General features: G+C 45.8%; 1 protein-coding gene and 1 non-coding gene across 2 annotated transcripts; both read right to left on the bottom strand.

Moving 5' to 3' along the window:
- Window positions 1–59,289: 59,289 nt before the first annotated feature.
- On the bottom strand, window positions 59,290–435,608 carry LAMA1 (laminin subunit alpha 1). The gene is made up of 63 exons (XM_063923508.1): window positions 435,343–435,608; window positions 374,026–374,196; window positions 364,064–364,176; window positions 326,163–326,405; window positions 325,233–325,412; window positions 324,196–324,285; window positions 318,133–318,250; window positions 316,587–316,765; window positions 316,354–316,453; window positions 315,464–315,624; window positions 314,059–314,199; window positions 304,672–304,845; window positions 303,572–303,673; window positions 292,708–292,919; window positions 290,862–290,973; window positions 276,735–276,845; window positions 275,240–275,367; window positions 272,724–272,810; window positions 270,477–270,688; window positions 268,449–268,555; window positions 267,310–267,490; window positions 264,012–264,148; window positions 256,339–256,575; window positions 241,891–242,034; window positions 239,964–240,143; window positions 237,581–237,766; window positions 231,698–231,825; window positions 230,984–231,104; window positions 230,757–230,894; window positions 227,630–227,751; window positions 225,894–225,980; window positions 216,909–217,102; window positions 215,260–215,402; window positions 204,756–204,857; window positions 197,274–197,385; window positions 195,742–195,904; window positions 194,223–194,433; window positions 182,708–182,824; window positions 182,463–182,626; window positions 181,123–181,261; window positions 177,834–177,936; window positions 177,511–177,627; window positions 170,665–170,847; window positions 170,089–170,243; window positions 162,069–162,212; window positions 158,602–158,735; window positions 157,623–157,773; window positions 157,078–157,202; window positions 141,287–141,437; window positions 133,455–133,599; window positions 131,266–131,407; window positions 111,010–111,124; window positions 110,748–110,918; window positions 105,294–105,445; window positions 96,750–96,935; window positions 94,184–94,373; window positions 93,510–93,625; window positions 85,547–85,736; window positions 84,006–84,164; window positions 75,086–75,239; window positions 74,046–74,179; window positions 73,549–73,771; window positions 59,290–59,952 (listed from the first exon to the last, which is right to left on the bottom strand). The coding sequence occupies exons 1-63, from the start codon at window positions 435,401–435,403 to the stop codon at window positions 59,792–59,794; spliced, it is 9,309 nt and encodes a 3,102-aa protein (XP_063779578.1). The 5' UTR covers window positions 435,404–435,608; the 3' UTR covers window positions 59,290–59,791.
- LOC134931307 (U5 spliceosomal RNA) lies at window positions 152,596–152,716 on the bottom strand. The gene has a single exon (XR_010179087.1). It is a non-coding gene; the product is annotated as a U5 spliceosomal RNA (small nuclear RNA).
- Window positions 435,609–465,284: the final 29,676 nt, after the last annotated feature.

Here is a 465,284-nt window from a genome sequence, read left to right as displayed (position 1 = left end):
AAGTGCATGTGAAAGTGGGGAAATCAGCCTGTACCCCAAAAAATGCTAAACTAACATAGGAAAACAGAAGAGAAGTGTGTTAGAGATCACATTAGAGCGTTTTTGGGGACTTAAATTGTGTGAAATGGCTGTTATATGCATTTTTTTTAAAAATGCAAAAAAATGATAGAAAACAAGTTTTTTTGAGCAAAATAAATGCTCTCATTAAATTTGGGGTACATGAAATGAGTATAAGTATATATTTGGGTCATTTTAGGGTACTTTAAAAAAAAGTGGAAACAGACCGATTACTCCCATCTGCAAGCCTAAAAACACCTGTCCCACTCATAAAGCACCCCAATATACCTGTCCCATACCTTCAACCCCAATTTCCATCACTTTGTCCTTTTTCACCCCAAAAATGACATGTCATTATTGGCCAATTAAAAATAATTAAAAACCTCAACATGCCTAATTAGTCATTAAGGGGGGTGTCCCAGGAGTTCTGTACCATATCCAAACATTTTTACCTTAAAATAGTGACTTTTCCCAACTTTTCACCTGCTTCAGAGTAGGTGAAGTGAAATTAGTGAAAAAATGATCACTGTGACAGGACGGTACCGTACGAAAGCACTCGCCGCTTTCGCGTCCCGTTGGCTGCGCACAGAATGGAAGGTCAAGCCGCACGAGGCCTGACCACATAGGGGATTCCCGCTTACCGTCAGTAACCGCCTGTTACTGACTCCACCCACTGCGCTGTGTGCGGGTTCTCGCTGCCACCACCAAACTCCTAACCTGCCGTGGCGTTTGGAACCACGGTTCTGCTCTGTATGTGCCGACGCACTGCCTTACCACAGCTGTGTGGTGCTGACGAATCCCCACTAGCCACTTGCTAGGCCTCTACCGGTAGCTGGCGGAAGGCGGAGCTTGGAGACGTCAGGTGCTTCCCTGGACAGCCGGAGAACGGGGCTAGGTTTGGCCTAACCCTGTAGGTCACAAGATGAAGCAGTCTTCTTGAGGCAAAGGTGTTTATTGCTCAAATAACCTTTAAAAAGGCTCCTCCCTATTGCTAGGGGCAACAGCATACAATCAAGATGTTTTCAGCAGAAGAAGATGTTACAATTACACACTCCTATGGGCCAACTGCCCTTCTTTTATCCCTCTCCAAGACCCCTTACCACAGGGGGTAAGCCCGCCCTGTGGTGCACAACCAATCAATGTTTACCCATGAGCTGTGCATGCTCTGGTACCATGCACACCTAACATTGTTCCCTATGGACAGTGGGGAGTGGTCGGTCTCCTTGGACTCTCCCATCTGGGAGAGCAGGATACTCCCACGGTGCCGTTCAGTCTGGCTGGGGGGAAGTTTTCCCTCCTAAACTGACTTCCAGAAACCTGCCCGGGGACCCCTCTCACTGCCTGCAGCCTGGATCTGGGCTCCAGAGCTGGGCAGCCTGGCTCCCCGGTCCAGGTTTCTTGGCACTACGGCTGATCTCCATGGAGCTACAAGAAACCACTCAGCTTGTTTCATAGCTAAGCTGCTTCTCTCTCTCCCTGTGCCTCTTGGAAATGTGAGGCTGGATGGGAAAACATTCAGTTTTTGGGGAAAAGGTCTGGGAGAATCCATCAGCCTGCACAGCTATGGATTCCCCCCTCCTGGGACACACAATCAAGTAAGTGCAATTTATCTTTAAATACATTACATTTAAATCACACTGTACATTTCCCTGTAAATATACACTGAGCCTGTGCCCTGCACAGACTCTACATACTCAGGCACTGCAGTGCCTTACAACACACTGTATGTCATTATTTAACTACTGTGCCCAGCGCTCAGCGCTGGGCTTCCCTAGCCCTGCAGCCTGGCTGCTAGGGCTCTCTCTCAGTGCTGGAGGTATGGGGCTGGCTTCCCCCATCCTCCAGCCTGCCTTCCTGCCTCTGGGGTTCCAGGGAGCTGGCTCTCCCTGTGCCCCCAGTGTGGCACTAACCAGTGGCCTCGCCGCACGCAGCGGCGCACCCCCCTGTACCGAAGTCCGGCGGCCCGGGACACTTGTCCCGGCCGCCGTGACCCTGGCTTGTTTCAGCGCTGAGGCGCCGGGAGCATAGCTCCCGGACCCCAGCGCTTCACCATCCTGCTCGGCAGCCTAATGTCCCCCACACCGCTAGGGAGCCGGCTAGCCCGGTCCCCCATGAGCGGCGCTGACTATTAGCCTCGCCGCAGCGTCCGGCGGGGAGCCGGGCTGCGGCGCACCCCCCTCGCCAGCTAGCAGCCCGGGACGTCCGTCCCGGCTGCCGCGGCTGGCCACCTCCGACGGGCTGAGGCGCCGGGAGCAGAGCTCCCGGCCCCCAGCGGCGGCTCTTACAGAGAGCACTGCAGCGGGAGCCGAGCTCCCAGCCGCAGCGCTCACCCTTCTCCCCGGCGCGCACACTCCAGTGCGCCCGGGGCTACACTGACCGCTGCCGGGAGCGGAGCTCCCGGACTCCGGCGGTCAGCGGCTGCCTCCTCTCCCCCGGCGTGCACACACTGCTGAGCGCGCCGGGGGGCTGTCCTCACTGCCGTGGTCTCCGGAGGGGTCCGGGACCACGGCACATATAAAATACAATTTTAAACATATTATGACACACGGCGCCTAGCGCCCACAGTCTATTTCAAATCTGGCGCCAAGCGCCCATTGTCTGAAAAAATGGCGCCGGGCACTAGGGGTTAACCCCTTCAGTGCTGCAGGCGGCCATTTCCCTCGTGGCTGGGGTCCCTCCGGCCACAATCACCGATAAATTTTCCAGGAAAATTGAATAGGCTGTAATTGCATTTCGCGGGAAAAGTCCGTTATCGCTGCTAATTGAATATACCCGATAGTCTTGAAAAGTAAGAATGCTAAAAAAAAAAAGTGTTAATAGTTTGATTTTATCAATTAACAAAATCTCCTATATATTAGCCCAGAGTGACTGTGTGTATAATGCTGGGCGGAGTCACAGTCATAGACACATAGATCTGGACAAATATATAGGAGAGGTGTAACCATTCCCTTTACAGAAAATAGCTGTCCCTACCCCCCCCCCCCCTCCGCGATGGTGCTGTCGTTCCCCTCCCTCCCTGTATACTGTCTGTTGCGCTGCAATCTCTAGTCATGGCCGAAACTGACCAGGAGCCTTCCCCTCCAGCTGCCGCACATAGCCACGGCCGCCCCGCTCCTGCACTCATGCAGAGTTGCTCTCTAGCGGGGGCTGCCCGCACTCTCACCTGTTGCCATAAGTAAGTCAGTGAGAGACACTGATGGCGGCCCGGCCTCCCGTCCTATGTGCTCCCCGCAAACAGTGCGCAGTGCCGCTGCTGCTGCCAGGGGTAATACACAGCCCAGTGCGCTGCCTGTCACTCATAATAAGTTATAGTATTAGCCAGCCTGGGAATGTACAACAAGGAAGTGGCCAGCAAACACCCACAGACAATACTGGGAGGAACGGGGAAAGTCCCGTTCAAGGTGTAACTTGACCTTTTTGCCACGGCAGCCCATACCTGCCCCTCCCCCACCCACGGTACCCCGTCCTCCACCCGTAGCGCCTCCGAACCCCCTTCCCCATCAGCAACACCCACTCCCCCGCCCATCCCCCCACCCGCGGCACCTCCAAACCTCCTCCCCCAACCGCATCTCCCCCACACCCGCCACTCCCCCAACCACATCACTTCTGGCCCCCTCCCCCATCTTCCCACCCTCCACTCGCAGCATCTACACACACCCTCCCCATTTCGTGGTCCCCCCCCCACTCGCAGCACCTCCGGACCCTCTTCCATATCCACATCTCCCCTGCACCCACCACTCCAGCCACAGCACCTACGGCCCCATCCGCCCCCCCAATTGCCGCATCTACTGACACCCTCCCCCATCCGCAGCCCTCCCACACCTGCCCCTCCCCCACCCACAGCACTTCTGGACCGCATGCCCCATCTGCCTCACCCTCTCTGCACCAACCCCTCCACCCACCCCACTGCAGCCTCTACAGACCTACATTCTGTACATCGTGTCCTACAGGTGCTGTTCATGCTGTTACAAGGGGCTACACCCCCTTCACCATCGGACGCCCTTTCGTCGCACAATATTTAACCACTATCAGAACTAGGAATGCAGGTAATACTCCATATAATACAAATATTGAATGCCAGACATGCGTGCAGGGGTTAAGGGGGCGTAGCCCCATGCAATGGTGTGAAGAGTGCCCGTAGGGCGCGATTAATCACCTAGTACTAAACAAATGATCAGAAGAAAATCGAAATCAGATCAATATTTTGTGTGACCACTCTTTGCCATCAAAACGGCATAAATTCTTTGCTTGCACATACTGTAGGTACATACTGTATACATGCACACAGTTTTTGAAGGAACTCAGCAAGGAGTTTGTTCCAAATGGGATCTGGTCAGGATCCCAGCAGTTAAAATACCGACATTGAGATCCTGACACTGCTCGGAATGCTGATGACGCATCCTCAATTGGAACACAATCCAGGCGCCGGCATCCCAAATGAGTGACTGGTACAGTAAGCTGAAGGGGGGGGGGGGGGGAAGTTTTAGGCTGCAGGGCTGCAGGAAGGGAGGTTAGGTTTAGGCTGTGGGGAGGGGGGTTAGGTTTAGGCACCCATGGGGAGGGTTAGGCTGTGGGGGGAGTAGGTGCGAGAGTGAGAAAGGGGGGAGGGTTAGGCTTTGGCACCATCGGGGAAGGTTCGGGTTAGGGTTAGGCTGTAGATGGGGGAAGGGTTAGGTTTAGGCTGCTGTAAGGGAAGGTTGGGGGGTAGTTTACTTACCTAACCCCTGATAGGATTCTAACCATCGAGATGATGTGGTCGGTATTCTGACCAACGGCATCCCAATCGCTGGCATGTCAGCCCCAACCCATTTCAAACAATTTGGAGAACTAACCACAGATCTTCTGTGGATGTAGTCTTGCTCAGATCCTTCTGTCCCTTCGTCTTATCCTACACAGACTTGATGATGTTGAGATCAGGGTTCTGTGGGGGCCATTTCATCACTTCCAGGACTCCTTGTTCTTCTTTATGCTGAAGATAGTTCTTAATGACATTAGCTGTGTTTGGAGTTAGATGCAGTCATTTGCAAAGGAACCTTTGTACATTAGATAAAAGACACATCATGCTTACGTCCCTTCAAAATCGGAAGATGTCCAGCAATGCCATCAGCTCAGAACTGCCAGAAACCAGTGGAACCTGGGTACGCTCATCTTATGTTCAGAGACATTTGGCCAGAAGTGGTCTTCATGGAAGAATTGTGGCAATAAAGTTATACCTTCGAAGTGGAAACAAGGCCACGCGACCCAACTATGTGCATAAAATATAGGAACTGGGGTGCAGAAAAATCGCAGCAGGTGCTCAGGACTGATGAGTCAAAATATGAAATATTTGGCAGTAAAAGGCAGTTTGTTCACCGAAGCGCCGGAGAGCGGTATAATAATAAGTGTCTACAGACAACAGTGAATCACGGTGGATGTTCCTTGCAAGCTTGGGGCTTTATTTCAGCAAATGGAGTTGGGGAATTGGTCTGGACAAATGGTGTCCTCAATGCTGAGAAATACACGCACAGCAGGACTCCCAGTACCATCACTTTGGAGGTGAAGCTGGCCCAGAAATTCACATACCACTATTCCAGAGTGCTCTTAACGCCTTTGCCCTCTGCCCCGCACTGTACAAACTCCAGCAGCATGAAGAGCAGCCATGCTCCTCTGATGAGCTCCGTACTCTCTTTCCACTCTCTTTCCACTATTTAGCCCCTCTTGAGTCCTGGGATAAAAAACTAGCTCCCCATTGGTCGACCAAGTGGTTTCCCTAAGAAATTGTATTGCAGAGAATCACTGCCATGCCACCCATGAACAATCAGCTATCCAGTTGCATGTAGTGAAATCTGAGCTGGCACCACTCCCAGGAAGGAATGACAATCTGCAGATTAAGGTGGAAGCTGGACTCCACCTTCAACTGACATGAGGGTATAGTATATAACACTGCTCTATCAGGATGAAAAGTTAGAAAATGAGACTTGCAGGACAGAGCCCAGGGCCAAACGCAGAATATTTGGATGGGTCCCTAGTATTTGACTTTAGAGAGATTATCGCCAACCCATGAAGGATGCATAATTAGCATGTAACAAGCTATAGTCTGCCCCAAGCAAAGTGCAATTTATGTAATACAGGACTTCAGACATATGCAGACCCAATGGTCATGGTAAGTCACTTACCAGATTCTTTCTCTGGTGCATTGATTGAGCACCCAGATCCACACACACACACACACACACACACACACACACACACACACACACACACACACACACACACACACACACACACACACAGCGCTGTCTTGTTAGGAAAATTTGCTGCCACTGGGCATGTACAGCAGCTGCATTCTGCCCTTTATACTGCATAAAGTGGCCACTTTCCAGGCTGTGGGGAGGGGGGTTTCCGGACAACTGGAAACCCCCCTGTGTGTGCCTAAAGAACCTTCAATTCATCTGGTGCATTAGTCAGTATTAAGCTATAAAGCAACTGTGTTCAGTGGCTGAAACAGTGGAAGCTAAAGAGCTGAAATGACCAGGTTATGATCCCATCCTCCATGGGATGAACAAATGGAGGCTTTAGGGATGATCCTGAGCTGCACACACAGTAGCTGTAGTAGCAGGCAGCTGTGAATACTACCTTGTGCTAATGTGAGAATCTGTAAGACTAATTCAGTGGTTTGAAAGCGAAAAGCCACACTACCCATTGCCTTTACACCATCTGCCACTGCAACCGCCATCATTAGTATCTTTACTTCCACTAGCCCCATGCTAAATGCAAAAGATCTGTCAGGCTTCCCTTCTCCGTATACGTATAACTCAGAATAGCGTTGAGCTTTAGGTACACAACTGTGATATTCCCACAAGTCAGGGAAGTTATGTGTGCTGGCATTGTTACCACTCAGATCCTGACCCAAAATGCCCTATTTTTGCAAAAATGTTTCAACTCAGGAATAAATACCAGTTTCTTTTGGAAATAAACAGGTAAAGAGGACACCTGCATCTTCAGCAGGCCATGGTAGCAGAACCAGCTTGCAGACAAAGACCATGAGACAGCATGAGCTGCTTAGATAGCTACTAAAACCTTCCCAGCTCTTTTAGTCAATTAACTAAAACTAAGGAAAGGTTATAAGGGGAAGAACTTAGGGGGTCATTCCGAGTTGTTCGCTCGTTGCCGATTTTCGCTATACTGCGATTAGTCGCTTACTGCGCATGCGCAAGGTTCGCAGAGTGCATGCGCTTAGTTATTTTACACAAAAGTTAGGTATTATTTTACTCACGGCATAACAAAGCTTTTTCATCGCTGTGCTGATCGTAGTGTGATTGACAGGAAGTGGGTGTTTCTTGGCGGAAACTGTCCGCTTTATGGGAGTGTGCGGAAAAACACAGGCGTTCGAGTTGCAAAACGCAGGAGTGGCTGGAGAAACGGGGGAGTGGTTGGGCAAACGCTGGGTGTGTTTGTGACGTCAAACCAGGAACGAAAAGGACTGAACTGATCGCAATGGCTGAGTAAGTCTGGAGCTACTCTGAAACTGCTAAGAAATTTCTATTCGCAATTCTGCTAATCTTTCGTTCGCTATTCTGCTAAGCTAAGATACACTCCCAGAGGGCGGCAGCTTAGCGTGTGCAATGCTGCTAAAAGCAGCTAGCGAGCGAACAACTCGGAATCACCCCCTTAATACTCATACTAACAGTGGATATAGGAGATCATTCCGAGTTGATCGCTCGCTGCCGATTTTCATAGCGCAGCAATCAGGTGAAAAAACAGCATTTATGCGCATACATATGCCCCGCAATGCGCACGCGCGACGTACGGGTACAAAGCCCTTTGTGGTTGTGCTCAGGTTCTAGTGAAGTTTTTCTTCGCACTGACGGCCGCAAGAAGATTGACAGGAAGGGGGCGTTTCTGGGTGTCACCTGACCGTTTTCAGGGAGTGTTTGCAAAAACACAGGCGTGTCTGAAAAAACGCAGGTGTGGCTGGGCGTTCGCTGGGCGGGTGTATGAAGTCAAATCCGGACACGAATAGGCTGAAGTGATCGCAAGCGCTGAGTAAGTTCAGAGCTACTCAAACTGCACAAACTGTTTTTGCTGAGCTCAGCTGCACATGCATTCGCACTTCTGCTAAGCTAAAATACACTCCCCGGTGGGCGGCGGCATAGCGTTTGCACGGCTGATAAAACTAGCTAGCGAGCGATCAACTCAGAATGACCCCCATAATCCAAAGAAACACTGAGAAGGTTTCCAAAATCCAACGGGCAGACAGGGGAGTTGCAACTGTCAGACACTATAAAATTACTGCAATGGTGTTAGGGAGGCATCGTGAATTATAAAATTAAGTCCCGAGTGAAGGGCACCAACTGAGATTAATGACATAGTCCCAGCACAGCGTCACCGTGAGCCTCTGCAGGAAGCCAGACAAAAAAACAAAACCACTAAGTCAAGAACATCTATATAAAACTTATCCAACATGATTTTATTGAAAACAATTTTTTAAGCACAGTATACCATAAAAATAGCATTATTTATAGTCTACTTTAAACTCTTTTAAACTATTCAACCATCCAGTGGCCTAAAAAAAAAAATCACTCCACTGTGTCTGTCATCAGCATTGTGTACACCTCTGAATCAGGCCCTATGTCTCTTAAAATGTCAGTCATTTTTATTATTAGCCTTTGTTTATATGCCACCACAAGGGTTCAGCAGCGCCTATCAAAGTACATAAACAAATTAGCTAAATAAGAAAACAGTAACTAAAGCTGGGTACACACAGATACAATCATTATAACGATCCTTTTATTTACATCCGTTATCGAGGAGTCAGCAATATGATTTTATCCAAGTGTATGCTGTGCCAATGCAGAATCATAAGCCTATAAACAGCTTACAGCACCCCTGTGACAGCCAGGAATGAATCTTCAAATCTTATGTCCTCTTTCATTTTTAAAGGTTTGAACATCCGATCCAAGAGAAGCCCCAGATATACTGTGCTGCATTATGTTTGCACCATGGTACTCAAAGGCAGCTGAAGGTGGGGTCACGATGAGGATACACAGGACGGATGAGCCGGAGAGTTTACTCTGATCAGCTCAGTGTGTACCCACCTTTACAGTAAAAACAATGCAGGGCAAGTACATGGTTTATAACATTGCTGCAACAGTGGTCATAACACTCAAATAAGCAATTGGGTGACAGAAACCGAGGGATAGAAACATAGAAACTGACAGCAGATAAGAACCACTTGATCCATCTAGTCTTTCTTTTTTTTTATAGAAACATAGAATTTGATGGCAGGTTAGGTGCTGATGTAGGGAGTATGGAGTAGATGATAGCATAAGTAAGGGAAGGAAAAGCACATGAGGGAATAGGACCCTGCTCATGATAACATATTCTAAAGGGTAGGGGTGGACAGACAGGTGCGACACAGATGGGGTAGACCATGAGCATGGAGCAGTTGGTTAAGATAAGAGCTGGATGGCTTTGATGAAGAAGTGGGTATGGGAGCACATTTGGAAATTTGTGGACAGTTTGATTGGAAGGTAGAGTGCAGCATGGGCAACATCTTGGAGGTGAGGTGAAGTAATTGGCAGGAGAGGCTGCATTCATTTGTGGAGCAAAGAGGACAGTTGGGAGTGAGAAGGAAGATAAGGTCAGAGATGTAAATGGGAGAAGATCAGGTGATTCCTTTAGCGCGTGAGACGCTTGAATTAGGGTTTGAAGGGGAAGGAGAGCCAGTGTAGGGCTTGCTGTAGAGGGGAGGAAGATGTGGTATGTTTGGAGAGGAAGATAAGCTAGGCAACAGCACTGAAGACAAATTTGAGTGGTGACAGGTGGGAGGAGGCTGCATTAGTCCAATCTGGAGATGAGCAGTGAGTGGATGAGGGTCTTAGTAGCATCCAGGGTAAGAAATGGTCTGATCCTGGAAATGTTTTTGAGATTAAAATGGCAGGACTGAGAAAGGTACTGACTGTGTGGTTTAAATGAGATGGAAGTGTCAAGGATAACTCCAAGACAGCGCACTTATTATTATTTACAGTTTCCTATATAGCGCAGCATATTCCATTGCTCTTTACAATTGGAAACAACAGTGATAATACAAACTGGTTAATAACAGACAGGCATAGAGGTAGGAAGGCCCTGCTCGCAAGCTTACATAGAGACGATGACTGTGATGTCAATAGATAATTAAATTGTGGGAAGTGAGGTTATGCGGTACAGTGGGAAGATGATTAGCTCAGACTTACTCATGTTAAGTTTAAGAAAGCGCTGGGATATCCAAGAATAGATAACAGAGAGACATCTGTAGATATGAGTGAGAAGACAAGGGGAGAGGTTATAAGAGGAAAGGTAGATCTGAGTGTCAACAGCATAGAGATGATATTGGAGTTCAAAATAGCTGATGAGCTCACCTAAAGAGGATGTATAGAGGGAGAATAGGTCCAAGAACTGAACCTTGGGGGTCACTTACTGTTAGTGGAATCGAGGGCTAGTGAATTCATGAGATGAGACACAAAAGGAACAGTCAGAGAGGTAGGAGGAAAGCCAGGAGAGGACAGTATCATATAGACCAAGGGAGTTAAGGATCTGCAGGAGGAGAGTGTGGCTCACAGTGTCAAAAGCAGCAGAGCGTCAAGGAGAATGAGCAAAGAGCAGTGACCCTCGGATTTGGCAGCAATGAGTTCACTGCTGACTTTAATAAAGGGCAATTTCTGTGGAGTAGAGAGGATGAAAGCCAGACTGAAATGGGTCAAGCAGAGAGTGGGAGGAAAGAAAGGCGGTAAGGTGGTTGTAGATTTTACACTCAAGTAGTTTGGAGGCAAAAGGGAGGAGAGAGTTGGGTTTTTTTTTTTACTAAAGTCCCGATTTTGTTTTGTTTTTTTCAAAGTGTCAACACGGGAATTTACTAAGCACAAATCTCGGCAGTGTTGGGGCTATTCGTAATGGTTTTCACGGCAGAGGGCAGAAATACGAATGAATAGACCATCGGTCAAACACGGCTGTTTGTTCATACAACACAGTGATTTACTATTCATTCGTATTTTGGTGTTTGTCAGTGAATGTTCAATTGTGGTCGTATTTTTTTGCAAATCGTAAAAAAAAGCAGCAAAAAAATAGAGGGGCTACATGGTACAATAGGTAAGTATGTGAGTGTGTAAGTGTGCATGTATGTAAAATAAAGCTTTACTTTCACGGTGTATGTTGTGTTTTTTGGGGGGTATTTTTTTGTGGTAGAACTACAGGTACCAGCAGGACCGTTCTTTACCCGTATGCTGGTACTTGTGGTTCTCCAAGTACCAGCTTGCGGGGGAGGCTTGCTGGGACTTGGAGAACAATATTCTTTTTTTTACACAAAGGCTAACAGCCTCCCATCCACCTCCCATGGATGGGGGGCACAGCCTCGGGCTTCATCCCTGGCCCTTGGATGGCTGGAGGTGGAGACACCTTGATTTAAGGGATCCCCGCTCCTCCAGGGAACCCCGGCCAGTGGCGACTAGTTGGGGGGATAATGCCACGTCTGCAGGGACCTATATAAAAGTGCCCCCGGCTGTGGCATTATCTCTCTGGCTAGTGGAGCCCGGTGGTGGTTCAAAAAGTACGGGAGACCCCTACATCTTTTGTCCTCCATATTTTTTGAACCAGGACTGGACACAGAGCCCGGTGCTGGTTGTCTAAATATGGGGGGACCCTACGCAATTTTTCCCCTGTATTTTTACAACCAGGGCCGGCTCAAAGAGCCCGAGGCTGGTTATGCTTAGGAAGGGGGACCCCACGCAATTTTTTTCTTTGATTTTTAACTATTTAAACACTTCTCATAATTTACACAATGAAGCCCTGTATGGATCTCACTGATCCGGCAGAACTTCATTGTGTTATGTCCGGCAATGTTTTACTAATCACTCCCGTAAAACACTGCCTGACAATACGAATCACATCGACATTGGAAAATACGAAAATAGAAAACTCGGCAGCTTAGTAAATTACTGTAGATGGATTCAAAAAGTTGCAGTAAAATACGTCCGATAAAATTCGAGATCAAACTCCCTACAAGTCGGCACAAACACAAATATTAGTAAATAAACCCCTTGGAGTGTTGTGTTCAAGAGTGTGTTTTTTTTAATAATGAGGGGAGACAAGGAAAAAATGGCACTGCGCATATCATCCAAAATGAGACATTTATTCAATATCACAATATAAAAGAGAGAATTCCCCCAATTACCGGCCGGTTTTAATAGATAAAACAATTAGAATACTGGTTAGTGTATTCAATAACTCCTAACATAAAATTAACACATATATCAAAATATTATGCTTTTAAACACATAGAGATATTAATCTGATTCTTGCATCCATTCACAGGTGACTCATATAACATAGAAGGCGTCCCTGCAATGTTACGCAAGTATTCAAAAGTCCACAGGACTAATTAGAAATGCAGCAAAGTGTAGATATAATTCAATTGCTATACCCTTGCACAGGAGTGTTTGTTAAAAGGCAGTCTCTGATAGCAGGCAATTATTAAAGCACACAGATCTGGGAGCACATTCCCTAATCCCCTTAGCACTGGGGTCCGGATGCGCTTTGATCTGACCTCAGCGGCTTCCTCAGTGTGTCATACACACTGAGGAAGCCGCTGAGGTCAGATCAAAGCGGAGAAACGCATATGTGGATGACCGTGAGTTCATAGCTGGCCGGCTCAATTGTTGTATAGGAAAACTCTGTGGGCATAACTGCTTGTTGTATGCATAACTGCATGATGCTACACTAACATCTTGGCACCCGGACCCCAGTGCTAAGGGGATTAGGGAATGTGCTCCCAGATCTGTGTGCTTTAATAATTGCCTGCTATCAGAGACTGCCTTTTAACAAACACTCCTGCTTTAAAGAGACTACTAATCACAAGCTTACAACTGCTGCTTTGTCTTTGCATTAACCAGTTCTCGGGACATTTTTGCTATTCTACAAAACCCCATTTGTGCAGGGGTATAGCAATTGATTTATATCTACACTTTGCTGCATTTCTAATTAGTCCTGTGGACTTTTGAATACTTGCGTAACATTGCAGGGACGCCTGCTATGTTATATGAGTCACCTGTGAATGGATGCAAGAATCAGATTAATATCTCTATGTGTTTAAAAGCATAATATTTTGATATATGTGTTAATTTTATGTTAGGAGTTATTGAATATACTAACCAGTATTCTAATTGTTTTATCTATTAAAACCGGCCGGTAATTGGGGGAATTCTCTCTTTTATATTGTGATATTGAATAAATGTCTCATTTTGGATGATATGCGCAGTTCCATTTTTTCCTTTTTTTGATTTACTTAATTGGGGTTAGAGAAACCAGGCCCTAGGAACGTGCGGCTACCATCCAATACAATCATTGGCGCCCAATTGTGTTTTTTTCTATAAGAGACAAGGAAATGCTTGAATGCAGAGTGGTGCCTAATGAGAGGTAGAGATTGTAGAGGTGGACAAGATGGGAACAGGCAAAAGGAGAGAGCTAGCGAAGGAGGTGGCAGAGGATGGGGGAAAGGGGTAGGTGGAAGGGAGAAAGGACCAGATGAGGTCCGTGACTTCTTCTCCAGATACAGGTAGTAAAGAAGTTGGAGTTGGTAAGATGGATGGGGAAGGTTAAACTGGGAAAGGAGGGGTTTAGGTGCTAAGGGTCTGGTGGGATGTGATGTCCAGAGTCGGACATATGTGATATGTGATGTTCTTGTAGTATGACTGTTTAGAGGGGGAGAGGGCAGCACTGTAGATTGAGAGCATACATTTTGAAGTTGAGCAAGCCTGCCTTGGAGCGCGATTTCCTCCATTGTTGATTGGTGGCTCGTGAACACTTTTGAAGGTATCTGGTGCATTTGCAGTGCAGGTGTGGATCTGCAAGGGTGAGTAGTCATTGGAGCAACAGAGTGAAAAGCAGGATGCATTTTATAAGGAATTATTTGTTCAGGGCAGGAGAGAGAATAGAGGAGAGAAGTGAGTCAAGCAGGGAATAGTTGATACGGTGTCATTAGCCTCAAGGTTACACTTACAGTATACCTCTTTTATATTAAAGTGATGGAATTTTGTATACAGGTCCAGCCCGTGGCGACCCTGTTGAAACCCCTTTCAGAGTACTGGCTGGATCCAGCTTATTGCCGGTTTAGTGACATCATCGCACACATGACCAGTGCCAGTGCTTGGAGATTAGATAATCTCCTAGTGCAGGCTCTCCGTATGCTGTAAATGGATGCTGGGTCACATCAACCTTTCTTACACATTTACACTGCACCGCATCTCAGGTCTTCACGGGACTAACTCTGCAAATTTGCCTGATTGGATTCCCGGGTCACTAGACCTGGGATAACCCTTTTCCACTGAGCCATTCCCGGGTTATCACGGCAATAACCCGGGTTTATTGCAGCAGTGGAAAAGGGGCATTAGTGATATTAGCTTTGGAGGCAAAGGTAGAGAAGGAGTGAAGGATAAGTAAAAAAAAAAGAAGGTGATGGTCAGAGAGGGGGCATGGTAAGTAGGTGTAATCAGACATATCACAACGGTTAGTGCAGATAATATTGAGTGCCCACTCACATGAGAGGTTAAGGAGTTCCATTGGGAGAGATTAAATAATGTTGTTAGGGTAAGGAGTTAAGAGACAGAGGATTAAGTGTGGATATTGATAGGGATACTGAAGTCATCTAAAATAATAGAGGGAAGATCTGAAAAGAAGTGGGAGAGGCAGGAGCATAATAGTCAAGGGATTTGGAGGTAGAGCAATTGGGGACAAAGGTGATCAGGTCATAAAACAAATTTACCATATTGATTATAAAATGCAGGAGATTGGGTGCGTGGCCACACCAATTATGGTACAGTCATGCCACCAGCCAGTCACAACCACACTACTGTGTCCCAACAACGATCAATGGGGGTGATTCCGAGTTGTTCGCTCGCTAGCTGCTTTTAGCAGCATTGCACACGCTAAGCTGACGCCCTCTGGGAGTGTATCTTAGCTTAGCAGAAGTGCGATCGAAAGATCAGCAGAATTGCGAATAGAAATTTCTTAGCAGTTTCTGAGTAGCTCCAGACTTACTCAGCCATTGCGACCAGCTCAGTTCTTTTCGTTCCTCGTTTGACGTCACAAACACACCCAACGTTTGCCCAACCACTCCCCCGTTTTTCCAGCCACTCCTGCGTTTTGCAACTCGAACGCCTGCGTTTTTCCGCACACTCCCATAAAACGGCCAGTTTCCGCCCAGAAACACCCACTTCCTGTCAATCACACTACGATCAGCACAGCGATGAAAAAGCTTCGTTATGCCATGACTAAAATACCTAACTTTTGTGTAAAATAACTAATCGCATGCGCTCTGTGAACCTTGCGCATGCGCAATAAGCGACTAATCGCAGTATAGCGAAAATCGGCAACGAGCGAACAACTCGGAATGACCCCCAATGTTGGGAGGTATGATGAACTACAAAGAAGCTTACATTGGTATATGCTAAAGACTGTCTGAAACATAATATTTATTTCTGATATGTTCTGTATCAAAATCAATGATAAAAACAATCACTAATTATTTTTATTTAATAAAAGGAAATGTACATTGTTATTTTAACAATGGTAAAATAAAACCAAGAAGTCAAACGTGTTGTTACAAGAATAAAGTATTGCCAACTCATTTAATTGACTACAGTTTTTGGGGCAAAACACTAATGTTATTGGTATTAGTAATGACAATATAATGATATATTTTACGTATGAAGGTGACATTAATTTTCTCAAGCTGCTCTTGCAACAATCAGCGCAAGGGAGAAGCACATTTTATGTCCAGCTGCTGAATTTAGTTGTTTTAAGACTTCAATTAAAAACACCATAAACACTTCCAGACAATAAAGTCCAAGAGCTAAGATTGTTGAAATGATGTAAGTCAGTGCTGTATATGTAGCTGATTTATTACTTTCAAGGGCATAAATGTATATTTGTCATTTTATTTAATGCGTTTACGGCTTTACCATTTTTAAATATTAAATTATATTTTACATAACATTGTATGCTTCTATTATAGAAGAAAAAAATATGTCTTTTAAATACCTTAGTATGAATATGTACCTGCCAGCGGAACAGAGTGACTATGTAACTCATTTACCTTTTTTTTTTTTTTTCTTCTTCAATTTTAAATTTTTATTGAATATGCAAAAAATGGGGAACAGAAAAGGAAAAAGGGAAGGAGGGTAGAAGAAACAAGAGCGGGGACGGGGTTTCCATTTCAAAGTGGTAGTGAGACTTTGAATGACCTTACCAATAAGGGGACACAGGCTTCCAATTCTGAGCGATAATGACCCTGTCTAATCTCAAAATATGTCCAAGGACATAACTGTCTGATGTGGGTACTGTAAAGGATACCAGTGAAGTAAAGCTAGTGTTGGGTCAAGGGTAGATCCAAAACATCTTTAATAAGAGTATATACCTCCTCCTATGGGTGGGGTGGGCATTTCATTCGATGCATACTTCTGCTTTGAGGGGGGTATCGGTTGTTATCAGGAAAACTGTTCCTTTTTCTTTAGACTGTGTACAAACGGATCCATGGGATCGATATATATTTTTCAAGTGTTAAATTAATTCTATTCCCTTACTTCTAGCTGCTGTATATGTGCCGCAGCCTTACTCTCATGATATACTTAAAAAAGTAACAGATTTCATGGCCTCTTCACCCGGTGTCTTTAATAATGTTTTTGATCTCTCCATGGATAGACTTTCTGATGAAAATTTGCATGTGAGGCCTACTGAGTTTTCAAATATAATTTCTATGGCGGGCCTGGTCTATCCTGGGAGATTAAAATAGCAGAACGTGAAACAGTATTCATGTTTCTCACATTCGCACTCCTCCTACTCTAGGATTGATATGGCCCTCCTCACTAAGGATTTAGTGTCTAGTATACACCATGTCAAATATGAAATTAGAGGTATTTCTGATCATTCTCCCTTAACACTTAGTATGGATTTAAACTGTCAACGCGGACAGGCAGTTTGGAAACTTAATCTATTTTGGCTGACTCGCATGGATGAGGGCTCTGACTTAAAGTCTTATTGGCAGGAATTTTTCAAACTTAATAGCAATGGAACATCTATATCGATTGTGTGGGACACATTTAAATTTTACCTAAGGAGCACTTTCATTAAAGAGTTGCAAGCCTTATAAACACCAATAATCTGAACTAGAGGACCATTGTGTCAACTCGGAATTAGCTTACTTGAATTACAGGTTGGATACTTCCAAATCTGTTTGGCTGGATTCTCAAATGGCATGGACAGAGTATCTGATAGATAAGACCCAATATAAACTCCTTTACACTTCTCATTCACTGTATGCCACGGGTGATAGGCCGAATACCTATTTGGTACTCGGCAGGGAGAGTTTCTCTAACACGAGGGGAGCGGTTCTCAAACACTGTGGTAGAGCTTCAGGTTTCGGATGGTACTACCTTAGTGCAAACTCCGCAGATTGCATCTGAATTTGTATCCTACTATCAACAGCTATATAGTTCCAGATTAACTTGTAGTCGGCTGGAGATGACAAATTATATCAGTAATATATCTCTTCCTGTCTTGACTAGTGAGGCCAGAGATTTCCTGGTGGTAAAGTTTCGGGCATAGATGGCATTACATAATAAGTGTATAGGAAACATGTACTCTTTGCCTAGCCTACTTAAACTCTTTACGCAAATTTTTTTAACCAAATACACTCCCTCCTTCTATGGCAGAAGCGTTAATGGTTATACCCAAGCCTGACAAAGATCCTAGAAAAGCTGATACCTATTGTCCCATATCCTTTTTACCCACGGATATTAAAATCTTAGCTAAAGTTCTAGCTGCTAGACTGAACCAGGTTATAACTCAAATCATCCATCCCGACGGGATTTATGTCCAGTAAATCTACTTCTATAAATCTAAGACGTATATTTAACCATTTGTAAATTCCCCGTAAAGATGCTCATACCGCCATTGTTGTCTCATTAGATGCCGCTAATGCTTTCGATTCAGTGGAATGGGCCTTTTTGTGGGAAAAATTGGACCAAATTTTATTAAATATGTCAGGGTACTAGACTATACACCCATGGCCAGAGTATCAGTAAATGGATATGTGTCACAGTCTTTCCCTCTTTCAAGAGGAACAAAGCATTGCTATAGAACCTCTAGCATGTTTTATACACACCAGTAAAGATATTCAGTGACTTAAGGTGGGTGTTAAAGAAGATAGAATTGCCCTATATGTGGATGATTTACTGCTATTTATTGATAATTATGCTAACTCTATGCCTAATATTCTACCAATATCTTTATCACTGTTGACAACACCATCATCTCCCCCGTTCCACAACTCCACTGCTTGGGCGTCACTCTTGACTCCTCCCTCTCCTTTTCATCCCACATCCAAGCTCTGGCACAATCCTGTCTGTTCCAGCTATGCAACATTGCTCGCATCAGGCAATTTTATATAACAGGGAAAGGGAAGAAGGAATTTGGATACCTAGATATTTAAACTGCTCAGAGGAAATACAGAACTGAGAATAGGTGGTATGTTGTGAGAGGGAAGAATCATGAGGACCCAGGGGCATAAGTTCAGACTTGTGTATGTTTATTTTATACCCAGCAAAGGAGCCAAAAGCAGCTAGTAAGTGTAAAATGACAGGGAGGGAAGAGCAGGGATCAGAGACAAACAACAACATGTCATCCGCAAATAATAAAAGCTTGAGTTCAACTGTACCAATATGTATCCCCCTGAAGCTCCACAAGGCTCCTAAGGCTATAGCAAGAGGTTCTAAAGCCAGTGCAAACAAAATGGGCGACATGGGGCATCCCTGTCGCGTACCACGTTGTACAGTAAAGGGAGATGAGAGGAACCCCTTGCTAGAAACTTGGGTCAGCGGAGAGGAATATAGAGCCTGCAAGGTGGATACAAACCGGGAGGGGAAGCCAAACTTCAGGGTGTGGAAAAGATGATCCCAAGTGACTAAGTCAAACGCCTTCTCGCCGTCCATCGAAATTATAGCTTTAGGGCAAGAATCAGGACGAGAGGCGGACGACTGGATCATTGATCTGACGTTATGAATATTGATTACAGAATAGCGCCCCCCATTTGAAGCCGGTCTGGTCGGGATCTATAAGGGAAGGCAAATCAATTTTTACCCATACTGACATAATTTTCATAAACAACTTATAGTCAACATCTAAGAGCAATACTGGTCTATAAGAAGCTGGATCTTCAGGGTCACGACCAGGTTTGGGCAAAACCTTAATAATAGCCAAGTTAAAATAATAAGGAACAGTGTTATCCAAAAAAATGACTTTGAAAAACGAAAATAATGTGGGGCTAATTTCTGCCTCAAGGAGCTTGTAAAACTCACCTGAGAACCCGTCGGGACCAGATTTCATAGGTTTTAATTTCTTACTAGCCTTACGGAGTTCTTCAACAAAAATCGGGGAAATAAGTTGGGTTTGTTGGTCAGGGGACAAAGAGGGTAAGGCAGTAGAAGACCAAAATTCCTCTTTGAGGGAGGGGTCAATATTTGGGTGGGAATAAAGCGCATCATTAAAAGAGCCTAGCAGATCCACAATATCTTTATTTTTCAAGAAGGGGATACAGTAGAAGAGTGAGTATCATGAGTGCGAAGTAAATTGGACAAGAGTCTCCTTGATTTATTCCCATGCTTATTTTATTCCCATGCAAAGACCGTTTCTTAAAATCATGTCTGGACGCTAACTGGTCTAAAAACCCCCTCGAAATGACACTTAGCTCTTTGGTCAGTCCCTCTAGTAAGGACAGAAGGATGAGATTTAAAATTTTGAAAGGCCTGAGTGAGGTCAGATTGAGCCTGCTGGTATGTGTGCAGAATCCCTTTTATGTTTTGAAACATATGCTATAATATTACTACGCAGCACGGATTTAGCCATCTGCCAAAACAACTACGGCTTATCAACATGCACCATGTTATTGTCAGCAAAGTCTCGCCACCCAGCTACCAACATATTACGAAAGACAACAGAGTTGGACAGGTAGCACGGAAAACGCCACGGTCTGTAGGTACCACAATCAATCGGAGAGGCAATCGTGACTCAAATCAAGTTGTGATCGGACAAGCCGATAGGTTCTATGACGGAATCAACTACCTTAGATAAAGAGGCATGAGATAATAGGAGATAGTCAATACGTGAGAGGGTGGCGTGAGCCGCAGACAAACACGTATACTCCTTATCAATAGGATTGAAAACTCTCCAAACATCTGCTAACTGGAGCAAGGAGGTCAGTTGCGAAACCCAGAGGGAAGGTAGTGGGCGAGGGTGATGTGGTAAACGCTGCCGGTCCATAACAAGGGAAGCAACTAAATTAAAATCGCCACCAATAGGAATATTGGAATCACTAAAAGGGGCAAGTTTAGCAATAATACATTGCATAAAATGTTTAGAGTAAGTATTCGGGGCATAAAGATTGCAGAGAACATATTTAGTATGGTAACCTCAGATATTACATACCGACCTAAAGGATCACTAATAGAGGAGTGGAGGGTAGGGGAGAGTTGCTTCCTAACCAAGGTAACCACTCCATGTTTTTTAGACGTAAAAGAGGCTGCCGTTAACACAGAATAACCCATGACGTTCATTTTCAAAATGTCAGGCGGCATCAGGTGTGTTCCTGAAGCATAATCACATCAACACCTTGTTTGCGGATATAAGTAAAAAGCTAGGTCTTTTTAACAGGTGAGTGGATCCCACACACATTCCAGGAGCCAAATTTTAAGGGAGCCATCTTACAACGTTAAGGAGGAAAGGGGTTGAGCCCCTGCACAAAAGAAAGCACCAGCATGTCCCAGAAGGGGCGGGGGGAGGGGGCAGTGAACCAGTACAAAACAGAGACAGGTATCCTTGCAGGCAGGAGGGGGGAGAAGAGGAGAGAAGAACAAGAAAGAAAAGGAGAGGTACGGACCATATAAAGGTCTGAGAGGAATAGAAATGGAAAGTAGAAAGAAACCAATGGAAAGGAGGGAGGAGAAGCCTCCCAACAGGTCCCAGGAACAAGAGGCCAGGCTTCCGAGGCAATACAGTAACATTAAAAATTAATTTACTGCGCTTGTTAAATAAAAAAGCTGCTTTCTTAGAGAATAGTATTATGATAATAAATGGAAAGCGCTATAAGGGCTAAATGATTATATATAGAAATGAAATGGATAAAATGTTATTTAAAATAAAAATATGCGGTACCTGTAAAAAAGATTTTTGGTTAAATGAAAAATGTTTACACTCCTTTGAGTGAATATGTGATGGAGTAGCCAGCAACACTAAGTTTGATTGATCCTGGTTTGCAGGTGATTGCCCTACCTTTCCCTGCGCTACGATGTTCCTGAGCCGCTGCGGCTCAAATGTCTCCTGCTGTACGGCGGCCGGCGGGGCTGGCGGCGCTTCAAGTCCCGCTGCGTCCAGCGGGGCTGTGCGCTGTTGTAGTCTCTCTCCTGACTCCAGGACTCCTCTAAAAAATGCATTTAATTGCATGAAATGCGTTGGAGAGTCTTTTTTAACAAGGAGGAAGCCCACAGCACGGCCTTGCCATCGGCCGCAACACGAGCAGCTAATAACGGCTGCACCTGGAGTCAGGAGAGAGACTACAACAGCGCACAGCCCCGCTGGACGCAGCGGGACTTGAAGCGCCGCCAGCCCCGCCGGCCGCCGCACAGCAGGAGACATCAGAGCCGCAGCGGCTCAGGAACATCGTAGTGCAGGGAAAGGTAGGGCAATCACCTGCAAACCAGGATCAATCAAACTTAGTGTTGCTGGCTACTCCATCACATATTCACTCAAAGGAGTGTAAACATTTTTCATTTAACCAAAAATCTTTTTTACAGGTACCGCATATTTTTGTTTTAAATAACATTTTATCCATTTAATTTCAATATATAATCATTTAGCCCTTATAGCGCTTTTCATTTATTATCATAATACAGTAACATTAACACAGTAAAAAAATAACAGAACTAGAGACCCATAGGGTCGCAGTTATAAATTAAGCGACATCTTCAAATTAGCAACTTAGAAAACATGTTGCAATGAAAGGGTACAGAAGATGCCTGGTGGTAAACTGAAATCAGCGAACTGCCACACACTGCCAGCTAGGGAAAAGGGGGGGGGGGGGGGAGACAGGGAGATATGGGATAATACATATCCTAACAATGTAGCAGAAGAACAATGTACAGTAACAATCAATAAGAAAAATAAAGAAGAGAAGGGCATAATAGCTAGAGCCAATTAACAGCCCACATAAGGAAACTAATAAATCACGGTTTTACCACTCACGTATCCAGATACATAGTATAGTAAGCCTCAGAAGATCACCAGAGTCATATGGGTCAATCACAGGAATCAGGCCGAAAATTGGAAGGAGACGTAGAGGAGTCACATGCGGAAGCCTCTTCCCATAAATACTGCATGGCATTGTCAGGACTAGAGAAATCCACCGTAGATTCACCAGTGAAGAGTCGCAGCCGGGCTGGAAACAAAAGGGCAAAGCGACGTCCAGACTTCACCAACTCCGCACAAACCAAGGCAAATGCCTTTGCATGCCCTAGTGACCTCTGCTGAATAATCCTGGAAAATCAGGAGCTTGTGGGTTTCCCATATCAAAGGACGTTGTTTCCTGGAGGCCTGCCAGATGGCCTCGCAATGTAGGCGATTAAGGCAGTGGCAAATTGTGACTCATGGCCGGGAGTCTGCGTTGTTACGGGTGGGGCCGATACAGTGCATCCGTTCCATGACCAGGTCTGAACAAGAGTCATTTACATCCAATAAGTTCAACAGGGTAGTGGTTAAGAATTGAGTGAGCGCTTCCCCTTTAAGAGATTCAGGCAGCCCTACAAGACATAGATTATTTCTCCTGGACCTGTTTTCCAAATTACCCATCTTATCCAGGACTTGGAGGTGTTGTTTATGCAGGTCCTCATATTGTTGCTTAAGGGTGAAAACATCCTGGAAATACTCTCCCAAAGTAACCTCAGTAGAATGCACTCTGTGAGTGAGCTGCATAATATTAGCATTAGTTTCCTGCAGGGCTTGTTTAAATGATTCAGACTGCTCCTGCATTAGTGCGGCCATTGTGGACTTAATAGCCCGCACTATGTCACTATAGTTGGCCAGTGGAGAACAGGAAGGGTCATGACGAGCTCCAGCATCAGCAGCCAGAGGAGAGGGAGGGTTGGAGACAGCGGGGGAAGCTGGAGGAGAAGCCGTGTCCGCCATCTTGGACCCGTGGCTCCTCTGATCTCGGCGGCGGTGCTACTGCTTACTGGGCATGGAGAAGGTAATAATCCTCTGCATGCACTCCAGGGAGATTCCACCTGCTAGCAGTGGCGGTGGTTCGGCTGGCGGCACCTGTTGCCGGGCGGTGGCAGGAGAAGAAGCTGCGGGTACAGAGGAGAAGCACTAGCTTGCTGCCATCCCCACCAGAGCCGGAACCAGAAGTTCCAGTAAAAGCCCCTTATACACGCTATGCTAGGTAGAGTTGCTTATACACGTCATGCCAGGTAGAGACCCTTATACACATTATGCCAGGTACAGCCCAACCATCTCATACCTACCACCCCAAACCCACCCTCCTACTGGAAATGTAGCACCGCCTGCATATGGGTAAACTCCCCCCCTTTACTGGCAGGACTCTATATTGACATACTGTACTCACCCATGTGGGGGGGGGGGTACTGATTACCCTGGACCTCCCTGATGGTGCAGTTATTTTTTAGTGTAGATGTGGCAGCCAGTATTTACAATCATAGACTGACAGACGTAACCAGGATAGGAGCTGCCGCTTGCGGTTCCTAAGACACGGCTCTGCTTATTAGAGTTCCTTGATGTCACGCCTGCAGCAGCGTCATATACTAATGTGAGCAGGGTATCGGCAGTCATTAGGCAGTGTCATTGTTTACTGATGCGGGCAAGGCATTTGGCAGCTGTGGATATTAGGCAGCAGGGCACTCAGCCGCAGGGGCATTATTCAGCGGCAGTGTGTACTGATGTGGGTACGGCTCCTGAGTTGCAGGCACTCCACTGCAGTTATGCAGAGGTGTGTGAGTACAGTATATATTCAGTCCACTAACTCTAATTGTCTATATATATATATATATATATATGTATATATAAATCACAGACAGTATCTGTAAACCCCTCCTTTGTTAGCACTTGACAGAGACAACAGCATTCATTCCCTTCACAGCACAGCCCTCTCTCCCCCCCAGTACCTGCAGAAGCCCTGGACTCGGGTAAGCTGCACATCCTCTACATTCTCCTTCTCTTCTCTGTGTAAATTACTGCAGCAGCAGCTCTGGAAGATATTGGCAGCGGCAGTGGCGTTGAGGCCGTGCAATCTCTCTGTGGAGGGGGAAGCATCCGGAGGGACCGGCTTGCATGGGAAGCCACATTACATGCTGCTGGCGCTGCTGCCTGTCATCCACTTTGACAGGCGCAGCGGCAACCGTCAACATCAACAGGGTAGCGGAGTGGGGAGAGCGCATCTGCAGCTTGGCGCCTCCCTGCACTGCATACCCTTGTTGAGTGGGTAGCGCCGGCTCTGCTCCTAGTTAATGCAAATTGAAACATTACTGCATAGTATCTCATTCTGATGTACTTACTTTAGTTTTGAAATGTATAGACCCAGTTGTTCGCTAGATGGTATGCCTTGCCAGTGACATCACAAGGGGGGTGCGGACCGCTCCCGAGTGTCACCCACCAAGGGGTGACACCAAAATGCCAGCTCCTGCACAGTGACAGGAGCCGAGTTCTGCACTGTTACATTATGTGCAGCACTCGGCTCCTGTCACTGTGTAGGAGCCAGCACTACAGGGACAGCACTCCCTGGGAGTCAGCCCTCACCTCCCAAACCCCACAAGTGAGAAAAACAACTGAGGAAGGGGATACATCCCCGAAACGTAACCTGCATGATTAAATAAACATCTCACCCGTGAGGGTGAAGTTTTTGCACATTTCAAGTCTGTAGGTGCCGCCTATACTTGTTCATTGCATCATGGCCGGTCTGCCAACCCACCGCAGCAAGGTACCAGTGAGTGGAGTGCCGAGGCGTATACATGGTATATATATATATATATATATATATATTATATGCACAGCTGTACCAATGCAATTTTACCTTTCAGCACTTAAAAGTGCTATTTGAATTACCATTGCTTTTTTACCCTCACTCACATCCTCTTGTTTCTTACAGTCCAAATCCATTTCTGCACGAATACCATGTAAGCTTTTGGTTAACTTCAGAACTAAATTTATACCTATTACACTGCTGTTCTCACCTGCATGACTACAAATATTCTGCTCTGATTCCCTTACAGCCTCCACTCCTGGAGGTATATTTACTAAGATTCGTGTTTCTGCCGATTTCTGTCAAAAATTAACTCGATTGACATCGGCCGTGCATATTTGCAACTTTTTGAATCTGTATTCGGTAATTTACTAAGCTTTCAAATTTGTCGTATTCGTATTTTCTGATGTCGATGTCATTCATATTTTTGTCTTGTTTTTTTCAGCCGAATGTGTTTGTCCGAAGAAGGATATTGTGATGCATGATTCATATATTTCCAGAGCGGCAGTGTTTTGTGGACTTTGCGGCTGCATTTTCACATTAACTTTCATTTTTGTTTTTTTGTTTTTTTATATTAAATTTTTATTACATTTTTATTAAAGTAACACACAAGTATTAAGATAGAAAATAAAAAAAAGGACAATAACAGAACTAATAAAGACAAGGGGGAGGAAGGGTACATATCAGGAAAATCATAATACAACAATGGCAGTAGAATATAATGAAGGAAAGGAAGTCTGCATCATTTAGCAATTTAAGGTCTTGTGTGAGCCAGGAGATCGCAGTACAGATAGGTCAGGTAAGTCAGCCGAGGCACCAGATACACCAGCTTGGCCTGATCTCTCCTTATATAGGGACCATTTATACCATTTCTTTCTAATAGAGGAAGCCCTTGAAGAGCAAATACCCTCCGCTGTTTCAAAAACATAATGTTGATGGACTCTATTTTCTATCATCAATATATTGGGGACAACCGCCGACTTCCACTTGTAAGCAATAGCGGCCTTAGGGGCTATAAGAATATGGCCCAGAAGGTATCTATCACAACTAGACAACTCACCAGAGTAATAATGGAAAAGTGCCAAGAGGGGGTCAGCTATAATAACCACTCCTAGTATATTAGAAATGAGAAGAAACACCTCACTCCAAAGGGACTGGATTGCCGGACATAACCAAAAAATATGAAGGATATCTCCTACCATCCCACAATTCCTCCAGCAGCTAGAGGAGACATCAGGCCAAAGTCGCTCCGGTGTAAAATATACTCTATGAACCAATTTATAATACATTTCAGAATGATTCACACATTTAGAAATTTTGAAACAAGATTGAAATATATCTTTCCATATACGTTCGGTGAAAACCTTAGGGAGGTCTTTTTCCCATTTAGTCTGTGAGGGGAATACCCCATGGCGGGATTCAGTTACAAGATGTTGGTACCATCTAGAGATGCCACCTCTATTACCTCTGGGCACTAGAAGAGACATCAATAATTTAGGGAGACCAGTGTGGTGGACTCGATTGGGAAGGCAGCCTTGAAGCCAATGCCGCAGTTGCAGATACTTGTGAAAATCTTGTTTAGGTATGTGAAATTGTTCCTGGAGTAGGGAAAAGGGGACTAAAACACCTTCTCGAAGGACATCTTGTAGGGTGGAGAGGCCTAGGTCCTGCCAATGATGTAGGTGTAAATCCGGGATCAATAGGGCTATAGCATGGAGAGACAACTGAGGGGAGGGCAGAGCGCCAGCTGGGAGAGATCTAGTTACAGTTCGCCATGCAGACAACGTTGCTTGGACCGCAGAACAATCAGCATCTCTAGGAGGAACTAAAATGGTGGGCAACCAGAACAAGTCCGGCAGAGTAAAGGGAAATACAGCATTCTGTTCTAAGGATACCCATGGTTTAAAAGTGCTCTGGGTGAACCAATCCCTGGTTTGAGTGAGTAAACAAGCAGTATGGTACCTTGCCAAATCCGGATATGCCACTCCACCTGCACACTTCGGAGCAATTAAAGTGGATTTCGCTATCCTCGGCTTTGAACCCCCCCCATATATATTTAGATAATAAACGATTAAACTTATTACAAATAACTTTAGGGAAGGTCCTGGGGATAGTACGGAAAAGGTACATCAATTTTGGTAAGAGAACCATTTTCGCAGCTGCCACCCGCCCAACCCAGGAGACCTCCTGCATCATCCAATCTTTAATAAACAGTTCAAATGCCCGAAAGAGCGGATCGTAGTTACACCCCAATAGATCCCTCTCCCTGGATATATGTACACCCAAATATTTAAGCGATCTAAGTTGCCACGCGTATTTATAATCATTCTTTAGACGTCTATACGCGCTATCAGAGATATTCAGAAGGAGGGCCTCAGTCTTTGTAGTGTTCAGCTTATAGTAGGAGACTGCCGCATAGGAATCCAGGAGAGAATGTAAATGTGGTAGAGACGATTCAGGTTCTCTAAGGCATACTAAAATGTCGTCAGCAAAAAGACAGACTTTATGCGGCATCCCTCCCATAACTGGGCCCACAATTGAGTCCAATACCGTAATCCGCTCAGCCAGAGGCTCAACAGCCAGAACAAAAATCAGAGGTGATAAGGGACAACCCTGACGAGTACCATTAGTAATATTAAATGTAGAGGAATTGCAACCATTGGTGAAAACTGAAGCCGACGGCGAGGAGTACAGAGCCAAAATGGAGTTGAGTATCCTGCCCGCAAACCCAAAACGGCATAGGGTAACTCGTAAGTAGTCCCAATGAAGTCTATCGAATGCTTTTTCTGCATCTAAAGAAAGGACTAAGAGAGGTTCGCCCTGGACCTGGCAGTGTTCAATCAAATTAATAACCCTGCGTGTGTTGTCCGACGCTTGCCTGCCCAGAACAAAGCCCTCCTGGTCAGGATTAATCAGACTAGGCAAAAGAGGGGATACCCTATTCGCAACCATTTTAGCAACCAATTTAAGGTCAGTGTTCAGCAATGCTATTGGACGGTAATTCTGAACTACTGTGAGTGATTTGCCTGGTTTAGGGATAGTAACTATCCGGGCCTCTAACATCTCTTTCGGGATACACGTGTGGTCAGAGGCTTCATTAAAGACTGACGTTAAAAGGGGGGCAAGGGTCGATTTAAACGTTTTAAAAAAGTTGGAGGGGTACCCATCTGGGCCAGGGGCCTTATCCATGGGACAGGAATCTATGGCTGCCTCGACTTCTCCGAGTAACCAGGGAGAGCTAAGGGACTCACAAGTCTTAGGATCAATAGCGGGGAGAGATAACCCATCCAAAAACCCATTAATATCCGCCAGAGTAGGCTGAGGGGTACCAGGGTCATCTTTGAGGTTATATATTCGCGAATAATATTCGGCAAACGTATTAGCTATCTCAACCGGGTCCGTAACTTTAACGCCAGTAGACGTATGGATAGAATGTATACGTTCTTTAGCTCTACGCCCCCTCAGTTTACGCACCAGCAAACGCCCCGCTCTATTGCCAAGAAAATAATATTTTTGATTAAGCCGCTGCAGATTGCAGTGAACTTCTGCCAAGGCAAACGTATTTACCTTTTCACGGGCAGCAAGGAGTTGCTTAAAGAGGGATTTGTTAGCAGGGGTAATTTTATGTGCAGATTCCAGTCGGGAGACCTCTCTTTCAGCTGAAGCGTATCTATCCCTATAATCACGTTTAAGTCTAGCCGTTATTTGGATTGCAGAGCCTCTAACCACGGCTTTCAGAGAACACCAATGGGTCAAAACGGATGTATCCTCGGGGTGATTAGTAGCAAGATATAGATCCAGAGATTGCAGGATGGCCTGGTGAGCCTCCGGGCGGGTGAGAAGGTGCGAAGCCAGTCTCCAGGGACCATGGGGGATTACCCGTTTACTGGTATCCCAAACTACGACAAGTGGCGAGTGATCCGACCAAGACATTGGTAATATATCAACTGTACTTATAGATGCTAACGTCCACTTATCCACCAATGCCAAGTCTATTCTAGAGTACGAGCTATGGACATGGGAATAGAAAGTGTAGTCTCGTACTGTAGGATGCTTGGATCTCCATACATCATACAACGCATACTCAGCTAGCAGTTGACCAAATTTGCCTGAGGGATCCTGGGTTAGACTCCTACGAAGGGTTCGAGTTGGATGTGAGCGGTCAATATTAGGATCTAACACCATATTAAAGTCTCCAAGAATCAAAAGCGCACCTCTGGAATGATCCTGGAGAATTCTACAAAAGGTTCTAAAAAATTAGATTTGTTTGGTATTTAAGTGGTCTCTACATTATCTAACTGACCTACTAAAATTAAATATCTCCCATCAGGGTCTTCATATTTAGAAGATAAAACAAACGGGCAGTGTTGCGCTATAAGAAGAGCCACGCCAGCTTTCTTGGCGGGTCCATTAGCAGTATAGCAATGGGGGTAACGTGAATTAGTAAAGAGGGGGGATTCTGACTCTGAAAGTGTGTTTCCTGCACCGCGACCACATGCGCCCTAAGCTTATGAAAATAATTTAAGGCCAATCTCCGCTTTTGGGAGGAGATAAGCCTTTTAGCATTAATAGAGACTATAGCCCTCATTCCGAGTTGTTCGCTCGCTAGCTGCTTTTAGCAGCATTGCTCACGATAAGCCGCTGCCTACTGGGAGTGAATCTTAGCAGAGCAGAATTGCGAACGAAAGATTTGCATAAGTGCGAATAGAAATTTCTTTGCAGTTTCTGAGTAGCTCGGGACTTACTATGCCAATGCGATCAGTTCAGTCAGTTTCGTTCCTGGTTTGACGTCACAAACACACCCAGCGTTCGCCCAGACACTCCCCCATTTCTCCAGCCACTCCCGCGTTTTTCCCAGAAACTGCAGCGTTTTTCCGCACACACCCATAAAACGGCCAGTTTCCGCCCAGAAACACCCACTTCCTGTCAATCACACTCCGATCACCAGAACGATGAAAAATCCTCGTTATGCCGTGAGTAAAATACCTAACTTTTGAGTAAAATAACTAAGCGCATGCGCTCTGCGACCCTTGCGCATGCGCAGTAAGCGACTAATCGCAATATAGCGAAACTCGGCAACGAGCGAACAACTCGGAATGAGGGCCCATGTGCACCATATTCTACTACAAATAGAGATGTTGACTCTGCAGACCAACTTCCGTGCATAAACCGACATACCTGATAAGGAGGGGATAACACAACAAAAAACAGGTGGGAAAACATAGGGAAAATAGAAGAGACAAAACTAAATTGATCTCTCTTGAGATCATAACCAGTCGCCATAGTGTGGCGGCTGTGTAGGCTAAAGGGGGGGTAGTGGCATATCTCCTACCCGCCACCCTACACTTGTACTTTAAAATAACGAACACGAGAACATCTTAATAATACGAAAACAGATGAATACACAGATATTTGAGCAAAACATTGAGAGCAGATAAGGCGGAGCAAAGCGCTCCAGCATGGTAACACAACGTAGTAACCAAAACACTAGAATCAACCCAGCGACTCTCACTACATATCGGAATTCCGCAGCAGGTCGACATTAATAATAAACTGCTATGTCTGAGGAGGCGCCGGGCAAAACTTTTGAAAAACAGAGCCATTAATAAAACAAATTGTGCAAACAGTAAATCACACCTGAAACACAGATAGACCGCACATTCTATCCAGCGCCTCCCCAAACACACCACGACCTCCAAAAATTCTGAGAAGGGCATAAACAATATTGATACAGCAAAACAACTATCTCCAGAGAGTCACTGGAGTCATAACAGCAGAAACACAGCAACCATATATACTGCACAACCCAGAGATGGTACTCTCACTCCACCGAGGACCAGTCCTGCTGAAGTCGACGGGGGGAGGAGTCCGTAGAGGGTCCCGCAATGTTCCATGATTTAAGCAATTTCGCCCCATCATCAGCAGTAGAAATAGAGACAGTGGAGCCATCTCGAGAAATCAACAACTTAGTAGGGAAACCCCAACGATAAGGGATATTAGCCTTTCTGAGGGCAGCAGTAATGGGATGAAACGATCGTCGTTTATAGAGGGTGGCTGCAGACAAATCCCCAAAGAGTTGAAGACCCTGAAGGGCAGAAGATGTGTCAGACATCGGTCTAGATGCTTTCAATAAGGCCTCTTTGACGTGGAAATAATGCATCTTCATTAGGACATCTCTAGGGGCATCGTCTGGAGCTGCTCTGGCCTTTGGTAACCGATGTATCCGATCAATAAGGAAGTCCGCAGAGGGGGACTGAGGCAATAGAGCTTTAAATAAGGCCACTGCATAATCATGTAAACTGCTGTGTGACACAGACTCAGGAACACCACGCAGTTTAAGGTTGCCACGTCGCAATCTATCCTCTAAATCCTGACCTTGTCCCGTAAAAAAGTTTCACCTCCGCCTCTAACGCATCATGAGAGTCCAGTAGGCAATTATGTGACCCGACGACTTCCTCCATTTTAGTTTCCAAATGATCAGTGCGGCCACCCAGGTCATCTATATATTGTTGACATGCCGTTAAGGTGTTACGGAATTCGGCCGCCACCTCTTCCTTAAAACGAGACAAAAGTTGCTTCATAGTGCCCACAGTGAGGGCATCTCCATCCCCGACTTTGTCCAGACTCGAAGCGGCTGTAGATGCAGAAGAGGGTGCCGCCATAGGGGGAGGAGTCTGAAGAACTGCGTCCGTGGTGGGGGTCCCAGTGGTTTTAGGACGGGACGTTTACGGAGATGACTTGAAAAATGATAGCTGCGAGACAGGTTTTGAAGGTTTGCTGCGTCGAGAAGGCATAATAAGGCACAGAGGAAAACAGCTCAACGTTTTCAAACACAGAAGATAGAAAAATCTGAAGGCTCCACTGTCCCAAGGACTAGTAAGACATCTCGTAGATAATGACAAGGGTTGGAGATAACACTCGCATTACATTGGATGGACAGGGCTGACAGGGCTATGAGACTAGCCATCCTCCTATGTACATAGAAGAGACACCAGGGGGAGCTCCATCCCATTACCACAGGTGCACAGGTGACAATCAGGCTAGGACAGCAGGCTATATTTATTCAACAAGGTTGCTTAAATGAAAATTTGTAAGAACTCCCGACAGCCCTGGGTGTAGAGAGAGGGGTGGCAGAGTTTCAGCCCTTCCCCAATAGAGAGGTCCAGGTGGAGGAGGCAGGCGTCTGTAGGCTTATAATTGGGGCCCGCCATGGCCGCTCTCACAGCCGGATCACAACCAAACTTCAGCCCCCGAATCCAGCGCAAGGCGGATGGAGGCCGCAGCTGCCCGGTGACGAAGGGAGCCGCGCGACCTGCCTGTGCTGCCCAGTAAGCCGCCCACAGCCGTGGACGGACTCCTGTAGGGGCGGGGGTGCTGCAGGACCTCCGGGCGCCAAAAGGTAAGCAAGCGGGGGGGGGGGGGGAACTCACCAGCCGCACGGGGCCGCTGCCGGGCTCGTAGAGTCCACACTTCAGCCGCCGGGTCACGGGGGAGACGGTCACGGGCACTGCCACTGCTCTCTTCGCGGGGGTAGACGCCCCTGCACCTGCACTCTGCTGCCAAAAGGGTCCGCTTGGCCGAGCGTCCAGTCCGGGGGGAGATACACACTACAGTCCCTGGCTTCACAGTGAGGGGAAGGCCACAACCCGCAGGGACCCTTAAAAGAGTCCCCCGGCTACGTAGCCGCGGCCCCACGATCACAGACGCTGAAGGGTGATATCTGGAGATAATGGGGGTAGTGAGAGTCCCCAAAAGCGCAGGTATTGAACCAAAAGTGCAGGGCTGGCAGGAGCTCCCAGAGATCACGTCCTCTCAGCTTGCTGGCTAGGCCACGCCCCCTCATGAACTTTCATTTTTGAAGGTGAAGTGTGATTGGTTATGTGGAATATGTGGGAGTGTCAAAGTGCAGCCATATAAATATGCCCCAAACCGACCGAACCTTGTGGGTTTAGTTAGTGGAGAGGAGAGACATAGTGCTGTGAGGAGTTGGTGAGTGTAGTGGTTATTAGCTTTGCGATTTCTGAGTGCAGTATTGTTGAAAGTTGTCTTGTCTTTAGTGTTGTTGTGTTACTTATTAGTGTGTCATATTTTCTGTCAGTGTATTTTTGGTTTAGTCTCTTGTCATTGTTTCTGTGTGTGTGTGAGTGTGCATGTGTGGTGTGTGCTGTGTAGAGGTAGAGGAGGAGTGTGTTTTGTTTGTGTTTATTTTTTACTGTTCAGTGTTGTTTGTCCTAAGCATGTCAGATTCAGAGTTTAGTGAGGTTGGTGAGGTAGAGGAGGTTGGTGGGGTGGAGGAGGTTGGTGAGGTGGAGGAGGTTGCTGAGGAAGCACCTGAGTCCTCTAGTGATAGTGATGTGGCTCTGCAGCCACGTACCAGGACCAAGTCAGGACGCAATGTGAAGTTCACATTTGCAGAGAATGTTGCCCTGGTGAGTATGATAATGAAATTTAATCGCAAGCTTTTTGGTCAAGATGCAGCTAAGGTGTCATCTCGGAAAAAATCACTAATGTGGATGAAGGTGGTTGATGCTATGAATAGTGAGGGCAGCGTGGTGAGGCGAACAGAGGTGACCTGCAGAAAGCAGTTTTACAACATAAAGCGTCGTATGAAGGCCAAAATGTCAAAGTAGGTAAAGTCGGCGCGTCAAATTGGAGGTTAGATCTGCCCCTGGGGGTACTTATGTACCGGACTCTGATCGGCCAAAGGAGGCTGGTAAGTTATGTTTTTAAATATATTCACGTTGAAGATGGTTTGGTTTTTTTTGAAAGTGAGCAGTTTGTTCTGGTTTATCCAGCAATAATGTCTTATTTATTGTTCTCATTTACCATTGGTTATGACGTCAGCACAGAAATGTATGCTGTGTTGTTGTTTCTAAACACATAATATTTTTTAAATATTTTGGTGTTGTGTTTTTTCAAATTAATTAGCATGGCTTTATTATTTGTTTCATGCACACTAATCTTTATTATGATATGTGGCTATTGTACAAAAATAGTTTACAGCCCATACTGTGTTTTTAAAAAATAAATTTATTTTTCCACAAAGTTAAAATATGTGGTGATGTGTGTACTACATAGGTATGTTCATTTTAAATTTTGACCACATTTATCTTGCGCAACATGTGTTTGTTTATGCTATAAAACATATTTCAAAAGAATTACCCCGAGCGTCTTACAGTTCAATACAATATCAATAAAGTACAGGGTATTGAAACATAGTTATAAACAGCACATTAAAAAGTATCAGGGTGGCCTTGAACCTAAGGATTATGTGTCATCAAAGGGAGTATTGTTACGAGGATAAGTACTGAAAAAGCCATAAAAGTACATGGGGGAAGAAGACCCTGCTAGTGTGAGCGTCCTTCTTTTTTTTAAATAATAAAATATTGTATTTTGTTTGGTTACATATGTGTTGTTTATGGCTTATTTAATTTTTCACTTTGGCAAACATCAACTGTGGAGTAATGTGTTTGCACATTTGGATGTAGGGGTTTTTGTGCCAAATGATCTTAAAATGGTACCTATGCTTTTTCAGTTTCTAAGAAGACGCAAAGACCTTCACGCCATGTCTCCACTCATAATGAAGCAGAGGATTCTGCTGTTGCTGGTAAGTATATTAGTATTGGGTGTGGTCTCACATCAATGTTGAACCAATAATAACTCTTTTTCTTTTAAATAAAGGAACATCCACACACGTATTGCCTCCCGGAAGCAAAGTCTGGGTGTGTCTTCCAGAGCAGCACAAGAGCTTCCACCACGACAATGCATATCACAGGTCTCAGACGTGCCCCCACAGCAACTGCTCGAGAGTCTGTCGCCCTTGTCACCACATTCCACACACCTGCCTGGTGATTTGTTTTGCATAAACACAAAACACACATATTTTCACACACACACTTTACCCTAATACAAACAGTACAAAAAATTCTGTAAGATTGTTTGGCTACTTAAGATGGTATGTTGGCCTTAACAACCCATCACACGAAACTTTACATTTATGTTGCACCTTCTAGAAGGGAAGACATGAAATGTGAATGATTGATTTGTCATAAAGACCACAATAACCAGAAAACCAAGCTTACTTATAATTCACCATTGAATTTTCACAGTTTAAGGAAGTTTAGTGGCCAAATTTTTTAAATTCACCCTGACCTGCGACTAGACTTAAATGTGACTCTTACTACACTTACCCAGCATCTCACTCATCAAGGAGAACAACAACCCCCTTAGTGTCGCCTGTAACATCACCACACAGACGTTCTGGCTGAACTCGACCAGACACCAGTGGTAAAGTGCCAGCCAGCTCAAGAGGCCGACCTGCTAAATAAATTATAAAAATCATGTGTTGACGTAATTCATAGTTAATTTAGTACAAGTTGCCTTTTTGAATTTGTGCTCAAAAGTATGAGATTTGGTTATTTTAGAAAAACTAATGTTATTCTTATACTAAATCACAAGTAAAAACAAGTGAAAACATAATCAAGTTGTATGTGTGTTTTTAATTGATCAATTTTCCAAAAGTTAAGTAAATAATATGCATGGTCACAATAAAGCTACATAGATTACACATGCAGCAGAGGAGAAGTATTTATATATAGAAAAGTGTACTTAACATTACATAATTCTATTCGGTTACATTACCTTAGGGCAATGTCTATGCATGAGGTAACATTCACAAACAAACAAAAACACAACATAAATGGTGTCCTACTATAATGTTTACAATAACTGTACTGGTTTTTATTTAGAAAAAAAAAACAGTCAAAATAATGTGTACTGTTGTTAAAAACATAACAGGTATCCAAAAAAACACACACAATACATACAAAACCATAATGGAATATTATAACACTTACCTTAGTAATTGCAGAGTAGTAATAGATGTGAAACACGCCAGCCAAAAGCAGTTCTATTTGAAATGTGCACTTTTTTACGATACAAACCATTTTGCGGCAGAGTTTAAGGTATTTCCGGACAAAAACACAAATGCGAATCCTTTGTAAATTACCGTGTCCTATTAATTACCAACTGTATTTGACTGATGGTCTATTCATTCGGATTTGTGTACGCGGCTGTGAAAAAAAATACAAATGCACCAAACACTGCCGTGTTTCTAGTTTAGTAAATTCCTGAGATGCCACTTAGAAAAAAAAATGCAAATCAAATGGATTCTAATGAAATCGGGACCTTAGTAAATATACCCCCTAGTTCCAGTTTCCCTCCACCTATTTACCTACTCCACACTATGGGGGTAATTATGACCTGATCGCTGCTGTGCATTTTTGCACAGCTGGCGATCAGGTCCAAATTGCGCATGCGTATGCACAGCAATGCGCAGGTGCATAGCACGGGTACAAAGCGGATCACCGCTCAGCGATGGGTTTGTGCGACGGATCCGTTTGCACGGGCAATCGCAAGGAGAATGACAGGAAGAAGGCGTTTGTGAGTGTCAACTGACCGTTTTAAGGGAGTGTCTGGAAAAACACAGGCGTGTTCATGCGTTTGCAGGGAGGGTTCCTGACGTCAACTCCAGTCCCAGACAGGCTAATGTGATCGCAGCTGCTGAGTAAGTCCTGGGCTGCGCAGAGACTGCACAAAATCTGTTTGTACAGCTCTGCTACACATGCGTTCGCACACTTGCCCAGCTAAAATACACTCCCCCTGTAAGTGGCGGCTATCCAATCGCAGCAGTGCAAAAATCACTTACTAGAGATCAGGTCTGAATTACTCCCTATGTCCAGGTTTTTTTTCTACTCCCGCCATCACTCAGTGTCTACCTAATCTTGTATCTTGTCCCCTGTTCCCACCTTTCTCCTTCCCCCCTAGTCTCCTACAGCTCATCCTTTCTACCCTCCTCTGTCTCCCCTCCACCCTTCTATTTCCTTTCCCCTCCTCTCTTGTTACCCCACTTTCATTTACCTCTGCCACACCACAGTCCTACTACTCCACCACTCAGCCCTGCTCTCTCTCTTCTCTCCTTGTCATCTCACCACACCCTCGTCCACATCACAAGGAATTCCTTCCATGCCCACGTCCTGCAGTTTCCCTTCCTAGTTCAGGCACCTGCATCATCACTACTCTCTCATCATCACTGCCCTCCAAGTTATTCTCACCTCAAAACTACAGCAATCTCATGAGAATCATGATGATCTCATGATCCCTGATAATCTCATTCACATCTCTCCCACAAACTCATACCCACTATTCTGTGCCCTCTGGAATGCCAGGTCTGATTGTAACAAACTGGTCCCCACTCATGACCTTTTTATCTCCAACTCTCCTGCATCTAATAACCATTACTGAAGCCTGGATTACTCCCTCTGACACTACTTCTCCTGCTGCTCTCTCTGCTGGGGGCCTCAAATTCACACACACACACACACGCGCGCACACACACACACACACACACACACACACACACACACACTGACCTGGGGTTGTCATGGTGGTGGTGTTGGGGTCCTTTTACCCTATAGTTACTCCTACCAACTCACACCCCAGAACTGTCCCTTATATTCTCTACATTTGAGATCCAAATATGCCTCTTCCACCCTGTCAATCTTTGAGTAGCTGTCATTTACCGCCCCCCTGACATCGCCTCCAAATCCGTTGACAACTTTGCTTCCAGGCTCACTCACTTCCTCTCTTCTGACATTCCCTCCATTATCCTAGGTGATTTCAATATCTCTATCGATATCCCCACAAACTCCCCTACCTCTAAACACCTTAACCACACATCTTCACTTGGTCTCTCCCAGAGGACCTCCTCACCCTCCCATGTGAATGGGAGCTGGCTGAATCTGGTCTTCACTCACCATTGTGATATTTCTGATTTCTCCAAATCCCCATTTCCCCTCTCTGACCACCACCTGCTCTCCTTTAGCGTATCTCTCCCTGCTTCCCCATCTCTACCTCCAAAGACTACCATCACTTAGCGTAACATTGAGGCTATTGACACCACATCCCAATACTCCCTGTTCAACTCACTTCTCTCTCCTATTCTCTCTCTCATGCCCTGAACAAGCCGCTTCCCTATATAATGCATCCCTTCTGTTCTTGACTCTGTCACTCCACCAACCACTATTCACCTTCGCAAATTAACACCTCAACCCTGGCACACCAAATGCAACAGATATCTGCAAAAATGCTAACGTACTGCCAAGAGACACTAAAGGACATCACGCTCTAAGGCAGACTTCCTTCATTTCAAACTTATGTTCTCATCCTTCAGTGCTGCCCTTCAAACATTCATACTTCAAGAATCTCATCTCCTCCACTTCTTCCAACCCTCAGCGCCTCTTTGTCACTCTCAACTTCCTCCTCTACCCTCCCCCCACCTTGTATCTCCTCCTTACTCTCTGCTCTTTACTTTGCCACTTATTTGACATCCAAAATTGACTCTATGGGTGAGATTCAAATCGTATATATCACGCCCAATTTCCTTTCTAAAATGATCTCTGTTATTGTGCATATTGCGCCCATAGTAATCAGGTTTAGCTGTGTAAAGGGTTGGATGCCTCGCTACTCCGGGGGTTGCGAGCTGAAATAATGATACAATGTCCCTGAGGGCAGAAACAGAAAGGGTGTGGAAAGATGTGAAAAGAATTGAATCCCGCCCCATATGTGACATCACATCCCACCAGACCATCAGTAACCAACCACCTCCTATCCCTTACCACCTCTCTCCATCCCTCTCACCAACTCTGACATCTTTCTTCCATGTATCTGGTAAGTTATGGCACTCATCTGTTCCTCTCCCCCCACCAACTCCACACTTCCAATATCATCTCTATGCTGATGATACTCAAATTTACCTTTCTCCCCCACTCTCCACACTCATATCTCCAACTGTCTCTGCTATCTTTTCTTGGATGTCCCAGCGCTTTCTTAAACGTAGCGTGTGTAAGACTGAGCTGATCATCTTCCCACCCTCCTGCACAGCCTCACCACCCACAATGTCATTATCTATTGATGGGACAACTACCTTCTCTAGCCCCCAAATGTGCTGTCTTGGAGTAATCCTTGACTCCTTCCTCTCCTTCAAACCACATATTCAGCACATCTCACATATCTGCCATTTTCATCTTAAAAATATTTCCAGGATCAGACCCTTTCTCACCCAGGATGCTACTAAGACACTTATCCACTCACTGGTCATCTCAAGACCAGATTACTGTAATTTTCTCCTGACAAATGCCTCTGTCCATTCCAATCTGTCCTCAATGCTGCAGCCCGGCTCATCTTCCTCACAAAACACACTACATCCACCTCCCCTCTCGTACTAGCACTTTACTGGCTTCCCTTCCCTTTCAGAATCCAATTTAAGCTTCTCACACTCGCCTACAAAACCCTCACCCACTCCTCTCCCCATTACATCTCTGACATTATCTCCCTTTACACTCCCACCCATCCTTTTCACTCTGCTAATGTTCGCTGCCTCTCCTGCCAACTGATCACTTCCTCCCACTCCTACCTCCAAGATTTTTCATGTGTTGCTTCCTTTCTCTGGAATTCTCTACCTCTCTCCCTCAGACTTTCCACCTCTCTACAAAACTTCAAACGGGCTCTCGAGACACACTTTTTTACCAAATCCAGTCAAATCTCATCCTAACCCTCTGTTCCACGTGCTTTATCTACCCCATCTGTGTCACCCTTGTCTGTCTGCCCCTTCCCTTTAGAATGTAAGCTCTCATGAGTAGGGCCCTCTTCCCTCATGTGCTTATCCTTTTCTTAATTTAATAATCTTTGACTTCAGCAAATCCCGTGGTTTTCTGCCACCATGACACTTATTTCAGTGTCATCTGCTGAAGTAGCTATGTTTACTTACCCTGTACTTGTCCAATATTGTCTTCATCTGTAAGTCACTGTTTTCCTGTATTGATTATTTGTTTATGTACTTGGGCGCTGCAGATCCTTTGTGGCACCATATAAATAAAGGATAATAATACTAATAAAAGATGCTCAAATGCCAACACAAAAATTAGGGAGGAGATGGGGCACCTCTGTCTAGTACCATCTGAGATAGAGAAAGGGGAGGAAAGAAAACTGTTACTGAAAGAAATGGAACTTAGAAAATCCCCCTATGTACATGATACACATACCTGTAGTGTAGTCTGTCAAACACCTTTTCAGAATTGAGGGAGAGCAGCAGGAGTTACGTTTGTCAGCTCAAGACCCATTCAACCAAAACTCTGCGAATACTGTCTGGGGACTGGTGAACAAGAATGCATCCGACTTTACCAGAGTGAATCAGCCAGAGAAGTAAGGGATTAAGACAATTTGCAACCATTTTACAATTATCTTCACAATGGTGTTTACAAGTGCTATGGGCCTTTAGTCTCTACAATCAGTGGGGTCTTTACCCAGCTTTTGTATTGTTTTAATCAGGGCCTAACCCACCTTCCATTCTTAGAAGCTTTGTTGTAGAAACATACCAAAATTGGGCAGAGGACCTCATTGAATGTAAAATAAATAGGGTTAATTTATATAGCCATCTGGGCCAGAGTCTTCACTTTAGGCAGCAGCTTAATCACCATCTGTACTTCCTCTATGGGGCATTCAGGACCCAAGGCTTTCCTGATCCAGAGATGGCAGTGGGAGGTTGTCAAGAAAGGAGCATATGAAACTCACAGAAAACGCAGGCGTGTCCGGACTGTTACGCAGCCGTTGTGACCTGGGATGCGGCGGGTAGTGACGCTTTTGCACCTCTGCGGGGGAACAGAGCCAGACATGCGGGGCGGACTAGCCCTGTGCTGGGCGTCCCCCTGTATGTCTGAGAAACTGATCGTAGATGTGCTAAATTTAGCACATCTACGATAAGAGCTGAATTGAGCCCCTTATTCTTTAAATGGTTAGTGTCATCCCCCAAACACACAACCTTATCCTTGACTTGGAGATCAGAGAATTGTAGTTCCACAATGAGGTCTGATCGGAAGGCTTGGAGCATCTGATGTAATGAAGCTGTCACCAGAGAGGACCCTAACTGTTTAGAGATCACCGGGGCAGGTGAGGTGTGTTCGGTGAACTGGATCAGTGGGGGTCAAGGGTTGCTCTTTTAGGGAGAAAGTTAGACCCCAGAGAAATTTTTGAGTTCTGAAATATGCATGAAAATATCAAATACAGTAAGTCTCCAGAATATAGACAGTGAACGACACAGAGACAGCATAGTGAAATTAAAGAAGGCCACACGTCCTGGTCCTTGGAGTGTAGAAAGGAGGGATTCATTCACCAACTAGGGATGACGATTAATCATCGATGATTCAAAATCATCAATGGTCTATGCCTGATGTTAAATTATTTTAACATCGATGATGGAGAAACAAATGGTTTTGGGATTTTTTTCTACGAGGTGTTGAGACTAGTAACATAGCTCTGTCCCAGCACCCAAGTTGTGATTGGTCTGCAGTCCTTTGAATAGAAAAGCAGGGTTGACCATCAGTTGGTGAAACCATTGATGGTCCCTTGCAGATGGGTATTTTATACCATTGAGGTTAATCATCAATAGTACCATTGATGGTTAACCCAACTATGGCCATCCCTATTGACAATGCTCTGGATTGTGGTATCCATAGGATATAGGAGGCCTGCAGTGTAGGAGAAAGTGCCAAGTGGATCCAAATCACCACTAGTGGCACAGCTGGAGCAGTAGCTGGCAAAAGGGAGGACCCGATGGCAGGTGTCCTGAATGGCAGATATGAGTCTACTGAAGGGGATCAGTAGATTCAGCAGAAAGGACAGGATGGCCATCATTGGCCACCATTGGGTGATCTCCTTGAGTGGGCAACCCTGAAGCACCACAGGTCCCAGCCACTCAGACAGGGCACCACAATTGCAGAAACCCCACACTATATCTAAGTTCAGAGGGACACTTGTGGTCAGGGAATTAGTCTGTGCAGGTTGTCCAGCGGCCAGGCATCTCAGACAGATGTGGGGCAGCATCGTACAAATAGCAGGAAAGATCCCTCAAGCTGCAGGAAATGACAGTGGTGGGAAAAAAGTCAGCTGCAGGAGAAAGGTTCCAGCAGCAGTCCACAGTCTACTCAGCCACTGGAGTCAAGCTGGGCAGAGTGAGTCTTGGAGGATCCGTGCTGTATACAGGATGCCTAACAGGCCATAGGTGGCGGAGCCGGCTTCCGAAGTTTAGTAGACTTCTAGTGCTAGCTCAAGAAGGCCAGCAGGTAGCCCATTCCAGCTGCCACCTGCAAGTATAGAAAGCAGGTGTGCTAAAATCCCAGATTGTAGGCACTATGAGAGACAGGTAGATGAATAATTTTGAAGGTATCAGTATGATTTCCCAATGGACGGGATGCCGGCATTTAGAATACCGACAGAGTCATTCTGTCCATCAGAATCCCAACAGCCCCCTCTAAAGTACCCTAACCCTCCCCTGACCCTACCCTAACCCTTCATTGTGGGTGTCTAAACTTAACCCTCCCCGGTGGTGCCTAACCCTCCCAGGTGGTGCCTGACCCTAAGCTTCCCTTCCCCTCTGCTTAAACCTAACCCTCCTCGCTTAGTGCCTAACTCTAACCTCCCTTCAATGTGCCTAAACCTAACCCTCCCTACCCATTCCCTAATATTCAAGGCCCTGCACCCTAACTCCCCTTCTCCTGCCTAAACCTAACCTCCCCCCCATCGGCAGGACGATCAGGATGCCGGCTGTCGGTAATGTGACACCGGCATCATGTTAGGCATTAGTTTGTGGATGCCGGCATTGCGTCCTCCATTGGGATCACCCCGCAGCAGGACGCCAGTGCATCCCACTGGATGGATATTCGGGATTCCGGCTGTTTGTATTGTGGTGCCGGTATCCCGAGTGGCATTGGTATTTAGACGCCGGGCTTGCGGCATCCTTTGGGATCCCAGCGTTGGTACATCGACTGCCGGGATCCCTTCCGTCGGGAACATAACTGCATCCCCTTTTGAACAGCAATTAGGGCTCAACATAGATCAAAAAGCAAAACTCACAAGAGTAAAGAATTCTGAGGTGACTTCTATTATCCTATCCATTTAGAGTAGTGGGTACATTTTCCCTTGTTATATACAAGTCTTCCTAATTAACACTGTAGTCATGACATCAGACTACACTTATTATACATGATAATAGCGCAACCCACCATTTATACACACATAATTCACATTTAATTGTGTACTATAAGGGGTATATTCAATTGCGGTCGAATTCATGAAAATGTCGAAAAACGGGTCATTTTCGACACAAAAAACTTGTCGAATTGGATTCGACAATTCAATACAGTACTTTTCGACAAAAAAGCTGCCGTTTCATTTTCGACTTTTTGCAATTCGACATGTCTGCAATGTTAAAAATGCGGCTTTTTGACAAAAGTATATATTCAATTGAAGAATGTTGATTCGACAACAGTGCCTTTCGACAGTCATTTAGTCAATTTCATTCCGCCTCATTTTTCTGTCGTGAGCTGATAAGATTTTTTTAAAAACATGTATTTTTTTGGTGCTTTTTTGATTGCTAATAGCATATCTATATATATTTGAAGGGATTATCTACTTGGTTTGTCTATTTATGAGCCACAAGTATTATTTAATCGATTTTTTAAAAGAATATATATTTTTTTAATTACTACAATGAGTTCAGTGCATGTTTTACAGTTGGAAGGGGTGTTGAAAGTGTTAAAAATCCTGAAAAAAATTGCGTGGGGTCCCTCCTCCTAAGCATAACCAGCCTCGGGCTCTTTGAGCCGGTCCTTGTTGTAAAAGTACGGGGAAAAAATTGACAGGGGTTCCCCCATATTTTAACAATCAGCACCGGGCTCTGCGCCTGGTCCTGGTGCAAAAAATACGGGGGACAAAAGACGTAGTCAGAGAGATAATGCCACAGCCGGGGGACACTTTTATATAGGTCCCTGCGGCCCTGGCATTAAATCACCAACTAGTCACCCCTGGCCGGGGTACTCTGGAGGAGTGGGGACCCCTTAAATCAAGGGGTCCCCCCCCTCCAGCCACCCAAGGGCCAGGGGTGAAGGCCAAGGCTGTCCCCCCCCATCCAAGGGCGGCGGATGGGGGGCTGATAGCCTTTTGTGTCAAAAAAAGAATATTGTTTTTTGCAGCAGAATCACAAGTCCCATCAAGCCTCTCCCGCAAGCTGGTACTTGGAGAACCACAAATACCAGCATGCGGGGGGGGGGGGGGGGAAATGGGCCTGCTGGTACCTGTAGTTCTACTACAAAAAAATACCCCCCCAAAAAAACACAACGCACACACCGTGACAGTATAACTTTATTACATACATGCACACCTACATACACACATACTTACCTATGTTGACACGAAGCAGTCGGTCCTCTTCTCCAGTAGAATCCAAGGGTACCTGTAAATAAAATTATACTTACAAACAGTCCAGTGTAGATCGGTCCTCTTCTTAAGTTTGTAATCCACGTACTTGGTAAAATAAAAAAAAACGAAAAACCAGAACCACGCACTGAAAGGGGTCCCATGTTTACACATAGGACCCCTTTCCCCGACTGGTGGGACCCCCCGTGACTGCTGTCAAAGAGGGTCCCTTCAGCCAATCAGGGAGCGCCACGTCATGGCACTCTCCTGATTGGCTGTGCGCACCTGAACTGTCACTCAGGCGGCGCACTGGAGATACAGTGGTAGACCGCGAGGTTATGTGGGGTCACTCTTGTGGTCTACCGCTGACCGCAAAGTTCCCACCATTGGATACAATGGAGCACCTATGCGCTACATTGTATCTCCAGTGCTCAAAGAGCCCGAGGCTGGTTATGCTTAGGAGGGGGGACCCCACTCAATTTTTTTCAGGATTTATTCATCACTTTTGTCATGTCCATGAAGTCGAATCCAGGCCGCCAACTATTTGTCAATTGGTCCGTTTTTCGACAAGGGGATTGTCGAATCCGTTATTAATTGAATATGTCGAATTCTGGTCCCGGGTGGAGGGTTTCGCCTGTCGAATTGTGTCGAATCCAAAAACTGTCGAATTCACGCCTTAATTCAACCGCAATTGATAATACCCCTAAAGCTGTAATGTTTTGCTCAATATATATGTATAGTGACAACTTCTGACAATTACTGGCTTCAGAAGTAAAAGGCTTGTATGCATGCATTTCGTTTCCTAGGAGGAGATAAATCAGACCTTGGAGAGAGATAATGTAAAAAAGTTGCGCATAGCAACTAATAAGTTTGTAACTGACATTTTATAGACTGTGCTAGATAAATGATACCTAGAAGACAATTGATTGCTATGGACAACTTTTCAACTTTATCTCTTTGCAAGTTACATCTCTCTAGAGTAGGGGTAGGCAAAATACGGCCCGCTGGCCGGATGCGGCCCGCAAACCGATCCTGACCGGCCCACTGCTTCCCACAGCATGCAATGACAAGCGGCCCGACTGACTGAGCTGCTTGTCATTGCTCTGCAGTACTCCAAGCTGCCGGCGCCTGTCTCCCCTGCAGCTGCTGCACGGCACCTGACACACTCATACTCCTCCTCCCGCCTCCAGAGTCCCCATTGACAAAGGCAGCGATCAGACAAGAAGGGGGAGGAGCTATGCTGGACTTTAGGGGCGGGGCTACGCGGGACTTTAGGGGCGGAGCTACATGGGACATAAGTCACTGCTACAGATCCATCCTTCCTGCCACTGCCAGCCAGGCACAGATCAGTAAGTTAATGGAAAAAGTGAGCGAAAGAAAGTGTATTTGTGTGTGTGTGTGTGTGTGTGTGTGTGTGTGTATGTATATGAGAGAGTGTGTGTGTATATGAGAGTGTGTGTGTGTGTGTGTGTGTGTGTGTGTATATGTTTGTGTGTGCAGGCAGTGGCCTCAGACTGTATTTAGGTTAGGGGGGAGATCTTTAACGCTTGCTGTACCACCCCCCACCCCCCCCCCCCTCCCCTGGATTCTTTCACCATGTCACCCCCCATGTTCTGTCACTAAGTCACCCCCCCGTGTTGTTACCGTGTCACCTCCCATGTTCTGTCACCGTGTCCTGTCACCCCCGTGTTCTGTCACCGTGACACCCCCCCACGTTCTGTTACTGTGTCACCCCCGTGTTCTGCCACTGAGTCAGCCCCCCCATGTTCTGTCACGGTGTCATCCCCCCCCCCCCGTGTTCTGTCACTGTGTCACCCCCGTGTTCTGTCACTAAGTCACCCCGCCGTGTTGTTACCGTGTCACCCCCCTGTGTTCTGTTACTGTTTCACCCCCCCGTGTTCTGTCACTGTGTCACCCCCCCGTGTTGTCACTGGGTCACCCCCCCGTGTTCTGTCACTGTGTCACACCCCCGTGTTCTGTCACTGTGTTACCCCCCCGTGTTCTGTCACTGTCACCCCCCCCGTGTTCTGTCACTGTCACCCCCCGTGTTCTGTCACTGTGTCAACCCCCCCGCGTTCTGTCACTGTGTCATCCCCCCGCGTTCTGTCACTGTGTCACCCTCCCGCGTTCTGTCACTGTGTAACCCCCCCGCATTGTCACTGTGTCACCCCCCGCGTTCTTCCACCGTGTCACCCCCCCGTGTTCTGTCACCATGTCATACCCTGTGTTCCATCACCGTGTCCCACCCCCGTGTTCTTTCACTGTGTCACACCTTTCCCCAGGGGCCATAAGACACTGGATAATTTGCTTGCTGTGCAATGATTATCCCAAATAAAATGTTAATGTGTAAAAGGGGACTCTACCTGCCGTAATGTGTAAAAGGGGGCTCTACCTTCCGTAATGTGTAAAAGGGGGCTCTACCTGCTGTAATGTGTAAAAGAGAGCTCTACCTGGCGTAATGTGTGACAGGGGCTCTACCTGGAGTAATGTGTGTAAGTGGCGCTACTGTGTGGCGTAATTTGAATAATGGAGACTATTGTGCAGCCTAAAATGAATCTGTATTATTTTTTTGCCAAACCCCTTCCCCATGAAGCCACGTCCCTATATTTTTGGCACATAGGGGAGCTGCTATTTTGTGTGCGGCCCTCGAAAACTGACAGGAAAGTGTCAAGTGGCCCCTCAGCTGAAATAATTGGCCACCCCTGCTCTAGAGAGATACATTTCACACATGTAATTTATTGTTTTTAGTCTTATTATTCTGATTTGAGTCAGTCTAGGCCTATGAACTGTCTTTAATGGAATCAGCCCTGAGCGAACCAGATTTCATAGTGTGCGGGAGTTACATTTTATTAGTTATGTATTATTTCATATAAACATTGCATTTTTCTCTTTGTTCCCACTCTTAGGATAAAGAAAAAACAAGTATCACTATCGCAGATTTGCATTTTAGGGTCTGATTCAGAATTAAGAGCAAAGGCAGTGTCGGATTTCTCACTATGCGTCCCCTGCTGGGGGCGGCACAGCAGTTCCCCCCACCCCAAACCAGAACTGCTCGTGGCGGTTCTTAGAGTGCAGCGGGGCTAGCAGCGCAGGTAGGAACTCCGTCAGCGCTATTACCACTCACTGCATACCCCCTGCCAGACTCCCACTGCTCGCATCCCACCCATGCACCTCCCACTGCCCCCCCCCCTCCCCGCAGCTACTCACTTGCCATTGCAAGAGCCAGTAGCCGAGGGACAGGAGCCGGCGTGGATGGTGGTGAGACACACACTCAACTCTCTCTCTGTCACTTTTTCACAACTGGTGCTGGTGCAATGTGTTTACAGGGTTATCTGGCACAATGTGTATAACGGGCTGGACCTGGCGCAATGTGTATAAGAGGCTGGACCTGGCGCAATGTGTATAAAAGGCTCTACCTGGCATAGTGTGTATAAGGGGCTCTACCTTGTGTAACGTGTATAAGAGGCTCTACCTGGCCAATGTGTACAAATGGCTCTACTTGGTGTAATGTGTGTAAGGCAGTGGTTCTCAAACTGTGTGCCGTGGCATCCTGAGGTGCCTCGGGACACTTGTAGGGTTTCCCCCAGGTTGGTGACAGAGGACCTCCAGCGTGCCTTGTTCCTGTTTTCAGTGGGGAAGGGGGGCACCAAAGGAAATGTTTGTCCTGGGCTACAAGGTCTACCCCTTCCCCCGCATCAGTGGAGCAGCACGGCATTTCCTCCCCCACATTAGAGGAGTGGCATGACAGTCCCCTGCACCCCACTCGCATCTGGACAGTGGCACAGCAGTGCCCCCCCCCCCCACCACCACCACCACCACCACCACACACACACATCAGAACAGCGGCACAGCATGTCATTCCACCTTCCTGCCGCTGCATCAGAGCAGCAGCGGATCTAGGGCGGACAGACAGGTGGGTGAGAAGGAATGGGGAGGGTTTAGATGTTTGGTGGCCGATATCATTGTGCTTGGGGGTGGAGAGTGGGGGGGCAGACAATATCATTATGCCTAGGGGCGGCCTGACCCCTAAATCCAGCTCTGAGCAAATGCTAGTATATTTTGCACCTGAATTAACCATAAAAGGGTTGCAAACAAAATAAAAACCTTCGCTAAAGCTCCCTGCAATGAGCAAAATGCATTAGGGGATTCCCGATGACCCGCTACCACACACCGGCAATTACTACATGGTATCTAGGCACAGTGATGCTATATCACCTGGCAAGGGGCAACTACAACAGGCTGCATCCGCAACCTTTCAGCGTACATTCACCGACAGTGGAGGGTAAGCCCTTCCAGGTGATCAGCTACTGCAGTGATCTTCCGTAGTGGAGAGTGCGTATGTGACATCTCAGCTTGCTGTTTCTGCTTTTGCCTGCAAGTGTGTGCACTGGGTCATATTTAGCTTTCCAGAGGGAAAAATTACTTTTTATTTATTTATTTATACACTGTTTGACCTGCCTGGGGCAAAAGGGAGACAGGACTGTTATCTGTCCTATAAGAATTCGGATATAGGTGTGGACACAGTGATCTATAGATCGATATATACCTCTGGATACACAAAGTTTAGCATTTAATACCTTAATATAGTATATGATCACAGGCCCGCCATCAGGGTGGTGCTGCGGGCACAGTAGTCCCGGGCCCGGCCTCTCTAACAGAGAGGAGAGGGCCCGGGCCGCTCATGCCGCCGTCCGCCCGCTGCTGTTCCGCTCCCTTTTCGTGTCCGAGATCTGACAGTCACAGGAGGGGGGGGAGGACGCTGCAAGCATCAATTGCAAGCGTCCCTCCCAAAATGGCCGCCGCCTCAGCATTGGCGTAAGTTCGTCCCATGTGCCCGGAGGCAAGATAAATATTGGTGCCCCCCTTAAATTTATATATATATATATTATACGGGTTGTTCTGAAATAAAAATGTATATACTGTATATATACATTTAATTGTCTTTTATTTTAACTCACACATTTCTACCCAGGATTAGAAGCCATGACCTGTTACACTGGCAGCAGACACTTTACTGATGGAGCTATTTGCTCCTGTATAGGAATCAGGAGCATTCTAACTATGTGAAGTTAAGTGTTATTGTCAGAGAAGTAACTTCATATAGTCAGAATTCTCATGCTTCCTATACAGAAGCAAATAGCTCCATCAGTAAGGTACCTGCTTCCAGTGTAATAGGGCGTGGGTTCTAATCCTGGGTATGACACTTATAAAAATGTGTATCTATAATAAAAAGGGTGAGGTATAAGGTGCAGGGACCAGTGAGGAAGTCAGCCACTGAAGAGATAGCGGTGGCTATTAATTAACTTGATTGAATGGTGTCACAGAATGGGAGGAGAGGTGCCCCCCTTCAGAGTAGGAGCCCGGCGGCAGATGACTCCGTTGCCTCCCAGAGTTATGCCTCTGCGCCTCAGAGTTGACAGTTATTAAAGATACTAGAGGAGGCTCTTCTAGTATCTTTAAAAACTGTCTCCTCTGAGTCATCGGCCATTTTGGGAGGGACGTTTTCAATTGAAGTTTGCAGCATCCTCTTCCCCCTCCTGTGATAGTGTCAGATCTCGGGTATGAAAAGGGACAGGGCTACCGGAATGGAGGGGGCGGGGTTACACTGGACCAGGCAGGCTGCTACCACAGGTGACAGGAGAATGCTCTGCAACAGCTCCTGTGATAGGTAAATTGAGGAAGAGTGAGTAGGAGAAAGTGTGTGTGTGTGGTCATTATGTGTAAGCGGTGAGGCGCTACTATTGGAGGCATGTATAAGCGCCACCGCTACTGTTCACAGGATTTATTTATTCTGTAAATGTATATTTATTTTTTTACTTTTTTATATATATATATATATATATTTTTTTTTAGTGTGCCTATTTTTTCAGTCCCAGGCTCCACAATTTCTGACGGCAGCCCTGTATGATCAAGCTCCTTAGAGATTTTATTCAACATTATTTTGTGTTGATATGAAAAAGTAATTTGAGATATTGTATTTTTATGACTGGTTTATAAAAACCAGTTGCTTACTGCAAAATACATAATTTTTCAATACCGCTGCTTTCAGTAGAATTATTTGGTTATTCAAAAATTGTATGCTTAAATTAATTTCATTAGCACCTCAATATTTGCAGTTTTAAACAAATTAGAAACCTTCTAATGTGAAGCTACAGTATTGTATTTAAACAAGTAACAGTCCTCAATTGTAAGGATGGTATGTAAATGTGGCACAAGTCTTGCTATGGTGTGCCCTAAAGTGTAGATGCCTGTAGGTGCACCACCAAGTGTACGATGTCTAATTACTGCCACCGAGTATAGCTGCCCCACCCCCAATGCTGCACATCCACCTGAACTACAGACACATCCTAGCCCAAAATCCCACTCTGAGATTTTGGCCCAGATTTATCAAGCCTTGGAGAGTGATAAATTGCACGGGGTAAAGTACCAGTCAATCAGCTCCTGTCATTTTTCAAACACAGCCTGTAACATGGAAGTTAGGAGCTGATTGGTTGGTACTTTATCACTGTGCTATTTATCACTCTACTGAAATAACCTACAGCTATGCTACTGAGTGCACTGTATATCTTCTGCATATGTCACATTGGATCTCAATTATTACATAACAGCCTTGTTTATTTCAGGTCATATGTCACCCTACTCTGCTTAAAAACAGCCCATTTAATAGAAAGCAGAAGCAATCTAAGCAGTGAGTGGATTTTACATAAACTAATGATATCCCTGAGACAGGATACATCTGCTCAGTCCAAGGCTTGTTTGCCACTGGTGTGAGTGTACCTAAAGGCTAGTACTGACGGGAGGGATGTGTGCTGAGTGATCTTAACACAGACCGCTCAGCACACATATCTCCCTCCGCTCAGCACAGCACATTGTGCTAAGCGAGGGGGGGGGGGACAACGGGGGTCCGCTCACGTCCCACAGCGCTGAAGTGAGCGACCCGCTAGATTGAGCCTGCATGCAGGCTCAATCTAGCACCGGCGATAGCGATCGCTGGGGGGCATACACACAACAGATCCGTGATTAAAATCTAATCAATCTAGTCAGATTGCTTAGATTTTAAACGCGGATCTCTCCGTGTGTACCCCCCCTAAGACAGCAAGAAGATATCATGATAGATCTTATTTTTACTAATGTTTTGCACTTCTGATCTAGGATGTAAAAGAACATGGCATTGGTTGTGTGAAATACAAACAGGTTAATTTCAGAAAGAAAGCCCTGTGTCTATTTAGACGCAGTTGTATGAATTATAATTTCTGAGTTAGTGTTTCACATGCTAGGTATTAAATAAATTTTTTTTGTGAAGAATAAGGTGCTGATCACATGAACACTGTAGGAAACAGAAACTCAGGTGCACACTCTAAGCACTAAGTGTAGAGCCACACATATCGGCCAAATGGGTCCCGTACAGCGGAGACTGCACATGGGCGCCTATGCAGACGCCCACACATGTGCGGCAGTCAGGCATGCTGTGGTCGGCTGACAGAACGGCGGGATTTCAATGAGAACACATACATTTCAATGTGTGTGTTCACACAGTGGTTCCAATATAATCCTATGTGTCGCTGGCCAGATCCTGTTCTGCGGGATCCAGCAGAACAGTATCCGTGTGCACACAAGTCCCCTCTCCCGGCCAAGCGGGTCCCGCTGACTTGGCCGCTATGTGTGGCCCTAGCCTTAGAATACTGATAGTCAAAACAATTCTGATAAACTGTACAGTTAAAATGGAATATAAATGAGGTTCTTAGCATGTGTACCCATCTACCACACCAAGGTGAACCTAATACTAACACATTATGTCAATTTATCAAAGACTAACCATAATAACACCTAAGAGCTGATGGGAGGGGTGCTGGTAACGGGCAGAAAATAAGATTTTACTCACCGGTAAATCTATTTCTCGTAGTCCGTAGTGGATGCTGGGGACTCCGTAAGGACCATGGGGAATAGCGGCTCCGCAGGAGACTGGGCACAGCCAAGAAAGATTTAGGACTACCTGGTGTGCACTGGCTCCTCCCACTATGACCCTCCTCCAGACCTCAGTTAGGATACTGTGCCCGGAAGAGCTGACACAATAAGGAAGGATTTTGAATCCCGGGTAAGACTCATACCAGCCACACCAATCACACCGTATAACTCGTGATATGATACCCAGTTAACAGTATGAACATAACAGAGCCTCTCAACAGATGGCTCAACAATAACCCTTTTAGTTAATGATAACTATATACAAGTATTGCAGACAGTCCGCACTTGGGACGGGCGCCCAGCATCCACTACGGACTACGAGAAATAGATTTACCGGTGAGTAAAATCTTATTTTCTCTGACGTCCTAGTGGATGCTGGGGACTCCGTAAGGACCATGGGGATTATACCAAAGCTCCCAAACGGGCGGGAGAGTGCGGATGACTCTGCAGCACCGAATGAGAGAACTCAAGGTCCTCCTCAGCCAGGGTATCAAATTTGTAGAATGTTGCAAACGTGTTTGCCCCTGACCAAGTAGCAGCTCGGCAAAGTTGTAAAGCCGAGACCCCTCGGGCAGCCGCCCAAGAAGAGCCCACTTTCCTCGTGGAATGGGCTTTTACAGATTTAGGGTGCGGCAGTCCAGCCACAGAATGTGCAAGTTGAATCGTGCTACAGATCCAGCGAGCAATCGTCTGCTTAGAAGCAGGAGCACCCAGTTTGTTGGGTGCATACAGGATAAATAGCGAGTCAGTCTTCCTGACTCCAGCTGTCCTGGAAACATATACTTTTCAGGGCCCTGACTACGTCCAGTAACTTGGAATCCTCCAAGTCCCAAGTAGCCGCAGGCACCACAATAGGTTGGTTCACATGAAAAACTGATACCACCTTAGGAAGGAATTGGGAACGAGTCCTCAATTTCGCCTTTCCCATATAAAATACAGATAAGGGCTTTTGTCAATTCTGATACACGCCTGGCCGACGCCAAGGCCCACAGAATGACCACTTTCCACGTGAGGTATTATAGCTCCACGGATTATAGTGGCTCAACCCAATGCGACTTCAGGAAATCCAACACCCCGTTGAGATCCCACGGTGCCACTGGAGGCACAAACGGGGGCTGACTATGCAGCCCTCCCTTAACAAAAGTCTGAACTTCAGGCAGTGAAGCCAGTTCCATTTTGGAAGAAAATCGATAGAGCCGAAATCTGGACCTTAATGGAACCCAATTGTAGGCCCATAGTCACCTCTGACTGTAGGAAGTGCAGAAATCGACCTAGCTGAAATTTCCCCTTTGGGGCCTTCCTGGCCTCACAGTACGCAACATATTTCCGCCATATGCGGTGATAATGGTTAGCGTTCACTTCTTTCCTAGCTTTAAATAGCGTAGGGATAACTTCCTCCGGAATTCCCTTTTCCTTCAGGATCCGGCGTTCAACCGCCATGCCGTCCAACGCAGCCGCGGTACGTCTTGGAACAGACAGGCCCCCTGCTGCAGCAGGTCCTGTCTGAGCGGCAGAGGCCATGGGTCCTCTGAGATCATTTCTTGGAGTTCCGGATACCAAGCTCTTCTTGGCCCACCCGGAACAATGAGTATAGTTCTTACTCCTCTCCTTCTTATTATTCTCATTACCCTGGGTAAGAGAGGCAGAGAAGGGAACACATACACCGACTGGTACACCCACGGTGTTACCAGAGCGTCCACAGCTATCGCCTGAGGGTCCTTGACCTGGCGCAATATCTTTGTAACTTTTAGTTGAGGCGGGACGCCATCATGTCCACCTGCGGCCTTTCCCAACGGTGTACAATCATTTGGAAGACTTCTGGATGAAGTCCCCACTCTCCCGGGTGGAGGTCGTGTCTTCTGAGAAAGTCTGCTTCTCAGTTGTCCACTCCGGGAATGAACACTGCTGAAAGTGCTAACACATGATTTTCCGCCCATCGGAGAATCCTTGTGGCTTCTGCCATCGCCATCCTGCTTCTTGTGCCGCCCTGTCGTTTACATGAGCGACCGCCGTGATGTTGTCTGACTGGATCAGCACCGGCCGGGGTTGAAGCAGGGGTCTAGCCTGACTTAGGGCATTGTAAATGGCCCTTAGTTCCAGAATATTTATGTGTAGGGAAGTCTCCTGACTTTTCCATAGCCTTGGAAGTTTCTTCCCTGTGTGACTGCCCCCCAGCCTCGAAGGCTGGCATCCGTGGTCACCAGGACCCAGTCCTGTATGCTGAATCTGCGGCCCCCTAGAAGATGAGCACTCTGCAGTCACCACAACAGCGACACCCTGGCCCTTGGAGACAGGGTTATCCGCCGATGCATCTGAAGATGCGACCCGGACCACATGTCCAACAGATCCCACTGGAAAATCCTTGTATGGAACCTGGCGAATGGAATTTCTTCGTAAGAAGCTACCATCCTTCCCAGGGCTCACGTGCATTGATGCACCGACACCTGTATACGTATTAGGAGGTCTCTGTCTAGAGACGACAACTCCTTGGACTTCTCCTCCGGGAGAAACCCTTTTTATCCTGTTCTGTGTCCAGAACCATACTCAGGAACAGTAGACGCGTCGTAGGAACCAGCTGCGACTTTGGATATTCAGAATCCAGCCGTGCTGTTGTAGCACTTCCCGAGATAGTGCTACTCCGCCGAACAACTGCTCCCTGGACCTCGCCTTTATAAGGAGATCGTCCAAGTACGGGATAATTATTTCGGCCATTACCTTGGTAAATACCTCGGTGCCGGGGACAGACCAACGGCAACGTCTGGAATTGGTAATGACAATCCTGTACCACAATTTTGAGGTACTCCTGGTGAAGAGGGTAAATAGGGACATGCAGGTAAGCATCCTTGATGTCCAGTGATACCATGAAATTCTCCAGGCTTGCAATAATCGCCCTGAGCGATTCCATTTCGAACTTGAACCTTCGTATATAAGTGTTCAAGGCTTTCAATTTTAGAATGGGTCTCACCGAACCGTCTGGTTTCGGTACCACAACATTTTGGAATAGTAACCCCGGCCTTGTTGGAGGAGGGGTACCTTGATTTCACCTGCTGGAGGTGCAGCTTGTGAATTGCCGCCAGTACTACCTTTCTCCGAGGGCAGCAGGCAAGGCTGAGGTGAGGTAACGGCGAGGGGGAGTCGCCTCGAACTCCAGCCTGTATCCCTGTGATACTATTTGCAGAACCTAGGGATCCACCTGTGGGCAAACCCACTGGTACCTGAAGTTCCCGAGACGCGCCCCTCCCGCACCTGTCTCCACCTGTGGAGCCCCAACGTCAAGCGGTGGACTCAGAGGAAGCGGGGGAAGATTTTTGATCCTGGGAACTGGCTGCTGGTGCAGCTTTTTCCTTCTTCCCTTGTCTCTGTGCAGAAAGGAAGCGCCTTTGACCCGCTTGCTTTTCTGAAGCCGAAAGGACTGTACCTGAAAATACGGTGCTTTCTTAGGCTGTGAGGAAACCTGAGGTAAAAAATGTTTTCTTCCCAGCTGTTGCTGTGGAGACGAGGTCCCAGAGACCATCCCCAAACAATTCCTCACCCTTATAAGGCAGAATCTCCATGTGCCTTTTATAGGCAGCATCACCTGTCCACTGCCGGGTTTCTAATACCCTCCTGGCAAAATGGACATTGCATTTATTCTGGATGCCAGCCAGCAAATATCCCTCTGTGAATCCTTTATATATAAGACGACGTCTTTAATATGCTCTATGTTAGCAAACTATTATCCCTGTCTTAGAGTATTAATATTATCTGACAGTGTATCAGACCACGCTGCAGCAGCACTATTTATGCTGAGGCAATTGCAGGTCTCAGTATATAACCTGAGTGTGTATATACAGACTTCAGGATAGCCTCCTGTTTTTTATCAGCAGGCTCCTTCAAGGTGGCCGTATCCTAAGACGGCAGTGCCACCTTTTTTGACAAACGTGTGAGCGCCTTATCCACCCTAAGGGATATCTCCCAACGTGACCTATCCTCTGGCGGGAAAGGGTACGCAATCAGTAACTTTTTAGAAATTACCAGTTTCTTATTGGGGGAACCCACGCTACTTTACACACTTCATTCATTCATCTGATGGGGGAACAAAACACTGGCTGCTTTTTCTCCCCAAAAATAAAACCCCTTTTATGTGGTACTTGGGTTCATGTCAGAAATGCGTAACACATTTTTCATTGCCGAGATCATGTAACGGATGTTCCTAGTGGATTGTGTATATGTCTCAACCTCGTCGACACTGGAGTCAGACTCCGTGTCGACATCTGTGTCTGCCATCTGAGGTAACGGGCGCTTTTTTGAGCCCCTGATGGCCTTTGAGACGCCTGGGCAGGCGCGGGCTGAGAAGCCGGCTGTCCCACAGCTGTTTTACGTCATCCAGCCTTGTAAGGAGTTGACATTGTCGGTTAATACCTTCCACCTATCCATCCACTCTGGTGTCGGCCCCACAGGGGACGACATCCCATTTATCGGCCTCTGCTCCACCTCCACGTAACCTTCCTCATCCCACATGTCGACACAGCCGTACCGACACACAGCACACACACAGGGAATGCTCTGACTGAGGACAGGACCCCACAAAGTCCTTTGGGGAGACAGAGAGAGAGTATGCCAGCACACACCAGAGCGCTATATAATGCAGGGATTAACACTATAACTGAGTGATTTTTCCCCCAATAGCTGCTTGTATAAATAATATTGCGCCTAAATTTAGTGCCCCCCCTCTCTTTTTAACCCTTTGAGCCTGAAAACTACAGGGGAGAGCCTGGGGAGCTGTCTTCCAGCTGCACTGTGAAGAGAAAATGGCGCCAGTGTGCTGAGGGAGATAGCCCCGCCCCTTTTTCGCTGACTTTTCTCCCGCTTTTTTATGGATTCTGGCAGGGGTATTTACCACATATATAGCCTCTGGGGCTATATATTGTGATATATTTGCCAGCCAAGGTGTTTTTATTGCTGCTCAGGGCGCCCCCCCCCCCCCCCCCCCCAGCACCCTCAGTGACCGGAGTGTGAAGTGTGTATGAGGAGCAATGGCGCACAGCTGCAGTGCTGTGCGCTACCTTGGTGAAGACTGATGTCTTCTGCCGCCGATTTTCCGGACTCTTCTTGCTTCTGGCTCTGTAAGGGGGCCGGCGGCGCGGCTCTGGGACCGAACATCAATGGCCGGTTCCATGCGGTCGATCCCTCTGGAGCTAATGGTGTCCAGTAGCCTAAGAAGCCCAAGCTACCACCAGTTAGGTAGGTTCGCTTCTTCTCCCCTTAGTCCCTCGCTGCAGTGAGTCTGTTGCCAGCAGATCTCACTGTAAAATAAAAAACCTAAAATATACTTTCTCTCTAGGAGCTCAGGAGAGCCCCTAGTGTGCATCCAGCTCAGCCGGGCACAGGATTCTAATTGAGGTCTGGAGGAGGGTCATAGTGGGAGGAGCCAGTGCACACCAGGTAGTCCTAAATCTTTCTTGGCTGTGCCCAGTCTCCTGCGGAGCCGCTATTCCCCATGGTCCTTACGGAGTCCCCAGCATCCACTAGGACGTCAGAGAAAGAGTCTCTACCTTCAAGTGTATTTTATATGCAGAAATACAGAGGGAAGGGGAAGGGGGGGGGGGTTCTGGACTGGACTTTGAACATAATTAGAAGTGCTTTCTACATGCTGAGGCTTGTAGTGCCATACAAGAAAAAGAAAATGCAGGCGCACAATATAAGCACTAAGAATAGTGACAGTCAAAATAATTAAGATAAACTTTACTATTAACATGTAGTATAAATTATGCTCTTGGCACGTTTGGCCAAAATACTGTGCTGATAATAAACACCTAAGGGCAGGCCCATTTTAACCAAAGGCTTTCAGGTATTTCGGTCACCTCCGACACTTCAATCTTTCACCCCACACAGCTGACATTTGGGAAGTAGAGCTTATGCCATAATTTACACTTTCAGTATTAACATGGACACAGATACCCAGTTGAAATAATGTCAGATGACCTCTTTTCTCACAGTGCAATTGTTCCTCCTTTTTAAAAAAAAAAATGGCGCTAGTGTGAAATAGGCCCTCAGTGCAAAGTGCTTTTAACCATTGGAGCCCTAAGTCTAAGGTAATAATTCCTCAGCAAAAAAAAACTGATGGGCCCCTAGTCCCTGCGGGGCTCCTAGGCTTCAGCCATGTCAGCCTTGTGGATAATACGGCCCTGCCTAAGGGCAGATGTATACCGTGATGTGGTGGATGAGCACACAGTTTTGACCAAGCATGTGCTAAGAACCTCATTTATACTTCATGTTATTAGTAGATTTTATCTTAATTTTTGACTATCAGTATTATTAGTGCTTAGAGAAGGTTATTCAGATGTGGATGAAGAAGCTATCGCTGCTGCTTCCTATATGGTAATGCAGCAGGGGGCGTCTATTACAAGTAGACATCTCCTGCTGCAGTAGTGAGCCGACCTGCGTCCACATTGGATCACTTACACACATCATCGGTCGGCTTGCGGCCCCCTGGAGAAGTGCACTGACAGAGATCCCTAACCTCTTTTCTCCCCCTAAACGGTGGAGGCATTCCTCTGTTTTCACAAACTGAGGCCATCACAGGCCACCCCAAAACGGCAATCACTGACAGTCTAATGCCATCACTTCATCCTGTGTCGCAGGATACGTTCACACATGTACTGAAGATCGTCTCTTTGCGTATCAGGTTGCACATCCAAATGGACCTGATTGAGGTCCAGAGTGTGCGCCTGCATTATATTTTTCTAGATATAGTACATAATCATTTGGTATTCTCTTTTTCAAGTTTTGGACTTTTCAAACTACTTTACTTAGTCTTCATCACTCAGGTAAAAGACTGCTATGTTTAACAATTCCAGTCTTGGCAATAATAAAACACAGCCACATAAAATAAATCTGGGATGTTTAATTGAATAAAAAAAAGTCAGAAACATATGAGAAGTTGTAGAATGATTAACACTGAAAAAAATAATTCAAATACTGTCAATTATTCAGCATCATCCAGCAAACACATGAATGGACACAGTAATAGAATATTATGTAATGCTAACAATATGGCACTGGAGGTATTTGTTGTACACACATCTTTCAGTTAAACAGTTAATGGAAATTGTTGTTCCTGAGTTGGAAATGTGTTACAATGTCTCAATAACACACCTTTGGGTATACAGTAATTAAACCTTGTGCAGTAATATCAAATAATGCTATGCTATTGTACTGTGTGTGGTTGTTCCATCACAGAGCCTACAATAAGCCCGTGTCAGGAAATCAATCTCACAGCCTCACAATGCATGTACTGAGTGTATATCGTGTGAGATAACATCACTTGTTTGTATAAATATACTTTTTGTCTATATGAATGGCCTAGTGTCAGCAATATGTCTCCTGCTATAATTCTGTTCCTGGACAAGAGTATGGGAAGACTCCACGCATGTCAAATGCTTTGCTAAAGTCATTGGCTTCTGTCTGTGTCCCCTTCACCAGCTCCATGTTCTTTATGCATCCCCGGAATGAGGTCTGGCTGGTCAGGCAGTTTTGCTTCACCTCAGCTACAAAAGATTCAGAAATAAGAACCAATTGTAAATGTCCTTTGTACTGATGTTTGTTTTAACTAGATTACAAGCAGCTATGCTCTAGGGCAGGGACAAACAATGACAATCACACTCCACTTCCCATGATGCTCAGTTAGCCAACAACAAACCACATCATTTATTTAAAGTAACTAAAATGTTTATAGTTATATAGCTGCAAATGAAAAGTATAATTAAATGAAACTTTTACATCACAAGCAGATTACATTGCACAGTAAAATGACTTAATCCCCTGCTGTATTGTTCTCTGTATTGTATTGCAGCTGAGAACAATAGATGAAGGGTTTATGCTAATAAATCATATTGTGCCTAGGCGCAGAAAACTAGTCAAGATAACCGTGGACCCATCTGTATATCAGTGGCATAATATGTGCTTATATAGATACAAGTTACCAGCCCGTCAGTATGACGGAACAACATAACAGTAATGTCAGCACTGGCAGCTGTGCACGTCTGAATGGAGCAACACTTGATTTGCTCCATCAGGCACCCTCGAGTGGCCGCTGGCATGCACAACACTTGAATTCCCCCCACAGAGGTGAGGAGCAGGGTTAGACTTTCATTATACAGGATGTTAATAATAGGATTTTAATACCTACCGGTAAATCCTTTTCTCATAGTCCATAAGGGATATTGGGGAAACTAGTACGATGGGTATAGATGGGGTCCAAAGGAGCCAGTGCACTTTAAATTTCTTCAACTGGGTGTGCTGGCTCCTCCCCCCTATGCCCCACAGGCATTTATAGGTAAAAACGTGCCCAAAGGAGAAAGGACATATATGAGAGAAGGAACATGTTAACAAAGGGTGGTGAGATTTACACTCCAGCACACCACAAACATAAAACAACCAGCAACGGCAGGTAACAACAACAGCAACAGCTGAACAGGTAACTACATAACAAGAACCTGCAGACAAGTCAACGCACTGAGGCGGGCAGCCGCACAGGAAGACCCCACTGATCTTGTAGAGTGGGCCTTCAGAGACTTAGGAAGAGGTAAGGCTGCCAACACATAGGCCTGCTGGATAGTAAGCCTAATTCAACGAGCAATGGACTGCTTTGAAGCAGGGCAACCCTTTTTCTGTGCACCATAGAGCACGAACAAAGAATCCGTTTTTCTGACCCGAGCTGTGCGCTTGACATAGATCTTCAAGGCACGCACAGCATCTAATGGCTCTAGAGGATCCAAAGCGTCAGAACTGGATGGAACCACATTGATTCAGGTGGAACACAGAGACAACCTTCGGCAGGAACTGCTATCTAGTCCAGAGCTCCACTCTGTCCTCATAAAAGACCAAGTACGGACTTTTACACGATAAGGCCCCCAATTCTGAGACACGTCAAGCAGAAGCCAGGGCCAGTAACATCATCGTCTTCTATGTGAGGTACTTGTCTTCTACCATCATCAGCGGTTCAAACCAGGAGGACTGTAGAAATGCCAACACTACATCCAAATCCCAGGGTGCCGTAGGCGGCACAAAAGGAGGTTGTATGTGGAGTACCCCTTGCAAGAAGGTCTGAACTACTGGTAACACTGCCAATTTCTTCTGGAAGAAAATGGAGATGGCTGAAATCTGGACCTTAATGGAACCCAGACGTAAGCCCTTATCCACACCAACCAGCAGAAAATGTAGGAAACGTCCCAAGTGAAACTCTGCAGGCAGATACTTGCGTTCCTCGCACCAAGAGACATATCTCCTCCAGATATGATGATAGTGTTTTGACGTCACAGGTTTTCTGGCCTTAACCATGGTAGCAATAATCTTCTTGGAAAGGCCCTTGTGAGCTAGGATGTTCTGCTCAACCTCCATGCCGTCAAACAAAGTCACCATAAGTCCGGGTAGACGAATGGTCCTTGTTGAAGAAGATCTCTTCTTAGTGGTAGAGACCACAGGTCTTCGACGGAAATGTCCAGAAGATCCGCGTAGCACGCCCTCCGAGGCCAATCTGGGGGCAATCAGAATTGCCTGAACACCCTGATTCCTTATTCGCTTTAGCACCCTTGGGAGCAATGGAATCGGAGGAAACAGGTAGACCAGCCGGTACGGCCAAGGCGACGCCAGTGCGTCCACTTCCCTCGCCTGAGGATCCCTGGTCCGTGAGCAATACCAGGGAAGTTTCTTGTTGAGACAAGAAGCCATCATGTCTATTTGTGGGCATCGCCACCAGTCCCCTGGGTGCAGATCATGACGACTCAGGAAGTCCGCCACCCAGTTGTTCACACCCGGAATGAAGATTGCTGACATTGCTCTTGCATTTCTTTCTGTCCAGAGGAGTATCTTTGACACCTCTCGCATGCAGGCTCTGCTTTTTGTCCCTCCTTGTCGATTGATAAACGCCACTGCTGTGGCGTTGTCCGACTGTACCTGGATCGCGTGATCCTTGAGCAGAGGAGAGGCCTGAAGCAGAGAATTGTAGATCGCCCGAAGTTCCAGAATGTTGATCGGAAGGAGGGCTTCGTGGGCTGACCACCTGCCCTGGAACTGCACCCCATGGGTGACAGCTCCCCATCCCCGTAGACTGGCATCCGTCGTGAGGGTCCAATCCTGAAACCCGAAACTCCAGCCTTCCAGGAGATTGGAGGACTGTAGCCACCACAGGAGGGAAATCCTGGCCTGAGGTGACAGCTGAATCTCCAGATGCGATCCAGACCACTTGCTCAGGAGATCCAACTGAAACGTCCTGGCATGGAACCTTCTACACTGTATTGCCTCGTATGAGGCAACCATCTTTCCTAACAATCTTATGCAAAGATGTACGGACACTCAAGTAGGTCGGAGCACCATGCGGACCATTTCCTGAAGTGTTTTCGCCTTGTCCTCTGGTATAAACACCTTCTGGGCCACAGTCCAGCAACATCCCCAGGAACAGAAGCCTCTGAATTGGCTCCAGGTGGCACTTCTGTAAGTTGAGGATCCACCCATGGTCTGACAGAAGATGGATAGAGTGGTTGATATGGAGCAACAAAAGCTCCCTGGATCTTGCCTTTATCAGGAGATCATCCAGATAAGGGACCACATTGACCCCCTGGACCTGGAGTTGAAACATCAAGTCCGCCGTCACCTTCGTGAATACCCTTGGGGCTGTAGACAGGCCGAAGGACAGAGCCTGGAACTGGAAGTGATTGTTCAGCACGGCAAACCACAGGTACACCTGATGAGGCGGCCAAATCGGAATATGGAGAAAGGTCTCCTTGATATCCAAGGAAACTATAAATTCCTGTTCTTCCAGGCCCGCAATCACTGCTCGCAGGTATTCCATTTTGAACTTGAACACCCTCAAACAAGGATTCAAGGATTTCAGATTCATAATGGGTCTGACTGAACTGTCCGGCTTCGGCACCACAAACAGGTTTGAGTATAACCCCTTGCCGCGTTGCGGTAGTGGTACTGGAACAATGACGTGGGACTGGATCAACCTTCGGATAGCCTGTTGCAACGTAACTTGCATATCCTCCAAAGCTGGTAAGCTTGATCTGAAAAATCGTTGAGGGGGAGGGAGGGGGGGGGGGGGGGGAGTACTGTCGAACTAAAGCTTGTAGCCCCGAGAAACGAGCTCTCTGACCCAGGCATCCTGGCAGGAAGTCTCCCAGACGCGGTTGAAGTGACGCAGTCAAACTCCCACCTTGGGGTGGGTGGGCACCGTCATGCTGAGGCCTTAGTGTAAGCAGAACCGGTGGACTTTTCCTGAGAACTTGCAGGTTTTCTGGACTTACCTCTGGTGCCTCTAGTCTTTGATCGGAATGTGCGAGACCGAAAGGACTGGACAGACGGCCACGGATAGGAGCGTCTCGCCGGCGGGGCCCCAGAGGGGAGAAACGTGGATTTCCCAGCCGTAACTTTGGAAATCCAGGTATCTAATTCAACCCCAAAGATCCATTCCCCAGAAAAAGGGAGGGATTCCACACTACGTTTGGATTCTGCGTCCGCAATCCACTGACGCAACCACAAGGCCCTGCGCGCCGACACTGCCATGGCAGACGTCTGAGCATTAATGTTTCCCATCTCCTTGAGAGAATCACAGAGGACACGGGTAGTGTCCTGAATGTGCTTCAGGAGGGTTACCATAGTAACTAAGGGCATATCCCCCGAGAGACCCCCCTGAATTTGAGTGGCCCAAGAATGAATAGCATGGGTCATCCAGCAACCTGCAATGACTGGTCTTTGTGAGAGGCCGGCCGCAGTGTATATAGACTTTAGGGCAGTCTCTATCTTCCGATCCCCAGGATCCTTCATGGTAAAGGAGCCCGGGGCAGGAAGCACCGCCTTCTTAGACAGGCGATACACTGAGACATCCACCCCAGGGGATTCCTCCCAAAATTTTCTACCTTCAGGAGCAAATGGGAAAGTGTGCAAATACTTTTTGGACACTTGGAATTTTTTGTCTGTATTTTTCCAGGCCTGTTTGAATAAGTCATCTAACTCTGGAGAATCAGGGAAAGTGACATTGCGCTTGTTTTGTACAAAGAAAAACGACTGCTGTGATGCAGCGTCCCCTAGAGGGAGCTTTAACACATCCCTTATAGCCAAAAATAAGAATTTACTTACCGATAATTCTATTTCTCGGAGTCCGTAGTGGATGCTGGGGTTCCTGAAAGGACCATGGGGAATAGCGGCTCCGCAGGAGACAGGGCACAAAAAGTAAAGCTTTCCGATCAGGTGGTGTGCACTGGCTCCTCCCCCTATGACCCTCCTCCAAGCCTCAGTTAGGTACTGTGCCCGGACGAGCGTACACAATAAGGGAGGAATTTTGAATCCCGGGTAAGACTCATACCAGCCACACCAATCACACCGTACAACTTGTGATCTAAACCCAGTTAACAGTATGATAACAGAGGAGCCTCTGAAAGATGGCTCCCTACAACAATAACCCGAATTAGTTAACAATAACTATGTACAATTATTGCAGATAATCCGCACTTGGGATGGGCGCCCAGCATCCACTACGGACTCCGAGAAATAGAATTATCGGTAAGTAAATTCTTATTTTCTCTATCGTCCTAGTGGATGCTGGGGTTCCTGAAAGGACCATGGGGATTATACCAAAGCTCCCAAACGGGCGGGAGAGTGCGGATGACTCTGCAGCACCGAATGAGAGAACTCCAGGTCCTCCTTAGCCAGAGTATCAAATTTGTAAAATTTTACAAACGTGTTCTCCCCTGACCACGTAGCTGCTCGGCAAAGTTGTAATGCCGAGACCCCTCGGGCAGCCGCCCAAGATGAGCCCACCTTCCTTGTGGAGTGGGCCTTTACAGATTTAGGCTGTGGCAGGCCTGCCACAGAATGTGCAAGTTGGATTGTGCTACAGATCCAACGAGCAATCGTCTGCTTAGACGCAGGAGCACCCATCTTGTTGGGTGCATACAATATAAACAACGAGTCAGATTTTCTGACTCCAGCTGTCCTTGCAATATATATTTTCAATGCTCTGACAACGTCCAGTAACTTGGAGTCCTCCAAGTCACTTGTAGCCGCAGGCACTACAATAGGCTGGTTCAGATGAAATGCTGACACCACCTTAGGGAGAAAATGCGGACGAGTCCGCAGTTCCGCCCTGTCCGAATGGAAAATCAGATATGGGCTTTTGTAAGATAAAGCTGCCAGTTCTGACACTCTCCTGGCCGAAGCCAGGGCTAGTAGCATGGTCACTTTCCATGTGAGATATTTCAAATCCACATTTTTTAGTGGTTCAAACCAATGAGATTTTAGAAAGTCCAAAACCACATTGAGATCCCACGGTGCCACTGGAGGCACCACAGGAGGCTGTATATGCAGCACTCCCTTAACAAAAGTCTGGACTTCAGGGACTGAAGCCAATTCTTTCTGGAAGAAAATCGACAGGGCCGAAATTTGAACCTTAATAGATCCCAATTTGAGACCCATAGACAATCCTGATTGCAGGAAATGTAGGAATCGACCCAGATGAAATTCCTCCGTCGGAGCACTCCGATCCTCGCACCACGCAACATATTTTCGCCAAATGCGGTGATAATGTTGCACGGTTACTTCCTTCCTTGCTTTAATCAAAGTAGGAATGACTTCTTCCGGCATGCCTTTTTCCTTTAGGATCCGGCGTTCAACCGCCATGCCGTCAAACGCAGCCGCGGTAAGTCTTGAAACAGACAGGGACCCTGCTGAAGCAAGTCCCTCCTTAGAGGTAGAGGCCACGGATCTTCCGTGATCATCTCTTGAAGTTCCGGGTACCAAGTCCTTCTTGGCCAATCCGGAACCACTAGTATCGTTCTTACGCCTCTTTGCCGTATAATTCTCAATACTTTTGGTATGAGAGGCAGAGGAGGAAACACATACACCGACTGGTACACCCAAGGCGTTACCAGCGCGTCCACAGCTATTGCCTGCGGATCTCTTGACCTGGCGCAATACCTGTCCAGTTTTTTGTTGAGGCGAGACGCCATCATGTCCACCATTGGTCTTTCCCAACGGGTTACCAGCATGTGGAAGACTTCTGGATGAAGTCCCCACTCTCCCGGGTGAAGGTCGTGTCTGCTGAGGAAGTCTGCTTCCCAGTTGTCCACTCCCGGGATGAACACTGCTGACAGTGCTATCACATGATTCTCTGCCCAGCGAAGAATCCTTGCAGCTTCTGCCATTGCACTCCTGCTTCTTGTGCCGCCCTGTCTGTTCACATGGGCGACTGCCGTGATGTTGTCCGACTGGATCAACACCGGTTTTCCCTGAAGCAGAGGTTCTGCCTGGCTTAGAGCATTGTAGATTGCTCTTAGTTCCAGAATGTTTATGTGAAGAGACGTTTCCAGGCTCGTCCACACTCCCTGGAAGTTTCTTCCTTGTGTGACTGCTCCCCAGCCTCTCAGGCTGGCGTCCGTGGTCACCAGGATCCAATCCTGTATGCCGAATCTGCGGCCCTCCAATAGATGAGCACTCTGCAACCACCACAGAAGAGATACCCTTGTCCTTGGAGACAGGGTTATCCGCTGGTGCATCTGAAGATGCGACCCTGACCATTTGTCCAACAGATCCCTCTGGAAAATTCTTGCGTGGAATCTGCCGAATGGAATTGCTTCGTAAGAAGCCATTATTTTTCCCAGGACTCTTGTGCATTGATGTACAGACACCTTTCCTGGTTTTAGGAGGTTCCTGACAAGCTCGGATAACTCCTTGGCTTTTTCCTCCGGGAGAAAAACCTTTTTCTGAACCGTGTCCAGAATCATCCCTAGGAACAGCAGACGAGTTGTTGGCATTAACTGGGATTTTGGAATATTCAGAATCCACCCGTGCTGTTTTAGCACTTCTTGAGACAGTGCTAATCCCATCTCTAGCTGTTCTCTGGACCTTGCCCTTATCAGGAGATCGTCCAAGTATGGGATAATTAATACGCCTTTTCTTCGAAGAAGAATCATCATCTCGGCCATTACCTTTGTAAAGACCCGAGGTGCCGTGGACAATCCGAACGGCAGCGTCTGAAACTGATAGTGACAGTTTTGTACGACGAACCTGAGGTACCCCTGGTGTGAGGGGTAAATTGGAACGTGGAGGTACGCATCCTTGATGTCCAAGGATACCATAAAGTCCCCTTCTTCCAGGTTCGCTATCACTGCTCTGAGTGACTCCATCTTGAACTTGAACTTCTTTATGTACAGGTTCAATGACTTCAGATTTAGAATAGGTCTTACCGAGCCATCCGGCTTCGGTACCACAAATAGAGTGGAATAATACCCCTTTCCTTGTTGTAGAAGAGGTACCTTGACTATCACCTGCTGAGAGTACAGCTTGTGAATGGCTTCCAAGACCGTCTCCCTTTCGGAGGGGGACGTTGGTAAAGCAGACTTCAGGAAACGGCGAGGTGGATCTGTCTCTAGTTCCAACCTGTATCCCTGAGATATTATCTGCAGGATCCAGGGATCTACCTGCGAGTGAGCCCACTGCGCGCTGAAATTCTTGAGACGACCGCCCACCGCCCCCGAGTCCGCTTGAGAAGCCCCAGCGTCATGCTGAGGCTTTTGTAGAAGCGGGGGAGGGCTTCTGTTCCTGGGAAGGAGCTGCCTGTTGCTGTCTCTTCCCCCTTCCTCTGCCTCGTGGCAGATATGAATATCCCTTTGCTCTCTTGTTTTTAAAGGAACGAAAGGGCTGCGATTGAAAAGTCGGTGTCTTTTTCTGTTGGGGAGTAACTTGAGGTAAAAAGGTGGATTTCCCGGCTGTAGCCGTGGCCACCAAATCTGATAGACCGACTCCAAATAACTCCTCCCCTTTATACGGCAAAACTTCCATATGCCGTTTTGAGTCCGCATCGCCTGACCACTGTCGCGTCCATAAACTTCTTCTGGCCGAAATGGACATAGCACTTACCCGTGATGCCAGTGTGCAGATATCCCTCTGTGCATCACGCATATAAAGAAATGCATCCTTTATTTGCTCTAAAGACAGTAAAACATTGTCCCTATCCAGGGTATCAATATTTTCAATCAGGGACTCTGACCAAGCTACTCCAGCACTGCACATCCAGGCTGCCGCTATAGCTGGTCGTAGTATAACACCTGTATGTGTGTATATACTTTTTTGGATATTTTCCATCCTCCTATCTACTGGATCTTTAAGTGCGGCCGTCTCAGGAGAGGGTAACGCCACTTGTTTAGATAAGCGTGTGAGCGCCTTGTCCACCCTAGGAGGTGTTTCCCAGCGCGCCCTAACCTCTGGCGGGAAAGGGTATAAAGCCAATAACTTCTTTGAAATTAGCATCTTTTTATCGGGGGCAACCCACGCTTCATCACACACCTCATTTAGTTCTTCTGATTCAGGAAAAACTATAGGTAGTTTTTTCACACCCCACATAATACCCTGTTTAGTGGTACCTGTAGTATCAGCTAAATGTAACGCCTCCTTCATTGCCAAAATCATATAACGTGTGGCCCTACTGGAAAATACGGTTGATTCGTCACCGTCGCCACTGGAATCAGTGCCTGTGTCTGGGTCTGTGTCGACCGACTGAGGCAAAGGGCGTTTTACAGCCCCTGACGGTGTTTGAGGCGCCTGGACAGGCACTAATTGATTGTCCGGCCGTCTCATGTCGTCAAACGACTGCTTTAGCGTGTTGACACTATCCCGTAATTCCATAAATAAAGGCATCCATTCTGGTGTCGACCCCCTAGGAGGTGACATCCCCATATTTGGCAATTGCTCCGCCTCCACACCAATATCGTCCTCATACATGTCGACACACACGTACCGACACACAGCAGACACACAGGGAATGCTCTTAACGAAGACAGGACCCGACTAGCCCTTTGGGGAGACAGAGGGAGAGTCTGCCAGCACACACCAAAGCGCTATATATGACAGGGATAGCCTTATAATAAGTGCTCCCTGTATAGCTGCTTTTATAATATAATTTTTGCCACTATTTTGCCCCCCCTCTCTTGTTTTACCCTGTTTCTGTAGTGCAGTGCAGGGGAGAGACCTGGGAGCCGTCCTGACCAGCGGAGCTGTGTAAGGAAAATGGCGCTGTGTGCTGAGGAGATAGGCCCCGCCCCTTTTACGGCGGGCTCGTCTCCCGCTCTTTAGTGGATTCTGGCAGGGGTTAAATATCTCCATATAGCCCCCGGAGGCTATATGTGAGGTATTTTTTAGCCAAATAGGTTTTCATTTGCCTCCCAGGGCGCTCCCCTCCCAGCGCCCTGCACCCTCAGTGACTGCCGTGTGAAGTGTGCTGAGAGGAAAATGGCGCACAGCTGCAGTGCTGTGCGCTACCTTTAGAAGACTGAGGAGTCTTCTGCCGCCGATTCTGGACCTCTTCTTGTTTCAGCATCTGCAAGGGGGCCGGCGGCGAGGCTCCGGTGACCATCCAGGCTGTACCTGTGATCGTCCCTCTGGAGCTGATGTCCAGTAGCCAAGAAGCCAATCCATCCTGCACGCAGGTGAGTTCACTTCTTCTCCCCTAAGTCCCTCGTTGCAGTGATCCTGTTGCCAGCAGGACTCACTGTAAAATAAAAAACCTAAGCTAAACTTTTCTAAGCAGCTCTTTAGGAGAGCCACCTAGATTGCACCCTTCTCGGCCGGGCACAAAAATCTAACTGAGGCTTGGAGGAGGGTCATAGGGGGAGGAGCCAGTGCACACCACCTGATCGGAAAGCTTTACTTTTTGTGCCCTGTCTCCTGCGGAGCCGCTATTCCCCATGGTCCTTTCAGGAACCCCAGCATCCACTAGGACGATAGAGAAATTAGGGGTTCAATACCCTGAGTAGAATTGGGATCCCCACTAACGTGATCCAGGTCATCCTTATCATCTTGTATATCATCATCTGTATCAGATAGCAGAGCAGGTAAACTATGCTTCTCTCTAACAGCTAAATCTGCAACAGCTTGTTGTAGTAGCTAAGTCTTTTGCACATTAGCAGTGAGCTGGGAAGACATATCTGACATCATAGTCTTAAGAGACCCTAACCAATGGGGCTCTGGACCCTCTCCCCCAGCCCTTTCACCGATTTGTGAAGATTGACTGCATTGTTCACAGGAAACAGAATCATTAGATAATGGAGAGAATCTGGTGTGACATACACTGCACAACTTAGCGGTTTGTACTCACCACCGATGTCACTTTCAGGCAGTGTTAGGGGTGTGCGGCGTGCTGCGGCTGTGACAGCCAAGCGCTCTGCACCTCGTAAGGCTGGTGATCGCCCCCTAACTCACACGTCGCAGGTATACTGTTGCCCAGCCAGCATACCGAAAATAATAAAAGTTTAAAAGAAACTGACGAAAACTCTCTGGAGCTGCAGAGATGTGCATCCTCTCCTGAGGGCACTTTTTTCTAAACTACCTGTGGAAGGGGCCATAGAGGGGAGGAGCCAGCACACCCAGTGGTAGAAATTTAAAGTGCACCGGCTCCTTTGGACCCCGTCTACTCTAAACCCATTGTACTAGTTTCCCCAATATCCCTTATGGATGCTAGAGAAAATACACATAGCACACATCAATGGACAATCTTATGCAGAATTTACAGATATGGACATTGCCTTGCACCTGTTCCACTTCCTACCCATGACCAGCAGAGTAACTATGACAATAGTCAGTCTCATATCTACAGTAGTACAGGGTATGCGATACACACAGAACTGAGTTATGGGGGCTCTCACTGCACATCCTACACCCACTGCAATTGCTCGTCATTATTCCGATGATGATACCTCTGGAATTATGGCATGGTTCCACAGCCTTTGCTATACTGTATGCATGTGCTGGCGCTGTGTTTTCATGAACGGAGTTAGCCCATGAAAAATGTGAACACAGGCCTTCTCCTTACTTGACAGTAGTCTTGAATTACTTAAAGAAAATACCAGCGGATTTAATATAATATAAGGTGTAGAAATGTATTCTAATCACATTCATAGAGCAGTATAGTTAGCTGCAGTTCATAAAGCTGACTCTGCATTACAAGTATGGGCCACTTGGCAGAGGGTGAGGTCAGGCTAAAAACACAGTGGCCCTCATTCCGAGTTGTTCGCTCGGTATTTTTCATCGCATCGCAGTGAAAATCCGCTTAGTACGCATGCGCAATGTTCGCACTGCGACTGCGCCAAGTAACTTTACTATGATGAAAGTATTTTTACTCACGGCTTTTTCTTCGCTCCGGCGATCGTAATGTGATTGACAGGAAATGGGTGTTACTGGGCGGAAACACGGCGTTTCAGGGGCGTGTGGCTGAAAACGCTACCGTTTCCGGAAAAAACGCAGGAGTGGCCGGAGAAACGGTGGGAGTGCCTGGGCGAACGCTGGGTGTGTTTGTGACGTCAACCAGGAACGACAAGCACTGAAATGATCGCACAGGCAGAGTAAGTCTGAAGCTACTCAGAAACTGCTAACTCGTTTGTAATCGCAATATTGCGCGTACGTCGGTCGCAATTTTAAGAAGCTAAGATTCACTCCCAGTAGGCGGCGGCTTAGCGTGTGTAACTCTGCTACATTCGCCTTGCGAGCGAACAACTCGGAATGAGGGCCAGTGTCATTAGTGATTCATCCTTTCTTCTCTGTTGTTTCAGCAAATTCCAGCTCTGATCTGATCAAGGCAAGTACACTGAGGTCATTTAACTATAGAAGCTCAGACATGCCACTGTCTGTGCCCAAGGAAATTATTTAAATTAGTTTAAGATGAATTAAAATGATTGCAGGAAAAGTCAAATTGAAGATATCCAGTGCGAACAAGAAACCCTAGCAACTGGGCAGCATATTGCCAAAACAGTAACTTATGAGGGCAGAAATAGCAGGGAAATAACATTGTAGATTGTAGATGTAGATGTAGTGGGTTTGGTTATTTACAGGGTAAACAAATAATACACAAATATTTAATTTATGTGCAGGATAAGAAGGGCTATATTTTTTGATTAGGTACATTGTTGATTATTATTATACTTTATTTATATGGTGCCATAAGGGTTCTATAGCGCCTTATTGTATATAGGGGGTTATTCAGAGTTGTTAGCAAACCAAAAAAGTTAGCAATTGGGAAAAACCATGGTGGTAATTCCGAGTTGTTCGCTTGCTAGCAGTTTTTAGCAGCCGTGCAAACGCTATGCCGCCTCCCACTGGGAGTGTATTTTAGCTTAGCAGAAGTGCGAACGAAAGGATCGCAGCGCGGCGGCAAAGGTTTTTTGTGCAGTTTTAGAGTAGCTCAATACCTACTCAGCGCTTGCGATGACTTCAGACTGTTCAGTTCCTGTTTTGACGTCACAAACACGCCCTGCGTTCACCCAGCCACGCCTGGGTTTTTCTTGGCATGCCTGCGTTTTTTCGAACACTCCCTAAAAACGGTCAGTTGACACCCAGAAACACCCACTTTATGTCAATCACTGTGCAGCCAGCAGTGCGACTGAAAAGCTTCGCTAGACCCTGTGCAAAGCTATATCGTTCGTTGCAATATTACTTCGCGCGTGCACATTGCGCTGCTTGCGCATGCGCAGAAGTGCAGTTTTTTTGCCTCATCGCTGCACAGTGAACGAATGCAGCTAGCGATCAACTCGGAATGACCACCCATGTGCACTGCAGGTGTGGCAAATGTAACATGTGCAGAGAGTTAGATTTGGGTGGGTTATATTGTTTCTGTGCATGGTAAATTCCGGCTGCTTATTTTTACACTGCAATTCAGAATTCAGTTTGAACACATCCCACCCAAATCTAATTGTATATTGCCCTCTGCGATCTCCTGTCACTTTAGTCTGGTCACTCTAAAGGGCAGTACACACTGGCAGACATGTGTGCTGAGCGATCTATCACAGACTGCTCAGCACACATCTCTCTCCCCGCTCAGCACAGTGCGAGCGAGGGAGCGGGCGGTCATTTCACCCAGCGGGTGAAATCACTGTACTGTGAGCAAACGTTAGACACTTGATTAAAATCTGATCCAGTTGGACTCTGTATAACCTGGACAAACAATGACATTTGTGAAGTAATTTCACCCACTAAGCTGGAGATGCTCACTGCCGGGCCAGTCACGTATACACTTCCACATTTTCTCACATATCTGGCATGTCTCCAATTGTGTCCCTGTATGTGGACAATATTACACACCTACTGTAGCACACAGTCCTTACCTGGATAGCCACCAACAAAAACTGGATTATTCGTATCTGCAGAGGTTGACTGGACATTAGGACTCTCAGCCAGAACTGTGTTCCCATCCACTGTTAGGACAATCCTATGTTTAATCTTATTGGCATGAATCCGATGCCATTTCCCATCACACAGTGAGCTGGCTTCTTCTGGCTTATAAATTGCTGTTATTCTTCCAGCACCATTGTTTACATGGAACAAAACCTGTCAGACATCAAAAAACAAAAATGTAATTATCCAGTGTGCCTTTGCCATGTTTAATAACCTTCACTTTTCAGTGTATTTAGTAGTGTAGTGCATTAAATGATGAATCACATTCATATATTTCCTTGATACGCTAATCTGCACATATTCCTATTTAAATTAAATTAAAATCAAAACAGAGTAAATTGTATTCAGGTGCATAGGAGACGTGTATAGCTCCTACCATTTCATGTTACAGTGTTTAAATTGCAGTACAGAAAAGGAAATAACTTACCCTGCCGTTTACTATCTCCAGGCCAATTGCATCCACCTTAGCACTACTTACTCCAAGGAGAACCCCACTCGTGGCAGTAGTGCGGAATTCTAGCGTTATATTCAGATCTGACCGCACTTTGTAACCCTCTTTAACTAGAAAAAGTGTAAAACGCACACATCATTGTATTATCTACAATGCAAATACAGCATACATGCTTCCTGAAAAAAGGTGTCACATTTGCACATATCCTTCTAATGTAGCAGCATTTCATTGTGAATCACCATACAGATAATGGTGGTCATTCCGAGTTGATCGCTCGTTGCCGATTTTCGCAGCGCAGCGATCAAGTGAAAAAACTGCAAAAATGCGCTAAGTACTTTCACACAAAACTTAGTAGATTTACACAAGCTCGAACAACGTTTTTCCATCGCTCGAATGATCGTAGTGTGATTGACAGGAAGTGGGTGTTTCTGGGTGGAAACTGTCCGTTTTCAGGGAGTGTGCTAAAAAACGCAGGTGTGCCAGGAAAAAACGCAGGGGTGGCTGGAGAAACGGGGGAGTGGCTGGCCGAACGCAGGGCGTGTTTGTGACATCAAACCATGAACTAAACGGACTGAGGTGATCGCAGTCTAGGAGTAGGTCTGGAGCTACTCAGAAACTGCAGCAAATAATTTAGTAGCAGTTCTGCTAATCTTTCGTTCGCAATTATGCTAAGCTAAGATACACTCCCAGAGGACAGTGGCCTAGCGTTTGCAATGCTGCTAAAAGCAACAACTCGGAATGAGGGCCAATGCTAGAAGAGGGACACGAGCAACAGGGGCTTGTTCACCAGTGCTTGAAAGAATGCAGAAACACAGAAAACGTTAACAATATCAGTGTATATTTACTAAACAGGGCTTCATTCTTTCCAGTGGGTATAATCTGGGGGCAACACTGCCATTAACACAACAATATTGTCAGAAAAGGGCTTGTTATAAAATGGCAATAAGACAACCATAGGAAGAACATAGTTTTAGGGCAACTAGAAAGACTACTCAGCAGATTAAAGTGTCACTCACCTAAAGTAGCAAATCCAGACCCATCAAAATAGGTTCCCTCTTGTGCAGTGGTATAACATTTATTCACAGCCAGTATGGACAGGGGCCCCTCCTTATCCACTTGCTTGCTGTTAATAGTAACGTTGCTGATGCATGCTGGAATGCTGTGTGTCACCTAAACACAACAAAATCTATTCAATTACATTCATTCACCAAGTTGTCCAACTGATATCAGGTGAATGTAAATGGTGTGCAGCTATGAGTGTGATTCCAGCAATGTTAATGGCTTCCGTTTAGTTATGAATTCAAATGATGACAGAGTTATAAGCAGGTCAAGAGTAATCGGATTCCAGGGGTTAGGATCAGTCACAAGGAATTGGATTCCAGGGGTAAAGATCACTTTGAGGAAAATGCAATGCATCATAAAAAGGAGGAGTTGATGTGCAAAACAAAGCCATTCTGAGAAGAAGTATACAGTATAATGGCTGAGATGAACAGACTGCTATAAAAGCAATGTAAAAGGTCAGTGGTAGGACACATGTCCCGTAATCTCACCAAGGACCACCCTTTATGGGGAAGCCTCCGATCACCAGCCAGATGTGTCTACGCTGCCTATACATTATAAATTCCCCTGTGGTTTTGTAGTGGAACTGGAACTAAAAACTTGTGTCAATCTGTAAAATCAGGGTCATTGGGAATGGGAGGAGGGTCAGAGTGACATGCTCAGGTCATGCAAAACATATGCAACCTCCTTTAGGGATGAAAGTTAACCCCTTACCATCTGTTACCCACCACTGATATACACCAATGTGCGCATTCCCTCCAACTGTACCTTTTTATCAGGTACAGTACCTTTTTTTATGGTCTGTACCGATTTTTTACTCTCCAAACTTCCATTGAAAGTATAGGAAAGGGAGCGTGGCCATGCCCCTTTACCTGTTGGCACGCCCTTTTCCTAATTTGTACCGATTTTTTATGTGTAAAATGTTGAAGGGTATGTGTGTGTCAGTAGTTTACAGTTGTCTCTGAATATATGGAAAGATGTTCTTTGTATTGAATATATAATACAAACTATGGTTGGAGCACAGCTTGCTCCGAATACAGATTGGGAAAGTTTGGTCTGTAACATGGTAACTGCAAAGAATCCCCAAATTCTGTATTGTTCTGTCATATGAGAGGTGTGGGGGAAATAAGTGCAACACTGACAATCACAAAGCAAGATCTGACTAGGATGGCTCGTAATGCCTTTACAAACAGCTCCACATACAGTAGCAGCAAATGTATACCAAATACTAACAAGTGTTGCTGTATGTGCACATAAACACACACATCTGGCTCATACTTTTACTGCTATCAGGCGGACACATGTTTAAGTTGCATAGTTGTATGTTGGAGATATACTTTTTATATTGATATCAAATATTTGCATCATTAAGCTCATACATCCGTGTGTAAGGCACTACATAGAAGTGTTTGATTGCTCATTTCATGGACTATAGTCACTCTAATAACATGTAAAACTGAAGATCATATGATCCCAAGGAAGAATATTTTTTTTTTAAATCAGTACTTATTGCTAACAAAGTTTATCAATGTTTTTCAAGTTTATCAGTGTTTTATATATAGCTTTAGATACTATTCTTCATAAAAAAATTTTGTGTATTTGTTCTATTTCTATTTATTTTTGTGTTCCTAGTTTTCAAAATGCTTGTCATTTTATTATAATTTTAATTCGTTATATGGGATGATTTTATGATGTATTTAGGGAGTGAGTATCATTACAGCTTTCAACTGATATTAAATGTTTACTTATATTCAAAAGTGCATTTTCCTAATAACCCAATTTTATTTTAATCCCTTCTCACTCATAGACAATCTAGACAAAGACACGGATCTGAGGCGTGTGCATGTAGCTATATGGGGCAGTACGGATGGTGTAATGGTTAGCATTACTGCCTCATAGCACTGAGGTCATGGGTTTGATTCCCACCATGGTCTTAACTGTGTGGAGTTTGTATATTCTCCCTGTACTTCCGTGGGTTTCCTTTGAGTACTCCGGTTTCCTCGGACAATCCAAAAAAACACTGGTAGGTAAATTGGCTCCCAACAAAATTAACACTAGCGTGAATGTGTCTGTGTGTACATGTGACAGGGAATATGTAGTGTAAGCTCCACTGGGGCAGGGACTGATGTGAATGGCCAAATATTCTCAGTACAGCGCTGTGGAATATGTGTGCGCTATATAAATAACTGGTAATAATAATAAATAATATAGGGGTATGGGTCGTTAGGTCGGCATGGTCACTAGGTCGACATGGAAAAAGGTTGACATGAGGTTTATTTTAAACTTTTTTTGGTGTGGTTTTATTCGTAAAGTGACGGGGAACCCCAATTAGTGCACACGCATGCTTCGAACAAGGTGCCTCACTCTGCTACCGCTGTGCTCGGCACAGGTTACTATTGCCAATCGTAGGCCACGTGGATCGCAAGTATGAAAAAGTAAAAAAAAAATGTAAAAAACTCATGTCGACCTTGTTCCATGTCGACCTAGTATATATCAACCTAATGCATGTCAACCAATAGTGGTCGACTTAAGTGTTGCCGACCTAATGACCGTATCCCAGATATAGATACAGTATACTGTATAAACTGTGGCATGGAAAGCCAATGATTTTGTTGTGCTAATGTGGATATGAAGAAGGTGGGTTGTGTATGTATTACCGAATGTGTCTATTACCGAATGTGTCTGTATTACCGAATGTGTATGTATTACCAAATGTGTATGTATTACCGAATGTGTATGTATCACCGAATGTGTATGTATCACCGAATGTGTATGTATGACCGAATGTGTATGTATCACCGAATGTGTATGTATTACCGAATGTGTATGTATCACCGAATGTGTATGTATTACCGAATGTGTATGTATTACCGAATGTGTATGTATCACCGAATGTGTATGTATCACCGAATGTGTATGTATCACCGAATGTGTCTATTACCGAATGTGTATGTATTACCGAATGTGTATGTATCACCGAATGTGTATGTATCACCGAATGTGTATGTATCGCCGAATGTGTATGTATTACCGAATGTGTATGTATCACCGAATGTGTCTATTACCGAATGTGTATGTATTACCGAATGTGTATTTATTACCGAATGAGTATGTAGTACCGAATGTGTATGGATTATCGAATGCAATCATTTCATTGACAATCATAATAGCAAGTAACAGAACAATAATAAGATTTTACTCACCGGTAAATCTATTTCTCGTAGTCCGTAGTGGATGCTTGGGACTCCGTAAGGACCATGGGGAATAGACGGGCTCCGCAGGAGACTGGGCACTCTAAGAAAGATTTAGTACTACTGGGGTGCACTGGCTCCTCCCTCAATGCCCCTCCTCCAGACCTCAGTTAAGGAAACTGTGCCCGGAAGAGCTGACATTACAAGGAAAGGATTTTGGAATCCAGGGTAAAACTCATACCAGCCACACCGTATAACTTGTGATAACTTACCCAGTTAACAGTATGAACAACAATAGAGCATCAACAATGGATGCCAACATAACGTAACCCTTTATTAAGCAATAACTATATACACGTATTGCAGAAAGTCCGCACTTGGGACGGGCGCCCAGCATCCACTACGGACTACGAGAAACAGATTTACCGGTGAGTAAAATCTTATTTTCTCTAACGTCCTAGTGGATGCTGGGGACTCCGTAAGGACCATGGGGATTATACCAAAGCTCCCAAACGGCGGGAGAGTGCGGATGACTCTGCAGCACCGAATGGGCAAACACAAGGTCCTCCTCAGCCAGGGTATCAAACTTGTAGAACTTAGCAAATGTGTTTGAACCCGACCAAGTAGCTGCTCGGCAAAGCTGTAATGCCGAGACCCCTCGGGCAGCCGCCCAAGAAAAGCCCACTTTCCTTGTGGAATGGGCTTTCACTGATTTTGGATGCGGCAATCCAGCCGCAGAATGAGCCTGCTGAATCGTGCTATAGATCCAGCGAGCAATAGTTTGCTTTGAAGCAGGAGCACCCAGCTTGTTGGATGCATACAGGATAAACAGCGAGTCAGTCTTCCTGACTCCAGCCGTCCTGGCTACATAGATCTTCAAAGCCCTGACTACATCAAGCAACTTGGAATCCTCCAAGTCACTAGTAGCCGCAGGCACCACAATAGGTTGGTTCAAATGAAAAGATGACACCACTTTCGGCAGAAATTGCGGACGAGTCCGTAATTCTGCCCTGTCCATATGGAAAACCAGATAGGGGCTTTTACATGACAAAGCCGCCAATTCTGACACACGCCTCGCCGAAGCCAAGGCCAATAACATGACCACCTTCCACGTGAGATACTTTAGCTCCACGGTCTTAAGTGGCTCAAACCAGTGGGATTTCAGGAAACCCAACACCACGTTGAGATCCCAAGGTGCCACTGGTGGCACAAAAGGGGGCTGAATATGCAGCACTCCCTTAACAAACGTCTGAACTTCAGGAAGAGAAGCCAGTTCCTTTTGAAAGAAAATGGATAGGGCCGAAATCTGGACCTTTATGGACCCCAACTTCAGGCCCATAGTCACTCCAGACTGTAGGAAGTGCAGGAACCGGCCCAGCTGGAATTCCTCTGTAGGGGCCTTCCTGGCCTCACACCAGGCAACATATTTTCGCCATATACGGTGATAGTGTTTTGCTGTCACGTCCTTCCTAGCCTTTATCATCGTAGGAATAACATCATCCGGAATGCCTTTTTCCGCTAGGATCCTGCGTTCAACCGCCATGCCGTCAAACGCCGCCGCGGTAAGTCTTGGAACAGACAGGGCCCCTGTTGCAACAGGTCCTGTCTGAGAGGCAGAGGCCATGGGTCCTCTGTGAGCATTTCTTGCAGTTCCGGGTACCAAGTCCTTCTTGGCCAATCTGGAACAATGAGTATTGTTCTCACTCCTCTTTTTCTTACGATTCTCAGCACCTTGGGTATGAGAGGAAGAGGAGGAAACACATAGACCGACTGGAACACCCACGGTGTTACCAGGGCGTCCACAGCTATTGCCTGAGGGTCTCTTGACCTGGCGCAATACCTTTGTAGCTTTTTGTTGAGACGGGACGCCATCATGTCCACCTGTGGCAGTTCCCATCGATTTGTAATCTGAGTGAAGACTTCGTGATGAAGTCCCCACTCTCCCGGGTGGAGGTCGTTCCTGCTGAGGAAGTCTGCTTCCCAGTTGTCCACTCCCGGAATGAACACTGCTGACAGTGCTTGCACGTGATTCTCCACCCAACGAAGAATCCTGGTGGCTTCTGCCATCGCCACTCTGCTTCTTGTGCCGCCCTGGCAGTTTACATGAGCCACTGCGGTGATGTTGTCTGACTGAATCAGCACCGGTTGGTTGCGAAGCAGAGGCTCCGCTTAACTCAGGGCGTTGTATATGACCCTTAGTTCCAGGATATTTATGTGCAGACAAGCCTCCAGACTTGTCCACAACCCTTGGAAGTTTCTTCCCTGAGTGACTGCCCCCCATCCTCGGAGGCTCGCATCCATGGTCACCAGGACCCAGTCCTGTATGCCGAACCTGCGGCCCTCGAGAAGGTGAGCACTCTGCAGCCACCACAGAAGAGACACCCTGGCCCTCGGGGACAGGGAGATCAGCCGATGCATCTGAAGATGCGATCCGGACCACTTGTCCAACAGATCCCACTGAAAGATCCTTGCATGGAACCTGCCGAAGGGAATGGCTTCTTATGATGCCACCATCTTTTCCAGGACTCGCGTGCAGCGATGGACCGACACCTGTTTCGGTTTTAAGAGGTCCCTGACTAGAGTCACGAGCTCTTGAGCCTTCTCCGCCGGGAGAAACACCTTCTTCTGGTCCGTGTCCAGAATCATGCCCAGAAAAGGCAGACGCGTAGTAGGAATCAGCTGCGACTTTGGAATATTCAGAATCCAGCCGTGCTGTTGCAACACTTCCTGAGAGTGTGCTACGCTGATTAGCAACTGCTCTCTGGACCTCGCCTTTATGAGGAGATCGTCCAAGTATGGGATAATTGTGACTCCTTGCTTTCGAAGGAGCACCATCATTTCTGCCATTACCTTGGTAAATATTCTCGGTGCCGTGGAGAGCCCAAACGGCAACGTCTGGAATTGGTAATGACAGTCCTGTACCACAAATCTGAGGTACTCCTGATGAGGTGGATAAATGGGGACATGCAGGTAAGCATCCTTGATGTCCAGAGACACCATAAAATCCCCCTCTTCCAGGCTTGCAATGACCACTCTGAGCGATTCCATTTTTAACTTGAATCTTTTCAGATAAATGTTCAGGGATTTTAAATTCAATATGGGTCTGACCGAACCGTCCGGTTTCGGTACCACAAACATTGTGGAATAGTATCCTCTTCCTTGTTGAAGGAGGGGAACCTTCACCACCACCTGCTGGAGATATAACTTGTGAATTGCCGCTAACACTACTTCCCTTTCTATGGGGGAAGCTGGCAGGGCCGATTTGAGGTAACGGCGAGGGGGCATCACTTCGAATTCCAGCTTGTATCCCTGAGACACAATCTGTATAGCCCAGGGATCCACCTGTGAGCGAACCCACTGGTGGCTGAAATTTCGGAGACGCGCCCCCACCGCTCCAGGCTCCTGTGGAGCCCCAGCGTCATGCGGTGGATTTAGTGGAAGCCGGGGAGGACTTCTGTTCCTGGGAACTAGCTGTATGGTGCAGCTTCTTTCCTCTACCCCTGCCTCTGGCAAGAAAGGACGCACCTCTGACCTTCTTGCTTCTCTGTGATCGAAAGGACTGCATTTGGTAATACGGTGCTTTCTTAGGCTGTGAGGGAATATATGGCAAAAAGTTTGACTTCCCAGCCGTAGCTGTGGAAACTAGGTCCGAGAGACCGTCCCCAAACAATTCCTCACCCTTGTAAGGTAACACCTCCATGTGCTTTTTGGAGTCGGCATCACCTGTCCATTGCCGAGTCCACAGGACCCTTCTGGCAGAAATTGACATTGCATTTATTCTAGAGCCCAGTAGGCAAATGTCCCTCTGGGCATCCCTCATATATAGGACAGCGTCTTTTATATGCCCCAGGGTCAGTAAAATGGTATCCTTGTCTAAGGTATCCATTTCCTCAGACAGATTATTTGTCCATGCTGCTACAGCACTACACATCCAGGCCGACGCAATTGCCGGCCTCAGTATAGTACCTGAGTGTGCATAAACAGACTTCAGGATACTTTCCTGCTTCCTATCTGCAGGATCCTTTAGGGCGGCCGTATCCTGTGACGGCAGAGCCACCTTTTTAGATAAGCATGTCAGAGCTTTATCTACCCTAGGGGAGGATTCCCAGCGCATCCTGTCCGTTGGCGGGAAAGGGTACGCCATAAGTAACCTTTTGGAAATCAGCACTTTCTTATCGGGGGAATCCCACGCTTTTTCACATAATTCATTTAATTCATGTGAAGGGGGAAAAGTCACCTCTTGCTTTTTCTCCCCATACATATACACCCTTTTGTCAGGGACAGGGTTTACCTCTGATATGTGCAATACATCCTTCATTGCTATAATCATGTAGCGGATGGCTTTAGCCATTTTAGGCTGCAATTTTGCATCATCGTCATCGACACTGGAGTCAGAATCCGTGTCGATATCTGTGTCAACCATTTTGGATAGTGGGCGCTTCTGAGATTTTGACGGCCTCTGCACTGTAGGATCAGGCATGGGCTGAGACCCCGACTGTCCCAAGGCATCAGCTTTATCCAACCTTTTATGTAAGGAGTTTACATTATCATTTAACACCTTCCACATATCCATCCAATCAGGTGTCGGCGCCGTCGGCGGAGACACGTCATTCATCTGTACTTGCTCTGCCTCCACATAACCCTCTTCGTCAAACATGTCGACACACGCGTACCGACACACCACACACACAGGGGATGCTCTATATGAGGACAGGACCCCCACAAGGCCTTTTGGAGAGACAGAGAGAGAGTATGCCAGCACACACCCCAGCGCTATATGACCCAGGAATCACACAGTAACTTAGTGTTTACCCAGTAGCTGCTGTATATATATTAAATGCGCTAAATTTATGTGCCCCCCCTCTCTTTTTACCCTTTCTACCGTGAGTCTGCAGGGGAGAGCCTGGGGAGCTTCCTCTCAGCGGAGCTGTGGAGAGAAAATGGCGCTGGTGAGTGCTGAGGAAGAAGGCCCCGCCCCCTCAGCGGCGGGCTTCTGTCCCGCGATTTTGTGTAAAATTAATGGCGGGGGCTCATGCATATAACAGTGTCCAACTGTATATATGCTGCTTTCGCCTGGAGGTATCTAATTGCTGCCCAGGGCGCCCCCCCCTGCGCCCTGCACCCTACAGTGACCGGAGTGTGTGGGTTAGTGTGGGCGCAATGGGGCACAGCTGCAGTGCTGTGCGCTACCTCATATGAAGACAGGAGTCTTCTGCCGCCGATTTCGACGTCTTCTTTCTTCAACCCGCCGGCGCGGCTCCGAGTACGGACGACAAGGTCAGGTCCTGTGTTCGATCCCTCTGGAGCTAATGGTGTCCAGTAGCCTAAGAAGCGCAACCTAGCCGCAGTTAGTAGGTTTGCGTCTCTCCCCTCAGTCCCACGTAGCAGAGAGTCTGTTGCCAGCAGAAGCTCTCTGAAAATAAAAAACCTAACTAAAATACTTTCTTATTAGCAAGCTCAGGAGAGCTCACTAAAAGCACCCAGCTCTGGCCGGGCACAGATTCTAACTGAGGTCTGGAGGAGGGGCATAGAGGGAGGAGCCAGTGCACACCAGTAGTACTAAATCTTTCTTAGAGTGCCCAGTCTCCTGCGGAGCCTGTCTATTCCCCATGGTCCTTACGGAGTCCCCAGCATCCACTAGGACGTTAGAGAAAAATAATTCAGATTTAAAAAAAGTCTGACTTACATTCCCTATCTTCTTAGCTGTATATGTTGGTGGCAGCCCACCCAGGTACAGCTTTCCCTCCACATCCAGGGTGTTACTGTCACCAGGCGCAGTGACAGACGCAGATTCCTGGCCATCTACAGTAATGGTGCTTTTTCTTTTGATGTATTCAGTGGCAATCTGGTCAAGAAAAAGTGAACATAATGAACATGACAATGGAAAGCAAAATTCTACTGGAGCGATATAATATTTCCATTACAAAGGCCATGCCTGAAACTGCATTATTTCAAATTCATTGAAATATTATGAACACATCTCCAATAACTAGAGCACAGCTGCCATATTATTACCATAACATTGTATTACTGGGATGTTTTACTAAATGGGCATCTGTTCTGGACCAACTAGCACAGGGGACTATAGTAAATGTAATGGATTCTGATAGAGCATATAAAAACTGCTTATAGCTGAGCGCCCACTGTACTGGGTGAGAAGAGATCCCCTGTTTTATAGATGGTCTTTATCTGATTGGGTTGACCAATGGGACCATGTGATTTATTCAACTAAAAAAAATATAGTAAACTCAAATATCAGAATCATTTTGCATAATCTAATATTAGCCACATACACTGGATATGAACCCATATAAATCCTGACCACAGGGTTATCTTAAGACGTTTATGCTGTGTGACAGTTCTGTTAGGATCTAAATTAGCATTGATTATACCAGTGTGATGTTAGTACTGAAGTAGGTGCATTGTATACACTTGGAATACTGTAGCATACTGTATACAGAAGAATAAAGTAGCAAGCTGCTTGCAAGATTTATTGAGGACTACTTATGTGGTTTATGCACTGAACCCACTATTGTCTTGAAGCAGTTAAGAGTTAATCTATAAACTCATAGAAAAAGATAGTATGGGCCGTATCAGCCTGTACTGGACTCGTCGGGGATCTTATTAGCCCCAATAAGCCGACGTGAGTTGTGGTTTATCAGGGATTTTGTTACACCTGCCTCAAGCAGGCAAACCCAAATCTCTGGAAACAGCCCTGTTTTCAAGCGAAAACGGGTTTGTTTCTTACGAAAACACACAGGTTTCACTGAACCTGTGTGTTTTTGGGAGAAAAAGTTTTTTTTTTTTTACAGGAGATCTAATAGGATAGCCTGTAAAAACAAATCAGTGAAACTTCTGGAAAAACTGTGAAAAACTCACGTTTTTCACACCCAATATTTTACCGCAGCTATTACATTTGTGATGCTTGATACTTTTTATTTCCCTTTAAACATGGCAGTTCTCCTTATGAGGGCAGTAACCGGTTGATCTGCAAATATTGCAGTAAAGTAATGAGATAAACGGAATATGAGTGTCATTACTTAATGCAATATAAATTTCTAATTAACTTTAATAGCAAATCTTAACAGAAATCCCAGTTGTAGAATTGAAATGATTTAGATCTAAATACTTGAGGATGTAAGCATAAATTAGCCAGTCAGACACATGTACTGTAAGTGGCACAGCTTAGTGCTTCACAGTCAGAGAATATCATAGCATGTTACATACCGTGTGCCATTTCCCATCACTGATAACAGCTGAATGGATAGTCTCAGTCCGCCCCTTTCCCATATCAAACAAGAAATGCAGTTTCCCTTCATGAAGCTGAAGTACAGCATAGTCCACCTGGTTCTGGTGAGCCATGTAGTAGATGAGACCACTGGTGGCATATGTCCTCAGGGTCAGCTGGACAGACAGCCTAGAACAGACATTACACACAGTTTGTGTGGGGATTTATTGCAAGCCTGCTCCTGTCTTATGAAAAATATCATCTGCTTAGAGTAAAGCACAAACCCTCAAGTAGATATAAAGCTGAGACGAGCAGACAGATGAAAACGTAGGCTTGATATATTAAAGTGCAATCTTCATCCAAAATCTCACAAATACAATTGCTAGAGAAATACGGTTTCTGGTAAATGTAAGAATTTCCTCTATTTCATGATGCATATGACAGACACTATAGCCTTGCTCTAACAGCTTGTTGACGGAAAGTATGTGCCAGTTATCACTGCATGCAGCCAGCACTAAGGGCGTAGCTACCAAAGGTGCAGGCAGTGCAGCTGCTATGGGGCCCATCTTCCCTGTAAAAGTTACATGTGTTACTGTATATACATTTTTCGCCATTGGGTGGTATGTACAGTAGGAGCCCTTTCAAACTTTTTCCTTGGGGCCTGCAATATATCTAGGTATGCCCCTGGACCTGCTCATTGTAGTGTGGTATAAAATGAACTGGAGGGCATTTTAATGTTATATACTGTAATATGAATCGGGGCTCTGTAATGAGGCACAATATGAACGGGGAGCACTATATACAGTATAATGTGAATTTGGGTAATGTGTGGCATAATGTGTACTGGCAGCACTAAAATGTGACATAGGGTACAGTACTGTAGGGTGAACTTATTCATTACTACGATTCATAAAAGAAACTAGGGTACTACTATGAGCATAACATTAAATAAGGCTCTACTATGGTTCAGAAAATGAACCAGGGCACTATTATAAGGCATAAACTTAACAACTGCTGCAGAGAAGTGTCTCTCTAGAAGCATTGGGATGGGGGCCCCTTCAAAATGTTGCTATGGGGCCCACAAAGTTCTGGCTACGCCCCTGGCCAGCACCTCACCTCCAGTAATTGGGGCAAATGTTGTGGCAGTTTGGTATTAAAGCTCTGGCTTCTAGGCATCGGGAGGAAGGCTGTTTTGGTGATACAGGGGGTAATTCCAAGTTGATCGCAGCAGGATTTTTTTTAGCAATTGGGCAAAACCATGGGGGTCATTCCGAGTTGTTCGCTCGTTATTTTTTTCTCGCAACGGAGCGATTAGTCGCTAATGCGCATGCGCAATGTTCGCACTGCGACTGCGCCAAGTAAATTTGCTATGCAGTTAGGTATTTTACTCACGGCATTACGAGGTTTTTCTTTGACGTCCTAGTGGATGCTGGGACTCCGTAAGGACCATGGGGAATAGCGGCTCCGCAGGAGACAGGGCACAATAATAAAAGCTTAAGGATCAGGTGGTGTGCACTGGCTCCTCCCCCTATGACCCTCCTCCAAGCCTCAGTTAGATTTTTGTGCCCGGCCGAGAAGGGTGCAATCTAGGTGGCTCTCCTGAGCTGCTTAGAATAAAAGTTTAGTTTAGGTTTTTTATTTTCAGTGAGTCCTGCTGGCAACAGGCTCACTGCATCGTGGGACTAAGGGGAGAAGAAGCGAACTCACCTGCGTGCAGAGTGGATTGGGCTTCTTAGGCTACTGGACATTAGCTCCAGAGGGACGATCACAGGTACAGCCTGGATGGGTCACCGGAGCCGCGCCGCCGTCCCCCTTACAGAGCCAGAAAAGACGAAGAGGTCCGGTGAAATCGGCGGCAGAAGACATCCTGTCTTCAGACTAAGGTAGCGCACAGCACCGCAGCTGTGCGCCATTGCTCTCAGTACACTTCACACTCCGGTCACTGAGGGTGCAGGGCGCTGGGGGGGGAGCGCCCTGAGACGCAATATAACAGAATATACCTTAGGTGGCAAAAAGAATACATCACATATAGCTCCTGGGCTATATGGATGTATTTTAACCCCTGCAATTTTTACACAAAAAAGCGGGAGATAAGGACGTCGTGAAGGGGCGGAGCCTATCTCCTCAGCACACAAGCGCCATTTTCCCTCACAGCTCCGCTGGAAGGACGGCTCCCTGACTCTCCCCTGCAGTCCTGCTTCAGAATCAGGGTAAAAAAGAGAAGGGGGGGCACTTTTGGCAGCAAATAACGATATAAACAGCAGCTATAAGGGAGTAACACTTATATAAGGTTATCCCTGTATATATATATAGCGCTGGGTGTGTGCTGGCAGACTCTCCCTCTGTCTCTCCAAAGGGCTAAGTGGGGTCCTGTCCTCTATCAGAGCATTCCCGGTGTGTGTGCTGTGTGTCGGTACGCGTGTGTCGACATGTATGAGGAGGAAAATGATGTGGAGGCGGAGCAGTTGCCTGTGTTAGTGATGTCACCCCCTAGGGAGTCGACACCTGACTGGATGATTGTATTTAAACAATTAAGTGATAATGTCAGCACTTTGCAAAAAACTGTTGACGACATGAGACAGCCGGCAAATCAATTAGTGCCTGTCCAGGCGTCTCAGACACCGTCAGGGGCCCTAAAACGCCCGTTACCTCAGTGGGTCGACACAGACCCAGACACAGATACTGAGTCTAGTGTCGACGGTGACGAGACAAACGTAATGTCCAGTAGGGCCACACGTTACATGATCACGGCAATGAAGGAGGCATTGAACATTTCTGACACTACAAGTACCACAAAAAAGGGTATTATGTGGGGTGTGAAAAAACTACCAATAGTTTTTCCTGAGTCAGATGAATTAAATGAGGTGTGTGATAAAGCGTGGGTTTCCCCCGATAAAAAACTGCTAATTTCTAATAAATTATTAGCACTATATCCTTTCCCGCCAGAGGTTAGGGCGCGTTGGGAAACACCCCCTAGGGTAGATAAGGCGCTCACACGTTTATCTAAACAAGTAGCGTTACCGTCTCCTGATACGGCCACCCTCAAAGAACCAGCTGATAGAAGGCTGGAAAATATCCTAAAAAGTATATACACACATACTGGTGTTATACTGCGACCAGCAATCGCCTCAGCCTGGATGTGCAGTGCTGGAGTCGCATGGTTGGATTCCCTGACTGAGAATATTGATACCCTGGATAGGGACAATATTTTGTTAACTATAGAACATTTAAAGGATGCATTGCTATATATGCGTGATGCACAGAGGGATATTTGCACCCTGGCATCAAGAGTAAGTGCTATGTCCATCTCTGCCAGAAGAGCATTATGGACGCGACAGTGGTCAGGGGATGCGGATTCCAAACGGCACATGGAAGTATTGCCGTATAAAGGGGAGGAGTTATTTGGGGCTGGTCTATCGGACCTGGTGGCCACGGCAACGGCTGGAAAATCCACCTTTTTACCCCAGGTCACTTCACATCAGCAGAAAAAGACACCGTCTTTTCAAACTCAGTCCTTTCGTTCCCATAAGTACAAGCGAGCAAAAGGCCACTCTTTTCTGCCCCGGGGCAGAGGAAGAGGAAAAAGACTGCACCATGCAGCCGCTTCCCAGGAGCAGAAGCCCTCCCCTGCTTCTGCCAAGTCTTCAGCATGACGCTGGGGCTTTACAAGCAGACTCAGACATGGTGGGGGCCCGTCTCAAGAATTTCAACGCGCAGTGGGCTCACTCGCAAGTGGATCCCTGGATTCTACAGGTAGTATCGCAGGGGTACAAACTGGAATTCGAGGCGTTTCCCCCTCGTCGGTTCCTGAAGTCTGCTTTACCAAAGTCTCCCTCCGACAGGGAGGCAGTTTTGGAAGCCATTCACAAGCTGTATTCCCAGCAGGTGATAATCAAGGTACCCCTCCTACAACAGGGAAAGGGGTATTATTCCACGCTGTTTGTGGTACCGAAGCCGGACGGCTCGGTGAGACCAATTTTAAATCTGAAATCCTTGAACACTTACATAAAAAGGTTCAAATTCAAGATGGAGTCACTCAGAGCAGTGATAGCGAACCTGGAAGAAGGGGACTATATGGTGTCTCTGGACATCAAAGATGCTTATCTCCACGTCCCAATATACCCTTCTCACCAAGGGTACCTCAGGTTTGTAGTACAAAACTGTCATTATCAGTTTCAGACGCTGCCGTTTGGATTGTCCACGGCACCTCGGGTCTTTACCAAGGTAATGGCCAAAATGATGATTCTTCTACGAAGAAAAGGCATCTTAATTATCCCTTACTTGGACGATCTCCTGATAAGGGCAAGGTCCAGGGAACAGTTAGAAGTCGGAGTGGCACTATCTCAGGTAGTGTTACGTCAGCACGGGTGGATTCTAAATTTTCCAAAATCGCAGCTGATTCCAACGACACGTCTACTGTTCCTAGGAATGATTCTGGACACAGTCCAGAAGAAGGTGTTTCTCCCGGAGGAGAAGGCCAGGGAGTTATCCGAGCTAGTCAGGAACCTCCTAAAACCGGGCCAGGTCTCAGTGCATCAGTGCACGAGGGTCCTGGGAAAAATGGTGGCTTCTTACGAAGCGATTCCATTCGGAAGATTCCATGCAAGAACGTTTCAGTGGGATCTACTGGACAAATGGTCCGGATCGCATCTTCAGATGCATCAGCGGATAACCCTGTCGCCAAGGACAAGGGTGTCTCTCCTGTGGTGGCTGCAGAGTGCTCATCTACTAGAGGGCCGCAGATTTGGCATTCAGGATTGGATCCTGGTAACCACGGATGCCAGCCTGAGAGGCTGGGGAGCAGTCACACAGGGAAGGAATTTCCAGGGCTTGTGGTCAAGCATGGAAACATCTCTTCATATAAACATTCTGGAACTAAGGGCCATTTACAATGCCCTAAGTCAAGCAAAACCTCTGTTTCAGGGTCAGGCGGTGTTGATCCAATCGGACAACATCACGTCAGTCGCCCACGTAAACAGACAGGGCGGCACGAGAAGCAGGAGGGAAATGGGCAGAAGCTGCAAGGATTCTTCGCTGGGCGGAAAATCATGTGATAGCACTGTCAGCAGTGTTCATTCCGGGAGTGGACAACTGGGAAGCAGACTTCCTCAGCAGACACGACCTTCACCCGGGAGAGTGGGGACTTCACCCAGAAGTCTTCCACCTGATTGTAAACCGTTGGGAAAAACCAAAGGTGGACATGATGGCGTCACGTCTAAACAAAAAACTGGACAGATATTGCGCCAGGTCAAGGGACCCTCAGGCAATAGCGGTGGACGCTCTGGTAACGCCGTGGGTGTACCAGTCAGTGTATGTGTTCCCTCCTCTGCCTCTCATACCAAAAGTACTGAGAATCATAAGAAGGAGAGGAGTAAGAACTATACTCGTGGTTCCGGATTGGCCAAGAAGGACTTGGTACCCGGAACTTCAAGAGATGCTCACGGACGAACCGTGGCCTCTACCTCTAAGAAAGGACCTGCTACTGCAGGGGCCTTGTCTGTTCCAAGACTTACTGCGGCTGCGTTTGACGGCATGGCGGTTGAACGCCGGATCCTGAAGGAAAAAGGCATTCCAGAAGAAGTCATCCCTACTCTGGTCAAAGCCAGGAAGGACGTAACCGCAAAACATTATCACCGCATTTGGCGTAAATATGTTGCGTGGTGTGAGGCCAAGAAGGCCCCTACAGAGGAATTTCAACTGGGTCGTTTCCTTCATTTCCTGCAAACAGGACTGTCTATGGGCCTAAAATTAGGATCCATTAAGGTTCAAATTTCGGCCCTGTCGATTTTCTTCCAGAAAGAACTGGCTTCAGTACCTGAAGTTCAGACATTTGTAAAAGGGGTGCTGCACATACAGCCTCCTTTTGTGCCTCCAGTGGCACCTTGGGATCTCAATGTTGTGTTGAGTTTTCTAAAGTCACATTGGTTTGAACCACTTTCCACTGTGGACTTAAAATATCTCACATGGAAGGTGTCGATGCTGTTAGCCTTGGCTTCAGCCAGGCGTGTGTCAGAATTGGCGGCTTTATCATATAAAAGCCCTTACTTAATTTTTCATTCTGACAGGGCGGAATTGAGGACTCGTCCTCAATTTCTACCTAAGGTGGTTTCTGCATTTCACATGAACCAACCTATTGTGGTACCTGCGGCTACTAGGGACTTAGAGGACTCTAAGTTGCTTGACGTTGTCAGGGCCTTGAAAATATATGTTTCCAGGACGGCTGGAGTCAGAAAATCTGACTCGCTGTTTATCCTGTATGCACCCAACAAGCTGGGTGCTCCTGCTTCTAAGCAGACTATTGCTCGTTGGATTTGTAGTACAATTCAGCTTGCACATTCTGTGGCAGGATTGCCACAGCCAAAATCAGTAAAAGCCCATTCCACAAGGAAAGTGGGCTCATCTTGGGCGGCTGCCCGAGGGGTCTCGGCTTTACAACTTTGCCGAGCAGCTACTTGGTCAGGGGCAAACACGTTTGCTAAATTCTACAAATTTGATACCCTGGCTGAGGAGGACCTGGAGTTCTCTCATTCGGTGCTGCAGAGTAAACCTGCACTCTCCCGCCCGTTTGGGAGCTTTGGTATAATCCCCATGGTCCTTACGGAGTCCCAGCATCCACTAGGACGTCAGAGAAAATAAGATTTTACTTACCGATAAATCTATTTCTCGTAGTCCGTAGTGGATGCTGGGCGCCCATCCCTAGTGCGGATTGTCTGCAATACTTGTATATAGTTATTGTTACAAAAATTCGGGTTATTATTGTTGTGAGCCATCTTTTCAGAGGCTCCTTTGCGTTTATCATACTGTTAACTGGGTTCAGATCACGAGTTGTACGGTGTGATTGGTGTGGCTGGTATGAGTCTTACCCGGGATTCAATATCCTTCCTTATTATGTACGCTCGTCCGGGCACAGTATCCTAACTGAGGCTTGGAGGAGGGTCATAGGGGGAGGAGCCAGTGCACACCACCTGATCCTTAAGCTTTTATTATTGTGCCCTGTCTCCTGCGGAGCCGCTATTCCCCATGGTCCTTACGGAGTCCCAGCATCCACTACGGACTACGAGAAATAGATTTATCGGTAAGTAAAATCTTATTTTTTCTTCGTTCTGGTGATCGTAATGTGATTGACAGGAAGTGGGTGTTTCTGGGCGGAAACAGGCCGTTTTATGGGTGTGTGCGAAAAAACGCTACCGTTTCTGGGAAAAACGCGGGAGTGGCTGGAGAAACGGAGGAGTGTCTGGGCGAACGCTGGGTGTGTTTGTGACGTCAAACCAGGAACGACAAGCACTGAACTGATCGCAGATGCCGAGTAAGTCTGGAGCTACTCAGAAACTGCTAAGAAGTATCTATTCGCAATTTTGCTAATCTTTCGTTCGCAATTTTGCTAAGCTAAGATACACTCCCAGTAGGCGGCGGCTTAGCGTGTGCAAAGCAGCTTGCGAGCGAACAACTCGGAATGAGGGCCCATGTGCACTGCAGGGGGGGCAGATTTAACATGTGCAGAGAGAGTTAGATTTGGGTGTGGTGTGTTCAATCTGCAATCTAATTTGCAGTGTAAAAATAAAGCAGCCAGTATTTACCCTGCACAGAAACAAAATAACCCACCCAAATCTAACTCTTTCTGCGCATGTTATATCTGCCTCCCCTGCAGTGCACATGGTTTTGCCCAATTGCTAAAAAAAATTCTGCTGCGATCAACTTGGAATTACCCCCACAGTCAGTTGACCGCCTGGCGAGAAACACCTGCCAGAAATTGATGCCTGAGACAAGATTGTCTCTGCCTTGTTACAGACATGGCACCATCATCATCACAAATTCCATAACAACTATACTTACACTGAAAATACCCTCTGCTCTGGGGCATGGTTCCAGACTAATTTCCCAATATACAGTGTCGCACACAGTGCAAATATGTAGCTGTATACTTCTAATGCTTACATGACTCTTTTGATATATTGTACTTACTTTCTTCTGACTGTAGATTGGTCAAATGGCAAAATGATATGGCTTCCAGTTGTAAGACCGAACTGGTGGGCATTGGTCACGTGACCTGGCAGTACATCCTGGGCACACTGTAATGGCTATAACCGTAAACACCATAATATAGCATGATTAGGAAAGTGTAATATTTAATGTGCACATACTATATATTATAATAAAACATACAAAGGCAGGGGAACAATGTTTATATATATATATATATATATATATATATATATATATAAAAAAAAGTTTCTTTGTATACTGTACATGTACATTTAAAGTTGCATGGCCAGAGACATGGTGTTACTTGTGCATAAATAACAACTTGTAGTTAAAATAATTTTCCTTCTTGCTTTTCTGGATATGTTTAGGTGCTGATTAGATACACAAAATCAGTGCCAGTGATCCTTTATCTTAAACTGAGTGACTGGCATTTTATATGATAGCAATTCCAAAATAGAATGGTTTCAGGACACATTAGGACAAATCTGAGGATTATGGATTTATATCAGTATCATAACATATTACAGTGTCAAAATATGCAATTACTGTATGAAACTATGAGTCCCTGTGCACCTCAGTGGCATTGAGTATATTTTACAAAAATATTACACACTTTCAGGTACACTTTTGGATATACACAACAAGTTATTTACCTTTGTGGCATGGGATCTCTGTATTGGTGTGGTCACAATTGCGTTCTTTAACGTGATAGACCCAGCAGGAATAGCCGATGGCTGTACTTCCTGTTCCGCAGCACTGGCAGTGGGCTTAGTTCTCTCTGATAGCATGCAGCTATCCATTTGAACTTTCTCATACTTTATAACGGTGGTGAAATTAATTTGTCTAATTATTAAGAAACAAAAACAGTCATTATTTATACAGGTATACATAACGCTTACGTGAGAACTGGTTAAACATATCATGACAGCTAAAAGGCAAATTAAAGTTGATTAAGAGGTATTTCCGACATTTGGATATACATTATTCCTAATGTATTTGGAAATCTTATTTTAATTCATAGACAGTTGTACCTTCCTGTAGTCTGCAAATGTCCCAGCGCAGCAGCAAAATTACATGTAAAAGCCAACAGGGAGATTCTATCTACTGTAATTTAATGTAACGATCGGGAATTATAACAATGGTTAAATAAAAACTGTAGGAGTTTTCTAATAAAATGAATTGCACATGTCAGTAACATTTCAGTTCATACAACATGACAAGGAGAATTGCACATGTCAGTAAGTCAGAGCTGAAAAGCAGCAGTGCATAGAACATGGTAGGGCAACCCTTCTGTTACCAGTGTGCCAGCTATATTCATTCACAAATTATAAGGTACTCCTCACACTTCTCTTTATGGAATCCTCCATGTGCAGGTATATAATTACATCAATATAATTGATGGTCTCTCGTCATATGTATGTTTGGTTACCCTCTAACCCTACTGGGGATGACTGCACCCCAGCTGATGTGGTTTTAATGATTTTAGTGCCAACACTGGACTATATACAATGTTCTTCCCCTTGTAGTTATTTCTGGACTACAGTGTTAGGAAGATACAGTTTTTATAGCACATGCTTGCAGTGTTATTAATTAAATGCAGCTATTGGACGTAAATAATCAAATAGTGATTAATTATAAGCCCCCCCACATCTGTCACCTTGTCACGTCTACGTACAGTCACAATATTCTGCTTAGCTGGAACAACGGTTCTAAGGCTTAACGCAAGACACATGGGCGGGATGTACTAATGTACATCGCCGCCCATCGCCACCCTGCTGATCGCATATGTACTAACATATGCGATCAGCATTGCGGAGGACAGCTCTTCCGATAAGAGCTGTCCTCCGCGATGCGCAGCGGCAGCCTGACTTCCGGGATTCGGCCCCAGGAGTCAGTCTGCGCATGCGCGGGGTGACGGGGGCGGCCGCAGGGCATGCTGGGAGGGACCCGATCGGATCCCTCACACAGCGCCGCGGAGAGAAGCCCATAGGCTTCTATGGACTATCGCCAGCTAAAGCTGGCGTACCCCGCCGCGGCGCTGTCCTGCCGGCCGGGGGTTAGTACATCAGGAAAATGCGGTAAACTCCCTTTTCCGCTTAGTACATCCCGCCCACATATCATATAGTCACAAGGAAAATTCATTATCAGACCAGGCCTTTACTGCTCTTGGCCACTGTTGCAGAACTCTTCCCTGTTCTGCCGATATAAGTGCAAGAAGTGTAAGATGTGGCTAGAAGCAGAACAGAACACGCATACCTCCAACTGTATATAAATTCCACAGATGAGATTAGGATGATAATCATTTACAGAATTTTTAAATCTATTGTAGTAGAATATAACAGAATAAATATATTGTGTGTTATAAATTACTTCAGCTAGTTTGTTTAGATAACATTTTTTCAGGCTTGTGACAGTCTCCATATTACAAACTAACATAACTTTTTAAGATAAAATAAAAGACACATCTTATCACTTTAACCAGGATAAGATCTATCAACATGGCAATTTTTATAGCCAAACAATTGTATATTTATTACTTATTACATTTAATCACAAATGTTGGTTGCTTGAGCCAGTTGGATTAGTTTACAACCCTGGTTTTATCACTCATTTATAAATTGATATCATTTCCCATTTCTACTATCACCCAAGTATAGTATTCTACCACTATTTCAAGATTTTCATAAAAGGACCTTCAGAGAATTTTGAGATATAATTTAGAGAGAACGTATTACTTATTATAATATATATATTTTTTTATAAACACAGAAGTAATGACATCAGAACTCACTTACTGTTAGAACATTTATATACAGATATTATATACTGGAGTTTATACAGATGTGCGCATATGCTAAACATCCCTCCTCTGCGACTAGTCCTGCATCTTGTTCGCTCAAATGTGCATCATAATCACAATGAGATGTGACAAAACCACTTCATGAGACTGCACTGATTACTTTGATGTGTGACACTTGTATATCTGTGTATGACTGAGTTTTCTATTGCCAAGATCCATTGTGCTTCATATACAGACTCAGTCGCACTCAGATATAAAAGTGTTGACTATAAAATCAATCAGTGCAGTCTTGTGAAGCGATTTTGAGGACACATCTGTGCATACATTCGCATCATTTGTGTATTAATACGCAATATAGAAATACATTTAATGTGCTATAATCTATGACACATCTACTCACTGCTCAGTGATATACTTACTTCATATTTACAATCAAATTTTGAATGCATCCATAGAACGATTGGCTTGTTCTCAGCATGGTGGCCGCCATTTTGCCAGGAACTCCACCAATGAAAAAACTAGAAGCATTTAGGGGGATCAACTCAACAGATGGATTTAGCTTCAGTTCTGCTGGTTTCCCTTCATCCACTTGCACACTTATAAGTCTGAGGGGACAAATGACAAGATGTTTGTTGTCCCTTCCAGCCAGGTGTATGACACGTTATGCAGACATACTACAGTATTCTATATAGTACAGCAGAGGATATACTGAAACAACATAGGCCTGATTCTGATTTGTACCCAATGCAAATGTTTTCATAAATGGCCGATGTTTTGCTGTACATGTACATACGCGAATATCCTCAGAAACCCTTACTGTGCATGTGTGAACTGTTTGCAAATGCAACTACATGAGAAGTCCATTGCAAGTCATTTGCAAAAATGGATGGAGACTGGATGATAACCAAAATAATAAGCAAGCAGGGGATGTGTTGTGTGCGTGCAATGGGAGTGTCATGGGCGGGCTTGTGCATGCATCTGAGTTCTCTCTTGCGGTGCCGCTGCCACTGTGAAACATATTTGTTGAAAGTTACAGAGTTCTATCTGCGTGACCCAGGACTGACGTGAACCACCGATGTTTGTGGCGGCTATGCACAATACTCAGATAAGTAAAGTGGGTGTTTTCACTTGTATACAGTCCATCTCACACCCATACTCGCGGAAACTGCATAAATTAGCATTTGCGTAACTGCGTAAGCAGAAGAACACTTTATAAAAACATCTCATTATATTAAACATCCTAGTGATATTTGGTGGACCCCTTCATTCAAAGTAAAGCATTCGTTACCTTTAATACCAAGAAATAAAGACACAAAGACTTGAATTTGGCAGAAAAATTGCTAGCTATTTATTTGACCCTAACCATAGCAAACCTGTAAATGAAAACTTTGTTAAGATGCCGATTCAGCCGGCATATGGTGGCAGAAAAAAGAACGGCTCTATAAAACTAACGCTAACCTTAAAATGCTAAAAATTCGAAAACATCCTAATTTAACTACAAACTATCAAAATCGGTAATAGGTGACAACTCAACCCCCACAGTGACTACCCACCCTGATGGGTGCCCTGCCGCTGCCTCCCGGACGGGTGGTCGAGCGGCCAATAAGTCGATGGAGGTGAGTGCACCTAAACCACACCAAACTGTAAATCACTACAGCTTACCATACAACTACAAACTGCCGTTCTTTTCCGCCAATAAATAGCCAACGATAAACCCAGCCAACAATTCAACGCCAAGGCACTCCGTGCCAGAACCTCTACCAACGGGGCGGGAGGGCGGGAAGGCAATTCACCAACAAGAGAGAGCAAAATGGCCTAGCCTTCCCTATATATATTAAACCCTCCCCTTTTTCCAAAGGCTGTACTTTCCTCACAGCTAGGTCCACCCCTCACAAGATGTTTAACTCATTCCTTTCCTATGCAGTCAATTCTCTCTCCTAAACATCCTAGTGATATTTGGTGGACCCCTTCATTCAAAGTAAAGCATTCGTTACCTCTAATACCAAGAAATAAAGACACGGAGACTTGAATTTGGCAGAAAAATTGCTAGCTATTTATTTGACCCTAACCATAGCAAACCTGTAAATGAAAACTTTGTTAAGATGCCGATTCAGCCGGCATATGGTGGCAGAAAAAAGAACGGCTCTATAAAACTAACGCTAACCTTAAAATGCAAAAAATTCGAAAACATCCTAATTTAACTACAAACTATCAAAATCGGTAATAGGTGACAACTCAACCCCCACAGTGACTACCCACCCTGATGGGTGCCCAGCCGCTGCCTCCCGGACGGGTGGTCGAGCGGCCAATAAGTCGATGGAGGTGAGTGCACCTAAACCACACCAAACTGTAAATCACTACAGCTTACCATACAACTACAAACTGCCGTTCTTTTCCGCCAACAGCGAAAGACTCTTCCCCAGAGTCTTCGCACCGCCACCATAACCTCACCCTAACTCCTGCAACACAAGACACAGATCCTCCAGGAAAAGCATCATCCCCTCATTGGATAGATGCACACCATCAGGCCGAAAAAGGTGACTATCTCGGAACCGAATCTTAGGGTGGCGAACTACCTCGCCTCCGTGGGACAGCACCCACTTTGCCACCGCCCCATTCACCTTCTTTCTGGCCTCATCAATCAGGTGACCGTCCGCCACACCTCGCCAACTCAACCTTGGCACCATCAAGGAGAACACCAATACGCAATTGGTCCATGCTGCGGCCACACTTGCCAGATCCTGTATCATGGCCCACCGCAACTCCAAAGATGTCCTCTTCCCCAGGTCGTTGCCACCTAGATGGACAACCAGCACCCTAGGGACTCCATGCTTGCCGGCCTGACTGACTAGTCTACTCCTCAGATCTTTCCACATCATTCCTCGCCAACCAAGCCAACGAACTCCCTGAGCCCTAGGGAACATCTGAGCCCCCTCCGAGGCCAAAAACTTGGCGGCCCAATAGACATAAGAGTGGCCAACCACCCAAATAGTCAAGTCATCTTCAAACCAGCCTGAAGAGGATGAAAAGGGGTAAAATTGGTTACTAATTATCTATCCATTATTTCTTAAATGCATTTAACCTGAAGGATCTGCCAAAAAGAAAAATTTGAGTTTTCGTTTATTGCAGAAGTCACGGCCTAGCCGATCTGCACAAGCTTCTAGCCAATTTGAAGCGTACATAAACACACAATGGGTAAATTCAAATTAAATTAAGAAATTAAACGGGTGGAGGGGGGGGGGGGGGGTATAAAAAGGGGAAAAACATGTAAGAACTCAGCTGGAGGTGAAAGCGTAAAAACCTGCTGAGGGACTTTGATTAGAACTGATCAGCCGAATTGTGGATTAGAATTCAGTCCGTCAAGTCAGGCAAAAATCGCAAAAGAACTCCAGACCCCCGCTGCCGACTCATGCCAGCAGCGGCGAGTGGCTAATCCCTGAGTAGGATAAAAACGGGAAAACAAACAAACGCACAACACAAGAACGCACTGAACTGTAACAACATGATTATAACAACAATCATTAAACAAAACCACGCGCAAGCCAACATCTCATGCAACGGGGCGAATATATCGTCTGTAACTTGACGACTTCCATCGCCCCACCGCCTGGACTTCAGCCATGGAAAATCCGGCCGACGCAGCAGCCCCTATGCGGAAGGAATGTGTCCCGAAAGCAGCGGGCGGAAGGCCCAAACTCGCCAGACAGCGACCCAGCATCCAACGAAATTGATATTTCGTCACTGGCAGCCCGTCATAATGCAGCAGCCATGACCCCCCACCGTCGGGCCGTACAGCCGCATATTGAGCTGCCAACTTCACCGGGCAAATGCTCTCCTGAAGTGCCGGAACCAAGGTGACCCATCGACCTCTCCCCACTTGGTCCGTCTTAGAGCAACGCAATCTGCAGAGCAAGGACCTCTCACCCATCACCACGTCCCCGACAAGCATGCGCGAATCTGCTCGCTTAGAAGGCGCTACCAATTCTGAAACCCGAAAGGCCCCGTGGTAAGCCATTGAGAACGCCAAACTGAACAACAGCGACTCAAACATGGACGACGCGATACCTCCGACCGCCCTGATGACAGCCGGCAGCAAGGCCGCATCAATGGGCCGCCTCTTATCAGGCGGCGGCGGCGCAACGCGCGCCCATCCTTTCATCGCCTTCAGCAGAATCCCACTTTTCGTCACGTCGGGGACGCCCTTGATTTTGCTGAAAAACGAAATACCAGCCAAGTACCGGGATACCACCGCTATGGACCTACCCGAAACATACAGCTGCCAGATGAAAGAGAGCATCATCCGATGCCCGCTCTTACCTTGTTGATTTCGCCCTCGATCAAACTCCTCCCACTCGTTCCAAGCCTGTCCGTAAGCCTTCAGCGTGGTTGGCGCGACTGACCGCAACGCTAGACCCTCCAGTCCGGCCCGATCACCTGCCAGACATAACCGGGGCAATGAAAACCATGCTCGTCGGCCTCGGGAGCCAACAAACAAAACCTTTCCCACTGCCCTCGTGACAATGCGTCGGCAATTCCGTTCTCCAGACCAGGCACATGCTGCGCGCGGAACCACATGTTCCTACGTAGGCATGTCAATAGCAACTGACCCAGCACCCGCAGAACTACCAGCGACTTCGCCCTCTGGTTATTTATCGCATGCACCACGCCCAGATTGTCACATCTAAACAAGATGCTGCGATGAGCCAGCCGATCGCCCCAGACCTCCAGCGCCACCATAATGGGGAAAAGCTCAAGAAGCAAAAGGTCCTTAGTTAAGCCCTCGCGATGCCATTCCGCCGGCCACGAGGCTGCGCACCAAGATCCCTCCAGAAAGCAACCGAATCCAGAGGCACCCGCTGCGTCGGTGAACAGCTGCAACCTAGCGCTGTCAACCGTTGGGGCCTGCCATATACACACCCCGTTGAAGTCCTCCAGGAACGAGGCCCATACGGCCAAATCCCTTTTAATCTCGGAGGACAGGCGCACAAAATGGTGTGGTCTGGCACACCCCGCAGTCGCCCTTTCCAGCTTCCGGCAGAAAACCCTGCCCATCAGTATTACCCGACAAGCAAAGTTCAACATGCCCAGCAAGGACTGCGCCTGCCGCAGCGTGACTTTACGCGACCCCTCGAACCGGCAAATAACGTCGCGGAGCTTCACCACCTTGTACCGAGGCAGTCGACACGATCCCGCCACCGTGTCAATCTCAATCCCCAAAAATGACAAACAAGAGGCCGGTCCCTCTGTTTTATCCTCGGCCACGGGAACGCCGAAATGGAAAAACAGAGCTCGGATGCTGAAAAGCAAGTCGCCGCACCGCGGTGAATTTGCCGGACCCGCACACAGGAAGTCATCGAGGTAATGGGCGACCCCGTGACCCCCTGACAAAGACTCCACGCACCAATGTAGAAACGTGCTAAACCGTTCGAAAAACGAGCATGAAACGGAACATCCCATCGGCAAACATTTGTCGATGAAATACTCCGCTCCAATCCGAAAACCCATAAAACGGAATGAGTCCGGATGCAACGGCAGCAACCGAAAAGCGGACTCAACATCAATCTTAACCATGAGGGCTCCAGTCCCGTAACTGCGGACCAGCTCCAACGCCTCGTCAAACGACTGATACACCACCGAGCAATGAGCCGGCGGTATCGCGTCATTGACCGACGCCCCCGACGGGTAAGAAAGATGCTGAATGAGCCGAAAAGCGCCTGGAGTCTTCTTGGGAACCACCCCCACTGGAGAGATGACCAAACCATCCACCGGGGGTGAACTAAACGGTCCCTCCATCCTGCCCAACCTGAACTCCTTATCCACTTTCTCCCGCAGCACCGACGGCAAGGCTCGGGCAGACTGGAGGTTCCGCTGGGCCCGAACCGACTCCTCGCTCGCAACAGGCAAGCGAAAACCAAAACGAAAACCGGAAAACAGAAATTTTGCATCCTCCCTATTTGGATACCAATCCAACCACTTGCCCATCGTATCCAAATTAATTGGCGTTGGAGCTCTGCGGAGCGCTCCTGCCCGCGGCCTGTCTTGGGTAAGTTTGCTTACCCCGGGCACCCTGACGACTGCCTTTGAAGCAGGAGGAGGCTGGGTGGGATCCGCCACATTGCAAGCACAAGTGTCGAAAACGACACTGCTTGCCGAAGGAACAGGCCGCGTTGTTAAACGCGAAACATTTTCCTTTTGTGGCGGCTTGCCCCCCTGCACGGACGGCCGACCTACCTGGCTTGGCCGATCCACCGTCCGCGCCGGACCCTTGGGCGGACGACCCTGCGCGGTGCGCGTCCGCCCCCGCGTTCCGGGGCTCCTTAGCCTGTTGCGAAGCCCGAGTGACTTTGAGCCAGACTTCGACGTCCTTGCACCCAAAGTCCATGACCTGTAACCCGTCCTGCTTCTCCCTGAACTCCTGGTCATACCTACGCCACTCAGAGCCCGACGATGTGCGCTGCATGTCGTGTATGAGATGCAGGTACCGAATGATGTTCATGTGCTCGTCCGGCCTATCTTCCAGGTAATAAGCCGCGAAGACCCAAAACCCGGCTAGCCAGTTGTCGAAGGTACGGAAGGCCTCGGCCCCGATGCCCTTCTTTGCTGCCGCCGACTTATACTCCTTCTTCGCGTCCTTTGTCAAGACGAACACATCAACAAAGTCCCCCCTGCGAATCTTCCTACGGCAGCTATCCCTCAGCCCCCGCATTACGGCAGTGTAGTCGCAGCGAACAACCCCGGGCAAATCGCGGCGCTTCTTGGCCCTGCGAGCTTCCTCGCTAAGCCGCTTGCGCCTCTTCCGCCTCTTCTGCTGACCCGCCGCCCTCTTGGCGAATTTCGTCGCACGCTTCTTCGCCCTAGTCGTACTACTGACTTCGGACGTCGGCGACGACAGAGAAGAGGAAGAGGAGGAAGAGGAAAAGCTGCGAGAACTAGAGCTCGTGGAGGAGCCCGATACCGACTGTACCACCTCACCTGATGTCGTCGAATGCCCCGACACGGAATCCTCCGGTGTGGCAAAATCGACGTCTTCCTCCTCGGACTCCGCCATTTCCACTTCACCGCGATCCCCTGTAGAAGAGAAAGGAGCGAAGGACCCAGCAAGCAATCGCGGCGCATGCCGAGCAACTCGTGAGGGGGGCGTCTCCGCCCGCGCGACCCTGACCGTCCTGTCCTGGACAATGATCCAGTTCCGCGGCGGCCGCCCCGAGCTCCCGGCAGGCGCGGGCAACTCGCTGCGCCGCCGACACCGTCCGCCCACCAGACCCGCTTGCCACCGCAGGCGTGCTGGAACTTGCAGCTACCCCCGGGGATGCAGCCGCGGCCAGCGGCCCTAATGCCGCCACCACCATGGCCAGGGCCGACGCCAGAGTTCCGGAGAGGTCCTGACCGCCCCAAAACGCGGCGTCGGACCCCGAGGGACCCCCAGCCGGGGCCCGCGCGCGACTACCCGCTCGACGCCCGACAGGCGTCAACCGGGAACCCGACGCCCCGGTGGGGAAAAGGGGGCGTCCCTGACCCACTGCGAACCAGTCCCCCACCAAACTCCGCCTCTACCGGGGGACTGGCCGTCGGTGCCAGCGCTGCCCTCGCTTTCTACATCTACGCTCGCCCCTTCCCCCTGCAGACCGGAGCTATCTCCGGCCGCTGTGAGGGAGCCGCGGCGAGACCGGTTAGCCCGTGTAGCAGCCCTGCGGCCACTAACCCAGTCCCTGTCCCCCCTCCTCCCCCCGGGTTCCGGCTCCAGGGGAGTGAGCTGGGGAGACAGAGAGACATGCGGCGCCGCTGCGCGCGCACGTGCGCAAACGGCGCCGCCTGCAGTGAGCACGGGCTCACGCGCACCTCGTGCGCGCGCCCCGTCTCTTCGCGCTGCTAAAACCTCGAGTGTAGCTCCTGCCGCCTGCTGTGCAGCCCTGCTGCCTCCTAACTGTGGACTGCATCTCCTCCCCCCCTGCCCACCGCCGGACTCCGGCTGCCGGGGAGTGAGCTGGGGAGACAAGGAGGCTAGCGGCGCCGCTGCGCGCACACTTGCGCGAACGGCGCCGCCGGAGGCGAGCGTGGGCGCGCGCGCACCTCGTGCGCACGTCCCACTGCTTCCCGCCAGCAAGCTCCCGGCCGCATTCCCCTGATCAACTGCCCCGCGACAAGCCTCGCGCGGCTAACAGCCCCCCCCCGCCCGCCCGCCCCCCCCCCCCCGCCTGGCACCTCCACTCGGCCTCGGCAAGGGGGAAGTGATAGGAGCCGAGTGCGGCTCCACCGACGGGCGCCCACCGCGGCGCGCATGCGGTCGCCCGACACCGCTGCTTCTTCCGCCGCGCTCGGAGGTGAGGGCTGCTGCCCTTCCACCTCCGGGCGGCCTGACCGGACCTCCGGCCTACCCCGCCGCCCGCCCGGCAAAGCCGGCCTGGTCCCAAGCGGCGAGGCTGACCTGGTCTGCTGCTCTGCGTCCCTGCCCGAGCCTGTGGAGGCCCCAGGTGACGGAGCCCCGTCCCCCAGCCAAGCCACCCCTTCCTCGGACCCAGCTCCCCTGCCAGAAGCGCGGTACCGAGCTGGGGTCCCGGCGGAACGTCGAGGGCGGGCAGTCATCTTGAATAAAGGGGAATGCAGGGAAGAGCTCACAAATATAATTTACTGATAACGCACAATCCAAAAATGGGGAGCTCTGCTGTGCAGCACTCACCCACTCCACAGGCAATTCACCAACAAGAGAGAGCAAAATGGCCTAGCCTTCCCTATATATATTAAACCCTCCCCTTTTTCCAAAGGCTGTACTTTCCTCACAGCTAGGTCCACCCCTCACAAGATGTTTAACTCATTCCTTTCCTATGCAGTCAATTCTCTCTCCTTCTAATACCACAAGAATGTAATGTAATGAAATGGTATTGGTTGTTTTGAATAATTTAATAATTGTGACCTGGGTTAGTAAGATATGATGTGTTGACAGGCTCTGAAATAAAACCATATACCTTTTGTTACGAAGAATAATAATAGAATGTTCTTGTCCATCACTAAATATTCCGGTAGGTGATTTGACTATGACTTTTTTCGTGTTAACTCCGTTCATAGCATTTACATGTAGTTCAACGTGGCCATTTACCAGCATAATAGCAAAAAATGGCTGAAAAAAAAAAGAAAAAGAACAAAATGTTAACATGACACGTTACATGTTACATGACACGGTTCTAACAGTTTCTGTACCTGGATTTTACTTACGCAGATGGCAGTAGGAGCAGTAGCGTATCTATAATGGATGCAAGGCATGCAGTGCACACAGGCCCCTGGGTCCAGGAGGGTCCACACCGCACTCCCTGCTCCTAGGTCAGTAGACAGTCTGCCTGGGCCCCTTTTTAAAAACTTGAATAGTATTGTTCATATGCCGCCAAGAATGAAGTGATTCAGGAGGGTGTGCGACCAGTGCGATTGCTAACCTCCCCCTGCAGGCAGAGGAGACTGCTGCACTCAGTAGCAGTAGCCTGCCTGGACCCACCACAACCCAGTGCACAGCAGTGTGTGCTGGGCGGGGAAGAGAGGCTGCAGTGCTGCTGCCTGACAGGTAGGAAGTAGGAGGACGTGTGGACCCAGTCCCCTGCTGGGCTCCTCCAACAGGTACGGTCCCGGGTAATTAGTAATCGGTCCCCCCTCCACCCCCCGGAGTTCCAAGTCAGTGGCAGCAGTGCTACACAAATCAAGAAAATGGCAGGGTGGCCATTTTCCTGGCGCTGCTGGCTAGAGTGGAGAGGGCCCAGACAGAGACTGTACACGGGCCCCCTCCACTATTAATATGCCCATCAGTAGTACGACAGACAGATCAAGCAATTACAGTGGCTTTTATATCACACTATAAGGCGGGGTGGACAATAATTTGAGCTGGGGGGCACTTAGCATGTTTCAGTAAACTGTTGAGGGCTGCACACAAATATTTTTTTTCCCTTTCCTATACAGACCTGCCCTTTCCTGGTGCCGTTGTTACGTACTGCCAGGAAACGCCTTTGTATCTAAGGAATTCTGAAGCGTTGCAGTTCCTTAGCAATGCTCAGCTGGCTGCATATAGAATCTGGAGGCATAAGAGGCAATGGATGTGTTTTGCATACCCCTGTTCTTGCGGGACCAAAACAAAACAAATGCCTGGGTGTGCTTAACATCAACAACACTGACATTCCAGAGAATTCTAAACCTCATATGAAAAATTCTCTAACTGTATGTTTTATTTTGATACCCGTTACACAAATAGCCACTCAGTTGATTAATGACTCTAATGAAGAGACTCTAATGAAGTGGGAGAACAAGCATGCTGTAAGTCTAAGTCCTACTAAGCTGGATATTAAAGCTTTAGGTGAAGTAAATACGTATGAATATTAGCAGCACAAGACTTTAACACTCAGCGGCAGCAGCTGCATAATACACATGGAATAGCTGCTCTAAATAAAGAATAGGCTCATGGCTTTGTGACCTTATTATACAGAGTGATTGTGCTTCAAGCGCTGCCTTGGGTTACTGAAGTCTGAAAATCTAATTTCAAAAAATGCCTGAGGCTTTGTCAGACAGCAGTAATTCTCTGACAACAGTGCTCTCCATGTGAAATCACACACATACCGAGACACTGGCCCTCATTCCGAGTTGTTCGCTCGGTATTTTTCATCGCATCGCAGTGAAAATCCGCTTAGTACGCATGCGCAATGTTCGCACTGCGACTGCGCCAAGTAACTTTACTATGAAGAAAGTAATTTTACTCACGGCTTTTTCTTCGCTCCGGCGATCGTAATGTGATTGACAGGAAATGGGTGTTACTGGGCGGAAACACGGCGTTTCAGGGGCGTGTGGCTGAAAACGCTACCGTTTCCGGAAAAAACGCAGGAGTGGCCGGGGAAACGGTGGGAGTGCCTGGGCGAACGCTGGGTGTGTTTGTGACGTCAACCAGGAACGACAAGCACTGAAATGATCGCACAGGCAGAGTAAGTCTGGAGCTACTCAGAAACTGCTAAGTAGTTAGTAATCGCAATATTGCGAATACATCGGTCGCAATTTTAAGAAGCTAAGATTCACTCCCAGTAGGCGGCGGCTTAGCGTGTGTAACTCTGCTAAATTCGCCTTGCGACCGATCAACTCGGAATGAGGGCCACTGATTTATATGCAAATCACTCAGTGAGGTATTGATTTTCTCTGGACAAGAATTCAGCATGACAAACATCCATTTATTTACCTATTTTATGTTACCTAGGTGTAATCACACATGTAACTAATCACCTTCAACGTGCTCTGTTAAAGATTTATCATTAATGATACAATGGAACAGTCAGTGATGGGATTCAGCCGGTTCGCACCGGTTCCGCAGAACCGATACCTAATGTTAGGTATGGTTCTGCGAACCATTTGCTAATGAGCGCCGCCAGTTCCAGTACCCGCGAGAACTGGAAGTCATACGGCAATGCTGCACACGGCATTCCGGAGGGGAAGGAGAGCACGCAGCGGTACATGAGCACCCGACCAGCCTGAATCAGAGGCATTACGCCCGTCACCCAGCGGCACCGGGGATCCCGGCATTCAATCAGCCCGCAGCAAGAGTGCGTCACTCGATCCCCCAGCAACGGGTAAGCAGACGGAAGAACGGAGATAGGAATACCGCCTGTCACACCCGGCCACATCTGAAGTAGGTGGACATATGAGTGAAGTGCTAGTAACATACAGCTGTTATCAGGACTTAAACTTTACCAACCAGGCAGCACCATCCCTGCATTACCCAGAGGGAGGACATGAACTACCATTGCAACAGGTGCATTGTGGTTGTTAGCATAACCATTGTTGCCTAGTTATTTGAACGTACTATTTGAGCGATCAGCCTACACATTAGAGGCTTCCTTTTGACCACCAACACCATAAGTATAGCCTATTTGGCAGGATACACAGTTCCCTGGACATTGTTTGAGCCGTTTAGGCTGTTGTTGGAATTTTTTTGTGTACCATATGATTTTATCCGCAGGCTATATATATATTTTTTTTACTTTGATTTGGTTTATTCCTAACCCAGGTTTAAATTAGGAAACAATGCACAAGATTATTTTTCTTTGTATAACGATTTGATACTTTTTTTTATTGGATACATAATAGCATGTGTATTTTTACCCTGGCTGGGGGTATGTATGTAGTCCCTCTTTTTCCCTCTGCTAGACCCACTTTTCCACCCTCTGCTAGTCCCAATTTTCTGCCCTCTGCTAGTCCCACTTTTCTGCCCTCTGCTAGTCCCACTTTTCTGCCATGAATTATTAAACTACCTTTAGGTATATCTTTTGGTATACTTAATGGTCATTAGGACATAGAACTTGTTGTTAATTTATTTGAATCCCGCCACTGGGTAAAGTCCATAGAAGGCTGAAGACTAAGGGCCTAATTCAGATCTGATCGCAGCAGCAAATTTGTTCTCTAATGGGCAAAACCACATGGGGGTAATTCTGAGTTGATCGCAGCAGGAATTTTGTTAGCAATTGGGCAAAACCATGTGCACTGCAGGGGAGGCAGATATAACATGTGCAGAGTGAGTTAGATTTGGGTGGGTTATTTTGTTTCTGTGCAGGGTAAAAACTGTCTGCTTCATCTTTACACTGCAATTTAGATTGCAGATTGAACACACCACACCCAAATCTAACTCTCTCTGCACGTTATATCTGCCCCCCCTGCAGTGCACATGGTTTTGCCCAACTGCTAACAAAATTCCTGCTGCGATCAACTCAGAATTGCCCCCCATGTGCACTGCGGGGGGGGGGGGGGGGAGAAGGGGGCAGATGTTAAATATGCAGAGAGAGTTAGATTTGGGTGGGGTGTGTTCAAACTGAAATCTAAATTGCAGTGTAAAAATAAAGCAGCCAGTATTTACCCTGCACAGAGACAATATAACCCACCAAATCTAACTCTCTCTGCAAATTGGGAATGCCTGCTAGTGCTACAGACTGTCTGAAACATATAATATTTTTTTCTGATATGTTCTGTATCTAAATCAATGATAGAAATAATCACCAATCATTTTTATTTAAAAAAAGGAAAATGTACATTGTTATTTTAACAATGGCAAAGTAAAACAAAAGTCAAATGTGTTGTTACAAGAATGTAGTATTGGCAACTCATTTAATTGATGACAGGTTTTGGGGCAAAACACTAATGTTGTTGGTATTAGTAATGACAACATAATCATATCATTTACCCGAAATGTATGAAGGTGACATTCATTTTCTCAAGCAACAATCAGCGCAAGGTAGGAGCATGGATATCACTAAAACCTGGATTGTTAGTGTGCCTTGAGGAGTGAGGTTGGGAATGCCTGCACTAAACAATTGTCACATGAGCACGCAGATTGAAACGACATATTAGGTACATTGGGGCAGATGTATTATCCTGGAGAAAGTATAAGGAAGTGATAAACCAGTGATAAGTGGAAGGTGATGATAAACGCACCAGCCAATCAGCTCCAATATGCAAATTGACAGTTAGGAGCTGACTGACTGGTGTATTTATCACCTTGCACTTATCACTGGTTTATCACTTCCTTATGCCTTCTCTAGGTTAATACATCTGCCCCATTATCTAGTGTGTATCCATTGTATGTGCATTTTAGCTAGCAATGACATGCTGCATGTCACGTGGCTCACCCCCCCCTTACCCGTCAGATTCGGCATCAGCAAGTGTGTATCCCCCAATGGATTACATACTATTTACCAGCAGGCGGGATGCTGGTTATCAAGATCCCGGCAGCGGCATCCCGCCTGCCAGAATCCCGGGAGTGGGGTGAGCGCTAAGAGTCCCCTTGCGGGCTTGGTGGCTGGCTGCGCTTGCCACAGGTTCTATTCTCACTCTATAGGAGTCGTTGACACCCACGAGCATTGTCAACATTGCCGGCTGTCGGGATTCCAGCGTCAGCATCCTGACCATCAATAAGTACTGACACTGTAGAATTGTATCCTCCCAATGGTCAATATTACCTACAACCAGTGGTAGTTTTTACCTATGGGCTGCAGGCTGCACTGGCTTCATTGTGACTGGCAATAACTACCTATTGGAAGTCCTACCTGTCAGTCACAGACACTACAGGCAGTCCCAGTGGGAGGTGTTTCCTCTCTCCGGGACTGCCAGACTGGGATGCAATAGGCCAGCTCCCAGCCTCGTCACCCCTAGCCAGCTTCTATGAGCTGCAGCCGATGCAGTCCATAGAAGCCGTGGTTTTGCGCATGCGCAGTACAGGCACCGCTGTTGCACATGCACCGGGTCCCGGCATCTGTGAACTGTACATAGAACAGGTGCCGGGACGCAGGCTGCGGCAGGGACAAGGAGGGGGAGACCAGGCAGCAGCGGCAGCCCTGCTCCTCCAACAAGGTAGGAGCCATCGTTGCCTACATATGATTTCATACTGTACACAATACTTTAGCATAACTCACCAGTTGAGACTGTCTGCGACTGCGGGTCTTTACTGCCTTGCCAAAACCAGCCAAGATAATTCCTGTCTCATTGAGTGTGGAAAATGACACCATAAGCTCGGATTCAGGTGACAAGGACACAGGCAACATTTCCACGTAGCCATCATTTAGGACAGTTACACTCTGAGCAGGCTAGGTAGGAGAAAGAACACAGATGTGTTTGAAAGCTCAATGTATTCTCTTCATTAAAATTAATATTACAGGTTATCACAGTGTACCGTACCTCTATTTTGCATCCTTTTTGCACATCATAACCAAATTTTTCCAAGTCAAAGTTTGAGCGTGAAATCTCCAAGTTCTTAATGCAGCCAACGTAGGATCTACTACTTAGTTGTCGCCTATAAAAAAGCAAATAAGTGGATATTGTGAATGTTACAATAATTTTGTTTAACACACTATGGAGCTGATTCAGAGTGGAGCTATCTTGTGTGTTTTCACACTGTGCTTGCTCTGTAACCATCTGCAACCAGAGAGGTGGAACTGAGTGGTAACTGAGCGCTCTCACAAAAGATCAGAGAGGGCGTGCTGACAAAACTGCTGGCTATGTAGTGTAGTAGATGTGATTTTACTCACTGTGCAATTAACAACATATGCTAATGAATCAGACACCGTCTTGTGCATAGTTATATCTCACATCTGCCACCTTTGTACACCCCGGCCGTCAGTATATCATACTGATCCCATGTACAGAAGCGGAGTAAGTCTATGCTGTCTCAGACACAGTAAATTTTCAGTGGCTGATTTTGGCACGCCCCCGTCACCTCCCCCAAAGGATGACTACCTCTCACTTGTTATGCAAATAAATCCTCTGAGCATGCGCTATGCTAATCCATTGCTGCGCATATGTAGTATGGCACTGGACAAATATTGCTCCACTGAGTACAACATTGCCATTGCGCACCTCTCTGAATCAGGCCCTATAAAACTGTGCATTTAGTCAGGTCCATAAATATTGGGACATCGATACAATTCTCATATTTTACACCACCACAATGGATTTGAAATGAAACAAACAAGATGTGCTTTAACTGCAGACTTTCCGCTTTAATTTGAGGGTATGTACATCCAAATCAGGTGAACGGTGTAGGAATTACAATGGTTTCTATATGTGCCTCAAACTTTTTAAGGGACCAAAAGTAATGGGACAAACTAAACAATCCTAAATCAAACTTTCACTTTTTAATACTTTGTTGCAAATCCTTTGCAGTCAATTACAGCCCGAAGTCTGGAATGCATAGATATCACCAGACGCTGGGTTTCATTCTTGTGATGCTCTGCCAGGCCTCTACTGTAAATGTCTTCAGTTCCTGCTTGTTCTTGGGGCATTTTCCCCTCAGTTTTGTCTTCATCAAGTGAAATGCATGCTTAATCGGATTCAGGTCAGGTGATTGACTTGGCTATTGCATAACATTCCACTTATTTGCCTTAAAAAACTCTTTGCTTGCTTTCGCAGTATGCTTCGGGTCATTGTCCATCTGCACTGTGAAGCGCAGTTCAATGAGTTCTGAAGCATTTGACTGAATATGAGCAGGTAATATTGCCCGAAACACTTCAGAATTCATCCTGCTGCTTTTGTCAGCAGTCTCATTATCAATAAATACAAGGGAACCAGTTCCATTGGCAGCCATACATGCCCACGCCATGACACTACCACCACCATGCTTCACTGATGAGGTGGTATGTTTTGGATCATGAGCAGTTCCTTTCCTTCTCCATACTCTTCTCTTCCCATCACTCTGGTACAAGTTGATCTTTGTCTCATCTGTCCATAGGATGTTGTTCCAGAACTGTAAAGGCTTTTTTAGATGTTGTTTGGCAAACTCTAATCTGGACTTCCTGTTTTTGTGGCTTACCAATGGTTTACATCTTGTGGTGAACTCTCTATATTCACTCTTGTGAAGTCTTCTCTTGATTGTTGACTTTGACACATATATACCTACCTCCTGGGCAACTGTTGTGAAGGGGTTTTTCACCAGGGAAATAATTCTTCTGTCATCCACCACAGTTGTTTTCCGTGGTCTTCCGGGTCTTTTGGTGTTGCTGAGCTCTCCGGTGCGTTATTTCTTTTTAAGAATGTTTCAAACAGTTAATTTGGCCACATCTAATGTTTTTGCTATCTCTCTGATGGGTTTGTTTTGATTTTTCAGCCTAATGATGGCTTGCTTCACTGATAGTGGCAGCTCTTTGGATCTCATATTGAGAGTCGACAGCAGCAGATTCCAAATGCAAATGTCACACCTCGAATCTACTCCAGACCTTTTACCTGCTTAATTGATGATGAAATAACGAGGGAATAACCCACTCCTGTCCACGAAATAGCTTTTGAGTTGATTGCCCATTACCTTTGGTCCCTTAAAAAGTGGGAGGCACATATAGAAACCAATGTAATTCCTACACTGTTCACCTGATTTGGATGTAAATACCCTCAAATTAAAGCGGAAAGTCTGCAGTTAAAGCACATCTTGCCACTATCAGTGAAGCAAGCCATCATTAGGCTGAAAAATCAAAACAAACCCATCAGAGAGATAGCAAAAACATTAGATGTGGCCAAATTAACTGTTTGAAACATTCTTAAAAAGAAATAACGCACCGGAGAGCTCAGCAACACCAAAAGACCCGGAAGACCACGGAAAACAACTGTGGTGGATGACAGAAGAATTATTTCCCTGGTGAAAAACCCCTTCACAACAGTTGCCCAGGAGGTAGGTATATATGTGTCAAAGTCAACAATCAAGAGAAGACTTCACAAGAGTGAATATAGAGAGTTCACCACAAGATGTAAACCATTGGTAAGCCACAAAAACAGGAAGTCCAGATTAGAGTTTGCCAAACAACATCTAAAAAAGCCTTTACAGTTCTGGAACAACATCCTATGGACAGATGAGACAAAGATCAACTTGTACCAGAGTGATGGGAAGAGAAGAGTATGGAGAAGGAAAGGAACTGCTCATGATCCAAAACATACCACCTCATCAGTGAAGCATGGTGGTGGTAGTGTCATGGCGTGGGCATGTATGGCTGCCAATGGAACTGGTTCCCTTGTATTTATTGATAATGAGACTGCTGACAAAAGCAGCAGGATGAATTCTGAAGTGTTTCGGGCAATATTACCTGCTCATATTCAGTCAAATGCTTCAGAACTCATTGAACTGCGCTTCACAGTGCAGATGGACAATGACCCGAAGCATACTGCGAAAGCAAGCAAAGAGTTTTTTAAGGCAAATAAGTGGAATGTTATGCAATAGCCAAGTCAATCACCTGACCTGAATCCGATTAAGCATGCATTTCACTTGATGAAGACAAAACTGAGGGGAAAATGCCCCAAGAACAAGCAGGAACTGAAGACATTTACAGTAGAGGCCTGGCAGAGCATCACAAGAATGAAACCCAGCGTCTGGTGATATCTATGCATTCCAGACTTCGGGCTGTAATTGACTGCAAAGGATTTGCAACAAAGTATTAAAAAGTGAAAGTTTGATTTAGGATTGTTTAGTTTGTCCCATTACTTTTGGTCCCTTAAAAAGTTTGAGGCACATATAGAAACCATTGTAATTCCTACACCGTTCACCTGATTTGGATGTACATACCCTCAAATTAAAGCGGAAAGTCTGCAGTTAAAGCACATCTTGTTTGTTTCATTTCAAATCCATTGTGGTGGTGTATAGAGCCCAAAATATGAGAATTGTATCAATGTCCCAATATTTATGGACCTGACTGTAGATACGTGCGGTCTTGCTGCAAGGATACATACTGTATATGCATATAAGTGTATATAAGCTTTTAAAGGCCAGATACAGAAATGTACGGAGACTCGATGGTTTGCGTACATCTGAGATTGCGCATGTGTGGATCTCGTTCAGCGAGATCACGCACAGTACCCCCTAAGCTACAGTATGATTTATTTATTTTATTTATTAACAGTTTCTTATATAGCGCAGCATATTCCGTTGCGCTATGATTGACATACTGTGGCTGCTTGGGGGCAGGGAGGGGGCGGAGACAGGGACTGTTTTCCAAAACGGTATCGCCTCCGTTTTGTGGGTGTGCTGAGACCAGTGCCTGTGTCTTTCAAAGCAGATTTCCTAGTCTCGGTAGCGGAGATGTGGCCATTCTGAGTAATTAGGCTTACTAAGATGGCGATGCTGCGACCGATGGTTGCGATGGTGATTTGATGCTGCATCTTCGGAAACAGCACTCAGATCTTTAATGCTGGCAGTGGGATTCTTTTGCTTTCAGATACCTCCTGAGGTATAAGCGTATTTTTGAACGGCAGCTGTGTCTGTGCAAAACATGTCTATCTTTTCATCGGGTCCTAGTTTCATGCAATCCAATACAATGAACCGGTGGTAACATATTAAAGAGTAGTATAGTACATTGATATGAATAAAATATAATATTAAAAGGAATATCAAAAGGAATAATAAAAACAATAACAAAAAAAATGAAACATGCACTGGTCCTAAACGTAAATGACTGTACCTAAAGATACTAACTGAACATGTGTATTTATATAAAGCAAGAAACAATACTACAGTAGTAAAAAAACTACAAGAAAAATAATGAAATATAACAAATTCTGCAAATTTAAAATGTTAAGTGGTATCTCCCTTTCAGTTTTAGGAGCCTATTTATCAAATAATATTTGCGGGATATTCCCTGAAAACTGATGTTTTATCAGGTAATATCAGCAAACATTAAGGGGTCTATTCATGAAGGAGCAAAAAGAGTGGAGAAGTGAGCCTGTGGAGAAGTTGCCACACTTTTCACTGCTTCATGAATAGACTCCCTAAGTATCCCCCGAATGTACCATGGATGGACCTGAGCAGATATCTCCATATCTGCTGCAGTCCCTCCATTTCCGAAAGCAGCACAAACCCCTATAGGTTTCTCTAAGGCTATTCCAGAGTTTGGCCCCTGCAGTATTGTATAAACTGCTGACAACACTGCACAAATAGGATTTTGGTACCTACCGGTAAATCCTTTTCTCGTAGTCCGTAGAGGATGCTGGGGTCCACATTAGTACCATGGGGTATAGCCGGGTCCACCAGGAGCCATTGGCATTTAAGAGTCTAAGAATGTGGGCTGGCTCCTCCCTCTATGCCCCTCCTACCAGACTTACGACATACTTCGAGAGAAGGACTTAACACAGATAGTGGTGAGATTCATACCAGCTCACACATACAAGGCACGTCAAGACAACTAGCTTGAACTAATCAGCAACGGCTGAAACATTACTTACCAAGTAGGGACGTGCAGTGAGCTAAATGACTCAGGAGTCACTGGCTAACCCCAGAGCCAGAATTCCATGCAATATATGAGCCAAAGGGTATCTGGGCATTATACACAGGTACAGCAGTATAAACTCCTGGAAATTTGGTGAGTTTTGATCTGAGAAATGCAGAAAAGGTCAGCAGGTGAGGCACTGCCTCACCTGCCATAGACTTTTTACTCCAGAATTTGGGCTATAAAAATTATTCGAATAATGCAAAGAAGATATTTCAAACAAATTATTAGCATTTTTCATATACTTTATTCAGTCAAAACTCTGGTTTAAACGTAAGTATGACAGGAAAGGCTCTGCCTCACCTGCCTCACCCCACCGCACATCACTGTTACCAAGTAAGAATGCAGTACTCAACTAAACGAAAACTGAACCAAATAACAGCAGGAAAACGAAGCGCTGGGCGGGTGCCCAACATCCTCTACGGACTACGAGAAAAGGATTTACCGGTAGGTACCAAAATCCTATTTTCTCTTACGTCCTAGAGTAGGGGTGGGCAACATGCGGCCCGCGGGCCGGATGCGGCCCGCGAACCGATTCTGCCTGGCCCGCTGTCCCATACCACTGTGCAATGACAAGCGGCCCGGCTGAGCCGCTTGTCATTGCGCTACGAAGCTCCGAGACGCAGCGCCGCTGAGGAAATACCCGGTCTGCTGACCGGGATTTCCTCTGTGACATCAGGCGCTGGGCGGCATAGGGGCGGAGCCACGGCAGGAGAGTGCAGCGGGTAGCAGCAGCGGCTCTGCGCAGCGGGCAGCGGATCTGGCAGGGAAGGTGGATAATCTGGGCAGCAGATCTGCCACAGTGAAAAAAACACATCTAAGGTAAAGCTGCTATATGGGTACGGGGTGGGGGAGGAGGAGGAGGAGGGCGGGGGGGAGAGGAGGAGGAGGAGGGAGAGTGGAGAGGAGGGGGGTAGAGACTGTTGTATAGGTTCAGGGGAAGGGGGGTATTGACTGCTATGTGGGTTCAGGGGTGGGGGAAGGGGGGTAGAGACTACTATATGGGTTTAAGGGAGAGGGGAGCTGTGAATACGATTGATAACAGCATTACACAGGATGCTGTTTGTTTGTTTGTTTGTTTTCAGCAGTTTTTTATTTTTATTTTTTTTATTACTGGATATGTTTTTTAAGCCAAGTACCCACGGGCCGATTTGGGAGAGATGTGTGCTGAGCGAACCGCTCAGCACACATTTCTCCTGCCGCTCAGCACAGCGCGATCTGTGCTGACCGTGCGGGGGGAGACGAGGGGGGGCGATCACTTCACCCAGCGGGTGAAGTGAGCGACCCGCTAGATTGGCCTGCATGCAATCTAGCAGCAGCGATAGCGATGTGCGGGGCCGCGCATCGCTATCGCTTAGGGGGCTACACACATGGTGTGTGTGTTTTTACAGTTATATATATACATATGTATATATATATATATATATATATATATGTATATAATACTATGTTTTTATAGTTATATATATATATATATATATATATATATATATAATGGATGGAGACAGGCGGCACTCAAGCAGCCTCAAATAGAGTGAAAAAAGCGGTCCGTTTATTGATCCATATTGGATCAATAAACGGACCGCTTTTTTCACTCTATTTGAGTTTGCTTGAGTGCCGCCTGTCTCCATCCATTATATTGAGGATCAGCATTGTTTCTCTAGGAGGGCACTGCAGCACATTGCCATTTGGAGAGGGAGTGCCGGGATTACTACACTTTGTGTATATATATATAAAAAACTATGGGCCTAATTCAGAACTGATCGCTAGGGTGTGATTTTTGCACTGCTACGATCAGGTAGTCACCGCCTACAGGGGGAGGAGGGTAATCGCATGTGCAGGAGAGCTGCAGAAACAGAAGTTTGCGCAGTCTCTGCGCAGCCCAGGACTTACTCTTCCAGTGGGATGATCGGGGCCGGAGCTGACGTCAGAAACCCTCCCTCCAAACGCCTGGTCTCTCCTGCATTTTTCCGTGCACTCCTCTAAACCGGTCAGTTACCACCCACAAACGGCCTCTTTCTGTCAATCACCTTGCGATCGCCTGTACGATCGCTTTGTTCGCACCATCCCATCACTGCCCGACGCTCCCCAGCGCGGCGGACCGACGTGCCTGCGCACTGCAATGCATGCGCAGTTCAGACCCGATCATCTGCTGTGCGAAAATACACAGCTGCGACCGGGTCAGAATTGGGCCCTATAACGGGTCTTATTTTTCAGCAACTGCTGACTAAGAAGCTGATTCAGACCTGATCACTGTGCTGCAAATTTTGCTGTCCTGCGTTCGGGTAGTCGCCGCCCCCAGGGGGAATGTAAATTCACCCGTGCAAGTGTACGATCGTATGTGTACGCAGAGCTGCAAAAATCTACTTTGTGCAGTCTCTGCGCAGCCCAGGACTTACTCCTACAAATATTTGTCATTCATATTAGTCCCCGCCCATGTGTGTGGCCCTCGAACATTCACTGGAAGTGTTAAGCGGCCCCCCAGCTGAAATAATTGCCCACCCCTGTCCTAGAGGATGCTGGGGTCCACATTAGTACCATGGGGATGTACCAAAGCTCCCAGAACGGGAGGGAGAGTGTGGAGGCTCCTGCAGAACTGATTGACTGAACTTCAGATCATCAGAGGCCAAAGTATCGAACTTGTAGAACTTTACAAACGTGTTCAACCCCGACCAAGTAGCAGCTCGGCAAAGTTGTACTGCCGAGACACCCCGGGCAGCCGCCCACGAAGACCCCACCTTACGAGTAGAGTGGGCCTTAACAGATTTTGGACACGGCAGTCCTGCCGTAGAATAGGCATGCTGGATAGTGAACCTAATCCAGCGAGAAATAGACTGCTTAGTAGCAGGACACCCAATTTTCTTGGGATCGTATAGGACAAACAGAGAGTCCGACTTCCTGTGACGAGAGGTTCTCTTCACATAAATCTTCAGAGCCCTCACGACATCCAAGGACTTTGAAGTAATCGAGGAGTCAGTAGCCACTGGCACCACGATAGGATGGTTGATATGAAATGCCGACACAACCTTTGGAAGGAACTGCTGACAAGTCCGGAGCTCAGCTCTATCCTCATGGAAGATCAAGTAAGGGCTTTTGCATGACAAAGCCCTCAGCTCAGAGACACGCCTAGCAGAAGCTAAGGCCAACAAAGTGACCGCATTCCAAGTAAGAAATTTGAGCTCCACCTCCTGTAGAGGCTCAAACCAATCCGACTGGAGAAACTGCAACACCACGTTAAGGTCCTAAGGCGCCGTAGGTGGTACAAAGGGAGGTTGGATATGCAGAACTCCCTTCAAAAAGGACTGAACCTCAGGGAGGGCAGCCAATTGCTTCTGAAAGAAGATGGACAGGGCTGAAATCTGGACCTTCACAGATCCCAATCTCAGCCCCATATCCACTCCTGCCTGCAGGAAGAGGAGGAAACGTCCCAGTTGAAATTCCACTGCAGGAAACTTCTTGGACTCACACCAAGAGACATATTTCTTCCAAATACGATGGTAATGTTTAGACCAGTGGTGGCCAACGCGTGGCTCTTGAGCCACATGCGGCTCTTTCTGTATTCAAATGTGGCTCCCAACACTAAAAGTCACATCACCACAAGAGATATGTAGACTGCCGCACTCCAGCCAGACATGCAGCAGCACTACGTAGACTGAGAACTGAGGGAGCCAAATACACATGGGGGAGCTGGCTGGAGTGACACAGGCGGGTGCTGGCTGGAGTGACACAGGCGGGTGCTGGCTGGAGTGACACAGGAGGGTGCTGGCTGGAGTGACACAGGCGGGTGCTGGCTGGAGTGACACAGGAGGGTGCTGGCTGGAGTGACACAGGCGGGTGCTGGCTGGAGTGACACAGGAGGGTGCTAGCTGGAGTGACACAGGAGGGAACGGAAGTGCATTATGTGAATCTGGCTTTTCAATATATTTTATGCAGATCTGGCCTTTTCAATTATTTGATGTAGAAGTGGCTTTTTCATTGTATTTTATGTTGGATATGGCTTTTTCAATGTATTTTATACCAGGGGCGGCTCGAAGTCGGCTCTTTGATGTACCTAACAAGATATCTTGGCTCTTTGTCTCTGACTGGTTGGCCACCCCTGGTTTAGACGTTACCCCTTTCCTAGCCTGTATGAGGGTAGGAATCCCTTCTTTCGGAATACCCTTCCGAGCAAGAATCAGGCGCTCAACTTCCATGCCGTCAAACGTAGCCGCGGTAAGTCTTGATAGGCGAACGGACCTTGCTGCAGAAGGTCCTCCCGAAGAGGAAGAGGCCTCGGCTCTTCTTGCAGTAGATCCAGAAGGTCCGCGTACCAAGCCCTTCTTGGCCAGTCTGGGGCAATGAGGATCGCTTGAAACCTTGTTCTCCTTACGAGCTTTAGGATTCTTGGTATGAGTGGGAGTGGTGGAAACACGTACACTGACTGAAACACCCACAGAGACACCAGGGCGTCCACCGCCACTGCCTGAGGGTCCCTCGACCTGGAACAATAACGCCAAAGCTTCTTGTTGAGACGAGAGGCCATCATGTCTATTTGAGGTAGACCCCAAAGATCTGTTACCTCCTTGAATACCTCCGGATGGAGACCCCACTCTCCCGGATGGAGATCGTGTCTGCTGAGGAAGTCTGCTTCCCAGTTGACTACTCCCGGAATGAAGATGGCTGACAGTGCCAACGCGTGCTTTTCTGTCTTGTGACCTCTGACATTGCCACTCTGCTCTTCGTTCCGCCCTGTCGGTTTATGTAAGCCACTGTTGTTAAGTTGTCCGACTGTACTTGAACGGCCCTGTTTCTTAGAAGAGGGGCCGCCTGAAGAAGACCGTTGTAGACGGCTCTTAGTTCCAGAATGTTGATGGGCAGGCCAGCTTCCAGGCTTGACCACCTTCCTTGGAAGGTCACCCTTGCGTGACTGCACCCCAGCCCCGGAGACTCACATCCGTCGTTAGCAGGACCCAGTCCTGAATCCCGAACCTGCGACCCTCCAGCAAGTGAGGCAAATGGAGCCACCAGAGGAGTGAATTCTCGCCCTTGGCGACAGACGAGTTCTCTGATGCATGTGGAGGTGAGATCCCGACCCCTTGTCCAGGAGGTCCAGTTGGACGGTTCGAGCATGGAACCTCCCGTACTGGGGAGCCTCGTAGGAGGCCACCATCTTTCCCAATAGGCGAATGCATTGCTGAACCGACACCCGGGGTGGCTTCACGACATCCCGGACCATGGATTGGATCACCAACGCCTTGTTCCGCGGAAGGAACACCCGCTGTACTTCCGTGTCCAGGATCATTCCCAGAAATTACAATCTCCGGGTTGGTTCCAAATGTGACATCGGAAAAATTCAGACTCCACCCGTGACTCTGAAGCAGCCGTGTTGTGAGAACAATGGATTGCAGCAGCCTTTCCCTGGACGATGCCTTTATCAGGAGATCGTAGCATCATCATCTCCGCCATCACCTTGGTAAACAACCTCGGTGCTGTTGAGAGGCCGAACGGCATGGACTGGAACTGAAAATGACAGTCCAGCAATGCGCAGCGGAGATAAGCCTGATGCGGCAGCCAGATCGGAATGTGAAGGTACGCATCCTTGATATCCAGGGATACCAGGAATTCCCCCTCTTCCAGACCTGAAATCACTGCCCTGAGAGACTCCATCTTGAACTTGAGCTCCTTTAGAAAGGGGTTCAATGATTTTAGGTTCAGGATGGGCCTCACCGAACCATCCGGTTTCGGTACCAAGAAAAGGTTCGAATAGTTACCCTTTGTCAGCACGTGCGGTGGTACCGGCACAATGACTTGTGCCTCCACCAGCTTTTGGACAGCGTCCTGTAGCACTGTGCTGTCCTGCAACAGAGTTGGTAAGCCCGACTTGAAAAATGATGAGGAGAGAGACTTTGAAATTCCAACCTGTATCCCTGAGAGACAATATCTACCACCCAGGGATCCAGGCCGGACGAGACCCAGACCTGACTGAACTGTCTCGCTCCCACCGGCCCCACCTCCGGGCCCCCCCCCCCCCCCCCATCCACCGTCATGCGGAGGACTTAGGGGTACCTGAAGCAGGCTTTTGTTCTTGGGAACCTGCAGCGGTAGGTTTCTTGGACTTAACCTTACCTCCCCTGAAGAAGGTATTGGATGATTTGTCCTTTCTGGTCTTGTTGGGCCGAAAGGACTGCTGAGGAGAAGGATCTCTTCAGAGCAGGTGCTGCCAAGGGAAGGTACGGAGACTTACCCGCTGTAGCGGTAGAAATCCACGCGTCTAGGGCTTGGCCAAAGAGAGCCTGGCCTGTATAGGGTAGCGACTCCACACTTCTTCTGGATTCCGCGTCGGCCGACCACTGGCGGAGCCACAGTCCCCGATGAGCTGAAACAGACATGGAAGAAATTCCCGCTGCCATGGAACCCAAGTTTTTCATGGATTCTACCATGAAACCTGCAGAATCATGAATGTTGCGTAAATACAATGCAACCTCATCCATATCCATCGTATCCAAATCCTCCATCAAGGCAGCCGACCACTTCACTATTGCCTTTGCAATCCATGCACTAGCAATAGTAGGACGCAGTATGGCCCCTGAAGCAGTGTACACTGATTTCAGAGTATTATCAATTTTCCTGTCTGCCGGCTCCTTTAAGGCGGTAGATCCCGGTACCGGTAAAACCACCTTCTTTGAGAGTCTGGATACAGATGCGTCAACAATAGGCGGGTTTTCCCACTTTTTCCTATCCTCCTCAGGGAAATGAAAAGCTACCAGAATCCTCTTAGGAATCTGAAACTTCTTTTCAGGATTCACCCAGGCCTTTTCAAATATAGCATTCAGCTTTTTTGACGCAGGGAAGGTTAGCGAGGCTTTCTTGTTTTCAGTGAAGAAAGCCTCCTCAACCTGCTCAGGTGTGGTATCATTACCATTTAACACATCCCTGATAGCCTCTATCAACAACTGTACCCCCCTTGCGAGAGATGCGGATACCCGCAATACATCCCCATCACCATCTGTAGTGTCAGAATCGGTATCCGTGTCGTCTTGTGTTACCTGCACAAGCGCACGTTTGTGGGGGTATAACGTGGGGTGACCGGAGGTACCCAACAAGGGCCACACAGCCACCGAGGACTGGCAACCCTATCAGAGATCTGAGAAATCCAAGTCCTGATAGAGGAAAATAAGATTTTACTCACCGGTAAATCTATTTCTCGTAGTCCGTAGTGGATGCTGGGAACTCCGAAAGGACCATGGGGAATAGCGGGCTCCGAAGGAGGCTGGGCACTCTAGAAAGATTTATGACTACCTGGTGTGCACTGGCTCCTCCCACTATGACCCTCCTCCAAGCCTCAGTTAGGACACTGTGCCCGGACGAGCTGACATAATAAGGAAGGATTTTGAATCCCGGGTAAGACTCATACCAGCCACACCAATCACACCGTACAACTCGTGATACTATATCCAGTTTGACAGTATGAAAACAACTGAGCCTCTCAACAGATGGCTCAACAATAACCCTTTAGTTAGCAATAACTATTTACAAGTATTGCACACAATCCGCACTTGGGATGGGCGCCCAGCATCCACTACGGACTACGAGAAATAGATTTACCGGTGAGTAAAATCTTATTTTCTCTGACGTCCTAGTGGATGCTGGGAACTCCGAAAGGACCATGGGGATTATACCAAAGCTCCCAAACGGGCGGGAGAGTGCGGATGACTCTGCAGCACCGAATGAGAGAACTCAAGGTCCTCCTCAGCCAGGGTATCAAATTTGTAGAATTTTGCAAACGTGTTTGCCCCTGACCAAGTAACAGCTCGGCAAAATTGTAAAGCCGAGACCCCTCGGGCAGCCGCCCAAGATGAGCCCACCTTCCCTGTGGAATGGGCTTTCACTGATTTAGGATGCGGCAGTCCAGCCGCAGAATGCGCCTGCTGAATCGTGTCACAGATCCAGCGAGCGATAGTCTGCTTAGAAGCAGGCGCACCCAGCCTGTTGGGTGCATACAGGATACATAGCGAGTCAATTTTCTTGACTCTAGCCGTCCTGGAAACATAATTTTTCAAGGCCCTGACTACGTCCAGTAACTTGGAATCCTCCAAGTCCCTAGTAGCCGCAGGCACCACAATAGGTTGGTTCAAGTGAAAAACTGATACCACCTTAGGGAGAAACTGGGGACGAGTCCTCAATTCTGCCCTATCCATATGGAAAATCAGATAAGGACTTTTATATGACAAAGCCGCCAATTCTGATACACGCCTGGCCGAAACCAAGGCCAATAACATGACCACTTTCCGCGTGAGATATTTTAGATCCACGGTTTTTAGTGGTTCAAACCAATGTGATTTTAAGAAACTCAACACCACGTTGAGATCCCAAGGTGCCACTGGAGGCACAACCGGGGGCTGAATATGCAGCACTCCTTTTACAATGTCTGAACTTCAGGTACTGAAGCTAATTCTTTCTGGAAGAAAATCGACAGAGCCGAGATCTGTATCTTAATGGAGCCTAATTTTAGGCCCATAGACACTCCTGCTTGTAGGAAATGCAGAAATCGACCTAGTTGAAATTCCTCTGTTGGGGCCTTTTGTGGCCTCACACCAAGCAACATATTTCCGCCATATGCGGTGATAATGTTTTGCAGTTACATCTTTCCTGGCTTGAATCAGCGTAGGAATGACTTCCTCCGGAATGCCCTTTTCCTTTAGGATCCGGCGTTCAACCGCCATGCCATCAAAACGTAGCCACGGTAAGTCTTGGAACAGACAGGGCCCCTGCTGCAGCAGGTCCTGTCTGAGCGGCAGAGGCCATGGGTCCTCTGATATAATTTCTTGAAGTTCTGGGTACCAGGCTCTTCTTGGCCAATCCGGAACCACGAGTATCGTTCTTACTCCTCGCCTTCTTATTATTCTCAGTACCTTTGGTATGAGAGGCAGAGGGGGGAACACATAAACCGACTGGTACACCCACGGTGTTACCAGAGCGTCCACAGCTATCGCCTGAAGGTCCCTTGACCTGGCGCAATATCTTTTATAGCTTTTTGTTGAGGCGGGACGCCTTCATGTCCACCTGTGGCCTTTCCCAATGGTGTACAATCCTTTGGAAGACTTCTGGATGAAGTCCCCACTCTCTCGGGTGGAAGTCGTGTCTGCTGAGAAGATCTGCTTCCCAGTTGTCCACTCCGGGAATGAACACTGCTGACAGTGCTAACACATGATTTTCCGCCCATCGGAGAATCCTTGTGGCTTCTGCCATCGCCAACCTGCTTCTTGTGCCGCTCTGTTGGTTTACATGGGCGACTGCCGTGATGTTGTCTGATTGGATCAGGACCGGCCGGTTTTGAAGCAGAGGCCTTGGCTGACTCAGGGCATTGTAATTGGCCCTCAGTTCTAGAATATTTATGTAGGGAAGTCACCTGACTTGACCAAAGTCCCTGGAAGCTTCTTCCCTGTGTGACTGCCCCCCAGCCTCAAAGGCTGGCATCCATGGTCACTAGGACCTAGTCCTGTATGTCGAACCTGCGGCCCTCTTGAAGATGGGCACTCTGCAGCCACTACAGTAGAGATACCCTGGTCCTTGGAGACAGGGTTATCAGCCGATGCATCTGAAGATGTGATCCGGACCACTTGTCTAACAGGTCCCCCTGAAAAGTTCTTGCATGGAACCTGCCGAATGGGATTGCTTCGTAGGAAGCTATCATTTTTCCCAGGACTCGCGTGCAATGATGCACCGATAACTGTTTTGGCTTCAGGAGGTCTCTGACTAGTGATGACAGCTCCTTGGCTTTCTCCTCGGGGAGAAACACTTATTTCTGGTCTGTGTCCAGAACCATCCCCAGGAACAGTAGACGTGTCGTAGGAAACAGCTGTGTCTTTGGACTGTTTAGAATCCAACCGTGCTGTTGTAGCACTTTCCAAAATAGTGCTACCCCGACTAGCAACTGCTCCTTGGACCTCGCCCTTATAGGGAGATTGTCCAAGTACGGGATCATTAAAAACTCCCCTTTTTCGAAGGAGTATCATCATTCCGGCCATTACCTTGGTAACACCCTCGGTGCCATGTACAGTCCAAACGGCAGAGTCTGGACTTGGTAATGGTAATCCTGTACCACAAATCTGACGTATTCCTGGCGAGGATAGTAAATGGGGACATGCAGGTAAGCATCCTCGATGTCCCGGGATACCATGTAATCCCCCTCGTCCAGGCTTGCAATAACCGCCCTGAGCGATTCCATCTTGAACTTGAATTTTTTTATGTATGTGTTCAAGGATTTTAAATATAAAAAAGGGTCACACCGAACCATGCGGTTTCGGTACCCCAAACCGTGTGGAATAGTAACCCCGTCCTTGTTGAAGTAGGGGCACCTTAAGTATTACCTGATGGGAATACAGCTTATTAATTGCCTCTAGCACAGCCTCCCTGCCTGAGGGAGTTGTCGGCAAGGCATATTTGAGGAAACGGCGGGGGGAAGACATCTCGAATTCCAGCTTGTACCCCTGAAATACTACTTGAATGAAACAGGGATCCACCTGTGAGCGAGCCCACTGATAGCTGAAATTTTTGAGACGGCCCCCCACCGTACCTGGCTACACCTGTGGAGCCCCCGCGACATGCTGTGGCGCCTTTTAAAGTCAGCATCACCTGTCCAGTGACAGGTCTCTAATACCCTCCTGACAGAATGGACATTACATTCATTTTGGATGCCAGCCGGCAAAATATCCCTCTGTGCATCCCTCATATATAAGACGACGTCTTTAATATGTTCTCATGTTAGCAAACTAGTATGTTTGACAGGGTCACCGACCACGCTGCAGCAGCACGCTCTGCAGGTTTCAGTCTAGTACCTGAGTGTGTAAATACAGACTTCAGGATAGCCTCCTGCTTTTTATCAACAGGTACCTTCAAAGTGGCCGTTCCTAAAACGGCAGTGCCACCTATTTTGACAACCGTGTGAGCGCCTTATCCACCCTAGGGGATATCTCCCAGCGTAACTTATCCTCTGGCGGGAAAAGGTACGCCATCATTTCTTATCAGGGGGAACCCACGCTTTTCACACACTTCATTCATTCAACTGATGGGGGAACAAAACACTGCCTGCTTTTTCTCCCCAAGCATAAAAACCCATTTTTAGAGGTTAATGTCAGAAATGTGTAACACATTTTTTATTGCCGGGATCAAGTCACGGATGTTCCTAGTGGATTGTGTATATGTCTCAACCTTGTCGACACTGGAGTCAGACTCCGTGTCGACATCTGTGTCTGCCATCTGAATGAGCGGGCGTTTTTGAGCCCCTGATGGCCTTTGAGACGCCTGGGCAGGCGCGGGCTGAGAAGCCGGCTGTCCCACAGCTGTTACGTCATCCACCCTTTTATGTAAGGAGTTGACACTGTCGGTTAATACCTTTCACCTAACCATCCACTCTGGTGTTGGCCCCAGATGGGGGCGACATCACATTTATCGGCATCTGCTCCGTCACTATATAAGCCTCCTCCTCAAACATGTCGACACAGCCGTACCGACACACCGCACACACACAGGGAATGCTCTGACTGAGGACAGGACCCCACAAAGCCCTTTGGGGAGACAGAGAGAGAATATGCCAGCACACACCAGAGCGCTATATAATGTGGGGATTAACACTATAACTGAGTGAATTTTCCCCCATAGCTGCTTGTATATACAATATTGCGCCTAAATTTAGTGCCCCCCCTCTCTTTTTAACCCTTTGAGCCTGAAAACTACAGGGGAGAGCCTGGGGAGCTTTCTTCCAGCTGCACTGTGAAGAGAAAATGGCGCCAGTGTGTCTGAGGGAGATAGCTCCGCCCCTTTTCCGCTGCCTATTCTCCCGCTTTTTTCTGGATTCTGGCAGGGGTATTTACCACATATATAGCCTCTGGGGCTATATATTGTGGTATTTTTGCCAGCCAAGGTGTTTTTATTGCTGCTCAGGGCGCCCCCCCCAAGCGCCCTGCACCCTCAGTGACTGGAGTGTGAAGTGTGTATGAGGAGCAATGGCGCACAGCTGCAGTGCTGTGCGCTACCTTGGTGAAGACTGATGTCTTCTGCCGCCGATTTTCCGGACCTCTTCTTGCTTCTGGCTCTGTAAGGGGGACGGCGGCGCGGCTCCGGGACCGAACACCAAGGACTGGGCCTGCGGTCGATCCCACTGGAGCTAATGGTGTCCAGTAGCCTAAGAAGCCCAATCCGGCTGCAAGCAGGCGAGTTCGCTTCTTCTCCCCTTAGTCCCTCGCTGCAGTGAGCCTGTTGCCAGCAGGTCTCACTGAAAATAAAAAACCTAATTCTATACTTTCTTTCTAGAGGCTCAGGAGAGCCCCTAGTGTGCATCCAACCTCGGCCGGGCACAAGATCTAACTGAGGCTTGGAGGAGGGTCATAGTGGGAGGAGCCAGTGCACACCAGGTAGTCATAAATCTTTCTAGAGTGCCCAGCCTCCTTCGGAGCCCGCTATTCCCCATGGTCCTTTCGGAGTTCCCAGCATCCACTAGGACGTCAGAGAAAACCACTCTGGTTCCCTTGCTGGAATCTGTGCTAAACCAGTGCTAACCTGATTACATGGAATGGGATCATCCTGTGAGGACAAACCCTCTGCAGCATATGACACTGTATCCCTGGACATTGCTGCTGGTGACCACCAAACACACCACACACACACACACACACACACACACACACACACACACACACACACACGATGGGGTAAGACAGAGTTTCCCCCCCAAGAATGGCAAGAGAGAGACAGAGATTGGAGCCAACCAACACCAGCACTTTACACAAGGAGAAAACCCCCTATCAGCGCTGACTTGTGCTCCTTCTACAACCCCCTGGTACCGTGATGCAGTAATCTGGAGCTGCTGTGGAGGGACCAGGATCTTCCTCAGCTATCAGCATACAGGAAAATGGCGCTGGAACGCTGCAGGGTCCGCTCTGAGGAGAAGCTCAGCCCCCTTCATGGCGCTGTCTTCCCACTCTTCTGATTTGAAAACTGGTCTGAGGATTTGTGCTGGCTGGGATCCCTGGGGCCCGACAGGCTTGCTGACCATAGTAAGGGGTAAGCGCTGGCCCAGGGCGCCCCTCACAGCATGCCTCTGGTGCCGTCCGGGAGCGCGGTTAATACCGCGCTCTATCCCCTGTTGCCGCCATCTTCACACTGGCCCCCCGCTTGCTAGGGGGGTCGGTGACTAACTCACCACTGCTTCAGCTCTGTAAGGGGTCGGCGGCATGCTGCTGGGGTGAGCGGTTCCCCTGCGGTGGAGACCGATCAGCCCCTCTGGAGCTCAGTGTCCAGTCAGCGGAGTCAGTGGCTCAGACCCCGCAGGGCGGACACTGCTCCCCCCCCTTAGTCCCACGAAGCAGGGAGGCTGTTGCCAGCAGCCTCCCTGTAAAATAAAGAAACTCTAAACTAAACTTCAATTAGGAAAGCTCAGGAGAGCTCCCCTAGCTGTGACCAGCTCCTCCAGGCACATTTTCTAAACTGAGTCTGGTAGGAGGGGCATAGAGGGAGGAGCCAGCCCACACTCTTAAACTCTTAAAGTGCCAATGGCTCCTGGTGGACCTGTCTATACCCCATGGTACTAATGTGGACCCCAGCATCCTCTATGACGTAAGAGAAAGTAGGTATAATACAGCTGCCTGTTATTCTAAAAAATAGAACAGAAATACTTGCGTCATAAAAGAGTAAATTGGGTTGGGTATGGCTTACCTGCGCTGGAAATCCTGGCGGTCAGCATACCGACCGCGGGATCCCTGCAGCAGAATGCCGGCAGGAGGCGGTGGGGCGAGTGCAACAAAGCCCCTTGCGGGCTCGGTGGCGAGATGCGCTCACCACAGCTTCTTTTCCCACTCTATGGGGTCGATTCAATTCACTGACAGTTGAATAGCGCCGGGAGTTTGCTCCTGGCGCTATTCAATACAGCGACGAGTGACCCTCAATTGTCAGGAATTCTTCTCTCATCCCCGGGGGATGAGAGAAGAAACCCGACAAAAGTGCTGCCGCGCGGCCGGCGCGAGGCTGAGTCTGTCGGGAATCAGCCTTGCGCCGGGGAGTTAAGTCGGAGAATGCCTGTTCTCCCGACAATTCAACCTGTTTAGTCGGCGAGAACGGGCCATCGCCGACTTAACTGGAGCTGAATTGAATAGCGTCGGGAGCTAATTCCCGACGCTATTCAACTGTCGCTGAATAGAATTGACCCCTTTGGGTGTCTTGGGCACCCACAAGTGGGAATAGTCCCTGCTAGTCGGCATTCCGAATGTTGGGATTTAGAGGGGTGCGGGATCTAGCCGTCGGTTTTGTGACCGGCAGTCATAACTACATCCCTATACCAACTGCCACTCCTTAGATCTAATACACATGTAACTGCTCACAACATTAATGAAAGTCAGGACAATTGAATATCACAAGAGCCATGATGAGAACAATGTCACAAACAGTGAATCTTATCTAGGTAGGTCTTTCCCTAGTAATCTACTGTAAATGATAATTTTCTTTTATATAATATGGTTTAGAATGTTGTACGTTCTAAAATTTTTTTATAGTATGTTTAGCATTACAGTTTCTTAGTTATATATTTATTAAACAATGTTATGTAAAAGTTATGTACTTCAATGTCATTTAATTTTTTGTAAGCACATTGGGGCTGATTCAATTACCTACAGGTGCCGCTAAAACAGCTTTGGAAGGATTGGCGGTATATGCAATATGAGGTTAATTTCTGCTTGCAGCCTATGGAGGTGCTTGACATTTTTGCACTTACAGTATAAGTGCAGTGCAATCACCTCCACTATACTTGCTATGTACTTGTGTCTGAATGTGGGTTTTACAACTAATTAATAATAACATTTGTTAATTCTTAACCAAATCTGCCAAGCATACTAAGGTTTAATTTCTTTGATAAAAACTGTGATTTAATAAAAACAATTTGCTTGGGACAGCAAGTGTTCACCACTTTTACCTGAGACTTGCAGTCTTCTAGCTAACAGTGATTTCATCATAAAGATGACTGAAATGATAGATTTTACTGTTAGTTATTTTTTTCAGTATTATTCTAGTCACAGCACAAGACCTGTATAAGGCAAAGTTTATGACTATGGGGCTAACTCTAAAGCTGTAAAGGCAGGTACAGGAATTCTACAATTAATCATTGCATTTAGTTGCTCTTTTAGATCTCCAGATTATTAGCTTAATAGGTACAGTAATAATAACATACCTGATAACCCTGGAACTAGGAAGCCCACCAATATATATGGGATCCTTATCTGACCTGTTAAGGTCTGAAGCAATACCAGGGGCTTCTCCCTGTTTGCTTTCTCTCTGGCTGGAGTTGTAGGAATCCATGACAATTAGAGTACCTATGCAGCAATGAAAAATTTAACTATTATTTGAAATATATATATATATATATATATATATATTTATTTTATTGTTCCAATCATGCACCTGAAGATCTAATGTACTACAGGTTGAGTATCCCATATCCAAATATTCCGAAATACGGAATATTCCGAAATACAGACTTTTTTGAATGAGACTGAGATAGTGAAACCTTTGTTTTTTGATGGCTCAATGTACACAAACTTTGTTTAATACACAAAGTTATTAAAAATATTGTATTAAATGACCTTCAGGCTGTGTGTATAAGGTGTATATGAAACATAAATGAATTGTGTGAATGTACACACACTTTGTTTAATGCACAAAGTTATAAAAAATATTCTCTAAAATGACCATCAGGCTGTGTGTATAAGGTGTATATGAAACATAAATGCATTCTGTGCTTAGATTTAGGTCCCATCACCATGATATCTCATTATAGTATGCAATTATTCCAAAATACGGAAAAATCCGATATCCAAAATACGTCTGGTCCCAAGCATTTTGGATAAGGGATACTCAACCTGTACTATACACATTATTGACTTTTTCATTGCAGAACATCATAATCACAGATGTATGTCCAATATTCACTGCAACTTCAATCACTCTTGCAAAATGTGACACTACTAATTATAAGTATTTTTTGCTGACAATTTTATGAACCTGTGCTGTCATCCAAAATGGTCACCTGACACTACAATATGCAGTAGGAAGATTTCACAAGACATATGTTTAGTAGTTGCAGTTAGAGCAAAGGTCTAAAGATTAGATAAGGGTTTTGCAATCCTTTACAGCACTGCAGTGCCTGCAAATCTTTATATGCTCCCTGCTGGGAAGTATTCTGTTATACTGTGAGCAGTGTGATATTTCTTACTGACTAGAAATGTGCTGTAAATGGAATGGCGCTAGGCAATAATCCGGCATTCTGCGAATATAGGTATGATACAATATTTGATATATAAGCATCCCTTTTCTATAGTAATGAAATAACTTCACATCAGAACTCTCTCATACAATTTACAAGAATAATAACTTACCCAGGGCCGTAACTACGTGTGTGCCAAGTGGGCTTGGCACACAGCGCAGTTGCCCTGAGGGCGCACGGCCAGCGGCATGTAATTAGTCAAATTGACTCATTACATGCCGCCTCTGAAGTCTGCGCCATGCGCCACCGCCGCACTGAGGAGGAGAGCAGCGCTGGGCAGCAGGTTCCTCCATCCCAGCATCCACAGCAGCGCCGGGCAGCCAATACGGAAGGAGAGGGGGATGCTGCAGCGGCGCTTACTACCAATGAAATAGTGCTGCTGCGGCTCCAGTCCCCCTCCCTCCTCCTCCTTCTCACCTGCCTGCACCGAGGGAGCTGCACGAGGAGCCTGTCAGCGGGGAGATGGTAAGTATGTCTCTCTCTCTCTCTCTCTCTCTCTCTCTCTCAGGGGGACACCGTCTGCCATAATGTGTAAAAAGGGGGCCTGGTTGCCGCAATGTGTAAAAAGGGGACCTGGCTGCCGCAATGTGTAAAAAGGGGGCCTGGCTGCCGCAATGTGTAAAAAGGGGGACTGGCTGCCGCAATGTGTAAAAAGGGGTACTGGCTGCCGCAATGTGTAAAAAGGGGGCCTGGCTGCCGCAATGTGTAAAAAGGTGGACTGGCTGCCGCAATGTGTAAAAAGGGGGACTGGCTGCCACAATGTGTAAAAAGGGGGACTGGCTGCCGCAATGTGTTAAAAGGGAGACTGTCTGCTGTAATGTGTAAAAAGGGGGACGCTGTCTGCTGTAATGTATAAAAGGGGCTCTACCTGGTGTAGTGGCGCTACTGTGCAGCGTAATTTGAATAATGTAGAATACTGTGCACCGTAGTATGAATAGCTATTATTTTGTGGCCACGCCCCTTCCCCATGAAGCCACACCCCTATATATTTTTCGCGCGCCTACGGCACGCACTGCCCCTATCTTACATGGGGGGGGGGCGCCAATGTAGTTTCTTGCACACAGCGCTAAAATGCCTAGTTACGGCACTGAACTTACCCAGCTTTTTGTTTCGATTAAAGACAACTTTATACCACTCTCCATTATTGTAACGACCATCTGTTGTCAGGACCAAAGGACCCGAACCTAATTCCACTGAAAGTCTCAACTTTCCATCCACTATCTCCAGAGACAGGAAATCTCTCTGACAAAGGAAAAATACATTAATCATATTGGAAAAGTGTCATTATTATAATTTTACCCATGTGCATGTTGTGTCTTAGTTCAAGGTTTTAAATAAATTTAAAGGAGGTATTCAATTACCAGCGTTGCAACGATTATTCTGGCAGTTTATGGCAACAAACAATATAGATTTTTCCATGCACACCATAGCGGCATGAGGGAAAATGTATGCGATGCTGAGGTACTGTATTTATCAACAATGCGCACAGTTGCACATTGCGACCACGCATCACCAATTAAATACCATTTATGACTATAATGCAATGCTAAATATTGTGCACTGTATTCCTACTGACTGTCAGGGAGATTGTATACAATGCTAAATATTGTGCACTGTAATCCTACTGACTGTCAGGGAGATTGTATGCAATGCTAAATATTGTGCACTGTAATCCTACTGACTGTCAGGGAGATTGTATACAATGCTAAATATTGTGCACTGTAATCCTACTGACTATCAGGGAGATTGTATGCAATGCTAAATATTGTGCACTGTAATCCTACTGACTGTCAGGGAGATTGTATGCAATGCTAAATATTGTGCACTGTAATCCTACTGACTGTCAGGGAGATTGTATACAATGCTAAATACTGTGCACTGTAATCCTACTGACTGTCAGGGAGATTGTATACAATGCTAAATATTGTGCACTGTAATCCTACTGACTGTCAGGGAGATTGTATGCAACGCTAAAAACTGTGCACTGTAATCCTACTGACTGTCAGGGAGATTGTATGCAATGCTAAATACTGTGCACTGTAATCCTACTGACTGTCAGGGAGATTGTATGCAATGCTAAATATTGTGCACTGTAATCCTACTGACTATCAGGGAGATTGTATACAATGCTAAATACTGTGCACTGTAATCCTACTGACTGTCAGGGAGATTGTATACAATGCTAAATATTGTGCACTGTAATCCTACTGACTGTCAGGGAGATTGTATGCAACGCTAAAAACTGTGCACTGTAATCCTACTGACTGTCAGGGAGATTGTATGCAATGCTAAATACTGTGCACTGTAATCCTACTGACTGTCAGGGAGATTGTATGCAATGCTAAATACTGTGCACTGTAATCCTACTGACTGTCAGGGAGATTGTATTCAACGCTAAATACCGTGTACTGTAATCCTACTGACTGTCAGGGAGATTGTATGCAATGCTAAATATTGTGCATTATAAACCTACTGTGAGGGAGGCTGGAACTACTGTCCAAAACAGTGGACCTCATCAAAGGGGATGCAGTTACAATTCCGGCTATCAGGATCCTGGCGTACAATAGACCGACGCAGAAAATAGGATTTTGGGATTTACCAGGTAAATCCTTTTCTTTGAATCCATAGGGGGCACTGGAGTACTCTTAGGGATATGGACGGCTTCCGCAGGAACAGGGCACTGAATATTTAAATTTCAAACTCTCCTCCCCTCTATATCCCAGAGTACCTCAGTGTTTTTTACTGAGCCGAACATGAGCTATAGAGAGGTTAACAATGGAGAATTACATATAACATAACGGACAACAATGAAGTTGACACATAACGTTACTGACAACTAAACAGTTGGCACCATAACCGATAGAACTTGAAACTTTGAACCAGTCGGTGAGAATGTGTTACCATAAGATCCCCTGAACTTATCACAAACCAGGTAAAACTGCTCTGGGTGGGCGTCCAGTGCCCCCTATGGATTCAAAGAAAAGGATTTACCTGGTAAGTACCAAAATCCTATTTTCTTTTTCATCCACTAGGGGTCCCTGGAGTACTCTTGGGACGTACCAAAGCTTCCCCCGTGGGCGGGAGAGCTGTTTGGCACCTGTAACACAACGCGGCCAAAGCTAGATGCTGATGCCGCAAACGTATCAAACTTGTAAAAGCGCACAAACGTGTGCACTGATGACCATATAGCTGCACGGCAAAGCTGCGTCGTAGAAGCCCCACGACCAGCTGCCCATGAATTTCCCACAGAACGTGTGGAATGAGCTGTTACTGATGTAGGCGGCTGTAACCTAGCATGAAGGTAAGCCTGACGTATGGTCAGTTTAATCCATCTGGATAAGGTCTGCTTAGAAGCTGGCCAACCCATCTTGGCAACATCATAGAGAACAAACAACGTATCCGTCTTACGAACTGTAGACGTTCGGGATACATAAACGCGTAGTGCGCGTACCACATCTAAAGTTCCTGAATCTCCTGTTAACACAGGAACTACTGTAGGTTGATTGATGTGAAAAGATGACACTACCTTTGGTAAGAAAGCGGGATTAGTCCGAAGTTCCGCTCTGTCATCATGAGACACTAAATACGGTGGCTTGCATGACAAGGCACCCAAATCTGAAACACGCCTTGCCGAAGCTAAGGCTAGTAGAAAAATAGTTTTCCAAGTGAGAAACTTAATATCCACTTGTTGTAAGGGTTCAAAATATGAAGACTGTAAAAAATCTAAAACCAGATTCAAGTCCCATGGAACTGTAGGTTGAATGAATGGAGGCTGTACTCTGAGGACACCTTGCAGAAAAGTGTGTACAGACGGCAATAGAGCCAATCGTCAAGTAAATTGACAAAGCAGATACCTGCACCTTTAGTGTAGATAAACGCAGTCCTCCATCTAACCCCCGTCTGTAGAAATAACAAAAGACGGGATAACTTGAAAGATGATGTCGGAAACTTCCGAGCTTCACACCAACCTATATAGGCACGCCAAATTCTGTAATAATGAGCTGCCGTAACCGGCTTCCTAGCACGTAACATGGTTGGTATAACCGGTTCTGGAATGCCCTCTTTTCTTAAGAGGGCAGTCTCAACAGCCACCCCGTCAAACGCAGCCGCGCTAAATCGGAGTAAAGGAATGGACCCTGTTGTAACAGGTCCGGACGTAGCGGGAGCGGTCAAGGATCATCTGCGAGTAGTCCACGGAGATCCGAGAACCAAGCTCTCCGAGGCCAATGAGGCGCCACTAGTATGACTGTGGCGGACTCTCTTTTTATCCGTTTTAGCAACAGAGGAAGCAGCGGAAACGGTGGAAACAGATACACGAGGCTGTACGGCCACGCGATTGTGAGAGCATCCACCGCCACTGCCTTTGGATCTCGCATTCTGGACACATACTGGGGCGTTTGGTGATTGTGGCGAGAAGCCATCAGATCCACTTGAGGGTAACCCCACCTCTGGACCAACATGTGAAACACTTCTGGATTTAATGCCCATTCTCCTGGATGAAAATCCCGACGGCTGAGATAATCCGCCTCCCAGTTGTCCACTCCCGGAATGAACACTGCCGACAATATCACTTGGTGATGCTCGGCCCAATTGAGGATTCGAGCTACATCCCGCATTGCCATGCGGCTTCTCGTTCCTCCTTGTTTGTTGATGTACGCGAACGCCATCGCGTTGTCTGACTGCACCTGGACAGTCTGCGAGCGAAGCATGTGCACTGCTTGTCGTAGCGCATTGTAAATTGCCCGGAGTTCCAGGACATTTATAGACAGCAATCTTTTGTGATCCGCCCAGATACCCTGGAGCTGACAATTTTGAACTACAGCTCCCCAACCTCTGAGACTGGCGTCCGTCGTTAGAATTATCCATTTCCAGGCACCGAACTGTTTCCCTGCGGTTAGATTGTGTACGTTGAGCCACCAAAGTAGAGATACCCTGGCCCGTGGCGACAACCTCACCCTGTGATGAATCTGCAGATGCGAGCCCGACCACTGTGCGAGCACATCCAGTTGAAAAGGACGTGAGTGAAATCTTCCGAACTGAAGCGCTTCGAAAGCCGCCACCATTGTGCCTAAGAGGCGAATGCACAAATGTACCGAGACTGTGCGTGGCTTGAGCACTAATTGTACCAGATGACGAATAATCTGTACTTTCTGTTCTGGTAAGTAAATTCTTTGATTTACCGTATCGAGAATCATACCTAGGAATTGAAGTCTTTGAGACGGAATTAGATGTGATTTCTTGAAGTTGACAATCCAACCACGCTGAACTAGTATATTGTACGTGAGCAACGCATGTTGGAGGACCATCTGTTGAGACGGAGCTTTGATGAACAGATCGTCCAAGTACGGAACTATTATCACTCCCAGGGATCTGAGATGAGCTATCATCACAGACATCACTTTGGTGAATACCCGAGGCGCTGACGAGAGGCCAAACGGTAGAGCCTGAAACTGGTAATGGTTCTGGCGTATCGCAAACCACAAGAACCTCTGATGAGGTGTCCAAATCGGAATGTGTAAGTACGCATCCTTGAGATCCAGCGCAATCATGAATTCCTGTGGCTCTAAACCTGCAATTACTGACCGCAGAGATTCCATCTTGAATCTGTAGTAAGTGACATACTGATTGAGACCCTTTAGGTTCAATATTGGCCTGACTGAGCCATCCGGCTTCGGTACCACAAACAGACTGGAATAATAACCCTGACCCTGTTGGTGTACAGGGACCGGAATACAAAACTGCTGACTCCAGTAGGGACTGAATGGCAATTTGCAGAACCGCCCTCTTGTCGTCCGACAGAGGCAATCCTGTCTTGAAAAACCGCAGTGGCGGAAGACAGTAGAACTCTATTTTGTAACCTTTTAACACTAAATTGTGGATCCACCCATCCGCGGATGTCTTGAACCACGCCAAATGGAACGTCTGAAGGGGTGCTCCCACAATCGGAGAACCGAGATGGGCTGGGAGCCCGTCATGCCACTGGCTGGTCGGTGACCTTAGCGTCCTGACGACTGGTGTTGGTTTGTTGGAAACCACGTCCTCGACCTTGTCTACCAGGCGTAGCTGTTCCTCTACCACGGCCTCGAAAGGGCTGAGGTCTAAAGGATTTGAACGGCGGGCCAGAGTATTTCCGTCTAGGTACCGTTGGAGGCAATGGTAGGAAAACAGATTTTCCTCCCGTGGCCTCAGAAATCCATTTGTCCAATACAGGACCAAACAACTTCTCGCCACCGTAAGGTAACGCCTCTATACCTCTTTTGACCTCTGCCTCCGCTTGCCAAGAACGCAGCCAGAGTGCTCGTCGTACTGTAACTAGCGACGATGAAATGCAAGAATAGAGCTGACAGACGTCAGTAGAAGCTGTACATAGATACTCAGCAGCTTCACGGATTTGATCAGCAAGAAGTATAAGGTGATCGTCATGTAGGGCAGACTTGAGTTCTGTTATCCATACAATTAGCGCCGTAGTGACCCAAATGCCAACCAACCCAGGTCTAAGCAACACTCCTGCTGCTATATACATGGACTTTAGCATAGCTTCTATTTTACGGTCTGTAGGGTCTTTAAGCGTAGTAGCCGTTGGTACTGGTATGGTTAATTTCTTTGTAAGTTTTGACACAGACAAATCCACCATTGGCAGATTCTCCCATGTACATGACACAGACTCTGGAAACGGGTAACTAGACTTAAATCTGAGAGGTATAGAAAACCGTTTATCTGGATTCTTTCGTGTTTCTACTAACATCTTATTAAGAGATTCCAAAACAGGAAAACACATTGGAGATCTCTTTCGTTTAGTAAAGACGACCTCATCATTTGTCAGAGGCTCCTCAGTTTCTGTAAACTTCAGAGACTGACGCACCGCTCTGATGAGATTATCAATGCCTGGGCTGTCAAGATCTTCACTATCTGACTGCTGGTCTACTTCGCCCTCCTCACCCTCATCTTGCGCAGTGAGGGCTGGCATAGAATCGTCAGAATGCAACATAGCAGAAACTGGTAAATCATAAGACAAATGAAATGTATCCTTTCGACCCAAAATGGACTTGGACATTTGGCAAGACTGAGACCCGTCCGGTAGTTCTGGCGGTCTCACACGAGACTCAGATCTTGCCACTTCCCGCTCTTGTCGAGCGGCGGCCAATTCTGATTGCAATCCAGACATGACCTGTGTTAGCATAGCCCATGGAGGTTCCGGCAATGAAACCGGCTTTGAAACCGGAGTGGAAATTGTATTCGTAGCTGAATCCACAAAACATACTGTACATGTGGTAGATCCATCCGGCAACACACTCTTACAGACATTGCAGTGAAACTGCTTTTTTGTTTTTGCTGGTGCCTTACTCATTATGCAGACAGACAATACAATATACAAAGACAGACACTTGCACGACTCAGTAAAATTGTACTATGGAGTGTATAATATATATATATATATATATATATGGATGCAGTGCAGTGCACGTGGCCAGTACTATATGAAACCTGATATGAAATTCCCACTAACACCCCTGCGCCATCCGGTGGAGTAGAGATGTAGGGCTGGAACGTTCTGGAATCACAAACAAGAAGACACAGGAAGCATGGTTAAAATGGCCCCCATGCCCTGCTTACAGTTAGAATCACAGCGCAGGTTATAACATACGTCTGTATAACCTGTAACCACTTGTAGCAAAACTAACCCTGTTAACATAGGCATAACAGCCTATGTAATCACTGTTACAAACCCATGCAGCCTATGTTACTATATTGCTCACTTTCTCCCCCCTTGCAGCAGCGCTGCCTGTGAGGAGACTTCTCCCCCCTCCTGTGTGTACCACTGCGCCGGGAACCGGGTCCTGTAAGCCGGAGATGGAGTGCAGGGAGCCGGGGAGCGTACTCAGCGGGGAGATCGGCCGTGCTGCAGAAGTGCGGCCAGCGGGTGTGAGCGGCGGCCGACGGGTCTGAGCGGCGGAGGAGCGGCTCATGGCGGGCGCTGGTGGATGCGGCTGTGGCGGGCGCTGAGCCCCGTACAGCGCGGACGGCTGTAATTAGCGGCGGGTGCGGGCGGCGGTGACTAAACACGGACCCCACACAGCGGGGCGGCAGCGTGCGCTGACCGCCCCGTCCCCCCAGCATACCTTGTCTCCTGTAGGGAGGGCTGCGACGGGGCTTCTTTCTGTAAGCTCCGTCCAGCTCTTGCTGCAGTCAGTGAGTGAGCTGCGTGTGGCTGTGAGGGTGCTCTATGTGAGGACCGACACGCCATGCGCTGCCTCTGCGCAGCGGCACTATCCCGGACCCACGTTTTTTTATAAACTGGGAAGGGATGTGCTGAGTATAAAAAATGAAGATCAAAAATAAAAATGAAAAATAAATTCAAAGTAATTGTGTGGAGCTCCACACAACCCTGTTAGTGCAGTGAGCACAGAAAAAACACTGAGGTACTCTGGGATATAGAGGGGAGGAGAGTTCTAAATTTAAATATTCAGTGCCCTGTTCCTGCGGAAGCCGTCCATATCCCTAAGAGTACTCCAGTGACCCCTAGTGGATGAAAAAGAAATCCCAACAGCCAGTGAAATACCGAATGACGAAATCCCCACTCCACCAACCGAGTGGGAACAGAACCTGTGGCAAGGGAAGCAAGCCACTGGGCCCGAAGTGTGGCGAGCGCAGTAGGCCTCGCTGACAGGATTCCGGCAGATGACGAGATGCCGCTGTCGCTATACTGGTAAATCATACCGGACCCCATCAAAGAGCTATGTTTATGTTTTCCAAAAGTATACATCAATTTAGTAATTGAAAAGGGCTTCTTTGGGCTACTAAAGTCAAATTTTAAACATATTGTGACAATTATTAAAAAATCCATATGCATTTTGTTAAGGACCCATCAGGAACATCACAACAAGTTATTCTTAAGATGTATGTAAAAAAACCATGCACTCGATCTTACCGTTCCATTGGAGGCGAGATAAAGCAGTAGACCATTTGGGGAGAATGTGCGGAAATGGATGATTATCTGTGTAGTGGTAGAGCGCAGGGATCTTTCCACTGTGGAATACGCGCTGCCATCAAAATAGAAAGCAGGATCTTCATCCTGAGGACTAGAAAGAAGGTAAACTTCCATTAAGTACTTTAAATATGTTATTGAAGCATTAATACAAAAAAGATTTACACATGTTCAATGGCCAAAGTCAAGCAAATATAAAATAGTACATAAACATATCACAATCAAATATCAAAGAAACAGTGGTCCCAGTTAACAAAAGCAGAGGCAGTGAGTATATACGCAGGAGGCAGGGAAGGGACCATAACCAAAAACAGGTCAAATGTGAATCTATGGGGGTGTGGGATATAATATAGATGGTTAAAATGTTGACATTCCTTATGGCAATATGACAATGTCGACATGTCTGTTATGTCAACATACTCATAATGTTGACGATGATGTGATGTCAACATTGTTGACATGGCAACAATGTGTTTTTCTATCCCTAACAGTAACCCTAAGGCTAATGCAAATGTCACCAATTTATATGTCAACATTTCAGCCCTACTGACAGCATGAAGGTCGATCTTCTGGATATGAACATTTTGATTGTTGACACTGTCACTGTCGACTTAGTGACAGCATACATACAGGAGGACTAAGTTGTATCATGCATAAAGAAATATTTTTTTCTTAGCAGCAGCAATAACACAAAGGCTGGCCACCAGAGGCGTATCTAGCACGGGGCGAGCAGGGCACGTGCCCTGGGCGCCATGGCAGCCCCAACAGAGGGGGGCGCCACCGGCACCTGCACGGCCCACTCGCCCCATGCGTCAGGGATTCCGCCGACGCTACCCGCGGCGCTTTCCCTGTCTCCCCGGCTGCTGTGCCTGTCACAATAGACAGGCAGCGGCAGACAGGAGCCTCCCCCTACTCCCCCCCCTGCAAATTACGCGATCGCGCATGCGCGATCGCGACCGCGGAGGTGCGCGCATGCGCGTGCGCGACCTCGGGGGGGGGTGCGCGGCCCCTGAACAGTGCAGCCTCAGGTGAGCGTGCCGGGGTAAACTTTATACTTTCTTGCAGTGTCGGGACAGGGGAGGGAAGGGGGTGCGGGACATTGTGTGTGTGTGTTAAGTGTGTGTATGTGGGACATTGTTCTTGTGGGACAGTGTGTGTGTGTGTTAATTGTGTGTGTGTGTGTGTGTGTGTGTGTGTGTGGGACAGTGTGCATGTGTGTTGTGTGTGGGACAGTGTGTGTGTGTTGTGTGTGTTGTCTGTGTGTGTGTGGGACAGTGAGTGTGTTAATTGTGTGTGTGTGGGACAGTGTGCGTGTGTATTGTGTGTGTGTGTGTGGGACAGTGTGCGTGTGTGTTAATTGTGTGTGTGTGGGACAGTGTGCGTGTGTTAAGTGTGTGTGTGTGTGTGTGTGTGTGTGGGACAGTGTGAGTGTGTTAATTGTGTGTGTGTGGGACAGTGCGTGTTGGTTAATTGTGTGTGTGGGACAGTGTGAGTGTGTTAATTGTGTGTGTGTGTGTGTGGGACAGTTTGAGTGTGGGTTAATTGTGTGTGTGTGGGCAGAGGCGTATCTAGCACGGGGCGAGCAGGGCACGTGCCCTGGGCGCCGTGGAAGCCCCAACAGAGGGGGCGCCACCAGCACGGCCTGCTCACCCCATGCGACAGAGATTCCGCCGCCGCTACCTGCGGCGCTCTCCCTGTCTCCCCGGCTGCTGTGCCTGTCACACTGGACAGGCAGCGGCAGCCAGGAGCCTCCCCTCCTCCCTGCACAGTGTACTGTACGCGATCGCGCGACCTCGGAGGTGCGCGCGACCGCGATCTCGGAGGTGCGCGCGCGCGGCCTTAACAGGTGAGCGGGCTTTACAGTTATGTTTATATATTTTTTCTGTCGGGGGAGGGGGGTGCGGGACAGTGTGTGTGTGTTAATTGTGTGTGAGTGTGTGTTAATTGTGTGAGTGTGTGACAGTGTGAGTGTGTTAATTGTGTGAGTGTGTGACAGTGTGAGTGTGTTAATTGTGTGTGTGTGGGACAGTGTGAATGTGTGTTAATTGTGTGTGTGGGACAGTGTGAATGTGTGTTAATTGTGTGTGTGTGGGACAGTGTGAATGTGTGTTAATTGTGTGTGGGGGACAGTGTGAGTGTGTGTTAATTGTGTGTGTGGGACAGTGTGAGTGTGTTAATTGTGTGTGTGTGTGTGTGTGTGTGTGTGGGACAGTGTGAATGTGTGTTAATTGTGTGGGTGTGTTAATTGTGTGTGTGTGTGTGGGACAGTGTGAGTGTGTGTTAATTGTGTGTGTGTGTTATTTGTGTGTGGGACAGTGTGCGTGCGTGTGTGTTAATTGTGTGTGTGTGGGACAGTGTGCGTGTGTGTTAATTGTGTGTGTTAACTGTCCCGGCGGTTATTGGCGTCTGTAGTGTGCGCCCCGTCCTCCTCCGCTGCCGCTGACAGGAGCGGCGGTGTGCGGCTCTCCCCCTCCTCCGCCGGCTCCGTCCTCCCGTCGTGGCCCTGCAGTGTGTGCCGGTCTCCCCAGCAGCAGCAGCAGGTTAGTCTCTCTCTCCCCCCCCCCCCCTCCTCCTCCTCCCCCCCTCTCTCTCTCTCTCTCTCTCTCCTCCTGTGGATTGAAGTTTGTAAGTATCATTTTCACAGGTACCCCTATTGGATTCTACTGGACAAGTGGACGTGATCGGCGTGGGATGTAGGTAAGTAATCTGTCTCTCATTTTTACAGGTACCCCTATTGGATTCTACTGGACAAGTGGACGTGACCAGCGTGGGATGTAGGTAAGTAATCTGTCTCTCATTTTTACAGGTACCCCTATTGGATTCTACTGGACAAGTGGACGTGACCAGCGTGGGATGTAGGTAAGTAATCTGTCTCTCATTTTTACAGGTACCCCTATTGAATTCTACTGGACAAGTGGACGTGACCAGCGTGGGATGTAGGTAAGTAATCTGTCTCTCATTTTTACAGATTCCCCTACTGGATTCTACTGACAAGTGGACGTGATCGGCGTGGGATGTAGGTAAGTAATCTGTCTCTCATTTTTACAGGTACCCCTATTGAATTCTACTGGACAAGTGGACGTGACCAGCGTGGGATGTAGGTAAGTAATCTGTCTCTCATTTTTACAGATTCCCCTACTGGATTCTACTGACAAGTGGACGTGATCGGCGTGGGATGTAGGTAAGTAATCTGTCTCTCATTTTTACAGGTACCCCTATTGAATTCTACTGGACAAGTGGACGTGATCGGCGTGGGATGTAGGTAAGTAATCTGTCTCTCATTTTTACAGATTCTCCTACTGGATTCTACTGGACAAGTGGACGTGACCAGCGTGGGATGTAGGTAAGTAATCTGTCTCTCATTTTTACAGGTACCCCTATTGGATTCTACTGGACAAGTGGACGTGACCGGCGTGGGATGTAGGTAAGTAATCTGTCTCTCATTTTTACAGATTCCCCTACTGGATTCTACTGGACAAGTGGACGTGACCGGCGTGGGATGTAGGTAAGTAATCTGTCTCTCATTTTTACAGATTCCCCTACTGGATTCTACTGGACAAGTGGACGTGACCAGCGTGGGATGTAGGTAAGTAATCTGTCTCTCATTTTTACAGGTACCCCTATTGAATTCTACTGGACAAGTGGACGTGACCAGCGTGGGATGTAGGTAAGTAATCTGTCTCTCATTTTTACAGATTCCCCTACTGGATTCTACTGACAAGTGGACGTGATCGGCGTGGGATGTAGGTAAGTAATCTGTCTCTCATTTTTACAGGTACCCTTATTGAATTCTACTGGACAAGTGGACGTGATCGGCGTGGGATGTAGGTAAGTAATCTGTCTCTCATTTTTACAGGTACCCCTATTGGATTCTACTGGACAAGTGGACGTGACCAGCGTGGGATGTAGGTAAGTAATCTGTCTCTCATTTTTACAGATTCCCCTACTGGATTCTACTGACAAGTGGACGTGATCGGCGTGGGATGTAGGTAAGTAATCTGTCTCTCATTTTTACAGGTACCCCTATTGAATTCTACTGGACAAGTGGACGTGATCGGCGTGGGATGTAGGTAAGTAATCTGTCTCTCATTTTTACAGATTCCCCTACTGGATTCTACTGGACAAGTGGACGTGACCAGCGTGGGATGTAGGTAAGTAATCTGTCTCTCATTTTTACAGGTACACCTATTGAATTCTACTGGACAAGTGGACGTGACCAGCGTGGGATGTAGGTAAGTAATCTGTCTCTCATTTTTACAGGTACCCCTATTGGATTCTACTGGACAAGTGGACGTGACCGGCGTGGGATGTAGGTAAGTAATCTGTCTCTCATTTTTACAGATTCCCCTACTGGATTCTACTGGACAAGTGGACGTGACCGGCGTGGGATGTAGGTAAGTAATCTGTCTCTCATTTTTACAGATTCCCCTACTGGATTCTACTGGACAAGTGGACGTGACCAGCGTGGGATGTAGGTAAGTAATCTGTCTCTCATTTTTACAGGTACCCCTATTGAATTCTACTGGACAAGTGGACGTGACCAGCGTGGGATGTAGGTAAGTAATCTGTCTCTCATTTTTACAGATTCCCCTACTGGATTCTACTGGACAAGTGGACGTGACCAGCGTGGGATGTAGGTAAGTAATCTGTCTCTCATTTTTACAGGTACCCCTATTGAATTCTACTGGACAAGTGGACGTGACCAGCGTGGGATGTAGGTAAGTAATCTGTCTCTCATTTTTACAGATTCCCCTACTGGATTCTACTGACAAGTGGACGTGATCGGCGTGGGATGTAGGTAAGTAATCTGTCTCTCATTTTTACAGGTACCCTTATTGAATTCTACTGGACAAGTGGACGTGATCGGCGTGGGATGTAGGTAAGTAATCTGTCTCTCATTTTTACAGGTACCCCTATTGGATTCTACTGGACAAGTGGACGTGACCAGCGTGGGATGTAGGTAAGTAATCTGTCTCTCATTTTTACAGGTACCCCTATTGAATTCTACTGGACAAGTGGACGTGATCGGCGTGGGATGTAGGTAAGTAATCTGTCTCGAATTTTTACAGATTCCCCTACTGGATTCTACTGGACAAGTGGACGTGACCAGCGTGGGATGTAGGTAAGTAATCTGTCTCTCATTTTTACAGGTACCCCTATTGAATTCTACTGGACAAGTGGACGTGACCAGCGTGGGATATAGGTAAGTAATCTGTCTCTCATTTTTACAGGTACCCCTATTGGATTCTACTGGACAAGTGGACGTGACCGGCGTGGGATGTAGGTAAGTAATCTGTCTCTCATTTTTACAGATTCCCCTACTGGATTCTACTGGACAAGTGGACGTGACCGGCGTGGGATATAGGTAAGTATGTGTGAGTGTGTCAGTGTGTTTTAATACATTTTTACTGTCACGGTGTGTGAGTTGTGTTTTTATTTGGGTATTTTTTCTGTTGTAGAACTACAGGTACCGGCGGGCCCGTTATTTCCCTGCATGTTGGTACTTGAGGTTCTCCAAGTACCAGCAAGCGGGGGAGGCTTTCTGGGCCTTGTAGTTCCACAACAAAAAACAATATTCTTTTTTTACTTACATGGCTATCAGCCTCCCATCCACAGCCCACGGATGGGGGGGTCAGCCTCGGGCTTCACCCCTGGCCCTTGAGTGCCTGGAGGGGGGGTGACCCCTTGATTTAAGGGGTCCCCACTCCTCCAGGGAACCCCGGCCAGTGGTGACTAGTTGGGGGGGTAATGCCACGGCCGCAGGGACCTACATAAATGTGTCCCCCGGCTGTGGCATTATGTCCCTGGCTAGTGGAGCCTGGTGCTGGTTTTAAAAATACGGGGGGACCCCTACATCTTTTGTCCCCCGTATTTTTGGAACCAGGACCGGACTAAGAGCCCGATGTTGGTTGTCTAAATACGGGGAACCCCTGTCCAATTTTTTCCCAGTATTTAAACAACCAGGACCGGCTCAAAGAGCCCGAGGCTGGTTATACTTAGGAGGTGGGACCTCACTCAGTTTTTTTTTTACATTTTTAACCCATTCAGACCCTTCTCCATTAAGTTAATGGAAGCCCTGGACAACAAAATTGCATTCATGTCCTCCTCCCACTCCTTTCCCAGTACCAAACACAAATTATTATTTTTTTCTATAAAAATGTACAATATATCACAAGTATGATGAGCAGGCAGGCAGCGGGCATTGGCGGCATCGGACTGAGGTGCAAATTAGTGGCGGAGGGCTGGGTCAGTTGATGGTGGGCGAGTTTGTAAGCCCTTGGTGGTGGCAGCGGGCATCGGCTCAGAGGCAGTGGCGGGCATTGGCTCGGTGGCGGTAGGGGTCATCGGCAGGATTCGGCAGACATTATGGCTGTAGTGCCTCACCGCACGCCACTGGTGTGTGGGACAGTGTGCGTGTGTGTTAATTGTGTGTGTGGGACAGTGTGAGTGTGTGTTAATTGTGTGTGTGTGGAACAGTGTCAGTGTGTGTAAATTTTTGCAGTCCAGTGTGTGTGTGGGGGAGACAAAAGTATGAGAATGTGTGTGTAGTCTGAGTGGGTGTGTGTAGGATTTGGAGGTGGCTAGTCTGTGTGTGTGTAATCAGTGTGTGTGGGATGTACTAATGGCCATATACCGAAGAGAGTTATGTATTAAACCACGGGCACTGAGATGCCCTTCTCACTCACCATCCAGCTGGGTGGGCGAGCCGGGCGGGTGGAAAGCCAGCAGCAGGGGCAGCATGCCGGATATCAGCGGCCGAGGGTGGGGGCTGTAATGCACGTGCGGAGCCCAAAGCCGGAGATCAGCAGCATGTTGACCGGCAATAAGCAGCTTCTGCTTCCGCGTTCAACATGCTGCTGATCTCCGGCTTTGGGCTACGCAGGGTTCGGGGGATGGGTGTCCTCTGCCGGTGTACTGCAGCTCCGGGGGTGCGGGCTCCGGAGGCTTTCAGCACTGTTGAATATCCAGCTGCCTCAAGTATGTACAGCCCGCACCCTCTGCTGCTGATATCCGGCATGCTGCTGCTGGCTGTCCCCCCGTCCGGCTCGGCCACACAGCTGTATGGTGAGAAGGGCATCTCAGTTCCTGAGGTTTAACACATATGCCTCAGAAAATGGCCTCTGCGGTAAACGATACTAATGCTTACCGTGACAGTAACAGCGGGGAGGAAGGCGCACATCGGGATCCTGCAGCATGAAACAAGAACCCCTTCGGAGCGCAGCAGACCACACTGAAAAGGGTGCATACCCGGTGCGGTGCTCTGCATCCCGGGTGGTGCCGAAGATGTGGAGTGTCGGAGGTGGCAGAAGCGCCGCAGCTTGGGGTGAGAAAATAGGATTTTGGTACTTACCAGGTAAATCCTTTTCTTTGAATCCATAGGGGGCACTGGAGTACTCTTGGGATATGGGCGGCGTAGCAGAACAAAGGCACTGAATATTTAAATTTAGAACTCTCCACCCCTCCATATCCCTAGAGTACCTCAGTGTACGAACCCAGTGTTTTTACTGAGCGAACTACTATAGAGAGGTTGACAATGGAGAATTCCTATAACATAACGGACAACAACAAAGTTGACCCATAACGTTAGTGTCAACTAAACAGTTGACAGCATAACCGATAGACCTTTATAGTTTGAACCAATCGGTTAAAATGTGTTACCATAAGCTCCTTTGAGCTTAATACAAACCAGGTAAAACGTGTTACCCTAAGCTCCTCTGAGCTTAAAACAACCCAGGTAAAACTGCTCTGGGTGGGCGTCCAGTGCCCCCTATGGATTCAAAGAAAAGGATTTACCTGGTAAGTACCAAAATCCTATTTTCTTTTTCATCCACTAGGGGTCACTGGAGTACTCTTGGGACGTACCAAAGCTTCCCTCGTGGGCGGGAGAGCTGTTTGACACTTGTAACAGTAGGCAGCCAAAGCTAGATGCTGATGCCGCAACCATTCATAACGTGTAAACGTGCACAAACGTGGTGCACTGAAGGCTATGTAGCCGCGTCGTAGACGCTCCACGACCCGCTGGGTCTGACATTCCCACAGAACCTGTGGGATGAGCTATTACTGACGTAGGCGATTGTAACTTAGCCTTAAAGTAAGCCTGACTTGTAGTCATTATTATCCCACTGGATAATGTCTGCTGAGAAACTGGCTAACCCCAGTTGGCAGCATTATAGAGAACAAACAACGTATCCGTATCACGTACTGTAGACGTTCGGAACATATATAAACGCGTAATGCGTGTACCACATTCAGAATTCTAGAATGTGCTGTCAACACAGGAACCACTATTGGTTTATTGATGTGAAGAATAAGAAAGCGGAATTCGTCCGAAGATCTGCTTTGTCATGAGAAAACTCAAATACGGTGGCTTGGAATACAAGGCACCCAAATATGAAAACAAAACCCTTGCCGAAGCTAAGGCTAGAAGAAAAATGTTTTCCCAAGTGAGAAACTTAATCCCCATTTATTGTAAGGGTTCAAAATATGAAAACTGTAAGAAATCTGAACCCAACCTCAAGTCACCTGGCGCTGTAGGTGGGATAAATGGAGGCTGCACTTTGATGACACCTTGTAGAAAGGTGTGTACAGACGCAATAGAGTCAAACGTCTTTGAAAATAAGTTGACCACACAGATACCTGCACCCTCAGTGCAGATAAACGCAGTTTTCCATCCCACCCCGTTTAACAGAATACGGGTAACTTGAAGGATGATGTCGGAAACTTCCGAGCTTTACCACCTATGTAAGCACACCAAATTTTGTAATAATGAGCTGCCTTAAGCGGCTTACTAGCTCGTAACATGGTTGGTATAATACTGTAATGCCCTATTTCTTTTCTTAAGAGGGCGGTCTGAACCCTCACCCCGTCAACTGCAGCTGCGGTACATAGGTAATAGGTACATAGGTAACTATGGGTAAAAGAACGTTCCCTGTTGTAACAGGCTGGACGTATTATGAGCGGGCCAAGATCGTGTGCAAGTATTCCTTGGAGATTCGAGAAGCAAGCTCTCCGAAACCCATGAGATATCACTAGTATGACTGTGACGAACTGTCTTATGATCCGTTTTGGCAACGGAGAGAGCAGCGGAAAATGGTGGAGCCAGATACACGATGCTGAATGACCACACGAATGTGAGAGACTCCACCGCCACTGCCCTTGTGATCTGTTGTTTTGTACACATACTGAGCTTTTGTAATTGTGGCGAGATGCCATCATGTATACCTGAGGGTAACCCCCTTCTGTGGACTCACATATGAAACACCTCTGGATTTAATGTCCAGTTTTCAGGATCTAAATCCTGACGGGTGAGATCATCTGTCTAACAGATGTCCACTCACGGAATGAACCCCGTTGACATTATCACATAATGGTGTTCTGGGCAATTGAGGATTCGAGTTACCTGCCGCATTGCCATGCGGCTTCTTGGTTCTCCCTGGTTGTTGTGTATGCAACTCCCGTTGCGTTGTCTGACTGTTGGTCAGACTGAAAGCGAAGCATGTAGTGCATTGTAAAATGCACGGAGTTCCAGGACATTTATTGACAGCAATCTGTCGTGATCCGTTTCAGAACCTCTGTCGCTGATCTTTTTTAACTACAACTCCTGAACCTCTGAGACTCTCGTCCAGATTATATACACCCTCGCCCCTCTGTGGGAAACGCGAGTGAAGGCCGGCGAACTAAATCGCTTTGAAACACATCATTATTCTTAACAGGCGAATACAGCAATGTACCGCTAGTGTGCGTGTTTTGCACTAATTACTAGATGTACATTTGTTCTTGCTGGTGTAGTAGGTAAATGTCTTCGATTTACCGTATTTATAATCTTACCTAGGAATTGACGTAGTTTAGACGGAATTAGATGCGATTATTTTTTAACTTGATCTGCCACCGCAGTATACATTAGTAGCGCAAGTTAAAGGAACTTTGTTGAGACAGAGTTCTTATGAGCAGATCGTCTAAGTATGGAACGATTGTCACTGGCAGGTCTCTGAGATGAGCCATCATCACCAACATCACTTTGGTAAATACCCGAGGCGTTGACAAGAAGCCAAATGGTAGACCTGAAATGGTTAATGGTTGTGGCGTTTTGCAAACGCTAGAACCTGTGATGACCAAACCGGAATGGGTAAATACGCATTGTGAAGATCAAGTGAAATTATGCAATTTTGTGGCTCCAATATGCAAATACTAACCGCAGAAAATCCATTTTCAAACTGCATTAAGTGACTTGCTGATTGAGACTGCGACGGAGCTGTCTGGTTTTGTTACCCCAAACAGAGGGGAATAAGTAACCCTGACTCTGTTGGTGTACTACTGCCTGGTTATAAAGACAGCTGAAAACTAGCAGAGACTAAATGGCAACCTGCCAAACCGTTCGACAGAGGCAGTCTTATCCTTTAATCTGTAAATAGCTGAGACATCCATGAGTTGATGTCTGGAAACCCCGCAAATGTAACGTGTAAAGACGCGCTTCCACATTTGAAAATGGAGATGGCCTAAGAGGTCATCAAGCCACTGGCTTGCTGACTGTAGCGTCCTGTCGTTATAAGGCGTGACTGTTTTGTACCACCGCCTTGAAAAAACTGAAGTCTAAAGGGATTAAACGCCAGCACAAGTATTTCCGTTTTGATACTGGATGCGGTAATGGCTGAATATCAAATTTAGGACCAAACAAGCTCTGGCCTTGTCGCGCTTAAACTAGCGACGATGAAAAGTGAGAATCGAAGTAACCGGCGTTAGCAGAAGCTTTACAGATATACTCTGCAGCTTCTTTTAACAGTTTATTGTTTCCATACATAGTCTAGTGACCCAAATGTATCTTGGGTCTTTATAATGTTTGACACAGACGCATTTACCAATGGCGGATCGCGTCATTTTGGAAACGATTAAATAGTGGTTAGAGTCTACTTAGTCTCTGTAAAAACGTAGACATTGACTCACTGGGCCGCACTATCTGAGTGCTGGACTAATGTACCCTTCTCACTCGTAGTTATCGGTGTGAGATTTGACATAGAATCGTGCATTAAATTATAAGACCAGTTAAATAAACACCCTGGTACCCAAAGGGAAATTGGCCCTTTGGAAAGACTGTCCTTCGTTAGTGCTGGTGGAGTAACTTCCGAGACTCCGTTACCGCTCTTTTAATTTGAATTGCCAATGCAATTTTTAGTCTGCGCTAGAGCCTTACTCGCTATGCAGACAGACACCACAATAGTCAACGGACAGACACTTGCACGACTTATTGAAGTTATTATCATATATATATTTTATTGCTGAAAAGCATATTTATATGAAACTCATGGTTGTTTCTCTCAACGGAAATCTGTAGTAAAAAGCGAAAGCTTTATTCGATCTGAAGAGAAACCAGAGTATTCTTTATGTGAAAAGCAATTCACATGGGCATGTGAAACCCGAACCAAATTCCCACTAACACCCCTGCGCCTCTGGTGGCTTAGAGATGTAGGGCAGGAATGTTCCAGAATTACAAACTGGAAAAACAACAGGAAGCATGTTAAAATGGCCCCTTTGCCATGCTGACTGTGATAATCACCTGAACAAGTTACAATTGTTCAGTGTTAATATAGCCTCTTATACAGTATAATCACAGTATGGGTACAACACATGCTCTATGAATAAATATATATATATATATATATATATATATAGGCTCAATAGCCTATGATAATTACAGACATTAATATATATATGCTCAATAGGCTATTATACAGCATTAATATAGGCTCAATAGCCTATTTGATAATTACAGATATTAATATATAGGCTCAATAGCCTATTATACAGTGATAATCACATACATTAATATAGGCTCAATAGCCTATTATACAGTGATCATCACAGATATTAATATATATAGGCTCAATAGCCTATTATACATGATAATCATTAATATTCTGATATCACAGGACAGGTTATAATACATGTCTGCATTATTTACTGTCACCTCTGGCTGCATATATAACTGCTGTTTATATATGTATTTTACATACCCTTTCAGCAGTGAGTCGCCCGATTCCACCGCCCCCCTTCCCCCCTGTAACACTGTGTCTTCTCAGGAACAAGCGGGAAGACTTGCAGGGAGGCTTGCAGGGAGGCTGGCATCTGCGGTGCTGGGCGGTCGGACGGAGCAGCGGCCCGGTTGTCACCCTGTTAACGCTGTTAGTGAGCGTCTGCGGGTGGATGTTGTCGGCCGGACGGAGCGGCTGGGACGGGCGGACGTAGCGCTGCCGTCTGGAGCGAGTCTCAGACGTAGCGGCTGGGCGCTGTGGCGGGCGGTGCGTGGAAGCGGCATTCACTGTGACCCACCTAGCGGGGCGGCAGCCTGCGCTGACCGCCCCGTTCCCCAGCTTACCTTCCTCCTATTCAAGGCTGCGACGGGGCTTCTCTGTGTAAGCTCCGTCCAGCTTTCAAGTCATCTTGTTCCTGGCTGCGACGGGGCTTCTTTCTGTAAGCTCCGTCCAGCTTGTTCCTGGCTGCGACGGGGCTTCTTCTGTAAGCTCCGTCCAGCTCGTCTTTGATAACTTCTTGCTGGCTGTGACGGGGCTTCTTTATGTAAGCTCCGTCCAGCTCTTTGATCATTGCTTCCTGGCTGTGACGGGGCTTCTTTCTGTAAGCTCCGTCCAGCTGTTGCAGGAGACACTGCCTGTGGCTGTGAGGGTGCTCTTTGTGAGGACCGACACGCCATGCGCTGCCTTGCAGCGGCACCATCCCGGACCCATGTTTTTCCAGAAACTGGGAAGGAATGTGCTAAGTGTAAAATTAAAAATTAAAAAAAAAAAATCAAAATGAAAAATTAATAAATCTTCCATCCAAGTGTGGGAATCCCACAAGCCGATGTTAGTGCTTTGAGCACAGAAAAAACACTGGGTTCGTACACTGAGGTACTCTAGGGATATGGAGGGGTGGAGAGTTCTAAATTTAAATATTCAGTGCCTTTGTTCTGCTACGCCGCCCATATCCCAAGAGTACTCCAGTGACCCCTAGTGGATGAAAAAGAAACCGCTGCAGCCCTTCCGCTGCTAAACTCTGCAATTAGTCTATTAAGGGGGTGGTCTCCCCTCATCATAGTGCCCCACAGGCCATGTTAATTCTGGGGGTAGGATCCCCTAACTCTATAATGGGAATTTTGGCTCATATCATGTGCTGTAACGTGAATTTTGGCTCATACCGTGTGCTATAATGTGAATTTCGGCTCATACTATGTGGGGTAATGTGAATTTTGGCTCATTCCGTGTGCTGTAATGTGAATTTCGGCTCATACCATGTGGGGTAATGTGAATTTTGGCTCATACCATGTGGAGTAATGTGAATTTTGGCTCATACCGTGTGCTATAATGTGAATTTCGGCTCATACCGTGTGCTATAATGTGAATTTTGGCTCATACCGTGTGCTGTAATGTGAATTTCGGCTCATACGTGTGCTGTAATGTGAATTTCGGCTCATACGTGTGCTGTAATGTGAATTTCGGCTCATACTGTGTGCTATAATGTGAATTTCGGCTCATGCCGTGTGGGGCAACGTGAATTTCGGCTCATACTGTGTGCTATAATGTGAATTTCGGCTCATACCGTGTGCTATAATGTGAAAGGGGCACCAGTACTAGATAGTATAAGGGGTCCTACTACACTGAAGGACACGCCCCTTTTGAGTGACCACGCCCCTTTTCCAGAGCGCGCCGAAGGCGCACGCATAATTGCTATCTGCACTCTTTCATTCCACCTTCAAAAATTCAACTTCGACCACTGCACCTACATACACATACATACACACCCTGACATCTTTATATGCAGTGACACCGGTGGCGTCTGCACATACTTTCCTTTTGTATTTTTTTTTTTATTATTATCATTTTATTAATTTATTATTTTTATAAAAAAAAAATGTATTTTTTTTTTTTTGGGGGGGGGGGGGGGGGGCGCCATTATTGATCTTGCCCTGGGCTCCAAAAACCCTAGTTACGCCTCTGCTGGCCACATCATTTATTAGGAGTTCAGTATGTCTTCATTTGTACATTAATCACACTTTAAGATTTAATTCAAACATAGAAGGTTTTTTTATAGACTGCAAAAAGATAAAATCAAGGATCTGTCACTTGCTCCATTCTACTGTTTCTTTACACTTCCTCCATTAGTAATCTCATCAGCTTGTTCACTTTCCAATACCATCTATACTGATGGCGCTAAATCTACAGTACTTCTCCTACCCTGACCTCTCCAACTCTATCCTCTCGTATCTCTAACTGCCAGTATTTTCTGAAAGGTAACCAACATTGAACTCATTGACTTTTCCTCTTCCATGGTCCCACCACCTCTCCACTTATCTCTTTTTATTGATACCATGACCCTTGCTTTTGTCCCTCGTGACCGCTGCCTCGCTGTCATCCTCAACTCGATCTCTTTATCTTTCACGTTTATTTCTACATCCACAGCATCTCTCGGATTTGGCACTTCTTCATTAGTTAGGCAACCCAAATTCTCATCCACACACTCATCATTTCCTGCCCTGATTACTGTAACATTATTCTCCCAGAATTCCCTCACTTTGGTCTCTTCCCACTTCAATCTACATTTAATTCTGACGCCCATCTCATTTTCCTCTCTCACCATATGGCATCGGACTCACCCTCTGCAACCAGCTTCACTGGAGAGATGTAGTAATCCAGTGCGTGCTGGTTACCAGGATTCCTAGAGGTTGAGGGGCAATGTTGTCATGTTAACATTACAACAACAAAAAAAACTTTTTTTTTACGGTAAGAATTTAAATATCCAGCAACACTGCTAAGAATGCTGTATAGCATACTTTAATAGACGTTTCCACAGTAATGTTAGTTCATGTCTGTGGGCCTGTCATGATTTTGAAGTACATAAATATAACTTACTATCAACAAATAGGTCAGCAACAGTGAGTTGACACTGGCTTCTGAATAATGTGAGGCCACACCAGCCAATCAGGTCAAAGTAATTGATGACTATCATTATATTCACTCATATGTGGGCACCAAGCAATGTCATTTAAATGCCTTGAGAACTATTAGATCTATATTATTAATATATTATGAAAGTATGCCAACTTATGTTGTGTGGAAAGACAAATGTCTAGGTGCTTGCTTACAAATGCAGTACATGAACATGCCGTGGGTTACTGCACAGCACCATCTGCTGGCTAACATAGATATCACATGCTGAACTCAATACAAACTGGCATTTTCACTATCAATGCATTTCCACAGAAAGTGTACACACGTTACTTTATTATTTTTAGATTATTATTGTTTATTTATATGGCGCCACAAGGGTTCCACAGTGCCTTTTCAACAGTTATGTGTTAGCAGTATTATTAATTAGATGTCTTCTCCTGAATAGTACAGTATCATTTCCTGTTACTCTGGTAGTGTTATATAACTATGTTTTAGGAAAGTGATACAGAAAGATCTAAATTTCAAGAAAATGGCATATCTACTGTATATGCAATAGCTGGTGGATCCGGCAAGCATCTGGGACATTTCAAAAACTGTTAGCGCCGATATGGTGGCAGAAATTTCCTGGTAACTACTGTATGTTTATTTTACACAGAGCATAAATGGAAAATCTATTACTACTTACACTTCTATTACTTACACTTCAGTATTATTTTTAATAGCAAAAATGGAATGATTTTATTCAATAGGGAATTTGCCACACCAATACAAGAACACTATCAAATCTCCAATAAATACCTTCCAGAGCATCCAGCACACTTTCCAAGCCTCTGCGCATAGTTCCATAAGCCAAAAGATTTCCCATTCAGAGATGCCTCACCCATACAGCCTTTAAAATCAGTTGTTTGGACTGCTGGTGATTTCTAAAGGGAAAAACAAAACAAAACTCAAAACAAAAGACTATTATGAATAGATAATTGAAAAAAGTATGTTTTCAATTGCACACAGATATACAGGTGCCATATATTAAATTAATAAGTGCCATCTAGTGAAGTGGTTTGTTGGATCACATTGTGACTAAAACGCAAGTTCTCGCAAAAAGACGCTCAACGCTAACTGAGTCACTCTGGATCTGGTGCACAGAGAAGGGATGTTTGGTGCGACTGTAGCCAATAGTGTATGAGGACACGTCTATACATTCTTTTAAAAGGATGTTAATACTGTACTATTTCATTTATTTACTTTTAGGCTTACTGTAATGCATAATAAAATATTGCATGTGGGTTTTACAAGCATTTTAAACATTTTAGCATAAACATAAACACAGCATTGTCATGCAATACCTGTATTTCACCACCAATTCCTCCAACAAACATTAGAGTGGAATTATCCACATGGAGAATGGATGATGTTCCTGGAGAAGCTGAAGTTTTTGCTGAAGTTTTCTGAGATGAGATGACTTCTTCAACACTCAATGTGCCTGATCTACCGAACCTGTTACAAGAAGTGAACGACGGTAAGCGAAGCACAGTGCTGATTTAGGGCGGTATTCAATTGTTATATTGCGCCCAATCTCCCGTCTAAAGTGACGGGAGTTCGCAGGGTGATATTTAATTAGATTGTTAGCTCTTCAAAGCAGGGCCCTCTTTCCTCTTGTTACCAAAGCCCTTTTCTCTACACTTTTCACTCGCAGCTCTCTCCTACTCAGCGACCATCTTTACACGCTTTTTCTCCTGCTGGTAAAGGCTCATCTCTATCTATGGCTGCCAGCCCCAAGTAATACGATGATTACTCCCTCGCTACTTACTTCTTAGCTGTATTATGTTTTGAGAATTGTTCTTTGTTACCTGCACTCTATTTTTGTTATTTATTTACTGTAATGCTAAGTGTTGTCTCCCTGTACTGTCCTTTGTACGGTGCTTTAAAACACTTGTGGCGCCTTATAAATAAAATGTAATAATAATAATAATAATAATTGTTCTTTTTGATCGCACCCATAAGTTCTTTTTTATCGCACCCAGATATAGTGGCTAAACCACTGGGGGAATGCAGTGATAGCGGCCCATACTTAGGGGTGTGGCCATCCTACAAAGGGGATATGGCCAGCCTCCACTGAGGCTTGAAATACACAATAGTTTAGTGCAGTGTAATGTAACATATCTACCATATATAATAGAAGTGCATAGTCTTGAACCTGATCCCTAGAGGAAGGAGTGGGCCCTCAGGTTTCCCTGGTACCCCTGTGGGCCAGTCCGACCCTGACTGTAGGTAAGGTTTGTGAGACATCAAGAATGTGAATGCAGAAACCGTGAGTAATTTTACCTTGTTGCGTGTATTTTATGCCATTTATTGTTGTTTATCTGGATATCTGGGTCTTCGAGCCTTGTTGCTCCACTTCCCACGTCCCATAGTAGAGATACTTTACCCTGACGCATTTCCACAGCCATGAAATCAGCCTATCAAGCAGCAAAAATAACATGATAACCGTGAACTATTTTTATACATAGTCTTATATACTTAATGTTCAATAAATAGTAACTGACATGGATATAAGTTTCTCATGACAGAGCCTTACATTACAGTTTGGTTTTATTTATTTTTATAAATCACCTGAGATGCAAGTAAATTTCATCCACTGGCTGTTACTGAACAGCACCCCTCAAGGTCAAACATGTATTTCCCAAAATATGTTCACTTCGCTATACATAATGAAAGGAACAATTTTCTGCATAGAAACAGTATGACTATAAAGCCTAGGAACTAATGACATCACATGTGCCTCTTATTATTATTGATTATTTATAAGGCGCTGATATATTATGCCAGGCATGTCCAAACTGCGGCCCTCCAGTTGTTGAGAAACTACACATCCCAGCATGCCCTGACACAGCTTTAGCATTCTCTGACAGCAAAACTGTGTCAGGGCATGCTAGGATATGTAGTTTCACAACAGCTGGAGTGCCGCAGTTTGGACATGCCTGTATTATGCAGTGCGATACATTAGGGTACTGATAGAAATATGTTATATACAATCACAGGAAACACAGGGGGTCATTCTGACTTGATCGATCGCTGCAGTTCTTTGCAGCGCAGCGATCAGGTCAGAACTGCGCATGCGCTGGCACCGTAGTGCGCCAGCGCATGGCTGACAGCCGACGGCTGTCGTTGCCTAGCGATCGCTTCTACCTGATTGACAGGCAGAGGCGGTTACTGGGAGGGTAGGGGGCAGCACGGCGGTGTTTGCCCGACGTTTTGTGAGCGCTGGCCGGCCAACGTAGGCGGTGGGTGGGCTGCAGCGGCTGCGTGACGTCACACGCAGCCGCTGCGACCCGGGCAGCGACGAGTATTTCCCGGCCAGCACGCAAAAGCTGCGCTGGCTGGGAGCTACTCTTGAAGTGCAAAAGCATCGCCACTGTGCGATGCTTTTGCACTTCTGCGACGGGGCAGGGACTGACATGCGGGGCGGGCTAGCCCTGTGCTGGGCGTCCCCCCGCATGTCTGTGTTCCTGATCGTAGCTGTGCTAAATTTAGCACAGCTACGATCAAGTCGGAATCAACCTCATATAGTCAAGATGTTTTCACCCGCATAAGCTTACAATCTAAGAGCTTAATGATTGATGCTTAAGATAGTGGAATAACAATTGCAGCATCTGGTGGGTTGGCTGTTGCAGGCAACAACCTTATCAGCCTCCAACCATGAAGCAGTCATTGGTGATATTTCTGTGTGGCTAGTGGTGGTGTGGTTGGAGTGAGACAGTGGAAGGCAGAGACAAAACCTATGAAGCAGTCATTGGTGACATTTCTGTGCACCTAGCAGTGCTGTGGTTGGAGTGGGCTAGCCTAGGGTATCCATATTAGCCTGAAGGTTCTGCTCAGCATACAAGCTGCTGCATGTGCCTGTTTTGCTACTTACTGAGTCTCGTTCCTGGCTGATTCTGCACCTGAGAGTTCTCTGTTTTTGAATTCTGCAGAATCCTGATTACAGCAGAGCTTCCAATACACCTAGCAATGCTGGTCCTGAACTGCCGAGGTCATATGAATGTGTTGCTTTCAGTCCTTTAGTATTTGCCAATCTCTCTGCATATTCACAGTATGCTCCACACCATAATTCCCTCCATAATCAGTAATGGACGCAGACATGACATTCTGGATCAGGTGATCGGTCAAACACAACCAAGGGAATGAAGGAAGCTTCCTGGACACTCCCAAGCTACCAGTGCTTTGTGTTCTTTTAGCCTGCTGTGAGACCTGTGTCTTTCTACAGACACTATCCAGCCTGAAGACTTCCGGTGCAGTGTCTATCTCCAGCTCTTCCTGCTTCCTGAATAGCTGGTATAATCCCAGCATCTGCTCAAATTGCCGGTTCCTGAATAGCTGGTTCAATCCCAGTGTCTGGTCATATATCCTGCACCAAAGGTTCCAGTCTGATAGTTTGTTCAATCTTAGTGTCTGGTCATTTATCCTGCACCAGTCTGATCTCCTGCACTATCGATTCCAGTCCGATACTCATTACCATTGGATCCAGTCTGATATCCAGTACCACCGTGGTTCCTGCTATTCCATTAGTCCGTGATATTCTGGGACCAGTACTGGGAGACCCAGTCGAGGGCCGCAACCTGCATGTTGGGAGCAGCTAAACCCAAACTCCCTTGCGGAAGTCCCTGGTGAAAACCACTGGTATGTTGGACTCTGTACCTCTGCCCTGGGTGTCCCCCAAATCCCCGGTACTAGCCAATATCCTCCCCGTATCCGAAGAGCAGGAATTACATCAGACTCAAACCTGGATCCACATACAGACCTAAGCATGAAGCTGACAGGTGTGGTGCGGTTGAAGCGAGACAGTGAAAGGCAAAAAGAAGCACCATGAAGCAGTCACTGTAGAAATCGTATAACAATAAGTGTCTGGCAACCATTACTTAGTAACATCAATGAGGTATGAGTCACAACTTCCCATTGTCCCAGGTTACACAATAGTTGCTTCCATTGTGCATAGCTAATATATACACTTTACCAAAAGCATAGGAGTGCCAGGGAATAGTTATTTACTAAAAGAAGCACGAAAACCGTGATTGCTCCAAAGTGTGAATGCATTTCGCTTAGCATCTCCTATTGTGATAAATTCGGTATGCTACACAACTAGCGTTTCAGGACTGTAGCAGCAGTTACAATTTTAGCATGTGAACACTCAAAACAAATGTGCTCAGCTATGGATGCATTACTTAGATATTACAAGTGCTCCCTTCACTTTGTAACCAAAAACTGAGAAACCTACTGTATGCAGACTGAAAGCTGCATCAGCGATATAACTTTCCCCATACAGTACATCCTTTCATGTTCTAGGTAAAACCAGGGTGAACCAGTTGTAGTAAACTTATCCAGACATCTTAATGTGGGATCATCAAACATTGAAATTTAGGGGAAAACAAAGCTGCATGGTGCAACACGATCTAACCATTGCTTTACATTTCAAACCACTGGCTTTGACTGGAAGATTTCACTGAGTGGGCAAACAGCTAATTCTGATTTTATGTTTATTACATGACTTCAATGGCGGGATGTAGTGTGGAGTCTGAGATCACCGAAGGTGCGGGATGTCGGCCGATCTCGCCCATTTTTTTTAAAGGGGCAATAATTTACAAGATAAAACCATGCCCCTTTAAAAAGCGTCTGAGATCGGCCGCCATCCCGCACCTCCAGTGTTCTCGGACTCCATTACATCCCACGGCAAGTGTTATTGTACCATCATTTTTGTATATTATGAGAGTCATTTATATTGCAATATCACTCACCATAGTGTTACTGCCCATGTAAAAGAGAAGGTTGTCTGGCTCACTGGTCTTAACGTTTAATGTTAGAGTATTGAAGTTAGAAGAACGAATCTCAGGGTGGTAAGAGCGCACACAATCCTTGTTTGCTGAAACAGCTACTTTAATCTGAAATAAAAAGAACAAATCAGAATTACAAAGTCATATCAATCATAAACTGATGGAACAGATATAAAATACATAATATAGGGTAGTGAGGTTCCATTAGTAGCATCACAAGGTACGTTTGCATGTGATACGTAGGTAATGACCGTTGATCATTTTTGGTCACGCCTCTTAATGAGCTAAGCTTTAAATACCATAATGTGTGCAGAAACATTATGTATGAGACTGCTATGGAGCCAAGAGGATAACTGCATTGGCCTCTGTGTATCTAGTCCCACAGGGCAGTTGTAGAAATGCAATATAGTCCACATGGAAAAGTTAATGCAATTAAAAATTAAATGGACACATTTTTCCCTGAAAATTAATTCTTCAATTGACAATAAGATGTTTAAATAAGATTTTACTTACCGGTAAATCTATTTCTCGTAGTCCGTAGTGGATGCTGGGGACTCCGTAAGGACCATGGGGAATAGACGGGCTCCACAGGAGAAAGGGCACTTTAAGAAAGAATTTGGATACTGGTGTGCTCTGGCTCCTCCCTCTATGTCCCTCCTCCAGACCTCAGTTAGAGAAACTGTGCCCGGAAGAGCTGACAGTACAAGGAAAGGATTTTGGAATCCAGGGCAAGACTCATACCAGCCACACCATTCACACCGTATAACTTGTGATAAACTTACCCAGTTAACAGTATGAACAACAACGGAGCATCAGATCAACCCTGATGCAACCAAACATAACCCTTATTTAAGCAATAACTATATACAAGTATTGCAGAAGTCCGCACTAGGGACGGGCGCCCAGCATCCACTACGGACTACGAGAAATAGATTTACCGGTAAGTAAAATCTTATTTTCTCTAACGTCCTAGTGGATGCTGGGGACTCCGTAATGACCATGGGGATTATACCAAAGCTCCCAAACGGGCGGGAGAGTGCGGATGACTCTGCAGCACCGAATGAGCAAACACAAGGTCCTCCTCAGCCAGGGTATCAAACTTGTAGAACTTTGCAAAAGTGTTTGAACCTGACCAAGTAGCCGCTCGGCTGTAATGCCGAGACCCCTCAGGCAGCCGCCCAAGAAGAGCCCACCTTCCTTGTGGAGTGGGCTTTTACTGATTTTGGAAACGGCAATCCAGCCGTAGAATGAGTCTGCTGAATCGTGTTACAGATCCAGCGAGCAATAGTTTGCTTTGAAGCAGGAGCACCCAGCTTGTTGGGTGCATACAGGATAAACAACGACTCAGTCTTCCTGACTCTAGCTGTTCTGGCTACATAAACCTTCAAAGCCCTGACCACATCTAGTAACTCGGAATCCTCCAAGTCACGAGTAGCTATAGGCACCACAATAGGTTGGTTCATATGAAAAGATGACACCACTTTTGGCAGAAATGGTGGATGGGTCCGCAATTCTGCCCTGTCCATATGGAAAACCAGATAGGGGCTTTTATGTGACAAAGCCGCTAATTCTGACACACGCCTAGCTGAAGCCAAGAATAGCATGACCACCTTCCAGGTGAGAAATTTTAATTCCACGGTTTTGAGAGGCTCAAACCAGTGCGAATTCAGGAAACTCAACACCACGTTAAGATCCCAAGGTGCCACTGGAGGCACAAAAGGAGGCTGAATATGCAGCACTCCCTTTACAAACGTCTGGACTTCAGGAAGAGAAGCCAGTTCTTTTTGAAAGAAAATGGATAGGGCCGAAATCTGGACCTTAATGGAACCCAATTTTAGGCCCAAAGTCACTCCCGACTGTAGGAAGTGAAGGAAACGGCCCAGCTGGAATTCCTCCGTAGGGGCATTCCTGGCCTCACACCAAGCAACATATTTTCGCCATATACGGTGATAATGTTTAGCCGTCACGTCCTTCCTAGCCTTTATCAGCGTAGGAATAACCTCATCCGGAATGCCTTTTTCTGCTAGGGGACGGCGTTCAACCGCCATGCCGTCAAACGCAGTCGCGGTAAGTCTTGGAACAGACAGGGTCCCTGTTGCAACAGGTCCTGTCTTAGAGGCAGAGGCCATGGGTCCTCTGTGAGCATTTCTTGCAACTCTGGATACCAAGTCCTTCTTGGCCAATCCGGAACAATGAGTATTGTTCTCACTCCTCTTTTTCTTATGATTCTCAGCACCTTGGGTATGAGAGGAAGAGGAGGAAATACATAAACCGACTGGAACACCCACGGTGTCACTAGTGCGTCTACAGCTATCGCCTGAGGGTCTCTTGACCTGGCGCAATACCTCTGTAGCTTTTTGTTGAGGCGGGATGCCATCATGTCCACCTGTGGCAGTTCCCACCGACTTGCAATCTGCGCGAAGACTTCTTGATGAAGACCCCACTCTCCCGGGTGGAGGTCGTGCCTGCTGAGGAAGTCTGCTTCCCAGTTGTCCACTCCCGGAATGAACACTGCTGACAGTGCTCTTACGTGATTCTCCGCCCAGCGAAGAATTCTGGTGGCTTCCGCCATCGCCACCCTGCTCCTTGTGCCGCCTTGGCGGTTTACATGAGCCACTGCGGTGATGTTGTCTGACTGAATCAGCACCGATTGGTCGCGAAGCAGGGTCTCCGCTTGACTTAGGGCGTTGTATATGGCCCTTAGTTCCAGGATATTAATGTGAAGGCAAGTCTCCTGACTTTACCACAGACCTTGGAAATTTCTTCCCTGTGTGACTGCCCCCCACCCTCGGAGGCTTGCATCTGTGGTCACCAGGACCCAGTCCTGAATGTCGAATCTGCGGCCCTCGAGAAGGTGAGCACTCTGCAGCCACCACAGAAGAGACACCCTGGGGGATAGGGTGATCAGCCGATGCATCTGTAGATGTGATCCGGACCACTTGTCCAACAGATCCCATTGAAAGGTCCTCGCATGGAACCTGTCGAAGGGAATGGCCTCGTACGATGCCACCATCTTTCCCAGGACTCGCGTGCAGTGATGCACCGACACCTGTTTTGGTTAAAACAGGTCTCTGACCAGTGTCATGAGTTCCTGCGCCTTCTCCGTCGGGAGAAAAACCTTCTTCTGGTCTGTGTCCAGAATCATGCCCAGGAAGGGCAGAAGCGTCGTAGGAATCAGCTGCGACTTTGGAATATTTAGAATCCAGCCGTGCTGTTGTAACACTTCCCGAGATTGTGCTACGCTGACCATGAACTGCTCTCTGGACCTCGCCTTTATGAGGAGATCGTCCAAGTATGGGATAACTGTGACCCCCTGCTTTCGCAGGAGCACCATCATTTCCGCCATTACCTTGATATATATTCTTGGTGCAGTGGAGAGACGGCAACGTCTGTAATTGGTAATAAAAATCCTGTACCACAAATCTGAGGTACGCCTGATGAGGTGGATAAATGGGGACATGAAGGTATGCATCCTTTATGTCCAGAGACACCATAAAATCCCCCCCTTTCAGGCTTGCGATGACCGCTCTGAGCGATTCCATCTTGAACTTGAACCTTTTCATGTATATGTTCAGGGATTTTAAATTCAATATGGGTCTGACCGAACCGTCCGGTTTCGGTACCACAAACATGGTTGAATAATAACCCTTTCCTTGTTGAAGGAGGGGAACCTTGACCACCACCTGCTGAAGATACAATTTGTGAATTGCAGCTAACACTATTTCCCTCTCTAAGGGGGAAGCTGGCAGGGCCGATTTGAGGTATCGGTGAGGGGGCATCTCCTCGAATTCCAGCTTGTATCCCTGAGACACAATCTCTATTGCCCAGGGATCCACCTGGGAGTGAACCCACTTGTGGCTGAAATTTCGGAGACGTGCCCCCACCGGGCCTAGCTCCGCCTGTGGAGCCCCAGCGTCATGCGGTGGATTTAGTGGAAGCCGGGGAGGACTTCTGTTCCTGGGAACTAGCTGTGTTGTGCAGCTTCTTTCCTCTACCCTTGCCTCTGGCAAGAAAGGACGCACCTCGGACTTTCTTGCCTCTTTGTGAACGAAAGGACTGCATTTGGTAATACGGTGCTTTCTTAGGTTGTGAGGGAACATATGGCAAAAAATTTGACTTTCCAGCAGTAGCTGTGGAGACCAGGTCCGAGAGACCCTCCCCAAACAATTCCTCACCCTTGTAAGGTAAAACCTCCATGTGCCTTTTTGAGTCGGCATCACCTGTCCATTGCCGAGTCCACAGGACCCTTCTGGCATTTATTCTAGAGCCCAGTAGGCTAATGTCTCTTTGAGCATCTCTCATATACAGGACAGCGTCTTTTATATGCCCCAGGGTCATTAATATAGTATCCTTGTCTAAGGTATCCAGATCCTCAGATAAGGAATCCGTCCATGCTGCTACAGCACTACACACCCAGGCCGACGCAATTGCCGGCCTTAGTAAGGTACCTGAATGTGTGTAAATGGACTTCAGAGTACCCTCTTGCTTTCTATCCGCAGCATCTATTAGGGTGGCCGTATCCTGTGACGGCAGTGCTACCCTCTTGGATAAGCGTGTTAGAGCTTTGTCTACCCTAGGGGAGGATTCCCAGCATAACCTGTCCGTTGGCGGGAAAGGATACGCCATAAGCATCCGTTTGGAAATCTGCAGTTTTTTATCTGGAGAGTCCCAAGCCTTTTCACATAACTCATTTAGCTCATGTGAAGGGGGAAAGGTCACCTCCTGCCTTTTTTCTCCATACATATGAACCCTCGTCAGGGACTGGGGTTTCCTCTGTGATGTGCAACACATCCTTCATTGCTATAATCATATAACGGATGGCTTTTGCCAATTTAGGCTGTAAGTTTGCATCATCGTAATCGACACTGGAATCAGAATCCATGTCGGTATCTGTGTCAACAATTTGGGATAGTGGGCGCTTCTGAGACCCTGAAGGCCTCTGCGACATAGGATCAGGCATGGGCTGTGACCCCGACTGTCCTAAGATTTCAACTTTATCCAACCTTTTATGCAAGGAGTTAACATTATCTTTTAAAACCTTCCACATATCCATCCACTCAGGTGTCGGCGCCGTCGGCGGCGACCCCACATTCATTTGCTCCCGCTCTGCTTCCACAAAGCCTTCCTCGTCAAACATGTCGACACAAGCGTACCGACATACCACACACAAACAGGGGATGCTCTTTTTTGAAGACAGTTCCCCCACAAGGCCCTTTGGAGAGGGAGAGACAGAGAGAGAGTATGCCAGCACACACCCCAGCGCTATATGTCCCAGGAATCACACAGTAACTTAGTGTTAACCCAGTAGCTGCTGTATATAAGCTTTTTGCGCTTAATTTATGTGCCCCCCCCTCTCTTTTTACCCTCTTCTACCGTGTTTCTGCAGGGGAGAGCCTGGGGAGCTTCCTCTCAGCGGAGCTGTGGAGAGAAAATGGCGCTGGTGAGTGCTGAGGAAGAAGCCCCGCCCCCTCAGCGGCGGGCTTCTGTCCCGCGTTTGTGTGTAAAATAATGGCGGGGGCTCATGCATATATACAGTGCCCAACTGTATATATGCTGCTTTTTGCCAAGAGGTTCCTAATTGCTGCCCAGGTCGCCCCCACCTGCGCCCTGCACCCTACAGTGACCGGAGTGTGTGGGTTTAATGTGGGAGCAATGGCGCACAACTGCAGTGCTGTGCGCTACCTCAGTTTGAAGACTGGAGTCTGCTGCCGCCGCTTTTGAAGTCTTCTTGCTTCTGTCACCGGCTTCTGTCTTCCGGCTCTGCGAGGGGGACGGCGGCGCGGCTCCGGGATCGGACGACAAAGGGTGAGATCCTGTGTACGATCCCTCTGGAGCTAATGGTGTCCAGTAGCCTAAGAAGCAGGACCTATCTTCAGTGAGTAGGGCTGCTTCTCTCCCCTCAGTCCCACGCTGCAGAGAGTCTGTTGCCAGCAGATCTCTCTGAAAATAAAAAAACCTAACAAAATACTTTCTTATAGTAAGCTCAGGAGAGCTCACTAAGTAGCACCCAGCTCGTCCGGGCACAGATTCAAACTGAGGTCTGGAGGAGGGACATAGAGGGAGGAGCCAGAGCACACCAGTATCCAAATTCTTTCTTAAAGTGCCCTGTCTCCTGCGGAGCCCGTCTATTCCCCATGGTCCTTACGGAGTCCCCAGCATCCACTAGGACGTTAGAGAAATAATTATCATTATTAAATATGTGTATGCTGTTTACTGATGGAAAGATAAGCATAAAGATGTAACAAACTGCTTTGCTGGTGATAGGAAAATTAGCTGCATCGCATTGCATCTGCTCCACCTATTCCATATGGTATTTATACTGCCCTGCTCGATTACTGCAGTCTGTACAGGAAGGACTTTTAGCAGTACCTAGAATCTCCAGTAATTCATCTGGGGTCAAGCTTTTAGCCTTTCGACTCCGACTCTATGGAACTCACTTCACCACACAGTTTGAGAGGCCCCCACTCTAGAATCCTTCAAACACAGACTCAAGCCTTTCCTGTTTACTCAAGCATTCCCTTAATGTCCCTTTAGTATCTCCATGCGCTCTGTACTTTATGAAAAGCTTTTCTATACTTCATTGTTTCTGTACTATGTTCATTCTATCTGTTAAGCACCTTGAGACCTAATGGAGAAAGAGTGCTATATAAATAAAATTCTTATTATTATTTATGTGACTCAAGTAAGTAAGGAGTGCCACTTGTGCAGTACTCAAGGAAGTTTGTAATGCTTTAAGCACAGTACTCCAGTAAGTTTGGAGTGACATGTGTACAGAACTGAATGCTGTGTGCTCAGAACTCGGGTAAGTTTGGTGTGCCATGTGTACAGAACTGGAGTAAGTGTGGAATACCATGTGTACAGTACTCCAGTAAGTTTGGAGTGCCATGTGTACAGAACTCGGGTAAGTTTGGAGTGCCATGTGTACAGAACTCCAGTAAGTGTGGAATGCTGTGTGCTCAGAACTCGGATAAGTTTGGAGTGCCATGTGTACAGAACTCGGGTAAGCTTGGAGTGCCATGTGTACAGAACTGGAGTAAGTGTGGAATACCATGTGTACAGTACTCCAGTAAGTTTGGAGTGCCATGTGTACAGAACTCCAGTAAGTGTGGAATACTGTGCGTACAGAACTCGGGTAAGTTTGGAGTGTCATGTGTACAGAACTCCAGTAAGTGTGGAATGCTGTGCGTACAGAACTCGGATAAGTTTGGAGTGCCATGTGTACAGAACTCCAGTAAGTGTGGAATGCTGTGCGTACAGAACTCGGGTAAGTTTGTAGTGCCATGTATACAGAACTCCAGTAAGTGTGGAATGCTGTGCGTACAGAACTCAGGTGAGTTTGGAGTGCCATGTATACAGAACTCCAGTAAGTGTGGAATGCTGTGCGTACAGAACTCAGGTGAGTTTGGAGTGCCATGTGTACAGAACTCCAGTAAGTGTGGAATGCTGTGCGTACAGAACTCAGGTGAGTTTGGAGTGCCATGTGTACAGAACTCCAGTAAGTGTGGAATGCTGTGCGTACAGAACTCGGGTGAGTTTGGAGTGCCATGTGTACAGAACTTTAGTAAGTGTGTAATGCCATGTCTACAGTACTCAAGTAAGTTTGGAGTGCCATGTGTACAGAAATCAAGTAAGTTTGGAGGGCCATGTGTAAAGAACATGAGTATGTGTGCAATAACATATATGCAGTACTCCAGTAAGTTTCAAGTGCAACTAAAATGCATTTTGGCCACAAAAAGATGCCCAACACTAGCAAAGTTGCACAGGACCTGGCGGCTCACTGGCACCAGACATCTCAAGCTGTGTGGCGTATTGAGGCTACAAGTATGAGGACACATCTGTAGCTGCTTCCAATAACAAAATAATTACAAAGATTATGAAGGAGATACCTTAAATCCTGCAATCAATATTTTATCACACACACTACTAAACAATGACTAAGAAGTGTATTCATATTTATGTAACTGTGTAGATCCGGTGCACTTACCGATGCTGCTTGTTTCCGTACACGATTAATCAGCTCTTTTATTTCGGACAGGTTTCTGCTCAGGTTCTCCTCAAGCAATTTTAATGGTTTCAATCTGTCCAGCAAAATATTAGCTTGTGTTTCCACTTCCTTTATTCTATTCTCTGCTGATATAGCTAAAACAATGAAAGCAAACAACACTGATATTAATCTTTTTGCCAAAGATGGACCTCACAACTGCTTCTAAGACATTTGCAGACACATAAAGGTGCAGTGTGGGTTTAAATCATTGACAATTTGATTATTGTTATATTTGGTGTAACTTTTTTTTATTTCATTTGGTACTGGTGACCTGAAGATGGGAGAACATCTCTTTAAAGCCTTGACAATAAAATATTGGGCCGAATGAAATGAGTATCAGTAAATAATATAGTGCTCAACTTTTATATTATTAAAGCGGGCTGAGATGGCTAGCAATACAGTATAGAGCTAGTGGAAGAATTCTGAAACTGTACAAAAATACCTGCAGATATATACTACAATATTTAAAGTATTTACTATGATGTAATTTTATGTGCATTGCTGCAGGCTCATTACCAGTCTTCGATGAGTCAACCAGAAGCCCGTTCGTCTTTTGCAGTGTGTCATTAACCATGGACAAAGTAGATGTATCTTTTGTCAGTTTTTGGTTGAAGTTCATGATATGGTTTAAGGTTCCGGTGGCACTGGCATTGGCAGACAAAGCCAGATCTTTGGCATCCTGGAGTTTAGCACTTATATCTGGTAATAAAAGAAATAAAAAATAAGACATTAGTGATACAGGGCCTAATTCAGACCTGATCGAAAAAGTAAAAGCTTTCTCTAATGTGCAAAACCATGTGCACTGCAGTTGGGGCAGATATAACATGTGCAGAGAGAGTTAGATTTGGGTGGGTTATTTTGTTTCTGTGCAGGGTAAATACTGGCTGTTTTATTTTTACACTGCAATTTAAATTTCAGTTGAACACACCCCACCTAAATCTAACGCTCTCTGCACATGTTATATCTGCCCCACCTGCAGTGCACATGGTTTTGTCCATTAAGAGACAAATTTTGCTGTTGCGATCAGGTCCGAATTAGGCCCACAGTCAGTTGTGTGCTTAAATTCAAATCAACCCAGAAGGCAAATGGTATTGCGGACTCGGTGGCGAGCTGCAGAAGAACAGAAGAGAAAACCAAATCAAATTAATATTTGGTGTGACCACCCTTTGCCGCCAAAACAGCATAAATTCTTCTAGGTACAGTTGCACAATATTTCTCTGACGTCCTAGTGGATGCTGGGGACTCCGTAAGGACCATGGGGAATAGCGGCTCCGCAGGAGACTGGGCACAAAAGTAAAGCTTTAGAACTACCTGGTGTGCACTGGCTCCTCCCCCTATGACCCTCCTCCAAGCCTCAGTTAGATTTTTGTGCCCGAACGAGAAGGGTGCACACTAGGTGGCTCTCCTGAGCTGCTTAGTGAAAAGTTTAGTTTTAGGTTTTTTATTTTCAGTGAGACCTGCTGGCAACAGGCTCACTGCATCGAGGGACTAAGGGGAGAAGAAGCGAACTCACCTGCGTGCAGAGTGGATTGGGCTTCTTAGGCTACTGGACATTAGCTCCAGAGGGACCGATCACAGGCCCAGCCATGGATAGGTCCCAGAGCCGCGCCGCCGGCCCCCTTACAGAGCCAGAAGACAGAAGAGGTCCGGAAAATCGGCGGCAGAAGACGTCCTGTCTTCAACAAGGTAGCGCACAGCACTGCAGCTGTGCGCCATTGCTCTCAGCACACTTCACACTCCGGTCACTGAGGGTGCAGGGCGCTGGGGGGGGGCGCCCTGAGACGCAATAAAAACACCTTGGATGGCAAAAAATGCATCACATATAGCTCCTGGGCTATATGGATGAATTTAACCCCTGCCAGAATACACATAAAAACGGGAGATAAGGCCGCCGAGAAGGGGGCGGAGCCTATCTCCTCAGCACACTGGCGCCATTTTCCCTCACAGCTCCGTTGGAGGGAAGCTCCCTGGCTCTCCCCTGCAGTCACTACACTACAGAAAGGGTTAAAAAAGAGAGGGGGGCACTAATTGGGCGCAGTATTAACAATACAGCAGCTATAAGGGGAAAAACACTTATATAAGGTTATCAATGTATATATATAGCGCTCTGGTGTGTGCTGGCAAACTCTCCCTCTGTCTCCCCAAAGGGCTAGTGGGGTCCTGTCCTCTATCAGAGCATTCCCTGTGTGTGTGCTGTGTGTCGGTACGTTTGTGTCGACATGTATGAGGAGAAAAATGATGTGGAGACGGAGCAGATTGCCTGTAATAGTGATGTCACCTCCTAGGGGGTCGACACCTGAGTGGATGAACTGTTGGAAGGAATTACGTGACAGTGTCAGCTCTGTATAAAAGACAGTGGTTGACATGAGACAGCCGGCTACTCAGCTTGTGCCTGTCCAGACGTCTCATAGGCCGTCAGGGGCTCTAAAGCGCCCGTTACCTCAGATGGCAGATATAGACGCCGACACGGATACTGACTCTAGTGTCGACGGTGAAGAGACAAATGTGACTTCCAGTAGGGCCACACGTTACATGATTGAGGCAATGAAAAATGTTTTACACATTTCTGATAATACGAGTACCACCAAAAAGGGGTATTATGTTCGGTGAGGAAAAACTACCTGTAGTTTTCCTGAATCTGAGAAATTAAATGAGGTGTGTGATGATGCGTGGGTTTCCCCCGATAACAACTGATAATTTCTAAAATGTTATTGGCATTATATCCTTTCCCGCCAGAGGTTAGGGTGCGTTGGGAAACACCCCCTGGGGTGGATAAAGCGCTCACACGCTTGTAAGAACAAGGGCTCTACCCTCTCCTGAGATGGCCGCCCTTAAGGATCCTGCTGATAGAAAGCAGGAGGGTATCCTAAAATGTATTTACACACATACTGGTGTTATACTGCGACCAGCAATCGCCTCAGCCTGGATGTGCAGTGCTGGGTTGGCGTGGTCGGATTCCCTGACTGAAAATATTGATACCCTAGATAGGGACAGTATATTATTGCCTATAGAGCATTTAAAAGATGCATTTCTATATATGCGTGATGCACAGCGGAATATTTGCCGACTGGCATCAAGTCTAAGTGCGTTGTCCATTTCTGCCAGTAGAGGGTTATGGACACGACAGTGGTCAGGTGATGCGGATTCCAAACGGCATTTGGAAGTATTGCCTTATTAAGGGGAGGAGTTATTTGGGGTCGGTCTTTCAGACCTGGTGGCCACGGCAACAGCTGGGAAATCCACGTTTGTACCCCAGGTCGCCTCTCAACATAAGAAGACGCCGTATTATCAGGCGCAGTCTTTTCGTGGGCAAGCGGGCAAAAGGTTCCTCATTTCTGCCCCGTGACAGAGGGAGAGGAAAAAGGCTGCAGAAATCAGCCAGTTCCCAGGAACAGAAGCCCTCTCCCGCCTCTGCCAAGCCCTCAGTATGACGCTGGGGCTTTACAAGCAGAACCAGGCACGGTGGGGGCCCGTCTCAATGAATTTCAGCGCGCAGTGGGCTCACTCGCAAGTAGACCCCTGGATCCTTCAGGTGATATCTCAGGGGTACAAATTGGAATTCGAGACGTCTCCCCCTCGCCGTTTCCTAAAGTCGGCTTTACCGATGTCTCCTTCTGACAGGGAGGCAGTTTTGGAAGCCATTCACAAGCTGTATTCCCAGCAGGTGATAATCAAGGTACCCCTCCTGCAACAGGGAACGGGCTATTATTCCACACTGTTGTGGTACCGAAGCCGGAGGGCTCGGTGAGACCGATTCTAAATCTAAAATCTTGAACACTTACATACGGAGGTTCAAATTCAAGATTGAGTCACTCAGAGCAGTGATTGCGAACCTGGAAGAAGGGGACTACATGATGTCTCGGGACATCAAGGATGCTTACCTTCATGTCCCAATTTACCCTTCTCACCAAGGGTACCTCAGGTTTATGGTACAGAACTGTCACTATCAGTTTCAGACGCTGCCGTATGGATGGTCCACGGCACCCCGGGTCTTTACCAAGGTAATGGCCGAAATGATGATACTCCTTCGAAGGAAGGGAATTTTAGTTATCCCTTACTTGGACGATTCCCTGATAAGGGTAAGATCCAGGGAACAGTTGGAGGTCGGTGTAGCACTATCTCAGGTAGTGTTGCGGCAGCACGATTGGATTCTCAATATTCCAAAATCGCAGCTGATTCCGACGACTCGTCTTCTGTTCCTAGGGATGATCCTGGACACAGTCCAGAAAAAGGTGTTTCTCCCGGAGGAGAAAGTCAGGGAGTTATCCGAGCTAGTCGGGAACCTCCTATAACCGAGCCAAGTCTCAGTACATCAATGAAATGGTTCTGGGAAAAATGGTGGCTTCCTACGAAGCAATCCCATTCGGCAGATTCCACGCAAGAACTTTTCAGTGGGACCTGCTGGACAAATGGTCCGGGTCGCATCTTCAGATGCATCAGCGGATAACCCTGTCACCAAGCACAAGGGTGTCTCTCCTGTGGTGGTTGCAGAGTGCTCATCTTCTAGAGGGCCGCACATTCAGGACTGGGTCCTGGTGACCACGGATGCCAGCCTGCGAGGCTGGGGAGCAGTCACACAGGGAAGGAATTTCCAGAGCTTATGGTCAAGCCTGGAGACATCACTTCACATAAATATCCTGAAGCTAAGGGCCATTTACAATGCTCTAAGCTCAGCAAGACCTCTGCTTCAAGGTCACCCGGAGTTGATCCATTCGGACAACATCACGGCAGTCACCCACGTAAACAGACAGGGTGACACAAGAAGCAGGAGGGCAATGGCAGAAGCTGCAAGGATTCTTCGCTGGGCGGAAAATCATGTGATAGCACTGTCAGCAGTATTCATTCCGGGAGTGGACAACTGGGAAGCAGACTTCCTCAGCAGACACGACCTCCACCCGGGAGAGTGGGGACTTCACCCAGAAGTCTTCCACATGTTTATAAAACTCGACAAGTATTGCGCCAGGTCAAGGGACCCTCAGGCAATAGCTGTAGACGCTCTGGTAACACAGTGGGTGTACCAGTCAGTGTATGTGTTCCCTCCTCTGCCTCTCATACCCAAGGTACTGAGAATTATAAGATGGAGAGGAGTAAGCACTATATTCGTGGCTCCGGATTGGCCAAGAAGGACTTGGTAACCGGAACTTCAAGAGATGCTCACGGAGGATCCGTGGCCTCTACTTCTAAGAAGGGACCTGCTCCAGCAAGGACCCTGTCTGTTCCAAGACTTACCGCGGCTGCGTTTGACGGCATGGCGGTTGAACGCCGGATCCTGAAGGAGAAAGGCATTCCGGATGAAGTCATTCCTATCCTGATCAAAGCCAGGAAAGATATAACCGCGAAACATTATCACCACATTTGGCGAAAATATGTTGCGTGGTGCGAGGCCAGTAAGGCCCCGACGGAGGAATTTTCGACTAGGTCGATTCCTACATTTCCTGCAAACAGGAGTGGCTATGGGCCTGAAATGGGGGTCCATTAAGGTTCAAATTTCGGCCCTGTCAATTTTCTTCCAAAAAGAACTAGCTTCAGTCCCTGAAGTTCAGACGTTTGTGAAAGGGGTACTGTATATACAGCCTCCTTTTGTGCCTCCAGTGGCACCTTGGGATCTAAATGTAGTTTTTGGGTTCCAAAAGTCACATTGGTTTGAACCACTTAAATATGTGGAGTTAAAATATCTCACATGGAAAGTGGTCATGCTGTTGGCCCTGGCCTGGGCCAGGTGCGTGTCAGAATTGGCGGCCTTATCCTGTAAAAGCCCTCATCTGATTTTCCATTCGGACAGGGCGGAATTGAGGACTTGTCCTCAGTGTCTCCCTAAGGTGGTTTTCAGCGTTTCAGTATGCACCCAACAAGCTGGGTGCTCCTGCTTCTAAGCAGACTATTGCTCGTTGGATTTGTAGTACAATTCAGCTTGCACATTCTGTGGCAGGCCTGCCACAGCCAAAATCTGTAAAAGCCCATTCCACAAGGAAGGTGGGCTCATCTTGGGCGGCTGCCCGAGGGGTCTCGGCTTTACAACTTTGCCGAGCAGCTACTTGGTCAGGAGCAAATACGTTTGTAAAATTCTACAAATTTGATACCCTGGCTGAGGAGGACCTGGAGTTCTCTCATTTGGTGCTGCAGAGTCATCCGCACTCTCCCGCCCGTTTGGGAGCTTTGGTATAATCCCCATGGTCCTTACGGAGTCCCCAGCATCCACTAGGACGTCAGAGAAAATAAGAATTTACTTACCGATAATTCTATTTCTCATAGTCCGTAGTGGATGCTGGGCGCCCATCCCAAGTGCGGATTGTCTGCAATACTGGTACATAGTTATTGTTACCAAAAAATCGGGTTATTGCTGTAGTGAGCCATCTTTTCTAGAGGCTCCTCTGTTATCATGCTGTTAACTGGGTTTAGATCACAAGCTATATGGTGTGATTGGTGTGGCTGGTATGAGTCTTACCCGGGATTCAAAAATCCTTCCTTATTGTGTACGCTCGTCCGGGCACAGTATCCTAACTGAGGCTTGGAGGAGGGTCATAGGGGGAGGAGCCAGTGCACACCAGGTAGTTCTAAAGCTTTACTTTTGTGCCCAGTCTCCTGCGGAGCCGCTATTCCCCATGGTCCTTACGGAGTCCCCAGCATCCACTACGGACTATGAGAAATAGAATTATCTGTAAGTAAATTCTATATATATATTTTTTTTTTTCTTTTTTTTTTTTTCTACCTATCTACTTGAATCTTGTAAGAAAAAGGCAGCACTCCGATAGAAGATCATATGAAGTTTAGTGAATCATTATCATAAATCCGTCAACTTTTCAAGGTCCGCAGACCTTTTCGTCAGGACGTCTTAACATAGGTGTAAAAAGTGAAAGTGAAAAAAAAAGTGAAAGTGAAGATATGCTTTACTTTCACTTTTTAAACCTTTGTTAAGACATCCTGACGAAAAGGTCTGTGGACCTTGAAACGTTGATGGATTTATGATGATAATGATTCACTAAACTTCATATGATCTTCTAACTATCGGAGTGCCGCCTCTTTCTTACAAGTCTGAGTCACTGCACGCTCATCGGAGTGCCAAGCCATTGTTGCAGTATATATATATATATATATATATATATATATATATATATATACTTTATTTTATTTTTATTTATTTTTTTCATTTTAGTCTCATGATCTTGACAGAACAGTTGACAAAATACAAAATTTGACCGCAGCTGCATCTTTAGACATCTGTCCCAGATGAAAGATCAATTACTGTTACACTGCCATAGTCCTCTTCCTGTCTTCGCTCTGTGAACACTTGCTTAATTTTAAGTTTCATTATTATTTTCATGACAAATCTATGAGTAAAAGGAGAGCTAATATACAACTTACCACTTGGCAAGGTTCTCAGAGACCGCATCTGCTTGTCTATCTGTCCAGTAAATGCACGTGTACGGTTTTCTATCTTATCCACTTTTGTCTTCAAGGCTTTCAAGTGAGACATAACTGCTATGGGAGCCAAGAGATGAGGGGAGAGGGTTGGAAACAAATAAAGTGCCACAGCTTGGTCAATCAGCCATTTATGGCTTGTGGTATCCATCTACAACAATATACCTAAGCAAGCTGTGTCTTTTAGAAAACATAAACTGAGAATGGATAAAGCCAGTAGGGTTTTATTCTTCATTTACTCATTTTTGAGAAAGCAAAAAAAATACCTTTTGTGTTTCGACTTAAATTTTTTGATTCATCTAGAAGTTGTGTGCTGATCCTCATGGAATTCTCCGAAGTGGGCTTTAAAGATCTCTCTGGTCCAGAAACCTTTGGTTTGAAAATGTAAAAATTAAAAAACTTATTATAGTGAAAAAAAAATAATTAGAACTAAGGCACAAGGAAAAGCAAATGTGCATATTACCCCAAAATACACATGAATATCCTAATAATAGTTTTCCTTTTTTAACTTTGTCTAATTCAAACAGTATTATAATTTATGTTGCATGCTGAAATTAAGGTGCTTTTAGGAGTATTGTTTATTGGGGTAATCAGGAAATTTGCAATGGGTGCAAGCTGTTTTAAATAGCAGTTTCTGACAGTTATAGTGTAATACATGAGTGCTTGTCTTGCCTGATGCTGAGCTCTTATACCTTGACCCCATCTTTGATCAGCTATTACCCAATATATCTCACTTAGATTAACAATGGCTGGAATAACTGGTACTGCTGCACGCTGCTGTTTGTTGCGCTCACTGGTTACTCTTGATACAGATGTGTCCTCTTACATCTTTGCTCCGTGCGCTACAAGTCGCGTTACAGATAATGCGTGAGTGCCAAGTGACTCGGTAGCACCGAGCGTCTTTTTTGCATTTTTTTCCCACGCAAATGCATCTTAGACTCAAAGTAATGTAATAGGACACACAAGCAGCTTCTGCTGATTACAATGATACAGTATGCAGCATGCCTAGATTCTGTGTGTAACTGCGATTGTATTTGCTTACAAAATGCTATGAAATTACATATAGAATATAGGCATGCCGCATATCATTTTAATCAGCGGATGCTGCTTGTGTGTCCTATTACATTACTTTGTGTCTAAGACACATTTTCCCTGAAAAATTACAAAAAAGACGCTCTGCGCTACTGAGTCCAGCCACGTCATGGCACGACTTCAAGTGCTGTTTAGCATGACTGTAGCCAGGGTATAAGAGGACACATCTGTACATCATCCTGGAACTACATCCTGCCATTATCATATGGTGCCTTGGCGTGGTGCCATCAGGTTAGTCATCTGTATTATATAGTATGTACTCCCATTTGTAAACGTCACTTGATAAATTATCACTGCCTCCAGACTTTACCAGGGACAACCACGTGTTGAGAAATACATAATGTTCCATGGTAATGGAGATTGCTATGTCTGATCAAGACTGGTAACAGATCAAGTGGAAGAATGTTGTGAACGGTGCCCTGTACACTTGAGTGGCCATATACAAAACATAAGGTAACCTATTAAATTGGTGATGTGACTGCATACACAGCTGACATCCAAACACCTCCACTATCCTTTCAAAACTGACAAGTGATGACTTCATTATGTCAGGTGAAGATCAGGACCAGCAGCCTATTTACATACAAACACACTGGATTTTGTGGTCTGTAAGTTCTAAACCGGCCTAAATGGCTATCCAAGCCTGAAGCCTAACTGCAGCTTAGTGTATCTCTGTCCCATAATGCTATTATTATCTTGCCAAAATGCTTCTGTCAATATAACAACTAGGCGGCATGACCTAATAGTAGGGGATAATATGATGATATTCTGGACTGGTGTGATAATATATTTGGGGCCTTATTCAGGTCAAAAAGTGATCAGACAATGACTAAAGCAGTCACAAACTCACATTTTCCTTAGCATAAAATATTAACTAAATCACATCTAACATATGTACCCCCTGGCACAATCAAGAACATCATTTTGTTGCTTAAACTGACTTTAAATACCTAAATCAATTAAACAGACTGATTACAGTAGAAGATTTCTAAGTGCTTTCTGGTATTTATGGACAAACTAATTAAATTGTGTGATGTGTATTTGATATATACATAAGGGATGCGGACTATTCCCACTCATGGGTGTCCACGACACCCATAGAGTGGAAATAAAACCTGTGGCGAGCGCAGCGAGCCAACGAGCCCGCAAGGGGCTTCGTTGCGCTCTCCCCCCGGCCATCTAAAAGCCGGGATCCCGGCGTCGGTATGGTGACCGTCTATCTCCCACCCGCCGGTCACTCTAACCCAACCCATACATATGATACCCAGATGAAACTGTCAAGTTTCAAAGTTCTAATACAATTCTAAAAATAAAAACCAAACAATATAACATGTACACTGTATATCTATTCACATACTACACTTTGCTGCAATAAGTCTCTCTCATTGGGAATATTTTTGCTTTTCGTATATTTCACACAACATAAGGAATACACCAGGGATACAGCTTACTGAAATACCAACACTTGTTTGCTGCAAATAGTTCTAGCAATCTACATGCTTATTGCAGCCTACTGTATGTGACCACCGCTCAAGCACTCCGATTTATAACACTGCACTGCAATAACTAGATTTACTTACTGCTATATTTCCTATTTTATAGCTACATAACAGCAATATATAGTTATAGTGTACACAGACTGGTACCTCTATTCACTAAGAACTGTGTGTAGGTGACAGCAGCTCTCACTTCATTTGTAATGAGTCTATAATGTGTAAAAAGCTTTTTTTAATTGACAAAGTAAATTCTGAATTAAACAGTAGAGTCACAACATGTGTCTGTAATAAGAATGATAGTAAATTCTGATGCTTTTTAACATAATAATGATTAGTATTTTTGGCCTGTAACATATTTCATATCTACTCAGTTCTGAAACAAGAGCTAATAACCGGGAAGCAATCACGAGAACGGCTGTCAGGATCCCGGCGGTCACAATGCCGATGCCGGAATCCCGTCAGGCGGTGAAATGCTGCCGCCGGAGCGGCACCACAGGCTCTTCTCCATCTATGGGTGTTCAGGACATCTATATAACCTGTGGCAAGCGCAGCATGCCACCGTGTCCGCAAGGGGCTTTCTAGTGATCGCCCACTGCAAACGTCTTAGAAAATAGCCGCAGGATCCGGGAGGGTGGCATACTGTGCTGGGACTCACAGAAAAACAGAAGTCTCACAGACATTCCGAGAGTACAGATAAGTATGGCATAAATAGCTAGGAGTGGTCTTTAAACATAAAGGAAATAAATTAATAATAATAAAACTAATAATAATAATAATAATAATAATAATAAAAACAACTAACAGTTACCCCATGTTTGCCTGTGTGTAAAACTTGTAAAATATATCTGTAATGTTATAAACTTCTAAAAACTGTTAAATCTAGGCAATCTTCAATGTATTATTAAGTGTTGTGTATGTGTGTGTGCGTGCGTGCGTGCGTGCGTGCTTGATCCGCTGTGGTACTCACCAATGCCAGAGCCTCTGAGATGGTATAGTTACACTGCTCCGCCATTGTCTCAGCTTGCTCAATCATATGTTTAATACCAGAGTGAGCTTGTATAGCAGTTGTGGCATTTACCGAAGTGTTTCTTATATCTGATAGAGAACTGGAAGATAAACATTTGGCATAATTAGGAGACACCAACTTCCCTCGACTAAAGTACAAAATAATAAGAAAATTAATATAATCTTGCACACTAAGGGTCCTATTCAAAGCCAAGAGCAAATCCAGCTAAAGGGAGAAAATCTGCATTTGGACATGTTGCAATACATCTTTTTGTGCACACAGAGGACATACTGTTTACATGTAGCACACGTATACTGAAGGCTGTATAATAAAACTACAATTTAAAGCTTAAGGGGGGTATTCAATTGGTGCCGTTTTTTCTGACAGTCGGAAAAACTGCACTTTTCAACAGTTTTTAGATCAAATATGTATTCGACCTATTCAATGAAAGTTCTGTTTTTTCGACTGTCGGAAAAACCAGCACTGTTGAAAAACACGTGTAACTCGCGGAGCCACGTGTTTTTGTCAAACATGCGCCTGTTTTTGACAGTTTACTGCTGATGCAGATTCGACTTGTTATCAAACAAAAAAATCTGTTCCCACATCTCAATTTGACCCATCCTACAGTTCAACATGATTTTACCATAGTGCTTAAGGTAAAACTTTGCGACCTACCTAGGCACATAGTGGTAGCAACCAGCCAAACAAACTGCAGACCAACATACTAGGGTTGCCACCCGCCCAATGATTGCTTTGGACAGTCCGGAAAACAGAACATCTGTACGGAGTCCCGAGCTGTAGAAATCCCAGACCGGCAACATCCAGAAATGACTCTCTGTCCTGCCTCTGACCAGGCCCTCTCTGCTCCAGGCTCCACCTCTCTCCTAGCCCTCTATTCTTCGTCCTGGCAATCGACTTTCCCTGCTCCACCTCTGTTTTGGCCCTCCCGGCTCCACCTATCTTGACTCCCAGCCATTTCTGCTTCTCCTGGCAGTCAGCTCTCACCACACCACCTCTGTCTCGGCCCTCCTCCTTAACATATGACAGGTAGCTGTCAATCTGGGGAGTAAAGCTCCCATCTGTTTCCACCTCCTGTGCTATGGTGACAGCTGCATATGCAGTCTGCTAGCAGTCTGTCAGCATGTTGGGGCTCTCAGATCTCTCGTCACAGCTTTACCACGCAATACATATCTACACACAAAAGGTAGGAGTGGGAAATAAATACACCTATAGCGACTACATAGCAGATAGTTATACTGTCTATGTGTAGACGGACACTCTGGTGATAATACCATCAATACCTGTTTTGTGCATCTGCCTGTCTCTGTATACTGGCTGTATGGTTTTCGGCTTTGTAGACCAAGGCAAGAGCATCTCGCTTGGACATCTGCAGAACCAGCTCATCTACATGGTGCCTCAGCTTTGTGTTCCACATGATCAGCTCTTCTTTGTGCATATCTAATATCTGTAGAGAACATAAATAGGTGAATGCAAACTCAATTGCAATCCATCACTATGACCATTTGCTAAATAATGGGATACATACAGATGTTGCATTAATCACGTCATCTCTAAGCAGAGCTGCCTCTTCAGCCAGCAAAAGTCCTTCCTCAATCAACACTTCAGAATGATTCTTGTTCTCTTGGAGAGTCTTTTTTTTTACCTGCAAAAATACCATTACATGAACTGTTGAAGTTGGTTCTTAACTTTGAAACTTACAAAGAGTTCACCTGTGCATAAAGGCAACTGACCAATCAGATATGAAATTAAGAATTAACGAAAAAAAATAAGAATTTACTCACCGGTAATTCTGTTTCTCGTAGTCCGTAGTGGATGCTGGGAACTCCGTAAGGACCATGGGGAATAGCGGGCTCCGAAGGAGGCTGGGCACTCTAGAAAGATCTTAGACTACCTGGTGTGCACTGGCTCCTCCCACTATGACCCTCCTCCAAGCCTCAGTTAGGTACTGTGCCCGGACGAGCGTACACAATAAGGAAGGATTTTGAATCCCGGGTAAGACTCATACCAGCCACACCAATCACACCGAACAACTCGTGATATGAAACACAGTTAACAGTATGAAACGATAGAGCCTCTCAACAGATGGCTCAACAATAACCCGATTTAGTTAACAATAACTATGTACAAGTATTGCAGATAGACCGCACTTGGGATGGGCGCCCAGCATCCACTACGGACTACGAGAAACAGAATTACCGGTGAGTAAATTCTTATTTTCTCTAACGTCCTAGTGGATGCTGGGAACTCCGTAAGGACCATGGGGATTATACCAAAGCTCCCAAACGGGCGGGAGAGTGCGGATGACTCTGCAGCACCGAATGAGAGAACTCCAGGTCCTCCTCAGCCAGGGTATCAAATTTATAGAATTTTGCAAACGTGTTTGCCCCTGACCAAGTAGCTGCTCGGCAAAGTTGTAAAGCCGAGACCCCTCGGGCAGCCGCCCAAGATGAGCCCACCTTCCTAGTGGAATGGGCATTGACAGATTTAGGCTGTGGCAGGCCTGCCACAGTATGTGCAAGCTGAATTGTACTACAAATCCAACGAGCAATAGTCTGCTTAGAAGCAGGAGCACCCAGCTTGTTGGGTGCATATAGGATAAACAGCGAGTCAGATTTTCTGACTCCAGCCGTCCTGGAAACATATATTTTCAGGGGCCTGACAACGTCTAGCAACTTGGAGTCCTCCAAATCCTTAGTAGCCGCAGGCACCACAATAGGCTGGTTCAGGTGAAACGCTGACACCACCTTAGGGAGAAACTGGGGACGAGTCCTCAATTCTGCCCTATCCATATGAAAAATCTTATAAGGGCTTTTACATGATAAAGCCGCCAATTCTGACACTCGCCTGGCTGATGCCAGGGCCAATAACATGACCACTTTCCACGTGAGATATTTCAGATCCACGGTTTTTAGTGGCTCAAACCAATGTGATTTCAAGAAATTCAACATCACGTTGAGATCCCACGGTGCCACAGGAGGCACAAATGGGGGCTGAATATGCAGCACTCCTTTCACAAATGTCTGAACTTCAGGTACTGAAGCTAGTTCCTTTTGAAAGAAAATCGACAGAGCCGAGATCTGTACTTTAATGGAGCCTAGTTTTAGGCCCATATTCACTCCTGCTTGCAGGAAATGCAGAAATCGACCCAGTTGAAATTCCTCTGTTGGGGCCTTTTTGGCCTCGCACCATGCAACATATTTCCGCCATATGCGGTGATAATGTTTTGCCGTAACATCTTTCCTGGCTTTAATAAGCGTAGGAATGACTTCCTCCGGAATGCCCTTTTCCTTCAGGATCCGGCGTTCAACCGCCATGCCGTCAAACGCAGCCGCGGTAAGTCTTGGAACAGACAGGGGCCCTGCTGTAGCAGGTCCTGTCTGAGCGGCAGGGACCAAGGGTCCTCTGAGATCATCTCTTGAAGTTCCGGGTACCACGCTCTTCTTGGCCAATCCGGAACCACGAGAATTGTGTTTACTCCTCGCTTTCTTATTATTCTCAGTACCTTTGGTATGAGAGGTAGAGGAGGGAACACATACACTGACCGGTACACCCACGGTGTCACTAGGGCGTCCACCGCTATCGCCTGAGGGTCTCTTGACCTGGCGCAATACTTCTCTAGTTTTTTGTTTATGCGGGACGCCATCATGTCCACCTGTGGACGACCCCATTGATTTACAATCATTTGGAAGACTTCTGGATGAAGTCCCCACTCTCCCGGGTGGAGGTCGTGCCTGCTGAGAAAGTCTGCTTCCCAGTTGTCCACTCCCGGGATGAACACTGCTGACAGTGCTAGTACATGATTCTCCGCCCATCGGAGAATTTTTGTGGCTTCTGCCATCGCCGTCCTGCTTCTTGTGCCGCCCTGTCGATTCACATGGGCGACTGCCGTGATGTTGTCTGACTGGATCAGCACCGGCTGGTGTAGGAGCAGGGATTTTGCTTGACTTAGGGCATTGTAAATGGCCCTTAGTTCCAGAATATTTATGTGAAGGGCAGTCTCCTGACTTGACCATAGTCCCTGGAAATTTCTTCCCTTTGTGACTGCCCCCCAGCCTCGTAGGCTGGCATCCGTGGTCACCAGGACCCAGTCCTGTATGCCGAATCTGCGGCCCTCCAGAAGATGAGCACTGTTCAGCCACCACAGAAGAGACACCCTGGTTCGTGGAGACAGGGTTATTAAACGATGCATCTGAAGATGCGATCCGGACCACTCGTCCAACAGGTTCCACTGAAAGATTCTGGCATGGAACCTGCCGAATGGAATTGCTTCGTAAGAAGCTACCATCTTTCCCAGGACCCGCGTGCAGTGATGCACCGATACCTGTTTTGGTTTTAGGAGGTCTCTGACTAGAGAAGACAACTCCCTGGCTTTCTCCTCCGGGAGAAACACTTTTTTCTGGGCCGTGTCCAGAATCATTCCCAGGAACATTAGACGTGTCGTGGGGACCAGCTGTGACTTTGGGATATTCAGAATCCAACCGTGCTGGCTCAGCACTTCCTGAGATAGTGCTACTCCCACTAACAACTGTTCCTTGGATCGTGCCTTTATTAGGAGATCGTCCAAGTATGGGATAATTAAAACTCCCTTTTTTCGAAGGAGTATCATCATTTCCGCCATAACCTTGGTAAATACCCTCGGTGCCGTGGAGAGTCCAAACGGCAGCGTCTGGAATTGGTAATGGCAATCCTGTACCACAAATCTGAGGTACTCCTGGTGAGAATTGTAAATGGGGACATGCAGGTAAGCATCCTTGATGTCCAGGGATACCATGTAATCCCCCTCGTCCAGGCTTGCAATAACCGCCCTGAGCGATTCCATCTTGAACTTGAATTTTTTTATGTATGTGTTCAAGGACTTCAAATTTAGAATGGGTCTCACCGAACCGTCCGGTTTCGGTACCACAAATAGTGTGGAATAGTAACCCCGGCCTTGTTGAAGTAGGGGTACCTTGATTATCACCTGCTGGGAATACAGCTTGTGAATTGCCGCTAGCACTGCCTCCCTGTCTGAGGGAGCAATCGGCAAGGCGGATTTTAGGAAACGGCGGGGTGGAATCGCCTCGAATTCCAGCCTGTATCCCTGAGATACTATTTGAAGGATCCAGGGATCCACCTGTGAGCGAACCCACTGATCGCTGAAATTCCTGAGGCGGGCCCCCACCGTACCTGGCTCCGCTTGTGAAGCCCCACCGTCATGCGGCGGACTTGGAAGAGGAAGCGGGGGAGGACTTTTGTTCCTGGGAACCTGCTGTTTGCTGCAGCCTTTTTCCCCTGCCTCTGCCTCTTGACAGAAAAGACCCTCCTTTTCCCCGCTTATTTTTCTGGGATCGAAAGGACTGAACCTGATAAAATGGCGCCTTCTTAGGCTGTGAGGGGACATGGGGTAAAAATGCTGACTTCCCAGACGTTGCTGTGGAAACTAGGTCGGAGAGACCATCCCCAAATAATTCCTCCCCTTTATAAGGCAAAACTTCCATGTGCCTTTTGGAATCTGCATCTCCAGTCCACTGGCGAGTCCATAAGCATCTCCTAGCAGAGATAGATAGTGCACTTACTTTAGATGCCAGCCGGCAGATTTCCCTCTGTGCATCTCTCATGTATAAGACTGAGTCTTTTATATGGTCAATTGTTAACAGGATCGTGTCTCTGTCTAGTGTGTCAATATTTTCTGACAGGTTATCTGACCATGCAGCGGCAGCACTGCACATCCAAGCTGACGCAATTGCTGGTCTGAGTATAATGCCTGAGTGTGTATATACAGACTTCAGGATCGCCTCCTGCCTTCTATCAGCAGGTTCCTTAAGGGCGGCCGTATCCTGGGACGGTAGTGCCACCTTTTTTGACAAACGTGTGAGCGCTTTATCCACCCTCGGGGGTGTTTCCCAACGTAACCTATCCTCTGGCGGGAAAGGGAACGCCATTAGTAATTTCTTAGGAATCACCAATTTCTTATCAGGGGAAGCCCACGCTTCTTCACACACTTCATTTAATTCATCTGACGGGGGAAAAACTACAGGTAGTTTTTTTTCCCCAAACATAATACCCTTTTTTGTGGTACCTGGATGTAAATCAGAAATATTTAACACCTCTTTCATTGCCTCAATCATGCAGCGAATGGCCTTAACGGGCATTAAATTTGACTCATCGTCGTCGACACTGGCGTCAGTATCCGTGTCGACATCTACTTGTGCCACCTGAGATAACGGGCGTTTTAGAGCCCCTGATGACTTTTGAGACCCTTGGACAGGCACGAGCTGAAGACTCGGCTGTCCCACAGTCGGCATGTCGTAAAAAATTTTATGTAAGGAGTCTATACGTGCACTCATTTCTTGCCATAATACCATCCACTCAGGTGTCTGCCCCGCAGGGGGTGACATCTCTGCTAAAGGCATCTGCTCCCCCTCCACATCATTATCCTCCTCAAACATGTCGACACAGCCGTACCGACACACTCCACACACACAGGGAATGCTCAAATAGAGGACAGGACCCACAAAAGCCCTTTGGGGGGACAGAGTAAGAGTATGCCAGCACACACCAGAGCGCTATATATATACAGGGACTAACTGAGTTATGTCCCTAATAGCTGCTTATACTGTATACAGTGCCAATTTAGTGCCCCACCTCTCTTTTCCCTCTTACTGTACTGTAGAAATGCAGGGAAGAGCCAGGGAGCTTCCTTCCAGCCGAGCTGTGAGGGAAAAATGGCGCCAGTGTGCTGAGGAGATAGGCTCCGCCCCTTTTTCGCGGCCTATTCTCCCGCTTTTTTTGGGATTCTGGCAGGGGTATTTACCTCATATATAGCCCCAGGGGCTATATATTGAGGTATTTTAGCCAGCCAAGGTGTTTTTATTGCTGCCTCAGGGCGCCCCCCCCCCAGCGCCCTGCACCCTCAGTGACCGGAGTGTGAAGTGTGTATGAGGAGCAATGGCGCACAGCTGCAGTGCTGTGCGCTACCTTGGTGAAGACAGGATGTCTTCATGCCGTCGATTTTCCGGACCATCTTCCTGCTTCTGGCTCTGTAAGGGGGACGGCGGCGCGGCTCCGGGACCGAACATCAAGGCTGGGCCTGCGGTCGATCCCTCTGGAGCTAATGGTGTCCAGTAGCCTAAGAAGCCCAATCCGGCTGCAAGCAGGCGAGTTCGCTTCTTCTCCCCTTAGTCCCTCGCTGCAGTAAGCCTGTTGCCAGCAGGTCTCACTGAAAAAAAACAAATTCTAAGACTATAACTTTCTAAGAGCTCAGGAGAGCCCCTAGTGTGCATCCAACCTCGGCCGGGCACGAAATCTAACTGAGGCTTGGAGGAGGGTCATAGTGGGAGGAGCCAGTGCACACCAGGTAGTCTAAGATCTTTCTAGAGTGCCCAGCCTCCTTCGGAGCCCGCTATTCCCCATGGTCCTTACGGAGTTCCCAGCATCCACTAGGACGTTAGAGAAAATAAGAATTTACTTACCGATAATTCTATTTCTCATAGTCCGTAGTGGATGCTGGGGACTCCGTAAGGACCATGGGGAATAGCGGCTCCGCAGGAGACTGGGCACATCTAAAAGAAAGCTTTAGGACTATCTGGTGTGCACTGGCTCCTCCCCCTATGACCCTCCTCCAAGCCTCAGTTAGGATACTTGCCCGGACGAGCGTACACAATAAGGAAGGATTTTGAATCCCGGGTAAGACTCATACCAGCCACACCAATCACACCGTATAACCTGTGATCTGAACCCAGTTAACAGCATGATAACAGAGGAGCCTCTGAAAGATGGCTCACAACAATAATAACCTGATTTTTGTAACAATAACTATGTACAAGTATTGCAGACAATCCGCACTTGGGATGGGCGCCCAGCATCCACTACGGACTATGAGAAATAGAATTATCGGTAAGTAAATTCTTATTTTCTCTAACGTCCTAAGTGGATGCTGGGGACTCCGTAAGGACCATGGGGATTATACCAAAGCTCCCAAACGGGCGGGAGAGTGCGGATGACTCTGCAGCACCAAATGAGAGAACTCCAGGTCCTCCTCAGCCAGGATATCAATTTTGTAGAATTTTACAAACGTATTTGCTCCTGACCAAGTAGCTGCTCGGCAAAGTTGTAAAGCCGAGACCCCTCGGGCAGCCGCCCAAGATGAGCCCACCTTCCTTGTGGAGTGGGCATTTACAGATTTTTGGCTGTGGCAGGCGTGCCACAGAATGTGCAAGCTGAATTGTACTACAAATCCAACGAGCAATAGTCTGCTTAGAAGCAGGAGCACCCAGCTTGTTGGGTGCATACAGGATAAACAGCGAGTCAGATTTCCTGACTCCAGCCGTCCTGGAAACATATATTTTCAGGGCACTGACAACGTCTAGCAACTTGGAGGCCTCCAAGTCCCTAGTAGCCGCAGGCACCACAAATAGGTTGGTTCAGGTGAAACGCTGAAACCACCTTGGGGAGAAACTGAGGACGAGTCCTCAATTCCGCCCTGTCCGAATGGAAAATCAGATAAGGGCTTTTTCAGGATAAAGCCGCCAATTCTGACACGCGCCTGGCCCAGGCCAGGGCCAACAGCATGACCACTTTTCATGTGAGATATTTTAACTCCACAGATTTAAGTGGTTCAAACCAATGTGACGTTTGGAACCCAAAACTACATTGAGATCCCAAAGTGCCACTGGAGGCACAAAAGGAGGCTGTATATGCAGTACCCCTTTTACAAACGTCTGGACTTCAGGGACTGAAGCTAGTTCTTTTTGGAAGAAAATTGACAGGGCCGAAATTTGAACCTTAATGGACCCCAATTTCAGGCCCATAGACACTCCTGTTTGCAGGAAATGTAGGAATCGACCCAGTTGAATTTCCTCCGTCGGGCCTTACTGGCCTTGCACCACGCAACATATTTTCGCCAATTGCGGTGATAATGTTTTTGCGGTTACATCCTTCCTGGCTTTGATCAGGATAGGGATGACTTCATCCGGAATGCCTTTTTTCCTTCAGGATCCGGCGTTCAACCGCCATGCCGTCAAACGCAGCCGCGGTAAGTCTTGGAACAGACAGGGTCCTTGCTGGAGCAGGTCCCTTCTTAGAGGTAGAGGCCACGGATCCTCTGTGAACATCTCTTGAAGTTCCGGTTACCAAGTCCTTCTTGGCCAATCCGGAACCACGAATATAGTGCTTACTCCTCTCCATCTTATCAATCTCAGTACCTTGGGTATGAGAGGCAGAGGAGGGAACACATACCCTGACTGGTACACCCACGGTGTTACCAGAGCGTCTACAGCTTATTGCCTGAGGGTCCCTGGACCTAGCGCAATACCTGTCGAGTTTTTAATCATGTGGAAGACTTCTGGGTGAAGTCCCCACTCTCCCGGGTGGAGGTCGTGCTGAGGAAGTCTGCTTCCCAGTTGTCCACTCCCGGAATGAATACTGCTGACAGTGCTATCACATGATTTTCCGCCCAGCGAAGAATCCTTGCAGCTTCTGTCATTGCCCTCCTGCTTCTTGTGCCACCCTGTCTGTTTACGTGGGTGACTGCCGTGATGTTGTCCGACTGGATCAACACCGGCTGACCTTGAAGCAGAGGTCTTGCTAAGCTTAGAGCATTGTAAATGTCCCTTAGCTTCAGGATATTTATGTGAAGTGATGTCTCCAGGCTTGACCATAAGCCCTGGATATACCTTCCCTGTGTGACTGCTCCCCAGCCTCGCAGGCTGGCATCCGTGGTCACCAGGACCCAGTCCTGAATGCCTAATCTGCGGCCCTCTAGAAGATGAGCACTCTGCAACCACCACAAGAGGGACACCCTTGTCCTTGGTGACAGGGTTATCCGCTGATGCATCTGAAGATGCGACCCGGACCATTTGTCCAGCAGGTCCCACTGGAAAGTTCTTGCGTGGAATCTGCCGAATGGGATTGCTTCGTAGGAAGCCACCATTTTACCCAGAACCCTTGTGCATTGATGCACTGAGACTTGGCTCGGTTTTAGGAGGTTCCTGACTAGCTCGGATAACTCCCTGGCTTTCTCCTCCGGGAGAAACACCTTTTTCTGGACTGTGTCCAGGATCATCCCTAGGAACAGAAGACACGTCGTCGGAACCAGGTGCGATTTTGGAATATTGAGAATCCAATCGTGCTGCCGCAACACTACCTGAGATAGTGCTACACCGACCTCCAACTGTTCCCTGGATCTTACCCTTATCAGGGAATTGTCCAAGTAAGGGATAACTAAAATTCACTTCCTTCGAAGGAATATCATCATTTCGGCCATTACCTTGGTAAAGACCCGGGGTGCCGTGGACCATCCATACGGCAGCTTCTGAACTGATAGTGACAGTTCTGTACCATAAACCTGAGGTACCCTTGGTGAGAAGGGTAAATTTTGACATGAAGGTAAGCATCCTTGATGTCCCGAGACATCATGTAGTCCCCTTCTTCCAGGTTCGCAATCACTGCTCTGAGTGACTCAATCTTGAATTTGAACCTCTGTATGTAAGTGTTCAAAGATTTTAGATTTAGAATCGGTCTCACTGAGCCGTCCGGCTTCGGTACCACAACAGTGTGGAATAATACCCCGTTCCCTGTTGCAGGAGGGGTATCTTGATTATCACCTGCTGGGAATACAGCTTGTGAATGGCTTCCAAAACTGTCTCCCTGTCAGAAGGAGACATCGGTAAAGCCGACTTTAGGAAACGGCGAGGGGGAGACGTCTCGAATTCTAATTTGTACCCCTGAGATATCACCTGAAGGATCCAGGGGTCTACTTGCGAGTGAGCCCACTGCGCGCTGAAATTCATTGAGACGGGCCCCCCACCGTGCCTGATTCTGCTTGTAAAGCCCCAGCGTATACTGAGGGCTTGGCAGAGGCGGGAGAGGGCTTCTGTTCCTGGGAACTGGCTGATTTCTGCAGCCTTTTTCCTCTCCCTCTGTCACGGGGCAGAAATGAGGAACCTTTTGCCCGCTTGTCCACGAAAAGACTGCGCCTGATAATACGGCATCTTCTCATGTTGAGAGGCGACCTGGGGTACAAACGTGGAATTCCCAGCTGTTGCCGTGGCCACCAGGTCTGAAAGACCGACCCCAAATAACTCCTCCCCTTAATAAAGCAATACTTCCAAATGCCGTTTGGAATACGCATCACCTGACCACTGACGTGTCCATAACCCTCTACTGGTAGAAATGGACAACGCGCTTAGACTTGATGCCAGTCGGCAAATATTCCGCTGTGCATCACGCATATATAGAAATGCATCTTTTAAATGCTCTATAGGCAAAAATATACTGTCCCTATCTAGGGTATCAATATTTTCAGTCAGGGAATCCGACCACGCCAACCCAGCACTGCACATCCAGGCTGAGGCGATTGCTGGTCGCAGTATAACACCAGTATGTGTGTAAATACCTTTTAGGATACCCTCCTGCTTTCTATCAGCAGGATCCTTAAGGGCGGCCATCTCAGGCGAAGGTAGAGCCCTTACAAGCGTGTGAGCGCTTTATCCACCCTAGGGGGTGTTTCCCAACGCACCCTAACCTCTGGCGGGAAAGGATATAATGCCAATAACATTTTAGAAATTATCAGTTGTTATCGGGGGAAACCCACGCATCATCACACACCTCATTTAATTTCTCAGATTCAGGAAAACTACAGGTAGTTTTTCCTCACCGAACATAATACCCCTTTTTTGGTGGTACTCGTATTATCAGAAATGTGTAAAACATTTTTCATTGCCTCAATCATGTAACGTGTGGCCCTACTGGAAGTCACATTCGTCTCTTCACCGTCGACACTGGAGTCAGTATCCGTGTCGGCGTCTATATCTGCCATCTGAGGTAACGGGCGCTTTAGAGCCCCTGACGGCCTATGAGACGTCTGGACAGGCACAAGCTGAGTAGCCGGCTGTCTCATGTCAACCACTGTCTTTTATACAGAGCTGACACTGTCACGTAATTCCTTCCAACAGTTCATCCACTCAGGTGTCGACCCCCTAGGGGGTGACATCACTATTACAGGCAATCTGCTCCGTCTCCACATCATTTTTCTCCTCATACATGTCGACACAAAAGTACCGACATACAGCACACACACAGGGAATGCTCTGATAGAGGACAGGACCCCACTAGCCCTTTGGGGAGACAGAGGGAGAGTTTGCCAGCACACACCAGAGCGCTATATATATACAGGGATAACCTTATATAAGTGTTTTTCCCCTTATAGCTGCTGTATAGTTAATACTGCGCCTAATTAGTGCCCCCCTCTCTTTTTTAACCCTTTCTGTAGTGTAGTGACTGCAGGGGAGAGCCAGGGAGCTTCCCTCCAACGGAGCTGTGAGGGAAAATGGTGCCAGTGTGCTGAGGAGATAGGCTCCGCCCCCTTATCGGCGGCCTTATCTCCCGTTTTTCTATGTATTCTGGCAGGGGTTAAATGCATCCATATAGCCCAGGAGCTATATGTGATGCATTTTTTGCCATCCAAGGTGTTTTTATTGCGTCTCAGGGCGCCCCCCCCCAGCGCCCTGCACCCTCAGTGACCGAAGTGTGAAGTGTGCTGAGAGCAATGGCGCACAGCTGCAGTGCTGTGCGCTACCTTGTTGAAGACAGGACGTCTTCTGCCGCCGATTTTCCGGACCTCTTCTGCCTTCTGGCTCTGTAAGGGGGCCGGCGGCGCGGCTCTGGGACCCATCCAAGCTGGGCCTGTGATCGTCCCTCTGGAGCTAATGTCCAGTAGCCTAAGAAGCCCAATCCACTCTGCACGCAGGTGAGTTCGCTTCTTCTCCCCTTAGTCCCTCGATGCAGTGAGCCTGTTGCCAGCAGGTCTCACTGAAAATAAAAAACCTAAACTAAAACTTTCACTAAGAAGCTCAGGAGAGCCCCTAGTGTGCACCCTTCTCGTTCGGGCACAGAGATCTAACTGAGGCTTGGAGGAGGGTCATAGGGGGAGGAGCCAGTGCACACCAGATAGTCCTAAAGCTTTCTTTTAGATGTGCCCAGTCTCCTGCGGAGCCGCTATTCCCCATGGTCCTTACGGAGTCCCCAGCATCCACTTAGGACGTTAGAGAAAATATACTCACTTTGAAGTCTTCCAGGTTGTTTTGGATGATAATCAGAAGATTGTTGGTGCTATTGGTATTTGATGTGGATTCACCAATTAAGTCTTTAGCTGTAAGCAATTTGCTGTTGCGCTGTGATAACATGTCTTGAAGACTCTTCTTCAACCTCCGTAAGTCCTGATGTGGCTTCTCGTAATTATTCCGAACAAGGGTTAGTAAGTCATCTGAAACTCTGTTGTAGGTATGAAGCAACACAAATAAATGTATAGCAAACTAAGTAGAGATAAGTCAAAAGAATTTACAAGAGACTGATTTATAATTCAAGTGCCAACAGTGTTAAATATGATACTAGGCACAATATAGACACTACAGATAATGATGAAAAAGAATATCACTGTAAAAATACTGCAATGAAACCTGTGAACATACTAGAAAGTATATTTTAAGATGCATGGGAACAGGAAGATTGTTAACAAAGTACAAAACAATTCTAAATACATCCGTGGTGTATAACATAGAACACAGAAGAGAATGGGAGGGAAACGCATGGAAGGTGTTGGGGATGTAATAAAAGTATAAAGTCATAGGGAGATATTCAATTGTTTGAAAAGTCGGTTGGGTGTTTGTTTTTCCTGTCTATTAGATAGGAAAAAACAGACACCCAACTGACTTTTCAAACAATTGAATACTGCCCATAATGTCAACACTAGAATGTTGACAGATATGATGTCAAAATGGCTAGAATTTCAACATCTAGAAAATGTCTATATGGACAAATTGTTGACAAAAGTCTTGCTGATATAGTGAAAATGTCAACATTGGGTTTAGAGGTTAGTGTTAGCAGTTTGGGGTTAGGGTTAGGCATACCTCAAACCTAGACAGTTTTGACATTTCACCAGTGTCAACATGCTGAACGTCTACATGGTCAATGTCCAAATGATAAACATGTAAACATGATGTCTCATTATGACCATGTCGAGATTATGAATGTAGACTGATACACAGAACCCTAAGATAACGTCCCCTGCCACTGAGAGAACTTCTGCTGAACTTGAGGGTGAATATAAATTTTGGAAAAACAGTATGGTAAAAGGAAAGTCGGAAGTCATAAAAGGAGAGGATACTAGAACATGCAGACTTCTAATATATTAATAATGGCTATTCTAAAATTTCAAGTATGTCTTTAGGAAAATAAAGTTGGACACACACATGGCAATTTCATTGGCTATTAGGCTTATTAAGAAGACATTGAACTGAAATTGGTGCATGTTGTCAATACATAGGATATATGCAGCATGGGAGAGTGAATGTTATTTTCACATAATGATCAATAACATCTACCTTAAAGGGAAAACAGAAAAATAAACAATGAAAAACTGCAATTGAGTTCAAAAGATGGAAGATGGAAGACGGAAGAGAGAATACAAGTAACAGTTTGAAAATGATGGTTTCATACTGATTCAGCTGACTATAAACCTACATTTTATTCAGTTGGCTCTATGGTACAATGCTAGATACATGCAAATACAATACATCTTACTTAAGGTTTGTGGTAGCATGGTGATAATGTTCATGAAAGGCTTTTGTGCTCATTGACTCAAGCTTGGAAGAAACGTCTTCCTGATAATCCAGTACTGTGCTGTCAGACAGTTGGGGATCACTGCCAAGCGTCTCATTCAAACTCTCAGTGATTTTGATAATTACTAAAAGAAAGAGGAATCAATAGTGCATGACAAAGCATGCCAGTTACAGTATCTGCATAGCAGGCCAATTGAAGAGTTTTAATCTAATTGAAATACACAAGAAAAGAAGCCAAAAAGAAATAACATGGACCAATACATAAAAGGCAAGCAAAGGCATAGAAAGTTACAGTAGCTGATATGGTTGCATCTAGTAAAACTCCTTGTTAAATAATATACTGTATATTATATATATATATATATATATATATATATATATATATATATATATATATACACACAGATGTAGCCATGTTCATCTTTGCTGCGATGCAGCATGCTGCAATACGGCTTGCTGCATGGTATGCCTGGCTGCGACTATTCACAGCCGGCGATCGCTCCATAGGCGCAGCATGGCACGACACGCAGCATGTCGCATCACAGTAAGATGGCTACATCTGTATATACAAATGGTGCCGCCACTGCACCACATGGGGCAGCTAAAGCTATATACCTCCAAGGTGGTACTGTAGAAAGACCACCACATTTGGACATAGAAGCTGACTCCTAGTAGAGTATTTAGCAGGCAACTCAATTAATTTCAAGTCGATAATCATAAAATACTTTGGGGTAAATTTACTAAGATGGGAGTTCTATTTAAGATGGGATGTTGCCCATAGCAACCAATCAGATTACAGGTATTATCTTCTAGAAGGTGCTAGATAAATGAGAAGTAGAAGCTGATTGGTTGCTATGGGCAACATCCCATCTTAAATAGAACTCCCATCTTAGTAAATTTACCCCTTTGTGTCCACCCCATATGCAGGACACTGTAACAAGTTAGAGGAGATAGGAAGCAGGAAAAATATTGGGGAGAAGAGTTTTTTCCCAGTATTCTAAACTGTCGTAGTGGAATATAACTCACTGTGTTCCATTAATGTAGAGGGAAAAAGATAATCGGCGGGATGTATAGTAGTCTGAGATCTCTGGAGGTGCGGGGTGCCAGTTGACGCTTTTTTAAAGGGGCAATCACTTACAAGGCATGGTTTTATCTTGTGTTTGCCCCTTTAAAAAAAATGTCCGAGAACAGCTGGCACCCTGCACCTTCGGCAATCTAGGACTCCATTACATCCCACCACATATTCTCTAACAGCTACAAATCTAAAGGCAGTAACTCTTTGAATAAAAAAGCTCTTAAATATAATAAGCTTTAGAAAGAAAACTACAACAACAAAAAAACAAAAATAAAATATGAATACGTGTAACAACACAACATATAACATTACTCAAAGAAAATGAAGACCATATACTGTATATCACTTTATAGCTGTACCGTAGAGAACATTTCAGAAACAAAATAACACAGCACAAATGAAAACACAAAGCCTTTTACCTTTAATTGTTGCATGTAGGTTGTCAATAAATCCTGTTAGTTCTTGGCTTTTATTCATGGTCTTAATGGTGGAATTTTGCACACTTTGACCATGCACTTTTATCTGTGTCATCTTCCACAAAGGAAAAATAAGATATGATATATCAGAAACCCAGAATTGCTGATATCCAACAACAGACAAAGATATGTTGTGTGTGAAAAAAAGAACACAGCATTAGCATTTGGCACCTTGTAAAAATGACTGTGAGGCGTTGAAACGTCGGTCACACTGCACAATGCTTCTGTAATTGTTATGCACATTTTCTAATGGACTTATAAAAAGTTAGATTTTTATACCTAATCCGAGGAGTGCCACCTGGTTCCTGTTCTAGGAGGAGATCAGCTGATCCAAACCAGGAAACCGTCTGATATATATATATATATATATATATATATATATATATTTGTTAAATAGCATGACTTTATGTTACAGCTGACATTTAGGAACAGTACTCAAATGGGTCATGCAGTAAATAATAATAGTGGTATGAAAAGGAGGGAAAGAGAGACTCTGTGTTAGGGCACACTTGATATGATACAATTGTTTAAAACTTTACTTTTAATATAGAGAAGTTTAAAATATTGATATACACAGACAAAACATGTAAGTAAGTTAGCACCTCTGTATGCTATAATGTGAACCCTTGTAACAAGTATAGGAAAATAGAGGGTAGCAAAATATCCTTAATAATGTACCTGAGGTGAAAATATTAAAACCGGAGTATCCATCAATATCCAGAGGATAAAAAAGAAAAGGCGATATTGAATAATATAGATTGTATTATAATTAATAGTAAACCGCCTTCTGTGAAGGTACTCCTGGTAAAGATATCTGTTTAATAGATTGGAGATCAGATAGTATAGACTGGAACTATTATAAAAGGAGTGGTAAGAGTCAAAGGTTGCTCCCACACTTCTGCTTTTTGTGTTAGGCACGGATTGTTCAATTACTGCACCCAATATTCTCTAGTGGTCTCCCATCTAGGTACTGATTCGGCTTTTCACTGCTTTGCTTCCAAGATCGGACGAGTTTGGGCGTGGCTAGTGATATATGGCCGTAAAAGATCCATGATCACAAATGAGAGAGTGTAAAAAACCAAGAATAGGAGTACTTCTGCTTTCCAATTATTTGCACAGTTTCTGTTACTAAGGTATTGCAGAGAGGAAAGTCTGGCATATGGATGAGAGAGTACTGGAAATAAGTGAGGGAGATGAAAATAGTATGGTTTAAGGGCCCCACCTTCTGCTGTCCAATGTCATATAATCATGTATAGCGGACATAGGGTGAGAGAGTCGGGCTGACTCAAAGTCATAGAATATGAAAAAATAGTCTTAGATTCCTTAAACTATATACTTCTCATTTGTAAGTTAATATTTATGAGACTGAAATAATCACTGCGCATTTGTACAAACACCACTGTTCAGAAAAATACGTAAAGAAGATTGTGACATCTATTTACAGCAATAGGTTTGGAGTAACAGACATGTCAGATTTTTAAAGAGAAAAGCTGCATATTATATATCCACTTAGATTTAAATAGTGTGACGGTTATGAGACAGTTTAACCTCCTTGTACTTCCAGGATCTAAAGCAAAAATTGCCAGACAGAATTGCAATTTTTTAGAGTTATATCCAGTGTATATACTGGAGTAGCAGCAGTGATGATATGACCAGTTACTAATACTTTCACTGTCTGTCTGTTGAGGGTTTAGAAAATAATAATCCCTCTAAGGTAGTGGGAATTAACATATATGTATACTAATCTACCAATCTCACAAACAATCCATAGTAAGAAACAGAATGATTCAAATAAATATAACCCCAAATGGGTAAATACGATACCAGGAGGTACGTGGGCTGAATAGTGCATGATTCAGCACCACTGACACAAACGGCCGTTTCACCAGGAGGTGGCTTGTCCACAGTGAACAAGCCACTTCCTGGTGAAATGGCCATTTGTGTCAGTGGTGTTGAATCGTGCACTATTCAGCCCACATACCTCCTGGTATCGTATTTACCCATTTGGGGTTATATTTATTTGAATCATTCTGTTTCTTACTATGGATTGTTTGTGAGATTGGTAGATTGGTATACATATATGTTAATTCCCACTACCTTAGAGGGATTATTATTTTCTAAACCTGCAACAGACAGACAGTGAAAGTATTAGTAACTGGTCATATCATCACTGCTGCTACTCCAGTATATACACTGGATATAACTCACAAAAATTGCAATTCTTTCTGGCAATTTTTGCTTTAGATCCTTGCTAACATTGGAAGTACAAGGAGGTTAAAGTGTCTCATAACCGTCACACTATTTAAATCTAAGTGGGTATGTAATATGCAGCTTTTCTCTTTAGAAATCTGACATGTCTGTTACTCCAAACCTATTGCTGTAAATAGATGTCACAATCTTCTTTACGTATTTTTCTGAACAGTGGTGTTTGTACAAATGCGCAGTGATTATTTCAGTCTCATAAATATTAACTTACAAATGAGAAGTATATAGTTTAAGGAATCTAAGACTATTTTTAATATTCTATGACTTTGAGTCAGCCCGCCTCTCTCATCCTATGTCCGCTATACTTTACATGATTATATGACATTGGACAGCAGAAGGTGGGGCCCTTAACCCATACTATTTTCATCTCCCTCACTTATTTCCAGTACTTTCTCATCCATATGCCAGACTTTCCTCTCCTCAATACCTTAGTAACAGAAACTGTGCAAATAATTGGAAAGCAGAAGTACTCCTATTCTTGGTTTTTTACACTCTCTCATTTGTGATCACGGATCTTTTACGGCCATATATCACTAGCCACGCCCAAACTCGTCCGATCTTGGAAGCAAAGCAGTGAAAAGCCGAATCAGTACCTAGATGGGAGACCACTAGGGAATATTGGGTGCATTAATTGAACAATCCGTGCCTAACACAAAAAGCAGAAGTGTGGGAGCAACCTTTGACTCTTACCACTCCTTTTATAATAGTTCCAGTCTATACTATCTGATCTCCAATCTATTAAACAGATGTCTTTACCAGGAGTACCTTCACAGAAGGCGGTTTACTATTAATTATAATTCAATCTATATTATTCAATATCGCCTTTTCTTTTTTATCCTCTGGATATCGATGGATACTCCGGTTTTAATATTTTCACCTCAGATACATTATTAAGGATATTTTGCTACCCTTTATTTTCCTATCCTTGTTACAAGGGTTCACATTATAGCATACAGAGGTGCTAACTTACTTACATGTTTTGTCTGTGTATATCAATATTTTAAACTTCTCTATATTAAAAGTTAAGTTTTAAACAATTGTATCATATCAAGTGTGCCCTAACACAGAGTCTCTCTTTCCCTTCTTTACATACTCGTATGTCCTATTGACTCTGGGAGCACCACCAACTTCAAAGATTTTGATGCCCACCTCAGGGATTCTTAATAACTTCTTTACTGTTGGTTTCATAGGGATTATATATAACATAACCCAATTTTTCCTCAATATCTATTTTAGTCCTGTGCGGTACCAAACAAATCTACCGTTGTACTAAATAATAATAGTGGTGCCAGGTGATTTACTGTAACCCATGTGACTGCTTCTGCATGCTTGCAACAAGTTTGATATCACTATGGGCTGATTTATAAAGCAGATGCCGCTTTTGTGAGCACAATTTATTTTAGATCATTTGTGACATATTTTTGTGGCCAAACAATACCTGGAGCAGATATGCTACTGCATCTATCCTTCACTGTACAAGTCTAACACTTTCTTAGTGTACGTGGTGCCGGTGGCGTGGTCAGTCTGGCAGTGAATCAGGATGAATCAGCTATCTCTCTGACTCACGCCAGACTGTCCCAGTACTACTGCAAGGTGCAATATCTGTCCTGCTTGATAAGATGGATAAGATCAGCTTATAATCATAGTGACTACTGAACAAGCTGTGCATTAAAATAATGCTTTCAAAGTGCTGCTGTGTAAGATGGCTATTGGCATTACCAAGGAACAGGTAACTAAAGAGGTTACTATTTAATCGGTCCATTTTGCTTTGCTGAGGATGAAACACAAATAAAACATCTGATCTTGAGGACATATTACCATGGAGCATTCTTAGCTTTACAGCTTCAGTTCTGCAGATCACACATACTTGGGACTAGTATAAACATTTATATTGCAACGTATGATAATAATAATAATAATAATAATAATAATAATAATAATAATAATATGTGTACTGTCATACTTTATTATGGATGTTTTTAATTTTTATTTCAATTGATTCTCTTCAATTTTAAAAGGTTTCAGTGTCAAGAACTTTTGAACCTTTTTGTTGTAAACAATATGTGACTATGTTATGTCACACAGATGCGTAGCATTTGTCTATTAACTTCAATAGGTTTGCAAAAAAACAACTAGCTGGATTAAATAATTATCATTGTTTAATTACATAGCCCCAACACACAGGCGCACACACAAACACACGTACACACACACACACACGTACATACACACACACGTACACACACACACACACACACACACACACACACACACAGAGCTGGATGTGAATACCCCCCGGCCGCCTCTCTATATAAGGGATGGGGGTGATGGGGTGGGGGATAGGAGATCATTAAATATATTATACAAGGGATGGGGGTGATGGGTGGTTCAGCAAATATATTAGATAAAGTAAGGTGGATCATTAAATATATAAGGGGAGAAATCATTAAATATATAAAAGGTGGGGTGAGGTGGGGAGAGAAGAAGGTAATAAAAATATATATTACATAAGGGGTGGGGGTGATGTGTGGAAATTAAATATATTATATAGAGGGTGAGGGGTGGAGAGGATAATCAAATATATAAGGGGTGGGGGCGAGAGAAAATGATTAATTATATAATGGGTGGGTGTGATGATATTCTAAGAGGGGAAGAGAGAGAAAATAAGGTGTGTGTATATATATATATATATATATATATATATACTGTATATATCTATATATATATCTATATATATATATATATATACACTGCTCAAAAAAATAAAGGGAACACTTAAACAATACAATGTAACTCCAAGTCAATCACACTTCTGTGAAATCAAACTGTCCATTTAGGAAGCAACACTGATTGACAATCAATTTCACATGCTGTTGTGCAAATGGAATAGACAACAGGTGGAAATTATAGGCAATTAGCAAGACATCCCCAATAAAGGAGTTGTTCTGCAGGTGGTGACCACAGACCACTTCTCAGCTCCTATGCTTTCTGGCTGATGTTTTGGTCACTTTTGAAAGCTGGCGGTGCTTTCACTCTAGTGGTAGCATGAGACGGAGTCTACAACCCACACAAGTGGCTCAGGTAGTGCAGCTCATCCAGGATGGCACATCAATGCGAGCTGTGGCAAGAAGGTTTGCTGTGTCTGTCAGCGTACTGTCCAGAGTATGGAGGCGCTACCAGGAGACAGGCCAGTACATCAGGAGATGTGGAGGAGGCCGTAGGAAGGCAACAACCCAGCAGCAGGACCGCTACCTCCGCCTTTGTGCAAGGAGGAACAGGAGGAGCACTGCCAGAGCCCTGCAAAATGACCTCCAGCAAGCCACAAATATGCATGTGTCTACTCAAACGATCAGAAACAGACTCCATGAGGGTGGTATGAGGGCCCGACGTCCACAAGTGGGGGTTGTGCTTACTGCCCAACACCGTGCAGGAGGTTTGGCATTTGCCGGAGAACACCAAGGTTGGCAAATTCGCCACTGGTGCACTGTGCTCTTCACAGATGAAAGCAGGTTCTCACTGAGCACATGTGACAGACGTGACAGAGTCTGGAGACGCCAAGGAGAATGTTCTGCTGCCTGCAACATCCTCCAGCATGACCGGTTTGGCAGTGGGTCAGTAATGGTTTGGGGTGGCATTTCTTTGGGGGGCCGCACAGCCCTCCATGTGCTCGCCAGAGGTAGCCTGACTGCCATTAGGTACCGAGATGAGATCCTCAGACCCCTTGTGAGACCATATGCTGGTGCGGTTGGCCCTGGGTTCCTCCTAATGCAAGACAATGCTAGACCTCATGTGGCTGGAGTGTGTCAGCAGTTCCTGCAAGACGAAGGCATTGATGCTATGGACTGGCCCGCCCGTTACCCAGGCCTGAATCCAATTGAGCACATCTGGGACATCATGTTTTGCTCCATCCACCAACGCCACGTTGCACCACAGACTGTCCAGGAGTTGGCGGATGCTTTAGTCCAGGTCTGGGAGGAGATCCCTCAGGAGACCATCCGCCACCTCATCAGGAGCATGCCCAGGCATTGTAGGGAGGTCATACAGGCACGTGGAGGCCACACACACTACTGAGCCTCATTTTGACTTGTTTTAAGGACATTACATCAAAGTTGGATCAGCCTGTAGTGTGTTTTCCCACTTTAATTTTGAGTGTGACTCCAAATCCAGACCTCCATGGGTTAATAAATTTGATTTCCATTGATCATTTTTGTGTGATTTTGTTGTCAGCACATTCAACTATGTAAAGAACAAAGTATTTAATAAGAATATTTCATTCATTCAGATCTAGGATGTGTTATTTTAGTGTTCCATTTATTTTTTTGAGGCGTGTATATATATATATATATATACACATACATATATATATGGGATGCATATGATATCTCGGGTGACGGGATGCCGGCTGTCACTATACCGACAGCGGCATTGCATCTGCCGGAATTGCTGTGCTCGCCACACATCGGGCTCGGTGGCTTGCTTCGCTCACCACAGGTTCTATTCCCACTCAGTTTGTGGCGTGGACCCACCAACTGAGTGGGAATACCAGGCGGAAGTCGGGAATCCGGCTGTGGGTAAAATGCTGGCTATCGGGATTCTGGCGTTGGTCTCCTGAATGCTGGGATCATGACAGACGGTATATTAACTGCATACCATATATATATATATATATATATATATATAGGAAATAATGTGAGGGAAGGAGTGGAGGGACATTTACTAGACATGATAGAATGGTGTGTGTGTGTGTGTGTGTGTGTGTATATATATATTATATATATATATATATATACATACATACTGTATATATGGCGCTGCCAGAGATGAGGGTCCCCTGAAGGCATAATCTGGCCCTACACACACACACACACACACACACACACACACACACACACACTGCACTAACAAACTGTATTTTCATTATTTTCATCTTCTCTCAGAATCCTCTTTAAAACTTTATAAAGACAGTGGCCTAGATGTATCAAGCCTTGGATAGTGATAAATTGCACAGTGATAAAGTACCAACTAATCAGCTCTTAACTACCATGTTACAGGCTGTGTTTGAAAAATGGCAATTAGGAGCTGATTGGTTACTACCTTATAACTGTGCAATTTATCACTCTCCAAGGCTTGATAAATCTGGCCCAGTGTTCTGTTACTCACCCTCTTATGTAGTCGCCCTGTGTCCTCAGACAAAACAGCCAATTGTGGCTCCACTGACTTGCCAAGAATTCGGAGAGCATCCACATTTCTGTAGACAGGTTCCTTTAAAACAATGCAATGCAATATAGTTATAAATACAGTAAACTGTCATTTTAGCTCTGACAACACACAAAACTGTTACTATTTGTAAACACAATAATAAAAATAATATAGATTATATTGGGTGCACAGTATACTGTATTTAGGAATTACAACAATCCAAGTGTTGCCTGCTATAAATACACTGATTATTACCTGAAATGTATATTTATCTTGTGATCTTGGTCAGATTTTATGGTATACCTCTGAACATCTGATTTATTCTAAATGTAAGTTTGCGGTTATAGAATGCTAATAGGTAAAATGTAAAATGATTTGCATATTTGGCAGTCAAAGAAGCATAATTAAGTCTCCTTTAATTGATATAACATTAGAGAGACATAATACCTGCAACATATTCATTAATTATTCTAAAAAAGCAATATTTATTCTGAATCTATTTTCCTGATGAATAAAAGAAGGAGCTTCTGTTCCTGGAAAATGGATTAATCAAAGTGTACAAGCAAAACATATTTTCTTCCATTTTAAGAATCCTAATTAGGCCCCTAGGGCTGTATTGCAGTGGTGTTTATTGCTGTTATTACACTCTCTCGCCAGCCAAGGAATCAGCGTGATCGGTGTTATTCATTTATAGATAGAGAAAAATAAAATCATTAGTTTCAATCAGCGCTTATCTGCTCAGGGCAGCTGAACATGTAGTTGCCCAATCAATGTTTTGCACAATTTTGATATCAATGTCTTTCCTGACTGTCAATGAAAGAGCTCATATCACACATTGTCATTAATAATGGACCTGATGAAGGGAGGAACACCTATGAATTTGTTGTTACTGTATAGAGTTGTCACACACTTAGCATCAATACACCATGTGATGTGAGATGCCCAGCGTGAGCCGTGCTGAGCAGTGTACAGTTTTTATTGTGTCTTTTTTCACTCTAATATGCATCTGAATTACAATTTGATGTGACAGAAACGCAACACGAGACTGCACTGATTAATTTGATATGCGACAACTGTATAACTGTGTGCAACTGAGTCTTAGGGCTATATTTAATTAGCCCCCCAAAATTTTGGACACAAAAAAAGGGGGGTTTTGCTATTTTTTCCCCCTCACTTTTTTCTGTCAATTCAATTATCCCCGTTTTTGCGCCCAAAAAATGATAAGTTTTTGGCTGAAAACATAGGATACGGGATAAGTTTCAGGACATACAGATGTGTCCACTTACATTTTTGCTTATTTACCAATTTGGCACAACATGCAAAACACGGCTAAGTTGTTTTCACGAGTAGCGAGTGGATAAATTTTAACATTTTTGTTTGCCATGATAGAATATGAATAAAGTAACATATTACAGAAGCAAATTAAGAAAAAATCACAAGGCATGGTTAAATCTCTGAGTCTATGGCATGCAAAACCGTGCCATACATGGCGGGATATAGCAAAGATGTATGTGGACACATCTGTATGTGTTTTCAGTGCGCAATTGCAAAAATGGGGCATTGTATCTGGGATTTTCTTTTCCTGCCTCAGGCATGTGAGGAAAAAAATCCCTGATGAGTACCAGCTTTGGGGCTAATTGGATAGTCCCTGGGGATCAAATAGCTGATGTAAATTACCTTGGCTAGTTAAATATCCACCTTAGGGGTATATGCAATTGCGGTCGAATTCCCGAATTTGTCGAATTTCGGGTCATTTTCGCCCAAAAAAAAATTCGCCTATGCAATTCAGTGCTTTCCGACCAAAAAACGGACTTTCAAAATTCGACTTTTTGAAATTCGAATTTTTGCAAATTCGACTTTTCTGCAATGATACAAGTGCTGCAATTCGACCAAAGCATATTCAATTCAAGTTTGGAAATTCGACAGCAGTGCTTTTAGACAGCAAATTCGTCATTTTCAATCCGCCACACTTTGGAGGGTGAAAACAATAAAAAAAAATTTAAACATGTTTTTTTTGGTGTTTTTTTTTTTAGGAATAGCATATCTATTTATATTAGAAGGGATTAGGTACTTTTTTTTTCTTTTTTGGAGGCACAAATATTATTTATATATTTTTTAAAATATTATTTTTTTTTATTTATTTTTTTATTGCTGGAACGGTAAAATCCTTTAAAAAAATGGCGTGGGGTCCCCCCTCCAAAGCATAACCAGCCTCGGGCTCTTCGAGCTGGTCCTGGTTCTAAAAATGCGGGGGAAAAATTGACAGGGGATCCCCCGTATTTTTAAAACCAGCACCGGGCGCTGCGCCTGGTGCTGGTGCCAAAAATACGGGGGACAAAAAGAGTAGGGGTCCCCCGTATTTTTAACACCAGCATCGGGCTCCACTAGCTGGACAGATAATGCCACAGCCGGGGGTCACTTTTATGCCGTGCCCTGCGGCCGTGGCATTAAATATCCAACTAGTCACCCCTGGCCGGGGTACCCTGGGGGAGTGGGGACCCCTTCAATCAAGGGGTCCCCCCCCCCAGCCACCCAAGGGCCAGGGGTGAAGCCCGAGGCTGTCCCCCCCCCATCCAATGGGCTGCGGATGGGGGGGCTGATAGCCTTTTGTGATCATGAAAATATATTGTTTTTTCCAGCAGTACTACAAGTCCCAGCAAGCCTCCCCCGCAAGCTGGTACTTGGAGAACCACAAGTACCAGCATGCGGGAGAAAAACGGGCCCGCTGGTACCTGTAGTACTACTGGGAAAAAAATACCCAAATAAAAACAGGACACACACACCGTGACAGTAAAACTTTATTACACACTGCCGACACACACATACTTACCTATGTTCACACGCCGACATCGGTCCTCTTCTCCAAGTAGAATCCACGGATACCTGAAAAGAAAAGTTCAATATACTCACCTCAGCCATGGTCCAGAGATAAATCCACGTACTTGGCAAAATAACAAATCGCAAATACCCGACCACCGGACTGAAAGGGGTCCCATGCTGACACATGAGACCCCTTTCCACGAATGAGACCTGTCAGTGACAGCTGTCACACAAAGGTCTCTAAAGCCAATCAGGAAGCGCAACTTCGTTGCGCTCACCTGATTGGCTGTGCGCTGTCTGAACTCAGACAGCGCATCGCACAGCCCCGTCCATTTTATTCAATGGTGGGAACTTAGCGGCTAGCGGTGAGGTCACCCGCCGGTCAGCGGCTGACCGCGGGTAACCCCACCGCTAGCCGCTAAGTTCCCACCATTGAAACTAATGGAGCGGCTTTGCGATGCGCTGTCACAGCTCAGACAGCGCACAGCCAATCAGGTGAGCGCCACGGAAGTAGCGCTTCCTGATTGTCCCGGCATTCGGGAGAAAGGGGTCTGATGTGAAAGCATGGGACCCCTTTTAGTCCGGTATGGAGCGGGTGTTCGGTTTGTTTTTTTAACAAGTACGTGGATTTATATCTGGACGTGGATGTACCTCTGGACGCTGGAAGGTGAGTATCATTTTTTCACAGGTACCCTCGGATCGTCGGAGACCGTGGCAGTCGGCGTGTCAACATAGGTAAGTATGTGTGTGTCGGTAGTGTGTAATAAAGTTTTACTATCAAGGTGTCTGTGTACTGTTTTTATTTGGGTATTTTTTTTCCAGTAGTACTACAGGTACCAGCGGGCCCGTTTTTCTCCCGCATGCTGGTACTTGTGGTTCTCCAAGTACCAGCTTGCGGGGGAGGCTTGCTGGGACTTGTAGTACTGCTGGAAAAAACAATATTCTTTTCATTATCACAAAAGGCTATCAGCCCCCCCATCCGCAGCCCATTGGATGGGGGGGGACAGCCTCGGGCTTCACCCCTGGCCCTTGGGTGGCTGGGGGGGGGGGGACCCCTTGATTGAAGGGGTCCCCACTCCCCCAGGGTACCCCGGCCAGGGGTGACTAGTTGGATATTTAATGCCACGGCCGCAGGGCACGGCATAAAAGTGACCCCCGGCTGTGGCATTATCTGTCCAGCTAGTGGAGCCCGATGCTGGTGTTAAAAATACGGGGGACCCCTACTCTTTTTGTCCCCCGTATTTTTGGCACCAGCACCAGGCGCAGAGCCCGGTGCTGGTTTTAAAAATACGGGGGATCCCTGCCCAATTTCCCCCCGGATTTTTAGAACCAGGACCAGCTCGATGAGCCCGAGGCTGGTTATGCTTTGGAGGGGGGACCCCACGCCATTTTTTTTCCGGGTTTTTCCCGTTTTTCCCCGTTTTTTAAAATCGCGGCAAAATCCGCCAAATCGGCCGATTTTCGCCCGCGGTTCTGGCGAATCCGTTTTTCATTGAATATGGTGAATTCCGGCAGCCACCTTCCGGAATTCACCTGTCGAATTAAGTCGAATTAAAAAACGGCGAAAAATTGCCGCGATTCGCCGTGAATTGCATATACCCCTTAATCTGTATACAAACTGGGGGAAACAGACACGGCTTCGTACATATAATCAGACTCATTTGCACACAGATGTACACGTGTTACACATCAAATTAATCAGTGTGGCCTCATAAGATGAGTTTGTGTGACTAAGATGCACATTGGAGTGAGAAAGATGTGAAAAAGACGCTCAGTGCAATCCGTGCTGCACTAGACCTGGTGCACTGAGAATAGATGTTTGCTGTGACCTCAGCACTAGTGTATGAGAGCACATCTGTATTATGTGACTTAACAAACTCCATCTATGTGCTTCATTTATTGTAGCTGTTTAATCACTGCAGAGAAAGATCGTATTCAATAAAACATTTATTAAATAGTATTATTTTTCAGTAGATCACATACTTTGCATAACAAGGATAGGGTAATCCTATTTCTGAGGACCACCAATATTTTCTGAGGTTACATGGTACCTACCTGTTTCAACTGTTGTTTTTTTAATACTGTATATATTGTTGATAGTGATTGCTGATATGGAAAGCACAGTGCTCCAGTACACTGAATAGGAATGTGCAGGGCACGTGTTTCTGCCCTGAAGGAGTGTATATGCCAATAAACCAAAAAATATTTTGGATAGAATATCATCGTAACCATTTTTTTTATAGTTTCAGGAGCTTCTTTATTTTTATTATAATATTTACTACAATTCTATTTCTAAACAATTCTCAAGTTGATCCTTTAAATTGTATTTTTTCCAACTATAAAAAAAATCAAAGCACATATTGAAATTATATTTCCTTGTAGCCTGCAGCGGTTCTAGAGCATATACACTCTGAAGTAAGACATGATTAAAATGTAGCATACAGAGCACTTAACGGCTTCCTCTTTAGAAATCCAATTTAAGTGCTGACTCTGTCATCATAAATATCACAAATTAAATTTCTTCTAGTTTGTTCCATCTGGACATCATCATCTACAGAGCATCTAGGAGGTTTAATTACATTTCTAGACGAAGTGATAAAAGGGAATATTAAGATTTTTGGTGATTTAGAGAAAACAAATACTGACCAGAAAAAAATCTGCAAATGTTTATTATAGCTCCATGTGTGTATCCGCAAAGACAGCAATATGTCGGTAAATAAAATGTAGTAAAATGTATTGCAAAATGGTTGCTGAAAATAGGCGTTGCATTCAATAACAAAATACTTAACACCTTTTTTTTTCATTTGTTTGTATCATTGAATAACTCAAAGTAATAATGTAGAAGAGTGGTGTGTCCATTTTAATAAATCAGACTCTGATGCTCATTGTTCTACTATGGGTTTTAAAAGCAGACGTCTGTATGTTGTACATAAATAATGCAGTTTAATGGCTTACTTATTCCATAAATGTTGTAAGCTATCAGGATGTAACGATCCACTTGCATAATTAAGGCGCTTGCATCATCTACAATAATTTGTTAACCATTAAACAATTATTTACATGGAACATTTTTTTTTGTTATAAAATTGAGTCTGGATTTGTTGTAGTAACATGGAAACTCGCACTACCTGCTTCCTATTTCTGAGGTTTTATCGGTCCTAGAGACCTGAGTACATGACGGTGAGACAGTAGAAACAGCAGTATCAGGATCACTGGTAACCTTATAGCAAATTTACCTGTCTTTACTAGACGCATTTATAACGTATGGTGACATTTATCACAAACAGAGAGTTAAAACAGTGAAGTATTGTGTTATTTGTCTAGAATTTGTTTTGGATCACGTGTTTACAATTGATACTATGTAGACGAATCCTCCCACAGGCTCTGGTAACAAAATGGCAGGAGGAGGCTTCTTACATTTAGTGTGACACTGTAACAACTTGATAGTAAATATTTAAGTGAAAGCATTGATTTTACAAAGTGAATAGAACATACAGTGGGGATTGAAAGTTTGGGCACCCCAGGCAAAAATTCATTTTAATGTGCAAAAAGAAGCCAAGGAAAGATGGAAAAATCTCCAAAAGGCATCAAATTACAGATTAGACATTCTTATAACATGTCAAAACAAGTTTGATTTTATTTCCATCATTTACACTTTCACAAGAACAGAAAACAAAAAATGGCGTCTGCAAAAGTTTGGGCACCCTGCAGAGTTAATACCTTGTACTGCCCCCTTTGGAAAGTATCACAGCTTGTAAACGCTTTTTGTAGCCAGCCAAGAGTCTTTCAATTCTTGTTTGAGGTATCTTCGCCCATTCTTCCTTACAAAAGTCTTCCAGTTCTTTGAGATTCCTGGGCTGTCTGTGACGCACTGCTCTTTTAAGGTCTATCCATAGATTTTCAATTATGTTGAGGTCAGGAGATTGTGAAGGCCATGGCAAAACCTTCAGTTTACGCCTCTTGATGTAATCCACCGTGGATTTTGAGGTGTGTTTAGGATCATTATCCATTTGTAGAAGCCAGCCTCTCTTTAACTTCAGCTTTTTCACAGATGGCATCAAGTTAGCATCCAAAATTTGCTGGAATCTTATTGAATCCATTTTTCCTTCTACTCGTGAAATGTTCCCTGTGCCACTGGCTGCAATACAACCCCAAAGCATGATTGATCCACCCCCATGCTTAACAGTTGGACAGAGGTTCTTTTCATTAAATTCTGTGCTCTTCCTTCTCCAAACGTACCTTTGCTCATTCCGGCCAAAAAGTTTGATTTTAACCTCATCGGTCCACAGAACTTTATTCCAAAATGCATCAGGCTTGTCTATATGTTCATTTGCAAACTTCAAACGCTGATTTGTGTGGTGAGGACGTAGAAGAGGTTTTCTTCTGATGACTCTTCCATGAAGACCATATTTGTACAAGTATCTCTTTATAGTGGAATAGTGTACCACAACTCCAGTGTCTGCCAGATCTTCCTGGAGGGATCGTGCAGTCAAATGTGGATTTTGACTTGCTTTTCTCACAATCCTGCGAGCTGTTCTGTCTGATATTTTTCTTGGTCTTCCAGATCTTGCTTTAACTTCCACTGTTCCTGATGACTGCCATTTCTTAATTACATTCCGAACAGAGGATATGGGCATCTGATAACGCTTTACTATCTTCTTATAGCCTTCTCCTGCTTTGTGAGCATCAACTATTCTCAGTTTCAGTGTTCTACACAACTGCTTAGAGGAACCCATGGTGCTGATTGTTGGAGCAAGGTCAGATGAGTCTGGGCTTTTAAAACCTTTGAGATTGACATCACCTGGTCTTTCCAGACGATGATTGAGAACAATCCATGACACTGCCAGGTCTCAGCTGTCCAAAGGGGGCAGTACAAGGTATTAACTCTGCAGGGTGCCCAAACTTTTGCAGACGCCATTTTTTGTTTTCTGTTCTTTTGAAAGTGTAAATGATGGAAATAAAATCAAACTTGTTTTGACATATTATAAGAATATCTAATCTGTAATTTGATGCCTTTTGGAGATTTTTCCATCTTTCCTTGGCTTCTTTTTGCACATTAAAATGAATTTTTGCATGGGGTGCCCAAACTTTCAATCCCCACTGTATAGTATGTCTGATTAGTGTGACACATATCAATGGTTAATGGTAGTCAGTGGTTCATTGATTTCTTTACAGTTTAAAGTATACAAACCACTGGGTGATTATCAATTATTCCTTGTATGTTTTACTTACTGTCACCTAATAATCCTTTGTAACGATCAGATTACTTTCGGCCAGCTCTAACCCCTGAATTGCGGTGCAGTGCCCTGCAATGTCCTATGATATCAGGACGCTGCAGCCGCTCTAACGGGGAAAGCAGTGCGGCCATCTAACTTCCTTCCTACCAGCTATATCCAGATCGCTGCTCTCTCATCAACCGGCCGCTGTATCGGTATTGGTGATCCGAGATCATGACGGTGAGACAGTAGAAGTAGCGGTAAATGGGTTGCTGAGTTACTCTTTAGTTCTCTCTGCATATGTTACAATCTTTGACTCTTGAATTGTCTATATACACAGCTAATGTAAACAAGGGTGTTATTATTTCAGCATCCTGTTACCATTGTTAAATAGAATGTTTATGGTAATCATCCCCACAGTGGTATAATGTTTTTGATTCCTGCAGGGTTAATTCTGGTTTATGAAGGTATGATGAGTCTATCATTATTCATATTTTGACTAGCTTTCTTGAAAAAAGTTTTGGTTGGTATTTACACTATATGGGGTTTATTATAATATTAGCCTCATAATACTGAATATCTTATGAGCTGGCCAATATATGATAAGAGGTGAAGGGCTACAATTGCAGCATATACTGATAGAGTGGAATTTACCACCTAATGGGGCAGATGTATTAACCTGGAGAAGGCATAAGGAAGTGATAAACCAGTGATATGTGCAAGGTGATAAAGGCACCAGCCAATCAGCTCCAATATGTAAATTAACAGTCAGGATCTGATTGGCTGCTGCCTTTATCACCTTGCACATATCACTGGTTAATCACTTCCTTATGCCTTATCCAGGTTAATACATCTGCCCAAATGTTTTATTTGTTTGGTTAGTGGCCTACCAATTTTAGTTTAACAATATATCAGCTAGCTCACTAGCGGGCTTTTTGGACTATTATCAAAGAATTCTGTCTAAACTGTTTATGTTGTGTATGTGGTTTATATTTTAATAGCGTAATAAAGGTTATATTTTAATGATACTTAGGGGCATGCTTGGCCTTTGATATTTTTGAAGAGTGCCCCCAAAATAGAGTCTTCTTTTCTCTTTTTCTTCATTTGACTTTTTCTGACTCTGGGAGCAACACCAACTCTCTGTCTGTGAAGATTTTCACAGCAATTATAGGTATTTGGTCGTTATGAACAATTACTCCTTGAATATTGTTTAAGCATACCCGACGGGAACTTTTTTGAGCAAGGAGGCATCTTGTTGCGGATCATCACTAGCTGTTGTTTTTTTTTAACTCAAAAGCTACATATTACGCTACATATTACGCTGCTGCTGTTCCTATTTATAGCAAGATATTCAGAAGGTATCTTCTCCTCCTACATATATAACTAATCAAAGTCAGATACTGCTTGAGTAGATTTTGGTAACAGAATTAACTATAAGATAAACCAACACAAAACATCCATATGCAAGCATTTGGGTACCCTTAAACTGCGTACACACCATGTGACCAACAATGTAATGTAATGATACATAGCATCCATCGTGCACACTAAAGGATCCAGATGTAACTCACACTGCATCGACTGTGGAATCGTCCCATTGGACATACAGTACATACAACTGGGTGATTCAATGAACAATGGCTGGGTAAGACAGGAGTACTATGGGGGGAGGGGTACACACTATACGATGTGTTTGATATATCCATTTATAATTGGAACAATTTATGGCATGATATATATTATAGTGTGTCCCAGCTTTTGTCAAACTTCATGTTTCACTAAATCTCTAAGATATTTAGTGAAGTTTTACAGTTTTCATTGTAACTGTTTTATTGAATAGGATTTGGGAATAATGTTCTATTATAGGTAACCAACAGAATAACCAAACAGAATTTAAGGATTAACAGTAATCTTATGGGAATATCAGGGAATAGAGAGAAAACCAGAAAAAAGTTGTATGGTAGCACAAGACAGAGCAGGAGATTTGAGGGTAAAGGGGTGATTTGGTCATATGGTTACCAACTTAATGCTCAAATCTCTGCAGGTAAGGAAAAGTCTAGTGGGATATATTGCTGGGCTACATAGTATATATGAGGAGGTGTAAAAGCACTGGTGTAGCTTACATGGAGACATGAGATAGGGTACTGTATAATGACTTTGATATAAAAGCCACAGTGCCAAGACCCAAGTAAAAGTATTCTGTTTGTCATGCAGATGAGGTGTAATGTGTTCCATGAATAATATGAACCATATATACAAAATAGGGAAAGAAGCGGGAAGGGAGGGGAAAAGGAAGAAAGTCCCTCTTGTGTTTGCATGAATCCGAGTGATACAAACAGCTAATTTCTATCAATCTCCATTTCCAGAGACAACAAATTTTTACTGTCGTTTCCCAAACTGACGCTTAATAAATCTGGAGATTTGTGTACCTTTTCATCCAGTATCATGTTTTCCAGAGTCAACATAAATCCATGAGGCACAGTGATGATTCCAGTGTAGTTTACAGAGTAAATGACGCGATGCAGATTATCCAGATCATCAAGTAGTGGTCCTGTGCAGTCATCATCGCATGCTGGCAATTATAAAATAATAATGAGCTACATAAGAACACAACTTCAAAGTTGCATGTTAGTGATATGATATCCATTCTCCCATATTCCTTTCTCATGTGGTCGGACCACAGTGATAAGCATTGTTATCTAACATGGGCCCTCATTCCGAGTTGTTCGCTTGCTAGCTGCTTTTAGCAGCATTGCACACGCTAGGCCGCCGCCCTCTGGGAGTGTATCTTAGCTTCGCAGAAGTGCGAACGAAAGATTAGCAGAATTGCTACTAAATAATTATTTGCAGTTTCTGAGTAGCTCCAGACCTACTCACAGATTGCGATCAGCTCAGTCCGTTTAGTTCCTGGTTTGACGTCACAAACACACCCTGCGTTCGGCCAGCCACTCCCCCGTTTCTCCAGACACTCCCGCGTTTTTCCCTGACACGCCTGCATTTTTTAGCACACTCCCAGAAAACGCTCAGTTACCACCCAGAAACGCCCCTTTCCTGTCAATCATTCACCGATCAGCAGTGCGACTGAAAAGAGCTGCAGGATCCACAGCAAATCTACTAAGTTTTTAGTTAAATAACTAATCGCATGCGCCCTGCGTGCCTTGCGCATGCGTATTTAGCAACAAATCGCAGCATAGCGAAAATCGTCAACGAGCGAACAACTCGGAATGACCCCCCATGTCTGTTTTTCACTGTATTCCTGGCGTAATCAACAAAGGAGCATTATGATGTCATACTTTAAAACTTCACAAATAAACAAGAAAATAAACAGTACTCTCTACTACTTTAGGCTACGGCCACACATAGCGGCCAAGCGGGACACATTTAGGGACTGCCGGCAGACGCCCACACATGTGCGGCAGTCCCTCTGCCGCCGGGTCCTACCGCAGCATGCTGCGGTTGGACCAGACGGCAGGACAACGGGATTTCAATGTGAACACATACATTTCAATGTATGTGTAACACAGTGCGGTTGTGCACTGTGTTACATTGAAATCCTGTGTGTCACTGGCCGGATCCTGTTCTGCGGCATTCCTCAGAACAGGATCCGTGTGAACACAGAACCCCCCTCCCGGCCAAGCGGGTCCCGTTCAGCGGGACTCGCTTGCCCGCTATGTGTGGCCGCAGGCTTAGTCACCCCTCCTCCAGTGGCACCCTAGCTTTTGACATGCTCTTTAAAAAAAAGTCCATGTAGTGTCTTCTGTGGTGCATGTAGGGACAGTTTCTAAGTACCAGAAACACCCCTGAAGGGTGACCGTAACTCTGCCCCCTTGTTGCATTATGTTGCAATTCTAAGGTCTGTAGGAAGCGGCGCCCCCATGTGGCATTGTGCTGTGGGGAGGTGGTGGGCCAACTTGAGACTTGCATAATTTGGTCCAACCCACTCCCCATACAGTAGATACACAAATCATGGCAATATGTTGTGAGACTAAGGCCTAATGATGCATAGTGACTTAAAATATAATTGGGGAACATTACATTTTCTTCATATAAATATAAATGACAAAGCGTTTAAACTTACATATGCACTGCTGGTCCAGCAGAATATGCCTTACTTCACATGTATCACAAAGGCGTCCAGTCACCCCCGTCTTACAAATGCATTGACCAGTTTCTCTATCACACTGATTATTCAATGAGCCACTTGGATTGCAATCACATAACTGGCAGCCACCGTTAGGCTCAGCTGGATTGCCAAAGTAACCAAAAGAACATCTAAGTATGAAAAACAATACAATAAAAAAAATATTTTAAAAAATTCCTATAAAATAAAACACCATTAATTACAGCATATTAATACATATAACTGTATATATAAAACATACAGTATTTAGTAAATACATAGAATAATTACACTGCAAGTACAGAAGCAAGTATATAAAAGTAAATAAGGTTTTAATATAAATAATAGAAAATATAAATCTATTTTACAAGTCAATGCCAAATGAACCTACACAAGAACATTAATAATGTGTAATGAGTAATTCTATTTCAGTCAATAGTGAATCAAAATAAACATGGATACGGGACAATGCCTTGTTAGTCACCAGAACAATCCACTTTCTACTCTGGATTACTTTTCCAAATTTACAGTATCATTGAAACATTGGAACATATAGCATCTTTCTCATACCAAGTGTATTGAAGTACTGAATTAAAGTCTTGAAAACGGGATTTTATTACTGGTAAATCCCTTTCTCGTAGTCCATAAGGGATACTCGGGTGAACTTAGTACGATGGGGTATAGAAGGGGTCCAAAGGAGCCAGTGCACTTTAAATTTCTTCAACTGGGTGTGCTGGCTCCTCCCCTCTATGCCCCCTCCCACAGGCAGTTATAAGTAAAATAGTGCCCAAAGGAGAAAGGACATACTTGAGAGAAGGACCATAACAACGAGTGGTGAGTTTCACACACCATCACACCATAACATAAAACAACCAGCAATGGCTGGAACAAAACAGCAACAGCTGAACGGGTAACTTTGAAAAAGAAAAACCTGCAGAGTAGTCAACGCACAGAAGCGGGCGCCCGGTATCCCTTATGGACTACGAGAAAGGGATTTACTGGTAGGTATTAAAATCTTTTTTTCTCTGGCATCCATAAGGGATACTGGGGTGAACTTAGTACGATGGGGATGTCCCAAAGCATCCAGAATTGGCGGGAACATGCGGAGACGTCTGCAGAACTGCCTGCCCAAACTGGGTATCAAACTTGTAGAACTTCACAAAGGTGTTCTTCCCTGACCAGGTAGCAGCTAGGCACAGCTGTAAAGCTGATACTCCTTGCAGCCGCCCAGGAAGACCCCACTGATCTTGTAGAGTGGGCCTTCAGAGAATGTGGAACAGGTAAGGCTGCCGACACACAGGCCTATTGGATAGTCAACCTAATCCAACGAGTAATGGACTGCTTAGAAGCAGGGCAACCCTTTTTTGTGTGCATCATACAGTACAAATAAGGAATCCCTCTTAACATACATAGATCCTCAAGGCTCTTACGGCATCTAGCGACTCCAGAGGAGCAGAAGTACCAGAACTGGACTGGACTACAATCAGTTGATTTAAGTAGAATGCAGAGACAACCTTCTGCAGGAACTGCTGTGTAGTCCTGAGCTCAGCTCTGTCCTCGTAATAAACCAGGTAGGGACTTTTACATGATAAGGCCCCCAATTCGGAGACATGCCTAGCAGAAGCCATGGCCAGCAACATCACCTTCTTCCACATGAGGTACTTGTCTTCCACCAACAACAAGGGTTCAAACCAGGAGGACTGTAGAAAGTCTAACACTACATTCAGGTCCCAGGGTGCCGTGGGCGGAACAAACGGAGGCTGCATGTGGAGAACTCTCTGCAAGATGGTCTGAACTTCTGGCAACACTGTCATCTTCGTCTGGAAGAAAACGGAGAGAGCTGAAATCTGGACCTTAAGGGACACCAGACGTAAGCCCTTATCCACACCAGCCTGCAGGAAGAGTAAAAGATGTCCTAAGTGAAACTCCGCCGGTGGATATGTGCATTCCTCGCACCAGGAGACATATCTCCTCCAGATATGATGATAGTGTTTTGACGTTACCGGTTTTCTGGCCTGAATCATGGTTGCAATAACCTTCTTGGAAAGGCCTTTTCGAGCTAGGATGTTCCGCTCAACTTCCAAGCCGTCAAACGAAGACACCGTAAGTCCAGGTAGATGAATGGTCCTTGTTGTAGAAGATCTATTCTCAGTGGCAGGGATCACGGGTCTGTCACAGACATGTCCAGAAGATCTGCGTACCCCACCCTCCATGGCCAATCCGGGGCAATCAGAATTGCCTGGACTCCTTGATACCTGATTAGTTTGAGCACCCTCAGGAGCAACGTAATCAGAGGAAACAGGTTAACCGACTGATAAGGCCAAGGAGACGTCAGCGCGTCTATTGCCCTAGCTCAGGGGTCCCTGGTCCTTGAGCAGCACCAGGGAAGCTTCTTGTTGAGGCGAGAAGCTATCAAGTCTATCTGTGGGCAACCCCACAAGTCGATGATCTGTTGAAACACCTGTGGGTGTAGACCCCACTCCCCCGGGTGGAGATCATGATGACTCAGGAAGTCCGCTTCCCAGTTATCCACCCCCGGAATGTAGATGGCGGACATGGCTCTTGCATTTCTTTCTGCCCAGAGGCGTATATTTGACACCTCTCACATGCAGGCACTGCTTCTTGTACCTACTTGTCGATTTATGTAAGCCACCGCCGTGGCGTTGTCCGATTGAACTTGGATCGCCTGATCCTTGAGCAGAGGAGAGGCCTGAATAAGAGCATTGTAGATCACCCGAAGTTCCAGAATGTTGATTGGAAGTAGGGCTTCATGGGCTGACCACCCGCCCTGGAACTGGTGAGGAGGCCAAATGGGGATAAGGAGATAAGCGTCCTTTATATCCAGAGAGACCATGAACTCCCATTCCTCTAGGCCCGCAATCACCGCTCGCAGGTATTCCATCTTGAACTTGAAAACCTTGAGGTAAGGGTTCAAGGATTTGAGATTCAGAATGGGCCTTACCGAACCGTCCGGTTTCGGTACCACGAACAGGTTGGAGTAGTAACCTTTTCTTTGTGGCAACAGTGGTACTGGAACAATGACCTGGGACCGTACCAATTTTAGGATAGCCTGTTGTAGCGTAATTCTTGTATCTACCAAAACTGGTAAGCCTGATTTGAAAAATCGTAGATGAGGAGCGCTGTCGAACTCCAGCTTGTAGCCCTGGGAAATTAGGTCCTTTATCCAGGCATCCTGGCAGGAGTCTGCCCAGACATGGTTGAAGTGACGCAGACGAGCTCCCACCTCGAGATCTTCTCAGGGTGGGGAGGCCCCGTCATGCGGAGGCTTTTGTGGAAGCTGCACTTGTGCTTGGTACCTGGGAAACAGCGGAAGCAGCTGGTTTTCTAGTCTTACCTTTGGTGCCTCGTGCCGCATTGGAGGCCCCTCTGGCTCGTGAACTGAATCTAGAGGTCCGAAAGGAATTAGTAGAAGGGCTCAGGTAGGCACGCCTAGCCGGAGGGGCCCCAGAGGGGAGAGACGTGGATTTCCCCGCAGTGACCATAGAAATCCATGAATCCAACTCAACCCCAAAAAGCCATTCCCCTGAAAAAGGGAGAGACTCCACACTGTGCTTGGAATCTGCATCGTCAATCCATTGACGCAACCACAAAGCTCTGCGCGTCGACACTGCCATGGTAGTAATTCTGGCATTAATAGTGCCTATCTGTCATGGCCGTGGTTTTTGTGAACCCGGTGTTAGTGAAGTCTGTGCGGGCGACTGGAGGACTATGTGTATATTAGGCTGGTCTGTAGGAATCAGTGAGAAGAAGGAGCAATCCCTGACCGGGGATCGAATCCGGGCCTCAGCAGAGGAAGCCGTATCCTGACCACTGGATCACCAGGGACTTGGTGTTGATAGCAGGATGGTGAATGTATTGGTGAGATTGAACTGGATATACTGTCACAGGAGTGGGTGCTTGTGTACTCAAGGTTACTATGAAATAGGTTCTCTGGAGTTGCACAGAACTGGGCTGGTTACTGGCGAGGTTGAGAACCAGACTGGTTACTGGTGAGACTGAGAACCGGGCTGGTTACTGGTGAGACTGGGAACCGCACTGTGAACCGGGCTGTTGTACCGGTATACTGGAACGCAACTGTAATCCGGGCTGGTACCGGATATAACTGGAAACGCAAATGAAAGTAGAACGATGACTGTGGCTGTGACTTTAAGACAAGGCTGAAGAACACTGCGGCTGTGGCTTTAAGACGAGACTGAAGAATACTGTGGCTGTTGCTTTAAGATGAGACTAAAGAACACTGCAGCTGTGGCTTTAAGATGAGACTGAAGAATACTGCAGCTGTGGCTTTAAGATGAGACTGAAGAATACTGCAGCTGTGGCTTTAAGATGAGACTGAAGAATACTGCAGCTGTGGCTTTAAGATGAGACTAGAATATTGCAGCTGTGGATTTAAGACGAGACTGAAGAATACTGCAGCTGTGACCTTCTGGGTCAGGTGAACAGTCACTGTCACGTGAGTACTCTAGACTAGGCTCTGATGTGGAGTGAGGCCTAGCAGGCCGAAAGAACACTGAAGCCTGAACTTCTGCAAACGAGCAGAGGATGCTGGCTTTTAGGCCTAATCTTCAGATTGCTGAATTCAGATTCTCCGGTGCAATCTTTCTTTTTAAGAATGTTCCAAAAAGTTGATTTGGCCACACCTAATGTTTTTGCTAGCTCTCTGATGGGTTTGTTTTGATTTTTCAGCCTAATGATGGCTTGCTTCACTGATAGTGGCAGCTCTTTGGATCTCATATTGAGAGTCGACAGCAACAGATTCCAAATGCAAATGTAACACCTGGAATCAACTCCAGACCTTTTATCTGCTTAATTGATGATGAAATTAACGAGGGAATAGCCCACTCCTGTCCATGAAATAGCTTTTGAGTCAATTGTCCCATTACTTTTGGTCCCTTAAAAAGTGGGAGGCACATATAGAAACCGTTGTAATTCCTACACCGTTCACCTGATTTGGATGTAAATACCCTCAAATTAAAGCGTAAAGTCTGCAGTTAAAGCACATCTTGTTTGTTTCATTTCAAATCCATTGTGGTGGTGTATAGAGCCCAAAATATGAGAATTGTGTTGATGTCCCAATATTTATGGACCTGACTGTATTAAAGCAGGGGTTCTAAAACTGTGTGCTGTGGAGCACTGGGTGGTCCAGAAGCAATTCAAATTATTTATGCTCAATGTAATAGGCAAAACCAGTGCTGATGGCTGCTAATCATAAAATATGTGGACAAACAGAAGCAAATCCTGAACGTCACCTCACAACTGAACCTAAGGATGACATATAATACCGTTTTCTTAATTAAATTTTTACTTTGAAATTTCTCAATAAGAAACTTTTGGCCTAGTGGTGCCATGAAAAAAAATCTCATACTCTAGGGTGCTGTGATTCAAAAAAGTTTGGAAACCACTGTATTAAACACTAATTTACTAATGAGGTAATGAAAATTGTGTCTGACGCTTCTTTTCCTGTCATAGTTTTGGATCTCTATGCCCGGAGTATAGGCAGAGGTGTAGCTAAGCACCATGGTGCCTGGAGCAAAGGAATGTTTTGGCGCCCCCCTCCCCTGTAATGAATTGTGAGCCTAGCCAACATGTAGTATCATATTACATTTGAAAATAATATTTAAAAATCCTAAATTGGTGACAGGGCCAGTTCTTGACCTTGTGGAACTCATGGCGAAAGTTTGCTTTGGGTGCCCCCATGTTTAAAATAGGGTCAGTGCGTGCCGAAAGCTTGCAACAACAAGATAGGGGCATGCAGTACAGACAATGTAATTGTTAGCATTACTGCCTCACAGCACTGAGATCATGGGTACGATTCCCACCATGGCCCTAACTGTGTGGAGTTTGTATATTCTCCCCGTGCTTGCGTGGGTTTCCTCTGGGTACTCCAGTTTCCTCCCACAGTTCAAAAATATACTGGTAGGTTAATTGGCTCCCAACAAAAATGAACCCTCTAACTTTTTTGGCGCCCGGAGCTCGCGCTCCTCCGGAGCCACCCTTGCTACACCACTGACTGTAGGTCACACTATACCTCTCCCAGTCCCCCTCTGCCTCTCTCTATCACCCTCTGTCCCTCCCTATCACTCTCTACCCATCAACCTCTGGCTTTCCAAGTCAACATCGGCCCACAACCTCTTCTTCTACCCATCACTCCTGTCACCCTCTGCCTTTCCCCATTACCCATCACCTTTTGCTGCTCCCTGTCACCCTCTGCCCATCATGCGCTGCCTCTTCCCATCACCCTCTGCTTGTCACCATCTGCACATCACCTTCTGCCTCTCCCTGTGCCTTCTGCCCCTACCAGAAGACCCATTTGTGAAGGCCCCATGCAGCACGGCAGACATCAGACACTGGTGATTATTATTATTATCTGATTAAAGGGGGGCAAAGATTTTTAGACACTGGGATGCTGTCTGTTTTGTTTGTGGTCACATGGCGCACTACCGTGTGCCATATTATGAACTCGCAGAGGACCTAGAAGGATTGAGGCCTAAAGCATAAATTTTGCACCTGGCCTTGGCACTTGCAAGTTCCGCCACTCATTTCATAGTCAGATTTTACCACTAGATCACATGTCCACAAAATAATGAAGCTGGTTTCCAAGGGCTCTGGGAGGAGACAAAGCAAATATATTGTAGGAAGGCGACACTATAATGACTCTACAGTGAATGCAGAACTCTGCAAGCTGATTTAGAGGGCAATTCAATTAGATATGGTCATTAAATGAGGAGTAATTGAATCAGCTGGGCTATTCAATTAAAGCCGGTGGCAGCACGTAGGCTGCAGATAACGATGATTTATTTTCAAGCCTCAGCAGGCTCAAAAAGAAATCCACGTTAAACGGCCTGATCATAGGTGCCGTGAATGTGTCAACCCATAGGTCCATGAACTTATCCAAGACTCTAGCGTTAACGGGGTAATTTACCAGGAGGGGAAAAGGGGCACTAAGTGAATAGCACTAGGCGTTAAAGCCAGAGCAACCACGCTTTTCCCAGTGGCATACTACCGCATCTAATTGTAACACATAAAGTAGTAACACATAAAGGAGATTCTATAATTAGTGTGTAATTTATTTAAACATATTTGAATTACACAAATGCAAAGTTGAAAAAAAAAATTGTGTTACAGGGTCTAATCAATGGGAAATACAAGCAGGTTTTACATATTAGTCATAAAAAAATAGCTAGTGCCAGTGACGTAGGGAATCAATGCAGTATTTCTAGAAAATAGAAAACAATGCTGACAATATGGGAAAATGACACAGTTCACCCTGTACTAAAGCAGACAAACATTTTTCTATTTTGGGTTTATAGCAGTTCCATTCTTACCAGCTTTATGCAGACTACTATTATTTATTATTAATTAATTAATTTATTTATTAACAGTTTCTTATATAGCGCAGCATATTCCGTTGCGCTTTACAATTAGAACAACAGTAATAGAACAAAACTGGGTAAAAACAGACAGACAGAGAGGTACAGTAGGAAGGCCCTGCTCGCAAGCTTACAATCTACTCATAATATAAGTCTAAGTATTATGGGTAAACTTACTAAGATGGGAGTTCTATTTAAGATGGGATGTTGCCTTCAACGAATCAGATTCCAGGTATTATCTTCTAGAGCAGGGGTGGGGAACCTTTTTTCTACCAAGGGCCATTTGGGCATTTATAAAAATCCTTCGGGGACCATACAAAAATTATCAACTTAAAAATTACCCTGCCTCCCAGTAGTTGTACCCTCAGTAGTTATGCCCCTCAGTGGTACTGAGTGCGCAAGCCGAAGGCGCGCATGCGCCACAAAATGGGTGTGGCCAATTAAAATGGGACGTGATACACATATGCCCCCAATAGTGCAGTGCCAGATACACATATGCCAGTGCAGTGCCAGATACACAAATGCCCCCACAGTGCCAGATACACAAATGCCCCCACAGTGCCAGATACATATTGCCCCACACATGCCCCCCCCCCCCATCCCACTGTGCTGCTCACCGCTGCTGCTGTGTGTCAGGAGAGGGGAGGAGAGCGCAGCGTGCGCCTCTTCTGCCCCTTAGTGCTCTGTCCTGCGCCGGCGTGTCTCAGCTGTCAGGGGCCAGGCAGAGAGGAGAGCGCAGCTATGTCAGGCGGCGGTGGTGGCGTGATGGTTCGTGAGCCAATCAGAGCTTGCGAACCGGCAGCGGTGGCTGGTTTGAGATCCTACCCGCCGCTGCCGCCGGACATAGCTGCGCTCTCCTCCCTGCCCTGACAGCTGAGACACGCCGCCACCGGACTGAGGGGCGGCATGTCTCACTGACACACAGCAGCAGGTGGGCCAGAACAAAAGGCTTTGCGGGCCTTATACGGCCCGCGGGCTGGAGGTTCCCCACCCCTGTTCTAGAGGGTGCAAGATAAATGAGACGTAGAGTCTGATTGGTTGCTATGTGTAACATACCATCTTAAATTGAACTCCTATCTGAGTAAATTTACCCCTTACAGTCTCCTTCTTAACAAACCCCTAATATTAGAACCATGATCTGCTTTGTATTCTTTAAGAGCATAGCTGAAATCAAGCATAAGGACTCATTTATTCACATGGACAGTAAAAACAAATAGAGAATAGGTCCACTTCTGTGGACATTGTTCAGGTTGAGGTGTTTACTTTGCAAAAACCGCTACCTTACAATCAGTCATTGGATACTGGATGTGTCCTCATATTTCATTGCTGCAGTCACGCCAAACAGCACCTCTCGGCGCGCCACTCCTGAGGGACTCTGCCAGATTTGGGCAGCTTTTTTGTCAACTTGGTGTCTTAATTGCAATGCAATGCAAATAGGACGCACCAGTAGACTGTGCTGATTAATTTGATATGCGACACTTGTATATCTGTGTGCGACTGAGTCTCAATGTTAAACATGTAGTTTTTATCATATAAGGAAAGTATCACTTACTGTTCACAGTGTTTCCCCTCATATCCAGGCAGACAGGCGTCACATCGGAAATCATTAACTCCTTCAAGTACACAAGATGGACTAAAACTAAAAGAAAATACAACACGAGCTGACAATATTGTAACATATCTCTCAATATACAAATTTTGGGCCACAGGGAAAGGGTGAGCATTAATGGTCTTCCCTACTTCATTTGTAAGATGTATGCAGTGTAGAACAGTGTTAGAATCAGTTACAGGGTTATGGAGCTACTGGGATAGCGGTTATCATATAACCCTCTGCCTCAGTATGACACAGGTCATTTATTTTGGTGAGGGCTAGATACTGAAAGTGACAGCAAGCTTTATAACCCAGTCAGGAACCAATAACACATATTGTACATGTGTCCAACAAATGTTGGTGGATTGAAAGAAGAATGCAGACAAAAGCAGGTAAATGCGCGCAGGTACTCCCCATACACATTAGGTCCAATGTGTGAGAGCACGTCAGGGTGATGATGTTTTCACGGCTACTTAGCTATTTATATACACAACATTCTTGCCAACTAATGGTCTACATGGGATCTATAAGAGATTCAGCAGAGCCAGGCTAAGAGGGGGGAAAGGGGGGAGTGTCTCCAGACCAATATGTTACAGTATCAAAGTCTCAATCAATTTAGAGAAGGTGGAATCTGAGTAATGGGGACGGGGCTCCTGCAGGCATCATGGGAGAAAGGGGGGGGGGGGGGGGTGCTGCAATTCTCAGACACACAGCAACAACTCTTCTGCTTGAAAATTGAGAGGGATAGAGGGACACACTATATGGCATGCCCCAGTCTGTATCTCATTGTGATCCTCTATGTACATGTCTGCATGACTCTGAGCAAGTACTGTATGTGTGACTCTGGGTGTGTCTGTGTGATTCTAGTCCTAAGGGCCTAAGGGGCAGATGTATTAACATGGAGAAGGCATAAGGAAGTGGTAAACCAGTGATATGTGCAAGGTGATAAAGGCACCAGCCAATCAGATCCTAACTGTTAATTTACATATGGGAGCTGATTGGCTGGGGCCTTTATCACATTGCACATATCACTGGTTTATCACTTCCTTATGCCTTCTCCAGGTTAATACATCTGCCCCTAAGTTCCTTAAGTGCCCAGAGCCCCGCAAACCCTAAATCTAGCTCTGAAAAACTGTAGATTTGTGTTATGCTTGAACTCTCTGGGAACCACTGGGAGCCACATCCCTGACACAGGTGGCTACAACGTGATGACATCATTTGTATCAGCAGTCACTTTTATTACACAGATTTATAGCATGAGTTCAGAATATATTCACAGCATATATGAGACACTAAGCATAAAATAATAGACACCACTCTTCTAATTGGAGGCTAATTAATTCAGACTTTTCTAATACACTTGTATTTCTTTCCATATGCAAACAATTAAGATGAGCATAAATGTTTTAATCTTTTAAATAAAACAAGTGGGCTTCTACGGCATTTCATTACCAAATTGTGTAACTTTCAACACACTTACTCACAATAAAATTTGTTCACATTTTTATTTGAGTTGAACTGCAAGAAGAATACTACTTTCAATCAATGCCAATTTATAAAACCCCCTAGTACCGAAACAGAGCTATTAAAAATAACTAGTGTGTGTAGGGAAGTATCTGAACTATGCTTACTGCACGGAAATATATCGGACTTCTAAAAGTTATCAGAAGTGTAAAAAAAAGTTGGTGTTACAGTACCTTCTGGAATTGCCTTTGGGGCATGCACAGAGTGAGCAGTCTAAAATTGACCCTGTCACTTTGCCGTAGTAACCAAGAGCACAAACATGGCAGTTGTGTCCAGCGGTATGATCTCTACAACCCTGTCAATACATAAAACTTGTAAACTATATAGTACAAATACAACTGCACATTACAATAAATAAGTCTCTCTAAAATCAACAAAAAGCAATGGATATTAATAGTTATCTGCCATGTACTTTGTACAATAAAGTGTGATTCTCAAGACTTGCCAGCTGTCTTTATAGGATCATCAAACCATATCCATCTTTATAGGATAATATATATTATAGATCTAATAAATATATATCTATTGCTATAATACAAAAGAATCCATAAAGAGGCGGTACTGTTAGATGATCCCATAGAGAAGGCAGCTGGTGAGAGTTTAGAGGCAATATTTATTCCAAGCTCCCTACTGTACAAAGACAACAAATAACACTGATGTTTAACTAAAAGGAACACACAGGACATAGTTACAAAAATTTGCAAGACAGAGTTAAGGGCCCCATACATTAGAACGATTATGCCCGATTTCATCCAATTTCGGGCATTCGGGCCGATATATCTGGTGAAATCGGGCATTTTGGAGGTGTATCCGATCCGATGCGTGTTCCCGTGAGGGTCGGTTTGGCTCCCCTAGATCGTTAGTTCTGCACTCGTGATATGTCGGTTCCCGCAGGCATGGCTTGGATCGCAGAAGATATATCGCATGCAAAATGTATCAAATCATATGGAACCACTCCCGGGAAGCTCCCGGGAGAGTTCAAGGGAAATCGCCTCCGACTTCAGCCTCAGACATATCGTTGTAGTGTATGGGGCCCTTTAGAAGACTAATACAAATAATTTAGTGCATTGTCTTAGTAGGAAGGATGTTGGCTACAATTCAGTTAGCACATTGCAACTTTTCACAAATGTTGGCAAGCACTGCTATCCTGCTGTCATGTTGCGTGATTAGCTTCCTTAAATCATCCAACCTTTCAGTTGGTTAATTGGGACTATGCTCGCTACTGCATTGTGGTAGCACATGAGAAGGTGAATAGTTAACATAAAATGCGGTATGGCAAAGTCAAGCCTTTCTGTGACGCTCACACCTGCCGCTGGTACATGCAGGGGTTAAAGGGGGAGGGAACGAGGTGGAATCGAGTTCCACCACCTGTAATGGTAGGGGAACTAGTTCCACCTCCTCCAATGCCCTGCACAGTAATTCTTTTTTTAATATATATTGTTTATTTTCGTTTTCAAGAAAAATACGGTTACAACATACATATGTCAAAAATGAAATGGCATACAGACAAAAATAGCAGTATAACATACTAGCCTGGCATTGGAAACAAGAAAATATCCTATAGGTGATCGTACAAGAGAAAGCCGCCCCATCACCTGCGTCAATACAGGATGCAGGCGGCGCTAGTGTTACCGATTAGCTGCAGCCATCTCCCCCTTCCTCAGGTCCTGGTGGCTCCATGGTCCTCCTCCATCTACAGCTTACCCCTCCTGTATCTTATACTGTATCTGTTTTCCCAGTGGCTTCCTTTTCCAGAACGGCATATGTGATGTCATGCTGTCACTGCTGCTGAAGTGATGAAGAGCCATGAAGAGGAGCAGGCTCTGTGCATCTTGAAGACAAGATGAGAGGGGGCTGGAGGGACAAGAGATGTGGGGAAGCTGCTGGAGGGATACGGGGCATGGAGTTGCTGGAGGGACACAGGCAGTGAGCTGCTCGAGTGACAGAGGCAGAGATGTGTATAAGGGGCACTACTATTGTGGGCATTATGTGTAAGGGCACTACTACTGTGGGCATTCTGTATATAAGTGGCACTACTGCTGTGGGCATTTTGTGAATAAGCGGCACTACTGTGGTCATTATGTGTAAGGGGCACTACAACTGTGGGCATTTTGTGTAAGTGGAACTACTATTGTGGGGATTGTGTATAAGGGTCACTACTGTGTGGCATAACATGTATAAAGGGTACAACTGTGTAGCGCAATGTGAATAAAGGGTACTACTGAGTGACGTAACCTGATAAGGGGCATTACTATGTGGTGTAATATGAATCAGGCGCACTACATGTGGTGTAATGTGAATAAGATTGTGCTACTGTGTGGTGTAATTTGAATTGGGGGTACTATTGTGTGACCACGCTGCTTCTTTGTGAGTGCCCATTTATAAAGTAGGGGAAGTAGGGCACTAATTTATAGCTTACCCCCCCCGGATGCCGAAAACACTACCAATGGCCCTGGCTCCACTTAATGTAAGGGGAAAGGGGGTAGGTGACAGGGTAAAGGAGTTCCACAACCTATCCAGGCCCACTTTAAGCCCTGGGTACAGGCATTACTAATCAGTGGGATATACCTCCCAAACCCTGCAGCGGGATGCCGGTGGTCATGTGACTGACATCGGAATTCCAACACCACTGCAGCATGGTAGGAAAATCTCAACACCTTGGGATAAGCAAAGTACGCTTAACTGTAATATAATAATTTCTGTATTATTCTGTGCAACCTGGTTATCTTAATGCACCCTGCACATGATTCTATTTCCTCAACTGTGCTGAAAGATATATATATATATATATAAATATAGATATAGATATATATATATATATATAAATAAGTATAGAATCTCAAAGTACCAGACATTTTATTATTCTACAACTAATATTTCAATACAAAATCTAAAAGCACATTTTACAGTTTAATCTGGTAATGGTAAAAAAAAAACACTATCCCATCATCAATTTGCCAGAATGTTAAATGTTGGCTATTTGCTATCAGAATGAACATGAAAAAGTTCTAAGGGAATAAATTATCCCTGGTAAGGTGGCCTCTTGTGACGTGATTTTGCCACCAACTGCTTACCACTGCTCTATTTACTAAATGTTTTTCCTGGTCCAGATTTAAAAGAGATGACATTTATAGACTTTACTGATGTTTTCTGACCTGTTTCCCAAGGGGCATACTTACAAGTGTTTGCACATTTCCTAATAAATAACATGTTCCATTGACAATAGATGCCAATTTAAGAAGTTAGTGTAACAATGTAACTACAATGTAATTTAAAGATGCTTAGCGACATAAAACATACCATGCATTCTCCAGTGTGTGGATCACATATCTCACTGTGGTTACTGCACTGACAAGGTACACATGGGGCGATTAACGGTTGTTCCTCTCGTACATTCACCTCTGTCAGTTTCTCTCTGTAGTAGCCAGTTGCACACTCCTGATTATGAAGAATACAGAAAGTGTTATATGGGGTAAATCCATTCCCCCCTAAAAACCCCCAAATAATAAAGCAAGCCTGCAAATCACCTGACATGAGAGGCCAGTATAGCCACGAGGACAATCACACATCTCTATAAGGTGCGCTGCTTGCTGACCAGAATGCATGTCTGATGCTTCCACTGCTATGTCCATAGAGATATTTGATAGCCTAAATATCATTAGAAACTGTATATAATAAGAGCATGGCTTCTTGAAGACAAAGACTTTACAGCTTATTTATTATTATATTACACTGTCCATAGTAACCAATCAGAAATTTGCTTTCATTGTTTAATTTACACTGTTCAAGTAAATTATTGACTGGTTACTGGTGAGTTTCTGTGGGTCAGTGCAAATTCACTTGTAAATTCACCTTGGTTCAAAGTTAGTAAAGGAGCAACACTGAATGTGAACCTATGACAGCATATACGTCTAATAATCTAAATTTTTTCAAGCACAAGTGTTTGTAACATGATTTTTAGAATGCACATGTACAGTATGTAGAAGTTTTATGATCACATTCTGTAGCTGCTCAGAGCATATCAAACAACAACAAGCAATAGATATTCTTCTTGGCTGTGAATTTAAGCTGGGTACATCCTTGTCCAATCCCGGGAGATCCGACTCCTGACCAACCAGTTTGCTCGACATTCGAGAAGTGTGTAGCGAGGACTGGATGTAGAATCTGTGGGCGGTCTGATTTGCAGGGGATTGGACAAGTGTGTAACCAGATTTAGAATAGTTGTTTGAGTATAGACATACCTGCTCTGTTGTAATCCATAGCCATAGGATGCTTTTATAAGAATGTAATCAATGTTGCTTAGAACAGACATGAAATCCATTCTTGTAACTGACTCACTAGACACAGAGTTATAATATTTCCAGTTATTCTGTAAAAGAATACAAATTAAATAATAAAAAACACATTAATGGTCTGAGGCTTCTGTGATTGGAAAAATAAAATAGCCAGGCAATACAATTAGCAGCTTCATGACAAGTGTCAAGAATATATTTGATTAAAAGTGAAAAAGTGCTGAAATCACCAAACACAATAATAAAATGTTTATTGGACTAATATTAACCAATGCCCAAATAACATAGGGGGTCATTCAGACATGATTGCACGCTACGTTTTTTTGCAGCACTGCGATCAGGCCAGAACTGCACATGCGCATGCTCCACAAAGCGCAGGAGCGTCTCCCCCCCCCCCCCCCCCCCCCCCCCCCGGCAATTGGGATCGCTGGAGAGCGACAGACTTACCGAAGAAAGCGATCGCACCGATTTGTGGGATTGACAGGAAGAGGCCGTTTCCAGGGAGTGTCCGAAGAAACGCAGGCGTGTCCAGCCATTGTAAGGGAGGATTCCTGACGTCAGCTCTAGGCCGGATCATCGCAGCGGCTGAGTAAGTCCTGAGCTGTTTGTGAATTTTTGTTTTTGCAGCTCTCTGCACATGCACTCGCACCCCTGCACAGCGATTAACCCCTCCCGCGTAGGTGGCGACTACCTGGTCGCAGCAGTGCAAAAAGGTCTGAATTAGGCCCATAAACTGAAAATGTAACTACCAGTTTATAGGGGTGATTCAATTGTTCTGCCGGCATCAGCTTTTATGCTTGCAGTCTCCTGAGGTGGCGAGCTGAATTTGCTCAATTGGGACTTTAGTCAGATTCGGCAAATACCAATACGTTTGGGTGCTTCAAAAGTAATGGGTGCCCGATCGGAGCAACAATGGAATTGCTCTGACGGGCGCCCGTATCATTCATACAAAATAATACAACATTAGAAGTAATTGTACAAAAAACAAAGTATAACAGCTTACAGAAACTGATGTGGAATTGGATAATTTTTATTCCACAACAAACATTTCATAATTAGTGTTATAGTGCTAGAAAAAAAGAACATTGCTGTCTACATGGCTCAGTATGAATACTGCACAGATTTGCCAGTGTCTCTGGTTATGTGCGCAACTTGAAAAATCTGTTCTTAATAGGTAAACTGTAGTAAATAACTTCTAACATGTAATTCAAATGATAGAAACCAGAACAGATTGTTTTTTATACCCCTTTTACACCACCTGAAATATCCCGGGATTTTGCACGGGAGCGCGCAAAATCCTGGGACTGCAGGTGGTGTAAAAGGGTCACCCCGAGTCCACTTTCCCGGGAATCCAACCCGGCACATACGCAGGGTTTGACATGGGCAAGACCCGGGAAGGAGGCGGTGTAAATGGGTAAGCCGGGTCAGCCGACCCGGCACCCATTTACAGCATGGCAAACCTCCCGTACCGCAGTGTCCGGCGGGCGGTCGGGAGGCTGGGGGTCACGGTGCACGCTGTCTATGCAGACAGCGGCGCCGTGCTGGTTGCCATGCTGTGGCTGGAGACATGGTACATGCTATCTATGCAGACAGCAGCGCCATGTCTGGTGCCTGGAAGCGCCGGAGGCTGGGGGCAGGACAGCAGCTTTCAGATTGCTGTGCTTGCCATCGGCGAGACGCTCCGGAGTCCCGATCTGCAGTGTGGACCGGCGCTTGGAGATGACATCATCTCTAAGCGCCGGCCCACAAGACACTGCAGCCGGGTGCAGTGTAAACGGTGCCGATCCGGGAATATCCCGGATCGGCACTGCAGTGAAATGGGGGGAGTCCCGGGTCTGACCCGGCTTGGAACCGTGTTCCAAATCCTGGGTCAGACCCGGGATTTTGGTGTAAAAGGGGTATTAGTAACCTAGATTTGACTTTCACACAGATATTGGGTAGAGATTTAGGGGGGGATTCAATTAAGTGCCACTCAGCGGATTCACTCAGCGAATCTGTGTGACACTGACTCACTTTACGGCATCAGGGATCTCACTCAAAAGTGCGTGTTGCCCCATAGGCAGCAAGCACTTTTAGGCAAATCCGGCCAGTCGGGCAGATGGGGCTGCCATTGCTGGCATTGATACACTGCAGCAATGGCTAATTTGCCCCCTACACAAGAAACTGAATTCCCCCATTACTGAGATTTACTGAAGCTTCTAAAAAAGGCAAGTGGAAGTGAGACAGTGCCTGTTAATTTAAGGTTTTGGATAGTACATTATTTCTGGTTGCTTTGGGGGCAATTAATTGATGTGGGATTTGGGAAGGTGAGAGTTGTATTTAATAAATGGGAATACTAAGACCCCTTTTCCACTGTAGCATGGTTCGCAGCTGTGTCGCCTGATACGGCTGCCACCTGTGCCACAGCTCCCTTTCACACAGCGCTCACCAACCCGGCATATTGCTGGTTTGGTGACGCTGCTAGTGACGCGGCAGGGGCGGCGCTGGAAGATCACATGATCTCCCAACGCCGCCCTCCCATACACTGTGAACGGAAGCCGTGTCGCCTCGACACGGCTCCCATTCACACTACACAGCTTACCGGGTTGGACACGGTTTCCCGGATCACTTGATCTGGGAATTTGCAGGGGGACCCTTTTCCACTAGGAAAAAACACGGGTAAATGCACGCCCCGCGCATTTACCCGTGTTTTAAAAGCTAGTGGAAAAGGGGTGTAAGAGAGGGAATTCACTTGGCTGTGATAACCCGTTTTCAAGATAAGCCGCTATTCAATTATCCGCAATAAATTTTCAGCAATAATTCTCCATAGGTTTTCCGCAAATTTCCCTTCACCACCATTGATCAGGTAATTAGCTTGGGGAAAATCCCTATTTTAAGGCAAAAAGGTACTTAGTTAAGAACCCCTGGGACATCCCCTGAATTACTAATTAGGCATTTAGAAGTTTTTAATCATTTTTAATTGGCCAATAGTGACATGTTATTTTTGGGGTCAAAAAACGCAAAATGATGGAAATCGTGGTACAAGGTATGGGACAGGTATATTGGGGTGGTTTATGAGTGAGACAAGTGTTTTTAGGCTTGAAGTTGGGAGTAATCTGCTGTTTTTTTATTTTTAAAATGACCTAAATATATACTTATGCCCATTTTGTAATGTACCCCCACTTATTTTGCTGAAAACCACTTGCTTTATACATTTTTTTTTGACTTTTTTAGAAAAATGCATACAACAGCCATTTGACACAATTTATGTACCCCCCATTATTTTTTTTATTACAGGTTGAGTATCCCATATCCAAATATTCCGAAATACGGAATATTCCGAAATACGGACTTTTTTGAGTGAGAGTGTGATAGTGAAACCTTTGTTTTCTGATGGCTCAATGTACACAAACTTTGTTTAATACACAAAGTTATTAAAAATATTGTATTAAATGACCTTCAGGCTGTGTGTATAAGGTGTATATGATACATGCATGAATTGTGTGAATGTACTCACACTTTGTTTAATGTACAAAGTTATTAAAAATATTGGCTAAAATGACCTTCAGGCTGTTTATATAAGGTGTATATGAAACATAAATGCATTCTGTGCTTAGACTTGGGTCCTATCGCCATGATATCTCATTATGGTATGCAATTATTCCAAAATACGGAAAAATCCGATATCCAAAATACTTCTGGTCCCAAGCATTTTGGATAAGGGATACTCAACCTGTATCACTAATAGACTTCTATACTGTTTTCCTATATTAGTTTGGCTACTTTGGGGGTACAGGCAGATTTCCCCATTTTTGCTCCATTTTTGTCTGTTTTTGACTGCAAGAATTATTGCAAGAATCCTGTTTTTGCAAATATATAAATAGGGTGAATTGCGGGAGCATGCAAACCTGCAATAAGCTGCTCTTTGCTATAATTTTTTGGTGATGTCTGTGAAAAGTCAGATTGCGGTAAAGTACAGCATTATTACAGCTAATTGAATTCCCCCCTAAGTATTTAATATCAGGGTAGTTTGGCTGGAAATAGGTTTCTGTGTGCTCAGGCTGAAAATAAGGATTGAGGGGGCTTTAGGGCAATTAATTAAAGCTTTCAGAACAAGTAGAAGAGAGCAGAATGTTGACAACTGTCCTGATTCTTGTGGAGCAGTCTAGAAGTTAGGTGACTGACCTGATGCTTAGTCAAGACTTTGGCATGAATGCATGTACAGTAGCGGCAACTTACAGTACCTGTCTGGCCGGGTGGGCTGGTTGATCTCCCTGCTACCTGCCCTCCCAAATGATTGATGACTGATGTCACTGGGAGGAGGGGCTTAAGTCAGAAGGCAGCAAGAGGCAGGGATTAAGTACAGCGCTGGTAGAAAACAGGCTTACTTCTAGGGATTGCATTGGTGGCAGCCTGTTTGGCTTTAACAGGGAGTGCTTCCAAAGGGTTGTCACTGCATCTGCAAGGCAGTTCCTGCAAGCGGCAGAAATTACTGGAGGGCTGCAGTCCTGCAGCCCATAGGTAAAATCTGTCACTGGTTAGGAGATATGTCCTGCTTCACACCATTCTTCTTGTGAAGGGGGAACTGGGTGCCTCCAATATTTGTACATGGCACTCCAATATTTTTTTTTGTTGCTTTGAATATCGAGTAAAAAATGTCACCTACTGCTCATTTAACACATACAATTTTGACAGATGTGCTCAACCGTAACTTAATGTTCAAAGAAACGCAATCTCTTCAGATATGGACCACATGAAAGACCAGCTTTAAAAGTCACAATTCAATTGTATATAAATACTAGCTGGAGTTCCAGTTTTTAAGGAGTCTATTTACTAAGCCTTGGATGGAGATAAAGTGCACAGAGATAAAGTACCAGCCAATCAACTCCTGTCATTTTTCAAACCCAGTCTGTGACATGGCAGTTAGGACCTGATTGGCCGGTACCTTATCTCTGTGCACTTTATCTCCAAAGCTTAATAAATAGACCCCTCAGTTATCAATGTGTTGGATGTAACTGTCAACACATTAGTAGTTTACTAGCTCTTCAAATACACCCATGAAGTGGCTGCCCAGTGTCGAGTTTGGTTTTAGGGTGTCGCCAGTAGCCCTGATCCCCAACTTTACTTTCTGTTCAATTTTATAATAACTTTTTTTTCGAAATGGGTTTAAAGTTTTCCTTCACTTATCAATGTTGGTATTCCAAGGCTTTTGGGTACACAACATTTTTTGTCGTCCCACCTCCATGTCCGTCAGTTATTTTAGTTCACTGATTTATGGTTATTTCAGTCAGTTAATTCAGATAATTGAATTATGGTTATTTCTGTCAGTTATTACAGTTCATTAAAGTTTTCATCCAAATCCATCCAGTAGAAGGCCCAGAACATGCTCCCTGTGTCAAAGTTATGCCAAGCGTAACCCAATGGGAGGTCCAATGTCTTCTGGAATCCAATGTTACCACTCTGAAGTTTTCTTCTGAATCCATCAAGTGGAAGGCCTAGACAGGCTCCCTGGTAAAAGGTCTAACCTAACACCTGGCCAGGATCCAACTGGACCACTTTGCGTTGGTTTCATCCCAATCGGTGCAGGGGTGTTCGAATGCATAACCAGACAAACAAACAGACCGACCAATGAATTTTATATGTAAGATATATGGCCCTGGCCCCGATAGGGATAGATTTTTTTTAGTTAAAACACCACCAGTATTTTAAGTTGGATAATGAAAAGTGTGTGTACCAAGTTTGGTCCAGATCCATCAAGCCATGTAGAAGCTTATGAAGAATAAACATACTGTATATAAATACATACGTACATACATATTTTCACTTCTATATATATATATATAGATTACTTGCCTCCCTCAGGTTGATTTGTATCTCATTCTTCACTCCATTTGCAGGATTTAGCTTGTCCATGCTAATAACTCGCTTCCTGAGATGTCCACCTTTCATTATAATTTGTGGTTCAAAATCTGAAGAACCAGAATCTGCTAATGCGTAATATGTAACAACAAACTTCATTATCCCTCCATAAGACAATGTCTGGCAAAAGATAAAGAATATCTAAGAGGCTGATATAAAACACACAAAAAAAACCCCAACAAATACTATTATGTATAAAGAATGACAAAATAGAATAAATCAATAGAATTAAGAATCCAACAGCAAAGTAAAGAGAGAGAAATGCAAAGTATGCATTAAGAGAAATACTATCACTGTCACTACACAATATAATACATATAGTTGTTCATATGGTATACAGTGAGCAGAACCTATTTACACTGGGTAGGTAATTCCTTCAAACAACATACAGTAAAGTATGCTGGTGTCTAAAGGTGGGTACACACCAGTGTGTACGGGCAATATGTCTGTGAACTCCGTCGTTCACGGACATATCGATTCAGCCCCACAACACAGCCAAAGGCCAATATATCTACCGATATATTGGCGTGTCGCTGTGTGTGTACGGGCGGTCGGCCAACCGCCCAAACACATGCTGCGGCAGCCGGCGGTGATTGACAGCTGAACTGGCGGGCGTGTGTACATGCCCGCCCAGTTCATGACGTCAGTCCCCGACGGATTGGGCAGTGTGTATGCTCAACACACTGCCCGATCCATCCATAGATATAGCTGCCGATCAATTGATCGGCAGATATATCTATCAGTGTGTAACCACCTTAATTCTACAAATATTTGATTTATTTCCCCCAGGCATTATAATGTAAACAGAAAATATTACCAAGTTAAATACAGGTTGAGTATCCCATATCCAAATATTCCGAAATACGGAATATTCCGAAATACAGAATTTTTTGAGTGAGAGTGAGATAGTGAAATCTTTGTTTTCTGATGGCTCAATATATACAAACTTTGTTTAATACACAAAGTTATTAAAAATATTGTATTAAATGACCTTCCGGCTGTGTCTATTAGGTGTATATGATACATAAATGAATTGTATGAATGTACACACACTTTGTTTAATGCACAAAGTTATTAAAAATATTGGCTAAAATGACCTTCCGGCTGTGTATAAGGTGTATATGAAACAGGCGTCTTTTTGTATGGGCTCAATGGGCTCTTGCCCAAGGGCCCCAGGATTAAAAGAGCCCTAGGATGATAGCTGAGGGTCCCCTCTTTCCAGGGGTACCAGATTTTTGAAAATCGGCCCTGGGGAACTATAGATATCCGACTTCAAAGCAGTGGTCCCCATCCAAGCCTGTTAATTGTTCTTCCCAGCCAGATATCTCTGGTTCTGTCTGACTTAGAGAGTTTTTCTGAGGGTATACTCCAAAAGCTGGAACTCTCCCCTTTCAGTGGACACTGGAAGCTTGTCTCTACTATGCCCAGAACCAGAGATATCAGCCTTCAAGCAGCTGGTCCCTGCTCCAGCTCCACACGCTTAATATGCAGTTTTATAATTTTGTTGGTGGATTGATCTGGCTCCAGAAGTCTGATCTCCAAGTCCCCAGTACCTCGTGAAATGTGGGACTCTTTAGTTTTTTTTATCCCATTAAAGCTAAGAAATCTATTTCCAGGAACTGCAGTAAAGCAAGCTGCCTTGACCCCCGGAAAATGATGAATATTAAGCCCACTCCACTATTCACCCCACCCCTGTGTATTAAACACCCCCCGTACCACCCTGGAAGTCATGTACCAAGGCCCCTTCATTCAGCACAATGTCCCCTTCTACAGTTTAGTGTTCTCCATCCCGTCCCATTTGTGCAGTAAAGGAGTAATTAGCAGAAATTATTTCTTCAGGTCCTACATGCTGAGCGAAAGATAGAACCCCCCTACCACCCGCGGGACATCAAAGCTGCCACTGATAGCACCCCCCACCCCTACCACTGATGGGTGGGTAGGGGCCCCAGTGCAATTCTGTGCCCAGGGGCCTACACTGCTGTCAAGATGGCTCTGATATGAAACATATATGCATTCTGTGCTTAGACTTAGGTCCCATCCACATGATATCTCATTATGGTATGCAATTATTCCAAAATACGGAAAAATCCAATAGCCACAAAACTTCTGGTCCCAAGCATTTTGGATAAGGGATACTCAACCTGTAATAGGATTTACCCTCAACTAACAGAATGAGTCCATAACAAAAATGGTTCACTATACAGTAAACAAAGAGTATAGCTGCTTAAATGTATTGTTCAAAATATTATGTGCAATGTTGTATGTAGTCCAATATAATAAAGAACTCATACAGTGTGATAAAACACGTCTCACTTACCTTATCACCAAGGAACTGAGCTGGTAACTGCCAATAAAATATCTCTGATAAAAGGTTCTGCCGTATCACCGATGCATCTAACAGCATATCAACAGCTTCAGAAAATACACCATCTGTAGTTCCCTTCATACCATCCAGAGATACAACATGGAGCAGTGAGTGGTCAGGTACCAAGGATATCTAAAATGGATTTAGAGTGTTATTATTTCTTTATGTACAGTATGTGAGCAGTTATTCGAGTAACACAATAAAAGGTACAGTGAAACTAAGCTATGTTTATGTTAAATCTTTTTTATTTAATGCTAGTTTCTCTTAAATGGTACAGATGTGTCCACTTACATCTAGCCTCACTGCACGTTAAATAGCCCTACTGGTCATGCCATGTTGTGGCGTAACTCGGTAGTGCCAAGCGTCTTTATGTGCCACTTTTTCCATTAAAATGCGTCTAATTCGCAAAATAATGTGAATAGGACACACAAGCAGCTTTTTTTGATATGCGGCATGCCTATATTCTTCGACCACAGCTGTATCTGCATAGGAAATGCTACGCTACATTGATATCCTTTAAAACACTGCAACATACCATTTCGTATGCACATACAGCCACAGATGCACACAAAATACCGGCATGCTGCATATCATGTGCGTCCTATGCACATAATGCAAATGACATTATTTTTAACAATGACATGTAGAGGGGCTTGGGCAATGGATACAAATGGCAATAAAGGAGTAAATGAAGCAGCAAAGAAAAAGTCACTCGCTGCAACCAAGAAACTCAATACAGGCCTGTTCTTTATAGTGGCAGAATGTGGTTATGTGCATTTTAAGGAATGTCTGCATTAATATAAACTACAAAGCACATGTACATTTGCCTTTCAATACAACAAAGATATATAATTTTTTCCCCATTACTGTTAACTACAAGTTACGGAATTGTAACAAACATAGGGCCTAACTCAGACCTGATCGTACAATGCATATTACGATCAAATTCTTTGACATGCGGGGGGACGGATTCCAGCACCCCCTACCCCCGCGCAGACATGCAAAAGCATTGCATGGTGGCGATGCTTTCGCATGTTTCAGTAGAGCACTGCCTACGCAGCCTAGCTGTGAAGGCAGACAGCTACCCGCCATGTTAAGGGACGCATTCGTCTCAGCAACAGTCCAGACATGCCTCTGTTGTCTGGACTGCGTCCCTTAAACCGCGCCCCATCAGTGACAGAGTATGAATTAGGCCCATAAAGCCCAAGTAGAGATCAACCATCCTGAGGAGCTTATGTGCAGTCTTAGGCAATATATGGCAGTCATAGATGGGTGCAGGGATTGCAGCTGCTGTGGGGACCTTCCCTGTAACAGTTATATACATTTTTCAACATTGGGTGATACATAGGGGCCCTTATAAACTTTTGCCCTGGGGCCTGCAATATATGTAGTTACACCCCTGGGCTCATTGTAATGTGGTATAGAATGAACTGGAAGACACTACAATGTTACAAGATCTGTTGCACTGTAATGTGGCACAGTAGTAAGTGGAGGCACTACAGTGTGGCATAATATGAACTGGGGACACTGTATGTCATATGAATTGGGGGTACTGTGATGAATAATGTGTACTGGCAGCCCTACAATGTGATATAACATTAACTAGGGCACTCAATAGTTCAGAAAATGAATTAGGTCACTAATGTGGGGCATACAATTAAAAACTGCTATGGAGAGGTGTCTCTCTAGAAGTACTGGGACAGGGGCCCCTTCAAAAATGTTGCTATGGGAACCATTCAGTTCTGGCTACTCTCCAGGGAACATGCCTACAATGTGTTAGCTGAAATGAACATTTTCATACTATCTCATTTGCTGTTTTTAAATAAATGCATGTTGTTATAGTCCAGAAGAAAAGCAAATCATATTCAGCTGGACTTACAGGTATGTAAACGTAGTCTTCCATCTCTGTACACAGCTCAGACATCCCAGAACAGAAACATGGAGAACAACCGAGTGGGTTATCAGCACGAAGGGCAAAGGTGCCACCTTTACATTCATTGCAATAACTTCCTACTGCATTGCCCTGAAACAGAAGGCATAAATATACATTAATAAATACTGAGTGGTCTATTTAGCAAATTCTATAAGAAAACATTACTAGTGAGTCCTCAGAGGCCAACACACGTTGGGCTTTAGCACAAATCCCATTAAGTACCAATCACTACCTCTGCGATTATGCCTTACGTTACTCAAACAAAGCCACATATATGGCTTACAGACTGGACCGCCTACCAGCTTGTTAGTCTGGGCCAGGCCTGGCCAACCTGTGGCTCTCCAGATGTTGTGAAACTACACACCCCAGCATGCCCTGCCACAGTTTTAGCATTCCTAATAGCAAAACTGTGGCAAAGCATGATGGGACTTGTAGTTTTACAACAGCTGGCCAGGCCTGGTCTGTCCTGTCGCTGTGGTCTGCAGCATAATTAGATCATCCATTGAGTAACATGAGTTCTTACTTTGGGCAAAGTGGACAATTAGGAGTCTTGATTACACAAACCAATTTTTATGCAGCATTTTTTTTACAAAGGGGATACAATGAGGCCCAAACCAATATTTTGCCTGGGGCCCCATGGGGTCTTACACAGGATCCGATCTGCACTATCACACATAAAGGAGACAATATTCATTGTATATATATATATATATATATATATATATGGCCATGACTAAAAATAATATCATTGGGGTTGATTAGATCACTAATGTGCTATCTCTGGAGCCCGAACAATATTGTGCTAATCTGCTGGTATCGTCAGCATTGGTAATGTCAGTGTAACAGGCATTAGCTGGATATAAGCAGAGAGAGTTAGAATCTTATTAGTGTATGCCAGCGCTCTTCTATAATTCACAGTACTGTGACTTCACTACACTTCTTTAGCAAGGAAGTTTCTGTCCTTCTATATCCTTACCAGGCAGAGTGCATAACTCCAGCAGTGAGGAAATGTGTAACATATTGAGAAACCCTGTGCCGAGCAGGAATGGTACTAAATCTATTATGTTAACTGTATTTTCAGCACACTACTGCTTACACACAGAGACATTAGTGTGGCACCTCTCACTTACATTAGACTATAGATTTTATGTAAAACTGTGTAAAATACTTAGCTCCACCACGCTGTGCGGACCCAGTTTGGTAATTTTCCACCCCTTGTTATATCTTCCTCTCTAAAAAGTACATTGCCCTCCCCTAAAGTTGTCTCTCTCCTTTCTTGGGACCTCAATCCCAGATTCTTACTAGATGCTCTTCGTCTGCTTAAATGTAAACGGGAGATAGACTTTTTCCCTCTCTCGGGGGATCGTTGGGCTCAGATTTTGGGCTCCATTAGGTATACATCACCTTGTGTCCTGTTCCACCACAAATACATTGCTTTATACGCTATACTGTAGGTCTTATCGCACTTCTGTCAGCCTAAGCCAGGATAGGCGGTCCTTCTACTACTAACTGTCCCAAATGTCATAAATCTGAATGTGATTTTTGGCACTTGCTCTAGGCCTGCCCTAGTGTTCATGAGTTTTGGACCAAGGTTCGAGATAAGGTCCAGTGCCCCGATGCTGCCTCCTGCTGACCCCAGACTGTGTCTATTTGGGTTGGATACTTAAGAGCTAGTTAATGGAACTATTTTCAAATATGTTATGGATCTATCCATCTACCTAAGGACATCACTGATATTCATAAATGGCAGGCAATTGTGAATGACACTATCGAGCATGGGGGTATCCAATTAGCCTCGATGCTGCATGCTCCCCCCCCCTTCAATGCCAGCACTTATTGGGAATTATGCTTTGGGGTGCCTCAAGCACCCGAAGCATAATCCGTGATAAGCGGGCTGCCGGAGCCACAGTAACACATGGGATTGGGGACTGGATTGGATAATGACCAATGGTATATGGTTTTCCTGTTCATTTGACAGCTCATGTACCAGTGATTTGTCTTGCTTTTTGCATTATTTGTAGATCTGTTTTGTTTATTTTTTGAAATGAATAAAAAACTACTTGATTTAAAAAATAAACTATAAAAAAAAAACAGTTTATCACTTTAAGATAATTAAATACATGGAATATTACAAAAAGTTTATTTCTAAAATTATAATACCTTAAAAATGGACACAGAAGACATGGAGACATTTCATTTATTTTACTATATACAGTAGGTGTTTATATGGAAAACAAAACTTCATTATGCCATATTATATTAATAAAACACAAATTTCATACTCACCGGCTTTCCCTCAATCCTTAGATCTGGCGCATCCCCGATGTCTCTAATGATCCGAGCAGGTTCTCGCACTGCTGCTGCGTTGTTACAGATCTTCTGCTCGGAATGTTAGAGACATGGCAGGGGCGCCGGATCAGAGGCGAGAAGATAATGTTCTGTTAATTTATTCATCTCACCTAAAAGCACTTGACATCTTTGTGCCCTACAGGTTAAATGACAAAATTTTCGCTCGCGTACAATAAAACAATATAGGAAGAGACACATTAACGCTACTCCCTCCGTCACAGCACTATGGCATTCACTGAACATATGGAAAATTAATTTATAGACCCATATTGAGAATGCTAAATCTACAGTATGTGCATTTTAAAAGATGGATGAGGAAGCTTACTGTGTATGCAAACAATGAGGTGATAATATGTGTATGGAGCGTTATGTTTCTGAATAAACTATGACAAACCTTGTTGTACATGTAATTAAATCATCATCATCATCATCATCATAATATAATGATAATGAAAAAAAATAAGAATTTACTTACCGATAATTCTATTTCTCGGAGTCCGTAGTGGATGCTGGGGTTCCTGAAAGGACCATGGGGAATAGCGGCTCCGCAGGAGACAGGGCACAAAAAGTAAAGCTTTTCCAGATCAGGTGGTGTGCACTGGCTCCTCCCCCTATGACCCTCCTCCAGACTCCAGTTAGGTACTGTGCCCGGACGAGCGTACACAATAAGGGAGGATTTTGAATCCCGGGTAAGACTCATACCAGCCACACCAATCACACCGTACAACTTGTGATCTAAACCCAGTTAACAGTATGATAACAGAGGAGCCTCTGAAAGATGGCTCCCTAAACAATAACCCGAATTAGTTAACAATAACTATGTACAAGTATTGCAGATAATCCGCACTTGGGATGGGCGCCCAGCATCCACTACGGACTCCGAGAAATAGAATTATCGGTAAGTAAATTCTTATTTTCTCTATCGTCCTAGTGGATGCTGGGGTTCCTGAAAGGACCATGGGGATTATACCAAAGCTCCCAAACGGGCGGGAGAGTGCGGATGACTCTGCAGCACCGAATGAGAGAACTCCAGGTCCTCCTTTGCCAGGGTATCAAATTTGTAGAATTTTACAAACGTGTTCTCCCCTGACCACGTAGCTGCTCGGCAGAGTTGTAATGCCGAGACCCCTCGGGCAGCCGCCCAAGATGAGCCCACCTTCCTTGTGGAATGGGCCTTAACAGATTTAGGCTGTGGCAGGCCTGCCACAGAATGTGCAAGTTGAATTGTGTTACAAATCCAACGAGCAATCGACTGCTTAGAAGCAGGCGCACCCAACTTGTTGGGTGCATACAGTATAAACAGCGAGTCAGATTTTCTGACTCCAGCCGTCCTTGAAATGTATATTTTTAAAGCTCTGACAACGTCCAACAACTTGGAGTCCTCCAAGTCGCTTGTAGCCGCAGGCACTACAATAGGCTGGTTCAGGTGAAACGCTGATACCACCTTAGGGAGAAAATGCGGACGCGTCCGCAGCTCTGCCCTATCCGAATGGAAAATTAAATAAGGGCTTTTATAAGATAAAGCCGCCAGTTCAGATACTCTCCTGGCGGACGCCAGGGCCAGTAACATAGTCACTTTCCATGTGAGATATTTCAAATCCACATTTTTTAGTGGTTCAAACCAATGGGATTTGAGGAAATCTAAAACTACATTTAGATCCCACGGTGCCACCGGAGGCACCACAGGAGGCTGTATATGCAGTACTCCTTTGACAAAAGTCTGGACCTCAGGAACTGAGGCCAATTCTTTTTGGAAGAATATTGACAGGGCCGAAATTTGAACCTTAATAGATCCCAATTTGAGACCCATAGACAATCCTGATTGCAGGAAATGTAGGAAACGACCCAGTTGAAATTCCTCCGTCGGAGCACTCCGATCCTCGCACCACGCAACATATTTCCGCCAAATGCGGTGATAATGCTTCGCGGTGACTTCCTTTCTTGCCTTAATCAAGGTAGGAATGACTTCTTCTGGAATGCCTTTTCCTTTTAGGATCTGGCGTTCAACCGCCATGCCGTCAAACGCAGCCGCGGTAAGTCTTGGAATAGACACGGTCCCTGCTGAAGCAGGTCCTGTCTTAGAGGTAGAGGCCACGGATCGTCCGTGACCATCTCTTGAAGTTCCGGGTACCAAGACCTTCTTGGCCAATCCGGAGCCACTAGTATCGTTCTTACTCCGCTTTGCCGTATGATTCTCAATACCTTTGGTATGAGAGGCAGAGGAGGAAACACATACACCGACTGGTACACCCAAGGTGTTACCAGCGCGTCCACAGCTATTGCCTGCGGATCTCTTGACCTGGCGCAATACCTGTCCAGTTTTTTGTTGAGGCGAGACGCCATCATGTCCACCATTGGTCTTTCCCAACGGTTTATTAGCATGTGGAAAACTTCTGGATGAAGTCCCCACTCTCCCGGGTGAAGATCGTGTCTGCTGAGGAAGTCTGCTTCCCAGTTGTCCACTCCCGGGATGAACACTGCTGACAGTGCTATCACGTGACTCTCCGCCCAGCGAAGGATCCTGGCAGCTTCTGCCATTGCACTCCTGCTTCTTGTGCCGCCCTGTCTGTTTACATGGGCGACTGCCGTGATGTTGTCCGACTGGATCAACACCGGTCTTTCTTGAAGCAGAGGTTCCGCCTGGCTTAGAGCATTGTAGATTGCTCTTATTTCCAGAATGTTTATGTGAAGAGACTTTTCCAGGCTCGACCACACTCCCTGGAAGTTTCTTCCTTGTGTGACTGCTCCCCAGCCTCTCAGGCTGGCGTCCGTGGTCACCAGGATCCAATCCTGTATGCCGAATCTGCGGCCCTCCAATAGATGAGCCCTCTGCAACCACCACAGAAGAGATACCCTTGTCCTTGGAGACAGGGTTATCCGCAGGTGCATCTGAAGATGCGTGCATTGATGTACAGACACCTTTCCTGGTTTTAGGAGATTCCTGACCAGGTCGGATAACTCCTTGGCTTTTTCCTCGGGAAGATTGTTCTCTGGACCTTGCCCTTATTAGGAGATCGTCCAAGTATGGGATAATTAATACGCCTTTTCTTCGAAGAAGAATCATCATCTCGGCCATTACCTTTGTAAAGACCCGAGGTGCCGTGGACAAACCAAACGGCAGCGTCTGAAACTGATAGTGACAGTTTTGTACAACGAACCTGAGGTACCCCTGGTGTGAGGGGTAAATTGGAACGTGGAGATACGCATCCTTGATGTCCAAGGATACCATAAAGTCCCCTTCTTCCAGGTTCGCTATCACTGCTCTGAGTGACTCCATCTTGAACTTGAACTTCTTTATGTACAGGTTCAAGGACTTCAGATTTAGAATAGGCCTTACCGAGCCATCCGGCTTCGGTACCACAAATAGAGTGGAATAATACCCCTTCCCTTGTTGTAGAAGAGGTACCTTGACTATCACCTGCTGAGAGTACAGCTTGTGAATGGCTTCCAAAACCGTCTCCCTTTCGGAAGGGGACGTTGGTAAAGCCGACTTCAGGAAACGGCGAGGTGGATCTGTCTCTAATTCCAACCTGTACCCCTGAGATATTATCTGCAGGATCCAGGGATCTACCTGCGAGTGAGCCCACTGCGCGCTGTAATTTTTGAGACGACCTCCCACCGTCCCCGAGTCCGCTTGAGAAGCCCCAGCGTCATGCTGAGGCTTTTGTAGAAGCCGGGGAGGGCTTCTGTTCCTGGGAAGGAGCTGCCTGTTGCTGTTTCTTCCCTCGACCTCTGCCTCGTGGCAGATATGAATAGCCCTTTGCTCTCTTATTTTTAAAGGAACGAAAGGGCTGCGGTTGAAAAGTCGGTGCCTTTTTCTGTTGGGGAGTGACTTGAGGTAGAAAGGTGGATTTCCCGGCTGTAGCCGTGGCCACCAAATCTGATAGACCGACTCCAAATAACTCCTCCACTTTATACGGCAAAACTTCCATATGCCGTTTTGAATCCGCATCGCCTGTCCACTGTCGCGTCCATAAAGCTCTTCTGGCCGAAATGGACATAGCACTTACCCGTGATGCCAGTGTGCAGATATCCCTCTGTGCATCACGCATATAAAGAAATGCATCCTTTATTTGTTCTAACGACAGTAAAATATTGTCCCTGTCCAGGGTATCAATATTTTCAATCAGGGACTCTGACCAAACTACCCCAGCACTGCACATCCAGGCAGTCGCTATAGCTGGTCGTAGTATAACACCTGCATGTGTGTATATACTTTTTTTGGATATTTTCCATCCTCCTATCTGATGGATCTTTAAGTGCGGCCGTCTCAGGAGAAGGTAACGCCACTTGTTTTGATAAGCGTGTTAGCGCCTTGTCCACCCTAGGAGGTGTTTCCCAGCGCTCCCTAACCTCTGGCGGGAAAGGGTATAATGCCAATAATTTCTTTGAAATTATCAGCTTTTTATCAGGGGCAACCCACGCTTCATCACACATGTCATTTAATTCTTCTGATTCAGGAAAAACTATAGGTAGTTTTTTCACACCCCACATAATACCCTGTTTAGTGGTACCTGTAGTATCAGCTAAATGTAACGCCTCCTTCATTGCCAAAATCATATAACGTGTGGCCCTACTGGAAAATACGGTTGATTCGTCACCGTCACCACTGGAATCAGTGCCTGTGTCTGGGTCTGTGTCGACCGACTGAGGCAAAGGGCGTTTTACAGCCCCTGACGGTGTTTGAGGCGCCTGGACAGGCACTAATTGATTGTCCGGCCGCCTCATGTCGTCAAACGACTGCTTTAGCGTGTTGACACTATCCCGTAATTCCATAAATAAAGGCATCCATTCTGGTGTCGACCCCCTAGGAGGTGACATCCCCATATTTGGCAATTGCTCCGCCTCCACACCAATATCGTCCTCATACATGTCGACACACACGTACCGACACACAGCAGACACACAGGGAATGCTCTAAACGAAGACAGGACCCACTAGCCCTTTGGGGAGACAGAGGGAGAGTCTGCCAGCACACTCCAAAAAGCGCTATATATGACAGGGATAGCCTTATAATAAGTGCTCCCTTATAGCTGCTTTATATATATCAAGATATTGCCATTAAATTTGCCCCCCCTCTCTGTTTTACCCTGTTTCTGTAGTGCAGTGCAGGGGAGAGACCTGGGAGCCGTCCTGACCAGCGGAGCTGTGAGAGGAAATGGCGCCGTGTGCTGAGGAGATAGGCCCCGCCCCTTTTTCGGCGGGCTCGTCTCCCGCTATTTTGTGAATACAGGCAGGGGTTAAATATCTCCATATAGCCTCTGGGGGCTATATGTGAGGTATTTTTAGCCTTTATATAGGTTTACATTTGCCTCCCAGGGCGCCCCCCCCCAGCGCCCTGCACCCTCAGTGACTGCGTGTGAAGTGTGCTGAGAGGAAAATGGCGCACAGCTGCAGTGCTGTGCGCTACCTTTAGAAGACTGCAGGAGTCTTCAGCCGCCGATTCTGGACCTCTTCTTACTTCAGCATCTGCAAGGGGGCCGGCGGCGCGGCTCCGGTGACCATCCAGGCTGTACCTGTGATCGTCCCTCTGGAGCTGATGTCCAGTAGCCAAGAAGCCAATCCATCCTGCACGCAGGTGAGTTCACTTCTTCTCCCCTCTGTCCCTCGTTGCAGTGATCCTGTTGCCAGCAGGAATCACTGTAAAATAAAAAACCTAAGCTAAACTTTCTCTAAGCAGCTCTTTATGAGAGCCACCTAGAATTGCACCCTTCTCGGCCGGGCACAAAAATCTAACTGGAGTCTGGAGGAGGGTCATAGGGGGAGGAGCCAGTGCACACCACCTGATCTGGAAAAGCTTTACTTTTTGTGCCCTGTCTCCTGCGGAGCCGCTATTCCCCATGGTCCTTTCAGGAACCCCAGCATCCACTAGGACGATAGAGAAATAAGATTTTACTTACCGATAAATCTATTTCTCGTAGTCCGTAGTGGATGCTGGGACTCCGTAAGGACCATGGGGAATAGCGGCTCCGCAGGAGACAGGGCACAAAATAAAAGCTTAAGGATCAGGTGGTGTGCACTGGCTCCTCCCCCTATGACCCTCCTCCAAGCCTCAGTTAGGATACTGTGCCCGGACGAGCGTACATAATAAGGAAGGATATTGAATCCCGGGTAAGACTCATACCAGCCACACCAATCACACCGTACAACTCGTGATCTGAACCCAGTTAACAGTATGATAAACGCAAAGGAGCCTCTGAAAAGATAGCTCACAACAATAATAACCCGAATTTTTGTAACAATAACTATATACAAGTATTGCAGACAATCCGCACTAGGGATGGGCGCCCAGCATCCACTACGGACTACGAGAAATAGATTTATCGGTAAGTAAAATCTTATTTTCTCTGACGTCCTAGTGGATGCTGGGACTCCGTAAGGACCATGGGGATTATACCAAAGCTCCCAAACGGGCGGGAGAGTGCGGATGACTCTGCAGCACCGAATGAGAGAACTCCAGGTCCTCCTCAGCCAGGGTATCAAATTTGTAGAATTTAGCAAACGTGTTTGCCCCTGACCAAGTAGCTGCTCGGCAAAGTTGTAAAGCCGAGACCCCTCGGGCAGCCGCCCAAGATGAGCCCACTTTCCTTGTGGAATGGGCTTTTACTGATTTTGGCTGTGGCAATCCTGCCACAGAATGTGCAAGCTGAATTGTACTACAAATCCAACGAGCAATCGTCTGCTTTGAAGCAGGAGCACCCAGCTTGTTGGGTGCATACAGGATAAACAGCGAGTCAGATTTTCTGACTCCAGCCGTCCTGGAAACATATATTTTCAAGGCCCTGACAACGTCAAGCAACTTAGAGTCCTCTAAGTCCCTGGTAGCCGCAGGTACCACAATAGGTTGGTTCATGTGAAATGCAGAAACCACCTTAGGTAGAAATTGAGGACGAGTCCTCAATTCCGCCCTGTCAGAATGAAAAATTAAGTAAGGGCTTTTATATGATAAAGCCGCCAATTCTGACACACGCCTGGCTGAAGCCAAGGCTAACAGCATCGACACCTTCCATGTGAGATATTTTAAGTCCACAGTGGAAAGTGGTTCAAACCAATGTGACTTTAGAAAACTCAACACAACATTGAGATCCCAAGGTGCCACTGGAGGCACAAAAGGAGGCTGTATGTGCAGCACCCCTTTTACAAATGTCTGAACTTCAGGTACTGAAGCCAGTTCTTTCTGGAAGAAAATCGACAGGGCCGAAATTTGAACCTTAATGGACCCTAATTTTAGGCCCATAGACAGTCCTGTTTGCAGGAAATGAAGGAACCGACCCAGTTGAAATTCCTCAGTAGGGGCCTTCTTGGCCTCACACCACGCAACATATTTACGCCAAATGCGGTGATAATGTTTTGCGGTTACGTCCTTCCTGGCTTTGACCAGAGTAGGGATGACTTCTTCTGGAATGCCTTTTTCCCTCAGGATCCGGCGTTCAACCGCCATGCCGTCAAACGCAGCCGCGGTAAGTCTTGGAACAGACAAGGCCCCTGCAGTAGCAGGTCCTTTCTTAGAGGTAGAGGCCACGGTTCGTCCGTGAGCATCTCTTGAAGTTCCGGGTACCAAGTCCTTCTTGGCCAATCCGGAACCACGAGTATAGTTCTTACTCCTCTCCTTCTTACGATTCTCAGTACTTTTGGTATGAGAGGCAGAGGAGGGAACACATACACTGACTGGTACACCCACGGCGTTACCAGAGCGTCCACTGCTATTGCCTGAGGGTCCCTTGACCTGGCGCAATATCTGTCCAGTTTTTTGTTTAGACGTGACGCCATCATGTCCACCTTTGGTTTTTCCCAACGGTTTACAATCAGGTGGAAGACTTCTGGGTGAAGTCCCCACTCTCCCGGGTGAAGGTCGTGTCTGCTGAGGAAGTCTGCTTCCCAGTTGTCCACTCCCGGAATGAACACTGCTGACAGTGCTATCACATGATTTTCCGCCCAGCGAAGAATCCTTGCAGCTTCTGCCATTGCCCTCCTGCTTCTCGTGCAGCCCTGTCTGTTTACGTGGGCGACTGACGTGATGTTGTCCGATTGGATCAACACCGCCTGACCCTGAAGCAGAGGTTTTGCTTGACTTAGGGCATTGTAAATGGCCCTTAGTTCCAGAATGTTTATATGAAGAGATGTTTCCATGCTTGACCACAAGCCCTGGAAATTCCTTCCCTGTGTGACTGCTCCCCAGCCTCTCAGGCTGGCATCCGTGGTTACCAGGATCCAATCCTGAATGCCAAATCTGCGGCCCTCTAGTAGATGAGCACTCTGCAGCCACCACAGGAGAGACACCCTTGTCCTTGGCGACAGGGTTATCCGCTGATGCATCTGCAGATGCGATCCGGACCATTTGTCCAGTAGATCCCACTGAAACGTTCTTGCATGGAATCTTCCGAATGGAATCGCTTCGTAGGAAGCCACCATTTTTCCCAGGACCCTCGTGCACTGATGCACTGAGACCTGGCCTGGTTTTAGGAGGTTCCTGACTAGCTCGGATAACTCCCTGGCCTTCTCCTCCGGGAGAAACACCTTCTTCTGGACTGTGTCCAGAATCATTCCTAGGAACAGTAGACGTTGGAATCAGCTGCGATTTTGGAATATTTAGAATCCACCCGTGCTGACGTAACACTACCTGAGATAGTGCTACTCCGACTTCTAACTGTTCCCTGGATCTTGCCCTTATCAGGAGATCGTCCAAGTAAGGGATAATTAAAATGCCTTTTCTTCGTAGAAGAATCATCATTTCGGCCATTACCTTGGTAAAGACCCGAGGTGCCGTGGACAATTCAAACGGCAGCGTCTGAAACTGATAATGACAGTTTTGTACTACAAACCTGAGGTACCCTTGGTGAGAAGGGTATATTGGGACGTGGAGATAAGCATCTTTGATGTCCAGAGACACCATATAGTCCCCTTCTTCCAGGTTCGCTATCACTGCTCTGAGTGACTCCATCTTGAATTTGAACCTTTTTATGTAAGTGTTCAAGGATTTCAGATTTAAAATTGGTCTCACCGAGCCGTCCGGCTTCGGTACCACAAACAGCGTGGAATAATACCCCTTTCCCTGTTGCAGGAGGGGTACCTTGATTATCACCTGCTGGGAATACAGCTTGTGAATGGCTTCCAAAACTGCCTCCCTGTCGGAGGGAGACTTTGGTAAAGCAGACTTCAGGAACCGACGAGGGGGAAACGCCTCGAATTCCAGTTTGTACCCCTGCGATACTACCTGTGGAATCCAGGGATCCACTTGCGAGTGAGCCCACTGCGCGTTGAAATTCTTGAGACGGGCCCCCACCATATCTGACGGGCCCCCACCATATCTGAGTCTGCTTGTAAAGCCCCAGCGTCATGCTGAAGACTTGGCAGAAGCAGGGGAGGGCTTCTGCTCCTGGGAAGCGGCTGCACGGTGCAGTCTTTTTCCTCTTCCTCTGCCCCGGGGCAGAAAGGAGTGGCCTTTTGCTCGCTTGTACTTATGGGAACGAAAGGACTGAGTTTGAAAAGACGGTGTCTTTTTCTGCTGATGTGAAGTGACCTGGGGTAAAAAGGTGGATTTCCCAGCCGTTGCCGTGGCCACCAGGTCCGATAGACCAGCCCCAAATAACTCCTCCCCTTTATACGGCAATACTTCCATGTGCCGTTTGGAATCCGCATCCCCTGACCACTGTCGCGTCCATAACGCTCTTCTGGCAGAGATGGACATAGCACTTACTCTTGATGCCAGGGTGCAAATATCCCTCTGTGCATCACGCATATATAGCAATGCATCCTTTAAATGTTCTATAGTTAACAAAATATTGTCCCTATCCAGGGTATCAATATTCTCAGTCAGGGAATCCGACCATGCGACTCCAGCACTGCACATCCAGGCTGAGGCGATTGCTGGTCGCAGTATAACACCAGTATGTGTGTATATACTTTTTAGGATATTTTCCAGCCTTCTATCAGCTGGTTCTTTGAGGGTGGCCGTATCAGGAGACGGTAACGCTACTTGTTTAGATAAACGTGTGAGCGCCTTATCTACCCTAGGGGGTGTTTCCCAACGCGCTCTAACCTCTGGCGGGAAGGGATATAATGCTAATAATTTATTAGAAATTAGCTGTTTTTTATCGGGGGAAACCCACGCTTTATCACACACCTCATTTATTTCCTCTGACTCAGGAAAAACTATTGGTAGTTTTTTCACACCCCACATAATACCCTTCTTTGTGGTACTTGTAGTGTCAGAAAGGTTCAATGCCTCTTTCATTGCCGTGATCATGTAACGTGTGGCCCTACTGGACATTACGTTTGTCTCGTCACCGTCGACACTAGACTCAGTATCTGTGTCAGGGTCTGTGTCGACCCACTGAGGTAACGGGCGTTTCAGCGCCCCTGACGGTGTCTGAGACGCCTGGACAGGCACTAATTGATTTGCCGGCTGTCTCATGTCGTCAACAGTTTTTTGCAAATTGCTGACATTATCACTTAATTGTTTAAATACAATCATCCAGTCAGGTGTCGACTCCCTAGGGGGTGACATCACCAACACAGGCAACTGCTCCGCCTCCACATCATTTTCCTCCTCATACATGTCGACACACGCGTACCGACACACAGCACACACACCGGGAATGCTCTGATAGAGGACAGGACCCCACTTAGCCCTTTGGAGAGACAGAGGGAGAGTCTGCCAGCACACACCCAGCGCTATATATATACAGGGATAACCTTATATAAGTGTTATTCCCTTATAGCTGCTGTTATTATCGTTATTTGCTGCCAAAAATGCCCCCCCTTCTCTTTTTTACCCTGATTCTGAAGCAGGACTGCAGGGGAGAGTCAGGGAGCCGTCCTTCCAGCGGAGCTGTGAGGGAAAATGGCGCTTGTGTGCTGAGGAGATAAGGACGTCGTGAAGGGGCGGAGCCTATCTCCCGCTTTTTTGTGTAAAAATGGCAGGGGTTAAAATACATCCATATAGCCCAGGAGCTATATGTGATGTATTCTTTTTGCCACCTAAGGTATATACTGTTATATTGCGTCTCAGGGCGCTCCCCCCCAGCGCCCTGCACCCTCAGTGACCGGAGTGTGAAGTGTGCTGAGAGCAATGGCGCACAGCTGCGGTGCTGTGCGCTACCTTAGTCTGAAGACAGGATGTCTTCTGCCGCCGATTTCACCGGACCTCTTCGTCTCTTCTGGCTCTGTAAGGGGGACGGCGGCGCGGCTCCGGTGACCCATCCAGGCTGTACCTGTGATCGTCCCTCTGGAGCTAATGTCCAGTAGCCTAAGAAGCCCAATCCACTCAGCACGCAGGTGAGTTCGCTTCTTCTCCCCTTAGTCCCACGATGCAGTGAGCCTGTTGCCAGCAGGACTCACTGAAAATAAAAAAACCTAAACTAAACTTTTATTCTAAGCAGCTCAGGAGAGCCACCTAGATTGCACCCTTCTCGGCCGGGCACAAAAATCTAACTGAGGCTTGGAGGAGGGTCATAGGGGGAGGAGCCAGTGCACACCACCTGATCCTTAAGCTTTTATTTTGTGCCCTGTCTCCTGCGGAGCCGCTATTCCCCATGGTCCTTACGGAGTCCCATTATCCACTAGGACGTCAGAGAAAAACATAATTTGTCTTAATGATCTATTAATGTTACAGGTTAATGCACAAGGGGTGATTGGTAAACCATAGTAGGTACTAATATTACGAAGTATTTTCTCTATAAGTACAAGAAATATAAGAAGGAAATAGAAGAATTTTCTCCTTAAATGTACTGTATTTGCCAGTAGGTGGCAGTGTCTGAACAAAGATTAATGTTAAAGTACAGATTATCAGAATATCATTCAATGTATATTGGAACACCAGTTCACACACAGTATAACTACAACTCATGTGCCAAAACATGAATCACTTTTATCTCCCAGTCTACTAAAGAGGATTTGTGAGGTAATGCATTATATTTGAGGCCCATAAGCTTTACATTCAATGATTCATAATACTATATTTAAAAAATACAGCATATAATATAATGTTATTATGTTTTATTTAGTCTCGTGTTTCATGAAGTATAATATTAAACCTTCATTTACCTTGCAAGCACAGGCACCGGTGTCTTCCTCACAGCTGCACATCATTTGTTCATCGTCACACCATGCAGACTGAGTGCCTTTTACATCACAGTCACAAGCCATGCAGCTAGGGTATTTTCTAAATCCAAAGAGACAAGCATTGCAGGTCTGTCCACCATATTCCTCTCTGCACAGGCACTGACCCGTGGTCACGTCACACTGGAGACTGGATGACCCATCATTGCTGCAATTGCAGGCCTAGAACCACATCAGAATATCATTAATAACGATGCTTGCTGTCAATATTACAACCATCTGCAACATGCAGATTAACTAAGCATTTTAACATGCAGAAAATTATCAATTTACTAATGCTAATACAACCCTTATTTCTAGCAAGAGAGAAATTAAAACCATTTCTACTTAATCTACAATTCATAAACTAGGTTATTTATGTTGGTCAATTGTCATTCTTTGAAGATCCATCTACTAAGACTTCGGGGTATATTCAAGTAGTGTCGGATCCATTCCGACATGCATTTGTCAGAATGGATCCGACAACCCCTATTCAATCCCATCTCAATTCGACTTTAAAAAAAGTCGAATTGAGATGAGACCTGTGAGCGGAGGAGAGGGGGGAAACCAGCGGGGACAGCCATGGGCAGACGGAGGAGAGCAGCTCTACAGCAGCGCTGCAGAAGGATGTCTCACAGCCGCCAGACCTCACGGCAGTGTCCACCAGCAAGTGTGACCTAACTTGCTGGAGCCGGGTGGACGCTGCCATGAGCGGCGTGGCTGTGACACATCCTCTGTCAGCGTCCGGAGTCTTACCGGTACGCTGGGGCCGCGGGGCTGGTTTCTCTGGTGGTGTGCGGGCAGCGGCGGAGGTGGGCTGCTGCGCCGGGTCCGTGGGCAGCAGTGGCGGCGGTGAGGGGGTCCGCTCTTGGCAGCGGGACGCTCTTGCTGAGTCGTTGCTAGGAGACCAGAGGCAGTGAGCAATGTGGCTTTGCAGAATGGTCTGCATTACTGGGCGCCGCCATGTTGGAGACCAAGTTTTAAGCATAGTTCCTGTTTCCTGTTTCTTTCAGCCAATCCAGGGGAAGCTCTCCCTATAAAAGGGGGCTGGTTTAGGACAGGGACGCCAGTGCTTCAAGTTACAACCCTGTTGTAGGTGCTTTAGCCTATTGTCGTATTCTGGTTACTCCTGCTCCAGCTTAGTCGGTTCCCTATTGCTACTGCAGTCCTGCTGTTCCTAACCTGCTACTGCCTGTGGAAGTGCTCCTGGAAAACCCGGTCCAGTAAGACTCTTTGGGCACAGTCGGCCCCGGGTCTTCTGCCTCGTCTTTCAAGCCACACTGCACAGATCTACTTCACCAGCCACGTCTTTGTACCACCGACCACTACCTGCAGATTGTTATCTTCAGCCTCATCTTCCAAACCACAGTCCACAGTCCTTGTCTCCAGCCACGTCTTCAACTACCATCCACAGTTCCACAGTTCATCATCTACAGTCTCGTCTTTCATATTACAGTCCACAGTTCTTTACCTTTAGCCACATCTTTTAACTACCTTCCACAGTTCCGCAGTTCATTATTCACAACCTCGTCTTTCAAGCCACAACCTGCAGTTCTTTATCCGCAACTACGTTCTTTAACCATCGTGCTCCAGCCACAGTTCTCTACCTCAGCCCTGTACATAATAAATACTATTTATTGACTTTCAACCCCGCCTACGTTCTTCATTGCTCCATGTCCCATGCAAAAGAACTATATCCAACCCCCTCATCTTGTTCACCCGCAGCCATCTACCTCCTCGGGCAAGTCTCAGCTGCAGGATCCTCAAACTTTGCTAGACGTGACAGTAAGCACTGGCCACAATGGATTTGACGGGTGATCAGGCCTCAGGAGGCAGATATCTGGTCTCGCTTACGTAAGCAGGAGGCCACACAATCTCAAATTGTGCAGTTCATGCAGAATATGTCCGAACGTCTCAACTCTCTCTGTGCTGCCATGACGGCCCCTCAAGTATCTTCAGCTGCTCCCACATTAGCACCTCCGGTCCCGCTTCCTACTGTACCAGTACTACTTCCACAGTTGCATTTGCCATCTCCCAGTAAGTTCGATGGCAATCCAAAACAATGCCGCGGGTTTCTTAACCAATGCGAAATCCAGTTCGAACTACAGTCGGCCAACTTCCCATCAGCACAAACCAAAGTAGCTTATATAATTTCTTTACTTACCGGGCAAGCGTTGGAATGGGCTTCACCCTTGTGGGAGAGGATGGATCCCATCCTGTCTAACTATTCAGAATTCGTGGCCACCTTTCGAAGAATCTTCGACGAACCGGGCAGGACTTCTGCCGCCTCATTGGAGATCCTGCGCCTGCGGCAGGGCACGTGTACGGTCAGTCAGTACGTGATCCAGTTTCGTACTCTCTCCTCAGAACTGAACTGGAACGAGGAGGCTCTCATTGCAGCTTTCTGGAGCGGTCTCTCCGAAGAGATCAAAGATGACCTCGCAACTCAGGACGTACCTGATAAGTTGGATAAATTAATTTCTTTATGCAATAAATTAGACCTGAGGTACAGAGAACGCTGTATGGAGAGGTCGCGGTCAGATCGCCCTAAGCCTAGAGTTGTTCTTCCTCCAACACCATCATCACCAGCTGCGGAAGAACCCATGCAGATCAATCGCTCCCGCCTCTCCAACGAAGAACGCCAGAGACGGCGACAAGGGAACCTCTGCTTGTATTGTGGTGCATCTGATCACTTTGTCAAAACTTGCAATCTACGTCCGGGAAACGCCCGCTCCTAGCTTGTGCTGGAGAGGTCAAGCTAGGAGAATTCTCAGAATTACATACCAAGAAAGAGTCTGCCTTGTTAACTCAATTGGAGCTCCCTTCTTCTTCTCTTCTCATCCCTGCACTACTCGTGTCCGGAGCTGCCGAAAGCTTCATTAAATCAGCTCTGGTCAAACGATCTGGAATACAAATGGTTCCTTTGGATCGTACCATTTCTGTTACTGCGGTGGATGGAAGTTATATCCCTGAGGGTATTATATCCTTTTGTACTATCCCTCTCAAAATTAAGGTCGGAGTTCTTCATTCAGAAAAAATCTCTTTCCTTGTAATTCCTAAAGCCTCTCATGAACTGATCCTAGGGTTTCCATGGTTAATGAGGCACAATCCCCACATAGACTGGCAAACTATGGATGTTCTCTCTTGGGGACAAGACTGCTTCCAGAGCTGTTTACCTTCAGTAAGACCTCTTGTTCTTCCAGTCCTTCCAGCCTTCCTGTGGAATACCAAGCCTTTCAAGATGTTTTCAGTAAGCATGGGGCGGACACCTTGCCCCCGCATGGTACTTGGGATTGTCCCATTGAGCTAGTACCTGGTAAGACTCCTCCACGAGGTCGAATCTACCCTCTCTCACTTCCCGAGACACAGGCCATGTCGGAGTATATCCAGGAGAACTTGGATAAAGGGTTCATCAGGTCTTCCACATCTCCAGCCGGGGTGGGGTTTTTCTTCGTCAAAAAGAAGGATGGGGGTTTGCAGCCCTGTATTGACTATAGAGGTCTCAATGAAAAAACAATTAAGAACAGATATCCGTTATCCGATTCCAGAACTGTTCGACCGTGTTAAAGGAGCTACTGTATTTACTAAGCTGAATTTATGGGGGGGCCTACAATCTTATACGTATTCGCCCGGGTGACGAATGGAAGACGGCATTTAATACCCGCGACGGCCATTACGAATACCTGGTAATGCCTTTTGGCCTATGTAACGCCCCGGCCGTCTTTCAAGAGTTTGTTAACGAAATCTTCAGAGACCTCCTCTATGACTGCTTGGTAGTGTATCTGGATGACATCCTCATTTTTTCTAGGGATCTGAAGACCCATCGGGAACAAGTCAGAGAAGTGGTAACTCATTTACGAAGGAATCAATTATTCTGTAAATTAGAGAAGTGCACCTTCGAAGTACCCACGATTCCATTCCTTGGTTACATTCTTTCAGGGCAGAGGTTACAGATGGATCCCGCTGAAGTCCAGGCGATTCAGGATTGGGCACTTCCAGCTACCCTTAAAGGAGTTCAACGTTTCCTGGGTTTCGCTAACTTCTACCGAAGATTCATTCAAAATTATTCTTCTGTCATAGCTCCCATAACCGAATTAACTAGGAAAGGAGCTGATCCTGCCAAGTGGTCTCCGGAGGCTTTGGAAGCCTTTTCGTCTTTAAAGGAGGCCTTCATGACCGCTCCAGTTCTTCGACAACCTGATCTCAGCCGTCCGTTCTTGGTGGAGGTTGATGTCTCTACTGTAGGAGTAGGAGCAGTATTATCCCAGCTCTTCGAGGACAAGAAGGTCCATCCTTGTGCGTTCTTCTCGCGAAGATTTTCCCCAGCTGAACAGAATTACGGTATTGGGGAACAGGAATTACTGGCGATTAAGTTGGCCTTTGAGGAGTGGAGGTATTTGTTGGAGGGAGCTCAGCATCCAATCGCGGTAACCACGGATCAGCAACCAATACCTCTCCACTTCCTCCTCCAGGAAAGATCTTCGTTGCACCAAATCTTCGCAAAAAATTTCTTACATGGGCCCACTCTTCTTCCTTCATGGGCCATGCAGGAGGTCATAAAACACTCAAATTCATTCAGCGCTCCTACTGGTGGCCTCATCTCAGGACTTCGTGGCTGCCTGTCCAAAATGTTCAGGAATTCGTGGCTGCCTGTCCAAAATGTGCCCAGCATAAGAGTCCCAAAGGTCCTCTAGCCAGGTTACTCCATCCGTTACCTGTGCCACTAAGACCATGGACGCATATTTCTATGGACTTTATTACTGATTTACCTACGTCTGGTGGACGGAACACCGTATGGGTCATAGTTGACCGATTCTCTAAAATGGCACACTTCGTTCCTCTGGCTAATCTTCCATCAGCATCCCAGTTGGCAAAATTATTTATAGCAGAGATCTTTCGACTTCATGGTCTACCGCAGGAAATCGTGTCTGATAGAGGTCTTCAGTTTGTGGCCAAGTTTTGGAGATCCCTATGTTCTGCTCTTGGTGTGAAATTGAACTTCTCCTCAGGATATCATTCCCAAACGGATGGTCAGAGAGAGTGAACCAGGATTTGGAGACTTTTCTGCGGTTATTCATGTCCTCCTCACAGGATAACTGGCTGGACTTCCTCCCGTTCACAGAATTTGCCCATAACAATCTCTATCACTCTGCCACAAAATCTTCTCCATTCTTCATTAATTATGGCTACCATCAGAGAGTTCCTGACTTCCAACTCTTAGACAATTTACTGAAACCTGGAAACAAATTCACAAGGCCTTGCTCAAGACATCCAAGAGGTATAAGACCTATGCAGATCTGAAGCGAAAAGCTGTACCAAGCCTTAAGGTAGGAGATCGGGTTTGGGTTTCCACACGTAACCTAAGATTAAAGGTTCCTACGAAAAAGTTTGCTCCCAGATTTGTTGGGCCCTACCCAATCGAAAAAGTTTTGAATCCTGTGGCTTATAAAGTGAAATGACCTCCGCAGTTAAGAATTCCTAATGCATTTCATATTTCTCTCTTAAAACCTTTGGTACTTAATCGATTCAGAGCTGCTTTGCCTAAATCACCCAAGATCCAATCAGCACAAGGAGACGAATTTGAGATTCACAAGATCCTTGATTCTCGCAAACGTTATGGTCGCCTCCAGTACCTTGTTGATTGGAAGGGATATGGACCAGAGGAGAGATCTTGGGTAGAAGCAGAAGATGTCCATGCTCCAAGACTTCTTCGGACATTTCATGCTAAGTTCCCGACTAAATCATATAGGTGTCCGGAGTCCACCCGCAAAGGGGGGGGGTGGGTACTGTCAGCGTCCGGAGTCTTACCGGTACGCTGGGGCCGCGGGGCTGGCTTCTCTGGTGGTGTGCGGGCAGCGGCGGAGGTGGGCTGCTGCACCGGGTCCGTGGGCAGCAGTAGCGGCGGTGAGGGGGGCGCTCCAGACACTCTTGCTGAGCCGTTGCTAGGAGACCAGAGGCAGTGAGCAATGTGGCTTTGCAGAAAGGTCTGCATTACTGGGCGCCGCCATGTTGGAGACCAAGTTTTAAGCATAGTTCCTGTTTCTTCCAGCCAATCCAGGGGAAGCTCTCCCTAAAAAAAGGGGGCTGGTTTAAGACAGGGACGTCAGTGCTTCAAGTTACAACCCTGTTGTAGGTGCTTTAGCCTGTGCTCCCAGGATCCTTGTCGTATTCTGGTTACTCCTGCTCCTGCTTGGTCGGTTCCCTATTGCTGCTGCAGTCCTGCTGTTCCTAACCTGCTACTGCCTGTGGAAGCGCTCCTGGAAAACCCGGTCCAGTAAGACTCTTTGGGCACAGTCAGCCCCGGGTCTTCTGCCTCATCTTTCAAGCCACACTCCACAGATCTACTTCACCAGCCACGTCTTTGTACCACCGACCACTACCTGCAGATTGTTATCTTCAGCCTCATCCTCCAAACCACAGTCCACAGTCCTTGTCTCCAGCCACGTCTTCAACTACCATCCACAGTTCCACAGTTCATCTACAGTCTCGTCTTTCACATTACAGTCCACAGTTCTTTACCTCCAGCCACCTCTTTTAACCACCATCCACAGTTCCGCAGTTCATTATTCACAACCTCGCCTTTCAAGCCACAACCTGCAGTTCTTTATCCACAACTACGTTCTTTAACCATTGTGCTCCAGCCACAGTTCTCTACCTCAGCCCTGTACATAATAAATACTATTTATTGACTTTCAACCCCGCCTACATTCTTCATTGCTCCATGTAGCATGCAAAGGAACTATATCCAACCTCCTAATCTTGTTCACCCACAGCCATCTACCTCCTCGGGTAAGTCTCAGCTGCCGGATCCTCAAACTTTGCTAGACGTGACATCCTCCTGCAGCGCTGTGCTGTAGCGCTGCTGTCCCGTCTGCCCGCGGTTCTCCCCCGTCTGCCCGCGGATCTCCCCCCTCTCCACCTCTAAGGTCCCTCATCTCAGTCCGACATTTTTTTATGTCGGACTGAGATGGTCGAAAACAGGACCAAATCCTGTCGAATTTGGCCCCGTTTCCCTCAAAAGTACGTGAATCGGCAGATATACCGCCGATTCACGTACTATTCGACAAGTCGAATTCCCCAACTTGTCAAATAAAAATAGCGGGGACTGAATAGGTCGAATCACGATTCGACCTTAAAAAGTCGATAACTGCCGTCTTTTCAACAGACGGCAGCTTTCGACCCTAGTTGAATATACCCCAAAGTCTGGCTACATTTTATTAGCCTAAGGTTGGGTACACGCCAAGACGATATCGGCACGATTTGCCGTACTGGAATGAAAAATTGCGCTGATCGTCTGATGTATACCCATGATTGCGTGCTCCCGCGGGTCGCACGCAACATCTTCTGCTTGGCCGTGCAGCAATTATCAAAGCTTAAAGAGAGATGAAGTAATAACAAATCAGCTCCTTAATTACAGGCTGTGCCTTAAAAATGCCAGATAGGAGCTGATTGGTTGATGAATCTCCCACAGATTCTAGGGTACACAGGAAAATAAATCCCCTCTCAATTACCTTATTTGAATAATCTTCAGCTCTAACAAGCTCCTTCAACTGATATTTGCTAATGTTACTAATACAGTAATCATTTTATTTATGTAAATTTTATATTCCATTTCTTACCAAACACCCAAGTTCAGGATCATGGCCCCAGAAGCTGGCATCGCAGTATTCACATTTTGGCCCATGCGTGTGGGGTGGGCAGACGCACTCTCCAGACTGTGGGTTGCAGTTATTCTGTGTGTGCTCACAGTCACAAGCTAGGGATAAACACTCACAGATCAATCCAACTAAGCCAAGCATAAACTGAAGAAGAATACAAATGGAATGCTAATTATGTGGAAATATTTTGATTAATTATTTACTTATGCCCTTATTTATCAATGAGTGATACATTTCACTGTGAGTGATAAATTACACCAGCCAATCAGCTCCTAACTGCCATGTTACAGGCTGTGTTTGAAAAATGACAGCTAGGAGCGGATTGTCTGGTGAAATTTATCACTCACAGTGAAATGTATCACTCATTGATAAATAAAGGCATTAATGTTTAGAATCAGTTGCTCTGGAAACTTTATAGTCCATCGGTCAACTACACACAGTGGAGGGGGCCATTTTGTAGGCTGGACAAATACTACTGACAACGAAGACTTAGGACTCAGCAAGAGCCAATGACTCACTGCAGAACAAGACACACTAGTTGTTTTATTAGTCAACCCTAACAGTACCAATTATACTACATAAAGTATCACAGATCAGCCACTAATTTATTATCTAATGACAGCAAACATCTAATTGTCTGCTATGGGTTATAGCAGGGGTGGGGAACCTCCGGCCTGTGGGCCGTATAAGGCCCGCGAAGCCGTTTGCTCCGGCCCACCCGCTTGTGTCAGTAAAACACGCCGCCGCTCAGTCCGGCGTCAGCGTGTCTCAGCTGTCAGGGCAGAGAGGAGAGCGCGGCTATGTCGGGCGGAGGCGTGTAGGACTTCAAACCAGCCGCCGGTTTGTGAGCCAATCAGAGCTCGCGGACCGGCAGCCAATCAGGAGCCGCCGCTGCCGGTCCGCGAGCTCTGATTGGCTCACGAACCGGCGGCTGGTTTGAAGTCCTACATGCCGCCGCCACCATCCGACATAGCCGCGCTCTCCTCCCTGTCCTGACCCCCTGCCAGCCGATACACGCAGCCGGATGGAGCAGCAGCAGCAGCAGCGGTAAGCAGCACAGTGGGGTGGGGGGCACTGTGGGGGCATTTGTGGATTTGGCACTGTGGGGGCATCTGTATACCTGGCACTGTGGGGGCATTTGTGGATCTGGCACTGTGGGGGCATTTGTATACCTGACACTGTGGGGGCAATTGTGGATCTGGCACTGTGGGGGCATTTGTGGATCTGGCACTGTGGGGGCATTTGTGGATCTGGCACTGCACTATTGGGGGCATATGTGTATAACGTCCCATTTTAATTGGCCACATTCATTTTTTTGTACCTCTAAGGGGCAAACCTACTGGGGGGCAGGGTAATTTTAGAAGTTGAGAATTTCTGTATGGCCCCGAAGGATTTTATAAATATTCAAATGGTCCTTGGTAGTAAAAAGGTTCCCCACCCCTGGGTTATAGCATTTCTTGCAATCACCTGGCACCAGCTTCCAGAAACATCTTCCATCTTATTTTAAAAATAATGCTTTTTCTGTATAAGCTGTCATTACATATATACAATTACTGATGCACAGAACGCAGACCTGAAATGGCATCCCATCATTTGTTGCTTGAGTATATGTAAATGATGTGCTCTGTTTTCTAATTAGGATATATATATATATCTTTTAAGCTTTGTTTGCATCAAATATCACTGTGATGTCTGGAAGTAAATGTACTAAGCAGAGCATTTCATAGCTGCTCATATTCGGTTGGTTTGGCTGTGGGGTTTGAAAGGACAATAAAATGAAATAAAAAAGAAATCGTGTTTTATATTTAATATCACTTCCCCTGTAAATTAGGTAGCCAAAAACTACCACAGACGTGAGTGTGACCAACATCTGTAATAAATGTTATGCTTTTGGAAAACCGGCATTTTCCCAGCTATGAATGCTATGTGAATGTACTGAACGTAACTACAGTGTGTATTTTTGAATGATATTTTGTTGGATAAAAATTACGGTAAACATAATTTAACCAGTGCTACTATGTCCCAAGCAAATATCAATAGGAAAATTCCCTAGAGTGAATGAGTGGAAAGGACTTATCTGCATCCCATGAAGTCTTGTTGCCACGTGGATCTGTACTGACACAAATTAAAGCTACTTGCCATGACTCTAGCACTAAAAAGGTACTTTGGCCCTCATTCAGTTGATCGCACCAAGCAACTTTTTGCTGTTGGTGCGATCAACTAGTCTCCGCCTATGGGGGAGTGTATTTTAGCATAGCAGGGCTGCGAACGCTTGTGCAGCCCTGCTATGCTAAAAGTTTCACACTAAACAAGACCAGGGCTGGACATACTTACCCTGTGTGACGTGTCCAGCGATGAGGGTCACGGCTTGGACGTCAGACATCCGCCCTCCGTTCGCCTGGACACGCCTGCATTTTTCTTACCACTCCCCGAAAACGGCTCCAAACGGTGAGTTGCCGCCCCGGAACGCCTTCCTGCAGTCAATCTTCTTGCGGTTGCTGCTGCAACCGCTTTCTTCGTAGTCAGCGTCGTTGCCCGGCGACGGCTGTCGCCGAGCAACATCGCGCTTGCGCATTACAGCCCACCGCACGTGCGCAGTAGTGACCCGGTCGCAGCTGTGCGAACGACAGCACGCTGCGGTCGGGTCGGAATGACCCCCTTATTGTTTACTAATATAATACAGGTTGAATATCCCATATCCAAATATTCCGAAATACGGAATATTCCGAAATACGGACTTTTTTGAGTGAGTGTGAGATAGTGAAATCTTTGTTTTCTGATGGCTCAATGTACTCAAACTTTGTTTAATACACACAGTTATTAAAAATATTGTATTAAATGACCTTCAGGCTGTGTGTATAAGGTGTATATGAAACATAAATGAATTGTGTGAATGTAGATACACTTTGTTTAATGCACATAGTTATTAAAAATATTGGCTAAAATTACCTTCAGGCTGTGTGTATAAGGTGTATATGTAACATAATTGCATTCTGTGCTTAGACTTGGGTCCCATCGCCATATCTCATTATGGGATGCAATTATTCCAAAATACGGAAAAATCCGATATCCAAAATACCTCTGGTCCCAAGCATTTTGGATAAGGGATACTCAACCTGTAATTTATTATTATTGTTCTACATGAATGAGGCCGTATTTATATCTCTTAGCTAAAATATGGGCAACAAGATTGTAGAAGTTAAAATTTCACACTGTAATTGATACATTAAGGAACTGAATGAGATAATGTAAAACTTACGTATGCAGCCACCATCCTTGTATGCATAAAACCCATGAGCACAGATGTCACATTTATCCCCTGCCACTCCGATAACACATGTACACTGTCCGGCATCATTGCACACTTCAGAGATTGAACCTGATTGGCTACAGTTACATGGAAGGCAGCCAAGACCAGATGTCAGACCGTAGAATCCAGGCTGGGGAGAAAACATTAAGATCACACTTAGCAGAATGTAAGAGCAAAAACTAGGTAAAAAGAAAAATGTCTCATTCCAGTTTTCAAGTAGTAATAAAGTAAGTAATAAACCTGTAAAATGAATTTAAGTGCAACTTCTGCGGTGGATGTGCCTACTCATTGTGCTGTCTGAGGTGAGAACGGAGATTATGCTCTTCTTATGTGTTATACGAACTACCGGAAACATTTATACATATATGAGCTCTGTGCACTTTAAAAACAAGCATTATAACTGTTTAGCATTAATACATCTCCCTATAATTATCATGCATTATAACATCTACCTTTATTTATTAATACAATTGCAGCAAGGCAATGTATATTTTTTCTACCTCCAGAACATATATACATAAATTATACACAAATATATAGGCCCTCATTCCGAGTCGTTCGCTCGGTATTTTTCATCGCATCGCAGTGAAATTCCGCTTAGTGCGCATGCGCAATATTCGCACTGCGACTGCGCCAAGTATCTTTGCTATGAAGATAGTATTTTTACTCACGGCTTTTTCATCGCTCCGGCGATCGTAATGTGATTGACAGGAAATGGGTGTTACTGGGCGGAAACAGGCCGTTTTATGGGAGTGTGGCTGAAAACGCTACCGTTTCCGGAAAAAACGCAGGAGTGGCCGGAGAAACGGGGGAGTGGTTGGGCGAACGCTGGGTGTGTTTGTGACGTCAAACCAGGAACGACAAGCACTGAACTGATCGCACAGGCAGAGTAAGTCTGGAGCTACTCTAAAACTGCTAAGTAGTTTGTGAGCGCAATATTGCGAATACATCGGTCGCAATTTTAAGATGCTAAGATACACTCCCAGTAGGCGGCGGCTTAGCGTGTGTAACTCTGCTAAATTCGCCTTGCGACCGATCAACTCGGAATGAGGGCCATAGTCTTCTGTATAGTATTCATTGTTTCTTACTTCACACTGGTCGCATTGTTTTCCAAACACATTTGGTTTACAGTCACATAAGCCAGTTTCATGGTGGCAAAGGGCAGAGATGGAGCTATTCGGGTGGCATTCACATGCTTCAAACGGATGAAAGAGTTACAGTTACAATGACAGAATAGAAATGTGGTTAAAGTGCCTCATCTGAACTACCAACAGTCATCTGTAAATCATCATTATCATGCTGCCTAATAGCTGAAGAAAAGACAATAGCTAATATCAGACACTTATCCTTATTCAGAGGATAAATGTCTGATATTACAACATATCTATCTATCTATCTATCTATCTATCTATCTAGATCACTATACGGTAAACAGAGAACAAAACTGATATAACTGACAAAATAAGAATATAGGCATAATACTGTATACTTGTGATCATTCAAAGCAAATAGATGACAGGCTGTGGATGGAGCAGGCACAGACTATTTTATTCCATTCATGATCTATCATCTGTCAGCACACCCTCGTTATATCTCTATGACAATGCCATAGAGATATAGGGGTATATTCAATTAAAGTCGTATCCATTCCGACATGTATTTGTCGGAATGGATCCGACAACCCCTATTCAATCCCCATCTTAATTCGACTGGGGTATATTCCGCCAATCCACGTGCTTTTCGACAAGTCGAATGCCTCGACTTGTCGAAAAGCTCTGAATAGGTCGAATCAGGATTCGACCTTGAAAAGTCGAAAACTGACGTCTTTTCGACAGACGGCAGTTTTCGACTGCAATTGCATATACCCCATAATGTACACCTAAATAATGTACACCTAATGTAGCACAACATAAACTGTTCATGTAAACATGCTCTGTTCCTGAGTACATACTCTAAGGGATAAATGTGTTAGCCTGCGGGAAGCAGGAAGTGCGGGATTTTGTGCGAGTCTGGACGGATTTTTAAAACGCCAATCATTTCTATGACTTCTAGCAGGCTATTACATTTTAGCCCTATAACTCTTCAACAAATGATATGTGATCACCGAGGCTGCCAACTACCTCCTAAGATCTAATGAGTGATGAAAAGCTGGTGTCGTGTCACCAAGATCTCTGTACTCATACCTGTACATGTATAAGACAAAAATATTAAACAGCTTTACTATGTGCTTTATTTGTAGCATAAAGGGCCCTACTCATTTGACGATGCGCCGCCGAGGTGCCCGACGGCCGAAACGGCCGACGAGCGACCCGGCGGCGGGGGGGCAGTGACGGGGGGAGTGAAGTTTCTTCACTCCCCCCCGTCACGTGGCTGCATTGAAGTGCAGGCATATATGGACGAGATCGTCCATATTGGCCTGCATGCACAGCCGACGGGAGACCAGCGATGAAAGAGCGCGGGGCCGCGCATCGTTCATCGCTGGAGTCTCCACACTGAAAGATCTGAACGAGTTCTCGTTCATTTATGAACGAGATCGTTCATATCTTTCAGAAAATCGGCCAGTGTGTAGGGCCTATAAGGAAGGCAAAAAATAGCAATAACTATTGAATATAAGCTAAAAAATGTGTCATGCATAACACAGAATGACGTAATAATCCACTGGGTACGTTGGTGTATTAGAATAACAAAAACCATAAACTTACTATGAAACTAATTTTTGTAGTAATTCGCAGTAATAGCATGTAGTGTTTTTATAATATAACACAATGCAATGTGTACACACTAATATTATTGTCACATTATGTAGGATTTCTAATGTGGGGTTTTAGTACAACTCAAGACCAAATTTGGGAGCTCACTTTAGATTGACCTCTGTCAATATGGGTTCCTAAATAAAGAATCCATTTATGGATTTCCCTAATAATCCACTGATTGGAACGCTTTTGCATTAATGTGTGGAACACTGTACTACAATAGGAACATGTCTTCAACAACATAATTATGGAGCTTTGTCTTAAATGCTGCTACGAACTCATCTACAGTATATGTAGTAGACATACTCTCTGTGAACAGTAAATACATCAAACACCCATCTCACTTTGCAGTTAAACACTTACCAGTACAATTCTTTGCTAAAAGTGCATCTCCATGGAATCCATCTGCACATCTTTCACAGTTTCGTCCAGCTGTATTATCAATACATTTAAGACATTCTCCTGTCATGGAGTCACAATGACCATCTTCAAAAGGGTCTATATTGCCATTACAGTCACAAAGGACGCAGGACCCTCCGGGCACTGAGGGATTTCCAAAGTAGCCTTTTGCACACCTGTATCACAGCAAGAGTTCATCAGAACTGACATCCCTTCTAAAGTCTCAGAATTCTAACATTTAAACAGGAAACTGACTTATATTGTACACTGTAAAGTAGAAATTAGTGTATGTATAGAATTAAAGTGGCTGTCCCAACCCATTCTACTGATTCTATAGCTGCATTACTCCTAATACTAAAACATTGTACATATTTTCATAATTCAATACAATATTTAGCAGAAAAAAAACACTGCTAAAATGGAAAACTATAGGGAATATGTATCAAAGCTTGAAGAAAGATAAAGTGGAGAGAAGAAGAGTACTAACTAATAAGCTCCTAACTTTCATGTTACAGGTTGTATTTGAAAAATGACAAGAGCTGATTGGTTGGTACTTTATCTCTCTCCACTTTATTACTCTCCAAGGCTTAGTACATCTGCCCCTGGAAGTGACATCATTGACACAAGTGGGAGGGGTCAGAATTCATAACAAGTGTCATTACATGATAATATTTATCACTCTTCAGCTTTACTAACTAAATAATTACTGAGTGGGTAACTAGTTTCAGAGGATGAGGTTCTTTTAGACTTCACGATAAGGTCGCAAAGAAGTGAAATGAAATCTAGGTCGAGTGTCCTAATGGATTTCCGCCATAATCGTGCCCAGATATCATAAAGGGAACACCAATTTAGGGCAAATGCCAGTCATAACAGCCATAAGTACCTCAGTTAGGGTTCTGAATGTATTCATAACTGTTTAGAAGAAGTAAAGTTTTATAATACAGGTTGAGTATCCCATATCCAAATATTCCGAAATACGGAATATTCCGAAATACGGACTTTTTTTGAGTGAGATAGTGAAACCTTTGTTTTTTGATGGCTCAATGTACACAAACTTTGTTTAATACACAAAGTTATTAAAAATATTGTATTAAATGACCTTCAGGCGGTGTGTATAAGGTGTATATGAAACATAAATGAATTGTGTGAATGTAGACACACTTTGTTTAATGCACAAAGTTATAAAAAATATTGGATAAAATGACCTTCAGGCTGTGTGTATAAGGTGTATATGAAACATAAATGCATTCTGTGCTTAGATTTAGGTCCAATCACCATGATATCTCATTATGGTATGCAATTATTCCAAAATACGGAAAAATCCCATATCCAAAATACCTCTGGTCCCAAGCATTTTGGATAAGGGAGACTCAACCTGTAGTACAATAAACAATAGAGCTCTTCAGAGAGAAATAATTGACCATGAAAATGAGTGTTTATCATATGCTCTAAGAATGATTTATAGTATTTCTACATAGTCTGCCCTATACACATCAAGCTACAGGTCTACTCTCCCTCTCAGGAAAAGCATCCGCAAAGTAGAACTGCACCCAGGTATGCGGAAAGTCAGAACAATCTAGAGGTGCAATGTACAAATGTGTACATGTCATATAGAGACAAAAATCCTACCGCTTTACTTCAATCCTTGTCATTAAATTATACTTTTCCTATTTTGCCTAAAATACTACTCTGTTTAACTGCATCTCAATCATGAGACATCACGATGGTCTGTAGTACATAATGTGTCCCATTAAAGTATAGATCCAATATCTGGCAGCTCAAAGCTGTGGCAAAAAAACAACAATTTGGAAAGTGTAAATGATCATATGCTTAAACAATGCTAAATCTTGTGTTTGATCTATTCCACAGTAGTAGTTGCCATTGGTGAGCTTCTTCATACAGTGCATGGAATGACCCCCAACTCCCCCCATCTTCTGGTGCATCTTCTCCCCTGCAAACACAGGTATCTGAGAAACCTAATGTTGATGGAAATCTAGGCACACCTGCACTATCTGAGGCACATGTTACAGCCAAGGAATCTGTTGTGCTTTGTAATGTAAATGAGGTTCTTAGTTCCTACTTTAGGCAATGTCAGGGTCAAGACAACTAACTATATAGCATTTCTACCACTGCAATTGCTTTTATTCAGCCAGAGAACCGTAGAAAATACATAAAAGACATTAATATACTGTATTCTTAAAATATACATACTTTTCACACCGTCTTCCAGTATAGCCAGGTAGACACTGGTCACATACCACACCCTCGTCAGTAGATAAGTAACACGTGGGGCTGAAACTAAAAGAGTGGAGATGTGTCATGTATACATACAGTACATACACGAGGAGACATATTAAGCCTTGGAGAATGATAAAGTGAAGAGAGATAGAGAACCAGCCAATCAGCTCCTAACTGACTAATTACAGATTATGTTTGAAAAATGACAGGAGCAGATTGATTGGCACTTTATTTCCCTCCACTGTATCTCTCTCCAAGGATTAGTACATCTGCCCCACAGTAACAAATTAGTAAGAAATGTTCCTGGAAGGGAAAACAGTATAATGCAGATTTTCCTCTCAAAATAACTAAAAAATAAGACAATAATTTTATGAAGGGCACACATAAATCCAAATGAATTAACTTAATTAAAAAAAAAAAATATTAGATTTATGTTAAAATCAATTTACCCTTATCAATAATATTATCTAACTAGGGACCTAATTCAGAGTTGATTGCAGCAGCAAATTTGCTAGCAGTTGGGCAAAACCATGTGCACTGCGGGGCGGGGGGGGGAGATATAACGTGCAGAGAGAGTTAGATTTGGGTGGAGTGTGTTCAAACTGAAATCTAAATTGCAGTGTAAAAATAAAGAAGTCACCATTTACCCTCCGCGAGATGGGGTCCGGCGGCGCTGCGGGTGGTGGAGGGGTGGGTGTGGGGGTGCCGCGGTTGGTGGAGGGGCGAGTGCGGTTGTGCCCGCGGGTGGGGGAGGGGCACTGTATATACATCATACCATTAACACAGGATTCACTGTAAACATACCGCATGCACACACTGTACACAATACACCACTCACACAATCTGCTAGAGCAGCAGCGCTGTAGTGAACCGGATGCGCGCTCCCTCACACTTGCTGCTGGCGCTACTCCTACTGTCCGGGTAACGGCAACGGGGGCTTGGAGTTGGGGGGTCACGGCTGGACTTCAGTAGCAGCAGGTGACGTGCGGGAGCGCGCCGGGCAGTGACATGCGCAGGGCACGCCCCCGGCAGCTGACAGATACTTGGGAGAGGGGATCCGGGGATCATCGGTGCCCGCAGCAATGGCGAGAGGCGGCCTCATCCTCCGCCTCATGACATCCACTGGCCAAGCTCAGCCGCCCTCCTAACCCCATCACAGGAGCCGGGAACAGCGGGGAGGACGACGCGTCTGGGCGGATAGAAGGCGGAGAGGTATTTGGCCAGACCTGTGACTCTATGACTCTGACTCCGTCCAGCGCTGTGACTCCGCCCAGCATTATACACACAGTCACAGAGTCACAGATCTGGGCTAATATATAGGAGATGGACAATACTAAAATATAATTTTGGAAAGAATAAAGAAAATGTATGTACAAGAAGTTAAACTGACTAAAATAATGGTCTACTCATTCCAATTCCTTATCATTTATCATACACAAATGTCAGGTATATCATAAATGATAAGATCATATATACATTGTATTATATTGCAGAAATGACCTTGTATTCTCTGTTCACAATAGAGATTTGAAACAGTGTGTCATAATAGTGCAGCCAATGAAATGTGCAATACTATATGTAGTGAGCCTTATGAGAGCAATCTATGTAAGCTACTGTTTACAAGTCACCTGATACACTGGTTATAACTGTGCAACGGTTACGGCTACATTCTTACAATGTCTCATATCAATACACTGCCGCAGCTTTCTCCCCTTTCTGTTAGTTGCCTTTTGTATTGTAACTAGGGGGGTAATTCAGACCTGATCGCTGCTGTGAGTTTTTGCACAGCGGACGATCAGATCCACACTGCACATGCTTATGCACTGCAATGCGCAGGCGTGATGGACAGCTGCAAAGCGGATCGCCGGTCAGCGACGGGTTTGTGTGAAGGATCCATTCGCACAGGCATTCGCAAGGAGATTGTCAGGAAGAGGGCGTTTGTTGGTGGCAACTGACCGTTTTCAGGGAGTGTTTGGGAAAACACAGGCTTGTCCATGTGTTTGAAGGGAGGGTGTCTGACACCAAAACCGGCCCCAAACAGGCTGATGTGATCGCAGCGGCGGAGTAAGTCCTAGGCTGCGCAGAGACTGCACAAAATCAGTTTGCACTTATCGGGGATTAAATCATGCTGGCACTTATCGGGGATCATGCTCTGCGTGCCTCAGATCCTGTTTTTTGTGCAAACCAATTGTATGGAGGTGATAAAAAAAATGTGCCCCTCCCCCCTTCCTGTAGCTGCTGATGTTACTGCTGACGGTGGGTCCATGTAATAGTGACTTGATGTTATTGTTAACAGCGGCTCTATTTGGAAATGGCACAGGCTAACTAGCAGCTGATGTTCCTGCCGACCATGTGTTAGTGGCAAAGGCTAATTAGCAGCTGTGTGCTAATTAGCTTCTGAAGTTTCTTTTTTTTGAGGACTAGATGCAATGGAATCAGCTATGTACAGTTGTGGCATACTCAGTATAACAAAAATGGAAGACCCTTACTTGTTATCAGAAATGCTTAAAGGACATGCACACAGCTGGCAGTCGTGAGGTGTGCCAGCAGACGGGTCACCATAGAAGCCTGGCAAACACTGGTCACAGTGTGGTCCTGTAGTATTGTGTTGGCAAGCCTGAGGATTTTACATTTTAAACAAACATTAAATTCTGACATTTCATAAAGAAAGAGGTGTCATTTTAATGGTGGTAGTCAGTGGCAGATCCAGATGTGGGGCTGCAGCACAGCCAGAAATTCAAATAGGGGAGCCACACCAACTGCCAGTGAGTCCAGTGATGTTTGGCAGTGTTTGGGTGGCAGTTGGTGTGGTTCCCCTAGTTGAATTCTTGACCTTGTTGCAGCCCCACATCTGGAGAAGCCACTGGTGGAAGCTGACTAAAGAGGTCAAATTTATAATACAATTTTTGATGTCAAAGGAAAGTTAACAAGACTCATGAGTTCTGAAATCTGAAGCTGTGACCAAGAAACAAATCTTTTAATAAATATACTCAACACAGATCAATAAGACAAATTTTCTACGTTTTAAAACAAATTACTTCCACCCTGCTAGTTCACAGCAATTTGCACTGATTTTTCATTAAATGCGTATGGTTATAAGAAACTGTATACATTTTGCACTGGAAAATATCTGTATGAAAAATGTTACCTTGGGAACCTGCCTGGATTGGGCACTCTTTGCTGAGTGTGGGCCAGTCCTCGTTATGTTGTCTAACAGCATGAGACCATTTAAATGAAATCCAAGTATTGGAATGGTGTTCTCTATTAAGCAAGTATGGGAGGGAGGGGAGGGGGGGGGGCAGGGGTGTGTGTGTGCGCGTGGTGGGGGGTGGGTGACTTACATTTTTCAGAGGAAAGCACACTTCTGGTTATGATTTACTGAATAAAAATGTAATAGTATTCGTCTGACAGGATGAATGAGAGATTGAACATTGAAATGAATGAAGGAGTCAAAACTAAATTGGAGGTAGGATGCATTGCCATAGTTCAAGAAAAACAAGTGCAAACTGATTTTTTTTTGAGGCCATACTCCAAACCAGCAATGATGAGTAGAAAGACTATGGGGCATATCCAATTAGAGGTGAAACAACATCGGGTGCGAAAAACAACTGGTTTTCGCACTTTTTTCCAATGTTTCACCAATATTTTTTTTACAGATACCCAATTTGGATCACTCGTAAAAAATAACTTTCCTCCCAAAAACACAGACTCCGTGAAACCTGTGTGTTTTCAGTAGAAACAGCCCCATTTTCACATGAAAACAGGGCTGTTTCCAGGGAATCCCTGATAAGCCGCATGTCATGCCGGTTTATGGAGGCTAATTAAATAGCCCCCAGGCGGGACAATTGGCCGTGGTAAATTACAGCGACTAATTTGCTATCCCCCTATGGCAGACAGGCCTTATGTCAGTACAGGGAATTAATGAAATATTTTCTGAATAAATACAGCTATTTTAAAAACCCATAACTTTAACCTGTTACTTACATAACATGCACCATTGGTGTCACATTCAGTCGCATGTCCATTGCATTCACAAGGCTGACAAATCCCACCAAAGAGGGTTCCACCAACACGGTAGTGTCCAGGGATACAAGACTAGATGAGAGATATTCAGAGATACATCTGTCAATATAAGAGCTGATGTTTTCATAGGTAAATGTTATTTGTTCCATACTAATAGGAGTAAAACTGTTATATTTATACAGATAAGAGATACAAAGGTCTGCATCATAAAACAGGAGAAATACTAATGGCAAAAATTATATTTAATAGACTAAACCTGAAACTAATGGGATTCTGGGGAACTCAAAAGGTTTCAAGGCTTTTTGTAAATAACAGTACAGCGGGAAAAAATCAGCAAGGCAGTCTGTGACTTGAGAACAGATTTATTCATTTGATACACAATACTGATTAATCACCATGTGAATTGTCTTTATAAATATGCCAAAATACTAAAATGCAGTGACTAATACATGAACTTATTGTATCGCTGGCCATGAACTTGCTATTGAGGCTGACTGACTTGCTGAAATAGATAGCAGATAATGGGGTATATGCAATTGCGGTCGAATTCCGGCTGGAATTCGACCGTTTTTAAATTCGACACAATTCGACAGGTACATACCCTCCCACCAGGACCCGTATTCGACATATTCAATAAAAAACGGATTCGACAGTCCCGCTGTCGAAAAACGGACCAATTGACGGATATGTGCGTCCTGGATTCGACTTTTTGGACGGCACAAAAGTGTTTAAAAAACCCCGAAAAAAAATGCGTGGGGTCCCCCCTCCTAAGCATAACCAGCCTCGGGCTCTTTGAGCCGATCCTGGTTGTAAAAATACGGGGAAAAAATTGACAGGGGATCCCCCGTATTTTTACAACCAGCACCGGGCTCTGCGTCCGGTCCTGGTGCAATAAATACGGGGGACAAAAAGCGTAGGGTCCCCCGTATTTTTAACACCAGCACCGGGCTCCACTAGCTGGAGAGATAATGCCACAGACGGGGGACACTTTTATACTGGTCCCTGCGGCCGTGGCATTAAATCCCAAACTAGTCACCCCTGGCCGGGGTACCCTGGAGGAGAGGGGACCCCTTAAATCAAGGGGTCCCCCCCTCCAGCCACCCAAGGGCCAGGGGTGAAGCCCGAGGCTGTCTCCCCATCCAAGGGCTGCGGATGGGGGGCTGATAGCCTTGTGTCAAATAAAAGAGTATTGTTTTTTGTAGCAGAACTACAAGTCTCAGCAAGCCTCCCCCGCAAGCTGGTACTTGGAGAACCACAAGTACCAGCATGCGGGGGGGAAACGGGCCCGCTGGTACCTGTAGTTCTACTGCAAAAAAAATACCCAAATAAAAACAGTACACGCACACCGTGATCGTATAACTTTATTACATACATGCCGACACACACATACTTACCTATGTTGACTCATAGGACCCCTTTCCCCGAATGCTGAGACCCCCCGTGACTACTGTCACAGAGGGTCCCTTCAGCCAATCAGGGAGCGCCACGTCATGGCACTCTCCTGATTGGCTTTGCGCGCCTGAGCTGTCAGACGCGCATAGCACATACTGCTCCATTATCTTCAATGGTGGGAACTTTGCGGTCAGCGGTGAGGTTACTCACGGTCAGCCGCTGACCGCGAGTGACCTCACCGCTGACCGCAAAGTTCCCACCATTGAAGATAATGGAGCGGCTGTGCGATGTGCCGTCTGACAGCTCAGACGCGCACAGCCAATCAGGAGAGTGCCACGACGTGGCGTTCCCTGATTGGCTGAAGGGACCCTCTGTGAGAGGAGTCACAGGGGGTCTCAGCATTCGGGGAAAGGGGTCCCATGTGTAAACATGGGACCCCTTAAATTCCGTGGTCCGGGTAATGCGTTTTCTTTTTTTGCCAAGTACGTGGATTATAAAAAAGAACAGGACACAGGTACACTGGATTTTGGTGAGTATAATTCTATTTTCAGGTACACCGTGGATTCTACTTGGAGAAGTGGACAGAGGTCGGCGTGTGAACATAGGTAAGTATGTGTGTGTCGGCATGTATGTAATAAAGTTTTACTATCACGGTGTGCGTGTACTGTTTTTATTTGGGTATTTTTTTTTGTAGTAGAACTACAGGTACCAGCGGGCCCCCCCCCCCCCCCCCCGCATGCTGGTACTTGTGGTTCTCCAAGTACCAGCTTGTGGGGGAGGCTTGCTGGGACTTGTAGTTCTGCTACAAAAAGCAGCCCTTGGATGGGGGGGACAGCCTCAGGCTTCACCCCTGGCCCTTTGGTGGCTGGAGGGGGGGGGGGACCCCTTGATTTAAGGGGTCCCCACTCCTCCAGGGTACCCCGGCCAGGGGTGACTAGTTGGGGATTTAATGCCATGGCCGCAGGGACCGATATAAAAGTGTCCCCCGGCTGTGGCATTATCTCTCCAGCTAGTGGAGCCCGGTGCTGGTGTTAAAAATACGGAGGACCCCTACGTTTTTTGTCACCCGTATTTTTTGCACCAGGACCAGACGCAGAGCCCGGTGCTGGTTCTAAAAATACGGGGGATCCCCTGTCAATTTCCCCCTCGTATTTTTACAAATAGGACCGGCTCAAAGAGCCCGAGGCTGGTTATGTTTAGGAGGGGGGACCCCACGCATTTTTTTTCTTGATTTTAACCCATTCCCACCCCTTCCCACTGAAAACCATGCTCTCTCTATTTTAGTCAGTTAAAAAAAAAAATATTCTTTTAAAAAATATATAAATAATACTTGTGTCTCCTAATAGACAAACCAAGCACATAATCCCTTCTAATATAAATATATATGCTATTATCAATAAAAAAACACACACAAAAAACATGTTTTTAAATTTTTTTATTAGATTCCGCCAGCAAAGTGAGGCGGAATGAAATTGACGAAATTACTGTCGAAAAGCACTGTTGTCGAATCGACATTCTTCAATTGAATATACTTTTGTCGAAAAGACGCATTTTTACCATTGCAGACATGTCGAATTTGATAACTGTTGAATTTTAAAAAGTCGAATCTGAAACGTCCGTTTTTTTGTCGAAAAGTACTGTATTGCATTGTTGAATATTTTTTTGTGTCGAAAATGCCCCGTTTTTCGACACTTGCGGCAATTCGACCGCAATTGCATATACCCCAATAAATTGCAGAAGCGAAAGCAATAACATGGAATGCTAATACTAGTCATTAGTGATAAACTTTAAATAACTCATTTGATATGTGTGGGTGTATATGTATGATAAACTTATTCTGCATGTACAAATGCAAATTTATGATGTGTGCGATGGGTTACATGACATCGTTCCATACAATTCAACACATGTTGTTACCTGTATAACACCTGCTGTGGCTGCCATTAAATGTAACTCTCCAACTCTTCTTGGAGAAGCTCAAAAAGACTGTGGGGTCTATGTACTAAGACTTGGGGGCAGATGGATTAAGGGGGTGATTTATACCTGATCGCTGCTATGCTTTTTCGCACAGCGGGCGATCAGATACTAACTGCGCATGCGTATGCACCGCAATGCGCACGCGCGTCGGACAGCAACAAAGGTGATCGCCGGTCAGAGAAGGAATGGTTTGAAAAATCCGATCGCACGGGCGTTCGCAAGGTGATTAAAAGGAGGAAGCCATTTGTGGTTAGTAACTGACCGTTTCTTGGGAGTGTCCGGAAAAACGCAGGCCTACCCAAGCGTTTCCCGGAAGGGTGTGTGACGTCAGCTCCGGCCCCAATCAGCCTGTTGTAATCGCACTGTAGGAGTAAGTCCTGGGCTGCGCAGAGACTGCACAAAGTGAGTTTTTGCAGCTCAGCGTACACAAGGGATCGCACACTTGCACGGCGAGTTTACACTCCCCCTGGAGGCGGCGACTATCTAAACGCAGGACAGCAAAGTTAGCAGCCCAGCAATCAGGTCTGAATCACTCCCTAAGTCTTCAAGAGTGATAAAGAAGAGAGAGATAAACTACCAATCAATCAGCTCCTAGCTGTCTTTTTTCACACATAGCATGTAACATGGCAGTTAGGAGCTGATTGGCTGGCTTTTTTTTAATCTCTAAGGCTTAGTACACAGACCGGTTGTGTAGAAGGGATGGTGGCATCTGACTTATTAGGCCGAAAGTAATGAAGTCCAAGTTGGTCGGAGTTGCGGGTTCCTGGCTGAACTGAGACTTTTTTTTAAAGCAGCAATCATTTAAAAGGCATGGCTTTGCCTTGTACATGATTGTCACTTTAAAATAAGATTTTAAACCTACCGGTAAATCTTTTTCTCGTAGTCCGTAGAGGATGCTGGGACTCCGTAAGGACCAGACCATGGGGATAGACGGGCTCCGCAGGAGACATGGGCACTTTAAGAAAGACTTTGACTCTGGGTGTGCACTGGCTCCTGCCTCTATGCCCCTCCTCCAGACCTCAGTTAGAGAAACTGTGCCCAGAGGAGACGGACAGTACAAGGAAAGGATTTTTGTAATCCAAGGGCAAGATTCATACCAGCCACACCAATCACACCGTATAACTTGTGATATACTACCCAGTTAACAGTATGAAAAACAACATAGCATCAGTCCAAGACCGATGAAACTATAACATAACCCTTATGTAAGCAATAACTATATACAAGTCTTGCAGAAGTAGTCCGCACTTGGGACAGGCGCCCAGCATCCTCTACGGACTACGAGAAAAAGATTTACCGGTAGGTTTAAAATCTTATTTTCTCTAACGTCCTAGAGGATGCTGGGACTCCGTAAGGACCATGGGGATTATACCAAAGCTCCCAAACGGGCGGGAGAGTGCGGATGACTCTGCAGCACCGATTGAGCAAACAGGAGGTCCTCCTCAGCCAGGGTATCAAACTTATAAAACTTTGCAAAGGTGTTTGACCCCGACCAAGTAGCTGCTCGGCACAGCTGTAGTGCCGAGACCCCTCGGGCAGCCGCCCAAGACGGCCCACCTTCCTAGTGGAATGGGCCTTAACCGATTTTGGCAACGGCAGTCCTGCCGTAGAATGCGCCTGCTGGATCGTGTTACAGATCCAGCGAGCAATAGTCTGCTTTGAAGCAGGGCCGCCAACTTTGTTGGCTGCATACAGGACAAACAGTGCTTCAGTTTTTCTGATCCTAGCCGTTCTGGCCACGTAAATTTTCAAAGCCCTGACCACATCAAGGGACTCGGAATCCTCCAAGTCACGAGTAGCCACAGGCACAACAATAGGTTGGTTCATATGAAAGGATGAGACCACCTTAGGTAGGAATTGAGGACGGGTCCGCAACTCCGCTCTATCCATATGGAAAACCAGATAGGGGCCTTTATGTGATAAAGCCGCCAATTCCAAAACTCGCCTAGCCGAAGCCAAGGCCAACAACATGACTACCTTCCAAGTGAGATATTTCAACTCCACTGTTTTCAGTGGTTCACACCAATGTGACTTAAGGAAACTCAACACCACGTTAAGGTCCCAAGGCGCCACCGGAGGTACAAAAGGAGGCTGAATATGCAGTACTCCCTTCACAAAAGTCTGTACTTCAGGTAAAGAGGCCAATTCCTTTTGAAAGAAAATGGATAAGGCCGAAATCTGAACTTTAATGGAGCCTAATTTTAGGCCCAAATTCACTCCAGTTTGTAGGAAGTGAAGAAAACGGCCTAGATGGAATTCCTCCGTAGGAGCATTCCTGGCTTCATACCAAGAAACATTTTCGCCATATTCGGTGATAATGTGTAGACGGCACCGCCTTCCTAGCCTTTATTAGCGTAGGAATGACCTCATCCGGAATACCTTTTTCCGCTAGGATCTGGCGTTCAACCGCCATGCCGTCAAACGCAGCCGCGGTAAGTCTTGGAACAGACAGGGACCTTGTTGTAACAGGTCCTGCCTTAGAGGAAGAGGCCACGGATCTTCTGTGAGCATTTCTTGCAGATCCGGATACCAGGTCCTTCGTGGCCAATCTGGAACAATGAGAATTGTTCTCACTCCTCCTTTCCTTATTATCCTCAACACCTTGGGTATGAGAGGAAGAGGAGGAAACACATATACCGACTGGAACACCCACTGTGTCACTAGGGCGTCCACAGCTACCGCCTGAGGGTCTCTTGACCTAGCGCAATACCTTTGTAGCTTTTTGTTGAGACGGGATGCCATCATGTCTATTTGGGGTAGTCCCCACCGACTTGCAATCTGCGCGAAGACTTCCTGATGAAGTCCCCACTCTCCCGGATGCAGATCGTGTCTGCTGAGGAAGTCTGCTTCCCAGTTGTCCACTCCCGGAATGAACACTGCTGACAGAGCTCTTACATGATTCTCCGCCCAGCGAAGAATTTTGGTGGCTTCCACCATTGCCACTCTGCTCCTTGTGCCGCCTTGGCGGTTTACATGAGCTACTGCGGTGATGTTGTCTGACTGGATCAGAACTGGTCGATTGCGAAGTAAGATCTCCGCTTGACGTAGGGCGTTGTATATGGCCCTTAGTTCCAGGATGTTGATGTGAAGACAAGTCTCTTGACTTGACCAAAGTCCTTGGAAATTTCTTCCCTGTGTGACTGCTCCCCAACCTCGGAGGCTCGCGTCTGTGGTCACCAGGATCCAGTCCTGAATGCCCTGCGGCCCTCTAGAAGGTGAGCACTGTTTAGCCACCACAGGAGAGATACTCTGGTCCTGGGGGACAGGGTGATCCGCTGATGCAATTGCAGATGCGACCCGGACCATTTGTCCAATAGGTCCCATTGGAAGGTCCTTGCATGGAATCTGCCGTATGGAATGGCTTTGTATGTTGCCACCATCTTTCCCAGAACTTGAGTGCAATGATGTACTGACACTTGGTTTGGTTTCAACAGGTTCATGATTAGAGTCATGAGTTCCTGCGCTTTTTCCGTCGGAAGAAAAATCCTCTTCTGGTCTGTGTCCAGAATCATGCCCAAGAAGGGCAGACGAGTTGTAGGATTCAGCTGCGACTTTGGAATATTGAGAATCCAGCCGTTTCGCTGTAACACATTCAGTGAAAGTGATACGCTGTTCAGCAACTTCTCCCGTGATCTCGCCTTTATGAGGAGATTGTCCAAGTACGGGATAATTGTGACACCCTGCTTGCGCAGGAGCACCATCATTTCCGCCATTACCTTGGTGAAAATTCTCGGGGCCGTGGAAAGCCCAAACGGCAACGTCTGTACCGCAAATCTCAGGTACGCCTGATGAGGAGGATATATGGGAACATGCAGGTATGCATCCTTTATGTCCAGAGATACCAAAAAATATCCACCTTCTAGGCTGGCGATGACCGCCCTGAGCGATTCCATCTTGAACTTGAACCGTTTTAAGTAAAGGTTCAGGGATTTTAAATTTAAAATGGGTCTGACCGAACCGTCCGGTTTCGGGACCACAAACAGAGTTGAGAAGTACCCCTGCCCTCTTTGCAGCAGGGGAACCTCTACCACCACTTGTTGAAGACACAATTTGTGAATCGCATGTAACACTATCTCCCTTACCAGGGTTTTTTTCGGTAGGGCCGATTTGAAAAACCGGCGAGGAGGCACCTCTTAGAATTCCAGCTTGTAACCCTGGGAAACAATTTCTATTGCCCATGGATCCACCTGTGAGTGGACCCAGATGTGGCTGAACAGTCGAAGACGTGCCCCCACAGGAGTGGACTCCCTCAGGGGAGCCCCAGCGTCCTGCGGTGGATTTTGCAGAGGCCGGGGAGGACTTCTGTTCCTGGGAACTAGCTGTGTTGTGCAGCTTTATTCCTCTGCCTTTACCTCTGGCAAGAACGGACGATCCACGTACTCTCTTGTTTTTATTGGAACGAAAGGACTGCATTTGATAATGAGGCGCTTTCTTAGATTATGAGGGAATATATGGCAAAAAATTTGATTTACCTGCCGTAGCCGTGGAGACAAGGCCCGAGAGGCCCTCTCCAAACAATTCCTCACCCTTGTAAGGCAACAACTCCATATGTCTCTTGGAGTCGGCATCACCAGTCCACTGTCGGGTCCATAAGACACGCCTAGTAGAAATAGACATAGCGTTTATCCTGGAACCCAGTAAACTAATGTCTCTTTGAGCATCCCTCATATACAAGACAGCATCTTTTATATGCCCTGGGGTCCAGTGGCGTAAGTTCGCCCCAGTCGCCCGGAGGCATGATAAGTGTTGGTGCCCCCCCCCCCCCCTCCTACACACACGCCCTTCATATGTAGCTATCCGGCACTCATGTTGAACAGTAGTAGCGTGCTCAGGTGCCTTTCCCAATAGTAATATATATACACATACAAAGTGGACGGCACTCCAAGTCAGTCATCACAATAAAATAGACACCAGCATACCATTATAGCAAATCTACAGTACTCCCTCACCCACTAGCGTGTCACAATGTAGATGCTTTGGCGCAGTGGTGTGCCGATATACAGTATATATATAAACAACACACAAACGCCACTTTCAAGAACAATACAGCAGGGGATTAAGTCCGACTGCCCTGGCGCAGTTAATAACAATCCCCATAATTATAGGGATTGATGAGAAGGGCTCCATGTGTAGGCTACACAACAGCTCTTCTTCCTATTTTAACACCATAAGTACCTGTGTAGCAGCCTATAAAGTGGGTGACCCCCGCATCAGCAGTGTGTGGATGGGCTCCGCAGCAGAATGACGGAAGACGCAGAAATAACTCTGATATCCCGCTCAGTATAGGGGGCACAACGTCCAGTGACTGCTCTCTACACTCTCACATACAGCAGGCAGGGTGGCGGACGTGGAGAATTAAGCAGATGTTCATCACAAGGCTTTCTCTCCTAGCATTAGTCCTGATCACAGTTCAGGGACAAATCATAGGGAAGTGTGGAGGTGGCAGGTCACACTGGAGAAGGAGGAGGTGGATAGCAGCTCCCAGGACTCTAGTCTGCACTCCTTCTCCCCGGCCAGAGGCGAGAACCAGACAGCTGTACTATTGCGAGACCTGTCACATAGAATTTGATGGCAGATAAGAAATACTTGGCCAATGTAGTCTGCCCCTGTACACTCATGTACTAGGGTTAATATTTGTTGGGAGCCAAATAACCTACCTATCCAGAGTACCTGGTGGTAACCACGCCAGCAATGGGAGACTATACAAACTCTACACAGTCAGGGCCATGGCGGGAACAGAACCCATGACCTCAGTGCTGTGATGCATAATGATAACCATTACACCGTCCACACAAAAGGGAGTATGCAAGTCACTGTATTCCATGGACACTAACATACTGCGCACTGATACAGTAAATGATAATACTATATATATATATATATATATTCATCTTGTGGTTCAGTACTCACTATTGTATATGCAGTTGCCTGGGTGCCCTTGCTGATAATGATGTATATAAGTGTGGCGTCCTTTCCTTAGATGCTCCCAACACCAGGTGAGAGATACTGCATGGCACTCCAGGACTTATTTAAATCAATAAACTTTTACCGCAATATATCAACGATTCTGGGTTATATATTGCAGTAAAATGTAATTGATTCAAAGACGTCCTGGAGTGCCATGCAGTATCTCTTACCTGGTGTTGGGAGCATCTAGGGATGTCACACTTTGCCTATATCTATATCTATCTATCATCTATCTCTATCTATCTATTTATCTATATATTTTATTTTTTTATAGGACTGTGAGCCTGACACTCCTTTGAGGGTACAATTAATTCTTGCTGTGGTGCCCTCCTTAGGTCAAAGCAACGGTCTCATATAGATGTAGAATTCAGTGGCACTCCACAGACTTCTATACAGTTAATACTCCATACTTTATTTAATTCATGGATTAATTATTTATTATTAATATATTCAAGTCTGTGGAGTGCCACTGAATTCCACATCTCTCTCTCTCTCTATACATTTACTTATTCTGGTGCCCCCACAAGAAGTTTTAATATATTGCTGGGAGGTGCTGCACTTAGGATCCCTTCAGTAATACTAATGACACACACAGCAGCACCTTTATATAATCAATATTTCAATCTGGTACTATAGATTGTCATCAGGTATGGTATCCTGGTGACAATCTATAGTACCAGATTGAAATATTGATTATATAATGGTGCTGCTGTGTGTGTCATTATTGAAGGGATCCGAAGTGCAGCACCTCCCAGCAATGTATACAATAAGACCCCCCCCCCCACCCCGCGCGCGCGCCCCCCAATCACCGGCATTCGGCACGCACGATTATGTGACCATCACAAGGAAGGGTAAGTGAGGCTGCCCTGGACCTCCACTTACCCGCAGAGCCGGAGCACACAGCGGCTGGCCGGTGGGATTTTCCCTCAGAACGCTGAGGGTGCTCATGCTGCTACGAGCTCCTCCTCTTCCGGTGACAGGTTCCAGGCTGCGAGTAGCTCCTCCAGTCCTCCTGATCTGCGGGCTCCCCCTGACACTGACACGAAAGCTCCTCTTCAGGAGTCAGGCAGCGGGAGACAGTGTGGAGGAGATGCGCCCCCTTGAGGCCAGGAGCCCGGCGGCAGCCGACTCCACTGCCTCCCAGAGTTCCGCCCCTGCTGGGGTCATTAAAATGGTATCCTTATCAAGAGTCTCAATATTCGCTGATAAGGAATCTGTCCATGCTGCTACAGCACTACAAACCCAGGCCGACGCAATAGCCGGTCTGAGGAACGTACCAGTATGTGTGTAAATGGACTTCAAGGTAACCTCCTGCTTGCGGTCAGCAGGATCCCTGAGGATAGCCGTATCTTGGGATGGAAGCGCTATCTTTTTTGATAAGCGCGTCAAGGCTTTGTCCACCCTAGTGGAGGATTCCCACCGTATCCTGTCCTGCGACGGGAAGGGACGCTGTTAGGATCCTTTTTGGGAATCTGCAGTTTTTTGTCTGGAGTTTCCCACGCTTTTTCACATAATTCGTTCAGCTCATGAGAGGAGGGAAAGGAGACCTCAGGTTTCTTTCCCTTATACATGTGTACCCTCGTGTCAGGGACAGGGGGTTCCTCAGTGATATGCAAAATATCTTTTATTGCGATAATCATATATCGAATACATTTAGCCACCTTTGGCTGTAATTTTGTACCATCGTAATCGACACTGGAGTCTGAATCCGTGTCGGTATCTGTGTCAACTATTTGGGATACTGGGCGCTTCTGATACCCCGAAGGTCCCGGCGACATAGGGACAGGCATGGGTTGACTCCCTGACTGTGCCCCAGCTTCGGCTTTGTCTAGCCTTTTGTGCAATAAATTAACATTTGCACTTAAAACATTCCACATATCCATCCAGTCCGGCGTCGGCACCGCCGACGGAGACCTAACATTCATAAACTCCCCCTCCTGCTTAGGTGAGCCTTCAACCTCAGACATGTCGACACACACGTACCGACACACCACACATACACAGGGAAGCTCTTTTCTGAAGACAGGTTCCCCACCAGGCCCTTTGGAGAGACAGAGAGAGAGTATGCCAGCACACACCCCAGCGCTATATGACCCTGGAAAAAACACAGTATGTTTACCCAGTAGCGCTGTTTTGTGTATATGCGCCAATTATGTGCCCCCCCTCTACTTTAAAACTCTCTGCCACCGTGTGTTAAGCAGGGGAGAGTCCGGGGAGCTTCCTCTCAGCGGTGCTGTGGAGAAAATGGCGCTGGTGAGTGCTGAGGGAGAAGCCCCGCCCCCTCGGCGGCGGGCTTCTGTCCCGCTCAAATTTTCCAATAACATGGCGGGGGCTCTTTATATACATGTACAGTGCCCAGCTATACATGTATATATGTGTATTTGCCATAATAGAGGTTTATATTGCTGCCCAGGGCGCCCCCCCCCCCCTGCGCCCTGCACCCTTACAGTGACCGAGGTGTGTGAGGTGAAGGGGAGCAATGGCGCACAGCTGCAGTGCTGTGCGTTACCTCAGTGAAGATCATGTCTTCTGCCGCCTCAGATGGTCTTTTCCTCACATACTCACCCGGCTTCTTTCTTCCGGCTCTGCGAGGAGGATGGCGGCGCGGCTCTGGGACGGACGGCGAGGGTGAGACCTGCGTACCGATCCCTCTGGAGCTAATGGTGTCCAGTAGCCTAAGAAACAGAGCCCTGAAACACAGAGAAGTGGGTCTGTTTCTCTCTCCTCAGTCCCTCGATGCAGGGAGTCTGTTGCCAGCAGGCTCCCTGAAAATAAAAAACCTAACAAAAATGCTTTCCTACAGGAAACTCAGGAGAGCTCCTGAAATGCACCCAGTCTCCACTGGGCACAGTATCAAACTGAGGTCTGGAGGAGGGGCATAGAGGGAGGAGCCAGTGCACACCCAGAGTCAAAGTCTTTCTTAAAGTGCCCATGTCTCCTGCGGAGCCCGTCTATCCCCATGGTCCTTACGGAGTCCCAGCATCCTCTAGGACGTTAGAGAAAAAAAGTATGAGTACGGCCTGGAACACGCACCTCCAGTCAACTTGGTCCTCATTACATCCGGCCCCTTGGGGGCATACACTCGACTGATCCAACTGTTCTGTGAAGTCTCCAGACAGAGCTGCCTGAAGTCTTGAATGTAGCAACAGTCTTGAATTATGGTACAGATGTGTCCTCCTACATTGTTGCTGCAGTCAAATCAAACAGCCCATTTCCCCCCAAATATCTGTCTTATTCGCATCGCTATGTGCATAAGACGCAGGAGCAGACTCTGCTGATTAAAATGATATGTGGCATGTCTATGTTCTGTGTGTGATTGCGACTGTATCTGCATACGAAATACTAAGTTACAGTGTTTTCCCAGAAAACACTGCAAGGCAGCATTTCGTATGCAGATACAACAAGTGGCAGATTTTAGCTATGGGTTGGAGGACTGCAGCCACCCCAGTAAAATCCACCAGCACAGCTCAGTGAGCCAGATGCAGTCTGTGAGACTGCACTGGCTACACTGTGACTGGCAGTGACTTCCTATTGGAAGTCCTACTTGCCAGTCACCCGCAGGACAGGCAGTCCCATTGGGAGGTGTTTCCTCCCTCTGGGACTGTCATACCAGACTACGATTTGCAAGCCATTTCTGTAGAAAGCCACTCCCCGGGCAGGATGTAATGCAGCCTGAGTTCAGCGGCCGTGCGGGATGCCAGCTGAACTCTGACATTTTTTTAAAAGGGCAATCACTTACAAGGCATAGTTTTGCCTTGTAAGTGATTGCCTATTTAAAAAAAGTCCAAGTTCGGCCAGCATCCCTCACGGCTGCCGAACTCGGGCAGCATTACATCCAGCCCCCTACCTTTCAGGCTGCCCTAGCTGACTTCTATGGGCTGAAGATGATGCAGTCCATATAAGACAGGGTTTTGCACTGTCAGCTACATTGTACAAGTGCCGGGACCTGACGGTGGCGGAGACAAGGCATCAGGAACCAGGCAACATGGTCAGCAGTAGCCCCCCTCCTCCATCCAGGTAGGAGTCGTCGCTGGATACAACTGCAGTCACACACAGAATATAGGCATGCCACATATAATTTTAATCAGCAGAGTCTGCTTGTGCATCTTATTCACATAGCAATGTGAATAAGACGCATTTTCAGCAAAAAATTGCATATTGAGGCAAGATGTATGAGGGCACACCTGTATATAATTAATTGTTAAGTCAGAGGTATCTCAGCATGAGACTACGCATAAAGGGTCAAGGAAGGTAGCTGAGGGGGGATATAGTTGGTGAAATAATGTCCTATGTACAAACCCTTTAAATAACTTTATTTCTTTACTATAGGATATGATGCAATTAATGTGGAACATAACATGTCCATGTTTTGCTTTTAATTGTATTTAATTGTCTACTGTCACTTCCCTGAATCCTTGCTGTCCCTGTTCTTGAGCTGCCTACATCAGGCATGTCCAAACTGCAGCCCTCCAGCTGTTGAGAAACTACACATCCCAGCATGCCCTGACACAGATTTAGCATTCTTTGACAGCAAAACTGTGTCGGGGCATGCTGGGATATGTAGTTTCACAACAGCTGGAGGGCCGCAGTTTGGACACGCCTGGCCTACATATTCTGTATTACCTATGCTGCCATAGTCCCAATGCCTAAGGATCAAAAGGCATATCTGACACCTAGGACTATAATGCTAAAACCAGGAACCTTCCGCTGGATCTCTAAATATATACTGTTTCCTGGCTTTTCACCCAATACCTCACAAGATGTTCCAGCGTAACCAGGCGGACATTCACAGTTTTCCACTTGTACTGCTGGCAAGAGGTCGATCACATTCGGTGTTGCTGTATCCAATGTTACTGAGCTTAATCTAGGAAACAGAAAAATATTAGGAAAAAAATTGGGATCAACAAGTGGAAACTTAGAAATTTGAAAATAAAAAATGTGTAGTCTACTTGCTCATTATATTGAAAAATACAATCAGTTCTAAAAAATAAAATCAAAATTACCCCTCATATGCAGCTATTGAGGAACATTTTCAAAGGGTTATGGTTATCTGCACTTCTGGTGTACTGATAATTAGCGCAGTTGTATAGATGGGACTCTAGTGCATCACTTGCACAAATGAAAATGTCAGCAATATGGAAAATTTAATAGCAAATTTGTCCATCTCCATCAATGATAAAAACCTTTAAATTATTTTTAAGACATCCTGTCATTATAGCAAAAGAACACCATGACTGCATTTAAAGCAAAACATATTTACTTTTTCCTCTTTGTAAACACCCTGCTTACATCTGCACATATATGAGCATAATGCGGTTTTCCATTGTGCTTGTGCCTTCAAATTGTAAAACATGCCTATCCATTAACTGACTACACATACAGCAATATCGCAGCTGATATTGGGCAGTGTGTATTCATGCAATGTGTATGTAATCATTGCACTGTCAGACAATGATGCTACAGAAATCAGCTGCATCCTAATTAGGCATGATGGATGTGCAGTTTCAGAGTGTGGGCCTGATTCTGAGTTGGGGATAAAGTAAGAAAGACCAAGTAACTTTGCAGTGCATACTTGGGTAAAACCATGTTGCACTTCAGGAGGGGCAGATTTAAAATGCACAACGAGATTTACATTTGAGAGGGGCGTGTCTAAACTGAAATCTAAATTGCAGTGTAAAAATAAACTTGTCCAGCATTTGTGGGCTACATGCAAAATTAGCCAGTATTTACCCTGCAAGCAATTTTTTATCCGTTTGCACCCCTACAGTGCACAGTTAATCTTTCTTGCTTTATTCCCTACTCAAACCCAAGCCCTGTATGTGTAATTATCATGTATCTCGGCTCCCAGGTGAATCAGCAGGGCAGGCCAGCATATGGCAATCCTAAATGTGAGGTCATTGTGTACTGGTCCTGAACTAGCTAATGGAGGCTGATGTTGATTGTTTTGCAGGAACAGCAGGAATATAGGGCCTAATTCAGATCTGATCAGCATCTTTTTTGATCACTAGGCATACTCAGGTTGATTGATAGGAAGTGGATGTTTGGGGGTGGTAACTGTCCGTTTTCTGGGAGTATCAGGTAAAACGCAGGCGTTCCCAAGCGTTTTCAGGGGTGGTGTGTGACGTCAGCTCCGGCCCCGATCAGCAAGATTCTATCGCACTGTAGGAGTAGGTCCTGGGCTATGCACAGACTGCACAGCCTGGAAAACTCATTCAATGGTGAGTGAGTTCCGAACGGATTTGCAGCTGACCGGCGTTTGCACAGCTTTTCGCGCGGCGTACGCAGACTTGCACAGGGTTTTCACTCTGGGCGGCGACAATACGATCACAAACCTCTGTAAATTCGCAGAGGGGTGATCAGGTCTGAATTAGGCCTATAGTCATATACGGTCAAAATACATACAATGCCTGACAGTTCATTTTCATTTTTTACAATAAAATGTTTATAAATAAGACCTATTATGTGCATAACCAAAGAACCTCATGGATCCACCAATGTCCACTTATTGTGCTGACATATACATGCAGATCCATAGAAATAGGTGAACAGATCCATAAACAGGTTTTGTCCATACACACATATATAATAAAGAAAGTACCTGCTGATTGATTTTTTGGCAGTGTTGTAACTAGCTCTTATCCAAAGGTGATTTATATTAGCAAGAACAGTCATAAGCCTGTCTCTGTCCACAGGCCTCTTGGTATAAAAGTCAAAAAAAAATTCGGGAAGCAGTTTTAGCTCAGCTGTGTATTCCTCGTATGGCTGCAGCAGTAAACCCTCTGCCTTTGTGCCTATTGTTATGCCACTTCCCTGAAAGAAACAGGAATGCAAATAAATTTACTATTTATTTCACCTAGTAAATAGCCAATAGTATCTAAATTGCACATTGTATACATACATTTACAAAGCTTAATTAGTTATTTCATTCCAGTTTAGCGGCTGAAATGACAATGGAAAAAATAGCTTTTCTTCAAAATATTTATTTCACTAAAACAATCACTTACTTAATCTACTTGAATTTAGCCCCATTTTTAAGGTCTACGTCTTGCATCATCCACCACTGCCAACTTAATATGGCAGATGCAAACAACTGTGTATCTGACATGTATATCAGTGTTTGCATACGCCATAAGCAGAGACATTGCCCGAATGTTTACAGTTTTATCTTTTTTTATTTCTAAACATTACAGAACACTATTGATTTGCCCTTAAAAATATATGTTAATAAACAAAGATTCCATATAAAAGGATTAATAGTTATTTTAATAAAAAAAATATAAATTTTATTTTAAATGTTCCATATATTTAGTATGTACTGTTAGGTAGATAAATGTATACATCTATATTGATTTTCATCTATCTACGAAGGTGGATCAATAAGTAAAATAACAAGATCTCTCACATATGTAATGTTCTCTATTTCAGTCTATTTTCCCACCAGACCAGAGCAGGTAGACCACTGCTTCTCCTCAGAGCCATCAGACAGCACCTAATATCAGTCATATTGTACCAACATCAGTTGTAAGATGGCGGGGCTGGTGGAAACTTGGTCAAACACTGAGGTGCGTGGTGTGATGTCTGCGTTCAAAGGGCACATCAGCAACTGAAATTCATTGCCAACTTGTCGAGGTGATAATGTCATGTCACGGACACAGGTTTGGTGCACTGCCTTCGATAGGACAGATATTAAAGATGAGCAGCGATCCGGCCAACCAAACACGTCCACCACAGCCGTGACCTGACACCGAGAGATTTCCATCTCTTTGGGCCATTGAAGAAGCACCTCGGTGGACGGCGATTCACACCCAACGGTGAAGTTCAGCAAGCCATTATGTCCTGGCTTCAGGTGCTTGACACTGATGTTTTTTATGCAGGGACAAAGGACTTAGTACACCTTGGAACAAATGCTTAGAAAAGTATGGGGACTATAAGGAAAAAATAGTATTTTAATTAACTACCAGTAAATCCTTTTCTCGTAGTCCATAGAGGATACTGGGGTCCATTTAGTACCATTGGGTATAGACGGGGCACTTTAAGAATTTGATAGTGTGGGCTGGCTCCTCCCTCTATGCCCCTCCTACCAGACTCAGTCTAGGAAACTGTGGCCGAGGAGACGGACATACTTCGAGAGAAGGATAGATAAGAATAGTGGTGAGATTCCGAACCAGCACACATAACAAGAGGAAGCCAAGCTAACCAGACTTGAAACAGGAACAGCAACGGCTGAACCAACATTACTTAACCAACTAACAGTGCAGGAAGAATGAAGCACAAGAAAAGGATTTACTGGTAGGTAATTAAAATCCTATTTTCTCTTTCGTCCTAGAGGATACTGGGGTCCATTTAGTACTATGGGAATGTACCAAAGCTCCCAAACTGGGAGGGAGAGTGCTGAGGTTCCTGCAGAACTGATTGACTAAACTGAAGGTCCTCAGAGGTCAAAGTATCGAACTTGTAGAACATTGCAAACGTGTTCGAACCTGACCAAGTAGCTGCTCGGCAGAGCTGTAAAGCTGAGACACCCCGGGCAGCCGCCCAGGAAGAACCCACCGACCTAGTAGAGTAGGCCCAGTGATCGTAAAAACGCGCTACGGCGTGTATTTTACTCACTTTTGAGGACCGGGGACTCCCTTTTTAAAAATGGGCGGGTCCCAAGGATGCGATTCGCCCGCGGCTGAGTGTTCCAACTAGTGTGGCCGCAGCAGAAGGGCCGGGAAAGTGGTGTGTGTGTGGTGATGTGGGAACACATGTAGAGGTGCAGGGAGCAGCGGAGCACGGAAGATCTGCACGCTGGGGAGCTGCTGCGGGAGAACCAGCGACTGCGCGCCGCCCGGTACCCGCTGCCGCCTGGCCGCTGTCACACACTGAGTCCCCTACAGACCCTGGGCTGCTCCCCGCACACTGTGTCCGTAGCCACCTGCCCCGGACACCGGATCCCCGAGCTGTCACACCCGCCAGCTGCTCCCCTGGCAGAAAGTGACACTGAAGGCGGCGCCACAGTTTAGCATGCCGCCAGCAGCGCCTGGTCTTCATGCAGCGGTGTCAGCCCCCCGCACCCTGGCCGGCCTGCCCCATAAGCTGAGGCTAAAGCAGGCATGCCTCCTGAATTGCGTGGCGCCTGGGTCCCAGGACACTGGCAATGCCGCACGGGGGGGAGCGCCAAGTGGCACACGGGGAATGCAGAGAGGGACACAGAGTCACGCGGGGGGAACGCAAGAGAGGCACACATGGGGAGGAAGCTAATGGGCACTGAGGGTGAGGAAGCTGAGAGACACACGGGGAGGAAGCTGAGAGACACACAGGGGGAGGAAGCTGAGAGGCACATGGGAGGGGGCGCAGAGAGGCACTGAGGGTGAGGAAGCTGAGAGACACACGGGGAGGAAGCTGAGAGACACACGGGGAGGAAGCTGAGAGGCACACGGGAGGGGGCGCAGGGAGGCACAGGGGAGGGGGCGCAGAGAGGCACACGGGAGGGGGCGCAGGGAGGCACACGGGGGGCCCAGAGAGGCACTGAGGGGGGAAAGCAGAGAGGCACGGAGGGTGAGGAAGCTGAGAGGCACACGGGTGGGACGCAGAGAGGCACGCAGGGGGGGCGCAGAGAGGCACTGAGGGGGGAAAGCAGAGAGGCACTGAGGGGGGAAAGCAGAGAGGCACGGAGGGTGAGGAAGCTGAGAGGCATGCGGGGGGGTGTAGAGAGGCATGCGGGGGGACGCTGAGAGGCACGTGGGGGGACGCTGAGAGGCACGCGGGGGGGACTCTGAGAGGCACGCGGGAGGAGGAAGCCGAGAGGCACGCGGAAGGAGGAAGCCGAGAGGCACGCGGAAGGAGGAAGCCGAGAGGCACGCGGGAGGAGGAAGCCGAGAGACACCCGGGAGGAGGAAGCTGAGAGGCACAGGGGAGAGAGTTCTGGCATGACAAGGCTGGATTGACACAAGCATTGTCTTTTTTTCGCTTTGTGGAAAGGACCCGGATGCTATATTAACACACGGGGCAGAAGGCTGGAAAGGTAGGGGGCTGGAGAGACACAGAAGGCTGGAGTGGATTCAGGGGTCAGGAAGTGACACAGGAGCACGAGTCTGGGTGAGCCTTTGTTTGATGATGCATTGGTTATATTCCTACACAAACAGGCAGCTTCCATCCAGGTGATCTCCTACATGAATAGTGAATACCGACTGAAGATACTGTCTGCCCAGGGAGGACCCATTTCTTCAGAGGTTCCCCGTTGCACTGAAACCACCATGTAGGTAAGGTGTATTTGGAATAGAATAGAGAGAAATACTCCCAGAGCGATGAGAAACGGATGGCGTATCATGCTGACACGCTCCCGTTTCGAGTGGCCACGTCCCTAAGACCTAAGCACCACTGCCCACAACATCACCCCACAGACCTGTCCCCGCACACTCACACTGTCACCTACCACACCTTACCACCTACCGCCCCTTGTTGTGAGGCCACACCCACTTTTCCAGGAGCAAGAGACCCCTCCTTTTCTAGTGCCCACTTTTAAACCCAGTAACTGCTATCTACCCTTACCCCCTCCCTAACCCCAGCACTGCCTGCAGATAGCCCCCTCCTTGTTACCAGTACTGCTTCAGTTGCTAATCTACCCTACTACCCCAGTACTGTTTGCCCCTATCCCCCTCCTTGCCATCCAGTACTACCCCAGCTGCTATTTACCCTTTCTACCTACACACAGTACTGCTTGACAGTAGCCCCCTCCGCCCCCAGCACTGTCCCAACTGCTTTCTACACTTACCCCCAGGACTGCATGCCTTTACCCCCAGTTCTACCCCAGCTACTGCTTGCCCTTAAACCTCTTTACCCTAAATGCTACCTGCCCCCAGCACTGTCCCAACTGCTGCCTGCCCTCATCCCCAATAATATGTGATGGGACCCAGAAATTGTGGAATAGGACCCCAATTTTTTAACGTAAAGGGTCCCTGGGACCCACAATTTTTTTCGCTCACCGCGATCACTGGGGCCTGTACAGATTTTGGACATGACAAACTTGCCGTGGAATAAGCATGCTGGATAGCAAGTCTGATCCAGCGTGCAATAGTCTGCTTTGAAACAGGACATCCAATCTTAATGGAATCATAAAGAACAAACAGCAAGTCCGTCTTTCTGTGACGAGCTGTTCTTTTCACATACACCTTCAAAGCCCTCACAACATCCAAAGACTTTGAAGTAGCAGAGGTGTCGGTGACAACCGGGACCACAATAGGTTGGTTGATGTGAAACGCAGATACCACCTTATTAAGAAATTGCTGACGAGTTCTGAGTTCAGCTCTGTTCTCATGGAAATTTAAATAGGGACTTTTGTGAGACAAAGCACTCAGCTCCGACACACGTCTTGCTGAAGCCAAGGCTAACAGTGTGACGGTCTTCCACGTAAGACATTTTACGTCCACCTCCTGTAACGGCTCAAACCAGTCCGATTGGAGGAAATGCAGCACCACATCGAGATCCCAAGGTGCCGCGGGAGGCACAAAGGGAGGTTGGATGTGCAGAACACCTTTCAAGAACGTCTGGACCTCAGGGAGAGAAGCCAATTGTTTCTGAAAGAAAATGGACAAGGCCGAAATCTGGACTTTTATGGAGCCCAGACGTAGGCCCACATCCACTCCTGCTTGCAGAAAAAGATGGAAACATCCTAGATGGAATTCCACTGCAGAAAATTTTCTGCTCTCACCCCAAGAGACGTATTTCTTCCAAATACGATGGTAATGCTTAGACGTTAGCCCCTTCCTGGCTTGGATCATAGTCGGGAAAACCCTGTTAGGGATCCCTCTCCTGGCTAGAATCAGCCGTTCAACTTCCATGCCTTCAAATGTAGCCGCAGTAAGTCCTGATAGACGAACGGGCCCTGTTGCAGAAGATCCTCGCAAAGAGGTAGAGGCCACGGATCTTCGAGGAGCATCTCCAGAAGGTCAGCTTAGCAGGCCCTTCTTGGCTAGTCCGGAGCAATTAGAACTGCTTGAAACTTTTCACTTTTTATTCTCTATAGAATTCTTGGGATCAGAGGAAGTGGAGGAAACACGTACACCATCTGATAGACCCATGGAGTCATCAGGGTGTCTACCGCCACCGCCTGTGGGTCTCTCGACCTGGAACAATACCGCTTGAGCTTCTTGTTGAGACGAGAGGTAATCATGTAGATCTGTGGATATCCCCATCGACTTGTCAAGCACCTGAACACCTCCGGGTGAAGTCCCCACTCCCCCGGGTGCAGGTTGTGTCTGCTGAGGAAGTCTGCTTCCCAGTTGTCTACTTCCTTGATATCCAGAGACACTAGGAATTCCCCCTCCTCCAGACCTGAGATCACCGCTCTCAGAGACTCCATCTTGAATTTGAGTAAGTACGGGTTCAACGACTTGAGGTTGAAAATTGGTCTTACCGAACCGTCTGGTTTCGGTACTACAAACAAGTTGGAAAAGTACCCCTTGTTTAACTGATGAGGTGGAACTGGAACAATGACGTGAGTCTGTACCAGTTTTTGGATGGCATGTTGTAAAGTTATACTTGCCTCTTGTGAAACTGGCAAGCTTGATTTGAAGAATCTCTGAGGTGGGAGCTATTGGAACTCCAGTCTGTAGCCATGGGAAATAAGATTTATGACCCAGGGATCCTAGCACGAATTTGACCAGATTTGACTGAAGAATTGTAAGCGAGCTCCCACCTGACAGCCTTCCAGGCATTGCGGTCAACCGTTATGCTGCAATCTTTGAGGAAGCAGAGCCTGAGCTCTGTTCCTGAGCACCTGCTGTTGCTGGTTTGCGTGGTTTACCTCTTGCGTCGCTGGAGGACGTAGAAGCACCTCTGGATTTGCCCTTGAACTTGGCCATCCGAAAGGACTGTAACTTAGAAGCTGAATAAGTCTTCTTGGTTGAGGGAGCTGCGGAATGAAGATACGTAGACTTACCCGCAGTAGCCGTGGAGATCCATTTGTCTAATTAATCTCCGAACAAGGCCTCTCCTGTGAATGGTAGGACTTCCACGCCTTTCCTGGAATCCGCGTCAGCAGTCCACTGGCGTAGCCACAAGCCTCTGCATGCTTACACTGCCAAAGCGGTGGTGCGTGCATTAAGCACGCCTATTTCCTTTATGGCTTCCACCATAAAGTTCGCAGAGTCCTGTATATACTGCAGGAGTAAGACAACATCCCCCCTAGATAAGGAATCTAACCCCTCAATTAGGTTACCTGACCATTTTGCAATGGCTTTAATGATCCACGCACATGCAATAGTGGATCTTTGGGCCACCCCAGCAGCAGTGTACAATGATTTGAGTGTAGTCTCAATGTTACGATCAGCCGTGTCTTTCAGGGAGGCTGCACCAGGAACAGGCAATACGATTTTACGTGACAGCCTAGAGACTGATGCGTCCACTATTGGTGGATTTTCCTATTTTTTCCTATCCTCCAGAGGAAAAGGAAAAGATGAGAGCAACCTTTTAGGGATCTGAAACTTCTTATCAGGATTAACCCATGGTTCTTCAAAAAGGGTATTCAATTCCTTTGACACAGGAAAAGTGACTGAGGACTTCTTTTTTACATTGAAATAAGATTCCTCAAACTCCTCTGACACTTTATCAGGAATATGTAGAACATCTCTGATAGCCTCTATAAGAGCCTCTATTCCCTATGACAGAGCTGCATCCCCCCCTCTGAGTCCACCTACCCCTTCTCCATGTCTGACTTGTCAGCGTCAGAGTCAGACTGCAGGATATGGGCCAGAGATCGCTTTGCGGACAAATGGAAGGGGATTGAGACGCTGTCTTGGGGACTGAGTCTCTGTTCAGAAACTCATCCACAGTCTGTTTTAAGTATTGCATCTCTTTCTCACTGCAGGACAATTTTGTAGAAAGAGTTGAGATCATTTCCTTAAGAGAATTAACCCATTCCGGTTCAGCCCCGCTAGTCTGTGAACCCTGAGTACCCAGTAATGAGCCCCCTGGTGAAGAGGAACACACTGCGGTACAAGACACACACTCTTTAGCTGACATAATGTAATGTGACAGCACACACACAGAGGAAAGGTTAAGCACAATTAACCCACAAAAGAGCCCTTCAGGGAGACACAGAGATGTTTGGAGCCAGCCCCCACTGCGCCCTTATCGCTAATGCCAAGCTTAGTCGGGTCGCAGACCAAGTACCCTGATTGGGGACTTAGTACACTAGTAATGGTTCCCCCCCTGCTATGACCCCCTGGTACCGCTGAGGTAATGTGGAGTCACACTGGAGGAGCTGCACGTCCCTGTCCTGTCAGCGTCTGTGTCCACTGCAGAGAGAAAATGGCGCTGGTGAGCTGCTGCATCCTCTCATAGTAAAGCTCCGCCCCTTCAATGGCGCATGGCCTTCCTGCTTTTTTTATACTGACTGAGGAATCTGGTGCTTAAAATGGAGCAGAACCGTTTTAAGGCTGTTGTGCCAGTATGCGTACTGTGTACAGTGTACGGGGACGCAGTTGTGTACTGTGTCCGGAGACGCATTCTGCCCCGTTTAGGAGCTGTGCGTCTCCGTACCCTCATGCTGCAATAATGGCCGGTGCCCCGCTAGCCAGTACGCCGGCTCAGTACTCACCACTCTTCATTCTTCTGGCTCTGTTAGGGGTGGCGGCGTGCTGTGGGACTGTATGCTCGCCGTGATGGGTCCCTCAGGAGCTCAGTGTCCTGTCAGCAGGGAACGGGACCATTAACCCTTCAAGAGGTTGGGCCTTTCCCCCCCTAAGTCCCACGAAGCAGGCAGGCTGGTGCCATCCAGTCCTGCCTGAAAATAACAAACATATAAAATAAATGCAGAAAACGCGTCAGGAGCTTCCTTCAGCGTGACCGGCTCCTCCGGGCACATTTTCTAAACTGAGTCTGGTAGGAGAGGCATAGAGGGAGGAGCCAGGCAACACAAATTCTTAAAGTGTCCATGGCTCCTAGTGGACCTGTCTATACCCCATGGTACTAAATGGACGCCAGTATCTTCTAGGACGTAAGAGAAATAATCTGTAACAAGGCCAAACTATTACTTAAAATTATATGCATGAGTTGAATACATTTACACAATCTAAGGTCTTGTTACCTTATTTATTGTACCATCCTTGTATATTTGTATGTCTTTCGATCAATACAGATTCATAACTACAATGAGCAATCAGTCTGTGCGAGATGTTATCAACTACTCTACTATAATGCTTCTGCTGCTTTGTGCGAGACAACCAAATGTCGCAATACATAGGGGCTGATCCAGAGGTGGACGTAGACGCAGCTTTGCCTATTGGCGGTCACCTGTTTGTCTTTATGCAAAAGTCCCTACAAAGACTTCTTCAGTGAAATCCCTGCGGCCTAATGTGCGAGAACTGAGATGCCCACTGTCAGTGTCCGTAGGCACTGAAATACCATTTGGAGTGTCTTTAGATGCACCATCAGTTGCTCCATTGAAACTTGCACTATCCCTACGGCAGGTGCATCTTCTCTGTCCGTATATGACCTCCTATGTGAGCTGTTGAGTGTCTGTGTACACAACCACTTTTACCATTATGCCTGCACCTCTCCCCATTGCCATACTACAGATCATCTTTGTGCAAACCCATAGCAATCTCCCAGTCACCTGCCAGGAACGCACACCCTTTTTCCAAGACATTTCTGATACCACGGTTCTCGATCACAACGGAGCCTTAGTGCATGCACACATGCATGTGTAGTAGGAGTTTTTAGAGATTTTTGCACCTGCACAGTAGCAAAAGAATCACTCTACTGCGTCAACGCCTTGAAAATAAAGCGTGAAGACAATTCTACATGATGTGCCACTGGGGATGCACACACATTGGCCAGTTATGGTAGTGCCGACTTTGCAAGTTTACCTTGCACATCTATGGGGGTGAGGGAAAACTTGTGATACCGGCCAGGGCGATATCCCATTTCATCACGTCCATCACATACAATTAAATTATCCCCATAGAATGAATTTATAAAAGATTTAATCAAGTTAATCAATATGATATGAAATTAACAAATAGTTGTGTGCCTGAACAGTATGATATACGTTATGTTGCCAATAATGGAAGCGGACACAATGACGGCAGAAGAAGCTGGCTTTAAAATTAAAAAATAAACCTGGTTGCAAACAAGTAACTAGGTAAACATTAGCACTGAAGGCAGCCACCCATGCTTCATCCAGTATCTGCAGGTCACTTATAATATACATTCTGTAGTATTTCTGATCCAAAGGGAGATGTACTGTATCAAACCTTCTAAAGAGTGGAGAAGTTGCCCATAGCACCCAATCAGATTTAGCTATGATTTTATAGAATGTACTTGATAAATTATAGCTAGAAATTGATAGGTTGCTATAGGTTTGATACTGTTCCCCGACCCATCACAGAGCAAAATATGGTGGTCCTACAATACATGATTACTTCTCTCTCATTAAACTCAACCTCAAAACAGACATTGCATTTAACAATTCTGGAGTTTAGCTAAACTCATTCGTTCGTTCGTTCGTTCGTTCGTTCGTTCATTCATTAATTTATTCATTCAGTCATCCAATTTTTGTATCCTTTAAATACAAGAAAAGTATGACATACATGCTGTGCATAAAAAAGAAAGCTCTTCAGCTGTCCCAAGACGCAGGCCTATTGTGCCGAATGTTAAGTCCGAGCCCGCGAGTAAGTCAGTCTCAGTCTTGGCATCAGAAGATTTGCATTAGCAGACACATTTTGGTAATTCTGCCTACATATTTTAGAGAAACCAATCAGCTCCTATAATTTTCCAAACACAGCCTGTAAAGCTGATTTGCTGGTACTAATTGGCTGATACCTTATTTCTCTCCAAGGTGTTGTACAGATGTGTCCTCTTACATCTTTGCTCCGTGCGCTACAAGTCGCGTTACACATAATACGTGAGTGCCATGTGACTCGGTAGCACCGAGCGTCTTTTTTTCACACGAAAATGCGTCTAAAGGCCCATACACACTAGACGACAAAGTGAAAGCTCTCGCTCAGCAGGGCCGATCTGAGTGAGATCTTTCACAATCTCGTCCAGTGTGTACACTCAATGTCGTTAACGATGCGCGCTCCCGCATACTCTTAACGAGCCCCTCCCTCGTCTGAACATGTACAGACAAGGGAGGTCCTCGTTAATAACAGCATGCTGCATATCATTTTAATCAGCAGAAGCTGCTTGTGCGTCCTATTACATTACATTGCATCTAAGACACATTTTCACAGGAAAAACACAAAAAGACGCTTGACTCTACCGAGTCCCGCCACAGCATGGCATGACTTCAATGGCTAAAAAAGCACCAATAATACTTTACACGGCGCTCCTAAACAAAGAAATGGTGCAGCCTCCAAAGAAAAAGATATCACGATCTTCAAGGGCTGTTTAGCGTGACTGCAGCAAGATATAAGAGGACACATCTGTACATCTCCCCATAGACTGAAGCTGTAAGAGCAAACAATCATATACATTACCTGTATAACAAGGTCAACATTAGAGATGAGTTCACCATCTGAACTTTCCGCAGGAATATCATAAGATACTGTATACCTCAAGAATCCACCGAAAGATGTCAACTGCAAGTGTGAAATAATTATTACTATTAAAAAATACACAGTACAACACCAAAACAAAAGAAAATCATATAAATAAACCACAGACAATAAACTAGCATAGTAATCTCTAACAACTGCATGCCACAGTATTAATAATTAATTACTGCACAGTAGTCCATTTGCATTTGTGCTGTGGGAGGTAAGGTGGGGGACAGGTCCATAAGGAGTAACTGATTGCCTGTTAGCTGCAGTTTCTTGGGCTGAATTCTTGGGGAGTGGTTCTTTCTTTCTCGCCTCTTAAGAGGGAAGCATTATTTGCAGCCCCTGACTTCAGAGTGTTAGAGTATCTTTTGTGATAACAGGCTAAAATATGTTTTTTTCTGCAAATACCTATGATTGACAATTTTTTAATAAACCTTTTCTATTTTCCTCACAGCTGAACATTGGCCCTCATTCTGAGTTGTTCGCTCGTTATTTTCCTTCGCATCGGTGCGATTTTCCGCTAACTGCGCATGCGCAATGTTCGCACTGCGGCTGCGCCAAGTAAATTTGCTAAGAAGTTTGGTATTTTACTCACGGCATTACGAGGTTTTTTCTTCGTTCTGGTGATCGGAGTGTGATTGACAGGAAGTGGGTGTTTCTGGGCGGAAACTGGCCGTTTTATGGGAGTGTGTGAAAAAACGCTGCAGTTTCTGGGAAAAACGCGGGAGTGGCTGGAGAAAGGGGGGAGTGTCTAGGCGAACGCTGGGTGTGTTTGTGACGTCAAACCAGGAACGAAACTGACTGAACTGATCGCAGTGGCAGAGTAAGTCTCGAGCTACTCAGAAACTGCAAAGAAATTTCTATTTCTATTTCTAATCTTTCGTTCGCAATTCTGCTAAGCTAAGATTTACTCCCAGAGGGCGGCGGCTTAGCGTGTGCACTGCTGCGAAAAGCGGCTAGCGAGCGAACAACTCGGAATGAGGGCCATTCAGCACAGACATGAGGCACAGAGAAACCCAATAGTGCACAGCTTATACTTTATTTCCAAGGTAAGATGATGGCGCATCCCAGTAGTAGACAGACTGCAGGGTCTTCCTGGCTTCTGTGTTGTTGATGCTTATTTGATGAGGACCATCAAACTGGTCTTGTTGTGGCTGAATTCTTTCAGACCCATGCAAGTCACTGACGTGCCAGCCAGTTATAGCAGACATCTGTAGCAAGGAAAAGAACATATGGTGAGCTGTAATCATTTCAGCAGATATGTTGTGTCTCATTGGTGAAGGACTTGGTCCACCCAGTGCACATAAACACACACAGCTGATCTTCCTCTCAAAAAACAACTGCAAACTAGAAGTGCAATCAGGGTTGCAAAAAGGCAGGAAAATCTGAAGAGGTGCCCTGTGCAAAAGTCTACGGGCCTTATTCAGAGTTTATTTATTAACAGTTTCTTATATAGCGCAGCAAATTCCGTTGCACTTTACAACTGGACACAATTAGATGACAAAACTGGGTAAAAACAAACAGTCATAGAGGTAGGAGGGCCCTGCTTGCAAGCTTACAATCTATGCGAGTTGGTTGCAAACGCTGCGATTGCGCAAATGAGCACTTTTCTGGCGACTGCGCATGCGCAGCGGCCACAGTTCAAGTTCAGTGGTCGCCGTGCATGTGCGCAACCAATCATTATGCGATCGCATCCCTGAAGGATGCAATCGCATCATGATTGACAGGCGGCGGGCATCCCGGGGCGGTGGTGTGGCGTTAGGGGGGGCCCAGAAAACACAGGCATGTCATGGCCATTTTTGGGGCCGGCCGATGATGTCGCCTCCATTTTCTGCAATCGGAAACATGGTGGCGATGCGCCTGTCTATGCAGCTAGGCTGCATAGGGAGGTATCAACCTCCCTCTATTTGAGGTTTTTGCGATGTGATAGCAATTGAATTGAGATCACATCGCTGGGCGGCGCTACACATGCTGAGCGGCCTTGCCCTGTGCTGGGCAGCCCCAACATGCGATTTTATTGGTCGCAGATTTTGCTAGCAAAATCTGCGACCAACTCTGAATAACACCCTATATGCCATATGAAAGGTCTTCCAACATTATATCTACCCCTATCCTCAAACATTAGTGATGAGGGGGATCGGTTTTACTCGGATTTACTCGGATCTCAAAACGGCATCTTATTGGTTCACGGATGTCATGTGTTTTGGACAGCCAATAAGAAAAGTCCGGATAAAACCGAACTGGTATTAATTCTGGCGTTAAATCCGAACACGCTCATCTCTAAAAAGAATAAAAAAGTCGCAAAGTGCTAGCCACAGCGGCTTCTGAAGTGGAAAAAAATTCAAGTCCCTTGCAGTAAAAGTGGCCATGATCTTCTCACTGCAAACAAGCATTCTGCCAAAATGCTTTGGTGCATTTGTACAGGATAAGGTGCAAGGTGAAATCAAACTTGATATAACATTGCGTTTCACCAATTTTTTGCTATGGAAATGATCTCCTGTAAAGCTAAACTAACCTCAAATAGGCTTATTACTCATGAATATGTTTATATCATGCCGTACAATATTGCACACAGCCTTAAAGCATACATTATATGGCAAAACTGAGTTCAGATAATACAGAGCTTGTAAACAAAAGAAGCGCTAGATGTGAGAAAAGAAAATAGGATTTTGGTACTTACTGGTAAATCCTTTTCTCCTAGTCCATAGAGGATGCTGGGGACTCCAAAAGGACCATGGGGTATAGACGGGATCCGCAGGAGCTTGGGCACACTGAAAAGACTTAAGACTGGGTGTGAACTGGCTCCTCCCCCTATGCCCCTCCTCCAGACCTCAGTTATAGGAACTGTGCCCAGGAGAGATGGACATTTCGAGGAAAGGATTTTTGTGTAAACGAAGGGCTACAAACATACCAGCCCACATCACAACCATACCGTACAACCGGAGTAACAGTAAACCAGATAACAGTATGGAAAAACAACAGCAACAAGCTGAAACTAGAAATACACAACCCGTGTATAAACTAAGTGAACCAACAAGAGAACACTGCAAGAAACAGTCCACACTGGGATGGGTGCCCAGCATCCTCTACGGACTAGGAGAAAAGGATTTACCGGTAATTACCAAAAAACTATTTTCTCTTACGTCCTAGAGGATGCTGGGGACTCCAAAAGGACCATGGGGTTTATACCAAAGCTCCAGACCGGGCGGGAGAGTGCGGACGACTCTGCAGCACCGACTGAGCAAACGCAAGGTCCTCATCAGCCAGGGTATCAAACTTATAGAACTTGGCAAAAGTGTTTGAACCCGACCAAGTAGCCGCTCGGCAGAGCTGTAAAGCTGAGACGTCCCGGGCAGCCGCCCAAGACGAGCCCACCTTCCTGGTAAAATGGGCTTTCACCGACTTCGGCACCGGTAATCTGGCCGAAGAATGAGCCTGCTGAATCGTACTACAAATCCAGCGTGCAATAGTCTGTTTTGAAGCAGGATGACCAATCTTGTTGGAAGCGTACAGGACAAACAGTGCCTCAGTTTTCCTGGCAACCGCCGTACGGGCGATGTAGATCTTCAACGCCCTCACTACATCCAGAGACCTTGGAACTGTCCCAGCATCCCTGGCCACCGGTACCACAATAGGTTGATTAATGTGAAACGAGGAGACCACCTTCGGTAAAAATTGTTAACGAGTCCTCAATTCTGCCCTATCCGAATGAAAGACCAAGTACGGGCTTTTATGAGATAAGGCCGCCAACTCAGACACCCGCCTGGCAGAAGCCAGTGCCAACAACATGACTACCTTCCAGGTGAGAAACTTCAACTCAACCTTACGCAAAGGCTCAAACCAGGAAGACATGAGAAACTGTAAGACCACATCCAGATCCCATGGGGCCACAGGAGGCACAAACGGAGGATTGATATGCAAAACTCCTTTCACGAACGTCTGAACCTCTGGGAGGGCAGCCAGTTCTCTTTGAAAGAAAATAGACAATGCCGAAATCTGCACCTTGATGGAGCCCAACTTCAGGCCTGCATCCACACCAGCCTGCAAAAAGTGAAGAAAACGCCCCAAATTAAATTCTTCCGCAGGAGCCTTCTTAAACTCACACCAGGAAACATACTTCTTTCAAATACGGTGATAATGCTTCGCCGTAACCTCCTTCCTAGCCCTGAGGAGAGTAGGTATGACCTCTCCTGGAATACCTTTACGAGCTAAGATCTGGCGCTCAACTTCCATGCCGTCAAACGCATCCGCGGTAAGTCTGGAAACACGCATGGACCCTGCAACAACAGGTCCTCTCTTAGAGGAAGCGGCCAAGGATCTTCCACTAGTAATTCCTGAAGATCCGGATACCAGGCCCTTCTTGGCCAATCTGGAACTACGAGAATCGCCTGAACCCTTGCGCGCCGAATGAGCCCCAGTACCTTTGGAATGAGAGGAAGCAGAGGGAACACATACACCGACTTGAACACCCACAGAGACACCAGGGCATCCACCGCACTGGCTTGGGGGTCCCTTGACCTGGAACAATACCTCGGAAGCTTCTTGTTGAGACGAGACGCCATCATGTCTATCAGAGGGAGTCCCCAACGCTTTGTCACTTCTGCAAACACCTCTTGATGAAGAGCCCACTCTCCCGGATGGAGATCGTGTCTGCTGAGGAAGTCTGCTTCCCAGTTGTCTACTCCCGGAAGGAAGACTGCTGACAGAGCGCTCAGGTGTTGTTCCGCCCAGCGAAGGATTCTTGTGGCCTCCGTCATTGCCGCTCTGCTCCTTGTGCCGCCTTGACGGTTGATATGTGCCACCGCTGTGATGTTGTCTGACTGTACCAGGACAGGTCGACCCTGAAGAAGGCTTCTTGACTGTAGCAGGCCGTTGTAAATGGCTTTTAACTCGAGAACATTTATGTGGAGACCCGCTTCCTGGAACGACCATCTCCCCTGGAAGTTCCCGCCTTGGGTGACTGCACCCCAGCCCCGGAGACTCGCATCTGTCGTCAGAAGTACCCAATCCAGGATACCAAACCGGCGTCCCTCTAGAAGGTGAGACCCTTGTAGCCACCACAGGAGGGAAATTCTGGCTCTGGGAGATAGACTTATCTTCCGGTGCATGTGCAGGTGAGACCCGGACCACTTGCTCAGCAAGTCCCACTGAAACACCCGGACATGAAACCTGCCGAACGGAATGGCTTCGTACGTCGCCACCATCTTCCCCAGAACATGCGTACATTGATGGATGGACACAGTCTTCGGCTTCAGAAGTTCCCTGACCAACAACTGCAGTTCTAGAGCCTTTTCTTGAAGAAAAACTCTCTGTAACTCCGTGTCGAGAATCATGCCCAGAAAAGACAGCCAGGTGGTCAGAATCAACTGAGATTTTGGTAAATTTAGCACCCAACAGTGCTGTCGAAGCACCGACAGCACCAAATCCACACTCCTTAGCAACCTTTCCTTGGACCTTGCCTTTATCAGGAGATCGTCCAAGTACGGGATAAATGAAACCCCCTGCTTGCGAAGGAGAACCATCATTTCTGCCATGACCTTGGTGAACACTCTCGGGGCCGTGGAAAGACCAAACGGCAACGTTTGAAAATTGGTAATGAGAGTCCTGTATCGCAAACCTGAGGAAAGCCTGGTGCGAAGGAAATATCGGGACGTGTAAGTAGGCATCCTTTATGTCGACTGACGCCATACAATCCCCCCCCCCCCTCTAGGCTGGAAATCACAGCCCGAAGAGACTCCATCTTGAACTTGAAAACTTTCAAGTATGGATTGAGGGATTTTAGATTCAGAATCGGTCTGACCGAACCGTCCGGTTTCGGCACCACAAATAGGCTTGAGTAGAACCCCTCCCCCCGTTGTGACGGGGGAACTGTAACAATGACCTTCTGTTGACACAATTTTTGTATCGCTGCCAACACCAGCTCCCTGTCCGGAAGAGACGCTGGTAAGGGCGAAACGAAAAACCGGTGAGGGGGCACCTCCCGAAACTCCAGCTTGTATCCCTGAGATACAATCTCTAGGACACAAGGATCGAGGCCTGAACTAACCCAGACCTGACTGAAGACTCGGAGACGGCCCCCCACCGGTCCAGACTCCCCCAGGGAAGCTCCAACGTCATGCGGTGGACTTGGTAGAGGCAGGGGAGGACTTTTGGTCCCGGGCGCCTGACACGGCAGGCGACTTCCTACCCCTTCCTTTACCCTTTGAAGCGAGGAAGGACGAACCCTTTCCACGCCTGTATTTATTAGGACGAAAGGACTGCATCTGCTGATGTGGTGCCTTTTTGTGCTGTGTGGGAACATAGGGAAGAAAAGAGGACTTATCCGCCGTCGCGGTAGAGACCAGGTCCGCCAAGCCGTCCCCAAACAAGACATTACCTTTGAAGGGTAAAGCTTCCATAGCTCTCTTGGTGTCGGCATCAGCATTCCACTGATGGATCCACAACGCCCTCCTAGCCGATATTGACATGTCATTGGCTCTTGATCCCAAAAGACAAACATCCCGCGCTGCATCCTTCAGGTAATCTGCAGCTTCCTTGATATAACCAAGAGTCAGAAGAACATTATCTTTATCAAGGGTATCCATGTCAGTGGCTAAATTATCGGCCGATTTAGCAATAGCACTACTCACCCACACCGACGCCACTGCAGGTCTGAGCAATGCGCCTGTATTAGCGAAAATAGACTTCAGAGACGTCTCCAGCTTGCGATCCGCCGGATCCTTGAGAGCTGCCGTGTCCGGAGACGGAAGCGCCACCTTCTTAGACAAACGAGATAGAGCTTGTCAACATTCGGAGACGACTCCCATTTTTCCCTGTCATCAGAGGGGAAAGGATACGCCATGTAAATCCTCTTGGGAATCTGCCACCTCTTATCCGGCGACTCCCAAGCCTTTTCACAAAGAGTATTCATTTCATGAGAGGGGGGAAATTTCACTTCAGGCTTTTTCCCTTTGAACAAACAAATCCTTGTTTCCTGCACCGCAGGTTCATCAGAAATGTGTAACACATCCCTTATAGCCACAATCATGTACTGAATACTCTTCACTAAACGCGGATGCAAAGCCGCCTCAGAAAAATCGACCTCAGAGTCAGAGTCCGAGTCGGTATCAGTATCTGCCACCTGAATAAACGGCCGCTTCTGCGAGCCCGATGGGGTCTGTACCTGAGATAAAACCTCCTCTATGGACTTTTTCCCCACCTGCGTCTGTGACTCAGACTTATCTAACCTCTTAGATAATGAAGCTACATTCGTATTGATTGTAGTTAATAACGTGAGTAAATCAGGTGTCGGCTGCTCCGACAGAGCCAAATCCAGACCCACATGTCCACACGTTCGATCGACACAGCGACACACACTCAAAATGTCTCGGCTAGGGGACAGGCCTACAGTGAAGCCCAGAGAGGGACCCAGAGGGAGTATGCCAGCTCACACCCCAGCGCCTATATATCCCTATAGGGGATATATATTACCAGCACTGCTAGAAATAAAACAATGCACCACACTGCGCCCCCCCCCCCCTGAGAAATCTCCCTGTTACTCGCGGGGAGCGATGGTGGTCCGGCCCAGCATCTCATTGCCGCCGCGTGGAGGAGAGGAAGATGGCGCCGTGAGCCGCGCGCTAAGCCCCGCCCCTTCCCGGCGGGCTTCAGCGCGCCTAATTTGAAAATGCCGACAGTGCTTCTGCCGGCTACCCGGACCCCAGTGACCTGCTGCCCAGGGTGCCCCCCCCTCCCAGTGCCCTGCACCCTGCGAGTGCCATCCGCGATGTGTGTGGGAGCATGGAGCGCCGCTGCGCTGTACCTGGTTACCGAAGTCTTCTGCCGTCCTGAAGTCTTCTGATCTTCTCATACTCACCCGACTTCTTTCTTCTGGCTTCTGTGAGGGGGTGACGGCGCGGCTCCGGGAACAAGCAGCTAGGCGCACCAAGTGATCGAACCCTCTGGAGCTAATGGTGTCCAGTAGCCGAGAAGCAGAGCCCTTAAACTAAAAAGAAGTAGGTCTGCTTCTCTCCCCTCACTCCCACGCTGCAGGGAGCCTGTAGCCAGCAGGTCTACCTGAAAAGAAAAAACCTAACAAAAAGTATTTTCCAGAGAAACTCAGGAGAGCTCCCCTGTGAGTGTCCAGTCAGTACTGGGCACAAAGTCTAACTGAGGTCTGGAGGAGGGGCATAGGGGGAGGAGCCAGTTCACACCCAGTCTTAAGTCTTTTCAGTGTGCCCAAGCTCCTGCGGATCCCGTCTATACCCCATGGTCCTTTTGGAGTCCCCAGCATCCTCTAGGACGTAAGAGAAATAGAATCATAGATGTGACGATAAAAACATATAAGTAGGTAATTGGACAATATGAAGACATACAGACCGAAAGCACGGACATGCACACACAAACAGGGGAAGAGGAATGTACTGATACACTTCTGTGGATGGTGTGGTAAGCTTACTTTACTAACTGTTAGTAGAAGTGTCCAGGCAGGGTGCCTGCTTGTTAATTCCTCCCTCCTTGCCAGCTTAAGGTGGGTACACACTGGAAGATATATCTACCGATCAATTGATCGGCAGATATATCTATGGACGGATTGGGCAGTGTGTTCAGCATACACACTGCCCGATCCGTCGGGGACTGACGTCATGAACTGGGCGGGCATGTACACACGCCCGCCCAGTTCAGCTGTCAATCACCGCCGGCCGCCGCAGCATATGTACGGGCGGTCGGCCGACCGCCGTACACACACAGCGACACGCCAATATATCGGTAAATATATTGGCCGTCGGCTGTGCTGCGGGGCCGACGCGATACGTCTGTGAACGACGGAGTTCACAGACGTAACGGCCGTAAACACTGGCCGACGGACCCACAATATATCGGCCATTCAAGAGAACGGCCGATATATCGGCCAGTGTGTACGGGCCTTAAGACTCAGCCCATGAGCAGGGGCCAGTAGTGAATAAGAACAGCAGCAGTTACTGGCATAACGTCACAGAGTTGGCAGCAGTGTGGTCACAGAGTTGGCAGCAGTGTGGTCAGAAAGCATCCGTGTTTCATGCAGAGATTTTTTTTAAGATGGCTGGTGGTAGCGTCTTAGGTTCCTTATATCCCCCTTGAACACATCTGATTTGCTGATGAAAAAGTTTCTTTACTGTTAAAAATGTAACACTTTCATATTAAAACTACGAAACTGCTATATTTGTAATAATAAGGAACCTAAGACAGTACCAGCATTTATCCTTGAAAATGTCTCTGGGAGAAATGCGTTAGATGCTCTCTGACAACACTGCGGCCAACTTGCACAACCCTGTGACGTCACATGTCACACTGGTAATAATCACCATCTATCTCTCAGATTCACTGCTGGCCACTGCTCAAGGACTGAGTCTTAGCCGGCAAGAAGATAGGTAGCAACAGGCAGGCACCCAGCCAGGACAATGCTACTTGCAGTTAGTAGTGTAAGCTTACCGCACCATCCATGGAAGCGTATCAGGGTATTCCCCGCCCCCACCTAAACACACTTGTAAAATAACTATAGCATTTGTTTGTGTGTGCATGACTGTACTTTCAGTTCATGGGCCAAATGTAATAGAGTGAGAGTTTCAGAAAGTGAGAGAATTGGTAAGGTTTTTCAGGTTTTTTTTAAGTGGCAATCATTTACACTGAAAAACCAGGTTGATCTTGCTGTGTAAATCATTGCCACTTTAAAAAAAAAACTGCAAAACCTTCCCAAATCTCTCACTTTCTGAAACTCTCACTCTATTACATTTAGCTTTATATCTCTTCATAATGTCCAATTACCTAAAGTAGTTACTGTATATGTTTTTATTTTCACATCTATGTTTATATTTCCTTTCTCACATCTAGTGCTTATTTTGTTTTTTGTTTTTTACATTGATCTTAAAAATTAAGCGCTTTTATTTTGTTTACATGTTAAAATAAAATACAGTAGTTTTTAACATTAGGAGCTGCTTATACATTTTTAGGTGCACTATGATTATAACTATTATAATACAAAGTTTACATAACTGAACGGTGGGCACAGCTATATTAAATCATAAGACGGTCAGTGATTTTATTTGTGAAGGTATTTAACCAACACTTTATTTTTTTTATTTGTACAAGTTTAAATTTTTATAACTACTCTCAGGAAGATTACCATGACATCATTTCAGAAATGGATAAAATAAGTGTCTGAAAAAAACTTGTCCTGTGTGTGGAAGCTACTTTAACTATTTAGTCATTTTGTAACATTATGTATCGGCACCTTTCTTCTGAGTACTGGTACCTTTCTTTGAGTAGTAGTACCTTTTTATGAGTACTGGATGAGTACTGGTACCTTCATGCACAGAAAAAAGCACTGAAAATGGTCATCTCCATAAAATATGCTGGACCTGCAATGGTCCCTGACAATACACATGAGAAATATTGATATATTGTACCTGAGTAGTGTGCCAAAAAAGCTCATCGCAGACACCGGACACACCAAAGCAAAAGCATTCAACACATCCCTCTGGATTCTGTTCCTGCAGGTTGTAGTATCCAACCTTACACCGATCACAGTTTTCACCTTCCACGTGTTCCTGAAATATGGCACAAATATACGATCATTTAGTCCCTATGATTAGCCAACAAAATCTTCTCAGGAAAATTTGTTCTTTTTCAATACAATTGTCATGAATATGGCATACGAATATATATCACCCTTACAAAGCTTTTATTTGAATCACTGCACTGAAGTATGATTCAATGCAATTTGATTAGTCAGTAGGGACAGTTGGGTCAGCCAGTCACCACATTGGCCTGTGTGTGCAGACATTGGTTGACAGGGAAATGTATATATCAGCCTCTTGTGATTAAACATGACTGAGAATTGTAGAGAGTCTTTGGATTTTGGGGCTCCACATTTCCCAATAATTTCCCTTGCAACCATGTGTATCCTGAATGAATAACATGTTCTTTATTTGCTCAGATCTACTACACTTAGATTGATTAGTCTGCCATACAGTCAGGAAAATGTCATTTAGTCTTCAATGTATCTCTAGTTCTTTTCTGAGAAGCTATAAGCTTGATAAAGGTCTAATGTGCTCTAAATCATATCACTCATCAATCAGCTTTGATCGATCCAGTACAAGTTATCAATGAAAGCAACATTTTGACTGGTTGCCATGGATAAACATATATTTCCATCTTTATTCTTAAAAAGATTATTATGCTAGTTAGAATATCTAGCATGAGTTAGGGCACAGCCCAGAAAAAAAAAACACAAGACAGAAAGATATGATGGAGACCGGACTTAGCTCATCGTAAATGTGGTAAGTTAGGCAGATAAATGTGTCTGGAATAAGCGGTTTACAGTGCTATGTTATGCAATATGCAGGGCATATAATGAGTGTGGTTGCAGTAGTGAATTCACTAATAAAACGGGATGCGGTCAAGATGCCGCCGGCCGGAATCCCGGCGGTCGAAATACCGACGTCGGAATCCCGACCGCCACAATCCCGACCGCCACAATCCCGACATAATCTCCCTCCGTGGGTGTCCACGACACCCATAGAGGGAGAATATAATAGTGTGCCGAGCGTAGCGAGGCACCGTGCCCGCAGCGCGGCGAGCGAAGCGAGCCCGCAAGGGGCTGCGTTCCGCTCGCCACCCCTGTCGGGATTGTGTGGTCGGGATTCTGGCGTCAGTATTTCGACCGCCGGGATTCCGGCCGGCGGCATTTAGTACTGATCCCAATAAAACACATTGTTGCCTCTTAGGAGCTATTACCTCTCCAGCTCCTGTCTCACCTCAATTCTTTACCTCACACATCAGAACAGAATAAAACACAATGAATAAGCTCACCTTACATATACACTGCTCTGCACAAGGATCATCATTCAGGCTTCCTATCAAACTGCAGTTGCAGCGCTGGCAATTTGGGTATACCTTATATCCAAATGCACACTGATCACATTTTGGGCCTGTGTAACCCTCTTTGCACTGACACTGGCCTGGAAGAGCACCTTCAAAATACAGAGTATATAAATCATCCTGACAATGTGACAACCATGACAGCTTGAAAATTATCACAATCAGTATGCATTCTCTCACGTCTGTGTAACACCTGGGATCCACTCAATATGGCCCTTATGGGCTGATGTACTAAGATCAATTGGAGATTGATAAAGTGGGGAAAGACTAAACCAATCACCTCCTGTCATTTTTCAAACATAACTTGTAACATGGCAGTTAGGAGCTGATTGGTTGGTACTTTATCTCTCTCTACTTTATCATTCACCAAGACTTAGTATACCTCCCTCCTAGTCACTGTTCATCGTGGCCAATAAAACTCAACTTAAAATAAGTGTTTTAAAAAAAGGAAGAAAAAAAACTGTTAAAGGTTAACTATATCTTTTGTGGATGTATTTTTCTTATATAAATTAGATCTAATAGTCCGAATGAATAAATTCTGAAGATATTATTATTTACACCTGAAGAATCTATCTCGATAGTCCTCTGCAAACATCTGGCCCCTCTGCTGGCTTATATATCCAATATCGGCAGGTTCTAATTAACCCACGCAATAAACTTTACTTTTTGTGTGATTATGAAAGTGAGCCTCTCCCAATGAAGAAGAGGCCTCTGGGTAAAAGGATATACATGCTTCCTGTATTATATTTACTGTTGTCCTTGGCAGATGAAGCATGAAAGAAGATTAGACATATGTATATATAAAGGATGAAGATAAATACCTTGCTTGGAATGACTATCATCAACAACACAGACAGGACTAAGAGACCCAAATGGATCACATTCACACGGAAGGCACGGTGCTTCTGCATAAGGGGAGACCTGGACAAGTAAAACATTAAGACAAGTAAAACTTTAAGGCAATATCCTAATATAATTTATATTGCTGTAAGTTACATGCTACACTGTGACAGCTGGTACTGCTAGAGATATTTGGAAAGGGAGTGGGTTATACCTTGTGAGGCCTGTAGTATCCATTAATACATGTTTCACAGTTAATTCCAGCTGTGTATTGTGTGCAGTTTAAGCAAACGCCTCCTCCAATATACTGATCATGAATATTCAAGCTCATATTCTGATCAGCCACGGTTTGGTCATAGTAGCAGTCTTCTGCTTTGTTGTGGCAATTACATTCTGTAACAGAAACATATATATTAAGATTCCAACCACTGTGCTAACTAAATAAAATAAAAATATTTAATTATATAGTACTGCAGTGCCCAGGTGATAAACAATTTCACCACTGGGTAAATGTATTTACCTGCATTCCCGAATGCATTTGCCCCTTTTCTCACCACAATTGCATAGACACAACTGCTCTCTAGTTGTACTGTATCTCTTTAGGAAACGAGTCCACTTTCACTACAAAACTTTTTTGTTGTTGTTAACTATAAGTATAGATGGCCAATGGGGTGGATGCATGGTTAAATGCTAGTTGGATTCTTGTGTGTTTTTTCTGCCGCTGAGCTGGAGCCAAGAGTATGCAACCACAGGTTACACTGAGTCATATGCAAGTCAGTCACATGACCACTAATGGGATGTAACTGAGCGGTGATGGGGCATTGTGGACTATACAAAGTTGTGCATATGTGTAATTACAGCACACCTGTATCACACTAAGGATAGGGATGGTAGAAGTGTGCACTAATAATGATGGCAATTATGAAACAAAGAGTACCAATCTGCCTGACTGCAGAGATGCCTGAAATTCAGCATATGGGAGAATATGCGCATTTAGTTCCATGCACACAATGTAGGAGCAATTACTGACTTGCATTCAACACCGTGTCAGCCCATTATATATATAAACACCTCCACAATCCTCAAAAATTGTATGTTTGGCAAATAAGTTTATAACTGCATTCATCAACTATATTTGCATGTGTTTTTTAGGGGGCGATGTAACATCTTCTGTCATTTCAGACTGTGCTAGATAAATGACAGTTGGTTGCTATGGGCAACTATTCCACTTTGTCTCTCTCAAAGGTATGATACATCTACTAAGTGTTTTATGGTGTATTTAGGTAGGTTAAGTAAGGTGTTTTCTGATCATTTGTATCCAATGTTTGCTGCAGCTGGGCCTGTGTGTGTCTGTGAATGGAATTACAAGAACCTATCAAAAGAATTACAAAAATAAGGACAGACCCAAAAGCAGGAGTGTCAGGATGATTGTCTCATTATTAACACAATTCATAAACACATCAGCTGTAATTTATTACAAAGATTCAAACACAAATCAGTGTTCGCTGTCCTTCACAGGGACGACAGCTACAAGAAATTTTTTTTATACGTTTTAATACGTCAACAAAAGTATGTAAGTAAGCATGTGATCCCAATAGTAATACTTCACTGCAGAGCGAGAGAAAAGAAACTCATTATTAACAGCAGCAATTACAAGTCACCTTTCACTAACTACATTAGAATCACTGATTAAAAGAATAAATACATTGGAAAAGTTCAAAGTTCCAAAATCCATACAGAAGAACAGAGACCCAACTTACTCTCACACTTATTGCCAATGGAAATGGTGCCAGGTCTCCATGGATTCTGGTGGTAACCAGGGCAACACTCATTGCAGCTGTCCCCACAAGTGTTACGCTCACACTGACACTGAAGTCTCTGCATTTAAAAACAAAACAAAATAAGCCCCCAAAATGAATAAGCTTTTAAATGCTTACCCGCAATGTTACAAAAATTATGCTAATTTTATGTCATGTGTGTTCTGAAAGCGGTAATCCTTTGCTTCTTAAGATATATAAGTTATTTCACTGTTACTGTAATACCAAGCTTTACTCCAAATATATTTTTGTTTGCCCACTATTGTAAGTTGTATAAACATATTCATTTCTAGGACATGTGGAAATGATCTAATGACAGCTGACACTTTTTGCTGAAGAATAATAGGATTTTTCTTAGTCTGTAGAGGATGCTGGGGACGCTTCAAGAACCATGGGGTATAGACGGGATCCGCAGGAGACACGGGCACTTTAAGACTTTGAAGGGGTGTGAACTGGCTCCTCCCTCTATGCCCCTCCTCCAGACTCCAGTTATAGGAACTGTGCCCAGGGAGACGGACATTTCGAGGAAAGGATTTATAGGTAACTAAGGTGGGACACATACCAGCTCACACCTCAAACACGCCGTACAACATGGCAGTAAACAAACTCCAGTCAACAGCATGAACAACGTCAGCAACAGGCTGACTATAACATAACACAACCCGTGTGTAAACATAACTAAAAACTGCAGATAGAGTCCGCACTGGGACGGGTGCCCAGCATCCTCTACGGACTAAGAGAAAAGGATTTACCGGTAGGTATTAAAATCCTATTTTCTCATACGTCCTAGAGGATGCTGGGGACGCTTCAAGAACCATGGGGTTTATACCAAAGCTCTAGAATGGGCGGAAGAGTGCGGATGACTCTGCAGGACCGATTGACCAAACATGAGGTCCTCATCAGCCAGGGTATCAAACTTGTAAAATTTCGCAAAAGTGTTTGAACCCGACCAAGTAGCTTCTCGGCAGAGTTATAATGCCGAGACCCCGCGGGCAGCCGCCCAGGAGGAGCCCACTTTCCTGGTAGAGTGGGCCTTCACTGATTTCGGTCACAGCAATCCAGCCGTAGAATGAGCCTGTTGAATCGTATTGCAGATCCAGCGCGCAATAGTCTGCTTGGAAGCAGGCGTTCCAATCTTGTTGGCAGCATACAGGATAAACAGAGCCTCTGTTTTTCTAAGTTGAGCCGTTCTGGCGACATAAATCTTCAAGGCCCTGACAACATCGAGGGATTTTGACTCCATGAAGGCGTCAGTAGCCACTGGTACCACAATAGGCTGGTTCATGTGGAACGATGAAACCACCATTGACAGAAATTGTTGACGAGTCCTCAACTCTGCTCTATCTTCATGGAAGATTAAATAAGGACTCTTGTGAGACAAAGCCGCTAACTCAGACACCCGCCTTGCGGATGCCAAGGCCAATAGCATGACCACTTTCCACGTGAGAAATTTCAACTCAACCTTCTGTAAAGGTTCAAACCAATGTGATTGAAGAAAATGCAACACCACGTTAAGATCCCATGTCGCCACTGGGGGCACAAAGGAAGGTTGGATGTGCAAAATTCCTTTCACGAAGGTCTGAACTTCTGGAAAGGAGGCCAATTGCTTTTGAAAGAAAACCGATAAGGCCGAAATCTGTACTTTAATCGAGCCTAACTTTAGGCCCGCATCCACACCTGCTTGCAGGAAATGGAGAAAACGCCCCAGCTGAAATTCCTCCGTAGGAGCCTTCTTGGATTCACACCAAGACACATATTTTCTCCAAATACGGTGATAATGTTTAGACGTCACTCCTTTTCTAGCCTGAAGAAGTGTGGGAATAACTTCATTGGGAATACCCTTTCAGGATAGGATCCGGCGCTCAACCGCCAAGCCATCAAACGTAGCCGCGGTAAGTCGTGGTACACACACGGCCCCTGCTGTAACAGATCCTCTCGAATAGGAAGAGGCGAGGGATCTCTTATGAGTAATTCCTGAAGATCTGGATACCTTGGCCAGTCTGGAGCAATGAGGATCACTTGAACCTTCGTTCTTATGATCTTTAGCACCTTCGGAATAAGTGGAAGCGGAGGAAACACGTACACCGACTGAAACACCCATGGTGTTACCAGCGCGTCCACCGCTATTGCTTGAGGGTCCCTCGACCTTGAACAATATCTGTGAAGTTTCTTGTTGATGCGAGATGCCATCATGTCTATTTGAGGAATTCCCCAAAGACTTGTCAATTCTGCGAAGACCTCTTGATGAAAACTCCAATCTCCTGGATGGAGATCGTGTCTGCTGAGGAAGTCTGCTTCCCAGTTGTCCACTCCTGGAATGAAGACCGCTGACAGAGCGCTTGTATGTCTTTCCACCCAGCGGAGAACTTTTGTGGCCTCTGCCATTGCCGCCCTGCTCTTTGTTCCGCCCTGGCGGTTTATGTGCGCCACTGCTGTTATATTGTCCGACTGTATCAGGACTGGCAGATTGCGAAGAAGATGTTCCGCTTGACAAAGGCCGTTGTAAATGGCCCTTAACTCCAGAACGTTTATGTGTAGACAAACTTCCTGGCCTGACCATTTTTCCCTGGAAGGTTTCCCCCTGTGTGACTGCTCCCCAGCCTCGGAGACTTCCATATGTGGTTACTAGGATCCAGTCCTGGATCCCGAACCTGCATCCCTCTAGGAGTTGAGAGCTGTGCAGCCACCACAGGAGTGAAATTCTGGTCTTGGAGGATAGGACTATTTTCCGGTGCATGTGCAGATGGGATCCGGACCACTTGTCCAAGAGATCCCACAGAAACACTCTAGCATGGAACCTGCCAAACTGAATGGCCTCGTAGGCCGCCACCATCTTCCCCAGCAACTGAGTGCATTGATGAATTGACACTCTCGCTGGTTTCAGAATTAGTTTTACCAAACTCTGAATTTCCAGAGCCTTCTCTTCTGGAAGAAAAACTCTCTGTAATTCTGTGTCCAGAACCATTCCCAAAAACAACAGCTGCATTGTCGGATTCAACTGTGATTTCGGCAGGTTTAGGAGCCAACCATGTTGTTGCAACACTGTCAGGGAGAGCGCAATGTCCTGCTCCAGCTTGTCTTTGGATCTCGCCTTTATCAGGAGATAGTCCAGGTACGGGATAATTGCGACTCCTTGCTTGCGAAGGAGGACCATCATTTCTGCCATTACCTTGGTGAAAATCCTCGGAGCCGTGGACAGACCAAACGGCAACGTCTGAAATTGGTAATGACAATCCTGAGTAGCAAACCTCAGGTAAGCCTGATGCGGAGGATATATGGGGATGTGTAAGTAGGCATCCTTTATGTCGACCGACACCATGAAATCACCTTCCTCTAGACTGGAGATCACTGCTCGGAGAGATTCCATCTTGAATTTGAATTTCTTTAAGTAAAGATTTAGGGATTTGAGGTTCAGAATTGGTCTTACCGAGCCGTCCGGCTTCGGGACCACAAACAGGCTTGAATAAAAGCCGTCTCCCTGTTGTGTCGGGGGAACCCTGACAATAACTTGATTTAGATACAACTTTTGTATTACATCGTATACTACCTCCCTATTCGGAAGAGAAGCTGGTAAGGCTGATTTGAAAAAACGTCGAGGGGGAACGTCTTGAAGCTCCAGTTTGTACCCCTGGGACACTATTTCTACAATCCACGGGTTTAGGGCCGAACGAGCCCAGAATTGACTGAAGAGCTTGAGACATGCCCCCACCGGTGCGGACTCCCGCAGAGGAGACCCAGCGTCATGCGGTGGATTTGGCAGAAGCCGGGGAGGACTTCTGCTCCTGGGAACCGGCCATGGCCGGTGATCTTTTACCGTTTCCTCTTCCTCTATTAGCAAGGAAGGAATAACCGCAGCCTTTTTTGTATTTATTCGGCTGAAAGGACTGCATCTGCAAGTGGTGCGCTTTCTTTTGTTGTGGAGGAACATAAGGCAAAAATGACGACTTACCCGCGGTAGCCGTAGATACCAGTTCAGCGAGACCTTCACCAAACAATACACCACCCTTATACGGTAGAGACTCTATAGCTTTCTTAGAGTCAGCATCAGCATTCCATTGATGAATCCACAATGCCCTCCTAGCTGAGACTGCCATGGCATTGGCCCTTGATCCCAAGAGGCCAATATCTCTCGCGTCTTCCTTTAGGTAGGCTGCAGCGTCCTTGATATAACCCAGCGTTAAAAGGATGGTATCCCTGTCCAGGGAATCTATATCAGATGACAAGTTATCTGCCCATTTTTCAATAGCACTACTCACCCACGCAGATGCAATAGCTGGTCTGAGCAGTGTACCTGTGGTGACATAAATGGATTTCAGCGTATTCTCCTGCCTACGATCCGCAGGATCCTTAAGGGCTGCCGTGTCTGGAGACGGCAACGCCACCTTTTTAGACAAACATGACAGTGCCTTGTCTACAACGGGAGGTGACTCCCACTTTTCTCTATCCCCCGAGGGGAAAGGATACGCCATTTGAATCCTTTTGGGAATCAGAAACTTTCTGTCAGGATTTTCCCACATTTTTTCAAAAAGGGCATTCAGTTCGTGAGAGGGAGTAAACGTTACCTCAGGTTTTTTTCCCTTAAACATACAGACCCTAGTATCAGGAACAGCAGGGTTGTCAGTGATGTGTAAGACGTCTTTTATTGCCACAATCATGTACTGAATGCTCTTCGCCAATTTTGGGTCTAATCTGGTATCACTATAGTCGACACTGGAGTCCGTGTCGGTATCCGTGTCTGCTAACTGCGCAAACGAACGTTTATGTGACCCCGAAGGGGTCTGTACCTGTGATAACATATCCTCCACTGATTTTTTCCATACCTGGTTCTGAGACTCAGATTTATCTAATCTCTTATTAATAAGAGCCACATTAGCATTCAAAGCATTCAACACATTTACCCAGTCAGCAGTCGGCGGTGCCGACAGGGTCACTCCCACAGCCGTTTCTGCCCCCAACACAGTCTTCTCCTGGGAAGAGCACTCTGCCTCCGACATGCCGACACACCTGTACCGACACCCACAGACACACTGGGCCAAACACAGAAGGAGTTTGCCAGCTCACAACCCAGCGCCTGTCCCGATTCTGAACACTATAAATATAATGCCTCAGATCCTGCAGCGCTTTATATTACTTAATACTGCACCAAATTTGCTGTGCCCCCACTGTTTTGCACCCTGTTACTTGTTATCAGCAGTGGTGAGGAAGGACCAGCGTCTCTGCATGCACTGGAGAGAAAATGGCGCTGATGTGAGCTGTGAGGGCTAAGCCCGCCCCCTACATGGCGCGCTTCAGCCAGCTCTTTTTTAAATAAATAAATGCAAGCGGGGTTCGAATTTAGTGCCCAGGCACCTCAATTACCTTATGCCAGCCTAAGAAGAGGTTTTAATGCTGCCCAGGGCGCCCCCCGCGCCCTGCACCCTGCAGTGCCGCTGTGTATGGGAGCATGGCGTGCAGCGCGATCGCTGTGCGGTACCTCAGAAAGCCGTCACTGAAGTCTTCTTTTTCTTCTTCTACTCACCTGTCTTCTGACTTCTGGCTCTGCAAGGGGGGTGACGGCGGGCTCTGGGAGTGAACCCCTAGGCGTACCTAGTGTTCCAAACCCTCAGGAGCTAATGGTGTCCAGTAGCCAAGAAGCAGAGCCTTTAAACTCCCTAGAAGTAGGTTTAACTTCTCTCCCCGAAGTCCCACGATGCAGGGAGACTGTTGCCAGCAGTGCTCCCTGAAAATAAAAAACCTAACATAAAGTATTTTCCGAGAAACTCAGTAGAACTCCTCAGTTGTGCATCCAGTCTGCCTGGGCACAGATTCTAAACTGGAGTCTGGAGGAGGGGCATAGAGGGAGGAGCCAGTTCACACCCCTTCAAAGTCTTAAAGTGCCCATGTCTCCTGCGGATCCCGTCTATACCCCATGGTTCTTGAAGCGTCCCCAGCATCCTCTAGGACTTATGAGAAATATAATAAAATAAAACCTAACAGGAAAGACACTGCTTTCTAGCTGTAACTTACCATGGTAACTTCATCATATGGGCAGCTGCGAGCATGTCCATAGCAAATGCACATTCCTCCTACTGATATGTCTTTGATAGAGTAGAAGTACTAAAATAAAGATGAGGAAAACAATATAATATAAAGAAGGAGTGTTATACATAATATAGTTACAGGTCTGTCATTTCCCCACTAGCAACAAAAGAAGGAAACGTAATAGGTAGAAATCACTTTAACAAAGTAACACAGTTGACACGTCTCTTATAACCAACTAGTTACCCGCCCATCAAATTGACAAAACACCATAACAGTAATGTCAGCGCTGGCGTCTGCGCGCCCGAATGAAGCAATAGTTGAATTGCTCCATCAGGTGCCATCTAATTGCCGCCAGTGTGCAAAACACTTGAGTTCACCCCATAGAGGTGAGGAGCAGCGTTAGCCTACTAACAGTTCAAGCTGCACTTTCAGGTAAATAATGTGGAAGCCAAATACATTAATGTCAGTGCTATGCTATACTCAATCTCCCCCTTTATCCTTTAGAACTCACATTATATATACAGCCAATGTGGTTAGGATGTTAATTGATCAAATAATTATGCTTGCAGGGGACTATCGCTGCCATTAATCTGAGATGCTTATTATTATCTGGTACACTGAATAAAGGTTTGTGGCTAAACACCCTACACTTAGTGGGACAAGTGGGACATGGTCCTTATTTAGTTTTCGCTTGACGAAAGGGTCATGTCTCAGCAAAATCCAGTGTTACTATCCAAGTTAAGCCACCCACTTTAATCACATCTGTATGCAGACTGAGATTTTCCCATATACACTCTCATTTATGGAATTGTGTCAGTGCACACATCAGCCTAAGATGGATTCATTGCAGTTACAGGTGTGCACTATGATTTGGGTTTTTATGAAGCTTATTACAGGCATTAGCTACCAATTCCCTAAACCATGATTGGTAACAATACTTCTGACATCTGAACTTACTACACTTCCTGATGCTTTGCTGGTTATGTTATCATCAACGGCGGAAGCACAGAGCCCCAACTTACTCTTCTTGTCACTATGGGATCCACATCCTTTAAATCTCTGTGGCTGAGGGTCATGAGATCTGCATTAAGGGTTCTGATGCGTTGCAAGCGAAGACGGATGTATCTTGCAGAGGTAAAATCCAGCAATTTTGGAGAAAGATCATCAGCGCTTGGTCTTCCATTAATTAATGAAGTGTGGATCTAAGTTAACAAAGAACAAAAGTATTATGACTTCATATGTGTACACCTATAATTTAAACAAATTACTGTGTCTCTATAATTTAAACAAATTACATAAAGTGACCTTAAACACGGCAGACAGAACTCTCACACTGGGATGCAGTCAGAACCCACACAGTCAGAATACCAACAACATAATCTCAACGGATACCGACGATAAGTACAGATGTTATGGTTAGGCACTAGAGGGAGGTTTAGGCTGCGTTAGTGGGGAAGGTTAGGGTTAGGCTGCAGGGGGTGAGGGGTTAAGGTTAGGCTGCGGGAATGGAAGATTAGGGTTAGGCTGCAGGAGGAGTGGTTAGGGATATGGGTGGGGTAAAATACTTACCGGGTTCCAGATGGATTTTGACCATCGGGATGTCACTGTCAGCATCCTGACCATCAGGATTATGACTACTGGGATCTCGTACCCAACCCCTCAAACTAAGTTAAACACAGTACTGAATAATACTTTATTTATATTAAGTATAAGTGTCTAGAATATATTAAAACGGTACACATTTACAATGGTTTTAATGCAATAAACCAATAATTATATACAGTTTATACTTTAGCTAGTACCAATGGGTACACAAAAAATTCAAATTGAAAGTGTATTCCAAGATATGTACTGTATTTAACAGGTTTCTCTGAGAGACCATGTAAGAATTTCTTACATGAGCAAGATATAAAAAATGCAATCAACATCATAAGTGCATACTGAATACTTACTTCACCATGTTCCAATGGCACAAGCCTTGAATAATATGATGTACAGATCACTTCATCATCTCTCTTGTATGTTGGTGGACCAAGTCTTGGTGTCACGTTGTAGCGAGTCAGGCACTCTGTGTCACTAATTGCATAATACTGCCATGGCATAAACTCAACTCCATCCAGAGAACGCTCTAAAACCCAGTTTCCAGGTCTTGGAGAATTTGCTGCCTTGATGATAATATATGCAATCTGAAAGACCTAAACAAAATAAATAAATATTTATTTAATAAAAGAAAAATTAACCAGCGTTTGAGTGATCAGCACTATTCTAGTTGACAGAAATACTATACGCTATACAAATTCTGGATAGGTAGATTCCTATACCATACCTCCCAACATGACCCTCTCCAGGAGGGACAGAATGCTCTGCTCCTGGACATATCTCTTAATTTATGATTGCCATCACCTGTGGTGAAACACCTTTCTTATCAACTACTGTAACTAGTTCAACACAGGTGCCGGCAATCATACATTAAGAGGGAAGTCCAGTAGCAGAGTATTTTGTCCCTCCTGGAGAGGGTCATGTTGGGAGGTATGCTAATGCTATACAGAGACATGTACAATGGTAAACATAACTGCTATACTGTGCTTTATAAATGAAGCTTTTTGTCTTATATCTAGATGAAATGTACACATTTCTCTGGAATGCTGATTGATCTTTTTCTGCTTACTCAAAGTGGGAGGACAACGTGACATCCCAAGTTTGTCATGCAGCAATTTGATTCTAGGTATTAGCTGTGACAGGAACTCTCATATTACTGACTAGTGTAGCTCAGCAGCATATTTTAGTTGATCTATCCATTGCTAAGACCAATAAGAATAATAGCAATTACAGAGCAGATCCAAGGTCACAGCAATTACTCTAACAGACAGTAGCTCACTCATTTCTGTGTGAATTTTTATAATATATTATGTGAGATGATGAAATATTCTGTGAAATGCACATGGTTTTAAAAAATAAATAACCCAGAGTTTCTAGCGCTTGTTTCCTATTAAATATTTTAAAGCGGCAATCATGTTCAAGGCAAAACCATGCCTTGTTAATGATTGCTGCTTTAAAAAAATGTCTGAGATCGGCCGGGAACCCGCACTTCCAGCCAACTCAGGCGATATTACATCTGGCCCAATATGCGAGTAATGAAACCCGGGTGCATGTTGCCAGCTGATGATGATACATCTAAGATACATCTATGTATTCAAATGTGGTCAAAATATTGCTGCTGAGGTCTCATAGCAGGTTTACAGTTTACTGAGCACTTATTATGTTTCCTTCTCAGATTGGGAAAGGGAAGGCTGGCCATGTTTGTTAGTGTTGACTTTCAAAAATAATTAGTATGTTCAATTTGCATCTTCTTGGATTCACATTTTAAAAGCTCCAAGCTAATTGGTTATCTGAACCCTCCGCCCATTTACTGTAATGTATATGAATTGTGTACTGTGTTTTTGCCCATGTTTTGTACTCATGGGGAAGCAACACTTGCTGTTATATTTCTGTTGCATCTGCTGATCATATTTGAATGGGGAGGGAGATGCAGGTGCATCTAACTGCATAGATAGCAAAAAGTGTATTTTTGTTTTCCTGGTCACATTTTAAGCTTCTGTTAAGATGTAAATTGGGTCAAACTGAATACGGTCCACAGTGAGGGTCAAGCATGTAGCTAGACATTGATAAGCCCCATATAAAGATTTTGTAAAGTCCCCCATGTAGAGCGAAAGGGTGAAAAACATATTTACACAAGGGGATGCCAGTGGATATTAGTCAAGTCAGCTGCAAACTGTGTACACCCTGCTACTATTGGTTACACATTTGGTGTAGATATTCTACATCCTATTGGTCACTATAATATCAGCAACTGACTGATAGGTAAACGTGAGAAATTGTCTACTTCATGTACACAGGGACTCTGTCTGTCAGCCCTCAATATGTCAAGCTATGCCACTGCCCCACTGCCTCAAACAGAAGTTAGAAACAGCCATTGTGAACAGCAGCTGGGAATGGAAGTAAAGTAAACTGTAAAATCACAGCACCTACAATGGACATGTGAGCATCAAAACTGGACCAAGGAGCAATGGAAGGAGGTCGCCTGGTCTGATAAATCACAATTTCTTTTACATCATATAAATACCCTCCAACTGTACCTTTTTAATAGGTACAGTACCTTTTTTTCATGGTCTGTACCGATTTTTGGCTCTCCAAACCTCCATTGAAAGTATAGGAAAAGGGGCGTGGCCACGCCCCCTTTACCAGCGTCCACGCCCCTTTTTTGGATTTGTACCGATTTTTCTGTGTAAAATGTTGGAGGGTATGCATATATACAGCCAGGCATGTGTTTGTTTTTTCACCTGGGGAAAATATGGCATCAGGATGCCCTATAGAAAGAAGGCAAGTTGGCAGAGGCAGTGTGATGCTCTGGGCCAGCCATGGCCAACCTGAGGCTCTTGAGCCGCATGAGGCTCTTTCTTTATTCAAATGTGGCTCCTGACAGTCACCTGAGCACAACAGATCCTGGAACCTGGTGCACTCCAACCATACACACAGCAGCAGTACGGCGACTGTAAACTGGGGAGCCAGATACTTGGCTGTAGTGACATATGAGGGTGGGCTGGAGTGACACAAGGGGGAGCTGGCTGGAGTGACACAGAAGGATCCTGGCAGGAGAGACATAATGGGGGTAGCTGACTGGAGTCATACAGGAGGGTGCTGGCAGGAGTGACACAGTGGGGAGCTGGCTGGAGTGACAAAGGAGAATCCTGGTAGGAGAAACATAATGGGGGAGCTGACTGGAGTGACACAGGAGGGTGCTGGCTGGAGTGACACATTAACACATGGGGGAGCTGGCTGGACTGACACATGGAGGAGCTGAAGTGTATTATGTGAATATGGCTTTTTCAATATATTTTATGTGGATCTGCATTTTTAAATTAATTTATGTGGAAGTGTCTTTTTCAATGTATTTTATGTTGATTCTGGATTTAAAATGTATTTTATGTGGATCTGGCATTTTCATTGTATTTTATACCATGGGGTGTGGCCTAGCAGGCACCAGGTCACACCCCATTTTTGCACACGCGCCTTCGGCTTGATGTCAGTTCTTTGACGTACCTAACAAGATATTTTGGCTCTTTGTCTCTGACTGGTTGGCCACCCCTGCTCTGGGCAATGTTCTGCTGGAAAACATTGGGTCCTGCCATTCATTTGGCTCTTACTTTGACATGTACCACCTACCTAAACATTGTTCCAAAACAAGTACACCACTTTATGGCACTGGTATTACCTGATAGCAGTGGCCTCTTTCAACATAATAATGTGCCCCTTTTGTGCTGCAAAAATTGTGCAGAACAGTTTGAGGAACATGACAAAGGGTTTAAGGTGTTGATTTGACCTCCAAATCCACCATATCTCAATCCGATCAAGCATCTGTGGAATGTGCTGGAAAAACAAGTCCGAGCCATGGAGGCCCCACCTCACAATGTACAGGACGTAAAGAATCTTCTGCTAACGTCTGGTCACCAGATACCACAGGACACCTACAGAGGTCTTGTGGAGATAATGCCTTGACAGGTCAGAACCGTTGTGGTGACACAACGGGGACCTATACAATATTAGGCAGGTGGTTTTAATGTTATGGCTGATGGGTGTAAGTATAAAATATATTAATGGTACAAAAATAAATAAATCAGGAAAACGAGTGTGCTACTTGTATTTTATATATATATATATATATATATATATATATATTTGCACTTATATTCCAGGTGACACCTTTCAGCTGGTCTACTATTATTATTATTATTATTATTATTATTATTATCACCACCATCCACATTTTTTTATATACCGGTAGTTTACTTTTAATTTAACCACATATACTGTAGTATGTAACTTAACCATGCTGCTTGTTCTTCTGGACAATACAACTAGAAAACCCTTATGGCTATATATATATATTCATAAACAATAACAATAGCATTTATCTCAAGAAAAACTGAAAAGCTTTGTAGTACGTTACATGCAGGAAATTGTGGATGAAATGTGCTATGCAAAGACTTTAGAGACCAAAAGGACAAAATAATACTCAAAATAGGAACAAAATATTATTGGCCTGTATGATAAAAAAAATAAGATTTTACTTACCGATAAATCTATTTCTCGTAGTCCGTAGTGGATGCTGGGACTCCGTCAGGACCATGGGGATTAGCGGCTCCGCAGGAGACAGGGCACAAAAATAAAAGCTTTAGGACTAGGTGGTGTGCACTGGCTCCTCCCCCTATGACCCTCCTCCAAGCCTCAGTTAGGATACTGTGCCCGGACGAGCGTACACAATAAGGAAGGATTTTGAATCCCGGGTAAGACTCATACCAGCCACACCAATCACACCGTACAACTTGTGATCTGAACCCAGTTAACAGTATGACAAACGTAGGAGCCTCTGAACAGACGGCTCACAACAATAACAACCCGATTTTTTTGTAACAATAACTATGTACAAGTATTGCAGACAATCCGCACTTGGGATGGGCGCCCAGCATCCACTACGGACTACGAGAAATAGATTTATCGGTAAGTAAAATCTTATTTTCTCTGACGTCCTAGTGGATGCTGGGACTCCGTCAGGACCATGGGGATTATACCAAAGCTCCCAAACGGGCGGGAGAGTGCGGATGACTCTGCAGCACCGAATGAGAGAACTCCAGGTCCTCTTTAGCCAGGGTATCAAATTTGTAGAATTTTACAAACGTGTTCTCCCCCGACCACGTAGCTGCTCGGCAGAGTTGTAATGCCGAGACCCCTCGGGCAGCCGCCCAAGATGAGCCTACCTTCCTTGTGGAATGGGCCTTGATAGATTTAGGCTGTGGCAGGCCTGCCACAGAATGTGCAAGTTGAATTGTGCTACAAATCCAACGAGCAATCGTCTGCTTAGAAGCAGGAGCACCCAGCTTGTTGGGTGCATACAGTATAAACAGCGAGTCAGATTTTCTGACTCCAGCCGTCCTTGAAATATATATTTTCAATGCCCTGACAACGTCCAGCAACCTGGAATCCTCCAAATAGCCGCAGGCACCACAATAGGCTGGTTCAGGTGAAACGCTGAAACCACCTTAGGCAGAAACTGAGGACGCGTCCGCAGTTCTGCCCTGTCCGAATGGAAAATCAGATATGGGCTTTTATACGATAAAGCCGCCAATTCTGACACTCTCCTGGCTGAAGCCAGGGCCAGTAGCATGGTTACTTTCCATGTAAGATATTTCAAATCCACCGATTTGAGTGGCTCAAACCAATGGGATTTGAGAAAATCCAAAACTACATTAAGATCCCACGGAGCCACTGGGGGCACAACCGGGGGCTGTATATGTAGTACTCCTTTTACAAAAGTCTGGAGTTCAGGAACTGAAGCCAATTCTTTCTGGAAGAAAATCGACAGGGCCGAAATTTGAACCTTAATGGACCCTAATTTGAGGCCCATAGACAATCCTGTTTGCAGGAAATGTAGGAATCGACCCAGTTGAAATTCCTCCGTCGGGGCCTTCCTGGCCTCACACCACGCAACATATTTTCTCCAAATGCGGTGATAATGTTGTGCAGTCACCTCCTTCCTGGCTTTTACCAGGGTAGGGATGACCTCTTCCGGAATGCCTTTTTCCCTTAGAATTCGGCGTTCAACCGCCATGCCGTCAAACGCAGCCGCGGTAAGTCTTGGAATAGACACGGTCCCTGCTGAAGCAGGTCCCGTCTTAGAGGTAGAGGCCACGGATCTTCCGTGAGCATCTCCTGAAGTTCCGGGTACCAAGATCTTCTTGGCCAATCCGGAGCCACGAGTATCGTTCTTACTCCCCTTTGCCGTATAATTCTCAGTACTTTTGGTATGAGAGGCAGAGGAGGAAACACATACACTGACTGGAACACCCACGGTGTTACCAGAGCGTCCACAGCTATTGCCTGAGGGTCTCTTGACCTGGCGCAATACCTGTCCAGTTTTTTGTTGAGGCGGGACGCCATCATATCCACCTTTGGTTTTTCCCAACGGTTCACAATCATGTGGAAGACTTCTGGATGAAGTCCCCACTCTCCCGGGTGTAGATCGTGTCTGCTGAGGAAGTCCGCTTCCCAGTTGTCCACTCCCGGAATGAACACTGCTGACAGTGCTATCACATGATCTTCCGCCCAGCGAAGAATCCTTGCAGCTTCTGCCATTGCCCTCCTGCTTCTTGTGCCGCCCTGTCTGTTTACGTGGGCGACTGCCGTGATGTTGTCCGACTGGATCAACACCGGCTGACCCTGAAGCAGGGATTTTGCCAGGCTTAGAGCATTGTAAATCGCTCTTAGCTCCAGTATATTTATGTGAAGAGACATCTCCAGGCTTGACCACACTCCCTGGAAGTTTCTTCCCTGTGTGACCGCTCCCCAGCCTCTCAGACTGGCATCCGTGGTCACCAGGACCCAGTCCTGTATGCCGAATCTGCGGCCCTCTAACAGATGAGCACGCTGCAACCACCACAGAAGAGACACCCTTGTCCGTGGAGACAAAATTATCCGCTGATGCATCTGCAGATGCGATCCGGACCATTTGTCCAGCAGATCCCACTGAAAAGTTCGTGCGTGGAATCTGCCGAATGGACTCGCTTCGTAAGAAGCCACCATTTTTCCCAGGACTCTTGTGCATTGATGCACAGACACTTTTCCTGGTTTTAGGAGGTTCCTGACAAGTTCGGATAACTCCCTGGCTTTCTCCTCCGGAAGAAACACCTTTTTCTGAACCGTGTCCAGAATCATTCCCAGGAACAGCAGACGTGTCGTCGGGGTCAATTGAGATTTTGGAAAATTCAGAATCCACCCGTGCTGTTGCAGCACTACTTGGGTTAGTGCTACTACGTCCCCCAGCTGTTCTCTGGACCTTGCCCTTATCAGGAGATCGTCCAAGTAAGGGATAATTAATACGCCTTTTCTTCGCAGAAGAAACATCATTTCGGCCATTACCTTGGTAAAGACCCGAGGTGCCGTGGACAATCCAAACGGCAGCGTCTGAAACTGATAATGACAGTTTTGCACCACGAACCTGAGGTACCCTTGATGTGAAGGGCAAATTGGGACATGCAGGTAAGCATCCTTGATGTCCAGGGACACCATAAAGTCCCCTTCTTCCAGATTCGCTATCACTGCTCTGAGTGACTCCATCTTGAACTTGAATTTTTGTATGTACAGGTTCAAAGATTTCAGATTTAGAATAGGTCTTACCGAGCCGTCCGGCTTCGGTACCACAAATAGTGTGGAATAATACCCCTTTCCCTGTTGTAGGAGGGGTACCTTGACTATCACCTGCTGAGAATACAGCTTGTGAATGGCTTCCAATACCGTCGCCCTGTCTGAGGGAGACGTTGGCAGAGCAGACTTTAGGAACCGGCGAGGGGGAGACTTCTCGAATTCCAACCTGTAACCCTGAGATACTACCTGCAGGATCCAGGGGTCCACCTGTGAGTGAGCCCACTGTGCGCTGAAATTCTTGAGTCGACCCCCCACCGCCCCTGAGTCCGCTTGTAAAGCCCCAACGTCATGCTGAGGGCTTTGCAGAAGCCGGGGAGGGCTTCTGCTCCTGGGAGGGAGCTGCTTGGTGCACTCTCTTACCCTTTCCTTTGCCTCGGGGCAGATATGACTGTCCTTTTGCCCGCTTGTTCTTATAGGAACGAAAGGACTGCGGCTGAAAAGACGGTGTCTTTTTCTGTTGGGAGGGGACCTGAGGTAAAAAGGTGGATTTCCCGGCTGTTGCCGTGGCCACCAAATCCGATAGACCGACCCCAAATAATTCCTCCCCTTTATACGGTAATACTTCCATATGCCGTTTGGAATCCGCATCACCTGACCACTGTCGCGTCCATAAACTTCTTCTGGCAGATATGGACATCGCACTTACTCTCGATGCCAGAGTGCAAATATCCCTCTGAGCATCTCGCATATAAAGAAAAGCATCCTTTAATTGCTCTATAGTCAATAAAATACTGTCCCTATCCAGGGTATCAATATTTTCAGTCAGGGAATCCGACCAAACCACCCCAGCACTGCACATCCATGCAGAGGCGATGGCTGGTCGCAGTATAACACCAGTATGAGTGTATATACTTTTCAGGGTAGTTTCCAGCCTCCTATCAGCTGGATCCTTGAGGGCGGCCGTTTCAGGAGACGGTAACGCCACTTGTTTTGATAAGCGTGTGAGTGCCTTATCCACCCTAGGGGGTGTTTCCCAGCGCGCCCTAACCTCTGGCGGGAAAGGATATAATGCCAATAACTTCTTTGAAATTAGCAGTTTTCTATCGGGGTTAACCCACGCTTCATCACACACTTCATTCAATTCCTCTGATTCAGGAAAAACTACAGGTAGTTTTTTCAGACCCCACATAATACCCCTTTTTGTGGTACTTGCAGTATCAGAGATATGCAAAGCCTCCTTCATTGCCGTGATCATATAACGTGTGGCCCTACTGGAAAATACGTTTGTTTCTTCACCGTTGACACTAGATTCGGTGTCCGTGTCTGGGTCTGTGTCGACCGACTGAGGTAAAGGGCGTTTTACAGCCCCTGACGGTGTCTGAGACGCCTGGACAGGTACTAACTGGTTTGCCGGCCGTCTCATGTCGTCAACTGATTTTTGTAACGTGCTGACATTATCACGTAATTCCATAAACAAAGCCATCCATTCCGGTGTCGACTCCCTAGGGGGTGACATCACCATTACCGGCAATTGCTCCGCCTCCACACCAACATCGTCCTCATACATGTCGACACACACGTACCGACACACAGCAGACACACAGGGAATGCTCTTATCGAAGACAGGACCCCACTAGCCCTTTGGGGAGACAGAGGGAGAGTTTGCCAGCACACACCCAAGTGCTATAAATATATAGGAACAACCCTACAGAAGTGTTGTTTCCTTTATAGCAGCTTAATATATCAATATCGCCAAAAAAGTGCCCCCCCTCTCTGTTTTTTTTACCCTGTTTCTGTAGTGCAGTGCAGGGGAGAGTCCTGGGAGCCTTCCTCGCAGCGGAGCTGTGCAGGAAAATGGCGCTGTGTGCTGAGGAGATAGGCCCCGCCCCCTATTTCGGCGGGCTCTTCTCCCGGTGTTTGTGAGACCTGGCAGGGGTTAAATACATCCATATAGCCCCAGGGGCTATATGTGATGTATTTTTAGCCAGAACAAGGTATTATCATTGCTGCCCAGGGCGCCCCCCCCCAGCGCCCTGCACCCTCAGTGACCGCTGGTGTGAAGTGTGCTGACAACAATGGCGCACAGCTGCAGTGCTGTGCGCTACCTCATGAAGACTGAAAAGTCTTCTGCCGCGGTTTCTGGACCTCTTCACTTTTCGGCATCTGCAAGGGGGTCGGCGGCGCGGCTCCGGGACCGGACTCCATGGCTGGGCCTGTGTTCGATCCCTCTGGAGCTAATGGTGTCCAGTAGCCTAAGAAGCCAATCCATCCTGCACGCAGGTGAGTTCACTTCTTCTCCCCTAAGTCCCTCGTTGCAGTGAGCCTGTTGCCAGCAGGACTCACTGAAAATAAAAAACCTAATAACTTTTTCTAAGCAGCTCTTTAGGAGAGCCACCTAGATTGCACCCTGCTCGGACGGGCACAAAAACCTAACTGAGGCTTGGAGGAGGGTCATAGGGGGAGGAGCCAGTGCACACCACCTAGTCCTAAAGCTTTTATTTTTGTGCCCTGTCTCCTGCGGAGCCGCTAATCCCCATGGTCCTGACGGAGTCCCAGCATCCACTAGGACGTCAGAGAAAACTACAATATATCTGCACACAAAATAAACCTTTATTCAGTATCCTGCAAGTCCACAGGACTTCATATATATTGTATATATTCATTTTTACATTAATATACATTGTATATTCCAACAAACAATGGTTCTCTAAAAATGATAATTTTATTTATATAGCGCTCTTTCTCTAATAGGACTCAAGGCGCTTCTCTAATACGTTGTTACAGAACTTCCAATGTGGATGTACATGATTAACCAAAAGTGAATTAGATGTATGCACTATGGCTGATTCAGCAGGACTTAGAAACACATCTGTGCATTCCTTGGAATCACTTCAATAAAGCTTATGTTTATTTTCTTAGGTGCCTGTTGTACAAAGTGACAAAGGTTATGAGGACCTAGCACAGGTCACAGCTAGTGATGTGTCCTAATGTCCCTCAAAAACCGCTTGAACATTGAGCAAGAAAAGTAATACTATTTCACAATAAGTAATGTAATTGGTGTTCTCTATTAATATATTCTATTAACCAAATATACTCTGGAACAGAAAACCTGTGTGACACATATTTGCTCAGTCATAAAAGCCACTGCACGCTTCCATACCCCAGATGCTGACATGCATAGCTGCCTGTTATATGGTTGGCTGAACAGCGGATGGACCTGTTTTCATAATGCTGTTTAATTCAATGGCTGTGAACAATGCCAAAGCTGATACAGCTAACTGTAAATCCACTCTCACCAAGTGACAGTATAATGCACTGCATTCAGAAATACTAGTGCAAACAGCACATTCATCGTTTGTAGAATGTAATGCATGGATGATGGATTATGCAAAACATTTCCTCTTAATGCACACGGATAAGCACTCACCTTTTTCACATTACAAATATTAGCTGACACAGGGCCCCTTCCTTGCAGGCCCTGTAGTCTGCAGGGACATTATACTGAAACATGTGCTATGTTCTCTAAGCTCTCCTACATAATAAAACCAGAGAGCAGCCATGTCTGAGAGATGTTTTACGATTTGTATAGCTTGCATTGGCATTTCAGTCTGAGAGACAGTCTGACTAATATTTGCTTTTATCGCAGTCAGCCACAAGGTATAGCAGCTTATATGAATGAAGGCAAATAATGACATAATTTCATATACTTTACATATTAAACATTTATTCTTCCCCTGAAGTGCTTAGCGTCATATAGAGCCTCTGTTTTACTTATCATGGAGCAATATATTTGCCTATTTACGTATTCAGTTTTACCGTCGTGCCTTCTACAAAGGCGAAAACGACTGGTCAAACCTCTGCCTATCCTCTTATTTCTACAGGCTCCCATATATATTTCATTTTTGTACTTTTGTTGCAAATTTTAGCACTCAAGTTACAAATCTCATTATGGCAAGTCAACTTTGTAGCTGTAGATGCATACGCATACTCTGTAAACCAGGGGTATGCTGGCACTTGCAGCTCTAAATGCACCAGTACACTCAAACTGATTTGGAAGCCTTTTGACATGGGATTGATTGTTTTGTCCTGCAGGATGGGGACTGGATTATTTTTGTGAGGCTATTTTCCCTAGGTAATCCAGCACCCTACGGAAGTGGCTAGGACTGTGTAACATTATTAAAGGGGTAATCGAAACTGCAGGTTTCCTTTTATAATGTCACCAGACAAGCCTATCATAGACTAGTGCTGTTAGTGGATTTTTCAATGAGACCCCACGATGTTCGCCCTCCTAAAATTAATATTCCCAACCAAGGCTATGAGCATGGGTGATTGTATCACTTCTGAGGTTGGGAGACAGGCACAATGTACAAAAAGATGGTGTTGATGACAAACAGTGCCTTAAGTATGCTGATGCATGATGACACGTTTTGAACATATCTTGATACGCTTTACATGTCTCTTCCCCTGGACACAAATGTGTCATTCTGCAGACACATTTATGTGTTTATTTTGAATTGCATGTATCATAAGATGGACCTTCAGTTCCTCTAATATAAGTTAACAGTAAAAAAAAAAATAGAAATATAAAAAAAAATTGAAAAATCTTCCAACATTGAAAGATTTTAAAATGTTTCACCATCTCTGTTTCAAGTACCGCTACAATGTTTGTAAAATGGCCTTTGCAATGGCAGCTATCAAGGACACATCTTTTCACTGGTAGTAACCCTAGTGTATATTGGCGATTATACTGTTAACCATTTTAATAAATATGCATCTTAGGACCCAAATTTGATTGGATTGCCGAGTCTGCTAAAAAACAGAATCTACAGCTTTTTCTGTAGCACGCTGGGGGCCGCCCAGCACAGGGCAAGGCTGCTCCGCATGCTAATTGGCGGCCAGCGATTTGGTCGCAAAACAATTGCAATCGCATCACTGAGACAGAAACTAAGGACGACCCCCTCCAGCCGCAGCTAAGCTACATATGCAAGCGGTCCACTGCCATTTTTATCATCGGAGCGGCAGCGTGTCACATCACGCAGCAGCTCCTGCATTGGGTGGGCCACACCCCTGTACACTGAAACGCCGCCGCCCCTAACAGCAGCCGCTGTCAATCACAATGTGATCGCATCCTTCAGGGATGCGATCACACTGTAACTGGGTATGCATGCACTGTGCAGCCGCATCGCATGCGGAGTGTACCGAAAATTGCTGAACTGCGATTTTCGGTACACTGCGATGCGTACTGAATAACCCCCTTAGTCCTCTTTAGTCCTATCAACATTCATGAGATTCCAGTATATCAATTAACCACTACTCTGTGCATCAGCAGGGACACTGGTTCCTAATAAATTGTTAGACTACATTCTCATGAATATTGGGTCAACCAATAAAACTAGTCTCCACTGTGTACAGGTGATACAAAACAATGCTTCATCAGATACAATACTGCATCACCTCCCACTTTTGAATGAATTATTGAATTTGCAAGTAATTAATAACAACTTTTATTAAGCCTGTAAACATTTGCATTTTAATATGTTTTCTATTTACTAAACTACAACTTTCTCTTCTACTCTCAGATTCCACCTCTGTGCTTGTAAGCTCACTTATGTGTCTCCTATCCAGGGTCGGCAACAGAAATCTTGGGGCCCGGTATAGTGATATCTCTTGGGCCCCCTCAGATTATATATATATATATATATATATATATATATATATATATATATATATATATATATATATATATATTTATTTATATTAAAGCAGTATGGAATTTACTGCGCTATATAAGAAACTGTTAATAAATAATTTTATATGTATTTAATTATCTATACATATATATAAGAACAAAAATGACAGCACTCAGTACATTAAACCAAAGAAATGTATGTGTGGTGCCAGGTCAGAAAACTGTGGCCCGACAACACATAAAGGTAGCCCCTGATGAAAACCTTAATGCGTTGAAACAGCTGTCGGGCCACAGTTGCTGGATGTACGGACAAAGGATTTTTTTTGAAGAACAAACCTTTTTCCTGCTTACATCTGAATCGTGAGTGCTGGTTTCTGCATTTTTCTTTTTTGGGAAAGTGAGTGATGTTATACATATATATATAAATATGTATTTCTCTCCTTCTTCCCCCACACACTCCACAGTCTGCCTCTCCTCAATGACTCCATGCAACATTCCCAGATCAACCCACCCCATCCCAAAACCCTGTATCCTCTCATCAATCCACTCTTACCCCGGGGAGAGACTTATCTGCACTATACTCCCCAGTATTCAGACCCTCACACTGCACAGTAGGTACCATGCGTCCCTCACACCTCACCATAAAAAGCCAGCATAGGGCATGGGAATCCTGGACAGCCGAGCTGCTGCCATGTCCCATAACTGTCTGGTGTGACTGGGCTACCTTGGGGTAGCACGCCATAATATTTATTTAGCACTTATGTAACACTCCTATTTTTCCACTAATATTACTCTTTTGAGTATTTTATTAACACCCTTATTTTTGTATCACTTTCTAACACATAGCTTCTGCTTCTTTCTTATTAACACATATTAACACTATAGTATCTCAATGGTGTGCTGCCCTGAGGTGGTCGGGCCTGAGCCGACTTTGTGGGGTCCAAGCCCTGGACTTATACTTAGTTAGGGACCTCCAGTAATAGAGCAGCCGTGAAGTGGCATGGAGGCTTATCATATCTTTTGCAAAACATATGTAATGAAGAGCTCTAAATTTTCTATTATTACATAGTATATAGTTCTTCTTACTAACAGCCAGCAGAGTGCATGGGAAAAATCCCTTTGTTTTTCTTGTCTAGAGTAACCCCCTCCCGCAGCACCTGAGGAATGTTACCAGCTTGATTAGAGCAGTTTGCCATTATTTATTGCAGTTCAGTGAGGCATAGATGGAGCCAGCATTAGGAGAGCATGCTGGGTCCTGTGGTGCCATTTGGAGGATACAGGGGTGCCTCCAGGTAAGCTAGCTCTAAATCTGGATATATAACGAAGAGCTCTACATTTTCTATTATTACATAGTATATAGTTCTTCTTACTAACAGGCAGCAGAGTGCGTGGGAAAAATCCCTTTGTTTTTCATGTCCCATAACTGCCTGCAACAGAGCTGGACCCGGAAGAGCGGGTTGCATGCTTGCGCCGCTCAGTCACTGTGTGTGAGAGGCTCCTGAGACTGTGCCCACACAGCCTAGCTCGCTGCCCTACTTGAACAAGACGGCTCACATCCCTGCCGGGCAGTAAGTGGCTTATCCTTGGGGCCCCTCTAATCCTTGGGGCCCGGTACAGGTGTCTCCTTTGACACCCCTGTCGCCAACCCTGCTCCTATCACACATAAATATAATATCAGCTATTTCATGTATGTAGGGCACAGATGCTGTGTGAAAGATAAACTGAACGTTTAAACAATGTTTCCTCACATTACCTAATGTTATATTTTATCTTAATATGTCAATATTTTATTTGATTTCTTTCTATTTCATATAAGTAATTTAACTCTGGATAATAAGTATATTAGTTGTAGTCGTCCACTGGTGTGTAGCATGGTGTTTGAGGTAAATAATGTCTCCTCCATTAATAAACACTTTTCTCTTACGTCCTAGAGGATGCTGGGGACTTCGTAAGGACCATGGGGGTATAGACGGGCTCCGCATGAGACATGGGCACTCTAAAGAACTTTAGAATGGGTGTGCACTGGCTCCTCCCTCCATGCCCCTTCTCCAGACCTCAGTTAGATCCTGTGCCCAGAGGCGACTGGATGCACTGCAGGGGAGCTCTCCTGAGTTTCTCTGAAAAATACTTTTTGTTAGGTTTTTTATTTTCAGGGAGCACTGCTGGCAACAGGCTCCCTGCATCGTGGGACTGAGGGGAGAGAAGCAGACCTACTTAAATGACAGGCTCTGCTTCTTAGGCTACTGGACACCATTAGCTCCAGAGGGTCGGAACGCAGGTCTCACCCTCGCCGTTCGTCCCGGAGCCGCGTCGCCGTCCTCTTCACAGAGCCGTAAAATAGAAGCCGGGTGAGTATTAAGAAGAAAGAAGACTTCAAAGGCGGCAGAAGACTTCAGATCTTCACTGAGGTAACGCGCAGCGGTAACGCTGCGCGCCATTGCTCCCACACATACACACACAGCGGGCACTGTAAGGGTGCAGGGCGCAGGGGGGGCGCCCTGGGCAGCAATATTAACCTTAAGGGACACTGGCACATAGATTAGATACTGCGGAGAAGGTATATTGAAAAACCCCCGCCAGTATAAATAATTTGAGCGGGACCGAAGCCCGCCGGTGAGGGGCGGAGCTTGATCCTCCAGCACTAACCAGCGCCATTTTCTCCACAGCACACTGCAGAGAAGCTGGCTCCCCGGACTCTCCCTTGCTGAACACGGTTACAGAGGGCAAAAAAGAGGGGGGGGGCACATTTAATTGGCGCAGTGAGTGTATTTATATATATTTATATAAAAGCGCTGTACTAACTGGGATTTTATTCCAGTGTCCGGTGGCGCTGGGTGTGTGCTGGCATACTCTCTCTCTCTGTCTCTCCAAAGGGCCTTATTGGGGGACTGTCTCCATATAGATATATCCCTGAGTGTGTGGGGGTGTCGGTACGTGTGTGTCGGCATGTCTGAAGCGGAAGGCTTATCTAAGGAGGAGGTGGAGCAGATGATTGTGGTGTCTCCGTCGGCAACGCCGACACCAGACTGGTTGGATATGTGGAATGTTTTAAATGCAAATGTGTCTTTATTACATAAGAGATTGGACAAAGCAGAGTCCAGGGATAAAACAGGGAGTCAATCCATGGCTTTGACTGTGTCATGATTATTGCAATAAAAGATGTTTTGCATATCACAAATGACCCCTCTGTCCCTGACACGAGAGTATGCAGGTTTAAGGAAAAGAAACCTGAGGTAACCTTTCCCCCATCTCATGAACTGAACGCTTTATTTGAAAAGGCTTGGGAAACTCCAGACAAGAAACTCCAGATTCCCAAGAGAATTCTTATGGCGTACCCTTTCCCCGCACAGAACAGGGTACGGTGGAAATCCTCGCCCAGGGTAGACAAGGCTTTGACGCGCTTGTCCAAAAAGGTGGCGCTGCCATCTCCAGACCCGGCAGCCCTCAAGGATCCTGCTGACTGCAGACAGGAAACTACCTTAAAATCAATTTATACACATACGGGTGCCGGCAGTAGCGTCGGCGTGGGTTTGTAGCACCGTAACAGCGTGGGCAGATAACTTGTCATCTGACATTGACACCCTTGATAGGGATAGCACTTTATTGACCTTGGGTCACATTAAAGACGCAGCATTATATATGAGAGACGCTGCGAGAGACGTTGGGCTGTTAGGTTCACGAGACAACGCCATGGCTATTTCTGCTAGGCGAGCCCTGTGGACCCGCCAATGGACGGGTGATGCCGACTCGAAGAGACATATGGAAACTTTGCCTTACAAGGGTGAGGTTTTATTTGGGGAGGGTCTCGCGGACCTGGTTTCCACAGCTACCGCGGATAAATCTTCCTTTTTGCCTTATGTTCCCCCACAGCAAAAGAAAACACCACAATATCAGATGCAGTCCTTTCGGTCGCATAAGTCCAGAAGAGGTCGGGGCTCTTCCTTCCTCGCCAGAGGTAAGGGTAGAGGGAAAAGAATGCCGGCTACGGCTAGTTCCCAGGAACAGAAGTCCTCCCCGGCTTCTACTAAATCCACCGCATGACGCTGGGCCTCCACTGAGGGAGTCCGCACCGGTGGGGGTACGTCTTCGACTCTTCAGCCAGGTCTGGGTTCTGTCAGACGTGGATCCTTGGGCAATGGAAATTGTATCCCAAGGCTACAAACTGGAATTCGAAGAGGTGCCTTCTCGCCGATTTTTCAAGTCGGCTTTACCAGCTTCTCCCCCAGAGAGGGAAATAGTGTTGGCTGCAATTCAAAAGCTGTGTCAACAGCAAGTGATTATCAAGGTTCCCCTAGCCCAACAGGGGAAAGGGTACTATTCGACCCTGTTTGTGGTCCCGAAGCCGGATGGCTCGGTCAGACCCATTCTGAATCTAAAATCCCTGAACCTGTACTTGAAAAAGTTCAAATTCAAGATGGAATCGCTCCGGGCAGTGATCTCCAGCCTGGAAGGGGGGGATTTTATGGTGTCACTAGACATAAAGGATGCGTACCTTCACGTCCCCATATATCCTCCTCATCAGGCCTACCTGAGATTCGCTGCACAGGACTGTCATTACCAGTTTCAGACGTTGCCGTTTGGGCTTTCCACGGCCCCGAGGATTTTCACCAAGGTAATGGCGGAAATGATGGTGCTCCTGCGCAGGCAGGGAGTCACAAATATCCCGTACTTGGACGATCTCCTGATAAAAGCGAGATCGAGAGATCAATTGCTGAAAAGCGTGTCGCTATCCCTGAGAGTGCTGCAGCAGCACGGTTGGATTCTGAATCTATCAAAGTCACAGTTGATTCCAACGACTCGGCTATCATTCTTAGGCATGATTCTGGACACGGAACAGAAGAGGGTTTTTCTCCCGATGGAAAAAGCCCAGGAACTCCAGAACATGGTCAGAGGCCTGCTAAAACCAAAAAGAGTGTCAGTTCATCAATGCACTCGAGTTCTGGGAAAAATGGTGGCGGCCTACGAGGCCATCCCCTTCGGCAGGTTCCATGCGAGGACATTTCAGTGGGACCTTCTGGACAAGTGGTCCGGGTCCCATCTTAAAATTCATCAGAAAATAAGCCTGTCCCCCAGGGCCAGGGTGTCTCTCCTGTGGTGGCTGCAGAGTGCTCACCTTCTAGAGGGTCGCAGGTTCGGCATTCAAGACTGGGTTCTGGTGACCACGGACGCAAGCCTCCGAGGATGGGGAGCAGTCACACAAGGAAGAAATTTTCAGGGACTCTGGTCAAGCCAGGAGGCTTGTCTGCACATCAACATACTGGAATTAAGGGCCATATACAACGGCCTACGACAAGCGGAGAATCTTCTTCGTGACCTACCGGTTCTGATTCAATCAGACAACGTCACAGCCGTGGCTCATGTAAACTGCCAAGGCGGGACAAGGAGCAGAGTGGCAATGGCGGAAGCCACCAGGATTCTTCGCTGGGCGGAAAATCACGTAAGCGCTCTGTCAGCAGTCTTCATTCCGGGAGTGGACAACTGGGAAGCAGACTTCCTCAACAGACACGATCTCCATCCAGGAGAGTGGGGACTTCATCAAGAAGTTTTTGCAGAGCTAACAAGTCTTTGGGGACTTCCTCAAATAGACATGATGGCGTCATGCCTCAACAAGAAGCTTCAGAGGTATTGTGCCAGGTCAAGGGACCCTCAGGCAGTAGCGGTAGACGCCCTGGTGACACCATGGGTGTTTCAGTCTGTCTATGTGTTCCCTCCTCTTCCTCTCATCTCAAAAATATTGAGAATCATAAGACGAAAAAGAGTGCAGACAATACTCATTGTTCCAGATTGGCCTCGAAGGGCCTGGTATTCAGATCTTCAGGAGATGCTCACAGAAGATCCATGGCCTCTTCCTCTCAGGGAGGACCTGTTGCAGCAGGGGCCCTGCATGTTCCAAGACTTACCGCGGTTACGTTTGACGGCATGGCGGTTGAACACCGAATCCTAGCTGGGAAAGGTATTCCGGAGGAAGTTATCCCTACTCTGATAAAGGCTAGGAAGGAGGTTACGGCTAAACATTATCACCGTATCTGGAGGAAGTATGTATCTTGGTGTGAAGCCAAGAATGCTCCTACGGAAGATTTCCAACTGGGCCGTTTTCTCCACTTTCTACAGACAGGAGTGGATATGGGCCTGAAGTTAGGCTCCATTAAGGTACAGATTTCGGCCCTATCTATATTCTTTCAGAAGGAATTGGCTTCTCTCCCAGAAATCCAGACTTTTGTAAAGGGAATGCTGCACATCCAGCCTCCTTTTGTGCCCCCAGTGGCACCATGGGACCTTAACGTGGTGTTACGGTTCCTAAAATCTCACTGGTTTGAACCTCTTCAAACGGTTGAATTAAAATTTCTCACTTGGAAGGTGGTCATGTTGTTGGCCTTGGCATCTGCAAGGCGGGTGTCCGAATTGGCGGCTTTGTCTCACAAAAGCCCCTATCTGATTTTCCATGTGGATAGAGCAGAGTTGAGGACTCGTCCTCAATTTTTGCCTAAGGTGGTTTCATCGTTTCATATGAACCAACCTATTGTGATGCCTGTGGCTACGGAAAATTTACGTAGCCCGGACGGCTCGGGTTGGAAAACAGAGGCACTGTTTGTCCTGTATGCAGCTAACAAGGTTGGCGCTCCTGCTTCTAAGCAGACTATTGCTCGCTGGATCTGTAACACGATTCAGCAGGCTCATTCTAAGGATGGATTGCCGTTACCAAATTCGGTAAAGGCCCATTCTACTAGGAAGGTGGGCTCTTCTTGGGCGGCTGCCCGAGGCGTCTCGGCTTTACAGCTTTGCCGAGCAGCTACTTGGTCGGGTTCAAACACTTTTGCAAAATTCTACAAGTTTGATACCCTGGCTGATGAGCACCTCATGTTTGCTCAATCGGTGCTGCAGAGTCATCCGCACTCTCCCGCCCGGTCTGGAGCTATGGTATAATCCCCATGGTCCTTACAGTGTCCCCAGCATCCTCTAGGACCTAAGAGAAAATAAGATTTTAAACCTACCGGTAAATCTTTTTCTCCTAGTCCGTAGAGGATGCTGGGCGCCCGTCCCAGTGCGGACATATTTCTGCAAGGCTTGTATATAGTTGTTGCTTACATAAGGGTTATGTTACAGTTAAAATCAGTCTTTGGCTGATGCTGTTTTGTTCATACTGTTAACTGGTTTCATATATTCTATGTTATACGGTGTGGATGGTGTGGGCTGGTATGAATCTTGCCCTTAGATTAACAAAAATCCTTTCCTCGTACTGTCCGTCTCCTCTGGGCACAGTTTCTCTAACTGAGGTCTGGAGGAGGGGCATAGAGGGAGGAGCCAGTGCACACCCATTCTAAAGTCTTTAGAGTGCCCATGTCTCCTGCGGAGCCCGTCTATACCCCCATGGTCCTTACGGAGTCCCCAGCATCCTCTACGGACTAGGAGAAAAAGATTTACCAGTAGGTTTAAAATTTTATTTTATCAAATATAGTTTGCTCTGATGAGCTCCTGAACACCTTGCATTTCCGAATGCAATTAATACCTCTTCTATACAAAATAACTTGCATTTTGCTTGAGAGGTAATGTATAGTGTATAACAGCTGATGCTACACTACTGTGTCTTCTCTTGCTAATGCAATGTGTTCCGCCACACTAATAATGTGCACTCATCCTCACTCTATAGCACTTGCACATCTCAACTGAGGAAAGAGCGCAGAGAATAAAAGACCCAAAACGTAACCGTGGACACCACACAGTCATGTGACCCAGGAGAAGATTTCTGAAGGAATGTCTGTGAAAGCACCATTACACATAATGGGAGATGAGGCTGTCAGCAGAAAATTCAATGTAACAGATGAGCCATGTGGCTGCTAATTTTCTCAGAACAAAGCTGCGAAGTCCTTAGAGTTTCCTTACTGTCTGTGTCTTACGACTTTTAAAGTGAGAATCATGTTTCAGCCAAAAGGCATAAGCATTCTTTATACTGGTGAAATCTTCAAACACTTGCTTACATGTACAGTACATTAAACCTGTTAAATCTGTTTAATTAAGAAAATAGCATTTGTACTAAAAGCTATAGTCAGAGTATAAAGAAAAGCCAATCAGTGGAAAATTCAGTGTTAGACAAAGCAAGTTGCTTTTCATGTTTTTAGACCTATACGGGAACAAGGATAAAGCAGTTCCTTTTTATAAACTGCATTAAAAAGAAACAACATTTTCAATTATTGGCAGTAAAAGAAAATAAGAATTTACTTACCGATAATTCTATTTCTCATAGTCCGTAGTGGATGCTGGGACTCCGTAAGGACCATGGGGAATAGCGGCTCCGCAGGAGACTGGGCACAAAAGTAAAAGCTTGAACTAGCTGGTGTGCACTGGCTCCTCCCCCTATGACCCTCCTCCAAGCCTCAGTTAGGATACTGTGCCCGGACGAGCGTACATAATAAGGAAGGATATTGAATCCCGGGTAAGACTCATACCAGCCACACCAATCACACCGTACAACCTGTGATCTGAACCCAGTTAACAGTATGATAAACGAAGGAGCCTCTGAAAAGATGGCTCACAACAATAATAACCCGAATTTTGTAACAATAACTATATACAAGTATTGCAGACAATCCGCACTTGGGACGGGCGCCCAGCATCCACTACGGACTATGAGAAATAGAATTATCGGTAAGTAAATTCTTATTTTCTCTAACGTCCTAAGTGGATGCTGGGACTCCGTAAGGACCATGGGGATTATACCAAAGCTCCCAAACGGGCGGGAGAGTGCGGATGACTCTGCAGCACCGAATGAGAGAACTCCAGGTCCTCCTCAGCCAGGGTATAAAATTTGTAGAATTTAGCAAACGTGTTTGCCCCTGACCAAGTAGCTGCTCGGCAAAGTTGTAAAGCCGAGACCCCTCGGGCAGCCGCCCAAGATGAGCCCACCTTCCTTGTGGAATGGGCTTTTACAGATTTTGGCTGTGGCAGGCCTGCCACAGAATGTGCAAGCTGAATTGTACTACAAATCCAACGAGCAATCGTCTGCTTAGAAGCAGGAGCACCCAGCTTGTTGGGTGCATACAGGATAAACAGCGAGTCAGATTTCCTGACTCCAGCCGTCCTGGAAATATATATTTTCAGGGCCCTGACTACGTCCAGTAACTTGGAGTCCTCCAAGTCCCTAGTAGCCGCAGGCACCACAATAGGCTGGTTCACGTGAAACGCTGAAACCACCTTTGGGAGAAATTGAGGACGAGTCCTCAATTCTGCCCTATCCGTGTGAAAAATCAGGTAAGGGCTTTTATAAGATAAAGCCGCCAATTCTGAGACACGCCTGGCTGAAGCCAGGGCTAACAGCATTACCACCTTCCATGTGAGATATTTTAATTCCACAGTGGTGAGTGGTTCAAACCAATGTGATTTTAGGAACCCCAAAACCACATTGAGATCCCAAGGTGCCACCGGGGGCACAAAAGGAGGCTGTATATGCAGTACCCCTTTGACAAACGTCTGGACTTCAGGCACTGAAGCCAGTTCTTTTTGGAAGAAAATCGATAGGGCCGAAATTTGAACCTTAATGGACCCTAATTTTAGGCCCATAGACAGTCCTGTTTGCAGGAAATGTAGGAAGCGACCCAGTTGAAATTCCTCTGTAGGGGCCTCTTTGGCCTCACACCACGCAACATATTTTCGCCAAATGCGGTGATAATGTTTTGCGGTTACATCCTTCCTGGCCTTAATCAGGGTAGGGATGACTTCTTCTGGAATGCCTTTTTCCTTCAGGATCCGGCGTTCAACCGCCATGCCGTCAAACGCAGCCGCGGTAAGTCTTGGAACAGACAAGGTCCCTGCTGGAGCAGGTCCTTTCTTAGAGGTAGAGGCCACGGGTCCTCCGTGAGCATCTCTTGAAGTTCCGGGTACCAAGTCCTTCTTGGCCAATCCGGAACCACGAGTATAGTTCTTACTCCTCTCCTTTTTATGATTCTCAGTACTTTTGGTATGAGAGGCAGAGGAGGGAACACATACACTGACTGGTACACCCATGGTGTTACCAGAGCGTCCACCGCTATTGCCTGAGGGTCCCTTGACCTGGCGCAATATCTGTCTAGTTTTTTGTTGAGACGGGACGCCATCATGTCCACCTTTGGTTTTTCCCAACGGTTTACTATCTCTTGGAAGACTTCTGGATGAAGTCCCCACTCCCCCGGGTGAAGGTCGTGTCTGCTGAGGAAGTCCGCTTCCCAGTTGTCCACTCCCGGAATGAACACTGCTGACAGTGCTATCACATGATTCTCCGCCCAGCGAAGAATCCTTGCAGCTTCTGCCATCGCCCTCCTGCTTCTCGTGCCGCCCTGTCTGTTTACGTGGGCGACTGACGTGATGTTGTCCGATTGGATCAATACCGCCTGACCCTGAAGCAGGGGTTTTGCTTGACTTAGGGCATTGTAAATGGCCCTTAGTTCCAGAATGTTTATATGAAGAGATGTTTCCATGCTTGACCACAAGCCCTGGAAATTTTGTCCCTGTGTGACTGCTCCCCAGCCTCTCAGGCTGGCATCTGTGGTCACCAGGATCCAATCCTGAATGCCGAATCTGCGGCCCTCTAGTAGATGAGCACTCTGCAGCCACCACAGAAGAGACACCCTTGTCCTTGGCGACAGGGTTATCCACTGATGCATCTGAAGATGCGATCCGGACCATTTGTCCAGAAGATCCCACTGAAACGTTCTTGCATGGAATCTTCCGAATGGAATCGCTTCGTAAGAAGCCACCATTTTTCCCAGGACCCTCGTGCACTGATGCACTGACACCTGGCCTGGTTTTAGGAGATTCCTGACTAGCTCGGATAACTCCCTGGCCTTCTCCTCTGGGAGAAACACCTTTTTCTGGACTGTGTCCAGAATCATTCCTAGGAACAGGAGACGTGTCGTTGGAATCAGCTGCGATTTTGGAATATTTAGAATCCACCCGTGCTGACGTAACACTAACTGAGATAGTGCTACTCCGACTTCTAACTGTTCCCTGGACCTTGCCCTTATCAGGAGATCGTCCAAGTAAGGGATAATTAAAACGCCTTTTCTTCGAAGAAGAATCATCATTTCGGCCATTACCTTGGTAAAGACCCGAGGTGCCGTGGACAACCCAAACGGCAGCGTCTGAAACTGATAATGACAGTTTTGTACTACAAACCTGAGGTACCCTTGGTGAGAAGGGTAGATTGGGACGTGGAGATAAGCATCTTTGATGTCCAGAGACACCATGTAGTCCCCTTCTTCCAGTTTTGCTATCACTGCTCTGAGTGACTCCATCTTGAATTTGAACCTCTTTATGTAAGTGTTCAAGGATTTTAGATTTAAAATTGGTCTCACCGAGCCGTCCGGCTTCGGTACCACAAACAGCGTGGAATAATACCCCTTTCCCTGTTGTAGGAGAGGTACCTTGATTATCACCTGCTGGGAATACAGCTTGTGAATGGCTTCCAAAACTGCCTCCCTGTCGGAGGGAGACTTTGGTAGAGCAGACTTCAGGAACCGGCGAGGGGGAGACGTCTCGAATTCCAGTTTGTCCCCCTGTGATACTACCTGCAGAATCCAGGGGTCCACTTGCGAGTGAGCCCACTGCGCGTTGAAATTTTTGAGACGGGCCCCCACCGTGTCCGAGTCCGCTTGTAAAGCCCCAGCGTCATGCTGAAGACTTGGCAGAAGCAGAGGAGGGCTTCTGCTCCTGGGAAGAGGCTGCCTGGTGCAGTCTTTTTCCTCTTCCTCTGCCCCGGGGCAGAAATGAGTGGCCTTTTGCCCGCCTGTACTTATGGGAACGAAAGGACTGAGTTTGAAAAGACGGTGTCTTTTTCTGCTGAGAGGTGACCTGGGGTAAAAAGGTGGACTTTCCGGCCGTTGCCGTGGCCACCAGGTCCGATAGACCAGCCCCAAATAACTCCTCCCCTTTAAACGGCAATACTTCCATATGTCGTTTGGAATCCGCATCCCCTGACCACTGTCGCGTCCATAACGCTCTTCTGGCAGAAATGGACATAGCACTCACTCTTGATGCCAGGGTGCAAATATCCCTCTGTGCATCACGCATATATAGTAATGCATCCTTCAAATGCTCTATAGTTAGTAATATACTGTCCCTATCCAGGGTATCAATATTTTCAGTCAGGGAATCCGACCACGCCACTCCAGCACTGCACATCCAGGCTGATGCGATTGCTGGTCGCAGTATAACACCAGTATGTGTGTATATACCCTTCAGGATATTTTCCAGCCTTCTATCCGCTGGTTCTTTGAGGGCGGCCGTATCAGGAGACGGTAACGCTACTTGTTTAGATAAACGTGTGAGCGCTTTATCTACTCTAGGGGGTGTTTCCCAACGCGCCCTAACCTCTGGCGGGAAAGGGTATAGTGCCAATAATTTATTAGAAATTAGCACTTTTTTATCGGGGGAAACCCACGCTTTATCACACACCTCATTTAATTCATCTGACTCAGGAAAAGCTACTGGTAGTTTTTTCACTCCCCACATAATACCCTTCTTTGTGGTACTTGTAGTGTCAGAAATGTTCAATGCCTCCTTCATTGCCGTGATCATGTAACGTGTGGCCCTACTGGACATTACGTTTGTCTCCTCACCGTCGACACTGGACTCAGTATCCGTGTCTGGGTCTGTGTCGACCCACTGAGGTAACGGGCGTTTTATCGCCCCTGACGGTGTCTGAGACGCCTGGACAGGCACTAATTAATTTGTCGGCTGTCTCATGTCGTCAACAGTTTTTTGTAAAGTGCTGACATTGTCACGTAGTTCTTTAAATACAACCATCCAGTCAGGTGTTGACTCCCTAGGGGGTGACATCACTAATACAGGCAATTGCTCTGCTTCCACATCATTTTCCTCCTCATACATGTCGACACAATCGTACCGACACCCAGCACACACACAGGGAATGCTCTGATAGAGGACAGGACCCCACTAGCCCTTTGGGGAGACAGAGGGAGAGTTTGCCAGCACACACCAGAGCGCTATATATATATATATAGGGATAACCTTATATAAGTGTTACTCCCTTTTATAGCTGCTGTTTATAATTTAGCTGCCAATAGTGCCCCCCCTCTCTCGTTTTTACCCTGATTCTGTAGGGACTGCAGGGGAGAGTCAGGGAGCCGTCCTTCCAGCGGAACTGTGAGGGAAAATGGCGCTTGTGTGCTGAGGAGATAGGCTCCGCCCCTTCACGACGGCCTTATCTCCCGCTTTTTTCTGGAAAACTGGCAGGGGTTAAATACATCCATATAGCCCAGGAGCTATATGTGATGTATTTCTTTTGCCATCCTAAGGTATTTCTGTTTTTATTGCGTCTCAGGGCGCTCCCCCCCAGCGCCCTGCACCCTCAGTGACCGGAGTGTGAAGTGTGCTGAGAGCAATGGCGCACAGCTGCAGTGCTGTGCGCTACCTTAGTTGAAGACAGGAACGTCTTCTGCCGCCGATTTCACCGGACCTCTTCGTTCTTCTGGCTCTGTAAGGGGGCCGGCGGCGCGGCTCCGGGACCCATCCCGGCTGAACCTGTGATCGTCCCTCTGGAGCTAATGTCCAGTAGCCTAAGAAACCCAATCCACTCTGCACGCAGGTGAGTTCGTTTCTTCTCCCCTTAGTCCCACGATGCAGTGAGCCTGTTGCCAGCAGGACTCACTGAAAATAAAAAACCTAAAATAAACTTTTACTCTAAGCAGCTCAGGAGAGCCACCTAGCATGCACCCTTCTCGTTCGGGCACAAAAATCTAACTGAGGCTTGGAGGAGGGTCATAGGGGGAGGAGCCAGTGCACACCAGCTAGTTCAAGCTTTTACTTTTGTGCCCAGTCTCCTGCGGAGCCGCTATTCCCCATGGTCCTTACGGAGTCCCAGCATCCACTTAGGACGTTAGAGAAATGGGAAATAAAATAAAATACACAATATCTAAAATTAAATACTTATAATAATAAAACATTGTTAGTTTTTTATATCTAAATCTCACATATTTATTTCAGTCCATTTGGCCCTGGTTGAGAATTAACCTAATAACCTGGATCTGTAAGGTAGCAAAGCTAACCACTGTGCAAACATGCTGTTCAAAGAAGCTGTGCATATTTTATTCTTACATACTTTTAGGAAATATTTTATAACTTTAATAGTACTTTAAGGGGAATGTGAACTTATATCTTTTTATATTTACTTCTTACTTTTTAATATGTCCTTTAATGTAATTATTTAACGATGACTGCAACAATGTTTTATAGGACCTTACATGGGGGGTAATTCCAAGTTGATCGCAGCAGGATTTTTGATAGCAATTGGGCAAAACCATGTGAAATGCAGGGGAGGCAGATATAACATGTGCAGAAAGAATTAGATTTGGGTGGGTTATTTTATTTCTGTGCAGGGTAAATACTGGCTGCTTTATTTTTACACTGCAAATTAGATTGCAGATTGAACACACCCCACCCAAATCTAACTCTCTCTGCACATGTTATATCTGCCTCCCCTGCAGTGCACATGGTTTTGCCCAACTGCTAAAAAATTTCCTGCTGCGATCAACTTGGAATTACCCCCATAGTTTTTATGATTGTGCTAGCAGATCTGCCTACATTACTAATTAACATAGGGGGTAATTCCAAGTTGATCGCAGCAGGATATTTTTTAGCAGTTGGGCAAAACCATTTGCACTGCAGGGGGGGCAGATATAACATTTGCAGAGAGTTAGATTTGGGTGGGTTATTTTGTTTCTGTGCAGGGTAAATACTGGCTGCTTTATTTTTACACTGCAGTTTAGATTGCAGATTGAACTCACCACACCCAAATCTATCTCTCTCTGCACATGTTATATCTGCCCCCCCCCCTGCAGTGCACATGGTGTTGCCCAACTGCTAAAAAATTTCCTGCTGCAATCAACTTGGAATTACCCCCATAGATCCATTCCTTGCCTTCTCTTCACCATTTTCCCTTTATCTCTTCCCAGAGCTGTGGTAATCCTTTCTCAATGCAATAGTTTGAGTACATACACAGCAAAGTGTATGTCTAACTTCAATGGGATGGGGTATTCTATCACTGTGGGCATGGTCAGATCGGTTAAGGTTAAAAATGAAGGTTATCTTTCCCCCAAAAGCGGAGGCAATTTTTGCTCATATTCTGAAAAATAAATTTACTGTAGTGTTGAATTTGCTATTTTATTCCTTTGTAGAAACTTTCTATCACCCTGATATCCAGTGTTACACTTTACACATTGGTGCACATGGCATTAGCCATCAGAGTGATAGGAAATAAGGGGTGGTCTTCAGTATACCGACTGTCGGGATCCCAGCGCACAGTATACCGGCGCCGGAATCCCGACAGCCGGCATACCGACACTTTTTCTCCCTCGTGGGGGTCCACGACCCCCCTGGAGGGAGAATAAAATAGCGTGCCCGCAGTGTGGCGAGCGCAGTGGGCTCATTTGCGCTCACCACGTTGTCGGTATGCCGGCGGTCGGGCTCTCGGCGCCGGTATGCTGGTCGCCGGGAGCCCGGCCGCTGGCATACCATACTACACCCGAAATAAGACACTGTATATCTTGTGTATGTACATGAGATATTATTAAGTTGAGAGTCTAGCAGCTAAACTCTGCATTTTGACATGTTTCCCCCCAGCCTGACAAGACCATTTAAGACCTGAGTTGGTGGTGAATATGAAATGTGCAAAATTACACATTATGGGACAGATGTAATGAAGTCCGAGTCGGCCGGAGGTGCGGCTTACCGGGCGAACTCAGAATCATGTAGAGGAGAGGAAGAGTCCCATGTGCAGTGTTCGATTGGGCCCCCTCCTCTCTGGCGGGGCAGTAGACTCTGGCATTGTGTCAGAGTCCACTGCGCATGCGCAGGTCTCCGGGAACATGGTGCCCCTGCAGCGTTCCCAGGGACATCTCTTTTGCTCATGCGTGAATCACCAGAAAATAGCTGCAGCGGCCATTTTCTGAGTGATATTTGCCACTCTGCAGCCAGAGAGGTGAGTATAATTAAATGGGTGCAGGTTGTGCGGTGTGTGGGCCCGCTCGGAGCGTCCTAAGGCTGCATTAGTCAGTGCTCTACTTCCTAGTGCTGTCGGCCCAGAATCCTTAGCATGACACAATGACCGATGTCGGACCAGAGCCCTGGTCTGGCATTGGGATGATGGCACTGGTCATTCATCAATCAGAGTGCAGGAGGGTGCTGGGTTCTGCTAGATCACCCTCCTAGTTACCATTCTGAATCTGATACCATTGCAGCTGGCCAATGAAGTGCAAAGATCCAGGGTTCAACCCCAGAAGATCCTTTCATTCAGTAACACATTTCTGTGATTAACAAAATGCAATGCTTTAACATCTGCATAATATAAATCTGTAATAATGTAGTGTATCTGATAGGTAAGGTTTTCTATATATGATTAAAGTGACAAGAGGATAGATGCATATTTTACACACAGATTATAATTCACTATGTAGCGATGCCGGGAAAGTTCACCCAGCCAAATAAGATGGCAGAAGAGAGAAGGACATATAAGTGTTCATTTATCCCCTTCAGTAAGACTTGCTTTGCCACTAACTGACTTTTCTACATAGGCAGCAATATTTCCATGTGAGCTTCCATCTCTCCTCCACAAATTGATCAAAAGTGGCATTAAAATATGCCCCGTAGCACACGCCCTAGGTGGTCATTCCGAGTTGTTCGCTCATTGCCGATTTTCGCTATGCTGCGATTTGTTGCTAAATGCGCATGCGCATGGTACGCAGCGCGCATGCGCTTAGTTATTTAACTAAAAACGTAGTAGATTTGCTGTGGATCCTGCGGCGCTTTTCAGTCGCACTGCTGATCGGTGAATGATTGACAGGAAAGGGGCGTTTCTGGGTGGTAACTGAGCGTTTTCCGGGAGTGTGCTAAAAAACGCAGGCGTGTCAGGGAAAAATGCGGGAGTGTCTGGAGAAACGGGGGAGTGGCTGGCCGAACGCAGGGCGTGTTTGTGACGTCAAACCAGGAACTAAACGGACTGAGCTGATCGCAATCTGTGAGTAGGTCTGGAGCTACTCAGAAACTGCAAGAAAATATTTAGTAGCAATTCTGCTAATCTTTCGTTCGCTATTCTGCTAAGCTAAGATACACTCCCAGAGGGCGGCGGCCTAGCGTGTGCAATGCTGCTAAAAGCAGCTAGCGAGCGATCAACTCGGAATGACCACCCTAAAGTAGTAAGTGTATTGGTAATTAATTTAAAATGTATGTCAGCTACTAACTACAGTTATCTGACAATAATCATACTGTATATATGGAATGATCTGGTGTAAGTATAGTAACTTGTGGGTAAAATGTGTGGTTATCCTCGCTACCTCGCAGTGCTGGGGCATGAGCTCTATTCTGACCAGAGCTTCTATATTCTCCATGTGTTTGTGTGGGTGACTCCCACAGTCCTAACACACGGGGTAGATTTACTAAGAAGGGGGTTCTATTTAAAATGGGATGTTGCCCATAGCAACCAATCAGATTCTACTTCTAATTTATCTAGCACCTTCTAGTGTAGGGGTGGGCAACATGAGGCCCGCGGTCCGGATGCGGCCCGCGGACCGATCCTGCCTGGCCCGCTGTGCCCCATCAGAGTGTAATGACAAGCGGCCCGACAGGCTGAGCCGCTTGTCATTGCGCTACACTGCTCCCAGATGCGGCGCCGCTGAGAAAATCCCGGTCACGTCACAGGGTCAGCTGACCGGGATTTACTCTGTTATGCTCTGGGCGGCACGGGGGGGCGGGCAGTGAGCAGGAGCGGCGGCCAGTGACTGAGGAGAAGAGCGCAGCGGCACGGGGGAGAAGGAGGAGGAGGGAGCCGCAGCAGCGCAGTGTAATTGGTAGAGGCGCTGCTGCTGCTGTCCCTCTGCTTCACCATAGGCTGCCCTCCGCCGCTGTGAATGCTGGGAAGCGCATCCCAACATTCACAGCGGCGGAGAACAGCCTATGGTGAAGCAGAGGGACAGCAGCAGCGCCTCCACCAATTACACTGCGCTGCTGCGGCTCCCTCCTCCACCTCCCTCCTCCTCCTTCTCCCCTGCCCCGGATCTCTGCAGAAGCTGCACCGAGGAGCATGAGCCAGGGGAGAGAGTAAGTATAATCCTTTCTTTCTTTCTTTCTTTCTTTTCTGTCTGCCTTAATGTGTAAAAAGGGCATGCTGTCTGCCGTAATGTGTAAAAAGGGGGATGCTGTCTGCCGTAATGTGTAAAAAGGGCACGCTGTCTGCCTTAATGTGTAAAAAAGGGGACGCTGTCTGCCGTAATGTGTAAAAAAGGGCACGCTGTCTGCTGTAATGTGTAAAAATGGGGACGCTGTCTGCCGTAATGTGTAAAAAGGGCACGCTGTCTGCCGTAATGTGTAAAAAGGGGACGCTGTCTGCCGTAATGTGTAAAAGGGCACGCTGTCTGCCGTAATGGGTAAAAAGGGCACGCTGTCTGCCGTAAAGTGTAAAAAAAGGGCACGCTGTCTGCCATAATGTGTAAAAAAGGGCACGCTGTCTGCCGTAATGTGTAAAAAAGGGGGACGCTGTCTGCCGTAATGTGTAAAAAGGGGGACGCTGTCTGCCGTAATGTGTCAAAAGGGGACTCTGTCTGCCGTAATGTGTAAAAAGGGGGACGCTGTCTGCCATAATGTGTAAAAAGGGCACGCTTTCTGCCTTAATGTGTAAAAAAGGGCACGCTGTCTGCTGTAATGTGTAAAAAAGGGCACGCTGTCTGCCTTAATGTGTAAAAAAGGGACTCTGTGCTGTAATGTGTAAAAAGGGCACGCTGTCTGCCTTAATGTGTAAAAAAGGGGACGCTGTCTGCTGTAATGTGTAAAAAAGGGCACGCTGTCTGCCGTAATGTGTTAAAAAGGGCACGCTGTCTGCCGTAATGTGTAAAAAGGGGATGCTGTCTGCTGTAATGTGTAAAAAAGGGCACGCTGTCTGCCGTAATGTGTTAAATAGGGCACGCTGTCTGCCGTAATGTGTAGAAAGGGGACTCTTTTTGAGTATTTTGTGTGTGGCCCTCGAATATTCGCTGGAAGTGTTAAGTGGCCCCCCAGCTGAAATAATTGCCAGCCCCTGTTCTAGTGGATAATACCTGGAATCTGACTGGTTGCTATGGGCAACATCCCATCTTAAATAGAACTCCCATCTTAGTATATTTACCCCTTGTAGTTTAGTGTTTGCGTGCTAGAGACAATTTCAGACTGTATGCTTTACAGAGGCAAAGGGGGACATTTACTAAGCAGTGATAAGAGCGGAGAAGTGAGCCAGTGGAGAAGTTGCCTGTCAACCAATCAACTGCTCTGTATACTTTTATAGTATGCAAATTATAAATGTTACGTCAATGCTGATTGGTTGCCATGGGCAACTTCTCCACTAGCTCACTTCTCCACTTTTATCACTGCTTAGTACATCTCCCCCAAAGACCAGTGTGAATGATTACAGATTCTTTGCACAATGGTGGTCATTCCGAGTTGTTCGCTCGCTAGCTGCTTTTAGCAGCATTGCAAACGCTAGGCCGCCGCCCTCTGGGAGTGTATCTTAGCTTAGCAGAATAGCGAACGAAAGATTAGCAGAATTGCTACTAAATATTTTCTTGCAGTTTCTGAGTAGCTCCAGACCTACTCCTAGATTGCGATCAGCTCAGTCCGTTTAGTTCCTGGTTTGACGTCACAAACACGCCCTGCGTTCGGCCAGCCACTCCCCCGTTTCTCCAGACACTCCCGCGTTTTTCCCTGACACGCCTGCATTTTTTAGCACACTCCCGGAAAACACTCAGTTACCACCCAGAAACGCTCCTTTCTTGTCAATCATTCACCGATCAGCAGTGCTACTGAAAAGCGCCGCGCGAACACCAGCAAATCTACTAAGTTTTGTGTTAAATAACTAAGCGCATGCGCTCTGCGTACCATGCGCATGCGCATTTAGCAACAAATCGCAGCATAGCGAAAATCAGCAACGAGCGAACAACTCGGAATGACCACCAATGCTGCACTGTTTATGTACTGAAAGTTTTATTTGTCTTAAGTGCCTATGAAACCTACAACAGAAGATCAGTGAGGTGACTGTCCCTTGTGACTCTATGTAATGATCATTAGCACCGACACTGAAACTGGCTACCAGAATGACAGCAGCGGCTGCAATACAATCCAACTATTAATAACACACTCAACTCCTTTAGCCAACAAGTTCCGTTGAGTGTTCCTTCTCTCTGAGTGCTGAGGAAGCCCCTGGGGCCCATATGACTGCATTCCCTGAGGCATTGACCCACTGTTTGCTTAACACAACGAGTACAAACCACAGCACTAAAGAAGCCCACAGGACTCATTACCACATGAAAGCTGCATGCTGCGATAGAGAGGCTTCCACATCACTTTAGAGAAGGATTACTCAGCGGTTCTTGTTTACTGAAGAGAGTTGTCATTTTAGATTGTTATTTATCAACAAACATCTACAACAGATGTGTGCAACAAACTCTGGGGCAGAAGTATTAACCTGGAAGTGATAAACCAGTGATAAGTGCAAGGTGATAAAGGCACCAGCCAATCAGCTCCAATATGCAAATTGACAGTTAGGAGCTGACTGGCTGGTGTATTTATCACTGCTTTATCACTTCCTTATGCCTTCTCCAGGTTAATACATCTGCCCCTCTGTCTGCTATGGCAATTTATCCTTACAAACACAACAACAAATATACAAACGAAAGGTTGTGGTGCACAGAATTGGGTTAGGGGTGTACTTTCACCACTTTTTCCATAGCAGTCCACCTTCCAAGGTCAAGTCAATTTTTCTGCAATACTGTAAAATTCATCCGCTTAGATTAAAGTGTAAATGTGCATAGGTTGGTTAAACAGTAACTAACCTCCAAATTAGCAGCATTAGTTGCTGTTAGGAAATGATCCGGCTGTGGTTAAATGATTCACTATACTATTACCGCACTTCACAATGAATTCACAGTTCATTGATTATGAACATTTAAATTAGAGTGAACAGAAAAACAAGTTGGTATGCAACCAAGGTCCCTGTGGCTGAATCGGTTTGTAAGAAGGATATTTGTAAAGGTAATTTTGCTTAAAAATTAAAAGCACAGCTTGATATTGTATAATCATATATAGGGTTTGTTTCCAAACCTACTGTAGGACCTTATTCAGATTTAGGTGCCGTTTTGCTAATTTAGCAAAACTGCAACTGCTAGCACTCACATGCTGTGGCCGTCCAGTACAGGGCAAGGCCACCCAGCATGCTAATTGCCGGCAGGGTAGCCCCCTGGCTGCAAAGGCAGCTGGATTAACGGCGGGGCGGAAGGGGTGGTCGTCCCGGGGCCCCCACACAAGTGGGGCCCCTCCCACAGACGTTCCATTACAGTTGCGGCCGCCGAGGAGCTTCACTCACTCACTCGGCGGCCACAGCAGTAAAGGAACAGCTCAGCTGCCGAGGAGGACAGAGAGGAGACAGGTAAACGCTGTACTCCTACTCCAATGTTTTTTTTTGCAGTTGTGAGGACAGTGTGTGGGGGCCCGACAAATGTGTTGCCCAGGGGCCCCCACATACCTTAATCCGAGTGACGTCACATGGCTGCCCCAAAAACAGACTGCACCCATTTTTGTCCACCACTCCCCTGCAACATCTTGTTGCCACTCAGCGAACACCTCTGCCTGTCAATCAGGCAGACGTGTTCGCATCAGTGCAATGCGATCGCATTGCCCGGCCTGCGCAGGTGTGGGGCCCGATCTGCACGTGCACAGGCCAGGCAATGTGATCGCATCGATGCAAACACCTCTGCCTGATTGACTGGCAGGGCGTTCGTGGGGCAGTCACGCAGCATTGCAGGGGGCGTGAAAATGGGTAAATGCGATCGCATTGTGCATGCAATTCAAGCTGAATATGTTCCTACTGTAGGATGTAATCGTATCTGGATAATGTTATGAGCCGACCGAGGAGGGACAGTACCTACAAATAGATGCAGTTACAAACAACCAAAAAAGTCTCTGTTTGATATTACTCTGATCATTTTTCTATTTTATGTCCAAACATTTTAGATAAATAAATGTTAAACATATGCAAAGCAGATAATTCTGTCAAATTGAATTAGCAGGTGGAAAGGTAGGAAAAATGTTGGAACTTGCTTCATAACCCATTGAACAACACCCCCTTCCCCTTTCCTAACGGCAACTTAGGCATTTGAAGTTTTAAATTAGCTTAATTGGGCAAATAATTACATATCATTATTCTGGTTAAAAGACATAATGGCCTCAAATGATCCCAAAATTAACTTTTTTTGTTAGCTACTGCACCCCAAATTAAATAAAAGTATTTATTTCAATTAAAAATATTTACTTTTTAGCATTTTTTTAGATTAAAAAAAATAATAATAACAAAGTGGCCTCAAATTACCCCAAATCACTTTTTTCTACTTTTTATTTCATTTTTCGTTCAATTCCTTTGTAATTCAATTAAATTAAATTAGTAGGCCTTTTACAGTATTTCATTTTTGTTTTAAGATGTACAAATCAGACATTAGACACCATTTAAAAGGTTCCAGTACTTCCCTTATGCCTACTAACAGCCTTCTATATGGTCCTGCTAATAAAGTTGCCACTTTTTTGAGGTCTCCCCACTTTTTTCATGCCCTTTCCAAGTTCGCTTTTTGGACCAAATTTCGCACAGCTTCGCTGCAAGTAATGCGGTTTGGTATTTGTAATTGGACTGTGCAAATCTCGGGTACATGCATGAAGGCGAAGTGTGCAAGTTTAACCATGCAAGTTTGTCTTCCGCAAACTCGCACCTAATTGAATTCCCCCTTTAGTGGCAATGTACTTTGCAGTCTAGGGTACTGAACGTGTTGTTGCCATTATTTATTTAAATTAACAATAAGGTATTTATAAGTGTGTTAAATTATATCATAGCATGTGTTTTAATGGACTGTTTCCAGCTTTTCCTGGAAGAAAAGTGACTCTCAATTAATGTTACCTAGCTGATGAGGTCATTAATGTCACTTGAGTTTAACATGCCTGGAAGAAAGTGATACCAGCTGGAAGAGAGGTTAAATGGGAGAGATTTCTAAATCTCCACAAGGTACATCGTTACTCTGTAATTATGGCAGACGATTTGCTAGCTTCTTTCTAGGGCCAGAAGGCATTTCGTTTTTCAAAAAGTTCAGTAACTTCATCACATCACTCAACAGACCGATTAAAGGCTTACACAGTCTCACCTGAACAATTTGTCACACTGCTTAGTAAACACAGTCGATTTACCTTCTGTTTAATAGTGGTAATATTATAGGTACAGTACAGCTGCTTTGTTTACACAGAAACATACTAGCAAAGATTTCAGGTATGTGATAAGAAAAAAGCCTAATATTGAGTATTAATCTTTTAATACTGAGGAAGTCCTAAGCAATTTCTAACTTGCAGTGCTGCTTTGATCTAAAGGAAACAATGTTGTTTGAAATACACTGAATCATATTTATAAGGGGTGCTGGGATTGTCACAACTGGAAGAGCAGATAGACTAAAGATGCCCATACACTTATGTGACTTTCCAGAGGGAAAAGTTGCATAAGATTTCCCTTGAACCACCCAGCAGCTTCCCGGGTGGCAGGATCGAATACGATACATCATATGCGGTCCTTTTGCATATGATGTATTGTATACGATCCCAGCCATGCCTGCGGGATCCGAGATATGTATAATGAGTATTGACGATCTAGGTGCTCCAATCCTATGCACAGGGTACCGCGCATCTGATCGGAGGTAAAGCACATGTGATTTGCCCGTTTTCATCTGATTTATCGGCCTGAAACGTCGCAATCGGATGAAATCAGGCAAAATCGCACTTGGGCACCTTTAGAAGTTTTTTGATGAGTAAAATTCACTCATAAAAGCTGAAGTATCTAAATAATTAGTAAAGATACAAGTTTTTGGGCACAAGAAAAAAGTATGAGTATCATTAGTTTAACTGTACCTGAAATAATATAAAACATATCTACTATATCCAGCACAAGAAAAGACCTAACCATAACCAAGACTGTTCAGCTGTTCTACTGTATGTGTAGAGAGCTTGTGCGAGAAATACACTGGAGCAGAAGAGATAGATAAGCAGAAGTAGGGGATACCAAATCTGCTTAAGCCTGGAAGACAGCCACACGGTAATACTTATGCAGACAGTGTTCAATAGAGGATTTCAGCTAAGCCAGTCTTTTTAAGTAGTCTTTTCTCCCTTACTATAGTAAGTTTGTTCATAGGCTCCGTTGAAATGGTGTTCACACACTGAAAAGAGAACAGCGCAAGAGACCTTTATCTACCTATGCTGAAATAAAAGTGACAGGTTTTGGGGAATGAGAGATGAGTTGTTTTTATCTATAGAGAAACACTGCTTTTGCCCCATTAAGTACCAATAATACACCTTAATCTAGGAAAGTATTATGACGGATTTCCTGTAAATTAACAGAAAATTAATCTGATACTTAATATGGTCATATATATCCTTTAGGACACTTCTATTATTTTTTCAAGTCAATGCTACTTGAGAAACCTGCCAAGGAAATATCACTGGAAAGTGATCATGTGATCCACCTACGCTGTCTACATATACTTCATATAACTTCATATACATAGCTGAGATAAGACATAATTTCACTTGGTAACCACAGAGCTGTGTACTGCATTGCCGTGGACAGCTTAGATAGTATAGTATAGTGATAAATGGATTGCAGTGCCACTGCATTCATCAAAGCTGGGAGATTTATCAACGCTTGGAGATAAAGTGAAGAGAGATAAACGGGCAACCAATCAGTTTCTAACTGTCATTTTATAGGCTATGTTTGAAAAATGACAGTTCAGAGCTGATTGGTTGGTACTTTATCTCCATCTACTGTATCTCTTTTCAAGCGTTGATCACTCTCTCCCTTGATCTCTTGTGCAGACAAGCCCAAGATGAGGGAAAGACATCCTGATAATTGTAGAGTATTACAAACAATGGTATAGTTACTTGTTTTAAATCCAGCGTTATGGTGACCCAGTGATACAACCTCCCATTCTGAATACTGGGACTCTGCCACCAGTCGTTAGTGCCATCAATAGCATTGGAGACTGGGTGCCGCTCTGAAAATCAGAAAAATTAAAACATTAATTTTCAAAAGAATGTATGCAAAACAACGTGAGGAACAAATGACTGAATTATATTACCAAACTGTGTAGCGGTTATCTACTCTAATCAATTGCTAAACTTTATTCCCCCCACTATTTGCTCTATCCCAATTGATTACACACTAACTATAGATGGTGATGTATCAACAGTGAAAAGAGTGAAGAAGTGGACCAGTGGAGAAGTTGCCCATTGCAACCAATCAGCTTTTAGGTAGCATTTATCAAGTACATTCTAGATGGAAGCCCACTTCTCCAATCTCTTCACAGCTTCATATATCACCCAATAGTTTAAACAACATTTACTTATCAATTTAGGGTTTTGTGATGTATCTATTATGTATGTTAGCTCAGAGTGGCTAGACAAATAAGACTTATCCTTCATATCTTATGATAGGTCCTAGATAATACCATAAGAAAAAAATACTAAAATCAGTACATCATGCCAAACCTAACTGACTAAACTATATATTACTTAATTTCATCATTTTAACCTTTTAAATCTAATCATTGTTACTAGCTGATGTATCTGATATCAACCGGGCAAAGGTTTGCTGGGTGGAAACTTCACCCTTTTTCACCCCCCAAAGGAGTTGAATTTTGAAAAATCCCTGCTTAGTGGGTGGCTGCAAATAACTGTCACAGTTTCCAGACCACCCAACAGATCACATGTTTCAGGTCACCCAGTAGGAACACAGTGTCATTTCACCAACTGTCACATTTTCCAGAGCACAATGGTGATGCATTGTAAATGGCAGGCAGATGTTTTGTCACATAACTCCAAAACCATTTACACAACGGCAATATTTTTCTGCAAATCTACGGACCAAGGGCCTTATTCAGCTGGAGGCATCTGAGATGCGTTCGCATTTCCCCGGATTTCTGGTCAGTGCGCATGTGCAGGGTCCACACTGCGCGGGCAGGGTAATGTGATCGAATCTCAGTAATGCAAATGCCTCTGCCTGATTGACAGGCAGAGGCATTCGTGGGGCAGTCAGGGGCAGCGATGCAGCATTGCTGGGGCGGGACGGCAAAAATGGGGAGGGTCTGGGCCATTATAAGGGCGGCCTTGTGATATAACATGCGGCCGCTGCGATGGGAAACATGGTGGCAGCCCAACTGCCTCCCCAGGCTGTGGATGCTTTCAATATTTAGTGATGCGATCACAAATGAATTGCGATTGCATCACTGGACGGCCTTGCCCTGTGCTGGTCGGCACCCAGCAGCGTCGCAGCGGCCTCGTGTGATGTCACGTGGCTGCCCTGGAAACGGTACAGATCCACCCACATTTTCAATGCCACTCCCCCGTAACACCACGTCACTGTCTCCAACTGGCCTGCAAACGCCTCTGCCTGTCAATCAGACAGAGGTGTTCACATCACCAAGATGCGGTCGCATCTCCTGGGACATGCATTCGCAGTACAGGCCCTGTGTGCATTCACTGGCCCAAAAGACAGAAGAATGCGATCGCATCGCAGTAGCGATCCAACCTGAATAAAGTCCCATGACCTTTAATTTGGTGTTTGCTCAAACAATGACATCATAGAAATATGTCACTCAGAAAAGTTGTCCTCGTGCTTATTAATATATAGATTAGGCGGCATGGCTTATCACAATATAAAGGCACTGAGCTTATATAATAATATGAATATAAGCTGTCAGCCTACCATTTAAAAAATATAACATTAAGGCACACACAAGTGATCATACAGCTATAAATTGTATTTGATAAAATCCTATTTATATGCAGTCAGACTGACCGTGTAAAATGCTACCAGTGTACCCTGCTGTCGGTCTGCTGAGAAGCCCACACACACCCTCACTGATTTATATTCTATACAGACTAGTAACATGTTATCTGATTGGTTTGGATTCTAATTGTGCAGAAGGGGCCCAGGTACACCTTAAATGTTAATGACATTCTGATGAAAAAACAACCATATTGGTAAATCAGATCAGCCCATGTGCACATTTAGGGGGTCATTCCGAGTTGTTCGCTCGGTAAAAAGCTTCGCATCGCAGCGATTTTCCGCTTAATGCGCATGCGCAATGTCCGCACTGCGACTGCGCCAAGTAAATTTGCTATGCACTTAGGAATTTTACTCACGGCTTTTTCTTCGTTCTGGCGATCGTAATGTGATTGACAGGAAATGGGTGTTACTGGGCGGAAACAGGCCGTTTTATGGGCGTGTGGGGAAAAACGCTACCGTTTCCGGAAAAAACGCAGGAGTGGCCGGAGAAACGGGGGAGTGTCTGGGCGAACGCTGGGTGTGTTTGTGACGTCAAACCAGGAATGACAAGCACTGAACTGATCGCAGAAGCCGAGTAAGTCTGGAGCTACTCAGAAACTGCTACGAGGTGTGTAATCGCAATATTGCGAATACATCGTTCGCAATTTTAAGATGCTAAGATTCACTCCCAGTAGGCGGCGGCTTAGCATGAGCAAATCTGCTAAAATCCGCTTGCGAGCGAACAACTCGGAATGACCCCCTATATACACTGCTCAAAAAAATAAAGGGAACACTAAAATAACGCATCCTAGACCTGAATGAATGAAATATTCTTATTAAATACTTTGTTCTTTACATAGTTGATTGTGCTGACAACAAAATCACACAAAAATTATCACTGGAAATTAAATTTATTAACCCATGGAGGTCTGGATTTGGAGTCACCCTCAAAATTAAAGTGGAAAAACACACTACAGGCTGATCCAACTTTGATGTAATGTCCTTAAAACAAGTCAAAATGAGGCTCAGTAGTGTGTGTGGCCTCCACCTGCCTGTATGACCTGGTCTCCTGAGGGATCTCCTTCATGACCTGGACTAAAGCATCCTCCAACTCCTGGACAGTCTGTGGTGCAACGTGGCGTTGGTGGATGGAGCGAGACATGATCTCCCAGATGTGCTCAATTGGATTCAGGTCTGGGGAACGGGCGGGCCAGTTCATAGCATCAATGCCTTCGTCTTGCAGGAACTGCTGACACACTCCAGCCACATGATGTCTAGCTTCGTCTTGCATTAGGAGGAACCCATGGCCAACCGCACCAGCATATGGTCTCACAAGGGGTCTGAAGATCTCATCTCGGTACCTAATGGCAGTCAGGCTACCTCTGGCAAGCACGTGGAGGGCTGTGCGGCCCCCTAAAGAAATGCTACCCCACACCATTACTGACCCACTGCCAAACCGGTCATGCTGGAGGATGTTGCAGGCAGCAGAACGTAGTCCTTGGCGTCTCCAGACTCTGTTACGTATGTCACATGTGCTCAGTGAGAACCTGCTTTCATCTGTGAAGAGCACAGGGTGCCAGTGGCGAATTTGCCAATCTTGGTGTTCTCTGGCAAATGCCAAACGTCCTGCACGGTGTTGGGCTGTAAGCACAACCCCCACCTGTGGACGTCGGGCCCTCATACCACCCTCATGGAGTCTGTTTCTGATCGTTTGAGTAGACACATGCACATTTGTGGCTTGCTGGAGGTCATTTTGCAGGGCTCTGGCAGTGCTCCTCCTGTTCCTCCTTGCACAAAGGCGAAGGTAGCGGTCCTGCTGCTTGGTTGCTGCCCTCCTACGGCCTCCTCCACGTCTCCTGATGTACTGGCCTGTCTCCTGGTAGCGCCTCCATGCTCTGGACACTACGCTGACAGACACAGCAAACCTTCTTGCCACAGCGCGCATTGATGTGCCATCCTGGATGAGCTGCACTACCTGAGACACTTGTGTGGGTTGTAGGGAGGTCATACAGGCACGTGGAGGCCACACATACTACTGAGCCTCATTTTGACTTCTTTTAAGGACATTACATCAAAGTTGGATCAGCCTGTAGTGTGTTTTTCCACTTTAAATTTGAGGGTGACTCCAAATCCAGACCTCCATGGGTTAATAAATTTGATTTCCATTGATAATTTTTGTGTGATTTTGTTGTCGGCACATTCAACTATGTAAAGAACAAAGTATTTAATAAGAATATTTCATTCATTCAGATCTAGGATGCGATATTTTAGTGTTCCCTTTATTTTTTTGAGCAGTGTATATATATATATATATATATATATATATATATATATATATATATATATATATATATATATATATATATATATATATATATATAAAAAAAAATTATTATTATCCTTTATTTATATGGCGCCACAAGGGTTCCGCAGCGCCCAATTACAGAGTACATAAATAATCACAGGAAAACAGCAACTTACAGTTGATGACAGTATAGGACAAGTACAGGGTAAATAAACAAAGTTACATCAGCAGATGACACTGGAATAAGTATCAGGTGGCAGAAGACTGCTGGATGTGGTACAGTTGAAGATTATTAAAGTAAGACAAAGGATAAGCACATGAGGGAAGAGGGCCCTGCTTGTGAGAGCTTACAATCTAAAGGGGAGGGGTAGACAGACAGGGGTGACACAGATGGGGTACATAGAGAATGTGAAACAGAGGCTTAGGAAGAGATTTGGCTGGGTTTGGTGAAGAAGTGGGTCTTGAGAGCCCGTTTGAAGTTTTGTAGAGAGGTGGAGAGTCTGAGAGGGAGAGGTAGGGAATTCCAGAGAAGTGGTGCAGCAAGTGAAAAATCTTGGAGGTAGGAGTGGGAGGAAGTAATCCGTAGGCAGGAGAGTCGTTGTGCATTAGCAGAGCGAAGAGGATGGGTGGGAGTGTATAGGGAGATAAGGTCAGAGATGTAGGTGGGAGAGTAGTGGGTGAGGGCTTTGTAAGCGAGTGTGAGAAGCTTGAAATGGATTCTAAAAGGGAAGGGGAGCCAGTGAAGGTCTAGTAGGAGAGGAGAGGTAGATGTAGTGCGTTTGGTGAGGAAAATGAGCCGGGCAGCAGCATTGAGGATAGATTGGAGTGGAGAGAGGTGTTTGTCAGGAATGCCAGTCTGGAGAAGATTACAGTAGTCCAGTCTGGAGATGACCAGTGAGTGGATAAGAGTCTTAGTAGCATCCTGGGTCAGAAAGGGTCTGATCCTGGAAATATTTTTTAGATGAAAACGGCAGGTTTGTGAGAGGTGCTGAATGTGTGGTTTGAAGGAGAGAAAGGAGTCAAGGATTACTCCAAGACAGCGCACTTGGGGGCTAGAGGAGATAGTAGTGCCATCAATAGATAATGAGATTGTAGGAGGTGAGGTTATGCGGGAGGGAGGGAAGATGATCAGCTCGGTCTTAGACATGTTAAGTTTAAGAAAGCGCTGGGACATCCAGGAAGAGGTATCAGAGAGATAGTTGAAGATACGAGTGAGGAGAGCAGGGGAGAGGTAAGATAGATTTGGGTGTCATCAGCATAGAGATGATATTGGAAGCCAAAAGAACTAATGAACTTACCTAGTGAGGATATATATATATATATATATATATATACAGGGGCGTGGGAATGGGGGGGCAAGGGGGCAGCTTGCCCCCCCGCAAAGATGACAGAGGCGCTTCTCAGCTATAGCAGAGGAGCGGCAGTCAGGTGAAATACCGCTGCCGGCTGCCACACTTTACATCTGATGTGTGGCAGCAGCTCCTCCTGCTTCCTCATCACTGACACTGTGTCTCAGCCAGTCACAGGTCCCGACCTCCTCCATGCTGCCACTGCCATCTCCTCCCCCGCAGTGGCTCCGCCCTTTCCCACAGTGGCTCCACTCTTTTCAGTGGCTCCACCTGGAAACTCCACTGCACCCACGGAAGATGTAGCAGGAGAGGGGACACCGAGCCTGGCCAGGCCTGCTCTGCCCCAGCCCTACCTGCCCTAGCCGGCTCACGGTGTTAATGCCGCGATTTGCGGATATTTAGGGGGCGGAGCCTAATTCCATGAGTGGCCGCCCCCGCAAGAGACCTGCGCAGTACTGCAGTGAGGTAGTGTCTCTCTCCTAGTCCCTCCCTCTCTCTCTCTCTCCCCCCACTCTGCAAAGGATGCGGAGCAGGCTCTCCTTGCTGCTTTACACGAATGTTGCTGCCGGTGCGCCAGTCATACAGAGGCACCAGCAGCTGTGTGAATATGGTGTGCACTGTGCCAGCTAAGCACTTTATTGGGCTCCTCTCCAGCAGTCAGAGACAGTACAGTGGTCAAGCTTCAGAGACCCCCTCCAGCGAGACTGCGGTAAGCTCCGCCCCCTTACACCACTGCAGCTCCTCCTATTGCTGCGTCCGCGCACGCCTTGCTCCTCTGCGGCCGCCATGAAGCCTCCAGAGTCCCACAGCTGCTGTCCCAAACGCATAAGCTCTCCTGGCCCCAAGTAAGTCAACCAATAATACAAGGCAGCCAAGTAAGTCAACCAATAATACAAGGCAGCACTGGGGCTGTGCAGCACTACAGGTCACCGGGCTGTATAGAGCACAGGGACGCAAGTAGCCACGTTAGCTTACCCACTGAGACTCTGGGATTAGCGTGTTCTGTCTCTATCCCCCCCGTGTTGTCACTCTTTCACCCCCACCCCCCGTGTTCAGTCACTATTTCACCCCCCCCCCTTGTGTTCTATCCCAGCCATTGTGTAAGCCCCCCTCCTCTGTGTTCTATCACTATTTCTCTCCCCTCTGTGTTCTGTCGGGATGCGGTCAACGGACGGAATCCCAGCGGTCGAAATACCGACACCGGAATCCCGACCGGCACAATCCCGACATATTCTCCCTCCGTGGGTGTCCACGACACCCATAGAGGGAGAATAAATTAGTGTGCCCGCAGCGTAGCGAGCGCAGCAAGCCCGCAAGGGGCTGCGTTCAGCTCGCCACCCCTGTCGGGATTGTGCTGGTCGGGATTCCGGTGTCGGTATTTCGACCGCCGGGATCCCGTTCTGTCACTGTTTCACCCCTACTTGTGTTCTATCCCAGCCATTGTGCAACACCCCCCCCCCCCCTCCTCTGTGTTTTGGCACTATTTCTCCCCCCTCTGTGTTCTGCCACTGTTTCACCCCCCACCCATGTTGTCACTATTTCCCCCCTCCCTGTGTTCTGTCACTGTTTCATCCCCCCTCTGTGTTCTGTCCCAGCCATTGTGTAACCCCCCTCTTCTGTGTTCTGTCACTGTTTCACCATCCCCTCATGTTCTGTCACTATTTCACTCCCCTCTGTGTTCGGTTATTGTTTCACCCCCCATCGTGTTCTGTCACTACTTCACCCCTACTTGTGTTCTATCACAGCCATTGTGTAACCCCCCCCCCCCTCTGTATTCTGTCACTATTTTTCCCCACCCTGTGTTCTGCCACTGTTTCACCCCCCGTGTTGTCACTATTTCACCCCCCCCCCCCCCTGTGTTCTGTCAGTGTTTCACCCCTCCTCTGTGTTCTGTCACTATTTCTCCCCCCTCTGTGTTCTGTCACTATTTCTCCCCCCTCTGTGTCTGTGTTCTGTCACTGTTTCACCCCCCCCCCCCCCCTGTGTTCTGTTACTGTTTCACACCACCGTCTGTGTTTTGTCCCAGCCAATGGGTCATCCCCCCCTTTCAGAAATATGGTAAGGCACAAACTTTTAGTTTGCAGGGGGGCACCGTACACCCAAACACCAGCCCTGCTAACACTGTCTCTCTGTCCCCCTCCCCACACTCTCTTCTCTTTGACACTGTCTCCCTCACCCTCTTTCTGACACCGTCTCTCTCCCTGGAACGTTCTCTTTTTCTCTTTCTCTCTGTGACACTATCTCTCCCTTTCTCCCTGATGCTGTGCAAATCTCTCTCCTTGGCACTGTCTCTCTCTCCCTCTCTTTGACACTGCCTCTTTCTTTCTTTCTCTCACTCCCTAACACTGTCTCTCTCTCTGACACTCTCTCTCCTGACACTGTTTTTCACTCTCTCCCTGGCACTTTCTCTCTTTCCCCTTACACTCTCTCTCTCATCTTTCTCTATCTATCTGACACCCTCTCTCTCTCTCTCTCTCTCTCTCGCGCTCTTCTCTTTCGCTCATTCCCTATTTTTCCATGAAACCCTCTCTCCCTTTCTTGCTCCTCTCTCTCTTTCCCCCGAGACCCACTTTGTCTCTCTCACTCTCTCCTGCTCTCCCTAAGGGAATTATAGTGACAACAGCAGCAGGCAGGGGAGGCCCTTTCAAAAATGTTCAACAAAGTTCTAGTTACGTCCCTGCTTCACTCCGTCCTGCATCAGCCGCCTTGTCACTGACTATCCTCATCTACCTCCCTCCCACGACCACCAAATTTTTGCCGGGTTACTGACTACGGCCTGGGAGCCTGCAGGAACCCTTGCAGAACCACTGCCTGGACGGAGAGACAATGTAGCCTCCTCACGGAGACCTCCATACTGTAACTGCTCTCCTGGGCACCTCACATTCTGCTGATGATGATATACCTCTCTCTCTCTCTTCATCTCTCTCTCCATGCCTCCATGTAGCGCTGTCTCTCTCTATCCCTCTCTCTCCATTTTTGTTATGAGGTACAACACAGGAGGGGCGACATTTAGCAACTTAGGGGCGCCAACCGGAAATTATTTCTTGCCCCCCCCCCAACTCAAAAACGTTCTGACGCCCCTGTATATATATATATATATATATATATATATATATATATATACTGTATGGTACCAACATATGCTTTGGATGTATACCTATGGGTCCTAATTCCCACAGTCATTAAATAGGCTGCTATGACTGAACAAAATATTTTTGATGATAGCTTCAGTATTCTGTTTTGCTAAAAACAAAAACACACCATTAGAGACTACTGAAATATAAATTGCTTTATATATTAAAGTAACTATTGACAGCCATGTGTGAAAATTTTATATTTAATTACAGTTTATCGGAAATAAAGGAATTTAAATAAGGCCTTTTTATTGTAGTAATTACATAAGAAATTACATAGCCACAAGCATAGTAAAATAATTTAATCTTTATTATTATTATGATTATCCTTTATTTATTTGGTGCTACAAGGGTTCCATAGCGACCAATTACACAGTACATATGCACATAATCAAAACAGGAAAACAGCAACTTACAGTTGATGACAATATAGGACAAGCACAGAGTAAATAAACATAGTTACATCAGCAGATGACACTGGAATAAGTATCAGGTGGCAGAAGACTACTGGATTTGGGGGGTCATTCCGAGTTGATAGCTCGCTAGCTACTTTTAGCAGCCGTGCAAACTCATAGTCGCTGCCTACAGGGGGTGTATTTTCGCTTTGCAAGTGTGCGAACGCGTGTGCAGCCGAGCGGGCCGAAAACGTTTTTTGCAGTTTCTGAGTAGCTCTGGACTTACTCAGCCCTTGCTATCACTTCCGTCTTTTTGGTCCCGGAATTGACGACAGACCCCCGCCCTGGAAACGCTTGGTCACGCCTACGTTTCTCCAAACACTACCTGAAAACGGTCAGTTGCCACCCACAAACGCCCTCTTCCTGTCAATCTCCTTGCGGTCGGCTGTGCGAATGGGTTCTTCGTTAAATCCATCGCCCAGCAACGATCCGCTTTGTACTCGTACAACGCGCTTGTGCATTGCGGTGCATATGCATGCGCAGTAGTAACCTGTTTGCTGCGCTGCGAAAAACAGCAGCTAGTGATCAACTCGGAATGACCCCCTTGGTGCAGTTGAAGATTATTAAAAGAAGAAAAAGGATAAGCACATGAGGAAGAGGGCCCTACTCGTGAGAGCTTACAGTCTATAGGGGAGGGGTAGACAGGCAGGGGTGACACAGACCGGGTACATAGAGAGTATGGAACAGAGGGTTAGGATGAGATTTGGCTGGGTTTGGTGAAGAAGTGGATCTTGAGAGCATGTTTGAAGTTTTGTAGAGAGGTGGAGAGTCTGAGGGGGAGAGGTAGGGAATTCCAGAGATGTGTATAGAGATGTGTAAATGAAGAAAATTTACCTTTTGGATTAACGCTGTTCTGATCACAGGTACGGCATTGTGCATTTCGTACTATCCTTCCTGGCACATGTTCCACCAGTTTGCAAAACATCTCTGGTCCCATTTCCCCACATGTAGCATTGGTGGTGATTTCTGCATTGCTGGCAAGGTTTAATATAGCAGGGAACAAGCCTAAACAGAAAGACGAAAGATTTGACAAACAATAAATTACTGTTCATATTAAAGTTGCTATTCATCTTGGTGTTTATGGAAACATCATTATACTGTATCATATGCATCACACTGTATACTGTACTTTGGGATTCGTGAAGCAATAATGGTTGCAAACACTTCTTAAACCACATTTAAATTTTTCAAGATCACAAATAAATTTAAATGCAATATAAATTTAATAAAGAAATATATAGAGGAAACTCATGACACAGATATCATTAAACAAATAAATTAAGCAGAGATTTTATAAATAAAAATACTGAATACTCCCTGCAGACATAACAACTGAAATATGACAATAAGCACTAGAGATAAGCTATCAGGGCATAGCTAGCGCAGACACAGACACAGACAGACATAACCCAGCAGACAATAATAAATAAAAGGAATTTGCAAGATTGGCAATTTCTGAGCTCTTGAAACATGAACACAGATAACAGAATACAAAAGCTGTTTTTGGCAACGGAACTGCTTCTGTAACCAGAGCACAAACTAGACAGAGAGACAGACAGACAGGCAGTGTGGAACAAAACCAATAATGTTAGTCCAGTCTAATGAAACAGGCCGACTAGATGAAAGACCGATCTTTCTCAATTTGGTTTAAAGTAGAGATGAGCGCCTGAAATTTTTCGGGTTTTGTGTTTTGGTTTTGGGTTCGGTTCCGCGGCCGTGTTTTGGGTTCGAACGCGTTTTGGCAAAACCTCACCGAATTTTTTTTGTCGGATTCGGGTGTGTTTTGGATTCGGGTGTTTTTTTCAAAAAACACTAAAAAACAGCTTAAATCATAGAATTTGGGGGTCATTTTGATCCCAAAGTATTATTAACCTCAAAAACCATAATTTACACTCATTTTCAGTCTATTCTGAATACCTCACACCTCACAATATTATTTTTAGTCCTAAAATTTGCACCGAGGTCGCTGTGTGAGTAAGATAAGCGACCCTAGTGGCCGACACAAACACCGGGCCCATCTAGGAGTGGCACTGCAGTGTCACGCAGGATGTCCCTTCCAAAAAACCCTCCCCAAACAGCACATGACGCAAAGAAAAAAAGAGGCTTTTTACTGATATTTGGTGTTTTGGATTTGACATGCTCTGTACTATGACATTGGGCATCGGCCTTGGCAGACGACGTTGCTGGCATTTCATCGTCTCGGCCATGACTAGTGGCAGCAGCTTCAGCACGAGGTGGAAGTGGATCTTGATCTTTCCCTAATTTTGGAACCTCAACATTTTTGTTCTCCATATTTTAATAGGCACAACTAAAAGGCACCTCAGGTAAACAATGGAGATGGATGGATTGGATACTAGTATACAATTATGGACGGGCTGCCGAGTGCCGACACAGAGGTAGCCACAGCCGTGAACTACCGCACTGTACTGTGTCTGCTGCTAATATATAGACTGGTTGATAAAGAGATAGTATACTCGTAACTAGTATGTATGTATAAAGAAAGAAAAAAAAACCACGGTTAGGTGGTATATACAATTATGGACGGGCTGCCGAGTGCCGACACAGAGGTAGCCACAGCCGTGAACTACCGCACTGTACTGTGTCTGCTGCTAATATATAGACTGGTTGATAAAGAGATAGTATACTCGTAACTAGTATGTATGTATAAAGAAAGAAAAAAAAACCACGGTTAGGTCACTGGTATATACAATTATGGACGGGCTGCCGAGTGCCGACACAGAGGTAGCCACAGCCGTGAACTACCGCACTGTACTGTGTCTGCTGCTAATATATAGACTGGTTGATAAAGAGATAGTATACTCGTAACTAGTATGTATGTATAAAGAAAGAAAAAAAAACCACGGTTAGGTCACTGGTATATACAATTATGGACGGGCTGCCGAGTGCCGACACAGAGGTAGCCACAGCCGTGAACTACCGCACTGTACTGTGTCTGCTGCTAATATATAGACTGGTTGATAAAGAGATAGTATACTCGTAACTAGTATGTATGTATAAAGAAAGAAAAAAAAACCACGGTTAGGTCACTGGTATATACAATTATGGACGGGCTGCCGAGTGCCGACACAGAGGTAGCCACAGCCGTGAACTACCGCACTGTACTGTGTCTGCTGCTAATATATAGACTGGTTGATAAAGAGATAGTATACTCGTAACTAGTATGTATGTATAAAGAAAGAAAAAAAAACCACGGTTAGGTCACTGGTATATACAATTATGGACGGGCTGCCGAGTGCCGACACAGAGGTAGCCACAGCCGTGAACTACCGCACTGTACTGTGTCTGCTGCTAATATATAGACTGGTTGATAAAGAGATAGTATACTCGTAACTAGTATGTATGTATAAAGAAAGAAAAAAAAACCACGGTTAGGTCACTGGTATATACAATTATGGACGGGCTGCGGAGTGCCGACACAGAGGTAGCCACAGCCGTGAACTACCGCACTGTACTGTGTCTGCTGCTAATATATAGACTGGTTGATAAAGAGATAGTATACTCGTAACTAGTATGTATGTATAAAGAAAGAAAAAAAAACCACGGTTAGGTCACTGGTATATACAATTATGGACGGGCTGCCGAGTGCCGACACAGAGGTAGCCACAGCCGTGAACTACCGCACTGTACTGTGTCTGCTGCTAATATATAGACTGGTTGATAAAGAGATAGTATACTCGTAACTAGTATGTATGTATAAAGAAAGAAAAAAAAACCACGGTTAGGTCACTGGTATATACAATTATGGACGGGCTGCCGAGTGCCGACACAGAGGTAGCCACAGCCGTGAACTACCGCACTGTACTGTGTCTGCTGCTAATATATAGACTGGTTGATAAAGAGATAGTATACTCGTAACTAGTATGTATGTATAAAGAAAGAAAAAAAAACCACGGTTAGGTCACTGGTATATACAATTATGGACGGGCTGCCGAGTGCCGACACAGAGGTAGCCACAGCCGTGAACTACCGCACTGTACTGTGTCTGCTGCTAATATATAGACTGGTTGATAAAGAGATAGTATACTCGTAACTAGTATGTATGTATAAAGAAAGAAAAAAAAACCACGGTTAGGTCACTGGTATATACAATTATGGACGGGCTGCCGAGTGCCGACACAGAGGTAGCCACAGCCGTGAACTACCGCACTGTACTGTGTCTGCTGCTAATATAGACTGGTTGATAAAGAGATAGTATACTACTAATATTATATACTGGTGGTCAGGTCACTGGTCACTAGTCACACTGGCAGTGGCACTCCTGCAGCAAAAGTGTGCACTGTTTAATTTTAATATAATATTATGTACTCCTGGCTCCTGCTATAACCTATAACTGGCACTGCAGTAGTGCTCCCCAGTCTCCCCCACAATTATAAGCTGTGTGAGCTGAGCAGTCAGACAGATATATAATATATATAGATGATGCAGCACACTGGCCTGAGCCTGAGCAGTGCACACAGATATGGTATGTATGTGACTGAGTCACTGTGTGCTGTGTATCGCTTTTTTCAGGCAGAGAACGGATTATAAATAAAAGTGGTGGTCACTGGTCACTATCAGCAAAACTCTGCACTGTACACTACTGAGTACTCCTAATGCTCCCCAAAATTAGTAAATCAAGTGTCTAAACGGAGAGGACGCCAGCCACGTCCTCTCCCTATCAATCTCAATGCACGTGTGAAAATGGCGGCGACGCGCGGCTCCTTATATAGAATCCGAGTCTCGCGATAGAATCCGAGCCTCGCGAGAATCCGACAGCGTCATGATGACGTTCGGGCGCGCTCGGGTTAACCGAGCAAGGCGGGAAGATCCGAGAAAGTAGCTAAACTGGAAAACCAATTTGGAAAAAACTTTTCAGTATATTTGAGTCAATTGAGCAAGAATATCATAAAGTGAGAAATAAACCTCTCAAGCTATGTTCCAATTTCTTGTATACTCTTGACGGGGCTGATATTGGGTGTGGGTGTGGTGGGGGGGGGGGGGGGGGGGATTGGGGAGAAAGCTAAAAAAAAAAAAAGCAGCAACTTTGCACTTTGGTTAAACCACATTGCACTACAAATTGAGATTTAAAATGGGACCTTGCGCCAGGCATCTCGCCCTGTGTGATGTATTGAGGCTAGATTATGCCAAACTATACATGGTAGGGATACATTTAAAGCTAATTAACATAGCAGTATGTTTTCTGTAATGTGGGAAAATACTGGAGTGCCTGGAGGAAACCCACACCAGCACGGGGAAAACATACTAACTCCACACAGTAAGAGCATTGGTCGGGAATAGAGATCATGACGTCAGTGCTGTGAGACAGTAATGCTAACCACTATGCCACTGTGATGCCCAATATTAAAACATTTAGGGCTAGATGCATCATTGCTTGGAGAGTGATAAAATGGAAAGTGATAAACTACCAGCCAACCAGCTGCTAACTGACATTTTTCAAACAGGGCCGGTGACATGGAAGTTAGGAGTTGATTGGCTGTTGCTTTTTCTCGCTCCAATTTATCACTCTCCAAGCGATGATGCATCTAGCCCTTAATATGATACTCTGCATATGTAAGAGCCTCCTCTCACTAGTTTTTTTAAATATAAATTTGTGATATTCCATTCCGTTCACATAAAGTTGACTCAGTCCATAGAACATGCCACTTTGTTCAACTTTAATGACAAATGAATTAGTGATAGAAACACATTAAATCCAAATATGTACCAGCTGGAAGTAAATTATATCGTTTGGTGACTCATGAACAATGATTATAAAGTTATATCTTGAATGAGAAAGTTATTGTCTTTCTGAACACTGGCAGTTTTATTGGGAATGAAAATATTTCTTCCTAGTCAAAAGCTGCAGGAAAATACCCTGTGAGACAAAAGGGTCTATTTATCATTTCCACATGGGATTAGGTTAGATAAACAGGCCCCAAAGAATGTTTACTTAAGGCTCAAGAACTCTTAATTATGTTCATTGCATTTCCTTAACAAATTCTGTTTGCAACCACCATTATTGTTTGCGTTTTAGTGTAAATATATTCCCATCTGGTTGATTTTTTCAGATCTGTATTGTCTGGACTCTCTGTACTATCCCACAACATGGGTTACAACTTGCAAAGTCAACAGTCATTGTTTGTTTTCTGTGTTTGGTGGGATCATCAACGGGGGGGGGGGGGGGGGGGGGGGGGGGGGGGGGAAGAAGTGTAACAACAGGCGCAGAGGAGCCACTGTTTTTTTGTTTAACAGGCTTTGCCAAGATAGTGCTCTTACAGCCCGAAAACACCTGGCCAAGAATAGGACTCCTTTTACTCAGCAGGAAATGAGTGGGATTCAGAATCACTCCACACACACCAGACATCTGGGAGCACCTCCTGGAGGCATCCATGGCTGGGTTACCAAGAAAAATGGCACAGGATGTTTACTTTCCTAGTCTGTATTTATGTCTTCCTGTAAGATGTTTTAGTTTGCTGTAGAAAGTTATGTGAAGTAGCTAACTATTATATACTGTTTGTATTTCCTTAATGCATGCAATCATTATGCATTTTTGTGGGTAGTCCAATAGCTCTATATATTAACAAGTTAGTTTTATCTTTTTATGTAATAAAATTATAATATGCTAAACAACTGCTTGCAAATCAAATATATACTTTAACCAAATTATCTTCCTGCATCAACTCAGATGTAAAATAAATGCAAATTATAGAAAAACACATTGAACACAAAAAGTATCGCAAATAAGAGATGCATGCTTTATTCTTTTAAGTAATAAAACAAAGAAATTAATTTAAAAACATACCTTTTCTTTTATAATAAATCATCATTCTGAGGTACAACACTTATCCACAAAACACTGATACAATGGAATGCTTCAATAGTGTAGGTATCAATCATCAGTTAAATCAACAATGATCCTAAGGCTACAACCTCTGTCTTAATTAGAAGGCATTTGTGTAAACGTGTACAAACCCATTGAAGAGATCTGATGTCTCTTTTAACACAAGGAGATTTTAAATGGTTAATTATTAGAAGCAAGTTAAATTGGTTTTGGGTGAAGAATTCACAGATAAAGAAATGAATGATGAGTAGATTCACTTGTCCATTTCAGATTCTTCAATGATTTATGTTATGCTCTAACTCTTCCTACTTATTCCTTAACTCTACTAAAGGTAAACAAAAGTTATTTCAAAGGCTTTTTAAAATCCATTATTTCGTACAGGTAACTTCAATTAGACAACACGTAGAAGGGAAAAAATATTGGGTCTTATTCAGTTTGGATTGCTATTGAGACAGAAATTGTGATTTTCTCATTCCTGCTTCTGCTAAAAATTGCACGTGAAGAGAGCTAAAAGAAAGGCAAAAGATGCCCACCGATGCAATCGCAAAATTGTAAATGCAACAGCAGAATTGCGATGCATACGCAGAAATTGAGTACCATCGACAATTGTGGTTGACCCAGGGCTACTCATAATAATGAGAATTTAATTCCAGCGCCGCCATATTTTCAGTCGCAATCCATTGCAACTGACGTCAGATACAAGCTCTGAAAACAGCCATGATCCACCTGCGTTTTTCCAACCACTCCCCACAAATGCCATGTTAACACCCACAATTGGTCACTTCCTGTCAATCAAACTGCGATTGCAATTTAGCCTTCACGCACGCGCAATGCGCAGTCTGCCGATAATCACCCGATCTGCGATTTTGCAACTGAAGCTAAATTAGGCCCATTGTGTATTGGGTTAAATGGGCATCCAGGTAGGCATGTAATGTTAAGTATACACTTTTATATGCCCAAAATATAAGAGCATCCATTCCTTTATTACAACATTTGTATAAGTCCACTCAATCACTTAAACTTTATTTTATAACATATACACAAAAGCACCTAAACATAATATTATATACCACTGTATAATGTGGTACATTTCAATAATTTAGCATTTAAATTAAAAGATGGTGATAAAAAAAAGTAAGCAGACGTGGCTTATCCTATACAGAGGATCCCAAGGAATGAAATGCTTCCAAATGTTTCATACTTTTGTTTATAGTCTTCTTTCAGCACAACTGTCTAAAGATTTCAGTTCAAAGCTTTCAAAGATATTTGAGGAACAGGGTAACTTTAAAATGTTTAAGAAATTTAAAAGAGCACCATTATTTTGATGAAAATAATAGTTCAGAGCGCTAATATCTCTGTTATAATCTAAAAACCCATCTGATGAAGTAAAAGCCACCAGCCATTTTAGTATAAAGCGAAAACAATACATATACTGAAGAAGAAAACTACAGGAAAAATACATCCTTCCTGAATATTATTCATTACCAGGTAATTCTATAGCACCATCATATTATGAATTAATATACACATATGCACTAGGATCCATTTTTGTAAGCAGCAACTAAACCAATCAGTATATGTTTTGGATTGTGAGAAGATATAAACTCCACACAAATAAGGCCTTGGCTGGAATTGAACACATGGCCGAGCGCTGTGACACAGCAATTTGTTGGTTAGTGGGTAACTAAAAAACATAATGTCGCTCATCCAGAGTTTATAATGCTCCTGATACTGTATGCTGACACAAAAGTATACAGCAGGCCCTTACTACAGGCTGCCACTCCTCCTGGTCAGCGTTACACTGAGAATATGGCATTTCCATATGATGTCACAGTCACAAACCTAGTCTACTGTAAATGTCCAGAGATGCTGCTCTCACCTCCTGCCTGCCAAGGTGAGAAGCAGCCGTGTGGTGATACTTCCAAGTGGGACTGGGCACACAGAACATGCCCAGGGCAGCAATATTAACCACTGCACCACTATAATGCCCACAAACGTTTTATCTTTGTGTATATGTCATGTTTAAATACAATAACTAACTACAATAACACTTGTTTCCCCCATTTTGCCTTTCAGATGTAAGGATTTCTACATGCTAAATGTGCTCAGGTATGTATTTTTTTGCATATTTGCAATGCATGCCTACTCCTTCTGGGCATGTGATGTATGATTTCAAGTAAGATACAATAAGTCAGTGTTTCTCAAAACACGGTCCTCAAGGCACCAAACAGTCCATGTTTTAGGTATAGCCCTGCTTGTGCACAGATGGTATAATCAAACTCACTGTTACTGGTACTCACAGGGGGTTCAGTATGCAATACCGGCGGCCTGGATGCCGATGATCAGTATACCAACAACGGCATCCCAGCCGTCAGTATGCCAGCAGCGGGGCAAGCGCAAAGAGTCCCCTTTACGGGCTCGGTGACTCACTGCGCTCGCCACAGGTTCTATTCCCACTCTATGGGTGTCGTGGACAGCCACGAGTGGGTCTAGCTCCTGTTAGCTGTGATTCTGGCTATCGGCATTGTGAGCGATCGGGATCCCGGCATTAGTATCCTGACCGCCGAAATCCTAACCCTCAGCAACTTTACTGCATCCTGTCCAAGGTACTAATTAGCATGGATAGCCTTGAAACCTTGACTATTGGTATTGGCCTTTAGGGTCGCATTTGGGAACCACAGCAATAAGTTCTCATCAGCCCCTCTGTCTTTAACCTGTTAAGACCCATTGTCCTGTTAATATGACATACATTTGTGCACAACAAAATACTATTCATACATATTTGTATACATATAGACCCAATGTCCTATACATAGGACACTTATTAATTTTGTAACTGGGGCCTGACTTGTACAAATATTGGCAAATTCATATTTAGAATGTCTGTTTAAATAAGTTTATCAATAAATATTTTGAAAATATAAATTTTCATATTATTGTTTTTAATAGGTTAACTGACTTAATTGAATTCTATTACTTCTTCCATCAAAAAAACAAAAAAAAACTCACTATTTTGATAATAACGAAATCATTCTACTTAACCATGAACCCTTGTAAATCAGTTGTTGCCTGTCTCCATTAAGTGTTCATGTTACACTGTTTTAGCTGGGCACCGCATCCTGCCCTATTTAAAAATGGCAAAATGCGCCCTGCTCTTCTAGCGGCGCACTCCTAAAACTACCTGCCCTGTGCCTCCCCCCCCTCTGACAACAGTGTCTTGCGGGTGGGAAAAATTGCTGTTGCCGATCACCGCCGAGTGAATAGATGCCTCTATTCATAGTGAGGGGGAGGCTTGGGGGCAGCCCAGCATGTTCATAAGAGCTGGGCATGCCCCCAAGAGTGACAACGACAGTGCCATGCCCCCCTTCCCGCCTGATCACGCACCCTTTTTTCCCCCAACACACCCGTGTCTGCACCTCGGCGCGCTGCCCTGTCTGCATCCTACTGGGAACACTATCCATTCCAGCCTTAACTAACATCTATCATCTCTACCCAACATTGGGGGTCATTCAGATTTTTCGCTGCGCTAAAATCAGGTCAGAACTGCGCATGCGTATGCACCGCAATGCGCAGGTGCGTTGTACAAGTACAAAGCGGATCGTTGCCCAGCAATGGATTGTACGAAGAATCCGTTCACACGGGTGATCGCAGGGAGATTGACAGGAAGAAGGCGTTTGTGGGTGTCCACTGACCGTTTTCTGGGAGTGTTTGGAAAAACGCAGGCATGTCCAAGCGTCCAATTCCGGGACCGGGCAGGCTGAAGTGATCGCAGCGGCTGAGTAAGTTCTGGGCTACTCAGGAACTACACAAAACTTTTTTGTACCGGCCGGCTGCACATGCGATCGCACACTTGCAAAGCGAAAATACACTCCACTATGGGCGGCGACTATCTGCTCGCAGCACTGCAAAAAAAAAACCCTAGCGAGCGATCAGGTCTGAATGACCCCCCATTATACAGGCAAGCAATGATCACTTCTACCCTAAAACAATATTCCAACCAGTTGATTCTTAAACTACCTTCTCATCTTTGAAGTCCTACAGTATATATATATATATATATATATATATATATATATATATCCATGGTCTTTTATAAATGTTTTGGGTAAAGAACACTACAGAGCATGCTGACACAATATAAATATTACTAATAATAAGTAACAGTAACAAGAGGTACATGCTTGTGAGTAAAGAGGCAGGAACACTTTTACTGACACAATTATCAGGATCTGTATAATAATGGACTATGACTTGTCCTGCGTACGTCATGCACAGTGAGAGTCGCGGCACGCCCACCTCCCCAACAGCTCCCGATACTGTAACAGAGCAGGAGAGGAGAACCACCAGCCCAGAGTAAATACAGCGTGGCGAGGATGGACGTTTCCAAGATGATTTGTAATATATAATTAACTAGTAGTTTTGGATCTGTCCTACAACTGTTTGCCCTTGCGGCACCCTTGCCTCAATCCCCTGTTCTCGCTTCCATCCTACCTCATCCATCCTTGCCTCATTCTTCTGAATTCGCTTCCATTGTCAATCCACTTTACGCTTACCACCCTCGTCTCTCACGGTTCGCAGAGAATGTAGGCGCATGCCTCACTGACCAGAGAAAGTGTCCAGATAGAGGTTTGCAAGCAAATAATTGGTTACATTAGTGGATGCAGCTGCTGTGCGTAATATGCTAATGCCGCAGAAGGTGTCTTGTGTAAATAGACGCCTCCTGCCAGAGTCTCTGATACACTGCTGTGTCCAAAGCTGCAGCATCAGATCATCTGTGAGAAGCTGAGTAGCTCTGGGGGTCATTCAGAGTTGATCGCTCGCTAGCTGTTTTTTGCAGTCCTGTGATCGCATAGTCGCCACCCACCGGGGAGTGTATTTTAACTTTGCAAGGGTGCGATCGCATGTGCAGCCGAGCTATACTAAAAAAATGTGTGCAGTTTCTGAGTAGCCCAGGACTTACTCAGCCGCTGCGATCACATCAGCCTGTCCGGGACCGGAATTGACATCAGACACCCCCCCTGCAAACGCATGGACATGCCTGTATTTCCCCAACCACTCCCAGAAAATGGTCGTTTGCCACCCACAAACGCCTTCTTCCTGTCAATCGCAGTTCTGACCTGATCGCAGTACTGCAAAAAACGCTAGCGAGCGATCAGGTCTGAATTACCCCCCTCTCACACAGTTGTCATTTACTGACTTCAGTCTGTGTGTAACTCCCAGTCTGCCATAATGTTTCACAGTCTTAGGGGGGGATTCAATTCTAGTGATGGTACGAATTTCTGTCGCATTTAAATGCAGGCAATAGCACCGCAATTCGCACCCTTCTCCCACCCGTCCAAATCTCAAATATGCACAAAAGTGCTTGCTAACGTATGGGGTAGCGAACACTTTTGTACGAGATTGGGCTGCCATAAAGTGCGGCACTTATTTGGCTGGGAGGATGACTTCGCCTGTAATTGTATTCTCCCCTAAGAATCAGGGGCATTCATGGGAGATTGAATGCATTTACAGTGATACATTGTTACAAAAATCAGCGTACAAACCAGTTACTAATGCGATACAAATCAGACTGCAACATTGTGTCTACTTAATGGTACATGCATTATACTTACGGGTTGGGTACGGGATCTCGGCGATCAAAATACCGTCGTCTGGATCCCAATTACCAGAATGCCGGCAAGGGGGAGAGTGCAACAAAGCCCCTTGCTGGCTCGCTGCAGGTTCTATTCCCACTCCATCGGTGTCGTGGACACCCAGGAGTGGGAATAGCTGTGGCGGCGCTGCCGGCATTCTGCCAGTCAGGATCCCAGCGTCAGTATTCTGACCACCAGGATCCAGACCGCCGGGATTCTGACTACATCCCTTACCAACTGCTCATCAGTATTTGTGCTGAAATCTCTATTACACCTGTTTTTTATGGAACACACTGGTAATGTTTTTAATACCCAGTTGGGTTCATTCCGTATTATACAGCTACTAACCGATCTGTCATACTGATACAAACTTTTTGTGCAATTGACTAATAAAAGCTAGAAAGTGGTACCAACAGACAGTGCGGACATCATTGCAATACTATAAAGGAGATACATAACAGTGTTTGGCGCATTGGGATCAATCCATGTTCTGTTTTGGACTAAAACCTGTAGTACCTTATCGGGACAGAGTTCAGACAGAACACTATTGCAAGTTATATTTTAATACAATGCCCCACAAAGAGTCTTCTTTCTTTTCCTTGTCGTGTATGCATAATCCCTACTCACTCTGGGGAGCAGCATCAACCCAATAATATATATGTATTTACCCTCCCATGTGGTTGGTTTATACACTAGAGTATCATTATATTGAATCTAAGATCTGGTGCAGAATCATCCATTTGCCCATTGACATCTGAGTAACCCTCAGGTTACTCAGGATGGGCGGTGTAATTATGCAGCAGATGCCATGAAATGTGCATTGGAAGACAGACCCTGGCACGCCTACAAAATGGTATCAGCATGTCATCATTTTGTAAAACACTCACCATCACTGCCCCAAACTGCTGCAGCTTCGGTGGCGCTGCGACCACCATCGTCATGCGGCTGGTGCAAGTTTTTATGGTTCAGCTGATGGTGGTGTTTAAAGAAACACCAGGCCATATCATAACATCAATGAATGCTAAAAATGGGCATCCCAGTCCCTTCATATTCATATGCACTGATATACACCAGGGAAGGACTTTGTAAAGACATTTACATAAAGTCACAGACGAATCTTCGTCCACCACTGAAGCGGTGTTGGATACAGGAGGGGGTACTCTGGACATCATGGAACCTTGTTACACCACTGAACATGGCAGTTGTACCTATGCAAATTTCACTGAGAGTGTTTCAAGTTGAGTTAGGCACATAACTATGTTGTACTGTATATCAGACCCTTAGCTGAAACTTTAAGCTGTGGAAAGAATAAAGACATACATACATTTACATCCCAAGCTCATTGCCTATTACATCTGGTGACTTCTAGCTTTTACAATATAAAAATTGAGACGGGAACAGAAAATTTACAGTATTGTGCCAGTTTTTCAAAATCCTCCCAGGTGTACGTGTATGGTCACCCCACATATACAAATGAAGCCGCAATCCGCTCAGTGCCTCATCTCAGAAGATGTAACAATCCCATTTTCCTTAAATAACCTTTTATGTTTATACACTTTACCAGTGCATTCTGTATTCCTTTATGCCAAATTCCGTGTTTCTACTGTACACAAGGATAAATGGTTTATCCATAATGAGAAACAAAGCAAAGTGCTTTAGATAAATGAAAAACTCCAAACAATGTTGATTCGCCACATAGAAAGTTAATGAACAATCAACAATAAAACTTTGTTCTCGGCTAGAATGTATAGAATGCCAGAGGGGTTAACTGGTAATGTCTCGGAGCTGCCTGCTGCACTACTGTATCCAAAATGTGGTTGGCTTAGTCAGAGCTTCAGGGGTCAGACATTAGTATGCAGTAGAGAAGACTGGAACAGGCTTGTGGGATTCTGGAGCTATCATGATTGTAATACAATGAGCTATACAGAAAGAATTATGGAACTAAGTTCTGAAGTTATGTGAGAGCAAGTAAATCACAAACAAAACATGTATTATGGCTTGGATAAGCAGTCAAACTGTAACTATAGATCTAGGAATAAATAGGATTTTACTTACCGGTAAATCTATTTCTCGTAGTCCGTAGAGGATGCTGGGGACTCCGTAAGGACCATGGGGAATAGACGGGCTCCGCAGGAGATAGGGCACTTTAAGAAAGCTTTGGATTCTGGGTGTGCACTGGCTCCTCCCTCTATGTCCCTCCTCCAGACCTCAGTTAGAGAAACTATGCCCAGAGGATATGAACAGTACGAGGAAAGGATTTATGTAACCTAAGGGCGAGATTCATACCAGCCACACCAATCACACCGTATAACCTGTGATAAACTACCCAGTTAACAGTATGAACAAGTAACATAGCCTCGGTTCAAGACCGACCAACTATAACATAACCCTTATGTAAGCAATAACTATATACAAGTCTTGCAGAAGAAGTCCGCACTTGGGACGGGCGCCCAGCACCCTCTACGGACTACGAGAAATAGATTTACCGGTAAGTAAAATCCTATTTTCTCTAACGTCCTAGAGGATGCTGGGGACTCCGTAAGGACCATGGGGATTATACCAAAGCTCCCAAACGGGCGGGAGAGTGCGGATGACTCTGCAGCACCGATTGAGCAAACAGGAGGTCCTCCTCAGCCAGGGTATCAAACTTATAGAACTTTGCAAAGGTGTTTGACCCCGACCAAGTAGCAGCTCGGCACAGTTGTAGTGCCGAGACACCTCGGGCAGCCGCCCAAGAAGAGCCCACCTTCCTAGTGGAATGGGCCTTAACCGATTTAGGCAATGGCAATCCTGCCGTAGAATGCGCCAGCTGAATCGTGTTACAGATCCAGCGAGCAATTGTCTGCTTTGAAGCAGGAGCGCCAACCTTGTTGGCCGCATACAGAACAAACAGAGCTTCAGTCTTCCTGATTCTAGCTGTTCTGGTCACGTAAATCTTCAAAGCCCTGACCACATCCAGGGACTCGGAGTCCTCTAAGTCCTGTGTAGCCACAGGCACGACAATAGGTTGGTTCATATGAAAAGATGAGACCACCTTGGGCAGAAATTGAGGACGAGTCCTCAACTCTGCCCTATCCACGTGAAAAATCAGGTATGGGCTTTTATATGATAAAGCCGCTAATTCCAAAACACGCCGTGCAGAAGCTAAGGCCAACAACATGACCACTTTCCAAGTGAGGTATTTCAACTCCACTGTTTTGAGTGGTTCAAACCAAGGTGACTTGAGGAAACTTAATACCACGTTAAGATCCCAAGGCGCCACCGGAGGTACAAAGGGAGGCTGAATATGCAGCACTACCTTCACAAAAGTCTGTACTTCAAGAAGAGAAGCCAATTCACTTTGAAAGAAAATGGATAAGGCCGAAATTTGGACCTTTATGGACCCTAATTTTAGGCCCAAATTCACTGCCGTTTGAAGGAAGTGAAGCAGACGGCCCAAATGGAACTCCTCCGTAGGAGCAGCTCTGGCCTCAAACCAAGAAACATATTTCCGCCATATACGGTGATAATGTTTCGATGTCACATCCTTCCTAGCCTTGATCAGGGTAGGAATGACCTCCTCCGGAATCCCTTTTTCAGCTAGGATATGGCGTTCAACCGCCATGCCGTCAAACACAGCCGCGGTAAGTCTTGGAACAGACAGGGCCCCTGCTGCAGCAGGTCCTGCCTTAGAGGAAGAGGCCACGGATCTTCTGTGAGCAACTCTTGCAGATCCGGATACCAAGTCCTCCTTGGCCAATCTGGAACAATGAGAATTGTTCTGACCCTTCCTAGTCTTATTAATCTCAACACCTTGGGTATGAGAGGCAGAGGAGGAAACACATAGACCGATCTGAACACCCATGGTGTCACCAGAGCGTCTACCGCTGCCGCCTGAGGGTCTCTTGACCTGGCGCAATACCTCTTTAGCTTTTTGTTGAGACGCCATCATGTCTATTTGAGGCAGTACCCACCGATCCACGATCTGTGTGAAGACTTCTTGATGAAGTCCCCACTCTCCCGGATGCAGGTCGTGCCTGCTGAGGAAGTCCGCCTCCCAGTTGTCCACCCCCGGGATGAACACTGCTGATAGTGCGCTTACATGGCCTTCCGCCCAGCGCAGAATCCTGGTCGCCTCTGCCATGGCCACTCTGCTCCTTGTGCCGCCTTGGCGGTTTACATGAGCCACTGCCGTGATATTGTCCGACTGAATCAGAACCGGTTTGTTCTGAAGCCACTCCTCTGCCTGGCATAGGGCATTGTAAATGGCCCTTAACTCCAGGACATTGATGTGGAGACAAGTCTCTAGGCTTGACCAGAGACCTTGGAAATTTCCTCCCAGTGCGACAGCCCCCCAACCTCGGAGGCTCACGTCCGTGGTCACCAGGATCCAGTCCTGAATGCCGAACCTGCGACCCTCTAGGAGGTGAGCACTGTGCAGCCACCACAGGAGAGATACCCTGGCCCTGGGAGACAGGGTGATCCGTTTCTGCATATGTAGATGGGACCCGGACCATTTGTCCAATAGGTCCCATTGGAAAGTCCTTGCATGGAACCTGCCGAAGGGGATGGTCTCGTATGAAGCCACCATCTTCCCCAGAACCTTTGTGCAATGATGCACCGAAAACCTTTTTTGGCTTTAAAAGGTTCCTGACCAGGGCTATGAGCTCCTGAGCCTTCTCCACCGGAAGAAAAACTCTTTTTTGGTCTGTGTCTAGAATCAGGCCCAAAAAGGTCAGACGCGTTGCAGGTACTAGCTGGGATTTCGGTAAATTGAGAATCCAGCCATGCATCTGCAACGTCTTCACGGACAGAGACACGCTGTCCAGCAACTTCTCCCGAGATCTCGCCTTTATAAGGAGATCGTCCAAGTACGGGATAATTGTGACTCCCTGCTTGCGAAGGAGCACCATCATTTCCGCCATTACCTTGGTAAAAATTCTCGGGGCCGTGGAAAGCCCAAACGGCAACGTCTGAAATTGGTAGTGACAATCCTGTACTGCAAATCTCAGAAACGCCTGGTGAGGGGGGAAAACCGGAACATGAAGGTACGCATCCTTTATGTCCAGGGACACCATCCAATCCCCTCCAGGGTGGCGATGACCATTCTGAGCGATTCCATTTTGAACTTGAACCTCTTCAAGTACAGGTTCAGGGATTTTAGATTTAGAAAGGGTCTGACCGAACCGTCCGGTTTCGGTACCACAAACAGGGATGAATAATAACCCTCTCCTTGCTGGAGATGAGGAACCTTGATTATCACCTGTTGACTGTACAATTAGTGAATTGCCGCTAACACTAGCTCCCTCTCTGACGGGGAAGCCGGCAGAGCCGATTTGAAAAATCGGCAAGGGGGCATGTCTTCGAATTCCAGTCTGCATCCCTGGGAAACAATCTCTATTGCCCAGGGATCCACCTGTGATTGAACCCAGACGTGGCTGAAAAGACAAAGACGTGCCCCCACTTGATCTGACCCCCCCCCCCCCCCCCCGGAAAGCCCCAGCGTCATGCTGTGGACTTTGCGGAAGTAGGGGAGGAGTTCTGCTCCTGGGAACTAGCTGAGTGCAGCTTTTTTCCCTTGCCTTTACCTCTGGCAACGAAGAACGATCCTCGTACCTTCTTGTTTTTATTGGAACAAAAGGACTGCATTTGATAATGTGGTACCTTCTTAGAATGCTGCGGGGGAACATAAGGTAAAAAATTAGATTTACCGGCCATAGCAGTAGAGACTAGGTCCGAGAGGCCTTCTCCAAACAACTCCTTCCCCTTGTAAGGCAATGACTCCATATGCCGCTTTGAGTCGGCGTCTCCCATCCACTGTCGGGTCCACAAGAGCCGCCTAGCAGAAAATAAGAATTTACTTACCGATAATTCTATTTCTCGTAGTCCGTAGTGGATGCTGGGGACTCCGTCAGGACCATGGGGAATAGCGGCTCCGCAGGAGACAGGGCACAAAAGCAAGCTTTTAGGATCACATGGTGTGTACTGGCTCCTCCCCCTATGACCCTCCTCCAAGCCTCAGTTAGGTACTGTGCCCGGACGAGCGTACACAATAAGGAAGGATCTTGAATCCCGGGTAAGACTCATACCAGCCACACCAATCACACCGTACAACTTGTGATCTGAACCCAGTTAACAGTATGATAACAAAGAAGAAGCCTCTTAAAAAAGATGGCTCACAACAATAATAACCCGATTTTTGTAACAATAACTATGTACAAGTAATGCAGACAATCCGCACTTGGGATGGGCGCCCAGCATCCACTACGGACTACGAGAAATAGAATTATCGGTAAGTAAATTCTTATTTTCTCTAACGTCCTAGTGGATGCTGGGGACTCCGTCAGGACCATGGGGATTATACCAAAGCTCCCAAACGGGCGGGAGAGTGCGGATGACTCTGCAGCACCGAATGAGAGAACTCCAAGTCCTCTTTAGCCAGAGTATCAAATTTGTAAAATTTTACAAACGTGTTCTCCCCTGACCACGTAGCTGCTCGGCAAAGTTGTAATGCCGAGACCCCTCGGGCAGCCGCCCAAGATGAGCCCACCTTCCTTGTGGAGTGGGCTTTTACAGTTTTAGGCTGTGGCAGGCCTGCCACAGAATGTGCAAGTTGAATTGTGCTACAGATCCAACGAGCAATCGTCTGCTTAGACGCAGGAGCACCCATCTTGTTGGGTGCATACAAGATAAACAACGAGTCAGATTTTCTGACTCCAGCTGTCCTTGAAATATATATTTTCAATGCTCTGACAACGTCCAGTAACTTGGAGTCCTCCAAGTCGCTAGTAGCCGCAGGCACCACAATAGGCTGGTTCAAGTGAAAAGCCGAAACCACCTTAGGGAGAAAATGAGGACGTGTCCGCAGTTCTGCCCTGTCCGAATGGAAAATCAGATATGGGCTTTTGTACGATAAAGCCGCCAACTCTGAAACTCTCCTGGCTGAAGCCAGGGCCAATAGCATGGTTACTTTCCATGTAAGATACTTCAAATCTACCGATTTGAGAGGCTCAAACCAATGAGATTTGAGAAATTCCAAAACTACGTTTAGATCCCACGGTGCCACTGGAGGCACAATTGGGGGTTGAATATGTAGTACACCCTTGACAAAAGTTTGTACTTCAGGCACTGAAGCCAATTCTTTCTGGAAGAAGATTGATAAGGCCGAAATTTGAACTTTAATAGACCCCAATTTGGGGCCCATAGACAATCCTGCCTGCAGGAAATGTAGGAATCGACCCAATTGAAATTCTTCCGTTGGGGCCTTCTTGGCCTCACACCACGCAACATATTTTCTCCAAATGCGGTGATAATGTTGTGCGGTCACTTCCTTCCTAGCTTTAATCAAGGTAGGAATAACTTCCTCTGGAATGCCCTTTTCTTTTAGAATCCGGCGTTCAACCGCCATGCCGTCAAACGCAGTCGCGGTAAGTCTTGGAACATACAAGGTCCCTGCTGAAGCAGATCCCTTCTTAGAGGTAGAGGCCACGGATCTTCCGTGAGCATCTCTTGAAGTTCCGGATACCAAGTTCTTCTTGGCCAATCCGGAGCCACTAGTATTGTTCTTACTCCCCTTTTTCGTATAATTCTCAGTACCTTTGGTATGAGAGGCAGAGGAGGAAACACATACACTGACTGGTACACCCACGGTGTTACCAGAGCGTCCACAGCTATTGCCTGAGGGTCTCTTGACCTGGCGCAATATCTGTCCAGTTTTTTGTTGAGGCGAGACGCCATCATGTCCACCTTTGGTTTTTCCCAATGGTTCACAATCATGTGGAAAACTTCCGGATGAAGTCCCCACTCTCCCGGGTGAAGGTCGTGTCTGCTGAGGAAGTCTGCTTCCCAGTTGTCCACTCCCGGGATGAACACTGCTGACAGTGCTATGACATGATTTTCCGCCCAGCGAAGAATCCTTGCAGCTTCTGTCATTGCTCTTCTGCTTCTCGTGCCGCCTTGTCTGTTTACGTGGGCGACTGCCGTGATGTTGTCCGACTGGATCAACACCGGCTGACCTTGAAGCAGCGGTTTCGCCAAGCTTAGAGCATTGTAGATTGCTCTTAGCTCTAGTATATTTATGTGAAGAGACGTCTCCAGGTTTGACCATACACCCTGGAAGTTTCTTCCCTGTGTGACTGCTCCCCAGCCCCGTAGGCTGGCATCCGTAGTCACCAGGACCCAGTCCTGTATGCCGAACCTGCGGCCCTCTAACAGATGGGCACTCTGCAACCACCACAGGAGAGACAACCTTGTCCTTGGTGACAGTGTTATTCGCTGATGCATGTGCAGATGCGATCCGGACCATTTGTCCAGCAGATCCCACTGAAATATTCATGCATGGAATCTGCCGAATGGAATTGCTTCGTAAGAAGCCACCATCTTTCCCAGGACTCTTGTGCATTGATGTACTGACACATTTCCTGGTTTTAGGAGGTTCCTGACAAGTTCGGATAACTCCCTTGCTTTCTCCTCCGGGAGAAACACCTTTTTCTGAACCGTGTCCAGAATCATTCCCAGGAACAGCAGACGTGTTGTCGGGGTCAATTGAGATTTTGGAAGATTCAGAATCCACCCGTGTTGTTGAAGCACTACTTGGGTTAGTGCTACACCGACTTCCAGCTGTTCTCTGGACTTTGCCCTTATCAGGAGATCGTCCAAGTAAGGGATAATTAATACGCCTTTTCTTCGTAGAAGAACCATCATTTCGGTCATTACCTTGGTAAAGACCCGAGGTGCCGTGGACAACCCAAAAGGCAGCGTTTGAAACTGATAATGACAGTCTTGTATCACGAACCTGAGATACCCTTGGTGTGAGGGGTAAATTGGGACATGCAGATAAGCATCTTTTATGTCCAGGGACACCATGAAGTCCCCTTCTTCCAGATTCGCTATCACTGATCTTAGTGACTCCATCTTGAACTTGAATTTCTGTATGTACAGGTTCAAGGATTTCAGATTTAGAATAGGTCTTACCGAACCGTCCGGCTTCGGTACCACAAATAGTGTGGAATAATACCCCTTTCCCTGTTGTAGGAGGGGTACCTTGACTATCACCTGCTGAGAATACAGCTTGTGAATGGCTTCCAATACCGTCGCCCTTTCTGAGGGAGACGTTGGTAAAGCAGACTTTAGGAAACGGCGAGGGGGAGATCTTTCGAATTCCAACATGTAACCCTGAGATACTATCTGCAGGATCCACGGGTCCACCTGTGAGCGAGCCCACTGATTGCTGAAAATCTTTAGTCGACCCCCCACCGCTCCTGAGTCCACTTGTAAAGCCCCAGCGTCATGCTGATGGCTTTGTAGAACCCGGGGCGGGCTTCTGGTCCTGGGCAGGGGCTGCTTGCTGCCCTCTCTTACCCTTTCCTCTGCCTCGTGGCAGATAAGACTGTCCTTTTGCCCGCTTGTTTTTATAGGAGCGAAAGGACTGCGGCTGAAAAGACGGTGTCTTTTTCTGTTGGGAGGGGGTCTGAGGTAAAAAAGTGGATTTGCCGGCAGTTGCCGTGGCCACCAGATCCGATAGACCAACCCCAAATAATTCCTCTCCTTTATATGGCAATACTTCCATATGCCTTTTGGAATCCGCATCACCTGACCACTGTCGCGTCCATAAACTTCTTCTGGCAGATATGGACATCGCACTTACTCTCGATGCCAGAGTGCAAACATCCCTCTGAGCATCTCGCATATAAAGAAACGCATCCTTTAATTGCTCTAGAGTCAATAAAATACTGTCCCTATCCAGGGTATCAATATTTTCAGTCAGGGAATCCAACCACACTACCCCAGCACTGCACATCCAGGCTGAGGCTATTGCTGGTCGGGGTATAACACCAGTATGCGTGTATATACTCTTCAGGGTAGTTTCCAGCCTCCTATCTGCTGGATCCTTGAGAGCGGCCGTATCTGGAGACGGCAACGCCACTTGTTTTGATAAACGTGTGAGCGCTTTATCCACCCTAGGGGGTGTTTCCCAGCGTGCCCTAACCTCTGGCGGGAAAGGGTATAATGCTAATAACTTTTTTGAAATTAGCACTTTTCTATCTGGGTTAACCCACGCTTCATCACATACATCATTCAATTCCTCTGATTCTGGAAAAGCTACAGGTAGTTTTTTCACCCCCCACATAATACCCCTTTTTGAGGTACCTGCAGTATCAGAGATCTGCAAAGCCTCCTTCATTGCCGTGATCATATAACGTGTGGCCCTATTGGAAAATACGTTTGTTTCTTCACCGTCGACACTAGATTCATCTGTGTCGGTACCTGTGTCGACTGACTGAGGTAAGGGACGTTTTACAGCCCCTGACGGTGTCTGAGACGCCTGAGCAGGTACTAACTGGTTTTCCGGCCGTCTCATTTCGTCAACTGACTTTTGTAATGTACTAACATTATCACGTAATTCCATAATTAAAGCCATCCATTCCGATGTCGACTCCCTAGGGGGTGACATCACCATTACCGGCAATTGCTCCGCCTCCACACCAACATCGTCCTCATACATGTCGACACACACGTACCGACACACAGCAGACACACAGGGAATGCTCTTATCGAAGACAGGACCCCACTAGCCCTTTGGGGAGACAGAGGGAGAGTTTGCCAGCACACACCAAAAACGCTATAAAATGTATATAAACAACCCTAAAAGGTGTTGTTTTTGTTATATGCGCTTTAAATATATAAATATCGCCAAAATATGCCCCCCTTCTCTTTGTTACCCTGTTTCTGTAGTGCAGTGCAGGGGAGAGTCCTGGGAGCCTTCCTCACAGCGGAGCTGAGCAGGAAAATGGCGCTGTGTGCTGAGGAGAATAAGCCCCGCCCCCTTTTCGGCGGGCTTTTCTCCCGGGTTTTGAGATATCTGGCCTGGGTTAAATACATACATATAGCCTCAATGGCTATATGTGATGTATTCTTTGCCATCAAAGGTATTAAATATTGCTGCCCAGGGCGCCCCCAGCAGCGCCCTGCACCCTCCGTGACCGTTCAGTGTGAAGTGTGTAGCAACAATGGCGCACAGCTGCAGTGCTGTGCGCTACCTTCATGAAGGCTGAAGAGCCTTCTGCCGCCTGTTTCCGGACCCTCGATCTTCAGCATCTGTAAGGGGGATCGGCGGCGCGGCTCCAGGACGAACCCCAGGGTGACCTGTGTTCCGACTCCCTCTGAAGCTATGTCCAGTAGCCTAAGACTCCAATCCATCCTGCACGCAGGTGAGTTGAAAATCTCTCCCCTAAGTCCCTCGATGCAGTGAGCCTGTTGCCAGCAGGACTCACTGAAAATAATAAACCTAAAAACTTTTTCTAAGCAGCTCTTTAGGAGAGCCACCTAGATTGCACCCTGCTCGGACGGGCACAAAAACCTAACTGAGGCTTGGAGGAGGGTCATAGGGGGAGGAGCCAGTACACACCATGTGATCCTAAAAGCTTGCTTTTGTGCCCTGTCTCCTGCGGAGCCGCTATTCCCCATGGTCCTGACGGAGTCCCCAGCATCCACTAGGACGTTAGAGAAATAGACATAGCGTTTATTCTAGAGTTTAGTAAACAAATGTCTCTCTGAGCATCCCTCATATACAAGGCAGCATCTCTGATATGCTCCATGGTCATTAGAATGGTATCCCTATCTAAGGTGTCCATCTCCGTAGATAAGGAGTCTGCCCATGCCACGACAGCACTACAAACCCAGGCCGACGCCATGGCCGGCCTAACTATAGTTCCTGAATGTGTGTAAATGTGCTTCATGGTAATTTCCTGCTTGCGATCAGCAGGATCCTTGAGGGAAGCAGTATCCGGAGAAGGCAGTGCCACCTTCTTGGATAAGCGTGTCAGCGCCTTGTCTACTTTAGGCGCAGATTCCCATTGTATCCGATCCTTCTGTGGAAAAGGATACGCCATAAGAATCCTTTTGGGAACATGGAGTCTCCTATCCGGAGATTCCCAAGCCTTTTCGCATAATTCGCTTAGCTCAAATGAGGACGGAAACGTGACCTCAGGCTTTTTCCCTTTATACATGTGAACCCTCGTGTCAGGGGCAGGGGGTTCCTCCGTGATATGCAAAACCTCTTTTATGGCAATAATCATGTACCTAATACCTTTTGCCACATTCGGCTGTAATTTTGCATCCTCATAGTCGACACTAGAGTCAGTATCTGTGTCGGTATCTGTGTCAGCGACCTGGGATATGGGGCGCTTTTGAGACCCTGAAGGTCCTGGCACCACAGGGACAGGCACGGACTGGCTACCTGACTGATCCCTAGCTTCAGCCTTGTCTAATCTTTTATGCAGGAGATTTACATTTGCATTCAAGACATTCAGCATATCCACCCAGTCCGGTGTCGGCGTTGCCGACGGCGACCTGACATTCAAGCACTCCCCCTCCACATTAAGCGAGCCTTCCTCATCAAACATGTCGACACACACGTACCGACACACTGCACACACCCAGGGAAACTTTTTCTGAAGACAGTATCCCCTGAAAGGCCCTTTGGAGAGACAGAGAGAGAGTATGCCAACACACACCCCAGCGCAACAACCTGGAGACCAACACAGAATGCTTTTCCCCAGCAGCGCTGTATTATACTTTATTCCGCCAATTATGTGCCCCCCCCCCTCTCTTTTTAAACTCATTTCACCGTGTGTAAGCAGGGGAGAGTCCGGGGAGCTTCCTCTCAGCGTTCTGTGGAGAGAGAAATGGCGCTGGTGAGTGGTGAGGGAGAAGCCCCGCCCCCTCGGCGGCGGGCTTCTGTACCGCTCAAAATCGTGTAAAATGGCGGGGGCTCAATTATATACATGTACAGTGCCCAGCTGTACATGTATATACCTATTTGCCATCTAAGAGGTGTTATTATTGCTGCCCAGGGCTCCCCCCCTGCGCCCTGCACCCATACAGTGACCGGAGTGTGTGAGGTGATGTGGAGCAATGACGCACAGCTGCAGTGCTGTGCGTTACCTCTGTGAAGCTGAAGGCTTCTGCCGCCTGAGACGTCTTCTTGCTTCTGTTCTTCTGGCTCTGTGAGGAGAACGGCGGCGTGGCTCCGGGGGTGGACGCCCAGGACGAACCTGTGTTCACCCCCTCTGAAGCTAATGGTGTCCAGTAGCCGAGGAAGCAGATCCTATCAGCTAAGTAGGTCTGCCCCTCTCTCCTCAGTCCCTCGATGCAGGGAGCCTGTTGCCAGCAGTGCTCCCTGTGAAAAAGTAAAAATCCAAACAAAAATGCTTTTTGTAGCAAAGAACTCAAGAGAGCTCCCTGCAGTGCACCCTTCATCCTCTGGGCACAGTGTAAAACTGAGGTCTGGAGGAGGGACATAGAGAGAGGAGCCAGTGCACACCCAGAATCCAAAGCTTTCTTAAAGTGCCCTATCTCCTGCGGAGCCCGTCTATTCCCCATGGTCCTTACGGAGTCCCCAGCATCCTCTAGGACGTCACAGAAAAGATATTAAGAAATTAGTATTATTAATTAATGGTTGGTTAATTCAGAAATAGCTACACTGAAGTAGCACTGATAATTATATTCACAATCATAACCCAAATACATACTGTATAAGGACAAACAAACTGAAGAGTGATACAAACTAAAACATACCATATTACCGGGATGCGGTTACCATCCTGCCGGTCGGGATCCTGGTGAACAGTATACCGACGCCGGGATCCTGGCCGTCAGAATGCCGGCAGGGGCCCAGTACTATGCCCACTTGTGGGTGTCCACGACTCCCATAGAGTGGGAACAGAACCTGTGGCAAGCGCAGCGAGCCACCGAGCCCGCAGCGTGGCGAGCGCAGCGAGCCTGCAAAGGGCTTCATTGTGCTCGCCCCAGCTTTCTGGTGGCCGGGATCCCGGTGTTGGTATGCTGATCACCGGGATCCCACCCACCGGTAATCCGGCCCCAACCCATATTACCTGTATGTGTAATTATATGCCTGTTTTTACGAAGCAGTTTCTCTTACCTAAACAGGTTTGTAATGCTTACATTGAAAGGTAAGAGTCACCTGATTCATCCCTACATTACGAATGTAACCCCATACACCTTTCATAGGGGGTGATTCAGACCTGATCGCTGGGCTGCTAAATTTGTTGTGCTGCGTTCAAATAGTCGCCGCCCAAGGGGAGTGTATCTTCGCCGTGCAAGTGTGCGATCGCATGTGTACACCGAGCTGCAAAAAAAGCTCAGTCAGCGGACAGCTGTAAATCCGTTTGCACCTCACTCACCACTGAATGATTTCTCCACTGTGTGCAGTCTGTGCGCAGCCCAGGACTTACTCCTACAGGGCGATGAGAACAGGCTGATCGGGTCCGGATCTGACGTCACATACCCTACCTGAAAACGCTTGGGCACGCCTGCGTTTTCCCTGACACTCCCAATAAATGGTCAGTTACCACCCACAAACGGCCTCTTCCTGTCAATCACCTTGTAAACGTACGTGCGAGTCACAATTTTCGCACCAGCCTGTCGCTGTCCGGCGGTGCCTGTTGTTGTTTGCCAAAGCATGTGCACACTGCGATGCATATGCATGCGCAGTCTATCGCTGATCACCCGCTGTGCGAAAACGCACAGTAGCAATCAGATCTGAATCACCCTCATAGACCATACCTACTCTCCTGGAAGGTGCAAGAGACTCACAATTTTTCAGGCAGTCCCCTGTAAGAGTGGGTGGACCTCCCACATATTGGCCATTTTTTTGTGGACGCTGTGTGTCTTCCTGCTATAGCATCAGCCCCACGGTTGGTTCAGCCTAGTGCTGGTTATTGGAAAATTGGGGGGACCTCATGCCATTTCCCCCTCCTATTTTCCAATACCCACCTAGGCTTAGAAAAGGGGGGAATATGGGGCTAACATTCACAATGGATTGGTTTTGACTGTAATTTAAAAATCAACATCGATACCCGTTGGATTTTAAATGACAGTCAAAACCGATCCATAGTAAATTATGTTTTTTAAGACGGCAATTCAATGTCGATACCCATCGGATTCAATACAACAGTGATCCCAATGGTTAGTGAATTTACCCGTTAAGCTGGGTACACACTAGACGATAAATGGGACGATTTGTCGTTTTGAGGCAAATCGTCACAATAAATTGTCGATATAATCCAGTGTGTATGAACCATCGCATGCTCCCATGCATCATTTGTCATTTGTCACATTTTCTCGTCTGCCTATGATTTTGCTCAAATTGTCTAGTGTGTACCAGATACACTGTATATGTATATATATAAACATAGAAACATAGAATTTGACGGCAGATAAGAACCATTTGGCCCATCTAGTCCTCCCCTTTTTTATCCTTTACTTAATCTCAACCTTATATATGACCTTTTATATATATATATATATATATATATATATATATAAAATCAGTGACCAAATGACCGAACGATACATGATATATCGTTCGGTCGTTTGCAAGACTGCACAGTGTATATGCTCTATATCGTTTGGCCCGCAGTTCAAGGCAATTGGCAGGGCCATCATATCATTTGCACATCGTCTATCAGGTATCCAGCTTTAGACTCAAATAGTACCAAATAATAATAATTGTGCTACTTACCAAACAATAAGGTCTTTGATGTACTTCACTGTCCCTGTATAAGTACACATCTACAACAACCAGGGATGACCACTACTAGTCTGTGGAAGTGATCTGAGAGGACACTGCCAGACAAACCAAATCTTTACACCTACAAATTTTTGAATCATTACATCTAGAATCTGCATCTAAGTCTTGCATTTTAAAGTAGCAAAAATTAAAATTTATTTTTGTAAAGAACATTAAATAGTGTATGTTTTAGTGATTTATTACACCGTTTTATTTTTAGGTGTATTTTTTTATAATGTTATTGTAAAGTTCCAACATGTGAGTTGCTGGCTTCTGGAAGTTTTTTTCTTCATTTTCAACTTGCTGTTCGACCCGTTCTTCCCATGGGAGTTTCTGATTTTCACATTTCTAAATATAAATGAGTGTTAAAAATTTGGTACATTTATAGAGATGTAAACTTGAGACGTCTTAATGTAAGTAAATATTAATCCACGGTTCTTGGCGTTACCCGAGGAGCACTCATAGGAGATACCGTTAAAAAGTGACAGGACCATTTTTGTAGTTAATGAAATTCTGCACACTGGAGGTGCAATCCAAATTTTGATCTGATTGTCCGTTTGGGCGTTATCATTCATGCAACGCAAGCCACGAATCGGTAATGATGTAATTATGTCAACCCCCTGTTCATCCCCTTACGGGAGGTTTATTAAAATTCTAATTATGTAATTTTCTTATTTCCCTCCTGAAGAATACCTATGTTAAATTTCAGCTTCCTAACATATCGGGAAGTAAGAGAATTATGGGGACATGTACTAAGCGGTGATAAAATTGGAGAAGTGAGCCAGTGGAGAAGTTGCCCATGGCAACCAATCAGCATTGACTTAACATTTAGAATTTGTATACTATAAATGTATACAGAGCAGCTGATTGGCTGCCATGGGCCACTAGCTCTACTGGCTCACTTCTCCACTTTTATCACCGCTTAGTACATGTCCCCCTTAGTGATGAGTAAGTCAGCCAGTCTGTGAGTGAGAGAGAGATATGGTAAAAAGTGACAGGACCATTTTTGTAGTTTATGAAATTCTACACACTGGAGGTACAATCCAAATTTTGATCCAATTGTCCATTGGGGCGTTATCATTCACGCAACACAAGCCACGCTACGGTGATGACGTCATTATGTCAACCCCCTTTTCATCAAATTAAGGGAGGTTTATTAAAATTCTAATTACGTTGTTTTCCTATTTTCTACATGAAAAATACCTATGGTAAATTTCAGCTTCCTAACATATCAGGAAGCAAAAGTTCCTCTGATGATAGGAAAATTATTTGTGGATGACATTATCTCCACAACTTTTTGGTGCATGATTTTGGGATTAAATTCCAATTACTTTTTTCTAAACTATATTTTTCCCTTGAACTTCATTTAAGATTCAGGTACTTAACAATGATTTGTTATGACAAGGCAAAGTAATCCGAATACTTCAGATTGATTCCGAGAGCATCCTTTTCTACTTGATCTGCAGTTCCCGATCTTTTTGTTTCCGTAACACACCTGGCACATGGTAATTTGTTTCCCATGACACACTGATGTTAAAACATGACTGAAATTCCTGTAATCTATCCAGACTGCTGTGTCCAAACCCCCTTACTGCATAGCTGTTATAGCTCAGTACAGTTATTATTTATCTTAATAGTGCATATAACTTTAGAAGATGAATTTGCAATAAGTTCTTTGTAAACTGACACTAACATGGGATCCGGTCTGAAGATCGACAGTGTCTAGGTCGACAATGTTTAGGTCGACCACTATAGGTCAACAGTTACTAGGTCGACATGGATGGAAGGTCGACAGGGTTTCTAGGTCGACATGTGCTAGGTCGACAGGTCTAAAGGTCGACATGAGTTTTTCACATTTTTTTCTTTTTTTTTTGAATTTTTTCATACTTAACGATCCACGTGGACTACGATTGGAACGGTAAAGTGTGCCGAGCGAAGCGGCAGCGGAGCGAAGGCACCATGCCCGAAGCATGGCGAGCGAAGCGAGCCATGCGAGGGGACGCGGTGCACTAATTTGGGATCCCGGTCACTCTACGAAGAAAACGACACCAAAAAAAAATAAAAAATCCTCATGTCGACCTTTAGACCTGTCGATCTAGCACATGTCGACCTAGAAACCCTGTCGACCTTCCATCCATGTCGACCTAGTGACTGTCGACCTATAGTGGTCGACCTAAACATTGTCGACCTAGACACTGTCGATTTGATGAACCACACCCCACTAACATATGTATGAAAAACATATGGGGATCATAATATATATTATAGTTCCCAATAGCATCAGACTACTCACTGTGATAACATGCTCTACTGAGAAAAGCTGTAAAGCACAATGGCTGCTTTCTAAGAATGCAATGTGTACTTTGAAGTGGGTAATCCAGGTTTCCTTTAAATCCAGTATCTCCATGAGTCATTTGGCTTTGTACAGCAGTGTGGAAACACATGGAGGTTGTGAGACTCAACTTTGTGGACAATATCACCAAACTATTTGCTGACAGACTAAACATGATAAATGCACCTGAACATCCAGACCACAAATATTTTAACAAATTGCATGTGGGTCGAATGTTACAAATGCAATGACTCGCAATGAACAGATGTTTATGATGTGCTACTATTAAAGACTCTAGATTGTTAGCTAGTTACAGAAAGTATCATTTGCATAAAAAGAAATGACTCAGTAATTTTCTTAATCAACCATGCATAACTAAATTTGTTCCTCAGAACAGCCAAGATGAAAGAGATGTGTGTTTCGATAGATTTCACATAGCACAGGCAGTTTACTAACACCCCTTACAGGCATAGCCTTTGCCCCAGGATATTGCCTGGACTTGCAGCTTGAGCCAGGATCTCGGCTATGTCTGAACAGACCTGTGCCGGGTTGGATGTCCCCAGTCTGCAACCCTGCTCGGTACCAGGGTTATTCCTGGGACCGACCCAGGTCACCTGTGATCTGAAAGGCATGACCCGTGTCACGATGACCCAGGTCATGCCTAAAAGGAGCTAACTGGAGGGCATGGTAGCACTTAGAGATGGCAACATCTGAAAAACCAGGGTCCATCATCCAATTGTGAAAGGGGGTAAGTACTGAAACCCCGTATTCAACTGTGTTCAGAGTCCCGGGTCCGAGCTGGGTTAAAGCCAGAGTTTATGTCTGAAAGTGGTATAAGACTATCCTATAGAAGTGCTGCATCGCTTCTCTTTAGAAAAAGCATGCATGCTAATTATTGTGAGTACAAATGAGCCACCATTGTTATGTGATCAAGGCTGGATATTGTAGACATGGCCCTAGGCATTGTGAAAGTGCTCTAAAATAAGAATTTACTTACCGATAATTCTATTTCTCGGAGTCCGTAGTGGATGCTGGGGTTCCTGAAAGGACCATGGGGAATAGCGGCTCCGCAGGAGACAGGGCACAAAAAAGTAAAGCTTTACTAGGTCAGGTGGTGTGCACTGGCTCCTCCCCCTATGACCCTCCTCCAGACTCCAGTTAGGTACTGTGCCCGGACGAGCATACACAATAAGGGAGGCATTTTGAATCCCGGGTAAGACTCATACCAGCCACACCAATCACACCGTACAACTTGTGATCTAAACCCAGTTAACAGTATGACAACAGAAAGGGCCTCTTAAAGATGGCTCCTTAACAATAACCCGAATTAGTTAACAATAACTATGTACAAGTATTGCAGATAATCCGCACTTGGGATGGGCGCCCAGCATCCACTACGGACTCCGAGAAATAGAATTATCGGTAAGTAAATTCTTATTTTCTCTATCGTCCTAAGTGGATGCTGGGGTTCCTGAAAGGACCATGGGGATTATACCAAAGCTCCCAAACGGGCGGGAGAGTGCGGATGACTCTGCAGCACCGAATGAGAGAACTCCAGGTCCTCCTTTGCCAGGGTATCAAATTCGTAAAATTTTACAAACGTGTTCTCCCCCGACCACGTAGCTGCTCGGCAGAGTTGTAATGCCGAGACCCCTCGGGCAGCCGCCCAAGATGAGCCCACCTTCCTTGTGGAGTGGGCTTTTACAGTTTTAGGCTGTGGCAGGCCTGCCACAGAATGTGCAAGTTGAATTGTGTTACAAATCCAACGAGCAATCGACTGCTTAGAAGCAGGTGCGCCCAACTTGTTGGGTGCATACAATATAAACAGCGAGTCAGATTTTCTGACTCCAGCCGTCCTTGCAATGTATATTTTTAAGGCTCTGACAACGTCCAACAACTTGGAGTCCTCCAAGTCGCTAGTGGCCGCAGGCACCACAATAGGTTGGTTCAGATGAAATGCTGATACCACTTTAGGGAGAAAATGCGGACGAGTCCGCAGTTCTGCCCTATCCGAATGGAAGATTAGATAAGGACTTTTATAAGATAAAGCCGCCAATTCAGATACTCTCCTGGCAGAGGCCAGGGCTAGTAACATAGTCACTTTCAATGTGAGATATTTCAAATCCACCTTTTTCAATGGTTCAAACCAATGGGATTTGAGGAAATCTAAAACTACATTTAGATCCCACGGTGCCACCGGAGGCACCACAGGAGGCTGTATATGCAGTACTCCCTTGACAAAAGTCTGGACCTCAGGGACAGAGGCCAATTCTTTTTGGAAGAATATTGACAGGGCCGAAATTTGAACCTTAATGGATCCCAATTTGAGACCCATAGATAATCCTGATTGCAGGAAATGTAGGAAACGACCCAGTTGGAATTCCTCCGTCGGAACCCTCCGATCCTCGCACCACGCTACATATTTTCGCCAAATGCGGTGATAATGTTTCACGGTGACTTCCTTCCGTGCCTTAATCAAGGTAGGAATGACTTCTTCTGGAATGCCTTTCCCTTTTAGGATCTGGCGTTCAACCGCCATGCCGTCAAACGCAGCCGCGGTAAGTCTTGAAAAAGACAGGGACCCTGCTGTAGCAGGTCCCTTCTCAGAGGTAGAGGCCACGGTTCGTCCGTGAGCATCTCTTGAAGTTCCGGATACCAAGTCCTTCTCGGCCAATCCGGAACCACTAGTATTGTTCTTACTCTTCTTTGCCGTATGATCTTCAATACCTTTGGTATGAGCGGCAGAGGAGGAAACACATACACTGACTGGTACACCCAAGGAGTTACCAGTGCGTCCACAGCTATTGCCTGTGGATCTCTTGACCTGGCGCAATATTTGTCCAGGTTCTTGTTGAGGCGAGACGCCATCATGTCTACAATTGGTCTTTCCCAACGGTCTATTAACATGTTGAAGACTTCTGGATGTAGACCCCACTCTCCCGGATGAAGATCGTGTCTGCTGAGGAAGTCTGCTTCCCAGTTGTCCACGCCCGGGATGAACACTGCTGACAGTGCTATCACGTGATTCTCCGCCCAGCGAAGAATCTTGGCAGCTTCTGCCATTGCACTCCTGCTTCTTGTGCCGCCCTGCCTGTTTACATGGGCGACCGCCGTGATGTTGTCCGACTGAATCAACACCGGCTTTCCTTGCAGGAGAAGTTCCGCCTGGCTTAGAGCATTGTAGATTGCTCTTAGTTCCAGAATGTTTATGTGAAGAGACTTTTCCAGACTCGTCCATACTCCCTGGAAGTTTCTTCCTTGTGTGACTGCTCCCCAGCCTCTCAGGCTGGCGTCCGTGGTCACCAGGATCCAATCCTGAATGCCGAATCTGCGGCCTTCTAATAGGTGAGCCTTCTGCAACCACCACAGAAGTGACACCCTTGTCTTTGGTGACAGGGTTATTCGCAGGTGCATCTGCAGATGCGACCCTGACCATTTGTCCAACAGATCCCTTTGGAATATTCTTGCATGGAATCTGCCGAATGGAATTGCTTCGTAAGAAGCCACCATTTTTCCCAGGACTCTTGTGCATTGATGTACTGACACTTTTCCTGGTTTTAGGAGGTTCCTGACCAGATCGGATAACTCCTTGGCTTTTTCCTCTGGAAGGAAAACCTTTTTCTGAACCGTGTCCAGAATCATTCCTAGGAACAGCAGACGAGTTGTCGGGATTAAATGGGATTTTGGAATATTCAGAATCCACCCGTGTTGTCTTAGCACCTCTTGAGATAGTGCTAAAGCTGTCTCCAGCTGTTCTCTGGACCTTGCCCTTATTAGGAGATCGTCCAAGTATGGGATAACTAATACGCCTTTTCTTCGAAGAAGAATCATCATCTCGGCCATTACCTTGGTAAAGACCCGAGGCGCCGTGGACAATCCGAACGGCAGCGTCTGAAACTGATAGTGACAGTTTTGAACAATGAACCTGAGGTACCCCTGGTGTGCGGGGTAAATCGGAACGTGTAGATACGCATCCTTGATGTCCAAGGATACCATAAAGTCCCCTTCTTCCAGGTTCGCTATCACTGCTCTGAGTGACTCCATCTTGAACTTGAACTTTTTTATGTAGAGGTTCAAGGACTTCAGATTTAGAATAGGCCTTACCGAGCCATCCGGCTTCGGTACCACAAATAGAGTGGAATAATACCCCTTTCCTTGTTGTAATAGGGGTACTTTGACTATCACCTGCTGAGCGTACAGCTTGTGAATGGCTTCCAACACCCTCTCCCTTTCGGAAGAGACGGTTGGTAAGGCAGACTTCAGGAAACGATGAGGAGGATCCGTCTCTAATTCCAACCTGTACCCCTGAGATATTATCTGCAGGATCCAGGGGTCTACCTGCGAGTGAGCCCACTGCGCGCTGTAATTTTTGAGACGGCCCCCCACTGTCCCCGAGTCCGCTTGAGAGGCCCCAGCGTCATGCTGAGGTTTTTGCAGGAGCCGGGGAGGGCTTCTGTTCCTGGGAAGGAGCTGCCTGTTGGTGTCTCTTCCCTCTTCCTCTGCCTCGTGGCAGGTACGACAAGCCCTTTGCTCTCTTATTTTTGTAGGAGCGAAAAGGCTGCGGTTGAAAGGTCGGTGCCTTTCTCTGTTGGGGAGTGACTTGAGGTAAAAAAGTGGATTTCCCGGCAGTAGCCGTGGCCACCAAGTCTGATAGACCAACTCCAAATAACTCCTCCCCTTTATACGGCAAAACCTCCATGTGACGTTTTGAATCCGCATCGCCTGTCCACTGTCGTGTCCATAAGGCTCTTCTGGCTGAAATGGACATAGCACTCATCCGAGATGCCAGTGTGCAAATATCCCTCTGTGCATCACGCATATAGATAAATGCATCCTTTATTTGTTCTAACGACAGTAAAACATTGTCCCTATCTAGGGTATCAATATTTTCAATCAGGGATTCTGACCAAACTACTCCAGCACTGCACATCCAGGCAGTTGCTATAGCTGGTCGTAGTATAACACCTGCATGTGTGTATATATTCTTTTGAATAACTTCCATCTTTCTATCTGATGGATCCTTAAGTGCGGCCGTCTCAGGAGAGGGTAACGCCACTTGTTTGGATAAGCGTGTGAGCGCCTTGTCCACCTTAGGGGGTGTTTCCCAGCGCGCCCTAACCTCTGGCGGGAAAGGGTATAATGCCAATAACTTTTTTGAAATTATCAACTTTTTATCAGGAGCAACCCACGCTTCATCACACACGTCATTTAATTCTTCTGATTCAGGAAAAACTGTTTGTAGTTTTTTCACACCATACATAATACCCTGTTTTACGGTATCTGTAGTATCAGCTAAATGTAACGTCTCCTTCATTGCCAAAATCATATAACGTGTGGCCCTACTGGAAAATACGTTTGAATTTCTACCGTCGTCACTGGAATCAGTGCCCGTGTCTGAGTCTGTGTCGACCGACTGAGGCAAAGGGCGTTTTACAGCCCCTGACGGTGTTTGAGGCGCCTGGACAGGCATTAATTGATTGTCCGGCCGCCTCATGTCCTCAACTGACTGTTTAAGGGAAGATAAACCATCACGTAATTCCACAAAAAAAGGCATCCATTCTGGTGTCGACCCCCTGGGGGGTGACATCTGCATATTTGGCAATTGCTCCGCCTCCACACCAATATCGTCCTCATACATGTCGACACCACGTACCGACACACACCGCAAACTCACAGGGAATGCTCTAATGAAGACAGGACCCACTAGCCCTTTTGGGGAGACAGAGGGAGAGTCTGCCAGCACACACCACAAAGCGCTATATATACAAGGGATATCCTTATATTAAGTGCTCCCTTATAGCTGCTTTAATATATATATATATATATATAGCCATTAATGTGCCCCCCCTCTCTGTTTTACCCTGTTTCTGTAGTGCAGTGCAGGGGAGAGACCTGGGAGCCGTTCTGACCAGCGGAGCTGTGACAGAAAATGGCGCCGTGTGCTGAGGAGATAGGCCCCGCCCCTTTTTCGGCGGGTTCTTCTCCCGCTATTTTTCCAGTCAGGCAGGGGTTAAATATCTCCATATAGCCCCTATGGGCTATATGTGAGGTATTTTTAGCCTTGTATAAGGTTTATATTTGCCTCTCAGAGCGCCCCCCCCCAGCGCTCTGCACCCTCAGTGACTGCCCAGTGAAGTGTGCTGAGAGGAAAATGGCGCACAGCTGCAGTGCTGTGCGCTACCTTATGAAGACTGAGGAGTCTTCAGCCGCCGGTTTCCGGACCTCTTCACGCTTCAGCATCTGCAAGGGGGTCGGCGGCGCGGCTCCGGGACCGGACTCCACGGCTGGGCCTGTGTTCGATCCCTCTGGAGCTAATGGTGTCCAGTAGCCAAGCAGCAAATCCACTCTGCATGCAGGTGAGTTTACTACTTTCCCCCTAAGTCCCACGTTGCAGTGATCCTGTTGCCAGCAGGACTCACTGTAAAGAAAAAAAACCTAAACTAAACTTTCTCTAAGCAGCTCTTTAGGAGAGCCACCTAGATTGCACCCTTCTCGTTCGGGCACAAAATCTAACTGGAGTCTGGAGGAGGGTCATAGGGGGAGGAGCCAGTGCACACCACCTGACCTAGTAAAGCTTTACTTTTTTGTGCCCTGTCTCCTGCGGAGCCGCTATTCCCCATGGTCCTTTCAGGAACCCCAGCATCCACTTAGGACGATAGAGAAATTAGTATTTGCCCAACCCACAAGCCCTTACACCTTTGATACAATTTGGTGTTTGGTAAAGTCCAGGTGGCAAACTACATTTACTTCTGAATGTCACACTTTTATCCCAATAAAGAGTTGCAGCATAAAACATAACTGCTCCACTGACAGACCTAAGTGTGACAGCAATTCTGGGCCCAAATGTATTAAGCATAAAAAAGCGATAAAGTGGATAGTGATAAAGTACCAGCCAATCAGCTCCTGATGTTTTTCAAACACAGCCTGTCACATGGTAGTTAAGAAGCTGATTGGCTGGTACTTTATGACTCATTATCACTACAGGACCTTTGGTTTCACATGTGAAGCTCAACAGAATTATACTATACTGTCACATAATGGGCACTAGTAGAAGATGCATCAACAACATAGAAGAGCTCAATGCATATGCGACAAGGAAATATCCCTAGTCGGGCACTGTGTATTATTTAGTTCCACACCTGTCAATAAAATAAATCTTACCGTTTTTATTCTAAAGAACTGCTGTTTCGCCTCATTTATTACTAATGAGAATGATGAGACAAGGTAATTGGCAATTTTTTGTGTATAGTTTAGCTCCATAAATCCACAAATTTTTAAAGAAATATAGGTGTACTTGTATAAATCAAAGTAGGCAGTATCACCTACTGTACAAACATTTTGTGCTGTATCTCACCCAATTTGCGCTTTTGACTGTAAGTGAGGCTCCAAGCGACATATTCCATATGTATCCGCATTGTTACTGTACTCATTACAAGGGAAACGAGTACAGTCATTGAAAGACTGATTAAAACTAATGTTTTAACAAATGTTATAGCAAAAATGAGTTTACTATTTCCAGGTTAATAACCCATACAAAGCGGCTATAAGGGCAGAATGAGCACATCATTTGATGTGTTGAATAACACTAGGCTTATTCATGAATTGTCTAGACAGCTTCAAACAAAAGGGAACTACTGACAGCAAACAGCTGCAAATCCCAGAAAATGCTTTTTATCTCTAGCTGCTGCTTAGCGCTGCTGTACCACTAACTGCGAGAACATCTGAAGGCACTAACTTCTATAAACTCCACTGAGTATTCCACAGATCCTTTCCTGTGCCGTCCTCCAAGTCACAATACAAAGTATCAGCAATTATTTGCACCACATTGAGAAAGGAAAGTTCCAAAATTCTATGCAAAATGTACCAGCAAATTTCGGATTTTTTAGTATTGTAGCTAAAAAGTTTTGTATGTTATGTATCCATCCATCTTGTACCTGTTTTCATAATCTTGGTTATACACGGTCGAGTCACATTATTATGACCACCTCCAATATTTGAAGTTGGCAGCGCATAGCCCATGAAGTACTGTACATCACGTGTTGTGCGCTGGCTCGGTGGGTATATAAGATGTGCGATAGGCTGTCTGCACACATATCACTCGTTGTCATGAGTAAAACGACCGATTTATCCGTGTCACAAAAAGGGTTGATTACCAGGGTGGCAGTAATTCTGAAACAGCGCAGTTTGTGAACTGTTCGTGTGCTGCTGTCGTGAAGGTGTACCGTGACTGGACAAATGACACCATTGTGAATAACCAACGTGGAAACTACAGAGCGTTGATGTGAAAGGTGAACGTCAGCTACAAAGGTGCGTAAAGGCCGACCGACATGCTATAGTGGAGCAGCTCACCGTCAAAAAGAACCTGGGGGCTTATGACGTTTATACAAGATTGGACATGGTTTTCCTAAGTGCCGAACCTGCGCAATTAATCTTAGATGTTACCATTCACCCTAGTACGTGGTCTGATCACTGCCCATTCAGTGGACATCAAATCTCCCTACCCTACCAAACGCTCCTATACCTGGCGTTTGGACGAGAAACTACTCTTGAACCCTTCCCTCCGTACTCAAATTGACTCTGATATTAAAACTTATTTCACCCTTAATGCCGACCCAAGTATTTTGTCTCAAACTCTTTGGGATGCCCATAAGGCAGTGATCCGTGGATCCCTGCTTAACTCTGCTGCATTCGCCAGAAAAAACAGGTCCAAATGACTTCCTGACCTCATGGAGACTGTGGCCCAACTAGAAATGCTCCATCAAACCTTGGGTTCCGCCGATGACTGTCGCAAGCTCTCGGCAGCCAGAGGGGAACTTAACCTTTTACTTACAGCTAAAGCAGAATCCTCTCTTAGACGGCTTAACCAAATATTTAATGAAAAAAAATATAAAGCCGATAGTTTATTAGCATCCAGACAACGTGCTAAACGTTCGCAGAACAACATCTTATTGATTAAATCGCACTCGGGTAAGCCTGTTCACGATCCCACATGTATTGCGGAGTAGTTCAGGAAGTTCTATGCACACTTATACAACCTCTCGACTTCTAGAGATATCCCCCCACACACACACACACTGTTGACGCTATACAGTCCTTTTTATCTCGTTGCCACCTCCCAAACTATCTTCCACCGAACTTGACTCTCTCTGTTCTAAGATCCTGATTCAAGAGATCTCCACTATGATTAAGAACCTTAAGACTAATAAAGACCCCGGTCCAGATGGCTTTACTGCCAGTTATTACAAAACATTTAACTCTATAATCTCCCCTTATCTGCTGGAGTTATTCAACGATGTGACGTCAGGGGGTTCATTTTCCAAAGAAGCCTTAGAGGCCAGGATTATTGTTATTCCTAAAGACGGTAAAGACCCCTCAGACTACGCTCATTACAGGCCCATATCGCTCTTGAACACCGACATTAAGATATACGCGAAGATGAATAGTGTTTTACCCGGACTGATCCACAATGATCAGGTAGGCTTCATACCTGGACACCAAGCCAGGGACAACACTAGGCAAATAATTAGTCTTCTCCATTCTCTTAACAGTTCTCGCACCTCTGCAACAGTGTTGTCCCTGGATGCAGAGAAGGCCTTCGACTAGATAAGTTGGCCCTTTATGAATTATACTCTGCAGGCCTTCGGTCTAATGGGTAGCTTTCTTTGTGGCGTCCAAGCCCTGTATTCCTCCCCCTCAGATAGGATCTCTGTGAATGGGATTCTTTCCTCTCCACCCTCTATAACCAATGGCACAAGACAGGGGTGCCCTTTGTCGCCCCTGATCTTTGCCATGGTTATTGAGCCTCTAGTGGCACATATTCGCCTTAACACAGATATTAATGGAGTATTCCTAGACAAGGATGAATATAAAATATCCGTATTTGCGGACAACGTCCTCCTTACCTTATCATCCCCCAATACCTCTATCCCTAATCTCTTTGGGTCCCTGGAAGCTTACGGTGGTCTGTCTGGGTATAAAATAAATCTCTCTAAATCGGAGGCACTGGCCCTTAATCTGTCCCCGCTAACTTTAACACTACTACGCCACGAGTATAACAACACATGGCGTGCTTCCAAAATTAAATACTTGGGAATTTATATAACAAACCACTATAGCTCCCTGTACGCTGCCAACTTTGTACCTCTATTTAAGACTATCAAATTAGACCTATTTCGATGGAGAGACCTAATTATCTCATGGTTAGGCAGAATTGTCACAGATAAATGAATATTTTACTGAGGTTACTCTACCTCTTTCAGACCCTTCCTGTCCAGGTGCCTAGAGCATCCCTACTGCAATTGCACAGATGGTTCATTCAATTCATGTGGCAACACAAACCGCCCCGCATCAGCTTCATGAACCTTCGCCGCCCTACTTCCCATGGTGGAACGGGGTTCCCTGATATACATTTAGAATATTATGCATCTCACCTCAGGCAAGCAATAGCTTGATTCACCTTTTCTCAAGCTCCCCAATGGGTCAGATTAGAGGCTAACTCATGCAAAGTTTTTAATGTCCTCAGTTATTGGGTTAGCTCCCTCAGACAGATCTGCTATAGCTCGTACACACCCCGTTATTGCTTTTACATGTTCAATCTGGGACCTCTACAAGTCTCAATTTGCAACTACTTCCTCCCCCTCCCCTATCACTTCCCTTTGGCATAACCCGGCATTTCCTCCAGGCTTCAACCACAGACGTTTTCATCCGTGGTATCCAGGGGGCGTTAGGGTCATTCAAGATCTGTTAGACTCGAACGGTTGCGCCTCTCTGGATCTCTTACAGAGTAGACATACTTTACCTGCCATTAACTGCTTCACATACATCCAAATTCGCCACTTCTTTAACTCACTCCCAATTAACTCAATAAACAGGCCTCTGACGGATGTTGAGTCCCTATGTCTAAACTGTCCCCTTCGCAAAGGGTATTATCTCAACGCTCTACAATTACTTACTGCAAGTTAAAACCCCTGCCACCACGAACCATGAGCTCAAATGGGAAAAAGATCTGGGTCCCCCACCTAATGAGGAAACATGGACTACTGTCCGTGAAAGAGTCTCTAAAGCATGCATCTCTTCACTAATAAAATAAAATGCTTATAAGATTTATTACAGATGGTACCTGGTACCTACCCGGTTACATAAGATGTAGAGCTTTGCTTCGGACCGATGTTGGAGAGGGTGAGGTGAGAAGGGAACATTCATACACATCTAGTGGACATTCCCAAAGATAGTTACGTTTTGGGACGAGGTTTACCACATCTTGTATGGGGTCCTTCAGACCCCTATAGTTAAATCCCCTTGGGCGTTTCTCCTCGGGTACCTGATAGAGGGCCTTGATAATCCCGTGGACAAACTCTCTACCCATATCTTAAATTCAGCCCGTTGTCTTGTAGCCAAACAGTGGAAATGCATTGACCCCCCTCAACAGCAACTTATAAATAAAATATGGTTTGTTGCAGCAATGGCGAATATATCGGCCTACCTTCACAACTCTTCCACTAGATTCCTCACAACATAGCATGACTGGTTTTTATACAACAACATTACCCCACATGGCGCTCTTCCTTCCAGTTTTTCGAGCCTCCTGCTTTGAAATTTATATCATAATCTCTCATTTTCTGATTGAGATAGCTACAAAACACCCCTTCGTTTACTGCTTCCATTTACATTTTGGACCCAGACTAGGCCTATGCTTTTTGCCTTTTATTTTTACTTCTTGTACTCCGCTTTCTTTATCTGCTCTCCCTTCCTCATATCTTCTTTCTCTTCTTTTTGCTGTCTTACTATCTCCCTTTCTCTCCCTTTTCTGCTACAATTTCCTGTCTACAAATGTCTGTCTTATACACTCGCATCCCGGCTTTAGGGTTAATTGTTATTTTATATTTGTTTCTGGTTACGTGCTATGAGGGCTCACGCTTTTTCTTTTTCGAGACATGCGCTTTTGTTTGAAACTATGAACCAAGATTAACCCATATCTGTACTTAAGTGTTTTGCACTGCTCGGTTTGTTTGAAGGTCACTACCGATCACTACCAGTGTATATTTGTCTCTGCATATGTAATGTATGTTAAAATTACAAATAAACATATAATAAGAATTTACTTACCGATAATTCTATTTCTCGTAGTCCGTAGTGGATGCTGGGGACTCCGTCAGGACCATGGGGATTAGCGGCTCCGCAGGAGACAGGGCACAAAAGTAAAAGCTTTAGGATCAGGTGGTGTGCACTGGCTCCTCCCCCTATGACCCTCCTCCAAGCCTCAGTTAGGATACTGTGCCCGGACGAGCGTACACAATAAGGAAGGATTTTGAATCCCGGGTAAGACTCATACCAGCCACACCAATCACACTGTATAACCTGTGATCTGAACCCAGTTAACAGCATGATAACAGCGGAGCCTCTGAAAAGATGGCTCACAACAATAATAACCCGATTTTTGTAACAATAACTATGTACAAGTATTGCAGACAATCCGCACTTGGGATGGGCGCCCAGCATCCACTACGGACTACGAGAAATAGAATTATCGGTAAGTAAATTCTTATTTTCTCTGACGTCCTAAGTGGATGCTGGGGACTCCGTCAGGACCATGGGGATTATACCAAAGCTCCCAAACGGGCGGGAGAGTGCGGATGACTCTGCAGCACCGAATGAGAGAACTCCAGGTCCTCCTCAGTCAGGGTGTGCCCCTGACCAAGTAGCTGCTCGGCAAAGTTGTAAAGCCGAGACCCCTCGGGCAGCCACCCAAGATGAGCCCACCTTCCTTGTGGAATGGGCATTTACATATTTTGGCTGTGGCAGGCCTGCCACAGCATGTGCAAGCTGAATTGTACTACACATCCAACTAGCAATCGTCTGCTTAGAAGCAAGAGCACCCAGTTTATTGGGTGCATACAGGATAACAGCAAGTCAGTTTTTCTGACTCCAGCCGTCCTGGAAACCTATATTTTCAGGGCCCTGACAACATCTAGCAACTTGGAGTCCTCCAAGTCCCTAGTAGCCGCAGGTACCACAATAAGCTGGCTCAGGTGAAACACTGACACCACCTTAGGGAGAAACTGGGGACGAGTCCGCAGCTCTGCCCTGTCCGAATGGACAATCAGATATGGGCTTTTGTGAGACAAAGCCGCCAATTCTGACACTCGCCTGGCCGAGGCCAGGGCCAACAGCATGGTCACTTTCCATGTGAGACATTTCAAATCCACAGATTTGAGCGGTTTAAACCAATGTGATTTGAGGAATCCCAGAACTACGTTGAGATCCCACAGTGCCACTGGAGGCACAAAAGGGGGTTGTATATGCAGTACTCCCTTGACAAACTTCTGGACTTCAGGAACTGAAGCCAATTCTTTCTGGAAGAAAATCGACAGGGCCGAAATTTGAACCTTAATGGACCCCAATTTGAGGCCCATAGACACTCCTGTTTGCAGGAAATGCAGGAATCGACCAAGTTGAAATTTCTTCGTGGGGCCTTCCTGGCCTCACACCACGCAACATATTTTCGCCACATGTGGTGATAATGTTGTGCGGTCACCTCCTTCCTGGCTTTGACCAGGGTAGGAATGACCTCTTCCGGAATGCCTTTTTCCCTTAGGATCCGGCGTTCAACCGCCATGCCGTCAAACGCAGCCGCGGTAAGTCTTGGAACAGACATGGTACTTGCTGAAGCAAGTCCCTTCTTAGCGGCAGGGGCCATGAGTCCTCTGTGAGCATCTCTTGAAGTTCCAGGTACCAAGTCCTTCTTGGCCAATCCGGAGCCACGAGTATAGTTCTTACTCCTCTACGTCTTATAATTCTCAGTACCTTGGGTATGAGAAGCAGAGGAGGGAACACATACACTGACTGGTACACCCACGGTGTTACCAGAGCGTCCACAGCTATTGCCTGAGGGTCTCTTGACCTGGCGCAATACCTGTCCAGTTTTTTGTTCAGGCGGGACGCCATCATGTCCACCTTTGGTCTTTCCCAATGGTTCACAATCATGTGGAAGACTTCCCGATGAAATCCCCACTCTCCCGGGCGTCGGAATGAACACTGCTGACAGTGCTATCACCTGATTTTCCGCCCAGCGAAGAATCCTTGCAGTTTCTGCTATTGCCCTTCTGCTTCTTGTGCCGCCCTGTCTGTTTACGTGGGCGACTGCCGTGATGTTGTCCCACTGGATCAATACCGGCTGACCTTGAAGCAGAGGTCTTGCTAAGCTTAGAGCATTGTAACTTGCCCTTAGCTCCAGTATATTTATGTGGAGAGAATTCTCCAGACTTGATCACACTCCCTGGAAATTTTTTCCCTGTGTGACTGCTCCCCAGCCTCTCAGGCTGGCATCCCTGGTCACCAGGACCCTTCCTGAATGCCGAATCTGCGGCCCATTAGTAGATGAGTACTTTGCAGCCACCGCAGAAGAAACACCCTTGTCCTTGGAGACAGGGTTATCCGCTGATGCATCTGAAGATGCGATCCGGACCATTTTTCCAGCAGATCCCACTGAAAAGTTCTTGCGTGAAAACTGCCGAATGGAATCGCTTCGTAAGAAGCCACCATTTTTCCCAGGACCCTTGTGCAATGATGCACTGACACTTTTCCTGGTTTTAGGAGGTTCCTGACTAGCTCGGATAACTCCCTGGCTTTCTTCTCCGGGAGAAACACCCTTTTCTGGACTGTGTCCAGAATCATCCCTAGGAACAGCCGATGTGTCGTCGGAAACAACTGCGGTTTTGGAATATTTAGAATCCACCCGTGCTGTCGTAGAACTACTCGAGATAGTGCTACTCCGACCTCCAACTGTTCTCTGGACCTTGCTCTTATTCTTTGAAGAAGAATCATCATTTCGGCTATTACCTTGGTAAAGACCCGGGGTGCCGTGGACAATCCAAACGGCAGCGTCTGAAACTGATAGTGACAGTTCTGTACCACGAACCTGAGGTACCCTTGGTGAGAAGGGCAAATTGGGACATGGAGGTAAGTATCCCTGATGTCCCGGGACACCCTATAGTCCCCTTCTTCCTGGTTCGCTATCATTGCTCTGAGTGACTCCATCTTGATTTGAACCTTTGTAAGTGTTCAAATATTTCAGATTTAGAATAGGTCTCACCGAGCCTTCTGGCTTCAGTAACACAACATAGTGTGGAATAATACCCCTTTCCTTGTTGTAGGAGGGGTACTTTGATTATCACCTGCTGGGAATACAGCTTGTGAATTGTTTCCAATACTGCCTCCCTGTCGGAGGGAGACGTTGGTAAAGCAGACTTCAGGAACCTGCGAGGGGGAAACGTCTCGACTTTCCAATCTGTACCCCTGGGATCCTACTTGTAGGATCCAGGGGTCCTGTACGGCCCCAGCGTCATGCTGAGAAACTTGGTAGAAGCGGTGGAGGCTTCTGTTCCTGGGAATGGGCTGCCTGCTGCAGTCTTCTTCCCTTTCCTCTATCCATGGGCAGATATGACTCTTATGGGGACGAAAGGACTGAGGCTGAAAAGACGGTGTCTTTTTCTGCAGAGATGTGACTTAGGGTAAAAACGGTGGATTTTCCAGCAGTTGCCGTGGCCACCAGGTCCGATGGACCGACCCCAAATAACTCCTCCCCTTTATACGGCAATACTTCTTTGTGCCGTTTGGAATCTGCATCACCTGACCACTGTCGTGTCCATAAACATCTTCTGGCAGATATGGACATCGCACTTACTCTTGATGCCAGAGTGCAAATATCCCTCTGTGCATCTCGTATATATAGAAATGCATCTTTAAATGCTCTATAGTCAATAAAATACTGTCCCTGTCAAGGGTATCAATATTTTTAGTCAGGGAATCCGACCAAGCCACCCCAGCTCTGCACATCCAGGCTGAGGCGATCGCTGGTCGCAGTATAACACCAGTATGTGTGTATATACTTCTTAGGATATTTTCCAGCCTCCTATCAGTTGGCTCCTTGAGGACGGCCCTATCTGGAGACGGTACCGCCACTTGTTTTGATAAGCGTGTGAGCGCCTTATCCACCCTAAGGGGTGTTTCCCAACGCGCCCTAACTTCTGGCGGGAAAGGGTATACCGCCAATAATTTTCTATCGGGGGAAACCCACGCATCATCACACACTTCATTTAATTTATCTGATTCAGGAAAAACTACAGGTAGTTTTTTCACACCCCACATAATACCCTTTTTTGTGGTACTTGTAGTATCAGAAATATGTAACACCTCCTTCATTGCCCTTAACAAGTAACGTGTGGCCCTAAAGGAAAATACGTTTGTTTCTTCACCGTCGACACTGAAATCAGTGTCCGTGTCTGTGTCTGTGTCGACCGACTGAGGTAAATGGGCGTTTTAAAGCCCCTGACGGTGTTTGAGACGCCTGGACAGGTACTATTTTGTTTGCCGGCCGTCTCTGTTGACATTATCACGTAATTCCTTGAATAAGCCATCCATTCCGGTGTCGACTCCCTAGAGAGTGACATCACCATTACAGGCAATTGCTCCGCCTCCTCACCAACATCGTCCTCATACATGTCGACACACACGTACCGACACACAGCACACACACAGGGAATGCTCTGATAGAGGACAGGACCCCACTAGCCCTTTGGGGAAACAGAGGGAGAGTTTGCCAGCACACACCAAAAACGCTATAATTATACAGGGACAACCTTTATATAAGTGTTTTTCCCTTATAGCATTTTAATATATATAGTCATATCGCCAAATAAGTGCCCCCCCTCTCTGTTTTAACCCTGTTTCTGTAGTGCAGTGCAGGGGAGAGCCTGGGAGCCTTCCCACCAGCATTTCTGTGAGGGAAAATGGCGCTGTGTGCTGAGGAGAATAGGCCCGCCCCCTTTTCGGCGGGCTTCTTCTCCCGTTTTTCTGAGACCTGGCAGGGGTTAAATACATCCATATAGCCCCCAGGGGCTATATGTGATGTATTTTTAGCCAGAATAAGGTACTATCATTGCTGCCCAGGGCGCCCCCCCCAGCGCCCTGCACCCTCAGTGACCGCTGCTATGAAGTGTGCTGACAACAATGGCGCACAGCTGCAGTGCTGTGCGCTACCTTATGAAGACTGAAAAGTCTTCTGCCGCCGGTTTCTGGACCTCTTCACTTTTCGGCATCTGCAAGGGGGTCGGCGGCGCGGCTCCGGGACGAACCCCAGGGTGAGACCTGTGTTCCGACTCCCTCTGGAGCTAATGGTGTCCAGTAGCCTAAGAAGCCAATCCATCCTGCACACAGGTGAGTTCACTTCTCTCCCCTAAGTCCCTCGATGCAGTGAGCCTGTTGCCAGCAGGACTCACTGAAAATAAAAAACCTAACAAAACTTTTACTCTAAGCAGCTCTTTAGGAGAGCCACCTAGATTGCACCCTTCTCGGCCGGGCACAAAAATCTAACTGAGGCTTGGAGGAGGGTCATAGGGGGAGGAGCCAGTGCACACCACCTGATCCTAAAGCTTTTACTTTTGTGCCCTATCTCCTGCGGAGCCGCTAATCCCCATGGTCCTGACGGAGTCCCCAGCATCCACTTAGGACGTCAGAGAAATATATATATATATATTAAAAAAAAAAAAAGAACCTGGGGGCTACCAAACGTGTACAGCCCATCTAGCTGCTGTCCGTGCTGCACATGGCAATTACTCTGGCTATTAGCTGGTGGTCATAATAATGTGACTCGGCCGTGTACTAGTTAGTAAAATACAGAGTTTAAATGAGGGAACTGAAAAGATTTAATACGACGAGAAAGTAAAACACACCGGGATAGGGGGCTCACCTCATACAGTAAAAGTAACTTGCTTTGTTTCAACAGATGAACCTTCTCAAATTCTAGAATTCATCTTAGTGTAAAGTAAAAAGGATATTAAACTTTACCGCATGACATGTATGTCATAGAATTCCTCTCTGGCTTAATATTTTCATTTTACAGAAGGGAGGTACAGTACATTATTCCTAAATTATATACTGTATAATTACATGTGCTGACCGAGATTCTATGTACAGTACATATGATGTAAATTCTCTACAATGCGAGAACAGTACTAATTGCGTATATACAGTACATTCACGTGCTGAGAATACATCTGTGCACCCGGACTGTCTGTACACTTGGTTCCATAGCCATCATCTATATCAGTGTGCACCTGCCCTACACTAGGTGCAAAAGATACGTCTGAAAACATGCATAATTATGTCTTTGCATAAACCGCGGAATTTCAGCAACATGACCTCATTAACTTACCTTACAGGTAATCACCCCACTACCACCCAGTTAGGCTTACACAGACATCACTGTAGATGAGACTGAAATGTGTAATAGATAGCATCACCCTTAGTTGTGTACGCACAACATGCGTAGTGTGTAAATACGCAATATACTGTATGTACGTAATATACAGTACATGCGCCAAACCAATTGGAGCTCAACTCTGTATGAGCCCCATAATATTTATAGGCAAAGGCCAGTCCTACATTGGAATACACAGAAAACACCACATTACAGAGCTGTTCTCCCTCATTAACGTGTAAACAATTGATCTGTCGCTAATAGTGTCACAGTCTGGCTGCAGGAATGCCTAAAGAAGAGCAACTGTTTAGTTACGGTAAACAATGAGGAGGGACAGGAACAAAGCTGCTTGCCAAGTGTGAAAGCAAACAGCAACATGCAGTCAACAAATGCAGGGGTTCTATCAGTCTACTTTCACTAACTATCCAGCAATTCATATAAAAGACAATGGTGACTAGGCATTGTACTGATGGGCAAACACAGTTGTCACTTTCACAACTACAGTCGGGAACACACCCTGGGAACAGCTAGAAGAGGAAACTGAATGAATAGTGATTTGTTAAAATTGATGATTTTCAAAGCTGGGTTTAAATTGGTGATTTGACAAATCGCTGATCATTAAATTTCCTTAATAGTATATTTCATTAATAAACACCCCAAACCAATTGGATGTTAGGAGTCGCTCTTGCCCATGTACATTCATGTTTGAAAGATTAATCGGATATTATCAGTTAATTACTCAGACGTTAACTTGTGCCCCCAGATTTCACTAATTTATTATGTAGTGGAGTGGAAAGACACCACTAGGCCCTCATGTCATGATAGCGATCTCCAGACAGCTGGAATGATGTTTGGCTTTGAAACATCATCTAGTCAGGAATAGATTATACAGACAAAGGCCTGTCTAACTCTGAAGGCCACAAACAAAATCTGTATTAGTTCAAAGGTACATTTAGCGTGTAACCAGAAGCATGTTAATTAGGGGTTGTAAGAATAGAAGAGATAACAATAAAATAAAAAAATTCTAGGGATTTCCGCACTCACAATGTCTAAAGTAACTTCACACACTCATATCATGGGAAGGAATGCACAAGAATTGAGTTAATAAGCCGCCGACCACTGATTAAAACAACTCTGGCTTCTGGGCAGTGCTCATGATATGGACTGCCAATCCACATGCCTTTTCAGCCACTGAAACATCATTACATAACAGCGATCCCCTTGCCCCAAATAGACAATATATCATTACAGGGCAGACGCAGGGAAGATGCCCTCTGTGCTGTACATGTGAGGCATGATGTCACGAGGGGGCAGGACTACTGGGACCAGGAACAAGTGCAGCGTCTGGAGCATCTTAAGGATGCTCTAATTGGCCCTGAGATAGCTTTCCACTGGGATCAGGGAGAAGCTGAGTGCCTTGAGCATCCTAAAATACAGTGCTGCCTTCTAGACCCTGGGAGGCTGCGCCACTAGCCCATCCCTAGTTACTTTGACTCTGTATCATTACTTAACTGCAAGCATCACACTAAAACTAGTTTGCAATAAACAGCAAGAACATCTAGCTAGGTTAATTGGTAAAAACAGTAGCATGATCAACCTGCGTTCACTTTACCACTTGTCAGTGAAATGCTTGAGCAACTTTGTTTATGCGATGAAGAACTAGGCCCTTTTTGTGTGCCAATGGCCCCAGACTATCTCCCCAAACACTCACATTATAAACCACAGTGCGAGTAATAATAGGCTTTGTAAGGCTAATAATAGCAGTACTTATTCCCTCTTGTGAAGCCCCGGGAACTTTTTCATGCAAGTTCTCCATGGCATAGGCCAGTGAGACTGAAATGTTTTGATGAAAATATCAACTAATTAACACATACTCTCAATTGCTGCAAATATACAGATTTGCAATTGTTTGAGTAAGCACTAACAACTGTGTTTTTGATTACTTTGGCATACAGCTGGTATCCTGGATTGCATGGGAAAAAAGAGCACATGCTCATTTTTTTCTACCAAGGTAAATTTACCTGCCTACTTATTAAAAACAAGAGTGGCCAAAAAACAATTGCCATCATACTACTCATTCTCAATTCCTAACCACTCACTGGACCCATTAACCAATTGTCAGGCGTGGTTGCATCAAGGCTATCTCCCGAAGACACTCTTCACATCTGCTGCTTCCCTTTTCTTCTGGGGCCACAGTCATTACTGCAATCAGTGTTGAGGATTGGATCAGTGATGTGTGGTGAGGTAAATGGCTGGGAAGACACTGGCTAGTATCGGAGCCAGATTTACACACACATATATGAACCCAGGGTTCATGTGGGCATTATTTAAAGCTGCAGCAGTTTATACTACTTGAAATCTGGTGAGTTTTCATCAGAGATGTGTGGACAAGTTAGACAGGGAAGGCAGAGCCTCATCTGTCATAGACCGGTATACTCCAGAGTTTTGACTATAAAAATTATTAGAATAATACAAAAAAGATACAGTATGTCTGTTTGTGTGTGTTTCCTTCAGATGGTTTCCTTCAGATACACTGACTTACAAGCATATACTACAGTAGATCACATAGGCACTGATGTGTGTTTGGGTGCCTTATGTAGGGAATTAGATTGCAAGTTCTCCAGGACAGGGACTGATATGCCTAAATACAGATTTGTACAGCACTTCTAGAAATGTTTGCACTTTATAAATATAGGCTCATATTAAATATTATTTTACTATTTAAGCAAGATAATTTTATTATTCTTGATATAATAGTAATAACAATTTCATGCTGCAAAGACTACAACAATATTAGAATTCCAATAGTACAAAACAAAGATACAGCCCTTATGAAATAGAGACCCTTCACCGGTCTCAGGAGAAAATAGATAATAATCATTTTTCACAAGATGGCGCAAACAAAGCTAAAAAAAAATAAGAATTTACTTACCGATAATTCTATTTCTCGGAGTCCGTAGTGGATGCTGGGGTTCCTGAAAGGACCATGGGGAATAGCGGCTCCGCAGGAGACAGGGCACAAAAAGTAAAGCTTTTCCAGATCAGGTGGTGTGCACTGGCTCCTCCCCCTATGACCCTCCTCCAGACTCCAGTTAGGTACTGTGCCCGGACGAGCGTACACAATAAGGGAGGATTTTGAATCCCGGGTAAGACTCATACCAGCCACACCAATCACACCGTACAACTTGTGATCTAAACCCAGTTAACAGTATGATAACAAAGGGAGCCTCTGAAAGACGGCTTCCTACAACAATAACCCGATTTTTGTAACAATAACTATGTACAAGTATTGCAGAATAATCCGCACTTGGGATGGGCGCCCAGCATCCACTACGGACTCCGAGAAATAGAATTATCGGTAAGTAAATTCTTATTTTCTCTATCGTCCTAGTGGATGCTGGGGTTCCTGAAAGGACCATGGGGATTATACCAAAGCTCCCAAACGGGCGGGAGAGTGCGGATGACTCTGCAGCACCGAATGAGAGAACTCCAGGTCCTCTTTTGCCAGGGTATCAAATTTGTAAAATTTTACAAACGTGTTCTCCCCCGACCACGTAGCTGCTCGGCAGAGTTGTAATGCCGAGACCCCTCGGGCAGCCGCCCAAGATGAGCCCACCTTCCTTGTGGAATGGGCATTTACATATTTTTTGCTGTGGCAAGCCTGCCACAGAATGTGCAAGCTGAATTGTACTACAAATCCAACGAGCAATAGTCTGCTTAGAAGCAGGAGCACCCAGCTTGTTGGGTGCATACAGGATAAACAGCAAGTCAGATTTCCTGACTCCAGCCGACCTGGAAACTATATTTTCAGGGTCCTGACAACATCCAGCAACTTGGAGTCCTCCAAGTCCCTAGTAGCCGCAGGCACCACAATAAGCTGGTTCAGGTGAAACGCTGACACCACCTTAGGGAGAAACTGGGGACGAGTCCACAGCTTTGCTCTGTCCGAATGGACAATCAGATATGGCTTTGTGAGATAAAGCCGCCAATTCTGACACTCGCCTGGCCGAGGCCAGGACCAACAGCATGGTCACTTTCCATGTGAGATATATCAAATCCACAGATTTGAGTTGTTTAAAACAATGTGATTTTAGGAATCCCAAACTACGTTGAGATCGCCCAGTGCCACTGGAGACATCAAAAAGGGGTTGTATATGCAGTACTCCCTTAACAACTTCTGGACTTCAGGAACTGAAGCCAATTTCTTTCTGGAAGAAAATCGACCGGTCGAAATTTGAACCTTAATGGACCCCAATTTGAGACCCATATACACTCCTGCTTGCAGGAAATGTAGGAATTAACCTAGTTGAAATTCTTCCGTGGAGCCTTCCTGGCCTCACACCATGGAACATATTTTCACCTAAGCGGTGATAATGTTGTGCGGTCACCTCCTTCCTGGCTCTGACCAGGGTAGGGATGACCTCTTCCGGAATGCCTTTTTCCCTTAGGATCCGGCGTTCACCCGCCCTGGCGTCAACGCAGCTGCGGTAAGTCATGGAACAGACATGATTCTTGCTGAATCAAGATCCTTTCTAGTATCTCTTGAAGTTCCGGGTACCAAGTTCTTCTTGGCCCAAACCGGAACCCCGAGTATAGTTCTTACTCCTCTCCTTCCTATCATTCTCCATACACTGGGTATGAAAGGCCGAGGAGGGAACACATACACCGACTGGTACACCCACGGTGTTACCAGAGCGTCCCAGCTATTGCCTGAGGGTCTCTAGACCTGGCGCTTCATGTGGGACGCCATCATAACCACCTTTGGTCTTTCCCAACGGTTTACAAACATGTGGAAACTTCCAGATGAAGTTCCCACTTTTCCGGGTGGAATTCATTTATGCTGAGGAAATCTTCCTAGTTGTCCACTCCCGGAATGAACACTGCTGACAGTGTTATCACATGATCTTTCGCCCAGCGAAGAATCCTTGCTGTCATTGCCCTCCTGCTTCTTGTGCCGCCCCGTCTGTTTACGTGGGCGACTGCCATGATGATGTCCTACTGGATCAGCACCGGTTGACTTTGAAGCAGAGGTCTTCCTAGGCTCAGAGCATCGTAAATTGCCCTTAGCTCCAGTATATTCATGTGGAGAGAAATCTCCAGACTTAACCACACTTCCTTGGAAATTTCTTCCTTGTGTGACTGTTCCCCAGCCTCTCAGGCTGGCATCCGTGGTCACCAGAACACAGTCCTGAATGCTGAATGTGCTGCCCTCTAGAAGATGAGCACTCTGCAGCCCCCACAGAAGAGACACCCTTGTCCTTGGAGACAGGGTTATCCGCTGATGCATCTGAAAATGCGATCCGGACCATTCGTCCAGCAAATCCCCCTGAAAAATTTTTGCGTGAGATCTGCCGAATGGAATCGCTTCGTAAGAAGCCACCATTTTTCCCAGGACTCCTGTGCATTGATGCACTGATACTTGGCCTGGATTTAGGAGGTTTCTGACTAGGTCGGATAACTCCCTGGCTTTCCCCTCCAGGAGAAATACCTCTTTCTGGACTATGCCCAGAATCATTCCTAGGAACAGCAGACGTATCATCGGAAAACAGCTGTGATTTTTGGAATATTTAGAATCCACTCGTGCTGTCGTAGAACTACTTTAGATAGATCATTTCCGACCTCCAACTGTTCTCTGGAAACTTGTCCCTTTCAGGATATCGTCCAAGTAAGGGATAATTTAGATGCCTTTCTTCTTTTAAGAATCATCTTTTCGGCCATTACCTTGGTAAAGGCCCGGGGTGCCGTGGATAATTCAACGGCAGCGTCTGAAACTGATATTGACAGTTCTGTATCACGAACCAGAGGTACCCTTGTTGAGAAGGGCAAATTTGGACATGGAGGTAATCCTTGATGTCCAGGGACACCATATAGTCCCCTTTTTTCCGGTTCTCTATCACTGCTCTGAGTGACTCCATCTTGATTTGAACCTTTTTATGTAAGTGTTCAAAGATTTCAGATTTAGACTATGTCTCACCAAGCCGTCTGGCTTCAGTACCACAATATAGTGTGGAGGACTAATACCCTTTTCCTTGTTGTAGGAGGGGTACTTTGATTATCACCTGCTGGAAATACAGCTTGTGAATTTTTTCCCAATACTGCCTCCTTGTCGGAGGGAGCCGTTGGTAAAGCAGGCTTCAGGAACCTGCGAGGAAAAAATGTCTCGACTCTCCAATCTGTACCCCTGGGATAAAACTTGTATGATCTAGGGGTCAACTTGCGAGTGATCCCACTGCGCGCTGAGACTCTTGAGACTACCCCCCCACTGGTGGAGGGCTTCTTTTCCTGGGAAGGGGCTGCCTGCTGCAGTCTACTTCCCTTTCCTCTATGTCTGGGCAGATATGACTGGCCTTTTGCCCGCTTGCCCACATGGGAACGGAAGGATTGAGGCTGAAAAGACAGTGTCTTTTTCTGCTGAGATGTAACTTGGGGTAAAAAGGTTGGATTTCCCAGCTGTGGCCGTGGCCCCCAGGTCCGACGGACCGACCCCAAATAACTCCTTCCCTTTATACGGCAATACTTCCATGTGCCGTATGGGATCTGTATCACCTGACCACTGTCGTGTCCATGACATCTTCTGGGAGATATGGACAACGCACTTATCTTTATGCCAGAGTGCAAATATCCCTCTGTGCATCTCGCATACATATATATAGAATGCATCCTATTAAATGCTCTATATCAATAAAATATTTTTAGTCAGGGAATTCGACCAAGCCAACCCAGCACTGCATCTCCAGGCTGATGGCGATCGCTGGTCGCAGTATAACCACCGTCTGTGTGTATATACTTTTTAGGATATTTTTCCAGCTGCCTATCAGCTGGCTCCTTGAGGGCGGCCGTATTTGGAGACGGTAACGCCACTTGATAAGTGTGTGAGCGCCTTATCCACCCTAATGGGTGCTTCCCAACGCGCCCTAACTTCTGGCGGGAAAAGGTATAACGCCAATATTTGCTATCGGGGTAAACCCACGCATCATCACACACTTCATTTTATTTTATCTGATTCAGGAAAAACTACAGGTAGTTTTTTCACTTCCACATAATACCCTTTTCTGTGGTACTTGTAGTATCAGAAATATGTAACAGCTCCTTCATTGCCCTTAACGTGTGGCCCTGATGAGGAATACGTTTGTTTATTCACCGTCGACACTGGATTCAGTGTCCGTGTCTGTGTCTGTGTCGACCGACTGAGGTAAATGGGCGTTTTTTATAAAAAAACCCTGACGGTGTTTCTGAGACGCCTGGACCGTTACTAATTGTTTGTCGGTCGTCTCATGTCGTCAACCGACCTTGCAGCGTGTTGACATTCTCACGTAATTCCCTAAATAAGCCATCCATTCCGGTGTCGACTCCCTAGAGAGTGACATCACCATTACAGGCAATTTCTCCGCCTTCTCCAGCATCGTCCTCATACATGTCGACACACACGTACCGACACACAGCACACACACCTGGAATGCTCTGACAGAGGACAGGACCCCACTAGCCCTTTGGAGAGACAGAGGGAGAGTTTGCCAGCACACACCAAAAAACGCTATAATTACATAGGGACAACCTTATATAAGTGTTTCTCCCTAATAGCATCTTTATATATATATTTATATCGGCAATTTGTGCCCCCCCTCTCTGTTTAAACCCTGTTTCTGTAGTGCAGTGCAGGGGAGAGCCTGGGAGCCTTCTCTCCAGCCTTTCTGTGAGAGAAAAAATGGCGCTGTGTGCTGAGGAGATAGGCCCCGCCCCTTTTACGGCGGGCTCGTCTCCCGCTCTTTAGTGAAGTTTGGCAGGGGTTAAATATCTCCATATAGCCTCTGGGGGCTATATGTGAGGTATTTTTAGCCAGTATATAGGTTTACATTTGCCTCCCAGGGCGCCCCCCCCCAGCGCCCTGCACCCTCAGTGACAGCGTGTGAAGTGTGCTGAGAGGAAAATGGCGCACAGCTGCAGTGCTGTGCGCTACCTTTAGAAGACTGTCAGAGTCTTCAGCCGCCGATTCTGGACCTCTTCTAACTTCAGCATCTGCAAGGGGGCCGGCGGCGCGGCTCCGGTGACCATCCAGGCTGTACCTGTGATCGTCCCTCTGGAGCTAATGTCCAGTAGCCAAGAAGCCAATCCATCCTGCACGCAGGTGAGTTCACTTCTTCTCCCCTCAGTCCCTCGTTGCAGTGATCCTGTTGCCAGCAGGACTCACTGTAAAATAAAAAACCTAAGCTAAACTTTCTCTAAGCAGCTCTTTAGGAGAGCCACCTAGATTGCACCCTTCTCGGCCGGGCACAAAAATCTAACTGGAGTCTGGAGGAGGGTCATAGGGGGAGGAGCCAGTGCACACCACCTGATCTGGAAAAGCTTTACTTTTTGTGCCCTGTCTCCTGCGGAGCCGCTATTCCCCATGGTCCTTTCAGGAACCCCAGCATCCACTAGGACGATAGAGAAATAATAATAATAATGTAATAATCTTACATCAAAGGTTCAATAGTCCCAATTTTTCATCTAAAAATTTTCATCTAAAAACTTTTAGGACTATTGAACCTTTGATGTAAGATTATTAGATTTATTTATTTTTTTTGCTTTGTTTGCGCCATCTTGTGAAAAATTATTATTATCTATGCTACAAAGACTGATATACTGCTTTTTACATTCTAGTATTCATCATACAATGTTGGTGTATACTGGGGATAGAATATACTGTAAGTTGGCAAAATAGCTCTTTTATTGTGTCCTGTGTGTGGCAACGACTTACAGTTAAATGACTATTTCAAAGAACATAGAACTTGAATTAAAATCTCTATATTAGCAAAATGGCCAATAGTTTTTTCCTGGCGACTTTTAAAATAAAATTGTAAACTGCATATTTAAGCAGTACATATAAAACATGCCAGGAGAAAGGTTACTGTGTAATTAAAGTGTCCAAGACAGTATAAATGTATAAATGTAGCCTCACATAATGAAGTGTGAAAGGTATTGTTTGCAAAGTCTGTATAAGAACTCAAGCAGACTAACTACTGAATGAAGTACCAGTTATTTAAATAGGTAGAATGCTCCATCCGGAGTCTGTTTCCGAGTTATGTAGAAGACAGGAGAAAAATGATTTAGTCCCATAAAAACTTGTAAAAAAATAATACAAGGTGTTGAACACTTCAGTGTTTTACTTGACAGCCAACCTAATAAACTGCTATGAGTGCTACTGGGCCATTATCGTGCGGCAATCTACCAGGAAGGATGAGCTTCTAAGGCCAGTGGGTTCACAGACACATTAACGAAAGGCACACACCACCAACATAAAATAGAGCCTGGGGCCACTCTTTTAAGCGTCATCTCCTATTGAGAACAAAGAACAGCTAATCCACAGCTGGTTTTCATTACATTTCATACTTTAATGCATTAGAGCTAAACTTTTGTTCATATTTGCACAGGGGATGGTGTTTATTTACTTATTAACAGTTTCTTATATAGCGCAGTATATTCCGTTCAATTAGAACAACAGTAATAGAACAAAACTGGGTAAAAACAGACAGACATAGAGGTAGGAAGGCCCTGCTCGCAAGCTTACAATCTATAGGGTTAGGGTTAGTTGACTAAATTTATTCCACTGATCTGTACACTGTGAAGATAATAAGTCTATTATACTATAGTGATTTGAATCTCGCCTAATAAAATCAGCATAGGCAGTTTGTTTTAGATTATCATGTATATCAATTAATCCTAAAGACACTCCACAGCGGGGGGAATTCATCTTAAACCTTGGAGACACTTACACACCAAGTTGCACATACTGTACACATCTGCAGTTGCAAAATGTGCATAGAATAAGGTGCAGACACCCAAACATTTTGAACAATGGCCTCAGTACAGAGAACTATATGACAGTTTAGAAATTATATTGATGGTAAAAACCATCTAAGTCACAGCTCAATATCATCATTGGATGTGTCCCACAACACGATTTGCGCAAGCGCACCTAAATTCCCATTTCAAGGCATAGATGTAGAAAGAGGACAGCACTGCAGAGGATTGCATCTGCATACCAGAAGAGTTGGGCATAATGAGGCCATTTCTCACTGTGGACTATGATTATGGAATGTGGTAAAGGGATATAGGGGAAATTTACTAAGATCGGAGGTTTTTTTTTTTTTTTTTAGAACTGGTGATGTTGCTCATAGCAAACAATCAGATTCTACTTAACATTTATCTAGCTGCTTCTAAAAGATAATAGGTAGAATCTGATTGATTGCTATGGGCAACATCACCAGTTCTAAAAAAAAAAACTCCCTTCTTAGTAAATGTACCCCATAAAGTGCATATATAGGATGTTCAGGAACACATGGACATTTGAATGTCACTAACAATTTGTTGTCAGCTCTGTGCTTGCAAAGATCAGGTCTCCAACTACATATATAACAGGATTTCACACCTTCCAGATGCATTTCTGCAGAGAAGAACATTGCTTGCTGCAATTTGCACAATTTAAAACAGATCTTCAGTCACAGAAAAGTGCCACATGTATAAAAGACAGTCCAGATGTACTCTCCCATGATTGATTGAAGCTATAAACAGATCAGAACCAAGTGTTAAGGAAAAAAACATAAACAAGTTAACTGTTAAGGAGGGGTGGTTCTAAACCTCGAGTTGGGAAATTTTGCGATGTGCGGCTTCACATAACATATAGTTATGGGCAGGGTCGGCGACAGGGGTGGGTGTCAAAGGGGACACCTGTACCGGGCCCCAAGGATTACAGGTGCCCCAAGGATAAGACACTTAGTGCCCGGAAGGGATGTGAGCCGTCTTGTACCGGGCCCCAAGATTTCTGTTGCCGGCCCTGGTTATGGGATTCAAACTTCACTAATTGTATGCTCACCCCTCTGGGCTGCAAGCAAAGACAAGCACTCATTCCTGCCTGGATAACGTGCATAATGATGAATAGAACTTTGCAGCCAATTGAAAGTCACACTATATGGGATGTTTATACTTTTGCCCCATGCTCCTATTAAAGGCCTTTTTTCGCCTGTACACACACCTGGGCTCACTGCTAGGTTGTAGCACTGCACATTCTGTGCAGATCAGCATAAGGCTGGGCATACGTTGACAGATAAAATGTCAGTCTGGCAAGCTGACACCCTATCAGATACCGTGGCCAAACATTGTGATAGTTACCTATTGTCATAGTATATGGCAGCGATATATGCTTTCTTACATTAGGGAGGAGAAATTTCCCCATTCCCCCGCTGTGAATGAACAGGGAAAATGACTGGCATTTGGCAGCAGCAGTATATACAATGCCAGATGCGGCCGATCAATGATCAGATCAGTTAGGCATGTTGGAAGATTTTTCATTCCCGACCCTCCGATTATCAGTCATACCCCTTTCAGACTGACAAATATTTCCCGGATTATTGCACATGAACGCGCATCAACCAGGGAATTTGCACAGTGTGAAAGGGTACTGAAAAAATATCCCTGGTCGAGCGTCATGGCATTCCATCCCAAGTCTCGACCAGGGTTGAATCCGGAATCGACCCGGGATGCAGTGTAGTGTGAATGGGCCCTACCCAGTATTCAGTACACGGGACTGTTAAAAGGCCTCTCAATTGAGCTTTCTTGGGCTCAGAAAAGATGATGTCATCATCCAGAGCCCGGGAAAGCGGAGGAGAAGCCCTGGAAGCAGAGAAGACAGGCAATATGTCTACGTGGACTGATCAGGAGATCAGAGAGCTGCTCAGCATAAGGGGGGAGGAGGAAATAAAGAGACAGATAACAGGCACAGTGAAGGATGCTATTATTTATAAAAACATTGCAAAGCTGCTTGAATCCAGAGGAATTATCTGTAAACAGAAAGTTGTTAATAAAATGAAGACTCTGAAAAAGCAGGTCCCACCCCTCCCTTTGCTTGCCTATTGTGACCTCATCTATGTAGGCCAGAAAAATGTCCATTTCTAATGACATCATACCCTCCAACATTTTACACATAAAAATCGGTACTAATTAGAAAAGGGGGCATGGCCACGGGTAAAGGAGGCATGGCCACGCCTCTTTTCATATACTTTCAATGGAAGTTGGAGAGCCAAAAATCAGTACAGACCATAAAAAAAGGTACTGTACCTATTAAAAAGGTACAGTTGGAGGGTATGTGGCATTCATATGCATTTGCAGGGATTTCCCGGAATCAGTGTAAACGGGGCTGTCCCGGGTCGATCCCAGGTCTAAGTGCAGTGTGAAAGGGGACATTCTCGGGTTGTGTCCCGGGATGCGTCCAGGAACACATTCCCAGGTGTGACCCGGCTCTGTCAGTCTGAAAGGGGTATCACAGCCATACTATGCAATTATCATCCTGATCCTCCAATAATCAGTGGATCGGGCAGAAAATTGAATCATGTAAGCCTGGCTTAAAGTTCCTGGCATCTGACAGACGATGCTAGGAACTATACAATGTGAAAAAAGGCACATTATTTCTGATACAAATGCCCACAAAGGTGATGTATTAACACTAATTGTCAGGAACTGGAACTCAACAGTCGGAATTCTGTACACAACAATTTAGTTTTGGGTCGGAAGAATGTTGAGCAGCACTTCTCCTATCAGAATGTGATGCCAATGGTTTTCGCCTGACTGTTGGACACGGGTGCAGCATGGACACTATCAGATACTCGGGACGAAGAGTCAGAAACTGGATTGTATGGCATCTGCTCAGCTTGAGTTGCACAGGAAAAGCAAAAATTAAATGATTCCGGTAACTATATTTAATAGAAACATTACAGAGCTTATCCTTCTGTTAGTGTGATAAAATGTGCCTTCCCCTAAAGTTTGTCTATAAACTGTACAGGGATTTGACAATGGCTCAGATGAGGTTGGACTTGTGTGTAACCTTTGCATAGTACCACATAGTAATAATCTGTGCATTGCAGCACTATTTCATAATGGTGCATATATCTATCCACCTGTAAACGTTTAAGCAGTCACATTACTTACTGCCTGTATGAATTCATTAGCACTCACACTGCATTACACATACCCATGGACTATAACATATGCAAGTGGAATGCTTCCTTCCTATACAACAAGCCACAGTGTAGCAATACTGGGAGTAACATCTGGACAAAGCCCCTCTCCCCCACACACAGAACGCGACAGGATGTGAAGATAAGATGCTCTGCAATACCCGGGGAGCTGGAATAGCAATGAGCTGCAGTGAGGAGCCCCGTGCAGATGATGACCCAGAGAAACTTTCTCACTCTGCTCAGCACTAATCAGGAGCCTCTGTACGGGATCAGCCGGGATCCTGAGTGCTTCCCCTCTGTACAGGCTTTACATTCACTGCATGCATTTCACCCACAAACCACAGCACCCCTTACTGTAAGTGAGATATTACCTAGCTATAACCCAAGCTCCCAGTCCTAATTATTCATTTCATTAAAGCTCTGATGGCAAAGGGTTAAACGTCACTGTCCTACTGTAGCAGCAAATAATGCAGCACATGTACAGTACATGGTAACTGGCAGCTAACTTCTATTACAGCAAGGCTCTCACCTCTAAGCTGGCACTGCACCCCAGCGCACAGCACCAACACCACCAACAGCCGGCATGGCATCTCCAACTGCTCCGATCTGATGTGGCAGTTTCTCGGATACAGGTACAGGTCAGGGTGCCCGTAATCTGCGCTCAGCTACAGTATGTATGTGATGGGGATCTCCTCCTTGTATATAGCCCCGGCAGGCAGCAGCAGCAGGACTGACTCCTAGTTATTCTCATTCAGAATCTTCACCCATCCAAAGTCCTCCAGCAAAAGCCGCTTGGGAAGAGGGGGGAAGAGGGCAGGGGGATAGACCACTGACTTACAGATGGGTGTATCCAGTAAACACACAGATATAGTATTACATTTGTGCTTTTACTCTTACTGTGTGAGCTGGAGTCTGTACTATAAAATGTATCTATGGAGAGGAAGGTCGGAGATGTGGTTTCAACAACGTGATTAAGAAGGAGTAAAGTGAAATAGAAATGTATAACCCCCCCATTAGAAAGTTGGTGTGGTCCACTAGTGTCTGGTATCTAGAGGAGAAGCAACTTTTTATTGAGGAATGCTGCTGGCGTATCAGGACGCATGAGGGGGGCGACGAGAATAAGTTAAAGATGTCTATAGTCTATAGTAAGGGGCTAGCTGATAGGTTTCTGAATAGGTATCTATTTATTGTGAAGAGCTAATCATTTATATGTTATTACATAAAACAAAAACTAGAATTTTCTAATATATGTTTACAAGTACGTTTGTAAATGAAATACATCAAAATGTTATTAAAAAAAAAAATGTAATGCTAACGTAAGGTATGTATTGGCCAGATTTATCAAGGCACAGAAGAGATCACTTCATATACAAGCGGGGGCACACAGCAGGCAGCACGTCGCCTATTATGCGACCGGTAACATACACCTGGCTCCAATTGCATCCAAAGAGACTATGCCAGGCAATGGGTTAATAAAGATAAAATTTAGCATATTGTACCAACAAAACATATTTTGTAAAAGCCAATGATTTACAACAAAATATTTCTTGTAGTCTGTGTAACAGCTATATCACTCGGGATGCGGTCAAGATCCCGCCGGATAGAATCCCAGCGGTCAAAATACCGACACAGGGATCCCGACCAGCACAATCCCGACATATTCTCCCTCTGTGTGTGTCCACGACACCCATAGAGGGAGAAAAAATTAGTGTGCCACGCGTAGCGAGGCACCATGCCCGCAGCGTGGCGAGCGCATCGAGCCCGCAAGGGGCTGCGTTGCGCTCGCCCCCCTATCGGGATTGTGCCAGTCAGGATCCCGGTGTCGGTATTCCGACCGCCGGGATCCCGTCTGGTGGGATTTCGTACTGATCCCTATCACTCATGGCTGTCAGTCACGCTCTGATATATGCATGCAATGAGTCCATAAAAAGCCACCCAGCTCAGTGTGAGTTTGTGACTGCTCTGGCTTCACTGTGGCTGGCAGTGACACACAAGGCAGTCCCAGTGGGAGGTGTTTCCTTCCTCTGGGACTGTCAGACTGTAGGAAGCCACTCGCTGCCTTTCGCGCAGCCAAATCCAGCTTCTATGGGCTGTAGTTGGTGCAGTCCATAGAAGCTGGGGGTTTGCGCATGCTCAGTCACACCGCGCCATCTGTGCATGCACCAGTCTTGGCACCAGCCAGATCTATTGTGCAGGTGCCAGGACTCATAGACTGGCTGCCTTTCTCGTGTCTGGGCATGGGGGTAGCAGCAGCCCCTCCTACCAAACGTAAGTAGGTGCCGCTGCTACTGGCAACATCATTGTGTATTTGCACCTGCCCTTAATCACCAGCAATAATACTTTTCTGTACTTTTCTGACTGGTGTACATGCATCTGAGTGCTGGTCTTTATTTTCAGTTGTGTACAGATCAGTTTTACTCAGCTTACTTTAAACAGGGGCGCAGAGAGGGAGGATGCTAATTGCTCAGGCTGGGGTTTCCCACGTCAGCCATGTAGGCGGAACACTGCCCCTTTGTCGCAGCATTCAGTATCTTACAACCATAGAATTTGATGGCAGATAAGAACCACTTGTCCCATCTAATCTGGCCCTTTTTTAACATACTGGTTGAGTATCCCTTATCCAAAATGCTTGGGACCAGAGGTATTTTGGATATAGAATTTTTCCGTATTTTGGAATAATTGCATACCATAATGAGATATCATGGTGATGGGAACTAAATCTAAGCACAGAATGCATTTATGTTACATATACACCTTATACACACAGCCTGAAGGTAATTTTAGCCAATATTTTTTGTAACTTTGTGCATTAAACAAAGTGTGTCTACATTCACACAATTCATTTATGTTTCATATACACCTTATACACACAGCCTGAAGGTCATTTAATACAATATGTTTAATAACTTTGTGCATTAAACAAAGTTTGTGTACATTGAGCCATCAAAAAACAAAGGTTTCACTATCTCACTCTCACTCAAAAAAGTCTGTATTTCGGAATATTCCGTATTTCGGAATATTTGGATATGGGATACTCAACCTGTAATAACTATAAACCCTATTTGATCTTTAGTTCCTTGTAAGGAAATCCATATGTCTAGCTCAAGCTTATTTATGAGTGGGCATAGTTACTCCATGCTTGGCTACACTGCCTCTCTTGCATTGGGGGCTGCCCTGATGCTATTAAAACTGGCAGAGTTCTGCTGTACAGTATATCAGCCTTAATATCTTTAGATAGAGGACCTGATTCTGATTTGCAAACAAAGCAAAAAAGCAAGCAAAACAATGTTGCACTGCAGGTGGGGCAGATATAACATGTGCAGAGAGATTTAGGGGGTCATTCAGATCTGATCGCTGCACAGCGGGCGATCATATTCAAACTGCGCATGCGTATGCACCGGCGTGACGGATGGCTGCAAAGGGGATTGCTGGTCAGCGACGGGTTTGTATGAAGGATCAATTCGCACGGGCGTTCGCAAGGAGATTGACAGGAAGAGGGCATTTGTGGGTGTCAACTGACCATTTTCAGGGAGTGTCAGGAAAAACGCAGGCGTGTCCAAGCGTTTGAAGGGAGGGTGTCTGACGTCAAATCCGGTCACGAACAGGCTGATGTGATCACAGCGGCTGAGTAAGTCCTGGGCTGCGCAGAGACTGCACAAAATCAGTTTGTGCAGCTCTGCTACACATGCGTTCGCACACTTGCACAGCGAAACTATACTCCCCCTGTAGGTGGCGACTATCTGAACGCAGGACAGCAATAATCGTTGCCTTGCGATCAGATCTGAATTACCCCCTAAGATTTGGGTGGGGTATGTTTAAACTGAAATCTAAATTGCAATGTAAAAATAAAGCTGTCTAACATTTGTTGTCTACATGCAAAAGCAGACAGTATTTACCCTGCAAAGAAAAAATATACATCTATATTTGCTCCCCTTGCATGGCTACATGGATTGTTCCAGACACAAAGTTACTTGCTTTTTTTTGCTTTACTTACAAATCTGAATCAAGCCCTAAGTCCCTCAAACCTTTGTACGCATACTGGAACAAAGTACAACAAAATCATTTTACATATTATGCTCAGGCAACAAACTAATGACTTGAAGACCAAAGGATCACTGTCCCTTTTTAAGGAAGTAAAAACTAGAGGGGTCCAGGGGGCAGCTGCCCTCCTGCCAGTGCCAGGCTTTTCCTGAGGATACTTCAGCCATTTCGACTTTACAAATGCTGAAAAGAGCAATATTGTCTATGATCTCCCTGTTAGCTGCAGAAATTCTCCTTTGAGCTGTTTCTTCTCCATGTTATCGCTTAGGCTGACAATTATGTTATCAGCCAATGAAGAAGTGCAATAATATCAAGGTCAGTGCCCTCTAACAGACATGCTAGTGTTTAATGAATCACTTCATTCATATAACAAAATGCCACTATAAATATTTAGGGAACTATGTAGACAGAAAGGCCTAAAATCCTGATGAATTTCAAAATCCTGTGTTAGTGAAGGCTGTAGACAATGCTTCCCCATACAAGGCATAACCTCCTGTTGTGTGCCCAGCATTTTATTTAAGAAATAAGATGTGCTGGAGCTCACTGAGGTTAGGCATACTTGAACAAGCTTATGTCGGATAAGATAAAAATGGGTTATCATAAGTGCAGGAGTAATTTTTTCCAATCGGGCAATAAGCCTAGTAAGGTGTTGGCGAGGGTGTTGCGTGTACAATGAGCTTCCATACATATACAGTCGGTAGTGGATGATACTGGGTGAAGTTCCCACTTGACCTCTGATATTGTGAAGGCTTTCCAGTCTTATTATTCTGCCCTATACAACTTGGCAGAGTTGTGGATCATTGGGTCGACAGTCACTAGGTCGATCACTTCTAGGTCAACACCTGAAAAAATGTCGACATGGACAGAAGGTCAATGTAAAAGAAAAGGTCGACATAGAAAAGGTCGACATGAGTTTTTAAAAAAACTTTTTTGGTGTTCCTCCGTAACATCAGCAGGAACCCCTCGCATCGCTCGCTTTGCTTTGGGCTACTATTCCCAATTGTAGTCCACGTGGATCATAAAGTATAAAAAAGTTTAAAAAATAAAAAAGTGGGAAAAAAAAAATTGTGTCGACCTTTTCATGTGTCGACCTTTGTCATCTCAGCCTATTGTCAATTTCAACTTTTGAACAATGTCGACCTAATGCATGTCGACCAATAGTGGTCAACCTATTGACTGTCGACCTACGTGTGGTCGACCTAACAAACGCATACCACTTGGCAGAGTGTTCTCTGAAGAAAGCTAATCAAGGAGATTCTGAGGTGATCTAAACTAACTGAAGAGGGAGTGTCTGAGCTAGATAGGTCTTTCACTCAGGATGAATTAACTGAGACAATCAAGGCTTATCCATTGGGGGAAAAGCCCTGGGCCAGACAGCTTTCCTATTGTAAAACTGGTAGTGAATCCCTGTTGACCTTGATGCTCCTAGCTTTTAACATGGTTACCGATAAGGAGCACTTCTCTGCTCAGTCTTAGAAGCCCACATCACCATTATCCCTAAGGTAGGGAAATATTCTCCTTGTTGCCCTAGTTATAGACCCAGTTCCCTCCTCAATATTGACTTAAAGCTTTATGCAAAGCTCATTGCTAATATGCTTAAGTTATTATTTCCAGCCTTAATTTATACTGACCAGGTGGGATTTGTGCTGGGCCATGAGGCATGTGACAATACTTCTAGAATGATGAACCTGATTCACCAAGCGTCGCAGTTATCGGCACATGCGATACTCCTGTTGACCGATGTTGAAAAGGCATTCGATTGCAATGAGGATTTCTTGAATCCTGTTCAGGGTTCAGGTTTCTAATGGGACACACCAGGGATGTCCACAGTCTACGCTGATCTTTGTTTTATGCATAAAAGCTTTGCCAAGAACCATACGGGACAATTCCAACATCACGGGCCTGTGAGTGGAAGATTTTGAATACAAGTTGGCTCTGTTTGCTGACAATCATTTATCTATCATCACCAAATCAACAGTATCCCTTCCTAATATGATGAAGTAATTTAAAACCTTTGGAGAATGTCTTTAGTTAAAATAAATTAGTCTAAATCAGTGGCTCTTAAACTTACTGTCCCTCCTGACACTCTCACTGGATTGCAATAGATATTTCCCTTCAAATGGCATCCCACCCATCTAATATACCTCAGTGTGCACCTTCCTAGAGATCTTTCTACATGCACTGGCAACTTTACTCCTGTTCTTGTGACTAGCTGACACAAGCTTACGTCTTAGGGCATCTCCTAGATTGGCAGGGTGAATCAAAATAAATATCCTTCATCGCATACTCTACCTATTACAAGTGTTGCTGGTGCTGATTCCCCATGGTGGGTTTATGAAACTGCATTGTATGGTTACGAATTTTGTGTGAGGTGGGAGAATTCCAGGATTTAAACATGATGTTTTGTTTAGGAGAAGACATTTGGGTGGTTTTCAACTTCCCCATTTTGGTATCTATTATGATTCTGTTATGCTTAGCAAAATTTATGAGTGGTCCAGGCCTAGTTCCATGAAAAATGGGTGACTATTGAGGGCTCCTTTCTATAAACCCCATTGACTGCTTTACCCTGGCCATAGGCCCTACTCTTTTGGTTTGGAAGCGTCGTAGGGAGAAGAAATATATTTCCTTGCACTTTTCTTCTTTAACCCTGCTACTCGATTATTCTGCGTTTCCTCCTGGAGTCTCAAGACAGGCCTTTAAACTGTGGTTTCAGGCGGGTATCTCATGGATTGGCCAGTTATATGACTCATCTGAGGTGCTCCCTTTTCCTGATATCCAAGCTAAGTGGGTCCTCCACAATAATGGGATATGGAGATACAGATGTGTCCTACTACATCCTTGCTGCAGTCACATTAAACAGCCCTTCTATTCATGCCATGGCGTGACTCAGTAGCGCCAAGCATCTTTATGTGCGACTGTTTACGTGTGCATGTGTCTAAGTCGCATACTATGCAAATAGGATGCATAAGCAACTTATGATGATTAAAATGATATGCTGCATGTCTATATTCTGTGTGTAACTGCAGCTGTATCTGCATACGAAATGCTACGTTACAATGGTGCCTGGAAATCACTGTATGCAGCTACAACCAGTTGCACACAGAATATAGGCATGTCACATATCCTTTTAATCAGCATAAGCTGCTTGTGCGTCCTAGTCACATAGTGATGCAAATAAGTCAGCAAAAATACTTACACCAGGCATCTTCTGCTGTATGTCTTATTGAGGCAAGATGTATGAGGTCACAGCCGTACCTACTGTAAAAGTTAAACACTTCTCTTTGTCCAGAGACGTTTGCAGTGCGTGGACTCGGGACCTTAAATATTTTGCATATTTTGAGGAACTGGTGATGTCTGCATTCCTCTTCACATTTATTCTCAACTTTAAGCCCTGTACACACAGGGAGAGATGTGTCAGATGTGATCTATCAGTGACCGCTCAGCAAACATCTCTCACCCCGCTCAGCACAGTGATAAAGCCTAATATTTATCTTATTGAAAACCCTCTAAAAGGTTAAAGAACACAGTACGCTATTGGCGTATGGAATACCTTAAGGGTACGCACGTTGCGTATCTAACGCTTAGCCGTGGTCGAGACGCACGAGCGGCACGTTCGCTCACGGCTTAGAGCGTACAGGCAAGCACGCTATAGGCTGCCGACTAACGTAATGATACGCTATCAGCATAGCGGATGCTCGGGACCACGAGGAGATCACAAGCGGCGCTGACGCTCACAGTGTTAAACCTTTATAACTATACCATAAACAATGTACTTATACTGTAAACCCTTGTGCAGTGATAAGGTGTAAATGTAACACAATGTAACCTTGTTAGTTTAAAAGCTGTTTGAGCGATAGAGACGCTCCTATTACCCTCTGCAATATAATGAACACACAATACCGGTCTAAGGGTCTAACGCCTTTTAAGGAAATGAGTGAACGTTCAAAAAGAATAATACAATACAAGTTATACACTACCAAGATAACATAAAATACCTAACCAAGTAACTACACATAAAATACAATAAAGATACAATTACTTTTAAAGGGGGAAAGGGGAGAGAGAGAGAGAGAAAGTGAGAGAGAACAAGAGAGAATGGCTTATAACAATAAAGACAATATGATTGCAGAGAAACTTACGCACAAAGGGAAACAATCGCATGCGCCTTCTGGATATCCAGCTCCCGATTATCAGCAATGAGAACTGTTGAAGAGAATAGAGAGCTGGCCCAGATCGGCTTGTCCTTTTATACACTACACACAATACAGTACAATGGTCCCTATATTCTTATTGTTCATTGGACACAGGAATTCGTCTTCGCATTATAACAAAAGGTCATAGGTTGATTCATACAGGTGGGCTGTGACTATTTCCAACTGCTCAGGTGGGTGGGAAACTAGGTTTCCCGCCGCATGGATAATAAAGTGCAAATACAGTAAATGTTCATAAACTTCTTATGTCCATAACTATTCGCACGAGCGAGTTATCCGCTTCAAACCAACACCGGAATATTGCTAATTAAATACTCTTCCGATGGATACTAAACACCACTGTATAACCCCTGTCTGACCCTTCGTATCAAACAAAGAGGGATCTCTTTGTCTATGAACATGCTACATTAACTAAACTTTCAGATTCTATCAAAGGGACCATAATCTACAAAATACATTATGTGGTTAAAATATGTTACGATTGAGTCGCACGCTAGACGCATACAAACTCTACCATAAATGCGCATACCGTGCGCCTGCGGGTGCGCGCAACAGCGAGTATGCGCACGCACGGGAGAGCTCAGGCACACGCAGCGGGGACACGCATGAGGTGCAAATATGGCAGTGTGTAGCGTGATATTTTTCTGACTTTGACAGTCCACCCTTTGGCAGTCACCAATAACTGCCACTTTCTAAAACATTTCAAAAAGAGAAAAATATATGTCATGTATAATACATTTCTATGATTGGGTAGGGGAGGAGAGGAGAAGGTAGGAAAAGGGTATGACCTAGTGAGATAGCAGAAGCATGTGTGTATGAATCCATGTTTGGGGGGTCATGTATCATCGTGCCGTACGTGTTTTAAAATCAAGCTTCGAGGTATTGCGAAGTATACATTTGAATTCCTTCTTATCCCGTATTAAGGGTCTGTGGATGGGCTGTCAAACTTTACCGAGCTCTTTTCGGCTTTTGGTTGCAACAAAATGGGGGAGCACATTTTAGTTGATGATACATGAATGGGGGAATATGTGAGTGCTGATATCTGTGCCTGTATTCCCTATCGACTATGTGTGTCATTACCTGAAGGTTGTAGAGATGAAGATAAAGAACAATTATGGTAAATGCAGTGATAAACTATGTGAGTTTAATATACATTTGCCGATTGAGGTCTTGTCTTGTGTCTTGTCTTGTCTTGTCTCGATGTACATGTTGACTGTAGTCTCTTTGTGCTTTTGCCAATAAACGCAAGCAAAGCTTTATCAATGTCCATAGACTTACAAAAAGTGTTGGGCTAGCGTAAAATTAAAAGTACTAGCGATATGGGGGTCTATGGCATAGTCCATCAGTTGTCTGTGTACAAGGTTGTCAGACTTCTTCTTTAGTCCATCTGTTGTCTGTATACAAGGCTGTCAGAATCCTCTTCCAAGCGGGTCTTTTTACCTTGGAGAAAAACAAAGGAGAAACGGGTGAAAGAAACGGACCGTAGAATCACATTTTCATCACATCATTGTCTCTATCGTTGGGTCATAAATCAAATCAGTCGTTGTTATTACAGCATCTTCACTCCTTAAACTCATCACTCGGGCGCTATGTTTACACTTTGTTAAAACCCGAACGCATCTAAATATTAGAACGACTAATATGATGACACCCAGAACACACAAAAGGAATTTCCCTACATCCATGATAATACCTTGGGTCCATTCTCCTAAACCAGAGAACCAATTTCGCGGGTTCAACCATGACACCCAACTGGTCAGCTCATTACCCACAGCGGCAAGGGTGAGATTGTGTTTCCTTCGGAACTCCCATTTTAATTGGAGAATGTCGTCCATCTTTTGGTCTATGACCTCGACCGGGTCCTCGGTGCTGTTTGTGATATACGTGCAGCACTTTATTCCATACTGAGTTGCTAGGGTGACACAATACCCACCCGTCACAGCTGTGAGATAATTGAGAATCATCCTATGCTGAATCAGTTCTGTTTTATAAGCTTGGAGCTCCCTTCCAGTATACCTGAATGTGTCATCATACATTTCAGTGAAGTTGTCTAATAAATTTGCAAGCGCAGATATATATTTATAATTTATCACTCCTCTGGCGGTACGAGTGACATCTAACGCGATTAGGAATTGAATCCCGGTGGATTCACTGATCAGGTCAGAGGCCGGATGCTCTGTTCTCTCTATCAGGTGCCGTTTAACGATGTGCTCGTAATGAGTGTGAGTATAAGGAGCTTGGGCACTGCGGTGAATATCTTTCATTTTAGTATGTGATACAGTCATTACTTCAGGCAGTACTTTTCCAATATAACATAACCCTTCTGAGTTTGGGGCAAGCCACTTATACGCCTTCCTCCCGCATATGAAATATGCATCATCGGGGAGAACATATGGGACGGAGTAGGACATTACCATATTACACATTTTCCATATGAAATCTCCTAACCCTAATTCTCCCATCTGTTTAGTACACGTATCAATTTGTACGATATGTGCACAGTATCCTGGTGATACCTCTCCAACTCTCATGGTCCTACTTCCTAGGGTACACCTATATCGGAAATATTTTCCACTACCGGCTATGTGGCGTATGAGTTCTGTATCTGTTGGCATTCTATCGGCTCTGTATGAAAAGGTCATGGTTTGGTTATTCCATGACACTTCCCAATTTCCCGGCTTTCGGGGATTGGAAATGTTAAAACATACTAGGTATCTATCCACATGATATTGGTGGAGCTTCAAACTAGGAGGACTGGAGATATTAAACCTCCTGTCCACCGGCCTCCCACCACTTAGCTCAAGTACCTTCCCCTATAGTTAAAGGGAAGGGCACTAATCCTGATTTGCTATGGCCTTGAGGTACTTGAGAGCATACCCAACAGTCTGTTTGGTTTAACACCTTACCCACTAAGGAGTGATAGTCACTCAATGGATGCCGGTCCATGTGGATATTAAAACTGGATTGGCATTTCTTGATACACCCATCCTCAACTACACTGTCACAGAGTCTACAGATACAGTTCTCTTCAGCTAACAATCCTTCACAATTTCTTCTATTGTCAATGCTACCAGATCGTTTTCTGATACTCGGCTTTACTCGGTGATTATGTTGTTCTTGGAAATCTACGCCTCCATCTTTGTCATCAGAACCCATTCCAGAACCTCTCTCGACCTCCATGGTACTCTCGCCGGAACAGACTGCTCTGGTCAACATCACGGTCAACAGGAAAATCCGGATCACAGTCTCTTGGGGCAAGTCCATCTTATTGGAGGAAATGGAGAAGGATGAGAAGGAGGAAAGAAACAATTGAGGGAGATGGGATGGGAAGTGGAGAAAAACAATAAAAGGGAACAGGGAATCGACAACTGCCAATGATCTTATTATTCTCAATGCTCAGGTGCCGTCTCAGTCCTCCTGAAACAGACACTCCAGTGATACAACTTCCTCTACCGTCTGTTCTTTATCACGGGACCTCTCTGGATCAGCAACCTTCTTACAATGGGACGAATGAACCCAAGTCTCTCTCTCGGCAACCTTCAATGCTGTCGTGCTAATCAATAAGACTTGGTATGGTCCGTCCCATCTGTCAATAAGGCAACCTGAGCGTAGAAAATTCCGTATCATTACATAATCCCCAGGTTCAATGTCATGACAATTACTATCTGGCAAATCAGGAATCACTAACTTCAGATTGTCATTCTGATTCCTTAGCTGTTTACTCATGTTAACCAGGTATTTTACAGTCACTTCATTGTTACACTTCAAATCATCCTGAGGGTTAATCATAACATGCGGTTGTCGACCAAACAGAATTTCAAAGGGGGATAGATTAAGAGGGGACCTGGGAGTGGTTCTGATGCTGTATAACACAATGGGCAAAGCTTCTGGCCATGTCAATCCTGTTTCTGCCATAACTTTGCTTAATTTATTTTTAATAGTGCTGTTCACTCTTTCTACTTTCGCACTCGCCTGGGGGCGGTACGGAGTGTGCAGCTTACTATCAATTCCCATCAACTTACACATTCCTTGAAAGACATCACCTGTAAAATGGGTACCCCTATCACTTTCAATTATTCTAGGGATACCGTATCTACACACAAATTCCTGCACAATTTTCTTAGCAGTAAACATAGCGGTATTTGTGGCCGCAGGAAATGCTTCGACCCAATTTGAAAACACATCTATACAAACAAGTACATATTTCAAATTTCGACAAGGGGGTAATTGTATAAAATCAATCTGTATTACCTGAAAAGGGCCGCCTGTAGGTGGGATATGAGATGGTTCTGTTGGTATTGCCTTTCCGATGTTCTTCCTCAAGCAGGTAAGGCATGACATTGCTCTCTTACCTGCATGGGATGAGAATCCTGGGGCGCACCAATATGCTCTTACCAACTTGCACATTCCCTCCTTGCCCAGATGAGTCAACCCATGTGCTGCTTCAGCTAAACATGGAAGGTATGCTCTGGGTGCCACTGGTTTACCCTGTCCATCTGTCCAGAGTCCTGAGGACTCCTGGCCATATCCTTTTGACCTCCAAACTGCCTTTTCCTGTGTGGAACACAAATTTTGCATTTCACACAACTTCTGTGTGTTTATGGTATTAAATACCATCAATTGTGTGGTGTCTGTCTGTCTGTCTGGGGGTACCAGCTGCTAACTTAGCAGCTTCGTCTGCTCGGCTGTTACCAAGTGATACTGGGTCTTGGCTATATGTATGTGCTTTACACTTGATAACAGCCACTCTGTCGGGTTCCTGTATTGCTGTTAGAAGTCTTTTGATGTGAGCTGCATGCGCTATCGGTGTACCAGCTGCCGTCATGAAATTTCTGAGGCGCCATAGGGCTCCGAAATCATGGACTACCCCGAAGGCGTATCTAGAATCGGTGTAGATATTGGCTGACTTTCCCTTAGCCAATTCACATGCTCTGGTTAGGGCAACCTGGGCTGAGTGAGGTGGGCCTAGCGGTTCTGCTTCTATGGTGCCTTGGTCATCTACGACTGCGTATCCAGTACACAAGTCTCCCGAGTCCGTCTGTCTGTGACAACTACCGTCAGTGTAGAAAGTAAAATCTACATCTTCCAGTGGGTTATCACTGATGTCAGGCCTTGCCGTGAAATTTTGGGTCAAATATTCCATACAATCATGTGTGTCATCCCTTGTATTAAATCCTCCTTCCCCATCACTCTCATCCTCCACCCTTTGTGCCTGTCCAGGCACACCTGGGAGATATGTTGCAGGATTTAATGCACTGCATCTCCTTATGGTGATGTTTACGGGGGCCATTAATGCCAATTCCCATCTTGTAAACCGCGCTGATGAGACGTGCCTGGTTTGGGCAGAATTCAGCAAGGCTGACACTGCATGTGGTGTATGAATTGTGAGGTTGTGTCCTAGCACTACATCTTCGCTTTTTGTAACTAGCAATGCTATCGCAGCGACACTTCGCAAGCATGTGGGGAGGGATCGCGCTACCGTATCTAGCTGAGCGCTGTAGTATGCTACCGGCCTGCTGGCATCACCGTGCTTTTGGGTTAGGACGCCTGCCGCGCAACCAGCACTTTCTGTTCCGTACAGCTCAAAGGGTTTCCCATAGTCTGGCATACCTAATGCTGGTGCCTGCGTTAGGCACTGTTTAAGTCTCTCAAATGCCATCTCGGATTCGTCTGTATGCGAAATCCGATCAGGTTTGTTTGATGAAACCATCTCCTGCAAAGGTAATGCTAGAATGGAAAACCCTGGGATCCAGTTACGGCAATACCCACACATTCCTAAAAACGTTCTGATCTGTTGCTGGGTTTGTGGCAGAGTCATGTCTCTAATTGCTTGAATTCTATCAGCGGTCAGGTGTCTCAGTCCTTGTGTTAGACAGTGTCCCAGATATTTTACTTTAGGCTGGCATAATTGTAATTTGTCTTTGGAAACTTTGTGTCCTGTGTCTGAAAGATGAAACAGGAGCTGTTTCGTATCTCTCAGGGACGCTTCCAGTGAATCTGAACACAGTAGTAAATCGTCTACATACTGTATCAATATTGATCCACTCTCTGGTTGGAAAGACTGTAAACAATCATGCAAAGCCTGTGAAAATATACTTGGACTGTCTATGAAACCTTGCGGTAATCGAGTCCATGTGTATTGGACTCCTCTGTATGTAAATGCAAACAAATATTGGCTGTCAGGATGCAGGGGTACCGAGAAAAAGGCGGAGCAGAGGTCAATAACAGTGAAAAATTTCGCAGTGGGAGGGATCTGCATAAGGATGACAGCTGGATTTGGCACTACGGGGAACTGACTCTCAACTATTTTGTTAATCCCCCTTAGATCCTGTACTAGCCTGTAACCCCTCCCCCCCACTCTTTTTCACAGGGAAGATGGGACTATTGGCAGTGCTGGATGTTCTTATCAGGATGCCCTGTTGTAGCAAGCGCTCTATTACGGGGTATACTCCTAATTCCACCTCTGGCTTCAGAGGGTATTGTGGGATTTTTGGAGCTATCCTACCATCTTTTACTTGCACAACTACTGGAGCTACGTTTGCCATTAATCCAGTGTCTTGTCCATCTTTAGTCCAAAGTGACTCTGGTATTTGGGATGTCATTTCTTCTACCTGGGATGGATTCCTATTTATCATAACAGTATGTGACATTAATTTTGATGGGGAGTCTAGCATGTCTCGCACTTCCTGAGCGTGATTCTCAGGTATGTCTAAGAATACACCTTCAGGAGTACAATAAATGACGCACCCCATTTTACACAATAAATCTCTTCCCAGGAGATTAGTTGGTGCCGATGCCGCCAACAAAAAGGAATGCTTGGTATGCAAAGGCCCTATTGTAATCTCTGCTGGTTTGCTAACAGGGTAGTGCTGGACTACTCCCGTTACTCCCATGGCTGGAATTGTCTTACCAGTGGTTCTCATGCCCACTGTCGAATTTATCACTGATTTGGCCGCCCCCGTATCTACAAGGAAGTTTAATGATTTACCAGCTACATCAATTGTGACCTCGGGTTCACTTCCAAGGCTTGCAATCAATTTCACTGGCTGCAGATTACAGGTATGGCCACACCCCTATTGGGTATGGTGACCTCCCTGAATCGTGCTGGCAGCAACTACTTGAGAAGGGGGTAGATGGGAACTACCAGAGACTTGCCAGTCTCTTTTTGGGGGATACCTTTTTGTTTCCCCTGCATGTGGCTCATGACTCCGTCCCTGCGGTCCCTGATCCCAATTTCGTGTGTCATGTCGTTGTCTAGGGGGTTGATATGATTTTTGTGTGTTTTTCACTCTACAGTCTCGTGCAAAATGTCCCTCTCTATGACAGGAATAACAAGTTACCAAATTTGACTTACCCACAGGGTTTGGAGATTTATACAAAGGTGGCCTTGTGGTCAGGGCCTGTATACTTACGGCCATTAACTTATCACTTTGTGACTCCCTGTGTCTGGTGATATTTCGATCGTGATCAATAGCGGCCTCTCTCAAAGTAGCCACCGACAGACCTCGCCAACATGGTTGCGTGGTCTGTACCCTTGTCTTCAACACCTCTTTTAAACCATCCATTAACACAGATACTGCTACCTCTCTATGATTTGCATTTGTCTTAATGTCTTCTATGCCTGTGTATTTAGCCATTTCCAGTAGTGCCCTATGGAAATACTCAGCAGCTGTTTCTGACTCTTTTTGCTTAATGGAGAAAATTTTGTTCCATTTAACTACAGCTGGAAAATACTCTTTTAACTGTAAATTTATCCTTTTTACATTGTCTTGGTTGTACACATCCGTAAGGGGTACATCTTCATCTAATTTACAGTCAGCTAAGAATTGTGCTGAGTCGACATTGGAGGGTAAACATGCCCTCAGCAATATCTGCCAGTCTTTGTTATTGGGCTCTACAGTATTCCCTAGATCTCTAATGTATTTCTGGCTAGCAACTAGATCCTTCCTAGGATCAGGGAATTCAGACACTATTGTTCTTAATTCCATTCGGGAAAACGGGCAGTGCATGGCAATGTTTCTGACAGGAGTGACTCCTGAAGTGTCCGTTTTCCCATTTGGCACTAACGGGATTAAGTCTAATAACATCATTCTGAGTAGATTCTACAGCCTGTGGTGAAATGGTTTCAGCATAGTGTATGGTGCCGTACTTACCCGTTGATACGACCTCACCTGTCCCTCCGCTAGGGGCCTTGGATACTAATCTTACGGGTTGGGTCGTGCCCACTGCTGTTTCTGATATGGTGGCTGCTAGAGAGAGTGCCGATAGTGTTGTTGACTCGTCCTCTTGATCACACTCCTGGGGAAAGTTTAAAACAGGGTACAACTTGCACGGGTTAATATTTGCATTACTCATCTTATTCATATTATCCTTAACATTTATACCGTTACTAAGTGCCTGTTTATTACACATTAGTGCGTCATTCTCCGCAACCAACTTCTCTCCCGTTATGTAAGGTGGCGGTGGTGCCGTAGCTATCAGTTTCCTGATAGGGTTAGATCCAGCCGCCTGAGCCAATCCTTTCTGTATTTCACCCTCCTGTTGCCATAACTGTAAGTAGTCATAATGTTTGATCCGTCTCTTTGTTGATTTAATGAGACATATCCTTCTCCTAAGATTTTGTAACACATCTGGGCTAAAGCTACCTACCCGGGGAAACTTCTCCCCGTCATGCACAGTCATTCTTTCCCATTCATCACATAAAACCTCTGTGTGTGAACCGTATTTTTCACACATTACATACCTTGCCGACCCGATTGGCCGGTTTACTGAATCAACCCGAACCGAGGTTGATCGCCCCCTACCTGAACAACTGGCCCCCATACTTGCAGGTGTTGCTTTCACTACCTCTGACCTTCAAATCAGGGTCTTCAGCGAACCCTTACAAAACCAAGATGTTCGGGGTAGGCCGACGGTGGCAGTTTACCGAGTACTCCACTCACTCGCCCACGCCGACCAATACGCCCACACACTGCCTTAGCGCTGGCGTACTCGACCTAGGGCCCTTGCGACCTGAACCGCTATTTACTGGAACATGCGAGTGTGATCCGCAGAGCACTTAACCCTTTCCAGTAACTATTGGTTGCTGGATAGTTCCTGAGTGACCAGCGAACCTCCCTTAAAATAAAATAAAAATTACACAAATCACGTTAGAGTGTACAAATAGCGTTTATGACCCCTTTCGTACGCAAATGGTACTGGTCAGGTTACTAACTAATGCACACAATTATGTGCGGTACAATCGTTCTGCACATAAGCAACTAATCTTATGTGCGGAGCGACCAGTGGAATCGAAAATTGCGGCTGCGAATTCCTTCAGCCAGAGCTTTAATGGCCTATATGGGTTCCGCACCAACCCTTCCTGGTGTTGTGCTACTTTTCTCTATAGCGGACTTCTTAGTCTGCTGTACCTAGACCTCCTGGTCTGTTCCGGACCTCCTGGTCTGTGCTACAGTAGACCTCCTGGTCTGCTATACTCTAATGCTCAAATTTATGTTTAACAAGGGATGCCTCCCTAGCCACCATGCACGTCACTTACATGTATGTACCTCACGAGAACTCGACTTCTTGTGGTTCAACCCAAAAATTGTAAAACTTATATATGCAAACACTCACCACATGTACACTTTAATTTTATTTCTGCGCAGAAATTCCTTTCATTCAGTAAATAGTCTAGACCAGATGAGTCGCAAATTGGAGAAGGATCTATTAGCTTAAAATTTCGGACACTAAAATTGACGCGCTATTTATCGCGTTGCCTCCTTTTCGCCTGTTAGAAATAATACTACCGTGTGTTTTGAATTATGTGGGCGTACCCGGACGCTCCGTTGCGTAATATACGCTACGTGCGTCGGCCTTTGTGTTGCGTACACTAGTCTCACCCTTTTGTTAGAGACACGTGTATGCCAGCCAGATATGTCCACAGAAATACAATTAACACGTTTATCAATGTAGATGATCTTTAATTGTATTCATCTACCGAGCACCACACAGGTCTCTCAAAGCTGTGTGCGTGCTTTACAAATTACCCCTTAATGTATTACTTTTACTCTTTAACTATTAATAGCAACAAATCTTTCCTAGCACGTTATCAATTGTGAAATGGCAAACAGGAGAGTGATATGTGAAAATACACGAATGAAAAGAAATGCAGATATATGCGTGCGTGCGTACGCAAGACAGAACAGAAAAAAAAAACAGTTTTAAAAGATACTAGCGTATTGTTCTTACCTCCGGTTCCGGATTCCTTCAGCACCCTTTACTAAGCGAAGCAGACGCTTATCGGGTCAGCACTACAAGGAATATTACCTCCCGCCCTTTGCTGATCGATAATGTCTGCTGAAATTACCTAGTGCAGATATGTGAAGGACGGACGAGCCGCCAATTGATAAAGCCTATATATTTATCTTATTGAAAACCCTCTAAAAGGTTAAAGAACACAGTACGCTATTGGCGTATGGAATACCTTAAGGGTACGCACGTTGCGTATCTAACGCTTAGCCGTGGTCGAGACGCACGAGCGGCACGTTCGTTCACGGCTTAGAGCGTACAGGCAAGCACGCTATAGGCTGCCGACTAACGTAATGATACGCTATCAGCGTAGCGGATGCTCGGGACCACGAGGAGATCACAAGCGGCGCTGACGCTCACAGTGTTAAACCTTTATAACTATACCATAAACAATGTACTTATACTGTAAACCCTTGTGCAGTGATAAGGTGTAAATGTAACACAATGTAACCTTGTTAGTTTAAAAGCTGTTTGAGCGATAGAGACGCTCCTATTACCCTCTGCAATATAATGAACACACAATACCGGTCTAAGGGTCTAACGCCTTTTAAGGAAATGAGTGAACGTTCAAAAAGAATAATACAATACAAGTTATACACTACCAAGATAACATAAAATACCTAACCAAGTAACTACACATAAAATACAATAAAGATACAATTACTTTTAAAGGGGGAAAGGGGAGAGAGAGAGAGAAAGTGAGAGAGAACAAGAGAGAATGGCTTATAACAATAAAGACAATATGATTGCAGAGAAACTTACGCACAAAGGGAAACAATCGCATGCGCCTTCTGGATATCCAGCTCCCGATTATCAGCAATGAGAACCGTTGAAGAGAATAGAGAGCTGGCCCAGATCGGCTTGTCCTTTTATACACTACACACAATACAGTACAATGGTCCCTATATTCTTATTGTTCATTGGACACAGGAATTCGTCTTCGCATTATAACAAAAGGTCATAGGTTGATTCATACAGGTGGGCTGTGACTATTTCCAACTGCTCAGGTGGGTGGGAAACTAGGTTTCCCGCCGCATGGATAATAAAGTGCAAATACAGTAAATGTTCATAAACTTCTTATGTCCATAACTATTCGCACGAGCGAGTTATCCGCTTCAAACCAACACCGGAATATTGCTAATTAAATACTCTTCCGATGGATACTAAACACCACTGTATAACCCCTGTCTGACCCTTCGTATCAAACAAAGAGGGATCTCTTTGTCTATGAACATGCTACATTAACTAAACTTTCAGATTCTATCAAAGGGACCATAATCTACAAAATACATTATGTGGTTAAAATATGTTACGATTGAGTCGCACGCTAGACGCATACAAACTCTACCGTAAATGCGCATACCGTGCGCCTGCGGGTGCGCGCAACAGCGAGTATGCGCACGCACGGGAGAGCTCATGCACACGCAGCGGGGACACGCATGAGGTGCAAATATGGCAGTGTGTAGCGTGATATTTTTCTGACTTTGACAACAGCGCGATGTGTGCTGAGCGTGCGGGGGGAGACATGGGGGCAGCAGGTGAAATGAGTGACCTGCTAGATTGTGCCTGCATGTTGGAGGTGTGGTGTAGATCCACATCCCCTCTTCATATAAGGTGGACTTGCCAGGTTTTGTGGACTTTTTGGGATCAGGTGATTTCGGTTGCACACAAAATATCAGGCTCTGAGGTACCAGATGGGCCTGAATTCTGACAGTTTTTTCTGCATACCTTGCCTTTATCTGCATACAAAAAAATCGCTGTTGAAATACTTCAACAGTGCAGCTAAGGCAGTTATACCTGTGAGCTGGACCTTATTTTCTGGTTTCAAAGAATAGAATTGTATAGCTCTGTGAATGATATCATAATGTTGTTTCTTGGATAAGTATCGGAGTTATTCGGCGATATGGTTCCCATGGATGGAATTTTGTGATTCTGTCAGATACAAGTCCCTTGTTGGGGAGAGGTATGCGTGGCTGGTGGATGGGATGCCGGTGGTCACAATACTGATGCCAGCATCCCGATGGTCACATTTCTGGCAGGGCAGAGGTAAGTATTCTACCTCCCTCCCTAACCCTCCCTTATTGCAGTCTAACCCTAACCTCCTACTTTAATGCCTAACCATAACCTCCCCTCTTAGTGACTCCCCTTCCCGCAGCCTATCACCCCCCCCCCACCCCCCCTTAGTTCCTAAACCTAACCTGCCGGTGGTGCCTAACCCCCCCCCTCCCCCAGCCAAACCCTAACCCCCCCCCCCCCCTCCCAGCCTAACCCTACCCCCCCAGGTGTGGCGTCTAAACCTAATCCCCTCCTAACCCCCTACTTACTCTAGGGATCCCAGGTGTCTCTATTCCTGTGTCGGAATGCTGATCTGGTTGGGATTCTGATGTCTGTATTTCGACTGCTGTAATCTTGTACATATACACTTTATTAGTCTACCTTAGCAATCTTCCTTTAGCCAGTTGCCAGGAAATAGTCTGGTACTTTTTTGGTGCCCCGGTCGTGATCTCTTCCCTTACTTTATCCAAATCCCCTCACTCTTTTTTTGTTCTCCTTTCTTGGTCTCCGTCTCTATCTGATTCTTAATATATGTCTATCTTTTGTTTCAGAGGGATATTCTTTGTTCTTTTGAATCTGTTGCTATACCGTGGACCATGGTCATTTATAGGCTATAGATTCTTTTCTGTGTTTTGTTATTTATCATAGCATACATGTGTATTAGTATATCATTTTTATTCTACTTCCAGACCATAGTGCATACGGAAGTTGTTTTCTCTTCTTACTTAATTTTTTAACAAATATTACTTGCATAGAAAAAAAATCAGATGTGCTGAACTGATATCCTCTTGTGTTCAAACCCAGCATTTACAAATATAATTTTCTAGGATGCAAAGAAAAATGATAGCTAAAATCACTTTTAATGAATGCACTAAATCTACCTCTTGGAGTGCAGAGATCAGCAGGAGAACTGATAATCAGTCTTTACCAAGATCCGCTCTGCACAAGGGGTAGGGGTAAATGCCACCGTGGGGTGACTCTGTAGCCACTGAGGAGATGTATGTGTTAAGGCTTATTGTGACAGGGATTGGGAGGGTATAATGGTTCAGTGGGGGTCATTGGATACTGGTGGTGTATGAAGGGTGGGGGTGGGGGGGCCACTGGAGGATTCATTGCCACTGGGAATGTGGGGGTAAGGCAGGGTGGATTTGTTGCCACTGGAAGTGGGGGATGATTCTACAGTGGTGACAGACACTGGGGAAGGGTTTTGCTCCTACAGTGGGGCCTCTGGACACAGAGGTACTGTAAGGGGATAATGCTACAGGGACATCAAGGATACAGTGTGGTGGGAAATGCTACTAGGGGGACCAATTGTTGAAAGAACATCGATTGCTACAAGGGTCGTAGGAAAATGCTGCAGTGGTGAAGGATGATGCTACAGGAGTTTTCTAGGCACCCTTAGGTGGATTTGTTTATATTAAAATAATTAAATACGTTTTAAAATACTTGTTATTTACTTAATGAAATTAAAAAAAGGCAATTTCTGATGACTTTTTTTAATGATATATACCATTTTTGTCTACTATCCTGAAATGTCCGGGAGACTCTCAAATCTCTGATAGTTCTTCTGGATGCCTGAAAGAGTAGACAAGTCTCCAGGAGGCCAGCTGGCTGTGGCCATCCAATTCCTGAGTGAGGTGGGCGGTCCAGGTAGCCGATGACGCAATTCCTCCTTCACAATGCCGGTAATAATATAATAGCACTGTCTAGCAGGGGTCAAGACTACAATTATGCAATCACAGAATCAAGCCCTCCACCTGCATTGCACACTTGGCTGCATCAAAGTATGCACATCATCGACCTGGCTGACCCCTCCTGGAAGGGATAGCAAGAAAGAAATAGACCCCTTATTTGCTTATTACAGTTTTGTTATTGTTAAACTTTTTTCTAATCCCAATTACATAATCATATTTTACATTACTGATTGACACTAACAAATTAACACTTACTCAAAACGTACTCTAAGAGGAAAGCCTTAGAGAGTTTGTCGTATGAGCAAGTAAGCCTCAACATACAGGGCTAAATGTGGAGCTGTATTCAAGTATTTTTTTTTTTTTTTTTTCTAGATATAAAGGAATTTTCTATACATGCACACAATTTGCATATCATGCAGTGGCGGAACGAGCGAGCGGTGGGCCCAGGTGCGACAAAATGCTTTACCCCCCCGCCCCCCCATCCCATCCAAGTCCACTCCCTCACCCCTGGAGAGGATCTGGCGAGGGGGACCTGCTCAGGGCCAGAGAAATGGATACCTAGCAACAGTGCCGTAACTAGACATTTTAGCACTGTGTGCAAGAAACAGCATCGGAGCCCCACCCCTGCATGCAAAACAGGGGCAGTGCGCGCCGTAGGCGCACGCAAAAATACATAAGGGTGTGGCTTCATGGGGAAGGGTGTGGCCACAAAATAATACCAATTCATAAAACGGTGCACAGTATCCATTATTCAAATTACGCCGCACAGTAGCACCACTACACCAGGTAGAGACCCTTTTATACCTTACGGCGGACAGATTCCCCTTTTTACACATTACGGCAGACAGCGTCCCCTTTTTACACATTACGGCAGACAGCGTCCCCATTTTTACACATAACGGCAGACAGCATGCCCTTTTTACACATAGCGGCAGACAGCGTCCCCTTTTCTCTAACGTCCTAGTGGATGCTGGGGACTCCGTAAGGACCATGGGGAATAGACGGGCTCCGCAGAAGACTGGGCACTCTAAAGAAAGATTTAGTACTACCTGGTGTGCACTGGCTCCTCCCTCTATGCCCCTCCTCCAGACCTCAGTTAGAATCTGTGCCCGGCCAGAGCTGGGTGCTTTTAGTGAGCTCTCCTGAGCTTGCTAATAAGAAAGTATTTTAGTTAGGTTTTTTATTTTCAGAGAGCTTCTGCTGGCAACAGGCTCTCTGCTACGAGGGACTGAGGGGAGAGAAGCAAACCTACTAACTGCGGCTAGGTTGCGCTTCTTAGGCTACTGGACACCATTAGCTCCAGAGGGTTCGAACACAGGATCTTAACCTTGGTCGTCCGTTCCCGGAGCCGCGCCGCCGTCCCCCTCGCAGAGCCAGAAGACAGAAGCCGGCGGAAGCAAGAAGACATCGAAATCGGCGGCAGAAGATTCCTGTCATCACATGAGGTAGCGCACAGCACTGCAGCTGTGCGCCATTGCACCCACACTACCCACACACTCCGGTCACTGTAGGGTGCAGGGTGCAGGGGGGGGGGGGGTGCCCTGGGCAACAATTAGGATACCTCTTGGCAAAAAGACACATATATACAGCTGGGCACTGTATATATGTACGAGCCCCCGCCATTTTATTTACACAGACCCGGGACAGAAGCCCATCCGCTGAGGGGGCGGGGCCTTATTCCTCAGCACTAACCGGCGCCATTTTCTCTCCACAGCTCCGCTGAGAGGAAGCTCCCCAGGCTCTCCCCTGCAGTATCAAGGTAGAAAAAGGGTAAAAAGAGAGGGGGGGGGGCACATAAATTTAGGCGCAAATTATCATAAACAGCAGCTACTGGGTAAACACTAAGTTACTGTGTAATCCCTGGGTTATATAGCGCTGGGGTGTGTGCTGGCATACTCTCTCTCTGTCTCCCCAAAAGGCCTTGTGGGGTCCTGTCCTCAATTAGAGCATTCCCTGTGTGTGTGCGGTGTGTCGGTACGTTTGTGTCGACATGTTTGATGAGGACGGTTACGTGGAGGCAGAACAAGTGCAAGTTGAATAACGATAGGCTCCTTGCATAAAACGTTGGATAATCAGTCAGGGTCTCAACCCATGTCTGATTCTACAGCTCAGGGGCCGTCAGGGTCTCAAAAGAGCCCACTATCCCAGTTGATTGACACAGATGCCGACACGGATTCTGACTCCAGTGTCGATGACGATGATGCAAAGTTGCAGCCTAAAATGACTAAAGCCATCCGATACATGATTATAGCAATGAAGGATGTATTGCACATATCGGAGGAAAACCCTGTCCCTGACAAGAGGGTTTATATGTTTGGGGAGAAAAAGCAAGAAGTGACTTTTCCCCCTTCACATGAATTAAATGAGTTATGTGAAAAAGCGTGGGATTCCCCTGATAGGAAAGTACTGGTTTCCAAAAGATTACTTATGGCGTATCCTTTCCCGCCAACGGATAGGTTACGCTGGGAATCCTCCCCTAGGGTAGACAAAGCGTTGACACACTTATCTAAGAAGGTGGCCCTGCCGTCACAGGATACGGCCGCCCTAAAGGATCCTGCGGATAGGAAGCAGAAAGGTATCCTGAAGTCTGTTTATACACATTCTGGTACTCTTCTGAGGCCAGCAATTGCTTCGGCCTGGATGTGTAGTGCTGTAGCAGCATGGACAGATACTCTGTCTGAGGAGATAGATACCCTGGACAGGGAGACTATTTTACTGACCCTAGGGCATATCAAAGACGCTGTCCTATATATGCGGGATGCCCAGAGGGACATTTGCCTGCTGGGCTCTAGAATAAACGCAATGTCGATTTCTGCCAGAAGGGTCCTATGGACTCGGCAATGGACAGGTGATGCCGACTCTAAAAAACACATGGAGGTGTTACCTTATAAGGGTGAGGAATTGTTTGGGGACGGTCTCTCGGACCTAGTTTCCACAGCTACGGCTGGGAAGTCAAATTTCTTGCCATATATTCCCTCACAGCCAAAAAAGCACCGTATTACCAAATGCAGTCCTTTCGTTCACAAAAAAGCAAGAAAGTCAGAGGTGCATCCTTTCTTGCCAGAGGCAGGGGTAGAGGAAAAAAGCTGCACCATGCAGCTAGTTCCCAGGAACAAAAGTCCTCCCCGGCTTCCACTAAATCCACCGCATGACGCTGGGGCTCCACAGCCGAAACCAGGAGCGGTGGGGGCGCGTCTCCGAAATTTCAGCCACCAGTGGGTTCGCTCACGGGTGGATCCTTGGGCTATACAAATTGTGTCTCAGGGATACAAGCTGGAATTCGAGGTGACGCCCCCTCACCGTTACCTAAAATCGGCCTTGCCAGCTTCCCCCATGGAAAGGGAGGTAGTGTTGGCAGCAATTCACAAGCTATATCTCCAGCAGGTGGAATTGAAAGTTCCCCTCCTTCAACAGGGAAGGGGTTACTATTCCACTATGTTTGTGGTACCGAAACCGGACGGTTCGGTCAGACCCATTTTGAATTTAAAATCCCTGAACATTTATCTGAAGAAATTCAAGTTCAAAATGGAATCGCTCAGAGCGATCATTGCAAGCCTGGAGGAAGGGGATTTTATGGTGTCTCTGGACATCAAGGATGCGTACTTGCATGTCCCCATTTATCCACCTCATCAGGAGTACCTCAGGTTTGTGGTACAGGACTGTCATTACCAATTCCAGACGTTGCCGTTTGGCATGTCCACGGCACCGAGAATATTTACCAAGGTGATGGCGGAAATGATGGTGCTCCTTCGGAAGCAAGGGGTTACAATTATCCCATACTTGGACGATCTCCTCATAAAGGCGAGCTCCAGGGAGCGGTTGCTGATCAGCGTAGCACACTCTCAGGAAGTATTGCGACAGCACGACTGGATTCTGAATATTCCAAAGTCGCAGCTGATTCCTACGACGCGTCTGCCCTTCCTGGGCATGATTCTGGACACAAGCCAGAAAAAGGTGTTTCTCCCGGAGGAAAAGGCTCAGGAGCTCATGACTCTGGTCAGAGACCTCCTAAAACCAAAACAGGTATCGGTGCATCACTGCACGCGAGTCCTGGGAAAGATGGTGGCGTCATACGAAGCCATTCCCTTCGGCAGGTTCCATGCGAGGATCTTTCAGTGGGATCTGTTGGACAAGTGGTCCGGATCACATCTTCAGATGCATCGGCTGATCACCCTGTCCCCTAGGGCCAGGGTGTCTCTTCTGTGGTGGCTGCAAAGTGCTCACCTCCTCGAGGGCCGCAGGTTCCGCATACAGGACTGGGTCCTGGTGACCACGGATGCAAGCCTCCGAGGATGGGGGGCAGTCACTCAGGGAAGAAACTTCCAGGGGCTGTGGTCAAGTCAGGAGACTTGTCTGCACATCAATATCCTGGAACTAAGGGCCGTATACAACGCCCTGAGTCAAGCGGAGCCTCTGCTTCGAAACCAACCAGTGCTGATTCAGTCAGACAACATCACTGCAGTGGCCCATGTAAACCGCCAGGGTGGCACAAGAAGCAGGGTGGCAATGGCAGAAGCCACCAGGATTCTTCGTTGGGCGGAGAATCACGTACTAGCACTGTCAGCAGTTTTCATTCCGGGAGTGGACAACTAGGAAGCAGACTTCCTCAGCAGGCACATCCTCCACCCGGGAGAGTGGGGACTTCATCAAGAAGTCTTCACGCAGATTGCAAATCGATGGGAACTGCCACAGGTGGACATGATGGTGTCCCGTCTCAACAAAAAGCTAAAAAGGTATTGCGCCAGGTCAAGAGACCCTCAGGCGATAGCTGTGGACGCACTTGTAACACCGTGGGTGTTCCAGTCGGTCTATGTGTTTCCTCCTCTTCCTCTCATACCAAAGGTGCTGAGAATTGTGAGAAAAAGAGGAGTGAGAACAATACTCATTGTTCCGGATTGGCCAAGAAGGACCTGGTACCCGGAATTGCAAGAAATGCTCACAGAGGACCCATGGCCTCTGCCTCTCAGACAGGACCTGTTGCAACAAGGGCCCTGTCTGTTCCAAGACTTACCGCGGCTGCGTTTGACGGCATGGCGGTTGAACGCCGGATCCTAGCGGAAAAAGGCATTCCGGATGAAGTTATTCCTACGCTGATAAAGGCTAGGAAGGACGTGACAGCAAAGCATTATCGCCGTATATGGCGAAAATATGTTGCTTGGTGTGAGGCCAGGAAGGCTCCTACAGAGGAATTCCAGCTGGGCCGGTTCCTGCACTTCCTACAGTCAGGAGTGACTATGGGCTTAAAATTAGGATCCATAAAGGTCCAGATTTCGGCCCTATCCATTTTCTTTCAAAAGGAACTGGCTTCGCTTCCTGAAGTTCAGACGTTTGTAAAGGGAGTGCTGCATATTCAGCCCCCTTTTGTGCCACCAGTGGCACCTTGGGATCTTAACGTGGTGTTGAGTTTCCTGAAATCTCACTGGTTTGAGCCACTTAAGACCATGGAGCTAAAGTATCTCACGTGGAAAGTGGTCATGCTATTGGCCTTAGCTTCGGCTAGGCGTGTGTCAGAATTGGCGATTTGTCATGTAAAAGCCCCTATCTGGTTTTCCAAATGGACAGGGCAGAATTACGGACTCGTCCGCAATTTCTGCCGAAGGTGGTGTCATCTTTTCATTTGAACTAACCTATTGTGGTGCCTGCGGCTACTCGTGACTTGGAGGACTCCAAGTTGCTTGATGTAGTCAGGGCTTTGAAGATTTATGTAGCCAGGACTGCTGGAGTCAGGAAAACTGACTCGCTGTTTATCCTGTATGCATCCATAGCTGGGTGCTCCTGCTTCAAAGCAGACTATTGCTCGCTGGATCTGTAACACGATTCAGCAGGCTCATTCTGCTGCTGGTTTGCCGCATCCAAAATCAGTGAAAGCCCATTCCACAAGGAAAGTGGGCTCTTCTTGGGCGGCTGCCCGAGGGGTCTCGGCATTACAACTTTGCCGAGCAGCTACTTGGTCGGGTTCAAACACCTTTGCAAAGTTCTATAAGTTTGATACCCTGGCAGAGGAGGACCTTGTGTTTACCCATTCGGTGCTGCAGAGTCATCCGCTCTCTCCCGCCCGTTTGGGAGCTTTGGTATAATCCCCATGGTCCTTACGGAGTCCCCAGCATCCACTAGGACGTTAGAGAAAATAAGATTTTACTCACCGGTAAATCTATTTCTCTTAGTCCGTAGTGGATGCTGGGCGCCCGTCCCAAGTGCGGACTTTCTGCAATACGTGTATATAGTTATTGCTTAATAAAAGGGTTATGTTATGTTGGCATCTGTTGTTTGATGCTCTGTTGTTGTTCATACTGTTAACTGGGTAAGTTTATCACGAGTTATACGGTGTGATTGGTGTGGCTGGTATGAGTCTTACCCTGGATTCCAAAATCCTTTCCTTGTAATGTCAGCTCTTCCGGGCACAGTTTCCTTAACTGAGGTCTGGAGGATGGGCATAGAGGGAGGAGCCAGTGCACACCAGGTAGTACTAAATCTTTCTTTAGAGTGCCCAGTCTCCTGCAGAGCTCGTCTATTCCCCATGGTCCTTACGGAGTCCCCAGCATCCACTACGGACTACGAGAAATAGATTTACCGGTGAGTAAAATCTGATTTTTACACATAACGGCAGACAGCATCCCCTTTTTACACATAACGGCAGACAGCGTGCCCTTGTTACACATAGCGGCAGACAGCGTGCCCTTGTTACACATAGCGGCAGACAGCGTACACTTTTTACACATTACGGCAGACAGCATCCCCTTTTTACACATTGCAGCAGATAGCGTCCCCTTTTTACACATCACGGCAGGCAGATTCCCCCTTTTTACACATCACGGCAGACAGCGCCCCCCTTTTACACATTACGGCAGACAGATTCCCCCTTTTTACACATCACGGCAGGCAGATTCCCCCTTTTTACACATCACGGCAGGCAGATTCCCCCTTTTTACACATTACATCAGGCAGATTCCCCCTTTTTTACACATTACGGCAGACAGTCCCCCTTTTTGCACGAGAAGAAAGAAAGAAAGAAAGAAAGAAAGAAAGAAAGAAAGAAAGAAAGAAAGAAAGAAAGAAAGAATTATACTTACCCTCTCCGCTGGCTCAGGCTCCTCGGTGCAGCTTCTGGCAGAGATCCCGGGCAGGAGAGGAGGAGGAGGGAGCCGCAGCAGCGCTGTGTTATTGGTGGAGGCGCTGCTGCTGCTGCCCCTCTGCTTCACTATAGGCTGTTCTCCGACAGAGGGGCAGCAACAACTACCGCCAGTGCAACCAGTGCGTTGCACTGGGGCCCGCATCTGTCCAGGGGCCCAAAGCATGTAATGAGTCAAACTGACTCATTACATGCCGCTGTGTGCTGCGGGCGACCGCTGCCCGCAGCACACAGCCGCTCGGAGAGAGAGGAGAGGAGCACAGCGGTACGGGGGAAGGAGGAGGAGGGAGGTGGAGGAGGGAACCGCAGCAGTGCTGTTTCATTGGTTGAGGTGCATGGGACCCCTTTCAGTGCGTGGTCCGGGTTTGGCGTTTTATTATTTTTCCAAGTACGTGGATTACAAACAAGAAGAGGACAGATCTACACTGGATTTTTGTGAGTATAATTTTATTTACAGGTACCCCATGGATTCTACTGGTGAAGGGGACCGAGTCGGCGTGTGAACATAGGTAAGTATGTGCGTGCATGTATGTAATAAAGTTTTACTTTCACGGTGTGCGTGTACTGTTTTTATTTGGGTATTTTTTTTGCAGTAGAACTACAGGTACCAGCATGCTGGTACTTGTGGTTCTCCAAGTACCAGCTTGCGGGGGAGGCTTGCTGGGACTTGTAGTTCTGCTACAAAAAACAATATTCTTTATTTTTGTCACTTGGCTATCAGCCTCTCATCCGCAGCCCTTGGATGGGGGGGACAGCCTCGGGCTTCACCCCTGGCCCTTGGGTGACTGGAGGGGGGGACCCCTTGATTTAAGGGGTCCCCACTCCTCCAGGGTACCCCGGCCAGGGGTGACTAGTTAGTGATTTAATGCCACGGCAGCAGGGACCGATATAAAAGTGTCCCCCGGCTATGGCATTATCTCTCTGACTAGTGGAGCCCGGTGCTGGTGTTAAAAATACGGGGGACCCCATGTCTTTTGGCCCCCGTATTTTTGGCACCAGGACCAGGCGCAGAGCCCGGTGCTGGTTGTTAAAATACGGGGGAACCCCTGTC

The sequence above is a fragment of the Pseudophryne corroboree genome, chromosome 5, assembly GCF_028390025.1.
Source record: "Pseudophryne corroboree isolate aPseCor3 chromosome 5, aPseCor3.hap2, whole genome shotgun sequence".
Lineage (NCBI taxonomy): Eukaryota > Metazoa > Chordata > Amphibia > Anura > Myobatrachidae > Pseudophryne > Pseudophryne corroboree.
Note: the sequence above shows the minus strand (reverse complement) of the source record. Positions and strands in the feature narration are given on the sequence as shown.

What these genes read in the sequence shown, in the direction of transcription:
- LAMA1 (XM_063923508.1), bottom strand. Translation starts at nt 435,403, where the DNA reads ATGCCATGCCGGCTGTTGGTGGTGTTGGTGCTGTGCGCTGGGGTGCAG. An exon ending in CATCTTACCTTGGAAATAAA is followed by an intron (nt 303,674 to 304,671) that starts GTATAAGCTGTG and finishes TCACACTTGCAG; the next exon opens with TTGACATCTTTCGGTGGATT. An exon ending in ATCTCGCCTCCAATGGAACG is followed by an intron (nt 133,600 to 141,286) that starts GTAAGATCGAGT and finishes TTCCTTTGTCAG; the next exon opens with AGAGATTTCCTGTCTCTGGA.